The sequence below is a fragment of the Pan troglodytes genome, chromosome 1 (assembly GCF_028858775.2).
Source record: "Pan troglodytes isolate AG18354 chromosome 1, NHGRI_mPanTro3-v2.0_pri, whole genome shotgun sequence".
NCBI classification, from domain to species: domain Eukaryota; kingdom Metazoa; phylum Chordata; class Mammalia; order Primates; family Hominidae; genus Pan; species Pan troglodytes.
In genome coordinates, this window is record NC_072398.2 from 176,346,671 (window position 1) to 176,870,280 (window position 523,610).

A 523,610-nucleotide genomic window follows, 5' to 3' on the forward strand; every position below is an offset into this window, starting at 1 on the left:
GTATTTCAGGGTGACAAGGGCTTTGAAATCAGGTGGTCTGTGAAGAGGCAACTGAGACCCATAGTGAGAAAATATTGGTCCAAGGTCAGGAGCTAGGATGCCTGCCTGTCCTTGTGCACTCAAATCCTTGATCTTTTTCCTACTCCACCCTAACTCCCGCTCCAGGCACAGATAAGTGTGTGGAGCAGGGCAGGAATGAGGGTGGGGCAGGCCAGGGCACAGCAGTGTCATCTAGATCTTTTTTTTTTTTTTTTTTTTGAGACGGAGTCTCGCTCTGTCGCCCAGGCTGGAGTGCAGTGGCGCGATCTCGGCTCACTGCAAGCTCCGCCTCCCGGGTTCACGCCATTCTCCTGCCTCAGCCTCCCGAGTAGCTGGGACTACAGGCGCCCGCTACCACGCCCGGCTAATTTTTTGTATTTGTAGTAGAGACGGGGTTTCACCGTGTTAGCCAGGATGGTCTCCATCTCCTGACCTCGTGATCCGCCCGCCTCGGCCCATCTAGATCTTTTGATAAGAAAAGCAAGACTCTACGGCGATCTTTCTAAAGAAAATCCTTTTGATGATGAGCAATAGCTCAGCTAATTAAGATGATTGGAGACTAGATACTAATAGAAACTTCACTGGGCACCATTTACAAAATGATAATGGAATCTTCCTGTCTTCCTGTTCCCCCAGGTCAGGATGTCCTTAGATACACTGCATAACCTGTTGTCAGACAAGCCGCCTAGAAGTCAGCCTCATCAGACTCAGTCCCCACACTTGACTGTGACTTCACATTAGTGAGCAGCTGATGGGCTCTCCTGAATTCCCTCCAGTCCACCTAGGATCTCGCTTTTTCTGCTCCTCTCCTCTCCTGTCCAAATCTGGACAGGGGGTCCCCTGCACCCCCAGTCTCCTTCTGCTGTTTCAGAGGCCTTGTGTCATTGAGGATTCCTCCTCCACTTCCTCCTTCCCCAGCAAAATTCCTTCCTTTGGCTGGGTGCAGTGGCTCATGCTGTAATCCCAGCAATTTGGGAGACCGAGGCAGGAGGATCACCTGAGCCCAGGATTTCAAGACCAGCCTGGGCAACATAGTGAGACTTCATCTCTACTAAAAATAAAAATTAAAAAATATCAACCAGGTATGGTGGCATGCGCCTGTAGTCCCAGCTACTTAGCAGGCTGAGGTGGGGGGAATCACCAGCATCTGAGAGGTCGAGCTACAGTGAGCCAAGATGGTGCCACTGCACTACAGCCTGGGCAACAGAGCAAGACCCTGATTTTAAAAAAAGAACAAATTCTTCCCTCAAACTTACTTCTTTCCCCAGCGTCCCCTCCCTCACTCTTTATCTCCAGTGAAAAGCCTCTACCAAGGATCGTTTTTGACTCCTCCCTCTTCCTCTCTGGCCTCCTGCATGTAAACTCCCAAGTCCTTCCAATTTTACCTCCAAATCCTTGGCCTCCAACCTCACACCCTCCATCCTAGCTCAGATCTTCGTCATTGAAAGCCCAGATTCTGGCCAGTCCTGTAAATAATGTCCCACAGGGCAGGTGTTCCCCTCTCCTAGCCACCCGCATTAGGCAGAGAGGCAGCTTCCCTGACAACTCATTTCCCCTCTTAACACCTTCAGTGTCCTCCACTGCTGCCAGGGTCACGTCAAGCTCCTTAGTCTGGCACTGAGGCCCCTTCACAGTCTGCCCTGCCTGCCTGTCCATTTTGTCTCTGCTCCCTTTTGATTTTTAAGTTTGTACTGAAGCAAAAAATTGCATATGTCATGTCTATTTTTATGAATTTTCACCAAGTGAGCACACCCATGAAACCAGCACCCAGATCCAGAAATAGAGCATTACCAGGACCCCAGAAATCCTCCTCATGTCCTCCTTCCAATCGCTATCCTCCTCCTGGTCAGGGGAACAACTATCCTGACTTTTAATATGGTTTGCCTGTTTTCATACTTCATATAAACGGAATTATAAAACACAGACTCTTTTCTTCTGACTTCTTTGGTTCAATATCATGTTTGTGAGATTTTAAATATCCTTTGCACCCAGTAGCTATTTCTTTTCTTGTAACTGTCGGTTTCCCTTTAGGTTCTCCCTGTTTTTGCTCTCTTTCCAGAGTCTTCAGGAGGTTTTTTGTTTGTTTTTGTTCAGAGCTCATAATTGTTACCAGTATGAAAGTTGATCTGATAGGAGCTACTTCGCCTATTACAAGCAGAACCTCTCCTTTTTCATTTTTATTTTGTTTTTCTCTTTTCTCACTTTGTTTTGGATCATTGAATTTGCCTTTCTTCTCATACTCCTTTATTTCCCTTTCATTTGTTTGGAAGTTACATATTATATGTCTATTCTTTTTTATTTCTCTTTTGAGACAGGGTCTCACTCTGTCGCCCAGGTTGGAATGCGGCCTCAACTCCACCCCCTGCCAGGATCAAGGGATCATCCTGGGCTCAAGCAATTCTCCTGCCTCACCCTCCCAAGTAGTTGGGACCACAGGTGCATGCCACCATACTTAGCTAATTTTTAAAATTTTTTTGTGGAGACTAGGTCTCCATATGTTGCCCAAGTGAGTCTCATATATATCTACTTTTCTCTTTCTTTTTTTTTTTTTTTTTTTTTTTGAGACAGAGTATCACTCTGTCACCCAGGCTGGAGTGCAGTGGTGTGATCATGGCTCACTGCAGCCTTGACCTCCCTGGACTCAAGCAATCCTCCCACCTCAGCCTCCCAAGTAGCTGGGATTATAGGTGCATGCCATCATGTCTGGCTAATTTTTTAAAATTTTTTTGTAGAGACAAGGTTTCACCATGTTGCCCAGGCTGGTCTCAAACTCTTGAGCCCAAGCGATCCTCCCACTTCAGCCTCCCAAAGTGCTAAAATTACAAGCATGCACCACTGCATCCAGACTGTATACATCTATTCTTAACATTCAAACTTTAGTGAGCAAAGTCCAAAATTAATTAATACGGCTACCTTCCTTCAAGAAACAAATAAAAAATGGGCTGAGCACAGTGGTTCACACCTGTAATCCCAGCACTTTGGGAGATCCAAGGCAGGAGGATCACTTGAGGCCAACAGACAGGCCTGGGCAACACAGTGAAAGTGTCTCTAAAAACAAACAAACAAAACCTCCAAAAACAAAAAAAACACAGGGACTGGAGAGGCACGGTGGCTCATGCCTGTAATCCCAGCACTTTAGCAGGCCAAGGCGGGCAGATCACTTGAAGTCAGGAGTTTGAGACCAGCCTGGCCAACACGGTGAAACCCCATCTCCACTAAAAATATAAAAAGTAGCTGGGCCTGGTGGCGCACATCTGTAATCCCAGCTACTTGGAAGGCTGAGACACAAGAATTGCCTGAACCCGGGAGGCCGAGGTTGCAGTGAGCTGAGATTTCGTCACTGCACTCCAGCCTGGGCAACAGAGCAAGGCTGTCTCACAAAAGAGTTTCTTAGTTGTAAACTCCTTTAGTTTTGTTTGCCAAAAAATTAGAACTCTCATTCTCAAAACATTTTCACTGTATGTAGGAGCCTAGCGTGGTATCTTATTTTAGTACATCAAAGCTAATGTTCCACTGCCTTCTGGCTTCTGTGGATTCTGTCGAGAAGTTAGTCTGCCACCTTTTTGGTGATCAATCTATTCATGCCCAGCCCAAATCTATTTTTTCTGGCCGCTTCTAAGATCTTTTACTTTGGGCCAGATGCAGCAGCTCATGCCTGCAATCCCAGCACTTTAGGATGCCATGGTGGGAGGATAGCTTGAAGCCAGGAGTTCAAGACCAGCCTGGGCAGCATAGTGAGACCCTGACTCTATTTTAATTTTTTTTTAATTTTAATAAAAAATAAGATCTTTTACTTTGGTGTTCTACAATCATATTATGCCATATATAGGTATGGATTTTTTTGTATTTTTCCTATTTGGAATATTTGGTGTTGATCAGAAAATTCGAAAAGTTTTCTAGAAATTGTTTTTTTCCCATTCTTTCTCTGCCCTGTGCAACTCTGATGAGTTGCACACTAAGCCTTCTTTTTTTGAGACAGAGTCTCGCTCTCTTACCCTGGCTGGAATGCAGTGGCACGATCTCTGCTCACTGTAACCTCTGCCTCCTGGGTTCAACCAATTCTCCTGCCTCAGCCTCCCAAGCAGCTGTGATTACAGGCACCCACCACCACACCTGGCTAAATTTTGTATTTTTAGTAGAGAGAGATGGGGTTTCGCCATGTTGGCCAGACTGGTCTCAAACTCCTGACCTCAGGTGATCTGCCCACCTCAGCCTCCCAAAGTGCTGGGATTACAGGTGTGAGCCACCACACCTGGCCTAAAACTCTTTTTGTTTTGAGACAGAGTCTTACTCTATTGCCTGGGCTGGAGTGCAGTGGCATGATCTCAGCTCACTGCAGCCTCCACCTCCCATGTTCAAGCAATTCTCGTGCCTCAGCTTCCTGAGTAGCTGAAAGTACAGAGGCACACCACCATGCCCGGATAATTTTCATATTTTTAGTAGAGAAGGGGTTTCACCATGTTGGCCAGGCTACTCTCGAACTCCTGAACTCAAAAGACCCGCCCACCTCTGCCGAGACCAGCTCGGTCACTAACTCAGCAGCGCTAGAGGAATTAAAGACACACACACAAAAATATAGAGGTGTGAAGTAGAAAATCAGGGGTCTCACAGCCTTCAGAGCTGAGAGCCCCCAACAGAGATTTACCCACATATTTATTAACTGTGGGGAAAAGAGAGATCAGATTGTTACTGTGTCTGTGTAGAAAGAAGTAGACATAGGAGACTCCATTTTGTTCTGTATTAAGAAAAATTCTTCTGCCTTGAGATGCCGTTAATCTGTAACCTTACCCCCAACCCTGTGCTCCCTGAAACATGTGCTGTGTCAACTCAGGGTTAAATGGATTAAGGGCTGTGCAAGATGTGCTTTGTTAAACAAATGCTTAAAGGCAGCATGCTCCTTAAGAGTCATCACCACTCCCTAATCTCAAACCACTCCCTAATCTCAAGTACCCAGAGACGCAAAATACTGCGAAGGCCGCAGGGACCTCTGCCTAGGAAAGCCAGGTATTGTCCAAGGTTTCTCCCCATGTGATAGTCTGAAATATGGCCTCGTGGGAAGGGAAAGACCTGACCATCCCCCAGCCCGACACCCATAAAGGGTCTGTGCTGAGGAGGATTAGTAAAAGAGGAAGGAACACCTCTTTGCAGTTGAGATAAGAGGAAGGCTTCTGTCTCCTGCTCGTCTCTGGGCAATGGAATGTCTGGGTGTAAAGCCGATTTACTTTACATGGAATATACTTCCATCTACTGAGATAGGGGAAAACCGCCTTAGGGCTGTAGGTATGACATGCGGGCAGCAATACTGCTCTTTAAGGCATTGAGATGTCTATGTGTATACATATCTAAAGCACAGCACTTAATTCTTTACCTTGTTTATGATGCAGAGACCTTTGTTCATGTGTTTACCTTCTGACCTTCTCTCCACTATTATCCTATTATCCTGCCATGCTCGATAATGACCAATAAATACTAAGGGAACTCAGAGGCCGGTGCCAGTGTGGATCCTCTGTATGCTGAATGCTGGTCCCCTGGGCCCACTTTTCTTTCTCTATACTTTGTCTCTGTGTCTCTTTTCCAAGTCTCTCATTCCACCTAACGAGAAACACCCACAGGTGTGGAGGGGCAACCCACCCCTTCATTTAACAGCAAACCAGTCATTAGCATTGTTTCTATAGATATTAAATTAACTAAAAGTATCCCTTATGGGAAACAAAGAGATGGGCTGAATTAATTGCAGCAGGAACACACCCTTAAGACACAGATCGCTCATGCTTTTGTTTGTGGCTTAAGAATGCCTTTAAGCGGTTTTCCGCCCTGGGCAGGCCAGGTGTTCCTTGCTCTCATTCCCATAAACCCACAACCTTCCAGATTGGGCGTTAGGGCCATTATGGACATGTTTTAGTGCTGCAGAGGTTTTGCTTATGGCCAGTTTTGGGGCCAGTTTATGGCCAGACTCTGGGGGGCTTGCTCCCAACATGTCTCCCTTCTTCGATTTGCAAAGAGACTCTCGCAGGAGTCGGGATCCGCATCTGCAGACTATACAAAGGCAAACAACAGATTAAAAAGCATAGTCATCATTGAAATCACAGAGCTTCCAAGTGTTTTTACCCATTTAAATGGGTTACTAGCTGCTAATTTGTCTGCAGCTCCTTTAAGCACTCTGGTTCCTGGCATTAAGGTCAGGTTGCCTGGGATGCTTTACATATTTGTTCTTTTAATTTTGCTATATCCAAAAACTTCTAGATGCTCTTTTATTCTTTCCCAAATTTTGATCTTATTAACAGCATTTAATAGTTTTTACAAATCCTTATGTTTAGCTCCTAGAGTGGGCCCTATCATTTGAGGTTGAGGTGCCACTATACAGCCACGGTTCCAGATAATAGGAACTTTTGCCATACTTAACATTTCTACCATCTGACTGTTTTGTTCAGATCATCTGAACATAGTGTGACCGTGGCACGCAGACTGAGAGGTGCAATTCAAGCTAAACATCCCCTTGGGGGACCAATTAATAATGATTCCATAGGAATTGTTGTGCAGCATCTCTGCCTGTTCTGCAAAGTTCCTAAATAAGCACGTTCATTTTTTCTAACTGGGTCCAATCCTGTTTACAAATAGGTTTTTGAGGGTGGTATGCCTCAATTATAGGAGCAGATTTATTATGGTAAATACTGAGATCAGAAAGCATGTGTAACTGTGTCATAGAATGATTGCATCCAGGCATTATTACCAGCCCTTATTGAAGGAATACTCACGGCAGTGGTGATAACTGCTATCATAGCTACCATTAAATTATTCATTGTGACTGGTTGTCCCACTTTCCTCAGGTTTTCTTCCGCCATCTGTGACAGCTTCTTGATCTGTTCTTAGCGGGGTGGCTGTGTTCAACGGGTGTTGCTCATGATAGTTGGAGTCCTCCTCAGCATCAGTCTCTACGTGGCTGCAACCAGGGGGTCCTCTGGATCCTCCCAGAGTCTCTTCCTTGGCATCTGGCTCATGATAAGGTTTCAGGTGTCTTGATGGTATCCAAATCGGCTGTTGATTTTGGCCTGGAGAAACACAAGCATAACCTCTACCCCAAGTTATTATTTTACCTATTTCCCAACTTTTTGTTATTGGATCTCTTCACCAAATAATGCTAGATTCAATTGTGTATGGGCTGTTCTGTAATCCCTATTTTTCCACCTTTTTTGTTTTTATCATCAGTTGTTCATCTGTATGAAATCATAACAGCATTTTCAATTAACTGTGTGGAATGAACCACATATGAAGAATCAGAAATCACATTAATAGGCATATCAAAAGCAGTCAATACCTCAATTACTGCTACAAGCTCCGCTTTTTGAGCTGAGTATAGGACGTCTGAAAAACTTTACTTTTTGAGCCAGAATAAGAAGCTTTACCATTACTAGACCCATCTGTAAAAACATTCTCAGCACCTTCAATTGGTTTAAATTTAGTTATTTTAGGGAGAATCCAATTAGTGAATTTTAAAAACTGAAATAGCTTCGTTTTAGGAAAATGATTATCGAGAATACCCACAAAGTCAGCTAAATGGGTTTGCCAAGTAAGACTATTTATAAAAGCTTGCTGTATTTGTGCCTTTGTGAGAGGGACAATAATTTTTCCAGGATCATATCCATGTAATTTAACAATCCGAGTTCTCCCAATCCCTATCATAGTAGCGATTTGATCTAAATAAGGAGTTGGAGTCCGTGAATTAGTATGTGGAAGAAAAAGCCACTCTACTAAGTCCTGTTCTTGGACAATAACACCAGTAGGTGAATGCTGAGTTGAAAAGATTAGCAAATCTAGAGTCTTCTCCGGATCTATTCTATTTATCTGAGCTTTATGGATTTGCTTCTCAATCAGTTGTAACTCTGCCTCAGCCTCTTTTGCTAATTGCCGAGGGCTAGTGAGACTAGGATTTCCTCTAAGGATAGAAAACAGATTACTCCTGGCATAGGTAGGAATGCCTAGAGCAGGTCGTATCCAATTAATATCCCCTAGTAATTTTTGAAAATCATTTAATGTTTTTAGTTGACAGTGAATAATGTAACACTGTGGAAATTTTTTACGGGTAGGTTCAATTGCTTGCCCCACATATGTCTGGCAAATTGTTGGGCTGTTTGACATGCACTGTGGCAACACTTTTCAATGATAACGCTTAGCAGGCTGCAGGTTGTTTAATGCAGGAATTGTAAATGCAAACTGTTCGCAGTCTTGCTCAGCTAAAGGTATAGTAAAGAAACAGTCTTTTAAATCTATGACTATTAAAAGGCCAATTTTTTGGAATTATAGCAGGAGAAGGCAATCCTGGCTGTAATGCTCCCATAGGTTGTATAACTGAACTGATGGCTCTTTAGTCAGTTAACATTCTCCATTTACCTGATTTTTTCTCAATTACGAAAACTGGAGAATTCCAAGGAGAAAATGTTGGAGTTATGTGCCCATTTTCTAATTGTCAGCAACTAATTTCTCTAAAACCTCCAGTTTTTCTTTACTTAGTGGCCATTGTGCTATCCAAATTGGCTTATCTGTTAACCATTTTAAAGGTATAGGTTCTGGAGGCTTAACAATGGCTGCCATCAAAAATTTTTTCCTAATCTTTGGCGGGAACTTCGTTTTTCCGGGAACTTTGTTTTTTCTGCTTGAAGCGGTTCTTTCAAACCTTGCAAATCTTTTTCTAGTCCCATACCAGGGACATACCCCATTTCATGCATTGTATGTTGACTTTGAGGGCTATATGATTGTTCTGGAATTAGAACTTGTGCTCCCCATTGTTGTAATACATCTCTTCCCCATAAATTTATAGGTACAGAAGTTATAATTGGTTGAATAGTCCCAGGTTGTCCATCGGGCCCCTCACAATGCAATATATAACTACTTTGATATACTTCAGCAGCTTTTCCAACGCCAACTATGTTAAATTGAGCGGGTTGAATTGGCCACGCAGATGGCCAGTGCTGTACAGAAATGAGTGAAATGTCCACTCTTGTACCTACCAAACCTTTAAATTTCTTTTCTTGAATAGTTATTTCACAGGTAGGACGTTTATCAGTAATTTGATTTACCCAATAAGCTGCTTTGCCTTGTTTATTTGTGCTTCCAAATTCTCCTGTTCGTTTAATTTCACTTTTTCCCATTCCCACATACGGCACAATCAGGAGCTGTGCTATGCGCTCTCCTGGCTCTGTTTTCCAGAGAACAGAAGTAGATATAACAATTTGGATTTCCCCACTGTAATCTGAATCAATGACTCCTGTATGTATTTGTATACCTTTTAAACTTACACTAGACCTTCCTAAAAGTAATCCTATTGTACCCGCTGGCAAGGGTCCAGACTCCTGTTGGGACCCTTTGCCGGGGTTCCGCAGGCAGAAGGCTCACAGCTTTTGTGCAGCATAAATCTACTGCGGCACTACTGGCTGTGGCAGGGGACAGACATTGTACAGGGGTGAGGGAATGGCCTGAGCCAGAAACGCCCCGGTTTAGAACGGGGCCCGGGACTGGCCCCTCATGGCGTTTCCTGAAATCGGGTTGCCTTCTTTATCCAACTTAGCGTGACACTGACTAGCCCAGTGTTTTCCTTTTTTACATTTTGGACATATTTCAGGATCAGCAGTTTTCTTTTTTCCCCTATCTGGCGGCCTGACTCGCTGATTTTTTCTACATTCTTTTTTAGTATGACCACGCTTCCCACAGTTAAAACAAGCTCCAGGAAATGGAGAATTTCCTTTATCCACTCTCAGTCCTGCCATTGCCATTGCCAACAAGGTAGCTTTACGCAGATTACCTCCGACACCATCAGAGGCCTTGATATAATAAACTAAATGTGCTTTCCCTCTGATAGGTCGCAGAGCAGCCTGGCAATCGGGATTAGCATTGTCGAAAGCTAATAACTGCAACACTGTATCCTGAGCAGCCAAACCTGCAATCACCTTTTTAAGAGACTCCTGTAACCGAGCTATAAAATCAACCTATGGTTCCCTTGGTCCCTGCTCTATAGCACTAAAGGAAGGGTATTTTTCCCCACCTGAAGTGATTTTTTTCCCAAGCTCTAATGCACACTCCTCTAAGCTGTTCTGTGGCATCATCCTGCATGACCACTTGTGCATCTAAACCAGCCCAGCCACCAACCCCCGAAAGTTGGTCTGCAGTTATATTAATTTGAGGTTGGACCTGGGCATTGCGAGCAGCCTGAATGGAAGCTTCATCTGCCCACCAAGTTTTAAATTGTAAGAACTGAGCAGGAGTTACACAAGCTCAAGTAAGAGCGTCCCAGTCAGTAGGAATCATCCGACTGGAAACAGTAACATTCTTTAACAGTCCAATTACAAAAGGAGAACCTGGTCCATACTCATTTATTGCTTGTTTTAATTCTCTGAGTAATTTAAAAGGAAAAGGCTCAAATGTAGCTGTAATATTTCCCTGTTGATCTGGGGGGTGTATTCTAACAGGGAACTGCCAAGCCTCTAAATCACCCTCTTGTCTAGCTTGCTGAATTCCTGCCTGAATAGAACTAAGAGCCATCGCTCGAGGCGCTGCTCGAACAGTCACTGGGGCAACTACTTTTCGCCCAGTGTCCTCCGGAAAAGAAAGATCTGGGGAGTCATTTTCTTCAAAATAATAATGAGGGGATGCAGAAGGGTAGGGATGAAACTCTCCTTCCTTTGCCGCTTTAGCTTCAGCTGGCAAATAAACATGCTCTGTAACCTCTTCTGTTACTTCGCTATACTGTTGTTCCTCCTCGTTATCAGTGTGAAAAAGTTCTAAGGTGAAACGAACCAGACCCCATACCGATCCCATTGTTCCCCTGACGCTTCTGAACTCCCCTTCTTACTCACCACAGGGATTGCTTTAAGAGTACTCAGGTGTCCTCCAGCTAGTTTTCCATTCCAACCGTCGCTCCGGCGACCCTTTGACCTGGATTCAAGCCCCCACGAATGGAAGCCACTTGCCGAGACCAGCTCAGTCAGGGAGACCCTAACCCAGCAGCGCTAGAGGAATTAAAAGACACACACACAGAAATATAGAGGTGTGAAGTGGGAAATCAGGGGTCTCACAGCCTTCAGAGCTGAGAGCCCGGAACAGAGATTTATCCACGTATTTATTAACAGCAAACCAGTCATTAGCATTGTTTCTATAGATGTTGAATTAACTAAAAGTATCCCTTATGGGAAACGAAGGGATGTGCCGAATTAATTGCAGCAGGAACACGCCCTTAAGACACAGATCACTCATGCTTTTGTTTGTGGCTTAAGAATGCCTTTAAGTGGTTTTCCGCCCTGGGCGGGCCAGGTGTTCCTTGCCGTCATTCCCATAAACCCACAACCTTCCAGCTTGGGCATTAGGGCCATTATGGACATGTTACAGTGCTGCAGAGATTTTGCTTATGGCCAGTTTTGGGGCCAGTTTATGGCCAGACTCTGGGGGGCTTGCTCCAAACACACCTAGGCCTCCCAAAGTGCTGGGATTACAGGTGTGAGCCACCACCACACCTGGCTTGTTTTTTTTTATTTCTTTAAACATTAAACAGGCCAGGTGCGGTGGCTCACGCCTGTAATCCCAGCACTTTGGGAGGCCGAGGCAGGTGGATCACAAGGTCAAGAGATCGAGACCATCCTGGTCAACATGGTGAAACCTCGTCTCTACTAAAAATACAAAAAAAAAGCCAGGCATGTTGGCGGGCACCTGTAGTCCCAGCTACTCAGGAGGTTGAGGCAGGAGAATGGCTGGAACCCAGGAGGCAGAGCTTGCAGTGAGCTGAGATCGTGCCACTGTACTCCAGTCTGGGCGACAGAGCAAGAGTCCGTCTCAAACATAAAAATAAAAATAAAAAAATAAACATTAAACAGGCTGGGTGTGGTAGTTCATGCCTTAATTCCAGCATTTGGGGAAGCCTAGGTAGGAGGATGGATTGAGTCCATGAGTTCAAGACCAGCCTGGCAACATAGTGACACCCTATCTCCACACACAAAAAAATTAGCTAGGCATGGTGGTGCACAGCTGTAGTCCTAGCTACTTGTGAGGCTGTGGTGGGAGAATAGCTTGAGCCCAGGAGGTCAAGGCTGCAATGAGACATGAACACATCATTGCACTCCAGCCTGGATGACAGAGCAAGACACTGTCTCAAAAAAATCAAAAAACAGGCCGGGCACGAGGGCTCGTGCCTGTAATCCCAGCCCTTTAGGAGGCTGAGGCGGGCATATCACGAGGTCAGGAGATTGAGACCACCCTGGCTAACACAGTGAAACCCCATCTCTGCTAAAAATACAAAAAATTAGCCGGGTGTGGTGGCATGTATCTGTAGTCCCAGCTACTCAGGAGGCCGAGGCAGGAGAATCGCTTGAACCCAGGAGGCAGAGGTTGCAGTGAGCCAAGATCGCGCCACTGCACTCCAGCCTGGGCAACAGAGTGAGACTCTATCTCAAAACAAAAAACAAAAAAGAAAAAAACCATGTTATTTTACTTTTGATAAGTTTGTATTCTGAACACTTTGTGGGTCTGATTCTGCTGTTTACATCATCTCTTGGTTTTCACCCATGGTGCCTTATTTTCTTATGATTTTTGGGATTGTTGACAGGGAACTGCTTATTTTCCCTGAAACTTTGTCTCAGAATTCCTTGAGGCCTGGATTAAAGCTGTGTTCTTCTTTTTTTTTTTTTTTGAGACAGAGTCTTGCTCTGTCGCTCAGGCTGGAGTGCGGCAGTACAATCTCGGCTCACTGCAACCTCTGCCTCCCCGGTTTAAGTGATTCTCCTCCCTCAGCCTCCCAAGTAGCTGTGATCACAGGCATGAGCCACCACACCCCACTAATTTTGTATTTTTAGTAGAGACGGGATTTCGTCATGTTGGCCAGGCTGGTCTCGAATGCCTGATCTTGAGTGATCCGCCCGCCTTAGCCTCCCAAAGTGTTGGGATTACAGGCATGAGCCACCGCACCCAGCCTCTATCTTCCTCTTGAGAAAACATGTTTTTGCTTGTAGTAGTTATCTTGGGGCACTACCGACATGAAACTACTTTAAATAAAATTCCACCATTTAGAGTGCTGAGACCACCTAAGCAGTACAAATTCATGACAGTGTCAAAATAGGCAAATGGGTTTCTTTTTTCCTTTCCTTTTTTTGGGGGGGGGGATGGGGTCTTGCTCTGATGCCCAGGATAGAGTACAGTGGCACCATCCTCCAACCTCCTGGGTAGCTGAGACTATAGGCACACACCACCATGTCTCGCTAATTTATTTTTTTATTTTGTAGAGATGAGATCCCCCTGCATTGCCCAGGCTGGTCTCGAGCTCCTGGGCTCAAGCAATCCTCCCACCTCAGCCCTGCAAAGTGCTGGGATCACAGGTGTGAGCCACCAGTTCTAAAAATGACAGCTCCATGTCTGAAATGTTGGAGCCTCTGAACCACCCCTGGTTTCATCTCCCCTGTAACATGCAGTGGTGTGGGAGTGGGGAGAGTATCAGAGTAACCCACATAACACAGCCTGAGGCACACACTTCCCTGGGCCATTTGCTGTTCTGAGCAATGCAGTGTGAGAAGTCCTGTGGCTCTGCGGGGGTGCAGGGGTGAGCAGTGCTGAAACAGGACAGCCTGGATGCAGAGGCAGTCAGGCCTCCAGAACCATTTCTCAACTCCAGCCTCCAGCCACCTCCCAAATGCAAGCTGAGTGTGGCGCTCTCTGCTTATCCCATGGGTAAGGGCTCCCCAACCTCTCCAGGTTGAAGCCAAATTCTTTATCAGGGTGACCCAGGCCTCCGGGGCTCCCCAGTCTCATTTCTCTCCCCCTCCGCCTCCCCACATTTCCCACCTGCTGCTCCAGCCACACCGCTCATGCTCCCAAACAGGCTCTTCTCCCTCATGCCTGGGCCCTCTCCCACACACACTGCACCCTTTGTCTGGAAGGTCTTCCCTAGCCCCCGTCCCTGATGGTTCTCCGAGTCAGCCAAGCCTCTTCTGAAAGCCTCCTGGCCCACCCAGGAGTTTGGGGTTTCTAACCTGTGTCTTCTCCATCCTGCATGCCCCAACCTGGGCCCACTGCCACTTTCCATGTCTGACATCCTTACAGGCTATAAGCCTGCTCTGTGTTTTTGATGTGCACCAACTCTATTAATAAAATGGCTGTTTCACATCTGAAATGCTGGAGCCCCCTGAGAGCCCCTGCTTTCTTCTCTCCCACAGTATGCCACGGGGTGGATCCCCAGAGCCTAGCACAGTGCCTGGCACAGAATGCATGCTCAGTAACTTGTTTAGTAATTTATGCCCCACGAGAAGTGTCACAGACAATGGAGGAGTCTTTGCAGCTTGGAGTCGGTTCCAGGGCTGTTCCTCCTGCCAAAAACCAGAGCCAGATGAAGTCTCTTTCCTCCCAGACATACTGCAGAGCTCTTTGGAGCCAAGAGAGTGGCGAAGTTCTGTGCCTCAGAGCTCGGCTCGCCGGCCTCTTTCCCAGGGCGGACAGGTGACACACGGCCCGCAGAGTCGGAATGACAGGGCATGGGCATCCCTTTCTGCTGCAAACTAACTCTGGCTCCCTTCTGTGAAAAAGGGGCGTAAGAATGCCTTCCTCGGCCAGGTACAGTGGCTCACGCCTGTAATCCCAGCACTTTGGGAGGCTGAGGTGAGTGGATCATTTGAGGTCAGGAGTTCGAGACCAGCCTGGCCAACGTGGTGAAACCCTGTCTTTACTAAAAATACAAAAATTAGCTGAGCGTGGTGGTGCGCACCTGTAATCCCAGCTACTTGGAGACTGAGGCAGGAAAATCACTTGAACCCAGGGGGCAGAGGTCACAGTGAGCCAAGATTGTGCCACTGCACTCCAGCCTGGGCAACAGAGCAAGACTCTGCCTCAAAAAATAAATAAATAAATAAAAGAATGCCTCCTTCATAAGAGTGTCACAAACACTAAATAAGCAGCAGTTTCAAAATGAGAATGGTTTGTGCAGGGGTTGCCCTCGTGGGCCGTAAGAACTAAGTTCTTGATTTTTCTTTCAAAAATGGATTTGTCCAGCATTGCTGTTAAATATTCTTGCCAAAATAAGTGACTGTCCCATTGTAAATGGGTGTGAATAAGAAGGGACAAGTAGATGGATAAAATCAGGCAGATAGGCCCACAGTCAGCCTGACCTGCATTTGAACTTAACATAGAGGTGACTTGGGACAAGTCTCGACCTCTCCAAGCCTTGATTTCTTTGCCTGCAACATGGGGACATGAGAGTCATTTGGCACTGTTTTGTGACAAGTGGATGAAATTAAAATGTGGGACACTTTGTAGGAAATCACAAATAATATTATTAATAAAAGCAGAAAAAATGCAAGCCAGACTAGGTGAGACTTATCAGTATGGGGCTTGGGGACAACCCTGGAGTCACATTGTATAATTCTAGTGGTTTGTTGTTCCTCTAGACTTCTTTTCTTTTCTTTTCTTCTCTTGTCTTTTCTCTTTTTTCTTTTCTTTTTTTTGAAACAGGGTCTCACTCTGTCGCTCAGGCTGGTGGTCAATCGTGCAATCTAGGCTCACTGCAACCTCCACCTCCCAAGTTCAAGCGATTCTCCTGCATCAGCCTGTACTGTAATCCCGAGTAGCTGGGATTACAGGCTCGTGCCACTATGCCCAGCTAACTTTTGTATTTTAGTAGAAACAGGGTCTCACTCTGTTGGCCAAGCTAGTCATAAACTCCTGACCTCAAGTGATCCGCCCACCTCAGCCTCCCAAAGTGCTGGGATTACAAGTGTGAGCCACCATGCTGGCCTTTTCTTTTCTTTTTTTCTTTCTTTCTTTTTTTTTTTTTTTTTTTTTTTTTTTTTTGAGACAGAGTTTCACTCTTGTTGCCCAGGCTGGAGTGCAATGGCGCAATCTCGGCTCACCGCAACCTCCGCCTCCCAGATTCAAGCCATCCTCCTACCTCAGCCTCCCAAGTAGCTGGGATTACAAACATGCGCCACTATGCCCAGCTAATTTTTGTATTTTTTAGTAGAGATGGGGTTTCTCCATGTTGGTCAGGCTGGTCTCGAACTCCCGACCTCAGGTGATCCGCCCACCTCAGCCTCCCAAAGTGCTGGGATTACAGGCGTGAGCCACCGCGCCCGGCTCGGCATTTTCTTTTCTTTTTTATGGCCAACTCTTAAACAGAAATTTCCTCTAGACTTTAACTGTAGAGTAAAGCATATGTGGTTGTTACTCGAGATGTAGCTTCTGTCATTCTGTTAACTTTTTGCGGCTATCATAATATCCCAGTTAACACACACTTCCATGCCTTATTACAGAAGGGATCTGGGTGAGGCCCAATTAGCATTTGGATTCTGGAGTCCGGAGTGGGTGGCCTGAGAGAGCAGCCCCAATAAGAAAGGGGACTCACAAAAATGTTCCTGCTTGTCTACAGCTCCCTTACTGTCTCCTGAACAGACCCCAGAGCACTGACCCTGCTCCATTCCAGCCAGCAGCCCTGACATCCCACCAGGGCCTGGCTCCTGGCAGCTGCTGAGTTTGTTGAGTTGATTTGGAGAATGAGCCAGAAGCCCAGAGAGACTAGATCTCCCTCTCTCCAGAGGTTCCAAGAACTGAGAATTGAGCCTGGGCTCCAGGGCTGGCTTTGCCTCGGGTGGCCCATCACAGTCTCACATTTCCGGATATACACAGTGGTGGGGAGCGGGTGTTGAATGGGGTCCTGTCCATCTAGCAGCCCACAGCTTGGGTCTTGTTGGATCCCTGTAGGCATACCACACATGCCCCGACCAGCCAACAGAAACTCCCTGTCCTCAAACCTCTCCCTCATTGTCCCCCTTCACCACATCACCTCCCAACCAGCACCCCCAGACTCACCACTCACAATGCCCACCCTTCCCCACATCCTACAGAATAGCACCCCCTGAGCACCAGGTCCTCCTGCTCCCATCCTCACTTTGTCCCAGTGCCTCTCCCTCCTGTACCTTCAGCCTCTCTGGTCTTTCCTGGCCCCTCTAAACAGGCTCTGCTCTGACCTCTGCCCTCCCCACTGATCCAGGGAAACTGTCCTGGCCAGCATCGGGGGCCTTGCTGTCCTTATTGGGCTCCATCTCCCAGCCTGGCTGACCACTCCTTTCTTCTTGACCTTCCCATTGACACCCCTCACCGCCCTCTGCTGTCCCCTCTCCTCTACTGATGCCTCTTCCTCCAACTCTCCGCCTGTCAGTGGTCCCCAGAAGTCAGCCTCCATCCCTTTCTCTCTTCGCTTTGGCCAGAAAATGATGCTCATGCCCTTGTCTTTGGCCCTAATCTCAGTCCTGAGCCCACAGCCTCTATATCCAGTTCCCTCCTCAGGGAGGCCGAGGCAGGAAAATCGACTCAGGAATGACCCACGACAAGCCCCATGACCAAAATCCCTCCCACCCTGCCCCTCCACCCCTCAGTCCCGGCCATCTGCCCACCTGGGCATCATTCTAGACACCCTTTCACACACACAATCAAAGCCACCAACTGCCCTGCTCTGCCTCGGGTGGCCTATCACAGCCTCACATTCCGGATCTCTCTGTGAGCCCCAATGTGTAGACGCTGAAGTCTCCGTGCACGTTACAGGTGATTCTTGGACTCGTTTAAATTCTGGGGTCCTCAGAATAGGGGCAGCCTCTAACTTGCTTCCCATACCAGGGCCCCCAGAACTCCCTCTGCATGAAGTGGTGACTCAGCCCCTTCCCCATGGATTCGCTGCCCCAGAACCGGCCTGCAGTAACCCATGCCAGCATGCCAGGACTATCAATTTCTATCCCAGGTAGATAATCTGTTAACCATAATCTCAGATGAAAGGAAGATTATTGCCCCTTATGCAGATCTAATCTGTCTTTGTCACCACCCTTGCCTGATAATGCAGGATTCCCTGAGGGCAGAGCAGAAAGCCTGGAGTTAGAAAGGGAAAGAACAGAATGTTCGGGATCACCCATTCTAGTGCCTCCTTTTACACGGAAGGAAATGAAGCCCAGAGAGGGGCAGACACTTGCTCCAGGACTCCAGAAAAGCAACAGGGGCTGGGAATGGTCTCCTGACTCCCGGGCAGGGGCAGACAGCCAGGGATCGGGGCTCGGTCCAACATTCTCTGCTGCCTCTTACTGTGCTCAAAGGTCATTTTAGGGATGGTAGATTTTCTGGTTAGCCTGTTAAGATCCTGGGAGGGTGTGGGGAAGAGGATTGGGGCGGGGAGGGAGGAGGGGCTTCAGGGGTTATCTCCAGAGGGGATATTACAGGGCTGCAGAACAGACCAGGCCTGGTGGAGAATTAGGTGCTGCTGGGAGCTCCTGCCTCCCACAGGATCCCAGCTGCAGGGAGCCTCAGGGACTCTGGGCTGCAAGGAGTTGGGGGCATTCCCCAGAGAGCGTCGCCATGGTCTGCAGGGAGCAGTTGTCAAAGAATCAGGTCAAGTGGGTGTTTGCCGGCATTACCTGTGTGTCTGTGGTGGTCATTGCCGCAATAGTCCTTGCCATCACCCTGCGGCGGCCAGGTAGGTGCCTCCCCCCATGTCATCCTGAGTGGCTTCCCTCATCGCTCGCTCCTTATCCCCACTTCCCACTTACAGCTCTGACCAGTCCCTTTTTTTTTTTTTTTTTTTTTAAGACGGAGTTTTGCTCTTGTTGCCCAGGCTGGAGTACAATGGCACGATTCTCGGCTCACTGCAACCTCCGCCTCCCAGGTTCAAGCGATTCTCCTGCCTCAGCCTCCCGAGTAGCTGGGATTGCAGGCACCTGCCACCACGCCCAGCTAATTTTTTGTAATTTTAGTAGAGATGGGGTTTCACCATGTTGGCCAGGCTGGTCTCGAACTCCTGACCTCAGGTGATCCACCCGCCTCAGCCTCTCAAAGTGCTGTGATTACAGGTGTGAGTCATCATGCCTGGCCAACCAGCTCTTCTTGAGCCCTCGTCCCCACCAAGCCTCATTCCCCATCCACAGCTCTTTCTCTCTTCCATCCCCCAACCCTACATGACTTCATCCCCAGCAGAAAGTCCCGTTGACTTCCCCAGCAGAAAGTCCCGTTAACTACTTTTTTTTTGAGACGGAGTTTTCACTCTTGTCCCCCAGGCTGTAGTGCAATGGTGCAATCTAAACTCACTGCAGCCTCGGCCTCCTGGATCTAAGCGGTTCTCCTGCCTCAGCCCCACAGGTAGCTGGGATCACAGGCGTGTGCAACCATACCCAGCTAATTTTTTGTGGGTTTTTTTTTTTAAACGGAGTCTCTCTCTGTCGCCAGGCTGGAGTGTGATCTTGGCTCACTGCAACCTCCGCCTCCCAGGTTCAAGAGATTCTCCTGCTTCAGCCTCCGGAGTAGCTGGGACTACAGGCGTGTGCCACCACGCTCAGCTAATTTTTGTATTTTTAGTACAGACGGGTTTCACCATGTTGGCCAGGATGGTCTTGATCTCTTGACCTCCTGATCTGCCCATCATGGCCTCCCAAAGTTCTGGGATTACAGGCATGAGCCACCATACCTGGCTTTTTTTTTTTTTTTTTTTTTTTTGAGACAGAGTCTCACTCTGTCACTCAGCCTAGAGTGCAGTGGCATGATATCGGCTCACTGCAACCTCCACCCCCTGAGTTCAAGCAATTCTTCCACCTCAGCCTCCCAAGTAGCTGGGATTACAGGTGGGCACCACCACACCAGACTAATTCTTTTGTATTTTTACTAGAGACGGGGTTTCACCATGTTGGCCAGGATGGTCTTGAACTCCTGACCTCAGGTGATCTGCCCACCTTGGCCTCCCAAAGTGCTGGGATTACAGGCATGAGCCACTGTGCCTGGCCCCCTTTAACCTTTTTTCCTACTTCACTTGCCTGAAGACCATCAGATCTTGGCTTTCAGTCCAGACCTTCCTCCTGTGCCCTTCTTGGGAGTCACACAAGCAATCTCAAACTCAGCAGACTAGGCTGAGCTCATCTCTTCCCCCCAACAGCTGCTCGCCCCTGCAGCCTCTCAGTGAAGGGCTCCTCCATTCACACAGGTACCTGGAGTAGCCACCATGTCCCCACCACATGCCTGTGTTTCTCAGTCCTGAGCCTCAAGGGTTCTGCCTTTCTGCCCTCTGCCCTCCATCCCTCCAGCCCTGCCCTGTGAGAAGCTTCGAAGTCTCCTCCTGGACCCCTCTTACAAGGTCCCTCTGCCTGCTTTTGTCAGCTCATGTTAGCTCTGCAGCCCAGATCTTTCCAAGCAACCCTCGCTCGCTGCCCTCAGCACACACCAACTCCTTTGCTAAAGTTCAAGGCTATTCACAACCTGATCCCAACGTTCTTCCAATCTTTTATCTTTTCTTTAAACTTTATTTATTTATTTATTTATTTTGAGACAGAGTCTTGCTCTGTCGCCCAGGCTGGAGTGCAGTAGCATGATCTGGGTTCAGTGCAACCTCCGCCTCCCAGGTTCAAGCAATTCTTTTGCCTCAGCCTCCCCAGTAGCTGGGATTACAGGCATGGACCGCCACGCCCAGCTAATTTTTCTATTTTTAGTAGAGATGGGGTTTCACCATGTTGGCCAGGCTGATCGTGAACTCCTGAACTCAGGTGATCCGCCTGCCTCGGTCTCCCAAAGTGCTGGGATTACAGGCGTCAGCCACCGCACACAGGTTTGTTTTTTTTTTTGAGACAGTGTCTCACTGTATCACCCAGGATGGAGTGCAGTGGCATGATCTCCGGCTCACTGCAACCTCTGTCTCCCAGGTTCAAGTGATTCTCTGCCTTGGCCTCCCCAGTGGTTGGGATTACAGGCGCATGCCACTAAACCCAACTAATTTTTTGTATTTTTAGTAGAGATGGGGTTTCGCCATGTTGCCCAGGCTGGTCTTGAACTCCTGAGCTCAGGCAATCCAGCCACCTCGGCCTCCCAAAGTGCTAGGATTACAGGTGTGAGCCACCAAACCCAGCCTTTTTTTTTTTTTTTTTTTTTTGACAGAGTCTCTTTCTGTCATCCAGGCTGGAGTACAGTGGTGCAATCTCGGCTCACTGCAACCTCCACCTCTCGGGTTCAGGTGATTCTCCTGCTTCAGCCTCCCGAGTAGCTGGGATTACAGGCTCCTGCCACCACGTCCATCCAGCTAATTTTTGTATGTGTAGTAGAGACATGGTTTCACCATGTTGGCCAGGCTGGTCTCGAACTCCTGATCTCAGGTGATCCACCCACCTCGGCCTCCCAAAGTGCTGGGATTACAGGCATAAGCCACCATGCCCGGCCCACTCTTCCAATCTTTCCACATTCCACTTTTATGTTCCATCTCTACCAGGCCAATGGCTCTTCAGGCAACTGCACTCTCCTGAAGCCAAGCCTTTGCTTTCTCTCTGTCTGGAATAACCTATTCTCCCTTTTCTGTGAAATTTACACCCATCCTTCAAGGTCTTCCTTAAGTGTTCCCTTTTCTGTGAACCTGCCCCCCTTTCCTGACTGCCTCAGGCTGGTAATGAGGCTTCCTTGGGCCCAAGGAGCCCATTCATTTCCCTCTATTGTAGCACCAGTGAGTCTGAGCCTCACCGTCCCTCTGCCAGATGGGGTACTGGACACAGTGGGAGCCCAGGGAAGGTCATGGGATGAACAAACATGAGTCTTGGGCTGGGGCGAGGACAGATGCTAACAGCCCCTTGGGATTCCTTCCAGGCAGTGAGCTGGAGGCCTGCAGCCCTGATGCCGACATGCTGGACTACCTGCTGAGCCTGGGCCAGATCAGCCGGCGAGATGCCTTGGAGGTCACCTGGTACCACGCAGCCAACAGCAAGAAAGCCATGACAGCTGCCCTGAACAGTAAGTCCAGCTGCCAAGACTGAGGCAGGCCAGGGCAGGGGATAGAGAAGACAGAGGGAGAGAAGTGAGGATCAGACACTGGTCACTGTGGTGGCATGATGGCTGTTTACATGTCTTTCAGCATGAGGAAATAGGGGCTCAGAGGGGTTAAGTGACCAGCTCAAGGTTGTGCAGCTGACAAACTCTGAGCTTAGATTTAAACCACATGTCTGACTCCAAAGTAATGACTATACTGTCCTCCCTCCCAGCTACCCCTTCCTCGACCTGTCAGGGACGAAACTGTAAGGAAGCCTTTAACTTCAAAGCCTCAAGAAGCCAGAAATCTGCACTTCAAAAATGGTTACAGTAACCAGTGGGCCAAGGCTCACTGGGCGCACATTACACACAGGTTCTCCTGGGACTACCATGCAACCTGTTTCATGGGTAACATTTTACAGGAGAAAAATAGAGGCTCAGAAAAGTTAGGTGACTTAGCCAAGGTTACACTGTCTGAAAGCAGTTAAGCCAACATTGGAGCCCAGAGTGGTCAGCCCCAGAGTGCACGCTCCAAGCCACTGCATGACGCTTGACCCCCACCCTCTCCTTCAGGGCTGTTGGGAAGCTCAGTAGATAATGTTCACGAACATGCTAGTGAACTTTAAAGCAGTAGCTATAAAAGATGAAGGGAACAGTCCTCAAACCCGGGCACGTTTCAGAAGACACAGGCTGCTGGCCCCACCCCCAAGTGATGCTGAGGCTGCTGGCCCCAGGACCAACTTTGAGAACCACTGCTCAAGCAAACTCCTTCCATTTCAGACAAGGAAACTGAGGTCTGAGGGCTGGTAGAATGACCAAATCAACCAAAGCAGGGCTCTTTTGAGGTCATTATTAATAATTACGCTGAAGCAACAGAAATATACCAGATGGCCCCTTACACTAGTTAAGCAATCAACTCCATATAAATAATTAACACTTAGTGAATGCCTAACCAGGGATATTTTATTATTTAATTCTTGTAGATGAGGAAACAGGCAAAAAAAGATCAAATAACCTTCCCAAGATCACACAGCTGGAAAGTGTTAGGGTGGGGACTGGAAGCTGGCAGTGTCAATTCACGGTCTGCACACAGCCACCACGAGCTCCTGCAGATGGGTAAAGCTGGCACAAGGAGGGCTATTGACTGCATGTCCCCTTCCCTCCTGAATATGGCTTCCTGAGGACCAGGGCTACAGCTGTGGCCACAGGAAACAAATCCTTTCCTCTCATCTCTTTATCCTCCTTCACTTCCCACCCCCAAGCAAGTCAGCCCCCAGGTTCAGCCTCTGGAAGGCAAGTCACAATTTTTTAGGTGAAAAGAGTTTTTGTTTGTTTGTTTGTTTTGAGACAGGATCTTGCTCTGTTGCCCAGGCTGGAGTGCACTGGTGTGATCTTGGCTCACTGCAACCTCCACCTCCCAGGTTCAAGTGATTCTTCCTGCCTTAGCCTCCCGAGTAGCTGGGATTACAGGAACCCACCACCATGCCTGGCTAATTTTTGTATTTTTAGTAGAGATGGGTTTTCACCATGTTGACCAGGCTAGTCTTGAACTCCTAAACTCAAGTGATCCGCCCTTCTCGGGCTCCCAAAGTGCTAGGATTACAGGTATGAGCCACTGCACCCGGCTGAGGAGGTGATTTTTTTAAGCCAACACTAAAGGATGAGCAGGAGGTGCCATAGTAAAGTTGAGAGAAGAGTGTTGCCAGGCAACAGCCCAGAGATGGGGAGGACAAAACAAATTAAAGCCTTGCTACCCAACGTGTGGCCCATGGACCAGCAGCAGGCGCATCCCTGGGGAGTGTGTTAAAAATGCAGAATCTCGGGCCAGGCCTGGTGGCTCATGCCTGTAATTCCAGCAGTTTGGGAGGCTGAGGCTGGTGGATCACCTGAGGTCAGGAGTTTGAGACAAGGCTGACTGATATGGTGAAACCGCGTCTCCACTAAAAGTACAAAAATTAGCCATGCATGGTGGTGGTGCATACCTGTAGTCCCAGCTACTCAGGAGGCTGAGGCAGGAGAATCGCTTGAACCCAGCAGGCAGAAGTTGCAGTGAGCCGTGATCACGCCACGGCACTCCAGCCTGGGCAACAGAGCGAGACTTCATAAAAAAAAAAAAAAGAAAGAAAAAGAATCTCAGGCCCTGCCGCAGACCTAGTGATCAGAACATGCATTTTTACAGTTCCTGGGGGATCTATGTGCATGTTAAAGTTGGAGAAGCTGGGTGCCTGGAACTCAGAGAATGAAGGAGAGTGGAAGGTGAGATGAAATTGGAAAATCTGGCAGGCCCTGATTGTACAGACCACGAAGACTATGATAAAGAGTTCGGGTTTCATGTTTAGAGCAATGGGTAGGTTTTCTGGCCTTTTTTAACAGGAAGTGACATGATCAGGTACATATTTAGGACACTCACTTTGCTGGCTCTATAGAGAACAGACTTGCAGGGAAGCAGTGCTAGAGGTGAGAAGAATGGTCAGGAGTCAGGGAGAAAGCAGGAGAAAAGGCCCCTTCTGGCATCAGTCGTTTGTGATGCTGCAAGGGCCAAAAGCGGCCCGTCTCCCCTCCACTACACTCTTCAAGTGTGAGTGCCCCTTGCATGATTTTCTAGAGACAGCTTCCCATTAGAAAGGTCTGAGCTCCCTCCTAGACTGAATTCTTAAAGGCAGGAATCAGAAGATGTCCACCTGATTGAGTTAACTATGTGAAGCTAAAAGATAACTCAGTGTCGGTGATGATGCGGTGAGATGGGCAACCTTGTGCAGGAACAAGAATCAGAACAACTTTTCCGGAAAGCAGTTTGATAACATGGGCTTTAAAAATGACCCTGTGGGCTGGGCACTGAGACTCACACCTGTAATCTCAACACTTTGAGAGGCCAAAGTGGGAGGATTGCTTGAGCCCAGGAGTTCAAGACCAGACAGGGCAACATAGCAAGACTAATAGCAAAAATCAGAAACTTACCAAAGCATCTCAGGAATGGGGGATGATCAACTACGTGGCAGTGAACACCCTCAACCAGGGCTTTTGAAGCTTTTTGTTTTTTTGCCTTGTTTGCTCTAAAGAGATGCATAAAAAAAGATCGTGGAAATGTGTCATAATGTTGAAAAAACAAAAAATTATAAATGCAGTGGAGTCTCAACTGTGTAAAAACTATGCATAGGGCCGGGCGCGGTGGCTCACGCCTGTAATCCCAGCACTTTGGGAGGCTGAGGTGGGCGGATCACTTGAGGTCAGGAGTTCTGAGAGCAGCCTGGCCAATATGGTGAAACCCCGTCTCCACTAAATACAAAAATTAGCTAGGCATGGTGGCACACGCCTGTAAATTCCAGCTACTTGGGAGGCTGAGGCAGGAGAATTTCAAGAATTGCTTGAAACTGGGAGGTGGAGGTTGTAGTGAGCCAAGATCACACCACTGCACTCCAGCCTGGGCGATAGAGCAAGACTCCGTCTCCAAAAAAAAAAAAAAAAAAAAAAACCTATGCATAGAAGAAAATGGAAGAAAAAATCCATCAAAATGTGAAACTATGATGGAAGTGTGGGTGAATATTTTCCTCTTCCACTTTTCTGTATTTCTCAAATGTTCTGTAATTTGTAATGCTTTTATGATGAGAAAGAAGTTTTCTTTTTTTAAAAAAAGGAACTCACTGAGTTGTTGCCCCTTCCACAGGCAACATCACAGTCCTGGAGGCTGACGTCAATGTAGAAGGGCTCGGCACAGCCAATGAGACAGGAGTTCCCATCATGGCACACCCCCCGGCTATCTACAGTGACAACACACTGGAGCAGTGGCTGGACGCTGTGCTGGGCTCTTCCCAAAAGGGTAAGGGCCTCTCTGGAAACCCTCTCCGGCCCCCAGCCCTCTGGCCCTGGGGCAGCATGTGCAGAGATCCCTCACTGGGAAGCAAGTCCAGCCCTGACACGAGGTGCTCATTGCCTTGGCTTTCTCATCACAATGTTATAGATGCCCAGGCTCAGTGAGGACTAGGCGAGATGGGGAGCGTGTCAGTGCAGGTCCTGGTGTTTTCTCCTAGACACACAGGGGAGACAGCCGGCAGTACAGTGTGAACTGCAAAGTGCCACGCATGCTCAGAGTGCTTCCTCCTGTATCCACAGAACTGGACGCAACGTGTTCAAAGCCCAGTCCCACCCTTCCCCTCTGCACCCCTTCACCAGTCACAGTCAGAATCCAGGCATCACCATAATGCCTCCCTCTCCCTCATCCTCACGGCAACTCAGTTGCTGCATCCACCAATCCTAACCCCTAACCCTGCCCCCATCTAGTCGCAGCCACATTGTATCTCTCCAGGACCTCCCTCCTCACTGGCTTCCTGCCCCAAATTCAGCCCTTCCAGGCTTCCCTTGACTACCATGACCACACACACGCACCTGAGGGATCTTTTCAAAACACCAGTTTTGTCATGCCACGCCTCTCTTTTAACCCTCCGTGGCTCCCCATTGTCCTCAGGAAAAAGTGTGATCTTGGCCTGGCTTTCAACATCCCTCTATATCTTCCTAGCCTCATCTCCTCACCACCTTGAAAAGTACCAAGTCCTTTCTCTGCAGAGATCTCCTCCTCTACTCAAATGCACCTTCTTGGAAGCTGAGTAACCTCCCTACAGGCTCTGGTGGTTTAGGACCCTCTGAGTCTGCCGTGCTCAGGAACCACAGCCCTTTTTCAGCAGAGACTTGATTCCCAGCTGCAGCAGCCACAAGCCCAAGTCCTTACCTGGCCTCTGTTTCCTCCCCGCAGGAGATGGGAACTCCTCTAGAGGCAGGCCCTTCTTCTCTGAGTTAGCTGGGTCTCTTCGAAAGGCCTTCCTCACACCCTGCAGGGATGTGGTGCTGGTCCTTCCGCCCTCCCGTGACTCCACTGTGCACGCACACGCGCACACACACACCCGCTCTGCTTTCTGCCCAGGGAGTCATGTATTCCTAGTTCCTTCGCCATTTCCCCAAGCCCTTGTTCCTTTCCCCACAGGCATCAAACTGGACTTCAAGAACATCAAGGCCGTGGGCCCCTCCCTGGACCTCCTGCGGCGGCTGACAGAGGAAGGCAAAGTCCGGCGGCCCATATGGATCAACGCTGACATCTTAAAGGGCCCCAACATGCTCATCTCAACTGAGGTCAATGCCACACAGTGAGTGTTCGCCTCTCTGTCCCAGCTGTGTCCAGCCGTCTTCTGTCAACACCTACCACAGGATGGGGATCTTAGGGGACCTCTGAGTTTGTCTCCAATCATACTATATATAGCCTCACCTCTGAGCCTTTGCACATGCTGTTCCCTCTTCCTCCAATGCCTTTCCCCACTTTTCTGACAAACCACTGGCCAGTCATTATCTCCTAGAAACTTCCTTGACATCTTAGGCCACTGCAGGACTTCCTCTGGGCCCCTCAACCCCGACACTTCCTTCTAACACAGCCCTGACTTCATGGGGCTGTCACTGGGTGTTCACAGATTTGTCACCCCTACTACATTGAACTCCTGGAGGGCAGACAGGGCCAAGTGCCCCCTTGTATTCCCCAGTGACCAGCACAGGATTTGGCCTGCTAGAGAAGTCTAAAACCTTGATTCCTTCCCCAGCTGGAATTCCCCTCATGAATTCCAGCACCGCTGCTCACAGCCCTCACATACAGTAGTTGCACAGTGCTCTACAGTTTACAAAGAGAGAGAATGTCTTTGATCTCATCCTTACATAGCACTGCCAGGTTAGGGCTTTCTCCCCATATTGCAGATGATAAAGCTGACAATAGTGGAAGCTCAATTTGTTCGAAGTTTATTATGTGTCTCAGAACTGTTTTAAGCACTTGACTTGCAGAACACCGTTTAACTCTTATGAGAATGAGGTAGGTAGTATTACTTTCATTTTATTAATGCAGGAACTATATTATAGAAGTTAAAAGACCTGCCTAAGTCTGGTAAGTGGCAGAGCAAAGATTCAAACCCAGGCCTTTCTGATTCTAAGCTCCAGGCTCTTTCCCATCCATCTCTTCCTCCATCCATCCAATTTATTATTGTGCTTCTCAAGCTGAGGTGCCTTCCAAAAGCAGCAGTTTGGAAAATGTAATCAATGGCCCAAGATAAATATGACCTGTCTTCCTGGAGTGCTAATTTTACTCAGTAGGGTTTTTTTGGGTGGGCAGTGGGTGGCAACATGATTTGCCTATTAAAATTTGCATCTTTTGAAGAAGAAAGGTACAAAGAAAAAAACTAAAATATTTTCATCAAGGCAAAGTTCAAATAAAATTTTAGGCTGGGCACAGTGGCTCACACCTATAATCCCAGTACTTTGGGAGGCCGAGGTGAGCGGATCCCTTGAGCTCAGGAGTTTGAGACCAGCCTGGGCAACACAGCGAGACCACGTATAGAAAGAAAAGAGAGAAAGATATGAAGGGAAGAAAAGAAGGGAGGGAGGGAGGGAGGGAGGAAAGCAGGAAGACAGGAAAAAAAGTTTTGTTTTTTTTTTGAGACGGAGTCTCACTCTGTTGCCCAAGTTGGAAGGCAATGGCACGATCTCAGCTCACCACAACCTCCGCCTCCTGGGTTCAAGCGATTTTCCTGCCTCAGCCTCCCAAGTAGCTGGGATTATAGCCATGCACCACCACGTTCAGCTAATTTTGTATTTTTAGTAGAGACAGGGTTTCTCCATGTTGGTCAGGCTGGTCTCGAACTCCCAACCTCAGGTGATTCACCTGCCTCAGCCTCCCAAAGTGCTGGGATTACAGGTGTGAGCCACCACACCTGGCAGGAGGGAGATTTTTAAAGAAAACCTGAGAAACTTCAGAGACTCCCAGCTGGCAGAGCTCAGATTCCCACACGCTGGGGCTCTGAGTCAGTTTCCTGTCTATATGGGGATGTTTAAGAAGCCTGCCCTGCTGGAAGGGATGCTGTCTATGAGGTTGAGTTACCTGCCCAAGATCAGAATCAGGATCTGAACCCAGACTTCCCTGACTCCAAAGTCCACGCCCAATTTATGGGACCTGAAACAAGCCATTCTGTCCTTTGGGACTCTGCTTCTGACCTTATCATAGATCCAATAGGCTCTGCCACTCCCTAGCACTGTGATGAGACCCCAGAGGAGAGGAAGGGGCCGCTGCAGCTCCGTGAGACCAACATCTCTGATTTTTTTGCAGGTTCCTGGCCCTGGTCCAGGAGAAGTATCCCAAGGCTACCCTGTCTCCAGGCTGGACCACCTTCTACGTGTCCACGTCCCCAAACAGGACATACACCCAAGCCATGGTGGAGAAGATGCACGAGCTGGTGGGAGAGGTGCCCCAGAGGGTCACCTTCCCTGTGCGGTCTTCCATGGTGCGGGTCGCCTGGCCCCACTTCAGCTGGCTGCTGAGCCAATCTGAGAGGTGAAAACCACCAAACCCACCCCCACCCTCCTGGAGGCACTGATGCCCCCAGCAAGATCCCAGAAGCTCATGGCTGGAAGGGTCTTAAAGGTCATTTTGTCCAACCCCTGCTGGTGCTCATGCCCTCTACAGAGTCCCTGCTTTCTGCTTGCATACCTCTGGTGACGGGCTACTCACTACCTCCCAAGAGAGCCCTTTCATTGGTGGGTAATTCTCTGCCCTCTGGAAAATATTTATACCAAGACACAATTTGTCTCCCCACAGCTTCCTCCAATAGGAGCCAGCTGTACCCCTGGGGCTACACAGATTGTGCCTTCAACCACCGCCCTAGGATAGCCCTATAGGAATTTAGAGACTCCCCTGCCCCCACTATCCCCCCTACCTTCCACAGGACTCCCAAAGCTGCCCCCTCCCCCTCTTGACGCCTGACCCACCCTTCCACACCCTCCCCCATCTGTCCTGCCCCTTTCCTAAGACAGGACTCAGAAATAGACACTGCAAGTGAGGAGGCAGCACAGGCTCCCCCTCCCTCCTGGGCCTCTGCTTTCAGTCATCTTTCCTGAATTCCCTCTGGCTCCTGCCCTTGGGAAGGGGTAGGACTCAGGGAGAAGTGGCAGGTGGGCGACTGGAGGACAGATGCTCTACCCTGGGCTCAGCTGACAACCAGTTCTGAGCACAGGAGTGGGGCTGAGGGTCTTGCTGGGCCCAGACAGGCACCGAGCCAGCTCTCGTGTCCCCAGGTACAGCCTGACGCTGTGGCAGGCTGCCTCGGACCCCATGTCGGTGGAAGATCTGCTCTACGTCCGGGATAACACTGCTGTCCACCAAGTCTACTATGACATCTTTGAGCCTCTCCTGTCACAGTTCAAGCAGCTGGCCTGTAAGGAGAGGAACTGGGAAGGGTGGTGTGGGCTGGATTCTGCATGGAGCAGCACCTGGTGGGCACTGGAGCAGAGCTGGGTGGAAGGGATATCAGAAGGGGGAAGGCCGGGGTGGGAAAGGAGGCGGCTGCATTTTGTGTGCCAGGCCCTGGGATGGTATGCTAAGCTTCAAACATCCATTTTATTTTTATTTATTTATTTTTTTTTGAGATGTAGTCTGACTCTGTCACCCAGGCTGGAGTGCAGCGGCGCAATCTCGGCTCCCTGCAACCTCCGCCTCCTGGGTTCAAGCGATTCTCCTGCGCCACCATGCCCAGCTAATTTTTGTATTTTTAATAGAGATGGGGTTTCACCATGTTGGGCCAGGCTGGTCTCGAACTTCTGCCCTCAGGTGATCCGCCTGCCTTGGCCTCCCAAAGTACTGGGATTACAGGCATGAGCCACCTGCCTGACCCACACATTCATTTTATAGAGAAACTGAGGGATTCCATTTTATAGAGAAACAGCGGCTCAAAACAGTTCAGGAATTTATACAGTCACTCAGCTTGTATGTGGCCCAGCAGGTAGGAAACCAGCAAATTCCAAACCCCCCATTATTTCCCTTGGTGCACAGCTCCACTGCTGGTTACTCTAATGTTTCAGAGGCCTCCACTGTATTCGTTAAGCAGTGATCAGATGCCACCATCCAAACCCCTCATTCCCTTGACCCCGAACCCAGAAGAGCCGCAGTTAAGCCATCTCAAAGGGGCCCCATCAGACTCAGCATTCCTGCCATGGGAGCCACCTAAGCGAGCGGGAAGGATACCAGCTCTGGGGCCAGGCAGACCTGGTCCCATCAGGTTCCACTCCCAGCAACTTTGCTTACTGCTTATAAGACCTTGGGCAAGTCACTTCTTCTAGTCTACAAAGCAAGGAAATGAGAGCTACTTGGCAGGGTGCAATGAGGCTTAGAGAGGATGCCCGTAGAGCTGTGGCCTATGGGACCCTAGCAACCAGGTAAGGTGTTCCGTGAATGGCAGCCACTTCACCTTGGCGATTTGGGGCCCCACAGTGAATGCCACACGGAAACCAATGTACTACACGGGAGGCAGCCTGATCCCTCTTCTCCAGCTGCCCGGGGATGACGGTCTGAATGTGGAGTGGCTGGTTCCTGACGTCCAGGGCAGCAGTAAAACAGCAACAATAACCCTCCCAGGTAAGGTCTACCCTTCAGCCCTGGTGCTCCCAGCTCATCTGCAGGGGTGTCCTTTGCTTGGGGTAGGTACCGCCGGTCTCTGTTGCCATGGCAACATGGGTTTATTTACACCATACCCTGGATGCAAGGTGGGGCAGGGTTGCGGGGAGGGAGAGGGAGTACAGTGATGTCAAGAGCACAGGGCTCCTGGCCTTCAGACCAGTCCTCAGCCACACTGCTGCAGGCAAGGCCGGCACCGGCCCCCAAGCTGAGTCATGGGTAAAGGCCAAGAGCTGAAACAAGAGTTTCTCATGCACCAGGCACATTTATAAAGCAACCCATCCACGTGGAGCCCAAAACTGGGTTGACAGATTCCAGAGAGGCAAGGTCCTTGATGACCCCATAACTCCCACTGCCCCTTTAACAAGGGACTCTTAACACCTTATGATAACCCAAATCCTAAACACTGTTGCCTCTGCCGCCTCTTCCAGACACAGAAGGCATGATCCTGCTGAACACTGGCCTCGAGGGAACTGTGGCTGAAAACCCCGTGCCCATTGTTCATACTCCAAGTGGCAGCATCCTGACGCTGGAGTCCTGCCTGCAGCAGCTGGCCACACATCCCGGACACTGGGGCATCCATTTGCAAATAGCGGAGCCCGCAGCCCTCCGGCCATCCCTGGCCTTGCTGGCACGCCTCTCCAGCCTTGGCCTCTTGCATTGGCCTGTGTGGGTTGGGGCCAAAATCTCCCACGGGAGTTTTTCGGTCCCCGGCCATGTGGCTGGCAGAGAGCTGCTTACAGCTGTGGCTGAGGTCTTCCCCCACGTGACTGTGGCACCAGGCTGGCCTGAGGAGGTGCTGGGCAGTGGCTACAGGGAACAGCTGCTCACAGATATGCTAGAGTTGTGCCAGGGGCTCTGGCAACCTGTGTCCTTCCAGATGCAGGCCATGCTGCTGGGCCACAGCACAGCTGGAGCCATAGCCAGGCTGCTGGCATCCTCCCCCCGGGCCACCGTCACAGTGGAGCACAACCCAGCTGGGGGCGACTATGCCTCTGTGAGGACAGCACTGCTGGCAGCTAGGGCTGTGGACAGGACCCGAGTCTACTACAGGCTACCCCAGGGGTACCACAAGGACTTGCTGGCTGATGTTGGCAGAAACTGAGCACCCAGGGGTGGTGGGCCAGCGGACCTCAGGGCGGAGGCTTCCCACGGGGAGGCAGGAAGAAATAAAGGTCTTTGGCTTTCTCCAGGCACTGTATGTGAGTCCTTGGGGACAGGATGGAGTGGGAGTGGGCATGATGTGGCCACTGAGGGCATCTAGAGGGTCTGGAGGCTGGGGGCCAGATCATTCCGGTTGTCCAAGAGAAACTGCTCACAAGCCTTGAAGGTGGTGTAGAACTCAGAGGAGAGGCCGGCCACGTTGGTGGTCACATAGTTGAGAACACCTGGGGTGGCCTGGTTGTAGTAGGATACCTGCAGGGTGGGAAGCCAAGCTCAGGGGGACCGAGCTAGGGGAGGGTCCTGGGAAGGGGTGGGAGCCCAGTGGGCATGAGGCTGGTGGTGAGTCAGCCTTGCTGGCCTTCTGGGAGGGCAGAATATTCAACCCAACTCCCCAGGGTCTTAGATTACACAGTTGCCCGGCATGACCTCCTCCAGCTGATCTCCCCCAACCCTTCCTCGGGCGCTGACAACCCTGGCTTCCCACACCACACACCACATTGTCATCATGCATCTTCCCCGCCAGCCAGAGGCCCTGGAGGGCAGGGGCTGCGTCTCCAGGGCCCAGCTCTGAATCTCGGCCGTAGAGACACATTAGACATTAGCCCAGGGATGGTTCTGAGGCGCTCATGGGTTCAAGCATATGAATTCAGCAAACACCGGCCGAGTCTCTGCTGGGTGAGTCTCAAGGCCAGACCCAGGCTGCAGGGCCCTAATAGAAGCTGTGAGGGGGGAGGCTGCAGTACCCCACCCTCGCTTTCCCTCAGCCTCCTCCCCATGTTTTCCATCAACACAGACTGCGCTGCTGGGTTTTATGGGCCCTCAGAGTCATATAAAGCTTTCCTAGATGAGAAGGGCTATCCAAGTGAATGATGAGTGAGATGGAATTTCAGTTCAGAACCCAGGCCTTCTGCCTTCAGCACCCAGAGCTTTTTCCAAGACCATGCAGTGGCCTCTGACTTACCTGTACACAGATTAGATCATTTTCAGCCCCTGACACTCTCAGGCTCCCCCAGGCTGGAAGGGGGAGCCTGCTGGGGGGCCAGCTCTGAGACTATCCTAGCCCAGCAGTGCTGAGCTCAATACACGTGTGGTGTGGGGGTGGAGCCAGGCTGGGGGCGTGGTTGGGGGGGACCAGCCTCACCTTGGTCAGCTGGTCCCCCTCGCGCCAGAGGCAGAAGCCTGAGCAGAGGGTCTCTCCGCGTCTGTACTCTGGCGTCTCTCGGTGTGTGGGCAGCGTGACCGACCTCAGCGCGATGACATAGGGGTCCCTGAGTGAAGGAAGGGTAGCAAGGGGACAGGGGTCAGCCACAGAAGAAAGTGGGGGCCTGTTCTGCCCAACCAAGGCCCAGACCCTGCCCCCTCTAGCACAGATTCCTCACCAGGGGGATGCAAGGCACATTGACTCTTAAAGCCCCAATGCGGGGCTCAGGGCCAGGCTGGAGGGAGGAGGTACCTGTGGGTTAGCACTGAATTCACCAGGAGCCAACCTGACTTCACTGTGGACTTTCTGGAAAAGCCACTCCACTTCAACGCTCAGGGGAAGACTCGTGGGCTTTGGGATTTTTTTTCTGTCCCTGTCTCTCCAGCAAAAGAGATGTTTAGGCCCTCCAGCCCACACAGGGCTGTCAGAGGGAGGAGGCCAAGGAGGTGGCCACGTGAGAAATATCCTGCCCAAGGCCTGCATCGAGGCAGCCTGAGCCACCCTGGGTAAGGGTGGCCCTGCTCTAGGGAATGCGACAAGAGGGGAAGTGTGTGCCCCTATCCCTCATTTTACCCATAGTAAAGCCACAGCAGCCCAGAAAAGTCTAGTGGTGCCTGGGGCCCCACAGCCAATGGGAAGCAGAGCTCTGGCTCCAGGCTGATGCCCCTCCCTGGGAGGGAGATGCGGCCACCCTACCACCCTGTCCAGTTGTGTCCCCCACCCCCCAGCAGATAGGCACACACCCATTGTCACAAGGCTTCCGCCTCGAGGCCAGGATCACGAAGTCCTGGGGCTTTGTGTGACCTCCGAGGGCAGGGCTGGTGACGTGGTAGATGGCGTCGTCCTCGTCTACCTGCTGCACTAGCTCCACGCTCCTGTGGGGAGGCCGGGATCTCAGGGCCCCAGGAAGCTTCCAGCTCCCATGCAAGCAGCGGGTCTGCCCGGGCCCCGCCACGCTGCAGTGCCTGAGCAGCTTCTGTGGTGGGATGTCACCCCCTGTACTCTCAGCAACGGCCAGCAGGAAGGCAGCAAAGCCCAGCCAAGATGGACACACATGTGCGTGTGCACACACAGGCACATGTAGACATGCATGCAAGTAAATGAACACATACACACAGACATGGGAACAAAGATGTGCACATACATGCACACATGTGGTCATATGTGCACAGGCACATGGACAGACATCAGTGTACACAGAGACCCACGTGTGTCTATACATGTCTGCGCAGGTGCAGACACCACAAGGATGTGTGATGATTTAGCAGTTGTTCTTAATATTTACTGAGCGCCCACTGAGTGCCAGGTGCTGTTCTAAATGCTTTACATGTGTCACTTAATCTCCATAACAGCCCCATGCTGTAGACGCTTTTAGTATTCCCATCTTATAGATGAGGAAGATAACCTGCCCACGGCCACAGAGCTAATAAGGAAGCAGGGCTGGGGTGTGTCCAGGCTATCAGGTGGCAGAGATGTATCCCCAGGCCCAGGCACCTGACACATACATGCATGGGCATACACAGGTTCATACCAACACGTGCACCCACACAAGGACACCCACACAGAGGCAGACATGGCCATGTCCAGACCCACCGCCTCCTCCCCCCACTCCCCTGCCTGCACTCAGCAGTAGGCAGGGTATGGGGAAGAAACTAGGGGCTCTCTTTCCCCTCAGGCCACTCCCCCACAAATCCCATCAAGTATCAAGATTTGGTCTGGCCTTCAAGGCCCACCCCAGCCTCCCTCCAAGAAGCCCACCTACCACATGCACAACCGCCCTCCCCCTACACGACATCCACCACCAAATCACCTCTCTGCCTTCTGGAAGGGGACAACCAGCAGGCCTGAGTCAGCTGGGCCAGGGCTTTTTAAGGCAACATGGCCCTTTTTGCAAAGACACCTTCAGCAAGAAGCCCATGTATAAAGAGCTACAAGCCTGCTCTGGAGAAAATAGATGGGGTGGGAAGGGGAAAGCCAGTTTGTCAAAATACAATTCACCAAGTGACCAGCGGACTGAATTTCCAAACACACAGAACCTCCTTACGGAAATCCTCCAGAATGTAGGCTCCTCATAACAAGCAATTATCAAAGAACCCCCCCCGGCCCCCGAGCCCCGGTGATGGCAGAACAGAAAATGACTTTAAGGGGACTTGAAAAACACAAATTTTGCTATTTTCCTAAGAACATATTTATCTTCCTTGACTAAATTCGAGAAGATAGTCGTGTGAACAATCAATAAATTTGGAGGAACAAATGTATGTAAAGGAATAACATATTTCTATTCATAATCATTCATTATATTCAAAAATAATATATTTGTGAGGAAAATCAGCAAACTTGGTAAGTTCAACAAACTGGCCATGCTATGTCCCGCTCACCCTTCATCCTTCCAACTCCACCCCCAGCAGTTCCGGAAGCCCCTTTGGGAACACAGAACTCCACAGCACATGGTTTGAAAATCAGTATCTCTGAGTGTGAATCCATGACCCGCCATTCAAGCATGAATTTTAAGAAGAGAGAAACTGAGGCCAGAAAGGAAGTGACTTTGACTTATCCAACGTCACACAGCTGGTTGGGACAGAAGCAGGACTTCAACTCAAGCCTCCAGCTCTAATTCCGTGCTCAGTCTCTTCCCTAAGGGCTCAAAATACCCATGACCCTGACCCCCCACCCAACATGGAACTCCAACCCACCCCTAGCCCCAGCAGGGCAGAGCACCATGGAGGATGACCCACAGAAGGAGACACTCTCTCCCTCATCAGGCCGGAGAAGGGACACTGCCCTGCCCTCACCCTGGCCCCTCACCGGTAGTGCTTGTCCCACTCTGGCCTCTGACGCAGGTCCGAGAGCAGCAGGAAGGCCTGGGCTGCATCCACATGCACCACCATCTCCATGTGGAAGGAGAGGAACTTGTCATCCTCCAGAGTGTACAGGCGGACCTGCATGGGACAGAGGGCAGCCTCATTTGCTGGGTGGTGGAGTGGACTGATGGGGATGCTGGAGGCTGAGACTGGAAGCTCAGGGCTACAGCTGACTTGCTGTGTGACTGTGAACACGCAGCTCAACCTCTCTGAGTCTCAGCTGCATCCCCACGAATTATGAATTCAGCACAAATGGACAGGAAGGTGGCTTAAGAAAACAGTGACTAAGGCAACATGCGGTGGTTCCTGACAGCCAGGTGCCCATCCAAGCCCCAGTGGCACAGGCAGTAAGTGGCTTGTCTAAGGGAACAGGCAGCTGGCAGAGCTTAGGTCTCCTGTAAGCGCGTGCCTGCTGGCTGCCCCGATCCCTGCAGTGATCACTGCAGAAGAACAGAGAGGGAGGAAGTGCCTGGTCAGACAGCAGCAGACCTGAGTGGTTGAGAACAGGAACGGGGGCAGGCAGGAGAGAAGAATCTAGGGGTTCTCGACTCCAGGCCCTGCAGGGGCGGGTACGTTTCCATAACTGGACTGGTTTCTTGATCTCACCCAATTCTTTGAAGAGATCTTTTTTTGACATAAGTGGTGTGGGAGAGTTCTTGTTGCTTGCCATTAGCCACCTCTGGCTCAGAAGAGAAAGGAAAATTGGGTGGGTGGGGTCAGCTACCTGACTGATCTCTGAGGACAGCACCCAGTTATCCTTGGCCACAAGCATCTTCAAGGAGGAGACGTTATTGTAGCTCAGGCACACCTGGAAGAGTACACAGATGCTACCACTACCCCGCCCCCTTCCTCCAGGGCCCCTGAGCCAAGACCAAGGGTGTGCCAGAGAGGAACCTGGGCCAGGAATGGGTTGGGCGGTGGGGGGGTGGTGCGGCAGGTGCTTTGGAAAGAGTCCTGGGCGTTGAGAAGGGAGGTCCAGGCTTGGGCTTGGCTAGACCCACTGTGTGACCCTGGACAAGCTACTCTGCCTCTCAGGGTCTCCGCTGCCACCTACCAAACAGGGACGCAGGCCAGCTCTTTGCTAATGGTAGCAATCATGAGACGTGTCATTCATATCCTGCTCTCCCCGGCCTTCCTCCAAACCCGTTCTGACAAGCAGGGAAGGGTGGGGGCCCGGTGGGTCTGAAGACTGTCCTCTCAGAGCAGAGAGCCTTACCTGGTTGCTAGGGTCCCAGGGGACAGAGAGGGGCACCTCTGTCTGCTTACAGGACACGATGTACTTCCTGGGAAGGAGAGAAGATGACAACCTGGGTCCCCTGGAAGTTCAGCACTTTCCACAGACTCTACTGCAGGCCTACTCTGTGCTAGGCCCTGTGCTGAGCCCAGCAGAGTGGGAGACTCCTGTCTGGGTAGGGAGGCTGGATGGTCACACAGGACACAGCAGCTGAGGGCACACCAGCTCGGCCCCTACACCAGGGAAAGCTCAGAGGTGGGAGCGAGCCAGCAAGGAAGGGTATGGCGTCTAAGGCTCGATCCCCACACCCCATACCCCTGCTGAGTGACCTCACCCTGGTGCTGCTGTGTCCTCATCTGTGAAATGGGATCAGCAGTCACCCCTGCCTCATGGGGTCATCACAATAACAGTGCTTGGCACACAGTAAATGCTCAGTAAATGCCATAGATGCACACTTTCTTACTAACAACAGCTTGTGATCCCTGCTGTGCTTACAGCCTCTAAAGTCCATAAATGCTTTCACAGCAGAGTCAGACACACCTGGCTTCATTTTTATTTATTTATTTATTTTGAGACAGAGTCTTGCTCTGTTGCCCAGGCTGGAGTGCAATGGCACAATCTCGGCTTGCTACAACCTGCAACTCCCAGTTCAAGCGATTCTCTTGCCTCAGCCTCAGCCTCCTGACTATAGGTGCACTGGGACTACAGGCGAGAGCCACCACGCTCAGCTAATTTTTGTATTTTTAGTAGAGACGGGGTTTTGCCATGTTGGCCAGGCTGGTCTCAAACTCCTGAACTCAGGGGATCTGCCTGCCTCGGCCTCCCAAAGTGGCTTTACCTCTTGAACAACTGCATCTCCTCTCTGAACGTTTCTTCATCTGCCAAATGGGCATCAGAATCAATGGCAAGAACACAGGATTTAAAATCGGCTGGACTCAGCCAGCTTCAAATTCTGACTCTGCTGATGATATTTGTGTGTCCCTGGGCAAGCCACCTAACCCCTCTGTCCCCAGCGTCCTCGTGTGTACAACAGGCCAGAAGACCGCTGTGTAATAAGACCAAAACGAGAGGATGTAAAGGGCCCGGCCCAGGGCCCAACGCACAGGCAGCTCTGAAGAAAAGCGAGTGCCCTGGGGTCAGCGGAGCGTGAACAGCCCCGAATCCACATTCTGCCCACCACTCAGCCCCTACTCACCTGTCCAGGCGGATCTTCTTTCTGGCACTGGCCTCTCGGTACCGCCGCTCACCATCCTGGAGAGGAAGTCGGGATAGGCAACCAGCTACCCCCACCCTCCGTCCTGCCCCCTCTCCATCCCCCAGGGCCCAAGGAGATCCTGCAGCCCTAACGTGGAGTTCAGGTGTCGCTGGGGCAGCTGGAATCAAAACATCCTGGCCAGGAAAGTGGGAAACTAAGCTGTAGCCCCAGCTCCCCTCAAACTCTCTGAGTGACCTGGGAACACCACCTCCCCTGGCCAGACCTCAGTTTCCTCCTCTGTAAAATGGGGATCCTTACAGGCCACTCACAATGGTAATGAGAGTCCACATTTACTGAGCACTCACTACACACCAGCCACTCTTCTCAAGGGCTCTCCACGTGGAATTGCACCAAATCCTTACAACAACCCTCTGAGGCTGGGGCTGGTGCTGTATCCATTCTACAGAGGAGGAACCTGAGACAAGGAAGGGTGAGGGCTTGCCAAGGCCACAGGGGTAAGGGCCGAGGCCAGGATCAGCACCCCAATGGCCTGCCTCAAGCCCACCCTCTTTACCACCACATCTAACGTCCTCCAGCCCCAAGTACAAGGAAAATGCCTGGGAAGCGGCTGTGGCTGTGACCCCCAGCTCCCGGTCCCGAGGCTCCACCCAACTCCACAGCCCACGCTAGCCTCTGGAAGGCCAGCAGGAAGGGCAGGGGACCTCCCCCAAGGGAGGGAGCGGCCTCTCCAAGGCCTGGCCCACAGGAGGCACAGGGAGCATTTTGTAAGAGAGGACCTTGCACCAGGCTCCTGACTGTCTTCCCGTGCCCCTTGCGTTGCTTTCACCATCCACCTGACCGCTCCCAGGGCGCAGCCAGGCATGGAGTCAGTACTGCATCTATCGCCCCACAGTCCTGTGAGGTAGGGACTGCAGATACGCCCATTTTACATATGGAGACTGAAAGCTCGAGGGGGCATCACTTGAATGTAGTAGAGGTGAGGTTCCAACCCACATCTGACTCCAAAGCCAGTACTCTTCCAACCCTGCAGGCTCATGACAGCCCATTAACCCCCAGCTCCGAACCAGACCCACACATATTCCGAGTTCTGTCAGGCAGAACAAGCCCGCCCTGCACAAGGGGCATCCCGGGGCTCACAGCCAGGACACTCAGCTGGCTGTGCCCCAGCACAGGGGTAGGGTGGGCCCCTCACGCCTCTAGGCCTGTAGGGGGCTGGCAGTCTCCACCATGCCAGGGCAGAGAGGGAGGGGAGGGGAGCTGCTGGTGGGGCAGGGCGCTGGTCCCACTTACTCCCGGCTGAGGCCGAATCCAGGGCAGCAACTGGGGCTGGTCATCTGCGTCCAGGACCACAAAGGTCATAAAGGCACTGTTGATGTGGCGCCGGTGGGTCTCAGCCTCCTGGCGATAGGCCTCCACGCACACGCCCACCTCCATGCTGAGGGGAGGGAGTGTGGCTTCCAACCTGGACAGACCTTCCCAAGGGCCATGCCTCCTCCCCAACACACACACTCACACACACACATGCACACATGCGCCCACACACATGCATGCACACACATACACACACATGTATGCACACACATACACACACATGTATGCACACACACACTCACATACACTCCTGCAGTTCTTCCAGCAACGTGGATCGGAGTCCCAGTGACAGGACACCTGGGACCGCTCCCTCCACCAGTGTTTACAGAGCACCTCCTGTGTGTGTCCGGCCCTGTGAGGACGCGGGAGTGAATAAACCTGTCCAGTCTATGCCTCATGGGCTAACAGTCGGGGGAGGAGGCAACCAACAAGAAAGCAAAGGTATAAATATGCCATCAAAAACTGCAAAGGGATATAAGGACATAAACCAGGAGGTGGAGGTGGACGGCCTAATTAGAAAATGTTCATTATGTGCATATTTACAAGTGCTGTGGCAGCCTTGCTTCAAACAGCTCAGTTGCTGCTATTCATGTATCTTACTGTCTTTATTTCTTTATTCCTTTATTTATTTTTTGAGACAGTCTCATTCTGTCGCCCAGGCTGGAGTACAGTGATACAATCTCGGCTCACTGCAACCTCCGCCTCTTGGACTCAAGGGATTCTCGTGCCTCAGCCTCCTGAGTAGCTCGGATTACAGGTGTGTGCACCATGCCTGGTTCATTTTTTGTTTATTTAATAGAGACGGGGTTTCGCCATGTTGGCCAGGATAGTCTTGAACTCTGAGCCGTAAGTGATCTTCCTGCCTCGGCCTCCCAAAGTGCTGGGATTACAGGCGTGAGCCACTGCGCTCAGCCACTTACCATCTTTATTAATTATAAAATAGCAGCCACCACCATTCCCCATCACTTTGGAAGTTCTATGATTGCAGAATGTGGACATTATATAGATGGGGAAACCAAGGCCTAGAACTGGGCAATAATTTTTCCAAGGATTCCAGATTCCTGGAATCTGGACTAAAATCCAGGCTTCACAGCTCCTACAAAAGGACTTTTCCCCTGCACCATGGCAGAACGTGTGCAAGTCAGACTGCAAATAACAACAATAATAGTAAGAGCAGCCACAATGGCTGACCTTTACCAGACATTTTCTCTGGCGTTCTATTGGTAACGGCTCATTGAATCCTCGTAACTCTGAGGTAGTTGTGATGAGCCCCATTTTATAGGTGAAAGAACTGACACTCAGAGGGGTTAAGTTACTTCCAAGGTCACAGAGCCAGTAAGAGGTGGAGCCAAACTCGAACCCGGCAGCCTGGCTCCTGATCCCTCACTTTTAATAATTAAATAATGACCTCTCAAATTCTCAAAAAATTTACTTATTTAAAGTCAGCTTTCATGGGAGTAGGTTTCAGAATTCATTGCAAAGGCAAAGACTCTGTGGACTAATTATTTTAGGAAATGTGTGGGAAAGGGTTTGATAAATAACCAAACACTGGCAAGAAGTGGCCCTGTGATCTGAGCATCTGCAGCGGTCCAGGCATGGAGCCAGGAGCCAAGGAGGGAGACAGAGACACTGATCTGAGACAGCAGGAGACAGGGGCTGGGGGACCCCAGAGGAGGGGTCCCTGACCCAGCCATGGGTGGGCAGGACTGGGAGCCAGGGAAGGCTCCCAAAAAGGGAAAATCAGAGCTGAATTTCAGAGACAGTGAAGGAACCCATCAGCCAGGCAGGGATTTAGACCCTGTCTGCAGGGCAAAGGGCTCCTGGACAGTTTGAAGTAGGGTCCTTTCTAGGGTCAGGAAGAGCCCTCAGCCCTGAATGGCCCTGGCCGCACCCATCCCAGACCCTCACCTATGTTTGAAGGCATTGTTCACGATGGCTTTGAGCACCAGACGGTCGCCGACCTGGGACGGGCCTCGGAAGTGGAACATTTCAATGGTCTTCAGCGTAGGGTGGGCACGGCAGAGCCGGCTGAGGAGGCAGGGGTGGGGAGACAGAAGGAATGCCCCTGGTGCTTCAGCCACTAGTTTGGGCCAGATTTATATATATATATATATATATTTTTTTTTTTCTTTTTTTTTTTGAGACAGAGTTTCACTCTTGTTGCCCAGGCTGGAGTGCAATGGCAGGATCTCGGCTCACTGTAACTTCTGCCTCCTAGGTTCAAGCAATTCTCCTGCCTCAGCCTCCTGAGTAGCTGGGATTACAGGTGTCCGCCACCATGCCCGGCTAATTTTTTGTATTTTTAGTAGAGACGGGGTTTCACCATGTTGGCCAGCATGGTTGCGAACTCCTGACCTCAGGTGATCCACCCCCCTCGGCCTCCCAAAGTGCTGGGATTACAGGCATGAACCACCACGCCTGGCCTCTCTTTTTTTTTTTTTTTTTTTTTTGAGACAGGGTTTCACTCTGTTGCCCAGGCTGGAACGCAGTGGTGCAATCTCGGCTCACTGCAACCTCCGCCTCCCGGGTTCAAGTGACTCTCCTGCCTCAGCCTCCCAAGTAGCTGAGACTACAGGCACGCACCACCACATCTGGCTAATTTTTGTATTTTTAGTAGAGATGAGGTTTTACCTTATTCCCAGGCTGGTCTTGAACTCCTGGCCTAAGTGGCCTCAGCCTCCCAAAGTGCTGGGATTACAGGTGTGAGCCACCACGCTAGGCCAGCTTGGGCCGGCCTTCTACCCTGGTCCCATCCCCAGACGCAGCCTGGAACTACACATTCTGACCCACCCACTGCCACCCAACCCAGTGGCAGTTCTGCTCAGAGGCACAGAACTAAAGTCCCATTTCATAGCTTAGAATACTGAGGTCTATGCATGGCTGGAAAGAAGCCAAGTTTGAGGGGACATAAGAAAGCAGGGCTTTGGGTAAACCCCTTTCCCATTTTCCTTCCAACTTTTACACCTTGGTAGCTGCTGTTCCCACTATCCAGAAGCCCTCCCCTTACCCAAAGCTACTTGGCATTCAAGTCCCAGCTGAAGTGCTCTTCCTTCAGGCAGCCTTCCCTGACCATCAGGCTCCTCCAGGATCTTACTGCACTCATAGCCAGGCCTGCCCAAAACAGCATTGCTTATGCACTGTCTCCCACAGGTTAAACTGGAGGAGGGGCCGTTTAAGCCAGGCTCTAAAGAATAAGGAGGAATCCACCTGGCTGGGAAGGGCATGGGTTGGGAAAGGCACTCCTGGTAGAGGGAACAGCAAGAGCAAAGTCTTGGAGGTGTGAGAGTGTCAATTAGTGAAGGTCAGTTACCATAACTATAAAAAATACCCTGATATTTAGGGTAGAACAAGCCCCGGACAGAAACAGATGTTAGAGGAGAGAAAACAATTTTCACCCCTTAGAAGAAGGGAACAGTCAGAGATGGCTTTATGGAGGAAGTGGGCAGGATATTAGCAGACAAAGAAGAGTAGGGGAAGCATGGCAGGAGGCTACATCAGGAGCAAAGGCAGGGGCTGGGAAAGTGGAGGATGGGAACAGAGAACGGCAAATGGTTTGATGTGAAGCGAACATAGATACTAGAAGGCTTGATGTGAAGGGAACATAGATACTAGAAGGAGTGCAGGTAGGGCCAGATCAAGGGGAGGATCTAGTGCCAGGCCAAGAGACCTGGTGTTTCCCATGTAAAAGATGCTAGCTTTTTTAGTAGAACAAGGAATGGTCAGTTCACAAAAATTCATTTCTCTGATTCAGAACAGCCAAGCTTCTGAAGCCTTGAATGCCAACCCCAAGCTGGGGTTTCCCATCCAGAGGGAGGTGGCCAAGGGGAGGAGGAGGAGAAAGGAGGGGAGGCAGAGGCAGCACACTCTGCCCTCACCTGGCTGCAATGGTGGCCACATTCTCCATCCAGGCCATGATCTGGCCCCCAAAGGTGTTGCCCTGGTGATTGGCGTGGGGAGGCAGGACCAGCTCCACACTCTCCACACGGGTCTTCTCAGCCGGCACCATGCGGCTACAGTCTCTGCTCTCCAGATCTGACCAGGGATGGGATAAGGGAGGGAAGCGGGGAGGTGAGAACATTCCCAAGGGCAGCCCCTCCCCACAGGCAGCCCTGGGACCCCCACCACTCTACCCCACTCAGGTTCTTTTATTTACTCAGCACAGAGTGCACATGAGGCAGAGGGTGGCCCTGGGTGAAAGGGATGAGCCTGTCCTGTGCAGTGGATGCAGCACCAGCTCTGAGACAAGACAGCAGGTCTGAGCCTCAGCTCCACTCCAGACTGCCTGTATGGCCTTGGGCAAATCAAGTAATCCCTCTGAGCCTCGGTTGCCTCATCTGTAAAGGCAGGCATGAAATCCGACCCGACAGGACTGTTTGAAGATGAAATGTGATTATTGTCACAAAGTGCTTGACTCAAGGCCAGGCATAATGGCTCATGCCTGTAATCTCAGCACTTTGGGAGGCCAAGGAGGGTAGATCCCTTGAGGCCAGGAGTTCAAGACCAGCCTGGCCAACATGGTGAAACTTTGTCTCTACTAAAATACAAAAAAGTTAGCTGGGCATGGTGGCGAGCACCTGTAATCCCAGCTACTCAGGAGGCTGAGCCACGAGAATCACTTGAACCTGGGAGGCAGAGGTTGCAGTGAGCCGAGATCATGCCACTATACTCCAGCCTGGGCAAGAGAGTGAGACTCTGTCTCAAAAAAAATAATAATCACAAAGTACTTGACTCCAGTAAATATGCTCTCAAAAAGGATGGTTTTTCCCTGCCTTCTGCCCTGGTGATTCCCTTATCCTTGGCAGCAATAGTGTTAGAATATCCTTAGTAGGAGAGGCCAGGCAGTGCATGGGGCCTTGGGCTTCAGGGCAGCAGATGCTGGCATGCCCCACCAAACCCAAGGTGGTGTCATTTGTCTCCTATCTCCCATGGAGAGACTTCTTCAGGAAGGGTCCATCAAAGAGCTGGCATTGCCCTTGGCTTGGCTTGCAGGCTCTCAGAGAGACCACAGACAGGGTGGGGGCAGACAGGAGGGGAAGTTGAGGGTGGCCTGAGCCAAGGTCTGGAGACAGGACGGGGAGGGTATTCACAGGGCAATGGGGCCTGTGGCTTAACAGGAGCTGCAGCAGGTCAAGAGACAGTACCCAGTGAAGCTGAGCGGCCAGCCAGAAGGCCCAGTGCCAGGCAAAGGCACTTGAGCTGATTCTTAGGTGGGAGGGCTGTTAGGACAGAAGAGATTTAGGAGGGCTGCAAGGGGATGGATGGATCAAAGGGGCCTTGACGACTGTAGGAAGAGCTGGGCCTCCCCAGCTCCAGCTTCCAAGCCCAGTAGAACCAGGGCACATGGAACTCAGGGCATAGCTCGAGGCTTCCTCTGGGCTTGGCGAGTTCTGCCTGCTCTCTCCCCACTCCGGGGAGATTTTCTTCTAAGATCGCCTCCTTTTGGTTTCAAGGAAGACTCAAATTTGAACATTCTGGAGATAAGTAAACAAGTCCAAGGTCTCCCTTCTGGGCCTTTGCCCAGGCTGTGCCCTCTGTCAGAAACCCTTCCTTATCTCCCATCTGTCAAAATCCCACCCAGTCCAAAGTAGATCTTTCTGTACTGGTATAGAACAACCCCCAGGATATATTTTTAAGGGGAAACTGCAAGATACAAAACAGTATGTACTGAATGCCCCTTTTCAGGAGCTAAATAATACATGCTATGCTTAGATATACAGGGAATACTTCTGGAAAGATACCCTAAAACAGGTAATAGTAGATGCTTCTGGGGAGACGACCTGGATTCTGGGATAGAAAGGAGTCTGGCTTTTTATTTTATCTTTTGAGGGGTGAGAATATATATACGTGTGTGTGAGTGTATGCATATATACACACACATACACATAAGCATATATATATGCTTTTTACATGTTTTATATATGCTATATACTTATTTATTTATTTTGAAATGGAGTTTCGCTCTTTTTGCCTAGGCTGGAGTGCAATGGTGTGATCTCGGCTCACTGCAATCTCCGCATCCCAGGTCCAAGCGATTCTCCTGCTTCAGCCCCCAGAGTAGCTTGGATTACAGGTGCACGCCACTACACCCAGCTAATTTTGTATTTTTAGTAGAGATGGGGTTTCACCATGTTGGCCAGGCTGGTCTTGAACTCCTGGCCTCAGGTGATCCACCCGCCTCGGCCTCCCAAAGTGCTGGGATTACAGGCATGAGCCACCACGCCCGGCCTATATATGCTTTTTATAGATGCATACATATATATATGCTTTTTAAAAAATTCTACAGTCTTCAAGTTATAGCTCAATACTATCTTCCCAAACACCTTGGCTTCTGGAGACCCAAATGCGTTTTGTGGCCAACAAAGGGATTTCCACATGACCTAACGGCAGCTTCATGGTTCCTGGGAGCTGGTAGAGAGGCCCAAACACTCCCTTTCCCTGGAGGAGACCTCGGAGCCAAGAGGGCTAGAGAGGCCCAGGGCCACCAGTGGGTGGAAGTCCCCGGAGCCTCCCTTCCTGCCTCTGCCCAGTGGGAGCCCGGGGCAGAGGGGCCATGCAGGACGCCAGCTACCCTCCCCATGCACAGCTGGCAGCTGCTCACCGTCCTGAATGGCGCAGTTGGCCAGGAGGTCCTTGATGGTGTCCGCATAGACAAGGCGCATGCGCCGGCGCTCAGCCGCCACACTGTGCTCCATCTTCTCCTCTTCTGTCCGCGGCGTGATCTGCTTCAGCTTCACCTGTCGGCCAGGGGACAGGGTGGGGGACACTCAGGGCAAGTCTCCTGAAATAGCACAAGGGCCTGTCCCCAGCACCATCCCATGCCCGAGGGTAGCACACAGCAGGCGTGGGCTGCTGCTCAGTTCCAAGGCTTCCTCCCTCTTTGCCCCATCTTCCTGCCTCCACGATGACCTGATACATATTCATCCTCCAGCTCCCACCCAGGTCTCTTCCTTGGGCAAAGGCTCAGAGGATGGGGGGTGTCACTGTAGGTGACAGAATGGTGAGACCAGAATGGTGAGACCAGAAGAATCTTCGCTGGAGCACAGGGAGAGGTGGGGGAAAGGAGGGGAGAGGTGGCTGGGGGATTCCAATGCAATGAGGGGTGGGCCTTCCTTAGGGAGCTGTGGATTCCTGCTGTGTCCCTCCCCATCCCCTCTGCCAACCCCTAACCTCATTCCCCTGAGCCAGACTCGCCATGGCAGGTGCCCAGGTCACTGAGCAGCGTTCCAGTAGCCAGGCGCACCCAGTTACCTTGGTGATCTCTCGGCGGGCCACGAAGGTGGCCAAGGCCTTGCACACATTCCACTGCTTCTCAGAGCACAGGTCCTCCGAGGCCACCTGGATGCCCACCTGGAGAGGAACAGTAAGGGCGAAGGAATGAGGAACAACATTGCACTCACCAGTTAGAAGCCCCGCAGCTCCACCAGACAGCAAGTCCCAGCCCAGGCCAGGCCTCCAGAGTTTCTGCACCACCTACCAGGTCTGGGAGGCCAGAGATCTGAGGGGGGGTTTGACTCTGCCCTTGGGTCCCCGGGAAACCTTGGGCAAGTCACTTCCCTTCTCTGGGTCTCAGTTTCCTCATCTACAAAGTGGGAGTGATCAGACCTACCCTTGTGGGATTGTTGAGAGGATTAAAATGAGACTATGTCTACCACAGGGCTTCATACAGGCAGAATGTTGGCTAAATTTAAAGGATAGGCCAGGCTCAATGGCCTGTAATCCTAGAATTTTGGGAGGCTGCAGCGGGAGGATCAGTTGAGGCCAGGAGTTCAAAACAAGCCACGGCAACACAGTGAGACCCCTGTCTCTGCAAAAAAAAAAAAAAAAAAAACCACACACACACAAAAATTAGCTGTGTGGTGGCACATGCCTGTAGTCCCAGCTACTCAGGAGGCTGAGGCAGGAATATTGCTAAAGCCCAGGAGTTTGAGGTTACAGTGAGCTATGATGGCACCACTGCACTCCAGCTTGGGTGACAGAGTAAGACCTCATCTCACAAAAATAATAAAAATAAAAATAAAAAATCAAGAACAGGCACCTGGGGGTACCTGAGCATTCATGGGGTGCCCAGAGGCATAGTCAGGACTATGTCACCCAGCCTCAGTGCTCCCTCAGGAACCACTGGCCCAGCTGGTGAAGTTGCCTGGGCCTGAAGTCCATAGGTGGGAAATAGAGCCCTCCCCCACAGCTCACAGAACCCTGGGCATCACCAGCAGTCCTCCAACCCTGCCACATAGGAATCATGTTCCCTTTTGCAGATGAGGAGACGGGCTGTGGGAGGCAAGCTCATGGGCTGGAAACCCAGCACTCTCCCTGCCCCAGCTCCTCCTCCAAGATCAGGCGCTCATGCTGCCTTCCCTCCATTCCCACAAAAACCTGGCTGCTGAGGCTAGATGTGAGACTCAGGGGCCTGGAAGTCAAGTCCCACATTGGAATCTATGTAGCTCAGTGACCTGGGGCAAGTCCCTTCCCCTCCTGGGCCTCGATTTTCCTGTCTGTGTTATGGGATTTGGGACAGGAAGATCCTTGGGATTCCCCTTGCTCTGCCAACCATTACAGAACTCTGCTGCTCTAATCAGGGCCCTGCGACTGTGAGTGGCCCTGGGCTGCAGGGAGAAGAATGGAGAGAGGAGGTAGAGGACCCACCCACGCACCCACTCCCAAGCAGTGCCCACCCCACACACCTCCATGCTGGAGTTGAAGGCCCGGTTCACCTTGGCCTTGATATTCACCACTTGTCCAACACTGGGGAGAGGAAAGTAGGAGGTGAGCCTTCCAGAGGGGCCAGAGGGAGGAATAGGGGCCTCAGATACTTGCAGAGCCTCTCTTGCGGGGAGCTGGCAGGAGAACTTCATGGCTTGCAGGGCATATTCACATCTGCGATATCACCAAGTCCTCAAAGCCAGCTAGCAAGATAGTGTCAGCACCCCACTTTACAGATGGTTAAGCTGAGGCTGAGAGAAGTAGCATGATTGCACTCATCTGCTCCCCCGTTCCCTGATCCCCGTTGTCCAATTAATGCCTGTGCTTCTTTTTGCTCTCGGCTCAATGGTCCCCTCCTCAGGGGAGCCCTCGCTGCCCTGCAGTGGCCCACCCACCAACAGAGGCCCTGCAGAGGCTCACCCTGCAGCACTCTCCTGGCAGAGTGACCTCTGTCTCCCACAGTTCTTAAGCTCTACTAGGGTAAGGGCCACGGTTTTGCTCCCCATTGACTCTCCAAGGCCTAGCACATGGCACAGGGTGGGTCTCCCATAAAGGGTAGCTGACTGAGTTAATGCATTCTACATGTATTGAATGCCTAGTAAGGGCAAGATGCTATAAACAAAGGGCAAGAAGAGAAAAGGAAATGTTTAAAGAATGCCTGCTAGGTGCCAGGCACTGTGCACTGCCCCACTGGAACCTCAGAATAAGCTTGGCAGGTAGGTTTAGGAGAAACTGAGCATCAGAGAGGTTAAGTCATTTGCCCAAGGTCACCAAGCTAAAAAGTGGCAGAGCCAGACTTCTAGACTGACTCTGTTGACTGCACCAGCCCCTCTTTTCCCAGCTGCAGCCTGTCCTCCTGGAATGATTCCCACATCCATATGAATCCCCAGGGGAGCCACCTAGCCTGGGCTGTGCCTAATGGAGGGGGCAGAGGGTGCCCAGCTGATGGACTGTGGGGAGGAGGGGCAGGAGGCTAAAGGCCGGCCCTGTTCAATTGCTGTGGGATCTCCAGCAGGTCCTTTCACTTCTCTGGGCCTTGGCTCATGAACATGGAGAGTGCCATGCCAACTTCTTTCTCAAATGACACAGTCTCCTGGCCAAGCCTAGGAAGGGTCCATTCCAAGGGGCCTGCTGGTCAAGGGGCCACCGTGAACACAGTGGGAATGGCCACACAGGCCTGGGTTCCAGTGAAGCTCCACCTTAACCATCACACTACAGAGCTGTGTGACCTTGGGTGAGTCACTTTGCCTCTCTGAGTCCATTTCCTTCTGTGTAAAGTACTGCCTGTGGTTCTGAGGGTCAAGTGAGAGAGAATGGGACTGAGCCAAGCACCAGGCCTGGCCCATAGCTGGAGCTCAATAAATACCACAAGCTCACATTTGCCAGACATTTGTTGATTCCTGTTCATTTTTTTAGTAATACTAATGGTCACGGAGGGGAGGGTCATTTTTAAGAGATTCATGCTGACATAGCAACGGATGAAGCATCATGATGTCTGCAACTCACTTTCAAATCGTTTAGCAGAGAGAGAGAAAGTATATATATTATGTCTATAATCCCAGCATTTAGGGAGGCCAAGGCAGGCAGATCACCTGAGCTCATATGTTCGAGACCAGCCTGGCCAACATGGTGAAACTCTACTAAAAATACAATAAATAAATAAATAAGCTGAGCATGGTAGGGCACACCTATAATTCCAGCTACTTGGGAGGCTGAGTCACAAGAACCGCTTGAACCCAGGAGGCGGAGGTTGCCGTGAGCCAAGATCGCACCACTGCATCCCAGGCTGGGTGACGGAGTGAGACTTTGTCTCTTAACAAGAAAAAAAGTATATGTATTTATTTATTTGTCCATACATAGATACAGCAAATTTAGAAAAATGTTAATTATTGGGTCTCAGTGGTGGTGACCATTGTACTATTCAACTTTTCTATACGTTTGAAAGTTTTCATGATCAAAAATTACGGCAAAAAACTTCTGTGGTCCCCCAGATAAAAATAAAAGTCTATTTTCTGTGGTGCTGAGAGGAATTTGTGATTTTTCCTCCTCTCCCTCCTTCTCTCTCTACCTTCCCCCAAAGCCAAGCAGACACCCATCTGGGTTTCTAAGCTCCTCCTCCTTCCTGACTGCCCTCTGTCCCCACAGCTCTGGCTCAAACCGGATCCTTCCCCAGGGCCACTGCCCAGCCTCCTCAGTGGCCCCGGAGCTCCCAGACACCCTTCCAGGTGTTCTTCACAACGCAGACAAGCAACCCCCCATAAACAAATCTGACCCCCATCGAGACCTTCCCTACACCAATTTACTCTCAGGAGACAGAGGAACATGTTAATTGCACCACAGAAATTCAAATAGCAAACCCAGGTGATGAAGGACTCTAGAGGGCACATGGCCAGCTTTCCTCAACAAATATATTTTGAGAGAGAGAGACAGTGCCAGAGAGCTGGTGGAGGATTGGTGGGTATCTATAGAGTTTTTGGGTTTTTTTGTGTTTTTTTTTGAGACAGAGTCTCGCTCTATTGCCCAGGCTGGAGTGCTATGGCACTATCTCGGCTCACTGCAAGCTCTGCCTCCTGGGTTCATGCCATTCTCCTGCCTTAGCCTCCCAAGTAGCTGGGACTACAGGCGCTTGCCACCATGCCCGGCGAATTTTTTGTATTTTTAGTAGAGACGGGGTTTCACCGTGTTAGCCAGGATGGTCTGGATCTTATGATCTCATGATCTGTCCACCTCGGCCTCCCTATAGAGAAGCAACCAATTACAATTATTTGCATCCTGACTTGAATAACAAAATAACTGCAGGCTGGGTGTGGTGGCTCATGCCTGTTATCTTAATGCTTTAGAAGGCAGAGGTGGGAGGATCACTTGAAGCTAGGAATTTGAGACCAGCCTGGTCAACATAGCGAGACCTCATCTCTACAAAAAAACAAAATAATAATACAAAATTTAATTAGCCAGGTATGGTGCCACATGTCTGTAGTCCCAGCTACTAGGGAGGCTAAGGTGGAAGGATCGCTTGAGCCCATAAGTTCAGGGCTGCAGTAAGCTATGATGGTGCCACTGCACCCCAGCCTGGGCAACAGAGCAAGACTCCATCTTGAAAAAATAAATAACTGCAAAGCAAACAAAATAAAAACAAATTCATGAGACAGTTTGGGCATTTGAACACTGACTAGTGACGTTAGTGAAAAATTATTGTTAATTTTTTAGATGTGGTAATGATGTTGTGTTTAAAAAGAATCCTTCTCTCAAAAAAAAAAAAAAAAAAAAGGGCCAGGCATGGTGGCTCACACCTGTAATCCCATCACTTTGGGAGGCCAAGGTAAGCAGATCACCTGAGGTCAGGAATTCAAGACCAGCCTGACCAATATGGTGAAACCCCATCTCTAATAAAAATACAAAAATTAGCCCAGCTTGGTTGCCGGCACCTGTAATCCCACCTACTCGGGAGGCTTAGACAGGAGAATTGCTTGAACCTGGGAGGCAGAGGTTGCAGTGAGCCAAAATTGCGCCACTGCACTCCGGCCTGGGAGACAGAGCAAGACTCCATCTCAATAAATAAATAAATAAATATAAAAAGAGTTATTAGCCCTTAGAGATACATTTGGAAATATTTTTAAGTGGCAAAAGCAGAAATAAACAAACAAAAAAACTTCTTAATCTTTCCTCAGGTGTGTCCAGGCCTTCCCTGGCCACCAACCATGCTCCAGGCCCCTCCCCAGCTTGTCCTCCTTCCCAGCATCCTCTCTGGCTTTCCCTTCCACCCACAGCCTCCTCTGCCCAGATTCACCTTCACTCTGCTGAGCCCTGCAGCAGGTCCAGCCATCATGCATGTACCCCTAACCCTCTCTATTCCTTGCTCCCCTAAGTAAAAGAACTTGTGTTGGCTACAGGGACCTGGAGCTGGCCCAGACACAGCTCCACTGGCTTCAAAGTATCACTATATACAGAGCTGACAGTTCTGGCAGCTCAAATGTGTCCTCCAGGAAGTCCCCCCTTGACTACCCTCAGTGCCACGACACCTACCCCCAGACATACAGGAAATACAGCCCATTGGTTAAGAGCAAGGGCTCTGGGGCCGGATTGCCTGCCTGGTAGTATATCCTGGGTCCTCCATTAGCTGTACCACCTTCAACAAGGTACTTCATTTCTCTGTGCCTCAGTTTCCTCATCTGTAAAATGAGGATACTAATAGCTATGACCACATAGTATTGTTTTGAGGATCAAATAAGTTAACGTAGTTAAAAAGGCATCAAAATAATGTACAGTATTGGTGCACTAATTGTGACAAAGATACCCTACAAATGTAAGATGTTCATCATGGGGCACCTGGGTGTAGGGTATATGGGAACTCTCTGTACTATCTTTATTTTTATTTTTTTATTTATCCTGAGACGGGATCTCACTGTGTCACCCCAGGTTGGAGTGCAGTGGTGTGATCCTGGCTCACTGCAACCTCCACCTCCCAGGCTCAAGTGATCCTCCCACCTCAGCCTCCCAAGTAGCTGGGACCACAGGCGTATATCACCATGCCTAGCTAATTTTTGGTAGAGACAGGGTTTTGCCATGTTGCCCAGCTAGTCTCAAACTCCTGAGCTCAAGTAATCTGCCTGCCTTGGCCTCCCAAAGTTCTGGAATTACAGACACAAGCCACTGCGCCCGGCCTTGTACTATCTTTAGAGATACAACGTTTTTATAAATTTAAAACTATTCTAAAATAAAAGGTATTACAAAGCAGCTGGGCAGGGTGGCTCACGCCTGTAATCCCAGCACTTTGGGAGGCCAAGGCAGGCAGATCACTTGAGGCCAGGAGTTCGAGACCAGCTTGGCCAACACGGTGAAACCCCGTCTCTACTAAAAATACAAAAATTAGCTGGGTGTGGTGTCACGCACCTGTAATCCCAGCTACTCAAGAGGCTGAGGCAGGAGAATCACTTGAACCCGGGAGGCGGAGGTTGCAGTGAGCCAAGATCACATCATTGCACTCCAGCCTGGGCGACAGAGCAAGACTCTGTCTCAAAAAAAAAAAAAAAAGGGATTATGAACCAGAGGCTTTTTCTTTTTTGAGATGGAGGCTTGCTCTCTTGCCCAGGTTGGCAGGCTGGAGTGCAGTGGTGCGACCTCAGCTCACCACAACCTCTGCCTCCCGGGTTCAAGCAATTCTCTGCCTCAGCCTCCCGCGTAGCTGGGATTACAGGTGCTCCCCACCACGCCCGGCTAATTTTTTGTATTTTCAGTAGAGACAGGGTTTCACCATGTTGGTCAGGCTGGTCTTGAACTCCTGACCTCGTGATCCACCCGCGTAGGCCCCCCAAAGTGCTGAGATTACAGGCGTGAGCCACCATGCCTGGCCCAGAGCCCATTATTGCACAGAACTTCTCACTGCGAGTTGAATGACGTTCCTACATCTGCCTCCCCTGAAGACTGGGAGGTCCGGGGAAGAGGCTGTGCTCCAGTGGACTTTGCATGCCCAGTCTCAGCAAGGCCTCTGGTCTGGAAAAGGTGCTCATCTAATATTAAGTGTGTGGTGAGGGAATGACTGATGACTGAATGAGTGAGTACAGGGACTGGCCAATCTTCTTCCTTAATGGTGACACACTGAGCACCCAGTGAGTCCTGAATAAGCCCTTGGCACTTGATGTCCTAGCTAGTGCTGGTGATTTTAGGATCAGGCCCAGAGACAAGAGCTCTGTGTGTGGCCCTGCAGCCTGTCCTGGGCTGAGGGCTCAGCCTGCTCCTTGGATCCCAGAAGCAGGATCTAGGGGCAAAGCTATGGGGAGGCAAAGCCCGGTGCGTGTGATGAATATTCTTCTATTCTGTACAGCCATTAAAAAAAAAGAAAAGAAAAGGCCAGGTGTGGTGGCTCACACCCGTAATCCCAGCGCTTTGGGAGGCCAGGGCGGGTGGATCACCTAAGATCAGGAGATCGAGACCAGCCTGGCCAACATGGTGAAACCCCGTCTCTACTAAAAGTACAAGAAAATTAGCCGGGCCTTGTGGCAGGCACCTGTAATCCCAGCTACTCGTGAGGCTGAGGCACAAGAATTGCTTAAACTCAGGAGGCAGAGATTGCAGTGAACCAAGATTGTGTCATTGTACTCCAGCCTGGGTGACAGAGGGAGACTCCATCTCCAAAAAAAAAGAAAAAAAAAAAAGTCTACTTTAGTAATGAGGTAACAAGCTCCTCATCCCCGGAAGGATGTGAGCAGAGGTTGAATGGCCCAAGCTTCTGGCTCAGACTTTGCCCAGGCACCTTGTCTAGGGGCCTCCCTACAGCCCAATGACCAAGGACCCAAAGAGAATGTCCAAGCTCAAAAAGGCATTCACTGATTAAGTCTAACCCCGTCCATTCTGCAGATGAGAAAACTGAGGCTCAGAGAGACAGACTGACTTCCCCAAAGTCACGCAGCACCCCACTATGCTATCTCGGCCACACCCTGGCTGAGGGAACACCCACCCACCCACTGCATGGAACAGCAGGTCAACTCCTAGCCCCCAGAAACACTGCAGAGGGGTTCACACTTCCCCAGAGGCTGCCCCCACCTCATTTTCAGTCAGTTGAGTCAGGCTCTAGGCAGCACACAGGCTGACCAGGCAGGGAGTCAGGAGGACAGGCCCCAGGCTGATGGGAGGGAGACCAGAGGACCATGAGGCAGCAGGGGCCACTTACCTAATGGTGTGCTCAAAATAGATGTCATCCATGGAAGCTGTGACACAGGGGCAGCCAGCGTGCCTCTCCGCTGGTGTCAGCAGAAGAAAGCAAGACATTAGCAGCCTCCCCCGATCACAGGCCTCTGCTCAGATGGCACCTCCTCAGGAGGCTTCTCCAGCCGCCCAAGCCGAGGCCACAACTCCCACCACACCCTGCTGCCACCCTTCCTTACACCCCTCACTGTGGGCACCACCCCGACCCTCTTCTGTATATCTGCTTTTCGTCTGTCTACTGTCTCTCCCTCCCACTAGATTGTAAATTACTTGAGGACAAGGATTTTTGCCTGTCTTGTTCATTGCTGTACCCCAGTCCTGGAACAGTGCCTGGCACATAGTACACACTCAGTAAGTAGCTCTTGAATGAGTGATCACGCCACACTGGCCTGCTTCCCGGTCTTCTGGAGCCCCTGTCCCTTCAACCACCTGTTCCCTGCCTGAGTCATTCTCACCCTCAGGACTCCACTCAGGTGCCTTAGCCCCTCAGGCATCCCTTCCCTGCCCCCAGGCCTGGGTCAGGGCCTCTGAAACAGTGCTGGGGAACAGTCAGGTCACCTGTCTATCCCCCATCCCCACCCCACCAGGCTGTGAGCACTGTAGGTTGGAGAACACCGGTGCAACAAAAGGAATGAAATGGGCTCAGTCCAGCGCACCTCAACTCAAGGGAAGGAGCGCTGCAGGGCAGGCAGTCAGGGGCTTTGCTCAACAGCATCTCCGAGCCAATCTGAAGCAGCCATGTGGAAGGCTGCACTGTGTTGAGGCAGGGACTTAGGGCCTGGGACCAACACTCAGGGCTGAAGGGGTCTGAGTGAGAGAGAAGTGGGCTGTGCTGAGCATTGAGACATCAGGAAGGGCATTTCAGACAGAGGGACCAGCATGAGCAAAGGCCAAGATGAGAAACAAGTGTGGCACTTAGGGTGGACAGTGACCATCTCTGAAAGCACGGCCCCTGCTCTGGGCCTGTGGGGCAGGTAGGGAACCATGGGGAGTGCAGCATTACCGGACAGGCAAGCCGTGGTGTCAATCCACTTGAGCAGCTGCCCGATGCTCAGCTCACCACGTTGGTTGGTGTGGCAGGGCAGCACCAGCTGGCTCATCTGCACCTCCGTGGGGTTCCGGTATCCCTCGCCGTCTGCCATGGCACTGTCGTTCCCCGCACGTAAGGCTGACTTCTGGGATGTGCGGTTGGAGAACACAGAGGCCAAGCCCTGGGGTCCAGGTGGGGACAGGTGGGGACAGAGAGGTCTGCTTGCTGCAGGGTCTCCCAGGTCTGTCCAGCCCTGAGAACTTAGGGTCTGGGGGAGAGAGAGTACCTAGGGCCACCTCCCACCAGACCCCAACCCGAGAGTGGTCACCACTCTCCAGCCCATGGTCTCGGACCCCAGGATATCTGTGATTGCTGCTTCTGCCCAGTTTCCTTTTGGCCAAGAACCGCACATGAACACGGCCTTGCACCCGAGTGGGCCAGTGGAGACAAAACCATGCAGAGAAGTCAGTCCTCCTTGCTTCAGCTCCTGGGCCAACTTTTTAAAGTGTTGCCTTAGATTTACGTTCATTCTGGAAGGAGTCCCCTCTCTATGCAGGGAGGCCCAGAGAGCTCCATAGCAGTCAAGCCCAGGGAACTGTTCCTAATACAGTGTTTCAAGAAGCCGCTCTGATTTCATCCCCAAAGGGCTCCTTTCTTGGGCTCCCTCCATCTTCAGAGGCCATCAGGACAGCCTCTGTGGCCTGCTAATGTCTAGCACTTGGATCTATTGACTGGGAGGGCTGTGGGCAGTCACGGACCAGCTCTGTGATCCAGGGCTGGGTACAACAGCTGCCAGCTGGAAAACTGGCTGAGAAAATTCTCCAACTAATGAATTAGAGCTGGGGTTTCTGCTTGGAACCAGCATGTCTTACTCTCCAAGCAGAAGAGGTGGGGTGTGCCCATCAGTCCTTTGGAAGGGAGGAAGAGGAAAGGGGCTAGCAGCCTGCCATCCCTAAGCAGACCATGAGCTCAAGAGCTGGGCACACCTGCATGTGTGAGAAAAATGAGGAGGGACAGGCATATGGGTTCCGATTCTCATGGCCAATGCCAATTGTGTGGTGGTGATGACAGTCGCCACTAATGTTTATATGGCGCTTAGGTGTCACATAATTTTACAAGTACTTTATTTGTACTAATCCAATTTTATCCTCCCAACAAACCTATGAGACAGATGCCTTATTATCCTTATCCTACAGATGAGGAGCCCAAGTAAGTGACAAAGCTCAGCTGTGACCCCAGAGGTCTGCTGCAGCCTGAGCTCCTACCCCCGACACTACACTGCTTGCAGGGCCTCCTGGGGCTGAGATGAGGAGTCCAGGGACCTGGGCTTGGCTGTAGTGGCAAAGAGCACCATGCCCCAATGGTGAGCCTGCCACAGCTGCAGGATGCTGGCAGTGGTAGCTCTTGCACCTGGTGTATACTCCTTAGATAATTCCCCCCAGTGAGCCTCCCATAGCTAATTCAATTTCAAGCACACCGAGGTGGCTTGTTCAAAGTCACTGACCCCCATGTGGTACAGCCAGGATTTGAACCAGGCCTGTCTGACCCAGAATGGCTTATGGGTTCCCAGAAACACGGCTTATTCCCAAGAGCCCCTGGGTAGGAGGCTGGGCACCAAGGGGAGGCAGGAAGACAGCCATCCCAGGAGCTCTCAGCCTGGGTGGAGGCCTGCAGGGTGCCAGGCTGCCTGGCTTGCGGGCTCTCACAGGTAGCTGGAAGGCCGATGTTGTCCAAGCAGCAGGACCCATCGCCATGGTAACCACTGCCAAGGCACTTCCCGCTTGGTTGTGCGCTGGGGGCCTGCATGGATACGGGTGGCTGGCTTTCGGGGTGTGGAAGTGGGTAGAGGGAGGTGGTAGTCAAGACTCCATTCGTCCACACTCTTCCCAAACCCCTCCCATAGCCAGGGGTATTGGGAAGAAATTCCAGAAAGAAGCCCTAGGGAGAGCTGAGGAAATGGGGAGACAATGCCCACTTGCAGAGGGCAACTGGGCAGAACAAAAGGGGCAGAACAAAACGGGCAGACTGCCTGGGGTTTCTGGGCAGTCTGGACACACACACAGGGACGCCGACACACAGCGCCCCCGCTTTACCAGCCTGGGCACGTCCGCCACTTCTCTGAGTCCTCACGAGGACGAGGGCAAGAACTATTGACCCATTTCACCAACAAGGGAACACAGACACAGTCCTGGACCAGCAGTCATGATGCCTAAGCTCTGGTCCTCTCTCTGCTTCTCACCTGGTCAACCCCTCCTCCCATGCACTCCCGTTTCCTGTTCTGTGAATCAGGAGTCCCTACCTTCCTGTTGGACCCTATGCCACGGGAGCCAGGACCTGTGCCCTGCTCACTGGTTCATTTGTTCATTTGTTCATTCACCAAACACTTCCTCTGTATGGGGCCCTGGGCAAACATAGAGAATACAAAGACAAATTGGGCCTAGAGGGGCCTGGCACACAGGAGGACATCGTCAAAGGTTTGTGGAGGGACAAACAGAGACGGGCTTGAGTTCAAATTCTACCTGTGTCCCTCAAGTGCTGTGTGATCCTGAGCAGGGTCTCCCCCTTCCCAAGCCACATCTGTCACTCACCAAGTAGGACAGAGAATTGCCAGTCCCTAAGGTACCCCTGGTTCCAGGAGTCCAGGGCCTAACTCAGCCTGGGATTTGCATACCCAGCTGAGATTCCCAGGGAGGAAGCTCTAGAACCCTGTCAGAATGGAAATACTGTGCTCCTCTGAGCAGGGCCCCTGAAGCACACTGAGAGACAAGCCTCGCAGTTGCTATCCCCACCACTCCCCTCAAAGAGAGGGGCGCAGAAGCCGTGGGCTGGAGCACAGGCAGCAGGGACAGAGCAGCAGGTGGCCCCAGGCATAGCCTTTCAGACTCCACTCCTTCCTTGGGCTCCAAGGCAGTCTGCCCACATTAGGGCATGCCAGGCCAGGCCTCCTAGTCCCAAGGTGGGCAGGCAGCCAGTCTGGGAGGCAGGGGTGTGTGCAGCCCAGGCAAGTTTTGGCCAATGGGGCTCCAGAGCTGGGCCACTCCTCCCAGGGCCAGTCATAGGGAGAGGAGAGGCCCTGGATAGAGTCAGGGCCTGGGCAGCCAGGCAGGCCGAGCCAAGAGAGCTACCAGTGTGGCGGGGGCTGAACCACTGCAAGGGTAGGAGGACACCCAGAGGTCGGAGATGTGCCCTCTCAGACAGCAGCTGTGCCAAGTGCTGGCCCCAGGCCCTGGCAGACCTGGCCAGACTTGATAATGCTAGACTAGGCCCCAGCTAGCCACACCATGGGCTCTGTGTCCCTCCTCCTGAGCCAGAGTCATGTCACAGACCTGCAGGGTCAGGGCAGGAGAGACCCCCTCACCCAATCCGTTCACAGCCTGGGGGACTAAGGCACAGAGGGAAAAGCTGGCCCAGGGCCACCCAGCTGCGGGGGCCAATATAAGCCCCGCTGGGCCATGGCTCCTTCTAGGCAAGTTGACAACAGACCCACAGGCTACTGGGCCCACAGGCTACTGGGGCTGGAAACAGGCCCAAGGCTTCACCTTGGTTTCCTCCCTCTGCCCAGTATCCAAGTCCCAATGATCTGACCTTAAACAGGCCTCTGATCTAACTCCTTCCAGCCTCCACACAGCACCAGAGGGATCTTTCCAAAAAGCAAATCCAACTCAACAACTACCTTCCTTTCGGGGAGACCTGGTCCTCATAACTCCACCCACCATGGGACTTTGCTCTGCCCCTTAGGAGCACGTAGACCTTTCTAAAGAGCAAGCCTCACCAGGCACTTGCCCTGCTCAGGACTCTTTGATGGCTCCCCACTGCTCTCAGGATCAAGAACCAGCCACCGTAGCTCCTGCCACTCACCCCAGCAGCCACTCTCAGCTCCAGACCATATACGTTTCCTTAGAGCACCACTCTCACTCCCGCTGTCTTCCCCCAACATGAAGGTGCCACTTCCACCTAGAATCCGTTTATCTGCGCCTGTCTGCTAGGTGAGCCCTTCCTCATCCTGCATCTCTCTTCCCCAGGGAGAGTTAGAATGCCCCTGCAGCCTCACCATCTCCATCACGGCACTGACCAAGCTGGGTAGTCACTGTCCTCACAGTTGCCACCCCCATCAGATAGATGCTTCCACGGGACAGGGACACGTGCCTGGCACAGATTTGGGGCTAAATAAATGCCCATGGAAGAGAGAAAGGAAAAGACTAATGGCCTGAGAGCTGAGACTCACAGTGGGAGGAAGGTCTGAGGTACAGAGAGGCCATAAGGAACAGCAAAAAGGAGAAACAGAACGGCTGTGGTTCAGGTGACAGGAATGTCAGGGCAAAGGGTTCAGGTGATGTGAACACTGGGGCAAATGAGAGCAGGTGGGAAAATGCTCTACATACCTGGATGGGTGGAAACAGAGGAAGAGGGGCTTGGGGGCCAGGCCAAGAAGTCCCCAGAAACCATGGAAGACTTCTGGAGAAGGCATGACCTAAAGTGATAAGCCAGCTGAGATCACAGTGCCTGCAGACCCCAACTGGAGCAACAGGCCTGGTGCAAAGGAGACCTACCTGCCCTGAAGGGGAAGAGCACGCCTGGGTGACCTCTGGAGTAACCCACCCTGACACAGGCTGTGCACAGGCCTTGGGGGTCAGCCTAGCTTGGGTTCAAGTCCAATTCCACAACTAACTTTGATAACCTTGAGCAAGCTGCTACACCTCTATGGGTCTCGGTTTCCTGTCTATAAAAATGAGATTATTATACTCACTTCCAAGAATCATCATAGGGAGGAAATTAAACAACACCAAGTATATGAAGCTCCTGGCACACATATACCCTGTGACTAACATGTATTGAGTGCTTACTATTAGCATTATAAAGTTGGTGCTTTCTACAGAAATACAGCTGGGAGGGACCCAAACATAGTTCAAAGTGGACTGTTTCCACAGTGCTTTCTACCCATGAGCTCTCCAGAGTCTCACAGCAACCCTGTGCAGGGCAAGATTACGAGCTTGTTTGAGAGGTTCTGTGAGAATTCAAAAAGCCAGTGATTATGGAGCAGGGCTTCAAACCCAGGGTGCAAAACTGCAAAGCCCCTGTTCCTCCCACTCTCCCGCCCCTGCCTCTCACAAGGTACTGGAAGGTGGGCCCCAGGGGCGGGCAGGGAGAAGACGCCTTGCACTCACTCCAGAGTTGTGGGCCAGGCCCCATGAAAGGCCCCATTGTCTGAACCAGGTCACTCTAAGCAGTATGAGGGAGCTGATTAAATTGCATGCTCTGTCCCCACAAAGGTGGCCCCAGCCCCTTCCCTCTCCCCCAGCCTCTCAGAGAAACCCAAGGGCAGCCTCCTGGTGCTTTCCCCACCAGCAAGGCAGGAGTATCTGTCAACATTCCAAAGCTCCTCTTTTGGCCTATTCCCTGCCTTCTTCCCAAAAAAGGCTCTGAGGCAGCCTACACACATACCCGGGACACACACAGGATGCACGTGCACTAGGAACCAAAATACAAACAAATAAAGTTAAGGAACCAAATAAGAGAGGAGAGGATTGTTAGGAATCCAGATGCTACCAAAGAGAGCTGCATGGGCCTTGAGGTTCCCAGCAGACAAGGCAAAAAAGGGTAGTAGTGGTGGGCAGCAAACTCATGGGTAAAAGAGGGAGCATACATCCTCAAAGCTAGCCCCAGGGCTGGGAGGAAGGATACCAGGGGGCTGTTCCTCAGGCTTCTGATTGTCATATAATATCAGATCATATCTTCATTCTAGAAGACAAACGATGGTCCCAATGTCCTATCAAACATCTTAATTTTCCTTTAGCTACTAAGTGTGTTCACACTTGACATTCTTCAAGATTTGGGAGTTCAAGATTTGGAAAGGTAGAGAATTGAACCAATATTTTTATGAAGCATCTCCTATATGTATTCATTTGGTGAACAGTTATTGAACGCCTACTAAGTCTCAGGTCCTATGCTAGCAGTTCTCATATGTATTACCCTAGCAATTCTTTTTTTTTTTCAAGATCATAAATTAAATATTTTATTTTTACAAGTAAAAATAAAAATTAAAAAAATAAACATTCCTCTTTGGGCTTCCAAATGGTAGGTGCTTCTTTCACTAATACCACAATATGCTTGTTGTTCATTCTCCTTTCTATCACACTGATTTTGCATCCAAGGAAAGGAGACCTGGATAGAGGTCATAATAAAAATAAAATAAAATAAAATAAACTTTCTCCTCCTAAATCTGAAGCCCTGGTAAGCATCCCAGAATGTGGAGCAGAATCTGAAAATCTTCACTAAGAGGTTATTCAGGTCATGGACTGTCATCTGCCTGTGAATCTGGATTTAGAAAGATGATCTCTTTTCCTGAGAATCTGTGGCAGACAGGAGTTAACCTAAAAGGCTTGAGGTTTATCCATAGTGCTGGCGTGGTCAGTCAGTCAAGTAGTGTGATGCTTTTCAGGGGGTGGGGCCTGCACTGCCACGGGTGTCTCGGTTTGTCCAGGAGATGCAGGTCCTTTCACAAGGTTCCCATCAGCAATAAGACACTGGAGACACTCATTCCAACATTGCATGGAGAGAGCTGTGTCTTGCTGACCCAGACCCTGCCATTGCTGTTTAGGGTCACCAGGCTGAGGCTGAGCCAGAGCCAGATTCTTAAACGGCAGCACAGCCAGGCCAGTGTGTTTGTTCCCCTTGTCACTTTGGCATCTTCCTTGGTACGGGGGTCAGAAAGGAGTCTGCATATGTGACAGCCTCACTCATAGAACTGGTACTATTGACACAGGACTTCTAAGTGTCAAAGGAAGGTGAGAGCTCTCCCTGCACAGCCTGGGTAGGGGGAAGCATCATGACCCCTGGTACCTGGCTCATGCAGCCCCGAGAGGGATCCTAAGGAACCAAGGACATGTAGAATGGGAGAAAAGCCAGTACACAGGGCTTTTTGGTACTGAAAAACTTGGAAGGAGGAACAGGACCAGAGCTGCATGGGGCAGCGCACAGGCAGCATTGCTCCAGCCTCACAGTCATGTGAGGTCTCTGGCCTGGGCCTGCTGCCAGGAAATTCACGGGACCTGTGTACGTTACTGGTGGGAATGTAAAATGGTTGAGTCGCCATGAAAAACAGTTTAGCAGTTCTTCAAAAAGTTAAACATAGAAATACCATAAGACCCAGCAATTCCACTCCTAGTTATATACCCAAAAGAACTAAAACAAGTACAAATACATGCACATACACGTTCATAGCAGCACTATTCACAGCAAGCAAAAGGTAGAAACAGCTCAAATATCCATTAATAAATGAATATATATCCATTAATAAATGAATAAATTGTAATATATATGTATGTATATAGATATATATGTATATCTGTATATGTATCTTTATCAAATGAATGGTTATTCAGACAAAAACATAAATGAAGTACTGACACATGCTAAAACATAGATGAATTTCAAAAAGATATACTAAGTGAAACATACCAGACACAAAAAGTCACATATTGTATGTATCCATATTAGCGGATAAATCTATAGAAACAAAAAGCTGATTGGTGGTTGCCGGGGCTGGGGGCAGAGGGAATGGGAAAAAACTACCTAATGAGTAAGGGATTGTAGTACTTTAGTGTGATGGAAATTTTCAGAGCTAGACAGAGGTGATGGTTGTACAACACCGTGAATGTGCCAAATACCATGGAACTGGTCACTTTAAAATGGTTAAGTTTACATTATGTGAATTTTACTTCAATAATTAATTTTTTTTAATTATTGAGAGAAAACATTTTTGGCAAAAATCAAGTCAGTCTGCTAATTTAAATTAAATAAGATGTTAAATGCCAGCTATATTTTAAGGGAAAGATATGGTGAAAGCAGAAAGCAGAGTGTATAGCCTGATCTCTGGCACATGGTAAGTGATTATAAAAAGGTGAGTTTTATTATTAGATGTCTGGGCCTTAGTTTCCTCATCTGTCAAATGGGGCATTTAACCAGAGAGTCTCCAAGATTCTTTCCAACCCTGAAAGGGTTTGGCTTATAGGAAGAATTCCTTAACAAGGTCTCTGAGGCCCTTCATGGGCCACCCCTGCCCACACCTCCAGTCTCGCCCACACCTCCAGTCTCGCTCACACTGAAGCCATCCTCACAAAATTAATCAAGCTAAGTTGCTAAGTTTTTAACAAAAGCATAAGCTGTAAGTAAAAGCATAGCTAAGCATTAACTGGCTTGCCCTATAGCCCACTTTCTTATAGCTGCTTATTGCTTAAAAGTCACACAGCCCCTGCCACAAGGTCCTAACTTTTCCAGATAACATCTTTAACATTAAAAAAACCTCAAGGTTTCTATTTTGAGATATTTACAAAATTTTGCTTTGCTTTTTTTTTTTTTTTTTTTTTAGATCTTGCTCTGTCACCTAGGCTGGAGTGCAGTGGGGTGACCTCAGCTCACTGCAGCCTCCACCTCCCAGGCTCCAGTGATCCTCCCACCTCAGCCTCCAGAGTTGCTGGGACCACAGGCACGTGCCACCCAGCTAATTTTTTGTTGCCCAGGCTGGTCTGGAGCTCCTGAGCTCAAGCCATCTGCCCACCTCAGCCTCCCAAAGTGCTGGGATTATAGGCGTGAGCCACTGCACCCGGCCCCAAATCCTGCATTTCAATGGGTCCACGGACACCTGTCAGTCTAAAGCCTCCTTCCAAAGAGGCAACTCAACACAAGAATGTAGTTTCTTCCTCTCCCTGTCCCATGACTCCACCCCTCACTCCTCGGCCAATCAGCAACCCCCAGCTCCTTCAAATTCCCTTAAAAACCCCAGTCTGAGAAACTCCCCAGGGAGGTGGATTTGAGGTTCTCTCCCACCTCCTTGTTTGGCTGCCTTTTGATTATGAAACTTTCTCTGCCTCAGTTCCTGCTGTTTTGGTGCATTGCTCCATTACTGCACACACAACAGACATGAACCTTGTGGTCCTATATAGCACCATGGCGTGACCCAGTCACACTGGCTTTCTTTCAGGTCCTCATGTGCAGCTTGCCATCTCCCAGCACTGGGCCTTTGCCAGTGCCACTCCCTCTGCCTAGAACACTTGTCCTGCTCCGCCATCTCTGTAATGCTCCTTATCCCTCAGCGCCCCGGGCACCCGTGTACCTCGCTTCTGCAGTGCTCTCCATTGTGACAAGGTTCAATTAATTGTGGGAGAATTTGATTGACACCAGACCATGAAGATCTACAATGCAGAAACTCTCTCTTTCTACTTCTGGTATCTCCAGGGCCCAGAGGGGACAGAGCCTGGCTCACTGTGGACCAAATGCATGAGATTTTTTCAGTGCGTTCCCAATTCTCCCTAGTGTCACCCCACACAGGCAGGGAGAATATGGACCTTGAGGTCGGACAGGGTTCTCCGCTAGAGGCCCTGCTCCCATCCCTGCCCCCTCACCCCATTCTAGAACTGTGAGTCCAAATGTCACCTGCCTCCCTCCACCCCCAAGGGTAAAAATAACCTTGTCTGAAATCTGACACCTACCCTCTGCGGGTCATCTTGAGAATTGCCCCTGTCCCAGAGGTGACCACCAGGGGCCTGGGGGAGTAGGGAGGGCATTTCCTGAATGCTTTCCCATTCACATCTCATTTGACCCATAAGCAAATATGTGAGGTGCTATCACTGGTGAGGTACATAGGGATCCCGCACTCAGAGACATCTCAAGTCCTGCCTAAGGTGCCCAGCCAGAGCTCAAGCACAGCCCTTTCCTCAGCACCACAAGGTGAGTAGGGCTTTGAAGACTGATTACACCTGCTTGGTTGTATGGGTGGAGAAACTGAGCCCCAGGGGGCTCTCTGTCTAAGGTCTTCAGTCAAAGGGCTTAGTTAGGCAGACTTTGGGCAAGTTATTGAGAAGCTGTTTCCTCCTTGGTTAAAGAAAGACAAGCACTCCCACCCAGCTCCATGAATTGCTGCATGCGGATGAAAGGAGAGAACCTAAAGGCACCTGGCTAACTGCAGTTCTGTGCACATGTGAGGGAGCGGTGTCAAGGAGGCTGGAGAGGATGCAGCAGCTGGGCTGGATGGGGACTTGTCTTTCCTAAACAACCAGACTCTAGCAGCGTTTGTTCTCACTTTGGGAAACAGAAATGTGGAAAGAGGGTTTGCTGGTGGACAGTGGGTTCTTGAGACAGGTAGATTGCATTTGAATCCCGGCCCCACCCTCAGTACAGGGAGCGGGGTGGGGATGATGGGGAGGTCTCTGGGCAACTTGCTTCCCCTCTCTCCATTCATTCATTCAACAAGTGAGCACCCCCCACAGACCGGTTTCCTCATCTGTAAAATGGGAATACCAAATACTTTGTAGATTGTCGTGAGGTGCAAAGGAGGGAACACATGAACAGCTTTGTAAGTTGCCATGGTCCTGCCTTCCTTTTATGCCATTACTGAGAGACAGAGTCAGGCCTGCAGGGAGTGGGGAGCGTGGGCAAGCCTGAGCCGCGCCCTCACAGAGCCAAGGTCTAGATAGGGAGACAGCCACTGAACATGAAGTTCCCTAGGAGATCTGCTACACCGAGGGGCAGCTGGGCTGCAGAGTGTGAGCAGAGTCTGACCCTGTGTGCAGATAGACAGGAACCTGCAGGGTTCCTGGCTGGGTGGGCCGGGGTTCAGCTCCTCCGTATTGTTTGGGCGCTGTCCCTGCCGTATGCCCAAAACTAACAACCTAACAGGAGCAAGTGTTTCAACCTCTCCGGACTCAGCTTCCTCAGTTTATAAAACCGAAAGTGGTGGGTGTGCAGGTAAGATTGAGAACAATCATTCTTCCTTGTATATTTAATTAATGTGGCCAAGCACTGTAATGAACTATTTTTTTTTTTTTTTGAGATGGAGTTTCGCTCTTGTTGCCCAGGCTGGAGTGCAATGGCACAATCTTGGCTCACCACAACCTCCACCTCCTGGGTTCAAGCGATTCTCCTGCCACAGCCTCCTGAGTAGCTGGGATTACAGGCATGCGCCATCACGCCCGGCTAATTTTTTGTATTTAGTAGAGACGGGTTTTCACCATGTTCATCAGGCTGGTCTCAAACTCCTGACCTCAGGTAATCCACCTGCCTCGGCCTCCCAAAGTGCTGGGATTACAGGTGTGAGTCACCGCCCAGCCACATTGTTTTTTTCTTTTGAGAGAGTTTCACTCTGTCACCCAGGCTGGAATGCAGTGGCGTGATCTTGGCTCACTGCAACCTCCACCTCTGGGGTTCAAGCTATTCTCCTGCCTCTGCCTCCCAAGTAGCTGGGATTACAGGTGTGTGCCACCATGCCTGGATACTTTTTGTATTTTTAGTAGAGATGGGGTTTCACCATGTTGGCCAGGGTGATCTCGAACTCCTAGCCTCAAGTGATCCTCCTGCCTTGGCCTCCCAAAGTGCTGGGATTACAGGCGTGAGCCACTGTGCCCAGCCTGTACTGAATATTTTTATACATTATCTCTTTTAATCATCACACAGCCTTAATACCTGAATGTTGTTATTATTCCAATTTTACAGATGGGGAAACAAAGTCCCAGAAAAGGTAACTTGCGCATATACGCACACAAAATCACACAGCCAGGAAAGGGCAGAGCTGAGACATCAACCCAAGTCTGCTTACCGCAAAAGCTAAGACTGCTTGACCACTTTGTACAACTGCTTCTCTCTCATCTGGCAGGCAGGACAGTGACTGCTGCATCCCAGGCATCTGTGACATCCACCGGCTCTTCCTTACCCAGACAGGCCAGGCCAGGACCCATACCTGGAGCCAGGACTTCCAAGAAGCTCCCCTCCCTGTCTACCCTCATGTCCTCTGCAGGAGGCCGTGATGGTGTCAGTACCCTTTTCCAGCATGGTCCAGGGTCAAGGCACTTTCCAGAACACTGTCCCACTGGGCCACTGTCAGTGAGGAAATTGCAAACTCTCAGGGAGCTGAAAACTGTACTTTATAAATTCTCAGCTCTCAGAGTGGGAGGAAACCTCAGGTTCAGCTAGACAGGCCTCTCTCAGGTGCAGAAATCTCAGCCCGCCACACTGCCTCTGGTGGCTGTCCAGCATGAGCTTGTTTGCTCCCAGAAGCAGAGGGCTCACTCCCTTCCAAGGGAGACCCTTCTGCTAAAGAGCAAATCTGCCTGTTCTTCCCTATGTCCCACTCACTAGCTGCCTCCCTGTGGCTTCCTCCCTTGGGGCTATTTGCCACCTCCCACCCTCTACCTCCAGCAGACCACAAAAGTGGCCAGAAGCGATTAGAACACAGGCAGTCTGAGGCTGACCCCAAGTATGAATGACCCGCCCTTCCCGTGTGACCCCCCCTCAGGGGAGCTGCTTTGACAGCACCCAGTACAGAACCAATGTTCACAGGCAGTCACCCCCATGCCACAGGCCCTGACAGTGGGGTGGGCCATGCTGGGGCTGTGAAGGACAGACCCGGCCTCTCCCCTCCTCAGACCCCTGCCCTCCCTGCCAGACAGCCAAGGCTGCTGCCTGTGCTGCCTCTGGGTCACCATGGCAACAGGTGGCCAGGCAATGGACCCGGGCCCTACCATCCTGCAAGCAACTCTGTTTACCCTGGAGCTGGGCACAGCAGCTACAGGCATCACAATTCCCCTTCAGGAGAGCAAGAGAGAGAGAATGAGAGAGAGCAGAGGGAAGGGAGAAGAAACCAGAGTCAGAGAGAGAGAAAGGAAAGGCGTCAAAGACAGGAGGGAAGGAACAATGCAGAGGTCAGAGCAAGAGAAAAACAGAGGCTGGCAGGGACCAGAGCAAGCAGAAGAGAGGCGAGCAGGAAGGGAGGAGAGGCTCCAGACCTCCCCCACTGTGCACCTTCCTCCTGCCTGAGCTGCCCTCCCCTGGCCAAATTCTGGCTGCAGCCAGGACTTCCTGCCCCAGGAAACCAGCAGCCCAGTGGGCCCCTTCAAGGCCCCAGCGGCTGCTCCAGGGTCCTGCGGGCCCTTCCTGCTGGGGATGATGTCCTCTTCCTCCCCAGAAAGTGGGGCCCCTTCTCCCAGCCCCTCCAGCAGCACCTCCCCACTCAGCATCCCCCTCACTACCCCAAGGCCCCAGATGGTTCCCAGGGCCCTCCTGCCTGCCCAGGCCTGCTATCCTCTGGCTCTCTTCTTCCCACCTTACCCAGCTTCCCCTTGCACAACATAGCAACATTTTCCTTTTCCCAGGAGTGTTCAAGAAAACATTCCTGAGCGGAGCAGAGAGGTGGGAGAGGAGCTGTGATTTTACTCACTGAAGGCGTGCCCTTACACTGCAGGTGTTGCAGAGCAGGTCTCAGAACAAGGCTTAGCAGAGGAACCAGTGAGGCTGCTTCTAAGGCCCAAGCTGCCAAATCGGGGCATTAGGAGGTCCAGAGCTGAGCACAACCTAGTCTCTGGCAGAGGCAGCTGAGCTCAGCAGGTGTGCCAGCAACTCTCTACGCGGCACCATCCACACTCCAGATGCTGCCTTCAGCCTCAAGCTCTCTGGCTGCAAAGTAGCCCTATCAGACCTGTCCCAATTCCACTCCCATCCCCATATTTTCCTACACTGTCTCAGAGGAATTTGAGCCTACAAGAAGGTTTATTGAAATAATCAGAAGGGTGAAGAGAAAGAGAGAAGAAAGAAAAAAACAGGAAGGCATGGGGGCTGGCAAAGAGGACAGCAAGGCCCAAGGGCTTCAGACTGTCTGGCTAGATAACCCGAAGCCATTTTACTTGAGCCACTCTGAACCTCCATATCCACATCTGTCAAATGGGAATAAGAATATCATAGTTACCCAGCCTGGGTGACAGAGTGAGACCCTGTCTCTTTAAAAAAAAAAAAAGAGAGAGAGAGAGAGAGAATATCATAATTGGGATTCAATGAGATTATACATGTAAAGTGCTTAGAACAGGATCTGACTCATAGGAAGTGCCTTCATGTTGTTAAAAAGCCAAGGCAGGCCTGTAATCCCAGCACTTTGGGAGGCCGAGGCAGGCAGATCACTTGAGGCCAGGAGTTTGAGACCAGCCTGGCCAACATGGTGAAACTCTGTCATTACTAAAAATACAAAAAAATTAGCTGGGTGTGGTGGCGGGTGCCTGTAACCCCAGCTACTCGGTAGGCTGAGGCAGGAGAGTCGCTTGAACCTGGGAGGTAGAGGTCACAATGAGCCAAGATCTTGCTGCTGTACTCCAACCTGGGCAACAGGGTGAGACTCTGTCTCAAAAAAAAAAAAAAGGCCAGGCACGGTGGCTCATGCCTGTAATCCCAGCCAGCACTTTGGGAGGCTGAGGCAGGAGAATCGCTTGAACCCAGGAGGTGAAGGTTGTAGTGAGCTGAGATCACTCCACTGTAGTCCAGCCTGGGTGACAGCGAGACTCTGTCTCAAAAAATAAAAAGGCCAAGGTGTTGTAGAAAGACCCAGAAAACCATTCTAGTGAGGAAGGGCCTAAACAGGTCCCAAGGGTAAGTGCTGTGACTGGCCAGATGGCCTTTGCAGAGCAGTGGGGGTCAGATGGAGCCTTTCGGCCCTGGGCTATGACAATGGCATCTGCTTTCCCTCCTGGCACTGCCAGTTGAACACATCCTCTCTCTACCAAGACAGAATTCATTGGTTTGTGGTTCATTTCAACCAAGAATCAAGATGTGGAATAGGACAGAGTCTGTGGCACTCTAAGAAGCCTCCCGCAGACGCCCACATATGGTCTAACCAGACTCCACAACTGCTGGGAAGCCTTTGCATTTTGTAGGCCCTCAAGAGGCTCAAGACACCTCATGAGGGAAATGGATTATTGGAATAGAAGGCAACAGTCACTAGAAAGCAGCTCGGGTTCACTGAGAACAAGGCATGCTGGGCACACAGGAGCAGACCACTGGGTTAGGAATGGACATAATTTGCATTTGCATAGACCCAGAACATTGTAAGTGCTCAGTAAACATGTGTTCAATGGAACCTGGGAGCTGTCTCCAATTAAGTACCACATGTACCTGCTCCATTCAACATGTGATCAAATGGCTTACCTGAAGAGACACCTGGTCCTAGATGACCACTTGAAAGGTTGTAACATATAAACTTAAAACCAAGCAGATGAAAATGAAAAAGACTCATTCTATCAACCTGCATTTAAGCTTTTCTGTTGCTATCACTTTTTTAAGTTGTATGCATGCTGGGGTGGCTCCAGCTTAATAGTTGTTTACGGAAAAACAGCCTTATTATTTCATCTGTCCACACACTCAACAATAACAATTCCTGCTGTAACCAAATGGGCACCCTGTGGCTGTTGAAGGCTTCACCCTGTGGTGAGGGGTTGGGAGGTGAAGGGGGTGCATTTCGGGAAGGAATGACTCAGTGGCAGGGAGGAGACAGCCCAAGACTGGCATTTGGCAGGCAGCATGAGGCCCAGTCCTGTGAAGGGGAAAACAGAGGGAACAAGGAGTGGCTCAGGATGACAACCAGGCCGTCGGAGGGACAGTGAGGGGGCCAGGCTGCGTGTGGCCTGGGTGTCAGGCCTCTGGCTGCAAATCCAAAGGCTGGCTGGATTAGAGGACAGAAAGAGGCCTAGTGAAGTGTAAAACCAAGACCCCAAAGGGGTGGACGAGGTTAGGAAGGGGCCGATTCTAGCTGGGAATCAACATAAATCTTTTTAAAAACTCCCACTGCCAGACACAGTGGCTTATGCCTGTAATCCCAGCACTTTGGGAGGCTGAGGCAGGAGGATTGCTTGAAGCCAGGCGTTTGAGACCAACTTGGGCAAGAGAGCAAGATCCCATCTCTACAAAAAAAAAAAAATTTATTTTTTTTTTTCGAGAGAGTCTTGCTCTGTCTATTGCCCAGGCTGGAATGCAGTGGCTTCATCTTGGCTCACTGCAGCCTTGACCTCCCAGGCTCAAGTAATCCTCCCACCTCAGCGTCCCAAGTTGCTGGGACTACAGACGGGTGCCACCATGCCCAGCTAATTTTAGTTTTTTATTTTTTACACAGATGGGGTCTTGCCATGTTGCCCAGTCTGGTAAAAGAAAAAGTTTTTAGCCACACCCCAGCCACTCGGAAGGCTGAGGTGGGAGGATCACTTGAGCCAGGAGTTCAAGGTTACGGTGAGCTATGATCACATCACTGCACTCCAGGCTAGGCAACAGAGTGAGACCCTGTCTTTTAAAAAATAAAATAAAAATAAAAAATAAATCTAAAAACTCCCATGAAGTTCAGTCCACACTGGGCCCCCCAGCCTCTGCCAAAAGATAAAGGTGCTGGGGGCTGGGGGCGCGGTGGCTCACGCCTGTAATCCCAGCACTTTCAGAGGCCGAAGTGAGTGGATCACCTGAGGTTGGGAGCTGGAGACCAGTCTGACCAAAATGGAGAAACCCCGTCTCTACTAAAGATACAAAATTAGCCAGGCATGATGGTGCATTCCTGTAATCCCAGCTACTTGGGAGGCTGAGGCAGGAGAATTGCTTGAACCCAGGAGGTGGAGGTTGCAGTGAGCCGAGGTCACACCATTGTACTCCAGCCTGGGCAACAAGAACAAAACTCCGTCTCAAAAAAAAAAAAAAAAAAAAAAAAAAAAGGTGCTGGGAACACCTTAAACAGACATAGTGTCTTCTGACATGAACAGACAATAAACAAAAGAGGAACAAGAAGAGGGAAAAGTGCTATGAGAAAGAAAAAACGGGATGTAACAGAAAGAAGGTGGTGGACAGGGAGGAGCTTCTTTAGGCTGTGTAATCAAGGAGGCTTCCTGGCTAGGATCTGAAGGAATGATGAGAAGGAGCAATTGCACAAGACTCTGTGCAGGGTTGCGGGCAAGAGAACAGAGAGTGCAAAAACCCCAAGGAAGCGCAGGGACCGGCTGTCAGAGGAAGAACAGGGAGGTGTTGGGACAGAAGCACCTAAGAAATGCAGAGAGCAGACTCTGCCCCATCCCCTAAGGTCTTGTATGTCCCAGTGGAGCTTGGATTTTACTCCAAGTGTGAGGGGAAGAACTGGAGGCTGTAGGGGAGGGTGGTGGTCTGGCCTGCATTGTAAGATCACTCTGCTGCTGTGTGGAGGTGAACTTTAGGATGGAGAGAAGCAGCAGGCAGACTGCTCAGCGGGCCACTGCAGTCAGGGGAGAGGGCTGGCTGGGCAGAGAGGTGGAGCCAGGATGTATTTGGGAGGTAGAAGCAACAGGTCTTGCTGAAGGACACCACGTGTGTGAGAAGGGACAGGGTGGTGCCAGTTGGAGAGGGTGGTCAAGGGAAGCAGCAGCTACACCTGCGGGCAGTGTAGAGGGAGGGTTTGCGAGCAACTAGGGGACTTGGTGGTGGAGATGATGGGAGGTGGTAGGCAGGATAAAAATTAGGGAAAAAAGGCCAGGCACAGTGGCTCACGCCTGTAATCCCAGCACTTTGGGAGGCTGAGGCGGGTGGATCACCTGAGGTCCGGAGTCCAAGACCAGCCTGGCCAACATGGTGAAACCCCGTCTCTACTAAAAATACAAAAATTAGCTGGGTGTGGTGGTAGGTGCCTATAATCCCAGCTACTCCAGAGGCTGAGGCAGGAGAATCGCTTGAACCTGGGAGGCAGAGGTTGCAGTGAGCCTAGATCGCGCCATTGCACTCCAGCCTGGGAGACAGAGTGAGACTGCATCTCAAAAAAAAAAAAAGGAAAAAAGTCAAAATAAATAAATAAGAAAGGAGGATCCAAGCTTAGAATGAGTGACTGGCAGATGGTGGTACTGGTTACTGAGTTGGGGAGATCAGTGTAGAAATAAGTAGCGGACAAGAATTTGTGAGATCCTATTAAACATTTAAAGAGAGGAATCAAGGAACTCAGGCCTGGAGCTCACTGGAGAAAAGGCTACACCTGGAGACACTAACATATATGGGTATTTAAGATCCACAGGATTTTGAGACCTTGTGGTAAATGAAAGAAGGCCACCAATTTTTGCTACTCCTCCCATTCAAAGGTAGAGTCTAACCTCCTCCTCTTGAATCTGAGTCATTTTTAGTGACATTTCAACAGTGACTCTGAGACTAGATCATGACACACCTTGCAGCTTCCCCCCAGGCCTCTTAGAACTCTTGCTCTAGTGGAGCCAGCTGCCAGGTAGAAAATCTAACTATCCCAAGACTGTCATATTGAAGAGGCCACACGTGGGTGCTCCAAATGACAGTCCCAGCTAAACCCAACCTTCCAGCCCTCCCCACCGAGGTGCCAGTGAAGGCATCATGGAGCCCCCAGTTCAGCCCATCCACCACTAAGTTCCACTAAGCAGCCTCCATCAATGCCACATAGAGCAGACGAACCACCCAGCCCAGCCCTGCCAGAATTCCTGACCCATAGAATCACAAGATGAAAGAAACCAGTTGTTGCTTTAAGCTACTAAGGTTCGGGGTAGTTTGTTACACAGCCACTGTAACTAGAACAGACATCATCCAAGAAGATGGGTTGACAGAGACATTCACACTCGGCTTTTTTTTTTTTTTTTTTTTTTGAGACAGTCTTGCTCTGTCACCCAGGCTGGAGTGCAGTGGCACAATCTCGGCTCACTGCAATCTCCACCTCCCGGGTTCTAGCAATTCTCGTGCCTCAGCCACCCAAGTAGCTAGGATTACAGGAACGCGCCACCATGCCCAGCTAATTTTTGTATTTTTAGTAGAGATGGGGTATCACCATGTTGGTCAGGCTGCTCTCGAACTCCTTACTTCAAGTGATCCGCCTGCCTCGGCCTCCCAAAATGCTGGGATTACAGGTGTGAGCCACCATGCCTGCCCTCACACTCAGCTATTTAGAAGTCACGTGGGGAGGAGGAATCTGCAAAGGAGTCTGCGAGCAAGCAGTCAGTGAGGTGGGAGGACCCCAGGAGAGTCTGGCTCTCCAGGGGGAAGGGGGCCCTTTTGGTGCGTGAGCTCTGAGTCAAGGCAGATGGGGAAACAAGCTATCACTGATTTTTGACAGGAAGGTAGGAAGGAGGGAGGGAGGGGGAAGAGAGGAGTCCAGTTAGAGTGAATTAGGGAAAGAATGAGAGGTAATACCGTGGGAACAGAGAAAACTCTTTTCAAAATGTGTGTGGGAAAAGGGAGCAAAGAAACAAGGTAGCAGTTGGAAGGGGCTTTGTTTGCCTAGAGTCTGGGAGATACTAAAGCTGGTTGGTTCATCTGGTCCTGGGACAGATCCAGTAGGCGGGATCCTACTGAGACAAGAGAGCTTTCTACAGGACAGGGGCTAAGAATTGCCTTTGCAGAAGCTCAAAGATCCCTTTTCAGAAATCTATGACTGCTACTTACCATGTACCTACTGTATGCCAGGTCTCGTTCTTGGGGGCCCTTTAATTCTCACTCTGAAGCAGGAATCCTCCTCATTCCTTATTTTACAGATAAGAGAAAGGAAATGGACAGGGAACAAGGAAAGGGCCACCCATGCACTCCTGGCCAGTAAAAGGCAAAGGGGAGACTGGACCTGGGTCCTTCTGACTCCAGAGCCTGGCAGGAGTGCAGCAGAGGGGACATCAGCTGGAGGGCGATCAGGTCACCCAACAACTGGAACTTCTGATACACAGCCTGGGACTTTGGACACCTTGTTATCAGTTGCCTCCCAGCACTCCTACCTTCTGCGTGATATGAGCCTATAGGAAAAGAGCTCACTGCAGAAGTGGTTTCCGACCTGTGGATCCCACCCAGGCAGTGGGATCTGCCGGGTAAAGAGTATCACCGCCTCGACTCCCCATCCAGAAGGCCTGCCTTCCTGTTTTCCCAGCTGAGAACCAGTCTGCACAGACACACCTTCTCCTTGCCTTGCTGCCTGGAAGCTCCAGTTCAGTCTTCAAAAGCAAGGGGATGGTGGGGACCAAGTAAACTCAAAGGCCAAGGAGGGCCTGGGGTGGTGTGGGGGAAGACGGTGCTGAGATGCAAGGCTATGCTTTTCCCCTTGGACTCTCTTCAGAGAGGGCCCCTCCCTTGGCCCCAAAGTCATTTTATGCTTGGGCCCCTTCCTCTCCCATGTTCGCCCTGCTCTCAAAGCCTATAGGCACATGTACATCTGATCTCTTAACACCCCTTCTCTGTAAATACCTGCCATGGCATTAAGCTACCCGGCACGAAGCAGGCTCCAGTTGCAGGGACCATTATCACCCCTCACCGCCCCAACCCCGACATCCCTATGTTATGAATGAGGAAGCTGAGGCTGGGGAAGAGAGCCGGTCAAGAACCAGCCAGAGTCTTCCGACTTCAGACCTCCCACTTGTCCCTCCCCCCACTCACGGGGCTGTATCCCTGGAGAAGAAAAAGAGGAATTGGGTCTCTCCACACCCTCCCTAAGGGATCAAAAGAAAAGTCAGACCCACCTGCTTCAGCTCGGCCCAGGTGTGGTGCTGGAAACCAGAGGCTGCTGAAAGGAAGTCCCAAGGCCACTCCCCTTCCGACCTCTCACCGAGTCCACGTCTGGCACAGGGCCACACCTGGGCAGGGCCACCCCCCAGGGCAGATCACAGCCTATTCTAGAGGTCGTAAATAAGACAATGCCAAGGAGTGGAGAGACCTGAGATTCCCCACCCCCCGCAGGCAACCTGAACCTGGTCCTCTCTGGGCCACAGCCCGGGTGCTGTTAGCCAAGCACTGACCTACCAGGCTTCTGAATAACAGACGACGCAAAGCTGCACACAGCTTTCTTTCTTTTTTTCTTTTTTTCTTTTATTTTTTCTTTTTCTTCTGGAGACAGGGTCTTGCTCTGTCACCCAGGTTGGAGTGCAGTGGCGCCATCATGGCTCACTGCAGCCTCTACCTCCCAGGCTCAAGCAATCCTCCCACCTCAGCCCCTTGAGTAGCTGAGTAGCTGAGACTACAGGCACGCACCACCACACCTGGCTAATTTTTTTTTTTTTTTTTTGAGATGGAGTTTCATTCTGTTGCCCAGGCTGGAGTGCAGTGGCACAATCTCGGCTCACTGCAACCTCCGCCTTCTGGGTTCAAGCGATTCTCCTGCCTCAGCCTCCCGAGTAGCTGGGATTACAGGCACAAGCCTCCACACCCAGCTAATTTTTATATTTTTAGTGGAGATGGGGTTTCACCATGTTGGCCAAGCTGGTCTTGAACTAATGATCTTAAGTGATCCACCCCCACCTCCCTCAGCCTCCCAAAGTGCTGGGATTACAGGCATGAGCCACGGCACCAAGCCTAATTTTTTACATGTTATTTTTAGTAAGATGAGGTCTGTGTTGCCCAGGATGGTCTGGAACTCCTGGGCTCAAGTGATCCTCCTGCCTCTGCCTCCCAAAGTGCTGGGACTACAGGCATGAGCCACTGAGCCTGGCCCATAGAGCTTTCTAGGCTGTAAAAGAATACACACATGTGGTAATAAGAAACTCCTTGAAGACAGGGTCCACATCTCATGTGTCTCTGGAATCCTGGTGCATCCTTACTAAGCACCTACTAAGTTTCAGGCCTTTCTATACATTATATAAAATTGCTTTATATCCATAACACCATTCATCCTCACCAAAACCCTGTGAGGGACAATTATTCCTCCTGCACAGAAAAGGGAACTGAGGCTTGGGTTATAAAAGCCTTGTCTAATGGCACTTTGCCGGTGAGTGATGGAGCTGAGATTTCGCTTTTCTCAATACCAAAGCCATTTCTACTCACTGGGCTGCCTCTCCAAGTTGCTTAAGCTGGGTGCAGTGGCTGACACCTATAATCCCAGCACTTTCAGAGGCCAAGGCAGAAGGATCACTTGAGGCCAGGAGTTCAAGACCAGCCTTGGCAACATGGCGAAACCCCATCTCTAGAATACATTTTTTAAAAATTAGCCAAGCAGCTGGGCACGATGGCTCACACCTGTAATCCCAGCACTTTGGGAGGCCAAGGTGGGCGGATTGCCTTGTAATCCCAGCACTTTGGGAGGCCGAGGTGGGCAGATTGCCTAAGGTCAGGAGTTCGAGACCAGCCTGGCCAACATGGTGAAACCCCATCTCTACTAAAAATACAAACAATTAGCCGGGCATGGTGGCAGGCGCCTGTAATCCCAGCTACTCAGGAGGCTGACAAAGGGGAACTGCTTGAACCCAGGAGGCGGAGGTTGCAGTGAGCCAAGATCGCGCCATTGCACTCCAGCCTGGGCAACAGAGCAAAACTCTGTCTCAAAAAAAAAAAAAAAAAAATAGCCAAGCATAGTTGACACATTGTTCTTTTGGTTGCTAGGTCAGGTGTACCAGTTACTTGGGAGGCTGAGAGGGGAAGCTACAGCAGGAAGATCATTTGAGCCTAGGAATTCAAGGCTTCAGTGAGCTATGATTGCACCACTGCACTCCAGCCTGCACAACAGAGTGAGACCTTGTCTCGAGAAAACAAAAACAGATGCTTAATAATTCACGTCCACTGATATTAATTAGTTAATATATCATTTGCTGAGGACAAATTATTACTACTGAAGAAGCCCTAGGCAGGATATACATATTACATGGACAAGGGGGTCAAGGAGGGTGCCCTTAACTCCCTCATTTCTCTGTGGACCTGGCTCCTTCACATCTCTCACATACAGGTGCCTCTGCCTGGATCATTCTTCCTAACCCAGAAAAGCTTTTAGGGCCAACCTAACCCATCACCTCCTCCAGGGAGCCCACCCTGACCACTGGGCTGGTGAGGGGCTATCTTGGTGCTTCCCTCTGTCACATCCTGGCTGTGCTGTGCTGTGCTGTCATAGTAGGTTTGTACCTCCCTCTGTCTCTCCATCAACCTGAGGGCATCTGAGGACAGGTCTAGTCTGGCTCATCCCTGTGTCCCCAAAGTGTCAGACTCTGGTCTGCCCCAGTCCATCACTGCCCCAGTGTCACCTCTAACCCGCAAGGCTGCCCCTGGGAATGGCAGGAGCACACAGGCCTGCAGCCAGGGAGCTGGCAGAGGACCCAGCCAGCAGCACCATCTGTCCCTGGAGCCACGGGACAGAGCAGGCATAAGGCAGAGGTGTCAGTTCCTTGGCTCAGCCAGGTCAGCCCAGGACAAGGAGAGGAGCTTCAGCACCCAGGGCCCCTGCCCAGCTGGAGCTTGGGGTCAGATGAGGCTTTGAATTCTCTAATTAGATCACAGTGGCTTCATACCAGAGCCTTGGTTTTCTAACTTGTAAAGCCAGATAAATACCAGAAGCCTTGCAAAGCTGTTGGGAAGTTTAAATATGCCTGACACTTAGTAGGTCCTCAACAGAAAAGTTTGCTTTCACCATCTCATCTGACCAACTGACCCTACCATTGAACCACTGAGAAAACTGAGGTTCACATGAGATGGAAAAAAAAAAAAAGGAAAACTATTCACCATGGCCAATTATGTGCCGAGTTCTCCATTTTTTTCAACATCTCTATTCCTGACAACAATTTGGCATGATCTGCAGGAAGAGAACTGGTTCATATTAGGAAACTGATGCCCACAGAGGTGAGGTGAGTGAGTGCCTCTAAGGCAGCACCCTTTTCGTCATCGGGCCGAGTGATGAGCAGCTCTCCGAAGGCTCCCGGGATGCCAGCTTGGCCCTGCTCCAGCCCAGGCACAGGTGAGGGGCAGTGGGCAGCCTCCCTCGACCCTGAGGTGTGTGGGGTGGGGTCAGCTCAGCCTGGGGCCCTGAATCTACACTGTCAGTGTGTGAGGGTGGGCAGAGGAGGCTGGGATGGGGTGGGTCCACATGTAACAGTGAGGCCACATTCTAGGTGCACGGAAGTTCCAGATGCCCCCCTAGCCGAGACAAGGGCTGGAAAGGGGGACCCAGTCTAGCAGATGAGAGCTCTGGGTCTCTTGCCAGGTGTGCAAGCCCAGGCACGTCACCTCACTTCTCTGTGCCTCGTCTCTCACGGGGGCTGAGCCTTTTACCCACCTCCCTGTTGTGAGGAGTCAGGGGGTGAATGGGGAGGCAGCTGAGACCTTCAAGGTGCTGGCCATACAGAGAAGGGGAACCATGATGATGTGTTTCCCTGGGTCGCTGAGCCCAGCGTGCAGGGACTGCATATCTTGGCACTAAGCCTGGGGACAAGGGAGCCCTCATGGCTCTCACAGGCAGGTAGGCAGGACAACATGACCCACAGCGCTCGAAAGCCCAAACTCAGCCTACAAGGCCTGGACCCCCAGCCTGCAGGTCCTGGAAGCCTGCCCTCAGCCTCTTCCAGCTGTTCCCTTTGCTCCCTCCACTCCAAGTGGAGTGAGGAGTGAGTAGCAGGGGCTGCTGGGCCCCTATTCAGCTGCTCAGATGGATGCACCAAGCTCGCCCCAGCCTTGGAGCCTGCCAATGGATTCTGTTCCCCTTGCCTGGAATGCTCTTCCCCCAGATCTTCCCAAGGCTGCCTTCTCAGCTGCTAGCTTTCTGCTCAGCTGTCGTCTGCTCAGAGAGCTCTCCCCTGACCCCCTCATCATTCTCTCACAGTTCCCTGTTCTCCAGACAGTCTCAATTTAATCCCAGCAATGCTACTTACTAGCTGTGTTACCTCGGGCAACTTACTTAACCTGTCTGTCTCAGTTTCATCTTTAATACAGACACAATTATCTACTTCACAGAGTTGTTATAAGGAATAATGAGTTACTGCAGGCATGGCATACAGCTAGCACTTGTATGGCATTTACTGTTATTACTGCTATTCATAGCACTTATTGCAGATTTTCATCATTGTTTATTTGAATACCTTCTCCCTATCTCTCCTGCACTAGCTGTCAGCTCCAGGAGACAGGCTATATCATTGGCCACAGCATACCCAGCACTGGCTACCTGTTAATCCCCCAGTACAGTAAGTACCCGTGGAGGGAACAAGTGAAGTGTATACAACATCCTGAGGAGACGTCATTAACTCTAGGGACAGACAAGATGAGGATTCAAAGGGGAAATGATAGCCCAGCTGGGTTTTGAAGGATGAAGAAGAGTCCTCCACTGAACAGGGAAAAGTTGAAAGCTTTTCATCTAAAATGTGGAATAAAACAAAGATGCCCACTTTTACCACTTATATCCAACGTAATACTGGAAGTCCTAGCCAGAGCAATTAGGCAAGAGAGAGAAATAAAAGGCATCCAAATTGGAAAGAAGGAAGTTAAATTGTCCCTGTTTGCAGATGTCATAAATCCTATATATAGAAAACCCTAAAGCCTCCACTAAAAAACTGGTAGGAATAATAAATTCAGTAAAGTTGCAGGATACAAAATCAACATACAAAAGTCAGTAGTCTTTCTATATACTAATAGCAAACTATCTAAAAAAGAAATCTAGAAAACAATCCCATTGACAATAGCTACGAAAAATAAAATAAAATAAAATACCTGAGAATAAATTTAACCAAGGAGGTAAAAACCAGGAGTGGTGGCTCATGCCTGTAATTCCAGCTACTCAGGAGGCTGAGGTGGGAGGATTGCTTGAGCCCAATAGTTTGAAACCAGCCTGGGCAACATAGCAAGACTCTATCTCTTAAAATGTTTTTTTCAGTGCACACAAGGGTAGATAAATAATTTAATTTTTTTCTTTTTTTTTTTTTGAGATGGAATCTTGCTCTGTCACCCAGGCTGGAGTGCAGTGGCATGATCTCGGCTCACTGCAACCTCCGCCTCCCGGGTTCAAGCAATTCTCCTGCCTCAGCCTCCTCAGTAGCTGGGATTACAGGTGCGCACCACCATGCCTGACTAATTTTTGTATTTTTAGTAGAGATGGGAGTTCACCATGTTGACCAGGCTGGTCTCGAACTCCTGACCTTGTGATCTGCCTGCCTTGGCCTCCCAAAGTGCTGGGATTACAAGCATGAGCCACCATGCCTGGCCTAAGTATAAAAATTTTTTTTAATTTTTTTAAATAAAAAATCTGCCAGGTGTGGTGGCACATGCCTGCAGTCTCAGCTACTTGGGAGGCTGAGGCAGGAGTATCATTTGAGCCCAGGAATTCATAGCCGCAGTGAGCTATGACCAGACCACTGCGCTCCAACCTGGGCAACAGAGGGAAACACTGTCTCTTAAAAAATAAATGAAGGAGATGAAAGATCTCTACAGTGAAGACCAGATGTGATGGCTCACGTCTGTAATCCCAGCATTTTGGGAGGCCAAGGTGGGTGGATCACCCAAGGTCAGGAGTTCGAGACGAGCCTTGCCAACAATGGTGAAACTCTGTCTCTACTAAAAACACAAAAATTAGCTAGGCATGGTGGCACACACCTGTAATCCCAGCTACTCGGGGGACTGAGGGAGAAGAATCACTTGAACCCAGGAGGCAGAGGTTGCAGTGAGCCAAGATCATGCCACTGCACTCCAGCCTGGGCTACACAGTGAGACTCTGTCTCAAAAAAAAAAAAAAACTCTACAATGAAAACTATAAAACGTTAATGAAAGAAATTGAAGAAGACATAAATGAAAAGATCCCATGTTCATGGATCAGAAGAATTATGGTGACAATGTCCATACTACTCAAAGTGATCTACAGATTCAATGCAATCCCTATCAAAGTGCCAATGACATTCTTCACAGAAACAGAAAAAACAAGCCTAAAATTCATATGGAACCACAAAAGACCCCAAATAGCCAAAGCAATCTTGAGCAAAAAGAACAGAGCCAAAGGCATCATACTGTACTACCTGATTTCAAAATATACTACAAAGCTACATTAACCAAAACAGTATGGTAGTGGTATAAAAACAGACAGACATATAGACCAATGGAACAGAATAGAGAGCTCCAAAATAAATCTACACATTTACAGCCAACTGATTTTCAACAAAGGTGCCAGAACACACATTGGGGAAGGGACAGTCTATTCAATAATTGATGTTGGGAAAACTGGATACCCACATGTAGAAAAATGAAATCAATCCCTTATCTCTCACTGTATAAAAAAATCAATTCAGGCCAGGTGCAGTGGCTCACACCTGTAATCTCAGCACTTTGGGAGACTGAGGCGGGTGGATCACCTGAGGTCAGGAGTTCGAGACTAAGCTGGCCAACATGGTGAAATCCCATCTCAACTAAAAATACAAAAGTTAGTTAGGCGTGGTGGCATGTGCCTGTCATCCCAGCTACTTGGGAGGCTGAGGCAGCAGGAGAATCACTTGAACCTGGGAGGCGGAGGTTGCAGTGAGCTGAGATCATGCCACTGCACTCCAACCTGGGCGACAGAGTGAGATTCCGTCTCAAAAAAAAATAAAAAATAAAAATGAGTTAAAGACTTAAATGTACAACCCCCAAACTACAAAATTACTAGAAGAAAACATAAGGGAAACACTTCATGACATTGTGCTAGCTAAGAATTTTTTGGATAGGGTCTCAAAAGCATAGGCAACAAAAGCAAAAATAGATGTGATTTCTTTATACTAAAACACTTCTGCACAGCAAAGGAACCAATCAACAGAGTTAAGAGACAACCTACAGAATGGGAGAAAATATTTACAAACTATATATCTGACAAGGGGTTAACACCCAAAATATACAAAGAAGTAAAACAACTCAACAGAAAAAAAATTAAAATGGGCAAAAGACCTGAATAGGCATTTCTCAAAGGAAGCTATACAAATGTCCACCAGATATATGAAAAAAACGCTCAACATCACTAATCATCATGGAAATGCAAATCAAAACCACAATGAAATAGCATCTCATACCTGTCAGAATAGCTACTATCAAAAAACCAGAGCCGGACGTGGTGGCTCACGCCTGTAATCCCAGCACTTTGGGAGGCCAAGGCAGGTGGATCATGAGGTTACGAGTTCGAGACCAGACTGACCAACATGGTGAAACCCCGTCTTTACTGAAAATACAAAAAATTAGCCAGGCATGGTGTCGCAATGTCTGTAATCCCAGCTATTTGGGAGGCTGAGGCAGGAGAATCACTTGAACCCGGGAGGCGGAGGTTGCAGTGAGCCAAGATCGTGCCACTACACTCCAGCCTGGGCGATAGAGTGAGACTCCGTCTCGAAACAAACAAACAAACAAACAAAACCAGAAGACAATATGTGTTGGCAAGGATTTGGGGAAAAGGCAACCTTTTGACACTGTTCATGGGAATGTATATTGGTACAGCCATTATGGAAAACAGTATGGAGGTTCCTCAAAAAATTAAAAATAGAATTACCATATGATCCAGCAGTCCCACTACTGGGTATATAGCCAAAGGAAATGAAATCAGTATATTGAAGAGATACCTCTACTCCCATGTTTATTGCAGCACTCTTCACAATAGCCAAGATATGGAACCAACTAAGTGTCCACCAGTGGATGAATGGATTTTTTTAATGTGGTATAAAGCTGGGTGTGGTGGCTCAAACCTGCAATCCCAACAGCCAAGGGGAGAGGATAGTTTGAGGCCAGGAGTTCAAGACCAGCCTGGTCAACATAGAGAGAACCCATCTCTACAAAAACTTTAAAAAAAAAATTAGCTGGGCACAGTGGTGCATACCTCTAATTCCCAGCTACTCAGGTGGCTGAGGCAGGAGGCTTGCTTGAGCCCAGGAGCTCAAGGCTGCAGTAAGCCATAATTGCACCACTGTATTCCAGCCTGGGTGACAAAGCAGGACTCCATCTCAAAAAAAAAAAAATATATATATACATATATATATATATACACACACACACACACAGATACACACACACACACTATGGAATACTATTCAGCCATAAAAATAAAATAAAATAAAATCCTGCCATTTGCAACTACATGGATGAACCTGGAGTATGTTATGGTGGAGTTTTTTTTGTTGTTTTCTTTTGTTTTGTTTTGTTTTTGTTTTTGTTTTTGTGTGTGACAGGGTCTGGCTCTGTTGCCCAGGCTGAAATGCAATAACTTCAGCTCACAGCAACCTTCACCTCCCAGGCTCAAGCCATCCTCCCACCTCAGCCTCCCAACTAGCTGGGACTAGAGGCGCATGCTACCACACCTGGCAATTTTTGTGGTTTTTGTAGAGATCGGGTTTTGCCATGTTGCCCAGGCTGGCCTCGAAGTCCTGAGCTCAAGCGATCCGCCCATCTCAGCCTCCCGAAGTACTGGGATTATGGGCACGAGCCACCTCCCCCAGAGTATGTTATATTAAGTGAAATAAGGGCCAGGCACAGAAAGACAAATACTACATGACCTCACTCAGACATGAATCTTAAAAAGTTGATTTCATGGAAATAGAGTATAATGCTGCTTATCAGAGGCAGGGGTTGTTAGGGGGGATGGAGAGATCTTGGTCAGAGGATGCATAATTACACTTAGGAGGAATAAATTTCAAGAGATCTATTATACAGTAAGGTGATACGGTTAATGACAATATATTGTATTCTTGAAAAATGCAGAGTAGATGTTCTGCAATATCACCAAAAAAATGAAAACTATGTGAGGTAATGTATCTGTTAATTAGATTTAGTCATAACATAATGTATACGTACTTCAAAACATCATTTGTACATGATAAAAACATAGAATGTTATCTGTCCATTTTTTTTTGTTAATGTTTTTTTGAGACAGTCTTGTTCTGTCACCCAGGCTGGAGTGCAGTGGCGCGATCTCGGCTCACTGCAACCTCCACCTCCCAGGTTCAACTGAGCACATCCAGCTTATTTTTGTATTTTTAATAGAGACACAGTTTCTCCATGTTGGTCAGGCTGGTCTCAAACTCCTGACCTCAAGTAATCCACCGACCTCGGCCTCCCAAAGTGTTGGGATTATAGGTATGAGCCACCATGCCTGGCCCATTAAAAAAAATTTTTTTAATGAGGTAATCATTCCCTTATGCTATGCATATTAAAATAAAATTTTGGAGAGCAAAAAAAGAGTCCTCCAGATAAATTAAGTACACTGGCCGGGCAGGGTGGTTCACGCCTGTAATCCCAGCACTTTGGGAGGCCTAGGCGGGTGGATCACCTGAGGTCGGAAGTTCGAGACCAGCCTGACCAACATGGAGAAACCCCATCTCTACTAAAAATGCAAAATTAGCCGGGCATGGTGGCACATGCCTGTAATCCCAGCTAATCGCTTGAACCTGGGAGGCAGAGGTTGTGGTGAACCAAAATTGCACCACTGCACTCCAGCCTGGGCAACAAGAGCGAAACTCCGTCTCAAAAAAAAAAAAACAAAACAAAAACAAACAACAACGACAACGACAACAAAAACACTAAGAGTGGGCCGGGCATGGTGGCTCATGCCTGTAATCCCAGCATTTTGGGAGGCCAAGGCAGGCAGATCACCTGAGGTCAGGAGTTCAAGACCAGCCTGGCCAACATGGTGAAACCCTGTCTCTACTAAAAATAGAAAAAATTAGCCAATGGCACGCACCTGTAGTCCCAGCTACTCAGGAGGCCAAGAAACGAGAATCGCTTGAACCAGAGAGGTGGAGGTTGCAGTTAGCTGAGATGGCACCACTGTACTCCCGCACTCCAGCCTGGGAGACAGAGTGAGACTCTGCCTCAAAAACAAACAAAAAAAACACTAAGAGTGTCTGCCCACGGCTGAGCCTGGGGGTTCACATATGGCTCCTGAACAGGCTGATGCTACATGTTCACGTCTCACCTCTTCCTCCAGGAAGCCTTCTAGGACCACCTCAGCCTGCTTCTGAGCACCCGTGGTCACTCATTCATTCAGCAGTTTTGGGACTCCTCGTATATGATAGGCCCATCATTTTATGTCTAAGGTCTCCCCACCTCCAACACAGAGTAGGGTCCACAAGAGAGACGGGACCCTGCCTCTCACTGTCAGGATCAACTTCATGGTGGCAGACAAACCCTTCACAAACATTCAGAGCCCCAGGATGTCCAGGCTGGTGGGGACCTCAGGGATCACCCAGCACCCTAAGGCCTAGAGAGAGGAACCCCTGGCCAAAGGTCACACAGTGAACCGTGGGGTGAACATCCAACTGTTGTGCCTGAACCTCCCCACACTCTGGGTTAGACCCCTTATGAAGCTGAGGAGGTTGTGGGGAGCCCTCCAGCTGTCCTCAGGTTCAAGGTAAAACAGTAGGATTGCATTGTGTGGTTGGAGGCTAATACAAAAATTAGCTGGGTGTGGTGGTGGGCACCTGTAATCCCAGCTACTCCGGAGGCTGAGGCAGGAGAATTCCTTGAATCCAGGAGGCAGAGGCTGCAGTGAGCCAAGATTACACCACTGCACTCCTGGGTGACAGAGTGAGACTCCATCTCAAAACAAAAACAAAAACAAAAACAAAACAAAACAAAAACAGCCAGCCCCGGAGTAAAAAAAGCTTCTGAGCCCCACTGAGAGCTGACCTGGGCCAGGCTAGACCTGAGGCTGGGCAGAGGTTCCCAGACTTCCCAGGACCCTTGCCCACCTCCTACGAGGGCACCAGTGGGTCCCTGCTAGCCCAGAAATGTGAGACTCAGTGCCCAGTGTAGACTGACGTCTTGGAAAGGGAAAGAAGAGCTCTCCACGGGGAGAGGCAAGGATTGAAGCGGGACAGGGAGACCTTTCCCGCACCACTACACTGCACTCAGCAGTTCTCCCAGCCCCGAGCGTGGCAGCAGGCTGACCACTTCATTCAGTCGCCCACTCACTTGCTGGGTACCCAGGGGCGAGTAGGGACCAGAGCCCTTGAACTCCAATGCTGACTCTGTCTACAGTGCCACAGGACACTGAAAATGGCCCCCAACCATGCAAAGTGGGGCTTGTGGATTATCTGAGACCCCCTCTTCTGTTCCCAGTTTAGTCCCTATTAAAGACAATTTGGTGAGTTTTTTGTTGTTGCTGTTGCTGTTTTTTTTTTTCTTTCTTTTTTTTTTTTTGAGACCACTCTGTCGCCCAGGCTGGAGTGCAGTGGTGTGATCTCAGCTCACTGCAACCTCTGCCCCCTGGGTTCAAGCAATTCTCCTGCCTCGGCATCCCGAGTAGCTGGGACTATAGGAGCATGCCACCATGCCCAGCTAATTTTTGTATTTTTGGTAGAGATGGGGTTTCACCATGTTGGCCGAGCTGGTCTCGAACTCCTGGCCTCAAGTGATCCACCCGTCTCGGCCTCCCAAAGTGCTGGGATTACAGGCATGGGTCACCACACCCAGCTTGGTGGGGTTTTTTGTTCGTTTTTGTTTTTGTTTTTGTTTTGAGACGGGATCTCACTCTGTCATCCAGGCTAGAGTACAGTAGCATGATCTTGGCTCACTGCAGCCTCCGCCTCCCAGGCAGGCTCAAGTGATCCTCCCATCTCAGCCTCCCGAGTAGCTGGGTCCACAGGTGCACACCACTATGCCCAGCTATTTTTTTTTTTTTCATATTTTTGTAGAGATGGGGTTTCACCATGTTGGCCTAGCTAGTCTCAAACTCCTGAGCTCAAGCAATTCACCTGCCTCAGCCTCCCAAAGTGCTAGGATGACAGGTGTGAGCCACCACAGCTGGCCAGGGATTGTTTGTTTATTTGTTTGCTTGTTTGCTTTTCATTAAAAACAGCTTTGGTACCAAGCCAGAAAATGTTCCCAAACCCTCTTGTATTCCAGAGGAACTAAGGGAATTCAAGAGAAATCCAAAGAGATCTGCCATCCAGACAATGGTGCAGAGGTGGCAATCAAGACCAGAGTGTTCTTAGCTGACAGGAGGCCACCTGTGTCCTCAAGAGCCCAACTTCCACTCCCAACACCCACCTCCACCCCCAGACTCAACAAAGGTAGTGCAAGGAAGCTGAATGCCAGCTGGGCTCAGAGTCAGGACGTGTGGGTTGGAATCCCACATCTGCGCCTTCATCTGGCTGAGCCTCAGGCTCCTTAAGAGCTCAGACTCTGGGGCCAAACTGCTGGGTTCTAATCCCAGCTCTGCCACTTCCTACCAGTGTGATCTTGGGCAAGTCACTTACCCTCTGTGAGGGTCCTTATCTGGGATACGGGGATGATAACTGTACCTACCTCATAGAGAACTGAATGAGTTCATAAATGCAAAGAGCTATGTGAAGATTTGTTACTATTGTTATCTCTGTAAAACAGTGATAACGATATGCCTCTTCCCCAGTGCCTTGCCCCCAGTTACTGATGAAGGAAAAAGTCATAAAGGGTTAAATACAACAGGGCACAAGAGAAGATACGAGGAGCCCCTCCCACCTGGGAGACACTCTGCCCTGCACTCAGGTGACAAGAGCAAGCGGCCCTGCTACTCAGATCCCACCCTTAGCCTCGCTGCTGAAAAGCTGCCTGTCCCCATTCATTCATTAAGCATTCCCTGGCCTCTGGCCACACCCGTCCCTGTGCTGGGTATACCAAGAGCAGCCTCGTGTTGCTCCCTGGCTGGTGGGAGGGATGTATGTGCCAGTCTAGCACACAATCCAGTTTGAAAAGGGGCTAACACAGAGGCTCATGGTGTCATGAGAAATCTGAGAAGGACTTCCAGAGGAGGCAGCACCTGAGCTGAGATCTGAGGGCTCAGAAGGAACTTGCCGGGGAGACAAGTTTGGGGAGATGCAGGAAGGCTGGGGGTAACTCCGGCAGAAGACATAGCAAGTACAACAGCCTGGAGGAGAGAACAAAAGTGGGACACCGAAGCCGCGGAGAGCAGCTCACTATGGCTGAAGCAGAGACAGCAGAGGGGTGGGGATGGTGGAAGAAAAAGGGAGGCATGGGCAGGAGCCAGAGTGCCAACATCCCTTTGTCTCAAGTAAGGGATGTGAAAATCATCCTCGGGTAGCCGTCTGAGCAGGTGAGGAGTCAGCACATTTACTTTTTAGAAGCATCCCTCCAGTGTGGAGAGTGGACTGAAAGGGGCTGACATGGAATGGGGGAGCCAGGGGAGACAAGATGCACAGGGCCCGGTGAGGATGCTGAGTTGTGCAGTGGCTGTGCAGATGGAGGGAGAGGATAGATAAGACATTTAGTTGTTCCAGCCCCTTTAAAAAAAGGCTTTTCCTGAAAATATCCTCAGAGGTCAGCCACACTACACCCATTACAACCTCTGCCAGTCTGTCCTGAGCCCATCTCCATACACTCCATCCACTGCCAGGCGCTGCTGGGCACTTGGGTCTGCCGTGTGCCTCAGCACCTAATCTCAGCTCCAAAGCGCAGGGAAAAGTTCTCTTCAAGGTCACCTTGCAGGACAGCTTTCTGCAGCCGTCATGTGATCCTGTGCTTGCTCTCCCAAAGAGGTTCTGCTCCCTGAGAACGCCGACCTCACCCCACCACACATACTCACTCACACCCATACCTCACACCCTGTCACTCCCATCAGCTCTGTGGCTTTGGGGTCCTGAGCTCTGAGCATGAAGCACCACAAGGCCATGGAGCTCAGACATCCCCCAGAAACATGCACAGAACTCTGCAGGGAGAAACATACACCCACCGAATAGAATTCCAGAGGCCGACACTTGCTGAAGGTGATTCCACTCTACACAGCCAGCCCGTGGGGGATCTGACAACCCCTGGGGCTTGTTTGGAGATTGCTGCTGATAATAAACCAGCCCAGGGGTTCTGCGATTTCTCCTTCCAAAGAGAGCTAGAAAATGGCCCGTGGAGAGTGTGAGGAGATGCAGAGCGTCTGAGTTAAAATGGAAACATCAGTCTCTTTCTGGGTGCCCAGCTTCCAGAGCCCTCCCGCTGCCCCAGCCCACCCTCCATACCCGTCGCAGGTGATTTCCGACATTCTGGATCATCGCGCCGGGTGGCCGGGGAAAGCAGCGCCCTCCCAGAGACACAAGCTGGTCACCTGAGCAACAGCCAGGCCTGACTCCAAATGAAGGCTGTGGGCCTCTCCTGCTCCTCCTCCCCAGCTCCCGCCCGCCCACCAGAGCCAGCTGTTATCACCCCGCGTCCCGCCTCTCTTCAGACTGCCCTCTACCCCCCTTCTCCTAGGAGCCCTGCACAGAAAGCTCCAGTGCCCGCCTAGCGGAGAGGAAGGACGAGGCTGCCAGCTAGGCCACAGCCACGTCAAGGGGCCTGTGCCCGCCCACTGGGCACCCAGCCCCAGCCAAACTCCAGGCACCCCCAGTCCCAGAGCCCATCATCCTGCCAACAGTGTCTCTTGGCTCTGTGATCACTCCCAGGGAAGGGGGCTGGTGGGGGTCCAGGTCCCTGATCCCAGCCAGCAGATGGGCAAAACAGCCATGAGGCTTCCATCCGTCCACAAGGGGTCAGGCTGGAAGGTGGCAGGAGGCCAAGGAGCTGCCAGCAAACTCCCGGAGAGATACCAGACCCACCTGCTAGGATTCTTCACCCCGGGAGCACTGCCCACCAGCTCCCCAGCTCCAGGCCACAGGCATCCAGCAGTTGCTGGTTGGGGAGAGGACACACCCCTCACTTCCTTTAAATAGGCAGTGTGACTTTTCTAAAAGTGGCACCTGCCAAATTCCACCCCGATGGCCACACAGGCTTCAGCCCCTTGGGGCACCCACTCCAGTTTCTCTCTAGCCACCACCAACTGAGAGACCACCAGGGTTTTCCCTTCTCCCTCTGACTTCTGCCCACAGGCTTGATCAGGAGGTCTTGACACTCACGTTGGACTAAGGACAGGACAATGAGTGCTTGGTGGCTAAGGGAAGTGGGGGGTGGGAAGTGGAGGGGCAGGGAAAGGATTCAGGCGTGGGGGCTGGGATGGACAAGTAGATGGAAAATAATAGCATGCACCCTATAATAACCAAGCACCTGCCGTGTGACAGCCCTCGGACTGGTCTTCCTCCAACCCCACTGGGAAGATTCCTTAGGAAGGGTACGTGACATGCCCCAGGTGGCACAGCCAGTGACAGCACAGACCAACTGGGACAGACCAGCTGGATTCCGAGGCCACAGCCTTCCTTCCATCCTCAGGGCCTCTCACTCATTCACCACAGATCTAATCATGCATCCTCCGGGCCTGTCTTGCCTAAGAGGCCTGAGTTCTCCTTCTTTCACTAATGTACCATGTGACTCTGGGCAAGTTCCCTCCTTTCTCTGGGCCTCCCTGCTCCACAAGTCAAGGACTCTAATAATGTCCATCCCCATGAGCTCAGGCCTTGCCCTCAAACAGCTTGTTAGTGGTCAGTCATTCTGTGTCTACAAATGAGAAACTGAAGTCACACCTTAAAGACTGCAAGATGGCCCATGGATGGCCCTGAGGATTGGGGCAATCCTGGAGACTTCCTGGAGGAGATAGTGCTAGAGCTCGCCTGAAGACCGAATGGGCTTGGATAGGCTGAGAAGAGGGGTGAGGTGGAAGACCTGACAGGCGCAGAACAGGAGGCAGTCATAGCCGTGAGGAGCATGGCCTTGCAGGAAAGCTGGGAACCTGTCATGGAGGGCTCGAATGCCAGACATTGGGCTTTAGGCATCAAGGAGCCTGTGAGAATGACAGAATGACGAGCACGCTCGACATGAGGAAAGCTACATGAGGTGGACAGGACAGGTGTCATGAGACTTCCCTGGATGGTAAGGAAGTCAGCCCAAACAGGGGATATCTCATCTTATGGGTCCCCAAGCTAACTTGACAGGCAGCCAGGGCAATTTCAGAATCCTCCCTCTGCAGAAGGAGGAATGAAAACCCAGAGAGCTCCTGGCTCCCAAGCCTACCCTCTCTCCAGACAACTGCAATGTCCCACACTCACCGGATTTGGCTCACCCCTGCATCTTACAGATGGCTAAACTGAGGCCCGGAGGAAATTGAGGCTCCCAAAGACACACAGTGAGGAAGTTGGCTAGAATCACACCCCTGACCTCAAGTCCAGAGCCCTGTCCACCCCCCACACAGCAAGGCATGAAATGAGAGAGGCTTCAGTTAGACTTATGAGAGGACTTCCAGAAAGGCTGAATCAATCTTAGTGTTAGGAACAAGCAACAAGCAGCAGAGAGCTAGATCTTTCAACAGGTGCCCCTCCAACCCACAAAGGTCCCTCTCCTCTCTGCGCTGTTTATTACAGAGCTCACTCCTGTGTCGCCGCAACAGCTCTGTGCAGTCTGTTACTCCAGTAAATGTTCCCATGGGTGTCTGTCTCCCCTTTCCAACTCACCCACGAGCTCCCTGAGGGCTTAGACCACATCTTACCTATCTCTGTGCCCCCTCCCCACCACCCTGCAGACTTGGACACTATGTGCAGGAGGCATGAAACACACATGGCTGGATCACAGCCCTGAACGGGGATCAAGAAGAGGTCTGCGGTTCTCCAACTCCAGCCTGCACCAGAATCACCTGGAGGGCTTGTCAAAATATAGATTGCTGGGCCCTGTCCCCACAGTTTTTGATTCCATAGAACTGAAGTAGCACCCAAGAATTTGCGTTTCTAACAAGACCCCAAAGGATACCGATGGTCCAGGGACCGCGCTTGGAGAACTGGCGAGCTGGGGTCAGCCCTCCCATTTTACACCCGGGGACAAGGAGGCCCAGAGATTTTTTGTTCTTTTTTTTTTTTTTTTTTTTGACAGAGTCTCACTCTGTCACCCAGGCTGGGTGCAGTGGCGCAATTTCGGCTCACTGCAACCTCCACCTCCTGGGTTCAAGCGATCCTCCTGACTCAGGCTCCTGAGTAGCTGGGGTTGCAAGCACGCGCCACCACGCCCAGCTATTTTTTTTTTCTTTTTTTTTGAGACGGAGTCTTGCTCTGTCGCCCAGGCTGGAGCGCAGTGGCGCAATCTCGGCTCACTGCAAGCTCCGCCTCCCGGGTTCATGCCATTCTCCTGCCTCAGCCTCCCGAGTAGCTAGGACCACAGGCGCCCACCACCACGCCCAGCTAATTTTTGTATTTTTAGTAAAGATGGGGTTTCACCGTGTTAGCCAGGATGGTCTTGATCTCCCGACCCCGTGATCGGCCCACCTCGGCCTCCCAAAGTGCTGGGATTACAGGCGTGAGCCACCACACCTGGCCCTGTTTTTTAATATTTTTTAGCAGAGATGGGATTTCACCATGTTGGCCAGGCTGGTCTCGAACTCCTGACGTCAGTGATTTGCCCACCTTGGCCTCCCAAAGTGCTGGGATTACAGGCATGAGCCACTGCGCCCGGCCGAGGCCCAGAGATTTTAAAGGCAGCACTTGATAGTATGTCACTGTCATCATCATAGTCACTGTCATTATAACCCTATCATTACAGCCCTTTTCAATGCCCAGCACTGTGCAAGCACATCGTGTATGTTATTGCCTTTAGGCCTCACCCTAAAAGGAAGATACTATGATTATTATTTTCCTGTAGAGGAAAAAATGGAGGCAAAGAGTATTGAGTCATTTGTCCAAAGTCACATCACTGGGAAGGGAATATCGGGATTTGAACCCTGATCTAAGTCCGAAGCCCACAAATTTAACCACCACCCTCCACAACCTGCTTATAGCTTATGCTGACCAGCCAGAAAATTCTCTAGGGGCTCCCAAATCCCGCAGGTTCATCTCTAATGTGAGGGGAGTTTGTGGTGCCCTCAGCCCAAAGGCCCAGTCCCTAAGTGGGCCTCTGGGGAGTCTCACATTTAGAGAAAGCCTGCCTCTTCACACCTGTGAACCCAGAGGATTTTCTCTTTCAAACACTCATTTTCCCAAACTACAACCTTCTTCACCTGGTCCCATGGATCAGGCCTTTCTGGCTGGAGGCCAAATGTCTGCATTAATTCTTCTGGTCCATGTCTCAACTCTGCCTCCCCACTCAGTGACAAAACACAATGAAATTATCTCCATTTACATTCCACAGTGATTCTGGGTTGTCGCTGTCAGGCACAGGTCTGTCTCTCCCACCAGACTGGGAGCTCACATGAGCAGGGACTTCTGAATCATCTGAGTCCCCAGCACAAGGCTTGCCCAGAGAAAGGGTTTGGTGACTAAGTGAAGAATGAATGAATGAGTGGGTTTAAGGGCAAAAGAGGAAATGAATGAGTGAATAAAATAACCAATCTCCCAGGAATTCCCTCTCCTGGCTTTTTGGCCTTTCCAGACAGGACCACGGACTCTCTGGAGAGGAGGGACCTCTGACACCATCTACACCAACTTCCACTTTCAGTACTGTCCTAGCTGAACTCCTACAGCTTCTACCAGAACCAACAGCTCCACACACACATACACAAGAGCCAGAAGGGTCTTGCCATGACCGTGGCTCTGGGCTGCTCAGAACAAGGCTGCTCCTCTCTCCTGTCCTCCACTCAGCCCTGGCCTCCCTGTCCAGACTTCGTTCTTCTGATCCCCTCATGCCATGAATAGAACTGCCCACTGCTCCCTCACACCCCTGGTGTGTCCTTTGTTTCTGCTGTTCCCTCCACCCTGATGCCCGTTTAATAAGTCTACATCCAAACCGTGCCCGCCATCAAGGCCAGCTCAAATGTCACTGCCTCCAGGAAGCCTTCTTGGCCCCTCCTAAGTGGAATTACATTCTCCCCCTATGTGCCCCAACACCTGTGCACACACAGACACACACACACACAACACACACACACTTCACAGCCCTTTCTCGGTGCATTTTCTCATAAATTGGACTGATTTGTGCTAATTCCCCCTTTTTGACCTTGAGCTAGCTGGCATCAGGGATGGGCTGGCCAATCAGAGTATCCTGGCCCCTCCCCCGAACACTCAGGGCCTTGAACATAGTAGATGCTCAGTAAGTGTCCAGAAAATGAATGAATGAGTAATTAACTGCAAAAGAATGAAGGAATGTATGAGTGAGTGAATGGAAGTAAACGCATGTGTAAATGCATGCTCAAATGAATGAGTGGACGCAAGAACGTTCTCATTCCCTCCTGTTCTCCAAACTAAAAACTCCCAGTTGCTCCTGGCCCCTCCTAGGGGCCCCTTAGGCATGGCATGACAGAATAAAGGAAGTTGTGGGATAAATGCGGGGGAGAGGGACAAAGGAAGGAAGGACAGAGGAAGGGGTTAGTGATACCAGCACTAGAGGAAGTGGAGGTGACCTGGCTTCAAAACGTGGCGCTTCTCACAGCCACATTTCTTTATGGAGAAGGTGGGGCAAGGAAAGCCGTGAGAAACCGGGGGAGGGGGAAAGAAGTGTCCAGAGGAAAGAAGACACAGCCTGGTGGGGACGGAGGGCGGGAACGCCAAGTTCCGGAGGCCAGATTCAGGATGGATGAGCAGGCTGTGGGGCCCAGCCCTGAACGCATCCTGCCTAGGGGCCTCAGATATGCCCTCCCTCTCCCTCTCTCACCACCTCCTCCTGTGGGGACTGGAATCCCCTCGCTGGCCCAGCTGGCCGTCTGAACCCAGATTTGGCCCTGGCTCTCAAATCGCTCACAACAGGGGCTAGCGCTCCTCCCAGACGCCCCGTCCGCAAATGAGTCAGCAGCGGCTGCCCCCTCTGGCCTCTGAGTCTTGCGCCCCCAGGTCTTCTCCGGAGCCAGCCTCTGCGGCGCGCCGGGCCAGATGACCACAGCCCGCCCCAACCCTAGTGAGAGACCAATCCCAGCGTAAATACCAGGGTGCTTCATGCCCCAGCCTGCAAGAAAGACCGTGCGAGGCAGCACCTGGCTGTCTGGAGGCCAGCGCCGGGGTACAGGCTGATCTCCCCAGGCAGCGTGCTGGAGCACAGGAGGAGCCCAGGAAACGGGGCCCTTCCCCCGCGCGGGGCAGGGAAGGGGCTCTTACCCAAAGGATGGGAGGCTCCGCCCCGGCGGCGTGCAGGGCCGAGGCCAGAGGAGCCTGCTGGGGGCGTCCGGGGAGCGAGTCCGCGGGGAGGGGCTCAGAAACAGGCCTCCGAGGTCCCCGAGCCCAGCCAGAGGCGGGAAGCTGCGGGCAGGCTGAAGGGAGGCGCGGAGGCGGCGGCGCTGTAGAGTTCCTGGACGGCTCTGCCCTTCCCCGCCCCTCCGGCGCGGGTGCGGCACCCGGGGCTGCCCAGGCTGCACATCACACAGGCCTGGGCCCCGCCGGCGCCAGGCTCCCCGCCCGCAAGGCGTCAATCCCCGGGCGCTGGGCGCAGGCGGAAACGCGGGCGGCCGCACCAGGCAAAGTCCGGGCGGAGCGCCCCTGAGCCGCCTTCTGCGATGCGGAGCCGGCCACTCAGCCTTCCAAAGGGATATTTGCTATTCGTTCACACCTTGACTGAGCACCTACTATGTGCCAGACCACGCACTGTGTCCTGGGATGAGGTTCTGAGCAGGATGCGCTGTGCTTGTCCTCATGGGTATTGATAGAAAGAGAAAAAAAAAAAAGTGGATAGTTTTGCACAGCACAAAGCAAATGCATACCACCCAAGATGTCTTTACTCAGAGAGAAGCTAGACTAGAGCTGGCAGATGCAGACGTGGTTGGTAAGAGATGGTTATGTAAGAGATGATATGAAATCTACAATGTGTGATCACGGGCTCAGAAGAGTCGCTCAGAAAAACGTCCATCAGTCTGGGCGTGGTGGCTCACGCCTGTAATCCCAACACTTTGGGGGGCCTAGGCGGGTGGATCACCGGAGGTCAGGAGTTCGAGACCAGCCTGGCCAACATGGCGAAACCCCATTTCTACTAAACATACAAAAAATTAGCCGGGAGTGGTGGCAGGAGCCTGTAATCCCAGCTACTCGGGAGGCTGAGGCAGGAGAATTGCTTGAACCCGGGAGGCGGAGCTTGCCGTGAGCTGAGATCGCGCCACTGCACTCTAGCCTGGATGACAAGAGCGAAACTGTCTCAAAAAAAAGAAAAAGAAAAACATCCATTAATGTCATGTTTGGGATCTAGGCTCAGCTGGCAAACTTAGAAGGGGCCTGACAAAACACAGTGGTGGTCCCTTCTAAGAAGGAAGTGAATCTCCGGAGGAGGAGGCACTTGGCAGGTGGAGTGCATTCCACACACCAGAACCAGGGATTCGGAGGGGGCTAGGCATTCCAGGCACCCACAGAGGCTGGCACCTGAACTCATCCTGCCCCCACAACTCTGGGGAGAAAAGGGCAATTTATGTACAAAGAGAGCAGCTGTGCTGAGCTTGGCCACCTGGGGCCCAAGCAGCCCTCCTGTGGAGGGCCTCTCGGTGTAACAAAAACGGGGGCCTTGCCTTTGTCACTTGCTTCCACCATCCTCTGAGAGCACGGTAAGGGTTCAATGTCATGGCAGAATGATGAACACCCCATGCATGGGGCTTTGGCAGCAGCCTGGATGGCCACTCCAGCCATCTTTTGCTCAGCTGTCCTCATCAGTGTTGGAGCCTCAGCTCAGCAGAGGCCCCAGGTGTCAGCAACAGCAAAGTGCCGACGCTCCCGGCCGAATAAAAACCTCTTCCTTCTTTAATCCAGTGTCTAAGGAGTTTTGTCTGCAGCTCATCCTACTACAAAAGGACATCTTAGATCACTTTCCAAGTCCAAGTGAGGCACATGTGGGAACACCCAGAAACATATGGGGCAGGTGGACTGTGCTGAGAAGGGGAATTCCCACCCTGGCAAGATGAATCTGGTCTGTGTAAACCATGGTTTAATTTTAATGTGCCACTCTAATCAAGTGGTGAATCCTGAAAATACTCAGATTAACCATATTGGATGCACTGTTTTGTAATCTGCTTTTTCTCTTAATTATCAAATATTAAACAATTATCTTTTCATCATTTTCTTTCTTTTTTTTTTTTTTATCGTAGAGATGGGATCTACCCATCTGTCCAGGCTGGACTTGAACTGCTGGCCTCAAGTGATCCTTCCCCTTCAGCCTCCTAAAGTGCTGGGATTACGGGCATGAACCATTGTGCTGAGCCTTTCCATGATTTTTATTGCTACACAGTATTTCTTTACAGTATTTCTTTATGTGGATCTACTTCAATTTATTTAGCCAATCTCTTTCCTTTTCTTTTTCTTTTTCTTTTCTTTTTTTTTTTTTTTGAAACATAGTATCGCTCTGTCCCCAGGCTGGAGTGCAGTGGCACAATCTCAGCTCACTGCAACCTCCGCCTCCCGGGTTCAGGCAATTCTCCTGCCTCAGCCTCCTGAGAAGCTGGGACTACAGGTGCACACCACCATGCTTGGCTAATTTTTGTATTTTTAGTAGAGACAGGGTTTCACCATGATGGCCAGGATGGTCTCGATCTCCTGCCCTCGTGATCCACCCACCTCGGCCTCCCAAAGTGCTGGGATTACAGGCATGAGCCACCACTCCCAGCCTGTTTTGTTTTTAATAGCTTTATTGAGATACAGTTACTAAACAACTGCACATATTTAAAGTGTGCCATTTGATGAGTTTTGATATACATACATAATATATACATATGCATATAAATTACATATGTATATCAAAACACACACACATATATACATATGTATATATATACGTATGCATATAAATTACATATGTATATCAAAACACACACACTATATATGCATATATATAGTGTGTGTGTGTATATATGTATATATGTATATATCTCCATCATCTCATTCATCACCATGTCAAGGTAATGAACATATTCATCACCCCCAAAGTTTCCTCATGGCCCTACACTGCCCACTTCCCCACATCCCCAAGCAAATAATAATCTGCTTCCGTCCCTAGATTAGTTTTCATTTTCTAAAATTCTATATAAATGGAATCATACAGTATGTATTATTTTTCTCTGCCTTTGTTCACTCAGCATAATTATTTTGCAATTCATATGTTTTGTTGCATATATCAATAATTTGTTCTCTTTTATTATTGCTGAGCAGAATGCCATGGTATGAATAGAACAGAATTGGCTTATCCATTCACCTATTGATGATGGATTTTTGGTTGTTTCTAGTTACTGGCTATCATACAAATAAAGCTGGCATGAGCATTTGTGTTCAAATCTGTGTGTAGACATGTACTTTTTTTTTTTTTTTTTTTTTTTTTTTTTTGAGATGGAGTTTCACTCTTGTGGCCCAGGCTGGGGTGCAGTGGCATGATCTCAGCTCACCGCAACCTCTGCCTCCCAGGTTCAAGTGCTTCTCCCACCTCAGCCTCCCAAGTAGCTGGGATTACAGGTATGCACCAGCACGACTGGCTAATTTTGCATTTTTAGTAGAGATCGGGTTTCTCCATGTTGGTCAGGCTGGTCTTGAACTCCCGACCTCAGGTGATCCGCCTGCCTCAGCCTCCCAAAGTGCTGGGATTACAGGCGTGTGCCACCGCGCCCAGCCGACATGTACTTTTATTTGTCTTAAATAAGTGCCTAACAGTGGCATGTAGTCCCAGCTGCTCAGGAGACTGAGGCACAAGGACTGCTTAAGCACAGGAGCTCAAGTCTTGAGTAATAGACTGAATTGCTTGGGTCTGTTTTTGGACTCTGTACTTTGGTTCTGTTAATCTACATGTCTATTGTTTTGTTTTGTTTTGAGATGGAGTCTTGCTCTGTCACCCAGGCTGGCATGCAGTGGTGCAATCGCAGCTCACTGCAATCTCTGCCTCCTGGGTTCAAGCAATCCTGGTGCCTCAGCCTTCCACGTAGCTGGGACTTCAGGCGTGCACCACCACGCCTGGCTAATTTTTTTGTATTTTTAGTAGTGACAGGGTTTTGCTATGTTGGCCAGGCTGGTCTCAAACTCCCGACCTCAGGTGATCCACCTGCCTCAGCCTCCCAAACTATTGGGATTACAGGAGTAAGCCACCTTGCCTGGCCCTATATGTCTATGTTTAAGCCAATACTACATTTCCGCAATTACTGTACCATCTTGAAATCAGGTAGTGTAGGTCCTTCAACTTTGTTTTTCTTTTTCAAAGTTGTTTTGACTATTCTGAGTACTTTGCATTTTACTTAAATTTTAGAATCAGCTTATCCATTTCTTTTTTAAAAGCCTGCTTGGATTTTGGTTGGGATTATGTCGAATCTATAGGTTAATTTGGAGAGAACTGAGATTAATAATTTTGATTGATGAACATGATATATCTCTCTATCTATTTAGATTTTCTTTAATTTCTCTCAGCAGTGTATTGTAATTTCAAGCTACAGGTCTTGCATATCTTTTTTTTAAGATGCATTTATTCAGCATCATAATCAGACTATTACATTTAGCAGTCAACAGCGTGGGTGCAAAAAAAAATCTGCGTTAAAACCCTTTGTTGGAATGCTTTACACCTTCCACAGAACAGGAACTAAAATAACCTGTTAACACAATTAGTGACAAATACAGTCCTCAAGTTTTTCGCCCATAGACATAAGTATGGTCTAAACAATGTCTTCTTTGTAACAGCTAGGCCCTGCTAGGCTGAGTTCACAAATCTGTTGTAACCCGTAGCTTCCCTGTCCCTTCTCTGGCTCTCCTCTCCTGCTAAGCTTTCTTTCCTGTCAGTAATTAAAATCTTCTGCCACTGGCATAGCTACTGTTGCTACTGGAACTGTCATAGCCACCTTGGTTTTGTGGTTAGGCAAAGTATTGGCCTCCACCACCATAGGGGCCAGAGCTTCTGCCTCCAAAGTTTTCTCCCTTCTTGGGTCCAAAATCTGAAGACTGATTGCTGTAATTGCCAAAATCACTGTAGCTTCCACCACTTCCAAAATTGCTTCCATCATTACCAAATCCATTATAGCCATCCACACTGCCACCATATCCACCACCACCCTGGCTGCCACCAAAGCCACCATGACCACTAAAGTTTCCTCCATGACCAAAGTTGTCATTCCCACCAAAACCACCTCTACAACCACCACCAAAATTTCCAGAACCTCTTCGACCTCTTTGGCTGGATGAAGCACTAGCCATCTCTTGCTTTGACAGGGCTTTCCTAACTTCACAGTTGTGGCCATTCACAATATGGTATTTCTGAATGACAGTCTTATCCACGGAGTCATGGTCATCAAAGGTTACAAAGGCAAAGTCCCTTTTCTTGCCACTGCCATGGTCAGTCATGATTCCAATCACTTCCATTTTTCCAAACTATTGAAAATAATCTCTTAGGTGATGTTCTTCAGTGTCTTCTTTAATACCACCAACAAATACCTTTTTCACAGTTAAGTGAGCACCTGGTCTTTGGGAATCTTCTCTTGAGACGGCTCTCTTTGTTTCCACAACTCTTCCATCCACCTTGTGTGGCCTTGCATTTGTGGCTGCATCCACCTCCTCCACAGTGGCATATGTGACAAACCCAAAGCCCCTGGAGCACTTAGTGTTTGGATCTCTCAGGACCACACAGTCCGTGAGCGTTCCCCATTGCTCAAAATGGCTCCTCAGGCTCTCATTGGTTGCTTCAATGCTCAACCCTCCAGTGAGGAGTTTCTGCAGCTGTTCGGGCTCTTTAGGAGATTCTGACTTAGACATGATGGCAGGGGGAAGAGAGACTTTAATGATCCAGGTCTTGCGTATCTTCTGGCAGATTTGTCACTAAGTATTTCCCATATTAATACTATCATAAATGTACTTTTAACATTTCAATTTCAAGCAGAAGGTTGTAAGCATGTAGAAATACCATTGATTTTGGTATGTTGAGTATGTGTCTTGAAACTTACTAAACTCACATACTTTTAGCAGTATTTTGTAGATTCCTCAGAATTTTCTTTATAGATGACCATGTTGTCTGCAAATAGTTTTACCTCTTCATTTCCAATCTGCATGTCTTTATTTTTATTCATTTATTTATTTTTAGATTTCTCCCAATTTAGGAATATTTTATTTATTGTGTAGAGATTAACTCCCTTCTTCTTTATTCTGGATAAAATCTTCTTTATTCTGGATTTCATTATCACGGTTCCATAGTATGATTACACACTCCAGCATGACGTTGAACAGAAGTGGGAAAAACAGGACATCTTTGCATTGTTCCTGATCTAAGAGAGAAGGGCACTCACTCATAATTAAGCATAACATTAGAGATAGGTTTTTTTGTAGATGCGCTTTAACAGGTTGCCGAAGTTCCCTTCCTTCTATTCCTAATTTGCTGCAAGTTTTTGTCATGAACAGATGTTGGATTTCACCAAATGCTTCCCTGTATCTATTGAGATGATCACATGGTTTATCCTTTTTAGTAAATTAACATGGTAAATTATACTGAATAATTTTCAAATATTAAACTAATCTTTCACTCTTGAGATTATGCATTGTGTAATGATGTATCTTACTTTCTATATATTAGTGGTGTTGATTTTTGTTAAAATTTTTTGCATCTATTTAATTATGGATATTGTTCTGCAGATTTCTTTCTTTGTAATATTTTTACCTGGTTGTAATATCGGGGTAATGCTAACCTCATAGAATGAGTTGGGAAGTGTTGCCTTCTTTTCAGTTTCCGAAATGACTTTGTGAATTGCTATTATTTATTCCTTAAATGTTTGATAAAATTCACCAGCAAAGTCATTATGTGACGTAATCTTCGTGGGAAACTTTTGTTTGTTTGTTTGAGACGGAGTCTCGCTCTTTCACCAGGCTGGAGTGCAGTAGCGTGATCTTGGCTCACTGCAACCTCCGCCTCCCAGGTTCAAGCGATTCTCCTGCCTCAGCCTCCCAGGTAGCTGGGATTACAGGCACGCACCACCACACCCAGCTAATTTTTGTATTTTTAGTAGAGACAGGGTTTCACCACGTTGGCCAGGATGGTCTCAATCTCCTGACCTCGCCATCTGCCCTCCTTGGCCTCCCAAATTGCTGGGATTACAGGTGTGAGCCATTGTGCCCAGCCTCGTGGGAAATTTTTATACTACACATTCAATTTCTTATAGATATAGAGCTATATAAGTGACCTATTTCTTCTTGAATGAGCTTTGGTGCTTTGTATCTTTCTGTACTTCATCAAAAATTTCAAATTTATTGGCATAAAGTTATTCACAATATTTCCTTATTACCTAGTTAATGTCCATCAAATCTGTAGAAATCTATCATTTCTGAGATTGACAACTTATGTCTTCTTTCTTTTTCCTAATCAGCCATTTGCTCAATTTCATTAATCTTCTCAAAGTACCAAATTTTTGTTTCATTGATTTTTCCTATTGCCTTTTTGTCTTATGTTTATTAATTTCTACATTTATCTTTATTATATCCTCTCTTCTGCCACTTTCTGGTTTTGTAAAGACGGAAGCTTAGGTAATTTATAAGAGACCTTTCCTTTTTTCTAAGTTAAGTGTTTAATGCTATATAATTTCCTCAAACACTGCCTTAGCTAAATTCCAAAGGAGTTAACTTTTTTCTTCTTCTTCTTCTTTTTTTTTTTTTTTTTTTTTTTTTGAGACAGGGTTGGCTCTGTTGCCAGGCTGGAGTGCAGTGGTGCAATCTTGGCTCACTGCAACCTCCACCTCCCAGGCTCAAGTGATCCACCTCAGCCTCCTGAGTAGTTGGGACTTCAGAGGTATGCCACCAGGCCCAGGTAATTTTTGTATTTTTTGTAGATACGGGGTTTTGCCATGTTGCCCAGGCTGGTCTCGAACTCCTGAGCTTAAGTGGTCTGCCTACCTCGGCCTTCCAAAGTGCTGGGATTACAGGTGTGAGCCACTGCATCTGGCCAACATTGTGTTTTCACGTAGATTGAAACAATTTCTTATCTCTCTTATGACTTCTTGACCCATGCGTTATTTAGAACTCTGTTATTTTATTTTAAGAATAAATTTAACCAATGAGGTGAAAGAGCTATACGCTGAAAACTCTAAAAACATTGATGAAAGAAATTGAAGACACAAATAAATTGAAAGATATCCCATGTTCATGAACTGGAAGAATTAATATTATTAAAGTGTCCATACTACTCAAAGCAATCTACAGATTCAATGCAATCCCTATCAAAATACCAATAACACATGTTCTCAGTACAAATACATAAATACGTGAGGTAATATGTGTGTTAATTAGCTTGATTTGGCCATTCCACAATGTATATATATTTCAAAATATCATGTAGTATACCATAAATACATACGGTTTTTTTTTTTTTTTTTTTTGAGATGGAGTCTTGCTCTGTTGCCAAGCTGGAGTGCAGTGGCACAGTCTTGGCTCACTGCAACCTCTGACTCCCTGGTTCAAGCGATTCTCCTGCCTCAGCCCCCCGAGTAGCTGGGATTACAGGCACATGCCACCACGCCCAGCTAATTTTTGTATTTTTAGTAGGGACGGGGTTTCACCATGTTGGCCAGGATAGTCTCGATCTCCTGACCTCGTGATCTGCCTGCCTTGGTCTCCTAAAGTGCTGGGATTACAGGCGTGAGCCAACACGCCAGGCCACATATGATTTTTATGTGTCAATTAAAAAAAAAAACTAGGGCCGGGCGCGGTGATCACAGGAGATCGAGACCATCCTGGCTAACACGGTGAAACCCAGTCTCTACTAAAAATACAAAAAATTAGCCGGGCATGGTGGTGGGCACCTGTAGTCCCAGCTACTCGGGAGGCTGAGGCAGGAGAATGGCGTGAACCTGGGAGGCGGAGCTTGCAGTGAGCCGAGATCGTGCCACTGCACTCCAGCCTGGGTGACTGAGCCAGACTCCATCTCCAAAAAAAAAAAAAAACAAATAGGCTCTAGACTGTGTGCAATCTATGAACAATACAAGAGGACTTATTCATCTTGGCCCTAGCACCTGGCACCATATCCAGACCAAAGTATGTGCTCAATAAATGTTTATTGAGTAGCTTGTGGAGCAAGCGAGTCGAGCCCTAGACTGAATGTCAAAAGACCTGTGTTTGAATCCAGTTCTGCCACTAACCAGCTCACTATGCTTGAGCCTACGAGTTTGAGACCAGTCTGGGCAACATGGCAAAACCTCGTCTCTACAAAAAAATCAAAAAAATAGCCGGGCGTGGTGGCACCAACCCGTAGTCCCAGCTACTTGAGAAGCTGAGGTAGGAGGATCACCTGAACCCAGGGAGATCAAGGCTGCAGTAAGCCATGATCACACCCCAGGTGACAGAGCGAGACCCTGTTTCTTTTTTTTTCTTCTTCTTATTTTCCTTTTATTTATTACATATACATACATTATAATCTCAACAATATAATTAAGAAAATTATTTTTTTAAATTATTATTATACTTTAAGTTTTAGGGTACACGTGCACAATGTGCCGGTTAGTTACATATGTATACATGTGCCATGCTGGTGTGCTGCACCCATTAACTTGTCATTTAGCATTAGGTATATCTCCTAATGCTATCCCTCCCCCCTCCCCCCAGAGACCCTGTTTCAAAAAAAAAAAAAAAATTGTGTGCTACTTTTTTTTTTTTTTTTTTGAGACAGGGTCTAGCTCTGTCGCCCGGGCTGGAGTGCAATGGCACAATCTTGGCTTACTACAACCTCCACCTCCTGGGTTCAAGCAATTCTCTTGCCTCAGCCTCCTGAGTAGCTGGGATTACAGGTGTGAGCCACCATGCCCAGCTAATTTTTTTTTTTCTTTTTTTGAGACAGAGTCTTGCTCTGTCGCCCAGGCTGGAGTGCAGTGGCACAATCTCGGCTCACTGCAAGCTCCACCTCCTGGGTTCACACCATTCTTCTGCCTCAGCCTCCCAAGTAGCTGGGACTACAGGCGCCCACCACCACGCCTGGCTAATTTTTCGTATTTTTTTAGTAGAGATGGGGTTTCACGAGGGTGGTCTCGATCTCCTGACCTCGTGATCCGCCCACCTCGGCCTCCCAAAGTGCTGGGATTACAGGCGTGAGCCACCACGCCTGGCCAGATTTTTGTATTTGTATTTTAAATGGCTTTTTAACCTAAGAAATATAAGCACATGATTTTCAAATTAAATATTATTGACAGAGTCATAGCAAAAAGCAGTTCATCTGTACCTCTCTCCCCTGAATGCTAGTCCTGCTCCTAAGACACAACCATTTTTTAGTTCTTTTAGCTATTTTTTCTAGTTGCCATTTCCATTTTTCAAAATAATGTGCTTACGCAGCAATTCCTTGCTTTATCAATTTTAAACATTATCTGTAGATGATCATCCATAATAGATAATAAATTAACACATACCAGCACCATAACTCTTCTCTCTCCCAACCCCAACAATGCTCCATCAGTGTTTTTCACTCCCTACCTTTGCAAATAAACTCTTTTCCATTGTTCCATAATCTTAGATAATAGTGTGTGACTTCCCATTTTGTAAAATGAGGACATGAGGCCCCTTTCTTTCCCCTTTAACTTTCCTCTCCCCTTTCTACCTCTCTTACTTTGTTTGAACTTTCAAATTTTCAAAGTTGATAACATTAAATTCTGTTCTATAACCATAATTACATATGCAAACCTTACTACAGATTGACCCTAATATACAGCATTTAATTTTTTTTTTTTTTTTTTTTTTTTTTGAGACCGAGTCGCACTCTGTCGCCCAGAGCTAGAATCTCGCCCAGAGTGGTGCAGTCTCGGCTCATTGCAACCTTCACCTCCCGAGTTCAAGTGATTCTCCTGTGTCAGCCTCCTGAGTAGCTGGGATTACAAGTGTGTGCCACGACGTCCAGCTAATTTTTGTATTTTTAGTAGAGACGGGGTTTCAGCATGTTGGCCAGGCTGGTCTCGAACTCCTGGCCTCAAGTGATCAGCCCACCTCAGCCTCCCAAAGTGCTAGGATTACAGGCATGAGCTACCTCGCCTGGCAGCATTTACATTATTATCAGCTATGAGAATAGCTGATAAATTACTAATTTATTTCAGAGACAAATTAGGTACTATCATTTCCCTTCCTTTCTTATAGAACAGTTTGTTTTTCCCAGAGTTTCTACTTTCTTTTCTCTTGTACTGTTTTCCTTAAGTTATTCTCATTCATTAGGTCTGGACAGTTGCACCTCTCTGTGCTCTATCATGTCAGATGGTCTAACGGATCCCCTTTTTATCTTCTCAGACCCCTCCATCCTCCTAATCAATCTGGCCTGGTTGCTCTCTAAGCTTACTGGTGTGGTGGTCATCAGTGCTGTTCACAAATACTCTCATTCATTAGCTCTCATTCATTACCACCTTCGTTGGTGGTAAAGCATTGAGATTGTGGGGGTGTTTGTTAACTCTTCATAACCTAGCTTCTCCCAACTGACGTGGAAATTGGTACCAGAAGTGGAGTGGCACTGTAACCAAATCTGAAATATGGCCAGGCGTGGTGGCTCACGCCTGTAATCCCAACACTTTGGGAGGCCGAGGCAGGTGGATTGTTTGAGGTCAGGAGTTCGAGACCAGCCTGGCCAACATGGTGAAACGCTGTCTCTACTAAAAATATGAAAATTAGCCAAGCGATGGTGGTGCACGCCTATAGTCCCAGCTACTCGGGGGCTGAGACGGGAGAATCGCTTGAGCCCAGAGGGTGGAGGTTGCAGTGAGCCGAGATTATGCCACTGCACTCCAGCCTGGGCAACAGAGGGAGACTCCATCTCAAAAAAAAAAAAAAAAAAAAAAAAAGAGGTTAGCAACAGAACATTAGTAGTGTGTATTGGTTGCTGTTGGCTATATTTGACAAGGTACTCCAAAAATTATTAGCCTCAGAAAATAATTGGCCAGTTTACCAGCAAGAATGAAATCAAACAGAAAGAATCCAGACATCAGGATTTACAGGATTACTTCTCAATCTCAATCTATAGCTGATGAAAGTGAGGAGATTTTTGAGTGAAAAAGCCTAGGCAGAAGCAGAAGTATTGCCGTCACCCTCTTGTTAAAACCTCTAAGTGCAGCCAGACACTGAATCAAGCCTGCAATCCCAGCACTTTGGGAGGCCACGGCAGGAGAATCACTTAAGCCCAGGAGTTCAAGACCAGTCTGGGCAACATCATGAGACCCCCATCTCAACAAAAAAATTTTTAAATTAGCTAGGCATGGTGGCACACCTGTGGTCCCAGCTACTCAGGAAGCTGAGGTGGGAGGGCCCCTTGAGCCTAGGAGTTTGAGCCTACAGTGAACCATGATCTGGGCAACAGAACCTGTCTCAAAAAAATAAAATAAAACCTCTAAATGCATTACAGTGTCTCACAGTAAAGGTCCAGTTAAGAGCATAGCACCCAGTAAATCTTTCAACTAGACAAAATAATTCAGAGAAAGGGAGCTAAAGAGGTGGCTTCCCCACTCTATCAGGTCCAGGAAAACAGAAACTAAGGAATCTCAGACACAGGTAATTTAATGTAGGGAATTGGTGTTACACAGATATTGGGAGTTTACAAAAACAAGGGGATGTTGATATCACCCAGATATTAGTAACTACAAAAAGCAGCTGCCGCTCCTGGGAAAGAAGTAATCAGATACTAGTAAATGCCAAATCGGGAATAAAAGGGAAGAGGCATGGCTACTAGAACCTAACTGCTTGGAGGGGAGGCCCCACATGACTGCTACAGACTTTCAAGGGGCATCACCCGGCTGGTGTGTGGATATCTGAGTAGCTGGGAATGGGACCTCTGGGCGACTGGTCTTCACACCGCTAAGAGATGTGGCCAGATGGCACTGAAACTTCTGAGGGGACTGGATATGGGTGGTGCTGAGACAGCCAAAGGAAGCCAGGGGCTGAAGCCATTGCTGTCCCTTGCTGCTGGAAGGAAGTCCTGTTTCTCCTCTTACCTCGAGATCATCTGCCAGTTCCTCCCAGCAGAACCTAACAGGAAGCCAACTGGCAAGGACACCTGGGAAACGGTGGTTTGCTGAGTTTTGGTCAAAACAGACCATAATGCACAAGGGCGAGCTTAGAGCTGGGAGACTATAAGAAAACAACCAGCAAACCCAACAAAGGCTGCTGGCCCAAGACACACACATTTAAATCAAGGAGGGGCCAAATGCAGTGGCCCACGTCTGTAATCTCAGCACTTTGGGAGGCCAAGGCAGGAGAATCGCTTGAGCCCAGGAGTTTGAGACCAGCCTGGGCAACATAGGGAGACTCCATCTCTACAAAAATATTTTTTTGTTAATTAGCCAGTCATAATGGTGCACACCTGTGGTCCCAGCTACTTGAGAGGCTGGGGCAGGAGGATTGCTTAAGCCTGGGAGGTCAAGGCTGCAGTGAGTTGTGATCACATCACTGCACTCCAGCCTGGGTGACAGAGTGAGACCCTGCCTCTAAAAAAAAATCCATTCTGACTATTTTCCTTTGTAAATGTGACACAGAGACTTCTGATCATCCCCTAATATCTACTGTTTTTCTTCCTCAGTATTAGAATCCTGAATTTTAACCGTGCACATGCCACTCAAAATAAAGACTGCATGTGCCTGCCTTCCCTGCATCTAAGTGTGACCAGTAGATATGCAGATAACCAAGATCTGACCAGTAGGATGTAAGTGAAAGTGGTGTATACAACTTCTGGGATGCATTCTTACAGCAGGAAGGGACATGCCTTTCTCCCCTGCTGCCTCCTTCTTGCTATCTGGAACATAAACATGTTGGCAGGTGCCCAAGCAGCCATCTTGGACCATAGGTGAAAGCAGCATTTTGGGGATAGTGGAAACTCAAGAAAGAGGCAGCCAGGTTTCTGGTAGTCATGGAGATGTCATACCAGCCTGAATTGCCTGTGTTTATTGCATGTGAGAAAGAGGAAGACTTTTACCTTATTTGCCTTATTATTACCTAAACATTTGCCTTACTTAAGCCACTGATATTTGAGGAAGTCTGTCCCTTGCGACTGAAACTAATCCTAACACAGTAAGTAATCTGGAATATTTTTTTCTCTCTAGAAGCTTTTAGGGGTTTCTCTTTATCCTAGGTTTTCTGAAGTCTTGATGATGTTTCTAGATGTGATTCTCATTTTATTCATTTTTCTGGGCACTTGGTAGGCCCTTTCCATCTATAGACTTATGCCCAGGAAATTCTTTTATATTATTTCTTTGATAAGTTCCTCTGTTCCATCCCTGAATACCTATTAGTTTGTTATTGAATTGATCCTGTGTCTCTTATCTTTCCACTGCTATTTCCATTGTTTCGTCTCATTTTAATTTATGGAATATTTGATTTTAATTACTCGATGATTTTACTTTTCTATTTTAGCAGTCATATTTTTTACTTTTCAAGGACACTTTCTTTTTGTTGCCATTATTGTTTAGTTTGTTCTTTTTTTCTATCTTTTCTTTTCCCCCTGAAACAGAGTCTTGCTCTGTCGTCCAGGCTGAAGTCCAGTAGTGCGATCTCAGCTCACTGCAACCTCTGCCTCTTAGGTTCAAGCGATTCTTCTGCCTGAGCCTCCCGAGTAGCTGGGATTACAAGCACACACCACCACACCGGGCAAATTTTTGTATTTTTAGTACAGATGGGGTTTCACTGTGTTGGCCAGGCTGGCCTCAAACTCCTGACCTCAGGTGATCCACCCACCTTGGCCTCCCATAGTGCTGGGATTACAGGTGTGAGCCACCATGCCTGGCCAGTCTGTTCCTTTTTCTTTTGTTTTTTGTTTTTTGTTTTTTTGAGACGGAGTCTCCCTCCGTTGCCCAGGCTGGAGTGCAGTGGCGTGATCTCTGCTCACTGCAACCTCGCCTCTCCTGGGTTCAAGCGATTCTCCTGCCTCAGCCTCCTGAGTAGCGGGGATTACAGGCAAGCGCCACCATGCTCAGCTACATTTTTTTGAATTTTTAGTAGAGACAGGGTTTCACCATGTTGGTCAGGCTGGTCTCGAACTCCTGACCTCATGATCCGCCCGCCTCAGCCTCCCAAAGTGCTGGGATTACAGGTGTGAGCCACCAGGCCCGGCCAGTCTGTTCCTTTTTCAAAGCATCTACTCATGTTGTATGAACCTAAGATGGCTTTGAATCTCCAATTTTAGTATATGTGCTGCCAAAGCAAGCATGACTTTGAATCTCTCTGAAGACATTAAGTATTTTAGAGTTCTCTTCTGTCTCCTGAATGAGTTCTGTTTCCTCTAGGGTTGTTTCTGACCTTTGCTTTGTGCAGACTTTTCTCAAATGTATGCTGATGAGCTGTCAGTTCATATTTCAGAATGAGACAATAGATTGGGAGCTCTGTGTGAACAGGGTGAGGCTTACTAGTAGGCAAATTCAGGATTTGGGGTAGGAAACAGGTCATGATGCCGGGAGACCCCAGAGGGCTTTTTGCAAAGGTCTTTTTTCTGGGACCATCCAATTTCTTTGGAGAAGAGTCTTCAAATGGTGTTCCTGTGTGGTAGATGCCAAGTTTCTGGGCATTCAGATGCAACAGGACCTTCATTTAATCCCTAACTCTCTGCCCAAGTCTTATCCTCACCTTTAGTCCTGCAACTATTGGTATATTAGTCCGTTTCTACACTGCTATAAAGATACTACCTGAGACTGGGTAATTTATGAAGAAAAGGGATTTAATTGACTCACAGTTCCTCATGGCTGGGGAGGCCTCAGGAAACTTACAGTCATGGAGGAAGTCAAAGGGGAAGGAAGGCACATCTTACATGGTGGCAGGAGAGAGAAAGTAAAGGGAGAACTGCCAAACACTTATCAAACAACCAGATCTCGTGAGAACTCCCTCACTGTCATGAGAACAGCATGGAGGAAACCACCCCCCTCATCCAATCACCTCCCACCAGGCCCCTCCTCCAACATGCCAGGATTACAATTCGAGATGAGATTTGGGTGGGGACACAGAGCCAAACCATATCAGTCAGTTCTGCAAGACATACCACCTTCCTCCTTAGCCACATCCACCTCCATAGTATGCTAGGCTACTCCTCCATCTCTTTTATGTCTTTTTTATTGGCTAACTGCTACAATTTGTTGAAATTTCTTATTTGCTGATATCTCTCCCTTCCAGCCTCTTCATTATTGTGGATTTGTACCTTTTTATTTTCTTTGCTGTCATTTTAGTGCAGTCTTGTTAAGGAGGGGAAATTTTAAAAATAAATAAATATTGTCAGCCGGGCACAGTGACTGTCATCTGTAATCCCAGCACTTTGGGAGGCCGAGGTGAGTGGATCACCTGAGGTACGGAGTTCAAGACCAGCCTGGCCAACATGGTGAAACCCTGTCTCTACTAAAAATATAAAAAATTAGCCAGGCATGGTGGTGGGCGCCTGTAATCCCAGCTACTCAGGAGGCTGAGGCAGGAGAATTGCTTGAACCTGGGAAGTAGAGATTGCAATGAGCTGAGATCACACCGTTGCACTCCAGCCTGGGCAACAAGAGTGAAACTCCGTCTCAAAAAATAATAATAATAAATAAATAAATATTGTCAGAACACCATTTTAAACTCAATTAGTAATAATATTCAAACAGCCTGAGACTATATTTTTGTCATCTTTAAAAACAACAGGCCAGGCACAGCGGCTCACACCTGTAATCCCAGCACTTTGGGAGGCCACGGCAGGTGGATCACTTGAGCTCAGGGGTTCAAGACCAGCCTGGGCAACATAGTAAGACCCCATCTCTACAAAAAAAACAAAAATTAGCCAGGCATGGTGGCACCCACCTGTGGTCTCAGCTACTCAGGAGGCTGAGATGAGAGAATCACCTGAGCCTGGGAGGCAGAGTTTGCAGTGAACTGAGATCATGCCACTGCACTCCAGCCCGGGCGACAGCACAAGACCCTGTCTCAAATAAAAATAACAATAAAAAAAAAAAGATCATTGCATTATCAATGAAAACTTCTAGAACTCTTCCTATATGAATCCCTGTTAATCTCCGCATTCTGTTTAGATAATTGACATCTGAGTGCAAAGCATGGCTCTTACTTTTATTTCATAATGTTAGATTTTTCTTGGTTCCAGTCTGGGAATCTGTTTGTCTTTGATTTACTTGTTTGTTTTTAATAACTCTCAGATGCATAGAACTGGATTAATCATAATCCTTGGCTCAACACACTCATAGCTGTCTTTTATATTTATTTATTCTTCATTTGTTTGTCCACTTTTTAATTTATTTAACTAATAGACTATTTTTTAGCAGTTTCAGGTTTACAGAAAAATTGAGTGAAAAGCACAGAGAGTTCTGATATATCCTTATTTCCCACTCCAATTTCCCTTATTATTAAAATCTTGAATTAGTAGGGGGCATTTGTTTCAACTGATGAGCCAATACTGATATACTATTAATTAAAGTCCATAGCTTACATTAGGGTTCATTCTTATACATTCTATGGGTTTTAACAAACATCCATTTTTTTTAAGTGACTGCTTTAATGTATTAGGCAAAATTTTACATAAAATCAGAAATCTATGATCTGTCCCTGCTCCGATTTGTAAAAAACGCAAGATTCATCAGAAGCCATGTGCAGTCAGACCCCAGCTGGCCAGCAGTGCAGATCTGGAGTCCAGCCTCATGGCTGCACTACTTTCCATTCTCTGCATTGAACATTCATTCTGTCAGCATCCACTCCAGCTTCACTGCGTCAGCAGCAGACTTGCGGATCCCATCAGAGAGCTTCTCCACAGCCATCTGCATCCATTTATTTTTCATTTTTATTTTATTTATTTTTTGAGACAAGGTCTCACTCTGTTGTCCTAGCTGGAGGGCAGTTCACTGTAGACTCAATCTCCCAGCCTCAAGTGATTTTCCCACCTCAGCCTCCCGAGCAGCTGAGACTACAGGCACACACCACCACACCCAGCTAATTTTTTATTTTTTATAAAGACAGGGTCTCACTATGTTGTCCAGGCTGGTCTCAAACTCCTGGCTTCAAGTGATCCTCCCACCTGGGCCTCCCAAAATGCTGGAATTACAGGCATAAACCACCACACCCAGCCCCATTTATTTTTAATAATGTAATGAAGATCTGTGAACCTACCACCAAAATTATATAGCATCAGTGACAAATTTAATCTACCGATATTCTTCTCCCCATCTCATCCCCAGGGAATCACTATCCTGAATTCGTATTTCTTATTCTCTCTCCCTGAGTTAGGGGTTTTGTTATTGCTGTTTTGCTACCGCAGACTGCTGTAAGGAATATCCTTATACATGACTCCTGGTGCTATACAAGAGTTTCTCTTGAGTATATCTAGAGTGGAGTTCCTGGGATATATAAAAATGTCCAGTGTTACAAAATAATAATAATAAATTGGCTTTCAAAGCAGTTGTACCAATTTATACTCCAACCAGCAATGTATAAGCAGTCCCATTGATCCACAGCCTCTTTGTCAGACTTTTCAATTTTGGCCATTCAGATGCAGAATGGGATTTAATTGTCTTGAATTTCATTTCCCTGATTACTAGTAAGATGAGCATCTCTTCAGAAGTTTATTGACTATACATGTTCACATTTTCTCTTCTAAGAACTGTTTGGTCATGTTTCCCCCCCAACCCCGCCTTTTTATTTATTTATTTATTTTGACTGGGCTAGTTGTTCTTTCTTACTAATTTTACATAGTCTTTTTCTTTCCTTTTCTTTTCTTTTTTTTTTTTTTTTTTTTTTTTGAGACAAGAGTCTCGCTCTGTCGCCCAGGCTGGAGTGCAGTGGTGCCATCTTGGCTCACTGCAACCTCCACTTCCTGAGTTCAAGCGATTCTTCTGCCTCAGCCTCCCAAGTAGTTGGGACTACAGGCACACACCACCACGCCTGGCTAATTTTTTTTTTTTTGTATTTTTAGTAGAGATGGGGTTTCACCATGTTGCCCAGGATGGTCTCGATCTCTTGACCTCGTGATCCACCTGCCTCAGCCTCCCAAAGTGCTGGGATTACAGGTGTGAGTCACCTCACCTGGCCAGTCTTTTTTTTTCTTTTTTAAGGCTAGACATAATTTTACATATTCTTGACACCTATCTGTTATTGGTTATCTGCATTACAAATATCTTCTTTGTAGTGTTTGTTTGTTTGTTTGTTTTAAGATGGGGTCTGTCTCTGTCTCCCAGGCTGGAGTGCAGTAGCAATAACACAGCGCACTACAGCCTGGAACTCCCAAGCTCAAGAGATCCTCCCATGTCAATCTCCTGAGTAGCTGGGACTACAGGCACACACCACCACGTCTGGCTACATTTTTTTTTTTTTTTTTTTATAGAAACAGAGTCTCATTATGTTGTCCAGGCTGTTCTCAAACTCCTGGGCTCAAGCAATCCTCCCACCCCAGCCTCCTAGAATAGTGGGATTACAGGCGTAAGCCACCTCACCCAGCCCTCTGGAGTATTTTTACTTTAAGATTCCTTTTCAGAAAAAGAAGTTCTGGGTTTTAATGTAGTCAACTATATCAATCTTCTATGTATGTGTATATATATATATATATGTATGTGTGTATGTATTTTTAGAGACAAGGTCTTGCTCTGTCACCCAGGCTGGAGTGCAGTGGCGCTATCATAATTCACTGTTCACTGTAACCTTGAACTCCCAGCCTCAGCCTCCCAAAGGGCTGAGATTACAGGCATGAGACATCATGCCTGGCCTATATCAATCATTTATGGTTAGCACTGTTTTTTTGTTGTTGTTGTTTGTTTTCAGACAGAGTCTTGCTCTGTCACCCAGGCTGGAGTGCAATGGCACAGTCTCAGCTCACTGCAACCTCTGCCTCCTGGGTTCAAGCGAGTCTCGTGCCTCAGCCTCCCGAGTAGCTGGGATTACAGCCGTGTGCCACCCACCTAACTAATTTTTTTGTATTTTTAGTAGAGACGGGGTTTCACCGTGTTCCCCAGGCTGGTCTTGAACTCCTGACCTGAGGTGTTCTGCCCGCCTCAGCCTCCCAAAGTACTGGGATTACAGGCGTCAGCCACCATGCCCATCCTATGGTAGCACTTTTAAGGCCTTTTTAAAGAATTACCCCAAAGTCAAAAAGATTTTCACTTATACTTTCTCCTCGAAGTTTCAAAGTGCTATTGTTGATATGGACTTTTGGTTAAAAAGTTGGGTACAAATCCAATTTCATTTTTCCATGTCTATAACTATGTTTTCCACTTCCATTTATTGAATAGTTTCCCTTTCCCCACCAGGGAGACTGAGGCCAGAGAGATTCAGCAACTTGTCCAAGATCACACAGCTAATAAGTGTCAAACCTAGGCAGTCTCCCTCCAGAATCTGCCATAGTTTTCATCTCTGCAATACTGTCTTTTGCTTCTATTATGTAAATTAAATGCAAATCTCTGGCAGGCTTTCAATTCTATTCCACTCATCATTTTGTCCATTCCTGCATCAACTCCACACTGTTTTAATTTTTAGGGCCTTTTCATAAATCTTGATATCTGGTTGGGCAAGTCGTATGGTTTGGATCTGTGTCCCTACCCAAATCTCATGTTGAAATGTAACCCTCAATGCTGGAGATGCGGCCTGGTGAGAGGTGATTAGATCATGGGGGCAGTTTCTCATGGTTTAACACTATTCTCCCTTGATGCTGTCATGGCAATAGTGAGTTCTCATGAGATCTGGTTGTTTAAAAGCGTGTGGCACCTCCCCACTCTTTCTCTTGCTCCTGCTTCTGCCCCTGCCGTGTAAGATATATCTGCTTCCCTTTCATCTTCCACCATGATTGGAAGCTTCCAGAGGCCTCCCCAGAAGCAGATGCTGCCATGCTTCCTGTACAGGCTGCAGAACTGTGAGCCAATTAAACCTCTTTTCTTTATAAATTACCCAGTCTCAGCTGGGCGCAGTGGCTCACACCTGTAATCCCAGCATTTTGGGAGTCTGAGGTTGGTGGATCATTTGAGCTCAGGAGTTCAAGATCAGCCTGGGCAACATGGGGATACCCCATCTCTATAAAAAAAATACAAAAAATTAGCTGGGCATGGTGGAACATGCCTATAGTCCCAGCTACTGGGGAAGCTGAGGTGGGAAGATCACTTGAGCCTGAGAGGCAGAAGTTGCAGTGAACTGAGATCATGCCACTGCACTCCAGCCTGGGTGACAGAGAGAGACCCCACCTCAAAAAATAAAAATAAAAAATAAATTATCCAGTCTCAGGTATTTCTTTATAGCAATGCAAGAGCAGATTAATACAGCATGTCTAACCACCGTATTCTTTAGAAATGCCTTGGCTATTTTTTTGATCTTTATTCTTATACAGATATTTCAGAATCAGTATGTCAAGTTCCTTAGAAATCCCTGTTGGAATAGCAGATTGGAGTTGCATTAAATTTATTTATTTATTTATTTATTTTTTAGACGGAGTTTTGCTCTTGCTGTATTTTTGGTAGAGACAGGGTTTCTTCATGTTGGTCAGGCTGGTCTCGAACTCCTGACCTCAGGTGATCCGCCCACCTCGGCCTCCTAAAGTGCTGGGATTACGGGCATGAGCCACCGCCCCCGGCTATCTATTCATTTAAGGAGAATTTATACCTTTATCATTGTTAAGTCTTTCTCACCATTTATTTAAGTCTTTTTAATGCCCTTCAGTTAAGTATTAACTTTTTTCCATGCTGGTTTTGCAGTTTTTACTCCTTAGACATTTTATAATGTTCCTTAGATACTTCTTTTACTGCATTATAAATAGGTCTTTCTCATTACATTCTCTTCACCTGGGGCCCATGTTTCCCAAGGCATCACGGCTGGGCTGCAGGGGTTCTGTGAACCTTCTGAGACCCTACGTGCATTTTGTTGGGGAGTTCTGTACTCCTGCCAGATTCCCAAATAGCAACTGCCACCAGTACTAAATGTTTGTCATGTGACAGGTATTCCCCTGAGCACTTTACAAGCCCCACAACCACCCCGAAACATAAAGGCAGTTATTCTCCTCATTTTCTGGATGAGGACACTCATGCTCACACAGATTAAGTACTTTGCCTGAAGTCACACAGCTGAGAAATTAACAGCCAGCATTCAAACCAGTCTGTCTGACCCCAGAGCTGTACACTTAACCTCTGTACTTGGTAGCCTTCAGAGAGATTGATGGGCCCTGCTCTAGGCCTAGGCACTTGGCCTCTCTGGGCTCCTGTTTGCTTATCTGTAAAATGGGGAAAAGAATTACCTCTTCACCTCCATCTCAGGGCTTTTTGGAGAGTTGCTGAGGCCACAGATGGAAAAGAGGCTCTATAAGCTCTAAAGTGCTGCCACGAGGCAGGTGAGGTAGCGGAGAAGGCAGGGGCCCGGGGTTGCAGAGCTGGCAAAGGCCCAGCCCTCTCTCCCATCATCACTGCTAGCTTCCCAGGCAGCCTCTTCCCAGGAGATGGAGGACCCCCAGGCTGAGCTGGGGAGAGGCTGTGTCCCCTTAACACTGCTCTGCACCAGGGCCTGGGCTGAGCGAGGTGGAGACACAGAATCAGACATGGCCACGTTGGGGAAGGCCCACATCTGGTGGGTCTGACCTTAATAGATGGTGACAGCAAGGGGTGAAAGTGCCATGACACAGTCAGGCCTGGGGGTGGCAGGAGCACAGAGAGGAGACTGGTCCAGCCGGGGGAAGCCAGGGAAAGCTTCCAGGTAGAGGTGTTGTGGTATCTTTTTTTTGTTTTAAACAAATCCAACAGAGTTTTTTTGTTTTGTTTTGTTTTGTTTTTTGAGACAGAGTCTTGCTCTGTCACCCAGGCTGGAGTGCAGTGGCACGACCTCAGCTCACTGCAACCTCTGCCTCCTGGGTTCAAGTGATTCTCCCATCTCAACCTCCTGAGTAGTTGAGATCACAGGTGTGTGCCACCACGCCCAACTAATTTTTTTGTATTTTTAGTAGAGACAGGGTTTCACTATGTAGGCCAGACTGGTCTCGAACTCCTGACCTCAAGTGATCCACCCACCTCGGCCTCCCAAAATGCTGGGATTACAGGTGTGAACCACCACACCTGGCCCCTGTAGTGGCATCTTGTACCACCCTGGCCAGTTCCCCTTCCCTAGACGACCATCACCCACCTTCACTTAGGGCTTCCTCCAACCCAGCCCTAGGAAGCAGCCAGGTCAACTTCTGAAGATGTGCCCCTGTCTAGAACCCTTTAGTGACCTCTGCTGCCCTTACAACAAAATCCATAGTCCTCCCTATGGTCTTTCATCTGGCCCCTGCCCCTCCTTTCCTGGTCTTGCCCCACACTCATTACACTCCAACCCCACTGATTTCCTCAGACTCACCCAGCTCTCTCCTGCCTCCACCACAGCACTGCTGGGCCCTCTGCCTGGAGCAGCCCCTGCACCCCCCAACATAAACACACACACTCTCCCTGGAAAGCTCCTTCTCACCCCTGGATCTCAGCTTACATGGCTCCTCCTCAGACCTCAGAGACACCTTTCCTGACCACCCCATCTAAAGAAGGCTGCCGTCTCAAAAAAAAGAAGAAGAAGAAGGCTGCCCCGGGCTTTCTATTCTCTGTCTCAGCCCCTTGTTTCTTTCCTAGCTTTTATTATAACTTCCAATTATTTTGTCTAGTTCTTGTTCTCTCTCCTGTCTCTTCTATCCCTTCCCATACAAATGCTTCATGAGGGCAAGGGTCATGCCTGCTTATTCTCAACAGTCTCCCCAGGGCCTGGCCACAGCAGATACTCAAAAAATATTTGTTGGATGAATGAATGAATTAGCAAATGAATGAATGAATGAATGGACTGGATGTTAAAGGAGCTCGAGCTGCACTGCCCAATACAATAGCCACTAGCCACATGTGGCTATTTAAATTTAAATGAATTAAAAGTAAATAAATTAAAAATTCAGCCCTTCAGTTGCACTAGTCATATTTCAAGGACCCAACAGCTACATGTGGCTTATGGCTACCATGTGGGATAGTAGGGATATAGAACATATCCGTCATTCAGGACATTCTACTGGACAGCGCTGCTCTGCATGATCTTAAAGGCAGAGAAGGTGGACCGGGCATTAGGAGCAGGGGCACGGCATGTACCAAAACCTACAAGTGGGAGAGCATAGTAATGGTGTGCCCTGGAATAAAGAAGGGGGGCACTTCGCCCCATCTCTACACAGCCCTGTTTCTTATTAGAAACTTTGGCTTAAGGCAAGGGAGGATATTGGAGCAGGGAGAGTTCTGAGACAAGCTGGTTCCATCCATCCCCATCAGAAGCGGAGACTGTGACCCAGACCAGGAAGGGATTTACTCAAGGTCATAGAGAAACTCGCATAAATGGGGCCAGAACCTGAGGCTCCTGATTCCTGGTGAATGGAGTCAGTTTCCCCCTACCAGGCTCATAACCACCTCCTTCCTCCTTCCTGGGTCCCGTCCCCCGACAGCCAGGCCATCAAGTTCACAGAGCCCCCCAGGTACTTACACTGGCCGCTCTTATCTCTTATTTACTCACTAAAGTAACCCTCCCAGCATCTGACCCTTAGAATTTTAGACATCCCAAGGAGAATAGCTGCTTATAACCATTTGCTAATTACACGTATGGATGTCAATTAATTCATTTAGCTAATTAGCCACTCGATGAGCACCACGCACCAAAGAACTGTAAAAGACAGGCATATGGTGAGAGAGCGGGATGGCTGGGTGCTCATGCAGCATGCAGGGATGGGGAGGGCAGGCAGTGGCTCCAGCTCCCCACCCCCAGATGAGTGGAGGGAGGCAGCTTAATGGCTGGGGGAACAGAGCTGCCACCGCCACTGCTGTTGCTGCTGCTGCTGGCATAAAGCATAATTACAGCTTCCTACTAATAGTGCTGGGAAAACACACACGCACACACATAATCATGTGCACAGACAAGCACACATATGAACGCATGTGTCTATTTACACATACCCACACTCAGATGCACACAAACATAGCACGCACATATCCATAGGTACAATGTACATGCACACACATGGACACACACAGGTAATGGACATGTGGGATCATGTGAGATCAATCCACAGAAGTGTTCTTAATCCAGTGCTATGCTTGGTGGAGGCTAGAAGGGAATTCTCTTTTATTGCACCCAACTTTGTGCCAAGCACTGTGTTCAGCCCTTCCACATACAGTATTACTTAATCCTCACATAATCTCACAAATAATGAATTATCTTCACTCTACAGAAAGGAAACAGAGGCTCAGAGAAGCTAAGACATTTGCACAGGACCACAGCTGGTAAGTGGCAGAGGAAGGGGTGATTTCTTTGCCTCCATGACCACAGGCTGCAGGAGCAGGGGGAGGGAAAGGGGATTTTCATCTGCTTTGGAGAAAATAATCTTTTTGTGGGGGACCAACTGCTTCAGAAGTGAAAATGGGCTGTTCACAGGCTTCATTCCACAGGGCTGAGAAGAAAAATTGAATACTGATGAGAAAGAAGATGGATAGAAGAGCGAGACATGCAACTGGGACTCTAACACAAATGCCATTCTCCCTGGGAAGGGACTAGCCCAGTCAGCAGCCACCTCACTCCATGAGTTGGTTCTGAGGCCCCCTCTGTGCCAGGCAGCTCGGGACACAAGGTGAATTAGATCCAACCTCACAGCCATGTGAGGCAGACAGAGTGACACAGACTCTGTCACCAGAAGAGCAAGCATTTGAACGGGCTGTCAGATGGAGAGCCCAAGCTCTTTCTGCTCTAGGTTCCCTCCCTCTGCTGCAGTTGGGAGAGGCTGGGCTGGGAAGCCCACATGAGCTGTTGCAGCTCCCTGCAAGGGACTCTCACCTCCTCTCTCAGGCCTCCTCTCCTTGGGCTCCTGGCCTGGCCCTTCACACCTTTCTCCAACTCCATCATGACTGCAGACTTTGGCCTTCCCTCAGGAAAAGAACGAATTTTTCTCCACAAAATTCTACAATCTCTTCCAGCCTCTCCTTTTAGCTACTGTCATATCCATTCACCTAAGTGATAACAGAAGACCACAAGTCAGATGACTCATATATTCACCTATTCAATAAACACTCCAGAGCATTCCTCTGGCCTAGGACTGATGAGTCTCACAATCTTCTAAGCAAAAAATAGAACAAAAAACAAAAAAACCTGCCAGACACAATGGCTCCCGCCTGTAATTCCAGCACTTTGGGAGGCCAAAGTGGGAGGATCACTTGAGCTCAGGAGTCCAAGACCAGCCTGGGCAACATGGAGAAACCCTATCTCTACAAAAAATACAAAAATTAGGCAGGTGTGGTGGCATGCAACTCTAGTCCCAGCTACTCAGGAGGCTGAGATAGGAGAATTGCTTGAGTCCAGGAGGTTGAGGCTATAGTGAGCTGTGATCGCACCACCTCACTCCAGCCTGGGCAACAGAATGAGATCCTGTCTCAACAGAAAAGAAAAGCCCTGTAGTTCAAGTCTTAGCTCACATCAACATGGCTGGGGGAGGTAGCTCACACCTGTAATCCCAGCACTTTGGGAGGCTAAGGCAGGCAGATCGCTTGAGCCCAGGAGTTCAAAACCAGCCTGGGCAACATAGTGAGACCCCCATCTCCACAAAAATAATAATAATAATAATAATAATAATAATACAAAAATTAGCCAGGTATGGTGGCACACACCTGTAGCCCTAGCTACTCAGGAGAGGTTAAGGTTGAAGTGAGCTATGATCGTGCCACTATACTCCAGCCTGGGCAACAGAATAAGACTCCATCTCTCTCTCCTTCTCTTTCTCTCTGCCTCTCTCTCTCTCTGTGACAAGGCCTGGCTCTGTCACCCAGGCTAGAGTGCAGTGGCACCATCTCAGCTCACTGCAAACTCTGCCTCCCAGGCTCAGGTGATTCTCCCACCTCAGCCTCCTGAGTAGCTGAGACTACAGATATGCACCACCACACCCAGCTAACTTTTGTATTTTTTATAGAGTTTTAAAGTACTAAATTTTAAAGTTCTAAGTTTCACCGTGTTGCCCAGGTTGGTCTCGAACTCCTGACCTCAAGTGATCCGCCCACCTCAGCCTCTCAAAGTGCTGGGATTACAGGTGTGTGAGCCCATCTCTCTCTCTGTCTCTTTTTTTTTTTTTTTTTTTTCCTTCTGAGATGGAGTTTCACTCTTGTTGCCCAGGCTGGAGTGCAATGGTGCCATCTTGGCTGACTGTAACCTCTGTCACCCGGGTTCAAGCGATTCTCCTGCCTCAGCCTCCCGAGTAGCTGGGCTTACAGGCGTGTGCCACCACGCCCAGCTAATTTTTTTCTATTTTTAGTAGAAACAGCGTTTCACCATTTTGGCCAGGCTGGTCTCGAACTCCTGACTTCAGGTGATCCGCCCGCCTTGGTCTCCCAAAGTGCTGGGATTACAGGCGTGAGCCACCGCGCCCGGCCAATCCCATCTCTTTAAAAACAAAAACAAAGAAACATGGCATCCAGTACTACCAGTTAAAAATCTTTCTGTTGTGACAGAAAATCCAACACAAGCAAGCCTCAACAAAGAGGAAATTCACTGGCCCACATAACTGAGAAGCCCAGGGGTGGTGTGCTGCTTCAGGCATGGCTGATTCAGGGGCTCCAGCAAAGTCACCAAGCCATCTTTCTCCACCCCTTCTCTTACTGGCCCCTGTGTGTTGGCTTCACTCTAAGGATCTACATAATGATGACAGGGCAGCAGCGGCTCCAGCTTCACATCACCTCAGTCAAGTCCACCTGGAAAGAGGGGCTTTTCTTTTTTTTTCTTTTGAGACAGAGTCTTACTCTGTCGCCCAGGCTGGAGTGCAGTGGCGTGATCTCAGCTCACTGCAACCTCCGCCTCCCGGATTCAAGTGATTCTCCTGCCCCAGGCTCCCGAATAGCTGGGATTACAGGCGCCAGCCACCGGGCCCGGCTAATTTTTGTATTTTTAGTAGAGACGGGATTTCACCATATTGGCCAGGCTGGTCTCAAACTCCTGACCTCGTGATCCACCCGCCTCAGCCTCCCACCGTGCTGGGATTACAGATGTGAGCCACGGAGCCCAGCCTGGGGCTTTTCCAAGATCTCCTATGAGAGCACTTGGACTCACTCTGATTGGATGCACTCAGGTCACATGCCTACCTCTGAGCCAATCACCACAGGCAGCGGAATGGTATGTTCTGATTGGCTGGATCCAGGGGTGGAGTCCCACCCAAAGCACTTGGACCGGGAATACGGAGGGGCGACCCCCAAATGTCAGAAGGAGGACTGGATAAGGACCAGGAGGCAAACTACCAATATCCACTACAGTGTTCTAAGGTTTCTTTTTTTTTTCTTGTTTTGTTTTGTTTTTGAGACAGAGTCTCGCTCTCTCGCCAGGCTGGAGCGTAGTAGGGCGATCTCAGCTCACTGCAACCTCCGCCTCCCGGGTTCAAGTGATTCCCGCACCTCAGCCTCTCGAGTAGCTGGGACTACAGGCTCCCGCCACCATGCCCGGCTAATTTTTGTACTTTTAGTAGAGACGGGGTTTCGCCATGTTGGCCAGGATGGTCTTGAACTCCTGACTTCAAGTAATCTGCTCACCTCGGCCTCCCAAAGTGCTGGGATTACTGTGAGCCACCGTGAGTAGCCAAGTGTTCTAAGTTTTAAAGGCAAGCAGGGTAGGGATTATCAACCCCATTTTGCAGCTAAGGCTGAGAAAGGAGATATACCCAATAAAAATTATAGAGGAAGGAATTGAGTCAGGGTTTGAGCCAATTTGACTTAACTTCCACCTTCAGCCCTTCCCCGCAGCAAGCAGGTTAGGGATTATCAACCCCATTTTGCAGCTAAGGCTGAGAAAGGAGATATGCCCAATAAAAATTATAGAGGAAGGAATTGAGTCAGGGTTTGAGCCAATTTGACTTAACTTCCACCTTCAGCCCTTCCCCGCAGCAAGCATCCAGCAGTACTCACCAGGCATCCAATCTTGGACACACCACCTTCGTCAGACTTTGCTTTCTGCAGCCAAGGATATGGGCCTACCGACTGCGTGAGAAAGGCCTCCAAGGCTGAGCACTCGGATATGAGCCAGCTTGCTGTACAAAGCATCAGGACCCCAGCTTGTCCTCACTCCAGGACAAGCTGAAAGCCTGCAACTCAAATCTCCCCGGGGACTTTCTCTCTGCCCCAGGTATGCTGCAGGGCAGGCCAGAAGGGTCCAGAATCAGCTCTCAGCAATGACCAGTGGCAGTTGGAGGATACATACACCAGCTTCTTTGCCTCTTGAGTAGGATTACAAGGTGGGGTCTGTTTTACCCAGAGCCCCAACGTGATGACGAGCCTCATCACACAGCCTTCATCACTGTCTTCCCTTCATCTCATTTGCCCATCTCTCTCCCAAACAAGCTTTCATTCTAATCCTTGTAGTGGGATCTGTGTATGGGAAAACACAACTTAAGGCACCCCCCCCAGCCCTTCTACAAAATCAGGGTAGGGGAAGCCTGAAGGGATTCATCTAGATAGCTGATTTTCAAGTATGTTTCTAGTAGAACCCTTTTTTCAAATGCCTTTCTTCCCTGTCTCTTTTGTTTTTACTCCTCCCCACTCCTGCACTCCAGGACTCTTCCCTTCCTCTCCTTTGCTCCCATTAAGTCCCAAATGTCCCAGATCGCCTGTTGAGTCTTGTGACTTCACAGTCCCTGGCATGTTCTAAGTCAAAGGCATTTTCTTCTCTGCCAGGTTGTCTACTGAGGGGAGGCAGAAGCTTTGGGTCCTGTGGGTGGTGATGGAGGAGGCCATGGAGTATGAGTTGCCGTTTGCTCTCTCTGCTTGCATCTAAGAAATCAGACACATCCCACACCTCAGAAGCTAGTTTCCTGTTGAAAACCCTCACTGTGTCTACATATTTTCTCTGATAATGTAACTTTGGCCTAATTATGCTGCAGGAATTCTTCACCCTCTCTCACCCTAGGAAACTTTACAGAACCCTCTTACATGAACCCAACATTGGAGAGGACCATGCCAAAGGGGTCCAGGCTGATTGAGTACTGGGTTTCTCCCCCAGCTTCATAGGGGATATGGGAACTCTATCTTTCTATCCCTTTCATCTGCTTCCCCACCCTCTCCCTCTCAAGGGTCATCTTCCTCTAGGGTATTTGGAAATAGGGGTGCTATGGTTTGAATGTTTGTCCTCTCCCAAAATTCATATGTTAAAACGTAATCCTTAATATTGTGTGATAACATTAAGAGGTGGAGCATTTAGGAGGTGATTAGGTCATGAGGGTTCTACCCTCATAAATGGGATTAGTGCCCTTATAAAAGAGGCCCCAGACAGTTAGCTTGCCCCTTCAACCAAGTAAGGATATAGCAGGAAGGCACCGTCTTTAAAGCAGAGAGCTGGGCCGGGCACAGTGGCTTATGCCTGTAATCCCAGCACTTTGGGAGTCCAAGGCAGGCGGATCACAAAGTCAGGAGATCAAGACCATCCTGGCCAACATGGTGAAACCCCGTCTCTACTAAAAATACAAAAATTAGCTGGGCGTGGTGGCGTGCGCCTGTCATCCCAGCTATTCGGGAGGCTGAGGCGGGAGGCTGAGGCAGGAGACTCGCTTGAACCCGGGAGGCAGAGGTTGCAGTGAGCCGAAATCACACCACTGCACTCCAGCCTGGCAACAGAGCAAGACTCCCTCTCAAAAAAAAAAAAAAAAAAAAAAAATTGCTGAGAGCCTTCACCAGATGCTAAATCAGCTGGTCCCTTGATCTTGGACTTCCCAGCCTCCAGAACTTTGAGCAATAAATTTCTATTGTTTATATATTACCCTACTCTAAGGTATTTTGTTATAGCAGCTTGAACTAAGGGAGTATGCAGTTATCACATGCTGTGCAACAAATAAATACCAAATTTTAGTGATATAACACAACTGTTTATTATGCTTACAAATTTTGTGGGTCAGAACTTCAGGAAGCTGGGCAGTTCTCATTTGGGACCTCTCATGCGGCTGCAGGCAGATATCAGCCAGGTCTGCAGTTATCTAAAGGCTTGACCAGACCCAAAGATGCACTTCTAAAGTGACCCATTCACATGGCTGGCAGGCAGGTGCCAGCTGCTGGCCAAGGGCCTCAGCTCCTCTCCCTGTGGGCTTCTCCACAGGGTCGCTTGAGTGTTCTCACAGCATGGCGGCTGGTTTCCCCCAGAGCAAGAGAGCCAAGGATCCAAAGAAGAAGCCACAATGCCTTTTATGACCCAGTCTTGGGAGTCACATCTTCACTTTCATCTTATGCTATTGGTCCCACACGGCCAGCCCTGATTCAGTGTTGGACAGAACTACACAATGATGTGTGGGTTACTGGGGCCATCCTGGAGGCTGGCTACCACAGGAAGTGTAATTTGAGTCCTCAGGATTGCTGTGTGTAGTCCTGTATTCTGAGAATTCAGGGCAGTAGAAGCACACAGGTCCACAGCAGGAAATGTCTCCAAAGCCCTTGTCAGATGTCACTGTCAGGAACATTAATCAGCCATCCCCTCACAGTGTCCCTCTCTCAGGCCATGTTCCTCTCACAAGCTCACAGGAATTTCCTAACCCATCCCTCCCCACCCATGTTGTCCATAGGGAAGCCCCATCACCTACCTGCTGCCCATGGGCCTCTGGAGCCCTGGGAACCTTGCAGGGAAGAATCGGCTGTATTACTAATCAGGCTAGGTTAGTCAATGGGGGGCCTTCTACCTATCCCCAGCTATTGGCACAGACTGCAGGACAACAGTCCTCTAACCCCAAGAACAGTCAAAAAAGGACATCTGCCCCCCAGAGGCTGCCTGCACTTCACCTGAAGGCCTCTAAGTCAAAGAGAGAGACTCCCAAGTAAGAACTGCCCAGCTAGCAGTTCCACATAATCTGCGAGCACAATGCTTGATTGTTTTATGCCACTAAGTTTTGGGCTAACTTGATACAAAGCACAAAATAACCAGACACCCGTTCTCTCCAAATACACTGCACTTTGTTTTGTTTGTTTTTGTGGGGTTTTTTAGTTTGTTTTTCGGGTTTGTTTTGGTTTGGTTTGGTTTGGTTTGGTTTGGTTTTTTTGAGGAAAGGTCTCACTCTCACCCAGGCTGGAGTGCAGTGGTACAATCTCGGCTCCCTGCAGCCTTGACCTCCCAGGTTCCAGTGATCCTCCCACCTCAGTAGCTGGGATTACAGGTGCACGCCACCATGCCCAGCTAATTTTTGTATTTTTTGTAGAGACAGGGTTTCCCCATGTTGCCTGGCTGGTCTCAAACTCCTGACCTCCAGTGATTCGCCCGCCTTACCCTCCCAAAGTGCTGGGTTTGCAGTCGTAGTCACCGCGCCTGGCCCCAAATACACCACATTTTAAAGCAGTGATTCTACCCCAAGCTCACCTGCCTCCCTGTGGTTTTATCAATGAAATGTGGAATAAACAAGAGGAGTGGAGAGAGAAGCCGAGAATGTTCATTCCAACATACCTTCAACTATGGGCCGAGAAGGGGAAACAGAGGCAGGAGGAGACACCTCTGCAACACACACCTACATACCTGTGCCTTTTTTCTTTCTACCCTCTGCCCAGCTGGGTACAGCTCCCCAGTTCCTGCTGCTTTTTTATTTTGAGACAGAGTCTCGCTCTGTTGCCAGGCTGGAGTGCAGTGGTGCGATCTCGGCTCATTGCAACCTCTGCCTCCCAGGTTCAAGCAATTCTCCTGCCTCAGCCTCCCAAGTAGCTGGGACTACAGGCACAAGCCACCATGCCCAGCTAATTTTTGTATTTTTAGTAGAGACGAGGTTTCACCCTGTTGGCCAGGATGATCTCGAGCTCCTGACCTCATGATCTGCCCACCTTGGCCTCCCAAAGGGCTGGGATTACAGGCGTGAGCCACTGCACTCGGCCTTCCTGCTGCTTCTTTATGCAGTTTAGATCTTTCTCCTTCCTCCCCACCATCCAAGAAATCAAGCCAGGAACCTCGAGAAACAGAGCCTTCTTGTCCAGCCTCCACTTTTGGCAACACCAAGAACCAGCAGAAGCTGGGACATTACAGCTTGTTCCTGAGCTTATCTTGAATGAAAATGGCAGGCTACGACCTATGCAACCAGCCTCAGGTGGGTAGGGTAGAAGTGGGTAGATTGCAGGTGGAGGGGAAAATCTCCTATTTCTTGAGTTTGACCACACCTGGAAGGAAAAGCATCAACTATTTTTAACAAAACAGGGAGATTTCTTGCGAGGTTACTGAGATAGCCTACAGAACAGCAGGGATCTTGGCATGAATCTGGATGGTAATTCTGAGAACCTTGGAACTGGGACATTAACAAAAGTTTCAACGATGGTTATGGCTAGGGAATGGGATCATAGAGGACTTATGCTTCCTTCATAGTGTCTGGAGTTCTTTCTTAATAATTATGTATAATCAACAAGGATGACATTTCCATTTAGAAACAGAAAAGAGGAGGCTGGGTGTGGTGGCTCACCCCTGTAATCCCAGCCCTTTGGGAGGCCAAGGCAGGTAGATCATTTGAGATCAGGAGTTCAAGACCAGCCTGGCTGACATGGTGAAACCTTGTCTCTACTAAAAATACCAAAAAAAAAAAAGGCCTGGCGCGGTGGCTCACGCCTGTAATCCCAGCACTTTGGGAGGCTGAGGTGGGAGGATCACCTGAGGTCAGGAGTTCGAGACCAGCCTCAACATGGAGAAACCCCATCTCTACTAAAAATACAAAATTAGCCGGGCATGGTGGTGCATGCCTGTAATCCCAGCTACTTGGGAGGCTGAGGCAGGAGAATTGCTTGAACCTGGGAGGTGGAGGTTGCAGTGAGCCGAGATCGCGCCATTGCACTCCAGCCTGGGCAACAAGAGTGAAACTCTGTCTCAAAAAACAAAAAAAAAAGTGCCAGGTGCGGTGGCTCACACCTGTAATCCCAGCACTTTGGGAGGCCAAGGCGGGCAGATCACCTGAGGTCAGGAGTTCAAGACCAGCCTGACCAATATGGTGAAACCCTGTCTCAACTAAAAAATTAGCTGAGTGTAGCACTGGGTGCCTGTAATCCCAGCTACTTGGGAGGCTGAAGCAGGAGAATCGTTTGAACCTGGGAGGCAGAAGTTGTAGTGAGCCGAGATCGTGCCTTTGCACCCCAGCCTAGGTGACAAGAGTGAGACTCTGTCACACACACACACACACACACACACACACAAAATTAGCCAGGTGGTAGTGGTGTGCACCTGTAATCCCAGCTACTTGAGAGGCTGAAGCAGGAGAATCGCTTGAGTCTGGGAGGCAGAGGTTACGGTAAGCCAAGATCACACCACTGTACTCCAGTCTGGGCAACAGAGTAAGACCCTGTCTCAAAAAAAAAGAAAAAAGAATTCTAAGAGGTCTGAAGCAAGGGGGCATGCCTGGAGCCCCACGACCTCTGCCCTCCCTCAGCACCCCCACCCAGGACACCCCTACTACATGATTTCTCGAAATCATCCAGCCCAGACTTACTATCAGACACTATGGAGTCTAGACCTGTAGAGGGTGCACCTCAGGGCCCACCAGCGCCCCCATAAAGAGAGACCTGGTCCCCACTGCTGGTCTGCCTGCTGACAAATGATGTTGACTGTCCCCCACCCCCAGCTGTGACTCCCAGGCCCATCTATCAGCCACCCAGCCAGCGTGATTGGAGTTTAATTATGTCATGACAGGAGTGATTACAATTGTTAATTCCTTCCAGCCATCAGCAGCTTCTGCGGGTCCTCTGCCATGTGACAGCTGCCACGCCCACCCTGTGCCTGCACATACTACTCCTGGCCTCGTCAACCACCCAGCCGTGCTGCCAAATGCCCTGGGACACAGCAATGGGCATTTCTGTGGGCATCTCCCCAAGACCCTGGCACTCTGAAGGCCTGAGTGTTCTCCCCCTGGTTTAATGTATAGAACCCATGCCATCAGCGTCCTGAAGGGAAACACCGACCACATCACTTTCTGCTCACAGTCAGTGGCTCCCCACTGCCACAGCATAGGCCAGACGTGGTGGTGCACAGCTGTAGTCCCAGCTACTCAGGAGACTGAGGTGGGAGAATTCTGAACTTCAAGACTATACTGCACTATGATTGTGCCTATGAATAGCCACTGCATTCTAGCCTGGGCAATGTAATGAGACCCCATCTCTCAAAAATGAAATAATGTTCCATGAGGAGCATCCACAGAGGAAGGTCCCTACCTTCCTCCAGTCTTGTCTCCATCGCTCCACTCCACACACCCCGCAATAGAACTGCCTGCGTCCCCAGCCGTGCCTCAAATGTTCCCAGCTCCGTTCCTTGGCCTGTGCCATTCCTCCACCTGGAAAGCCCTTCACCCCAGTTCCATGCTTTCAACTTCTACCTGTTCTTCCAGGCCTGCATCAAAACTCTGTGGAATATGGCCCAGACCCTCGGTCCCACCCCCGACTGACTTTGGCCCCCTTGGGTCTCCTGTGGCGCTTCCTCTGACCCTCCTTTCTCTCACACCAACCCTGTCCTGTCTCCCCCACGGCAGTGAGCTCCTGGGCTGAAGCCCCAGCCCAGGGCCTGGTGTGCAGCAAGTGCTCAGAATGAGTGGATGAATGAGTCAGAGCAGGCCCGGGTGGGGGAAGCAAAAATGTCCCAGAGTGGAGGCAGGGTGGCCACTGCTTCCTCCTCAGGGGAACTCTGTGCCCCCAAACACCACGTTACACAGGAGGAGCAGCTTTCTTGCTGTGTCCCCACTGGCCCCTCCAGCCCTCCTTCACCCTAACTGAGCCATCAAAACTGCGAACTAGCAAAACTGCAAGCTGAATTCTGCTACTCCTTGGCTTAAAACTCTCCTCACCTCAGAAATTCCTTAGTTTGGTGCCCAGGCTCTTCATGCCCATGGTGGGTACTTGCAGAGCTGCCTGATCAGCTCACCACCACCCCTCTCCTGTGTACCCCGCACACCCTCCCCCATCACAGAGGATTCAGATGGACCCTGGTCCACACTCTGCCAATCAGACTATCTCTCTTACCCTGGGAATAAAGCTTCCAAGATGTGGAATGTGTGTAAATGCTGTAGGGGAGATTATGGTCCCCTCGGAGCCCAGAAAATACAGAGGAAACTGGGCTGCAGAGAGGCAAATAAAAGGGCCGAGCATGAAGAAGGGAAAGAAAGAGGGGCACCAGCTGGCCTCAGTGGCTCATGCCTATAATCCCAGCGCTTTGGGAGGCTAAAGCAGCCGGATCATGAGGTCAGGAATTCGAGACCAGCCTGGCCAATATGGTGAAACCCTATCTCTACTAAAAATACAAAAATTAGCTGGGCATGGTGGCAGGCACCTGTAGTCCCAGCTGCTCGGGAGGCTGAGGCAGGAAAATCGCTTGAACCTGGACGCGGAGGTTGCAGTGAGCCGAGATCACGCCACTGCACTCTAGTCTGGGCGACAGAACGAGACTCTGTCTCAAAATAAAGAAAGAAAGAAAAGAAAGAGGGGCACCGAGAGACAAAACACGTTCAGGTGGCTCTGCCAGCCTACCCCATGCCTTCTCCAGACCTGGTTCCCCTGGATCTGGGAGGCTCTTGTCTCCTTTAAACATTGTTTGTTTCTTTCTTTCTTTCTTTCTCCCTCTTTCTTTCTCTCTCTTTCTTTCTTTCTTTCTCTTCCTTTCACAGAGTCTCACTCTGTCACCCAGGCTGGAGTGCAGTGGCGCAATCTTGGCTCACTGCAATCTCCGCCTCGTAGGTTCAATTGATTATCCTGCCTCAAACTCCTGAGTAGCTGGGACTACAGGCATGTGCCACCACGGCCGGCAATTTTTTTTTTTTTTTTTTTTTTTTAGAGGGAGTTTCTCTCATCACCCAGGCTGGAGTCCAGTGGTGTGATCTCAGCTCACTGCACCCTCCGCCTCCTGGGTTCAAGCGATTCTCCTGCCTCAGCCTCCCAAAGTAGCTGGGACTACAGATGCCTGCCACCACGCTCAGCTAATTTTTTGTATTTTTAGTGGAGATGAGGTTTCGCCATGTTGACCAGGCTGGTCTCGAACTCCTGACCTCAGGTGATCCACCCGCCTCGGCCTCCCAAAGTGCTGGGATTACAAGTGTGAGCCACTGTGCCCGGCTTTCTTTCTTTCTATTTTTATTTCCCCCCAAGACGGAGTCTTGCTCTGTCACCCAGGCTGGAGTGCAGTGGCGCGATCTCGGCTCACTGCAACCTCTGCCTCCTGGGTTCAAGCAATTCTCCTGCCTCAGCTTCCTAAGTAGCTGGGACTACAGGCGTGTGCCACCATGGCTGGCAATTTTTTTTTTTTTTAGACGGAGTTTCTCTCTTGTCACCCAGACTGGAGTGCAGTGGCGTGATTTCAGCTCACTGCACCCTCCGCCTCCCAGGTTCAAGCCATTCTCCTGCCTCAGCCTCCCAGAGTAGCTGGGACTACAGGTGCCTGCCACCACGCTCAGCTAATTTTTTTGTATTTTTAGTAGAGATGAGGTTCCACCATGTTGACCAGGCTGGTCTCAAACTCCTGGCCTCAGGTGATCCACCCGCCTCAGCCTCCCAAAGTGCTGGAATTACAGGCATGAGCCACCGTGCCCAGCTTTCTTTCTTTTTTTTTTTTTCCCAAGAAAAGAGTCTTGCTCTGTCGCCCAGGCTGGGGTGCAGTGGCGTGATCTTGGCTCACTGCAACCTCCACCTCCCGGGTTCAAGCAATTCTCCTGCCTCACCCTCCCAAGTAGCTGGGATTACAGGCACCCGCCACCATGCTCGGCTAATTTTTGTATTCTTAGTAGAGACGGGGGTTTCACCATGTTGGCCAGGCTGGTCTCGAACTCTTCACCTCGTAATCCGCCCACCTCAGCCTCCCAAAGTGCTGGAATTACAGGTATGAGCCACCGTGCCCAGCTTGGCTTTCTGTTTTTTTGTTTTTTTTGTTTTTTTTAGATGGAGTTTTGCTCTGTAGCCAGGCTGGAGTGCAGTGGCGCAATCTCGGCTCACTGCAACCTCTGCCTTCCGGGTTTGAGCGATTCTCCTGTCTCAGCCTCCCGAGTAGCCGGGACTACAGGCGTGCGCTACCGTGCCCAGCTAATTTTTGTATTTTTAGTAGAGACGGGCTTTCGCCATGTTAGCCAGAATGTTCTCGGTCTCTTGACCTCGTGATCCACCTGCCTCGGCCTCCCAAAGTGCTGGGATTACAGGTGTGAGCCACCACGCCCGGCCTCTTTTTTTTTTTATACAGAGTCTAGCTCTGTCACCCAGGCTGGAGTGCAGTGGTGTGATCTCAGCTCACTGCAACCTTCGCCTCCCTGGTTCAAGTGATTCTCCTGCCTCGATAGGGTTTTGTCATGTTGGTCAGACTGGCCTCAAACTCCTGGCCTCAAGTGATCAGCCCACCTGGGCCTCCCAAAGTGCTGGGATTACAGGCATGAGCCACAGCACCTAGCCTTTCTTTCTTTCTTTCTTCCTTCCTCCCTTCTCCCTTCCTTCTCCCTCCCTCCTTCCTTCCTTCCTTCCTTTTGTTACAGGAAAGGAGCCCCCATCCAGACCCCAATAGAGGGTTCTTGGATCTCATGCAAGAAATTATTCAGGGCAAGTCCTCAGGGCAAAGTGAAAGCAAGTTTATTAAGAAAGTAAGGGAATAAAAGAATGGCAGCCGGGTGCGGTGGCTCATGCCTGTAATGCCAGCACTTTGGGAGACCGAAGCTGGCAGATCACCTGAGGTTGAAAGTTCAAGACCAGCCTGACCAACAGGGAGAAACCCTGTCTCTACTAAAAATACAAAATTAGCCGTGTGTGGTGGTGCATGCCTGTAATCCCAGCTACTTGTGAAGCTGAGGCAGGAGAAATCGCTTGAACCCAGTAGGTGGAGGTTGTGGTGAGCCAAGATCACGCTATTGCACTCCAGCCTGGGCAACAAGAGTAAAATTCTGTCTCAAAAAAAAAAAAGACTACTCCATAGACAGACAGAGCAGCCCAGAGGGCTGCTAGTTGCCCATTTTTATGGTTATTTCTTGATGATATGCTAAAAAGGGGTGGATTATTCATGCCTCCCCTTTTTAGGCCATATAGGGTAACTTCCTGACATTGCCATTGCATCTGTAAACTGTCATGGCGCTGGTGGGAATGTAGCAGTGCAGATGACCAGAGGTCAGTCTCGTGGCCATTTTGGTTTTGCTAAGTTTTGGCTGGCTCCTTTACTGCAACCTGTTTTATCAGCAAGGTCTTTATGACCTGTATTTTGTGCTGACCTCCTGTTTCATCCTGTGACTTACAATGCCTTAACCGTCTGGGAATGCAGCCCAGTAGGTTTCAGCCTCATTTTACCCAGCTCCTGTTTAAGACAGAGTTGCTCTGGTTCACACGCCTCTGACACTTTCTTCCTTCCTTTCTTTTCTTTCCTTTTCTTTCTTAGACAAGGTTTTGCTCTCACGCAGGCTGGAGTGCAATGGCACAATCATAGCTCCCTGCAGCCTGGAATTCCTGGGCTCAAGCAAGCCTCAGTCACCTGTAGTCTCTGGGACTAGAGGGGTGAGCCACCATGCCTGGCCAGTTAAGCTGGTTTCTGTTAAATGTGTAACAAAATGGAGGAAATTTTGTTCTCCCAAACATGTCTAGTTTGGAAGAAACACCGTATGTATCTGGAAGAAATACTTTGAAAAGCCATTTGGAGTGTGGTGGGGATGTGGGGGAACAAGTTCCAAGGTCTTGTCCACATTCCACAAAGTGGGGAGGCTGCCTTCTGAGAGGCAGACGGGAGCACCATGCTGCTTCTAACAATAGTCTGGAGTGGGGACTCCTGAAAACCAACCATCTCAGTTTCAACCACACCCCTGCCACTTATTGACTGTGCTTGGAGACTGGGCTGGTTATTTCTGGTGTTGGTTTCCTCATCTGTAAAGTGGGGATGATGATAATTGTACCCACCTCACGGGGCTGTGGTAAGGATTCACTTGAGTTAATATAAGGGAAGTACTTAGTGCCTGTTAACTAGCAAACACCCAAGTGTTAGCAACGTCAGAAAACGACGCTGTTGACATAAAATCCCTGTTAACTGGAGTGCTGGGGGAAACTGAGGCATGCAAGTCTGAAGCCAGGAGCTGAGGCACAGGTGAAGTTGAGAAAAAAGAAATCGAAAGCAGAATATTCCCCCTACTATGTTTCAGGGCACGTTCTGGGTACTAGGCAGCAGAGTTTCAATCCTAGAGGGAAACAGGCAATAAATAAGGAATCTTCAGACGATGCCACAAAGACAGCAGATGCTGGTAATGTGATGGAGGCTGGCTGGAGGCTTTTCTGGATCAGGCGGTCAGGGAAGGCCTCCCGGAGGAGGTGGCTAACAGAGGACTAAATGCCTAAAGGCACCAGCCATGCAGAGGGAAGCCACAAGGAGGGACCAAAGGCTGGTGAGGGAGGCAGGAGAGAAAGGGCCCAGCAAGGCAGGGAGTGGTGTGTGAAGTCGGGGGAGCCACCCCAGGACAGGCAGCTGAGCAGGGGAATGGGAGAACAAAAAAACAAAGGTGGCTCTTTTTAGGTTCTTTGCTGTAGGGCATGAACAGAAATGGCCTTGTCCATCTTTGCTGTAATCTTCAGTTCATCCCACTTGCTCATTAATGCTTTTGGGTGGCTCAGTTCTCTTGTGGGAAAGGAGTCAGGGAAGTTCAGTGAGGAACAAAAACCAAAGAACAGACGTGGGTACACAGTGGGGTCCCGGGCAGGTCCCTGCAAGCCCATCTGACTCCAATCTTAGCCCTTCCTGAAAAGATTCCACAAAAGTTCATATTCATCCAGGGGCCAAGACTGGTTAGCCCTCTGCAAGGAAGAAGCTGAGAGAAGTCACTTTTGTCCTGAGGGCCTGCTGAAGGCCAGGAGTCTCCCTCAGTGGCCTCCAGTGAGGAGTCGGGGGAGTACTGGTTTGGGAGTCAGTTGAGCAGACAGTGTTTCAGTTTTGCTCTGCCGCTTATATCGTGGGTGCTTGGGCAAGGCACTCAACCACCCTGCCCTATACCATAGAGTGAAAGTTCCTGGGTAGGGTGAGTGGACCTTGGCACTGTGTAATGGGATATGAATCCCAAGAGGCCCATAGTCAACCTACTGTCCTTCCTGGGGGATGGGGTCAGTGGGACGGTCGGTATCTTCTCCATTGAGAAAAGCAGTGACAGCTACCCCTTGCTGAGCACCTTCTAGGTGTCAGCCACGTGCTAAAGAAAACGCAGCAATAAAGACTAGAAAACACAGGCCGGGCACAGTGGCTCTCACCTGTAATCCCAGCACTTTGGGAGGCCAAGGCAGGTGGATGACCTGAGGTCAGGAGTTCAAGACCAGTCTGACCAATATGGTGAAACCTGTCTCTACTAAAAATATAAAAATTAGCCGGACATGGTGGCATGCGCCTGTAGTCCCAGCTACTTGGGATACTGAGACAGGAGAATTGCTTGAACCCGGGAGGCGGAGGCCGCAGTGAGCCGAGATCGTACCACTGCACTCCAGCCTGGGCGACAGAGCCAGACTCGTTTCAAAAAAAAAAAAAATTACTAAAAACACAAGAAAGAGCACTGGCCGGGCGTGGTGGCTCGGTGCCTGTAATCCCAGCACTTTGGGAGGCCGAGTCGGGCGGTCACCTGAGGTCAGGAGTTCAAGACTAGCCTGGCCAACATGATGAAACCCCGTCTCTACTAAAAATACAAAAAATTACCCGGCACGGTGGTGTGCACTTGTAATCCCAGCTACTCAGGAGGCTGAGGAAGGAGAATCGCTTGAACCCAGGAGGCGGAGGTTGCAGTGAGCCGAGAATCACGCCATTGCATTCTAGCCTGGGCAAAAAAAACTAAACTCCGTCTCAAAAAAAAAAAAAAAAAAAAAAAAAGGACGAGCACCAAGCGCAATAGTTCTACTACCGAGCAGGTCCCCCAATCCACCAGCAAGTCCAGGCTCTGGGGGATGTGAATTTGTTGAGGAAAAATGAAGTTAGTCTTTTAAAGCCCAAATACCACGTACTGTCCCTGCCCGGCGTGAAAAAAGCAAAGCCTCTGAAGTGGGGCTTGTCAACAGGTAAGGGCTGTAGGCGCAGGCTGCCTGTGTCGGGATATTATGGTGCCCAGGTGTCCCTGCTGTGCACACCGCTCCCCCGCCCCCGCTCCCCGAGCCAGGGCGGAGTTATGCACCCAGCAGGTCCACCCCAACCAACATGAACAGGGTTATCACTGTGCAGAACACCACATACATTATCACAGATCCTCACAACGACCCCACCAAATGGGAAACTGAGGCCCAGAGATTTCCCGGAGGTCACAGTTACAGGTTCCCGGAGCTCACAGGTGGCTGGGCTCGGATTGGAACCTAGATCTGTCTGGCTGCAAAGGACCTAACTGACGCCTGAAGCCACAGAAATGCCAGCTCTGGGGAGATAACAAGCAGGCGGCAGGCAGGCTGAGCTCGGCATCCTCACAAGCTGAGGGGTCGGGGAGCAGGGGAGGAGGGGGCGGAAAGGACCAGGCCAGGATGCCGGCGGGGTCCCTCTCAGGCCCCCTGAGGTTGGTAGGAAGCTGGCAGGATGGCACAGGGGTAAGTGTGGGGTTCGCTCCTAGGCTGTAGCGCGGAGGGACAGGCCTCCCGCCTCCCCTCACAAGCTCCCCACCAGGGGTGATTTTTCTACCCAGACCTTGCAACCCCAACCCTCCCCGGGCGACCAGACGCCCCCAGCCTCCCGCAGACGCCCGCCCGCCGACCCTGCTCCCTCCTGGAGCAGCCGGAAGCCGCAGTCGCTCTGCAGACACCCCCTGGTGGAAACAGCTCATTACGGGATGGAGAAAATGTGCTAGAACATTAGCTTAATAAATCAAGCGCTCCCGGAGCCCGGCAGCCGCCGCCGCTCGGCGAGGCGGGGCCGCGGCGCCCACCCCCGCTGGGCCTATGGCAGGGGCGGGGGTGGGGTTGGGGGTGCAGGTCCAGAACGCCTGCCTCCCTCTTGCCCTGCGGAGCCACGCTTTGCACCCCCATCCCGCCGCCGCCTTCGTCCCCCACCTCCTCGATCCGAGCCGAGTTGCCCGTATGGAGAGAAGCCTTGGGAGCCCCAGGACGCCAGGGGTTTGAATCCTGGCATTGCCACTTGCTAGATTGCGACCTAGAACCGGGGTCTCCTCGGAGCCTCGGTACCTTCATCTCCACGATGAACCAATAACACACACTGTTGACTGAGGGCCAACTAAGTGCCGGTGCCCTCCCTGACTCATTGCAGCCCGGTAAGATCCAAAGTGCCATCTCCATTTTTCACAATGATGAGTCTTGGAGCCTGTGGCCAATTATTTTTCAGTCCTGGTACCCTCTGCCCATGGTCAGTACCAAGCTGGCTGCCCCCACCTGTGCCCCTAGAGGGTGTTCTGTGAGAAAAAAAGACCTGTTCACAGCCAGGTCCTGCAGGGCAGCTGGATGTGCAGAGCAACAGGCTGGCCCCTACCAACTCCACTGGCTCCTAGCCAAGGAAACCCCAACCAACTGCTGTGGCAAAAGGGCTGCCTTCTGCACAGGACTCAGGAGCCCCAGGTTCTCTGTCACTGGCCAGACCTTGTGTCTCTGCAGGACACTGAACGCTTCCCAGTCCCTGCTCCCTGACTTCCTGGGGCAGTGCAAGAGCTGGCCTAGGTGACCTTTCCCTTCTAGTCCCAAACAAATTCTAACCTCCTGAGTGCCTGATGCAAGTCTCGCTCCTCCCTAGGCCTCAGTTTCCTCCTCTGTACAAGGCTTAGCCCTGGAGGAGCCTAAGGAGGCTCTTGCCTGCCGTTCTACTCTCCTTCCTGCTGGTCTAGGTGGGGGAGGGGGTGCAACCACCAGAGCTCCTTAAGCAGGGAAAACCACTGTCTAGAGAGCTAATTCTTCCTGCTCTCTGGGGGGTGGAGAGAGGGCAAGAGAGAAAAAAAAAAAAATTCAATTACTGGACGTCTATTTGTCAACTCCTCCCTCCCCATTGACTTAATTTTCTCTAGCCAGACCCAGAGTCAGAGGAGGCAGGAGGAGTGAGCTGCAGGCCCAGAGAGGAAGGGAGAAAAGAGAGCAGGAGAAGGAATAGGGAGGGAGAGCCCCCAATGGACATGGGGACATGGGGACCAGCCTGTTGGACACACACCACGCTGGGAAGTGTCATGTGGGCCATAAACAAACAAGCAGCACCTAGAGAACAGGAACAGATATTCCTGTGTGCTTCTCCTACCCAGGACTTGGAGCAGCACCACTTTCTCCAGGAAGCCTCCCTGGATCTTTCCAGCAAGTTGGGAGCCCCCTCTGGCTCCCACAGCCCCCTTGGTTCCTCCTAACACCATATGATATAGTCTGTTCACTTTCATTCATTTATACAACACATATTTGTGGAGCACCTAGTATGTTTCAAACTAAGTGCTAGAAATAGAATGGAAAACAGTAACCGGAGTCTACCAGGAAAGGCTGATAACAGAATAAATATAAACATATTTGGATTATCTACTGCTGTGTAACAAATATCCCGAAATTTTGTGGCTTAAAACAACCAGTCATTTTTGAATCCCTCATAATTTCTGTGGATTAGGAATTGGGAAAGGACATGACTGGGCAGCCCTAGCTTGGGGTCTCCCATGCACTGCAGTCAGACAGTGACTGGAGGCGGCACAGCAGAGGCCAGGGCAGCTGGAGATGGCTGGGTACTGTCTCTTCGGTTAGCTTCTGGGCTTCTCCATGTGATCTCTCTAAACTCCTTTGGGCTTCCTCACAGCATGGCGGTTCCAGGGCAGTCAAAGTGCTTCCCTGGCAGCTGGCTTCCTCCACAGTGAATTTCCCAAAAGAACAAAGCAGAAGTACAGAGCGTTTTTATGACCTAGCCACAGTCATAAAAATAGTACCACTTCTGCCACACTCTGTTGGTCAAGGCAATCTTAAAGTTCCACCCAGTTTCAAAGGGAGGAGATATAGCCCCAGCCTCTTGATTTGATGGTGGTGTCAAAGTCACATTGAAAGAGGAGCCATGTGAGATGAGAGATATTATTGTGACCATTTTTGGAAAATACAATTTGCTACAAAACCCGCTTAGATCTAAATAAGACCACCTCAAACCCTCCCTTCATCTTTGCAAGTTAACACCTCCCCATTTCTGCAAATCCCTCAGGGGCTGACTTATATTTCCATGATCACCTCTGATTCCAAATTCCTGCTTCTGCTGTATTTGATCAATTTTTGGACTCTCTCACCATCCTGTGGGGGCCGACTCTGTCACAAGCCACATGACCTCCACAGAAACTCATTCCTTTCCTCAGTTTCCACAAAATGCTCACCTAAGGCAAATGAGGGCATGTGGGCTCTGCTAAGGACTTAAGGAGACAGAGGAGCATCTCAAGTGACTTGAATGGAATATTAGACATCCCTGTTCATGGCTGAGGTTTATGCCTGGGCCTCTTCACTCTGCATACCTCACCCTATCTCTTATCTCCTCTCTCTACGTCTTCCTCCCAACTCCACCCCCAATTCAAATTATTGTCAGCTAAGCTGAGCAGTTCTCTAGGGTTCCTTGCCTTGAGTTCAGCCCCAGGCACCCTTCAGGATGCTCAATATAAACCAAGGGTCTTCCAAGTTCAGAGCTGCCTCCTTAGTCTCCTTAGTAGGTTGGTGTGGACTCCCTGGTGCAGTGATACATGTTTTTGTCCATTTCCCAAGCCCGGACCATCTAGTAGGACAGGGTCTCTAGTGGGGAACTGCTTTGTATCCATCATCTCATTTAATCTTTAGAATAACTCTATTCTGTCTAGTCTGTCTGCCTCACTGCACTATGAATTCTTAGCAGCAGGGCAGTCTGACTTATTTGGGTCTTGGGGGCCTACACAGGGCCCACCATAGAGTAAGCACTCAGGAAAGGTTTATGAAATGACAGCAATTCAAATGGCAGATGCCATTTGGATCAAGGTGGATTATTTGCCAGACCTCAGGCCCATGAAGCCAACCTGACCACCCCATGGCTAGAGGACTGACCTGCTCTGAGGCAGCTGCCAGAGGCTGCCTTCAATGGCAATTGTTTGTGGAGCACCCAACAGGCAAACATGATGAAACCCAACAGAAGGTGGGCAAAGGACATCAAAGTAATTCACAGAATAACAAGCAATTTCTGGATTATTAGTGAGTGTAAGTACCTCTTCATACACTTGTTGGGCAACACTCACTAATAAACCAAGAAACACAAAATTCATGTATTAGCACTTTATACCCATCACAGTGGCAGAAATTAGAGTGGTGGATAATACTAAGTGCTGGCAGGCATGTGGGGTGGTGGGAACCCTTATGTACCACTGGTGGGGTGCAATATAATTCCGTCATTCTCGAAGCAGCCTAACAATATTGAGCAAAATTAAGTATGTGCATGTCCCACACGTAGCAATTGCGCCCCTGCATATCCCAGGGCAGTTCTCACACAGGTCCGCAGGGGACACGTCCAAGGGTGTTTTGCCAAGTACTCGTTTGTGAGATGAGGAAATTGGAGGCAACAGAGATGTCCATCTTTTTTTTTTTTTTTTTTTTTTTTTTGAGACAGAGTCTCCCTCTGTCGCCCAAGCTGGAGTGCAGTGGCGTGATCTCAGCTCACTGCAACCTCCGCCTCCTGGGTTCAAGCAATTCTCCTATCTCAACTTCCTGAGTAGCTGGGATTACAGGTGCACACCACCACGCCCGGCTCATTTTTGTATTTTGCTAGAGATGGGGTTTCGCGGTGTTGGCCAGGCTGCTCTTGAACTCCTGACCTCAAGTGATCTGCCTGCCTCGGCCTCCCAGAGTGCTGGGATAACAGGCTGAGCTACTGCAACCTACCGAGATGTCCATCACCTGGAGATTGGATGAGTAAAATGTAGTGAACGTGCAAGCAGGAAACTCTATGGCAACTGGAAGCAACACCGAGATCTTCAAACACGCAGAGCTGAGTCGGGGGGAAAATGCTAGAGGAGACCTATAGCACCCAAAACAACACAACATCTTTTACCAAGACACATGCATATTTAAGGTCATAAGTGAGATTCGCTGGAGTGAATGCTCATGGAAAGAGGAGATTAGGGATGGGAGGGGGTGAGAAGAAGGTAAAAACCCAATATGTGTTCATTTTCTATGAGCCTGGCATAGCACTTAGAGATCTGTATCAGCTCATTTAATCTTTGGAATAATTCTATGATGTGGGTACTATTAGTATGTCCACTTTTTCAGAGAAAACAGGCTTATATTGTCCAAGGTCACACAGCTGTGGAAGTGAGCGGAAGGGCCAGGTGTTGACCTGGGTCTTGGCCACCGTGTTGGCCTCCTCCCTACCTGAGTTCACCCCAATACCATCTCTGCTAAATGCCGAATTCAGCTGCACCAGCCAGCCTGGCTACTCCATCTGATGCTGTGGCCTCGGGTATCCTCCAGCCCTGCTGGGACTCCGACCCCAGCCTTTGCCGCAGCCTTCACCTTTCCTCTGTGAGCCCCTGTGCCCTGGCTGCCCCCCACCTTCAGCTCTGGCCCCTCCAAATCCAGACCAACAAATACTGACCAGCAACCAGCACCCTCCACCCCTAAAGCACCAATTCCTCTAAAACCAGCTCAGGTCAGTGCTCTATGGAAGCCATTGGCTCTGGACACTAATTCCAACTCTATCTGAGCGTTCAGTGCCCTCCACAACTGGACTCAGCTGATCTGGGCAGTCTCACCTCACCACTATTCCCCTTCATGCTTCTAACGATGACACCATGTCAGACTAAGCTTCTGGCCTTGACATGCCGTGGACTTTCACACCTTCCTTGAATGCCTTCTCTCAGCATGATGGCCCCCCACATCCTGTAAGGACCACATTTCCTTGGGAAGCCTCCTTGGGCCCTCCAGATGGCACAGGGGACTAGAATCAGGTCTGGCCAACAAGGGCTTTAGAGACAGGCTACATGTGTCAAGTTCTGGCCTGCCGCTCACCAACTGTGCTTCTTTTTTTTCTTGGTTTGTAATAACAAAATAACTATTTCTCAGTGTTTTTTCAGACATAAGGAATATTATACACTTTAGTTGCTCTCTTGGCTTTTTTTCTTTTTAAAAATTGAGGTGTAATTTACATCCATAGATCTTAACTTCAGATAATTCAATGAGTTTTGACAAATACCTTTGTCATTTTGATGGTCATTTTCCCTGTCTTAGTTGCAGTTTCCCCATCTACAAAATGGGATATTATCAACCATATAGGGTTGTTGTAAAAGAGGAAAACCAGCTGGGCACAGTGGCTCATGCCTGTAATCCCACCACTTTGGGAGGCCAAGTCAGGAGGATTGCTTGAGCTCAGGAGTTAGAGACCAGCCTGGGCAACACAGCGAGACCTCATCTCTAAAAAAAATAAGGAGGAAAAACAACATATGACAAGTGGCTAGCACAGTGCCTGGCACACAGCAAGCAGTAAATAAATGTCTGTTACTATTATTATTATTACTATTCGCAGCAGCTTATGCACAGTCTTCAACAACAAAAAAAAAACTGAGCATCTACTCTGAGCCCAGGCATGTATGATCTGCAGGAGACCCAGGGTGAGTCAGAGACGGAGGTTGCCAATCTCCTGAGGATGATTAAACTATGTTAGGATGGGTGCTATGATCAAAGGAAGCACAAGGGACAATGGTAGTTCAAAGGAGGAACCAAACCCAAATTTGGGCATCAAGGAGGGCTTCCTGAAGGCAGCGATGCCTTAAGTGGCACCTTGAAAGAGCCACAGTTGAATGAAGAAAGGGCAAGAGGCCTGGAGAACAGAATCCAAGGCAAAGCAAACAATATTGGCCACAGACCTGCTGGGTAGAGGGAATGTGGTATATTGGGGGAACTGCAAATAACTCAATTGGCTGGAGTAAAGGGAATGAGAGGGGTGTGACTGAGAGGAGATGGAACAGCCACCGGAGCAGACAGGAGCCAAAGAAGATTTTTTTTTCTTTTTTTTTTTTTTTTTTTTGAGACAGTCTTACTCTGTCCCCCAGGCTGGAGTACAGTGGTGCAATCTCAGCTCACCGCAACCTCTGCCTCCCGGGTTCAAGCAGTTCTGCTTCAGCCTCCCAAGTGCTGGGATTACAAGCGTGCACCACCATGCCTGGCAAATTTCTGTATTTTTAGTAGAGACGAAGTTTCATCATGTTGGCCAGGCTGATCTCAAACTCCTGATCTCAGGTGATCCACCCACCTCAGCCTCCCAAAGTGTTGGGATTACAGGTGTGAGCCACTGCACTCGTCCCAAAGAAGAGATTTAAAGGAGGGATTAACAGGGCTTCCAGGTATGTCTTCTATTTTCTTTTTTATTTTTATTGTTGTAGAGACAATGTTTCACTACGTTGCCCAGGCTGGTCTCAAAATCCTGGCCTCAAGTAATCCTCCCACCTCAGCCTCCCAAAGTGCTGGGATTACCAGCATGCGCCACCACACCCGACCCAGGTACATCTTTTAGAAAGTTCTCTCTGTGCTTTCTTCATTTTGCCTTGAGCCACTTTATTCTTTACCTACCCCCATCTGCGAGCTCCTTGAAGGCAAGAACCAGATCTGATTCCTCTTTGGTGCCCTTGTAGCTCCTTTCTGGAATGAGGCAGGAAATAAGAAGGTAGGCTGGGATCATTTCTGGGTGGGGCATGGTGGCTCATACCTATAATCCCAGCATTTTGGGAGGCCGAGGCGAGCGGATTGCTTGCGGTCAGGAGTTCAAGACCAGCCTGGGCAACATGGTGAAACCCTGTCTCCACTAAAAATACAAAAATTAAAGGCCCAGCACAGTGGCTCATGCCTGTAATCCCAGCAATTTGGGAGGCCAAGGAGGGTGGATCACCTGAGGTCGGGAGTTCAAGACCAGCCTGACCAACAGGGAGAAACCCCATCTCTACTAAAGATACAAAATTAGCTGGGCGTGGTGGCACATGCCTGTAATCCCAGCTACTCAGGAGGCTGAGGCAGGAGAATCGCTTGAACCCGGGAGGCGGAGGTTGTGGTGAGCTGAGATCGTGCCATTGCACTCCAGCCTGGGCAACAAGAGTGAAACTCTGTCTCAAAAAAAAAAAATATATATATATATATATATATACACACACACACACACATACAGGCCAGGTGCAGTGGCTCACGCCTGTAATCCCAACATTTTGGGAGGTCGAGGTGGGCAGATCACGAGGTCAGGAGACTAGACCCTCCTGGCCAACATGGTGAAACCCTGTCTCTACTAAAAATACAAAAATTAGCTGGGCGTGGTGGCGTGTGCCTGTAGTCCCAGCTACTTGGGAGGCTGAGGCAGGAGAATCACTTGAACCTGGGAGGCAGAGGCTGCAGTGACCTGCGACCACGCCACTGCACTCCAGCCTGCTAACAGAGCGAAACTCTGTCTCAAAAAAAAAAAAGAAAAAATTAGCTGGGTGTGGTGGCAGTGCCTGTAATCCCAGCTAGTTGGGAGGCTAAGGCAGGAGAATCACTTGAACCCGGGAGGCAGAGGTTGCAGTGAGCCAAGATCGTGCCACTGCAGTCCAGCCTGGGCAACAAGAGTGAAACACCATCTCCAAAAAAAAAAAAAATTAGCCAGGCATGGTGGCGGGCGCCTTTGTCCCAGCTACTCAGGAGGCTGAGGCAGGAGAATCGCTTGAGCCCAGGAGGCAGAGGTTACAGTGAGCTGAAATCATCGTGCCAGTGCACTCCAGCCTGTGCAACAGAGCAAGACTCCGTCTCAAAAAAAAAAAAAAAAGTCACTTCTGCATCCCCAGGGCCTGGTTTCAAGAGGGAGAGTGTTCCCAACATGCAGTCCAGCCCAGGGCTCAGGGCCCTCTGTGGCTCCCGGTGACCTGCACATGGAAGTCCCAGTGCTCTAAGCCAACACACAGGGACCACCTGGACCTGCCTCCCTCCAGCTTCATCTCTCTCTACACCTCAGCTACACTGTCTTATCACTGCCCTAGGAGTCATGCTCTCTCAGGACTGTGCCTACCCACCAAGCTCCCTCTCCCTGGAGTCTTCCCCATTTACCTCTACTCCTCTCTCTGCACTCAGCACAAGCCCCCTCTCCTGCAGTAAGTCTTCCTTGATTTCCCCCCAGGGTGAGTAAGAGTCCTCTTAAAACCCCATTCTGCCAATAATCATTCCGTGACCAGGCTAAGGGTCTCCCCGACAGATCTGTGGGCTGTTTGCAGAGAAGGGCTGGAGTTATCCACCTCAGTCTCCCCAAAGCCGGGCAGGACCTGACCGATGACCTGTGTGAGCCCAGGGAGCGTGGCAGGCTCCAGAAGTCACATGCAATGTCACCAAGACAGAAAATCTGTGTCAGGGAGAGACTCCAAATAAGGCTGCAGAGGCAGGCAGGTCCAGGTGCCAGAGGATTGGCCATGAGGGCAGCAGGAGGCAGGGCCAGGCCGGGCTTCACAGGAGAGGTTCCCAGACAGTATTGGAGGAAGGCCTTGAGGGGACAGTTTAGAGTCCCTGGGAGATCAGGGGACAGTGGCTGAGGAAATGGGATGAGAGATATTTAAGGGGAGAAAGGCCCAGACTTGGTGCCTGAGTGCTCGTGGGCAGTGAGGGAGAGGGAGGACTCCAGATGACTCCCAGAGCAGTTCCCCTGGTCTCTAGGGACAGGGAGGATGCTAGCAGCAAGCTCGGACACCAGTTACCTTGGACACAAATAACCCCTAGGGACTCTGCCCCTGCCAGCGCAGAGCTGCAGCCTCTGACAGCGCCTCAGCAGCAGCCAGCAGCGCCCCAACCCCGTCTTCCCCAGGGGTTGACTTGACGCTCTGCTGGCTCCGTGCCCATGGCTCCCTCCCGCAGTCAGCTCTGCGCCTGCCAGGAGGGGAGGGGAGGGGAGGGAGGGAGGGAGGGAGGGAGGGGCGGCTGCAGGAGCCCTGCAGGGAGGGAGGAAGGGAAGGCGGGAGGAAGCCAGCCTGCAGACCCCAACCTAGAAGGGAAGGAGAGGAGAGGGCGTGGCAGACCAGGAAGGCGGGGCCGTACTGTGTCACCACCCACTGGGAGTTGCCAGACGCCTTCTCCATCCTCTTGCTACCAACTATTCTAGAAATGGGGAAACTGAGGCCCGGAGATGGCAGCTGTTTAGAGGCCAAGAGCCCAGATTTCAGCAAACTCAACCCTGCTGTTGGATTACCCCTGCCCCGCCACCAGCCTGGAGCAGCCACCTCAACCCGGCTCTGGCAGGGATGACTGTAGAATACCACAGGGCCCCAGAGCAGAAAGCTGGCCTGCTAATTGACCCTAAGGTTCAAGTCCCCCAAGTCCCTATGGTCTAGAGGGCTGGGGGAAAAAAAGGGCTGACTGAGCAAGTCCAGACCTCTCTGATTTCTCGTTTGTAAAATGAGAGCGGTGATGCCTCTCTGACAGGGAGGCATCAGTGTCAGAGGAATCAGAGGACTCCGTGGGCCCAAAAAATCCACGGGGCCCCAGATGACAACCAGGAGGACTAGATTCAAATGTCATATCCCTGAGAAAATCATTCCCCTCTCTGAGCCTCAGTTTCCCCAACTGCACAATGAGGGGACTCAGTCAATGATCTTAAGTTCCCATCCATCACTGAGAGCCTATGGGAAACTGTCTGCCGAAGTTTTAAATTCTAGAGCAAAAATACAAACCCTACTACTATATCTCCCCAGCTCCCTAAACTGGCACTTGAAGGCTCTCCTCTGGCCTGTCACTGGTCTGCCAGGGGGTCACGGTAGCCCTGCCCAGGTACTCCCCGGCTCCGCTGGCCGGTGAAACACTGAGGGCCAAAGTAAAGTCCCTGGTCCCAGGGCTAGACCCAAACCTCCAGACCCCTCGCCGCCCCAGCTGCAAACCTCCGGCGGCGGCCCCTAGGGGGCAGTGTTGCCCCGAACTTGGGCCGTGGCCGCCACTGCCCCCGCCCGGCTCAGCGCCGGGAGAATACTTGAGTTCTGGGAATGTTGGACACCCCCCCGCACACACACCGCCCCCCGCTGCCGGCCCCAGCCCGGGGGCTCCCGCGCTGCGCGCAGCCGGCTCGGTGCGGACTTGCTGCTGGCTCCCCACCTCTCCCAGCCGAATGCAATTCTGGGCACAGGGTTTTTGTTTGGGGTTGGTTTTTTTTTTTTTTTTTTTTTTTTGGCCGGGGTTGGGAGCAGGCATTCGGCTCGGGCTGCCTGCGCGGACTAGGATGTCTGAGCTCAGAGACCCGTGGGAGAAATTCGAGGGGCGAGGGGGCTTGTTCTTCCAGTAACCTGTCAGCTGCTTCCCCCGTCTCCCCTTTATCCCCCTGTCACCCCTCCCCGATATTTGATGGGCATCCACCCCGTACCACCTACCCCAGATCCATCTCCGGGGATCCCCCAACCCCGCCAGGAAGCGCCCCGGGGTGGGGGGTACTGCAGTGCGTGATGTTTCCACCCCACCACCAGCCTCGCTTCCCCAGCTCAAACCCAGGCCCAGGGGCCAGGACACAGCCACGATCTGAAGGGTAGCGTTTGAGGGGGGCGACTCCTGCTGCGAATTTCCCCCACCCCCAGCCGTGAGCCGTAAAGTCAGGGGCTGGAGCATAGACGGTAAAGGGGAAAAGAAGGAAACCCCCATTCAAGTTTGGTCCAACGGTTTCATGGGGAGGGGGGCAAGTAGGAAGAATTTTTAAGCCCTGAACCCACAAAGCAGACTTTTTAAAAAATTGTAATTGAAAACATCTCGAAGTAAGGGCTGCCAGAAGCGGGCCCACTCCCCGCCCCCCCGCCCCAACCCCCTTTCCCGCTCCCCGGAGTCCGATGAAGTCATGATAAGTAGGCTGCAAAAAGAAAAAAAAAAAAGTGGGGGGTAGGCTGGGGGGGTGAGGGCACAGGGGTCCCAGGCTGGGGCCCCGCGCGGACACAGTTTGGATACTATGGTTACGCGATCCGACCCAAACAGCGAAGGTGGACAACAATAGCGGCCGCCAGAGGAGGAAATTCCTTCCGGGGTGGACGGCGCGGGGGGAGGGGCGCCTGGCTGGAACGCCGAGGCGGCGGCTCGGCCAATCAGCGCGCGGCCGCCGGCGGTTTCAAGGTGCCCCGCGCCGCGCGCCCCCACCCCCCCCGCGCGCTCCGCTCGGGCGCTGGAATTGCTGAGACGTTTCCCTGCACGCGCCCGGGTAACCCTGCGGAGGCTGCTGCCCGGGCCGACGCCGCCCCCCCAGCGCCGCCCCAGGCGCCGAGCCTACAGCCCGGGGAAGGCCGAGAGTGGCGCTGCAAGAGTTGCTTGTCCTCGAGGGAGGTGGGGGGAAAAATCCCTACAAACCACCCCCTGTCTATGTGTTTGGTTCCTGCACAAGCCTGTTTTCCATTTTAAAGCATGTCTCAAGAAAAATCAGAGGGAGAGAGACAAGGAGAGAGAAGGTCCACCGACAGCTCTAGAAGCTTGGGAGGACCTGACCCCTGCTTCCCGGTCTCCGAGGCTGTTATATAATAAGTTGGGTTATTGATATTGGCGGTCTTGCCCGGGCATCCGGGATGCAGAGGTCCAAGGGCAAAGCTGCTATCTAAAACCCCCTCACCACCAAGTTCATGTGATCTGGCTTGCAGTGGGCTCATCGAAACCAGGGGCTCCCCTTCGCCGGCATCTGGGTTATTCATGCGGTGCCCAGTGGGGTGACGGTAGCCGTTTCTCCCCAACCTGCCAGAGATTCTGTGCCCCAAGTCCCTCTCTTTTGGAAACCCCGGACTGGCTCTCAATCCTCTTTCCCAGCGGCCAAACCCTCAACCGCGCCTCCTCTCTCTCTTGCTCTCCTGCCAACTACCCAACGCCGGCATGCTGGGCACTGCGAGCGCCACATCGATCCCGTTCCTTTTTTAAGCCCCTGAACCAGGTTTCTGCTTTCTGATGCCTTCTGGGCACAGGGCACCACTTCGATGAGGAGTACAGGCCGTTTTATTCACTGCGTATTGAGACACTTCTCTGAAAGGATCTAATGTTCAAAAAGTATTTTTGCCTCTCCACTCTCTCTCCCTCTCTTCATATATAATGGGGATAGCCCTAATTCTCCCGTTCCTCGTGTGTCTCTTTATAAATAAATAATGCGATTTTATTAATTATGCACGTACACTATCTCCAAGCAGATTGCTGTGTCTCTTGATGCTTAATAAAAAAAAAAAAAAAAAAAGGAAAAACCCTCTACACTTAAAGCTGTTTTTCCCCTACTGCAAGCAAACAAAAACTTCAAGGGGCCATATGTCCTCAAAACGGGGAGAGGAAGACAGAACTTGGGGAGAGCGTGGGCAGGGAGAATCTAAAGGAGGTCCTGTGCAGGCTTTCAAGGCAGCTAAAGATGGATTTCAATTCGCCCGCTTCATGCTTGTGATTGAGCTGCGGGTCTGAAAACATACCAAGGTTCACTTGGGCATTTGTGCGCTAAGGAGGGATGGGCAGCCGCTAATGGTAAACAGGAAACCAGTGAGAAGAGAGCTGGCGGCAGCCCAGTCCCTCTCTCAATTCGGTGCCCCTCCTCAGAGCCCCTGAACCCCTGAGCTCTCAAAACACACTTGGTTTCTGTGCATTTGTGCATCAACAATCTCCTGAATGCCCAACATAATTCCTGGCACATAGTAAGGGCTCAACAAATATTTGCACATTGAATGAATGGAGTGTGGAAAACATAAAGGGGTTAGGAATAGGCTAGGTCTTGGGACCCAGGCCTAGCAGGGGCAGAAGCTGGGGCTTTTTATCCCTCAGACAATTTGGGGAGTGGGGGACCTGAAGCTTTCTGGCCAAAGAAGTGACAGAACAGAGCTGAGTGTTAAAAAGCAAAGAGACCAGAGGGCAGAGAGAGGTGCAGTAATACCAGCAACGTTAAGCAGAGTTAGTGTGGCCAGGGAGGAATGGACACAGAGATGGTGAGGTGGGGTGTGGTGGGGTGGGGGCTCCTCAGTCCCTTTAGTACATGCAGATGAGGGAGTGGGAGGGGATCAGAAGTGAGCTTTGTTTTGAAACATTGTGGTTGCCAGGCAGGTGCAGTGGCTCACACCTATAATCCCAGCACTTTGGGAGGCTGAGGCAGGGGGATCACCTGAGGTCAGAAGTTGTAGACCAGCCTGGCCAACATGGCGAAACCCTGTCTCTACTAAAAATACAAAAAAAAAAAAAAAAAAAAAAAAATTAGCTGGGCATGGTGGGGGTACCTCTAATCCCAGCTACTTGGGAGGCTGAGGCAGGAGAATCGCTTGAACCCGGGAGGCGGAGCTTGCAGTGAGCAGAGACTGTGCCATTGCACTCCAGCCTGGGCGACAGAGCCAGACTCTGTCAAAAAAAAAAAAAAGAGAGAGAGAGAGAAAGAAACATACATTGTGGTTCCAGTTATGAATAGCAAGGCTGTGTGGGAATAGGGATTAAGGGGTGCAGAGATGCGATGCAGAGTCTCCTATAGAACAGGCACTCAGGCACCGGAGGCTGACCTTTTTTTTTTTTTTGAGACAGAGTCTCACTCTGTCACCCAGGCTGGGGTGCCAGTGGTGCAACTGAGGCTGAAATTTTAAAAGCAGAAAAAAATAGAGACCCCAGAGGAGGCACATAAAACTGCCCATAGAGTGATTTGTCCAGTGAAGACCCAGAGGGCGCAGAGGCTCGGGGGCAGCCACGGGTCCCAGGTCAAGGCAGTGCCCAAGCTGGCACACGTTTTTTGTACTACTCCCACCGCACAGAGCAGAAACAGTTTTCTCACACCGCCTGGGGCAGACCAAGCTTCCTGACAAAAGGGTTAATTAAACTGGGCGTGTGTTGCGCAAGCTCAAAAATAATTTTTTTTTAAAGGGAGAAGTTCTGGATGCCATTTCTCCTGCCTGTGAGAGGTCTATATATCACTGAGGAGTTAAAACATAAAATAAAATTGTGCTGGCTGTGGTTACCACAAAGCTATCAAGCTGGGTCTTGTTGCTGGAGCCCTGGCATCTGCTGTGTAATCTGGGGAGCACTTAGTCTCCCAACCGTGGGTGGGGGCAGTCTCCTGACTTCTCCCTTTGTATCCTCCTAATTAAAAAGAATTAAGATCTCTTTCCATGTGTGTTAAGGAACATCTCTTGTGCTAAGGAAAGGCAAGGAGAGGCAGACACTAGAGGTCCCTGGGGTGTGAGGATGGTACCAGGATCTAGCATGAACCCACCTCTCAGAGAAGCCATGCCCTGTTCTGTGACCTTGAGCAAGGACCTCAGTCTGCCCACAAATCAAACTGGGGTGGAGGAAGGCTGGGCGCAGTGGCTCACGCCTGTAATCCCAGCACTTTGGGAGGCCGAGGTGGGCGGATCATGAGGGCAGGAGATCGAGACCATCCTGGCTAACATGGTGAAACACCGTCTCTACTAAAAATACAAAAAATTAGCGGGGCATGGTGGCGGGCGCCTGTAGTCCCAGCAACTTGGGAGGCTGAGAATGGCGTAAACCCAGGAGGCGGAGCTTGCAGTGAGCCAAGACTGCGCTACTGCACTCCAGCCTGGGCCACAGAGTGAGACTCCGTCTCAAAAAAAAAAAAAAAAAAAAATGGGGTGGAGGAAGGCTATTTGAAGATCAAGGATCTCTCATGTTCTGTGGTTCTTAGACATGTGTCCAACAGGACCGTGGGGCGATTGTGCCTTGTGGCCGGTTGAGGTGGAGCCTCTGCCCCCGTGCAGCTGTCATGCCTGTTCCAGTTGTGAGCTAAGGTCCAAAAAAACAAACCACCTCTAGACCACAGAGGTCTCCAAATTATAGACATGCTCAAGCTCTGATAGAGAGCATCCCACACACACATGCAGCAAAACCTTAGGGTCAGAAACTGTCCAGGCTGAGAAATCACGGGGCCCAGCTCACCTGAGATACACAAAGGCCCTCTACAACATCCCAGGCTAGTGTGTGTCCAGCCTCTGCTTGAATACCACAAGTGACAGAGAGCTCACTTACCGTCTATGAACTCTAGCACAGTCTATCCTAACCACTGCTGCTGGTATCCACCAAGATGTCTTGCTAATATCTCAAAGTCGGCATTTACCAAGATGGAACTCTTCATGTCCTCATCAGACCTGCTCCTCCTCCCCTTCCTCCTATGTGTCCTGGCTCGGAAAACTGGCACCACGAGCTAGAAACTTGGGAGTTATTCTTGACTTCCCACTCCACCTCCAGGCAGCCAGTCTCCAAGTCCTGAGGTTCTGCCTTCTTACTCCCTCTCCAGGCATTCCCCGCTGCCTCATCACTCCTCACCTACGTATACTGTTGCATCAGCTTTCTAGCCGGTCTCCTTGCCTCCTCACTATCCCTTCCAAATTACCCTCCAGGCTGCCTACCAGAAGTCTCTTTCTGAAGCCTTAACCTGAATGCAACATGCCTCTGCTTATAAATAAACGATGACCTGAGTTGCCCACATAACCGAAGTCAAAATTCCTTTGGCCTTTCTTCACCTGGCTCCAGGCACATATGCAGCCCCACAGCTCACTTCTCCCCACTGATTTACCTTACACGCCGGCCACACCAAACAGCGTGTTGTTCCCTGAATATTCTCTGTTCTTTCATGCCTCTGTTTCTGCAAATGCTGTGTCCTCTACCTAGGACACCCTTCTAGCCACTAAAGAGAGAGATGAAAAATAGAGTCCCTGACCAAGAAGAGCCCATTTTCTAGAGCTGCACTATCCAGTATGGCAACCACTTGCCACATGTGGCCAATGAGCCCACAACATGCAGCCAATCCAAATTGAGGTGCTATGAGTGTAAACTACGTGCCAGAGTTTGAAAGACTTAGTACCAAAAAATGTAAATTAATTTGTTCATAGTTTCTTTTATTTTTTTTCTTTTTTTTTTTGAGACGGAATTTTGCTCTTGTTTCCCAGGCTGAAGTGCAGTGGCACAATCTCGACTCACTGCAACCTCCACCTCCTGGGTTCAAGTGATTCTCCTGCCTCGGCCTCCCAAGTAGCTGGGATTACAGGCATGTGCTACCACGCCTGGCTAATTTTGTATTTTTAGTAGAGACAGGGTTTCTCCACGTTGGCCAGGCTGGTGTCGAACTCCCAACCTCAGATTATCCACCCGCCTTGGCCTCCCAAAGTGCTGGTATTACAGGCATGAGCCACCGCACCTGGCCCATAGTTTCTTTATATTAGGCCGGGCATGGTGGCTGACACCCATTATTCCGGCACTTTGGGAGGCCAAGGTGGGAGAGTGGCTTGAGGCCAGGAGTTCAAGACCATCCTGGGCAACATAGTGAGACTCTATCTCTACAAAAAATAAAAAATTACCCAGGTGTGGTGGTGCACACCTGTTGTCCCAGCTACTCGGGAGGCTGAGGCGAGAGGGTTGCTAGGAGGATGAGGCTGCAGTGAGCTGTGATTATGCCACTGTACTCCAGCCTCAGTGACCTTGTCTCAAAAATGTAAAGAAGTTATTATTATTATTGATTACATGTTTATGATATTTTGGATATATTGAGTTTAATATAACTTACTAAAAGTAATTTCAAGGGCTGGGCATGGTGGCTCACACCTATAACCTCAGCACTTTGGGAGGCTGAGGCAAGTGGATCTCTTGAAGTTCAGAAGTTCGAGATCAGCCTGGGCAACTGGGCAAAACCCCATCTTTCCACACAATATAAAAATTGGCTGGGCCTGAGGCCGGGCATGATGGCTCACACCTGTAATCCCAGCACTTTGGGAGGCCAAGGCGGGTGGATCACGAGGTCAGGAGTTCGAGACCAGCCTGACCAACATGGTGAAACCCTGTCTCTACTAAAAGTACAAGGAGAATCGCTTGAACCCTGGAGGCAGAGGTTGCAGTGAGCCTAGATCATGCCACTGCACTCCAGCCTGGGCGACAGAGCAAGACTCCGTCTCAAAAAAAAAAAAAAATTAGCTGGGCCTGGTTGTGCACACCTGTAGTCCCACCTTGGGAGGCTGAGGTGGGAGGATTACCTGAGCCTGGGAGTTCAAGGCTGCAGTAGCTGTGATGGTGCCATTGCACTCCAGCCTGGGTAACAGAGTGAGACCCTGTCTCAAAAAAAAAAAAAGTAATTTCACCTGTTTATTTTTAAAATATAGCTACTAGGGAATTAAAAATGACAGACGACGGAGAGCTGCAGTGGCTCACGCCTGTAATCCCAGCACTTTGGGATGTTGGGGTCAGAAGTTCGAGACCAGCCTGGCCAACATCGTGAAACCCCGTCTCTACTAAAAATACAAAAAATTGCCGGGCATGGTGGTGGACGCCTGTAATCTCAGCTACTTGGGAAGCTGAGGCAGAAGAATCGGCAGAACCTCCTCTGGGAGGCGGAGGTTGCAGTGAGCCGAGATCATGCCACTGCACTCCAGCCTGGGAGACAGAGCGAGACTCCATCTCTAAATAAACAAAAATTAACATGACAGATGTGGTTCCCATTGTGACTTGCATTATATGCTACGGGACAGTGCTGTGAGCAGCACAGACATGCAAACAAGTAGGTGTAATAGTCGCCGCGTGAGAGGAGCATTGATGGCATGGTGAGAAACAAGAGTGTTGGAGGCACGGGTGGGGCGGGGGAGGGAAGGGTGGGCAGCTACCTCCTTCCCATGCTGGTCAGTTCAGCCTTCCTAGCATAGTTGAATGCCTCAGGCAGTACCTGAGTTCAAGTGGCACAGAATGACAAGTACTGGTTGAAGTGAGTGCATCAGGGAAGGTCAGGCTCAGCTGTCACCCCATCACTTTCTCTGGAAGGCTGTCCTTGACCACCCTGTCTCTGCCCAGCCTGGGTCAGGCCCTCCTGGGAGCCCCCCAACCCCCTCTACTTCCCTGCCACAGCACTGATCAGTCTGAGTTGTCACCGCCTTTAAAGGGTGTGTCCATCCGCCCCTCCCTGCCCAGACTCGGCCTTGAGGGCAACGCCTGCCTTGCTTCCTCATGCTGTGTCCCAGGGCTCGGAGCAGAAGAGACCCTCAGCTCAGTAAATGTTTATTGAAAGTTGAGTGAATTTCTTCGTTCAACAAACATTTATTGACCCTGAGTGTCTTTTCCAAGTAGGTCCTTCCACAACTCCAATGTTACAGACCCTTCTGCCAAGGTTACTGACCCATTTTTCTGTGGGTAAGAGTGATGGTGGCTGGGTTTCCTTTTTTGAGCACCAACCACAGACCACATGACACTTATGTGGGTTATCTTGTTTAAACTTCTCTATAATCCTGTGAGATAGATTCCACGTATCCCCATTTTTGTACCTGAGGCTCAGGGAAGTGAAGTGACTTGCCCAAGCTCACACAGTCCGTCTCAGGGGAATGGACCTTCACAAATCCATCCTCCAGTTCCCAGGCCTTCAGCCTGAGACAGGGCCAGTCCTGGGTTTTCTAGGGCGATCCTGGTTGACCAGACCACTCCCACTCTCTCCCCCTCCTTTGCTGCCTTGCCCTTCATCTATACTGGGGGTGTCTAATCTTTTGGCTTCCCTGGGCCACACTGGAAGAATAATAATTGTCTTGGGCCACACATAAAATACATTAACACTAATGACAGCTGATGAGCTACAAAAATAAATAAATATATACATACATAAATGCAAAAATAAATCTCATAATGTTTTTAAAAAGTTTACAAATTTATGTTGGGCTGTATTCAAAGCCGCCCTGGACCACATGTGGTCCATGGGCCACGGGTTGGACAAGCTTAGTCTCTAGTTCTTCAGCCTGTGAGAAGGCAGAGATTAACTCAGAACCCAGAGGCAGGGAGTGCGCCTCACGCCACACTCTGCAGGGGAAGTGCCCCTCCCCACATGCTGCCTATGGTTGAGCACCCCACCCCCAGCTGGGGAAGGGAGGAGGGAGGAAAAGAGAAACCCACCGGGCCTCTGGGGCACAGCCCTTGAGGAGCCCCGGTGTTTGGTTTCAATTAGGAGGACAAATTCCAGGAAGCCAGGCCAGTGCTGGGGGGATGGGGGTTCACAGAGCAGGACTAAAAATGAGGAGGCTCCTGGAATGTGGCCTCAGCCTTGGGAAGAGGCTCCCATAGGGCTGGGGGGCCGCTGGGAAGAAGTGTGGCCTGCAGAGCCAGGGTGGAGTCCCAGTTCACGGTCACCGACTTACAGTGTACTGTCAGGGCGGTGGAGAATGTAGGTCAGGTTCCTGGCACACAGTGGGCTCTCAGGGGCTCAGCAAATGGTGGCCGGCACTGCTTCTGCTCCTGCTCACATTGCTCCATAAATCCCACTTCTGGGGGTGGGGAAGGCTGTCTGGTGGTTGACAATGCAACCCAGCTTGTCAAACTGAGGGCCATGCGCTGGGGCACCAAGTTGTCTGAAGCTAGGAGCTCCTGTACAATCTAGGAGCACAAATAACTGCTACGGTGCCACCAGAGCTGGATGCCGGGAAGCTTCGAGAATAGAAGCTTGAAGAGAGAAGAACTCTTGTTGTCTGTCCTGCTCACTCTTGTCTCCTCAGCACCTAGCATCATGCCTGGCATATGATGAGCACTCAACAGATATTTGTTGAATTAATGGGTGATTAGCTCTTCTGGGAAATTTCAGGGAAAGCTTCTTAGAAGAAGGGTGCATGTAAGCAGGGTTTTAAGAGATGAATAACAGCTTGGAGACCAAGAAAGGGAGAAAGGGCATTCCAAGCAAAGGGAACAGCTGATGTAGAGACCAGGCAGCATGGAGCATGTGGCAAAGTATTCATTGATTGATTCATTCCCCCGAATGGTGATGGCATGCCTGTGATGTTCTAGGCACCGTGCTCACCAGATTGCCGTGCTGGATTGAAAGGGTTCACGCTGGAGGAGTAGGCAGGGGCCAGACCATGGCAGAGTCCGGTGTGGGATGGGGATGGGCTTGTGTGTCTTGCAAGGGAGTCGGGACTCTGCCCTGCCAGCTACAGGGAGGTCTGGAGGGGTTCCTATCTCCTCAGGAGTAATCAAGTAACACAGAACTGGAGCTTGGCCTGGAGGAGTTCTCAAGAACAACAGCTCATCCTACCCTACAGCTGCGGCTCTGAGGGATGTTGGGACTTGTTCAAGGACATCTATGTAGGAAAGCAGAGCTGGCACTCGGTGACGCACAGCCCAGTGCTTGCTCCCAGTGCCAGGCCCCTCAGCTCTCTGCTGGACCCACCCTCTGTCAGACATTCCTGAGTTGGCTCCTCCTTTGATGAACGGCCTTGGGTACTTCTCCTCTCTCCGGACCAAAGGGCTTAGGCTGAGGCAGTGTCTCCCAAAGTGTGGGACAGGTACATCCAGCGGGATGAGGGATGAGGTCAGGGAGTCCACAGGCCTGGCCACACAAAAATGGAATCTCAGTCTCATCTTCTTGAAAGTTATTTCTTTTCGGCCAGGCACGGTGGCTCACATCTGTAATCCCAGCACTTTGGGAGGCCGAGGCAGGTGATCACCTGAGGTCAGGAGTTCGAGACCAGCCTGGCCAACATGGCGAAACACCTTCTCTACTAAAAATACAAAAAATAGCTGGGTGTGGTGGCAGGCGCCTGTAATCCCAGCACTTGGGAGGCTGAGGCAGGAGAATCACTTGAACCCAGGAGATGGAGGTTGCAGTGAGCCGAGATCACACCATTGCACTCCAGCCTGGGCACCAGAACAAGACTCTGTCTCAAGAAAGAGAAGAGAAGAGAAGAGAAGAGACGGGAAATTCCTTTTCAATTCTTCCTTCTGATTAAGTCTGGGAGAAAGAAAAAAGCTCAGTTTGGGGCTGGTAGGTCTCTAACGCCTTTCTAACACCTGTGAATCTCCCTTTATAGAAGAGAGAGATCTCCCAGCAAGCAAGAGTATCTAAGCCAGCATTGGTTCGTTTTCATTACAATTATTTTATATTTACTTTCTGTTTCTGGAAAGCAATACTGGTTTTCCATTTAGAATACTGATAGAGTTTCCTTATTGAAGCTTGGCAAAGTGAGTTAATTTAAAGAAAAACAGGAAGTGAGGTAAGCAGATATGGCAAAAGTCATGGATGGGGTACGAATGACCGGGTTTTGGGGAAGTCCTAGATGGGATCCTAAGCGCCTATGACTCTTCAGTTTTAACATCACTATTTTTCTAGGAAACTGCCTAAGAGTCTAGGTGCCGTTTATCTTTTTTAAAAAACAGGAGATGCCGGACACGGTGGCTCACGCCTGTAATCCCAGCACTTTGGGAGGCCAAGGGGGGTGGATCATGAGGTCAGGAGATCAAGACCATCCTGGCTAACATGGTGAAACCCCGTCTCTACTAAAAACACAAAAAATTAGCTGGCCATAGTGGCGGGCACCTGTAGCCCCAGCTACTCAGGAGGCTGAGGCAGGAGAATGGCGTGAACCCAGGAGGTGGAGCTTGCAGTGAGCCAAGATCACGCCACTGCACTCCAGCCTGGGCAGCAGAGCGAGACTCCGTCTCAAAAAATAAAAAATAAAATAAAATAAAATAAAATAAAACAGGAGAAGGTAGGTGTCTCCCTGGGCATTTACTGATGGGATCAATTCTATTTGCCATGGAATTTCCCTTAGCAAACTTCAGTGCCAGTTACAACACCTTGGCCACACCTCCTGTGAAATGGAGATGAGGAAGGAGCCCCAAGCTGGGATGGCTGGTCTTAGGCCATTATCAACCTCATTCATTTGATTCTGGGAGGCCCTAAGGAGGGAATCTGGGACTTCCACGCCCCTAGAGTGGAGAGCAGCTCTCATCAGGCTTCAAAGCAGAAAAAAGCTTTGCTGAATTGAAGAGGGCGAGGGGACATGTTAGTTAGTGGGCACTGTGGTGCTATCAGTTCCCAACCGATCTTTCTTCTTCCTCCATTAAGTCCCCTGTAGATGAAGGTGCTTATGAAGAATTTCAAGAGGCAAGGGAAAGGCCGGATCTAACACCAGGTAGAAGTGGGTTCAGATCCTGTTTCACTGTTCAACCGAGTCTTTAGCTGATTTAGCTGAGCCAGAGCATTCCTGTGTGCTAAGTAGTGATCTTAATCCCCCCGACAGAGATAGAAAGGGTCTGATAGATAAACTAGATACTGTGAGAATAACCACATCCACTGGTCAGGTACACACCTGCTTATTAAACTATGCAAATGTTTGAGCTACAGAACGCACAGAAAGCCCAGATGCCTTCAGGAAACAGGAACTCGTTCTGCCCAAGGGGCTGAAGCAGGAAAAGCTCTCTACTTCCAGGGCACTTTTGAGTTGGGCTTTGAAGAATTAGTAGGAGTTCCCCATTGAGTCGGCCACGAGGCTTAGGAAATAAACCATGGTCAGAGGAAATTGAAATGAGGAGGCTGAGAGTCACACAGAGAGTACACTCCCAGCCCCTACAGGGAACCACAGCAAGAATGTTCGTTAAAAAGAAGGGAGGAGCTAGGTTTGGTGGTACTGTACCTGTAGTACCAGCTACTCAGGAGGCTGAGGCAGGGAGACTGCTGCTTAAGCCCAGGAATTCAAGGCCAGCCCGGACAACATAGCGAGACCCTGTCTCTGAAAGATAAAAATAAAAAAAGAAGGAAGGACTTATCCCAGGGGTTTGGGAAGAATTCTAGTCCAGGATTTGACTCTAGGTGTAAGATGACTTAAGAAGGGTCAAGGGCCCCTTCATCATAAGTCAAGTCAAAAGGTCAACTGGTCCATCCCTCTGTGGCTAAGCTACCCTGGTTACTTTGTCCCTAAACCTGCTTCCTCCTCTGTGCTAGAAGCAAGCCCCATGTTGCATGAGTAGGGAAGGAAGGGGGAGGCTCCTCCCTGATTCCTGGGTTTGTGTCCAACAGGCTAGGCCCATAGCCCAGCAGCCCCTTCCCTCCCTCTCCAGGAGCGTGACCCCCACCTTCTGCATGGGGGGCTCCATTTCTCCCTGCAGCCTTGACCCAGGGCAGTGAAACCAAATGGAAAAATAAGCCCCCTTTCGCGGGCCTGGGAGGGACAGAAGGAGGCAGGGCCCATTTTCTAGGTCAGAACTCCTTGCCCCTGCTCTTCCTCCCCTTGCCTATATTTTTCAAAACTAGACCTTGGGGAGAGAGGGAGAGGGAGAAAGTGTGGATGCTTCTGTGTGTGTGGCTGAGTGCGTATATCCTGTGTGGAGAGAGGGAGAGGAAAAGAGAACAGAGCCTGAGAGTGTGTGTGTGTGTGTGTGTGTGTGTGTGTGTGTTGTGTGCGTGTGGAAAGAGAGGGTGACAGGGAGAGGGAAAGAGAACAGAGCCTGGGAGTGTGTGTGTGTGTGTTGTGTGCGTGTGGAGAGGGAGGGTGACACGGAGAGGGAAAGAGAACAGAGCCTGGGAGTGTGTGTGTGTGTGGCTGTGTGCAAGAGAGAGACTGGCGTGTGTGTGTGTGGGGGGGGGGGGGTGTGTGTGTGTGGCGCTTCAGCAGCAAGCTGTACCTTAAAGGGACAGACCCTGCCTCTGCCTGCTCCCCTCTACCATCCCCCACCCCCAGCACCACCTCCCGCCACCCTCAGCTGGGAACCCGAGCAGAGCCTGTCCCCAGCGACTCCAGCCAGAGGGCAGAGAAGCAAGCCCAGCCCTCTCAGAACCACCCCCTCCATAGCCAAGGCTTTGAGAACTCAGAAATGGGTCCTCCGGGAGGAGAAAATAGAAAGGGGCTTTATTCCCCAGGAAAGCCGGGCCTCCCCTGAGAACTGGGGGGCCGGGGAGAGAGGAGGCCCAGCACTGGGGCAAAACTGTCTGGTTGGGATCCTGGCTGTCCGCTTACTAGGGTGAGGGTGGGTGGAGGGAGGTTACCACCTCCACACCTCTTATGAAGGCTGGCAACAGGGCCACGGCGCTGTACCAGTCACTGATGGAGACCAGAAGGGTGTGGGCAGTGGGAGAACAGCCACCAGGGTCTCCTCGCAGACAGGAAGCCCCTGCCTCGGGTCTGCACTCAGGCAGTCAGTCTCCTTGCCATCTTGGCAGCTGGCGCCTGCAGACCGGAGCGCAGGGGTATTTGTTTTCTTCCCACAGCAACTGCCCCTCCCCCACGCCCAAACCCGGTTTGGGCTCCAAGGCAGGAGGTGATGGTGGGGTGCTGTGAGGTTCAAACCGGGTTTCTCACCCCGCCCCTCCCTCTCATGCGCTGTGTGATCCACACGGTCCGCACCGTCTCTGAGCTGCTGCGGCCCCATCTGTACAATGGAGGTGGTGGGTACAGAGACTGCCGGCTCTTACAACTGACATTCCCCGGTTCAGGATACAACGGTGGATGTCATCTGTTGAAAAAATAAAGTCTTCACCTGGGAAGAGGGTGAAAAATTACGTAGCCCTGAGTCCTCCCCGCCCAGCCCCAGAGCCACAAAAAGTAGTGTGTGCTGGGAATGTCCTTGGAAACCTGGTCCAACCCCTCCATTCACAGTCGGGGAAACTGAGGCTAGAAGGTGGTGAGTTGCCCAAGATGCTCAGGGAATCAGAGCCTAAACTGGGACTGGAGCCTGAGTGTCCTGGCCCCTGAGTGTCCTGGCCCCACCCCTTTGCTCTGCGGCGGGCCCGGATCTCGGAGGGAGCAGCCGGAGGCACTATGCTGGGAGGCGGCGGAGGAGCCGGGGGCGCGCCCCGACCCCGCGGGCCCCTTCCGGCCCCTCCCCCAGCCTGCTCACCGACCCGCCACCTGCTCCCCCTGCGCCCGGGCGGGGCTGCCGCCCCCACCCCCGTCCCCATGGCAACGCGCGGCCCCGGCCTGCCGGCCCTGCCTCCCCGCCGCTGCGCAGCCCATCTGGCCCCGAGCCCACCCCAGCTGGGCCACCCGCGGCCGGTACCGCCGGGGGCCCTCACAGCCCCGCAGCGGCCGGAGACCCGGACGGGGAGCGCCAGGCGTCGGGCGCCTCTCCTAGCCATGGCCGGCTGCTGGCCGCAGGATGTGGGGCAAAAGCCACTCAACCCTCCGCGATCTCACATTCTAGCCCTGGAGGCAGAGACCCCCAAATCCCCACTCACTGCGGCAGGAGGCAACATGTTGGAATTAGAAGCCAGCTTTCTGGAGGCAGCTGGCCTGGGTTCCAGTCCCCAAACAGTGTGACTGCAAGCATTCCCCTTAACCTGTTAACCTATCTGAAAAATGCAGGTAACCATAGAACCTGCCTCAGAGAATGCTTATGAGGAGGAATAAATGGGCCAATAAAGAAAAATGCATGGAGTTAGCACTCCATCAGTGTCACCTATTATTACTACTGCAGGGGCAAGTGTTGCAAGAGGGAGAAGTGGAGGGCCCTAACCTAGCCTAGGGCAGCAAGGGAGGCTGGCTGGAATCTTAGGAAGTAGCAGTTACTGAGGAAGCCAAGGTGAAGAGGGAACAGCATCAGCAAAGGCACAAAGGTGGAAAATAGTATGGGAGGGTAGGTAGGTGGGGAGGGAGACTTGCAAAGCCCCTGAGTGTTGCTGGGGAGTGTAGAAGAACTGGGCTTTTAGAAGGAGAGCCCTGGGACAAGAGCCATGGATGGTTTTGAACAGAGGTGTGATGTGGCCCCTTCCTTTCCCAGAGACCACTCTAGCTGCCATATGGGGAATGGCTTGGAAGGACCAGTGGTCCTTCTGAAAGATGATAAGGCCTGAACAAGGGCAGGTGCAAAGTCACTGGAAGGTGGGGACAGAATCAGGAGCTATTAAGGAAGTAACATGGCAGAATGGTGACCTATGGATTGGATGTGGCAATGGATAAGAACGCTCAGGTGCTTGGCTTGGGCACTGGGAGGGTGGCAGGGCTGGAAAAGGGGCAGGTCTGGGGTGGGAAGGAAGATGAGGAGTTGTATGTGTATAGCAAGGGTTGGAGGTGCTGTCCAGCTGAGAAGACTTCTGTCCTCCAAAAGAGGAGGACCAGTCTTCCGATTGAATTCTAAATATCCTTTCCCTGGGGTCCAAGTGGAATCTGTCCAAAAGAAATTCAGGAGTTCTGACACCAACTGTATGTGTGCCATTGTGTTTCTGAGCTTTTGGGGGTTTTAGATGGCTGTTTTGGGGTCAGAGCGGGGCAGGAGGATACGAGGAGATAGTATATACGAGGAGGTCGTTAACCTGTGTGAGGTCTTAGGCAAGTCTTCTCACCAAGCCTCAGTTTCCTCCTTGGAACCTACCATGCAGGATTACTGTAATAATTAAATGGGATGCTGGACACAAAGCTCCCAGCAAGGCCTCTGGCACAAGGAAGGCACTCTTGTTAAACATATAAATTCCAGGATCCCTCCTAAGAATCAGGAATATGCATTTCCAAGGGAGGGTCTGAGAAATCTGCTGTTAAGACTTGCCCACCATTGGATCAAAGCCTCCAACTGTCACCCTGGGACTCCCCTGGCACCGGGCCCTCCAGCTGATGGCCCACCCCTAACATCACAGCCTGGGACAAAAGTCAAATGGCAGTCCTCCTGCCAGGTTCCCCCTTCTCTTCCCACCTGCCTCATCCCTTACCACAAGGGTCCTTGTGTGCACACATTGGACCCCAGCCCCCACATCCAAGCTCCTGAGCTAATTTCTTCCTGCCCCCCAAACAGCTCCTTTGTACACCCCTTGGTGCAGGTTTGCACACGCCTATAGCACAGTCCACTGGGAGGACAGACCCTAGTCCTGGGAACAGGCTCAGGGCCCTTGGGGCAGGGAATTCCAGATCTCAGATACCTGAAGTGTGATCTAGAATGGTGAGCTTGGGCCCCAGGTGGGCATATCCCCTCACCTCGAGGGGGGCACACCTCACCTTGTAGGGAGCGGTGGGGCTGGAGGAAGGCATAGGGGATCTCTATATAATAGAGTTCAGAGCAGGAGCCCAGTTTCCTGGGAATATGGGCTCCCTTGCCTCTGTTCCTATCAGCCTTTCCCACCAAGGACCTCTGGCCAGCCCATGGCTCCCCAGCAGCCATATCACAGAGGCTGTAGCCAAGTGTCCTGCCTGACCAGCTGAGGTCACTTCAGTCTTTGCCTCCAGCCACAGCCAGCTTCTGCTGGCCCTGGGGAAGATAGAATCCTGGGGCCTCCCACATAACTACCTCCTGGCCATCACATCCCACACGTGCCCAGTCCCTTACTTGTCATGGGAGGTAATATATTAATAATTCTCCTTTAAAAATGAGGAAACAGGCCGGGCACAGTGGCCCACACTTGTAATCCCAGCACTTTGGGAGGCCGAGGCTGGCGGATCACTTGAGCTCAGAAGTTCGAGAGCAGCCTGGGCAACATGGGGAAACCCTGTTTCTACAAAAAAATTACAAAAAATTAGCTGGGCATAGTGGCGCATGCCTATAGTCCCAGCTACTTGGGAGGCTGAGGTGGGAGGATTGCTTGAGCCTGAAGAGGTTACAGTCAGTGGAGATCAGACTACTGCACTCCAACCTGGGTGATAGAGTGCGACCCTGTCTAAAAACAAAAATAGAGGCTGAGGGAAGGCAAAGGAGGAGCGACAGTGTAAAGCAGCTACTGAATGCCAAGCGCTGAGCTCAGTGCTTTCAAAGACTCCACCATAAGATGCCCCACACAACCTGGCAGAACTATCTCCACTTGGCAGGTAAGGACAGGACAGTGTAGCTCAGGAAGGTAGCTTGCCTAAGGATCATTCAGCTGGTAGGAGGCAGAGTTGGAATTTAAACTCAGGCTGGTTAGACCCCTGGCCCAGACCCCAGGGACCACAGTAGGCCTTCCACGAGTCTTGCCAAGAGGGGCTGAGGATAGTTGGAAACCTGGGCCTACCATCCTGATGAGGGCCACGGAATGTGAGGAATGTCCACCCCCAGGGCAAGGCCCTGGGCAAGGTGACCTTTGGGGAGATAAAGTGGAATTCCAGTGCTCAAAACTGAGGCTGTAATAGACTAGCAGAGGTAGACCTGGGGTGGTACCACCAGGGACGGGGGCCAGCTGCAGCCAGGTGCCTGCCCCCACAAACTCCTCCCTGAGTCGATAGTTAAACCTGGGGCATGCGATGGGGCTCTGGGAGGAGACAACGCTATGTCCTCAGGCCCTGCTGTTCCCTCCATTGGAATCTTCCTTCCCCCGTCTGCCAACAGCATATGTCAACTGCTATCCTCTAACTCTGTCCCCAACTATTACCTGAACATTTCCACTTGGAGAGCCCTGGAGAAGTGCTAAACTCCAGAACTAAGCTCACCATGCACCCTGCCAGCCTCCCAGCACCCTCCCTGGAGTGCCACCTTCATATTCCACTAGTCCATTCAGAAGTAAAAATGCTAGTCTTGCCCCTTCCTTCTCGCTGTCACCCATGCATCCAAACTCAATCTCCCAGTTCCTCTAGGATCTTTTCTGCAGCCCACCACCCTACCCCAGCCCCTCTTCTCTGGCCTGGAACCCAGCTAGCCTCCTTGTTGACTCTGGCAGAATTATTCCCAGTTGACAGGTGAGGACATTGTAGCTCAGGAAGGAGAGGTAACTTGCCCAATGAGCACCAAGCTGGTAGGAGACAGAGTCCAGATTAAATTTTAAATGATATTTTTTCTTTTTCTTTTTCTTTTTTTGAGACGGACTCTTGTTCTGCCGCACAGGCTGGAGTGCAGTGGCATGATCTCGGTTCACTGCAACCTCCGCCTCCCAGGTTCAAGCGATTCTCCTGCCTCAGCCTCCTGAGTAGCTGGGACTACAGGTGTGCACCATCATGCCTGGCTAATTTTTGTATTTTTAGTAGAGATGGGGTTTCACCATGTTGGCCAGGCTGGTCTCAAACTCCTGACCACAATCCACCCACCTCAGCCTCCCAAAGTGCTGGAATTACAGGCATGAGCCACTGCACCAGGCCTCTTTTTTCTTTTTTTTGAGACAGAGTTTCACTCTTGTTACCCAGGCTGGAGCGCAATGGCATGGTCTCAGCTCACTGCAACCTCAGCGTCCCAGGTTCAACTGATTCTCTGACCTCAGCCTCCAAAGTAGCTGAGATTACAGACATGTACCACCATGCCCAGCTAATTTTTTGTATTTTTTAGTAGAGACAGGGTTTCACCACGTTGGCCAGGCTGGTCTTGAACTCCTGACCTCAGATGATCTGCCTGCCTCGGCCTCCCAAAGTGCTGAGATTACAGGCATGAGCCACCATGCCTGTAACTGGCAGGATCTCACTCTTGGTGCCCAGGCTGGAGTACAAGGGCACAATCACGACTCACTGTAGCCTCAACTTCTTGGACTCAAGTGTTCCTCCCACCTCAGCTTCCAGAGTAGCTGGGATTAGAGGCATGTACCACCAGGCCCAGCTAATTTTTTGTATTTTTTGTAGAGACTTTCCGCCATGTAGAGGGTTTCCATCATGTTACCCAGGCTGGTCTTGAACTCCTGAGCTCAAGCCATCTGCCCGCCTCAGCCTCCCAAAGTATTAAGATTAAGGCTAAAATAAAATTTAGGCTGGGCGTGGTGGTTTAGGCCAGGCGTGGTGGCTCATGCTTGTAATCCCAGAACTTTGGGAGGCCGAGATGGGCAGATCACGAGGTCAGCAGTTCGAGACCAGCCTGGCCAACGTGGTGAAACCCCGTCTCTACTAAAAATACAAAAATTAGCTGGGCATGGTGGCAGGCATCTGTAATCCCAGTTACTCAGGAGGCTGAGGCAAGAGAATCTCTTGAACCCGGGAGGTGGAGGTTGCAGTGAGCCGAGATCATGCCACTGCACTCCAGCATGGGCGACAGAGCCAGACTCCATCTCAAAATAAAATAAAATAAAATTTAAATTAAATTTCAAATCAGCTAAATTTGAATTTCAGATAAGCCATGAATATTTTTTGGTATAAGTATATCCCAAATATCACATGTGTATTAGTCCATTTTCATGCTGCTGATAAAGAAATACCCAAGACTGGGAAGAAAAAGAGGTTTAACTGGACTTACAGCTCCACATGGCTGGGGAGGCCTCAGAATCATGGCGGGAGGTGAAAGGCACTTCTTACATGGTAGTGGCAAGAGAAAGTGAGGAAGAAGCAAAAGTGAAACCCCTGATAAAACCATCAGATCTCATGAGACTTATTCACTACCACAAGAACAGTAAGGGGGAAACTGCTCCCATGATTCAAATTATCTCCCACCAGATCCCTCCCACAACACATGGGAATTATAGGAGATACAATTCAAGATGAGATTTGGGTGGGGACACAGAGCCAAACCATATAATTCCACCCCCAGGCCCCTCCAAATCTCATGTCCTCACATTTCAAAACCAATCATGCCTTCCCAACAGTCCCCCAAAGTCATAACTCATTTCAAAATTAACCCAAAAGTCCACAGTCCAAAGCCTCATCTGAGACAAGACAAGTCCCTTCTGCCTATGAGCCTGTAAAATTGAAAGCAAGCTAGTTATTTCCTAGATACAATGGAGGTACAGGTATTTGGTAAATACAGCCATTCCAAATGGGAGAAATTGGCCAAGACAAAGCGGCTACAGGCCCCATGCACGTCTGAAATCCAGTGGGGCAGTCAAATTTTAAAGCTCCAAAATGATCTCCTTTGACTCCAGGTCTCACATCCAGGTCATGCTGATGCAAGACGTGGGTTCCCAGGGTCTTGGGCAGCTCTGCCCCTGTGGCTTTGCAGGGTACAGCCTCCCTCCCAGCAGCTTTCAAGAGCTGGCAATGAGTGTATGTGGCTTTTCCAGATGCACAGTGCAAGCTGTTGGTGGAGCTACCATTCTGGGGTCTTGAGGACCATGGCTTTCTTCTCACAACTCCACTAGGTGGTGCCCCAGTAAGGACACTGTGTGGGGACTCCAACCCCACATTCCCCTTCCACATTGCCTTGGCAGAGGTTCTCCGTAAGAGCCCTGCTCCTGCAGCAAACTTCTGTGTGGGCATCCAGGTGTTTCCATACATCTGAAATCTAGGCGGAGGTTCCCAAACCCCAATTCTTGACTTCTGTGCCCCTTGAAGGCTCAATGCCATGTGGAAGCTGCCAAGGCTTGGGGTTTGCACCCTCTGAAGCCATGGCCCTAGCTCTACATTGGTCCCATTCAGCCATGGCTGGAGTGGCTGGGATGCAGGGCACCAAGTCTCTAGGCTGCACACAGCACGGGGACCCTGGGCCCAGCCCACAAAACCATTTTTTCCCTCCTAGACCTCTGGGTCTGCAATGGGAGAAGCTGCCACAAAGTTCTCTGACATGCCCTGGAGACATTTTCCTCATGGTCTTGGGGATTAACCTTAAGCTCCTTGTTATTTATGCAAATATCTGCAGCTGGCTTGAATTTCTCCTCAGAAAATGGGACTTTCTTTTCTATCGCATTGTCAGGCTGCAAATTTTCCAAACTTTTATGCTCTGCTTCCCTTTTAAAACTGAATGCCTTTAACAGCACCCAAGTCACTTTTTTTTGAGACAGAGTCTCGCTCTGTCACCCAGGCTGGAGTGCAGTGGTGCGATCTTGGCTCACTGCAAGCTCCGCCTCCCAGGTTCATGCCATTCTCCTGCCTCAGCCTCCCAAGTAGCTGGGACTACAGGCACCCGCTACCACACCTGGCTAATTTTTTTGTATTTTTAGTAGAGACGGGGTTTCACTGTGTTAGCCAGGATGGTCTCGATCTTCTGACCTCGTGATCCACCCGCCTCAGCCTCCCAAAGTGCTGGGATTACAGGCATGAGCCTCGTGCCTGGCCCCAAGTCACCTCTTGAATGTTTTGCTGCTTAGAAATTTCTTCTGCCGGCTGGGAGTGGTGGCTCACACCTTTAATCCCAGCACTTTGGGAGGCCAAGGAGGGCGGATCACCTGAGGTCAGGAGTTCGAGACCAGCCTGGCTACCATGGTGAAACCCCGTTTCTACTAAAAATACAAAAAATTAGCCAGGCATGGTGGTGCGCACCTGTAGTCCCAGCTACTCAGGAGGCTGAGGCAGGAGAATCCCTTGAACCTGGAAGGCAGAGGCTGCAGTGAGCCAAGATCGCACCACTGCACTCCAGCCTGGGCAACAGAGTAAGGCTCTGTCTCAAAACAACAACAACAAAAGAAATTTCTTCTGCCAGATATCCTAAATCATCTCCCTCAAGTTCAAAGTTCCACAAATCTCTAGGGCAGGGGCAAAATGCAGCCAGTCTGCTAAAACATAACAAGAGTCACCTTTGCTCCAGTTCCCAAAAAGTTCCTCATCTCCACCTGAGACCACCTCAGCCTGGATATCATTGTCCATATTATCAGTATTTTTGTCAAAGCCATTTAACAAGTCTCTAGGAAGTTCCAAACATTCCCACATTTTCCTGTCTTCTTCTGAGCCCTCCAAACTATTCCAACCTCTGCCTGTTACCCAATTTCAAAGTTGCATCTACATTTGTGGGTATCTTTTCAGTAGCACCCACTCTTCTGGTACCAATTTACTGTATTAGCCTGTTTTCACACTACTGACAAAGACATACCCAAGACTGGGAAGAAAAAGGTTTAATTGGACTTACAGTTCCACATGGCTGGGGAGGCCTCAGAATCACAGCGGGAGGTGAAAGGCACTTCTTATATGGCAGCAGCAAGATAAAACGAGGAAGATGCAAAAGCAGAAACACCTGATAAAACCATCAGATCTTGTGAGACTTATTCACTACCATGAGAACAGTATGGGGGAAACCGCTCCCATGATTCAATTATCTCCCACTGGGTCCGTCTCACAACATGTGGGAATTATGGAAGTACAATTCAAGATGAGATTTGGGTGGGGACACAGCCAAACCATATCAACACGGGATATACTTACATTAAAGTGTATTGCTGGGCGAGGTGGCTCATGCCTGTAATCCCAGCACTTTGGGAGGCTGAGGCGGGCGGATCACAAGGTCAGGAGACCGAGACCACAGTGAAACCCCGTCTCTACTAAAAATACAAAAAATCGGGAGGCTGAGGCAGGAGAAAGGCATGAACACGGGAGGCGGAGCTTGCAGTGAGCCGAGATTGTGCCACTGCACTCCAGCCTGGATGACAGAGAGAGACTCCGTCTCAAAAAAAAAAAAAAAAAAAAGCGTATTTATTGCTATCTACCTGAAATTTAAATTTACTGAGTGTCTTGTATTTCACCTGGCAATCTTAAACCAGTATACTTCACCACTTGAACTCTCTGGAGGTTTCCTGGGGCCAGAGGATGAGAAAAACTCCCATGCTTGGAGCACTCTTCCCCCACTGGTACTTCTCTGTCTATCTCCTGCTACCTTTCAATTCTCAGAAATCACCTCCTCCAGGAAGCTTTCCAAAATACTCATAGGTGGGGTTAAGGGCTGCTCTGAGTAATTAGAAGCTATCATAATTCCCTTATTGAAGTCCTAGGTGGTCTGCACTGCTGGTCCCCTATCCATAAGAGCTCCGCGAGGCCGGGCGCAATGCCCCACACCTGTAATCCCAGCACTTTGGGAGGCTGAGGCGGGTGGATCACCTGAGGTTGGGAGTTTGAGGCTAGCCTGACCAACATGGAGAAACTCCGTCTCTACTAAAAATGCAAAATTAGTCGGGCTTGGTGGCGCATGCCTATAATCCCAACTACTTGGGAGGCTGAGGCAGAAGAATCGCTTGAACCCGGGAGGCGGAGGTTGCAGTGAGCCAAGATCGCGCCATTGCACTCCAGCAACAGAGCAAAACTCCATCTTAAAAAAAAAGGCTCCACAAGACCAAAATCTTGTCCTTTTATTCATAGTGGTTCCCCAGTCCCTAGAACCTCATGTGGCATTGAGAATAACTTGCTGTGGAACCCGGGATAATCTCATTGCCTTCTCTGGGCCTCAGTCTTCCCATCCATATGAGGAGGGGTCATCAGAGCTGGTCTCGGAGGCCCCCTCCAGCTGATGCCTGCCATTTCAACCTGCACTTTCACACTGGAGACCCTGGGCAGGGTGCCCTGGGAACCAACCCTGCTTGGAAGACGGGAGGATAAGCCCCAGCCCTGCCTCTATGTGACTGCAGCCTCAGGCAAGTTCCCCACCCTCTCTCAGCCTGACTCTTCTCCTCTGCCAGGTCCTGTAAAAATGGGAACCGACTGCCTGCCTGGTGAGGTTGTCAGGAGGCTGAAACAAGAGAGGAAAAGCATTCAGCATAGCCCAGGCACACAAGAGGCCCTCAAAGAACAGGAGATTTTCAACACCCCCCCACCAATCAGCTCTTCCCACTCTAGTGGAAGGCTTGAATGCCCATCAGGCAATGGGGGCCATGAGAGCTCCAGCAGGAGGAGGGAGAGTGGGAGAAGCTGGGCTGGGAGCGTTCAGGCAAGACTTTAAATCTGGTCTTCAATTTATTTATTTATTTATTTTTAAAGGGCCTGAGCGTCTTCGGCAGGAGGCCCAGGAATCAATCCAGCTGGACAGAGAGGCAACCTAAGGAGAAGGTTCCCCCCTCATTTGAAGGTTTTAATTTTTAAGACTAAGTGGGGGGCTAGGAGCAGGTAGGTGTAGGTAGAACAGGCTCTTGAATGGGGGTCCAAGGAGACCCCGAGGTGAGGGGCTTGGTCCAGCTTTGGATCCACCAGTCTCCCTGGGCCACCCTAAATAAGCAGTGACTTGAGGAAAGGGGGTGCTCGCTGGCTCCAAGGCAAGCTCTCCCACCACCTCTGGCTCACCCTCCTTTCAGCCAGTGGGTGGCCTGCCCATGTGGCGGGGAGACCCTGGCAGGCCCTGGGGCGGGCCCTCCCCTGTGACTGCTCTGCCAGAGCTCAGACAAGGCCTTTCCAGGCCCTGATTTGATCTCCTCACCTGACTATGCGGGGAGGAGAGGGCATCATGCCCTTCCAGGACAGACAGTCTGGGCTTCTGGAGGCTGAGATAGGAGTGAGTAACTCAAGTGGCGTGAGCCCCCAGGAAATGAACGTTGCCTCTAAACAGGAACTTGAGACAAAGCTCTCCTCCAGCCCCTGCTGACCTAGCTTCCTGTCAGCCCATTAATCAGGCCCAGCCTAACCTCAAGGCCAAAGTGCCACAAGGAGGAGGGAGGGAGAGGAAAGGAGGAAGGGAAGGAGGGAATTGGCCTCCATTGAGCACCTGGTCAGCGCCACTCACCTTTGCCTGCACCATCTCATGGAGTCTCCCAGCCACCCTCTGAGACAGAACCCACTTTTCAAAGGAGAACTCTTAGTTCCCTAGATGTTCTGAAGGAAGTCACACCATTGATAGGGAGCCAGCCTTCATGCTTCCCCCCCTTCATTCTAGGGCTCCATGGTGAATCCAGGAGTTTAAACTGACTGGGGAGGAAGAAGAGCTTTGGGCGTCCTAGAGAAGGTCACGCAGGCTTCTCCAGGATGCAAGGCAGGAAGGCTGGGCTGGCCAGACCCTGCCAAATACAGGCGACTTCAGGCAAGTCCTTTCACCTTTCTGAGGATCCCTGTGTCCAGTTAAAAGCTGGCATGGAGTGATCTTTGCCCTCGAGAGTAAGGTGATAAGTGCCTGGGCTTTGGAGCAAGACTTGATTTCCGATTCTGGGTCTGCTGTTCCCTGGGTGAATGGCCAGAGACAAGTCATTCCCCTCTCTGAACCTCACTTCCTGTGACAAACATGGGGGTGATGAAACCATCCTCATGGGGTTTTTCTGAGGACTGGGAGAAGACGTAGGTGGAGGGCCCCACAGACTGTGGGTGAAGGGTGGAGAGAAACCCAATGAGAAGGTATAGTGAGTGTGAGCTGTGGGACCGAGGTCTGCAAAGTCCCCACCACCTTGCTAAAGGACGAAGCAAGTGATGCCCCCTCCATCACCCCCCACTGCACCCCACGAGCCCGAAGCACTCTCAGGCTTGAAAGGGCAGACTCCACACTGCTACCTCTGTCTGATATCTTCACCTCCTTGGACCCACACCCGATCCTACCCATCCTGGCCCAGGCAGACCCATCCTGTTCATCCCTCGCCATCCTGGTGCAGGCCTCCCACCTCCACCCCACCCCCATTCTCCCACCCCCAGAACAAAAGGGACAGTTGACATTCTTTGTCCTGTGCAGACTTATTCTGTGAGTGCAGGACCCACCAGACCCTGCGGCTGGGACCTGCCACCTTCCCCGGAGTCCCAGCCCAGCTCTCTGGGGAGGCTTTGCTCAGGAGAGGGAGGGAGGGGCCTTAAAGGAGCAGAGCCTTCTTTCGGAAAACGTTCCCTACCCCCAAGATCAGAATTAGCTGGAAGGAAACCAGATAAGGGAGGAGGACCAGAGAGGGGTCTGAGGAGACTGCAGTCATGTGACCTGTCGAGATTGGGATGGGAGCTAAATTGGGGCTAAAACTCACTCTCCTGGCTCCCAGCCAAGAGCTCTTTTCATTAACTGATTTTTCAGTGTGTTTTAAAGGAACTGGTCCCAACCCTGTCCTGATTTGCTGTGTGATGTTGGGTGAGCTCCTTTCCCTCTCTGGGTGTTGTTCTCCCTTGGGTAAAATGGAGGATCTCCCACATGAGAGATTTCCTGAGCTAGACCCTGGCCAGGTGCCGGATATCAAAGATCAGCCACGCTCCCGGAATCTAGTTCTAGGATTCCATCAGGAAAGAGCACAACGTGACTCTTGAGGCAAATGTAACATGGTTCCATTAAAGTAGAGCCCCCCCAGATGGTGGAAGGGAGCTAGACTCCCAACCCTCACATTGGTACAGTCCTGTATCACCTACAAAGTTCATGTACCCTGTTTATCTATCAACAAACTCATTGACAAACAAGACCAAATATTGTCCCTCTTTCCACAGAAAATAAGGCTCCACCAGGGCCTGACACCCTGGGCTCACTGAGGACAGGTCCCTACCCACCCTGGAGCAGAGTGTCTGGAAAGAGATGTCTGAGCTGAATGGGGAAAGATGTATACCTTTCAGCCTGCGTGACGGAGGTTCTGGCTGAGGGATCCCCATGGGCAAGGGACAGCAGTGCGACTCCAGCTGCAGTTCACCTTGGCTGGAGCCTAGGGTGTGCCTGAGGCCGGAGCAGGAGAGGAGGCTGGAGGGTCTCGCTGCCGGGCCTAGGAGTTTGTCCTGGGGCTGCTGAGGAGCCTTAGCCGGGTAGGGGTGGGATGTTATGCCAGGAGTGTTTGTAGTAAAGGGGGTGAACGCTGGGGCCCCAGGCAGAGGTCACGGAAGCTGGGACAGCTGTCCATAAGGGTACCTTCTGACAAAGGGGCTTTGGAGGCTTCACAAGCTGGGGGGGCAGGGGAGGGGGAGGAGTCCGTGGTGGAGCCGAGCAATTCCTCCTGGGAAAGAGGGGAAGTGAGCAGGGAGATGAAGCAGGGAGAGGAAATGAAAGATTAAGTGCATAAAGGCCATAAAGCTCGGGAGCGGCCAGGCCGGATGGATTCCAGGTTTATGGACACACTTACATCCAAGGATGCTCCACCAGGGCCTGACACTCAGCAAGTGCAGCCGCCCAGGAAGGCAGAGGGGACACTGGGCTGGAAGGGACCTCTGTGCCCTGTGGTCCTCTCTTGCCACCCCCCTCACCTACCCCCAACTCCTCCCAGCTGGCTGACAGCCCAGCTGGAAGCAATTGTGGGAGCCCCCAGCCTGGAGAGCTGCATCCCACAAAGGGCCCTGGTAAATAGCAGCCCGCACCCCAGACAGGCGGCAGCACCACCTCCCCCAGCCTCCCTTTTGCAGCCCCCTGCCCGGAAATTCAAAACAACTGCTCAACACAGTCTTAAATCCTCCAGGAAGGAGCTTGGGGTTGGCAGGCCCGGGTCTTGCTTGGAACTCCCTCTGCCCCCAGCCCCCACTCTGAACTCCCCTGAAATATCCGCCCCTTCCCTGAAGCCTTGCCATGGGCTCTCCAGCCCCTGGGCTTCCCATGCTGGCATTCACTGCAGGGCACTGCAGCCCTAGCTTGGCTGAATTGCCAAGTAGAGTGTGAGCACCGTGAGCTCGTGTAGTCTTGTCCCTGGCCCTGGGTCTGCCGTGGAGCAGATGCACCACATGTATGTGAAGAATGAACAAATGAACCTGCTGTGTGACCCCGAACCATCACTCTGCTCTTTGGGCCTCAGTTTCGTCATCTATCAAATGGTCCTGATAACTTTTATCCAGTCTATTTCCCAGAGTTGTGAGAGTTAACTAAGAACGTTTATGCCAGTGTCTTAGTAAAATAGCTGCAAAGCTGATGGTTCACAAGGATTCTTGCAAGCCTTCCTGGCCTCAGTATGCTCCTCTGTAAAATGAGGGCCTGAGTTCAGCGCTAGTCAGGACCCAGTCTCAGCTTTGCTATTCTGAGTCTATAGCCAGACCTAAGGATGCCCAGACTTTCCTCAGCTCCTTAAATACCAGCTGGGTGGTAGGGGGCAGGTAGAGGATGTGGTGTCACAGAAGACCCCTGCCCAGCATTCAGAAGGCCCTATTTTAGTTCCAGCGTGGCATCTGACTCACACTGTGATCTTCTCTGGGCCTTAGTTTCCTTCTCTGTAAAAGGGGAAGAGGTGGACACAGGAGGCCTACAGTAACTTTTAGCATTCAAGTTCATGACAGGGCACTGCCTGGAGGGCAGCAGGAAGCCCTGATGGGCTCTGAGCAGGAGAGTGTGTGATCAAAGTGTTTTCAGAGCACTCGCTCTGGCAGTGGGGTGATTCATGGGGAGAGGATGGGGAGTCTGTAGTCTGGAGACACGGAAGGGGCTGTTGCCTTTGCCCAGGCGGCAAAGATGGCGGCCTCCACACCTTTGCTCATGCGCTGCCCCATGCCTCTGCCTCTTCTCAGTATCTCCTGCTTTTATACTTTTATATCATTAGTCATATATACGTACATATATACATATACACATATGTGTGTGTGAGTGTGTGTGTGTGTGTGTATATATATATATATATATTTTTGAGACAGGTTTGCCCAGGCTGGTCTCGAACTCCTGGTCTCAAGGGATCCTCCTGGCTAGCCAGGTTTCAGGACCACTTCCTGCACAGTCTTCTCAGATTGTCTGTGATGCAGTTCATCTCCTCCGCCTGTGCCACCCAGTTTCCCAACTCTGTACTTTTATCATGAGACCAGTTTGAATTACTGGTTTGTTTGAGTGTGTGTGTGTGTGTGTGTGTCTACTTCCTGGGCTGTGAGCTCCTGAGATCAGAGTGGTGCCCCACCCATCCCCATGTCATCTCCAGCACCCATCACCTGACCTGGCCCAGAGGAGGTGCTTGGTACCTGTGTACTCTGAGTCCAGCTGCAGCATAGGAGATGAGGCTCCAGCTCCGGCTGAACTACTAATAGCTGTGTGACCTGTCTCTTCTGGCCACATAGGATTATCCCCATTCTCAGGTCAGGATTCTGCAGTAGGGACCATCCTTGGGCTTCTTCCTTGGCACCTCCCCTCAGCGATCTCTTTCCTGTGCCCCATGATCACGATAAGCTGTTTCAAGTGCAATTCCAGCCAGACCCCAAGCTCACTGAGAACCTCATCCTTGGGTCTGCACAGCGGTCTGCACAGCGGGCTGCTGACCAGCCTGCATAAGAAGGGCCTTGTCCACTCCACTCCCTCCCTCCCTCCTTCCCCATCCAAGGACCTCCATAAATAGTGACATGACTTTGAAAAATACATGACTTTGCAAGAGGCCAGAAGCATTCACTGCCGAGGCCCAGTTGCAGCCCTACCTCTGTCTCCTGCATACTCCTGCCCAGCCATCCTCCTGGGGAAAGTGTGGACTCCCTTGAGAGGTGTGGAGAAGAGGTGCTGTCAGCCCCTAAAGCAGATGGATCTTTAGTGGCACTAGTGTGCCCCAGGCAAGCCCTGCACAAATCTCAGCCAGAAGCCCTCTCTACTCCCCCACCCCCAGGGGCTGGGACAGACCTCAGCCAGCAGCCTCCCAGCTTTGATCAATACAGGGCAAGCAGCCAAGAAGGCTGCAGGCTCCATCCTCCCAGGAGGCCCCAGCTCAGCCGGGGTCACATGGGGGAGGGGGCCAACGCCTGGCTCAGGGGCTCAGCAGGGTGGGGCGGGGCAGGGGAGAGCAGGAAAGGCAGACATCACTCACACAGTCATCCATTCCTTCACCCACTCACTCCTTCAAACACATTTGTTCAGTTCACAAATATTTAGTGAGCACCAACTCTACACCAGCACTGTCATTGGCACTGGGGACACAGCAGAGGACGGGACAGCAGCTCTCATAGAACTCGTGTTCCAGGGGTAGAGAGAGAGAGAGACAAAAGATGAAGGAACAGACACAAATAAGAGGTAGTTTCAAAAGGCTGTAAAGATAAAATAGGATAGGGTGATAGAGTGATAGGACAACATTGTAAGTGGACAGAGAGGATGACAGTGGAGCTGAGATGAGGAGATGGCTTGGGTCAGGATATTTGCAAGCAGGAAGCTTATTGGGGAGCGCTTCTGGGCTGGACTCGTGAGGTAGTAGGGAAGCAGGGTGGGGTAGAGGGAGAAGCTGAGCTGTGCTGCAGTCACAGGAAACACTTCAGCTGACTCCCATGGAGCTCCAGAGCAAGGGAAGATTTCCTTCCCTCCCTCCTTCCCTCCCTTCCTTCCTCCTTCCCTCCATCCCTCCCTCCTTCTTTCCTTCCTTTCTTCCCTCCCTCTCTCCCTCTGTCCTTCCTTCCTTCCTCCCTTCCTTCTTTCCTTCCCTCCCTCCCTCCTTCCTGCCTGCCCACCTTCCTTCCTTCCCACCTTCCTTCCTTCCTCCCTCCTTCCCGTCTGCCCACCTTCCTTCCTTTCTTCCCTCCCTCCCTCCTTCCTTCCTTCATTCCTTCCTTTCTTCCTTCTTTCCCTCCCTCCCTCCTTCCCACCTGCCCACCTTCCTTCCCTCCTTCCTTCCTGCCTTCCTTCCTTCCTCTCTTCCTCCCTCCCTTCCTTCCTGCCTTCCTTCCTTCCTCTCTTCCTCCCTCCCTTCCTTCCTCTCTCCCTCCCTCCTTCCTTCCTTCCCTCCCTCCTACCCTCCCTCCTTCCTTCCTCCCTTCCTTCTTTCCCTCCCTCCCTCCTTCCCGCCTGCCCACGTTCCTTCCCTCCTTCCTTCCTGCCTTCCTTCTTTCCTCCCTTCCTCCCTCCCTCCCTTCCTTCCTCTCTCCCTCCCTCCTTCCTTCCTTTCTTCCCTCCCTCCTACCCTCCCTCCTTCCTTCCTCCTTTCCTTCTTTCCTTCCCTCCCTCCCTTCCTCTCTCCCTCCCTCCTTCCTTCCTTCCTTCCCTCCCTCCCACCCTCCCTCCTTCCTTCCTCCCTTCCTTCTTTCCTTCCCTCCCTCCTTCCTGCCTGCCCACCTTCCTTCCTTCCCTCCTTCCCTCCTTCCTTCCTTCCTACCTTCCTTCCTCCCTCTCTCCTTCCCACCTGCCCACCTTACTTCCTTCCTTTCTTCCTTTCTTCCCTCTCTCCCTCCCTCCTTCTTTCCTTCATTCCTTCCTTTCTTCCTTCTTTCCTTCCCTCCCTCCCTCCTTCCCACCTGCCCACATTCCTTCCTTCCCTCCTTCCCTCCTTCCTTCCTTCCCACCTTCCTTCCTTCCTCCTTCCCTTCCTCCTTCCTTTCTTCCTTCCTTCCCTCCCTCCTTCCTTCCTTTCTTCCTTTCTTCCTTCTTTCCTTCCCTCCCTCCTTCCCGCCTGCCTGCCTTCCTTCCTTCCTTCCCGCCCTCCTTCCCGCCTGCCTTCCTTCCTTCCTTCCTTCCTTCCCTCCCTCCTGCCCGCCTGCCTTCATTCCTTCCTTCCCTCCTTCCTTCCCTTCCTCCCTCCCTCCTTCCTTCCTTCCCTCCCTCCCTCCTCACTTCCTTCCTTCCTACCTGCCTTCCTTCCTTCCAATCCTCCCTCCCCCCTCCCTCATTTCCTTCCTTCCTTCCCTCCCTCCCTCTTTCCTTACTCCCTCCCTCCTTCCCTCTTTCTTTCCTTCCTTCCTTCATTCCTCCTTTCCACTCTGTCTCTCTCCCTCCCTCCCTCTCTCTTGCCCTCCCTCCCTCCCTTCCTCCCTCCCTTTCTTGCTTCCTTCCCTCCCCCAGGCTGGAGTGCAGTGGCAAGTTCAAGTGATCCTTCCACCTCAGCTTCCCAAGTAGCTGGGACCACAGGCCTGTGCCACCACACCCTGCTCATTTTTGTATTGTTGTAGAAACAGTCTCCCCATATTGCCCAGCCTGGTCTGGAACTCCTGGGCTCAAGCGATCCGTCTGCCTTGGCCTCCCAAAGTGCTGGGATTACAGGCGTGAGCCACTGTGCCCAGCCTTGCTCTGTCGCCCAGGCTGGAGTGCAGTGATACAATCACAGCTCATCGTAGCCTCAACCTTCTTGGCTCAAGCAATTCTCCGATGTCAGCCTCCCAAGTAGCTGAGACTACAGGCGCACATCATCACGCCTAATTTTTTTTTTTTTTTTTTTGAGTAGAGATGAGGTCTCACTGTGCTTCCCAGGCTGGTCTTGAACTCATGAGTTCAAGTGATCCTTCCACCTCAGCCTCCCAAACTGCTAGGATTATAAGCATGAGTCACCCAGCTGAGGTTTTTTTTTTTTTTCTTTTTTTTTTTTTGAGACAGAGTCTGGCTCTGTCGCCCAGGCTGGAGTGCAGTGGCTTAATCTCGGCTCACTGCAAGCTCCGCCTCCCGGGTTCACACCATTCTCCTGCCTCAGCCTCCTAAGTAGCTGGGACTACAGGCGCCCGCCACTGCACCCGGCTAATTTTTTGTATTTTTAGTAGAGACGGGGTTTCACAGTGGTCTCGATCTCCTGACCTCGTGATCCGCCTGCCTCGGCCTCCCAAAGTGCTGGGATTACAGGCTTGAGCCACTGCGCCCGGCCCAGCTGAGGTTTTTTGTTTTGTTTCTGTTTTGTTTTTTTTTAGATTGATTGATTGATTGATTTAGAAACAGGGCCTCGCTCTGTCACCCAGGCTAGAGTGCGCTTACGCCATCATAGCTCCCTGTATGTAGCCTCAAACTCCTGGACTCAGGTGATGCTCCTGCCTCAGCCTCCTGAGTAGCTGGGACTACAGGCGTGCCCCACCACACCTGGCTAATTTTTTAATTTTGTTTTTAGAAATGGGGGTCTCACTATGTTGCCCAGGCTGGGAGGATAGCCTTTCAAAGTTGTCCCAGATGGAGGCAACGGGGCCAGGCCTTTGAACCTCACATTGACCAACCATTGGATGTGGCCACCCAGGAAGGGGCAGGGCTTGGGGTGAGCCAGCTGTCTTTGGTGGAGAGTCATTCCCACAAAGTGCCAACTAAGAGCAGTCACTGCCAACACTCCCAGCCCCTAGGGAAATGAGTACCTCAGCCCTGAGGGGAGATCTGAGGGGCACATTACAGCATCTGCAAAGATCTGGAAGAAGAATGTTCCAAAGAGAACAGCAAGCAATGCCCTGCAGCGGAAATGAGCTCTGCCTGCTTGAGGCACAGAAAGGCCAGTGCGGCTGGAGTGTGAAGTGTGCTGAGTGAGGGGCGAGTTGCAGGACAGCACCCAGAGAGGTAAGCAAAGGCCAGCAGAAAGGCCTTGTGAACCCTGGGACTTTATGCTAAGTGTAACAGGCTTTAGGAAGAGAGTGACCTGATAATCACCTCGTAAATGAGTTGCCCTGGCTTCTGGGTGGAGAATGGAGAGGGCTGGGAAAAGAAGAGCTGTTGGGAGCCCATGGGTAGGGTTCAATGGCGGTTTAACTAGGGCATGGACAATCACAACGTAGAGGCGAGTGCTGAGATGAGGGAGGCCCGGGATACTATAGGGGCCCAGGGAGAGGGCTCCTGATACATCTTGGGCTACCACCGGGTGCTTTAGAGATGCTTCCAGCATCCCAGGGGGATGGCATACCAGATGAATTTAATATTTCCCAATCTTAAAATTCTGGAATTTTGCAGATTAGGGAAAAAAAAAACCTTGGAAACTCCTAGTTCCTTTCCCCAATGTGGGCAGGAATCTCATTTCCAAAATTGGTGACTAATGAGTGTGCAGCCCCTGCTGTGCCTCACAGGGATGAGAAGCTCACCATCCCCCACCATTCATTACCATCACCCTTTTGGGAAAGTTCTCTTTTTTTTTTTTTGGCAGGGTCTCGCTCTGTCGCCCAGGCTGGAGTGCAGTTATGTGCTCTTGCCTCACTCCAACCTTCACCTCCTCGGCTCAAGTGATCCTCCTGCCTCAGCCTCCCTAGTAGCTGGGGCTACAGGCACCCACCGTCATGCCCGGCTAATCTTCTGGGAAGTTCTGAGAGCTGCTTCTTTGTAGCTGCTTCCCTGTTCTGCTCTGGGCCACACTGACTGCATCTATTCCCTCTGTCCCAATGTCCCCAAAAGATGAGGACATGGCTCTTGTCTCCACTCCCACCTGTATCTTCTTGCCTTGTGAGTTACCCTCAACAGGATCTTAGATGTTGCCCCGCAGGTCGTGACACAGCTCCCCTCCAGCCCCAAGCCTGGTCCCTTGCCAACCCACCAACACATTACAGCGATTCGTGTCTGAGTCCAGAAGGGTATAGAGAAGAGTCATTTTTATAGATTTGTAAGAAAAGTACATTTCCTTCCTGATGCATATTAAGGCGAAACCAGTCTGGGCATTAGAAGAGCTGGGTTTTGGCCTGTCTATGTGACCTTGGACCAGTCTCTTTCTCTCTCTGGGCTCCATTTGCTCCTTTCTCTGTCTCTCTCTCTTTTTTTTTTTTTTTAAAGACGGAACCCTGCTCTGTCACCCAGGCTGGAGTGCAGTGGCGTGATCTCGGCTCACTGCAACCTCTGCCTTCCGGGTTCAAGTGATTCTCCTGCCTCAGCCTCCTGAATAGCTGGGATTACAGGTGCGCATCACCATGCCTGGCAAATTTTTGTATTTTTAGTAGAGACGGGGTTTCACCATGTTGTTCAGGCTAGTCTCAAACTCCTGACCTCATGATCTGCCCCCACCTCGGCCTTCCAAAGTGCTGGGATTACAGGCGTGAGCCATCGTGCCCAGCCATTTGGTCCTCTCTAAATAAAGCTGGTCAACTGGATGGTATTTAAGAACTGCCAGGACCAAAATATCATGAATTTATGTGTAGGTTCATAATTCAAAACTTGAGCCAAAGGGAGTCAGAGAATTCCCTACCTTTGGGCCTGGAAAGGCCTCTCTCTCAAAGTCTAACCAATGCCCCACGTCCATGCTACTTGCTCTGCTGAAATGACAAATCAGTTGATTGTCTACCTCCAGAGCTTATACACCTCCAGACATGGGAATCTTACTACCTTTATTAGACAATTTTATTTGAAAGCGCTTCAGGTAAATGCAAAGAGTCTATGATTCTATAAATAACACGATAACTTTTATCTTACTCTGGATCATTGCTCACCCATTCATTCATTCATTCAACAATATTCATTCAACAAATGAAGCAAAGGAGCACACAGCCAAGTGATGGAGCAAAATCACAAATTAAAAGGTAATTCAGGCCAGGTGAGGTGGCTCATGCCTGCAATCCCAATGCCTGTAATCCTCTGGAAGGTGGGAGGATCACTTGAGGTCAGGAGTTCAAGACCAGCCTGGCCAACATGGCAAAACCCCGTCTTTACTAAAAATACAAAAATTAACCGGATGTGGTGGTGCACACCTTTAGTCCCAACTACTCAGGAGGCTGAGGCACGAGAATTGCTTGAACCTGGGAGGCAGAGGTTGCAGTGAGCTGAGATTATGTCACTGCTTTCCAGCCTGGGTGACAGAGCAAGACTCTGTTTCAGGAAAAAAAAAAAAAAGTGGCCGGGTGAGCCAGGAGAATGGCGTGAACCTGGGAGACGGAGCTTACAGTGAGCCGAGATCACGCCACTGCACTCCAGCCTGGGCAACAGAGTGACACTCCATCTCAAAAAAAAAAAAAAAAAAGGTAATTCGGATGGGCGTGGTGGCTTACACCTATAATCCCCGCACTTTGGGAGGTCAAGGTAGGTGGATTGCTTGAGCAGAGGAGTTCTAGACCAGCCTGGGCAACATTGCAAAACCACGTCTCTACCAAAAATACAAAAATTAGCCAGTATTATAACCCAGACTCAAAAAAATACATAAGCAAATATTTAAAAATAATAAAATAAAAGGTAGCTCAGATGGGCGTGGTGGCTCACAACCATAATCCTAGCACTTTGGGAGGCCAAGGCAGGAGGATTTCTTGAGGCCAGGAGTTTGAGACCAGCCAGTGATAACATAGTGAAACCCTGTCTCTACAAAACATTAAAAAAATTAGCCCAGTGTGGCCGGGCACAGTGGCTCACGCCTGTAATCCCAGCACTTTGGAAGGCCGAGGTGGATGGATCACAAGTTCAGGAGTTCGAGACCAGCCTGACCAATATGGTGAAACCCCATCTCTACTAAACATACAAAAATTAGCCAGGTGTGGTGGCACACGCTTGTAATCCCAGCTACTCAGGAGGATGAGGCAGGAGAATGGCTTGAACCCGGGAGGCAGAGGTTACAGGGAGCTGAGATTGTGCCACTGTATTCCAGCCTGGGCGACAGGGCGAGACTCCATCTTAAAAAAAGAAAAAAAAATTAGCCCAATGTGATTTTGTTTGCCGATAGTCTTAGCTACTCGAGAGGCTGAGGTGGGAGGATTGCTTGAGCCCAGGAATTTGAAGTTATAGTGAGTTGATTGTACCACTGCACTACATACAGCCTGGGCCACACAGTGACACTCTCTCTCAAAATAAAACATAAAAGATAGTTTGTGTTCTTTGAGCATTTACTATGGCCCATCACTGTCCTAAGCACTACTCATATGTGATCTCATTTAATCATCACAGCAACTCTATGAGCAATAAAATCATTGCCTCCCAGTTAACAAACCAACAAAGTGAGGGTCAGAGAATATGTGAGTCGGGCCAGGTGCAGTGGCACGGGCCGATAATCCCAGCTACTTGGGAAGGTGAGACACAAGAATCAAATGAGGTAGAGGTTGTAGTGAGCTGACATTGTGCCACTGCACTACAGCTTGGGTGACAGAGCCAGACCCTGTCTCAAAAAAAAAAAGAAAAAAAAAAGACAGTAAGTCAGTCAGAGTCCCAGTAGGAAACTGATAACAACTAAAAGGGTTTCTTGAAGACAGTCTAATAAAGGGACTGCTTACAGAGGCGAGGGAAGGGTTAAGGAAACCCACAAGGGATGGTGAGGTGCCCTAGGGTTAGCCCAGTGGGGTGCATTTACCACCTATAGGTCTGGAGGGGGAGAGAAAGATTGTCACCAGAACCACGTGACAGCTGGAGCTGTGGAAATGGGGCTGACTGACAGGAACTGTGGCTGTAGAGAATAGGGGTGGGAGGTGGGGAATTAATACTCCTTCCTCTCCTGGGACTTCCCATTGGTTGAATCCACAAGAAATGGGAAGGCAAGGTTTCCTGGGTGATTAGTCCACAGAGGTCAGCCTGCTGAGGCACAGAGCTGGCAGGAGAAAGATAAAGAATAGTTCTTGGGGAAGGGGTGGTGTAAACAGAGCATCCAATCCAGAGAGTTAGGTGATGTGTCCAAGCTGTCAAAGTCAATGAGTTGTGGAGTCATAGAAATAAAGACAAAATGATAAATACTGTATTCAAGTTTTTATATGTTATTTTTATTTATTTATTTACTTATTTTCAGTTTTTTTTTTTTCTTTGAGACGGAGTCTTGCTCTGTCACCCAGGCTGGAGTGCAGTGATGCCATCTCGGCTCACTGCAAGCTCCGCCTCCCAGGTTCATGCCATTCTCCTGTCTCAGCCTCCCCAGCAGCTGGGACAACAGGTGCACTCCGCCACTCCTGGCTAGTTTTTCTGTATTTTTAGTAGAGACGGGGTTTCACTGTGTTAGCCAGGATGGTCTCAATCTCCTGACCTCGTGATCCACCTGCCTCCGCCTCTCAAAGTGCTGGGATTACAGGCGTAAGCCACCACACCCAGCTTTTTTTTTTTTTTTTTTTTTTAAGATGGAGTCTCGCTCTTTCGCCAGGCTGGAGTGCAGTGGCATGATCTCAACTCACTGCAACCTCTGCCTCCCGGGTTCAAGCAATTCTCCTGCCTCAGACTCCCAAGTAGCTAGGACAACAGGCACATGCCACCACGCCTGGCTAATTTTTGTATTTTTAGTAGAGACGGGTTTTACCTTTTTGGCCAGGATGGTCTCGATCTCTTGACCTGGTAATCCGCCTGCCTGGGCTTCCCAAAGTGCTGGGATTACAGGCGTGAGCCACTGTGCCTGGCCCAGAAAATTATTTATTTATTTATTTATTATTTTCTTGTTCTGTCTTCCAGGCTAGAGTGCAATGGTGTGATCATAGTTCACTGCAGCCTTGAACTCCTGGGCTCAAGTGATCCCCTCACTTCAGCCTCCTTAGTAGCTGGGACTACAGGTGCACACCACTATGTGCACCTGTAGTCCTGTATTCAAATTTTAAGAGCATGAAGGAGCATGTTGTGAGAGAGTTGGGGGAAGAGTTCACACAAAAGGACCTGGAAAATAGGCAGGAGTTTGCAGAGAAAGGGGAAAGGACAGCACATGCAATTTCATAACAACACATTCAAAGGCTGGAGATGGGCAACAACACAGCCTGTTGGGCAGGGGTAAGCAGCTTTGAGGGGCTGGAGAATACTGGAAAGATTTCAGAAACCTGTGGAGGGGAGGCTGGAGAGGGAGCTCAGAAGTGTTACTGTTGGAACAAGCTAAAGCTACTACTTATCCATTAATAGCATTAATAATTTTTTTTTTTTTTTTTTTTTGGAAGACAGAGTTACTCTTTCACCCAGGCTGGAGTGCAGTGGCATGATCTCTACTCACTGCAACCTCCGCCTTCCAGGTTCAAGCGATTCTCCTGCTTCAGCCTCCCAAATAGCTGGATAATTTTTGTATTTTTAGTAAAGACAGAGTTTTTGCCATGTTGGCCAGGCTGGTCTCGAACTCCTGACCTCAGGTGATCCACCGCCCTCAGCCTCCTAAAGTGCTGGGATTACAGCCATGAGCCACTGCGTATGGCCTCTTAATTGCTGAAGTTTTATAATGAGTTTTTATATAGGAAAGTGTAAATCCTCAAGCTTTGTATTTTCCCAAATCCTGCTCCCATAGGAACCAGCTCTTCTCTCTAACCCAGGGCCCTCAGCCCTGCTTCCTCCTCTGTCCCCCAGGGCATGTGGAGCTGAATCCAATTTGGATTATTTCATCACCTTACCTTTTGCTGACACAGACGACCACTTGCTCCTTGGAATGTGGTCTTCCTTGATCATCTGTTACACTGTTAGTTTCTTTGCACTTTCATATGAATTTTAAAATAAAATTGTTAACCTAAAAAAAAAAAACTGTTGAAATTTTTATTGAAATTGCATTGAGTCCTTGGGCCAATTTGAGAAGACCTGGCCCCTTAACAATACTGAATCTTGCAATCTGTGAATGTGGTGTATTCCTTCATTTATTTAGGTCTTCTTTTATTTCCTGTAGCAATAATTTAAAGTTGTCAGTAAAAGGGTCTTACATATATTTCACTGCATTTATTCCTAGGTATTTGATTTTTTGATGTTATTGTAAATGCTATATTTTCATATTTCATTTTCTTTAAATTGTTTTTCTTTTCTTTTGTTTCTTTCCTTTTTTTTTTTTAGAGATGGAGTTTCACCATGTTGCCCAGGCTGGTCTCAAACTCCTGGGCTCAAGCAATCTACTCACCTGGGCCTCCCAAAGTGCTGGGATTATAGACATGAGCCACCATCATATTATATTTTCTAATTGTTGCTAGTATATAGAAATACAATTATTTTTGTATATTGTTCTTATATCTAGCAACTTTGATACATAAATCCTAATACTTCATGTATAGATATTTTGGGAATTCCTGTGTACACAATCATATCATTAGAAAAGAATAACAGTTTTACTTCTTTTTCAATGCTTCCTTTTTTTTTTTTTTTTTTTTGAGACAGAGTCTTGCTCTGTCACCCAGGCTAGAGTGCAGTGGTGTGATCTCAGCTCACTGCAAACTCCACCTCCCAGGTTCAAGCAATTCTTCTGACTCAGCCTCCCAAGTAGCTGGGATTACAAGTGTGTGCCACCATGCCTGGCTAATTTTTGTCTTTTTAGTAGAGACAGCATTTCACCATCTTGGCCAGGCTGATCTTGAACTCCTGACCTCATGATCCACCCGCCTTGGCCTCCCAAAGTGCTGGGATTACAGGCATGAGCCACCACGCCCAGCCGTTTACGTCTTTCATTACTTTTTCTTGCTTTATTATTCTAGCTAGGACTACTAATACAATGGTCGAACAAAAATGGGGGATTGGACATTTTTGTCTTGTTCCTGATATCAGAGGGAAAATGTTCATATTAAATATGAGTTTAGCTATAGGATTTTCATGGATATACTTTCTTATATTAAAGAACTTCCCTTCTACTCCTATTCCTAGTTTGCTGCAAGTTTTTATTATGAACTGGTAATGAATTTTATCAAATGCTTATTTCTCCTTCTATTGGAATGATCATATTTATCTTTTCTTCTATGAATGTGACAAATTATGTTAACATATTTTAGGATGTTAAATTAAACTTGCATTTCTGGAATAAGCCTCACTTCATTCTACCCATATATCATTATATAGCATGGATCAGAATAAGCAAGACTGCAGGCAGTGAGACCAGTGAAAAGGCTGATACAGAGATCCCAGGGGGAGAGGAGCAGGACCTGAGTTAAGGTAGAGACTGTGGGAGATACTCTCAGAGGGTGGAGTGAGCAGGACTTGGTGACAAATTAGATTTGAGGCTTATAGAGACTAAAAGCTTCTGATTCAGGCATCGAAGTGGATAATAGTGGTGCCATCTTCAGGGAAGGGGATTGTAGGTCTGGGGCTGACAGTGGATGTATTATGTATATAAGTGGAGCTGTTACAGGCCGGGCACAGTGGCTCACATCTGTAATCCCAGCACTTTGGGAGGCCGAGGTAGATGAATCATGAGGTCAAGAATTCAAGACCAGCCTGGCCAAGATGGTGAAACCCCGTCTCTACTAAAAATAAAAAAACTAGCCAGGCGTGGTGGCAGGCACCTGTAATCCCAGCTATTGGGGAGACTGAGGCAAAGAACTGCTTGTACCCAGGAGGCAGAGGTTGCAGTGAGCCGAGATCATGCCATTGCACTCCAGCCTGGGTGACAGAGCAAGACTCTGTCTCAAAAATAAAATAAAATAAAATAAAATAAAATAAAATAAAATAAAATTTAAAAGTGGAGCTGTCTAGGAGACAGGTGGCCATAGAGGACTGGAGCTCAGAGGAGGGGTCTGGGTGGAGATGTCAATGTGGACGTCTTCTGCTTAAAGGAGGTGATAGATGCCTGGAGAACAGAGGACATAGCCTGGAGACAGAGTGCAAAGTGAAGAGAAGAGAGGCCCAGAACAGGCCCGCATTTAAGAAGTAGGCTGGGAGGTTCCAAAATGGCCGAATAGGAACAGCTCCAGTCTACAGCTCCCAGCGTGAGTGATGCAAAAGACAGGTGATTTCTGCTTTTCCAACTGAGGTACCAGCTCATCTCACTGGGGCTTGTTAGACAGTGGGTGCAGGACAGTGGGTGCAGCCCACTGAGTGCAAGCCGAAGCAGGGTGAGGCATCATCTCACCCGGGAAGCACAAGGGGTCAGGGAATTCCCTTTCCTAGCCAAGGGAAGCTGTGACAGACAGCACCTGGAAAATCAGGTCACTCCCATCCTAATACTGTGCTTTTCCAACAGTCTTAGCAAACGGCACACCAGGAGATTATATCCCACGCAGGGCTCAGAGGGTCCTATGCCCACAGAGCCTTGCTCATTGCTAGCACAGCAGTCTGAGATTGAACTACAAGGTGGCAGTGAGGCTAGCGGAGGGGTGCCCACCATTGCTGGGGTTTGAGTAGGTAAACAAAGCAGCCAGGAAGCTCGAACTGGGTGGAGCCCACTGCAGCTCAAGGAGGCCTGCCTGCCTCTGTAGACTCCACCTCTGGGGGCAGGGCATAGCTGAACAAAAGGCAGCAGAAACTTCTGCAGACTTAAATGTCCCTGTGTGACAGCTTTGAAGAGAGTGGTGGTTCTCCCAGTACGGAGTTTGGGATGTGAGAACAGACCGACTGCCTCCTCAAGTGGGTCCCTGACCCCCGAGTAGCCTAACTGGGAGGCGTCTCCCATAGGGGCCGACTGACACCTCACACGGCCGAGTGCCCCTCTGAGACAAAGGCTTCCAGAGGAACGATCAGGCAGCAACATTTGCTGTTCTGCAATATTCGCTGTTCTGCAGCCTCCGCTGGTGATACCCAGGCAAACAGGGCCTGGAGTGGACCTCCAGCAAACTCCAACAGACCTGCAGCTGAGGGTCCTGACTGTTAGAAGGAAAACTAACAAACAGAAAGGATATCCACACCAAAACCCCATCTGTACGTCACCATCTTCAAAGACCAAAAGTAGATAAAACCACAAAGATGGGGAGAAACCAGAGCAGAAAAGCTGAAAATTCTAAAAATCAGAGTGCCTCTTCTCTTCCAAAGGAATGCAGCTCCTTGCCAGCAACAAAACAAGGCTGGACGGACAATGACTTTGATGAGTTGAGAGAAGAAGGCTTCAGACAATCAAACTTCTCTGAGCTAAAGGAAGATGTTCAAACCCATTGCAAAGAAGCTAAAAACCTTGAAAAAATATTAGACAAATGGCTAACTAGAATAACCAGTGTAGAAAAGTCCTTAAATGACCAATGGAGCTGAAAACCATGGCATGAGAACTACGTGACGCATGCACAAGCTTCAGTAGCCGATTCGATCAACTGGAAGAAAGGGTATCAGTGATCGAAGATCAAATGAATGAAATGAAGCGAGAAGAGAAGTTTAGAGAAAAAAAGAGTAAAAAGAAACGAACAAAGCCTCCAAGATATATGGAACTATGTGAAAAGACCAAATCTGCGTCTGATTGGTGTACCTGAAAGTGACAGGGAGAATGGAACCAAGTTGGAAAACACTCTTCAGAATATTATCCAGGAGAACTTCCCCTACCTAGCAAGGCAGGCCAACATTCAAATTCAGGAAATACAGAGACCACCACAAAGATACTCCTCGAGAAGAGCAACTCCAAGACACATAATTGTCAGATTCACCAAAGTTGAAATGAAGGAAAAAATGTTAAGGGCACCCAGAGAGAAAGGTCAGGTTACCCACAAAGGGAAGCCCATCAGACTAACAGTGGATCTCTCAGCAAAAACTCTACAAGCCAGAAAAGAGTGGGGGCCAATATTCAATATTCTTAAAGAAAAGAATTTTCAACCCAGAATTTCATATCCAGCCAAACTAAGCTTCATAAGTGAAGGAGAAATAAAATCTTTTACAGACAAGCAAATGCTGAGAGATTTTGTCACCACCAGGCCTGCCTTACAAGAGCTCCTGAAGGAAGCACTAAACATGGAAAGGAACAACTGGTACCAGCCACTGCAAAAACATGCCAAATTGTAAAGACCGTCGATGCTAGGAAGAAACTGCATCAACTAACGAGCAAAATAACCAGCTAACATCATAATGACAGGATCAAATTCACACATAACAATATTAACCTTAAATGTAAATGGGCTAAATGCTCCAATTAAAAGACACAGACTGGCAAATTGGATAAAGAGTCAAGACCCATCAGTGTGCTGTATTCAGGAGACCCATCTCATGTGCAGAGACACACATAGGCTCAAAATAAAGGGATGGAGGAAGATCTACCAAGCAAATGGAAAACAAAAAAAGGCAGGGGTTGCAATCCTAGTCTCTGATAAAGCAGACTTTAAACCAACAAAGATCAAAAGAGACAAAGAAGGGCATTACATAATGGTAAAGGGATCAATTGAACAAGAAGAGCTAACTCTCCTAAATATATATGCACCCAATACAGGAGCACCCAGATTCATAAAGCAAGTCTTTAGAGACCTACAAAGAGGCTTAGACTCCCACACAATAATAATAGGAGACTTTAACACCCCACTGTCAACATTAGACAGATCAATGAGACAGAAAGTTAACAAGGATATCCAGGAATTGAACTCAGCTCTGCACCAAGTGGACCTAATAGACATCTACAGAACTCTCCACCCTAAATCAACAGAATATACATTCTTCTCAGCACCACATCGCACTTAATCCAAAATTGACCACATAGTTGGAAGTAAAACACTCCTTAGCAAATATAAAAGAAAAGAAATTATAAAAAACTGTCTCTCAGACCACAGTGCAATCAAACTAGAACTCAGGATTAAGAAACTCACTCAAAACCACTCAACTACATAGAAACTGAACAGCCTGCTCCTGAATGACTACTGGGTACATAACAAAATGAAGGCAGAAATAAAGATGTTCTTTGAAACCAATGAGAACAAAGACACAACATACCAGAATTCCTGGGACACATTTAAAGCAGTGTGTAGAGGGAAATTTATAGCACTAAATGCCCACAAGAGAAAGCAGGAACGATCTAAAATTGACACCCTAACATCACAATTAAAAGAACTAGAGAAGCAAGAGCAAACACATTCAAAAGCTAGCAGAAGGCAAGAAATAACTAAGATCAGAGCAGAACTGAAGGAGACAGAAACACAAAAATCCCTTCAAAAAATCAATGAATCCAGGAGCTGGTTTTTTGAAAAGATCAACAAAATTGATAGACCACTAGCAAGACTATTAAAGAAGAAAAGAGAGAAGAATCAAATAGATGCAATAAAAAATGATAAAGGGGATATCACCACCGATCCCACAGAAATACAAACTATCATCAGAGAATACTATAAACACCTCTATGCAAATAAACTAGAAAATCTAGAAGAAATGGATAAATTCCTGGACACACACACCCTACCAAGACTAAACCAGGAAGAAGTTGAATCCCTGAATAGACCAATAACAGGCTGTGAAATTGAGGCAATAATTAATAGCCTACCAACCAAAAAAAGTCCAGGACCGGATGGATTCACAGCCAGATTCTACCAGAGGTACAAGGAGGAGCTGGTACCATTCCTTCTGAAACTATTCCAGTCAATAGAAAAAGAGGGAATCCTCCCTAACTCATTTTATGAGGCCAGCATCATCCTGATACCATAGCCTGGCAGAGACACAACAAAAAAAAAGAGAATTTTAGACCAATATCCCTGATGAACATGAATGCAAAAATCCTCAGTACAATACTGGCAAACCGAATCCAGCAGCACATCAAAAAGCTTATCCACCATGATCAAATGGGCTTCATCCCTGGGATGCAAGGCTGGTTCAACATATGCAAATCAATAAACATAATCCATCATATAAACAGAACCAAAGATAAAAACCACATGATTATCTCAATAGATGCAGAAAAGGCCTTTGACAAAATTCAACAGCACTTCATGCTAAAAACTCTCAGTAAATTAGGTATTGATGTGATGTATCTGAAAATAATAAGAGCTATTTATGACAAACTCACAGCCAATATCATACTGGATGGGCAAAAACTGGAAGCATTCCCTTTGAAAACTGGCACAAGACAGGGATGCCCTCTCTCACCACTCCTATTCAACATAGTGTTGGAGGTTCTGGCCAGGGCAATCAGGCAGGAGAAAGAAATAAAGGGTATTCAATTAGGAAAAGAAGAAGTCAAATTGTCCCTGTTTTCAGATGACATGATTGTATATTTAGAAAACCCCATCATCTCAGCCCAAAATCTCCTTAAGCTGATAAGCAACTTCAGCAAAGTCTCAGGATACAAAATCAATGTGCAAAAATCACAAGCATTCCTATACACCAATAACAGACAGAGAGTCAAATCATGAATGAGCTCCCATTCACAATTGCTTCAAAGAGAATAAAATACCTAGGAATCCAACTTATATGGGATGTGAAGGACCTCCTCAGGAAGAACTACAAACCACTGCTCAATGAAATAAAAGAGGACACAAACAAATGGAAGAACATTCCATGCTCATGGACAGGAAGAATCAGTATAGTGAAAATGGCCATACTGCCCAAGGTAATTTATAGATTCAATGCCATCCCCATCAAGCTACCAATGACTTTTTTCACAGAATTGGAAAAAACTACTTTAAAGTTCATATGGAACCAAAAAAGAGCCTGCATTGCCAAGACAATCCTAAGCCAAAAGAACAAAGCTGGAGGCATCAGGCTACCTGACTTCAAACTACATCACAAGGCTACAGTAACCAAAACAGCATGGTACTGGTACCAAAACAGAGATATAGACCAATGGAACAGAACAGAGTCCTCAGAAATGATACCACACATCTACAACCATCTGATCTTTGACAAACCTGACAAAAACAGGAAATGGGGAAAGGATTCCCCATTTAATAAATGGTGCTGGGAAAACTGGCTAGCCATATGTAGAAAGCTGAAACTGGATCCTTTCCTTACACCTTAAACAAAAATTAATTCAAGATGGATTACAGACTTAAATGTTAGACCTAAAACCATAAAAACCCTAGAAGAAAACCTAGGTGGCCGGGCGTGGTGGCTCATGCCTGTAATCCCAGAACTTTGGGAGGCCAAGGCGGGCAGATCACGAGGTCAGGAGATCGAGACCATCCTGGCTAACATGGTGAAATCCCATCTGTACTAAAAATACAAAAAATTTGCCGGGCGTGGTGGCGGGTGCCTGTAGTCTGAGCTACTCAGGAGACTGAGGCAGGAGAATGGCGTGAACCTGGGAGGCGGAGCTTGCAGTGAGTGGAGCTTGCGCCATTGCACTCCAGCCTGGGCGACAGAGCAAGACTCTGTCTCAAAGAAAAAAAAAGAAAGAAAACCTAGGCAATACAATTCAGGCCATAGGCATGGGCAAGGACTTCATGACTAAAACACCAAAAGCAATGGCAACAAAAGCCAAAATTGACAAATGGGATCTAATTAAACTAAAGAGCTTCTGCACAGCAAAGGAAACTACCATCAGAGTGAACAGGCAACCTACAAAATGGGAGAAAATTTTTGCAACCTACCTATCTGACAAAGGGCTAATATCCAGAATCTACAAAGAACTTAAACAAATTTACAAGAAAAAATTCAAACAACCCCATCAAAAAGGGGCAAAGGATATGAACAGACATTTCTCAAAAGAAGACATTTATGTAGCCAACAGACACATGAAAAAATGCTCATCATCACTGGCCATCAGAGAAATGCAAATCAAAACCACAATGAGATACCATCTCACACTAGTTAGAATGGCGATCATTAAAAAGTCAGTAAACAACAGGTACTGGAGAGGATGTGGAGAAATAGGAACACTTTTACACTGTTGGTGGGACTGTAAACTAGTTCAACTATTGTGGAAGACAGTGTGGTGATTCCTCAAGGATCTAGAACTAGAAATACCATTTGACCCAGCCATCCCATTACTGGGTATATACCCAAAGGATTATAAATCATGCTACTATAAAGACACATGCACATGTATGTTTATTGCGGCACTATTCACAATAGCAAAGAGTTGGAACCAACCCAAATGTCCATCAATGATAGACTGGATTAAGAAAATGTGGCAATATACACAATAGAATACTATGCGCCATAAAAAAGGATGAGTTCATGTCCTTTGTAGGGACATGGATGAAGCTGGAAACCATCATTCTGAGCAAACTATCGCAAGGACAGAAAACCAAACACCGCATGTTCTCACTCACAGGTGGGACTTGAACAATGAGAACACTTGGACACAGGAAGGGGAACATCACAACCAGGGCCTGTTGTGGGGTGTGGGGAGGGGGGAGGGATAGCATTAGGAGATATACCTAACGTAAATGACGAGTTAATGGGTGCAGCACACCAACATGGCACATGGATACATATGTAACAAACCTGCAGGTTGTGCACATGTACCATAGAACTTAAAGTATAATAATAATAATTTTAAAAAGAAAGAAAAATAAAGCTGTGAGCTTCACCAGCAAGGCAACAAAAAAAAGAAGATGGCTGAAGAAGGCCAGGCACGGTGGCTCATGCCTGCAATCCCAGCACTTTGGGAGGCCGAGGTGGGTGGATCATGAGGTCAGGAGCTCGAGACCAGCCTGGCCAAAATGGTGAAACCCTGTCTCTACTAAAAATACAAAAATTAGCCAGGCATGGTGGCAGGCGCCTGTAATCCCAGCTACTCGGGAGGCTGAGGCAGGAGAATCACTTGAATCTGGGAGGCGGAGGTTGCAGTGAGTGGAGATCACGCCACCGAACTCCAGCCTGGGCAACAAGAGCAAGACTCTGTCTCAAAAAACAATAATAATAAAACAAAATTAAAAAAAAAAAAGAAGTAGGCTAAAGAAGAAGCCAGGGAATACGGAAAAAGAGCAACCAGAAAAGATGAAGGAAATCAAGGAGTCCAGGTGTCAAGGAAGTTAAGGACACCACATCCCAAGGAGGGAGTAGTCAGCTGTGTCAACAAGGGGTCAAGTGGTTAAAGTATTCAGGTTGGGTTTAACTCCATGTCCCCTGGGGGGACAGAGGCACAGGCAGTGATTGGAAGCCCTGGGTCAGACAGAAGAGCTGGCTCACATGAAAGCAGGATCAGAGATCCAGTCCTCAAATTCCATACATCAGAGACTAAACCTTAGTGAGGGGAAACATTTTGTTCAAGGTCACACATCACAACTATGGCAAAACAAGGACCAGAAACCTGTCACACTAAATCCCAGGCCTAAGCTCTTTCAGAATTGCTCCTGTATTAGCCCATTTTCACATTGCTATAAAGAACTGCCCGAGACTAGGTAATTTATTTTATTTGTATTTATTTATTTATTTTTGAGACGGAGTCTTGCTCTGTCACCCAGGCTGGAGTGCAGTGGCATGATCTTGGCTCACTGCAACCTCGGCCTCTCAGGTTCAAGCGATTCTTCTGCCTCAGCCTCCCAAGTAGCTGAGATTACAGGCATGTGCCACCACACCTGGCTAATTTTGTAATTTTTAGTAGAGACGGGGTTTCTCCATGTTGGTCAGGCTGGCCTCGAACTCCCGACCTCAGGTGATCTGCCCGCCTCGACCTCCCATAGTCCTGGGATTACAGGTGTGAGCCACCGCGCCCATCCCACATGTTGTTCCTTCAACCTGGAATGCCTTTTTCCATATCTAGTGAGCTAAAACTCAGTTGTTGAAAGCATCCTCAGTGTCACTTCTTCTAGGAAGCCTTCCCTGATCTCACCCCATCCCACTCCACTTGGACTGGGTTAGGTGCCACCCAAGTCCTCCCAGAGACTTCACAGCACTAATCACAAAATGCTAACATGCTGTGATTGGCCTCCCTCTGTCCCCCATTAGATTATGAACTCCTTGTGGGCAGGACTTCGCACTGAACTCTTTCTGCAACCTGACATCAACGGAAGCTTAGGCCAGACACTGTGGTTCACACCCGTAATCCCAGTACTTTGGGAGGCCGAGGCACAAGGATCACTTGAGGCCAGGATTTCAGGACCAGCTTGGGCAGCATAGCAAGACCTCATCTCTACTAAAATTTTTTCTAAAAATTATCAGGGTGTGGTGGTATGTGCCTGTAGTCCCAGCTACTCAGGAGGCTGAGGAAGGAGGATTGGTGAGCCCAGAGTGTTGGGGCTGCAGCACGCCATGATCATGCCACTGCACTCCAGCCTGGACAACAGAGTGAGACCCTGTCTCAAAAAATATATATATAGTGAAAGTTGAATGAATACACAAATAAGTGAATAAATAAAGAGGGTCAGTTCTCTACCTGGTCTTGGCAGAAACAGTTCTTCCAGGGAAAGTGAGGAACAGAAGAAGGGATATAGGTGTAGGAGTGGTAGGTGGCAAACAAAAGTGAACAAGGGAGAGAAGGGGCTGCTAATATATCAGACCAGATATAGCAAGTAGGACTATTAGCATTGTTTAAGCAGCACTGTTGCCTGGTTGGCTCTATCTGCTATAGAAAGAAATCCTTAGAGAGGCCTACAACTGGAGATTGAATTTTGGGTTCCATTTGGAACCTCATAGGGTCATCTGTGAATTCCTGAGCCAGCAAGATGGATCTGAAAGAAAAGTAAAATAGACCTGGCTTTGAATCCCTTTTCTGCACCTGGTTCCCTGAGTGGCTTTGGAAAGTGTGTTATCTTCCTTGAACCTCCATTTCTGCATCTAAAAAATGGGGATAATAATGCCTCATCCCTCCTGGGTGGGTGTGAGGAATACATGAAGTAAGTTTGTGGAAGTGTCTGGCATGTAGTTGGCCCTCATAAATTGGGTTCCTTCCTGCCCTAAGGCAGGAGCTAATCTTTTCCTTTCTCTTACACTAGCACTCCCCCATAGCCTCCTACCCCCACCCAGGCCACTCCTCTCTCCCTCTTATGATACACAGCAAATTTTTTGTGCCTTTTGAAACACTTACTTAATTCATTGAAACCAGAAAAGTAAGGAACTCACTCATTGGTGTGAAGTGATGTCCATGTGAGTAGCTGGGCAGGGGTTTAGCAACACTCAGCCTCCCAGGGATGTTCACACCAAACCCGTGCAAAGCCACTGGCAAGAACGTGGGTGCCACCTCCCCGACTGAACAGTAGAGTGTAAGTGCAAGTAGAGTGGCAAATGGAATATTCTAGGAGCACTAGGGCAGGGTGGCAGCCACTAACATGATTTTGCATGTTCAGCATGGATTCCCTCTTCTTTGGGGACTAAACCTGACTCTCCTTTCTGGAACTGGCTCTGCCTTCCTGTTGGCTCCAGTGAGGCCGAACTCAGGCTGGCTTGGCTGATCAGAGCATCCACAGTGACTGAACACAGTGATTCGTTCTGAGGTGGTCACGTGATCCAGGTCTGGTCAAAGAGGAAAAGCTGGGATTCTTGGCAAAGCTACTAGGAGGTTACCAAGGAGGTTTTCATGGGGGTTACCAAGCTGATAGGACATAAGCCTGAAACCATCAGTGGCCATCCTTGGAGATCTCTGCCTGAGAATGAAGCCAACACCACAGAAAGCAGAGTGACGAATTAGAAACTGTTTCTTTTCTTTTCTTTTTTTTTTTTTTAAGATGGAGTCTCCCTCTGTCTCCCAGGCTGGAGTGCAGTGGCACAATCTTGGCTCATTGCAACCTCTGCCTCCTGGGTCCAAGTGATTCTCATGTCTCAGCCTCCCGAGTAGCTGGGATTATAGGCGTGTGCCACCACACCAGGCAAATTTTTGTATTTTTAGTAGAGATGGGGTCTCACCGTGTTGGCCAGGCAGGTCTCAAACTCCTGACCTCAAGGTGATCCACCCGCCTTGGCCTCCCAAAGTGCTGGGATTACAGGCGTGAGCCACTGCACCCGGCCAGAAATGTGTTTCTAACAGTGACATTTGAAACCCAGACCTAGCCAGGACTGGTAGCTGGTGCTAAACCAAGGCTTTTCGGTTACATGAACCAAAAAAATTGCTGTCTTATTTAAACCAGTTTGAGCCAGATTTGTCATGTGCAGATTAAATCACTAGGTGTGGAAAATTTTTTCTATTTCAAGGACCACCTTAGGAAAAAGTAATTTAGTAGTAATAGTGGCTTTCACAGAGAGCCCGTGGGTGCTTGTGAGACAGAGCTGGGTAGTAGACTCACTTTCTCCCTATGCATACAGTTTCATGCCTTTTACATTTTTTGACCATTAGAATATATTTTCTGTTTTTTAAAAAAATTCATTTACATTCAAGCTATGTAACTTGTTATTTAAAGAACAATAGAAACAATTTGATTTTTCACCTAAATTTATTTCTTGTTATGTCATTTTAGAAAATTTGAAATATACTAAAATATTGTAAAGAAGAAAATTAAGGCCAGGCATGGTGGCTCACACCTGTAATCCCAGCACTTTGGGAGGCTGAGGCGGGCAGATCACGAGGTCAGGAGTTCGAGACCAGCCTGAACAACATGGTGAAACCCCCGTCTCTACTAAAAATACAAAAAAAATTAGCCGGGCATGGTGGCACTGGCCTGTAATCCCAGCTACTCAGGAGGCTGAGACAGGAGAATCACTTGAACCAAGGAGGCGCAGGTTGCAGTGAGCCGAGATTGCACCATTGCACTCCAGCCTGGGCGACAGAGAGAAACTCCGTCTCAAAAAAAGAGAAGAAAATTAAAAGCACCTACAACACCACCATGGTTTGAATTTTAAGATATTTCTTTTTGGTCTTTCTTCAATTTCTTTTCATGTTTTAAAATTCAACCTTGTTTTTTATTTTCTGTAGAAATGGGGTCTTACTATGTTGTCTAGGCTGGTCTCAAACTCCTGGCCTCAAGAGATCCTCCTGCCTTGGCCTCCCAAAGTACTGGGATTACAAGTGTTATCCACCACACCCAGCCTATTCAGTTTTATTTAATCTTTACAGCAACTTTCTGAGGTAAGGACCATCAGTGTCTCATTTTACAGAGGAGAAAACTGACACTTAGAGAAAAAGTGACTTGCTCAAATTCAGAGCTACTAAGTGATGTATAATCACATCATACATGTATAATTTGAAAAACAAATTGTCTCATATAAGTAGTTTGTATTCTTATGTTTTCACCTAAAATTATATCATAAACATTTTTTGATGACATTGATTATTTCTTTAAAACATGATTGGTGGCCGGGTGTGGTGGCTCACTCCTGTAATCCCAGAACTAAGGGAGGCCGAGGTAGGCAGATCATTTGAGATCAGGAGTTTGAGACCAGCCTGGCCAACATGGTGAAACCCCATCTCTACTAAAAATACAAAAAAAGTTAGCTGGGCGTGGTGGCACACGCCTGTAATCCCACCTACTAGGGAGGCTGAGGCAGGCAAATCACTTGAACCCGGCAGATGGAGGTAGCAGTGAGCCAAGATCACGCCACTGCACTCCAGCCTGGGCAACAGAGTGAGAATCTGTCTTAAACAAACAAACAAACAAAAAACATGATTGTCAGTGGCTGTAAAATATTCTCTTATATGACTGATTCATTATTAATTTATCTATTTGTGACCTATTGCTATTACAACTGTTTCGATGTGTCTTTTTTTTTTTTTTTTTTAGACAGAGTCTCGCTCTGTAGCCAGGCTAGAGTGCAATGGCACAATCTTGGCTCTGCCTCCTGGGTTCAAGCGATTCTCCTGCCTCAGCCTCCTGAGCAGCTGGGATTAGAGGAGCCCATCATGCCTGGCTAATTTTTGTATTTTTAGTAGAGATGGGGTTTCACCATATTGGCCAGGCTGGTCTCCAACTCCTGACCTCAAGTGATCTGCCTGCCTCGACCTCCCAGAGTGCTGAGATTACAGGTGTGAGTCACCACGCCTAGCCTTCAGTGTGTCTTTTAAATTTTGTTGTGATAAACTCTCTAGTAAGTGAATATTCGTATCTCTGGGTATTTGTTCAGGTTCATTCCCAGAAGCCTATTTCCTGGGCAAACAAAATGAAGCTCCTGACATAGGTTGCCACCCTGCCCTTTAGAAGGGCTGGTGCCAGGAACTGTCTCAATGACATCCATGAGGGTACCCAGGCTACCGCAGCCTCACCAGCACTGGTCACTAGTGACCCACCTTATCTAGGTCTCAGATGTGGACAGGAGAGCAGACTCCAGAATTTCCTGTTACTTTTGTCTTTATTGCTTGCAATTTGGTCATAGGTCCTTATTATAAACCTCAGTCATAAGTTGGGAATGGAAGAAAGTCTAAACATGATTAAGCAAATGGAAGAAGTAATTGAGAATCCAGGGGCAATAAAGACAGCAAGTTGTGGCCGGGCGCGGTGGCTCACACCTGTAATCCCAGCACTTTGGGAGGCCAAGGCGGGCAGATCATGAGGTCAGGAGTTCAAGACCAACCTGGCCAACATGGTGAAATCCCGTCTCTACTAAAAACACAAAATTAGCTGGGCATGGTGGTGTATGCCTGTAATCCCAGCTACTCGGGAGGCTGAGGCAGGAGAATGGCTGGAACCCGGAAGGCAGAGGTTGCAGTGAGCCCAGATTGCACCATTGCACTCCAACCTGGGCAAGAGGAGTGAAATTCCCTCTCAAAAAATAAAAATAAAAAAAAAAAAAGATTGCCGCCGGGCTTGGTGGCTCATGCCTGTAATCCCAGCACTTTGGGATGCCAAGGTGGGCAGATCACAAGGACAGGAGATCAAGACCATCCTGGCCAACATGGTGAAATCCCATTTCTACTAAAAATACAAAAATTAGCTGGGTGTGATGGCGCATGCCTATAGTCCCAGCTACTCGGGAGGCTGAGGTAGGAGAATCGCTTGAACCCGGGAGGTGGAGGTTGCAGTGAGCCAAGATCACACCACTGCACTCCAGCCTGGTGACAGAGCGAGACTCCATCTCAAAAACAAAAGAAAAAAGAAAAAAAAGATGGCTTGAATGTTGACAAGGGAGTAGGCTCAATGGAACATTCTTATTGCTGTATAAATTTTGAAGGTAATTTGTTCACCTATACTACAAGATACTATGAAGCTATTAAAAAAAATGAGATGGGTTGGGCATGGTGGCTCACACCTGTAATCCCAGCACTTTGGGAGGCTGAGGAGGGTGGATCACTTGAGGTCAGGAGTTCGACACCAGCCTGGTCTACATGGCAAAACCCCGTCTCTACTAAAAAATAAAAAAATTAGCCAAGTGTGGTGGTGCCCGCCTATAATCCTAGCTATTTCGGAAGGTGAGGCAGGAGAATCACTTGAACTTGGGAGGCAGAGGTTGCAGTGAGCCAAGATCACACCACTGCACTCCAGCCTGAGCGAGACAGAGTGAGACTGTCTCAAAAAAAAAAAAAAAAAAAAAAAGATTTAGACATCTCTAAATGTAACATGAAAAGATGTTCATATAGGATCTATTAGGTGAAAAAAACAAGTTACAGAACAGTAAATATAAGATGAATTCATTTGTTAGAAATAAAAAGAATAGGGGCCTGGCATGGTGGCTCACGCCTGTAATCCCAGCACTTTGGGAGGCTGAGGCGGGCGGATCACCTGAGGTGAGGAGTTTCAGACCAGCTTGGCCAACATGGTGAAACCCCGTCTCTACTGAAAATACAAAATCAGAAGCGCTACCTCTCCCTCTCCCGTCTCCCTCTCCCGTCTCCCTCTCCCTCTCCCTCTCCCTCTCCCTCTCCCTCTCCCTCTCCCATCTCCCTCTCCCGTCTCCCGTCTCCCTCTCCCTCTCCCGTCTCCCGTCTCCCTCTCCCGTCTCCCGTCTCCGGTCTCCCTCTCCCGTCTCCCTCTCCCGTCTCCGTCTCCCGTCTCCCGTCTCCCGTCTCCCGTCTCCCATCTCCCTCTCCCGTCTCCCTCTCCCTCTCCTTTCCACGGTCTCCCTCTCATGCCGGGCCAAAGCTGGACTGTACTGCTGCCATCTCGGCTCGCTGCAGCCTCCCTGCCTGATTCTCCTGCCCCAGCCTGCCGAGTGCCTGCGATTGCAGGCGTGCGCCGCCACGCCTGACTGGTTTTCGTGTTTTTTTGGTGGGGACGGGGTTTCACTGTGTTGGCCGGACTGGTCTCCAGCTCCTAGCCGCGAGTGATCCGCCAGCCTCGGCCTCCCGAGGTGCCGGGATTGCAGACGGAGTCTCGTTAACTCAGTGCTCAATGGTGCCCAGGCTGGAGTGCAGTGGCGTGATCTCGGCTCGCCACGGCCTCCACCTCCCAGCCGCCTGCCTTGGCCCCCCAAAGTGCCGAGATTGCAGCCTCTGCCCGGCCGCCACCCCGTCTGGGAAGTGAGGAGCGTCTCTGCCTGGCTGCCCATCGTCTGGGATGTGAGGAGCCCCTCTGCCTGGCTGCCCAGTCTGGAAAGTGAGGAGCGTCTCTGCCCAGCCGCCATCCCACCTGGGAAGTGAGGAGCGCCTCTTCCCGGCCGCCATCCCATCTAGGAAGTGAGGAGCATCTCTGCCCGGCCACCCATCATCTGAGATGTGGGGAGCGCCTCTGCCCCGCCGCCCCGTCTGGGATGTGAGGAGCGCCTCGGCCAGGCCGCGACCCCGTCTGGGAGGTGAGGAGCGTCTCTGCCCGGCCGCCCCGTCTGAGAAGTGAGGAGACCTTCCGCCTGGCAACTGCCCCATCTGAGAAGTGAGGAGCCCCACCGCTCGGCTGCCACCCCATCTGGGAAGTGAGGAGCGTCTCCGCCTGGCAGCCACCCCGTCCGGGAGGGAGGTGGGGGTCAGCACCCCGTCCGGGAGGGAGGTGGGGGCTCAGCCCCCCACCCGGCCAGCCACCCCGTCCGGGAGGTGAGGGGCACCTCTGCCCGGCTGCCCCTACTGGGAAGTGAGGAGCCCCTCTGCCCGGCCAGCCGCCCCATCTGGGAGGGAGGTGGGGGGGTCAGCCCCCCACCCGGCCAGCCGCCCCGTCCGGGAGGGAGGTTGGGGGGTCAGCCCCCCGCCCGGCCAGCCGCCCCGTCCGGGAGGGAGGTTGGGGGGTCAGCCCCCGGCCCGGCCAGCCGCCCCGTCCGGCAGGTGAGGGGCGCCTCTGCCCGGCCGCCCCTACTGGGAAGTGAGGAGCCCCTCTGCCCGGCCAGCCGCCCCGTCCGGGAGGGAGGTTGGGGGGTCAGCCCCCCACCCGGCCAGCCGCCTCGTCCGGGAGGGAGGTGGGGGGGGGTCAGCCCCCCGCCCGGCCAGCTGCCCTGTCCGGGAGGGAGGTGGGGGGGTCAGCCCCCCGCCCAGCCAGCCGCCCCGTCCGGGAGGTGAGGGGCGCCTCTGCCTGGCCGCCCCTGCTGGGAAGTGAGGAGCCCCTCTGCCCGGCCAGCCGCCCCGTCTGGGAGGGAGGTGGGGGGGTCAGCCCCCCACCCGGCCAGCCGCCCCGTCCGGGAGGGAGGTGGGGGGCTCAGCCCCCCACCCGGCCAGCCACCCCGTCCGGGAGGTGAGGGGCGCCTCTGCCCGGCTGCCCCTACTGGGAAGTGAGGAGCCCCTCTGCCCGGCCAGCTGCCCCATCCGGGAGGGAGGTGGGGGGGTCAGCCCCCCACCCGGCCAGCTGCCCCGTCCGGCAGGTGAGGGGCGCCTCTGCCCGGCCGCCCCTACTGGGAAGTGAGGAGCCCCTCTGCCCGGCCAGCCGCCCCGTCCGGGAGGGAGGTTGGGGGGTCAGCCCCCCGCCCGGCCAGCTGCCCCGTCCGGGAGGGAGGTGGGGGGGTCAGCCCCCCGCCCAGCCAGCCGTCCTGTCCGGGAGGGAGGTGGGGGGGTCAGCCCCCCGCCTGGCCAGCCGCCTCGTCCGGGAGGTGGGGGGCACCTCTGCCCGGCCGCCCCTACTGGGAAGTGAGGAGCCCCTCTGCCCGGCCACCACCCCGTCTGGGAGGTGTGCCCAACAGCTCATTGAGAACGGGCCATGATGACAATGGCGGTTTTGTGGAATAGAAAGAAGGGGGAAAGGTGGCGAAAAGATTGAGAAATCGGATGGTTGCCGTGTCTGTGTAGAAAGAGGTAGACATGGGAGACTTTTCATTTTGTTCTGTACTGAGAAAAATTCTTCTGCCTTGGGATCATGTTGATCTGTGACCTTGCCCCCGGCCCTGTGCTCTCTGAAACATGTGCTGTGTCCACTCAGGGTTGAATGGATTAAGGGTGGTGCAAGATGTGCTTTGTTAAACAGATGCTTGAAGGCAGCATGCTCGTTAAGAGTCATCACCACTCCCTAATCTCAAGTAACCAGGGACACAAACACTGTGGAGGGCCGCAGGGTCCTCTGCCTAGGAAAACCAGAGACCTTTGTTCACCTGTTTATCTGCTGACCTTCCCTCCACTATTGTCCTGTGACCCTGCCAGATCCCCCTCTGCGAGAAACACCCAAGAATGATCAATTAAAAAAAAAAAAAAAAAAGTTAGAAGCAAAAAAAAAAAAAAAAAAAAGAAAATACAAAATTAGCTAGATGTGGTGGTGCATGCCTGTAGTCCCAGCTACTCGGGAGGCTGGGGCAGGAGAATCGCTTGAAGCCGGGAGGTGGAGGTTGCAGTGAGCCGAGATCATGCCACTGCACTCCAGCCTGGGTGACAGAGCGAGACTCTGTCTCAAAAAAAAATAATAATAAAATAAATAAATAAATAAAAAGAATAGGCTGGACACAGTGGCTCACACCTAGAATCCCAAAACTTTGGGAGGCTGAGGTGAGTGGATTGCTTCAGCCCAGGAGTTGGAGACCAGCATGGACAACATAGCAAAACCCAGATTCTACTAAAAAATACAAAAATGTGCCAGGTGTGGTGGTGTACACCTATAGCCCCAGCTACTTGGGAGGCTGAGGTGGGAGGATCCCCTAAGCCTAGGAAGGTCAAGGTTGCAGTGAGCCATGATCCAGCCAATGCACTCCAGCCTGTGTGACAGAGACCCTGTGTCAAAAAAAAGGAAAGAAAGAAAAATATATATACATAAATGTGTTTGGAGATATGTAGAAAATAATTGAAGCAAATCATCAGAAACTGTAAACTCTAAACTGTTGGGGTTATCCGTCGGGCCAAAGCCAAACTCTCTAGCTACCTCCCCACCATAACTTTTCACCACGTCCCCTAATGCTCCCTGTTGTTTCACACCTCTGTGATTTTACTTTGCTGACTCCTCATCTACCATTTCCTAGTCCGCCATCATCTGCCTGGCAACTCCTCTTCATCCTTTAAGACTCACTCAACCCCTTCCCCCTCTGGGTCATCATTCCGATTTCCTGAAATAAAATACTCATTTGTTCCCTTGTGCCACATTGCATGTCCCTCTATCTCAGTTCTTTTATTATTATTGTTGTTGTTATTATTATTATTTTGAGACGGAGTTTCGCTCTTGTGGCCCAGGCTGGAGTGCAATGGCACCATCTCGGCTCACTGCAACCTCCACCTATCAGGCTCAAGCAATCCTCCCACCTTACCCTCCCAAGTAGCTGGGACCACAGACACACACCACGATGCCTGGCTAAGCTTTTGTATTTTTGGTAGAGACAGGGTTTCACCATGTTGGCCAGGCTGGTCTTGAACTACTGAGCTCAAGTGATCAGCCCACCTCAGCCTCCCAAAGTGCTGGGATTACAGGAGTGAGCCACAGTGCCTGGCCTCCTCTAACTTAGTTCTTTTTTTTTTTTTTTTTTTTTTTTTTGAGATGGAGTCTCACTTTGTTGCCCAGGCTGGAGTGCAGTGGCGTGATCTCGGCTCACTGCAAGCTCCACCTCCCAGGTTCACACCATTCTCCTGCCTCAGCCTCCCAAATAGCTGGGACTACAGGCGCCCGTCACCACGCCTGGCTAATTTTTTGTAATGTTTTTTTTTTGAGACGGAGTCTTGCTCAGTTGCCCAGGCTGGAGTGCAGTGGCGCCATCTCAGCTCACTGCAAGCTCCACCTCTCCAGTTCACGCCATTCTCCTGCCTCAGCCTCCCGAGTAGCTGGGACTACAGGCGCCTGCCACCACGCCCGGCTAATTTTTTTTGTATTTTTAGTAGAGACGGGGTTTCACCATGTTAGCCAGGATGGTCTCGATCTCCTGACCTCGTGATCCACCTGCCTCGGCCTCCCAAAGTGCTGGGATTACAGGCGTGAGCCACCGCACCCAGCAAATTTTTTGTATTTTTAGTAGAGATGGGGTTTCACTGTGTTGGCCAGGATGGTCTCAATCTCCTGACCTCGTGATCTGCCCCCTCAGCCTCCCAAAGTGCTAGGATTACAGGCGTGAGCCACCGCGCCCCACCCTCTTATCTTAGTTCTTATAATTTCCCATTAAACTGTATATTTGTGCCTGTCAGCTTTGTTAGACTTGGAGCTCCTTGAGGGCTCAGATATTTAATCTCTAAACTTAGTTAATGTTTATGGAATGAAAAAATGAGCATACCACTTGGCTGGCATGTCTCCATTCCACTGATTTGTCTTTACTTGCCAAGCCATCTCCTCTCCTTGCCTTTTCATCATGGTTCCCTAAAAGGGATAAGTGACTGTGGGCACTGTCTCTATGGAGGAAAGCTGGCTATGTATGCATGCACACCACATGCACTCCCATGTACACACATTGGCACACACACACAGACACTCATGTTTCACACTGTGATTCCATCTGTGCCCATAAACTCATGAAACTTTCCCCCACCCCCAGGGCTAAGAGCAGACCTTGTTCTAAGCAGACCCATTAGATACTATACCTTTGAGATCCACTTTTAGTTCAGCACTTTTGATAAGAATACAGGTATGTCTTTGCTGTTGTCAGACAGGAGCATGGAAGATAAAGGTAAGAGTATGTGGGCACCTTGCTTGAAGCTTCCAAGTGCTCTCTTAGATCTGGGGAGGACAATGGAAAGCCACACCCCCACAAACACGCCTCGGCCCTCCAGTTTTACTAAACAGCCAACCTATCAAGAAATACCACAGGAAAATGTTTTGTTATTTGTTTTATAACAGTTTTTGAGTTCATTCTCTGTGATGTCATACACTGCATCCATTAGGATTTTTGTTCTTTTTTTTTTTTTTTTTTTTTTTGAGATGGAGTCTCACTCTGTCACCCAGGCTGGAGTGCAATGGCCCAATCTTGGCTCACTGCAACCTCTGCCTCCCAGGTTCACACGATTCTCCTGCCTCAGCCTCCTGAGTAGCTGGGATTACAGGTGCGCGCCACCACGCCCAGCTAATTTTTGTATTTTTAGTAGAGATGGGGTTTCGCCATGTTGTCCTGGATGGTCTCGAACTCCTGACCTTGTGATCCACCCCCCCCCCCCCCACCTTCGGCCTCCCAAAGTGCTGGGATTACAGGCGTGAGCCACCATGCCTGGCCTGTTCTTTTTTGTTGTTGTTGAGACCGAGTCTCGCTCTGTTGCCCATGCTGGAGAGCAGTGGCGCAATCTCGGCTTACTGCAACCTCCGTCTCCTGGGTTCAAGTGATTTTCTTGCCTCAGCCTACTGAGTAGCTGGGATTACAGGGATGCACCACCATGCCCAGCTACTTTTTATATTTTTAGTGGAGATGGGGTTTCACCATGTTGGCCAGGCTGGTCTCGAACTCCTGACCTTAGGTGATCTGGCTGCCTCGGCCTCTCAAAGTGCTGGGATTACAGGCATGAGCCACTGCATCCGGCTGAGGGTTTCTGTTCTTAAGCAACACAAACTGACTATGGCTAATGTGGGCCCAAAAGGAATCCCTGTGAGGGCTACGATGTAGCTTGTGGAACCGAGGAGAATGCTGAACCATGTATCCTTGGAGAGGATGCTATGGGATAGTTCTGGAGATCCAAGCAGCAGGAACTGGCAGACAGCCTTTATTTATTATTTTTTTTAATTTAATTTTATTTTATTTTACTTTACTTTGAGACAGAGTTTCGCTCTTGTCGCCCAGGCTGGAGTGCAATGGCGTGATCATGGCTCACTGCAACCTCCTCTTCCCGGGTTCAAGCGATTCTCCCGCCTCAGCCTCCTGAGTAGCTGGGATTACAGGTGCCTGCCATCAAGCTCGGCTAATTTTTGTATTTTTTTTAGTAGAGAAGGGTTTCACCATATTGGCCAGGCTGGTCCTGAACTCCTGACCTCAGGTGATCCACCTGCCTCAGCCTCCCAAAGTGCTGGGATTATAGGCGTGAGCCACCGCATCTGGCCAAGCAGATGGCCTTTTAAAGGCCCATATCAAGGCCAGGCACGGTGGCTCACGCCTGTAATCCCAGCACTTTGGGAGGCCAAGGCAGGCGATCATCTGAGGTCAGGAGTTTGAGACCAGCCTGGCCAACATGGTGAAACCCCGTCTCTACAAAAAATACAAAAAAATTAGCCGGGCATGGTGGCGGGTGCCTGTAGTCCCTGCTACTCAGGAGGCTGAGGCAGGAGAATCGCTTGAACCCAGGAGGTGGAGCTTGCAGTGAGCCGAGATCATGCCACTGCACTCGAGCCTGGGCGACAGAGCAAGACCCCATCTCAAAAAAAAATAATAATAATTTAAAAAATTAGCTAGTTGTGGTGACACACACCTGTAATCCCAGCTACCCAGGAGGCTGAGGCATGAGAATTGCTTGAACCTGGGAGGTGGAGGTTGCAGTGAGCCAAGATTGCACCACTGAACTCCAGCCTGGGCAACAGAGTAAGACTGTCTCAAAAAAAAAAAAAAAAAAAAAAAAGGGCCCATATCAAACATCTCTTGTGCTCACGTCCTCTCGCGCTCCCCTCTGCTACCACTGTGGTCTTCTCTGCACGGGTTTGTCCCATATGCATGGACAGTGCTTCATCTTGAAATGCGGTCTTCTGCAGCCTCTGCCCCAAGCTTCTCCTAACAGCCACCTAAGGTTCCTTTGGGAACCTGCTGGGCATCCCAGAGAAGTGCACCCTTATCCAGTGGGGACAGGAGCCAAGGCACACATGCTTCTCCCTTTCCCCACCCCTCTCCAAGACTGTTCTGAGACCCATGCTCTACTCCTTCAAAGGTTCCAGTGGGTCGGAGCAGCTGCCTTGATCATCCTTGTGCTAGAGTTCTCTTCCCTGTTTCTCTCTTCCTTGTTTCTCCCTCCTGCTCCCTGGAATCCTTTCCCAAATGCACATCCTGCACCCAAGTCCTTGCTCAGGCTCTAAGTTCGGGGGAGTCCAGACTAAGATGAAATCCCGGCTAGGCACGGTGGCTCATGACTGTAATCCCAGCACTTTGGGAGGCCAAGGCAGGTGGATTGCCTGAGCTCAGAAGTTTGCGATCAGCCTGGGCAACACGGTGAAACCCCGTCTCTACTAAAATACAAAAAATTAGCCGGGCATGGTGGCAGGCGCCTGTAGTCCCAGCTACTTGGGAGGCTGAAGCAGGAGAATTGCTTGAACCCAGGAGGCAGAGGTTGCAGTGAGCTGAGATCGAGCCACTGCGCTCCAGCCTGGGCGACAGAGCGAGACTCCGTCTCAAAAAAAAAAAAAAAAAGAAAGAAAGACTAAACTCCAGTTTGGGGATGAACTGACTACCTTGTGAGACAGGCTATGATTCCAATTCCAAGGGTAAGCCTGTAATTGGCCAGGCCCAGATCAGGGGCTAGCCTTTGGCCAGACTGATGGAAGTTCCCACAAGACTCTATCCCGTGGTGGAGAGACAGGTCCCCAAGCCAATCAACATGGTTATCAGAAGTGCAACAGATTCCCTTCACTGGGGTTTCTCCACACTCAGGAGGTGCTGGGGCATCTCACACACCCCACGCCTAACCCAAGGTGTTTCCCACTCAAACCTTCTCTGGCATTCCTTCCTTGGTACATGGCACACTGTCCTCCCAGATGCCCAAGCCTGATGAGGCCCTCATCTCCCCTCATTTCCATGGGAGCCAGTGGACCCCAGCTTGGCGACCCCGTCTCCTTCCTCCTTCCAGACTCGTCTGCTCTCCATCTCATGGCCACTGCCCAGTATCCCTCCCTGAGTGCGTCAGTCTTCTAACTGGTCCTCCTGCACTCACTCGCTCCCTTTCTGTCTCTCTCAAATTGTTCCTAGCTACTAGAGTGATTTTCCTAAGAGACAGATTTGAACAAATCACTGCTGGCTGGGTGTGGTGGCTCACGCCTGTAATCCCAGCACTTTAAGAGGCTGAAGTGGGCAGATCGTTTAAGCTCAGGACTTCGGGACCAGCTTGGGCAACATGTCAAAACCCAGTCTCTCCAAAAAATAAAAAAATAAAAATAAAAATGTATATATATACACACACACACACACACACATACACACACACACACACACACAAATTACCTGGGTGTGGTGGCATGTGCCTGTAGTTCCAGCTACTTGGGAGGCTGAGATGGGAGGATCACCTGAGCCTGGGAGGTCAAGGCTTCAGTGAGCTGTGATCATGCCACTACACTCCAGCCTGGGCAACAGAGGGAGATCCTGTCTCAAAAAAAAAAAAAAAGAAAGAAAAAAATCATTTTGCTGCTTAAAACTCCTGATCAGCTCCCCACTGCTCTCAAGATAAAGTCTTGGCACTTTAAATGGCATAATCTTCTCATGACCTGGCCCTACGGGCCTCTCCATTAGCCATTCCTCCCTCCTCACGCAGCTTCCCCAGCAGCCACACTGAGCTACAGGCCATTCTCTTTTATCTATTCCTGGTGCCTGGAATGCTCTTCTGCAATAGTGAGTATGCCTTCAACTGCAAATAACAGAACATCCTGATTCAAACTGGTTTAAACCATCAGGAAACACGTTATCTCGCAAGATGGGCCCCAGGCCCTATACAATCAGCAGCTCAGAAATGTTGAGAAGCCAGCTCTTTCTGTCTCTTCTCTGCTATCTGTGGGGTCAGATTCATTCTAAAGTTGGATCCTCTCTGGGTTGGAAGAATACAGCAGCAAATTCAAACTTCACACCCAGACATGACAACAGCCACAGGAAGAAAAATGGGCCACGTCTGGCGTCTCTGTATTAGCTGCTCAGAAACACTTCTCAGAAGCCCCTTAGCAGACCTCCCCTCACCTCACATCGGCCAGGATGGTCACATGCCTGTCCTTAAACTAATCACCAGCAACAGAAGTGAGATTAAAATCAGTGGAAAGGATCTGGGGGGTCAACTTCCATCCATGACTCCAACAACTGCCTTTTTCTTTTTCTTTTTTTTGAGACATAGTTTTGCTCTTGTTGCCCAGGCTGGAGTGCAACGGCGCGATCTCAGCTCACTGCAACCTCCGCCTCCCGAATTCACGCAATTCTCCTGCCTCAGCCTTCCGACTAGCTGGGATTACAGGTGCCTGCCACCATGTCTGGCTAATTTTTTTTTGTTGTTGTTGTTGTGGTTGTTGTTGAGACGGAGTCTCGCTCTGTTGCCCAGGCAGGAGTGCAGTGGTGCAATGTCAGCTCGCTGCAAGCTCCGCCTCCCAGGTTCATGCCATTCTCCTACCTCAGCCTCCCAAGTAGCTGGGACTACAGGCACCTGTCACCATGCCCAGCTAATATTTAGTATTTTTTTACTAGAGACGGGGTTTCACCATGTTAGCCAGGATGGTCTCGATCTCCTGACCGCGTGATCCACCTGCCTCGGCCTCCTAAAGTGCTGGGATTATAGGCATGAACCACCGTGCCTGGCCAATTTTTGTATTTAAAGTAGAGACGGGATTTCGCCATGTTGGCCAGGCTGGTCTTGAACTCTTGACCTCAGGTGATCTGCCTGCCTTGGCCTCCCAAAGTGCTGGGATTACAGGTGTGAGCCACCACATCCGGCCACCTGCCTTTTTTATTTGGCTATTTTTTTTTCAAACTCAAGTGTTATCTCCTCTGAATAGTCATCAAAAGACAACATCCCCCTTCTGATGTGTCTGTCTGTCCCACTAGACTGTAAGCTCTGTGCTGGTTCTTCTTATATAAGAAGCTGGTTCTTATTGACTCTGTATCCCCGGTGCCTAGCTCAAGGCTGGTACACAGGAGAAACAGTTTACTTGTTGAATATTTCTGTAATTAAAAAACAGGCTGGGCTCAGTGTCTCACACACCTGTAATCCCAGCACTCTGGGAGGCCGAGGCAGGTGGATTGCTTGAGCCCAGGAGGTCAAGACTAGCCTAGGCAACATGGTAAAAACTCATCTCTACAAAAAGAATTAAAAAACAAAATTAGCAGGGCGTGGTGGCACATGCCTGTAGTCCCGGCTACTTGGGAGGCTAAGGTGGGATGATCACTTAAGCCCATAGGTAAAGGCTACAGTGAGCTGTGATCATGCCACTGTACCCCAGCCTGGCCAATAGAACAAGACCCTGTCTCAAAAAACAAAACAACAATAACAACAGCAACTTTAGGCCAGGTGCGGAGTCTCAAACCTATAATCCCAACACTTTGGGAGGCTGAAGTTTAAGGATTCCTTGAGGCTTGGGGTTCAAGGCCAGCCTGCCCAATATAGCAAGACTCTATCTCTATATAATTTAAAATAAAAACAAACAAAAACAAAAAAACTTTATTTATTATTATCTTTTTTAAATTTTTGAGATGGAGTCTCAGTCTGTCCCCCAGGCTGGAGTGCAGTGGCGAGATCTCGGCTCACTGCAACCTCTGCCTCCTGGGTTCAAGCAATTCTCGTGGCTCAGCCTCCTGAGTAGCTGGGATTACAGACACCTGCCACCACGCCCGGCTAATTTTTTTGTATTTTTAGTAGAGACTGGGTTTCACCATGTTGGCCAAGCTAGTCTTGAACTCTTGACCTCAGGTTATCCACTCCCCTCAACCTCCCAAAGTGCTGGGATTACAGACATGACCCACCTCCCCAGCCAAAAACTTTATTCTTTAAATCAAAATGTATCTTACCATACATTCTGTCTGTAACCAGTTTTTTCTATTTAACAATATATTATAAAAAAATCTTTCCATCATACTGTGTCATTTTAATAGCTACATAGTGTTTCATGGCATTGACACACTGTGCTACAAATTATTCAACCCCTACTGGTGATTGGTCATTTAGATTGTCTCTTTTTTTTTTTTTAGCATTATAAACAATGTTGTGGTATATACTAACAATGTTTATATACTAATTTATAAATTTACAATACTATAAACAATGTTTTAGCATTATAAACAATGTTGTGGTAACCTTCCTTTTACATAGATCTTAGACACTTGTGTTACTTACCTATGATAAATCCCTAAGAGTGGTATGTGGCTTAAAAAAATCAGATAGGGGCTAGGCGCAGTGGCTCACGCTGGAAATCCCAGCACTTTGGGAGATCGAGTTGGGAGGATTGCTTGAGCCCAGGATTTTGAGACCAGCCCGGGCAACATAGTAAGACCCCATCTCTACAAAAAAATCTTAAAAATTAGGCCAGGAGAGGTGGCTCACGCCTGTAATCTCAGCACTTTGGGTAGGCCAAGGCAAGCAGATCACTTGAGGGCAGAAGTTTGAGACCAGCCTGGCCAACATGGTGAAACCCTGTCTCTATTTATTTATACATTTTAATTTTATTTATAAATTAAAAATAAAATATATTTTAAAAGTTAGCCAGGTTGGCCGGGCACGGTGGCTCACGCCTGTAATCCCAGCACTTTGGGAGGCCAAAGCGGGCAGATCATGAGGTCAGGAGTTCAAGACCAACCTGACCAACATGGGGAAAACCCGTCTCTATTAAAAATACAAAAATTAACCAGGCATGGTGGCGTGCGCCTGTAATCCCAGCTACTCAGGAGGCTGAGGAAGGAGAACTGCTTGAACCCGGGAGGCAGAGGTTGCAGTGAGCTGAAATTACACCACTGCACTCCAGCCTGGGAGGTAGAGTGACACTTCATCTCAAAAATAAAATAAAATAAAATAAAAATAAAAATTAGCCAGGCATGGTGGCACACACCTGTAGTCCAGCTACTTAGGAGGCTGAGGTGGGAGGATCACTTGACCCTGGGAGGTTTAGGCTGCAGTGAGCTGAGATCACACCACTGCACTCCAGGCTGGGTGACAGAGTGAAACCCTGTCTAAAAAAAAAAAAAAACTTAATGAAAAAAATTCAAACCAGATGACTGAAAATTATTTGCTGTGCCTCCCATCAAGAGATGTGGTCTACATCCCCTTTTTCGAAACCCTGAAATCTGGTGAAGCTGTGCTGCTGGGACCACTAGAGTACAGTAGAAGTGACAAGGCATGACTTCTGAGGCCAGGTCATAAAAGTTCATGCAGCTTCCACTTTGGTTTCCTAGAATATTCCCTCTCAGGACTCAGGACTCAGGACTCTTTTTTTTTTTTTTTTTGAGACAGAGTCTCGCTCTGTTGCCCAGGCTGGAGTGCAGTGGCGCAATCTCGCCTCACTGCAACCTCTGCCTCCCAGGTTCAAGTGATTCTCCTGTCTCAGCCTCCTGAGTAGCTGAGATTACAGGTGCCCACCACCACGCCCAGCTAATTTTTTTGTATTTTTAATAGAGACGGGGTTTCACCATGTTGGCCAGGCTGGCCTCGAACTCCTGACCTCAGGTGATCCACCCGCCTTGGCCTCCCAAAGTGCTGGGATTACAGGCGTGAGCCACCGCACCCGGCCAGGACTCTCCTTTTTGAAACCCAGCTGACATGCAGTGAATTGCCCAAGCCACAAGGAGAGGCCATAATCCCAGCTGAGCCCAACTTTCAACTCATCCGAATTCAGGCATCAGACATGTGAGAGAAGAAGCTTCCAGAAGATTCTTTCTCTGAACTCTTGTAGTCTTCCCAGTTGAGGCCCCAGACACTGTGCAGCAGAGAATAACCATTCCTGCTGTGCCCCGTCCAAGGTCCAAAGAATCCCTGAGCACAGTCAAGCGACTGTTGTTTACACCACTACCTTCAGGGTGGTGGTTATGCAACAATAGTACCTGGAATAAAAGCAATTTCTCTTATAAAAATATACACATTTCTGGCCGGGCGCGGTGGCTCATACCTGTAATCCCAGCACTTTGGGAGGCCAAGACAGGCGGATCACCTGAGGTCAGGAGTTCAAGAACAGCCTGGCCAACATGGTGAAACCCTGTCTCTACTAAACATAAAAAATTAGCCAGGCACGGTGGCGCGTGCCTGTAGTCCCAGCTACTCGGGAGGCTGAGGTAAGAGAATCGCTTGAACTCAGGAGGCGGAGGTTGCAGTGAGCTGAGATCACGCCACTGCACTCCAGCCTGGGCGACAGAGCGAGACTCAGTTAAAAAAAAAAAGTGTATATATATACACATTTTAAACCTTTTGACTACTTAGAAAATGCTAAATTAAATCACACTGCTCGTAAATGTTGAGAAAAAAACTACATTAAGACTTTATAGCTTAATACAAGAAGACATGTTGACTCAGAAATGACCTCCATGACACAGTGGGGAAGGTGTATGTCTGGGCTGCTACCTTGAACAATCTTACTGACATGTCTGCTTTAGATTGGGTTCCCTGGAAACCAACCCTCATTCAGAGAGTTGTGGCTCAAAGTTTTTGGGGAAGTGCTCTTAGAAGATGTGCCTGGAAGGCAGGTAAGAAGGCAGGACTGGGCAGAGGCAGAAATCGACCTTCAATGGCTGTCATTAAGGCCTCAGCTGATCCCACAGAATGCCCTAGAGCTGAGATGGCCCTTCAGATGTGTCCTAAGTAGGCTGGCTGTAGTGGCCTATGCCTGTAATCCCAGCACTTTGGGAGGCCGAGGCGGGGGCATCGTTTGAGCCCAGGAGCTCAAGATCAGCTTGGGCAACATGATGAAACCCCATCTCTACTAAAAGTGGAAAAATTAGCTGGGGGTGGTGGCATGCACCTGCAGTCCTACCTACTCGGGAAGCTGAGGTGGGAAGATCACCTGAGTCCAGGAGGTGGAGGTTGCAGTGAGCTGTGATTGTGCCACTGCACACCAGCCTGGGCTGCAAAGTGAGACTTTGTCTCAAAAAAAAAAAAAAAAAAGAAAAAAGAAAAAAAGCTGGGGGGCCGACACGGTGGCTCACATCTGTAATCCCAGTACTTTGGGAGGCTGAGGTGGGAGGATCACTTGAGGCCAGGAGTTCAAGACCAGCCTAGCCAACATGGTGAAACTCTGTCTCTACTAAAAGTACAAAAATTAGCCAGGTGTGGTGGCACATGCCTGTATTCTCAGCTACTCTGGTGGCTGAGACAGGAGGATCACTTGAACCTGGGAGGTGGAGGTTGTAGTGAGCTGAGATCAAGCCACTGCACTCCAGCCTGGGTGACAGAGTGAGACTCGGTCTCAGAAAAAAAAAAAAGGCTACGTTGAAGCAAGGGCAGCCAGCTGGCCATTGCACCTCCACATTAGCCAGGCATGGGCCATGAGCCACCCGCTGGGAGGGGGCATAACCTTGAGTAAGGATCTCTGCAGCTGAGGAAATTCCTTGTGAGAGATACAGTTGGCGTTCATCCACAGCCAATATTCCAAGCAGCTTAGGATGGGTGGCTCAGCCAGAAGGGGATCTAGGCAGAGAATCAGAGTAGCCACTACAGTCCACCCCTTGCACTACTCCTTTCCATTTGCTGCTGTGAAGTTTGACCCATTTGGGAATGGCTTCTCTAGGTTTCTGGTTGGGTTTGTTTCCTGTGAAACTCAAAAAAGAAGGGTTAGTGAGATGAACTGTAGAATTAGTTGCAGAAGTTGATCTCAAGACTGTAATAGATACTTGTTATCACACTCTTCTACTACCTGTCCTAGATTCCCCTTACCTTTTGCTAGCATTTCTTATTTTTTTTTATTTTTTATTTTTTTGAGACAGAGTCTCGCTGTTATCACCCAGGCTGGGGTGCAGTGGTGTGACCTCAGCTGACTGGAACCTCTGCCTCTGAGGTTCAAGTTGTTCTCCTGCCTCAGCCTCCCAAGTACCTGGGATTATAGGTGCCCACCATCATGCCTGACAATTTTTTTTTTTTTTTTTTTTTGAGACAGAGTCTTGCTCTGTTACCCAGGCTGGAGTGCAGTGGCGCCATCTCAGCTCACTGCAAGCTCCACCTCCTGGGTTCACGCCATTCTCCTGCCTCAGCCTCCTGAGTAGCTGGGACTACAGGTGCCTGCCACCAAGCCTGGCTAATTTTTTTGTATTTTTAGTAGAGGCAGGGTTTCACCATGTTGGCCAGGCTGTTCTTGAACTCCTGACCTCATGATCCACCCTCCTCGGCCTCCCAAAGTGCTGGGATTACAGGCGTTAGACACAGCACCTGGACTTGCTAGCATTTCTTCTGATTTGGGCAGTTTGTCTGGTGGAGATCCAGATCCTCAACCCTGAAGGGTCCAAGCCCCAGGTTACTGTGCCCTGCTTAAGCCATGGCTGCTTTACTTGTCCATGTACCAATAAAGCCAGGCACAGTAGCACCAGGAGACCCCCCAGTGCATCGCCTGAGCATGACTCATATTCATCTCTGTTCCTATTATTTAGCCATACACCCTACCTCCTACTGATGACCGGGGTAATTATCACCAACAGTATGGTGGTTCCTTTCCTTGCTGATGGTCTCTTAGCTCAAGACATTCAAAAGAATCAAGAAGCAGTCATAGTGTAAAGTTCAAAGGAACTTCTACTGTGTCCCCAATGGAAATATTCCCCCTCTTGGAGCTCTAGATCTGCAGAGCTTCGTGTTGCAGGGATAGGAAGCTCCCCTTAAAGATGGTATAACTTTGGATAAAGTCATTCCCTGCAGCCAAAGGCAATTCCCAGGGAGCAATGCTCCTGTGAACTGTTAGCAGCCAATACTTCCAGAAGCTGATGAGCGTGTTGGCCCTAGAGAGGACATCTTGGTGAATTACAACCCCAGTATCCACTGCAACATCTGAGATTCACTTTCCTAACCATAAAATAGGAATAACAATGGCTTATTGGCATGGTACTGGGAAGGAAATGAGATAAATGATAAATGAGATAATGTATGTTAAAAATTCTGGAAAAAAAATTCTGTAATCCCAGCACTTTGGGAGGCTGAGGCCAGTGGATCACCTGAGGTCAGGAGTTTGAGGCCAGCCTGGCCAACGTGGCAAAACTCCGTCTCTACTAAAAACACACACACAAAAAATTAGCCGGGTGTGGTAGTGCATGCCTGTAGTCCCAGCTACTCAGGAGGCTGAGGCAGGAGAATCGCTTGAACCTGGCAGGCGGAGGTTGCAGTGAACCGAGATTGCGCCACTGCACTCCAGCCTGGGCGGCAGAGCAAGACTCCATCTCAAAAAATAAAATAAAATAAAAATAAAAATTTTGGAATTGTAATCAACAAATGTTAGTTATGTCAAGAGCTCCATAAAGTGATCATGCTTCCTTTTTTGCCTTGGCCAGCAGGGAGCTTATAGCTTCATCTGGTGCTCATTCACAGAAGATATACTGCTCATTTTCATTCTCTTCTTATTTCCTTGGTTCTCCTGGTTTCTTCTTTTTTCTTTAATTAACCTTACACACAATCCTTTTGTTGCAATCTCTTTGAACTGGAATCATTTTTGCAGAGTGGCAGGGGATAAATAAATGCCTAGCAGAGGGACTTGCTGCTCTGAAGACAGTTCATTTTCCAAGAAGTAACAATGCCTCACCTAGAACACCGCCCCAGCACCTTGTTCAAACCTAGCCAAGCTTCACGACTGGGTCTTTGATTTGTTTTGGCATCTGCCAACCAACTGGCACCTAAGCGTGGGAATCCCTCCATGTAGAGGGTGACTCACAGCTCTGACAAGTTGGAAAAATACAAAGCAGGTACCAAAAATTGGGGGGGGGCGGTTAGTGTTATCAGGCACTCCCATCAGCCAAAGACACTGCTGGTAATCTTTATTCCTGCCCTCCTTCCAGACTTCCCACCCTTCTACCCACCTGCATATGGCTCAGTTAGTAGTCTCACCCTACTTTGGGAATTGAGCCATTTAGGGGACAGAGACATAGCAGAGAGATGAGAAGGTAGAGAGGGACTGGAGCATATGTGACCCAGATGTTATGGCTGAGCTTGGTCCTCCCACACCAGGCTGCCCATCGGGTTTGGCCCTGACCTCAAGGCATCTGGAGGACCCCGTCATGGAGTCAGAAGGCCCCAGATGGGCCAGCTGGGTTCTCTGCCTTGAGATCTCTTCACCATCTCCAGGCTAATCCTGTGAGCTCCCACCTCCCCCGCTTCTCTCCCTCCATAGGAGGCCTTGGAATGCCAGTGGGGTGCCATGTCTACTATTATTTCATGTAAGTATATAAGATGAACCACACTCATCAATAACACTTCCCTGGAAATCATGTTAGCAAGCATGCTTGCTGAGGGGTTTCAAATGTCCCACTGTTCACGGCTTTTGGCTCCATCACCAGTTGTGGTTCCATGGCATGTTCAGGAGTAGGAAGAGCTTGAGATGTCCAGTGTTGAGTTTCCCAGGGCAGGGGTCTTGTTCTTGCAATCACATCTTTGTCTAGTAAGAACAAGCACATGAGCGTGTTCACGGAACCCTTATGGGGTGGGACTTGGATTTCAGGTTCTGGGGGCTCTGGAAGGGAGAGAGAATATCAAAACAGTGATGATGCTGGGTAAGAGGCTGGAGTTGGGATGTGTAGATTCCAATCCTAGCCTTGCTGCCTACTAGCTGGGTAACCTGGTAAATTGCTCTTCTTCCTCTCCAAGCCTCAGCTTCTCCCCTGGAAAATGGGTGACATAATACCCACCTTTAGGGTTGTTGTGACTGCCAATAAAACAGCATTTTATTGGTACAGTGGCTCACGTCTGTAATTCCAGCAATTTGGGAGGCCGAGGCCGGTGGATCACTTGAGGTCAGGAGTTCGAAACCAGCCTGGCCAACATGGTGTAACCCCGTCTCTACTAAAAATGCAAAGATTAGCCGGGTGTGGTGGCACATGCCTGTAGTCCCAGCTACTTGGGAGGCTCAGGTAGGAAAATCGCTTGAACCTGGGAGGTGGAGGTTACAGTGAGCCAAGATCTCGCCACTGCACTCCAGCCTGGGCGACAGAGCAAGACTCCATTTCAAAAATAATAATAATGATAATAATAATAATATTTAGAGGCTGGGTGCAGTGGCTCATGCGTATAATCCCAACACTTTGGGAGGCTGAGGCTGGGGGATGGCTTGAGGCCAGGAGTTTGAGACCAGTCTGGGCAACATAGTGAGACTCTTCATCTCTTCTGTTTTTCTTTTCCTTTTCTTTTTCTTTTTTTTTTTTTTTGAGACAGAGTCTCGCTCTGTGGCCCAGGCTGGAGTGCAGTGGCACGATCTCGGCTCCCTGCAAGCTCCACCTCCTGGGCTCATACCATTCTCCTGCCTCAGCCTCCCAAGTAGCTGGGACTACAGGCGCCCGCCACGATGCCCGGCTAATTTTTTGTATTTTTAGTAGAGACGGGGTTTCACCGTGTTAGCCAGGATGGTCTCGATTTCCTGACCTCGCGATCTGCCTGCCTCGGCCTCCACAAGTGCCGGGATTACAGGCGTGAACCACTGCGCCTGGCCTCTTTTTCTTTTTTTTAGAGCTAGAGTCTCACTCTGTTGCCCAGGCTGAAGTGCAGTGGTCTGATCTCGGCTCACTGCCATCTCTGCCCCCCATGTTCAAGCCATTTGCCTGTCTCAGCCTCCTGAGTAGCTGGGACTACAGGTGCATGCCGCCATGCTTGGCTATATATATATATATTATTAATTTTTTTTTTTAGAAGAGACAGGGTTTCACTATGTTGGCCAGGCTGGTCTTGAACTCCTGACCTCAAATGATCTGCCCACATTGGCCTCCCAAAGTCCTGGGATTATAGGCATGAGCCACCGTGGCCAGCCTCTATTTTTTTTTTTTTAAGAAAGAAGTAAAAAGAGAATTGGAAAAAAAAAAAAACATTAAGAAAACTAGCACCTTTTGGGTGGGTGTGGTGGCTCACGCCTGTAATCCCAACACTTTGGGAGGCCGAGGTGGGCGGATCACAAGGTCAGGAGATCGAGACCATCCTGGCCAACATGGTGAAACCCTGTCTCTACTAAAAATACAAAAATTGGCTGGGCATGCTGGTGTGTGCCTGTAATCTCAGCTACTCGGGAGGCTGAGGCAGGAAAATCGCTTGAACCTGGGAGGCAGAGGTTGCAGTGAGCTGAGATCACGCCACTGAACTCCAGCCTGGTGACATAGCAAGACTCGGTCTCAAAAAAAAAAAAATAAAACTAGTACCTTTTACCATTTCCTGATCAAACACCAGGCTAGGTACTTGGCCAAGCATTTTATAGCTATTGTTGCTTTTATTACTTTATTTATTTATTTATTTGAGACAGAGTCTTGCTTTGTTGCCCTGGCTGAAGTGCAGTGGTACAATCTCAGCTCACGACAACCACTCCCTCCTGGGTTCAAGTGATCTTCCTGTCTCAGCCATCCGACTAGCTGGGACTACAGGTGCACGCCACCATGCCTGGCTAATTTTTGTATTTTTTTTTTACTAGAGACGGGGTTTCACCATGTTGGCCAGGCTGGTCTCAAGCTCCTAACCTGAAGTGATCCACCCGCCTCAGCCTCCTAAAGTGCCGGGTTTACAGGCGTGAGCTACCATGCCTGGCCTTATTTATCTTTTATTATTTATTTATTTATTTATTTTGAGATGGAGTCTTGCTCTGTTGCCCAGGCTGAGTGCAGTGGCACGATTTCGGCTCACTGCAACCTCCGCCTCCCGGGTTCAAGGGATTCTCCTGCCTCAGCCTCCCAAGTAGCTGGGATTACAGGCATGTGACACCACGCCTGGCTAATTTTTTTGTATTTAGTAGAGGTGGGGTTTCACCATGTTAGTCAGGCTGCTTTCGAACTCCTGACCTCAAGTGATCCACCCACTTTGGCCTCCCAAAGTGCAGGGATTACAGGTGTGAGCCACCACACCCAGCATTTATTTTTTAAAATTATTTTTTAAAAAGAGAGAGAGATGAGGTCTTGCAGGCTGGTTTGTGATCCTCCCATCTCAGCCTCCCAAAGTGCTGGGATTACAGGCATGAGACACCATGCCCAGCCCCCAGAGAAGAAACTTTTAGACAGGCCCCTGAAGAAGTGTGATGGTGACTAGGGTCACACCAAGGCAATGAGTGGCTGGTGTCAGAAACATTTCCTAGCACAGATAATTGAAAGAGGCAGTCCTTTGGCCTTGGGGTCCTTCTGTTCAGGGAGGGGCACTGAGCAGAGGGTAACAGTGACTCAGGAGCCAGCCGAAGGCATCAAAAACAAGTTGCTGGCCAGGCGCGGTGGCTCACGCCTGTAATCCCAGCACTTTGGGAGGCCAAGGCAGGTGGATCACGAGGTCAGGAGATCGAGACCATCCTGGCTAACACGGTGAAACCCCGTCTCTACTAAAAAAAAAAAATACACAAAAAATTAGCCGGGCATGGTGGCAGGTGCCTGTAGTCCCAGCTACTCGGGAGGCTGAGGCAGGAGAATGGCGTGAACCCGGAAGGCAGAGCTTGCAGTGAGCCGAGATGGGGCCACTGCACTCCAGCCTGGGCGACACAGCAAGACTCCGTCTAAAAAAAAAAAAAGAAACAAGTTGCTGACTGCCCAGTTTTGCTGTGGGCTGCCCAATGCCTTGTCCTGTTTATAACGGTAATTTGGGGAAGTGGGGGAGTGTGTGTGGGCGACTCTCTGAGGGTTGGAGCTGAAGGCTTGAAGTTAGGTTTCCTAAACCCACATCAACCTGGGAAACGTTTGTGGGAAGGAATGCTGCAGATGGTTTTCTGTGTGTGTGTGTGCATGAGTTCAAGAGAGGCCAGCAGCAACAGAGAGGCAGAACAGTGAGAGAGGGACAGCGAGAATGAGAGGGACTGAGCAAAGAGGAGAGAGACAAAGAAAGGAAAGGAGAAAGAGAAACAGAAGTCAAAAGATACACAAACAGTAGATGAGGCCAGGAGAGAGGACAAGAGAGGAGGACAGAGATACGCAAGAAGGCGGGGAAGAGAGAAAAACAGAAAAGAGAGAATTCATTTGACAAATGCTTGCTGAACACCTACTAAGTGCCAGGTGCCATTCCAGACATTGAGGATAAAACAAAGGACAAAACAGACAAAATCTCTGTCCTTGTGGGTCTTTCCAGTGGGAGAATGGAGAACCTCAGAGAGATGGTAAAAATTCAAAGAAGCCCACAGAAAGAGACTGAGGGACAAGTGTTCAGAAAGACCCAGAGACAGAAATAAGCTAACACACAGAGACAGAAGAGGCTGAGACATGTAAAGACGCAGAGAGACAGAGGCACAGCAGAGAGACGAGAACGTGGGAGCCCCAGGAGCAGGAGCAGAGGGCCAGCATTCTAGAGGGGGTGAGAGCCACAGCCCAAGGGCGCTGCTGGAGAAGCTCTTTTCCTGTCAGCCTGCTCAGCGCCACAGCACTAGTGCTCCTGGGTGACCGGTGCTCTCTCATTCCCTCCTCCCAGCGTCCTCTTCAAGCTCCCAATCTAACCACTGCCACTCCCTGTACTCACTGCCCTGGACTCTCTTGCACTGGGCTGGAAGGATCCTGAGGTGCTCAACAAGCATTTGTTGATTTCAGGAACTACGGCCTCATCATATGGATGGGTAAACTGAGGCCCAGGCTAACAGTTCAGGATGGCTTCCTGGGCCTCTTGGGTTGGAAGCAGTGCCAGATAAAGGACAGAGCATTCAACTGGGAGCTAGGACCCTTATGGTGAGGTGGAGGGTGGGTGCTCTCAGAGGTTTCTGCCACCTCCACAACTGTGGAGCCTATGAATCATGTGAGAGTAAGTTTTGGAAGAGACCTGTATTTGAAAGCTGGGACTTTGACGTTTGCCGATGTCTGTTTCCGTGGAAACAGGAATCAGAATCAGAGAACAAGCCTGCGAGCTCTGCTCCGGGTGCCCCAGATTGCTAGGGTGAGAGGGCCGCTGACTGGCACACTCCATGTGTCATCCGCATGTCTCTGGAGTCCTCTCAACCCCCAGCACGGGCTGACGGGGGAAGGAAGCAGGGCTGGAGCCCCTGTAGGAGGGGTGGCTAGATGGGAGGTTTTGAACACAGGGCTCCACAGGGGGAATAACCAACCTTTACTGAGCACTCTTTGGGCATCTAGTGCTGATCTCTGTATCCCCACCCATGCGGTGTCGGGTACGCGGATGGAATGGAATGAGTGGCTCAGATGAAGAAACCTTGCCATTTCCAGCACACTCATCCTCAGGATGAAATTACTCTGTTATGCTTTGCCACAAAACATGGATCCTTCATTTATTCGGCACACATGTAAGCCAAGTACCGGGCAACACAGAGGTTAACAGGAACCTGTTCTTGGCATCCCTCAGCATCCACAGGTGTCCAGGCTGGGTCCTGAGTTCACAGATGCTCATGAATTCCTACATGAAGCTGCAAGAGCTTTCTGGTCACCTTTCCAGCCTCATCTATCACCACTTCCTCCTGAGCCCCATGTGCACCCCCTGAACCAACCATTGCTCTAATATGTTGGCTGTCTCATGCCTCTGTGCCTTTGTCCATGCTGTTCCCATGGTCTGGGATCCCTTTACCTCTGCTGGCCTGCCTAGCAAACTCCTACTCATCCTTTAAAGCCACAGCTCCAAGCTTGTTTCCCCTGGACAGCCTCATCTCCTAGACTGTGAGCGCCTCGATGGTGCAGGCTGAGTCCCTCCATGTCTGTGTGCCCAGAGAGGTGAAGGCACTTTTCCAACCCTACTGAGGCCACTCTCCTCCCTCTTCTTAGGGACTCCATGCTAGCTTCACCCTCAACCTCCATCTAGTTCCTCCAGCCTTGCCCTCTGCATGGACTCCCTGCAATCAGCATTTGTGCAGGTTCTAGTGTCTCCCACTTTCCAGCAAAACACAGCAACACTCTTACCTGTGGGTGCTGGCTGTCTCTTACCCCAAGAGTTATCCACACTTGCTGTCTCCTCTCTCCCTCCCACTCCTCCACTGCATTCTCTCTCCTCTGTCTCCCTTCCACTCCTCCACTGCCGGGGTCTGGCTCCAGCCTCATCACTCCCCTAAAACTGCTCTATGTGGCCAGGCGTGGTGGCTCACGCCTGTAATCCCAGCACTTTGGGAGGCTGAGGTGGGTGGATCACCTGAGGTCAGGAGTTTGAGACCAGCCTGATTAACATCATGAAACCCCATCTCTACTAAAAATAACAAAAATCAGCTGGGCGTGGTGGCAGGTGCCTGTAGTCCCAGCTACGCAGGGGGCTGAGACAGGAGAACTGCTTGAACCCGGAAGGCAGAGGTTACAGTGAGCCGAGATCGCGCCACTGCACTACAGCTTGGGAAACAGAGGGAGACTCCGTCTTAAAAAAAATAGTAATACTGCTCTACACAGGCCAACTGTGCCCTTCACAGAGCTCTTTCCAAAAGCCGTGTTCATGCTCTCCGTTGCTCGGCCACTCTCTCCTGGAAGCGCTGTCTTCCCGGGGCTGCCTCCTCCTCTGCGGCTCTGAGCAGTCCTCCTTGGTCTCCTTCACTGGCTCCTCCTGCATCAGCCCTGCTGGTAAACCTAGGAGCCTGTCCCTAGCTTCCCCCTGAGAGCACTCATCCATTCCCATTACAGCCAGAGGAAGGAAGGTCACCTCCTCCAGCTGCCTTCCTTGACACCCTGGGGCAGCCTAGCGCCCCTGCACTGTGCCCACGGGGGCCTATGTGTTCCATCACCACCCTTGTCACGTTGGATCTTGTAGGTACTAATGGAGTCATCTGCTTCCCCACAGATGACAAACCTCCAGGAAGCAGGGACCACAGCTCTCTTGTTCACACATCCATCCCCCACATCCAGGACAATCCCCAACAAGCAACGGGCTGTGGAGGGAGATAGGGTCAGATCATGAAGGACCTTGAATCTTTTTGCTGCAGAATTTGGGCTTCATTTTCGATAAAATGGCGATTCCCCAAAGGGTTTTAAGCAGGAGCGTGACATGGTCAGACCTGTGCCTTAAACACATCCCTCTGGCTGGGGAAGGGAGGGTGAAGGGGAGTGTTCTGAAGGCAGGGAGACCAGTTAGGGGCTGTGCAACAATTCAGGGCTGGACCCAACCATCTCTACCACACACCATGGGGCCGGTCTCTGCTTCTCCTCTTTCTCACTCCCAGCCAGTGCCAAGCTTGGCCAGCTGGATCTGGTAAACACGGCACCTTCTGTGTGCTCTCCTCACCTGGTAGAAGGGTGTTGGTGCCAGGTACAGAAATGGAGATTGACTACAGGAATTGGATGGGGAGAAATAATGAGGCCAGCTCTGGACACATGGACTTTGAGGCACCAGAGAGACAGGCAGATGGAAATGCTCTGTAACTGAACACACATGGCTTTGGGGCTAAGAAAAAGGGTCTGCGCCAGTGGGATGGATTCAGGAGTCATTGTCATTGAAGTTCAGATGCAATTAGTGCCATGTGAACTTGCCCAAAGAGAGAGAGAAGGTCCAGGACAGAGCCTGAGAGAAGCCCATCTGTCGTAGATTTTACTACTGTTCAGCAAACATTCACTCCCCCTTCCTGCCCCATTGATGCTGGGCTTGGCCATGTGACTTGGGAGCGGATGTGAGGCTTGCGTGAGTTGGCCTGGCCTCTGGAGCTCCTTTTACTCTGGAAAGAACATGACAGACATCCTCTGCCCTTCAGCCTGTGCCCCAGAATGAGAGACCCATGGGACAGACTCAAGCTGTACCCTGAAGCAGAGCTGCCCAGTTGACTGCAGACCTGTGAGTGAGAAATAAATGGCTTTTATTATAAGCCACTGAGATTTGGGGGCTGTGTGTTAGGTAACACTGTATCAGCAATAGTTTGACTAATAAAATTTTTAGAGGAGGCTGGAGAAAAAAGAATCCGTTAAAGGATAACAGGAAGAATAGCCCGAGAGGAAGAGGGAAAACCAGGAGAGAGTGGAGCCCTGAAGCTGTGTGAGGAGAGGGTTTCAGGAGCATGGGAACCTCTGATGCTCAGACGGGTGTGCTGCGCCATTCTGCACCATGTCCGTAAGTCTTTCCCACATGTGATGCTTGGGTCATCACCCATCTCTTTTTAGTTTTTTAAAAAATTGCAGGCCAGGCGCGGTGGCTCACACCTGTAATCCCAGCACTTTGGGAGGCTGAGGTGGGTGGATCACGAGGTCAGGAGTTTTGAGACCAGCCTGGCTAACATGTTGAAACTCTGTCTCTACTAAAAATACAAAAATTAGCTGGGCGTGGTGGTGTGCACCTGTAATCCCAGCTACCCAGGAGGCTGAGGCAAGAGAATCACTAGAACTCGTGAGACAGAGGCTGCAGTGAGCTGAGATCGTGCCACTGCACTCCAAACGGAGCGACACAGCAAGACTCTGTCTCAAAAAAAAAATATTGCAGTAAAATATATATAACAAAATTTACCATTGTAACTCTTTTATAGCGTACACTTCAGTGGCACTGAGTGTATTCACATTATTGTGTAACCAATGGAATCATCATCCATTTCCAGATCTTTTTCATCTTCCCAAACTGAAGCTCTATTATCATTAAACGCTAACTCCCCACTCCCTCCTTCCCCAGGCTCTGGCAACCACCTTTCTACTCTGTCTCTCTGAATTTGACTATTCTAGGTACTTCATACGACCGGAATCGTAGAGTATTTGTCCTTTTGGGTCTGGCTGATTTCATTTAGCATAATGTCTTCAACGTTCATCCATGCTATAGACTGTATCAGAACTGCATTCCTTTATTATTTATTTAATTTATTTATTTTTAAATTTTTTTGAGACAGAGTTTCGTTCTGTCGCCCTGGCTGGAGTGCAGTGGCATGATCTCGGCTCACTGCAATCTCCACCTCCTGGGTTCAAGCGATTCTTCTGCCTCAGCCTCCTGAGTAGCTGGGACTACAGGCACAGGCCACCACGCCTGGCCGAGGGCAGCTGTCATTCTAAAGAGGTTCCTTTGGGAGGGGCTCTGGTGATTTGACCTAGAGGAAATGAGGCGGGAGTGAAGCCTTTACCTTGGAGAAGAGTGACCAGCAAGAGCAAAGTTTTGGCAAGTGAATGAAAATAGAGCCATGCTGGTCCCAGGCTGAGAGAACTCAGAGGCTAGGGCACTCTGGTGAGGTGGAGTTGGGAGAGTGGTGGGTGTCAGGTTCCTCTCCCCAGCTACCAGGATAGGGCCTTGCCTTCTGCTTTTTTTTTTTTTTTTTTTTGAGACGGAGTCTCGCTCTGTCCCCCAGGCTGGAGTGCAGTGGCGCCATCTCGGCTCACTGCAAGCTCCGCCTCCTGTGTTCATGCCTTTCTCCTGCCTCAGCCTCCTGAGTAGCTGGGACTGCAGGCGCCCGCCCCCATGCCCAGCTAATTTTTTTTATTTTTAGTAGAGACGGGGTTTCACCGTGTTAGCCAGGATGGTCTCGATTTCCTGACCTCGCGATCTGCCTGCCTCGGCCTCCACAAGTGCCGGGATTACAGGCGTGAACCACCGCGCCCGGCAGCCTTCTGCTTTCTTGTACTTCCCAGCGTCCCTGGCTCAAGTGATCCTCCCGCCGCGGACTCCCAAAGTGCTGGGATTACAGGCATGAGCCACCATGGCCTGTCAGAGTACTTAAATTCTTTTTTTTTTTTTTCAAGACAGAGTATTGTTCTGTCGCTCATGATGGAGTGCAGTGGTGCGAACTCGGCTCACTGCAACCCCCGCCTCCTGGGTTCAAGCGATTCTCCTGCCCCAGCCACCCGAGTAGCTGAGATTACAGGCACATGCCACCATGCCTGGCTAATTTTTCTATTCTTAGTAGAGACAGGGTTTCACCATGTTGGCCGGGCTGGTCTCGAACTCTTGACCTCATGATCTGCCTGCCTTGGCAGCCCAAAGTGCTGAGATTACAGGTGTGAGCCACCATGCCCAGCTCAAATGCTTAAATTCTTATGAAGGAAATAGGTAGGAAAAAAACAAAACAAAACAAGGCTGAGCACATGGGTGCTTTCAAATTGAACTAACCGATTCTATACTAACCCATTCCATACTTGAAGCCTGTTTTGCTATGACAAATTGGCTCAGGAGAAGTATGTGTCCGTTGGAAGACATTTCAAAACACATTTGATTTTAAATTTAAATCCACTTCTTTCTTAGCACCTCTCTGTTTGCTGGCCATGAGTAATCATCTTTTTCAATTTTCGAAACATTTCCCCAATTACTGTCTCCCCTGAGTCCCCAAACACCCATCCCAAGCGGCTACTCTCCATCATCAGAACCTTGGGCTCAGCCAACACTGACTAATAGCCTAGTAGGCGATTCCCCATCACTTACCTCTCTTTGTCCTCCCAGCCTGCCTTTGGCATAGGCGTTAACATACTCATTGCACAGAGAGGACGGTGAGGCTCAGAGGGGAAGGTCACTTGCCCAAAGTCTGCCAGCAAGGCAGTGAAGCCAGGTCTTTGCGTGTTGGATTTTGTATTCCCCCTGTGGAGGCCCCTGATCCCTCAGGGAAACTTCTGCTAAAACCAGAGCTGACCGGCCCGAAGGTTTTGATCAGAGGTATCCCCGTGCAATTCTAGGACTGAGCGTGCCAGGTGCAGAAGCGGGCTGCATACTCAGCTTCCATTGAAACAGCCCCCAGCGGGAGCTTGCATCCATCCTCCTAGCAGCTGTGAGGAGCACTGAAAGAGAGCTTTGAACCAGGGAAAGGGAACAAGGTCTTCTGGCATCCTTGGCAAGCACAGTCTCCTGGGTTGAGTTCATGGGCCTAAAGTCCCTTTTCCTTTAACCACCTCCTTCTGGAGGCCTGGACCCCAACCATCTGGTGCCAGAACCCAGGATTCCTGCTGCCCCAGTTGCTGGCAGCCAAGAGAGGAAGGAGCGGCCCTTCTAGCCTAAGCTTGGAATTCACCTCTCCGTCTTCACTCCCACCTCACTTGCATGTCCTGCAACATCTGGTCACCCAGTTCATCTGTCCTTCTGTTCCTTTCACCATGTTACTGGGCACTGAGGGTGCCCCAGAAAATGATGATCATTCCCCGACCCTAAGGAGTCATATTCCCATGGGGAAAACGCACCCCTGAACCACACCCATGCAGTGGGGACACAGAGGGCACACCTGCCCCGAACTGGGAGTTCAGAGGGGGGATCTGGGAAGGCTCTCTGAAGGAGATGCTGCCTGCCCAGGCTGGATCTGAGAAGTGTTAGTGGGAGTCTGTCACCGGAGGGGGCTTTGGGCAGGGGACTTCACTACAGTGTAAGTTCCACGGGGTAAGGATTTTTGTCTGGTTTATCTCCCAAGGCCTAGAACAGCGTATGGTATATAGTAGGCGTTCAATAAGCAGGTCCTAAAAGAAAGAAGGAAAAGAAAAAAAGGAAGGGAGGGAGGCAAGAGAAAGATGGGGGACAGAGAGACAGAGAGAATATGAGTCAGGGTGGATGTGTGAAATGGCATAGCCATTCTGGAAACTGAAAGTACAGAGTTCCAGGTGGCTGTAGTTTAGGAGGGTGTGGCTGAGCCGAGGGAGTGGCCTTATCTAACCCTATTGTTGGTGGTATCCATTCCTTATCTCCCTACTGGGCCCAGTATTTTGGGGCTGGGGTGAGTTTTCCCTCTCTCTCGGTCCCTGGGGGCTCCTGGTGCCTGCACTGAGTGTTAACATACACAGGTATTGAGCCTGCGCTGTGTGCTGGAGATACACAGATAACTCAAACTGAGATCCTACCCTCCCAGTCTGGTGGGGGAGACAGACAGTAAACAAGTGGCTACAACAATGGGGAGAATGAATGGTGCCAGCAAAACGAGATAAGATTGGAGGGACAGAAGGACAGGTTTCACTCCAGGAGTGAGAAGCAGGGAGGTTTTTGTGGAGGAGATGGCACTGGAGGGAGGGGATGTTAGCCTTAAAGGATGGTAGAAGAAGGGAACTGAGGCAGAAAGCATTCCAGGAAGACAGACTTCAGGCCCAAAGATGTGGCCTGGGGGGATCCAGAGGGGAAAGGTAGACTGGGGCCTTGAATGCTGTTCATGGGTGTTTGGACTTGCTTCTGATCTGACCACATTTTGGATAATTGTGCCAGCAGCCACACACCTACTTAGGGCTGCTGAGTGTTCCTGCTTCCAGGGAACCCCTCAGCAATCTTCTAGCCAGCAGGGGTGAGGGGTGGCTAAGACACTCTCCCTGCTCTCTCTGCCCGGGCCCTCTCACCATCTCTTTTAGCTCCAACAAGGGATCTACCAACCATCGTGCAGCTTTGTTGTGTCAAGTTCCAGCAAAGGGCTGACCACAGAGTGCCTGGCACAGGATCTCTGAACCCTACCCCTCTCTTCTTGCCACATGTTTGGAAAGGTGGTGCTAGTGCTTTTTCCAGGGTGGTGGTAGGGAGAGAAAAATATAGAAGGGAAATCTTAACATTGTAGCACATCAGATTATCAAGAGATACTGTAGATCTTCTAACCTCCCTTTGCCATTTGACAGGTGAAGAAACTGATGCTCAAATAGATATGCTTGTGTTGCAGCCATGAAGTTGATAGGGGCATGGCCAATCTGGTTGAGTCCTGGGTCATAGCAGGGCTGGAGAAGGGCAGTGTCTTCCTTTTTTTAGCCAGGACCAAACCGATACTCCTAATTTGTGGGCCTTGCAGACACAAGATGAGTCAGGCTTCTTGTGAGTCAGTCTGTTGACAAGCCATCCCTGGCCATTCCTAGCCCATTCAAAATAGAAGGAAGTCCAGGGGAAGGGTATGAGCAGGCCAATTTAATTAGTGTGGGCTCTAAGGTACCTTAAGTTAGCCCTATTAAATTAAACCGCCTAGGGGAAAAAATAACTGTAATTATTTCCTTCTCTCTCCTATTCTTGTAGTCCAACTCCCAACCTCCATGCTTCCCTCATTCACGAAACAACCTTTAAAATAGGGACTAGCGCACAGACGCCCATAAACTAGGTCTCAGCGTTCCTTTTTTCTGCCCCTTTCCCCTGTGAGCGCTGGGTCCTGGAAGGGAGCAGAGTGAGTCCAGAGGTGTCCGCAGGGCCTGGCTGTACTCTAATTTAGGGAGGTTGTTACATTGAGTAGAACATTATTCCAAAAATGCACCCAGAGTCTCCTTCCTGAACCAATGCAGATCCTTTTGCTGCGGGGCATTTCTTTTAAAAGCCCCTTTTCTCTCTTCTACAGATCAAAATAAGCAAACTTTAACGGTAGGGAATTATTGTTTATTTTGTTGAAATCTAGTTCTGAGTTTTCCTACTTGAAACGTGTTTTCCCCAGGACACTGACCTATCCTTTAATTGTTTGGTGCGAGGCATGTTAGGGGGAGGGGCGTTACTTGTTTATTGGAACAGCGCAGTTAAAAAAAAAAAAAAAATCAACCTAGGCTAACAGTTTCAAGGCTCCCCTAAAGATGTATCCAAACAGGCAGCCAATCAGCGCTTACACAGCTTTTTCTGCTTGACTCTTTTAAAGAGACAGTGCCGACAGTGTTTTATCACATTTAAAGAGATCCGCTCTCTAAAAACAGTCTGAAAATGGGGGAGCCTTCCCCTATTTCGCCGGTATCTGGTCTTAAGAGTCCCTAATGAGGGGCACGCAGTGTGTCTTCTGGGTTCTCGGCGTGGGCAGAAAGGAGTCAGCAGCAAATAGCTGGGTCACTCTGCCAGCCCCCCCCTCAATTTCCCATTGTACACCTGGGTCACTGACAATGGAAGCTTCCCCTCCCCCTACGCCTGACTCTCGTCCCCTCACTCCCCAATTTAGCTCTATTTATTTGAAGTTTGCAGATTTCTGTGGCGCGCATTCCGCGTCGCGGGCCGCCCAGGTGACGCCCCCCATCCCCGAGTGGCACCCTTTCCCGTGGAGAAGCCGAGGGGCTAACTTGCCAAGACTGGCAAACCTTGGAAATTTGGGAGAAATCACTCTCCCTCCTCTTAATTCAAGTCCCCTGTCCCCAGCCCCCCCCCCCCCCCCCGGCTCCCCAAAGCACGCCAAGGGCCATTTTCGCGCGGCTCCACTTTGGGGTTTTCCAAAGTATTTTAATGATCTAGTAAAGGAGCAGCCGCGCGCCTCGGCGCCGGCTCGAGCCGCCCAGCTCTCAGCGTGGAGCCCCGGGCCCGGCGCTCGGAAGCCAGACTGGGCGAGAGGGAGGCCCGGGGGCGGGGCGGGCTGGGGGCCGGGCTGGAGTCTGGGGAGGGGGTCGGGGTCGGAGCCTAGGGGGAGGACAACCAAGAGCGGAGGGCGAGATAAGGGCTGGGCTGGTGCGGGCCGCGGCGGGGGGGAGCTGAGGGGCAGATAAGGGAGAGGGACGGGGCGGGAGGGAGCGAGCGGCGACCGCTTGGGGGTCTGCGCCCCCTCCCATCGGACGCTGCCGCAGCGCCCCCCTAGCCCCCAGTGGTCCACGCCGCGGGGAGCGCGGGTCAGATCCCCCTCCTCGCTGGGGCGAGGAGACCAGGGTGCCCCCAGCCCGATCCACGTCGCCCACCGCCCCGACGACAGAAAGAGAGGCTCACGCCCCCGGACGCCCCCAGTTCGCCCGCAGGAACAGGCAGCGGCTCCGCGGAGGCGGCCGCAGCGGGGACTGCCGCGGCCGGCGCTGTCAGGGCGTCCCTCCCAGCCGGCCCGGGCCCGCCCCCGCGTGCGCCGATTGGCCGAGGCGGCCATCCATCGCGGGACGTTGCCGCCCGCCTCGCTCCCTCGCCCGGGTAGCCACGTTCGGTTGAGCTCCAAGTAGACCAGCGGCGGCGGCGGCGGCGGCGGCGGCAGCGGCAGCGGTGCTGGAGGCGCAGAGGGCGGCGCAGGCGGAGCCGGGCGGGCGCGCGAGCGAGCGGAGAGCGGGCGGCCGTGCGGGCGGCGGCGGCGGCACCCCCAGGCCGAGCCGGCGCGGAAGGAGTTCCAGGGCGATGGGGCCGCGGCCGGGGCTGACGCTTTGACAGCTGGAAAGAGCGCGGAGCCAGCGCCTGGGGGGGAGGGAGGGGAGCGCGGCGAGGAGAGCGCCAGCGAGCGAGAGAGCGAGCGAGCGCCGGGGAGGGGGCCGGGAGCGAGGGGCAGCTCGGGAGAGCCGGAGCGGTAGCGGCGGCGGCGGCGGCGGCGGCGAGGCTCGGCGCCCTCTTCCCTGCAAACCATGTTTGCCAAAGGCAAAGGCTCGGCGGTGCCCTCGGATGGGCAGGCTCGGGAAAAGTAAGCCCTATTTTGCAAGTGGCGGCCGCGCCGCCGCCGGGCTGCGGGCGGGCAGTGGGAGGCAGGTGGGCGGGCGGGCGGGCGGGCGGGGGCCGGAGGCTGCTGCGACCTCGGGTCCCCGGGTCCAGGCGCCGCCTGCCTGGCCCCTTCCCCGAGGCCGCGGCGGGCGGCGTGGGAGAGCCCATTGTTGGGAGCCGGCGGAGGTTGGGGGATCGGGGAAGGGGCGGCGGGGGGAGCCGCCGGAGGGGGTACTTGGTGGCCGTGGCGCGGGTCGAGCGCGGGGGCCCGCGGTGAGTGGTGGGCGAGGTCCGGCCAGCGAGCCTCGACGTTCTCCCCAGCCGGGCGCTCGCCGCGGTGGCCGCACTTTGCCCACCGGGTGCGGGCAGGGGGCGCGTGGCTTCTGCAGCCCCGAAGCCTCCTTTTGTCCGCCCGCGGCGTGAGGAGTGCGTGCCGGGGGCTTTGTTCGGCCGGGAGCGCTCTCCCTTCCCTGCCCTCGGCTTCGTCACCGGCTCCGCGTCCTCGGACGCCGGGCTGGGCAGCGACGGTGGCGCCGGGTTGGCCCTAGGCTTGGGGCACAGTTGTTTGGGGGGAGGTGACGAGGGTGGCGCTTTGCTGCCCTCTCCAGAGCGCGCCAAGCACCCGGAGTCCGGGGCCGAGTCTCCTCGGACCTCCAAAGCTGGCGAGAGCGTAGCGAGCAGTGGGTCGGGAAAGGCAAGGTGGCTGTGGGGTCGAGTGGCTTGCGAGTTTGAGGAACCTAGGTGGGTTTGCCCGCGACGCCACTTGGAAGTTCAAGTTTGGGGGCTGCTCTCCATCCCTCACTGCTTGAGGTAACGCGTTCCCTGGTCCCCACCCCCTAACTGTTCGCACCTGGCGGCCCTGTTTGGGGTGAGCTAGCTGCTTACCTCTGGTCGGGGCCACAATGGGACGGCGCAGACAGGGCTCAAAGCCTGCTGGCAAGGTCCTGGGGAGCGCCGGTGGGATCTGACGCCTTTCCCTCTCTCTCTTTGCCCCCTGTCCACTTTCCAGGTTAGCTTTATACGTCTACGAATATTTACTGCACGTAGGAGCACAGAAATCTGCACAGACCTTCTTATCGGAGGTGAGTGGGACTCCCCCCAGCATCCAATTTCTTGACACCCCCCCCCTCCCCACTATTCTTAGAGCCTTTGTTTTCAGGAGCAGCCACTGTGGCCACCATTTTGAATTTTTATCACCTTTTGGCATTTATTGTTAGTTGGTCTTCCTAGCCTTTTGGCTCTGGGAAGCCCCCAGCCCACCCCGTCTCTGCTCCTCTAAGCTGCTTCTGCTCTTACCTTTCCAGATTCGATGGGAAAAAAACATCACGTTGGGAGAACCGCCTGGGTTTTTGCACTCGTGGTGGTGGTAAGTTTGTGTGATAGTTTCGCATGTGTGTTTGTTTTGTTGTGAGCCCTGGGTCCAAGTGAACAAAGAAGGGAGGCCTGGAGCAGGCCCTCCGCCCTGTGGCCCTCTGCGTTGCACAGAGCGGGGCACCTCGAGGCACTCCGGCCCAGCTGGCCAAGGAGGAGAAGGGCCGAAGAGGATGTTACCTAAAGTTTTGGGGGGAAAAACGACAAAACCATCTGTGGTGTTGGGGTAGAAACTCCTTACTTTTACATCTCACTCTGGGGCTCTAGGCAGGGGGTTTGAAAAAACATTGGAGGATTTTTGTCAATTCTGCACGTTGCTTTAATTAGAGGAGTGGGGGTGGGGCGGCGTGGAGGGGATACCAGGTCTGTTTAACAACTAGCCTGTCCCTTCCTTTTTCTCCTCGGGAGCTCACAACCGTAAGAGAGGACATCTACCGGGGCTTTTTCCAGGCACCCTGAGAAAGAGCAAGAAAGGGCTGCCACTTCCTTTAAAGATACTGATTCAGACTGACTGGTCCTTCCTTTCCTCTGGGAGCTCCCCGCCCCCCTCCCCCACTAAAACCACAAAGTGTTGTTTTACGCAGAACCTTAACTGGTCAGAGTCGACCTCGCAGTGTCTGCAGTTAGGGGCTCCCACTCTCTGTGACTCTCTAACCAGGCCTCTGTGTCCTTTGGGTGTGGGGCCACCGCAGGTCTGGTCTCTGTGTTGGGTATATGACAGCCAGGAGGGAGCTCAGGGTCAGCCGGAGCCAGTTGCCCTAGGTATATGACCCGGGTGTTTTGTGGGACTGACTGGTGGAGTCTTTGACATCCTTTTGAAAAAGAAAAGAAAGCAGAGTGGCTTTTGATATTTTGATGGAGTTCAGCAAAACGGTGTGTCCTGTCTCCTGTCGTTGGGATCTTAGCGGGTTTATCTGCCAGCTCAGGTTACTGTTTTAAGTCTCTTAGAACAGCAGGAGGATGAAGTGTCTGTTCTAACTTGTGCAGAGAAAATGAGTTTTTAATTACTTCTGCCAACCTCGGAACTGCCGGTCTTGGAGGCATTTGTGTGGCGGAAGGATTCCACCTGTAGGAGTGGGTGATAGGCTTTCTGTGGCTGTTTTTGGAGGGAGTGTGTGGATGGGGTTGGCGGCTCTGATCGGCTTGGATCTTGTAGAAACTTAGGTTTATGATTGAAGGTTACTTAGGCTTATGAGTGAAGGGGCCGGGGAATTTGTAGTGTTAGAAACCTTTAACGTGTGGAGGAGGTAAGCAGATGTGTACAGTTCCAGAAGACAGAAAGGAATGTTCTCCAGCCCCCCTCTGCAGCTAGTAGAAGTCCTGATTTTCCTGTTATATCCAGAATCTCCTGAAACTTCTCCATCCTTATCTCAGCCGCAGGAACGTAGAGTCTGTTGTGTTAGGCCCGGGCGGTGGTGGCTTTGAGTGGCTGTGGCCCTGTTTGGTAGAAGTTGGTTTGTGCGATTTGACACTGAGCAAATGACCCAGGCTTTCTCCAGCGGGAGGAAGCAGTGGAGCTTTTCTGGTGAGGGGCAGGCTGCATTATTCACACCTTGAGTGAGATGCTTGTCTGATGACTTGCAGAGCTGGCTGGCTGTGACGAGGAAAAGAGCAGTGGACCAGGAGTAGGACTTTGGTTTTGGTGCCCACTTTACCCTTTAAGCTTGTTCTGTCCCTGGGCCTCGGGCTCCTGATTTGGAGAGTTTCTTAGGTCCCTTGTTAATATCACTGACAACTCCGTGTTTGAATAGGGCTTTATTGGTTGACATAGAACTTGTCTGTCTGTTCTCATTTTAATACAGAATGTCGGAGTGACCATACAAAATCTTTAGTGGGGGGTGAGGCAGGCATTTCTAGGCCTGCTTCCTTCTTTCCCTTTGCTGACAGGTGCTTCTGTGAAGAGGGCCCTCTACTGCAATGTGAAAGGACTGGATACTTGGTTGTCCATGACCTGTCCTTTGCCTAACTGATTTGTGTTTTTTGGTGCATGGAGGGAGGAGTGGTTCTTGCATAAGAATTCCTTGAGGGAGGGCTTGGGTGGGAGTGGGGGTGAGGTGGGAAGGGTGGAGGTGCGGGCTCTGGGATTAAGAGCCTGTAAAGTTCCTATTGCCAGAGTCTTCCAAATCGCTGCATATATGAATCATAGTTGTGTTCTGACTTTGGCACTTGAACCTTTTTTAGGATATGCAGCCATTTTGGTTTGGGTGGTAAAAAGGAAACAGATTAGAACAGTATGGATTCTCGTCCACATTTGCGTTCATCCTCTTAGGGCATCCATGAGTAGGTTCTACTAACCCCTTGGAGCTTCAGTTGCCCCCTGTGTAAAGTGGAGAGAAAATTGCCTACCTTACAGTATATGGTAGACACAAGTAATACGGGTGTGAAGCATCCGGCATGTAGTAGGTATTTGATATATAAGAACTATTACTGCCATTACTAATGGCTGGCTTGCCAGAAGAAGTTGGACGTGTTTTGTTTTCTAGGCTGTTTGCCCAATGAGAGCTGATAAGGTGGGATTGAGCCTTTGGGAGACCTAGTACTGTTAGCGCCATGCATCGTGCACTTGCCCTTGTGTACACAAGTAATAATTAGTAACCTGACCTTATTTTATTTTCCTCCTCGCAGTGTATTTTGGGACCTTTACTGTGCAGCTCCTGAAAGGAGAGACACTTGTGAACATTCAAGTGAAGCAAAAGCCTTTCATGATTATGTGAGTAACACATTTTTAATCCTAGCAATAATTATAGGGTTGGATAGCTCTAACTTCTCTAGTACGAAAAGCAAACACAGCCAGTTGGCAGTGGTCTTTATTTGCTTCTTGCGTTTCTTTCTGTTCCCCTGCCCACCTCTCTGCAGCCCTCCCAATGGTACCCTTCTCCAGCAGTGTTCTAACTTGGTGAACGGTGTTTCATAATGTTGTAATTGTGCAAAATTGTGTAGATATCTATCCGGAGAATTAAATGGTGTTGTACAGGACTCAGAACTGTGAGACTTATGTTAAGAGTGGACAGTTAGCTGAGAGGGGACTAAGCCTCTTTAGTGTTGGTTTAAGAAGAAATTGTAACAAACAAAAGCCAATAGGAAACTTGCGTTTTGGAGCTGAGTGAGAATTTGGTGGAATGGACTCTCTTGCTCTACTTTCCAGAGAGCGATCTTTCAAATTATGGGTGTGTGTGTGTGTGTGTGTGTGTGTGTGTGTGTGTGTTTGGTGTGGGTGGGCTCATACTGTATCTGCTAAGACGATTTGTACTCTGAGATCCTCAGCTAGTTCATAATCTTGTGGCCAAAATATTCTTGTGAAGCTAGTTAACATCATCAGATTGTAGTTCTTTCTACCCTGTTACTCACTTTCTACCTGGATGAGTTTCTTAAGATTTATGAAATTATTACGAGAGGGTTGTCTGCCATCTATTCATCTCCCATAGCAGTCCCCTTCAGGAAAAACAAACATGGGTTTCAAACCTGGGTTGCAGTCACACTTGATGATCTGATGAAATGGGTTAGGATCTGTCTTGGGGAGATGGAAGAGGATGTGTCTGAAGGTCTTCCATAGCCTCTGTTCAGTTCTTCTTGCTAGCCCTGTAGACAGTTAAGCATGTCCATATAGCAGGTGATCTGATGATCTTGCTCTTCTGTGTGCAGTGGGTAGGAATGGTCCTGGGAAACCATGGGTCCTTGGGAGTTGGTTTCTTGAACGTCATTGGGTCCCACCTGCTTGGCCCAGCCATCTGAGTTCCCTGCATGTGGAGGTGGAAATTGGCTAGGAGACCAGACCCATTTGGTTATTTCACAAGTGGTCAAATCCCATGATCACCATTGTCTTCATGGTGAAAATTTCTCCTGTAATGTGAGGAGTTAGAGACTCAGGTGGTGGCCTACTGGTTTTGAGAGTATTCAATGTGATGCAGTTTTGTTGTGAATGAAAAGTTAATGCTCTTGGAATGTAACGCTGAGGAAATTGAGCAGTTCTTGTGCCCTCTTCAGGGCTGAAAAAGAGAAGCTGATGAATGGTACTTCTGGTCTGGTAAACTTACATGGTAGTGAAAGGGAGAGGTCACCGGTTCACTTATGATGTGGTTCTTCTGGGAAAATCCCATGGTGATGATAAGGTTTCCTGACCTGGATGTTCAGGGAGGCTAAGAGGTACACAGCCATTTAAAAATAGTTGATGAATTTGACCTTTCTACCTAGTAAAAATCTTGCATGGTTTTTTTCCTAAACCTGTGAACAGGCAACACTGTTGCTAGTTTTTGACTGCTATGTAAATAGTTTCATTTTAGAATCTGGGGATGGGTGGGTGGGTCTTTCACTCTCTTGATGTAGCATATCTATGCTATTTTTTGCCTGTACCTTTCAGAGAAGTTAATGATTTTAACCAAGTTCGGTGCTCTACAAATTTGAGAGTCTTTGGCAACTTGTGGTGTCGTCTTCCATCCTGAAACAATATGGCGGCCGTGAAAGTTTGCACATGGGTTTGCTTTCAGTAATTTGCTGAGGAATGGCAGTAGAAATGTATAGAGATCACTGAGGTTGGCGTTGACATTTAGAAGATGCTACTAAGAGATGAGGTCACCCTCATTGAGGCCTACACTTCATATGTGTGGGGTGTAAAAACCTTTTTTTCTGAATTGGACTCCACCTGGTATCATGTGGCCTGAGAGTCAGAGCCTGTGGGAGGAGGGATGGAGTGATGAATGGGGATTATGAAGGAGTTAAGGGGTAGCATTGAGTTGGAGGGGTGACAGCAGAGAAGCAAGTGGAAAACTAAGAAGAACTTGAGAAAATTAGGAAAAGGAACCCACTTTTCTTTTTGTCTTTCTCCAGTCTTCATCTAGTCTCTCCCTTCTTGTGGCTACAGTCTAGTTAACCTTCATTCCTTCTTGCTAGAATGATTGCAGTAGCTTCTTGCTGACTCCTTCCTGTTGCCTGGAATGCATTCCTCTCTTACCCATTCAAATCCTATTCATCTTTTAAGACCTCCTTCTTGGAGGACTTATGAGATAGTTTTCTGCATTCTGTGATCACGCCTTCATCTCCATATCTATAAAAACCACCTATACAAAGCCTCTGTTGGCAGCTTTCCCTGTGCCAGGCCACTCTGCTAACTGCTGTAGGTTCAGTCCCTCATATCCTGCCAGAGACCCGATGAGAGAAGGCTTGTTGTTCGCTCCATTTTGCAGATGAAGCAGCTGAGGCACACAGCGGTTAATTCCCAGCTGGGAAGTGGTAGTTAGAATGCACACACATGGAGTCATGACTGACTCTGGAATGGGTGTTTCTAACACCACCTGGCTTGGCCCTGCAGGCCCATGGCAAGTACCATTTGTTGGCACTATTCCACCTAACTTCTCACTTAGGGTTGTCTTTCGGGCGACAGCCTATTAATTTTTTCCATGGTCGAGACCGTGAACTATTCATCTCTGTAGCTCCCACAGTACCTTCCATGTAGCAGGCACACGTGCTGATTGTATGAAAGAGTTGGGTAAGAATGAGTAAGTCACTTGGGGGTGAGTGAGCCTTGAATGGTGTTCTTTTAGAGACATAATTGTTGCGGGTGCTCTCGAACAAGGTGATTTTGAAATCAATTAACTAGTTGCCTTAACTACTTTTTAGAAAATCAAGTAGAGTGTAAATAAGTGTCTGTTGACTGACCTTCTGTTTTCTATCAAGGAGACCCAAAGATTCTCAGGGTGTGGGGAGTTTGTGCAGCCTGGATACCAGACCCATCTTCGGTGGGTAGGAAGTGCTTACAGGGGCAACGGGAGCATTGGGGGAACTCACATCTGGAGTGGACTTTTCTGATAAATTGGTTTGCATTAAATCAGAAGAGGTCCCCCGGGTCATGGGAGGAGGGTCACGGTCCCATTGTAATTTCCTTGCTGTTACCCTCAGGCCAGAGCTGTGCATCTCAGAGTGTTGCCAAAAGCCCATGGGATCCCATTGGGGCATCTCTTTGGGTTCTCTTAGACACTGTTGTCTGGGTCCTGACCTTTTGTAGAGTGGACACTTTCAGCTGCATGAGTGTCTCTAACTGTGTGCCCAGTGGTGTCCTGGCCACCTTCTCCGCTTTGACTTTCTCCAGGGTGGACCTGTAGGGAAGTGTCTTTGGTGCCTTCTCAAACAACAAGCAATCCTTTTTCTCCATGTGGTAGCTAATTTTGTGTTTTCCTTTTGATGTCAAGAAATGAGTGGAATTTGGAAGGCCAAGAAATGAGTGGCCTTTGAGCCAAAGAGACTAGAGAATAGCGATGGATTCTTACACTACACATACCTGCTGTACTTTTTTATAACATGTTTTCATGGGTGTGATTGTGGCTGGGCTTTGCAGCTGCCTCGTCGGTTGGGTTTTGTTACAAAATCTCACTCCCATTTTACAGATGAGGAAACTGAACCCTAGAGTTTAGGTGGCTTGTCCAAGGGCAGGCAGCCAGGTGTTGGCAGAGCTGAGACTAGAAATCCTCTATCTTTCTAGTTCTGCCTCTCAGCTTTTATTGACACTTACTTGATAGAGAATCCCTGCAAAACAGAGGGGAGGTATTTGCAGTTGACCTGAAGCATACCTGGCACCGGGTATGCTGGTTGGTGCCCCCCGACATGTTCACTGAAGAAATGAACTTAACAGAATTGAACGGAAGCCCCCGCAAGGTGAATTGTGGAGTCACTGGCAGAGGCGAGACCTGAACTCTGGGAAGGGGGTTTGTTGTGGTGCAACGGCTCTTAACTTTTGGCAGGGAAAATGTGATAAAAGCTATGGACAGTATTTCCAGAAAGCCCTCATAAAGGGGACTTTGTGCATGGTTTCAGGAGGCTCATGGACAGCTGCTCCAACCCCAGGCCTCTCTGATTCCCAGTGAAGAACTTTGGGAGTGAAATGGACATGGAGTTCCATGACCTTGATGAATTTTCCTTGCTTGCCTCAGTTTCCTTCCTCTGAAGACCTGAGTTCCCTTTCATCTTGGCTGTTGTGTGCTCCACCTCAGTGAGGCTGGCTCCCTGGCCCTGTCCTCCCACTCCAGCAAGACTCTGCTCTCCCACCCCAGCAAGACTGCTGACTCCTCCCTCAGCAGAGGGGAGACTTTGCCTTGAGGAGGATTGGTTAAAGTAGGAAAGTGCCCCAGAGTCATGGGCGTGGGCAGGCACTGAGGTATTTGTGGCTGTGTGGCAGGGGTCCAGCGTCCTTGGTGGGTTTGAAATAGCAAAGTGATATTTGAGAGGGCTCTCCTTGGATGTGCTGAGCTGAGGTTCCTGCCAGGCAGGGAGTGTCCATGCCTGCCAGAACCCTTTCGGGGGAGGGGGACAAGAGGGTGGCAGTGCAGGCTGGAATAGGTGGAGAAGGCCTGCAGCTGGGCTGCAAAGAGCTGGAGGAGTGTGCTGCCCTGTGATAAGCCAGGCTAGCTATCTGCCCAGAGGTCCTGGCAAGTTCACGGCGTTGCCTTTGGCTCTGACCCTTGGCACCCTTGTGTGGCAGATTAAAAACACAAAACATACACACTTTTTTTCCCCCTCTCCCCCATTCCCCTTGGAGCATAGGCTTTGGGTTGCAGCCCCTCTTTAAGCTCCCGCCCTGTTTTCTGCAATTCCTCTTAACCCCAGAGGCTGCCAGACTCCTCCATCGGTAGCTAATTAAACATTAAATGAGAAACTGGAGTTGCATTTTGCCAGAACCCGAGCAGTGCAGCCACCTTAATGGGTTTCAAGTGGCGGCAAGACCCCAAATTGCAAATCCTTGCCCTTTATTTCAAGGCGGGAGGTGGGGCGGGGGGAGTGGTGGGGACCCAAACAAAATTTTTGGCAGTGGTCACTTCATTTGAACTCCCAGACCAGCAGTGTGCACCAGTCTTTCGCATAATGCCATCTTTGTTAGCTAAGCATTTGCAAACTTGGACCAAGAGTTAGCTCTGTGCCAGCCAGCACTCAGAGGGAGCTGGGAGACACCCAGCTCTCCCCACGGTTCCTTAGGTCGTCTCTATTTTGTGAGGGAGGCAGGGTCTCGAGTGGGGAACCCTAGTCAAGGGTGCCTGGCCCCCTTCCCATGACTTCCCTGCCTCTGTATGTGAGTGTGTGTGTGTTTAAGCCTTAACAGGGAGAAGTGGCAGGGAGGTGTGTGTACTTGGGGGTCTGTCAGCCAAGATAACAGAAATGTGGCACTAGCTGTAGCCTTTATAATAGTGTCTGAGGGTTTAGAGTATTTAGAAAAATTAATCTTTTTTAGCTTGGTAATAATTCTGACCACGGCACAAGTGCATTAGACGATTCACATAAACTTCTTTAATACATGTTGCTGGGAGCTCTTAGAGCAAATAGACAGTCATGACTGTTTGTTTTTGATTCGCTGGGGTAATGGGGTTTTTTTTTTTTTTTTTTTTTTTTTTTTCCTGAGATCCATCTCAGAGTGACATCTCACTCTGTCACCCAGGCTGGAGTGCAATGGCGCGATCTCGGCTCACTGCAACCTCCGCCTCCCGGGTTCAAGTGATTCTCCTGCCTCAGCCTCCTGAGTAGCTGGGATTACAGGCGCGTGCCACCACACCCAGCTAATTTTTTGTATTTTTAGTAGAGACAGGGTTTCGCCATCTTGGCCAGGCTGGTTTCGAACTCCTGACATTGTGATCTGACTGCCTCAGCCTCCCAAAGTGCTGGGATTGCAGGCGTGAGCCACCGCGCCTGGCCGGTAACGGGGTTTTTTGTAGCCTTGGCAAGGTGAGTTTTAGCAATGTTTGTGTCTGTGTTGTGTATTTCTTTCCCTGGGTTTTGAATCCTCTGGATTTTAAAGGATTTGGGTTGTGACTGGTGGCTTGGACTCCCATGTGAATTCTAGTCTCCACTTTGTCATTTCTTGTCTGGAAATCGTCAGGGATCCTCATTTCCTGGCGGGGAGCCTCAGTTTTCCCATCTGTAGAATGGGGGAATGCTGATTCCTTTGCATAGTGGTTGTGAGGGTTAAGTAATATAGTACAGTCATCCGTCAGTATCCAGGGAGGATTGATTCTAAACCCCCCCACCGCCCGTCCCTGCTGTCATGTCTCACACCTGCACCCCCTCAAGGGGCAGAGCTGGCAGTCCTGTCACAGACTGGTACTGATAAATGGCGTCTCTGAGATGTCTGTGCACCTTATCTGTATTGGGCAGAATGGTCCTGTCCCACTCCTGCGTATGGCCACTGCATGGCTAAATGGTAAGGCCCAGAGGGCATGCAGCTTGGCATCAGTAGGAATCTAGATTTGCATTTCAGCTTCATGTCCTTGTTAGCTGTGGGGGGCCTTCGTTTCTCAAGGTCCATCTCTTTACTGTAAAATAGGCTCAAGGGTTGTCCTGGCACAGCCCACCATGGGGACGGCCTTGAGAGAGGCATGGAAAGCTGTCCAGGGAAAGTTGGTTGTGCTGTGAAATCCTGTGTCATTGTTAACAGGGATGAAATGAGGAGTCTTGCACTGTTCTCTTTGGTATGTATCCTGCCCTGGCAGGTGCTCAGACTGTGCCTGATTTTTTTTTATTGTATAAGGGAATCCCCTTTTATTGTATGTGGAAATCCCACAAAGGCGATTCCCACATACAATAAAAAAAAAAAGAGTCTTAGCCGGGCGCGGTAGCTCACGCCTGTAATCCCAGCACTTTGGGAGGCCGAGGCTGGCGGATCACGAGTTCAGGAGATCGAGACCATCCTGGCTAACATGGTGAAACCCCATCTCTATTAAAAATACAAAAAAAATTAGCTGGGCATAGTGGCGGGCACCTGTAGTCCCAGCTACTTGGGAGGCTGAGGCAGGAGAATGGTGTGAACCCAGGAGGCGGAGGTTGCAGTGAGCCGAGATGGCGCCACTGCACTCCAGCATGGGGGACAGAGCCAGACTCCGTCTCAAAAAAAAAAAAAAAAAAAAAAAGGAGTCTTAAGGAGACAGTGAGCTTGAGAAGGGAAGTGTCAGCCATGGCAGGTCCATGGGAAGCTGGTTCTGGCCACATTGGCTTCTTTTTCTTTTGACTTCCTGGGGTGACCCTGAGGCCTTGATCAGTCGGCCCCCAGACCAGGAGAATAAGACACTACCGTATTTTGAGGTTACCAAGCTCCTACTATGCTTACTGTCTAGTTGAGGAGACAGATGCAGTCCAGGATGAGATGTGGGCTTAAAAAGAATTGTGTGGAATGATCTTGTTTTTCTAAGAGACCAAGATACAGTCAGTATGGAGTTGGGGGGGCGGTGGGGGGAGGTAAACAGTCCCACCCCTGTGTTGTAACGAAATATATATTTATCATAGATATAAATAGCAGGATTGCAGGTGATGGAACTGGAGGTCACCTAGTGTTCTTTCAAGTAGCTAAAGAAACATGCCCAGAGGGAAAGGTGCCCTGCGTGAAGTTTCCAGTAGAACTCAAACCTGCCTGCAAGCCTAATCAATAGTCCAGGATGCTTTCTTTCCTTTGCCTTGTTGCAGTTACGAGCTGTGCAAACATGGACACCTTAAGTAACCTCTGAGCCTCAACTTCCTCGGGTGGAAAATGGGGTTAATAAAGTATACCAGGCCGGGCGCAGTGGCTAACTCCTGTAATCCCAACACTTTGGGAGGCCGAGGCAGGCGAATCACTTGAGGTCAGGAATTAGAAACCAGCCTGGCCAACATGATGAAACTCTGTCTTTACTAAGAATAGAAAAATTAGCCAGACGTGGTGGTGGGCGCCTGTAGTCCCAGCTACTCTGGAGGCTGAGGCAGGAGAATAGTTTGAACCCGGGAGGTGGAGGTTGCAGTGAGCCAAGGTTGCATCACTGCACTCCAGCCTAGGCGATAGAGCGAGACTCAGTCTCAAAAAAATAAAAAAATAAAGTATGCCTTTATAAGGTCATAAAGATTAAGTTTACACACATACACACAATATATAATAGTGCCTAGCACAGTGCAAGTTCTGCATAAATGTGTGCTGTCATTTTTCTTTTTTAAATTTATTTTTAATGTTTTGTAGAGACGTGGTCTTGCTTTGTTGCCTAGGCTGGTCTTGAATTTCTGGCTTCAAAGGATCCTACTGTCAGGGCCTCTCAAAGTGCTGGGATTATAGGTGTGAGCCACTACACCCGGCCTGTGCTGTCATTTTTCTTACCTCACCTCCGGCCTGGTCTGAGTTCTGGCTTCCTGATGGGCAGTGTTCTCAGTGATTGATAACAAGGGGCCAGCAGAATGACGTTGGGGTGAGAGGTGTGTGCCTGTGAAGCGTGAACCATCATGGGCTGGCTTCCCTGTTGATCAGCTCTCTGGATCCCTGGGTTTCAGGTACCCCTGGGGGATTGTGGGGGCAAGTCACATTATGTTCTCCCTGCCCCAGTGATTGGAGGAGCAAGTCACATATGCAGCTTCCAAACCAGCCCTGGTGCTTGTGAGGATGAGAAAAGAGTGGACGCACACATGCTCCTGGCCTGTGCCTGGCCTGAAGTTGCCCCATCACTGTCCATTTTCTTCTCTCCTAGTGACTTCTCATTTTCTAGGAATCTGGAACAGGCGCTTTCCCCAGCCACTTTGGCCTCTTCACCATGATTCCCGCTTGGTACCATACCACCTGAGAGGGTTTTTTCCTCCCCTGCCAACTATTCTTCTGTAGAGCCAATGCTAGCCTGGAATGTGGCTGCCTCCACCAGGCCTGCCAGGACGACTCCTATGGGAAGACGTCCCTCTTCTGTTTTTTCCCCAGGAACTAACTCTGTAACTCTCTTAGTCGTTTGTTACCAGCTGCCTGGAAGGAGAGTTATTTCAGTTAAGGTTGTGTCTCTTCCTTCCCCTTTCTGGAATGAAAGCTCCTTGAGGGGAGGAACTTTACTTGCCCTTTCTGCCACCACATTCCTGGGGCCTATTGCAGGTCTTGAATGCATTCTGGGGTCTGTGAGCAAGGCTCTGAGCCTTGAGAAGTGAGAAGGATTTGATTCCTGCCCAGGCATCAAGTGTGTTAAGTACTCGTTTTAATGAAGATGGACAAGGGGCACGTGGTGAAGCACTGTTTGTAAACTGTGAGCTGTGACCCATTAATACATCATGAAACCAACTTAGTGGGTCATGACTGGTAATTACCAAAAAAGAAACAACCGTATTACACAGAGTAAACACAAATATTGTTTCCGGAAATGTCTGTTTTCAGTGATTTATGTGTGCATATAAAAGTATGTGTGCCCTGGGTTTGTGTTGTAGTATTTGCCTTTTTTGGGGGCTCAACGCAAAGTCAGAAGGCCACTAGCCCAGAGACAGCTGAGACTGAATCTTAGTTCCTACAAGTTAAGTGACTTGGGTCAAGAGACAAGCAATTGCTGAGCCTCAGTTTCCAGATCTGTACTAGAAGGAAATGATCCATACCTTAAGAGAGTTCTTGGGGAATTGTTTCCCCACCACATCTTGTGCTTTCAGAGTGGTGCCTGGCGGGCACTTGGTACCTTTGTCTCTGTGGTTTGCTGCCATAGTCTTAGTGCATTGAACACACAGAAAATCCCAACAGATGCTTGTTGAAGGCAGAGTAAGTAACAGCTCCCATTGGAGGGGGTGGGACTGTGGCCTGGACCACTCTGGAGTGGGCGCGGGAGGAGAGGGCCTGAGAGCGCAGGGACACTCTTCTTAATAGCGGAGTCCATGTGGCTCTCTAGGCAAAGCTGGAGGAGTTTGCAGCCTGTCCCTGCTGGCTGGCTGTGGGGCAGCTCCTTCTGCCTGTCTGTGATTGAGGTGGGTGGGTGGAGGGGGTTCCTTGCCCCCCGTGGAGCTTGTGTCTGAACAGGGCTTAGGCAGTGGCAGTAGTGAGAATAGGTCGTAAGGCATCCTGTCTGACCGAGGTTGACCCAGCCTCCCAAATTCCCTGTCCCCTCCTGGTGACAGCTGTTTGCACAGCTTCCAGGGCAGGTTTTGTGTCCCCTGCTCTTTGTGTGTTTGGGTGAAGCGCCTGACATTTCACTTCTGTTTCACAGTCCTCTGACCTTAAGAAGCACAACTGCTCCCTGGGGCCGCTGCCTGAGGTTTTCCTCTGATCCTTCTTTCCCAGTCACAAAAGGCTGTTTGAGAGAGGAGGCAGTGGAGAGGGGGGAGCAGGCCTCTCCCACATTCCGGGATACTGCTGCAGTGCTTTGAGCTCTGAGAGGGGCAGAGCGTAGCTTTATAGACCGGATGGAAATGGCAGATGGTTGGTGGGCAGTTATTGCCCGCTGCCTGCCGGGCTTTGCCATTAGATGCAGTGTTGTGGGCTGTACATGGGATTTGGACTTGGATGACCAAGGTACAAGATCTGATTCTTTCAGATGGCCTTGGGTAAGTTGTCTGATGTCTGCAAAATGATAGGAAACAGTGGCCGGCTTTTTTCTGCCCCTCCAGCTTTTTGGAAGTTGGGTGAGAGCACGTGAAAATGCTTTGTGAGTTGTGGTCCCCTTTGAGAAGGCTGTTTCAGATGTGCAAGAAGAAGGAGACACTCAGTTTCCAGATGGGGACACTGAGGCTGGTGACACAGCAAGCCTGGGGCCACCACTGACTTGAGAAAACCTCCACCTAAGAGGCTGGCGCCCGTGTCTGTGCCATCCTTTAGGAATTTTGCAGCTTTCTTTGGGAGAGGCTGAGAGCTTCCTGTGGCTTTGGCCATCCAGCCGGTGCTGAGGGGGCAGATGGCCCAGTGGGCAGGCCTGGTGCCGGGCGTGTGCGCACTGCCGGTCTCTGCTCGCCGGCTTTTAGAAGGCTTCCAGTAGAAAATGTTCTCCTCTCTCTGGAGGCTCTTCCTCTTGGCAGCGCCGCCCGCCTGCCGGCCAGATCCCACTCGGAGCCCGCTTGTGTTACGGGCGGCGGCCCTGGCCCGCAGCTCCGGGCAGGGCTCTCCACGATCTCCGCGCTGGTGAGCCGCTTCAAAAGGGGATTTTACAGCATGACAGGGAATTTCAGCCACCACGTTATCTCCGAATTGGCCAATTGATGGTTTCAGCAGAGCATTTCAGCATCGGGGAAGCCAATACAATTTGAGTTAGTTGTGATGGCTGCCACTTTAAATACGGCAGTGAATTTCTGTCAGCGAGCTAATGCGTGGAATAGGGAATTGCAGAAAACTTGATCATCAGAGTGCTTCAGTCGATTCTGACCCCAAGCTACAGAAAATGAACTTAAATCTAGTTGACTGTCGCCACATACTTTCTTTGGTGTTATTTTGCTGGCAGCGTCTTCTTCAGAGAGAGCTGGAAGAGAAGAGACTAGGAGGAAATCAGGATGTTTGCCTCGGGTCCCTGGGATTTTAGAGAGCGACAGTCTTCATGGGAGGTTGACCATTGGGAGTTGGGGTGGTGAGTTCTTGGTGAGGGATAAATTTCTAAATGACAGCATTATGGCTTAGTAATAATGAGTTTTCTATTTAACAAAGCAAACCAGTGCTTATTGAGCACTTACTATGTGTTCAGACCCTTAAAAGGCATTCTTAGTTATCTCCCTGTTGGACAATGTAGGGGACAGGCATTCCTCCCATTTCATGACGGAAGAACTGATAACAATAGCAAACAATTATTGAGTGCTAACCGTATGCCAGGCACTGTTGTAAGTGCTTTAGGTTTTGTCTATTGTCATACTCAAAACAGCCCTGTGGGTTAAGTTCTGTTATTCCTATTTTGTAGAGAAGGAAATGAGGCACTTAGAGGGATTCAGTCATGGGCAAGGTAGACTTAATAGGTTTGTCTTCTTAATTAAAAAAAAAAAAATTTTTTTTTTTTTGAGACAGGGTCTTGCTGTGGTGCCCAGGCTGGAGTGCAGTAGCATGATCTCGGCTCACTGCAGCCTCAGCTTCCCCAGGCTCAGGTGATTCTCCCGGCTCAGCCTTCCCAAGTAACTGGGACTACAGGCATGTGCCACCATGCCCAGCTAACTTTTCTGTTTTTTTATTTTTTATTTTTTTTGGTAGAGACAGGGTTTGCCATGTTGCCCAGGCTGGTCTCAAACTCCTGGCCTCAAGCAGTCTCCTGCCTCGGCCTCCCAAAGTGCTGGGATTACAGGTGTAAGCCACTGTGCCTGGCCCAGATTTGGCATCTTTTCTGTCTCATTAATTGATGACCCCCTGCCCAGCCTGGAGTGGTTTGATGCTGAGGCTGGCAGGACCAGGTGGGTCCTGACGGAGATGAGCCAGCTGAAGCCTGGCCTGGGCTCATAGGGTTCCTGACTGCTGCGGTGCTTCTCTGTGGGTAGAGGGATTGGGCTGGTTTTTAATGACCTCGTCCAGGAAGAAAACATCTTGGCTTTGGGACCTATGTGACTTAAAGAAAAGGTTTGCTATCTCTTCACTTAAAAGGCTCCCTTTTATTAAATCTCCTACCACCCCCTGTGGACTCCAGGCTTGAAAATATTTTATTTACAAAGAGATTGCATGCATTGAGTCACCATTAATTTTAATGAAGAAATGTGGAAAATGAGAACTATATAGCTGCTGATGAGACTTTCTCATCAGCTCAGGGGAACCAACGTGAGCACACCAGGTTGGTAGAACAGAATTCTAGTCAACAGAAAAACATTGGAAATTTCAGTTCCATTTCAATTGAGGCAGACCCGATTCTTCTAGAACTTAAACAATATTAGCAATGCCTCAAGAGCCCCCAGTGAAGTTTTCCAGAAACCTGGTTAGAATCCTTAGGCAGGACCCACCTAGCAGTGGTGCCTTCTCACTTTGTCCTGGCATGGCCAGGGTTGACCTCTGTAGAGGGACATCCCTCATGTTTCCCCCAGGACTGAGGAAGGTTAGAGTGCAGAGTTCTCTCCGGAGATGGCTGAGCTCTCTTTAGGCCCATCCACCCCTGCTCTCCTGGCTGTGCATGCAAGGCTTCTCTGTTAGGGCAGTGCAGCTTGGAGGGTAGACACACTGAGGGGGTAAGAGCCTGTGTGAACAGCTCCCATCTGCAGAGCCTCCTCTCCCTACAGATACATCCCAAGGCAGGGGTCCCATATTCCCTGCGGTTCTGAGCTGGCATTACCTGCAGCAGATGGATCACTGGACAGCGAGTCCGGAAATCATCCTTCTCCACCAAGCTTTCCCACTTAATAGCTTGGTAGCCTTTGACAGATGATTGTCTTCTTTCTTTCCTAATTTGTAGCATGGGGACAGTGAGGGATACAACAGCAGTTTCTGAAACAGCAGTGACCACCATTTACTGCATTTACCCCAGGCCAGGCACTGTGTGTGGGCATGGCATTTAATCCCTGTAACACTCTATAAGATAGGGGCTGTTATGACCCCATTTCTTGGATGGGGAAGCCAGGGCTCAGAGAAGTGAAGGCATGAGCCCGTTGTTATGAAGTCATTAGATAGTAGAGCTGGGATTTGAACCCAGAGCCCCACTCTACCTTTGAGCCATGCTGCTACTTTGACAAACTTTCGGATGACTTTGGGAGATGGGGACCTTGGGGAAAAATGCACTTTGAAAGAATTGGATCATTTCAGTAGAAACCTGTAAACGTGTGTCTTAAAAAAAAATGTCAGTGACAGTTTGCTTCTCGGTGAGATGAATGCAGATAAACCTATTTTGACTGTTAACTTATTTTGTTGCTTAAAAGCCAGTGACATGTAGCGTTGAATTTATTTTTCTTCACAACATTTAAGTGTTTGCCACTTCTTGAGTGACGTGTGTGAATTTGGGAATTGCCTGTACTTTGGGAATGGAGGCCGTTGCTTGTATGTAAGGCTTTTGCCTTAAGAGGGACTTTTGGGAAGGCTTGTTCTGGCTCGGGGCCTTGCTAAGAAGCGACTCGAGTGCAGCAAGGGTACCTGTGTCTGAGGATATTGATAGAGCTGAAGCTCGCTCTGAAGTTGGGGTCATGGTGGAGAGCCGATCGCAGGAGTCTTTGTGACTGGAAGCCTAAATATTTATTCTGTTCTGTCCCTAATGAAAACAAATTGTCAACAGTTGTTCGGTAACTGACTAAATTAAAATCTGTAATTAGTCAATTAGATTAAAGAGTTGGCACAACCTGATTGTATCATGCTGGTTAGGTTATTAAGAGAAAGGGTGTGATTTTTAATTACTGAATGCTAATTTTGACAGTTTCAAATAGAAACAGACGTGTTTTTCCCCTCTTTCCCTAATTCTGAATGGTTTGGAAAGTAAAGACACTCAATGTGTAAATGATGTTTTTTTGAAGAAAAATAATCTGAGAAGGCCCTTCTGTAGAGTAGGAGGGATTTCAGCAAAGAGCCCACGTTGGATTTAGTTGAAAGGGTTAGTTGGAAATCCTTCCTTTCTTGAAGAGGCATGGCTTGGTTTTTGGCAGCTTCGTTTTTGCTGTCAATGAGAGGTTGGATTTCAGCTTTAAGCAGTCGAATCATTGAGTTCTTTTTAAGGGTCTCCCCGATTCTCTCAACTTCAGGCTTTTTTCTGGCCAGTGCCCTGGAAACTATAAGCAATAGTAAATGATCCAGGGAGGAATCCCCTGTGAAGGAAGCCCAGTGGGCGCTTTGGGACACTAGCACGTGTGAGTAATCATACCCAGTGTTGTATGAAGTGTCTTCTCATACGCTGGCATCCCAGGAAGACAGACGGATGGAACGGATGTTCTTACTTCATGGAATAAAAGTTTTGCTGACTGCCTGAGGAAAGCTGAGAGCAGGGAATGAGGTGCCCCGGTGTGCAGGGTCAGGGGGAGAATGTACTCGGGGTGGGTGCTGACAGGCAAGAAGGAGGGGACTCCTGTTGAGTAGTAAGTAGCTGGGGATGACAGGAGAGAGGCCTCTTGCTTGGGAGGAAGATGGGATCGGAAAGTAGGGCCAGTTCAACTGGGTGAGGTGGTGTGCGCCTATAGTCCAGCTACTCAGGAGGTAGAGGCAGGAGGATTGCTTGAGCCCAGGAGTTGGAGGCTGCAGTGAGCTAGGATCATGCCTGTGACAACATAGTGAAACTCCATCTCTTAAAAAAAAAAAAAAAAAAAAGTAGGATCAGTTTATACATTGTGGATTGAAGCCAGCCAGAGAATTTAGCACAATTAGGGTAGATGGGTTTGAAGATGGGGCAAATCCTTCTTCCCACTTTGTTTTTCTGGTGGATGCTGTGTCGTTGCTTCCCCTGCTGACACTGGAATACGGGATATGAGCAACCTTGGAACTGGGGGTGAGAACACCTGAGCTGCTTCCAGCCAAGGGCCCCAGTACAGTGTGGATCCCCTCATTGGCCAGAGGGACCATCCCATCTCCCCATCTTCCCCAGCTCCTGGGAGTTGATGATGTGGACCGCTCCATAAGGTGCTGTGCCCGTGGGGCATTTTATCTGAAGGATAAAATGTATCTGAAGGATGTCAATCCTAAGAATAGGCTCATGGGCCACTGCAGGAAGGCCACCCAGCCCTTGCTTTTCCTTGCACAAAGGAAACCCCTCCTTCTGTGGGGAGCGAGGGGTTGAAGCTGTAACCCTAGGCCCCTGACTGCCCACTGGACAGCAGCATCCCTGTCTTGAGGGAGAGCCACCCTAAACATCTGTGCCTCTAGAACTGCACTGAACCCCACACCGCATGTTAACACAGTCTCTACTTTCTGGATGGTTTTCTTGTGGGCTGAGTCTTCCATGATACTTTTTGAAGCATCAGTTAAAATGGCCTTTAGCTTTCAACATGCAATATTTAAAGCTGTGGGTGATCCAGAATGGGTCATTTTTCTTTGAAAAAGGAAGCGACTTTACTTTTTGTGTCTGATGAATATGGGGTACTGGGGAACCAAGGTGCAGAGAACGAGAGCTTTTGAAGGTTAAGCAGCCTGGGTTCTAATCCCCACAAGAGCCCCCATCCACAGTGTAACCTGTGCCAGTTGATTAACCTCTGAGCCTCAGTGTCCTTATCTGTAAAATGGGGATTGTACTCAGCCTGCAGTACTGCTTTGAGATAATGAAGCAGAGCATGTTAGAAGATATTTCAGGAATGAAAGAATGAGAGGCTGAAAGGAAGGTATCTGTGCTTAGGGAGTGATTCTGGGGCGCGTTTAGAAGCACGAATAAGTAAGAGGAGTGGAATGAAAAGCGGGAAGTATTTATGAATGGTGGACTGGGGTATGTTCTGAATTTGGAATTCCTCCTTCAGACTCAGGATCCATAGCCAAGGTTAAAGAAACCCATAAGAGGTTGTGTGTGTGTGTGTTTGGGGTTGGGGGCAGTGGTAGATAGAAGGGAAGGGACAGTGCTAGGAGAGAGAACATTTTAAAAGCTTCCCCACTGATAGATTTGTAGCCCTGGGTAAATAGGGAAGCTTGTAAAACTTGATTCATTTTCTTCCTGAAGTCTGTTTTTGGTGGGGAGCAGGGGTGAGGACAAAGACAGCTAAGGGAGCCAAATGCTTTTAGGTTAGAAGTGTTTATATGTCCCCAGCACAAGCCATGTCCTTGAGAAGGGCCAGGGATGTGTTTCATCCTGCTCCCTGTCCCCAAACGATCTTTCTCTTCCTAAGCGCCAGCTTCCCTAGTCCATCTGGGGAGGGACTGCCCACTGCCTGCCATCAGGGGCTGTGCTCAGACCTCATCTAGGGATCTGCGCTCAGGATGACTTCCTACTTCCTTCCTGGCCTGCGGTTTGCTCTTTTCTTTTGGTTAGGAAGTATGTCCTTCCCTGTCCCTGCCCAGGCCTACTCTGGAGATGTGGACAGGCAGCTGGGGCCACCATTAGCCAGAGAGGAGACAGGGTGTGTCCACAACTGGAGGCCCATGTGAGCTGTTCAGGAATTAGAAGCTACTGCTCTTGGAAAACTGCTGCAGAAATGGAAAGGTGGTCAACGGGGAGAGGTGAGAAGGTGATGGGCCTTGTATGTTGGAAAAAAAAAATTTAGAGGGACTTAACGGAATATTTCTGTGTTTTGAAATAAAAATTATTTGGGGACCTAACATTAAAAAGACATCTGTGTATTTTTCTGTTAGGGTGGAATGTGAAGCCTGAGATTCCTGGGCTGTAGTTAGGGAAGGGCCAGCTCTCTGCCTTGGGGCCTTTGCACAGGCTGTTCTCCCAGCTTGGAGCACTTGCTGCCATTCTTTCTCCTCTCAGGGAACCCTGTTTATTTTTCATGTCTCAGTTTAGACATCACATAATTCTAAGATGCTTCTAATAATCTTTGAGCCTCTGGGGGCAGAGCCTATGGTGGGTCTTGTAAACTGAGGCCCTGACACTTGGTGGATCCCCACTCAACATTTGTTGGCTGAAAGAGTGATCAGGGAGGATCAGGAGGCTGCCCACCTCCCAGGGCCCCTCTGTGCAGTCTGTGCATTTGAATGGTTCCCTGAAGTCTTAAAGCCCTTAGAACAAGTCCAAGTTTGTCTGCTCAGTTCGAGCCCTGGCCTTGGTGTTTGCCTTTCTTTTCTGAAGTAGGTCTTTGACACATCGATGGAGCTTCAGATGTGAAGTGTCCTCAGAGGTGTGTGGGAAAATGCTCTCTGTTCAGTTAACCCAGCCTTTTGACAACTTCTGAGGCCTCTCGGGCTAGAAGCCCCGTGACTGTTCTCCTGCCCAGTTCTTGCTTTTTTTTTTTTTTTTTTTGAGATGGAGTCTTGCACCGTTGCCCAGGCTGGAGTGCAGTGGCACGATCTCTGCTCACTGCAAGCTCCGCCTCCTGGGTTCATGCCATTCTCCTGCCTCAGCCTCCCAAGTAGCTGGGACTACAGGCGCCTGCCACCATGCCCGGCTAATTTTTTGTACTTTTAGTAGAGATGGGGTTTTGCCGTGTTAGCTGGGATGGTCTCGATCTCCTGACCTCGTGATCTGCCCGCCTCAGCCTCCCAAAGTGCTGGGATTACAGGCGTGAGCCACCGTGCCCGGCCGGTTCTTGCTTTTTATAAAGGGGGCTGGGGAGTGGGTGGACAGGGATGTGATCCTGGAATCCAGAACTCCATCACTCAGCCTGTGTCTTAGTGTGGGGTGTTAACGGAGGATGATGGAAAATAGCCCGCTTCTGATTTCTCTCTCTCCCTCATAGCTCTGTAGAAATATTTTATTATTGAACACCCTGTAATTCAGGGTTGGTGGCGATTTTATCAGGCCATACAAGTCTACAGTTGACCTTTGCATTATCTAAGAAGACTTGTGTTTGCTTAGCCAAGGATAAACAAGATTCCAGTGTGGGTGGCTTAGGGCTTGGAGCTGTGGTCTCTGTGTGCAGGGTTGCTTCTAATTGTGAATGGCTCTTATCTGTTCTTCAGGGAGGGTCTAGCCACACTGTAGTACAGGGACTTCTTTATTTCTTTTTTCTTTCTTTTTTTTTTCCTTTTAGAGACGGAGGCTCGCTCTGTCGCCCAGGCTGGAGTGCAGTGGTGCGATCTTGGCTCACTACAACCTCCGCCTGCCGGGTTCAAGAAATTCTCCTGCCTCAGCCTCCCGAGTAGCTGGGACTACAGGCTCACGCCACCACGCCTGGCTAATTTTTTTTTTGTATTCTAATAGAGATGGGGTTTTACTGTGTTGCCCAGGCCGGTCTCAAACTCCTGAGCTCAGACAATCTGCCCACCTCGGCCTCCCAAAGTGCTGGGATTACAGGCATGAGCCACTGTGCCCAGCTGGGGCTTCTTTCTTTTCTTTCTTTCCTTCCTTTTCTTTTCTTTTCTTTTCTTTCTTTCTCTCTCTCTCTCTCTCTCTCTCTCTCTCTCTCTCTCTCTCTTCTTCTTTTTTTTTTTTTGTCATGGAGTTTCGCTCTTGTTGCCCAGGCTGGAGTGCAATGGCACGATCTCGGCTCACCGCAGCCTCCGCCTCCTGGGTTCAAGCGATTCTCCTGCCTTAGCCTCCTGGGTAGCTGGGATTGCAGGCAGGCGCCACCATACCCAGCTAATTTTGTATTTTTAGTAGATAAAGGGTTTCTCCAAGTTGGTCAGGCTGGTCTCGAACTCCCGACCTCAGGTGATCCACCTGCTTCAGTCTCCTAAAGTGCTGGGATTATAGGCATGAGCCACTGTGCCCGGCAGGGACTTCTTTATTTCTAAGCCTGCCATCCAGGCTTTTCCAAGGGCCTGAAATGCTTACTGCCTTTAAACAACTACTTTCTGCTAAAATTGTCCTAATAGTATCAGTTTAGGAAGATATTTTATCCAAAAATCCACCCATAGGTCATCAAAGATATTTGTCTTTATCAGATATTCATCTAATCTGTCTAGTCTTCCATTCATCAAATGTTTGATGCCTCTGCCGTTTGGCTACGGAAGCAAAGACACCAGCAAATCTTTTGCCCTCACAGAGCTCATAGACTATTTTCCTCCCCTTTATCTGGGGTTATGTGTTTTCAAAATGCTAACTGGCTGGGTGCAGTGGGTAACATCTGTAATCCTAGCACTTTGGGAGGCCAAGGTGGGAGGATCGCTTGAGCCTAGGAGTTCAAGACCAGCCTGGGCAACATAGTGAGACCCTGTCTGTAAAAAATAAGAAATAAAAATAAAATGCTTACTGCACATCTGTATTTTTTACTTATTTATTTTTTGAGACAGAGTCTCGCTCTATTGCCCAGGCTGGAGTGCAGTGGCACAGTCTCGGCTCACTGCAGCCTCTGCCTCCTGGGTTCAAGCAATTTTCCTTCCTAAGCCTCCAGAGAAGCTGGGATTACAGGTGCCTGCCACCATGCTCAGCTAATTTTTGTATTTTTAGTAGCGATGGGGTTTCACCATGTTGGCCAGGCTGATCTCGAACTCCTGACTTCAGATGATCCACCCACCTCGGCCTCCCAAAGTGCTTGGATTGCAGGCATGAGCCACCATGCCCAGCCTAACTGCACATCTTAAAATATAAGATATATCCTGTTGGTTCCAGCTGACTTGTCCCCTAGGAAGGCACAGGAATGCTTCCCAGCATCCCCTCATGAGATTGTGGGGTCACCTTTCCCTGGGCTTGCCCCAGCACCCTGTCTCACTGCGCTGGCCAGCTCTGTCATTTTTGGACTTGTTGCTTGGACTCACCTGAGTTTTGCTTCCTCCTCTGTAAAGTGGTGGTAAATGATACCTTTGTGGTCCCAGCGTGGGTAGGTGTGGACTTGGTTGAGCCAAGTCATTTGAGGGCCTCGGCAAGGTGCCCCACCGAGGTGGGGGTGAGAGTTTGGAGAAAGTGGTGATCATCTTGGTGAGAGCACAAACTGGAGATGTAGCTGAAACAAAAATGTCCTTATAAGGCTATTATTCTAGCAAAAATGTGTTAAAAATTGGTTATTGGAAACACAAATCTACAAGGACATAAACTGAAAGAATGAAGACTCTACTGACATTTTCTCTCTCTTTTTTTTTTTTTTTTGAGATGGTGTATCACTCTGTCGCCCAGGCTGGAGTACAGTGTCGCGATATCAGCTCACTGCAACCTCTGCCTCCCGAGTTTAAGTGATTCTCTTGCCTCAGCCTCCCGAGTAGCTGGGACTGCAGGCGCACGCCACCACGCCCGGCTAATTTTTGTATTTTTAGTAGAGACGGAATTTCACCATGTTGGCCAGGATGGTCTTGCTCACCTGACCTCATGATCCACCAGCCTCGGCCTCCCAGAGTGCTGGGATTACAGGCGTGAGTCACCACTTCCAGCCTCTCTCTCTTTTTTAAAAGTATTGGAGTCTTACCTTGTCACCCAGGCTGGAGTGCAGCCTCAAACTCCTCCTGCTTCAGCCTCTGAGTAGCTGGAATTACAGGCTTGTACCACCATGCCCAGCTAATTGTCAGATTTTTTTTTTTTTGTAGAGGGGGTCTTGCTGTGTTTTTCCCGGCTGGTCTCAAACTCCCGGCCTTAAGCAGTTGTCCCGCTTCAGCCTCCCAAAGTGCTAGGATTACAGGTGTGAGCCATCATGCCCTGCCTAATATACTGGCTTTAAGGAAGCTTTCAGGTGCCCACACTCTGTCAGACTTGACTTAATTTTTCTAGGCTTTATCAACACCCCCAACTCCATGGTTGGGGGTGGGGCATTACAACCAGGCTGTGGTCACCTTTGAGGCACAGGTGTCAGCCACAATGCTACCTTTTCCGGTGAGTCAGCGAGTTTGTCTGGAATACCCCTCCGTAGGTGAGAGCCGGGGTCCTGGGCTGGGACCACGATGGGCCGTAGCTTCTCAGGAAGCCGAAGCTGGCCCTGGCCAGAGCTGTCTTGCAGACTTGAGATACAGATGGCTTCTTTCCCCCTCCCGTTTTCTTTTTGAAAATGTTTTTAACTCGGAGCATGTGTCGGCACGGCGTTCTTTCCACGAGGACAGAAGCTGTCACTGCACGCAGCAGAGACACTGGTTCTGATCCAAAGCCGATTGTGGCCTGCTTCTGGGTCTAATTATTTGGCAGGTCAGGTGCTGGGGTACTGTCCAGGGTGTAATCAAGACTCAAGCATTTGGGCATGGGGGTGAGGAGGAACCATGGGGAGGGAGGGGAAGGAAAAAGGAAGGGGGTGTGTGACTTAGCCTGTCCAGACCACAGAGCGAGTCAATCCCCCTGGAACAGTGGCGTCCGCTGCTCTGCGGGGAGGGTCTGCCCATGACCTGGTGTGGGAGCCGAGGCCGCCACCAACTTGGGCGCCCAGCCCAGACCCTAGGAGAGGGAGGAGCCTGGAGCAGCCTTTCCCTGGCGAGATTGGCCACATTCCATTTTCCTCTCTGACCAGAGAGCCCTCTCACCCCTGGGTGTACAGGCTCTTTCTGCTAACAGAGGCCCTCCTCCAGCCCCATTGTCCCCACTGTGAGACCAGGAGTGCCCCTTTCCCAGCCCCCCAAAATGAGTGCGCTCCCAGTGTGAGGCACAGAGTGAAAGCCTCGTGTTTTAGAACGGCGGGTGGGAAGGACTTGATGCGCCGTGTTCTTGCAGGAAGGGCAGGGACGATACCGCCTTGTGCTTTGCCTGGCACATGGTAGGGGCTTAGGTATTTGGGCGAATGGAGTGATGTCCAGAGAAAGCAGGACTTTGGCTCGGGCAAGGAGTGGGTGGCAGTAGGGAGGACTGTGGTCTGTGGGTCACTGTGGCTCTTGGCTTTCTCCTACTGTCCCTGCCGATGGTGACAGCGAGCCAGCCTCCTGGCCGCACCATTGTACCGCCTCTTTCTTGGCTTGGTCCTGGGCGTGGATGTCAGATTTGCTTTGTTCATGTAAAATGTGGTGGGATCATGTCTCCCTCAAATCAAATTCCAACCAAAATCAAAACAAAACAAATCAAGCGTCTCAGTGAAGACAGCCCTGAGGGTTCTGTTGTCTCAGCCTGGGAGCCTGGGAGCCTGGTCGACCTCACCTGCTTTTCAGATTTTGCCATGTTTATTGCAGACGTCCCCGTCCTGGTGCTGGACACTCACCTTCATTACAGGTTAATTCTCACAACCTCCAGGTGTGGTATGCAGTGGTTTTAAGGAAAGAGAAAACAGAAAAAGGCCACACAGGTAGGGCTTCACAGCATCTGAGGGCACCCAGGGTGGCCGAGGTGTGTTGCTGGCGAAGGCCCTCCTGCAGACTAGAAAACCCGCATGTCGCTCCTGCGTAGCAAGTGTCATGTCTGTTACTGGCTGACACTTTGAGGGTTTTTCTTTTCTCCAAATAAATAATTCTTTGTCTCTCTTCAGGGTGGCAGATCGGGGCTGGAGGGAGGCAGCCATCAAAAGCAGGCTGGCTGACTATGAACAAGTGGGTTGGGGCGGGGACCTGGCCAGGCGGCGGCGGGGCCAGGAGAGCCAGCGTCTTGTGTCTGGCCTGGGTGGGGAGGGTGTGGGAGACACCTGAAGCCACCTCGGAAAATGTTCAGTGGGGCATTTCTTGCCCAGAGATGTGTGAGTGAAATATTTGACTAAATGGGGAGTTCCTTCCTCGGAGGAGGATAAAGCGGGCTCTCTTTTCCTGTCCCTTTGTCTCTTGTCCCCTTTGTCCCAGCCCTCCAGCTCTGCGGCCTCCCCTCCCCCAGCGGTTCCTTCCTTTGTGCCCGCCGGCCACTCACCAGTGAAACTTAACTCAGCCCCGGGCCTCACTCCCCTCGAAACAACAGAAGGAGCTAGTAGGGGCAGGCCTGGCTGTCAGCGCCTTGGACTAAAAGGAACCAAACCGCCATCCCAGCCCCCAATGGTGGCAGTTAATTTTGAAGTTTGGCGTTGACTGTTGGCAGTCCCTTCCGAGGGAGCAGCTTTGGAGGGGGTGTTGCTGCCCCAGCCAGAGGGATTGGGGGCTGTAGCTGAGGCCAGGAGACCTGGCCTTACACCCCTTTCCCTGGTAAAGGGCCCTGGGTTCTCCACCACAGCCCCTCTTTGTCCTGCTCTGAGTGGTTTGGAGTTCTTTGTGCAGTGGCCCAGAAATATGGACGCGCAAACTGTAACAGAGCCCCACCCACACCTCTGGGTAGCGAAGCACCCATATTTGTTACATGATTGTCTTAATCCTCTTTAAGCAAGGATTAGCGATAACTAGGGGGTTAAACAAAAATCAGAAGGAAAAACTGTAAGTTGGGGAAAATCTATCCATGAAAGAAAGTTGATGAGAATATGGGAAAGTTGGGCTGGATTCAGTTCATTTGTTATAAAAATGGGAACTCTGGCACCTTGTTTCTAAGCTGATGGCCAGAGGTCCGAGGGCATCTGCTTTTTGGGGTTGTGTGGCCTGCACGTCAGGAGAGTGCAGGGGACCGGGGCCTGTAGAGGTTCCGTAGACTTGGTGTGGATTTGTGCTGTGTTGAGGCCGAGCAGAATTGTGGTGAATCGGCGCGGCTTCATTATTGCTGGAAGTATTTTTCCTTACTTAAAATATCTAATTTATTTACCCATACATGTTTAAAATAATATAGCAGATAACATGTAAATTTAGAGATACTATGTTCCACCCTAAATTTACATGATATATTTTATTCTAGGTCTTCATATGCGTTTTTGTTATCAGTGTCTTAAATGCTGTCATCAAAGCCAGTTTTTATCTTCTAACCCACCTTTCTAGGACGTATCACCAACACTCCAAGTTGTTTGACATATATTATTTTTCAGCTTTGTGTATGATGCTTCCTCTGGGAATTTTGTCCCAAGCCACAGGAATCCATTAGAACATTTAAACAGTGGCTTTGTAAAAATGTGTCTCATAGGTGTCTGTCGCTGGAAATGCTCCAGCAGATCTGAGATCCCTGCTATGATGCTGGGGGGATGGGTAGGGAGGCACCACCCTTCCTGAGTGTTAAGAGCCTGGCTGCTGGCGTCCTACCTCAAGCCACCTGTGTGACCCTGCTCTTTTCTGCAACCTCAGTATCCTCATCTAGAAGAAGCAGACAACAGTGCCTAGAGCTCACTTCTCAGGATTCAGTGTGTGTGCCCAGTGGCCTGTATACAGTAAGCACTCAGCACACTGAGGTTGGGCTGTTGGAGCACTCCTGCCCTTCGGGTTTACAGAGTAACCTTGAGGGCTTATCAGGCAGGGCCTGGAGGCAGACCTTGTGGGGAAAGGGAGGAGCACCGTGGGTTTCAGTTTTGGGTTTTGGAGTGGGGAAACCATTCCAGGGGAAAGGGGGTGTGCTTTCAGTAATGGCGATGAGGCCTGTGGCACCCTCACCCCATTTATTGATTGCGTGCCTTTAACCGTAGTGTCTTTGCCAGCCCTCTGGCATTTCCGGAGTGGAATGTTTTAAATGCCCTTGACTGAGGACTGTGTGTCCTGGAGGTGAGAGAGGGCCTTACCTCTCATTCTGTAGAAAAGCTTTGTCATTTAATGCTTTTTAGTTCAAAGCTGGCAAAAACTTACCTGGACTTGTAACAGAGGGGCCAGGCGCTTTGTGTGTGAGTCATCATTGTCATGGTCATGACTTGGTCACAGGGTGACAGATGGTAGCCACACCCCTAGGCCTCAGTTGGGACAGAAACTCCTGGGATGGGCAGTGGCAGAAGTGTCTGTCAAGGGTGCCCAGGTTGTCGGGACAGATTTGCATCGCCGTTTGTAAATAAGTACTGCTTTGAATATCTACCTTTGATGCGCTGGTGGTGGAGGAGCTGGGATTCCCAATTTAGATGTTTGATGTAATTTGAAACTGAAACAATCAAAAGTCTATCTCATGAAGAAGAAAAGGAGGGTGAAAGCCCCCCTCCTAGAAGTTGTCACCTGGCTGAGATTTTAATCTGTGTGGTTTGAAGGAGTCCAGGCTGACCATATGTTGAAGGCCCTGCCCCAAAGACGAGTTTTTCCTTCACATTATTGCATTTCATTGAGAGAATTAGCAAAATGAAGTCAGAGCAGGCAGCGTGTCTTGTTACTTGGTGGAGCTGTAAGGGCTGCGTCTTCAGGTTGGGAGCACCATTCCTTGACTCACCATTGCTGGTGGCCAAAGCAAGAAATGGGTAGTGGGTTTAGAGGCTGGCAGTGTTGGCAGTGGTAACATGCCTAAAAGTGGAATTGTGTGGACTAAATAACTTGAGGAAAGGGGTAGGGTGGGGGCAGGTTTTTTTCCTGAATGGGCAAGGCCTCAGGGCCACTATACCTCTTAGAGGTGTGTGAGACAAACACACACACACACCCACACATGCACGCACGCGAGTGAACGGGGTGGAGGGGAGACCAGAGACTAAGGGAGGAGGAGGGGGTCCAGGAGTGGATGGCTGGGCTTGGGGGAGGGGTCCCTGTTTGCATAACTGATCGTTGCTCCTGGGTACTGTGGAGCGGGGGAAGCCAGCACAAAGGCTCTTTCCTCCCCCTCCCTCCCTGCCCTGTATCCCTCTACCTCTCCTACTTATCCCTCTCCTTCCTCTTCGCTGCTCTCCTCCTTCCCCTCCCTTTTCTCCCAGAGCCTGGTCAGCACCACCTTGTGGCCCTCCTGGGCAGCGGATGGCACTGGGCTGGCCTTGCCTTTGCTTCCCTGCAGGCAGGGTTTGCCACCGCCAGGGCCCTGTGGCAGGCAGGGCCACCGCAGCCGCCTGTAGTGTCAAGATAAAGTCCAGTCCAGAGGAAGGCTCTGGCTGTGGGTCACCCTTTAAAGGCTGTTACTTTACATTGATGGCTTCTATGTGAACTCTGAGGTGCTCGCCCCTCACCATCCTTTCCACCAGGCGACTGGAGGCTTCTGGAGGGGGACTGGCTGGGGGCGCCTCTCATGAATGGTTTTTCTGGATCCTGTCTCCTGGGCCCACAACTTGACACTCTTGAAGAAGCACTGGAGTCACAGTCAGCTGCTGGTGTGAAAGTGGCTGGCAGCAGGAGTATACTGTAGCAGCTTCAAGCAGGCCTCAGAATGTGGATGAGGTGGAGGTGCCTGTGGACTGGCCTGTGGGAAAGAGCTCAGAGCGGAGTCCCCTGGCAGACCCCAGTCTGGCTGGTCCACCACACATCTTTGCTAAATAAATAAATTGAATGCATGCATGCATGCAGTGTGACCCCCCTCCCCCAAGTAAGAATGAATAAATTCCCCTAGGTGGTTTGTCATCCACGTGTGGGCTTTTCTATCTGATCCTTAGTTTCCCTGTCAGTCCCATGGTGGTGACTTTTCAGCACTGTCAGGCTGTCTGATGATTGCTGTTGTGCTGCGGAGCCCTCCAGGCTCTGACCACGGGGTCCTGCCCAACACCTGGGGACACAGAGACAGAAGCAGGCCCTGTGGACAGCTAGTGGAGAAGATGGGTAGCATGTGCAGGGCCAGGGGCGTATCCTAGCCCAGCCTCCTCTGCTGCCTTTTTTGGCTTGCCCCAGGATAAGGTTACAGATTGGGAGCCAAGACTCCCACAGTGATGGGGTGGGGTGTTGTGCATCTTCCCACGGGATGCTCTCGTCCCCTCCCCCTCTCTGGCCCCTGGCCTCCTACCCACCTGAGTGGTGCTTGTGCTTCGGCTGTATGACCTTTTCATGAAATGAAAACTAAAGAATGTTTTTAAGCAAGTTCATGCTCTGCAAGTCAGTTAGCTCACGTTGATAGCCCTGATATCTCACGTTGGATTAGGTGGGGTCTGCATTTTACACTCTGTCTGGGTTCTTGGGGTCAGGGTTGTGTGTGGTTAGCATGGATTTGCTTTGCATTCTGTCCCCTGCCAGGTGGGGTGGGGGATGGAGGGAGAAAGGGATGGGGAAAGCTTGTTCCACCTGAACAGGCTTCACTGATTGCCTTGCTTCTTCACCTCGGCTTCTGTGAAATGGGGATAATGTAAGCATCCATTATAGGATAGTTGAGGGTGGTTTGTGAACAAATTTCATCCTGGAGAATGTGAGGTGTTTGGTGTCAGTTCTCCTGGAAAGGCTTGGACAGGTCAAGAACTTTTAGATGGGAAGGAGCAGGGCCAGCAGGGCCTCAAGAAAGTGTGATGCCCTTTTGGGGCTTACTGAAGAGATTAATGACAAAGGTGGTGTGGGATGACCTGGGATGTTTGCTCAGAGTCGTCTTCCCGGAGCCTGTGCTCCTTGTGAGTAGCAGCAGGAACCAGGGCTGCAGGCCTCCTGGCTACCCAGTCTCTGGATCCCCAACACGCCGTGGGCTGCCGGCCGCCTGCCTCCGCACACATTCCCGCGCACCTGCGTCTTACCTGCCCAGCCTGCCTTCCAAGGCTCAGTGTAAGCCCTAACTTCTCCTAAGAAAGCTGCCCTGGGCTACTTTGCCATTCTCAAAGACAGGCTTCCAGCCAGTGCCCATTGGGCTCCTTGAGCCCTTTAGTCACCTCTTCCCATGATGTCCTTGTGCACGGCTCTGGAGAAGCCTCTGTAATAACCTGCCTTTCCCGTCCAGTAGGAAAGAGTCTAGTGGGGATAATGGGATGAACTTCACACTGACCGCAGCTCCGGTGGTCCAGACGTGCACACCATGGGAAACAACTCATGTCTCCCACGGTCAGCCCAGGGCACTCAGCTCAGACACTCTCCTCAAGCAGCCCCTGGGTGTGAGTAGGGAGTTGGGGGCAATTCTGCTGAGCTGGTGTGCCGAGAGGCATTCCTGTTTTTTTTTTTTTTTCTTGAAACAGGGTCTTACTCTGTCACCCAGGCTGGAGTGCAGTGGTGCAATCTCGGCTCCCTGCAGCTTCCACCTCCCGGGCTCAAGCAATCCTCCCCCATCAGCCTCCCAAGTAGCTGGGACTGCAGGCATGCGCCGCCACATATGGCTAATTTTTGTTTTTTTTTTTTTTATACAGATGGGGTTTCACCATGTTGTCTAGTCTGGTCTTGAACTCCTGGTCTCAAGCAATCCACCCGCCTCAGCTTCCCAAAGTGTTGGGGTTACAGATGTGAGCCACTGCGCCCAGCCTGTTGCTGTTTTTTTCAAAACAACTCTTTGCTGACCCTTCTAAATCCATCCAGGGCAGCCCCAGAGGCCCAGATTGGCTGGATTCCTGTAACCCTTCTCAACTCTGTAACTAGAATCATGAAGGGTGGCACTCGCTTTTTATAGAAGAGGAAACCGAGTCCCAGACAGGGAAGAGGCCGCTTGATTGACAGAAAGGGGCCCCAGAGGCTGTTGAAAATTTCCCTTCAGCCCTCAGTGGTGGGCTGGTAGGTCTCACCTTGCTCCCAAGGCTGTTGCCATTAGCAACCAACTTCCCCTGTTGGTTCTGGGGGCCCTGGAGGGGAAGAGGGAAGAAGGTGAAGCAATGCTGTCAGGTGGCAGCTGAGTGTCTGTGCCAGGAGGTTATGCGGGTGACACCAGGAAGAGGGCCCAGGCACACAGAGTCACGCGTGCACAGCCCGTTGGTTTGCTCTTCATCATTCCCAGCCATGGGGAAATTATATAAAGACATTGCATTTTTTACAAAAACATGTCCCCCTGCCTCCCAACAAAAGAATAGAAAAGGAAGAAGAATGTAGAAAAAGAGGAGGACTAGGCATAGGGTCTGCTGGAGTCAGGGAGGCTTTGCCCTTGTCCTGGCCCTGCCGTTCTCCAGCTGTGTGGCCCTGGGTTAATTGCCTGGCCCCTGGGGCCTCAGTTTATCCATTCATAAAAGAGGGGACAGGGTACAGGTATACACTAGCAATACAGGTGTGCAGTGCTCAGCCCCATGCCTGATGCTCCTGAGCCCTCAGGAAAGGATTGTGGGTGGAAGAGCGTCGGAAACCTGCAGTGGGTGGGTTTCCAGTCACGTGGTCACCATTTATTGAGTGTAGCCTAGATCCTGCCACAGGTATGGCACTAGGGGGATGCAGACTTGAGCCAGGATTGTGTTGATTGTTGTCTGGAACGGCAGACAGACTAATTGACAAGGTAGGTGGTGGTCAGTGCTCATGGGGAACACAGGCAGAGTTTGAAGGGAGCCCAGAGAGGGGAGTCGCTGGCTGCTTTAGGGGCTGGGAAGGCTTCCTGGAGGGGGTGTTGCTGCTGGGCCTCAAAGAAGGAGTGAGAAAGAAAGTGGAGGGGAAGGGGCATTCCAGGCAGGTGCAGATCTTTGTCTTGGAGGATTATGGCCAGTGAACACTGATAGTGCCTGACATTTATTGGGCTCTCAGTCTGTGCCAGCCCCTGTTCTCAGTGCTTTGCAACATGAGGTAGTTTAATCCTCCAGACCAACCCTGCAAGGCAGGTATTACCCCATTTTGCAGTTGGAGAACTGAGCCACAGAGAAGGGAAGTAATTTGTCAGGGCTTACACGGCATGTGGGACTCAGTCTGGAAACCTTTGGAGTCAGGCTCGGGAGACCAGGCACATGCCTAGCCTGCCTTGCCTGACAGGAACCCAGGTCTGGTTGTTGGAGATACTCATTAACTAGTGGTTTGGGAGAGTTGGTGAGTCCCTTCCAACTCAGTTTCCTTATCTGTAAAGTGAGTATAACCCATGTCCGTGAAAGGATGAGGTTCTCGGGTGGAGTTGGCTGTATGAGATGTGCTCAGAGAGTGCCTCATGTTGTGGGAGGCCGTTCCCTCCGTTCCTGTACCAGGTGGTGGTTGCAGGGTAGAAAGGTGTTTAATCTTAAGGCAGCCACTCCCCCACCCCTGCCCGACTGTCTTCGTTTTTGAGGCCAGGAGCCTGTCAGCTTTGGCAGGATTAGATAAAACTTGGGCACGGTGCCCAGTGCAGCACCGGCACATGCACAGTCCCTGTACGCAGTTGTCATTTTTATTATTGTGTCTTCTCTCTCGATATTGATGATTGTTAACTGATGGTCCTCTCATCAGTCCTATGGGTGATTTTAGCCTCACTTTAGAAGAGGCGGTAGCTTGGGGGTGGAGAGTGCATCCAGAGGCACCATCATTGCAGACACACTGAAACACCAAACTGGGTGTGTCTCTCTCCCATTCCTGTGCCCGTGTCACAGTAGAGGAAGGCCCCAGCAGGCTCTCCCTATGTGTTGGCAAACAAGGCTTAAAATCGCCCAAGCCTTCCCCAGAGCCAGCCTTCTGAAGCAAGTCATCATGTAAGGTGTGACATGTTCACGCACACATGGCATCCACACACGCTTTCTTCCACTTGGGCGCTTGAGCTCATGGTAGTGTCTACTCAGTCCACAATGGAGTGTTCCTCGGTGCTGGAGTTAATGCGCTCTAAACCTAATCTTAACTCTGAGCAACTCAGTCTTGTGAGAACATGCAGCTCCTATCTGAGAATAGTGTTTGCCTGCAGGGCGACCTGATATGGCTATGAAAATAATGCAGTGGAACAAGTGTCTGTAGCTTTGGGGTGTTTGGAGACCTTTCTCGTGGCCCTTCAGCATACCCCCCCTTGGGTGGTCTTCTGGCAGCAGTCTTGTTGCTCCTCTCCCATCCAGCCGCCACTGGAGAGGGGGTTGGCCCTGTCTTTTCAATCACTGAGCCCTAGGGTATTACAGCAGTTGGGTCTCAGGACCATGTGTGCTTACGGCACAGTGCTAAGAACATCAGGAAGAACACCAAAGACACTGGGATCCCTTGATCTTGTATGACGGGGGAACCGTTCCCAAGTCTAAAATTGAGCTGAGCCATGCTGAGGGCTGCCACCACTCACAGCCACCACACGCATGCTCATTCTTTGTTGATTTGGAAGCCTCTTCAGGAACATGTAGTGCCTGAGGGCCACTCTTGTGGAGAAGAACTGTAATCCCTTACATATAATAATCCCCTGCACTGGACACTTTGTAGAACAATCTCCTGTATGTGAGCTCATTGGCACCCTCTAGCAGTCCTGGGGCAGTGACAGACAAGGCTTATTACCCCGTTTTGTTGATAAAAACGCAGGTGGCTTTAGTGACTTTCTAAAGTCACGTGTCCAGTATATGATGAAGCAAAGAGTAAAAATCCAATCTGAAGGCTAGTGATGGTGCACAGGACAGATGGTAAATGCTTGGCACATACTCCGGCATTCCTCCCTTGCTCGTGTCAGACATTGCAAGTTGATCACGGTAACTCTTTTTCTGCCAACCCGGGTTCAGAATTATTTTCAGAACACAGCCTTCTAGTCAGCCATTATCAATCGAATAGCATCGCCATGCAAGGTGAGTTTGTTGTCATCGGAGTCACAGACCAGGCTGGAAGTTGGCCAGTGATGTTGTTTCCTGGTCGTTTGGATTTCCAGATAAGTGAAAGTTGGATGCAGATGGTAAATGAATTCCATTTGGAAGCCCTGTACCTGCTTGACAGCCAGCCACCAGCTTCCAGGAAGGCCCTGGAGGATCTTAGGGAGGTGCATGGTGATTGACTGAAGAAGGTTTGCTTGCATTGGAGTGCCAGATGGTGACCCTGAAGAGGACGGAGGGTGGGACAAGCTAATTGTGGAGACATGATGGAACCCTCCCAGTTGAAGGAAGCTTAGAGGAGGAAAACTTCTCTTCCAGGCATCTTGAGTTCTACTCCACATTTTGATTTCTCTTGGGATGTTGCAAGGATGGTTTTTCATATCACACAAAGCTTCATGGGACATGGGGATCCCGAGAGAGGCAGCAGGGTAAAAAAAAATGGAGCAGTGTTGTGCCCAGGATACCGTCGAGGGTACTAATCTTGGGAATCCCATCTCAACCAAAGGGACAGGGTCACGTTCTCAGACTGGTTGGTGAGTCTGAGTATCTGATTCTGTTCTGAGCGTCTTCGTATACCAGGTTTGAGGTGGAGGTTGGGTTTGAAGTTCTCATTCAAGTTGAACCTTGAATTTTGCATCTGCCCTTGTATAGCCAGACCACAAGAACAGACGACTGCAGGACTTCTTCACCTCCAGTCTTTCCTTCATGTGGAGACACAGAAACCGTCTGCCACGGTCACCTAACTAGTGGTTCTCTTTTTTTTTTTGATCACATAACTCTTCAAACATTAGCCGATTTCTTGCTGTCAGCCTCCACGTGGATATTCTTGACCTTGGTTTTCAAGATGCCTTTTTATCCATCCACCTAGCTGCACAGTCCCTCTCATCTCCCCCAGCAATGGTCACCCTAGCTCCCTGCCTTCCTGCATAGGCAGGCCTCCCAGTTTGCGCCCCCCCGCCCCCGTCCCCGCAATCCCGTGGAGCCTCTGCGGGAATAAGTTCACCTCAAACCCTCGCCTTTCCCAGGGAGCCTGGCTTGGGCCCCCCCTCCCCCCAACTCAAGAGGACTTTTTCCCATGTGAAATGCAGATTTAAAGAAAATCAACGGTCGCAGTTTGGAAGGACCACACGGGACATAGGTTTCAGTGGTTTCTGACTTACTTTTTTTCGTTTTAGCAGAAAGAGCTTTTCTTTAAATGAAGTCTTACATGGAAGTGCAAATAATAAAACAAAAATGGAGCCATCTACTTGTTTTAGGGGAGTGTGGTGCTGTGAATTCTGCTCACTGGGTTTCCCACCTTTACACCTCCCCTCATGCCCCCAAGGGTTTTACCTTTGAAGAGAGCACAGATCTAGGTACCTCTGATTTAGTCAGCTCCCAGTTGGAGAAGTTGTGTCTAGAATAGAGAGACGACTTGGCTGAAGATTCCCTAGTAAGTGAGAGTCACGGGGGCCCCCAGGCCTCCCTGCCATATCCAGGGTGCTTTTTAGTCTATCAGCTTTCCCAGCTCTTCAGTGAGATGTTCAGGCACATTTCAATAAAGGGTCTATAGCCAGCTCTTTGTGGGGAGTGGAAAGAGTGAAGCAGCTTCTTTAGTGTAGGGCTTCTCAGAGTTTCTAGTGTACTAGGGTGCATTGCAGATCTCAGAAGTGGAGTAGATGGATTTTAAAAAAGACAGTAATTCTCACACCTGTTTATTGCAAGACCTTATCTGGTTAAATAATCCTAAAATGGTTTCAGAAATGCTTCAGGCAGGTAATGGGTTGTGAGTTGGTTTCTGATTTTTTTTTTTTTCCCCTAAATGTGGGGAACTATGGGTCCAGTTGGCAATCCACGAACAAGTCCCTTCTCCCTGGCTGCAGCATAGCATCTCTGTCCTTGAGAGCCCCTGTTTTTCTTCATTAAGCACCTATTTTGATGTTAGGTGAAGGGCTCCCATGGGTCCCTCCATGTCATTAAGGTTTTCTTTTTTTTTTTTTTTTTTTGAGATGGAGTCTCGTTCCGCTGGAGTGCAGTGGCGTGATCTCGGCTCACTGCAAGCTCCGCCTCCCGGGTTCATGCCATTTTCCTGCCTCAGCCTCCTGAGTAGCTGGGACTACAGGTGCGCACCACCATGGCTAACTTTTGTATTTTTAGTAGAGACAGGGTTTCACCATGTTGGCCAGGCTGGTCTCGAACTCCTGACCTCAAGTGTTCCACCCTCCTCAGTCTCCCAAAGTGTTGGGATTACAGGTGTGAGCCACTGTGCCCGGCCTAGGTTTTCTATCTTTTTTAATGAGTATATGTTATGCTTCTTGGATGTGGCATAATTCACCAGTTCCTTACTATTGCTTGTTTCCAGTTTTCCAGTTAAGAATTCTTTTGCATTAAGATTCTTTTCAGCTTTCTCATAATGTAAATGGTAATGTGATGAACATCCTTATGGCTAAATGTTTGTGCACATAAACACAATGGTATTCTTATGTGTAAAGTTGTTGGTCCAGTGGTACACAGAGCACACTTTAGAAACAAAAATCCATCAGAATTGCCAGCACATTGCTTAAGAGTGATTTGAGTTTTACTTCCTAGTGTTGCTCCTAGCAAAGGTGGGGACCCGCTGCAGAGGCAGCCTTTGGCCCAGGTAACCAGTCTCTGGGACATCAGAGAAGGACCTCATGTAGCTTGCCGTGCTGCCTTATCTGGCTAGTCTGGCACCAGAGTGCTGGGACTCTGCCCCTCGTCCTTTCTCCACTCATTCTTCCAACACTGCTTGAGCAGTGGGCCCTGTAGGGACTTAATACATATTAATTGACAGATTCAGATGCTTTTCCCTGTGTAAGAGCTCAGTAGTGGAGACCCATTTGTCTGAATGCTTTTTACGTCCCTGAAACCTTGCGTGAGAGGCACAGATTGGACTACAGAGACAATGGGGCATCAGGGACCTTGTTCGCAAGAAGGTTTCTGTCTCTGCTTTTATTGCCTGGATCATGCCTGACTCCAAAACGACGGCTGGTATTCTCAGAAGGTGAGTATCAGGGCGGGGGTTTATGGGCAAGAGCGATTGGTGGCATTCTCCCCCGCACCTATCTTTTGCCCAAGTAGATCATTTTGGAAAAGAACTGGCTTATGGAGGTAGACTAGGATTAACCCTTAAAAACCAGCTCAGACTCTAGCAGCAAAGGAAAGAGGCAGCCCTACTTCTGGCCTCTGGTATGCGTGGCACTGTATCAGATCTTTGCATGCTACTTCAGGTGATCCCCATGAGAACCCGCAGGGTAAATAATAGCACAGTTCCCTTTCCAGCACGAGGGATTCGGAGGCTCTGAGAGGCTTAGTGCCATGAACAGTGTCACTCAGTTGTAAATGGGAGGGGGAACTACTGAGACTGGAAGCCAGGTTTGTCTGAATCCAAAGCCACTTCTTACCAAGCTTTCGGTCCAGGAAGATTGAACGCTTCTAAAGTTTCATTAGAATTCAATCAGAATGGTTTCAAAGTCTTTTGTAGGAGGTAAGTTTAACATGATTCTTTATACTAAGCTATTTATTTTTAATTATTCAAGTAATACCTAAGTACTTCTTTTGTTAAAAATTGCTAAAATATAGAGGTATATAAAATAAGAAGTGAAGCAAAACTCCCTGCCCTTCACTGTCCTCCTGTGCATCCTGGTACCAGGTATAACTAGTTGGAGGATGTCCTTCTAGACCCTTTTCTGTGTGTTCACATGAATTGATACCTGTCTTGATTCAGCCCTGAAAGCCATTTCAGTTCTGAATGAAGGCCCCTAGTTTACTTTAATTTCAGCAAACCAGAATTTAATAGCAGCATACTAGTCTGTAACTTTGGGTAACTTGCTTATCCTAGAGAGATCAAGCATCACATTCCTCATCTGTATACTTGGGGTGATAGTCCTAGAGTATCTTAGGACTGTTGAGAGGTAACTATGTAATGGCCCAGTATATGGTGCAAATATACTGTACCAGGTACTCAGGAAAGGGACTGGGGACTCCGCCTCCATGCTGCAGGAATGGGTATAGTTAGTACTCTGCCTTCAGAGTCGTGTGGGCAACAATGATGAAAATAGGCATGAGTAAAGATAAGCTATAAATGCCATCAGAGGGGTGTTAGCAGCAGCTGGAGCTCCAGGCTCCACTGGGGAGCAGTTAACCCACAGAGGGAATTAAGGAAGACTTTCTGGAAAAAGTACCCTCCAAGGAGGGGTGGGGACCTTAATGATACTAATTCAGCCCTGCCTTTGTGCCAGGCAGTATTCTGAGTGGTCTGTGTAAACTAATTTAGCCCATATCAGTAACTCCGTGAGGTCAGAACTGCGATTAGTTTCCCAGATGAGTAAACTTAGGCAGAGAGAGGTTAAGGAACCTGCCCAAGTTTATACAGCTAGTAAGTGGCTGAGACAGGATTTGAGCATAGGCAAACTAGTTCTTCTAGAGTCAGTGCTCTTAACAGTTAGGTTGTGCAGCCCACCAGATTTCAAGGAAAGAAGTGGGCCAGAGAAGCACAGGAACCAGTGTGAGCAAGGTGCAGGGTGTGCAGAAGCTGTTGGCAGATCCAGGGAGAAGGCAGGCTTTCCAGGTGAGGGGGTGTGGCCGTTCATGATGGAGCTGGGTAGGGTGACTGCGGCAGACAAGGGAGTACCTAGGATCACCAATATCTGATGGTTGGGCCACGCCCACCCAGTTCTGTGACTTGAGTGGGAGGGCATGTGCCTTCCCTCACATCGTGCCAGCTCCTAACCTGCTCGGGCCACTTAGTAGCTCATAGGCAGCTTCGTGCTTTTCTGCGTCCCAGTTGTTGCCTTTCACTTAGGCTCTCAAACAGTAGAGTATTACTGTCAGTGTTTTGGTTACTGCATTTTTGAAATTAATTTAAGAAAGTCTTAACATTGACACTTCTTAACCACTAGCCTTCCAACACACACACACACGCACACCTTTCTTCAGGGAACCAGGTTGGTGACACGATAGAGCACGTCCTCACCCTGTCGTACCTGTGGCTGCCAAGGGCCTTTCGACATTGTGTGTGATGCCCTCGCTCTTAGATTGCTTCACCGCACGGCACAATGGAGCCTCTGTCAATACGGCAGCTAATTAATTTTAACTTTGGGATGTTGCTTCATCTCCATGCACCATTCATGCTGTCTGGTGTTTTCCTGGTGCGGGTGCAAAAAAAGCTCTTCGGCGCCTTTGTCTTGTTGCTGACCCTCCTTCTCAGCCCCTCTTCCCTCCCTCCTGCCCCTCTGTGCAGGCCTGGGGCCTCTCCATCTGCATTTCCCTCTCAGCCTGATTTTCCACAGCTGTTTTGGGGGAAGTGCTGGGCATTCCTTTTGGGAGAGGTCTTAATTATTGAAATGTTAAAGTGTAGCACAAACCCCGCTAATTTGGACTATTCACGGGCAGAGTTGTGTGAGAAGCAGAAAAGCTGACGTTGCAGGCAATGGGGAGAGAAAGGCTGTTTGGGTTCGATATTGCCAAGTTCACCATCATTGCTGAGAGGAGGAGTGGCCATAGTCTGGGCAGGGAGAGAGGCAGGATTGATCATTAGCACACGTGCTTTTGGGTGTGTGGAATGGGTATTTAGAAAGGGCTGAAGATAGGCTGCCCTTGGGATATTAGTTTGCTTAGACCATCCCATGTGCTCTTCTTCCCCTCCCCATTTTTCACATTTCTCATGTTAAGCTTGAGCCAAGCATTAATGTTTATTTGTGGGACTTGATATTCTATTTATATTTTCCCCTGCTGCTGGTGTTTTGTTTTGAGAAGCCTCACCCCTTCCTCTTTGTTAAACAGAGTGCTAGGTTGGGAGGCAGGTGGGACCTCAGTCCTTCTAGCAGACTGGCTCTGGCAGGTCATCTCCCCTTCTCTGGGTCTCAGTAAACATTTACAAAGTAGAGGTGCTGAACTAGCTGTCCTTATTCTTTGGAACCTGTCTATTACGGCAGCCTTTGTGATGGAATGTACTTGACACTAGAGTAGGGTTCGGCCAACTTTTTCTATAAAGGACCAGAGAGTAAATATTTTAGGCTTTGTGGGTTGTGCAGTCTCTCTTGCAACTACTCAGCTCTGCCATTGTAGCATAGAAATCAGCCATAGACAGGACAGAAATGAATGGGTGTGGTTGTGTCCCAATAAAACTTTATTTACAAATACAGGTGGTGTAAGTAAGGCCCTTGGGCCTTACTGGTTTGCCAACCTAAGCTCTAGAGTGTTCTCTTTGGCTGCCGTGATGTCTTCTCATACACTAGGCCAGTCTGTAAAGGAAGAAGTTCTTCTTTGAATTAGGGACCAACACCTGAACCCTCCTGAGGCCTGGCCTTGCCATGAATCTGGTCTGCCGCCTTTGTTTCCCCTCTGGTTGCTGGGGAGGTGGCCTGTCCAGGCCTCTCTAGGGAGCCAGGTGTGCCTAGCTCTATGCAAATCACCCTGTTCCTGAAGAGTTGTAAGATTTGGTAAATCCTATTTTAAGTCCGATTAAGGAAAGTCTCTACCACAAAACAATATACCTTTCCCTATACATTTCTTCTGCAGTATACCTTTATGGTGGAAAGAAAATAAACAATGGTTGCTTTTTAAAATTTGTTTTTTGTTTTGTTTTGTTTTTGGGGGACTTTTATTTTTACATTAAAAAAATGATGGTGCAGGGGGTGGTTTCAGGGGTAATAGTGTTTTTCTCCCTCCCATATAACTTATTTTTCAGTCTGTTTCTTTGAGGGCCAGAGAAGATTGTGGTTGGTGTGAGAGTAAGGGGCGTAGAGTATAAATGAAGGGTAAATTTGTTGACTTGTCTAATTTATAACTGTCCGATGTGGCATCAGATTGCTAATTTGGTAGCATAGTCATCTGTCATAATTTTGAATTGTGCTAAATACTTTTGAATTGTGCTAAGTACTTTTTCTCCAGGTGAAGAAATACTCATGATTCACACCATTGCTGAGAGCTGTGTGGGTCTTCCCTTTTGAGATGGCTGGTAGGGAGAGGGCACCCTTGTCCCCATTTCCCAGATTGGTGAAACAAGGCACTGTGTGGTTAGGAGGTTTGCAGTTCTGGATTGAAAGTTCATGTGGCTGTGATGAGCAGTGTCTGTCATTTTCCCTTGGAAACTGAGATGTGACTCAGCAAACAGTATCCAGCTGTTTAGGGGCTGTGCTAGAGTGGGCTTCTTAATGCCTGGTGCCTTTCATCCCAGGAATGACCTCTAGACAGCATTCTATCCACACTGATGGAGGCTGGGAGGACTGCATCCTCTTTCCAAGACTCCCTGTGTAAATATGGAGTCTTAGTAAGACAACAGTGTCTAAGTATCCCTCTGCCCCGCCCCCCGTGAGACAGTTCATCTCCCAGGCCTCCATCCAGTCAGATTGCTACTCCTGGGCAGCACCCAGCTCTTATAAATGCCTGTCCTCGCTGTTATCTGGGAGAGAAAACGAGGGGTAAAACAACAACAACAGCCCACCACTGAAAGCAGGACTAATCCCCAGGGCAGTCTAGCATGTGGCTCAGATGCTCAGACAAATGTTTAGACAGCTTAAGAAGGTAAACTAGAACTTACATGAATAAAACCATCTGCCTGGTCTAAGAAAAAGGTTAGATTTGGGGGCCTGCTATTTTCAGATGCTTTCAAGGCCGGCAGCTTATAGGGTGGGGGATATACCACTGAGTGTTCCTTCCTGGTCTAATATCTTGTGCATATGTAGGGGCTGCCCAGAGGAGCCCAGGTCGGGTAGAGGCTTCCGCCTTCTGGGTCCTTACTCACCAAGTAGACTATCTGTGGCCATAAAGAGGATTTGACCCGTGTACCTCCGATCCCATTTGCTCACTAAGTCAGTCTTTCCACAAAGCAACCCCTGGGGGCCCTTCACTCTTTGCCAGGCCCTTTCTTGGGGAAGAGAGGATGGTTTGTGGAGAGAGAGACCCTGGGGACTGCTCTGTCTCAAAGGATGCTGGCTGATGCCACATATTGGGCATGTGGAGATTTGCTCTTATTGAGCAGCTGCTTGCTGCCAGGATGGTCCACTGCTGGCAGGGTCACTGAGCTCGCTCTTGGGAGCTCTGGGTCTAGCATGAGGAGATGAATGAATACTGAGAAAAGGGAGAGATCTTTCTTGCTGAGATGTTTGTGTGGGTGTGTTTATTTGTGGTCTCCTACGCTTGTCCTTACCATGATGGTAAAGATGGGCATGAAGATAATTAAGATGGCAGGCTTGGAATGAAAAGATATAAATTCTGAATTTTGCCTTAAACTACCCAAGAAATCTTTGCCAGGTCTTTAATACCTCTCCTTCCTGAACTTTTAAAATTACGCCTCCAGTCTCTTTCTGGGAGAGCTTTCTGTGGTTGCACCCTCTTTCAGTGAGGAAGGGAGAACTGAACCCATGGCGGAAGGACGATGACAACGCCTCCCAGTCAGGGACAGTTAAAAATTAGGGCTTTTGCCATTAAATGAGAATCCACATTGACCAGTAGTATCATCGTGGTGGTGGGGAGGTTGAGTGTATCTGGCATGTCTGGAAAGGCCACTTGTCTTGATTTTGGTTGTCACATCTGTCTGCTGCTTGTAGATGCTCTGTTGATAGATACCACTGATGGTGGCCTTGCTTGTTCAGCTCGCTGCCGGGCTTTGGGGAGCGCAAGGGGATATCCCACACTCTGCGAGAACAGGTTCCGCGCCTCCTCTCTGAGGCCCCCTGCTCAGGACCAGAGTTATCCAAGAGGCTCTGTGAATTCCGTTCAGCCTGGGAGGGCCTTGCTCTATTGGGGGCAGTGTTTCTCTGCTTATCCCACACTCAGCGGGAGTGCGTGTGGGGTTCATCTGCAGCTTCGGAAGGGCTCTTTTCTTTTTAGGGTTGTTCGGTTTTCCACATGTTTCCCCATTTCTGCTTTAAACCTCTATCTGTTTAATTTCCTGAGAAGGGAGCAAAAAACTCTAGATGAATTAGGTTTTATGAAAATTTACCTCTTTATAGTTAGCACAGGCCAGGTTACAGGATGTGAATTTTCATAAAATGTTATCTTGTGAACTGGTCTTGATTATCCTTTGTCCTGAATTAGCATCTCCCTTATAGGGTAGAAGTAATTGTAAGGTTTAGAGCTGGAAATGAAGTAGGTCCCTCTGTGAGTGAGGGATTGTGGAGGCTCACTCTCTATGCAAACTGCTTTTACATGCATTATCTTAGTTAGTTCTTTTTTTTGAGACAGGGTCTCATTTTGTTTCCCAGGCTGGAATGCAGTGGTACAGTCATAGCTCACTGCAGCCTCAACCTCCTGGGCTCAAGCAGTCCTCCCACCTCAGCCTCCCACGTAGCTGGGACTACAGGCATGCACCCCTTGCCACATCTGGCAGATATTTTTTTTTTTTTTAGGTAGAGACAAGGTCTTGCTATGTTGTCCAGGCTGGTCTCAAACTCCTGGCCTCAAGTGGTCCTCCTGCCTCAGCCTCCCAAAATGTTGGGATTACAGGAGTGAGCCACTGTGCCTGGCCACATGTATTATCTTACAATCCAGGCTATGACCTGGGGCATGGTCCCCCATTTTGCAGGTGAGGAGATTGAGACTCGAGGAGGCTCAGTAACTTCCCCAAGTTCATGTGTCCTAAGCAAAGCTGTTACCTAAACATTTTGGGCTTTACATTTGGGTTCTTTTTTTTATGGCACCACACTGCCTCCTAGTTTCTTCTTTGGTGGAAACACTTGGGGGGACCCATGCAGGCTTTCTGTGATCAAAGCCATTCCCAGGCCAGTTTACCTGGGTCACAGGCTTTCAGATACATTAGAACTGGCTGGGGACCCCTGAGCCCCTTCCAGCGCTGTTACTCTGTAGTTGAGAAAAGATGTTCTAGAGAGTGAAGTGATTGCCAAGATTGGACAGTGAATTTGTTTGCTAATTCTTTTAGGTATTTGTTGAGTGCCTATCGTGTGCCAGTATTAGAACACATGATAAAGCAATGAACAAAAGACAAACATTCTGATCTTCGGGGAGCTCAAGTGGAGGTTTCCATATTTCTGTGCTCTAACTTTCCTCTTCCTCCCTAAGCTTCTAGACAGCTCTTTTGTCCCTCTGTGGACTCAGGGAATGCAAAGTAATTTTAGTACAATGTTTTTTGGGTTGAACTCAAGGAGATAGGTGAATCAGCAGAGGAAAAGAAGTTATGTAATTGATTCCAAAACCGAGAGAAAAGATACTTGGTTGGCTTATTTGTTTTTAATATGTATTCTTTTTATTTCTTTGAGCACATGGTATATGTCAGGTACTGTTCTAGGTCCTAAGAATTTTGCAAGTGAACAAGACTCTGAAGGTGTTGGCGGTTGAGTCACACACCCAATAGTGGTGGGAGGTCATGGTTTGACTCCTTGGTGATCATCAACCCGTGATCTGAACATTTCTTCAAGGTAGGTGAGTGTTAACTGGTCACGGTGGTCCCCATTTATCCTCAGCCTGTCAGGCCAGTGGTGTTGCTGTGGGGTACCAAGATGGCATCGCACCCTCCTGAAATGATGAATGCTCACCTGCTCCATTTCTGCTCTCTGAAACGTATTTTCTGATTCTTTGCTCCACGGAAGTGCCCTAAACATTGGAGTTTTTACATAACAGCTTTTCTTACTTATCCAGCATTTCTGTCACCACCTGCAGCTTTTGCCACAAAAACACAGTGACCTCTACAGCCGGGAAGAAGAGTGGGTGGAGTCTGGCCAAGGATGCCAGGGAAACCTTATGTTTATAAAAAAGCTCTCTGTAGGTCAGTGAGGGCGTGCAAAACCTTTCCATGTCCTCTGTAGGAATCCTAGGTGCTTTTTTTTAAGGAAAGACTGTTTTAAAGCGTGAAGGGCTTTGAGTTATTTTCCCATTAGCATTTTATCAGTCGATAACCTCTAAAATCCCTTCTGACTATGAGAGTCTCCCTGGCCCTGGTTTCTTCTGCAGCTTCTGCTTTACCTTCAGTGATGGGGAACTCACTACCAGACAGGGTAGCCCATTTCTGTTTTAGACAGAACAGCTATAATCTGTGTCCTAGGTATTACCATCACCAACTGGAAAGACTTCTTCCTATGACAGCTTTTTTTTTTTTTTTTTGAGGGGAGGGTAATTATAGCAACTCATATATGTCTCTGTTCTTCCCATAAAACTCTCCCCACCTCCACCAGTGGGTTTACGTTTAAAATAGCCTCTGTTCTGTTTTGGAAGGCATCTCCCTGGCTTCTGGTTTGCCAATATTCTTCTGATAATGTGACTTCCACAACTGACCTCCAACCCCCACTTTTTGGCCTGGCCCCTTTGAAGCGCCTGGAGTTGGCAGAGGGAGAAGTGTGGCGGGTGGAAGACGCTCTTGAGTCAGGAGCTGGCGGTGATCCGCTTTGCTCTCTGGTAGGTATTAACTGCGTTCCCAGGCCTGTTTCCTGCTCCCAAATGCCAACATCCCTGCCTCTTAAGTGAGGTTTAGCTTAATCCCCAACCTTACCTAAATGTTATTTCTTTGATTATTCAGAGCTGTGGGCGGAATTTCCCTGTGTCGTTGAGAGCGTAGGTGGGGACACACTGCTGGGATGCCCTCCCCACTTGCAATCCTCTCTTGCATCCATCGTCCCCACAGCGCTGTCCAGCTAGGATGGTACTGGTCTCCCAGTGTTGTTCGTTCGGATGTCTTCAGAGGTCAGACTGGGCATCCTCCTCACTTTACCAGCAGGGGATACTGAGGCCCAGGGGATGGAGGTTATGCCATCTCCCCTTCTCCTGTCAAGCAGCTGGAAGCCCTGGAGCAAGGTGTGAGCTGCAGCCCCGGAGAAATGGTCTGTAGTTTAGCCGTTGTGGAGTTGCTCACGAAGCTTCCAGTTGGTCATCCAGTCAGCCAGCACTGGGATTTGCACAGAAGCCCTGAGACTCTGCCCTTGCCCTCCTGGCCTCCTGAGCTGGGTGGGCTGGCTCAGCTTCAGGGGAACACCTGATAAGCCCCCAAGAGTCCACCGTATCTAAATACTGAGGGTCTGTTGCACACAAGGTAGAAATGGAGCCCTGTCAGAGTATGGCATTGAGTTGCCAGTTAAGAGGTACTCCTTGAGGTCAGGCAGGCGTGTTAGTCTTCATTTTGTATGTGCAGCGCCTGGCACATAGTTAAGTGCTCAATGAAGATAAGCTTGGTGGCAGCCTGCCCATCTGGTGGGTTAAAATGGAAAAAGCTCGTTCCTTTTTAGCTCAAAAATGTTCTTAGAGCTCCTGTCCTGTCCCAGATGCTGCAGAGGGCTATTGAGGTGCTGTCTCAGCCCTGCCCACGAGTGGATTAAGGAAGGAGACCCTTCTGTAAGAACACTGCACCCTCATGCCTGGATGGTATAGTGTAGGTGTGGAAGTGCTGTTTGTCCATCTTCCTTTACTTTGGAGAGTCCACCTTTGAGGGGTCCTCTGGAACCTGATGACTGCTGTGCATGTGGAAAGACTGAGAGGCAGGTGAACATGCTAGCAAAAATCATCCCTGCTCCCTGGGTGCCAGGCCATTTGTGGTGTGTCTTATTACTTGGCAAAGAAGACATTAGGACTTCATTTATTTTGTGTGAGAAAAGGTCTTGCTATGTTAACCAGGCTGGCCCGGAACTCCTGGGCTCAAGTGATCCTCTGGCCTCAGCCTCCTGAATAGCTGGGACTACAGGTGTGCACTGCTATGCCCAGCTTAGGACATTAGGACTTTAATTCACTGGACTGGATTTCACCCCATGGGTCCCCTCTGGATGGGGGAGAGGTGGAGGTGGTGGGGCTGGCTGGGGAGCAGGAGGATGAGGTGGCAAGGATGTGCCGGGTTGAATTTTCTCTCTTTTCTTCACAAATAGTGCTAGCACCCTTATGGTACACCCTACCCCCAGCCCCCAAAAAACTTACTGAAGCACTGCCCACCCCCACATTGACCTTCCTTCCTTCTCCCGCCTGCCTGACTTTGTAAGTGAGCCCCTAGCTTTTTGTCAGGAGTGGGGGTGTGGATCTGTGTGTAGCAGGGTGGCCTCATTTGTCGAGTGCCCACCCTGGGCCACTGTGTTAGGCAGTCACGATTGCTGCAAAGCCTTTAATTAGCGTCCCAGGTTGCCTGGCTGCCTTCCTCACTCGCACTGCCTTTTTCCTTTTCTCCCTTCCCCTCCTAGCCCCTTTGGCCTTCTGTCTCCTCTCACTGGGGACTCAGACCTCTGTCTTCCCTCCCTCCCTTCCTAGGGGCCTTTCCTTGATTCTCTGGGGAAACCAGATAGGCCTCTGTTACCCCTGTGAGCCCTGTTCCCTCCACCCAGAAGATGTGGAGTGAGGTGAGGGGCTCTACCCCCAGTGGTGAGACTGTGTCAGGCCTTTCTCTGCGTCTGTGTGATTTTATGAAGTCTGTCTTGTCAAAACCAAGAGGCTGAGGAAAGTCCCTACATTTATTCTTTGAAGACCTCTTGAACGCTGGTTGCTGAGCACAGAGCAGGTGGGGCGGGTGGAGGAAGACTTCCTGAAATGGAGAGAAGGCGAGTGGACACCCGATGACTTGTAGATGTGGGTAGAATGCTGGAGGGAGAAGCGGCTCCCGGGGCACCCGTGCTTGGCCCCCTTTGGATGTCAGCTCCCTTTGCACCTCCCTTTGCAGCTCCCAAGCTCTGTGTTTGGGGTGGGAGCGGCTGCGAGGCGGTGGGGGGCTTGTTTGGCAGACGGCGCCCATCAGACAACTGGAAAGTGCCAGTGCCTGCGTGGCCATCTGTCCCCGCCGCCTAGCTCCCGGCCGCCTTCTGCTTCCCACAGAAGGGCCCGCACTGTTCTGTAGCACAAGGGCACGGGGCCTGGCCGGGAGGGGCAGGCACAGTTCCATTTTGCCATTGTTTATTCCCATCTCCTTTGCAGCTCCTGCGCTTGGGAGTTGCCAGGTGCGTGAAAAGTTTGCTGCGCCGTGGCCGATCAGGTTGTTTGGTGGGGCGCTGGCGGGAAGGAAAGGTGGAAGTGTGCGGCGTTTCCTTTGCACCGTGTCTGTTTGTTCAACTGTGGACTTTCACCCCTCCCCCTGGCTGCTGGTTTTCTTTTTTCTTGCTTTAATTTGTAAAAATGCACCTAGAGCAGGCCAGCTCCCCGGGATTTGGGCTCATCTGCACGCTACCCTCTCCGAGCTAGTTAAAGGGTTAAAAATTATGGGGAAGTTCAGCCGGCACTTGCAAGATATGGTTGCCGTAGCAACAGGCCTTCTAATCTGGTAGGTGACCTGAGAGACTGGAGAAGATGTAGGGGTTGGTTTGGCATTTCATTATTTCATGAGGCTGCCTCTCCAGCTGGTTTCTCTGCTGAGCTTAAAGCTTGCTGTTCCTGCCACTAGAATTACTGGCACATTCCAAAACAACAGTGTTGATGGCACGAGCACTGCGTTAATGGGGTCTGGCCAGGCAGGGTGGGCGGAGGAGAGGGAGCTGGGTTCCAGGAGCCCTCACGTGGGTTCGTGTCCCCTCACACAAAGCGGGAGGTGTGGATAGAGGGATGTACACGCAGGGGTTTGCCCTCCTGCATACAATAGCCGCCTTCTTGAAACACCACCTCACATAAAGAGGGACTGGCTTTTTAGGAGGACTTTAAGATAACTCCTTTAGTTTTCCAAGAAGCCTCCTTAAATTTGGGAGGCAGGGGAGCTCTTTGAATTTGGGGGAGAGGCTGGACACGGTGGCTCACACCTGTAATCCCAGCACTTCGGGAGGCTGAGCCGGGTGGATCACTTGAGGCCAGGAGTTCCAGACCAGCCTGGCCAACATGGTGAAACCCTGTTTCTACTAAAAATACAAAAATTAGTCACGCATGGTGGCGCGTGCCTGTACTCCCAGCTACTTGGGAAGTTGAGGCGGGAGAATCGCTTGAACCAGAAGGCAGAGGTTACAGTGAGCCAAGATTGTGCCACTGTAGTCCAGCCTGGGCGACAGAGTGAGACCCTGTCTCAGAAAATAAATAAGTAAAATAAATTTGGGGGAGATCTCCACTGTAATGTCTGTGGTTGGTGCCCTCCTCTTGTATTTATCTCCAGATAGATATTGTCCAGAAATTTGGCTTAGTTGAGCACAGTAGCGTCATGTCTGCTGTGTGCCCAGCACAGAGAGGAACAGGACAGAGAGTGCCTGGTCTCATTCATTCTCTCATCAGACGTTTGTTGGACGCCGCATGTGGCAGGCATTGCAGAGAAGGGGCAGGTCACACCGTTGTCCTGGCCTGAGAGCCTCCCATTGTGTGAGGGACCTTCAAAGCAAGAGCAGGAGAGGAGGAGGAAACAACCCAGCCTCACCCTCCCCTTCCTTTTAGAGGGACCTTGTGTGGAGGGCAGTAAGCAGTCTTCTGGCCTTGGAAAGGCATGAGGCATTCATGATTTTTCATTCACCTTTCTCTTTTCTACCCCTTTGCTCTTGGCTGTAATTACTGGGAAATCCACAGGCTGGGTAGATGGCATGTACAGATGATGTGTTCTGAAGTCCACTCCTCCCTAAGGCACCGTGTCTTAACACAGAGTTGTGTGTTACATTAGGCCCAGGTTCACAGGGATCTCCGAGTGGTTGGCTTCCTGGGTTTCTTGTTTTTTGAATTTCTTTCCCCTGGAGAGGTTAGTGTTCCTGGGATTTGTGAGGGAGGGGGGAGTGGGCTGGAGAGGAGCTTAGAGTACTTACTGGGACTTGATGTGGCTCACTCCCCCTCCCCATCTCGGTTGTAAGCTCCTGGGGGAGAGGTCTGTGTGTTAGAGGCCCAGCAGGTCTTTGTGGAAGTTCCTTGCTCCCACGTTAGATGTGAACGCCGAGAACCACATGACAAGAGTGGTAGTGTGTACCCTCCTGGGGCTCTAGGATCCAGCAGGGCCACCTCCCCACTTCACCCACTGCCTCATGTCTCTCCTGTAGTTCTCGGGTTTGCCGTTCAGTGGGGTGACCCTCAGAGTCCATTGAGGGTCCCAGCATTGGCTTATGTTTTGTGGGATTGGGTGGAAAGACTTGCCTCACTGTACCGTGTCATTGCTGGGCTGTCCACCTGCCCTGCATGTGGCAGGTGCCTGGGAAAGGCTGGCCTGGCATGTGGTTTTGATGGGTAGGAGTTTGAGGGGCTGGGAGGTGCACTGATGCTGCAGAAAGCAGAGCAGACAGGCAGCCTTGTAAGGCTGTAAAGTCTGCAGACAGTGGTATGCGCTGGCTCCAGGCTTTCTAGATAAGATCAGGTTGCAGATAGTGAAATGGGAGTCCCATCTTTTGTTGGGCATCCTGGTGCAGCATTGGGATGTAGGAGTGCTCTTGCTGAGCCGGGGGAGTGGTCAGTCACTGACAGCCCTGGATCTGGGTCCAGTTCGGTTTCTAGTCCCTGTATGATTTGGGGGAGTCAGTCCCCTCCGTGCTGCAGTCTCCTCCTCATCTGTAGAATGAAGGTGCTGACCTGATCATCTACAGTCCCTCTCAGTCCCTCAGCCCATGTCTGGATGGAAAGAGAGATCTCAGCAGAGTCTATGCATTGCTGGACCTCAGACTGGTTTCTTGGTATAGAAGGTGGCTTTAGGGTTTATCTGGCTTGTGTGAATTTTGCCCCATTCAGTGTAGTTCCACAGGGTTTGCTGAATGCCACTCCCCTTGCCCTGGGCTGCAGCATGAGTAGGATGGGGCAGGCCAGCCCTCCAGAGCAGCCTCTGACCCTGCCTGCTTTTCTCTGACTTCCATGGAGCATGTGAGAGGGTGGCCAGAATTGGGATCTGACAATGCACCTGGGTCACCCGGATACTTGAAAACACTCCCATTCCCCTTCTGGGAGAAATCTTGACTTGGTGGGGCCAGCATAGAGGGTGCACAGGGTTTTTCAGAGTGGATACATCTCAGAGGAGCAAAGGGAAAAATCTTTAAGGCTGAAGCTTCTGAGGATGGCCTGGCCACATGTGTGTAAGTCACAGGGCAGGAGCGGGGGTGTTGAGCTGAAGATTTTCTGGAACCTGTAGGATCTGAAAGTAGAGGTGATCTTCCAGTTTACCCTTTCAGCTTGGATTTTGGCCTGCAGTTTTTCCCCTCACAATGGGCCTGATTTCGACGGAAAGAATGGGTCTGCCCTATTCCAGTTAGAGTGTCAGGGCCTTGTTAGATGCAAAATGAATAAAACAAACTGTGTATCCAGCTCTAAAACTGGCTGGGGCCCTCTGAGAGTTGTCCTCCCTGTGGCAGGGGTGTGTGGGGACCTGTCCAGGGAGCGCCTGCAGCTGGAGCCCCCGTGCAGGCAAGGAAACCAAGGGGATGGGATGACGGTCTGAGGACACGGCGCTGTCCGGTCGGGCCGCCTCCCTGCGTCACCTACTGCCTCCTGTCTCTCCTGCAGTTCTCGGTTTTGCCATTCAGAATCCGTTGAGGGGCCCGGCGTCGGCTCACGTTTTTTGGGACTGGGTGGCTTTTCTACTCTGTTGAGAGGGATCTGGCTTGAGCCCCATGGATTGTGTTGAGGTTCCTCTGTCATTAGTCATCCTGTTTTAGAGTGGGAAAAACATGACAGTTTACTCTCAGAATGAAGTTTCCGAGCAGTCGATTGAGATGGGAGTTCTGAGGTTTTGTGTTGTCTGCACGTTTCTGTTAGCATTGGTGATGGCAGTGAGCACAGTGCTGATCACGCTAGATGCTCGCATGGTCAAACGGCAAGACGCAGCTTCCTCCTGCTGCACATCCTGCAAGGTGAGGCTCATGAGATGACGGCCATCCCGCCCTCCGCTTGCCTTGTTCCATTAACATTACTATAGTAAGACCCCAGATGGATGACTTTCTCTTCTGGAGGCTGGGAGGTGAAGGCAGGGGAGGAAGGGGTTTGAAGCTGAGATGAAGCCTCATAGGAAGTGGGATGACCCAGTGGGGACCGTTTCTGACAGAAGGTTCCTCAGGGGTGTTCTGTGGAGAAGTCACTTGAAGAAGCCACCTTACCAGTCAGCCAAGAAGTTCGGATCCATTTGGCCTCTCTGGAGATTGCCACTTAGTAGGATAACAAGGTAATTCCCTGCTAGGTGAAGTAGGACTTGAATCAGTTCTATCAAGCTTCCTAAGGCACCTTGTGCTGCTTCCGAAGTTTTAGGCTTTTGGTCCTTTTATGTACCCTGAGCCGTGTCTAGCCCAAGGCTCTTCAGACTGAGGGGACTGTTTTTTTTTGGGGGGGGGGGTGTTTGGTTGTTGTTGTTTGTTTTGTAGAGATAGGGTCTCACTATATTGCCCAGTTAGGTCTTAAACTCCTGGCTTCAAGGGATCCTCCTGCCTCGACCTCCCAAGTAGCTGGGACTACAGGCGTGCGCCACCAGGCCTGGCCAAGATCGGGGGTCTTCATGTGTTTTGCCTTCCATGCTGTGGAAGCCTGTTGGTTTGCTGTAGTTCACACTGCTCTTTAGCTCACCAGGAGCTCCTTCTGGAGAATAAACATACAGATGTTTGGATGGGTGGGTGGATGGATAGATAGGCAGCGTGCTGAGCTGGGCCAGATCGAGTCAGGAGTCCTTCCCAGATGGCACTGGGGATGTTTCTACAGCTGGTGTACAGGCAGTAAGCCGGTCCCAAAACAGGGGCTCCCATAAAGGCTCAGCGAGGTCACTCCGTGGGAGTATCTGCTAGAGGTTCATCCCTGCTAGCTTGGCCTGTTGAGGAACCCTGTCTTAGGTGAATATCCCACACGCCAGAGGAATATGAAAAGATGAAGGAAGATTGTTGTTAAAGTTTCATTTATATTTAGATTATCATAACATTACTCTTGAGATCTGTGACTTTTAGCATTTGTGGCCTCAACAATTCATAAGTGACTGGAGTCATTTATAACCTTCCTGAGCATAACTTGAATTTTGGCCCAGGAGGTAGGTGGGCCCGTGAGTCACTGATATGGTGGGTCAGCCTTTCTGGCACCCCCGGCTCTTCAGGCTCTGCCTGTTCCATACATAATCTAATTTCATCCTTCTGGTAACCTTGGGAATGGGGTATAATTGCTGCCATTTTATACCTGAGAGAACAGAAGAAGTTATGTGTTCTGTACTCGTTCATTTTGAAAAGTAGGAGGAAGGAAGAAAAGAAAGTCACCCACCACCAGGACTAACTTTGTGCTAACTTTTCGAGTATTTCTTTTCAGGCTGTTTTCCTACTTTTACTTAACTTTTTTCCCATCATCTTCTTCTGGTCAGAAAATTCTCATTATAAAAAGTAGCATTTAAGGCTGGGCACGGTGGCTCACACTTGTTATGCCAGCACTTTGGGAGGCCGAGGTGGGCAGATTGCTTGAGCTAGGAGTTCGAGACCAGCCTGGGCAACATAGCGAGACCCCCATCTCTACAAAAAATACAAAAAGATTAGCTGGGCGTGGCGGCACGTGCCTGTAGTCTCACCTACTCAGGAGGCTGAGGTTGGAGGATTGCTGAGTCCAGGAGGTTGAGGCTATGATTGCACCACTGCACTCCAGCATTGGTGACAGAATGAGACCCTGTCTCAAAAAAAAAAAAAAAAAAAAAAAAAGCATCTGAGAAGCTGTGCGGGTTCTATTTCTGCGTCCAGACTCTTGAGTTTATTTATACGTTGATATGATTTTTGGATGATCATGGTGTGGGTTCTCCTGCCTGTCCCGGGGCTGCTGCTGCCCCCAGGGCAAGAATGGTTTATTCAGCTCAGCTTCCCAGGCTGAGACATTCAGACCCAAGCAAGGCCTTTGTGTCTAAAGTAGTAGTTGATTGGAGTGCTAATGAATCAATTAGAAAATTACTTGCTGCTGAGCTCCTCAGCCAAACCCGGGTTGTGCACACGTCTTAGAAAACCATCCGAAGGCCATACGCGTATAAATCTCTCTTGGCTGTGGCCCTCATAAATCTCACCACAGCCTTTCTTAGACCTGTTAATCACTTGAGAAAAACAGGACTACTGCTTTGCAGGGCTGCCTTGTGCTTGGCACAGTTTTCTAGCTTGTACCTCTTCCACGGATGAGAAAGGAGACTAGAGTTCCTAGTAACAGCGCTTGTTCTGCACTTTCAAAAAGAAGCATTCAGGGGCTGCTCTTGTGTTTTGTCTCTACAGCAACCCTGTTGGGAGGCACTATTATTATTTTGCCCATTTTTATGGATGGCACAGTTGGGGCTCAGAAAGTGTAAGCAACCTGTTCTCAGGTCACCACCTAAAAGGAAGCAGTGGTGAAGGCTTCAGCTTCCCAGATCTTCACACTGTCACTCTGCTGAGATGCCTTTTCACGTGGATGCTCCTACTTAATATATCTTGGTGGGTTTTCATAGTCCCAGGTTGGCGTGGCAGGTGAGGCACAGCCAATAGAGGTGGAAATGGTAGAGGCATTTCTGGTTAAGTACCCAGGGTTGGGGTTTAGTGCGGTTTGACTTGGGGCAGAAGGGTTCAAATGACAGCCAACAGCAGAGGCTAAAGGGACCCCAGGTGGGAGATGTACCAGGGGCTCCAGATTGCCAGCAATTTGTGTTATGTATTCCAGGACACTCGCCAGGTAAGGTTGAACCTAAAATGGAAATGAGGAGAGGAGAGGAAAGTTAAAAGATGAAATGGCTATGAATCCCAGCTGAAGTGGGAGGCATTTCTTGAAAAAGATATCTGTAAAATAATGATTTTGATTTTTTTTTTTTTTTTTGGCCCATCCACACTGTTTCCTCATTGGATACCCACCTCTTGTGACCCCCAGCCGTCATTTCATGAGCGAAACTAAGGTGGCATGGCTAAACCCTTACCTGCTTCCTGTAAAAGCCAACATGCCTCTTCAAGGCTGAAGCCTGAGGGAGCTCTGTGCTGGTCTCCTCTTTGATTTTGGCTTCATTTGGAGGGAACCAGTAGCCTTTTGTTCCCAGGATATGGGCCAAGGCTGCTTGTTTCATAACTTCATAGTATGCTCTTCTGTCCCCAAGATGGTCAGTGTATCATGCAGTTTTGATATTTCTGCATCTAACCTTAAGGGCATTGGATGCCCGGCAGTTGTTTTGCTCACATAACAAACAAACATTTGGGTGCCTACTGTGTGCCAGGCACCGTTGTAGGTGCTGGGAATGCCGCAGGGAACAGCAGAGGAATATCCCTGCCTGCCTTGTGGAGCTGACATGCTGGTGGATGGTACAGAGACCTGGTTGGGTCTCAAGCTCTGGGTTGGAAGATATGACCCTAATAATTCTAATCTCTCCTCCATAGTGGCTCTTTTTGATGTGCCCAACATTATGCTGGGTGTTTTATATTTGTTAATCATGTTCCATCCTCAGAAGAACTTTGTTCAGACAGGTAATTGTCATCTTATCTTTACAGACGAGGCTGCTGAGAACACATGATGGGTAGGTGCTTACCTGTTTCTTGTCGAATGGGTGAAGAGCAGCAGCTTGCTGGTCATCGGGCTGGGTTTCTAGCCTGGTTCTGGCTCTCAACAAGACACTAGGCTACCTCTCCCAGGCTTTACCGGCCTAATTTTGTGACTTGCCTTGAGTGTAGGTGAGTGCCAGAGCAAGGAGAGGAGGTGAGATTTAGAGGCCACTCACTTCCGCAGCCCTGTGAACTCACTTCCAAGGCCTTGGCCTTGCTCTTCCAGGCACATTGGTGCCTCCATCTGAGCTGTATCTATGGTGGGGAAGTGAGTGGGATGCATCTGCCCCGCTGCCCCATGACCACAGACGCTAAGCTGGCACAGGTGAGGCAGCGTGTAGAACCTTGCACCACATCTATCTGCCCAGCCATCTCCTTGGCCTTCCAGTATTGACTTGGCCCCAGCAAGTCCCCGGTATTGGAAATCCAAAACAAGTAAAGCCCAACCCCTGGACGGAAGTGGGCTGGTATTCTCACTGTGGGAGCTTGAAGTGCGGCAGCTGTGTGGGTAGCCAGTGCTCTGGGTGTCACCTGTTTGGCAAGCTGTTGGAGGCTGTCCCAGGCAGACCTCAGGTGTGTGAGGGAGAAAGTTAGAAGCATGTGACTGGCTGGGGGGGCAAGGCAGGAGGATGTCTACTTCCTGTTGTTGCTTGTGTGTCCTCTTGACCCGCAGGCTCCTTTTTGAACCTTTTCCTTTTTCTCTTTCTTTCTGCCCACTCTCTGCTAATTTCCACCTGTCCTCACCCGCCCCTCCCCGTCCCCCATGCCTTCTATTTCCCAAACCTTGTGGGTTACCTCAGACTTTCCTTGGCGGTTCTCAGTTGGCGGACTGAGGGGCAGAGTCCGCCACCCGATAAAGATGACTTTGTGTCGCTGTCCCCAGATGGATATGGGGACTCTGACCTCTCCGGATGGTGTTTGCGGAAGGTCGTGGTTGGTTGCACGGAGTCATATAATCCTGAAGTGGCAACAGTGCACACAGTGAGGAAAGGGGTGGGTGATTGGGTGGCTGAGAGTGTTGAGAGCCTTGGAGTGAATGATTTCCAGACCTGTTAGTTTTCTAGACGCAGTAACAAAGTACCACAAACTAGGTGGCTTTAAACAACAGAAACTTAGTCTCAATGTTCTGGAGGCTGAAAGTTCACGAGGAAGGTGCCCGCAGGGCCATGCCCTCTGAAGGTTCTAGAGGAACATCTGCCCCATGCCTTTCTCTTATCTTCCAGCGTTGCTGCAATCCTTGGCATTCCTTGGCCCCTAGGACTCCAATCTCTGCCTCTGCCATCACATGGCACCTCCCTGTGCATCTCATTTTATATTCCCCTCATTTTATATGGATACCAGTCATTGCATCAGGACCCACCCTAATCCAGTATCACCTCATTTTTGCTCAGTGATACTTGCAAAAGGATGTAGAGTCGGCCTTCCACATCTGCAAGTTCAGCCAGCATTTGCGGATTCAGTGATCAAAAATATTCAGGGGAAACAAACCAACAAAAAGAATACAGGCCTGGTGTGGTGACTAATGCCTGTAATCCCAGCACTGTGGGAGGCTAAGGTGGGAGGATTGTTTGAGGCTAGTAGTTCAAGACCAGCCTGGGCAATATAGCAAGACCCCATCTTTTTTTTTTTTTTTTTTTTTTAAAAAGGGGACAAATTAAAAAACAGCCTAACAACTATTTACCTAGTATTTATATTGTATTAGATATTATAAGTAACCCAGAGATGATTTAAAGTATATGGGAGGGCTGGGCACGGTGGCTTATACCTCTAACCCCAGTACTTTGGGAGGCCAAGGTGGGAGGGTTGCTTGAAGTCAGGAATTCAAGACCAGCTTGGTTAACATAGTGAGACCCCATCTCTATGTAAAAATTAAATAAATAAATTAGCTGGGTGTGGTGGTGTATGCCTGCAGTCCCAGTTACTTGGGAGGCTGAGGCAGGAGGATTGCTTGATCCCAGGAGTCCAAGGATGCAGTGAGCTGTGATCACTCCACTGCACTCCAGCCTGGTGCAGTGTCTGAAAAAATTTTTTAAATGCATATGGGAGGATGTGTGTGCACTCTGCCATTTTATGTAAAGGACTCAAGCATCCGAGGATTTTGGTATCTGTGAGGTGGGGTTGGGGAGTAAGGGCCTGGACCCAATCCCCCAAGGCTGCCATAGGAGACTGTATTTCTATTTTTTTTTTTTTTTTTTCTTGAGATGGAGTCTCACTCTATTGCCCAGGCTAGAGTGCAGTGGTGCAGTCTTGGCTCACTGCAAGCTCCGCCTCCCAGGTTCACGCCATTCTCCTGCCTTAGCCTCCCAAGTAGCTGGGACTACAGGCGCCCACGACCATGCCCGGCTAATTTTTTTGTATTTTTAGTAGAGACGGGGTTTCACCGTGTCAGTCAGGATGATCTCGATCTCCTGACCTCGTGATCCACCCGCCTCGGCCTCCCAAAGTGTTGGGATTACAGGTGTGAGCCACCGCGCCCAGCCAGGAGACTGTATTTCTAAATAAGAGCCCATTCACAGGTACTGGGGGTAGGAGTTGAGCATATCTTTTGGAGGTACACAGTTCAACCCCCAGCATAGGGTGACAGTGCCAGGCCCCAAATCAAAATTCAAATTCCTGTTACAAGGGGACCTAAAGATCTTAATCTACTCTGTAACTTTAGTCAGTACAGTAATTTTTTTTTTTTTTTTTTTTTTTTTTGGAGATGGAGTCTAGCTGTGTCACCCAGGCTGGAGTGCAGTGGCCCGATCTTGGCTCATTGCAATTTCTGCCTCCCAGGTTCAAGCAATTCTCCTGCCTTAGCCTCCTGAGTAGATGGGACTACAAGCACATGGTGCCACGCCTGGCTAATTTTTTTTTTTTTTTGAGATGAAGTCTTACTCTGTCACACGGCTGGAGTGCAATGGCACGATCTCGGCTCACTGCAACCTCTGCCTCTTGGGTTCAAGCGATTCTCCTGTCTCAGCCTCCCGAGTAGATGGGAGTACAGGCGTGTGCTGCCACACTTGGCTAATTGTTTTTTTTTTTTTTTTTTTGTATTTTTGTGGAGACGGGGTTTCACCATGTTGGCCAGGCTGGTCTCGAACTCCTGACCTCAAGTGATCCACCCGCGTCGGCCTCCCAAAGTGCTAGAATTACAGGCGTGAGCCACCGTGCCCAGCCTAATTTTTTGTATTTTGGTAGAGACAGGGTTTCACCGTGTTGCCCAGGCTGGTCTCAAACTCCTGAGCTCAGGCAATCTGCCCGCCTCAGCCTCCGGGATTACAGATGTAAGCCACTGCGCCCAGCCTCAGTACAGTAATCTTCTGTTAGGAATCTGCTCTGTGCCATGGTCAGGGCTTGGTCAGGCACAGAGACTTTGCTTGGCTTTTGGGGTGATACGCTAGTTACTTCTATGGAAACCAAGGATTTTAAAGGAAATCTTAAAAGGAGATGTTCATGCAAGCACTTCAGAGAAGGCCTTTGAAATGCGGAAGGCTTTTCTTTTCTGCCCTATTAATTTTGAGGCCAGCTGGCTCAAGTGAGATTACTCTTCCTTCTCTCTGAAGGAAAGTGTGGGGAAAGGAGCTGGGACCATGGGCTTGGAGGTTCTTCCAGTGCCTTGGTCTTTTCCCTGGATGGGAGGGCTGAGACTCGGGTGGTTTTTAGAGTGCGGCTCTTGGTGTCCTCTCTTCCAGGCTGCCTTGGTAGCTGGGAACTGTTTTATTGGAAGGGCAAATATTGCATAGTGTCAATAAGGATGTTTTTTATGGGGGCTCCTGTGTTTCTGCAGTGGATAAGCATGAAGAAGCCAAGTGTAAGTTAGTTTCTAACGGCTGGGTTCAGCCCTTTTTCTTCCCTTGCAGAAGTTTCCCATCCGAGTAGAGAGAACTGAGACTGAGCCTGCTGGCCACGCACGAGAACTCTTGTAACTTTCTAGTCTCCCTGTGTATCAGGAGAATTTCCGCACAGATGACAGGAGTGGAGTAGAAAGCATTTGTAGCCATTGTATTGGAGGAAACAAGTGTAATATAAATAGGAAGTCTGGATTATACGTCTCCTCAGTGCTGTGAGGAAAAACCACACGCACCAAATGCAATTTACAGCTGTATGCACGTGGACTAATGGGCACTGTCTGCCAGTGACGCGCTCAAGCAGTGGGAGACCTTGTTTTGTTAATTTCTTTCTTTTTAATTTGAGACAATATCTTGCTGTATTGCCTAGGCTGGTCTCGAACTCCTGAGCTGAAGTGATCCTCCTGCTTTGGCCTCTCAAAGCATTGGGATTACAAGTGTGAACCACCCGACCTGAGAACCTGTTCTCTGTTGCTATCTCTCATCTCTTTGCTCCTTTCTTCCCACCCACAAAAAGAGAAAAAAAAATTGATCGGATGTTTCCCCCAATTCTTTCCTCTCTTTACAAGGCCTTCCCTGTACTGACGACACCGAGTGTGTTAAGAGGTGATGGGATTAGCTGCCCCAGCAGTCATCACGGGGAAGCAGAGCCCATCTTTATGCCCCTAAATGAATCACCCACAGAAGTGTCTTGAATATATTCGAATCACCCCATTCTCTATTCCCAAAATGATACCTTTTCTGGGAGTGGCTTGAATCATTCATTCTCAAAAGGGGGCTTCAAGAGCCTACTTTGGGCAGAAGCACAAGTATTTATTATGCCAAGACTGTGTGCAGTGCATAGCTGTCTTTTTAAGTAGATTGGTTTTGTGTCTTCTTTCCAGTGGATGTATGGATATATGTTCACTGTGAAGGAAATTAGATAATAAACGTAAACAAAACTCTGGTAATTCCACTTTTCAGAGATTAATATTGTTCATATCCTGATTCATGTCTTGGTATGACTTTTTTTTTCCTCAACGTTTCTCTGCCCTTACAAGCTCAAGTCCAGTAGGGTAATGTCAGTCCACTGGCGTGACTGAGCCCAGGTATCTAATCAGGGGCACCTCTTGGCCATCATGCCCCGCACCCCCAGGTGCTACCTCATTTGCCAGGTACTGAGCTTCCCACCATCTCTTCTTTTTCTCCTTCGGGTCGTCTTGGATCCGATGGAAGTACAGACTACTCTTCCTCAGTTTCTTGAGTTGCATGTCTTCTTCTAAAATTCCGGAACCTGTGTTAACACACTTCCCTGCTAGTGGCTCTCCTAGCCCCTTCTCCTGGTCCAAAGCTTTTTGTGATTGATGTTGCCAAGAACCAATGTCTTTGCTTTGGGTAGACGGGGTGGGGTGTAATCCTTGCTCCAGATCCTAGAGTTCAGGACTGCTGTGCCAGGGTGACCTTATGTGTGTCAAGTAGATATGGTTATATGAAGCCATGGTTTGTAACCTTTATGGGGCCGTAGATACCTGGGAGACTGAAATTCATTGCCCTCCTCTCTGAACACTGCACATTCACATGTATTCAAATAATTGTGCGCCATAAGGCCAGGGGTTGGGGTTTGCAAACCCTCTGAAGCCCATCCCTGATCCCCTTCAGAGGCAGACTTGCTCCCCTGCCACTGGATGGCCTGGACAGCTGGCATGGCCTCTTAGTAACCTTCGGTAGGATAGCTACAGTGATAGTCACCCTGTGGTTTGATTATAGCAGCAGTTCATGTCTACTGAACTCTGATGTTCACCCAGACCCCACCCTGGCCCCATGAGGGGAAGGTACTACCATCCCTGTTCACAGATGAGCAAAGTGAAGCTCAGAGAGATGAAGTGACTTGTCCAGGGTCGTACAGTTAGAGCCAGGACGGGGACCTAGGCAGGGTGGCTTCAGAACACATGCCAAACACCTGACACGCAGCAAGGAATGTATCACGTGTTCAATACATAAATGGTAGTAGCAATATGAAAAGCGGCAGAGGGTTAGGGCACAGCCTCCCCTCTTCCCCCCACCTGTCCTAAGTATCCCCCTGGTACAGGATCCGGGCTATGGAGCTCGCAGGCGGGTGGAGGCGAGCGCAGATCCGCCAATCCTGGGAAATGTGTAAAATCCTGTTCCTGAAAACCGGCCGGGTTCTCAAAGTGTCCCGGCTGGCGTGTTTTGCTAGTCACGAAACATGATCCATACGCTGTATTTTAGGACTCCCCATCTGTCGGCATCGGGGAGCGTTTTCCCTTGAGGAAGCTCAAAGCATGTCAGCTCACTGGGAGGGGAGGCAGCAGAAGGGTCTGTGATAGCAGAGTGGATCCAGGGGGCTGGGGTGTGGGAGACTCGGGGAAGGGTCCTGCCCAGGGTGTGCCAGGTGCCTTTCCGCATGACCTCACATAATTTTTACACAGATCCCCACGTTTTACTTAAGAATACTGAGGTTCAGGGAGGTTAGCTTCTTTCTTGTCCAAGGTTTCAAGGCTGCTAAGAGGCTGAGCAGCAGAGATTGAACTTGGGTTTTTAGATTGCCCAGTGTTCTGTGCCTTCCCCCAGTCTGTCCCTCTTGTTCCTGGGCTTTACCACGGTAGGTGGTGAAGGACAGGGTGTGGGAGGCCTTGCCTGGGAATGCGAGGGGGTGGGGAGGGAAGGCATAAATGCCTGGCTCTCAGGCCCACTTTGCAGAGAGCCCACACCTGCCCTGGCCCCACCCACTGCTCTGGTCACTGCTGGTGGTAGAGGAAGAGCTAAGAGGGCTATTGATCCACCCATCTCCTCCCAGGGAGGGAGGGCCACACATTCAGGGCTTTCTTTTTAAAAATGCATTAACCTGACCGTAAGAAGGCCCTGGTTTAAAAACAAATAAAAATAAGAAGTGAAACAAGTGGGCGTGGGGGCAGGAGTGGAGCAAACCCTTCGGAAAATGGAAAGGGCATTTGAGGAGGGCACTTTGCGAAGTACCTTCCAGTTCCAGACCTGGATGCCTGGACTCTGCGACCTGGGCTGCGCTGCTTTCCTGTGCCTTGGACCATCAGTACCTCTCCTGGTGCTCTCCGCAGGGAAACTTTGCCCAGATCCAGACATTCCAGGAAATCCCTCTGCGCGTGGCCTTACACAGTGTGGTGTCAGTCCGCATTTTGAAAGCCTGCCTTCGTAGCCCTGACTTGGACAACTTTGCCCTCCAGCCTCCTCCCTCTTTGCCCTCCAGCCACATTGGGCTTCTTTTGGTTTCTCAGAAGTGCCAGGTACTGGCCTTTGCACATGCTGTTCCTTCTGCCTGGAAGGTGCTTCTCTCCCCCTCTCTCTCTGCTCTCCAGGTTAGTACCTGCTCATTTTTCAGACCTCAGCCTAGAGGGTACTTCCTGGGGACCCTGTCCGGCCCGCTGGCTGGGTCAGGCCTCCTGTCATGTACCCCCTTGGCTCCCAGGACTTCTTTTTTTTTTTTTTTTAATCATTATACTTTAAGTTTTAGGGTACATGTTTCCTCCACAACCATAATAAAGGAATTAACATATTTTACGGCAGGTAGCAATTAAGCTCTGGGAAGGTAAGGACTGGGCTATCCTCTTTACTGTCCTGTTCACTTTTGCCCTTGGTCACCCTTGCCCAGCACAGCACTTACTACCATGGGAGCTCAGTAAATTCTTGTGGAATGAATGGATGGCAGGTCGGCATCTATTCTCTTTGGCCCATGGATGCAGTTTGGGTGAAGGCAAGGAAATAAACATTATAATCAGAAATCACTGTAATTTTTTAAGGTTTCTCAAGGTATGGGCCCACTGTGAGGTCAGGATATGGCTTCAGAGTGGAGCCCCCAACACATTAAAGGGGAGACGTCTGGCCAGCAGTCCACAAGGCCAGGGTGCTTAGCAGCATCCCAGAACAGGCAGGGACCTTGAAAGGTCTCTGCCAACACGTTGTCTTGGTAGGTGGAAAGACATGGAGCCTAGAGAACAGAAAGCACTTTGCCAAGACCACACAACAGTAGGGCCTTGGGAGACCTCTACTTGAGCCTCAGTTTAATTGTGGAAAGAGAATTAATCCAGCACCAGGTGCCAGCCGGCTTACTATGCAGACACTGTTTCACTGGCCTGGAGAGCGACTCAGTTTGGCAGCACCGATTTACAGAGGAGGGAATGGAGGCTTGAGGAACTTAAGTTGCTGGTCTCAAAACACAGCAGAGGTGGGATTGAAATTCAGATGTTCCTGATTCCATAGCCTGGTTCTTTCCACTGCCCTGCTTTCCAGCAGGGTGGAGTGGAATGACAGCCTTGTTTCTTGGATTGGCTCTGGTGGGGACCTTCTGCCTCCTCTTAGCCAGTGGGGCTGTACCTACTTGTAGGAGCCTGCAGCCCTCTGGGCTGGTATGGGAGTGTCCTGGGTGTTCATGGAGTCCATTTTTTCTCCCCAACCTTGTTTTACCTCGTTTCTGTCTCCTGCCTCTCCACCTCTGAAAGAACCTCAGAAATTCCTTTGTCCCCTTATCAGTCATTTCCCTGGGAAGCCACTGAGGATCCTGGAAAGGTACGGAGGGTGATGAAGCAAAATTTGCACCATTCCCAGAGTAACTTTCCATCATGCGTGGCTAAAAATAAAGTGTGTACTCATTTCTCCTTGCTGTGCGTGGACTTGCTTTTGGGGTTTCACGGGAGCCACTTGCCCTTTTGTCCCTCCCTCCCTGCCACCCCTGGACAGGCATATGCCCACAACTTGGGGAGATGGGTGGGCTTGATGCTGCTCACATCTCTGGAGAGCAGAACCCCTGAGCCTCTACAAGGAAGCACCTCTGGCTCTCAGTGGCAGCAAACACCACATTGGTGGGTTGGCACTTTGGCATATGCGGGGATACCGACTCCCTTTGCAAATATTACTGCAGCCGAAAAGAGACAAGCTACCTTTAGAGGACTTTCTTTGTGCAGGGTGTTTCTTTTTGTTATCTGGAATGCACAGAGGCAAGAGAGATAAAATTAATTTGTTCAATTAATTTTGTAAATATTGACTGAACCAAAGTTTTATGCCAAGTCACATGTCAGGGACCTGAGAGCTTACCAAAAAGCTAATGCCTTCCTTGAAGGCGCTTATCCTCTAGGTGGGGGAAGAAAGGTGTGTTAAGAAAGAAGTAGAGCCAGAGAAGCATGGGGTCCTGCTCCTACCCCACCCTCCCTTCCAGCATTAGTATATGATGCTGAAGTTTATGTTTGACCTTTCCGCCTTTCCCCTTTCGTTCTTTCTTTTCTTTCTTTCTTTGATGGAGTTTTGCTTTTTTGCCCATGCTGGAGTGAAGTGGCACGATCTCAGCTCACTGCAACCTCCGCCCCTTTGGTTCAAGCAATTCTCCTACCCTCAGCCTCCCAAGTAGCTGGAATTACAGGCGCCCGCCAACATGCCTGGCTAATTTTTGTATTTTTAGTAGAGATGGGGTTTCGCCATCTTGGCCAGGCTGGTCTCGAACTCCTGACCTCAGGTGAACTACCTGCCTCAGCCTCCCAAAGTGCTAGGATTATAGGTGTGAGCCACCATGCCCGGCTGATCTTTCCCCTTTCTTAAGGCACTAGAGATTCCCCTCTCCTGCAATGATGTTTTTTTTTTTTAGTGGTTACTGTGTGCTAGGGCTAGGCTAGTATTTTACTCGCATTTATTTCATGAACTCCGCAAGAGCCTGTGAAGTAATTACTGCTATCATTCCTGTTTTCTGGTTGATGAAACTGAGGCCCAAGGCCCCATAGCTAAAATGTTGCAGACAGGATTCAAATCTAAGCAGATTAATTTCAGAGCTCACGCTTCTAACCATTAGCTGTATAGACACATCCACACTGAGAATGTGTGTCTGCCAAGAATCTGCTATCTGTCCAGCATCAATTATCCTCAATAGGTGCTTTCTCTTTAAAAATCTTAACTATGCTTTCCATTTAATCCTTAACATTCCTAGTAACCCATGGGATAAGATAAGACCCCCTCCTCCCCCATTTCCTATTCTTTTTCTTTTTCTTTTTTTTTTTTTCTGTTACAGATTGCACCAAATGGTGATAGGTGAAGGGTCTCTGGAGAGGGCAGGATACTTTGGAGGCTGGAATTGAACCATGTTGTCTTAATCCAGAGCCTGTGGGAGAGAGAAGGCCCATGAAAGCACTCTGCAGACTGTAAAGTGCTGCATGAAATAAAAGGCATGTGAGAAAAGGTGTGTGTTTAGAAGACTAGCTTTAACTTGGACCTCGTGCATCCTATTTGGGGATTTCTTGCACCGTCGTCATGATCTGGTTTCAGGTACCTGTGAAAAATTATGGTAATTAAAGTATAATTTAGAATACCCTGTTGGGTCACAGCAGCTGGTCCAGATGTAGGAGGCTGGGGCTGTTTGTGCCGTAACAAGCTAAGGCTTGTTAGGGGTGTCACTCTCTTCTGCCCTTTGTGTTGCTGGGGAGAAGGGTGGGGGCAAAGAGATACAGGAGCTATTTTTACGATGTTCACGTCATATTCAGCATTACTGGATGCTTGTGGTTGGGTCCCTGTTTAGCCTCGGCTGGGAAGAGAGAACTCCCTTGGCTGCCTGGGTATGTATGGAAACTTGAGCTCATACCCTTTAGTATATATATTGCCATAAAGGCAAATGGATGCAGAGTGACCGGACAGTTACCCTGAATAGTTGGCTTAGATTTTCCATTCTCTTCAGAATGCTTCTAGCGGGTGGAGAAAGTGGGGTTGGGGGTCGGGAGTGAGAGGGTGGGAAGCATAGGCGGGCAGCCATGTGTTCATCACTTTGGTTATTTATTCAACAGATGGTTTTTCAGTGTGAGATACATGCTAGATCTTTTCCCAGGTATTTGCAAAGTAAAGTAGAATAAGGTATTGTCCCTCAAGGATTTTATAGTCTAGTTGGGGAAATGGAAAAATAAACATTCGCTTTAGCATATGCAAGGCAAGCATATCAGCCCGCCCTGCCGTAGGTGCCGGCTATGCAGCCCCATTGCAGTAGGGGCACCGAGGCTGTGGGAACACAGGAGAGGGACACCTGGACCACAGGGGCAGTCACAGGCCACTTCCTGGAGCAGGCAGCGAGTGCAGAAGCTGGCTTCACAAACTGGAGAAGCACTTCCGGTTTAGTTGCTGTTGAGTGTAATATACACACATGATGTCATGGATGGTTACCATCATTATATCTCATTTTATTTCTCAGTCAGAGGCCTGGGACTTTATTCTCATTATTTTTCAAAAATAAATTAAAAGATAGAGATGGGGGTCTCATTATGTTGTCCAGGTTGGTCTTGAACTACTGGGCTCAAGTGATCCCCCTGCCTTGGCCTCCCAAAGTTTTGGGGTTACAGACGTGAGCCACCATGCTCAGCCAGATTTTATTTTTTATGCCCAAAAAACTCACTGTCTTCAAAAAGTTTGAGGAGGCCGGGCATGGTGGCCCACGCCTATCATCCCAGCCCTTTGGGAGGCCAAGGCAGGTGATCACCTGAGGTCAGGAGTTCAAGACCAGCCTGGCCAACATGGTGAAACTCTGTCTCTACTAAAAATACAAAAATTAGTCGGGTGTGGTGGTGGATGCCTGTAGTCCCAGCTACTCATGAGGCAAGGGAATCGCTGGAACCCAGGAGATGGAGGGAGGTTGCAGTGAGCGGAGATGGTGCCACTGCACTCCAGCCTGGGCAACAGACTGAGACTCCATCTCAAAAAAAAAAAAAAGCTTGAGGAAAACAAAATGCTTTGGTCCAGCCAACCTTTTGCTGCTCGAAGTCAGAGACTGGAGCGAGAACAGCCTCAGCAGCACAAAGCCTGCCCTAAGATCCCTGCGCCTCTTCCTTGAGAGGGCAGGCCAGGGTGGGTTATTGCAAAGCAAGGGTTAAACCAGCTTCTGCAACACCAGGTCCTGGCCTGGCTCATGCACTGTGCCGCCTGAGTGTGTGTGAGGCTGGGATGGTCATGAGGCCTGCCTGTGTGCCCTGTGAACTGTTGGGGTGGGTGGAAGTGTGTGGCCCGAGTGAAGAGGTTGCTGGCCGATTCCACTGTGAAGGTCAACTGGGGAGCCAGTAACTGTCACAAAGTGGAAGGAAGAGAAGACAGCGGAAGCCCGGAGAAGCAGTGTGTCTCACCTGCGGCAGCGCACTTTGCTTGGTTGGCTTGGGGCAGAGGCTGACGTTGAGAGCTGTCAAGATACCAGTTGCACACGCTTTCCCCCTCCACCTCTGCGTGCATTCCTCCGTCCAGAGTAGATTCTGCGCGGGACCTCCCCTCTGTCACACCCTGGGCATGATGTTGAGGAAGCCAGTGAATTGGGCTCAGCCCTGTCCTTGGGGAGCTGGCTATTCAGGGTGGTTACCACGCACGTGGCTGAGGGGCCTGACCTAACGTGTGCCTTCTGGGACCCTCTGCATATAGCTCGAGTGTCCCCAGCATCCTTGTGAGCCACGTGCTGACGCTGCAGCACGCCAAAGCCCTGTCCTTGGTGTGGGATTATTTGCAGTTAGTATTCCAAATGTCAAGTTCCCCTTGACTTGCGCTGAGCAGACGAAACAAAATGGCAGACAGATTAGAAGAGGCTTGAGAAGCCTTTTAGGATTTGAAAACCTTACTCTGTTGACTTTGAAAAGCTGCTGAACCAGGCCCATCTGTACAGGCCCTGGGGGCATCTGCTTGGAGCCCATTGGCTCCGTGGGCTTGGGAGGCTCTGGACAGTGCTGGCTCTCCCCTCCCCACCTGTGTGTGCATGGGAGCCAGGGATGCTCACCGAGAATGGGCAGGAATTGAATGCAGTCCCTCCCAATTAGTGTTGTGAGGGAAGGAGAAAAGGAGGGAAGGAGGAGAGGCAGTCGGGGGCTGGGGCCTCTGAGGGCTTCAGGAAGATTTCCGGTGGGTCCCTCAACGTGGGGGGCCATGTTATTCAGCATCCATTTAATCCCATCTTATATTTGCCCTGCTTACTGCAGAGACCCAGTGGGTAAAAGGAAACAGGATAGCCCACTGGATTATAGTCTTTCTGGAATGGATAGTTAGAAGTTTAAGAAGTTATGCTCATCAGAGGTACAGAAGTCCCTGGCTGAGAATCCAGAGTGCCAGTGCTAGAAGAACTTTAGAGATGGTTCTGTTTATTCCCTTCTTTCTACATATGTAGTAGCTGAAGCTCAGAGAGGTTAAGTAATCGGTCGAAGCCACACAGGAAGCGGTAAAGCTGGAATTGGCGCCCATTTCTCTGGCTCCAGTGCCCATGCTTGTCCTGTGACATCATCTTGGCTCCTGCTCTTAATCCTCCCTTGCGAGACTTATTTCTCCTGCCCTTCCCCCAGCTACTTCCTTTTCCTGCCTGGATTCCCCAGGAATTCCTCTGCGTTGCTGCCTGGTCCAGCCTGGGAGAAGCGACAAGAGCTGACCATTTGAGTGAGAACCCGGCCCCTTGCTGTTTCTCTGACACCTTCCAGGGATCAGAGTGCTTGTCTTACGGGATTATGCGTGCCTCCCTGGCTCCTGAGGACAGGCAGAAATGAGCCTTGCGCCTTTTTGGGCTTCTCGGTCTCAGGGAGGTTTCCTTGAATCGATGTGTTTGGGCACCAGGGAGATAGACTTTAAATGTTGTGAAACTCTGGGGCCCATGGCAGCCTGTGGTAAGTCTGGCCGGACACATGATCTTCAGCCCTAGCCTTAAATCAGCCTCTGTCTCCTGCTGTCGCTGCCAGCCATGCAGGGCAGATTGCATGAGGGTTCTTGACATGGATCACAGTTGCCGGGGCCCAGAGTCTGGAAGGTGGTTTTTGTCTCTTGTCTCCTTTTTCTTTGCACACTTATGCACAAGTGCCTTTTGTTCCCAGAAATGCAGCTTTCTCAGTCCCCATCCTAGAAACATTGTCGGAATGTAATAAATCTGATTCTGTTTATGTTGAAGAAATGAAACATATTGCTCTCCAAGGAGGAATGCAGCGGAGGCCTTGAACAGGGCTGTGTTTATGACAACAGTTTGCACATGTGGCTTTATTTTTGAAAGCGTAGTGCTCTGCCCCTCTTGATGGGATTCTGGTAACAAGAGCTGATTCTTGTGTCCGGGTGTTGGGCAAACAAAGGGCAGAGCTGGCTGAGGCCCTCACAGCTGTGGCTGTCACCTTAGTTCTGAGAGCCTGGCTCCTCTAGGCCCTTGTCCTTTCCTGGGGGTTGCAGCTCTTCCCGGGGCAGTGCCTCTGTGCTGCTTGAGTCAGAGCTTATTAGTTCAGCCTCCTATTCCCATTTCCAGGTCCAAAACAACGGGATGAAATTTAATAGGCATAAATGTAAAGTCCTACAATGTGGGTTCAAAAAAATCAACTTCACAGGCACAGGATGAAGAAGATTCATTTGAACGGCAAGTGAGAAAGTGGCCCTTGAATGTAGCTGACAGTCAGCTCTGTGTGGCAGCAGTTGGCCATCACTGAAAGAGAGTAATACAGGCTCGCTGCACAGGTATCATGTCCGCAAGGAGAAAGATGATGTTGTTATTGTTAATAATTCATCCTAATAGCTAGGTACTTTACATGCATTATCCTTCCATTCTTAAAACCATCCTTTGAGGTAGGTCATATGATCCTCCTATTTTGGAAGAGGAGACCCTGGCTTGGAGAGGTTAAGTTACTTGACCAATGTTAAACTGCAAGAAAGTGGCGGGACCAACTGTAATCCAGGTCAGACTCAGAGCCCGTGCCACTTGGAGCTAATGAGTGGGTCCATAGATGGTCGAGATTTGGAATGGAGAAATACTGAAGGAAATGACAGCATTTAGCTTGCAGGCAGAGTCTTTATAACATCTGACTTGTATTTTATTTGTTTATTTTTGAAATTTATTTGTTTATTTATTTATTGAGACAGAGTCTTGCTCTGTTGCCCAGGCTGGAGTGCAGTGGCCCGATCTCAGCTCACTTCAACCTCTGCCTCCCGGGTTCAAGTGACTCTCCTGCCTCAGCCTCCTGAGTAGCTGGAACTACAGACGCACCACCACGCCCAGCTAATTTTTGTATTTTTAGTAGAGACAGGATTTCACCATGTTGACCAGGATGGTCTCAATAGCTTGACCTCGTGATCCGCCTGCCTCGGACTCCCAAAGTGCTGGGATTATGGGCATAAGCCACCACGCCAGGCCTATTTTATTTATTTTTGAGAGAGGGTCTTGCTCTGTCTCCCAAGCTGGAGTGCAGTGGTATGATTAGAACTCACTGCAGCCTCAAACTCCTGGGCTCAAGTGATCCTTCCATCTCAGTCTCTGAGTAGCAGACAACACATCACCATGCCTGCCTAGTTTTAAAATACTTTTTATAGATAGGATCTTGCTTTGTTGCCCAGGCTGGTCTCAAACTCCTGGGCTCAGGTGATCCTCCTGCCTCAGCTGCCGTAGAAGCTGGGATTACAGGTGCAAGGCTCTGTGCCTGGCTACATTTGACTTTTATATGGCCCTCACTGTGTACCAGGCACCATTCTAAAAAGTTAACATGTATCAACTCCATTATTATCTCTGTATTACAGATGAGAAAACTGAGACACAGAGAGGGTAAGTCAGTTGCCCAAGATGATACAGCTTATACGTGGCAGAGCTGGGATTTAAACCCAGATAGCCTGTCTTGGAGTTCTTTGGTTTTGGTTTTGTTATGTAGAAATGGGGTCTCACTATATTCCCTCAGCCTCCCAAAGTGCTGGGATTTACAGGCGTGGGCCACCATGCCTGGCCTGTTGAAGTTTTTAATTACCAGGCCATGCAGCCTTACGGAGTCAGGTGGGTTGGGGTGGTGAGAAATCTGACGGTGTTTTTTGGCAGGATGATGGCTGTCCTGTTTGGATCCAGGGCAGAGCTACAGCCTGAGCATGGCTGTATAAATGGGAGAGGCGTCTGCTCTCCTGACTCTGCACACCAAATGGCCAGGAATAGGCAGAGGAGGCAGGAGGATGCAGGAGACCATCTTCTCTCCCGAGAGTCTATGAGGTTATGAAAATCCTTTCCGTATTCTGTGGGGTATGCAAGGTCTCCAGGCACACCCACGTAGCTGGCTGGCTCCCAGGGCTTTGTTGAGCACAAGGTCAGCTTTCCTGGACATTCCCCACCCCCAAGCAGTGGTGTGTTCAGTGGTGATGGTCCCTGTGGACCACAGGAGGGGAAGTGACCAGGTGTTTGCCAGGTCCAGCCTGGCCCTATTAGGAAGCCCTGGTTGTCAAGCGCAGCAGAACTGCTGACAGTGACACAGGGGAACAATACTGCGTGGGAGGAGGCGCGTGTGTGTGTGTGTGCTCGCGTGTGTGTGCGCGTGCATGTTTGCTTACTCCCCTCCTGACCTGAGTGCCAGCAGTGACACACTTTACTTGTCCCCTCTGGTCCCCTGTGGGCACTGAATCTGACTCTCTGATGTGCTTGACACCCTCTCAGGGCCCTTGTTGAGTGGCAGCTTTGGCTGTGGGACAAGGGAGCAAGTCCGTTTTTTTTTTATCTTTCTCCCTAAGCCAGGGCAGACAGAGGGACACCTTAGGCTTATGTGGCCTTTTTGGAGCTCTTGTCAAGGACCCCTGGGAGCGTGTCACTTCCTTGGCTCTGGTTAGGGAGTGGAGGCACAGGAAGGTGACGTGACTTCTTAGAGGCCACATAGCTAGCAAATGTGGGCCAAAGCTATAGTCAGGCCCTAGTGACTGGGGCCAGGGGGGTTTGGAAAGATGATCTCTTCTGCCCAGCCCTTTCATTTACAGATGAAGCAATGCAGCCAGATGGGCAGCTTGACCTGGCTGAGGCATTCAAGGTGGCTGGGACTAGACTCAGGTCTCCTGGCTCCAAATCCCACATCATCCCCTCCACACTCCCACCCCTCCCAGCAGCTCCCTGCTCCACTTTTAGTTTCCTTGCATCTCACTTATTGTTGCTGTCTCTCCTGCAGGGCTGATGCGTGTGTCTGTGACTGCCATGTGGGAGTCCTTTCACCTACTGCTCCTGCCACCTTCCTTGGTTGCCAGTATCTGATTATTCTATTTGCCACCCCCCTTGCCTCCTGGGAGCTAATAGCAACAGCTGGAACTGAGGGAAAGGCTCACAGGCTTTGGCTAGGCAGCCTGGAATCCACTCTCAGCCCTTCACTTAGGAGCTGTGCGACCTTGGGCAAGTCCTTCAACCTTTCTGAGCCCTGGTTTCTCATCTGGGAGATAAGATGATTCGGACTTGATAACCTCCAGTGACCTTGTAGCCCTGCACAGGTCTGTGGCTGTTGATTTTCATGAAAGGGAGCAAGAGCCACACTGACCTGTCATTGGAGGCTGTTGGGAAGGGCAGATGACATGGACTGGTGGGAAAGACCCTGTGTTAGGAGGCTCAGGCATGCATTTCCAGCTCTGCCTTCACCAGAGAACAGTTGCCTTGGCTGTGGGTGCTGGCGGGCAGTTGGGGCAAGGCACCACCCTCCTTGTCGCTTCTCTGCCACTTCCTTTGCACCGATGCTGGGGGCACAGACATTGCTCTTCCTTTTTGGTGACCATCCAGGGTAGAGAAGTTGCTGGTGAGTGTGTGAGCAGCAGGCTTCTCCAGCTGACCAGCGTGTTGCAGGGCAGGAGTGATAGCCCGGCACAGGCAAATGCCAAATCCTGTGTCACGTAAGAGGAACTCCAGCTCTGTTATTGGGCCTGTGAGATCCTATGCACAGTAGATCACAGGTGTGGTGTGGAGGGAGAGGCATCAGAGCAGAACCAGAAGCCTCTCTTTGTCACTGTCTTCAGTCTTGCTATTGTGTTGGCTGTATACATGATGTTCATTCTTGGGTTTTTGTCTTGGCTGTGAAGTGGCACTATTTTCTGAACTAATCCTGTTTCATGTAACCCGAACCCAAGTATCTGGACGTGAAGGGTGAGCTTTTTCTTTCTCTTCCTTAACCAAGGATATCCGAGACTGTAGCATCTGGAAGTGGTTGGGCATCTGGTCTGAGGGAGTGTGTGTGTGCATGCACACACTTCTGTAATACTGAGTGACTGTGTCCAGACAATGTGCCTTTGTCTCTCCAGCCAGGCATATACCTGTGCTTCTTTCTATATAGAGGACGTTACATGCAGAGGTTATTATATCGGGGCATATGTTTATGCGGCCTACACATGTATAAACCTTTATTTCTACTTAGAAGAAGGAAATTTTCAAGGGCTTTCTGTGTACAAAAGTGTTTGCAATGATGGATGTTGATGTATTTTTCTTTACAAAGTGTAATAAGCCATTTAACAGTGCCTTCAGTGGCTGTCATTAGCCATTTCTTCATTACTTCCAGGCTCTGCCGAATCATTCGTTGGTGGATCCCTGCTCCCTGGCACCAGGAGCAGTGATCTGCACCCACGGTGGCGTGCTCAGGAGGTAGCACGGACTTCAGGGTGGCCTGCGTTGGCGATCTGTTAAGGGTGTCTCTTTGCTGCCTGGTTTTGACGTGGGTGGGATCCTGTTCTGGGAGATTTCTGGGCTGGTTGTGTCCTTGAGAGTTAGGCTCTGAAAGGGATTTTTTTTGACTGCACAAGGTTGGAGCGTTGAGATTTGGGCTGTGTCAGCAGGTAGAGCCCGTGTCCTCACCTTGCAGGTGACAGGCAGACAGTGCTGGGTACCTCCATCAGAGGGATGTGCATGAGGAACCTAGGGTGTACTGGTGGTGGGGAGGGACTGCTGTGAACAAAGGGGTCGCCCTTGCTCTGGTTTGCCCCCAGGGACTGCTAGGCGGTGGATTCATAGTAGAATTTTACACTCAATGCCAGAAAGAACTTGGTGTAGCCATAAGGATGAATAAAATGGGAATGGACGGCCGTGGAGGTGTAGGGGGCCAGGCCAGGTGACTCCTTGGGCACAGTATTTGCTCCTCCCTGAACCACTACTTGAGCCTCTGTTAAGGGAAGCCATTCATGCCTCCCTCTTGGTGACCAGCAGTCCTCATGTGCCCGGAACCAGTGCCCTTTGGGCTGGTCCTCCCTCCTTGCTGGTGGTAATCACGTTGATTGATGTTTGCGTTTTTTTCTGTTTGGCCCAGATTTCCTTCTGGCTCAGGTTGATTTTGAGGCCTGCCTTCTCTGCTTTGGGGGCTGCCTGTGGGGGGGGATCCATGCAGGTCTGTTTTGTTCTTGGGCTCAAGGCTCTTGTGTGTATGTATTAGGGGTCCATATAATATCCCAACCAGGATACTTTTATAACCAGGCAGTGCTATTCATCAGTATGGTGGGGCGCCAGGTGTGAACGTGCAAAGTCTGGGATGCGTGGTCTCCTTGGTGTTATGTTGGAAGCTCTCCTTCCAGCTACTGGGTATTGACCAAAATCTACCCAAAAGCAGTCCAGTGTTCCTCTCCCCTCCATACTCCAGCCCTAGCAGCCCAAGATGAATTGTGGGATGAGAAGGACAGCCAACCAGGCTTGTCCCCTCCCCCATTTCTCAGGGAAGGGAGCGGCTGGGCCGCTGTTTTGTATTGAACATTTGCTGCCATGGCATCCAGATTCCCAAGAAGCTGGGGGCTCCCTGCCTGTGATTGTGTAACTTGGAACAGTTGATGGGGAGGCAGATCCCTGAATTAGATCAGGAAAAATGCCCTTTTCTGGTGACCCTTTGCAGAGCCTATGGTCTCCTTGAGGCTTGCTCACCTCCCCTGTAGCCTGGGGCCCTGGACCAAGCACAGGCAGGTGGCAGAGGCCTGACAGTGGGCCCTCTTGTTGTTGCAAGCCCCAGCCTGGCAGGCCATCCTGCCTCCTCCCAGTACATAACTCAGTATTGATTGTGCAGGAGGCTGGGACCGTCACATGCAGTAATCCTTGCTTCACAGCAGGCATGCTCCTTGAAGGAAGAAAGGAAGAGGTTTTGTCCCTGATCTAACATGCCTTTAAAAATGCACCTTGATTTAAGATTGAGCTTTTTGCAGCATATTTTAAAATGTCAGAAAGATAAATGTGCAGCCTTCTTAATGTGTCTGCCTTGAACAGCCCTTTAAAAAAAGTATATCATTCATCCTCAGGGTCACAGGCTGTTTGCCTCCCTCCCCGCCTCCCTCCCTGCCTTTGATGGTCTATCCACCTCTTCTATGAGCCGAGTTTGGGTGGGGGCAGGGGGATAGACTCAAACCCCCTTCCTTCCAGAAGTCCAGGAGATGCATTTCTTTTCTCTGTTTTGAGGCTAGTCAAGAAAGCCATACAGAGTTTCTAGAATGTTATTTGGAACTTTGCAAAACAGGCTGGATCTAGGTACCCTTCAGGGGCATCCTTCTCATTTCCCACAAAAACCTACTAGCCAGAGGTGAAGAGGAGGAGAATGCACACGCCAGCCCCTGCCCTCCTGGACAGGCAAGCACTGGCTCCCCGTTCCACCGTCATGTGGAGGAAGTAGGGCCTGGTGCGTTCCTGATGCAGTGCCTGTGGCCAGAGCTTCATTTCCAAGGTAGGGGTAGTGGCCCCTTCTCAGCTTCTTTAAGGTCCCGGTAGGTATTGGGTTACAGGTAAGGGAGATGCCACTGGAGAGGGAATGAGTCTGTGGGGTTATCATTGTGTGTGGCTTTTATAAAGGCGCCTTGGCAACATGGCTGTAGATGCTTCTCCCAGAAGGAACTGGAGGCACCCCAGGGTTTTTCAAGATGTGAGTGAAGATGTCAAAACACTGTTAGGCTGATTGAGGAACTCAGAAACTCTGGTGGACAAGGCAGCATGGAGCCTGAGCGAGAGCTGCTGGGATTGCTGGTGTGATGAGGCAGTCACACATGGTGAGGCCTGGGCTAGCCTCTGCAAGTATGTAGACAAGGACCTGGAGGCCCAGAGAGGGTGGTGACTTGGCCAAGGTCACACAGCAGATCAGCAGTAGAGCCAGGACCAGAGCCCTGCCAGGTAGTTCTTCTGACCAGAAGCTTTTGGTGTCACCTCAGCCTCCTGCCTCAGGTGGGTCGTGCTGGCGACTCAGCAGTCCTGATTTCAGCACATGAACACGTCGCTCAGGCAGGGTCGTGCGTGTGTTCCTTGTTGTGAACACACTGGACGATGTGGTCCTTGCCTCTGGCTCATTGTTCGCTGCGGGCCCTGTTGCTTGCAAGGAGAGAGCATGGGAGATGAGGAGCGCCTCCCTGCATGTGATCTGCCTGGGTACGAGGTTAAGGCGGCTGTGGAGTGACTCCAGGGTACAAGCCCCCATTCTCCCTCCCACTCCCTAGAGTCGCCCGTCCTCTTCCCTATAAACCATTTTGAGGATCATAACATTTATCATGAGCTTTATTATGGGAGACTCTTCTTCGTGTTTAAAAATAAACGCTGGCTTACGGAACTATATTTGGTATATGGAAGTCGTTTGCATGTAAATGTGCTTAAAGGACAACTGCTTTATTTAAGATGCAGAGTGAGCCCCAGCTAGAGGGTGCCTGGGATGGGGGAGGGGACAGGACCCAGGGGTCTGCCTGGCTCCGGACAGATGAGTGTAGCCCACAGTCCTGTTGAATCTGTTGTCCTTTTCCCTGGGGACAATTGCAGAACAGGATAACTCGTACTTAAAAATTCATAGAAAATGTTTCTTATTATAACGTCATAATTGTTATGACTCAGAAAAGTAGAATTGCCTTTCCACTATGCCTGTCTGCCCTCACTTTTGTTGCCTACCGAGTCCCCAGCAGCAGCTGCAGAATCATTAAAAAGAGAGAGAGAAAGGGAAAGAAAGAAAGAAATCCAGGGCGATGCTTTATTTATGTTAACGGCTACATTTGACTTGAAAATTCTGTCCCCTGAGCCTTGAGGTCAGCACATTATAGAGTGATTGATGGCTGTCAGGAGCAGGCAGGGCGGCAGATTGCAGAGGGGGAAGTGGACAGATGATGCCATGGCTTTCCGGGGGCTTAGCAGATCCCAGGCCTTGAAAGGAACGTGATGGAAAACAAAAGCAGATGGAGAACTCTGCCTTGGCCCTTACCTGTTTTTTTGGGGGGTTTTGTTGTTGTTGTTGTTGTTGTCTTCCTTCCTTCCTTCCTTCCTTCCTTCCTTCCTTCCTTCCTTTTCCCTCTCTTTCCTGTTGAGCATTAGGAAGCGGGAGAAGGGCATTCTGCACCCTCAGAGCACCCCAGAATGTGTCACTTTTGGGTGTGGCACTGGGGTAAGATCCTAGAGAGGCTGGGCCCAAGATGAGGCACCCCTAATCCCAAGTGCCTGAGTTACTGCTTAGAAACCAGGAGGCCCGGCTCTGCCCTGGCGTTGCCTGTCCTTGAAATCCCCAGAAACATCTTGGGCACCCCCCACCCACCACCACCACCTTCTCCTTGGCCCCATTTTCTAGGTTCACAAACCAAACAGGGAGGACCAACTCTGGGCTCTTGTAAATTGTTCCTGCCTTATGGCCTGCGCTACTTAGGATTATGTTTCCACAGGGCTTTCTGGCTAATCCTTGTGTATTTTCAGTGGTGGAAACAAATGGTATCAGACCCACAGGCCTGTTTACAGATGGGGAGACACGGAAATGATGGAAGAGCTTTGAATTTTAAACATTAGCTAATGAAATTGCAGACAAGGGCAATGGGTGGAACGGCCTGGGTATTCCCATGAAACAGTTATTAGAGTCAGAATGCTCTGGGGTCGGCCATGAGGGAGAAAGGCAGGCCTGGCTCGCGTGTGTGTGCCACAAACATTTATGGAGCCCTTTCCCAGTGCCAGGAGCTGCGTCAAGGAAGAGCTTTGAGTCCTGCCCAGGGTGTCCCAGCCTGGCTAAATAGAATAAGCTTGGGGCAGAGAAACAGCTTGACTGGCAGGACCTTTCTGCACAGAGGAGCTGGTATCTGCAGAGTTGGAGGAGATACCAAACCAGGCTTGGAAGGAAAAGGAGGCTGACCTGGCTGCAAAGAGGAAGGGATGCGGGAGGGTATTCTGGGCAGATGCTGGAGAAGCTGGAGGTGAGGCTGGAGTTCCGGTGTCCCCCGGAATGGGCATGACGGTGGGGGCTGGAATTCGTCATTTCCCCTGCTTCTGCCTCCCCCTCTTGTTGCTGCGCCTTGTGCAGTTGTGTCAGAGATGGGACTGGCTGTTCATTCATCCGCTAATTGTTTTGATAAGAGACTCTAATTACCCACTGCGATCATCAGATTACCCTGAGCTCCAGGAGGGAGATTTGAGAGTTTGAGCTGTGGCTGCTGCTGCCATCAGCACCGCCATCCCTGCTAAAAGGAACCTGCTCCTATACCTCGGCCCCTGTGCCTGCCTCTGGCCGGTGCTCACTAAGCCATCACATGAAGGTGTGACAGGCTGCTGGGTGGGGGGTGGCAGGGGGGAGCTGCCTGTGAAATCCACCCGAGAGTACAATCCCCTGATGTCAAGCAGGATTTTCCCTTTGATTATCTTTGCCACTGTGTTAAGTCCGCAGATAAGAGGTTTGGTTCTAGGGATTTCAAAATAAGGAGAGGAGTGTGGAGGAAACCAGAGAAAAACAGTAGCGCCTCTAATGAATTGACATCGGCAGTCGAGACAAATTCAAAATCCTTTTTGAACTGTTTGATTAAGTTCTACTTACATGTGATTTTAGTATAAAGAGAGCAATAGGCAAAAAAACAACCAGGAAGGCAGATTATAAATTAATCCAATAATTGAATCCCCCAGCAAAGGTAATGGGGAATGATGGTGTCGTAATTGATCTGATACAGAATTTTACATCAGCAGGAGTTAGAAAATAAGGGAGTATTTCATCTTGGGAGGGCTGATTGTGATTGGATGTATTGCATCTTAAAGCCTTGGCCCTTGGAAAGCTTTGGTATGGCATGTCTGACCTTTTTCCCACCTTCCACTCCTGTCTTCATTCATTCAGCCACGTCTGTAGATCCAGAAGAGCTGGTGAATCCCATGATGCTTGGGCCTAGAGAAGTAAGATTCTGTTCCTGCCTTTTCCTAGTGAGATCAGAGGCTCACAAATCATCTTGTTGGTTAACATGGTTCTCGGAGAAAAGGGCAGCTAGGCTGTGGGGTCTGGCTGGGATTTAGAGGAGTGGGCAGAAATGGAGCTACAATACTGAAAGGCACTGGTCGCTCAGTGCTGGAGTGACTCGTGCTGGGATGAGGTCCTGGGCCCAGACGCTCGGCTGCTCCATTTTTCCGTTTATAAAATGGAACGGCAGTAGATGATATCAAAGTTCCCTTTTGGCTCTACTTTCTTAGTTTGTTTATTCTTAGACCCCATTCTCCCGCCAAAGCAGAAAGCCAGAGAACATAGGTCCAGCTCTCTGCTCCCCAGTGCTGGCTGCTGCAGGCTGTGCCTTCTCCTCTTGGTAGAGCAGAGCGGCTTTCTGCCTGGCTCCCTCCCATTGTCTTCACATTTGGGGCTCAGCTAGCCGGGAAGTTTGGCAACATGTCAGGCCGTGTATCTTGAAAACCACCCTCCAGAAACCACCTCGTTTAGCAGATTTACCGACATATTGGACCTGCCTGTTCTCAGGGGCCAGCGTACTAAATCACAGCGGGGCCACTGGATGCCTTGACGCAGAACTTTTCAAAAAATTTCAAGCAGGATATATCACTGCCCCATTAACTCCCTGCCATTAATCTACTCCTAAAAACCTGGAGTTTTCCCAAAAGGACTGGAACGGGGTGAAAAACGGACCCATTTGGTAAATTCTGTAAATCAGGCTGGCCTTCTCTCCTCGGCCTCTCCAGCCTTGGTGATGGGTTGCTGCGTGGGAGGGTAGATCTGCAGGCTTCCAGGCTTTCAAGGGAGTGTCCCCAGGATGGATGTCAGTCTTAAGGGGCTGCTGTACTTTATCCTGCTCTGGCCTATGGGGTCACTGAGTGAAGTGTTCTGTAGGGGTGTGGGGGTGGGGACTGTCCTCAGGAAGAGCTGCAGAGAATGCAGCCGGCTTCTCAATGGCACGGAAGCCGAGCCTCATGCTGGGGCTGTGCCAAGGACTGTCTGGAAGGGACCAACCCCTTGCCTGACTTTTCTGATTGCCAAGAGGGATTTTGTTGTAAAGGGGCTTTGTCTGCAGCCCTGAAGACTGTCGAAAGAGTCCATACCCACTTCTGATTTCTGTGGCCGGAAGGCTTTCTCCTTTTGGAAGAAGATCCTGTCCAGGAGCTGGTTGGAGCCTGACAAACCTGGGTTTGAAATGCCAGCATTCCTTGCTCACTAACCTCAGGAACGCAGGCAACACGCTTAACCTCTGGGCTCCTTAATTCCACATCTATAAAATGGGGATAAAACACATTCTTCAAGGATGCTTGAGGATTAAATGAGATAATTCTTGTAAAATGCTTAGGATAATACTTAGTGCGATGCTAGCATTCTATAAATGATACTCAGTTAATCTTCTCTGGGGGGACACATAGGATACCTGCTGCACTCTGCTTGTACATCCTGCTCAGGTGGGCCTGTGCTAACTTGAAGAAGGAAGACCGTCTTTTTTGCTAGTTCCTATCTCCCTCTACCACCACCCAGTCTTTGCAGCCTCACTTTTGGGTTAGAGTCAGACAGTCTCTGGGGCAGAGCCTTCCTCTGCTCCTTCTGGGTCAGTCCTTTCTACCTCCAGATAGGTGGGAATTCAGCTGTCATTGGAATCCAGGCTTTTGCAATCCAAGGCTGAGCTTTGCCCCCAAGCACCCGCATCCACCCACACATCTGCTGGCCTTCTCTCGGCCCTTCCTTCACTTGCCTGAAGGCAGATAGCGTGGTGAGGTGAGGCCAAGAGCAGTCCTCACCTGCCTGTTGGGACAGGGTCTGATGAGCAGGCCAGGACAGGAGGCTGGAGCAGCACCTCCTCCCAGGAAGATGGGGAGCCTCCTTCCAGCAGGATGCCTGGCGTCCTGCCCTGCTGGAGGAACTGGTTTCCAGGGCCTGACTCCCAGCCCCACCTGCTGGAGGGGTCTTGGGATTCGAGAGGCCTGAAAGCAGAGATCTTGCCTCCGTTTCCTGGAGTAGTTTACTTTTCTCCCCACTTATGGTAAAAGTATCTGTTATCTTGTGCATCTTCTGGCCTTTACAACACTGATTAAGCCCTGGAAGCAGAATTTGGGGGCTTAAATTTTTTTTCTTTCCCCACTGAAGAGTAGTCAAATGCTCTGGGAGCTTCATTGACTTGCTTAAGGGCTGTCCGTTGGTTCTCTGAGCTGGGAAGTGGGAGATTGAAGGGCCCTGTACCTCTCCTCACCCCAGGAAGTTCCAAATAACTCAAAAAGGTTTTTCTGCCTTGTCTTTGTTCTGGAAGTTTGGAGTCTCCTCCTGAGTTCCCTTGAAAGTCATAGGTCAGAGTTCAGTGAACAAACCCATGGAGTACAAGTTATTATTTGTCAGTATTGTCCTGGGACAATTACGGCTTTTTATTCTCAGCCCCCCTGTAAGTGCCTGGGGCAGTTTGAGGGCAACCAGTGATTGTATGGGTTCCTGTTTCATGTTGGGACTTTCAAAGGCCACCTGGTAATGCCAGCTGACTTAACACCTGACGCATAAGTGGATGGATGGTTTTGCTTGAACCTAGGTTGGTTGGTTGAGGTGCGGGGGTTGGGGGGTAGGGAGACAGGTGAGTTGTTGCTTGGAGAGGAGAGAGTGGGTATTCCCTTTTTTTTTTTCCTTTTCTTTTGTCCTTCCTGCAGGGGAGGATCTTGCTTCCTACATCTCTTTAGCATACATAATGTAGATCCCATGTTCCTGCTTGACTTTGGGCATTTTCACATGGTATTTGATAGGTGTCATCTTGAATTTATGTGGCCAGGTGCATTATCAGATGTGGCAGTAAGAATGAGCTATATCCTAGATCCCGGAGGGGATTGCCTCCTGGCCCAAGAACTCCCAAAAAGTTCTGATGTGTGGTGGGCACACATCAGAGAAGGCTAGCCATTGTCTGTGCTGATGGCTATTGGCCGTGGCTGTTCACCTCTCCTGCATCTCAACCCACTGAAGCCTCTGCTTCCCCGTGCTACAAAACTTCACCAGCAGTGCTGCGATGAATCTCTGATGCCTCAAATCCACAGGTGTCTTTAGTCCTTGTCAGCCCTGTTTACTGCCTGATTCTGTGTCTTCCTTTCTCCTGCCTGGTCAGCCTGTCCCAGCAGCCAGGAAGGGACAAGAGAAATTGTGGAGACTTGTGAGAAGCCAGATCCTTCTTGTACAGTGGTGTCATAAATGACATGGAAAGGCTGGAAGCGGGGCCACCACTGTGCCCCTCCTGCTTCCCACCTGCAGCCTTTGATGTCTGGTAGACCTATTCATTTTCCAGTCCTGAAGCTTTGGAAGGGCAGGGTTGAGCAGAGTGCATCCTATTTTCCAGCCCTTCTTCCAACCAGCTTTCAGTTTTTATCTCCAGGCAATCAAGCAGTACTCAAAACATCATGCCTCTACTCATGCTCACTGAACCTCCTTACTTTGTAGGCCAGTGGGCTGAGACCCCACCTCCTTCTCATGGGGGACATTCTGTCTATTTTGAGCCTGGTGGACTTCAGCTCCCTTTTCCTCATTCTGCTCTTAATTTCCAGAATAGCACATGGAAGACACTCCAGTATGTTTGTGTGAGTGATGCTAGTCGGTTGTCCTTTGAGGGCTTACCATCTGCAAGTCAGTGAGCTGAAGCTGTGCGTGCATTCTTCGTTTGACTTGCACAGGAACTCTAGGTTTCATATCGATTTCCCAGTTTTCCATGGAGAAAACCGAAGTGCAGTCAGGTTAAGGCCTTCCCAGGCCTCTGGCCTGAGAGTTGCCCTACTTGTTTGTGCAGACTCACCTAGAAGAGCCTTTGTTGCGTTTGTGGAATATTGAGGTAATGCAGTGAGAGCTTTCGGGACGGTAGCAGGGTGTGGTAAAAGGAGCCCTGGGACAGAAGCTAGGGATGGATACCACCCAGCCACTTGACCTCGGGCAAATGACGGCCCCACTCAAGTCCACAGTTTCTTCATCCAGAAACTGAGGGCACTGAGATGAATACAGCCTGCTGCCAGAGTTCTCTCTCTGAAACACATCTGGCCACGCTGCACCAGTGCCTGCAGTCTTGAGGGCATTCTCCTGTTCTTCAGGGTGAAGCCCGAGTTCCCTGGCTGGGCCCCCAAGGCCCTGTGGGTCAGCGCCTTTGTCACAGCATCTCCTGTCTCTCCAGGGTCAGTGCCTTTGTCACAGCATCCTCTGTCTCTCCAGCATGAACAGAGGGCTTCTTGGGAGTTCTTGGCTATACCATGTTCCGTTAGGCCACTGTGCCTTTGCCTGTGCATTTTCTTCTGCCTGACATGCCCCTTGCTGCTTTTGCTTGCTAGGGGGCAAGCTTCCCCTTGCAACTGAGCTCCAGGTTATTTTCCCAGCAAAGCTTTCCTGCCTCCCAGAGCAGAATAAACTACACTCTTTTTTTGTACTCTTGTTCATTCATTCCACAAATTCATTGGTTGAATGCGTACCGTATGCCAGGCACTGTTCTAGTTGCTGCAGTTTCCGAGAAAGCCCCAGAAGCTTCCATGTGTGGACTGAAGCTATCTGCTTATCTGCTCTCCTTCTCTTTCTCCTGGTTTCCTTGAAGTCAAGGCCTGTGCCTCTGTGTCTGCCCCCAGTTCCTAGCACCTGGATGATGTTCAGTAGCTACTTCCTGACCTCCTTCCCACCTCTCAGGACTCTGGCATTAACTTAAAACCTTTCTGGTGGGCGAGCAGTGGCTCACACCTATTGTAATCCCAGCACTTTGGGAGGCTGAGATGGGCGGATCACGAGGTCAGGAGATCGAGACCATCCTTGCTAACACGGTGAAAACATGTATCTACTAAAAATACAAAAAAATTAGCCAGCATGGTGGCGGGCACCTGTAGTCCCATCTACTCGGGAGGCTGAGGGAGGAGAATTGCTTGAACCCAGGAGGCGGAGGTTGCAAAGAGCCAAGATCGCGTCATTGCACTCCAGACAGAGTAAGATTCCGTCTCAAAAACAAAACAAAACAAAAAAACCTTTTTGGTATAATCTGCCTTTGCCTGTCTTTGGCTTCTTTGAAGCCAGATGTCTTCCCTCTGTGGTCCATTTCTTTTTTTGAAAAAGAAAGGCCAGTGTCACCATTTCTCATCTCTGAAACTGGCTTCCCTTTCACTTTTGTTCAGTGCTTTTCCACCCTGGAAGTCACTGGCATTTGACTCTTCTGCTAGATTGGAAGTCCCTAGAGGGCAGGGAGGCCTCTGATTCACCTCTGAAGATTCACCTCCCTCTCCAGCCTGGCATGAAGCAGGTACCTGGGACAGGAATGGATGGCAAGCTGCCTCCTGTTGGTGCATTTCAGAGGGGTCTGGACACTGAGGGAGCCTTCCTTCTGTCAAATCTTGAAAAATCGTGAAGTCTGTCTAGACAGTGAGTTTGAAGCCAGTTTCTCCAGCATTAGTCTTTGTGGTTGCTTCATTCCTCAGATGCTTCCCAGGCCACCTGCATCCTTCAAAGAGAAGAGGCCAACAAAAGAATAATACAAATTTTCTGGAAATACCGTGTCTTAGCTGCTGTTTTTTCTTCAGGACTTTTTTTTTTTTTAAACCTAATAAATTGATGCAGAACCTGCCTCTGGCCATTTTTCCTGCAGGTGGTCATTGTCCCCTTGGAAGGCTCGCGCCAGCCTGGAAGGTTGATCATTAACAAATTCAGGGAGGGTCTGTGTGGTACAAGCAGGAGCACAGAAAGTTGGCTTGCGTGGAGGTAGGGGATGCTGAGGACCTTCCCACCTGTGGGGCTGAAAGTGACACTGAGCGGGTAAGGCTGAGTCCTGAGGCTCTTGCTGCTTCTGTGTTTGGAAATTTCCCTTATAGAGGGGTTTCTGCTTCCCGTCCTTCCCCCAGCACAGGCAGATGTCTTATGTACCTACATAGTGCCAGGTGCAGACCTGGATGGGAGTTGCAGAGCGGGTCACTCTGCAACTCCCATTCACGTCTACATTGTCAGAGGAGCTTTCCATTTAATGGTGAGGGTGGGGAGAAGGTGACTGTCACTGTGCAAGGGGACATGGGCCCTAGCTCTTAAGTCTATCTGGCTCATCATTTAGAAGCTGTTTGAGAAGGATGTTAGCTCTTCGCTGAGCCTCAGTTTTCTCATCTGTAGGCTGCGGATAAGGATACTTCCTCACTTCTCTAGGTTATTAGAAGGATTAGAAAGAACACATGTAGAAGCACCTGCAGGTCCCCAGTGCTCAGGGCTGGTTGGTTCTTTGCCCTTCTACTCCATTGAGCGTGGTCTGCTGCAGCTGGTGTGGCGTGGACAGCCTAGAACACTAAGGATTCGGCCAAAGAATTGCAGTGTTTCCAAGCCTCAATTCGCTCATCCATAGAATGGGAATTGCCATTCACTGGGTTGCTGCGGGGGATTGATGAAATCATAGCAGGGAAAGGTGCCGGATACATCCTGGGAAAGGACGACCCCTTCCCTCCTGTTACTCTCTCACTAAGTTTTAAGGATATTGTAACTGGCATAGGTAAGGCTGGTACAGTGATATAATAGTCTGGAATATCTTTGTAGTGGGAGGAGGGGAAAGATTCCCGGCTTGGGGTGGGGGATGTGGAGAGGCTCCTGAGAGGTGATGCCACTTCCTGCATCTGAAGGGGACCTGGGAGAGCAGGCTATGGACACATTCCTCTCCTGGCAGTCCTGTTCCTTACAGCCTGTGCCTCCAGCTCCTCCACCAGGAGGTGAGACTCGGCAGAGAGCTGCTTGGAAAGCTTTATCCTCCCCCAGCCCCCCAAACTCTGGGGTGTGAAGATGAACTGGTGTAACTATAGCTTGGTGTTTTGGTGTCTGTGAGGAAAGCAGAATTGGCTCAAGCTGCTTTCTCAGTTAAGGGGATTTAAGAAGAAAAAAAAAACTTAATCCTACCCTGGTGATCAATCTGACACCTTCCCTTTGAGCCCCAGATGGCTGGTTGGGGTAGAAAGTTGGCCACTGCTGCTGTTAGGGAATGGAATGGTATAGCTGTATCTCTATATTGAAAATTATGGCTCTCTGTACGCACATGCACATTGCATATATAAAGCCTGCATGCCTGGTTTGGTTTTTTGGAGGGTATTGAAATACTCCCAGAAGGTTCCTGTTGGTTAAATGTCATCCTTGGAGGTGTCATGTGAACACTACCTGGAACCGTGTTCATTTGCCTTGGTTCAAAGTCTTTACCCACCTCTCCTTGCTCCCACCCCAAGCCTGGAGATGAGGTAGATGGCATAGAAAGAGGATGGAGAGGCCGGGCGCAGTGGCTCACGCCTTTAATCCCACCAATTTGGGAGGCCAAAGCAGGTGGATCACCTGAGGTCAGGAGTTCGAGACCAGTCTGGCCAACATGGTGAAACCCTGTCTCTACTAAAAATACAAAAAAATTAGCCAGGCATGGTGGCAGGCACCTGTAATCCCAGCTACTCAGGAGGCTGAGGCAGGAGAATCACTCGAACCCAGGAGGCGGAGATTGCAGTGAGCCAAAATCGCACCATTGCACTCCAGCCTGGGTGACAAGAACAAGATTTCATCTTAAAAAAACAAAAACAAACAAACACACAGAGGATGGAGACATGACCTCACTGTCTTCCCTCCTTGAGTACAGCACCCCATCTCTTGTAGACAACTTTGGACACGTTTTGGAAAGTGAAAGGGAAACATTTACTATTATCCTGAGTGACTTCTAGACTTGGAAAAAAGGCTGCCCAGGTCTACACATTTTTTTGTGGTTTGATGCTTTTTTGTTTGATAAATATGTTTATCAAATTATGATTTTTTTTTTTTTTTGAGAGTCTCGCTCTATCACCCAGGCTGGAGTGCAGTGGTGCAACCTCTGCTCACTGCAACCTCTGCCTCTTGGGCTCAGGTGATCCTCCCACCTCAGCCTCCCCAGTAGCTGGGATCACAGGCGCCTGCCACCACACCCGGCTCATTTTTGTATTTTTTGTAGAGACAAGTTTTCACTGTGTTGCCCAGACCGGTCTCAAACTCCTGTGCTCAAGCGATCTGCCCGCCTTGGCCTCCAAAGTGCTGAGATGACAGGTGTGAGTCACCACGGTTGGCCGATGCTTTTTCTTTTGATAAATAGTGTATTATCATTACAGTTTAATGGCCTCATATGCTTTATTGAATCATTCGCTTAATTGGCGATTCCTTCCTGTCCTCCATCTCTCCACCCTGCCATTGTACATAACACTGCAGTGAACATCTTTGCCTTCCATTGTGGATGATTTTTGCTATGATCTGAATACTGAGTCTCCCCAAAATTCACATTGTTGAAGCATAATTTTCAGTGTGATAGTAGTGAAAGGTGGGTCGTTTGCGGAAGTGATTAGGTCATGAGGGCTCCATCGTCATGAATGGAATGAGTGCCCTCCTAAAAGAGGCTGAAGGGATGCCGTGTGAGGATGCAGCAAGAAGGTGCCATTTTTGAAGCAGAGCTCAAGCCCTCACCAGACACCAAATTTGCGAGTGCCTTGATCTCAGACTTCCCAGCTCTGGAACTGTGAGCAATACATTTCTATTATTTATAAAGTACCCACGCGAAGGTATTTTCTTATAGTAGCAGGAACAGACTAAGACATTTTTATTTTATTTTATTTATTTATTTTTTTTGAGACAGAGTCTCGCTCTGTCGTCCAGGCTGGAGTGCGGTGGCGCGATCTTGGCTCACTGCAAGCTCCACTTCCCAAGTTCATACCATCCTCCTCCCTCAGCCTCCCGAGCTGGGACCACAGGTGCCTGCCACCACACTCAGCTGATTTTTTGTATTTTTAATAGAGTTGGGGTTTCACTGTGCTAGCCAGGATGGTCTTGATCTTCTGACCTCGTGATCTGCCCGCCTCAGCCTCCCAAAGTGCTGGGATTACAGGCGTGAGCCACCGCGCCCAGTTAGAATAAATTCCCAGAAGTGCAATTACTGGGTCAGAAAATAAGGACCCTCCCGCTAAAACCCTTGAATCCTTTGCCAAATTATTTTCGGGAGGGTTGTCTTGGCCAGGTGCAATGGCTCATGCCTGTAATCCCAGTACTTTGGGAGGCTGAGGCAGGAGGATTCCTTGAGACCAGGAGTCCGAGACCAATCTGGGCAATATGGCGAGACCCTGTCTCTACCAAAGAAAAAAAAATTAGCTGGGCATAGTAGCGTGAGCCTGTAGTCTCAGCTACTCAGGAGGCAGAGGCAGGAGGATTGCTTGAGCTTGGGGGTTTGAGGCTGCAGTGAGCTGTGATTGTGGAACTGCAGCCCAGCCTGGGTGACAGAGCAAGAGACCCTGTCTTTAGAAAAATTAAAGACAGAGATCACACTACTGTACTCCAGCCTGGGCGATAGAGCAAGACCTTTTTTTTTTTTTTTTAATTAAAAAAAAGTTGTCTTAATTTATACTGAGGCTAGCAATAGATAAATGGGTACTCTAACTGCATTTTTACTTGCACTGGAAGTTATTAAACATTGAAGAATCTCTTTTTTTGCTTGCTCTAGATGAAAAATGTTATAACTCCGACTTTTCTACTTTCTGTACCAAACACCAAGTCCATCTGCTGTGTGCTTCTCATAGTACCAAGTGGTGTGTGGTGAGTTCTTTCTTTTCCTTGACTGCCAGGGACTTGCAGCTATGTAAGAGAGGAGGGACAGGCGGCGGCTGGAAACAGAGGTAGACCAGGCATGGTCTTGTGCTACTGTGTGCAGTTATGAGCTGCAGGCTGTCTCACAAGTTAAGGAGAGAGAGTTATGTGGCCCAGAGAGCCTTGGCCTTGAGGAATGGGTACAGCCAGTGCTTGATCTGTACAGGGAGGCTCCGGTAGTAGCCTTGATTCAACATTTTGTTCAGTAATGTTTATGGGGGCCTCCTGGGCACCAAGCTCAGTGGGAATAGGGAGATGGATAAGAGCCAGCAGCCTCTCCAGGCAGACAGAATCACACGCAGGGAATTTCTATATGCTGTGACAGATGGCTGGATAGGGTGCCATGGATGATCAGGGCCGAGTGACAAGCTCTGCCGTTCTTTTGTTCTTAGGATTTTCAGCTCCCTTCCCCCTTTCCTGCTTATCAAGGAAGGTTGGCCAGATCAACAAGTATCCCCTCCCTGTCCAGCGTCTGTACCCAGGTGGCTTTGACTTCATACTGGGAGGGGACACTGGAAGCCTCCTCATTCACCTCCTTTGCTGGGACACTGCCAGTTGACCGGGTGCTCACTGTCTTAACTAGGCAGCTCCCTCTCCAATTCTGGTGAGACCAGTTCCACAAAAAGAACAACTCTTTTCCTTAAGAGCCCTTTGAGGTCCCTTTTAGGCAGGATCTAAGGAAATATTTAAGTTCATAGAATCTTTGTCTAGGGAAGCATGTTCAAGGTATCAGACCCAACTAACTGCTCATCCATTTAACAGTCTATTTCACAAATCTTTTTAAAGAAAATGTTGAGGCTTTATTTGTGAGTGCCAGGTAGGGAGCTTTTGCTGTCCCCACCAATGTTGGTGAAACTGCACTAGCCAGGTGTAGGCACAACTGCAGGCCACAGCCTTTGGTGACATGTGTGATATAAAAGGGTTGCTGTGCCCTTCTTCTGGATCTCACAGCTCTGTGAAGTGGGGGAGTCCTTCGTCCTTTTTGCTTCCCTCTGGAGTTTGCGCTACATGGTAGGTCCTCAGAACTGCTTATTTGAATGTGTGCCCGCATACACTTCCTTGGTGTGTCTTGTCAGTATGTGGTCTTCCTCCCCTACCCCTGCCAGACAATCAGGTAATCCTGTCTCCCCTTGGAGACTGGGTCTACGTTTTACCTTGGGTGCTGGCCCCAACTCTGCTCCTTAGTAACTGTTTGGCTAAGCCCCCCTTGGCTGGCTCCCATTTTCCGTCTCAGCCACTCTGATACCTCATAGATCTGAAAAGTGAAAATCTGGCTGGGCGCAGTGGCTCATGCCTGTAATCCCAGCACTTTGGGAGGCTGAGGCGGGTGGATCACCTGATGTCAGGACTTTGAGACCAGCCTGGATAACATGGTGAAACCCCATCTCTACTAAAAATACAAAAATTAGCCAGGTATGGTGGTGGGCACCTGTAATCCCAGCTACTTGGGTGACTGAGGCAGGAGAATCGCTTGAACCTGGGAGGCGGAGGTTGCAGTGAGCTGAGATCCCACCACTGCACTCCAGCCTGGGCGACAGAGTGAGACTCTTGTCTCAAAAAAAAAAAAAAAAAAGTAAAAATCCTAGTCTCCCGCCTTACCAGCTGCCCTAATATTTGGGAAAGCTTAGCTATCTTGACTCCGAGTAGCATCTGCTTACGAGCACTGCACAGAAGTGATGGGCAGCCTGCGGCTGCAGGGCAGGAACACTCCAGGCCCCCGTGCTTTTGTGCAAGACCTTAGGCATTGACCCCAGAGTACTTGACTGTTGATGTCAAAAAGCATAGGCATAGCTACTCGGGAGGCTGCGGTGGGAAGATTGTTTGAGCCCAGGAGTTTGAACCCAGCCTCGGCAACATAGTGAGACCCCAGCTCTTTAAAAAGAAAAAAAAAAAAAAAAAAAAAGCACAGGCACACAGCTTCGGTGTGAGCCCCCCTAGTTCCTGGCTGAGGAGCAGGGAAGCCTTGAGACAGAAGAGAAAGCAGGACCCCTAGACTGTATCAGAAAGAAGGGTTGTAGACTGTGCTCCCAGCTGCCTTCCATTGTCTGGCGAGGCAGAGGCTGCAGCCCCCTCCCCCAGGTTCTTCTTTGGAGAACAAACATATCAACAGGATTGATTACCCCGATTGGTCCCTGGGCAGCTGGCTCTGGCCTGCATCTGGAGCTGATTTCTCTGCCGTTGTACACCCATTGTCTTGGATTGTTCACTTCTACAAATCAGAGCTGGCTCCACCGCCCTAACCCTAGCACGACCCCAGATGCTTGTTTGTCGGTCGAATGAACACTTCCTGCTCAATGGAAAAAAAAAAAAAAAAAGCTCCAGGCACACGTGGGCAGGCTCAGGGCCACCTCCCCTGCTCTGATGCAGACAGGATGTTCCTTCCCATCCCACCCCCTCCTGGCCTCCCTCCTGGGCCTGCCTTTCTGAAGTGGATTCAAAGTGGAAGAGACATTTCCAGGAAGCTGGACCAATCAACCCCACTGGAGGGGGAGCTCAGAGGGGAGAGACACCCAAAGGCTGCAGTATGGCACTGTGCTGTGGGCTCTGGCTCCCAGGTGGGACCCAAGCTTGTGAGGCCTGGTAGCCCCCTGACATGGCTGTGGTGGTCTTGTCTGAACACTGGCCTCAGGACTTGTGATATCAGAATGGGCGGGAGCCTTAAGGATACAGAGAGGGGTCATCTCTTTCCTTTGGGCCCATAGTAGAGGCTGTGAAAGAAGGAGTGTACAGGACATGTTCTCTGGTCCTCTATGTAATCCTGCAAATTTTTTTTTTTTTTAAGTGCAGTGGCGTGATCTCAGCTCACTGCAACCTCTGCCTCCCGGGTTCAAGCAGTTCTTCTGCCTCAGCCTCCCAAGTAGCTGGGATTACAGGCACCCGCCACCACACCCGGCTAATTTATATTTTTAATAGAGACGAGGTTTTACCATGTTGGCCAGGCTGGTCTCGAACTCCTGACCTGAGGTGATCCACCCACCTCAGCCTCCCAAAGTGCTGGGATTACAGGTGTGAGCCACCTTGTCCGGCCTCTTTTTTTTTTTTTTTTTTTAAAGAGAGAGTATCTCACCCTGTCACCTAGGCTGGAGTGCAGTGGTGCGATCCATATCTCACTGTAACCTCAAACTCCTGACCTCCACTGATCCCCCGCCTCCCAAAGCACTGGGATTACAGGCATGAGCCATTGTGCCTGGCCACTGCATATTCTTTAACACACATCCCAAGCTGCACCCTCCTTGAGAAGGGAAGCCCTCTTTGGCCACTTGCCCCCAGCAAGACTTTCTTTTGAAATACTACAGAGCTCAGAGCTGTTGCTATGTGCTGGAGCCCCTTTTCTGTGGAGGCAAATCAGCCGGTGGATGCTGGAGAGAGGCAGTCTTGGGTTTAGGCTTAGATGGATCTGAGAGTCTCCCCAGCTGTGAGTGCGCTGGGCAGGGGCCTTGGCTGCTGTAGACGGTCAAGGAGTCCCCAGAACTGTGGCTCCGGGGAACAACACAGAGCTTGCTTTGGGTAGAGTCATACAAGGACTATTTCTACATGCCACCTCCTTGCTTTTTTATAGTGATGATGGTTTGGCTCATTCTCCAGCCAAAAACCTTAGAAATTGGAGACTCTGACTCGGCATGGGTGCAGGGTAGGACAGGAGGGCTGCTGCTCAGTGTGGTCAGGCTGCCCTCCTGAGTCTGCCGCCCCTCCGAGTGACGGTGGTGATGCTGCAGCTATGGGTGTCTTACCCTTGGGGGCTGTGGGGCTGGCTCACATGCTCTCAATGGGCCCCATGAGGTAGGCAGGGTTGTCTCGATTTTGACATCTTGTGGGTAGGTCCTTTAATAGTTTTTCAAGCTCTTTTACCTCCATTGTCCCTGGATGAGCCTCACGACAGGTCCTGCAAGTCAGGCAGGCAGGGTGATTGTCTTCACTTTGCCTGGAAAGTTTCCCAGGGCCTGGGGGCCCAGTAGGGCTTGGACCCACTTTGACATGACAGACCCTCCACACTTCCTTCTTGGCTTCTGTTCCGAAGCAGGGAACACTCCATCTCAGCCCTTCCTATGGTGTTCTCAGCAGTTGGTGCATTAAGTCAGGGAGGACCCTGGTCTTCACTGGTGGTGGATTTCCGTCTTGAGCCCAGAGGCTGCCCAGCGCCAGACCTTCCCTCTGCTGCCCCCTTCTGGGATGGCCAGTTCTCTCCCCATGATGTGTCCCCCACCTTGTTTTCCCATCAAAGAATCGGCCCTGGTCAGCAGGCTAAAGAAGAAGTCAGCCATCGATTAGGGTCCGCGAAATAGACCCAAGCATGTGTGGCTTGGAAGACATCAAGCCACAGATTTCTTGTTGCCCAAGAGTTCTAGAGAGATTGTGGGTGGGGCCCTGCGGTCCTTCCAGGTGATGTCAGCCCCCACACGGAGACCCAGACCCAAAGGCAGGCATGCTCGCCACTGCCAATCCGCGTGCTCCCAGTGAGTCAGCTCAGCTCCCTCACTGCATAAAGCGAGGGTGGTTCTCCCCCCACCCTCACACGTGGTATAGGTATTTCAGTTGTTTGAAAAGACCAGCAAGTGGAAATACTGTACTTGAATCTGTAAAATAGTGGTGAGTGGAAGCACAGAGTTGGAACTCTCTAGGCCCACCCACCCAGCCCCACTTTTCCACTTAGCTCTTGCTCTTGCCCTCGTCTGGGCTGGTGCTTTGCAGATTGCATCAGGGAGCCACTTACCCCAATTAAAACTGTGAGGGTGGGGGAGGGAGGAAGTGGGTTGGGGTGTGTTGGGAATGGTTTAGCTAATGCAGGTAGTGCTTTTTAAAAGGCAGGTAGAAAACTTTCTTCTCTTTGTAGATCAATTAAAAACCCTTCTTAAAATTAACCCCTGGGAAGGTGTGTCCGTGGGCTCTCTTTTCTTATGTGTACCCAACTCTGCATTTTCCCCCAGCCCACCCCCCGGTAGAAAAACCATGCTCTCAATGCCTTTAGAAATCTCTATGGAAGGTGACCAGGTGTTTTTTAAAAGAGCTCTCCTCCTGTGATAAATGCTAGGTAGTGACGGAGCCTGCGGCCCCTGGGGAGAGAGAAGAAAGCCTGGCTGAGAGTTGAAGAATCATCCCAGAGAGGGTGGGGAGGTTGGCTGCGCCTCCCCGAGGTCCACACGGCCTGCTGGCAGCAGCAGGCACTAAGACGGGCATCTTGTCAGCCGGGCAGATGGTGTTCACCTGCTCGGGACATGCTCCCTGGTGCTGGGGCCCTTGGAGTTGCTGGGATAATAATAGACAGCTGCCAGCTCTGGACCGAGATCTGCGGGCATTCAAAGGCTTGGAAGTGTGCAGGGAGAAGGAGCCTGCCCGGGCTTCCCTACATGCTGTGTCTCGCCTTTTGTTTTGAGATTTGTGCTCCCCCCACCCCTTCCCGCACCAACATCCGAGCAACAAGAGCATTTTAATAGAGGACAGTTCTGTTTTGGAAACGACAAGAAAGCGCCTTGTCGAGTGTGACCTGGCCTCTTCTTTGTCCTGCCTTCCCCCGCTTTGTGTGTGCCTGCAATGGGTTTTGTTCCAAGGGGCAAAGGAGTTGGACATGGATTTGGTGTGTTCCTGGGGTTTTCTTTCTTTTCCCTTTTTTGGCAGCAGCTAAAGCTTTTGGTTATTTCTGAGTACAGGGCAACTGGGGAGTTAGGGATTTTTCAGGACCAAACTCCAGGGTCTTTGAGTTACCGAGTGGTGTCAGGAACAAGTGAGTGGCACAGAAGCCAACTTTCTGACTGCCTGGCGTTGTCTAAGCTCATTGACTGTGTGCAAAGGACAAATGATTTCTCACAGTGCAGTCTGCCTTGAATCCTAAGGGGAATGTTTCCCTAGATATCAGTCCAAAGCAAGGCTGGCTGTTTGAGAACCAGCTTCATTTCCCTTTGCTGCGCAGAGAAGGGATGCCGATGTTGTCTTGGTTATCCTGTTACTGCAGCTTGACTAAAAACTTCACTCGCCAATGTCAACTTGGGCTGGCCCGACTCAGTATCATCAGCTCTCATTAGGCTACTTGGAAAACTTGTGTGTTTTTTGGGGGTGGCTCAGTTTGAAATTTATAACTGGCCTCAGGGCAGGGCTCATGCCTCAGTCCTTCAGTCCAAGACCAGAGGGCAGGTTTGTCAAGCAAATGAGTGGTGTTAATAAGATGTGGGAAGGTTACAAAACCTGCTTGATAATCTTAAACTGCCTGAAATTGGTGTGTTCCGTTTGCTTGTCCGCATGGGATGCACCAGTGACAGATGACCCCATTGAGTCTCTAAAGCTGTATGCACATATGCCCCAGTTCATCAGATGAGCATTATGATTTTGTTGCAGTGTTAAGGTAGACCATCTTTTTGTCTCTTGTCCCTGATTATTCTAAATCAGTGAGATTTTTCTGCAGAGATTGCCTTTTTCTTAGGTATTGTTTTTTTTTGCAGGGGAGGTGGGGTCACTGACTTGAAGCTCAGGTATTCTTAAAGAGTCCTAGTTTTCAGAGCTAACCTTGGAAAAATCTCTGCTTTCCTTGGTGATCAATGGCTTATCCTATTCTTCTTCTTCTTCTTCTTTTTTGAGACTGAGTCTCGCTCTGTCACCCAGGCTGAAGTACAGTGGTGCAGTCTTGGCTTACTACAGCCTCTGCCTTCTGGGTTCAAGTGATTCTCCTGCCTCAGCCTCCTGTGTGACAGGGATTACAGGTGTGCGCCACCACGCCCGGCTAATTTTTTTTTTTTTTTTTTTTTTGAGATGGAGTCTCGCTCTGTCGGCCAGGCTGGAGTGCAGTGGCGCAATCTTGGCTCACTGCAAGCTCCGCCTCCCGGGTTCACGCCATTCTCCTGCCTCAGCCTCCTAAGTAGCTGAGATTACAGGCGCCCGCCACCGCGCCTGGCTAATTTTTTGTATTTTTAGTAGAGACGGGGTTTCACCATGTTAGCCAGGATGGTCTCGATCTCCTGACCTCATGATCCACCCACCTCGGCCTCCCAAAGTGCTGGGATTACAGACATGAGCCACCGTGCCCGGCCACGCCCGGCTAATTTTTGTATTTGTAGTAGAGACGGGATTTCACCATGTTGGCCAGGCTGGTCTCAAACTCCAGCTGACCTCAAGTGATCTGCCTGCCTCTGCCTCCCAAAGTGCTGGAACTACAGATGTCAGCACCCGGCCTCTTCTTTGTTATTTTAATTATTGAAGAGCATCTCTGGTAAGGCGTTTGGGGGTTGTTTCGGGGGAAGTTGTGCTTTAAAACATGACTTAATGGATTCTATAAGCACTAGGGATGTTACAGGAAAGGGGTCCCAATCCAGACCCCAAGAGAGGGTTCTTGGATCTCGCACAGGAAAGAATTCAGGGCGAGTTCACAGTACAAAGTAAAAGCAAGTTTATTAAGAAAGTAAAGGAATAAAAGAATGGCTACTCTATAGACAGAGCAGCCCCGAGGGCTGCTGATTGCTCATTTTTATGGTTATTTCTTGACCATCTGCTAAATAAGGGGTGGGTTATTCATGCCTCCCCTTTTTAGACCATATAGGGTAACTTGCTGACGTTGCCATTGCATTTGTAAACTGTCATGGCGCAGGTGGGAGTGTAGCAGTGAGGACGACCAGAGGTCACTCTTGTCGCCATCTTGGTTTTGGTAGGTTTTGGCCGGCTTCTTTACTGCAACCTATTTTATCAGCAAAGTCTTTATGACCTGTATTTTGTGCTGACCTCCTGTCTCATCCTGTGACTTAGAATGCAGCTCAGTAGGTTTCAGCCTCATCTTACCCAGCTCCTTTTCAAGATGGAGTTGCTCTGGTTCACACACCCCTGACGGATATGAAGATCAATTAAGACAAGGTCCCTGCCCTCAAGGAGCCCAAGTCTAGTAGAGCCAGAGGAAGTGTTAAACACAGCATAGTAAGGGAGTGTAGGTTCTGTGCTGGGCCCAGACCAGCATTAAGTCCTGGCCCAGGCTAGGGGAGACAGGGAGAGGTTGGTTCTCCCTGGATCAGGGGGTGCCTGGGAGTGGATGTAAAGGTTGATAGAGAAGGTGACCTGGAGCTGTTTTGGGAGTAGAGAGTAGAGCGGGTGTTTGCTGGAGGACCATAGTGTAAGATGATGGGACCATAGTGGGGGCGCGACCATAGTGGGGGTGTGGCCATAACTGGGGGCAGCTGGTTCCTTCAGAGGAGGCCCTGGGCCCTGGGCTCTAGGGCCGGAAGGCAGAAGAAGTAGAGGGAGCACAGTCTGACTGAGTAATGGGATTTTAGGGTGCCCAGGTAGTAGGGCCTTGGTGACGTGTTGAGGCCTGGCCTTCCTCCTGGAGGCTGTGGGCAGGGAACAGCTGGAATGCTGCTTGAGTCTTCATAGTTTGGCCTTTAGAATCTCAAGGTTGAAAGTCAAGGTAAGCAGTAGTTGGAGGGTCCTGGTGGAAAGTTGTAGTAGAAAGAGCCTCGTGTTAGGCGCATGCCACCTCTGTCCTCTACCTCAGGTGATCCTGGGCAGTCTAGCCTCAGTTTCCTGCTCTGTGAAGTGCTTTTTTATTTAAAAAAATTTTTTTATTGTGGAGATCAGGTCTCACTATGTTGCCCAGGTTCGTTTCGAACTCCTGGAATTATACGTGTGTGCCACTAGGCCTGGCCTGTGAGTGGTTTTTATATTTATATCTTGGGGTTGGTATAAAGGTAGATTAAGAGAGGCAATCACACAAAGCACTCAGCACACAGAAATACCAAAAAATGTTTAGTATTATTATCTTCTTTCTAATGATAATACCAGTGGCAGCTCCTAAGAAATGCAGGGTCCTGGCCCTGGTGTACCCAGCTAGCGGCTTTCCCACTCAGCCAAGGGATGACCGAGGTAAGAGTTGAAGATGGCCTCAGGTGAGGCTGCAGTGTGGCCGGGCTTTTTACTTCTGTTGCACAGTCTGGTTTCAGATAACCCAGTCTTTGCCAGTAATGAGCCTGGTGTCCTGGACTGAAACTGTACGCCTGTTTGGACTTGTAGCTGTCCCCTGTTCTCCAGTGGATGTGTTCTTTGACACACGGCTGACACCAGCCTGGGGCTTATCACACCAAGCTGTGCGTTATCATATTCCTCTCATTCTTTCACTTAGCAAGTGTGTAATATCCACTCACTCCTTGGGAGGGACCCAGTGCGTTCTGTGCTGTGCTGCCGGCAAGACTGGATCCTGGGGGATAGGGGATAGTAGGGGTGCTCACAGTCCAGGAGGAGGAATAAGAAATGAACCCAGGAGCTGCCAGTCTGGCTAGAAGTGTGCAAGGAGTTGGGGATAGGATGGGAGAGGGAGAACCTTCAGCTGGGGGAAGTCTTGGAAGGGCTACCGAGGAATGTGGTGTTTTCCCTGGACCCTCAAAGTTGGTAGTACTTTTACAAATGAGGACTGGGGAAGGGTATCATGGTAGAAGACAACATCATAGGAAACAGCTTGCAGATAAGAGTGACTGGGCTTGGGGTGAAACTGACAGCAGGGAGAGACGTCTGCTAGATAGACAGCAAGATAATAGTGACCATCTTTGAGCCCCAAATCCAAGCGAGAGTTTCTTTCCACCTATGGCGTGTCTTTTATAATAAATCCAAACTCAGCCGGACGCAGTGGCTCACTCCTGTAATTCTAGCACTTTGGGAGGCCAAGGTTGGGAGGATCACATGAGCTCAGAAGTACCAGCCTGGGCAACATAATGAGACCTCGTCTCTCTCTCTCTTTTTTTTTTTTAAAGAAAAATAACTAAATGATGGCATCCAAACTCAAGTTCCCTGGCTTCTCCATAGCTCCCAATTGCCCAGTCTGGCAAAGGAAGCCAGTGGCCTGGAGCCTGAAACTTTCTTCCATTTTGAAAATGTTCCCTGGCTCTGTGATTGCTCAGTTAGGTGAACTTTCTGCTCTCCTAAACTCCAACTCCAGCCATAGATGGATCTAAGTTGGTATTTCCTCAGCTGTGATGTCTCATAATAGAAAATGTGCTATTTATCGAAACCCTACCATGTGCTGGCCGGTGTGCTAGGCAGGTGCTGTGAAAAGGGAAAGGAGGCATTTGGAGGACCAGTGAGTGATATTGGGAAGGGCAGGGCCTGGGTCTGTGCTGAGAAACTCACAGCTACTGAATGTCTTTATTCCTCGTTATAGGCCCTGGGCAGTAAAGGGTGGTGGTTTCCATCTTACTTAATTAAGAAAGAGCCCAGAGTTGCTCAGCTAGCGATGGCAAAGCTGAAGTTAGTTACCCCTGGCCTGGCCTCCCACGCCACGCCTCCCGCCAGGCATACATGGTCTCTGCTCGGCCTTTCTCTGGTTATGGTAAATCTCAGCTGGCGTGGAGGACAGCCTCAGCCATGCTGGTGGAGTGCACATGCTCCACTAAGAGCTGCTCCGGGTCCCACGCATCCTCGCTTCCTCATGGTGTCGGTGGGGGTGGTGGTCTTCCAGGCTCTGAGAATGTGTTTCTCTGTTTATCTGTGATTGCCTTCTCAGCAGCTACCCTGCATAGGCCAACTCATCTCAGCAGAGGACAGCTGAGAGGCTTTTTACAAGGCCCTGGGTTGTTTCCACTGGTGAGGCACCTGTCTGTTCTCTGACAGCATCCACAAACTCACCCCTCAGCCTTGCACCAGCAGTGTTCCTTGTCTAGCAGAACATTCTGGGGTCTGGCTCCAGTGACCCCGCTGGACTGTGCTCTGTTCCTCCTCTGCCTGTGGCTGTCCTTTTACCGCCTGCTCCCCATGCAGCCTTTGCAGGAACTGGACCTTCTGCCAGAGTTGTCTGTTCTTCCACACTCCAGCCTGCTGTGTCCTTTTCCCACCATCACCTGCAACTCCCTACTCAGCCTCACCTGGCTTCTCTTCCCTGGGGAGCCCCTTCACTCCTGCTGCGTGCAGCTAGCCCTGTGCCCAGAAGATGCCCTGGTCCTTGGAGGAGAGCCCCCCTCCCCACCCCCATCCCCCCAAGAGCTCTTTAATTCAGGAAATTGAGGCATTGTTGTCATGTTCTGGAAGGACACTAGGTGACTGGTTCCAGGCCACTGTTGTCTCATGGAGGCATCATTCCCAGCTCCCTTTTCAGCATGGTAAACAGGCTCGCAGCCTGTTCACATTGCCAAAGACTCTAGGTCGAAGGCTGCCCTGCTGTCCTCATCTTGTGTCGTTTGGTTCCAACATGCCCGACCCAAGTGCTCCCCAGTTGTGTTCAGAACTCGTCATGGCTCCCTTGTCCTGCACAGGCTCAGGGGTACCCCCTTTGCCACATCTTGGTTCAAGTTTCCCCTTGTCTGAAACTTGACAAGGGCCACCTTCTCCGGTCTCCTGTCCTCTGTCTCCGTGCTACCCATCATTCGTTCTGCAAACACGTGGAGGCAGTGCTGTGTGGAGCAGCGCTGTCTGGTAGAAATGTACTGAGGGCCGTGCAGGTTATTTCAGAGCTCCTTGTAGCCACATAACAAAGTAAAAAGAAATAGGCGAAATTAGTTACAGTAATATACTTTAATTATGACCGAATATATTCAAAATAGCACTGTAAGATGTCATCAGTGTAAAAATTATTAATGACATCTTTTATATTTTTTTCCCCCAAACTGCCTTTGCAGTCTGGTACGTATTTTATGCTTATGGTGCGTCTCTGTTTGAACCGCCCACATTTCAAGTACTTGGTAGCTGCTTGTGGCTATGGCTTCCATGCAGGACCGTGTGGGTGTAAAGATTTAAGAGCATGAGATTTGTAGCATGGTGGACCTGTTTAATGCAGTTTCTTGACTGCTGTTTATGGGCATTGTGGCCTTGGGTGGGTGACTTCCCCCTCCGAGCTTATGTGCACCTCATAGAGTTGTCGTCGGGATTGAACGGGATGAGTGCAAGGAAGGGCTCAGCATGGAACCCAGTGCATAGTGAGGGGAAATGTGGGTGATTGTTTACATTGAAGTAATGAGCCAGAGGCTGGCTTGGTGCCAGGGCCTGCCCCCTGCCCCCTGCCCCCTGGGCTGACTGTCTAGGCGGAGTTGATAACAAACTGCCCGAACAAGGGCAGCGAGGCATCAGAAGTGTCAAAAGGGATCATCTAGCACAGGGACTGGGTAGCAGGAGCACCGAGGAGGAGGGAGAGGTAGTCAGGAGAGGCTGCATGGCAGAGGTGCCCCCACCCCAAGCTCATCTCTGCTCTCTTGGCCTCCAGAGCTTTCTGTGGCAGCACCAGCACCCCATGGCTCCCGTGAGCTCACCCTTTGTGCTGTGTAATTAGCGCGGTGTGCCTGGCTCTTGTCTCTAATTGTGTTGTACAGCGTGTACTTTATTATATCAGGATATAATACCGCTAGCCTGGCAGTTATCTTGTTCACTAATTGTTTCACGTGTCTGTCTCGTCTGCCCTGCTAGATCACCTGCTTCTCCTAAGCAGCAGGCACCATCTTTTGTGTCTTTTGTCTCCCCCAGTAGGGCCTAGCACTGCCAGGGCATGGCTGGGTGTCAGGAGCCTGGCATCAGGGCCTGGGTTCAAGTCCTGCATTGACCTCACTGACTTGGTCTGCAGCTGCAAACAAGTCATACTCCCTCCTGTCATAAATGAGCAGGTGGTTTCTGAGCCCCCATGCAGCCTTAACATCCTCTAATGTGGTGGAGATTCCTCCACTGGTTGATATCACGTCAGTGTTCTCGAAGTGGTGAGTTGTTATTCCTTTGCTCAACAAGTGTTTATTGAGCGCCCACTAAGTGTCAGTTACTGGGGAGGCAATGATGGATAAGACGGGTGATATTTCTGCCCTTAGGGTGCTTAAAAGCTAGAGAAAGAAACAAATATTAAAGGAATAAACACATCAACATTATGCTAAGATGAGACCAACCTGGCCAACATGATGAAACCCCATCTCTACTAAAAAATACAAAATTAGCCAGGTGTGGTGGTGCGTGCCTGTAATCCTAGCTACTTGGGAGGCTGAGGCAGGAGAATCACTTGAACCGGGAGATGGAAGTTGCAGTGATCACGCCACTGCATTCCAGCCTGGGTGACAGAGTAAAACTCCATCTCAGGAAAAAAAAAATTATGCTAAGAGTCGTGAGCTACATTCATTGAGCAGGTATTAGAATACATTTTGCACAGCCTTGCCTGCACTAACTAAGCACCGGGGGCAGGGGGTAGGTGCTACAGTGAGGAAGAGAGGTTGTCCTGTTCCTGTCCTCCTGCTTACAGGCTGGAGGGGAAGACACACAAACAGACACAGAATGAAGGTGTCCTTGCGCACATGGGACGATGGTATGAGTGGGAGTGGCAGGCACCAGGCTGGAAAGAATGGGGGTACCCCCCACCCCCACCCAGCCGCCCTCTGGAGCTGTAGGAGAATCCAGAGAGGAGTGCATAGTTCGTGCCTCCATCTTCCTCTTTCCCAGGGATTGGTGCCATAGGGCTGGGGTGTTTGTGTTCCTCTTGCCTTTGCACACATAATTTGGGGGAGGCTTGGGTAGGATTCTAAACCCAAACCAGATGAAGGCAGAGCCTGTGGGTGCCTGGGAGCAGGGGTGGCCCCGGGAGCATGTGACTGGGTCACCCTTTGTAATTATAGCACTGTGGTGAAGGCCCCGGAACCTGGGGTGGTGGTGGCGGCAGTGGCAGCCGGGCAGGCGGGTGGGGGATGCCTGGCTTCCCATCTGCTCAGCCTCGCTTGGCTCTGAATGGATTAGTTCTGTTTGGGTTGGAGCTTACTGTTGTGTGTGTTTTTCATCCCCCTTCCCGTTTGTTCTTCTCTCCCTGGCCTGAGCGCCTCTTCAGGGTTATGTGCCTTAGGAGCAGCGAGGGTCCCCGCGTGGGAGGGAGAGTTGTGAAGTGGCCATTATCCAAACAAGAAAGGGAGTAATTGGAGTTTGCATTCTTCTGGGCCTCTATGGAAACAGGGATGTGGCTGGGCATGGGTAGGGGGTGTTGAGACCTCACAAAAGTGGGGCACAGTCTGCAGAAACTCAGGGTACAGCACAGTCTGGATGAGTGAGCACCACCTGGTACAGTGTGCCCCTTAGGTTAGCTTGTGCTGTTGAACCAAAGTTGGCATGCTGCCGCTGCTGGTCTTCAACACCGCTTTATTGTTGATGAGATTCTGAATGGGCATTAATTCCTTCCTGCCAAATGGTCCAGGTGAGGCTTCTGTTGCGGAAAACTGTTGGCAGAGGATTAATATTATGGCCATTGTGATGTGGTAAAAGATGAGATGCAGGTCTTCTCCTAACCTTGCCAAGTGACCTCTCTGAGCCCCAGTTTTCCCAAGCAAGTGGGGATGTTGATTCCTGTCCTGCAGGGTTGTTGAAGGGGGAAATAGATAAGCTGTCTAGGAGACCCAGTGCCACCTGTCAGATGTGGGAAGCATTCAGGAGATCCTAAGAGTGTCCATCTCTTAAATGCCACACCAGGGGCACAGAGCATTTGGGATGTTGGAAATGCCCGTGGATATCAGTGGATTTCCTGATGGGGTTCAGGGAACTTCTTCAAGGTAAAGCAGATTTGTGGGAAAACAACTTTTTGCTTTGCCCTTCTCTCTGAAATAAAAAAAATGGGGTCCATTGCTCTTTTTGGAGTTCTTTCAGTATCCACTGAGAGCCCATCCATGGAATGGACATTTTGGAGACAGAGTAGGTGAAGGCAGAGAAAGCAGCTATGGTCTTGGCCCTCTCAGAGTCTATGTTCTAGCTTGAGAATCAAAATTTCACACATGTGGAACAATTAGAGAAAAATAACAGATGGTGTCTGATCAGATGTCACCGCTCTGTGAAGCCCCACCCTCCGGCAGAAATAATCCTTCCTTTCTTTGGGATCCTGGAGCTGAGTACAGGCCTGTGCGGTACTCTGTGTTGCACTGGTTTGTCATTGGCCATTTGTGTCATTAATGTGTGCGACAGCAAATGTTGACCGAGTGTCTCCATGTGCCAGGTACCATTCTTGGTCGTTCTGCACATCCTCCCCGAGCACCTGCTCTGGGCCCCTCAGCTGAACTGACATGATGATACTCTCCACTCTCTGGGCTTCCAGGCCCAAGCATGCATCTCGTTTCTGCTGGCCTCCTGAGACCCCAGGCCAGCTCTTCCTGTGCTGCCTCTAGAACTCCCTAAGGGCCCTCTTTCTTGGATATTTGGTCCTCAGTAGCCCTCTCCTGGGTTTGATCTTGCTGTAGGGCTGTTGAGTTGGAGAGGGTCTTTGAGGGCTTTTGGAGTCAATGAAGACTCTGGCCAGCCACGAGTCCAGCACTGCTAACCTTATCTTCTGTGGCGCTCCCTTACCCTCTCTCGGCCTTCATTTTCTTGTCTTTAAATAGCTAGGATTGGATGGTATCACTGATTATTGAGTTCTGGTATTGGTGACTGAGAAGGAAGACTGTGATAGGAGCATTCCAGTGTCTGGGAAGAGTCTGTACAAATGCATAGAAGCTTAAAAAGACATGCAGTGTTCAGGGAAGGAGGAATTATGTGGGTGGAGCTGGGAATGAGGGTTGTTTCAGGCCAGGTCCTGAAGGCCTCGGCTGAGCTGGTGTGTGGCAAGGAGCAGAAAATCCTCAGGTTGTGAGCCTGCAGTGTGAGCGATCTGGGTTTGATCTGTTTGGAGAAAGAAGTAGATTAAGGCTAATAAACTAATGAGGGGCCTGATGTAGTGGTCCAGGCCTCATGTCCGTGTCTAGATGGCAGATGGAGAAGGCAGACACTGGGGTGGTTGTGTGGAACCTGAGAAAGTGGGCCGGCCTGCTGAGAGCTGGCATGATTTGGGGGATTGCCCATAGCCCCTTTGACTCTCATTTTCCTAATAATTTGTTTCCCTGTGCCCACAAGGGTGGGCTTGGGGGTGATTGTGAATAGCCTAGCTGTGTGTAATGCATTAAAAAAAAAAAAAAAAGCCACCTCTATCCAAATCATCGACAGCGTGGTGGAGTAAGAGGGACCCTGGCCAGGTTCTGGGCATGTCTGTCTTCTGCTTTGGGCCTTAGTTTCCCCTTTAGTGAAAATGGCAGTGGGTAGGGGAACATCGGACCAGTGCCTGAGGTGTGCTAGCACGCCCCCGTGACTGCTGCCTTTGTTTCCAGGAGTTTGAGGATCAAGCATGCAGGGCAGGGTGGCTCCATTCTTGGCAAGTGGAGCGGAAAATACCAGTGTCTTGCAGCAAGTCCCGGAGGGTGTGGGATGGGTGTGTGTGTGTACTTGGCTAGGCGTGCCCCCTTAACATCTCCCTTGGACAGGGCATCTATGCTAGCCTGGCCTGCAACCTGCACAGAGTCCTGTCTCTTCTAAAATATTGTCTTCCCTATTAAATATTAATAACAACCAAGCACGAACCCTCAGTGGGACTGAACCCCCAGCACACCCTGGGTGGCTGTTCCTTGTGAGTGTTTGTATCTCCATGCCTATCCTCAGCTCAGCGTGGCACCTTGAACAGAGCTCGTGTGTGTGTGTGTGTGTGTGTGTGTGTGTGTGTGTTTTGTTTTTGTTACTTTGGAGCCTCTGCAGAATTTCTCACCACTGCCAAGTTATTTCCTTGGGATATATTTAGATAAAGCGAGATGATGGAGAAGTGGGCGACGCGTATTTGCTCAGGGCTGTTTGCACACGCTGACCATGGTGTTTTTGAAGCTGACGTCCAGGAGCTGGATCGGAGAAGAGCCGCAGTGTAGCTCCTTGTGGAGGTGGAAGGGGTCAGGGAGAGAGTGAGTGGCAAGACAAGTCCTCTCTTCTAGAGATGGAAAGCAGGTGTTTGGGCCCCACACCACACCCCTCTGCTGCCTCCTTTCCATCTGAATGAAGTAGAGCTCTAAAGCTACGAAAAGAAGTTGGAGAGGTAATTGTGAGTCCCACGCTCTGCCCAGAAGGGCAGCTTTCTCCTGGAGCCGGGTGGCCTCTGGCACTGCACACTGATAAGATAGGAAATCAGATTACTCTGTGGTTTGTATTTACTGAAAATCCTGGGGACAGCACTGGCTCCCCAGAGTGGTGGGAGTAGGCAGGTCTGGTACCACACCCTTGCTGGGACTGCTTCGCTGAACTTCCTTCCTGCTGCCCCCTCGTCAGTGTGCCCCTCTTCATGAGTCTGGGTTCGTGCCTTCCGTGTGACCGTACGGCATGGTAGTGCAGAGAGGGGTCCAAGCTAGGCCTCCCCAGACCTAATCAGCTTACAGTGGGGCAGGGCAGCGCTCTTCTGTGATTCAATTCAGAGCCTCGGTCTGCTTGATGGAGGCAGCTTTAATGAGATTAGAAAGCTTAACCAAGAGGCCAATTAAATCTGGGCCCATACCTGTTTGGGCAGCTGTTGAAGCCCTGACCTGCACCCGGAGGCTTCCTGCAGGCCTCCTAGGAGACTGGTTGGGGAGCATGAGGGGGCAGAAGAGGCCTGCGCATCTGGCCCAGCCATCCCCAGAACCTGGGATCTGTTTCCCCTGCTGGGGTCAGGGTAGAGACAGAACCGAGGAGGGATCTGATGGAACATCTGGTCCAGGAGCTCCCAGAAGCTGGATCCCTGCCCCCTCAGGAAGACAGGCAGCTTAGTTGTTGCAAAGCTCACTACATGATTTTGATGTGCAACCAGGCTTGGAAACCAGGAAGTGAATCCATTCCCTTTGTTTTATGGGTACAGGGAAGGGCCTTCTGGGGGCAGCCAGCCAAGCCTGACTCCTCACCCAGTGCTCTTGTGTGGCATCTTTGTTCCCAGCTCCTTTGATTATCCAGGGTGATGGGGATGGTGGCGTTGCTCTTCTGTTCTCAGGCAGTTTTTTGTTTGTTTTTTGAGACAAAGTCTCACTCTGTCTCCCAGGCTGGAGTGCAGTGGCATGATCTCGGCTCACTGCAACCTCTGCCTCCCAAGTTCAAGCGATTCTCCTGCCTCAGCTTCCCAAGGAGCTGAGATTACAGGCAGGCACCACCACGCCCGGCTAATTTTTGTATTTTTAGTAGAGAGGGGGGTTTCACCATGTTGGCCAGGCTGGTCTCGAATTCCTGACCTCAAGTGATCTGCCCGCCTTGGCCTCCCAAAGTGCCGGGATTACAGGCGTGAGCCACCACACCCAGCCTTGAGACAGTTTTTATGTCTGTTTCTTCATTTGTGCTTCATGCCACTGTTGTGAGGTAGGCCAGGCAGGGAATGGTGACTTCTCTTTTTACAGATAGGCAAATTCAGGTTGGACTCCTGTCCCAAATTGGTACCAGACCCAAAGGACCTGATTCAGGGTTAAGGTCTTTCCCTTCCATGACTTAAATCTTCCTTCTGGTTCCCACTGGAGGTGGTGGTGGGTGGTATGTGAGTTTGTGATGTCTGGATCCAGCCAGGAAGAAAATCCCAGCATCCATTAACTGTGACCTTGTGCAAGACACTTAACTGTTCGTGTCACCAGCAAGATAGGTCGGATATAAAATAAATGAGTGGATTCACTCACCTCAGGAGATTGTTGGGAGGATTAAGTGAGATCAGCCTCCTTTGGTGCCTACATAGAGTCTTAGGATGTGGGGGCTTATTATTGTTCCTGGGACAGAGAGCCAGGAGGCTTTGGGGGCAGGGATGGCAGGGCTCTGGGAGTCTGGTCTGCCGGAGAGTGATACCCAGCTGGTCCCCAGGGGACAGGCCACCCTTGGGGAAAACAGGTAGAGAGGGTTTAGAATGAATACCCATTTGGCAAGTATTTCTGGAGCACCTGATGGATGCGTGCCAGGCACTGTTCCAGGGGATGCAGCAGAAACTTGGCCCTCACAAATCGTGTGAGGCAGGCAGTGCTTATTATCCTCGTTTTCTAGATGACACAGCCAAGGCACAGACATCTTGGGAAAACCAGATTCCAGACCTTTGCCACCCTTGACGCTGGTGTATGGACCGGAGGCCACATCTGTCCAGCCTGGCTGTGGGACTCCTTCCTGTACTATGTTGTAGATTCAAAGTTACCGAAGGCCCAAATTTAAATTAATAATTCCTGTCTTGGCCAGAGAGGACCATGGCAATGGCCTTAAATGGAGTTAGACAAAAATAGAAGAAAAACAGACTGCCTTAGGCCAGATTTGCAGCAAAGTAGGGACCTTGTCAAGAATGGTCCTGCTATCTCTGACTTGCAAGTTTCAGGCTAGGAACGGAACCAGCATTCACATTCAGATCTCTCCAGAGGTTTTCATGTTTGTCTCTTCCAACAGTTGTTTGAGGAGAAGAGAGACATGAAAACCTTTGGGAGTTAAGGCTGCTTTTTGCACCTTTTGACATTTGGGCTTACCAAAATCTGGTCTGTTCCTTAAAGTTACATCTTTATAAAGCAGACAAATAAGGAAGAAGGGAGAAATGTCCCAGAAGAACCAGGCCTAGCTTTGTCCAAAAAGCTCCTTTGCAGTCTCCAGTCATTTGATGTTTATCGATAGTAGACATTACAAATATTTGGATTCCACTTTTTTGGAACCAACAGTCCTGCAGGGAGATAACCTTTGTCTATATAATAAGACCAGGTAGAAAATGCTGGAAGAGTCAAGGTAGAGTCTCATATAGGATTGGAGGGTGAATAAATCATCCTGCCTTGTGTCCAGGGTAGCCTAAGGGATATGTTAGAATGGCAGAAACTAGCAGGGAGGTGGCATTCCAGATGGAGGGGAGGAGGGCATGTGCAAAGGCTGGGGACCAGCTAGTGTCCCCTGTGGCTGAAGCTTAGAGTACGAGAAAAGGGGGAGGTTGGAATGGGAGGCAGAGAAGAAAGGCTGAGATGAGATCACAGCCCTTTCATTATCTCCTTGTTTTTTTAAAATCTCTTGTCAACCCAGAGATTGTCCTATATTACAGGGTGCAGCTCAAGTCAGAGGTGAATTGCCTGCCTCTCTGAATTGGTCAGGGAGCCCAAGAGCTGGAGCTCCTGCCCTAAATCTAGTGCTGTGTCGGCTTGGTTAGGAGGCCATTGGTATTGCATGCTCCATGGGATGCCTCACGAAAGGGACACGGGTGGAAACTGGTAACTTCTAGTATTGAGTTCCAGCTCATGAACCTACTTGGGACTTTAGTACCCACTTGGACTAGGAAGCAGGGGGCATTTGAGCTGGGCATTGATGGATAACTGGGAGTTCTCTAGGTAGATATATGGACCGGGATGGAGGGAGTGGTGAGGGACCTGAGACTTGATCTGTTAGGGGCTGGAGCCATTCCCAGGATGTGATCAGCACAGGGGTGGGGCAGAGTAGGGATGCGGCCGGGGGGCCCTAGTGGGCTGCAGGGATCCTGGTCTCTCTGCTCTCCCCTTCTCTCTGCCCCTCTCAAGTTTCATTTCATGTCAAGTGAGGGACTAAGGAAGGGACGGGGAGGGGAGGCTGGGGGTGATGCATTCCTCCCGCATGAGCTCAGGGCTTGCTCTGTGGGTTGTCTCTGATTGCAAAAACCATGTCTGCTATAAATCTGTGGCTTGGAGGGTCTAGCTGTAAGGGACAGTCCCTAGTTTGGTGGAGGAGCCTCTGCTTGTGGGATGCATTTTCAGGGAAGTGGAGGAAGGTATCGCAGGGTGGTACCCTACACCCTGCTGTTCTCAGCTTGTGTCCAAGCCCCTTTTTCCTCTGCTGTCCTTGGGCCCCACAAGTGGTGGGCAGCCAAAGCCTATGGGAAAGTGGCTCCCTGGGCCAGCGGAGCAGACACTCGTCTTCAGAGAGGCCAGGGAATCCAACCTGTCTGAGAAGAAATAGCAGGCTTCATCTTGGAGATGGAAGGGAGGCTGGCCGAGAGGACTGGGAGAGGCCACTAGGTCTCAGTAACCCACAGAGGCCACTTGAACCCCTTCCTGCACCCAGCTCACTGGGCTGGTTTTGTCTTCTTCCACTGTGGGAATGAGAACAGGGCCCCAGCTCTGTGAGGCCACCCCACTCCCTCTCATTGCTTTTGTCCTTCCTTGGAGCTACAAATGCTTTCCCCAGACACTAGCTGAAGTTGTCTTTCCCATTGTCTTGGGAGGGGGTGATACAAGGGTGATTTCCATTTTAATGACGAATGGATCTGGGAGATGTGGCCTGCCCAAGTCGTTTGCGAGGGCTTTACGGGCAGAAGGAACAGTGTGTGGCAGGGTGTGTGTTTTGTTTGTTGTTATTTGGAGGGGAGGGGCGAGTTGTTAGGATGTAGCCAAATGGTAAGTTAATGGAAGGTGATGGAGATAGCTAGTCTTAGAGTTTGACCTTTTAGATTCGGTGACTACTCTTGAAAAGCAGGATTTCTTTTTTCTTTTCTTTCTTTCTTTCTTTTTTTTTTTTTAGATGGAGTCTCACTCTGTCACCCCAGCTGGAGTGCAGTGGCGTGATCTCGGCTCACTGCAACCTCCGCCTCCCGGGTTCAAGGGATTCTCCCACTTCAGCCTCCTGAGTAGCTGGGATTACAGGCGCCCACCACCATGCCTGGCTAATTTTTTTTGTATTTTTAGTAGAGATGGGGTTTCACCATGTTGGTCAGGGTGGTCTCAAACTCCTGACCTCAGGTAATCCACCCGCCTCAGCCTCCCAGAGTGCTGGGATTACAGGCGAGAGCCACCATGCCTGGCCGAAAAGCAGGATTTCTGCAAGAATTTTATTTATCCAAAAAATATTTACTGAGCCAGCATCTTCCCTGTGCTGGGCACACCATTCCTGCTCCCATCCCTGGAAGATAGCTGGCTAATTTAATAAGGAATTAACAGTCAGGTGTGACAAACACTGTGCTGAGAAACACATAAAGGACGAAAGGGTATCACCCAGGCCTGAGTAGAGAGGAGAAGAGTGTTGCAGAGAGAGGAACCTGCCTGTGCAGAGGGTGGTTGCTGTATTCATCAAGGAAATATGTGTGAAAGAAAGGCCTTTGTAAGCTGGTACTAGGTACTAAATATGTGTAAGTAATAATAGGTTATTCTTCTCTGAATGGGACCCCAATAAATGTTTTTAAAGACCTTCCTTTGTGTTTTCAATACCATATCGATGGGTGGCATGAGTAGGGGATGGACCACCTCTATGAGAAGTCCCGTGTTTGTTTCAGAAGCTGAGTTTGGGTCAGAATTCTCAGTAGATGAACTCCCATGTCCCTTCAGAAGCCTCTGACCAGCCCGCGTGCCTCCGATCCTCCTAGGCCCCACCCCCTTAGCAGATCTCTCACCGGGATCCTAAGCGATGTGTGTGTTCTTGGGTGCTCTGGCCCTCTTCTTGGTGGGTGCAAACAAGAAAGCCCTGCTGTGTGCACCCGGTAGATGCCCAACAAATAATCTGTAGTGAGCTCCGAAGTGGCAGCCCCGCCTTGCCCTTTAGCTTGGTGGCTCCCACCAGACTTTAGCAGGCCACAGACTGAGGTCGCAGGCTGGGGCTGTGTCTTGGTCAGAAGCAGGTTGGTTCTTGGTGGGTACCTGAACCATCTCTTCATCCCCTCTGTATTACTTTTGGAGCAAACCATCCAGTCACCATCCTCCAAGAGTCTCCTCTGAAAGCGTGCCAGGCTCTGTTCTAGAAGGCCACTTGGCAGGGTGGGGATGTGATGCCTCGTGGAGGGGCTGATAACTGTGATGCCAGAATTTGAGTTATCTAGAATGGCTGTTTTTGGTTCCTAGGGGTATCAGGTACCAGAGATATTACCCTTCCTGCCCCAGAGACAGACACATGTACATACACACACGCGTGTGCACACACACATGGAATCCATGACCTGGTGAATTCTCCTGTTGGAGGCATTAGCATTCCCTTGCTTTGGCACCACTCCCTCTCGTTTGTTCAGAGCCCTGAGGGCTGGGATTGGGGTGGGATGAGGGTCACTGCTGTCTGGTCTGAGTGCGACAAACCTTCCTGGACCTGCGCCCTGGAGTCTGGGGTTTGAAGGGCAGCAGGGGTCCTCAGAGGGCTTTTGCAGGGCCTCGCTCACAACACAGGAGTGTTCTTGGGGGAACTGACATGAGGCTTCACAGTGGCCAGGGCAGCTGGGGCCGTAGAGGACATGGCCTGGACTCTCATCCCTTCCTGTAGCTTCAGGGCTCACCCACCCTGTCATTTGTACATGAGGCATCTGGGGCTCTGAGAAGGGAAGGGGTTGCCTTGCTTTTGGTTACCTAGCTAGTTTCTGTCAGGGTTTTCATTAAGGCCAAGCTATAGTCCTCTCTTGTGTCAGTCTGAAGAATTTGGTAGAGGGGAATTAATTGTGGATGTTGAAGTCAGGTAGACCTGGGTTTGAATCCCAGGACTGCCATTTCCTGGCGTGCACAAACTGTTGCATTCCTCCCACTCCCTTAGGCAGTGCAGGGGAGAAAGAGGGAGGGCCTAGCTGGAGCTTGTCACCTCCAGGGGAGTAGAGTCTTGGCTGAAGGGTCTGTCCTTGGCTTCCTAGAGCACTGGAGGGCCCAGCTGCAGGCCCAGCCATTGCTACTCAGCACCCACCTAGTGGGTAAGGGGGTCAGTGTGGGCCTCTCCCCCTTCCTTCTCAGCTGTATCTAGCAGGTGCCTGAGAGCAGCCTTCCAGGGGCTCCAGACAAGGTTCCCCATTGGCAGCACTGGTGCCTGAGCAGGATGTGGGCTGGCACTTGGATTTCAGGCAGGAGAACCATCTATGCTATTCCTTGCCTGACAGCTGGGCGTGGAGGGCTGCCTGAATGGACAGCAGCAGACACTCTAAGTGCCCAGCGCCTCATAGTGTTGTTGGGTCCAATTTCCTTTGCTTTGTGACCTACATCATTCTTTATTTGCTAAACCCTCTGAGCAGGCAGCAGTAATAAATCAATTAATGACTCTGATGAATCGTTTAATGGCTGACAAAATAACACTAAAGCCAACAGCTTGCATCTCTCCAGCAGTACCAAAGGACGCTGGTTGACTCAGAGTGGGGGACGAAACAGAGACTGTTAGCTAAATTAGCGCAATTAGTGCATGCTTTAAAGGCTTAGACGGCATCTGCTCAGCGCCGAACCCGTGTGGCAACTGTGCGCTGGGGTGGCTGTGCAGACCACGGTGGTCCACTGCTCACTGCCTTCCCTCCTGGCCAAGGAGCTCAAGGACTCCCGACTGTTCATTTACACAGAAGAGGCAGTGTTGGATTTGAATTATGCGCCCCTTCCCTGGCATTGGGGGACCCGGGTGAACTTGTCAGACTGTGTACATTTTGTCCTGTCACAGCAGAGGAGAAGGTGAGGGAAAGTGACTTGGTCCCCACTAAATTTGATGCTCACTGAGGAGAGTGTGGGCTCCCATCCTTGAAAGATGTTCTGAGGGCCCTGCCTTTAATGATTTATTTTAAACTTAAAAAAAAAAGTTTCTAGAAGCGGGTGGTTTTCTGTTCTCTGCACACCTCGGTCCTGGCAGGATTAAGTTGTCATTGGAACTGAGCGTGTGCGCGGGTCCACGCCAGGGAATTTTCCACTTTACAGAAGCAACTGCCAGTGTTCTTGTTAAGGAGCTGTCACTGGCCTACTATGACATGTTTGTGGTTGTAAGTAGCTCCTTTAAGACAGTGGGAAATGTGTGTGTGTGCGCGTGTGTGTGTGTTTTGCTAATGGTGTAAACTAGGGCCTGAAGCTCATTTCTCTTTAAGAAGAAAATCAACGTTGTACAAATACCGAGCTGTTGATCCACTCTGCAGTGTTCATCTAGGGGGAACCTCTAGCCCTTAATCTTCCTTGTCTTGCATGCACATGCCTGGGACCTGCGTCCTGTGCCATGGGGCCCAGCTGGGAGGTATCTGCCTGTGGAGGAGGGTGCACTGGCTGGGATCCACTGCCTCACCAGGTACTAATTATTAAATACATGGGGCTCCACCTCTTACCAAACAGTGACCTTTGATCCAGTCCCCAGAAGAAGCTGGGTGCTTCCTGGGATGAATGGGCAGGGCCCGGCAGTATGGTGGCCTCAGACTTCCCAGCCCAGGGAATTCACTTCCTCCTAAGGTGGCCACTAAGAAGAGAGAGGCCCCTTCTCAGAAGACCAAGTCTTTCCACAGCTTTCAGCCCCTTTTTGTCTCCCCATCCCCAGCCTGCTGTGGTCAGGGAATCTTAGGACGTCAGCACGTGGTCCTTTACCTGGAGCTGTGTCTCTGGCTCTGGGCCGCCGGTTGCTGAACCCTTACCTTGGCTGAGTCTGGCTGGGCACCTTACCTAAGGGTCATGTTTAAGTTCCCTATGCCCCCCACAGAGGGTAGGGGGCTCCCTTCCTTAGCAAATGATGAGGGGTGCAGAAGGTAAAGTGAGGTGCCTAAGGACTTGGCCCCTGGTGAATGGAAGGACTGGGCCCTGACCTGTTTCCAGGTGACCACTTTTAAGTGTCGATTCTGACATTTGTATCAGAGAAGCTGAGGTGTGGCCAAGAGCTGGGGCTGTGGTTTTAGCAGATCTAGGCTTGACTTCTGGTTCTGCCCATTTCCAGCCATGTGACCTTGGACAAGTCCCTTTACTCCTCAGGGCCTCTGAGTTCTGGTAGTGACTGTGGATTGTTGGAAGGATGGAGGGAGAGAGACTGGATGAGCCACACCATGAGCTGGGTCACAAGGGACCGCCTGGGGACAGTGAGCCTTCTCTGACTAGGTGGCTGGCTCCTCTCCTGTGGGGGAGCCCCCCTATCCTGGGGGAGGGAAAGCGAACAAGCCCCACACCCACCCCCTACCCTGGAGATGGTGCAGGGGGCGGGTGGCGTCCTAGAGGGATTTGCTCTCTAAGGAGAGGCTGTCAGGAGGCCCTGTGCCCAGGGAGGGTTAAAATGACAGCATAATCTCTCACCCCTGTATCACCTCCTGCATCCTCGAGTCCTGCCGTCCTTTAAGGCCCCGGCTCAAGTACCATCTCTTCCACAAAGCCTCCCTGATCCCCCTAATCCCCGCTCACAGCGCCTGCCCAGAGCACCTTGCCTGTCCCTCAGTTCTCTGTCACCACAACTCCTTGCATCCTCCTGACCTGCAGGGCAGACCTGCAACCTGTCATCTGCTCTGGTGAGCACAGCGCAGTCTGGGTGGCCCCAGAAGCGAGTGTTTGCTGATGCATCCGATGTGTAAAAAGCACTTGTAACCTTTTTACAGCCCCCCACCCCACCCCCCACCTTGTTTCTCCTCCTCCCAGGGTAATTTGCCAGTTAGATCCAACAGACTCTTCAGTGGGATCTTGCATTCCTTGACACACATGTGTGTGCACACACATACACACACACATACACACCCCTTGGTGAATGCCAACTCATTGAAGTATTTGTCAGAAAGAGCAGAGCTAGAAGGTCAGCCTACTTGGGGAAGCACAAAAACATATAGACAGTCTCAAACACGGGAATGGATTGTGCTTCTCTCATGTGTTTAATGAAGTGCCGGCTATTTCTTTTCATAAGAGTCAAAGCACACAGAACTCTTCCTGGGAACTACAGGGGTGGGTGGGACATTACTGTTTTTTTGTTTGTTTGTTTGTTTGTTTGTTTTTGGAGACAGAGTCTAGCTCTGTCGCCCAGGCTGGAGTGCAGTGGCACGATCTCACTGCAAGCTCCGCCTCCCGGGTTCACGCCAGTCTCCTGCCTCAGCCTCCTGAGTAGCTGGGACTACAGGCACCCACCACCACACCCAGCTGATTTTTTTTGGTATTTTTAGTAGAGACTTGGTTTCACGTGTTAGCCAGGATGGTGTCGATCTCCTGACCTTGTGATCCGCCCACCTTGGCCTCCCAGAGTGGACTGTGGTTTTGTTTTTTGAACCCAAGATAAAAGGTGGAGGCACAGAGGGACTAATGTTAGAGCCACTTAGCTGCCTGACCTTGAGATAGTACACCTCTCTGTGCCTCAGTTTCCTTACCAGGAAAACAGAAATGACATCTTCCCAGCAATGTTGGGGAATAAATACTACCCCCCCCCCACCCCTGCTGATGTATGGGATCAAAATGAAAAGGCAGTCACTTCTCCAGCCCTTCTTGCATTCCAGGGTCATACCCAGGTGGCAGACATGAGCTGGGACTTAGTAAAATAAGCTCAGGTATCAAGACCACCCTCATTTGGGTCTGATGGCCTGGCCCTGACAGGTTGAGGCTTTTGTTGTCTATACATGGCCCTTTTCAGGTCGCTTGCTGAGGAGCTCCTTGGACATCCACAGTGTCACTGGAGCAGCAGGACATCAGCTGCCTTGTGTGGAGTCCAGGGCCTGGGACAGGAAGGCCTGATCAGATCACACAGTAGGTGGTTTGCCGCCAGAGCTGGAATCCTGATCCTGGGACCCTCAGTGCAGGACTCTTTTGTCTTAATAATCCCCAGGCCCAGGCGGTGGTGGGTCCTATGGCAATCCTTTTTTAATATGGTTTGTGCCATGTCTCCGCTGGGAGCGACCCCAAATTATCACGGCCCGCCCCCTTCTGAGGCAGCCAAGAAGCTTTTTGTAGCTTGGGGCATCTACTGTTGGACCCAGGGCCGTCCATTGGTGCCAGGAGACACATCCATCCCTCCTCCCACACGATGGCCCCCTGACTATTTGAAGGCAGGGATCTTGTGTCACTCCTGTGTGTCATCCAAACCTATTTTTAACGTCAGCTGGTTCTGCCTCTTCACGTAGCAACAGCTCTGTTTTCTCTAAACTGCACAATTAGAGCCCCTGTTCTCCAAAACTGATTCTGTTTTGTGGTCTGCATATGAAACCAGGAATCCTCTTCCTGTCCCCTTCCCTTCTTTGAACCCCAGTTCTGTCTGTCTTGGCCTTTCCATCTGGGTGATGACATTCCCCCGGTCGCTTCCATTCCTGATTTATATCTTTAGTTTGTTGTTGCTGCTGAAATTCCCTCTGGGAAACCTGGCCCCAGAGGGACCCGGGTTACTCCATAGTTTGCACAGAAGCCCCTGTCTTGCTGAAACCAGTGCCAGCATCCCTCCCTCCCTCCTTCCCCAGGCCACCAGACAGGCGTCACTTGGAGGCTTCCTGTCTCACTTGCCCTCTGTATGTAGTCATCACAGGAGTGCCCCAAGCTCCCCTGAGTGACCTCCATTTCCCAGCTTTGAGCACATGGCTGGCTCCACCCTCAGCACACACCTCCCACCCCCTGGTGTTTTGGGCCCTGGGCCACGCAGCCTGTGTTGAGTTTCAGTCAAGGAAGTCGTCTGCACATGTGGTTCTGCATGTGGCCCCCAAGCTGCTGCACGCCAAGGCCTGAGTATTAGGGCGGGGCAAGGAGGGGAGGGGATTTGCAGAACAAAGTACCATTTTGCAGCCTTGTAAATCAGTCAGGAGGGGTTGGCCGACCTGGCAGGAGTACCACATTTCCCTCTGAGCATTTGTTTTTATTCAGTTTTCCAGGAGCTTCCTGTGCCTAGAACTAATTTTAAAGAGAGGGTTGGAGCAGGGGTCTCAGGCTAGTTTGTGAGTGAGGATAGCTGGGGTTCTTGAAATGAGGCCAGAAGATAGTATCTTGCAGGGAATGCCCCTGGACCATTGCTTCTTGAAGGAAAAGCATGAACACTGTTGCCTACTCTGAGATGCTTCTCTCTCAGGGTGGGATGAGAGGCCTCTGGGAATGTGGGGACTCGTCAAGTCCAATTGCTCCTGGAATTTGGGGTACTCTGGTGGTATTAGGATTTGTTGAGTGAGCATGAAAGGTCCCTGTGCCCGGCACAGGGTGAGGTGGGGCAGTAGATGTCCCCCCGCTTCGCCATTGCCCAGAGCAGAAAGTTCCATTCCTTAGCCTGGCTTCCAAGGCGCTTTCTCTTGGAAGCACCGCTCTGAGGCCCCCTGTTTGAACCCTGCTTCTCCACCCTGGAGGTTAGAGGGGGAATATCCATCTCCTAGGGTGGGACTGGCGGTGAGGTTTTCAGGTGTCCTTACGGAGTGGGATTGCAGGGCTAGTGAGAGGTTTTCAGGTGTCCTTACGGAGTGGGATTGCTGGGGATCTCTGGTTGCAGTGGCATGTGTATGTCCCGTTGGAGAATGGAGAGGGCAGAGGCAGGGGCAGTCCCTGAGCCCCATGGCTATGTACCCATCCTGGGATCATCAAGAAACCCTACTCTTTAGAGAGGGAGCTGTGGGATCAGTCCTCTTCGCAAGTCTCCCTGGCTGTGAACGGCAAACTTCAGGCAGTGCTCTGGGAAAGCACCTCGGGCTTTTCAAGTTGACTGTAGGTTTAGAGGAGGCACCTGGCTAGAATGGGCCGCATCACCCTGTTTAAGGCCTCTTTGCTGTTTAGAAAAGAATTTTAAATTAGCTTTATTTGTTGTTTTTGTTGTTGTTTTTTAAAGTGCACGTTACCAAACTGCATGGGTGGTTTGAGTTGGCTTTCTTGAGTCCAAAAAGTGGATAAGCATTGGTGAGGAAGGAAGGCCTGGGCGGTTAGAACCCAAATGTCACCCACTGTTATCTGTGGGCTCAGATAACAGGTCTCTGGGTAGTGTTTAATCTTTGATCACAAAATGGCCTATAATGAACAGAGAAGAGTTAAAACCCAGGTGCCCTGGAAAGAGGGTTGCTGTCCTGTTCATGGAAGAGCTGCTGTTTCCAGACCTAGCTCCCCTTGGTGTGTAGACTTAGCTGGGGAGAGCAGCTTGGAAGAAGAGCCTTAGTGGTCATCTCCTCTAACACCATCATTGGATACATGGGGAAAATGAGTCCCAGAACGAGAAAGGGGCCTGTCCGTGGGCTCCCAGCTAGGAGGTCTCTAGCTTCTGAATCCAGTGTTCTTTTCTCTCTTCTTCCATGGGGGACTTCTAGCCCATGCACCCACCGCAGCCCTGGCATGCTGTAGGCCTCAGTGAATAATGGGGGTTTTCAGGGGTTTTGGTTTTGTGTTGTTAGGGAAAACTCATGAGACGCTTTGCTGAGCGCCTTAATGGAGCTCCAGCTCAAAGTTGGAAACCACAGAGGGAGGCCGATTCCTAGCAGTCTGGAAAGGCCTGGCTCTGGACGGTCAGCTTTGAGCAGGTCTCTGAATTATACACGTAGTAATCATGATTGGGCCACTGCACTCCAGCCTGGGGACCAGGTCTCTAATTATAATAATAATAATTTTAAAGTTTTTTTTTTTTTTAAAAGTATAACTTACCCGTATTCTAGATCCTGCTAATACACCTGCTGTATGCCTCACGTTGTGCTGGGTCTCAGAGACAGGAGAAACAGCCCCTGCTGCCGTTGAGCTGCAGGAGGGTTGCTGCAGGGATTCAGCATAATGTTCATAGATGTGGTTGCGGGGAGGGTACCTTGGTTTAGATTTTGTGAGCAAGTTATTTCTGAGCCTTTCCCAATCTCTTAACTCTTTTGTTGCCCTATACCACTGGTTGCTGCTTTTCGTTTTCTTCTTCACACTTTTCTGCCCTTTTTAAAGTTTTTTGTTATGAGCACATGTTTGCTTCATAATCAAAGAAGAACAGCAATAACTATCAAAATTCAAGGCAAAATTTAAGCACTGCAGGACGACTTAGTTTTGCTGCTTGAGAAGCTTTAAATGATAAAGGCGTCTCCTCAGCTTCCTGCCCCTTAGTCAATGCTAACATGGTCTTGGTTTTTTGTCCTCCTTCATTGGAGAACAGCAAAACTCCACCGTGCATTTACTAGAACCCGGGCGACCCTGGCCATTGCATTCAAAGAACTGTGGACCATCCACTACCTTCAGTTCCTAGAACCATTGACTCACTCCTGATCTCATAGGAAAACATCTTAGAGTGAAGAGCCTCATAAATAAGGCGACAAAGTACTTGTAGGTTCAAGTTTTCATTTAATTTTTTTTTAAGGCCAGACACGATGGTTCACACTTGTAATGCTAGCACTTTTGGGGGCTGAGGTGGCAGGATTGCTTGAGGGCAGGAGTTCAAGACCAGCCTGGGCAACATAGTGAGACCTAATCTCTACAAAAAATTTTAAGAATTAGCTGGGTATGGTGGTGTGCACATGTATTCCCAGCTACCTGAGAGGCTGAGGCAGCAGGATCCCTTGAGCCTAGGAGTTTGGGGCCATAGTAAGCAATGATTGGGCCACTGCACTCCAGCCTGGGGACTAGGTCTCTAATTATAATAATAATAATTTTAATTTTTTTTTAATTATAACTTACCCTTAGTCTAGATCCTCAATATATAAAAAATCAAATACCCAAATAGCAAAGGACATGAATGATTTGCCATAAAATTAGATCTACAAGTGGCCAATGCAAACCATTTCAAAAGGTAATGACCTAAGAGGTAACTCAGAATACCAAATACCAAAGGGATACTAACTGCCACATTAGCAGACACTGAGATTTAATGCCTGTTATTTCATTGGTTAATAGGTGGGGGGTGGTGGCTCATGCCTGTAATTCCAGCACTTTGGGAAGCTGAGGTGGGAGGATCACATGAAACCAGCCTGGGCAACATAGTAAGACCCTGTGTCTAAAAAAAAAAAAAAAAAAAAAAAAAAAAAGTGGTTAAATAATGGTACATAAGAAAAATGAAATTGTTAAATGTAACACCAGTCTCTGAAAGAACCTGAAGAAAATGTAGATGGATGTTTACCTTACCCCATTTTTAAAAAAAGTTGTTTGCTCTTGCTGCTGAGGAGTAATTGTTGGCTGTTAATCACAAAATTGCCATTTTCACAGAACCACTGACCACAGAAAAACAGTAATGCAGCCAACAGTAATGCAGCTAATGGATAAGCTGGCGATTCCCTCACGAGGCCCCATCTCAGATAGTGCCGGGCAGGGGCAAGGCAGGGGCCTGTGACCTCAGACCTGGGGGATGGGGAGATCTACAGTCCTAATTTTTGGAGATGCTTGAAACTTGTACACATTACAGGATGGTTAGCAGGATAGCTCTTGCAGAGAGGGCTATTTTTCTGTAGGCAGAATCATTTTGAAAAGTAACATGCGGCTTGCCCATTCTCTTCATCTGGGGTCTGCTCAACACCCACTGTATTCCCTGTATTTCTTTGTTTCTAGATTCACAGAGCTGTCCCAGCTTACAAAACACAGCCCATTCTGTCACTTTATCCCCCACAACCCTGGTGAGGATGTGGGACAACAGCTATCTCATTTTTTACAGGAAGCAAATTCAGAAAGTCCGAGTGGCTTGCCCACAGTCATCCCACTTAGTAGTAGAGGTGACAGTGCTGAAAACCAGGTGCATTTGTTCCCAGGTCTGTTTGTTCATTTTGTTGCATGCAGTATATTAGTGAGATTTGCACATTACCTCATTTCCTTTCATCAAAGTTGGAAGTTAGAGATTCTGGTTCCTTTTTTTTTTTTTTTTTTTATGAGATGGGGAGTTTTGCTTTTGTCATCCAGGCTGGAGTGCAGTGGTGCAATCTTGGCTCACTGCAACCTCTGCCTCCTGAGTTCAAGTGAATTCTCCTGCCTCAGCCTCCCGAGTAGCTGGGATTGCAGGCGCCCACCACCACATCCAGCTAATTTTTGTATTTTTAGTTGAGATGGGGTTTTGCCATTTTGGCCAGGCTGGTCTCAAACTCCTGACCTCAGGTGATCCGCCCACCTTGGCCTCCCAAAGTGTCGGGGTTACAGGAGTGAGCCACCATGCCCAGCCTCTGGTTCCTATTTTACTGCCAATGAAAGGAAAGAGAGTGACTTCTTGAAGGTGGTGATGGGAGGCTGTGTTTCTAAGAGGAAAAGAGGCATTCTGTTTCCTGACCCCAAGGGGCTCATTCCTCTTTCAGAGAATCAGAACCCTGGGAGATGATTGATGACCAAGTTTCACTTTCTCAGTCATGGTGGGGTTTGGGGACCACCAAGGTTGGAGGTGGGCTTCCTGTAGAAGGAGCCCCTGAAGGCCTAGAATCAGTGGGAAGGAGCAGGGCCCGGTTCCAGGTAGGACTGTCAGACCTGTGGCTTCCTCAGGGCTGGGGCCCAGATGTCTCAGCCTCGCCCCGCCCCGCCTGTGTGAGCACGGGGCCAGGCACAGACGCGCCGACCACCTGAATAGGTTGCACACAGATCCTTTGGAAGGAGGCCAGGCTGGGGAGAGCAATGTCTGCTCACCCCTGGGAGGCATTTGTTGAGGCAGATATACCAGGCAAATGCCAGAACAGCAGTGTTTAAAGAGAAAAGGAATGACGGTCCCCCCACTTCACGAGGCCCCTCTCTCTCATGAGACACCTAGGACCCTGCAGGGCCAAGAACACGCTCTGCCCTCCGTCACCCTCTCCAGCAGTGTTTCCCAGTTGGTCTGTTCATTTATTCGTTGAGTCATGGATATTTATTGATCTTTTGCTGTATATGACATGCCAGCCACTTGCAGAGGGCACAGAAATTTATAAATCACTGGCCTGCCAAGAGCTTCTCAGAGTAGCTGGGCAGACACGGCCCAGGGCCATATAATGCCAGGAGCAGCACATTGGCCATGCACCCCTGCTCTGCACCGCAGGAAGTACCTTTGGCACTTTGTCTCAGGCTGTTCTTGCAACCTCCCTGAGTGGTGGACATTGTCCCCCCATTTTATTATTATTATTATTATTATTATTATTATTATTATTATTATTTGAGATAGGGCTGAACCTTTTGGGCTCAAGCGATCCTCCGACCTCAACCTCCCGAGTAAGTGGAACTACAGGCGTATGCCACTGCACCCAGCTAATTTTTTATTTTTTGTAGAGACGGGGTCTCCCTATGTTGCCCGCGCTGGTCTCGAACTCCTGGGCTCAAGCGATTCTCCAGCCTCAACCTCCCAAAGTGCTGGGATTTTAGTTGTGAGCCACCACACCCGGCCCTCCCATTTTAGAGATGAGGAAAAAGAGCCTCGGAATTCGTTGCTTGCTCAGTGGGGGCCGCACCTGGGAATTGAGTCCAGGTCTGAGTGTATAAGCCCTACTTGTGTCCTGTCAGTGGGAACATGACACTTCCCTGGGACACTAGGAGGGCTTTAAGTAGAAAGTGGCCTGTGAGGAAGGTCCACGGGGAATGTGGACGGACAGGGAGAGCCAAGTCCAGGGGTCAGAACTCTGTGTCTCTGGTTGTGGGTTTGGCCACTAACTCTCTGCCTTGTTGTCTCCACAGAGTGCAGCAGCTGCCCCGAGCCCCGTGCTTGGCAACATTCCCCCCAACGATGGGATGCCGGGAGGCCCCATCCCGCCAGGTTTCTTTCAGGTACGTGCGGGGCCCGTGGGTCTTGTGCTCCACCTTGTATTCCAGGCCGAGGCCCTGGGCAGGTGGGAGGGCGGGAGAGAAGTAAGTAGCTCAGTTTGCCATGGTCTAAATACAGTTGCTTTATGCTGGTTCAAATCCTTCCCTTCCCATCCCTTTCAACAGTCCTTCTAAAAGCTGAGAGGGAGAAAAAGATGGGAAAGCAGAAACCTCCTGCATTGCCTGCACTTCTGCTGGAGTTTGCTTGCTTCATGCCAGCTTCGTAGGCGCGACACAGTCTGCCCCTGGCCAGGGAGGTGGTGGGGGCTACTTCCAGGCCACTGTGGAGCTTTCTTTTAACAAAAGGCTTTAAAAAAAATCAGTAAATTGTTCTTTGTTTCTGTTTTGTTGCTGCTGCTGTTGTCATTGTTTACTTTACTTGTCCAAACGACAAACCTTAGGCGTAATCTTAAAAAAACACAAAAACCCACCATCCTGGCAGGTCTCAGAATCCTTTCCCTCTGGTTAACCACTTGATTTTTTCCGAGTGTGATCACAGACAGCATCCCACAAGCATCTGTGCCCGTGCTCTGCCCGCCACAGGCAGGAACAGATCCCACGTGGGTCGAGAGTCTGGCCTTCTCCAAGAGACACCTTGTTCGGCTTTTTCTGGGGTGTGTGAAATTGGGCTTTCTGTTTTTCCAGGTTGGGCGCGGCTGCCACCCTCTCTGCGCCGCCTCCTCTGTCTCTACCTTCTCCTCGGCGGTTCATGTGATTTAAGCCAACTTGAGACTGGGGAATGCCATCTTAGAGAGGTACAGCGTGCAGGGCTGTAAGGAACTTTTATGATGACACTCTCGATCATAACATCTCTCGTTCTTTCAAGCCTGTCAGCAGCTGAGTTTGAGAATCCGCCCGAGTTCTCCACACCTTTTGAAAGATTGGCACTCCCAGATAAGAACATGGAAAGAGCTGTTGTGTGGAAAAGGAGGCAGAAATTTCCTCTGTGCAGCCCTAGAATTCAGAACTAGGACCAGTGAGGCAAAGTCCAAGGACACTTTTGCTTGGTATAGGCCAGAATTTAGCACCTGTGCTCACACCACATCAAGGCAGGGGGCTCTCTGGCCCTAGAGACATCAAAGCAAAGACCTGACAAACGTCTCCTAGGGATGTTAAAGGGGTTTCCCTCTAGGTGAGAGATGACCTGGAAGATGATTCTAGTTGGCAAGATTTTGTGTTTCGGTTGGTGTTAACTCCTGAGAGAAGAGGGCTGGGACATGCTGCTCACCAGCTAAGAAGGACGGCAGTGAAATTCAGGTGTTCCCCAAAAACAGAAGTGGTAGGTCACATGATGGTGGTGGGAGGAGAGAGAGGGATGCAGGATGGCCATCCGGGGCATTGGATGGCCACATGTGGATCTGTATGCATTCCCAGAACACTGCCAAAACTGGAGCCTTGTCCAAGGGGTGGAGATGAGTGTAGCCCCAGAAATAGGTGTGTGAGCTCCAGGTTGGACTGGACCAGGCATTGCTAGGGTCTCAGCTTGGGGCAAGGCTGCAGACATATTGAAGATGGGTTGAGAGTTAGACCTTAAAATACTGGAAACTCATGGACCCAAGAAAGGCAGTAGCCAGAGGGGCTGCTGTCCTTCTCCCAGGGAGGAAATCCAAGGGGCCAGCGTGTGAGAGGTTCATCCTCACCAAGGCAGGCATCTTCCTGGCTGCTGCAGATGGTGCCCTGCACCCATCAGCGGGCCTTTCCCACTGGCGTTCTGTCCAGTTGGGAATTCTTTCTAGGCTCACATGCCATGGATGTTCTTGAGACAGTGCAGGTGCGGCTTCCGTGTCTGGTGGACCCACCGAGGTACCATGCTTCATCTGTGTGCATCCTGATTGAGGCTGCTTGCCGGCATCTGGGTGTCCAGTGCAGATTAGACCACTGTGGTAGAAAGAGGTAGACAATACCCAGTTGTATGTTTTAAAAATAGGCCATTGGCTTCTATTTTGGCCTGGGTCTAGGACAAGGCTCAGGTCTGCCTGATCTGTGGGCAGCTCCCAACTTCCTGCTTTGGTATAATCGTCCATGGCTAAGGCCTAATTCCAGACATACTTCTTGGGCCCTCCCCTGTGACGTTTGGGGTGTGTGGTCAGAAAGCCAAGACTGATTCCTGTCCTTATTTAGCCATTACTAGCCACCATCAAACAGAGGTAACTTTTGGACCTTCTTGACTTGAGGTCACCTCTGTTTTCCCAGGCACGGCGAGCCATCAAGAGCTGACGTGGTCATCCAGTAGACAGCAGAGAGCAATGTCTTGGCCTCTCTGCTTCCTGGGTGACGTTGGGTGATTCCTTTCTCTCACTTCCCAGCATCATTTCCCCATCAGTCAGATGCAGGGGGATGGGCCAGGCCAGGTACCTGGCCTGGTCCTTCCTGGCCATGATGCTGAACAGCTCAGGGTGGGACACTGCCAAGGGGAAAGGGTATCTCTCTGGAAGGAGGTACTGGCTGCCCATTTCCGGAGTAGGCCTGCTTACAACAGGAATATTAGCTATTGATTGCTGGCCCTGCCCTTCACTAGTATTGCAGCCGGCCACTCTGATATTAGAAGGGAAATAGAGATGGTATCGAGGATTTTATCTGTTACCAACAATTGCACTCCTTCCCCTGCTTGGCCGAGGCCTGGGTAGGAAGCTCTGCTGCAGAAAGGCTTTGCACCAGGGAGTCGGCTTGGGATGGCTGAGCCAGCTATGGCCAGACCCTGGCCTAGGGTGGCCAGCCCAGTTTTCAAGTCAGGACTTCACCCCTAGCTGGTCCTAAATGTAGAAGCCCCAGGCCTCCAGGGTTGGGTGGGAGAGAGCAGCTGCCCACCTCCATCCCAGCCCCTCGGTAAGCAACACAGGGTTGGGTGGGAGAGAGCAGCTGCCCACCTCCATCCCAGCCCCTTGGTAAGCAACACAGGGCCTTGCTTCTGCAGGCCTCTGACTGCCAGGCTTCAGCTCCTGGGGTCAGAAGTTTTGGCCATCCACACTGAGGGTTGGCCATCAGCTTTCTCTTCTTCCACGTCCAGGTTTCCAAGGCGAGCAGTACCTGTCTGGTCCCGTGGCATGAGATGTCTCTGGTAGCAAGTTAAGGGCTGGCAGGGAGTTGGCTTGGAAACTGACCTGACCACACCTCACCTTTAAAAAAAAAATGCCCTAATATTGGCATCCCCAGCACCTGGCATATACTAAGGACCTAGTAAATGTTTGAACTGAGTTTATTTGTATTGCTCACATTACAGGACAGGAGCCCAGGCAGCCCCAAAGCACTAGATCCAACATTCTGATCAGGGAGGGCCTAACAGGAAGCCAGCTTGGGAGTTCAGGAGTGGTGTTCTGGTGTTTTGCAGCAGAGAAGGACAGAGAGGACTTGGCCGCATACTTACTGAGTGACCTTGGGCAAGTTGCTCCCCATCTCTGGACCCTAGTTTTCTCACCAGTAGATGGAGCAGGCTGGACCAGGTGGTCTCTGAGGGCCCTTCCAACTTTGATTTTCTGCTTTGGATCCAGATGGATTTTACATAATCAAGCAGTGGCATTTTTTTTTTTTCCACGCAGCTTAGCTCGGTTGGGCTGCACATCTGGCAAACCCAGCTTGGCTTTGGCCAGCCTCACTGATCTGGGTGGGTTCCCTAGTTCCTTGGTCCTTAAGGGGGACACTGTCCAGTAAGAATTTCTAAGTTCCTTGGCCCTAAGGTGGTCCTAAGGAGGGCACTGTCCAGTAAGGATTTCTAAGTCCAAAACGGGACTCACAAGAGGGCAGGGGTCATAGAGAACTGAGCATTGGGTACAGGCTGTTTTTCTTCTTGTTTTGTTTTTAAATTCCAATAGTTGTTTTCAGTTACATAGTGTTTTTAAACATGCAACTTACTTTCATTTTCATCACAGTGTTTCTGTAGAGAAGGCATGCAGATTGGGAAAGTGAGACTCAGAAAGGTGAATGACTTGCCCCAAGTTAACCAGGGGCTGTAATCAGAGTCTAAACCCAGCTTTACTGGTTCCTCGTGGGGTGCTCTTCCACAAAAACTCCAAAGTCCAAATGTAGATACACATCTGATTGGATGGCGGAAGCAGGGAGAGTAGAGAATTAGATAAAAGGAGGGAGAGACCGAAAGGAGATAGAGAAACCATAACTCTTATCTAAAGAAGTAGCAAATAAGTCCCCATTCAAATGCCAGCTCTGCTTGATGTGTGGTGGCTGCTGAGAACACCGTGAGAATGATTCTGAAGCTGTGTGTCCAGGCTCAACAGATAGTGACTGGCAATGTCTACCATGAACGTGAATGTGTTGGTGGTGGTACATATCCTCTTTGCCATCCCTGATGTAGTCCAAGCTTCTCATTTATAGTTGGGGAAATGAAGTCACAGAAGGAGAAAGGACTGTGGTTATGACTGTCATTGACCGTCTCTGATATGCAAGGCATGAGGCTTGGTTCCAGGCTCGAACTGAATCAACCATAGTCTGCCCACAGGAGCAACCAGCAGAGAGACTGACAGGTAACCTATCCCCTGTGGCAGGACACAGGAGAGGCCTGCCTGCCAAGCTGAGAAATCAGGAGGGCATTCCTGGAGGCAGTGCAGCCTTGGCTGAGATGGTGTCTAGAATGAGGTGGTTGACAGGTGCTCAGCGGGAGATGTGGCTGGAGAGGTTGCCGGGCAATTGTTGAAGGACCTTGTTGAGTGTGGGCTTGATCCGGTGGGCAGTGGGAAGCCAGGGCAGCACTCTGGGCTGGATAATGTCTTGGCCAGATCTGTGTTCCACAACAGTTACTCTGCAGTTGTTCCAGTGGCTTCATGGAGACGGGGACTTGAGCACTGTGGCCAATGCTCAGAAAGTAGCTGACCCTTTTTTTTTTTTTTTTTTTTTTTTTTTGAGACAGAGTCTCACTCTGTCACCCAGGCTGGAGGGCAGTGGCGATCTCGGCTCACTGCAACCTCCGCCTCCCGGGTTCAAGTGAATCTCCTGCCAAAGCCTCCTGAGTAGCTGGGATTACAGGTGCTCACCACCATGCCCGGCTAATTTTTGTATTTTTAGTAGAGATGGGGTTTCACCATGCTGGCCAGGCCGGTCTCGAACTCCTGACCTTAAGTGATCCGCCCACCTCAGCCTCCTCAGGCTGGGATTACAGGCCTGAGCCACCACGCCCGGCCAGGAAGTAGCTGACCATCTTGATGATGGATGCTGCTTGACAGAGACCCAGCAGAGGTCACAGGGTTAAAGACTGCCTTCTCTGGAAAAGTCCTGGAGGAGGGGTCCCAGCTCCTGTTGCCAAAAGCTTAGCTCATCCTGCTTTGAACATCTAGATACTTGCCACCTTGGTGAAGGATAGTAGGGACTTTCCACCTTGGTGAAGGATAGTAGGGAGTATTTGACACATCCCCTTTCCATTGAGTCCTCATTCCTGCCAGCCAGGCCCACCAGCCTTAGAAAGATGTTGAGGTTCCTAGAGAACTCTTCCCATTGGTTATGGGGAGAGAACGAGAAAGAGCAAACAATGTGTGTAGCCCAAGAGCCGGAGATATGACCCAGACAATAAGAGGGGAGAGAAACATGCATGACCCAAAATCTTTCCTCATCTCCTGCAGAAGTAGCTGGGGTTTCTCTGGGAGAAGGGCAGCCTCCTGAGGGCTCTGATGGCTGTCTTGAAGTATCTGAAGTTCTGTTATGGAGAACCTGCCATGTACTCAGACATGCCCCTGTGGGCTCTCAGCCCCACATTCCAAGTCCTTGAGAGAAAAGGGAAGCCGATTTGAATCATTGTATGGAAGACATTTCTGTCATCTGCCAAATTAATGATGAAGTGGTGAGCTGTTTGACAGTGGTGGTAACTAAGCAGTGGCAGGATGCCCAGTGGAGAGCCTTGGGCACTGTGAGCTGTGGGGTGGGGGATGTGTTCACAGGGAGGGTCAAAGCCCAGTAAATGAGAACATACCCCTGGCAGCAACTGGGGCAGTTCCCAAAAGCTGAGCCAAATGCTGTCCATTTCCTGCCCTGCTCTCCAGCGGGAAGCAGGAGCCAGCAGAGGGAGCGGACATTCCTCCTGCCAGAAAGCTGCTGCAGCAGGAAAGGCCTCTCTTTGCTGACGAGGACAAGTTTGTGACAAGGGGAGACTTGGGAAGGATTAAACCACCTTGTTTGCTTTTGGTTTCCGAAGCCTGTTACTAGTGGAAGCTTGGTGGTGGGGCGCTGGGGTCCCCACCCATCTGACAGATGGTGAAGTGAAGGCAGGGCAAGGGAAGGAGCTGAGTCCCCATCATGTGAGACCCGGACGGGCTTGCTTGGTCGTCCCTTAGCCCCTCGGTCAGACGTGGTGTGTAAGGGCAGGGACATGTCAGCCACCCAAGAGGCAGCCACGGACCCTGCCCTCAAGGGGCTCATAGTCTGGTGGAGGGGGCAGGCAGTGACTGAGTGCCATGCTGGAGAGGTTGACAGGAAGAATACCGCTGGGGCCAGGCACAGGGCACAGCCAGTATGGCTTGTCTGGGGAAGCCTCTCCGAGGGGGTGACATTTGGGCTGAGGAGGAGGAGGCAATTGGCAGTGAATAGAGGTGGGGGAGTGTGCCAGGCGAGAGGGAGCCTGTGCCAGGATGTGATGGGGCAAGTTTGGGGTGGCAGGGGCCTGGACTGCAGGCTGGGGCGTGGGGATGGAGCCAGGAATAGACACAGGAAGGACTTAAAGTTGGGGAGAGCCATGAAAGGTTCCTAATAAGGGGAGCAACGCGATCCCAGGAAGAGGTTCCATGGCCTGGAGGGGCTGGGCCCTTGGCCGGCTGGCCAGTGAGGAGTCCAGTTGCGGTCCCCTCTGGAGGTGGCCATGGCCGGAGCAGGAGTGGCGGCTGGGTGAGACTGAGGGCAGCTTTCCTGCCTGTGACTGGTGGCCTCTAGTGGATGTTGGAGCCTAAAGGAGGCCCAGCTTACTGCCCACATAGGTTGGGGGCAGGAGGCAGGTGTGGCGGTGAGAAGCCAAGGCTGGTGCCTGCTGTCTTAGCAGACCCCTTACCTGGGGCTGCCCAGCCTAGCCCTCCCCACCCACCCCAGCCAGTGCTCTCAGGCCTGAGAGTAGAACTGTCTGACGCCCTCTTATGTTAATAGTTGCTGGTGGAAGCACTCTCCAAGTTAGAAAAGCTGTTCCCTGCTGTGATTTCATTTGATTCTATGAGATAGTCCTAAGAACCAATAGCATTCCCACTGTATAGATGAGAAACTGAGGCTCAAATTGGCCAGTTGCTCAGGAAGACAGGCCTGGGTGGGGCGGTGGGATCTGCAGCTTCTTGATAACTGCCTGTCTGTGGGGAAATAAAACCCCCTCCCCATTCTGGGCCTCGCCTGGCCCTGTCTGCTTCCCTGCAGGTTGGGGAGTCTGTCTGATAGATGCAGCCTCCTACTGGGGAAGAGGACAGAGGTGCTGTGTCAGGGGTGGATGTGTTCGCTCCTCCAGGGGACAGAAGCACCACCCCCTCCAGCTCCTCCGCCCTGCTGTCTGCCTCCAGACTGACAGAAGGCAGGGTCACCCCTGCTGAGAAGGATTAGAGAGGAGGCGGGGCACCCCAACTGCTGGGCTCCAGGCCACAGTTGGAGGTGGGGAACCACTGCTCTTCCCCACCCCCAGGCCCCACCTGTTCCAAACTGACTTGGCTCTGGGAGCGGCAGCCCCTCCTCTAGTTACTGTGATGAAGCCCCCTATCCTGGGAGTGGGACACTCTGGGATACCAGCCCTGCTGCCAAATTCCTGTGTGTCCTCGGGGAGCCAGCCTTCCCTCTCTTGGCCTTAGCTTGCTCCTCTGTCCAGTGGGGGGTGCTGGCCACTTGGAAGCACATGGGTCTGGGCTGGTCCTGCCCTCCACAATCTCCTGGCCAGTGAAAAGAGGCCTGGGGCAGAGGAGAGGGAAGAAAGCCTTTTTTTGCTTGCCAACACCTCCCCTGCAAAGGTCAGGCTGTGCTCCCTTCCCTGCCCGGCAGCCAGCCTGGTGCCTAACGTCTGCCCAGCGGCAGATGACCGGCACTGGGGCTCCTAGCAACAGTGGACAAAAGGTTACTCCTGACGTGCCAGGCTGCCTCGGCGGCGGCTGGCTCAGCTCAGTCGCCCTCCCTCTTAAATAGGAAAAAAAGTTGTGGCCCTGACTTGTGTGCGTGCCTGTGTGCACGCATGCCTGTGTGCACACATGTGGATATGTTTGTGTCTGCACACTTGAGCCACCTCTCCCTCCCCCTCTGAAAAACGTGAACTCCACATGTAGCGCCGTAACTCTCACTGATGAAATGGAAAGTTGAACATAAATCAATGTCTGCCGCCCAGTTAGCTATGCATCAGCAGGCAGCGCCTGGGAGATTTGCTCGGTAACAAAGCACCCAACAGCTGCTTGGGCCTTGACTGCCCCCTAACGCAGAGCCAGCCCCATGCTACAGAGCCCAGCTGGGCTACACACCACGTCCTCCTGGCCTCCCAAGTGCAGGATGGGACTCTCACTCCTCTCTTCAACCTTTTGAGGGAGGGAAGGAGGAAGGAGTCTCTGGCCTCTTGGACTTGGGAGGCCTGGGCTCTGTTCTTGCTGCTGCTCCTGGCAAAGCCCTCACTGGGGGTGTAAACTGACTCCCGAATCTCTGGCTTCTGTGGATCTGATACTGGAAGGATGGGTGTCAGTAGCTGCCTTCACCTCATGCTTATTAAGAGCTTGGGCTGGTTTATCCTTTCTCCTTTGGACCTGAGTTTTTACTTTGCATTTTCTTAGAATGGAGTGATTTTTCCCTGTGCCTGGAAGCTGCTCTACCGCAGGTCGGCAGTTCTCCCAGCACGGTACCGTGGCTGCTCCCTCTGCCCCCACGAGGTCCTTCTGTCCTTCATAGGGGGATGGGAGTGGAGACCCCTGCGGGGCTGGAGAGTATTTTTGTTTTGTCTCTTCATAGCTGACTGAGGGGTGGACTCTCTTGCTCCTGTCCCCACCTACCTTCTCAGCAAATTGTACTGAGGTTTTTCTCCTTTTTTTTTTTTTTTAAAAAAAAGGTCAAATTCCTTAGCCCTTGTAGCAGAAGAGGTTTGAGGAAGAGAATTCCAGCAGAATCCTGTAATAACACGCCTCGGCATGACATGGATCAGGATAGACCCCCTGAGTAAGCTCATGCCACAGTGGGAGGAACCTCCCCTTCAGGGGAGTCTGGGCTAGGCTCTGGGCCCAGGCACTGCCCTGGGGGTCAGAGGCCATTCCAGCATCTAGCTCAGTGTGAGGCACTGTTCTAAGTGCAGGGAACCACAGTATGGGGTCAGGTTCATGTCCTGTTTCTGCCTAAGTTAACTCCCAGGCAACCTCTCCCTGAAACACTTCCTCTCCCAAAGAGGGCCTTAGAATCCGTGAAGCTCCTAGGCCAGGCCCACCTGTGATCCTGTAAACTTTTCTCTCAGAAAAGCCCCATCTCAGGCCAGGCATGGTGGCTCACGCCTATAATCCCAGCACTTTGGAGGTCAAGGTGGGCAGATCACCTGAGGTCGGGAGTTCGAGACCAGCCTGACCAACATGGTGAAACCTCGTCTGTATTGAAAATAGAAAAATTAGCCAGGCCTGGTGGCACGCAACTGGAATCCCATCTACTCGGGAGGCTGAGGCAAGAGAATCGCTTGAACCCAGGAGGCAGAGGTTGCAGTGAGCTGAAATCACACCATTGCATGCCAGCCTAGAGGACAGAGCAAGACTCTATCTCAAAAAAAAAAAAGAAAAGAAAGAAAAGCCCCGTCTCTTGTTTCTTGCTCAAGACCAAATGGTGGGAAAGAGACTGGGGACATGGTGGGGTAGAGGGGCACACCCTTCATGAAGTGCCAGGTCTGTATGCAGCACAGGCATGGGGTTGGGAGGGCACCCAGCTCGGCGTCAGGGTGGCCGCAGAGTGGCTGTGAACAGGGTCTTTGGAGCACGATGGCCCTGCGCTTGGCTGGCAGTGTGATCCTGGCAGTGACCCAGCCTCTTCAGGCACTGTTTCCTCAGCTGTGCTGTAGGAACAGTCGCGCAGCAAATCCTACCGTGTCCTTTTTGGAGCTGTGGTGAAGATTGACTATACATATAAACCTATTTTCAGGCCACACGTGGTGGCTCATACCTGCAAATCCCAGCACTTTGAGAGGCCGAGGCAGGAGGATCGCTTGCGGCCAGTTTGAAACCAGCCTGGGCAACATAGACCCTGTCTCTACAAAAGAAAAATTAAAAAATTAGCGAGACTTTGTTGCATAGGCTTGTAGTCCCAGCTGCTCTGGAGGCTGAAATGGGAGGATGGCTTGAGCCCTGGAGATTGATACTGCAGTGAGCCTCGATCACACCACTGCACTCCAGCCTGGGCAACAGAGCAAGACCCTGTCTCAAAAGAAACTCAAAAATCTACATTCATGTCAGTAATGGTTTATTATTACTGCTGTGGAAAGATGACTGGGCTTCAGGATCCGTGTTGACCAGCAGCTAAGCCTGGAGCTCCCAGCATGCCAGTCAGCTCATCTGTCCCTTCTGTCTTGGACAGGGAGGTGCTGGGTCCCATCCCTCCTTCACCTTCTGTGAAGGTGATCCATGCTTCCTGGCGGCCTCTGGTGTCACACAGCCTGGGTGGGCACATGGGTTTCCTCAAGAAAGTCAGTTCACCTCTCTGAACCTCAGTTGCTTCATCTGATAATTGGGGGCGATGATAGGCCTGACATCTTAGGTCGGCTGCGAGAATGCCGTGAGATGATGTGTATGAAGCCCCACCTGGTGTCTGTGCTGGGTTGGCTCTCAAGACTTTAGAGTTGTTGTAGGCGTGTCTGGGACTGTACTGTTCTAGAGGCCCAGGTCTTTCAGTTTACCCAAGAACAAGAGCTGCCTCAGGGTTTCTCCTCTTTCCAGGAGGGAGTCTTAGGGGCATGGCACAGCCTTAGTGACATTGATGCGTGGAAGAGGTTCTGGGTATTTTTGAGATCCGCTAGCTTTTTAGTGTTTAACCCTTCAGTTCGACCAACATATTTGACACACCTAAGCATCAGTCCCTGTTTGGCCCTTTAACACGTTACTTCCCTTCATCTTGTCCACCTGATTTACCTCCCTTAGCCCCTGCCACCTTGACTCCTAGTGCCCTGCTCCACCGCACAGGAGCTGCCGGGGGAGGTCGAGGCTGGGAGGCAGGTGTTGTGTGTCTGGGACCCTCTGATTCTTTTCCTCCCAGGCTTGCTACCATGAGTTTGATGGAGACCAACTCTGACCTGGGGAGCTGGGTCTTCACCTGTGCGCCTGCGTTCTGTCACTGGTGAATTTCACCTGAGTATCATTTGAGTTTGCGTTCCCCACCTGTAAAGCAGAAGCAGCTCTCCCTGGTTCATCTGGGAGATGAACACTTGTACCAGTGTAAGGTGTGTGGTCAGAATGAATGGCAGATGGGAAATCTCACAAGTGCTCCTTCCCAGAGGCTGACATCTGGTCATTCCATCCTTCAGCATACATTCATAAGCCACGGCTTTCTGCCCAGCCCCGCTGTGCTCCCAGGGTTGGGAGGTAGGGCAGCCTCTGGCCCCCACACAATCATCGTCCACAGGGCAGACCTAGGCTAGGCTAACCAAAGGTGAGCATGTGGCTCATTCTCCTCTGTCAGGTGCTCTTCCTATCAGTGGTGCCCCTTCATTAGAAGAATGAAGTCAGAGCTCTTTGTGGTCTAGCCCTGCTACCCTCACCCCACTGTTGGACCAGCTATTGTTCCACAGGGCAAGCACCAGAGCTGCTGGCTCTCAGACCTGGCCTCTGCCCCTCCATCAGTCTGCCGGGGGTTGTTCTATAGGCTGCAGCCTTCTCCTCTCCCCTTCTTGAAGCTTCTTCCCTCTCAGGTCACTTTTATTCAAGAATACTTTGACAAAGTCTTGCCCTTTCCTTGGCCCAAGGTCAAAAAAGTTATGTCCAACATGCGTATCTAGCTAAGTTCCTCTTCGCTAGATTAATTGTAGTAGCCAATCCCAAGGAACTTACTCTGGAGCTGTAGAAAAGGTCCAAGAGCTTAGAAACTTCGGTCTGTTTTGGGAAGCAGCTTTACCTTCCTGGACCATAGTGTCCCCACCTGTAAATGCAGCAGTGTTAGAGAGTGTGGATATAAGAGTCCAGTGGTGAGCAGAAGAGACCTGGCCCCTGTCTTCTGGGCCATCAAGGGCTTTGGGGGCAAAAGAAATGGGGGACTACTTCTAGGGCCAGATGACTCTGGTGGAGTTTGCTGAAGAGCACCCAGCGTTGGGTGGGGTTTCTCTTGTTGAGGGGCATGCTTCCAACCCCAAGAGCAGCTCAGATTAGGACAGCTTACGTGTTGTAGGCAAGAGGGGTAGCTCCGTGGGCTAATGAGGAAGGCTGTGTGAGGTAATAAGGAGGGCTGAGCCAAAGAAAGGAGGTTCCTGAAGGATTCCACGAGGCGGGGCAGATTCTGAGCCACAGCTTGGTGTATTAAGAGCTACCCTTGGTAAGGGCTGAACTAAGTACTTGACTCCTGATAGTTAGACAGTTCTCTGTGAGGCAGGTAGGGTGACCACATTTTACAAGGGAGATAAGTCAGTTTCAGAGGGAGCTATAGGCTGAGCTCCAAGCCCCATGAATCTGGGGCTTTTCCAGCAGCACCACAGAGCTGCTTCTCATTTTCCGTCAAGTTTGCCAGGTATTGTTGCACCTGCCCGTGTGACTGTGGGCCCGACCTCCCACATCTGTGTCTCCCAGAGTCCTGGTTCTTTCCCTGCTCCATCCTGTTGCTTCATCTTAACAGAGGAAGGAGGAAGAGGTCTTGGGCCATTCCCCAAGCTCCTCAGGGAGGAAGAGGCATGAAAAACTACCCAGTCTTCCAGGGGGCTGCAAGACTGAAAGGGAAAAACTTGGCAGACTTTGCTGTTCCGTTCTTAGCCCTCTTCTGCTCAGTGGGCAATTGGGGTTGAATTAGGGGCATTCTGGATTTGTGGTTTCCAAGGCTTTGCAGCCCCCCTTCCTAGTTGGATATGACGAATCATTGCTTTTTGTAACTGTCTGGGGTGAAGGGGCAGGGCAGGAAGGCTGTGTGCACCCGTGTGTCTGGAGAGCTTAAAAGTGGAGCAGGAATTCTCTGGGTGGATGAGGCAGTGCCTTTTTAATATGCACATCACCTTCGCTGTGTTGTCATGATTAACAGTGGAGCCTGAGCGCTGGCGAGCGGTGGCGGAGGCCGGCGGGCAGAAGTGGGATGTGTCTTTGCAGCACTATCCATTTTCAGAGCTGAAGGAAATCTTTTCTGGGGGGAGAGGATCAGTTTGGCAAGGCCACGTTCACCCCATGTTCCAGAGGACTGGAGTGGGTCTGGATCCCGGGCCCATCTCTTCCTCTCCAGGCTTGTCTCTCCTGCACCAGTAGAGGTCAGGGAGAGAGAGGGGTGCTGTCTGGACTCTCCCCCTGGGGCACAGGATTCCTAGCTTCTGTGCCAGCATTAAAGAAGGCTGGGAGATGGGCATGGTGGCCCATGCCTGTAGTCCCACCCACTTGGGAGGCTGAGGTGGGAGGATTGCTTGAGCTCAGGAGTTTGAGGCCAGCCTGGACAACATAGCAAGACCCTGTCTTTAATTTTTTTTAATAAAGAGAGCTGGCTGTGCAGGGCTGGGATGTGACTTAGCGGGGCAGCAGGTAGGATGGAAGGAGCCACTCACAGATGGGAATCTAATAGGTCTCCAACTTGAGAGAGGGTATAGAAACATCTTTGGAAAGGAACAGAATAGATATGTGATTCCCACGATACAGATCTTATTGCCATTTCCTTGGTCAAGCCCCCAAATGTTAGTATCCTTCCCCTTGGCCTGGTGGTCCCATCCCCACCATCTTGTGCATGAAGTCCTCTAGAACCACACCCAGGCCTGCCTTTGGGCTGCATAAATGCCATCCTCACGGTCCAGAATCCCCTTCCTTTTCTTCTCTGCCAGGAGACACCTGTTCATTCTGCAAGTCCTGCCTAAATGTGACTGTTCTGTGGTCACTGCTCCCTCACTCCCCAGTGCACTGGTATCTCTGCCTCTATTAAAGTGTTGCATCCTGGTCTCACTGGCCAGTCTGGAGCTCTTTAGGGAAGGGCAGAATACTGCTTGTTCACGTGTCTCCGGCACTTAGCTCAGGGTACTGGGACCTAGTGCCCAGTTAGAGTGACTGCCAGATAGACGTGGGCTCTGCCCATATGTTATGGATATTGGGCTGTGTTCTTGAAAAGAGTGCCCCGTTGTATGGATACATGTGGAATACACGGAGAATCTCCAGCAGGAAAGCCCTCCTTAAGCATTTAGTGGCTGGAGGCAAAGTCATGTCTCATATCCTGGCTCTTCCCAACCACAGCCATTCGAGGTGGAGCCTTTTCCTGGCTGAGATGACCCCAGAGGATCTAATTCTTTGTGAATTCACACCACAGGAAAGGGTCCAAACAGTTTGAACCTGCCAAAAGAACTCAAGGCTGGGATTCAAGCTCCCAGAATATTTGTGCTGGCAAACAAGGGGAAGGGCTTCTTCCCCAGCATTGTGGCAAGAATGAAACTGGGGACACCATCAGCAAGGAGGGTTGTGACCAGCCAGCTGGACGTGAGCACTGGGTTTTGTGTTCCGATGATGCACTATCACTGTATTCAGGAGCAGTGGCCAAGAGACCAGGGCTCATTGATTAGTGAGCATGGAGGGTGTTGGTGTGACAGCCAAATTCAGGTGTGCTGATGCCTGGCCAGTGCTCATTCTGTTTGTCCTCAGGGGCATAACATCTTGGCTCTGATAATTAATGCCTTAATGTCACTATACTTCAGTTTTCCCCCTTTGTAAAATGGGGTTAACTTTTGCTTCATTTGTCTTACAAGAGAAATGTGAGATTAAAATCAAAGTGTAGCACTGTTTTGTTTTTCCTTGAGAATTACAGAAGACTCCACTTTTTTCCCTCTTCAGTCTTGAGGACCATCATCTAACTCAGGGGTCTGCAGACTTTTTCTGTGAAGGGACAGCTAGGAAATAATCTTAGACTTTGTGGGCCATCAGGTCTTTATAAGCAGCCGTGGACAGAACATGAGTGAGTGTGGCTCTGTTCCAACAAAACTTTATTTGCACTGTGTTCCAATAAAACTTTATTTACATTGTATTCTAATTAAACTTAATTTATAAAAACAGGTGGCAGGCTTGTTTGACCCTGACTTGACTGTAGCTCAGCCTGGTGGCTGTGCTCTTGGGGTCCTTGTGCTGCAGCCAAGACCAGCCTTTGCCCTGGTATGCAGCTTGGTGCGAGGGACCCAGCCTAGACTTTGAAGCAGGTTGGACCTGGAACCAATGAGATCACATCTGTGAGGCTCAGTCTTCCCATCTGTATCATGGCAGTCGCAGTCCAGGCGCTGGAGAAAGAGGCGCTGGCAAGCAGTGTGTGGAGGAGCTATGCGTTAGGTTTTGGACGCTGCCTATACTTTTCGTTTGCCATGTTTCCTCCCTTTGTTTGGGAAACCATCACTTGCTGATTCTGTTCCGCCAGGAGGCAAGTGAGTTTCATGCCTGGTGAGCAGAGCCTTCACTGAGCACCCCCTGTTCATGCCTCAGCAGGGCTGTCCAGGGAAGCCAGATTCCTAATGGTGCAAACCCTGCACCTTTGCTGTCTGCCCAGTGCTGCCCTGGCTCCTTGGAGAGACTGCTGGGAGGAAGGGAGGTCGGCTGGGGCCTTTGCTCACACGGAAATCAATGAACCATTTGCTCACCTTTGCAAGGAGTGGACCTTGGTGGCTGTAAGGATCCCTGGTATTTATGCAGAGATGACTATGAAGGGGAGATGCAGTACATTCCTGCTTTCTCTAACTGGTAACTTCCCCACTGTCCCAGGAAGATGGTCCACACCATTGCCAGACCTCTAAACCCAGCCCTCTCCTTGTCCTCTCCCCACAAAGGGCCATTGATTGTCATGGGCTCTTCTGCTGGGTAGCCAGGAGTCCCACCTGACTGTGAGCTCTCGGGGACCACGCAGAAACCCGGGCAGTTATTCCACTGCTGTGTGGCCCAGCTCAGCCCCCTGAGGACCCACCTACCGTGCATGTGCCAGGCCCATGCTGGGTGTGCAGGCAGGCAACTTAGTCACCTTCTGCCCTCAAGTTGGTGTCTCAGCCCCAGCTCTGGCCTGTAAACACACACACACATACACACCCTACATAACACACACACACCCACACCCTTCACACAACCCCTCTCCAAGCCATGCCAAGTTCATTCCCATGGGTTGAAATGAAGAAATAACGTTTCCGCCAAAGACTGCATGTAAAATTGACTTGCTTTCCCTTCCTCCCCCCATCTGGTCAGCTTCCCTTTCCTTGGGGGCTGTGGGTGAGGCAGACCATGGTGACAGATTCCGGATGTCCATGGCACCTGAGCACACCTTGGCCTTCTCCCCAGACTGAGCTTACGCCATTTTCTGTCAGTATTTGGGACCAAAGAGCAAATTGGATTGTCTATCAAGTGCCTTTTGCTGTGTATAATTATTGTAATTTTGTATTCACTCAATTAAAGCGACACACCTAACAGGCAGATTACACAGGCCACCAGTACCGCAGGTCCTCTGCGTCCCACTGCTGGTCGAGAAAACCCACTCCTTCAGCCTCTCCAGAGCAGTGGCCAGTGTCCTAGGAGTCAGGAGGGACGAGGATGTGTGGAGTGTTTTATCTCTTAACAACCTGAAACCTCAAGTCCCCTTTCCTCAGCAGCCTTCTGTGAAGACAAAAGGCAGATTTGGCTGGGTGGTAATGGCGTCTGTCTGGGTAGCTGTCAGCAGTTTACAGAGAACTCTCACAGCTTTCGTGACCCGTGAGAGAATCATAGCCTATACTCCCCACCTCGCTTGAGGGATGCTCTGCCAAGACCCAGGGCGACAAGGCCAGGACTCCAGCCCTAGTGCTTTTTGGGTTTTGGGACCAGTGCCTTCAGCACAGGTCACAGCCTGTCCTCACACTTCGCCTCCCAGGCATACCTCTGAACCCACAGAGCCAGGACTTGAGTCTCAGCTTTATTTCTCAGCAAGCCCATGATTTCTAGACAGGTGTAGGCAGATTTGAGGAATACGGGTGGCATTTGGGGAAGAAGCAGTGAGTTTGGGGAATATTTAACTTAACACATAGCTTATTTTCTCCTTTAAAAAATCGGTGTAGGTTTATTTTGTTCTTGGTTTTGTTTTGTTTTGTCTCGTTTTTTTAGGCAGGTCTCACCATCACCCAGGCTAGAGTGCAGTGGCATGATCACAGCTGACTGCAGCCTCCACCTCCCTGGCTCAAGGGATCCTCCCACCTCTGTCTCCTGAGTAACTGGGGCCACAGGCGCACACCACCACACCTGGCTAGCTTTTGTATTTTTTTGTAGAGACGGAGTTTTGCCATACTGCCCAGGCTGGTCTCAAACTCCTGGGCTCAAGCAGTCCTCCTGCCTCGGCCTCCCAAAATGCTGGATTACAGGTGTAAGCCATGTGCCCAGCCTGTTTGTTTTGCTTTTGTTTTTGTTTTTTTTTTATTTTGTTTTTAAGGAGCTATCCTCCATCCAGCTCCAAGAATCTTTAGCTCAGAAGACCAACTTGGTCACCCTTTTGGTACTAACTTTTCTTCCTGGTTCCTATGAGCCCCAAGGTGTTAGATGTGCCTGCCCCGGGGCTTGTTGGGTCTTGCCCCTTGCCCATGGCAGCGTGGTCGCCTGCTGCCTCAGCCCTGCTGCTCTGTTTGGGCCCTGCCCCGAGGTACCTGTGGGGGTGAGTGGCCTGGCCTGGAGGGGTCTACATGGCACCCCCAGACATGGAGTAAGGAAAGGTTCTGTGTTTAGAGAGCACTTGAAGAGCTGGAGCAGGAAAGCCTTCATGAAAAAGGATATGTGGCCTTCAGCAGACCTGGTGAGATGAGGCCAGACGTCAAGCTCCTGCTTTCCTTGTAAAGGGCAGGCAAGTGGCCACAGGAGCAGGAGGATGGTGACCAGGACTGGGGACCCCGTGTGCCTCACACTGCCAGCTGTGCCACAGCCCTGCAGTGTTTGTGGAATAGTCCTCATTTCCTTTATTAGGGCAGTGAGGCTCAGAGCCGTTGGGAAACTGGACTCCGAATGAACCGGAGGAGCTGGGATTGGATCCCAGGCCCGCATAATGTGGGCGCTTCCTGTCACACCACAACCCGCCTCTCCAGGACGGCTTCAGATGAAGTGCAGGGACTTAGCTGGAGCGTGCGGGAGGGCTGGGGGTCCTGCTGATGGTTCTGAAATGCTTTTCCGCAGAGTCCTTGAATCCGTTTTACAGTGGGAATGCTCTGCTCCCCACGGTGTCAATGTGGGTAAAGGCTTTTTCACTAACCATCAGTGTCCACACTTCGGAGTTTTCGTGAAGTGGCCCAGTGTTTGCCTCGATCACACCCATAACAGAGCCTCCTGGGCCCTGCCTAAGTGGCTTTCAGGAGCTGCTGGATGGAACACTACCCAGTGCTGAAATTACAGGAGAAAGAATAACAAGAAACTGCGGGAGTTAGTTGTCTCCACTCAGAGATCTTGGGGCCAGCTGAGATGGAATAGCGAGTCCATTAACAGGGTCCAGGGCAGCTGGAAGGCTGGACAGGAAGTGGGCGTGTTTCCTGCCTCCTTTTCCCAGATTCAGGAGTGGGGATTTTCCCCCATGTTGAGGTCTACCCCAGGGCTTGGTCCTGCTGCCATCACCCTGCAGAGGCAGTGCAGTGCAGTGGAAAGAGCTCTGACCCGTCAGTGGACCCCAGTTCTCATCCCAGTTCTGGTTGGCTCATGGGGATACATGCTGTGGCCACACTGGGCCTCAGTTTACCTGTCTGGGAGTGAGAGGGAGGTAGGCATCTCCCTCTCTTAGAGCCCCTGGCAGGTTAAGCCAACACTTAAGCTTATTTCTCTCTGTGTAATCATTTTTGTCCTTAGCCTGGCAGCTCCTCAGGGTCAGGACAAGCCTGATGTGCCTCCAGACCCCAGCATGGGGCTGGCTGGCCACATAGGAGGTCAGCACCCGGCATCTCGGTGCTCTCCCAAGTCCTTCAGCCTTGGGTTCATTACACTTTGTCCTTTGCTCTCTGCCCTGACAGATGACACGGAGGTGCTGCTCGCAGTCTTGTAGAATGATGGGCTACCCAGGACCCTGTTAGACTCTAGAATCAGACATCGAGGCCTGGCTCCACCACGTAATAGCTATGCAATCCTGGAGTGCCTTTATCTTTCCAAGCCTCAGTTCCTTGGCAATAAAATGGGGCAATTGATCCCTTACTGCGAGGAGTCCGGGATTAGATGAGCTTATGTAGGTAGAGGCCACGCTCCCTGTTATTGTTACTCTCACGGCCCCATTCCACTGTCAAGAAAATGGAAATGCAGTCAGGGGCAGAGCCAGGATTCGAACCCAGTTCCTTCCAAACCCTATTTCTTCATCTAAAAGAGATGCGAATGGGAATGTGATGTTTTGAGGAGAGCCCTGGGGTAGAGTTAGGAGATGTGGTTCAGATGCCAACTAGTTTTCTATGGTCTTGGAGAGGTCACACCTCTGTCATGGGCCTCTCTTTTCTCCTCCCCTGCAAATGTTGGAGGAAGGGATGATAGAATCTGTCAAAGCCACCTAACAGGTGACCCCTGGGCAGATGCCGTTCTCCCTAAGCATCTAGTAAGGACCCCCAGCCACCCTAGTCTAGCCTGATATTTTGCACACCTTCAGGGTGCCATCTGCCCTGATCCACCGCATCCCTGGAAGGTTAATTAGGCAGCCTCTGGAACCGAAGGCATCCAGCTCTCATGGAGGGAGATGGTCTAAATGGAGCTGGGCCTGCTGGCCAAGCAGCCCTCCAGATGCACCCATTTTGGGTTCCTCAAAAGCTTCCAGCAAGTGGAAGCCTCACCAGAGTTGTCCTGCATGGAAAAGCACATCAGTATCATCAGCTTTGAGACTCCCTCCTCCTCTCACTTTCCACCACAGTCCACTCTGCCTGCCTGCTGGGTCTGTTCAGAGTTTGGGGAAGAGAGCAGCCCCCGTCCCACCAAAGGTCAGAGCGCTCAATCTAGATCCTTTTTCGTTGTTGTCTGCCTCCTGTGTAGCCTTTTGCCCGAGTGGGTAACAAATCCAAAAGAGCACAAAGTCCGTCTTCTTCAAACCTACCTGTGGATCTCTTGTTGAGAATGCAGGCTGGGAAGGAAGACGAGAGCACTTTTTGTGGCCTAATAAAACACAGGGCAGCAGAGCCCCTGACTCCTCATAGAGATGGGCAGCTCATCTGTCATGTTCCTTGCAGAAGCAAATGCTTCCACAAACACGGATCTCTGCCCGTGAGACTGCTAGGCTATGTGGGGTTCCTCCTGTGATGCCACAGGGTCTTAGGGACACAGCCTAGACACAGGGAATGTAGTGATGGAGCTCCGGGCTGAGTGGAGGTAGCAGAGACACAGAGGAGTTCTCTGTGGATGTGGACGTGGGTGGCCCGTTGGGAAATGGCAGGCGTCTGGCTCTGTGCCGAGAGGTGGGCAGGCAGAGCCTGTCAGCGCCTCACTGCAGGTGGGAGAGGAGCTCTGTGCCCTGAGGAGGTGGGCACTGAGCTTTTAGCTTGGCCTCTGTCAAGAATGTGGTATCATTTTTCTCCCTGAGTGACTGGCAGGCCTGGGCCAAGATTCCTGGTCCTCATCATTCCAACCACTAGCTCCAAGTCAGAGGGAAGACTTCTAGCTGCTCTTCCCACCCCAGATTTAACAGCTTGTTCTCCACTGTTCCCCATGAGCCAGAGAGGTTGTGGGGCTGGGCTGGGGCCTCCCTGACCAGCCTGGCTCCATCCTTACCACTTGTCAGCTTTTTTTCTTGAGGCAGCTGCGCCAAGAGCAAGCTTGTGCCACCTCTGCTTATCCAGGGACTGGTCTCCAGAGTCCCCCAGAGGTGCTTCTGAGGGAGGCGCAGAGGAGGCACACATGCCAGCCTTGCTGTCTGGATCTCAGCAGACCCCGGATGGAGCACTGGTCCTTTGTAAAGGCTGCCGTAGATTGAGGCCCCACCGTGTGCGCCACACGCCCTTGGGTGCTTCACTTCTGTTTTCTCTAATCTGTCAGTGAGCCAGCCGCCTGCCCTCCCTGACCACTGGGCACACAGGTGTGAGGGGCTTGCCCAGAGCCCCACTGCTCGCCCTGAGCAAGCACTCAGTTACCAGGAAGGGAAGGACGCGAGGGAGGAGGCACTCCCTTCTTGCCAAGAGCCGAGGAACCAACAGAAGGCCTTTTGCCCCCTCTTGGCAACTGGACCTCACCCTTGAACCTTCCTCCTCTGTTCTTTTCATATTTCTTTTTTTGGGGGTTGGCTTCAAATTATCTTGTTTTGTTTACATTACACCCAAGTTACGTGGTACAAAAGACTTGCAGGTGCAAATATGTCCCGCCTTCATTAACTCCCCTCCCTTTTTAATTTATGTGATTTCAATTTTCCTTCCCTGTACTGTTAATTAGGGGACCCTCTAATCAGTGCCATTATCACAGTGGTATTCATGTTTAGGAAAGCCGCTAAACAAATGCTTGCAAAATTGCTAAATGGCTAATTAATGTCTGTTAATTAAGAAAATTGCTCATGGTAACAAACCATGCCGTTGCTGGCAGCCGCTAGAAAGACACACACTTGTTGAAATTAGTAGCGTGGCAGGTAGGGAAACATCTGCTCCTCGGAGCTTTCCGGAAGTGAGCAGCTCCTCGCTTGGCCAAGAAACTCCCAGGCCTGTCAGCGGCAGTGCCCTCAGGTTCTTGTACAGCCCCCTGCGATGTTCTCTGCACACCTCTTCTCTGTGGGCCCACGCCCCTCCTCCCCAGTGGGCAGGCGGCTGGCAGCCTGGCTCTGCAGGAGAAGGCCAAGGGGGAAACCCTACCTAGGCAGCTCCTCTCTCTTTTTAATTTAGCCACACTCACCCCCTGTGCACATTTTGAATTTTTCTAAAAACCAACCTCTAAAAAACAGCACAGTCATGGGTGGGGAAGAGCGAATGGAGGCCTGTCTCCTCATCCCTGGCATCAGCATCCCACGCTGGGTGGGCTGGAACGTGCTTCCGAGGCAGCCCTCCGCGCTTACTGACTGTGACCCATGGTAGGAGAGTCCTTTGGTGGTGTGACCCAGTCTACACACACATGAATATTTACACACAAAACCGGGGTTCATGAAAGACACCTGCCTTAAAATACACAAAGCTCTCTGACTTTTTTTTTTATTACCTCGGATTTTTAAGAGATAATTATTGCAGCTTGCTGAATTGCTGAGTGAGTTTCTACCCATAGTTTGTAACCCCAAGGTTGAAGTGAATTCATCTGCCCATGTCTTCTGGGGCGGGGTAGGGGGGTCGAGGTCAGCATAGCCCAGGGTTGAGGCGGTGGGGGTGGGGGTCAGCTTGGAACTGAGGTATGAAAAGGACAGCCCACCCACGCGCCCAGCAGTCAGGGGTCCCCACCCTTCATGCACTTCCCCCTCTCCCCAGCTCTGCACCGGAACTCTTGGGTTTCAGGGCTGGAGATGGGCCTTGGACCCGTGGGGCTTCTCATCCCAGCTCTGCCACTGACCAGTTTTGTGGCCGTGGCCAAGTTCCTTCATCCCTCGAGACTTAGATTCCTCATCAGTAAAAATTGGAATGAGAAACCCCGCCTCACAGGGCTGCTTTGAAGTGCAGGTGAATTCACGGTGTGCGAGTCTGTGCTGCCCACACCGTGTGGCCCTCACTCACTGTCCCCCCACTCCCTGTGTGTTACATCTGTGGTGCCCCTTGCTCCTCTTGCCTCTGTTGTTTATCCATCGGTGCCCCCGGCCCTCCTGCCCCCAGGAAACCCGTCACCTGGGCCTCTCCCTGACACTTGATCAGTCCTGCCTCGAGTCACCCATAGCCGTGTCACTGTCCCCCAGACTGTGAGCTCCTTGAGGGCAGGGCCTTTCCCGATCTTTCCCCACCTCCCGTGCAAGCGGCACCTACGTGCTTTGCACCTGGGTCCCTGTGTCTGTGCATCATTGTATTCCCTCTGAGCCTGTCTCAACCAACGTATTTAACATGGCAAACTCCGCTCCAAGGGTAGGCTGTGTCCAGGACTGTACTCCCGTGTGCTTTGACAGAGGTGCTTCATTTTTTGTTCTTTCAACCCCCTGTGAATGTATTTATCAGCTTCTCTCGCTCCCGCTCGCCGTTTTACACCGTTGAGCCGGCGACCAAAGCAGCAGCTCCACCACCTCCCACCAACCAGAGCCCACCCCCCCGCACGCCCGCCGCCCACCCTTCGTTTTGGTTTAATTTTTGTTCTTTTAAGCTGCTTCTGCGCTTCTCCATGTGCTGTGATCTATAACCTGCCTCTACTGTCTGGCCTCACAGGGTCCTCCGGGGTCACAGCCCTCGCCGCACGCACAGCCTCCACCTCACAATCCTAGCAGCATGATGGGACCCCACAGTCAGGTAAACGCACCGTGGCGCTCCCGCCCGCCGGGGACGCGGGGCGCGGAGGAAGCAGAGAGCCCGCAGAGGAAAAACAAAAATCAAAATGTGCTCTAGCCACTGCCTGCGAGTCTTTATTGACAAATTAAATTTTTTTAGAAATTTCTTTTTTCTAAAGATAGTCTTCAGTCCTCGGATATCACACCCAGCTTGGATACGAAACCAAAAGGAAAAAAATATATATTTCTGTGACCTTGTCAGCGGCCTTTGCGTTTTTGTTTTTTCCTCTCTCACTTTTGGTTTGGTTTTGAGTTTGGTTCACCATTTGTTTGTAACCGAAGCTGCATCCCGAGCCTTTTCTTTGTGCACTCGTGCTGCTGAGAAAGCTTTCCTGCCATTCCCCTGCATTAAGTTAGGGAGCCCGCTGTCTCCTTCCCGTTTCCATGGCGTTTCCCCCCCAGTCCTTGCTCCCCTCTCTATCCCCGCTGGTGGTTTCTGTGTGCGTGTGCCTGTGTGCGTGCTCGTGTGTCCAGCTTTGTCTGCAGACCCTTAAAATGTTACGTATAAGTCCTTCTTACCCTTTTATTTGCCCTTACCGAGAGCAGAGGTTTCCTCCTCTGCCCTGCGTTGATTTAACTGTTTTTCGTTTCTTATGCAAAGTCCCAGCCGCTGCCCTTCCCACCCAGAGTAGATCTCCACGAACAAATGTGGAGTCAAGAGACACATTTGTTGTGTGGATCTATTGTTCCCTCTGCCCAAAGGAAGTTTTGCTCAAAGGGAAGAGGCTAGCAGGAGAAAGAACTTAAAAGATCACTAGTTATAACAAAACTGGACTTTGTGGAGTGGAGAGCATTTGTGTTTGTCACTGTGCAGTAGGGCAGGCTGTCATTGAACTAATTACCTATAATTGCAGCCTTTTATGTCACCGCGATACGCAGGCGGCCCCAGGCCCCCGATCAGAATGGGAAACCAGGTACTGTACCTTTTCATGTTCTCTCTCCCCTCCCTCAGCCATCCTTGGCCCTAGGTGGACTTTGACACAAAATGAAAGTTGAGGGAAAGGATTGAGGGGTGGAGGGGCAGGTTTAACGTGGCTGGTAGCTTACTAGCTGTTCCCCAGAGAGGGCCCCATGTCCCCGCTGTGCCCATGGTGTGGCAGTTCACCTGCCTCTCCAGATGGCCTTTGGACAGCCCATTCCGGAGTTCAGAAGGTGGCAGCAGATGGAGCTAAGGCGCATCTGGGATTGCAGGGTTTCGGCTATTCTAGAGAAGATGGTAATGCCCTGCCCCTCCCTTCTACCCCCTTCTTGGAAGAGGGTCTTCCTCCTTAATGAAGTTAATTGACAATGTGCATTTTTTCCTGGGAGCTTTTGAGAATTGCCAAGGCTGGTAAATATAATCCTGCTATTAGGGGGGGAAATGGCCCGTAGGAATGCTTAGATCAGGAGCCTGGATGCAGCGGAGCAGGAGATTTGTGAGTTTTTCAGCAATGTCTGCCTGCTTCCCAGACCCAACTCAAAACAAGAAAGGATTTGTTCGTGTAATTAGAAAAGGGGTCTGATTACGGGGAGGGATTTTTGCCTGGGGTCATATGCCTTACGCTGGCCCATTAGGGTTGGCAATTCTAGGTGGTCTGGAGAAATCAGACCCCATGCCACCCTCCCTGGTTCAGGGCAGGAGAGGAGTTGCAGAGGTAAATATGAATAGATGCCTCTTTTGAGGATAGACAGACTTACAAGAAACTTTTCGAGAAACATCAGGGAAATTTTATGCCCCAATTTTTTAAAACAGAATTATTTCGGTGACTTTGCAAAAGCCCTTCAAAAAAATCTGACAGAAGCGCCAGCACATCCAGCCCTTGTTGCCTTTGAACTGGGAGTTTAGTCACCAGCTAAATTAGCATTGTCTGAGTGTGATGCTTTTCATTCTCAGGGCTCTGCAAGAAGGCTCCTGAGTGAGGTGATGCAGGGACTATGGAGAGATGCTCATTACCAGGGGTCTCCAATTGTCTTTTTTTTTTTTTAACCGGAGTCTCTCTCTGTCTCCCAGGCTGGAGTGCAGTGGTGCGATCTCTGCTCACTGCAACCTCCGTCCGCCTCCTGGGTTCAAGCAGTTCTCCTGCCTCAGCCACCCAAGTAACTGGGATTACAGGTGTGCGCCACCCATGCCCGGCTAATTTTTGTATTTATAATAGAGACAGGCTTTCACCATGTTGGCCAGCTGGTCTCAAACTCCTGACTTCATGAGATCTGCCTGCCTTGGCCTCCCACAGTGTTGGGATTACAGGCGTGAGCCACCGTGCCTGGCCAGCTCTCCCGCTTTAATGCTAAATTGCCTATCGGGTTCCCACCTTTTTATTTTTTTATTTTTTCTCTCCAAAAGTCCTTCATTTTCTATTTTCTCTGACATGAAGGGGACAAATTTGGACAAGAGGAATTAGAGACCCAGCTTTTTGAGCAAAAGAAGGGATCCCTGGATACATCACAGATGAGGAAACGAAAGGTCAGAGTGGAGGAGTGACTTCCCAAAGTGAGCTGGGCTGGAGTTGATCTTGGTTCCAGCCCAGTGCTAATTGTACTCTACCCCACCCCTTTCCTCAGCTTTCACAGATGTAAGATTCCTGCCCCCATCTGTGTTTTTAACCCATCACCGCTGGGCCTGCTTTGCCGTGGCACATAGGGGCGCCAGCAGCAGCCTTCCCACCCAGGAGCTCTTCTTGGTCCAAACTGGCCTCTGCCAGGAAGAAAGGAGCTACTTCCTTATCATAATTGTGGTGGCCCTTCTTCTGGCAATTAAAGGATATGGAGAGGGGTGTGTATATTTCTACTCAGCAACTAAGCATGAGCAACCACTCAAGAGCAAATGGGGGATAAATCCATCATCTGTACTTTGTATTACACACCAGTTTTCCCAACCTCCCTGCCAACCACCCCCCCCCCCCGCCCCCCCGCAATAGAAATCTACACTGGGGCTGGGCGCAGTGACTCACGCTTATAATCCTAGCACTTTGGGAGGCTCAGGCGGGTGGATCACTTGATCAGGAGTTCGAGACTGGCCTGGCCAACATGGTGAAACCCTGTCTCTACTAAAAATCCAAAAATTAGCCAGGCATGCTGGCGTGTGCCTGTAATCCCAGCTACCCAGGAGGCTGAGGCAGGAGAATCGCTGGGACCTAGGAGTCGGAGGCTGCAGTGAGCCGAGATTGCGCCATTGCACTCCAGCTTGGGTGACAGAGCGAGACTCCGTCTCAAAAAAAAGAAGAAAAAAGATAAAAAAAGAAATCCACACTGGTTTTCCAGTTTCCTGTGACCTCAAGAAATTTCTATCCTCCAAAGAGGGATGTTCCCCTTCCACAGGTATTGTCCCTGGGGCTTTCTTGAAGAGTGCCCTCGTTGGGGCTGCCAGTTAACAGAAGCCCTGTGCCACCCGAGTTAGCTCAGTTCTCTCCTGTGACGGGTAAAGGGAGCCGAGACTAGAGGACTTGCTGGGGCTCACAGGCCATTATGAATGTGCCTTTTGGGTGAGGGGAGTGAGAAGGGCCCTTAGGGAAACAAGAAGCAAAGGGTCAGTGATGTGGCCTCAGGGTCTTACGAGGCCTGCCTCCCATCTGCCTCCCTGGCTAGAGGCTGTGCATAGAGAGTTGTTGTTTTTTCAAGTGCGGGTGGTTGGATGGGTGGTGACAGTGGAGTTCAGCTGGGTTTAGGAGAGAGTGGCTGGAATCCAGGGTTGTCAGAGAGCTCTCCCACACACATCTCGGCAGAGGTCCCACCTGGCAGGCTGGCTGTGCTGGCGGGGCAGGTGAGAGAGCACGCGGATGCAGCAGGGATTTGTCCGTTTCCTGGGCAGATGCTTCCTGTGCCTTGCCCCACACGCAGTGCTGTAGGAGAAGAGCTGGCCTCCGTCCAGGAGCCCCAGAGCAACTCGCTCCCCTGTAGGCCCCAGGGGTGTGTGCACAGCATGTAATTATGGTCCCATATATGAGCCGTTGTTTTTCCTCCTTAAGTTTGAGGGCTTCAGCCCTCTCAGTTTGAGACCCCTTTCCTTGGTCATTGCACACCTTCTTCCCCTGATAGAAGAGGCCCAGACTGTCTGTCCCTGTCTCAGGGTCACCTCAGTGAGGGACGCGACCTCCAGGTCCCCTCTGAGCCTCTGCACAGCCCAGCTTTGCTCCTGGAGTTCTGACACATAGGAGGGTTAGAGGAATCCAAGGAGGAGCTTTCTCCAAGAATTGGTGGTCAGCATTGGGCTACCTGGAGAGAGTGACTGCCAAGCCCCATGGCTGCACTGTCAGGGTCGGATGGGGTGGTCCTGCACTGGGTGACTCATGACCCTGAAGGTCCCCCATCCACCTCCATGTCCTGGGATCCCCCAGTCCAGACAGCCTTAGAGGCAGGCCTTCCTGAGTCACCAGGACTCTATAAAAACCACAAACCCCCAGTGGGCAGACGCAAACCAGCCAAGTGATTCAGAGCTAGGGAACCTGGGGCCAGGAAGCAGGGCTGGGAGAAAGTGAGAGGCCGGAACAACTAAAAATCCAGGGATTGGAAAGACAGACGCTGAGCACCCCCAGGCAGACGGAAACAGCAGGTGCTAAATGCCACTTTGTGGGCCAGGTGCGGAGGCTCACACCTGTAATCCCAGCATTTTGGGAGGCTGAGGCAGGAGGATCACTTGAGCCTAGGAGTTTGATACGAGCCCAGGCAACATAGTGAGACCCCATCAATACAAAAAATTTAAAAACTAGCCGGGTGTGACAGCGCGTGCCTGTAGTCCCAGCTCTTGGGATGGCTGAGGCAGGAGGATTGCTTGAACCTGGGAGTTCGAGGCTGCAGTGAGCTGTGATCACACTACTGCATTCCAACCTGGGCAACAGAGCAAGCGACCCTGTCTTAAAAAAAAAAAAAAACAAATACCAATTCTACTTCGTGAACATCAGATACTCCCTATGCCCTCACACAATCCTCTCGTACCTTAACCACACATACCCGCTCCCCTGTTCCATTCTGAAGCTAGGGAGATCAGTGAACAGTCTGTCCCTTCGCTTTCCACCACCTCGTTCCAAAACCGGTTTGAAGTTCACTATTGAGCTCAAGGAAGGAGAGCTCCCCACTCAGCCTCCCCCACAGCAGCACAGCCTGGGCTGGGGGCCCTTGAGGACAGACCCCTGTCACAGATGCCCAGCCTTTGATCAGCACTGACACCTGCAGATGAGGAAAGATGACCAGCCATCACCAAAGGCTTTTCCTCTCAAAGGCAAAAGCTCATATTTATAAAGCCCTAAGGGATAGGGTCCTAGAAGCAAACTTCCCCCCAGCAACTCCTACTCTCTTTTTCCAGTTGCAGCTGAAATAACTTCAGTCTCAAGTAAATTGCTTTTCATAGGGTTTCACAGCGGGTGGGGCAAGTGTTCACCCAGGAAACCCATGGCCCCCGTGTTTACCTTCTCATTAGTAACCACACCAGCACCGCCGATGGCCCCAGCTCTGGAGCCGGGTTCTCGTCTAGTACCCCTGCCCCTCTCCTAGTGGCCACCTGTCCCTCTCCTAGTGGCCACCTGTCCCGCCCCGGGGCTGGGTGGCATTTCCTATTGTAGAAGCTGATGGGATGTGACCTGGGTGCTCACTTGGCTCTGCAACCTGTGACTGGGAGCCCGCAGGCCTGTGACCTCAGTTTCCCCATCTCAATCCTAAAAGCCTCCTCATCCTCTTTTCCCCTTTAAATGGGGCTTCCTACAGCGATAGGATTTTAGGTAGTGGGTGTCTCAGTCCCCGTAATTTGGAAGTAGAGCTAAAATGAGGTATGTGTCTCTGAGACAAAGGCAAGATGGGGTTTGGGCAGAAGGAGGGAGTGGGCACTGCTGCCTCTGAGAGGAAGGTGGTTGGTGCTACAGCCAGAGCAAGACCTAGAGAACTTGGTCTCCTGCCTCACTTCAGAGCTCTGATAGGTACACAGACCCCCTACCCCAAGACAGCAGGATGAGGCGGTGGTTTCCCTCCCACAGAGCCCCCAAAACAACGCCACAGTTATAGCTAACACCACTTCCAGCTGACTGGTAGGCCCGGGGTAACCTTCTCCCACTGGCAGGCAGCAGAAGTCTCAGGGAGGCCATGAGTGGCTCCACGTGATCACACGGGGCACTGGGTGGGATAGGTAGATGCCTGTCCCCATGGCCAGCAGCTCCGGAGCAGCTCCTCAGCTTGTGTCTTGCATCTCTTTCAGCCTCCGGGAGGAGTTCCTGGGACACAGCCATTGCTGCCCAATTCTATGGATCCCACACGACAACAAGGTAGAGAGGGCAGGGTGGGCCTAGGGTGGCTGGGGATGCCAGGAGGGGCTCCTCCTCCCTCCACTCCTGCCATCCCATGACGCACCTCCTCTCTCACGCAGGCCACCCCAACATGGGAGGATCAATGCAGAGAATGAACCCTCCCCGAGGCATGGGGCCCATGGGTCCCGGCCCACAGGTAACCACCGCCTGTCTGTCCGTCTCCCTGGCCATCTGTGTGCACCCGCCTTCTCTCCTGTTTCCATGCTCTGTCAGTCTCCCACATCTCTCAGTTCGCAGGGGTGAGAGGAAGGGCATGGCCGCATCCCCTGCTCCTGTCCGCTTCCTGTGGCAGGCTGGCTTCACGCGCTGCCCAGGGCAGCCCCTTGCAGATGGCAGGCAGAGTTGAGGGCCCCCACCAGGGAGCTAGGAAAAAGGGGACAGCTGAGGCCTTCTAGTTGGCAGACCCTTTTGGGGTGCGGTAGCCTATCATGGGGTCTGAAGAAGGGCAGGGAGCTCCTGAACCCCAGAGCTGCCTCCCCTGGGTGAGGTAGACTTGAGATGGCTTAGGGCCACCATCAGTTGTGTCCCAGAGGTGGCGCAGATGAGTGGCCTTCCTAGCTCTGCCTGCGACTTAGCATGTGTCTGTCCTTGGATGAATCACTTTGACCTCTGTGGGCCCCAGCAGGCCTCAGTTTCCCCACCTGTTAAATGAGGACTGTGTCCGCGATTCTCTGGTGGGAGGGGGCCACGCTGGCAGGACCCCAGCACCCACTTCAGCCGGGATTCTTTGACCAGAGGGCTCCGCTGCCACAAAGGGCAGTTTATAAGCCATTGGAAGAAAGCATTTCAGGTGCCCTCACATACCTCTTACGGTCACAACAAAGTCGTCGCCCCTCGTGGCCAGCTCTGCTCCCCCAGGTAGGGGTGTCCAAGCAACAGGTGTTGGCGCTGACAGGTGTTCTGCTGTGGAACCATCTCGCTGCTTACCCCCCGCCCTCTGGGTGTTTGCACGTGGTTCTGTTTCCTATAGTAGCCGTGGCAGAGCGTTCGCGATGTTCCATCCACCTTGGGAATTCTCTAGCCCCTAACTAAAGGAAGCTGGAAGTCTGAATAAGGCAAGGGGCTTGTTCTCAGGTGTTCTTTCCCTTCTTTTCTGTTATGCCTGGAGTCTGCTGCACTGGTCACTCCCTTGGTTGCGTGCAGGTGTTCAGGCTCTGGGCCCCCTGCACTGGTTTCTGGGTCCCCTGAGGGTGGAGTAGTGCCCCCCCCATTCCCGCCCACACGTGCTCCCTTTTGTAGGGAGAGGCGTCTGCCCCACAGAACCACAGCCCTCTGCTCCATCCCAGAATCCGCCCCACAGAACCACAGCCCTCTGCTCCATCCCAGAATTGTATTTACAGCAAGCCCAAGCCACCGCTTTCTTCTCTGTGGTGGTTGGAACATCTGTGGTGTTGAAAGATTTTAGGGAGGTCCTTGTCTTCTGCCAGCCCCATAATCCTAAAAGGAAGCAAGCCTGCAGCAGTTGCAGCTCCAATATTCTGGTTTTGTTCCTTCCTCAAATCCTCCAAAGTTCGCGTTTCTGCTAGCTCCTTTTAAGCTGCCAGAGTGGCCCCTTCCTGCCTGGCAGCCGCCTGGAGCTGACCTCTGCAGGGCTGCCTGCCTAGGGAAGGGGGCAAGGGGCAGAGTAGGAGCAGAGCTTCCCCTCTCCTGAGTCAGATACAGCTCTCCCTCCCCACAGCCTAAGCCACACAGCAGTCACATTTTATTGGTGTAGAAATCAGCAGTGCCTTGGATTGTCAGATGTCATGGGATCTGTGTGACTCAGGAGGATGGAATCTGAGGAGGGAAAATCGAATGCCACCGCCCAGCCCATGGATCCTCAGAGGCTCAGCGGCTGCATCTGTAAAATGGGAATAAGAACTGTGCCTGACCTGGAGGGCTGTTGGAAGGGGCAGGGTCCAGTGTCCAGTTCCTTTTTTTTTTTTTTTCTTTTAACAGGAATCAAATTTTTTTTATTTTTATTTTTTAAAAATTAAAATATTTTTTATTAAATTTTATTTTTAAAAAATAAAAAAAGTTTTATTGTTTTTTATTCTTTATTTTATTTTATTTTTTTTGAGGGTTTACTCTGTCACCCAGGCTGGAGTGCAGTGGCATCATCTCTGCTCACCACATCCTCAGTCTCCCAAGTAGCTGGGACTACAGGCTCCCACCACCACGCCTGGCTAATTTTTGTATTTTTAGTAGAGACAGGGTCTTGCCATGTTGCCCAGACTGGTCTTGAACTCCTGGGCTCAAGTGATCCCCCGACCTCAGCCTCCCAAAGTGCTGGGATTATAGGCATGAGCCACCGTGCCTGGCCAGGTCAAGTTCTCAATGTGATGCTGGCCACAGGGTGCTCCCCCTAAGGAAGCTATTTGTGTTTTCCAACTTTAGGGACTGAAAACCAATGTTAAGACCTCTAGTTGCTTGGGTTTGGTGATTGCTTTTAATTTCTTCTTCTTTTTCTTTTTCTGGCAAAGTCATTAACAGTTTGTTAGGACCATCGTTAACACTGAGATTCTAAAGGCTGGGAACAGATGTCAGGCTATTTGAGAGCAGCAGGGTGTGCTGGCAGTTCAGGACTTCCTCTGGGTGTGGTGGATGTCTCATCATGTCTGCCCCTGACCCGTAGTCCAGCACACTCTTTGGCACACTTTAAAGAAGTGAGGGTCCCAGCGGCTGAGGCCCTGCAGTGAGACTCTCCTGGCCTCACCCAAGCAGTGTACAAGGGGTAGAGCTCCCCTTAGACCCTAGGAGTGTCTCCAGCGGGAGGGAGAGAGGCTCACCCGTCTTTATTTACGTTACACACCCTTGCCAACCTCAGGAACTCTGGAAGCCTATCTCCTGCTCTTTATTTTACTTTATCAATGTGGAGACCCTAAAGTGCTTCACCCATGTTTCCTATACTCCTCTGGGTAGGGTGAGTATTAAATCCCAGAGCCAAACGTCCCTTGAAGCAACCCAGGGTGTCTGCACTGGCCCATCACTGGGGTCAGGAAAGCCTGGCATTGATGTAGCACTGGGCCCGGACAAGGTTGATGGTGCAGGATGGATTACAGGGTCTGTGGTCACCTACGGCTCATCTTGGGCCCGGCAGAGCCTGGTGGTTTGGGACTCTGAGGTGGAGGGTAGGGAGAGGGCAGACTCTCCCTGTTCCCTAGGCCATTTCTGTCTCTCCCCTGAGGATGATGCCCTGTGGACAGGACAGGGACAAGCTCAGAACTTAGTTCTGGAAAGCACAGTCCTGACAGCAGCTCAGCCTGGCTGGGCCTCCAGTCTATCATCTGCAAAACGGGCAGCAAGTGATGGCCTCATGGGGCTACTGGAGGGTGGGCGAAATAGCAGCTGTGAAATGTTACTTGAAGTCCCCACATGGTGTCCTGTGGATCCCTTCCCCTTCCCGCAGGCCCTGAGCTTGTGGGAGGGAGCCCTGCCTACTGCCACAGCCCGGGCTGTCCGGAAGGGCGGCCAGCCCCTTCAGCATAAAGTAAGCACCACAACACACACAGTGCTGTGCTGAGACCAGGCTCAAAGGTGGGAGACCATCGGCATGTGATTCACAGCCGGGAATTAGATTGCTTTTAGCCAGTGACCACTCCAGAACTTTCTGAACAAAGAATAGGTACAGTGTGGTCGGTCATAGGGCTACTTTATTTCAAAACCGAATGGAGTGACATTGCATTTTGTGAGTCTGTGTCACATGTCAGCCTAAATGTCTCACAGGAACCAGCAATGCAGGCATCACCCTGTCCTTTGTCATCAGTGCTTCAGACAGATTTTACTCTGGTTTCGTAAAGTGCCAGTGCCAGAAAGGAGATAGTACTTCCACTTAGAACTCTTCTTTCTAAAAAGTTTTATGTATGTCAGTATCAGGTAGTAACCTCTTATCCTAGTGTTTCAAAAGTGAATTCTAATAGGACGAAGCTAAAACTGAGGGGCTCCTGGTTGGACTTAGTAGAGAGAATGCCAGCCCCCATCAGAAGTGCGGTGGCTCCCAGACCCCAGGGTGCCAATTCTGAGAGCCACCGACTTGTTGTTTCTGGTATTCAGGCTGGGGCTGGAGCCAGGACAGAGTAGAATCAGGTCATTATCCTGGTTTGTCTGCATTTGAGAGTTCAGATGAAGGAGAATCCACAGCCCCTGGGACAATCCTATGCCACCCCCATCTCCTGGGGCTGATCCAGGGCCAGTTCAAGCTCAGTGCCACTGAGCAGAGGCCCCCAAAAGAGATGAGTGGGTCATTAATCCTGGTCCTGAGCACCCCGAGCTGGTGAGGAAGGAAAAGGGCCCCTTGAGCAACTTTCTCTGGTGGTCCTGCATGAGATGGCCAGGCCCCTGCTGCCCAGAAAATGGCTTGGACAGCCTCAAATCCACTCTGGTAGGTGAGTCCTAAAGACTAGGAGAGCTATCCCCTAAGGGAAATACAGCACTGTGTGGTCTCCCTTCCCACCTGCCTCCTACAAGATGCTTGGCTAAGAATGCAGACTCTGGGGGCCAGCAGATCCAGGTTTAAACAGTGGGCACCTAGAAAGCCCTTCTGAGGATGTGGCAGGAGGGAGCAGCAGCCACCGCCTCCAGGCTCCAGCCCCAGACAGCTGCTCGGTCCCTTCTCACTGTGGACTTGGCAGAGTGCAAAGCTGAGACAGTGGCCCCTGTGAATGTGGCCAGCCCCACGGCTGCACTGGAGGCTCCTGCCCTCTGCCCAGCTGCCCCTGCCCCTGCAGAGCGGTGCCAATGGCAGAGGGATACCTGGTTGGTAACCGACCCTTGTACAGCTTCACCGTCATCACCTCCAGCCACGTGGTGCTGCAGGCAGGCAGGCAGGAGCTGGCCAAAGAGGGAACCCGTTTCTGCTGAGTCTGAACTTCTGGGCATTCCTGCCCTATGTGAGAAAACTTCCCTGCAAACCAGATTTCAGCCTGCTACTCGCTCCTGACATCTATGTGGCCTTGGGCACGTCTCTGGCTTTCTGGGCCTTCAAGTTGTCATCTATGAAATGATGAGGTGCAAGTGGCTCTCCAGGGTCTGTGCCTCTATAGGCGGCAGGACTGGTGGAGAAGCTCCCTCTAGGAAGCTGCCATGCCGGTTCTTGGAGAGGCTCCTGAAGGCCAGGCAGGGTCAGGAGCGGCAGGATAGTGCACTTGGAGCCTCCCAGCTCAGCGCTGCGTACTGCATGTCAAGCGGGCTCTATGGAGTGAGCACCTACTTATCATCTCCTCTCACCCCACTCCGTGCTGAGACATACCAGGCTTCTGCTCTTGTTCTGAGGTGCAGGCCTTTCTCTTGGATGGGAGAGGCGGCTGCAGTCCTGGAAAAGAACTCCATCTGGAAGACCTCTCTAGTCAGCTGGGCTGTACACACAGTGGAGAATAGGCCTGGGGAGGTGGCAAGCTGCTCGTCCTGGAGCAGCAGGTGGGGAGATGAGGCTGAGATTTGTAGAGGGGATTAGAAAGGTCCCTTTGAGACCCAAGCTTCTGCAATGCTGCGGTAGCATTAAGGGCTTTGGTGTTTGTTCTGCTGCTGACGTCCCAAATCAGTGCACACCTCCTAGGGCTTACGGGGCACTTCAGAACCATTGTTTCATTTGATCCACTGGAGACCTGCAAGGTTGGAAACACATGGGGCTCTTTGTCCCCATTTTATAGACAAGGCAGCACAGCAGAGGGGATTGTGGGTCTAAAGCCAAAGCCATGCTGCAGGGCTTCACCCCAGCTCAGCCACGCACAACTGCACAGTGGGGTCATTCTTCCTCTCTACCGCAGTTTTCTGGTCTCTAAAGTGGGTGGAGGAAAGGGGTCATTGTGATGATTTATTGTAGGCAGTGCACACACAGTCTGTGGTACATGTGGGCATGGAATAAGCACTATTGTCATTTGGTAATTTGCCCAAAGTCATCAGCAGGCAGCCAAGCCAAGGCCAGCCTTCCTGTGTTCTGACCTCAGGTCTCGAGTTCTGCTCTTCACCCTGTGGTAGAGTGGGCTTGGCCCCAGCACATTCCCACAAGGCTGCCACTGTTTGCTTGAAGCCCATGCCCTGAGCAGCCACAGGGTGAGGCGGGGCCTGCCTTCTCTGGCTCCGGGTCTGGCTCTTTGTCAGCCAGCCTGGTGTTGCTCCTGAGATCATCTGCATCCTGTCTGGACATCCTTCCAGACTCCAAGCCTCCCTGTGGCTGAGCAAGCGGAGCAGGTGGCCCCAGGGTGGTGAGATTTGGAAGATGATCCCTGGATGCAGAACCCACCATCAGCCCAGTATTGGCTCTGTGTGTGTCAGGCTCCAGGTCTCCATCTTCCCATTCTGTCCCCCTTCCCACCCGCCTCCCGCCAGTTGCTTGGCTAAGCATACAGAATCTGGGGGCCGGCAGATCCAGGTTTAAATCCTAGCTGTCCATTTGCTCACTGCAACTTGAGGCAAAACTTTCTCCCTCAGACCTTCAGTCTCCTTTTCTGTAAAGTGGGAACAATCCCAGCCTCCTGGAGTTTTCACACAGATCAAACACAAGAGACTGTACATAAAGTATGTCATGCACTCAGTAAAGGGCAGTGAATGCTGGCTGTTCCTTTGCCATCAAAATTCCAGCAACCTACTTCAAGTTCTCCTACAAGGGCAGAGCTTAAGCTGCAGCCAGGCTCCCTTTGGTCTTCATGCATTCCCTTCTTCGGTCTTTCATTGATTGCTTCAGTGCCGGCGTAGTGAGTGCCAGTCTGTGCCACTGGGTGCATGGGGTGGGGGGTATATGATCATCAAGACACAGCCCCACCTTCAAAGGGCACTTGGAGTCCACTAGGAGAGATGGGAGATGGACAGACACGTGGCCATGATCAGACCCAGTGTGGCATGGTGGCGGGGGAGGGAGGTTAGAAGGCATTGTGGGAGTAACCGGGGTGGAGCAGTCAGCCCGAAGGGGTGGGGTCAGGAGGGCTTCCTAGAGGAGCTGCTCTTGGAGCTGAGTATTGGAGGACAAGTAGGAGCCTGCCAAGCAGGGAGCAGGGAAGCAAGGCATGTATGACTGCAGGGAAAATGACACTTGGAGAGAGGGTCACGAGCAACACTGGCCTGGTTATATAGCAAGAGATGCGCATGATACGAGGCCTGGTGCCTGTGACCCACCCCGCTGTGCCTCAGTGGGCCGTCCTGAGCTGAATCTGGACTGCTGGGACTTCGTGAGTTCTGTGTAGACTTTTCTCTCAAACATTGGCTGGGCACAGTGGCTCACGCCTGTAATCCCGATACTTTCGGAGGCTGAAGTGGGAGGATCACTTGAGCCCAGGAGTTCGAGACCAGCCTGGGCAATGAAGTGAGACCCCATCTCTACAAAAAAATTTAAAAATTAGCTGGGCAGGCTGGGTGCGGTGGCTCACACCTGTAATCCCAGCACTTTGGGAGGCTGAGGTGGGTGGATCCTGAGGTAAGGAGTTCGAGACCAGCCTGGCCAACATGGTGAAACCCCGTCTCTACTAAAAATACAAATACCAGCCCGACATGGTCGTGGGCGCCTATAATCCCAGCTACTTGGGAGGCTGAGTAATAAGAATCGCTTGAACCTGGGAGGTGGAGGTTGCAGTGAACCGAGATCATGCCACTGCTCTCCTGCCTGGGCAACAAGAGTGAGACTTCATCTCCAAAAAAAAAAAAAAAAAAAAAAAAAAAAAAAATCATCGAAAATTAGTTGGGCATGGTGGTGCATGACTGTAGTCCCAACTACATGAGAGGCTCAGGTAGGAGGATTGCTTGAGCCCAGGAGGTCAGGGCTGCAGTGAGTTACGATTGCACTGCTGCACTCTAGCCTAGGCAACAGAGCAAGACGCTATCTCAACAAGCAAAACAAAAAAAACCTCACACACACATAGTGATGATCCCTGAGTGCAGAAATGGAGTTTTCTCCGGCTTCCCAGCATCATGTCTGTGGAGGGCCTCTGATGCTGACACATGGGTGGGGTAGGACTACCACCTGGACCTGGGGCAGGTTGGCGTGTCTGTATGTGCCAGGCCTGGGCCTGCACCAGCCTCGGGCAGGCTTCTCAGGAGTGCCTGCTCCCATCCACATTGACACTCACCCCTCGCCTCCCTGCCTCCTCACCTCAGAGCCTCTCAATGGGTTCCAAGACCAAGTCCATCCCCTCTTACCCGCCTGAGCCCAGGGGGAAGGTACAGGATGACATTATGGGAGCCCAGAGGGCAGCGGCTTGCTGGATAGCCACATGTTTTTGAGAACTTCATCTTGAAAGCTCCTGAAAATGCACTGAATGTTGTGACTGTCCCTCTGTGCTGGCTTGTCATTGTGGTCCCTGTGACTTGGTTCCCACCCGCCCCACCGTTTTTGAAAGAATGTATTATTTTTTCTCATCAATCCTTTTCACAGACTAACCCTCTCACTATGTTTTGTCTGTTTGTTTCTCCTCCCTCCTCCTGTCTCCGGTTCCCTTCTTCTCATAGACTGACCCTTGGTTATCGTTGCAGAATTACGGCAGCGGCATGAGACCACCACCCAACTCCCTCGGCCCCGCCATGCCCGGGATTAACATGTAAGGCAAAAACGACCCGGCCCGTGGCTCAGAGTCCAGGTCTTCCCCCACCCTCTGCCAGCACCCTGGGAGACTCATGATAAGGGGTCATTGCTGGTACCTCTCTGGACCTCAGTCTCCTCATCAGTAATATGAGGATATTGATGATCCTGGTGATGAGAGCTCAGCCTCATAGAGTGCCTCTGTGTGCTGGGCACGGTTCAGGCATGCTGCGTGCATCAGCTCACCTCATCTTCATGATTACCCTATGACGTGATGATTTTTATTTTTATTTTTTTTGAGACAGAGTCTCATTCTGTTGTCCAGGCTGGAGTACAGTGGCACAATCTTGTCTCACTGCAATCTCCGCCTCCCGGGTTCAAGTGATTCTCCTGCCTCAGCCTCCTGAGTAGCTGGTGTTACAGGCTCCCGCCAACATGCCTGGCCAATTTTTGTATTTTTAGTAGAGACGGGGTTTCACCATGTTGGCCAGGGTGGTCTCGAACTCCTGACCTCAAATGATCTGCCCGCCTCAGCCTCCCACAGTGCTAGGATTACAGGTGTGAGCCACCGCGCCCGGCCTGACGCGGTTATTATTATAACCCCCTTACAGATGAGGTCACCAAGGCACAGAGAGGTGAAGTAACTTGCCCAGGCTCACACAGCTTTCAGTGGCAGGGTCAAGAGTTGAACCCCTGGACAGTGTAGCCACTGTTCTCTAGTGCGTTTGTGATTTTTAACCCCGTTGTGAGAATGTGGACTCCCTTCCTAGGAAAATGCACATGCAGAGGGAATTTCACATATTTTTTATCTAATTTTATATACTTTGTAAAGTTTACCTATAATTTAAAGCAATTCATAGATTTCCACCCATGAAGTTACCCATTACTGCCCTGAGCCAGAAGGCTCTAAACCGCAGGGCTGTAGGAAGGACTTCCTGTTGTGATTTCAGCCCTTTCCTTCTGCCCCTGCTGCCTCCACCGCTTGGAGTTTACAGCGCCTTTTTCATTGTCCACATCTCTTTCTCCCTCTCTCAGGGGCCCGGGAGCTGGCAGACCCTGGCCCAATCCTAACAGTGCTAACTCAGTGAGTACCTGGGTCGGGTGGGGTGGTGTTTGTCAGGGGAGCAGTTCTGGGTGCAGGGGAGCTACTGTCCCTGGGTGTAGGTGTCACGGGAAGTGGGAGATGCAGCAGGACTCTCCTGATGCTTCTAAGGAGAAGGCCGTGTGGAGGTGGAGGCCTGGGAGTATTGTGCAGGGGTCATCAAGGGCTCCACCCCTGCCCTGCCTGCCCAGCCAGCCCACTCCTCTAAGGAGTAAGCTGAGAACCTGGGCTCAGAGAGCACTGTTCAGAGTGGAGACCTCTACCCATCTCCTCCCCAGCAGGGCTGGAAGGTGCGGGTAAGGTGCTCAGCACAGACAGTGGGGTGAAGGCCAGAGGAATGTGGGGTAAAGCTATTTCCTGCCCTCTCAAACCGGAGGGCCTTCTATGGTCCTCCCTGTGTCTGTGGCTCCCTCCCAGGACTGGGGAGTAAGAGACCAGGGTCTCAGGGTCAGTTCAATGTAGCAGAGAGAACTGGGCTTCAGCCACATCCCAGCCCTCCCAGGGGAACCAAGCGGGTGGCCAGCTCACTGGGTGGCGATGCCTTTCCTGTGAAGAGTGGGTCGTGTCCTCAGGGAGGTTTGGCAGCTGAGGGCACTCAGTGACTCTGACGTGGGGCTCCCTGACATCTTGTTTTTAGATTCCATACTCCTCCTCATCACCTGGTACCTATGTGGTAAGTGCGTGGGTTTGGGGCGTTGCATGTCTAGCCACGTGGGACTGAGTGTGCAAGAGAACTGCTCTGGGGTCCCCGTTTCTTTCCCTTTCACACATTCTTCTGAGCAGAGGTTCCAAACTGCTAGAACTTGCTGTCAATATTCAGTCATCTGTACAGACCCAAGGTGGCCCAGAAATCCCCAAACCAGACCTGGGGGTGGAATTGCCTTCTGGGGAGCTGACCAGTGGGCTGCTTGGTGTCCACCGCAGGCCTCTCCAGTGGGCATGCCTGTGAGCACATAATGCAGGCACACACACCCACAGGGGCCGCTTGGTCTGAAGAAAGGGACAGGGGACATCCAGGTCCCCTTCTCAAGCTTGAGTACTTTGACTTTGAGTGAGCACTGGGGGTGTAGCAAGATGAATAGCGGCTGGGCCCAGGGCGAGCAGTTGCTGCTGACCAGGGAGGGAGGATGCCGGCCCCTCCCCATGTTCGTTACCACCGTGGGCGTCTGATGTCAGTTTTGTCTCATCTTTAGGGACCCCCTGGTGGTGGCGGCCCTCCAGGAACACCTATTATGCCCAGTCCCGCAGGTAAGAGCGCTTGAGGGGAAAGTGGGGGGTCTGGTGGTGGAGGGTGGGGCATGTTGCCAGAGAGACCTGGAGGGGCACTGTTGCAGAGCCAGAGCTTACCAGCCACTCCTTCCTGGGCAGCACATCTTCCACTGGGCATTTAGAGGGCGGAGGGTCCCTTGATGACACTAACCTACTCCTCTGATGCTGCTCCATAAAGGACAGGGCTGAGCAGAGCAGTCCAGGAACAGGGATTCTCGTTGCCCTTGAATCCCTTTTGTTGGGAAGAACCCTGTTCAGGGTGGGCATTTCCTCAGATGACTCAAAAAGGGGCCTTGGGGTTCTGCCATCCTGGGACCAGGATTCTGAGGCATGCTACCTTTGGAGTTTCCGTAGCTCCTGGCTTCTGGTCCTCTATATAGGAGATCCCTTCTCCCCCCGCCCCCCCCCCCTTTTTTTTTTCTTTTTTGAGGTAGAATCTCGCTCTGTCACCCAGGCTGGCGTGCAATGGCATAATCTCAGCTCACTGCAATCTCCACCTCCCGGGCTCAAGCGATTCTCCTGTCTCAGCCTCCCAAGTAGCTGGGATTACAGGCACGCACCACCGTGCCCGGCTAATTTTTGTATTTTTAGTAGAGATGGGGTTTCACCATGTACCCAGGCTGGCCTTGAACTCCTGACCTCAGGTGATCCACCCGCCTCAGCCTCCCAAAGTGCTGGGATTACAGGCATGAGCCACCGCACCCAGCCCTCCCTGTTTCTTTAAACAAAAGAGGGCATGCGTGCACATACGTGGGCGCGTGCGCACGCGCGCACACACACACACACACACACACACACACACAACATCACAATTATGTTTCTTTCCCAGCTAAGAATAGCATACCAGCCAGCTAGAAGGAATTCAACATACGATCCTTACCCACCCCAAAAATAAAAAGTGAGAGGTAGCTGGATTTCTGCCCAAGAATTACGGCGCCTGCTCCTGATAGAAACGTTTTAGCTGGAGACTTTTTTGGCTAATTGGGGAGATGGAGGGGACTCTCCCCCGCCCCCTCCTTGGCTCCCCATAGCAGGGAAGCTGCTCAGCTGCAGGGGTGGAGCTGGCCGCAGCCGGGATCCTGGGCTCCCACTCCGGCTCTCTCTTTCTGCTGCTGCATTTTGATGAGCTGCATGACCTACATTCCGACTGGGCCACATGCACCCACTCCATATGTGAATGCGTTTCCAGCCCCATCCCTGCCTCTCCCTCCTGCCCCATCAGCCTGGCAGGGTGGCCTCTGGGTAATTTGCCACGTTTCTCTTTCCCTGATTTGATTAAAACCACTTTGTAGGGTGGTGGGAGAAGAGCACAGGTGGTGGGAGGAGAGCACAGGTGGTGGTTCTGCTGCCCCCATGTTGTCCCAGGCAGTGGCTGGGGACCAGATTCGGTGTGGGGTGGGGAGACAAGAATTTGAACCCGTAATCCCCCTGTGCCGTGTCCACACTGCTGGGGTTGAGTGGTTTTCACAGTTGAATTTTCTGTGATTAAAAACTTTGTGAATCTTCATTAAATACAAATTAGCCAGAAAATGGTGGTACTTAGAGGAAATTTTAGGTTATAAAATACAAAAGAATGAGTTCAAGTGCCATGAGTTTGTTTTAATTAAGAAACGAATTAATCACCCCGACTTGTGGGTTTCCACTGTTCTACAGATTCAACAAATTCCAGTGACAACATCTACACAATGATTAATCCGGTGCCGCCTGGAGGCAGCCGGTCCAACGTAAGTCTGCTTTCTAATAATTTACATATCAGACACCATAACAAATCATAATTAACTTCATCAGCTGAGGGGAAAGCAAGTTTAATTGATTTCAGCCATTTGTTACCAAAGATGAATAAAATAAACCGTCAGAAAAGTGATTAACTCTTGGGCAACTCAGTTCCCATTTCATAGGCGGCAGGGGGTGGGAGAGGAAGGGGTGGGACGATGCCCACCCTCTGGTTAGAGCCAGGGCGCCTGCTGTGCTGCTGGGACTTGCCACCTCCTGCCGTGCTGGTGGGGGAAGCGCCAGGCTGCAGGTGGGGTCTGGCCTGGTCTCTGCCCAGCAAACTGGCTGTGCTGGCCCGGGCAATCCCTCTCCTCCTGGGTCTGTTTCTGGGGCTATGGAGCTGAGGGTGGAGCCAGCAGCAAGGGGACAGGGCTCGCTGGGGGACCCACCTGCCTGTGCTGCTGCCAGGAGCTCTGGAACTCCCAATACCTGGCAGCCTCTTTGCCTCTGAGAGTTGCAGCCCTTGGGTGATGTTGCAGCCCTTGGGTGATGTTGCAGCTCACATTTCCCCATTTCTGATTACTGTTTGCCCCACTTCCTCGTGTGTCCGCTGCACCCACTGGATGGGACTTGGTTAGTCAGCTGCAGCCTGTCTCCTCACCCAGTGGGCGTTGCCCGAGGTCAGGGCCTGATCTGCTTCCCCTCCACAGGCAACCCTTCCATTCTAGTTCCTTCCCTTCCTCCTCCATGCAGGCCTCAGGTGAACCTGTTCAGCCTTGCCCCTCCAGGAACTCAGGGTCTGAAAAGGAGGTCTACAGACTGTAGAGCCAGAGAGTGGGCCTGGGGTCCTAAAGTGCGAGGCTTTGGCCTGGTTGAGGGGGTAGGGCCTTTTGGGGCACTCTGGTTTTGTTGGCTCCGTTCCTGAGATGACACCCGGATCACCCCACATGTTAAACCCCGAGCGCGGGCTGCCCTGTGCTGGATATTGCCTACATCCAGCAGCCCTCTGAGGGATGGTTTCTGGCCTGCCTCCTTTGCCAGGGTCCTCACTGGTGTGACCAACCATCTGGCTTTTAACACTAAAAAGCCCCACATCCTGAGGAATCCCAGGATACAGAAAGTCCTGGGTTTTGTCAGTGATGCAGAAGGTTGGGTGGAAAGTATGAAACCCACACAGAGGGATGGCAGCACCATTTGTAGCATCGGATGGAAATGGCGTGGATGATCTGCCTCGAGTGGTCACTGTCGCCATGTTGCCTGACGTGGATGCTGGCATCAGGACTTGTGATTCACCATGGATCACATCACTCAGGCTGCAACTCCGCACGCTGCAGTCATGCATGTTAGCAGCACTCGCCTAGGAGTCTGCTGCAGATTCAGTGTTGGGCTTTTTGTCTAGATGGTGCTGGTTTCAGTCTTGACATCATGAATGTTGTGACCGTATTTCCTAAGAGTTCAGATGATGAAAATGAGAACGGTGACAATGACAGCATCAGCGTGACCCAGGCATCACTGGGAAAGAAGGTTAAATGACCATGTTACTTTAATGACAGATGCAAGGACACACACAACTGGATTAGGGCGGAAAGAACCCAAACAGAATGTACTGCGTGGTGTGCAGAAAAGAATGTGAGAATGGGCATGTGGAGAAGGGGAGGTGGAGGCACATTGGACATTGAGTCTCTCAAGTCTGAGGCATATCTTTCTAAATCAAGGTTTTTTTGACCTCCAAAGAGACAGCAGTTCTCAGTCAAAAACAGCAGTCGCAGATTTAGCTTGGGCGTACTCCTTGAATGGACGCCATTATCATCTTGTTCCCTTGATTGCACCGCAAACCAAGAAGGTTACATTTCCTGATTCGGAGGTTACAAACTAAAAGTTCTGTGTGTGAACCAAACGAAGAGGGACTTTCGGTAACAGATGCATTGCCCCTTTACGGTAGTGCTGACCCTGTCTGATCCTTCCAGCATTCGTGCTTCCGAGTGCGTCAAGGGCTGCCTCAAGTCATGGCAACAGGTTTCCGCTAGCTCTTAGGTATGTTGATTTGAAAACTGGAGTTTCAGATCGTCTTCTCGATTTCTGTGAAGATTTTAGTGAAGCCACTGAAGACGTAAGAGATTGTTGTTCTCTTGTCCAAATACAACCTAGACTTTGCTCATTTATCTACATATTTGGCAGACAGTACACAGTTAATTTGAGCAAATTTCATTTAGTCCATAAGCTTCTTACCAATGAAAATGAAAACATCTTACCTGCTAAATGTTCACACATCGTACCCGACACTGTCACAAAGGGGTGTAATTTGCTTACCTGTGATACCAGCTTTCATAATGAAAGTTTTGGGTACCTTTCAGTTTCCTCAAAACATGCCAAAGCACTTAATGAGATCTTTGACTTTACAGACAGGAGAATGCCTCAGACACGTTTCCACAAGATGACTATCATTGCTGGCCATAGAAAAGATGTTAAAATGTTGGCTTGCCGTGAAAACTGCTATTTTTTAAAGTGTGAGACAAGAAGGATGTCCTTCTCTAATTTGGAAATGCATTGAGATGAGAATGGAAAAAGGAATTACAATAAAACACAGGCCAGGCACGTTGGCTTACGCCTGTAACCCGAGCACTTTGGGAGGCCAAGGTGGGAGGATCACTTAAAGCCACAAATTCAAGACCAGCCTGGGTAACAAAGCAAGACATCCTCACCATCTCAGCAACAAAAAAATAAAAATAAAAAATACATAGGCTGGGCGCGGTGACTCACACCTGTAATCCCAGCACTTTAGGAGGCCGAGGTGATCAGATCACTTGGGGTCCGTCGGGAGTTAAAGACCAGCCTGGCAAACATAGTAAAACACCATATCTACTAAAAAATACAAACATTAGCTAGGTGTGGTGGTACATGTCTGTAGTCTCAGCCACTCGGGAGGCTGAGGCAGGAGAATCGCTTGAGCCTGGGAGGCGGAGGTTGCAGTGAGCCGAGATCACACCACTGCACTCCAGCCTGGGTGACAGAATGAGACTCCGTTTCAAAAAAAAAAAAAAAAAAAAACATAAATACATTAAAAATAAAATAGGAATGTATATACTGTTTTGCCAGTACTCTCTGATGCTCCTTAAGGAGCCCCGAGGAGCCTAGATGGGGCTAGCCAGCCACACTTGGATTGGAGAGGGGGCCACAAAACCTCATACAGCAGGAATAATGACCCATTTAATGCTTGAGAACTCAAAAAATGTCACCAGAAAAGGCAGTCAAGTTAAACAGGTCTTTATCAATTTCTTCATTAAAACTGTAACATATTTGGAATCCAACTTCGATTTTGCAACTTCAGATTACCTCTGTGCTTTAAAATCATTTTTTATAATAATTTTAATTTATAACATCCATTGTGCTTTGGAGTGTTAAAAAATGATGGACATCTGGCTGGGCACGGTGGCTCAGGCCTGTAATCCGAGCACTTTGGGAGGCCGAGGTGAGAGGATCACTTGAGGTCAGGAGTTCCAGCCTGACCAACATGGTGAAACCCCGTCTCTACTAAAAATACGAAAATTAGCCAGGCATGGTGGCTGGTGCCTATAATCCCAGCTACTCAGGAGGCTGAGGCAGGAGAATTGTTTGAACCCGGGAGGCGGAGGTTGCAGTGAGCTGAGATTGCAACGCTGCGCTATAGTCCCAGCTACTCAGGAGGCTGAGTCAGGAGAATCGCTTGAACCTGGGAGGTGGAGGTTGCAGTGAGCAGAGATCGTGCCATTGCACTCCAGCCTGGGCAGCAGAGCGAGACTCTGTCTCAAAAAAAAAAAAAAAAAAAAAAGCTGGACATCTTAGACAGGGATAGCCCATCTGATGAATTACAGATGCAAAGGCCTGATTGACAAGCAGCTGGTCCACCAAAGCCAGCCCCTGGACAAAAATGGATGGACATCTTTGGAGAGATGGACGTGAATTCCTACAAGTCCCAAAACCTGTGCTTATAAGTAAAACCGGAAGTACTTTGTGTATAAGGGTTGTGTGGAGAGGATATTTAGTTTGGTGGTACCGTGTTAGGTTGACACCAGGAGTCAGTGTAACATGGGCTTTGAATAAACAGTGACAAGTCAAATGGGTTTTAAGTTTGACTATATTCCGTTTTACCAGTGCATTTAAAAGAAAGGTGTTCTAAGCTGGGTGCAGTGGTGTATGCCTGTAGTCAGCTACTTGGGAGGCTGAAGCGGGAGGATTGTTTGAGCTTAGGAATTTAAGGCTGCAGTGAGCCATGATCATGCCACTGCACTCCAGCCTGGATGACAGAGCCAGACTCCATCTCTTTTTTTTTTTTCTTTTTTAAAAAGGATGTCCTAAAGGCTATAAAGGCTTCAGGCAATTCAGAGACCAGTGGGAAAGAAAGCAGAGCAGAGTGTTCTAATGTATCCTAGGGCAGAAAGAAACATTGTTATTTTTTATTTAAATATTAGTAATGTTTGTTTCATTAATCCTATTATGTTTGTTTGTTTGTTTAGAGATAGGGTGTCTGTCACCCAGTCTAGAGGGCAGTGTCACAGTCATGGCTCACTGCAGCTTCAGCATCTGGGGCTGAAGGGCTTCCTCCCACCACAGCTTCCTGAGTAGCTGGGACTACAGGCACGTGCCACCACACCCGGCTAATTTTATTTGTTGTTGTAGAGATGAGGTCTCACTATGTTGCCCCTAATTTATTTGTTGATGTAGAGATGAGGTCTCACTATGTTGCCCAGGATGTTCTTGCACTCCTGGGCTCAGGTGATCCTCCTGCCTCAGCCTCCCAAAGGGATTACAGGTGCGAGCCACCACGCCTGGCCTATGTTTTATTTTTTTAAAACATAAATAATAAGCCAGGTGCAGTGGCTGGAGCCTGTAGTCCCAGCTATTCAGGAGGCTGAGGCAGGTGGATCACTTGAGCGCACTCTAGCTTGGGTGACAGAGCAAGACTTCATCTCTAAAAAATAATTAATGTAATATAGCCTATCAACTTTAAGTATTCGAGCAAAAAGTTATTTCTGTATCAGAGGACAGAAACGTTATAAAAATATTAATATTTTTCCTTATACATATCAATCATTTAACTAGTCCACCTCCTAATTGCTACTAATTGCCGCTGTTAACAGTTCCTATTGTTGTTTACGTAATAGCATTAATCTAATGGAAAAGTAAATAATACAGAATAAATGATGCTGAGACAACTGAATATCCACATGTGGACAAATGAGATTGAACTGTGTCCTTACAGCAGTACACAAAAGTTAAAGTAGATCATAGGGAGCCGGGCATGGTGGCTCACACCTATAATCCTAGCACTTTGGGAGGCCGAAACAGGTGGATCATTTGAGGTCAGGAGTTTGAGACCAGCTTGGCCAATGTGGTGAAACCCTGTCTCTACTAAAAATACAAAATTAGCCAGGTGTGGTGGCGTGCACCTGTAGTCCCAGCTACCTGGGAGGCTGACGCATGAGAATCGCTTGAACCCAGGAGGCGGAGGTTGCAGTGAGCCAAGATCACGCCACTGCACTCCAGCCTGGCCGACAGAGTGAGAACCCGTCTCAAAAATAAATTTAAAAATAATAAAAAATAAAACAAAGTAGACCATAGATCTAAATGTTAGAGCTGAAACTACAAAACACTTGAAGTAAATACAGGAGTAAATCTTCATGACCTGAGTTAAGCAAAGCCTTCTTAGATGCAAGACCAAAAGCACAAGTAGCAAAAGAAAAAAGTAGACAAACTGGACTTCATCGGAGATTAAGATTTGTGCTTCAAAGGACACCATCAAGGAAGTAAAAAGACAAACCACAGAATGGAGAAAATATTCGCAAATCATATGTCTGATAAGGGACTTGAATTCAAAATACATAAAGAACTCTTAGAAAAACTCAGTAATAACCCAATTTAAAAATGGGACAAGGATCTAAATGGACATTTCTCCAAAAATTAGAAATAGCCAGTAAGCACATGAGAAGATGCTCAGCATCGTTAGTCATTAGGAAATGCAAATCAAAACCACAGTGAGATGGCACTTCACACCCACTAGGACGGCTGTAGTAAAAAAGATAATGACTGGTGTTGGCGAGGGTGTGGAAGCATTGGAACTCTCAGACACTGCTCGTGGGAATGTAAAATGGCACAGCTGCTTTGTTAAACAGTTTGACGTTTCCTCGAAAGATCAGACAGCCTAGTGATGTCTGCTGTGATATGGTAATTGGGTTACCCTATGACCCAGCAGTTCTCCTCCTAGGTATCTGCCCAAGAGAAATGAAAACGCATGTCCACACGGCAGACATGAGTGTCATTACATCAGTGTCATTAGTCATAACAGCCAGACAGTGAAAATAACCTGAACGTTCCTTCTGCTGATGAATGGATAAATGAAATGTGGTATATCCATACGGTGGACTACTTTTTGACCATAGGAAGGAATGAAGTACTGATTCATGTGACAACACTGATGAACCTTGAAAACATGCTAAGTGAAAGAAACCAGCCACAAAAGCTCACGTGATTCTATGTATATGACATGTCCAGGATAGGCAAATCCGTGGACAGAAAGTAGATTAGTGTTTGCCTGGGGCCGGGGGCGTTGGAGGAGGACAGAAATGACTGCAGTCGGGTACAGGATTTCTTTCTGAGGTTATGGAAACGTTCAAAATTGGTTGTGGTGATGGTTGCACAACCCTGTAAATATACTGAAAACCACTGAATTGTACTTAAATGGGTCAGTTATATGCTCTGTGAATTATATCTCAATAAAACTGTTAATATACAGAAAGTATACAATAATATGTCATTTTGAAGAAATACTTGTTTCTTAATACATTGATGTTAAAGTAGCGACATATTCATGTTAAGGTAATGACATACATGTGCATAAATCTGTATTATCATGTTTGGGGATTTTGGGGGTCTGGCATGGCTGTGTCCTGGGTTGGCTCCCTAGAAAGCTGGTTACTTTCATCCTCGTATCACTTAGGTTAATAAGCATGAAATTTGTTGCTAGATGGCAAAATTTGCCCAAAAGCCTGTGAGCTGCTTTGGTGGGGGGCCCACTGGAGAGGCAAGGATGCGCCACCCCTCCCCCAGTCTGGGTGGGCACGGGGAAGCAGCTCATACCCTAGCTGTGCCCCTGCAGCCTGGTCACAGCCTTACCCCTTACACCCCTTTCTGTGCTCTGGCACGCCATGCTGCCACCCACTTGGTAGACTTCTGCTCATGTGGGACCCCTGCCTTAGAGTGATTTCCGCGATGGGCTCTGCCTGCCCAGATTTTACTCCTCAATTTTGTTGATGCTCTCTTCCTCCTCCAGGCAGCCGGTTCTGATTTCTCTGCCTTGCTCTGAAGCCGCAGCTGTACTTTGCAGCTGTCTTTGGAAGTCAGCATCTCTGTCCTCCTGTGGGGTAGTTGGGTATCCGTGAGCTGCTCCTCTGGGCTGGGGCTCAGGTGTGACTCAGCTCTGCGTCTGTGGCACCGAGTCCCGGCCAGGTGCCAAACAGCCCTCCATTCCACCACCTCCACTCCCTTCCCACTCGATGCAGATGCAGTCTGCATCACAGGGCCTTGGCGCTCCAGGCTGGGCTCAGCCGCCCCTCCCCAGCCCTGTGACTCGTGGCTGTGGGATGTGACCTTTCTGGTCTTCCTTTCCGAGAAGGGTTTGATAGTTCCAGATAGGCTTGTGGGTGGGTAGAATCGACTCTTATCTCCAAGCCCTCATCTGCCACACTTTTAAACAGTTCTGCATGGGAGCCTCATCAGTGACCTCCTGCCACCACCCCACAGTCCCAGGGTGCCATGCAGTGCCTCCAGGGCCAGTGCCCTAGCTCTCTCTTCCCCACCACTCATCAAACCCCACCTCTTCTCACCGCCCAGCCCCAGGAAACATCTTCATTTCTAACTTCTTCCTTTTGTTAACTTGGAGAGGGCCAGCATGACAGCTCCAGGCCTGCTGCCAGGTTCCAGTCCCAGCTCCTCCACCTCCAGCCTCTGGGACCTCAAGCAAAGCGTTTCCTCTCACTGCTTCTGTTTCCTCACCTGTGAAGTGGGGATGAGAAGCACAGATGTTTTGGTCCCTGGCCTGACATGGTCGGAGAGCTGTCCACATGTGCCTCTGTCTGGGGAACCACACTCTCCACACGGGGGATGGAGAGGGCCCTGTGGTGGGATCCGAGAGGCTCAGTTTCAGAGCTGCCTCTGTGTGGAGTTGGGTGGCAGTGGGCCAGTCCCTCTCCCTCACCTGGGTCATTGGAATGAGCACCTCTGCCCTGCAGCTTAGAGGGCCGAGGTGAGGACCCTGGCCCAGCTGCCAGGCAGGACATGTCTGAGTGTGAGCAGAGCCTGCCGGAGCAGGGGTTCCCCAGGGCCAGGACTCCAGCGTGGCTGCAGCCCCCTGCCTGTGAGGGGTGCAGAGGGCCAGGGCCCGCTGAGCTGCCATGCCCTGTGCTTCTTCCCCAGTTCCCGATGGGTCCCGGCTCGGACGGTCCGATGGGCGGCATGGGTGGCATGGAGCCACACCACATGAATGGATCATTAGGTGAGTGGCCCCTGCCCTCGCCATGCCCCACCCTGCCTGGGCAGCCAGCTCTGTGCCTCAGCTCCTGGCTCAGCTGGGCTTGGTACAGAGCCCTGGCCGGCCTTGGCTGGGCACACAGGACGATCCTGAGAGGGATGCCACACAGAAAGCCCTCCGCACAGTGTGGGACTGGGATGGAAGGGCTTAGAGGCCCGAGGAGCCCAGGACGAGGGGAGACCCCTCCGTGGAAGAGCAAGCAAGAAACTGAATTGGATTATTTTTTCTTTCCAGGGTCAGGGGACATAGACGGACTTCCAAAAGTGAGTGTGCACTCGGTCTCCCTGGTGGTGCCCCATCTGTGTGGGCAGGTTGTTGGGGACACAGGTGCTCACCTCCTCTCCTCTTTCCACAGAATTCTCCTAACAACATAAGTGGCATTAGCAATCCTCCAGGCACCCCTCGAGATGACGGCGAGCTAGGAGGGAACTTCCTCCACTCCTTTCAGAACGACAATGTAAGCCTCGCCCCCTGCCTGTTGCTCTCGTCCCCACGGCCTGGGGACTCTTACCTAACAAGCTGCGAGCTACGGAGCCGGGCTGCAGCCTGCCAGCTAAGCTGGTGGCTGTGTTATGGTTTTTCCACCTCAGTTATTTTTTTAGCAGAAGTGTGCAGCTTTGACGCTGCCCCGAGACTGCCTGCTGGTGGGGCCTTCTGGAGGCAGCTCCATGCAGGCTGGATGCCTCTGGCACTAATTAAGCTGATACGGCCGGGAGAGCCCTGGGCTGAGAGAGTTGGGGCAGTATTGCCCCACGGGTCCATTTCCATCTGTCCAGTGGGGAAAGGTTCGTGCAGCCAACGATTTTCAGGGCTCTCAACACGGGTTGGCTGTCTGCTTTTCTATAGTGGGCTTCTGTGTGCATTCTCATTTGAAGAAACAGTGTTATGATTAAGCAGCTTTCAAGAACCCCAGACTGCCAGCCTGGGCAACATGGTGAAACCTCATCTCTACATAAAAATACAAAAATTAGCCGGGTGTAGTGTCGCATGCCTGTAGTCCCAGCTACTTGGGAGGCTAAGGTGGGAGGATTGCTTGAGCCCAGGAAGTTGAGGCTGCTGTAAGCCTTGATCGCACCACTGCACTCCAGCCTGAGTGACAGAGTGAGACCTCGTCTCAAAAAGAAAAACAGAAAAGAATCCCAGACTGGCCCCACCCCAGGGCACCCTGGCTGTGCTCTGGCTCATCAAAGCCCAGTTCCCTGCAGTCTGGAGGCCTGCACTGGGCAAGGGGCAGGGGCTGTGACTGCCATTGGAGAGGAGAGGATGACTCAGACAGGGGCAGGAGCAGGGGAGGTGCCGTCAGCTGCCTTAGTTCCCAACAGAAGGGCAGGCTGGCACTGAGAAGTGGCTCTTAGCTCCCGCCTCCTGGCCCTTATCCTGCCCTACTGGCCCCCTGCCCACTCCATGCCACCATGTGCCCCTCAGCTCAACCACAGCCCCAAATGAGCCCTGCTCAGTTCTGTGCAGTCACACCAGGCTCTTGGCACCTGGGTGTGTCAGCGGCCTCCCCACAATCCTCACCCCCCCCCCTTCTCTGCTTCTCCTTTCCAGTATTCTCCAAGCATGACGATGAGTGTGTGATCCCCCCTTCTCCGAGACGCTGAGAGAGCGGGCATTGCAGGCGGGAAGATGCCAGAAATTATGCAAGAAGTGAGGTGTCATTATCCAGGAGCTGGTGGGGAGGGCATCTCCCTGCTCCCCTCAACCCCCTCCCACCCCATCCACGCCCCCTACCTTTCCCAATTTTAGTTTCATGCAATAAAAAGGCCAAACTTTTTATTCCATAAAACAAGAAGGACAAAACTCTCAAAAATGTATTTCAAGTCAGTGACCAGAAAAATCCCACCCCTTGCCCTTTCCCCAAAGGACCTTTTCTGTACATGACACTTTTTTGTTGTTTTTTGTTTGGGGTTTTACCATTGTTGGGATTTTTTTATTTGTTTTCAGGGGGGTTTTTTGGGGGAAAATTTTTTTAAATGGAAGCTTCTAGCAAGCCCCCCACCCCAATCAACCTCTATGCTTTCTTCTTAAAAAAAAAAAAAAAAAAGGAAAAAGGAAAAAAAGAAAACCAGAAGCCCTGCTGTCTGTCTGTGCCCAAGCCCTTCCACCAGAAAAGCTAGTCTAGGTGTGAGAGCCCACATTGTCTGTAGCCATCAAAAATAATAATAATAATAAACTGGACAGTTTACAATCGGTGGTTTCTTTCAAAAGGCCTTTTTTGGAAAGAAGAAAAGGCAGTCACCGTTTTCCACTTGGGGTTTTGGTTTGTGCAACAGGCAGGGGAGGAGTGGGGACGTGTTTGTTCTAGCTTGATTTCCATGGCAACAGCAGCGGCACGCTTGGACCCCAGAACCCAGCACCCTCATCCTGTGGCCAGAGGGGCCGGACCACTGACCCCTTTCAGGATTCCACGACAGCCCAGACCGTCGCCATGACCCGGTGGCATGCACTGTTCCCAGGACACCTTCCTCCTCCTCTCCTGGACCTCCCTTCCGTCCTGGCCTCCCTGCCTCTCCAGCCCCTCCTCTGCCCCCACCCCAGTCTTCCCAGTGAGAATCCTGCCAGCTGGGTGGTGGCCTGGCGCAGAGTGGGAGAGGCTGCCACTGACAGGATGGCTATGACCTGGGACATGGAAACAGTGACCTCCACGTTCTGGTCCCGAGATCCTCGCATCAGCGTCATCGTGTGCACTGGCTTGGGGGGCTGGAGTTCCGGTTTTCTTTGTTTTTTCTCTTTATTCGTCCTTTCTCAAAGATGGGATACTGATCAGAATTGCTCTGTATATGCTTGGGACTGGATGGAAAGACTTTGGAGCAGCTGTGGGGGGTGGGGGGACACCGACAACCAAACAGACGTGCTGGCTCCAGTCCTGTTTTTACTTTCAAAAACCAACAAGCCCGACAGTGGAGCCTGTCCCCTCCCAGGAGGGTGCTCATGGCCCCACTCACCTCATCACCCCACGGAAACCTTTGTGTCTTGCCCTGGAAGACACCCGAATTCTTTGTACATTGACATGCCCTTCTCCTTCCTCCCTCCCCTGTAGCTGGTCTTTGTTTTACTCCTTCCCTTTCTGATCCATGTATATCATATTATGTGAGATATCATCTGCCTGAAAAAAGACTTTGTGCGGATTATTGGGAACATTGTAGCTGTTTCTGTGTTTTTTCTTACCTTGTAGTCTGGTTCTGAATTAAGAGAGGAAAAAAAAGTAATTATGATACATTGTAGTTTGTGTACGATATATGTTGATAACGTTTTATTAAAGGGACATCTTTTTTCCGCAGCCCTTCCTGACATGTTTGGGGAATGTGGGTTGGAGTTTATTACACTGATTACAAAATGCAAGGTGACTTCTTGGGCACAGTTTTTGTTCCTGGTGCATAACAAGATGTTTTGTGTTTGAGGCGTCTGCCTTCTTTTCCTGGGCCTGCAATTTCTGTGTTCTTGTGGAGTCGCGATGGCCTTGGCGGAAGGTGGGTTGGGAGGGAAGGTATCCATCTCACTTTAAATATTTGGGGGCCGTCTAAAAGCCATTTTCCATTTCTTGTCTTGCAAACACATTTTGGTCCGCTGGAATGTCTTTTATTTTTCTGGAAGTAGAAAAAGGTTCCTCCTGGTGCCCTCTGTTTTCTATGGGGAGTCGCTATCGGCCAGGAGGGCCACAGCCACTCCCTGCTTTCTCCCCTCGGGTGGGACTGGCTTTACCCCAGGCCCCCAGCCTCAAGTGCCTGCTGTTGGCGACTGTTGGGGGCACAGGCAGGTTGATTTTTTTTTTTTTTCCTAAACCTCCAAGGTACTGGGAGCCCTTGAAGGGTTTTGAGAGTAGTGCAGTCTACTTAAATTTTGGAAAGTGTATGCTGGTGGTCTCCTGGGAGATGAATCAGGTGGGGCTGGCAAGATATGGAGAGAGGCATTCCCAGACGACATTTAGGCAAGAAATGCTGAGGGCTAGGGTGAGGTAAGCTGCTATGGATGCTGACTTGCACGACTAGAAAGAACTTTGTACTTCCCTGGAGCTCTGGGGACCTCATTCTAGGCTTGTAGCAGGAGCGGATGCCGTGGTGGGTGGGTGGGAGACAGAGGGTCCAAGCAAAGGGCAGGCTCAGCCCATGTTTATAAGGCCCTTAGGGGACCAGATAGCAAATTCCCAGGTTTAAATCTTGTTTGCTGCAACTTGCTGTGTGGCCTTGGGCAAATTAGTTGATAATTCTGTTCTCAGTTCTCTCATCTGCAAAATGGGGGATGGCGGGTTGGCTGCCTCATAGGCTGTGAGGAGGTTAGCACCGTGAAGTGCTTAGAACAGTGCCGCGCACGGACTAAGAGCAGCATGTGTTCGCTACAAGTGATGTTACTCGTGGGGAGAGTCCAAATGGGTGTGTTGGGGAGTAGCTGGGAGGATCTAGGAGATTCCATCTGGTCCTTCCCTCTTCACCTTGGAACAAGGTTTCCTAGGCTTTTGCTGAGTACAGACACCTTTGAACTATTGGAAAAGCATCTCCATTGGAGAGATGAAGAGACTGAGGCTGCGACTAACCTGTATCAATGGTGCTGACCCAGGGCTGGGGAAAGGAGGTTGGGTGGATGGGATATCCATCCGATACCTGTGCTCCTTGGAGCAGGAGTCAGGCACAGACAAGAGCCATGGGATCAGGGTGCCTAGCTGGAGGAAGGCAGGTCACGGGGCCCAGCCTGGGAAGAGCGCCTGCTGTGTGCTGTGCTACCCCTCAGCCTGGGGCCCCTCGGCAGCCCAGCCGTTGCCTTCACAACACAGATGGCTCTGGTGCAGGTTAGTTTGGCCTTCCTCAGGGGCAGATCTCTGAGCAAAGAACTGGTTCTTGTTCACTAAGCATTTTCATCACTGCCTGGGGCCAGGCCAGAGCTCTACATGAGCCAGTGGAAAGATACTGAAATGAGGAGGAGAAAAGGGAGCGTCATGCCAGTCCTTCCACAAAATAGGGCTTCGGCCCATCACTGAGAGGTGCCGGAGTCGGGGGCCAGACCACAGCTTTCCTGCTGGAGTCATCGCTGTCCACAGGCACTCGATTCTAGGGGTCGGCCGGCCTGGGGGGCCAGAGGTAGGACCAGGCCTGAGACAGGACCCCACACCTGCCTCCCTGCTGGGCATCCCCACTGCCCCCTGCCCCAGAGCCAGGAAAGAAACTTAAGGCAAGTCGCTGACACCAGCAGCAGCATAGCCACTAACGCGCTAGGCCAGAGCAGGGCTCTAGTGGGGGTAAGAAGGCTGCTCAGTCTGGCTCCCTGGTGACCTGAGGAATCCCCTGCCCCAGTCTCGGCTGTCCCATGAAGTGGTGGGCTGTGTTCCCAGATTCCACAGACTCCAGGAGATTGAGCCCAGAACATACCTGGGGTCCCTCAGAGGGCTCTGACCCTGAACTGAGGGGAGCTGGGCCTCTTGGGGTTCAGGCCATGGGGCTCCCCTGGACTTGAGCAGAGTGGCTGGGCAGGGTGGGGTTACAGGCGGATGAGCATTGCTCTGCCCAGCCCTGGGCTCACTGGGTACAAGCACTGGGGGCTTGGAGTTGGGGCTGGGGGTTGGATGTAAAAGGTCAGACCAACGAGGGTGGGTGCTGAAAGGCAGAGGTTCTGTTCTCTCTATTCCCAGGGTGCCTGCGGAGCCGCAGAACCTGGCATCTGGTTTCTGGAATTCAGCCATGCCCTTGGTTTCCTGCCTCCCATGTCAGCCCTCCAGTGCCACAAAGACCATCTCACTTTGAGCCTCCATAGACTTCCTTCTTTCCATCCATCCACTCATGTGTTTGCTGAGCACCCCTTTTATGCCAGGGGTTGTTCTGGCACTAGGGGTACAGTAGTGAACAGACACGGAAGGACAGAGATGCCGTTTGTGGAGGTGAGGCAGGCTGCAGGAAGAGCTCTGTTCTGGCGAGTTAAATTTGAGATGCTGATTTGATATCCAGTAAAGACATCAAGTAGGCAGGTCTGAACTACAGACATACCATGGGAGTTGTTGCCATTTAGAGGGTCTTTAAAGCCACCAGACTGGCTGAAATCATCTAGGAGAAGAGGCCGAAGGACTGGGCCCTGAGATCTGGGGAATAGGAGGGACCCACAAAGGCGACAGAGCAGTGAGTAGAAGACCAGGAAAGCGAGATGCCCTGGTGACCACGAGAAGAAAAGGGGTGCAGAGAGGAGAGGGCTTCTTGCTAGTGGGGAACCCAGGTGGCCACGCCCACCGTGACTCTGGGACCAAGTCCACGCTCCTCACAGCTTCCAGACAGCTGCAGGGCATGGAAGGGCCATGCACACTCCTGCTTTTCCTTGCCCCTCAGCACTTCACCTCCAACTTTGCAGTACTCTGTGGATGTCTGCCCAGCCAGGGCCTTTGTTCCTGCTGGCCCCTCCTCCTTCCCACTTGCCCTTCAGAACCTAGCTCAGATGGCCCCTCCTCCTGGAAGCCTTCCAGGCTGGGGTAGCTCTCTCCCTGGGTCCCCACAGCCTGGTTCAGTGTATGCCTCCCCCATCAGGCTGGGAGCTCCTCTAAGCCAGGGACAATGTAAGAGCCCTCTTCGTCCTGAGAATTGCCAGCACAGGTCCTGGTGCCCAGTAGGTGCTCGATGAGTGCTCTTGGAATAACTGGATGTTGTTGAGTAGCCCCAGAATGTGCTCAGTGGCACCCCTCCCTATGGCATGCTGTCACCTGTGGGTGGGTAGGTGCCCAGGTGTGGGGAAGGAGGTGGCCTTTGTGGGTACCTGCTACTGCCAATCCAAAGGAGACCACTCTGGCCGTGTCCACCCAGTACCCCAGGAGCTCCCGGAGGGCGGGGACCATGTCTCCCTCATTCTGTAACTCGCTCCCAGCACAACACCTGGTACACAGTAGGTGCTTATTAAATGGGCTGCCCCCAAAGGAGGTCTACGGTGAGGGACCTCAGGGCTCAATCTCCAGTCTGGACCTATTCTTGGGTTCCATCATTGGCCTAGCTGGGGAGGAGGAGATCCATGGGTCTCGTGTACACGTGTGTGTGTGTGTGCACATGTCTGAGTGTGTGGTGTGTGGGAGTGTGACTGCATGTGTGGGAGTGTGATGTGCCTGTATGCATGTGTGTGCGCATGTATGCCTGTGCACGTGTGTGAGAGTGAACATGGCAGGGGCCATGTTGCTCTGACAAGCTGGCCTCTAAGGGATGGAGGTCCTGCCCTGGGCAGCACGCCCCCCTGGATGCAGTCTTTGGATATGAGGAGATGTATTCTGAGGGGAGAGGGTCCCTGGACCGGGGGTCTTCCAGCAGTGAAGCAGGTAGGCCTTGTGGGTCATGGACATCTGAGTGTCCATGTTAAAGAGAGAGTCAAGACAATCGGGTCACCTGCATGCTTTCTGAGACTTTCACCCACAGCAAAAGAGGAACCAGGGAGATGCTGTCTAAAGCCTGAGAGGATCCTGTCCTGCTCCTGTGGGTTGTCACAGAGCCTCTGCCAAACACTTGCCCCAGGTCCAGCCTGAGCCAGCTTTGGGAGAGAATAGAGAGCAGCCTAAAGTGAGGTCCCCTCAAGCAAGTCCACCTTTCCACCTGGCTTCTAAGAACTCCAAACCCATCAACTTGAAACCTTGGCGAATGGAGCCTATTTGATCCAAAGGTGGGGAAACTTGGAAGGGAGGTGCTGTATCCCCATTTTGCCAGCGAGGAAGTGGAGGATCTGACAGGGCAGCTGGAATACAGGAGGGGAGAAGTGGCTTTCCCCCAGGCCAAATTAGAATTCCCTTGCCACTGAAGCTTGCTGGAAATGAACTGAAGAACTTTTGAATGGATCAACCAGGAATTTAAATATATGAGACAGTGAAAAATATGTTCACAATGGGAATGTCACCATTTCATTTCCAAAAGTCTGCTGCTGGAAGTTCCTCTCGTGGGGTTTCGCTATCCAGCATGACCCGGCGCAGCACTCTCCCTGCAGCGTGCTCCTCCTGCTCCTTCACCAGCTCACTGGCTGGGGAGCCTGTACTGGGCGGGAGGCTGGCTGAGGCCCTCAGGTTCCGCTGCATCACTTCCTCTCCTGCGTTGAATGAGGGAGTGAGGACGAAGCTGGTAGACATTTGGGATTTGGAGAAGCAAGGACCTGTCTGTGGAGGGGGCAGCTGTCATGACACACGAGCTTCCCAGCTCTTCACACTGCATCATGTGGTCTCTAAGCCTGTTTCCTCATCTCCATGGGGACAATAAAAAAACCGCCAGTCCTGCCTGCCCCACTTTGCAGATCAGCTGTACTTTGCAGCTCCCTTGACACAAAAGTGTAGTTGGGTTCCAGGCTCCACAACTTAGCACTAAGGCCAGCATCCGAGCTGTCCTCATTCAGGGTGGGTTGGGAGGACAGGCTGCCCAGGCCTGCCCGGCAACCCTGGCCCCCTTCCAGGCAGTCCTCAAGCTACAAGGTCATCTGCTGATGGTCCGCTTACTCAGAGCCTCCGTCCCACTCGCTCAGGGCTCAAGTTCACCTCACCCTCCCTCCTCTCCAAGCAGTCTCCAGGGGCTTCAGCCTGCTCAGGATCACGCCAAGCCATCACCACCACTTGCCCCAGGATCCCCGCAGTGGCCTCCAGCTGGACTCCCTACCACCATCCCACCAGCTCCTCCTCTGTACTCCCAACAGAGTGTTGTTTAAAAAAAAAAAATGTTTGACTCAGCAATTCCACTGCTAGGAACTTACTTACCCAATGGCTCTGCTGGCAAAACTACTCTAAGATACATGAACGAGGGTGCTCACTGCAGCATTATTTCTAATAACAACTGGAAACAACCCGGACTGCCATCAACAGATACTAATGTGGCTGCTCAAAAGAACGAAGAGATCCTATGTGGTGATGTGGCAAGAGCCTACAATCCAGAGACATCAGGTGAAAAAGGAAGTGCAGAACAGGCTGTAAATAGGATGACTCTTCAGTCATGTATATATGTGTGTTGTTATGATACATACACATTTTCACCAACAGCATGGAAGAAACTTGAAGCTCTGTTAACCTTAGAGAAAAGGACTAGCTAGGGACCACCTTGGGTGGGTCGACTTATCTTTCCCTGAACTCTGAACTTTTATCATTTATGTATAATTGTTTCCTGTCTGTAAAATAAAAAGTAAAATGGGCAGCAGGGCTCAGAGTACCCGGAGCCCCAGGTCAGCTGCCCTAGGAGGTGAGGTGCTTGGTGTTCAGGCCCCTCCCAAGCTGGCCACTCCAGCCCCAGCCAAGCCTCCGGCCTCCCCACTTCCAGTCACTTCCTGTCCCCATGGTCCTCTGTGCCTTGCTGCTTTTCCTGCTAATCCCTCAAGCCTAAAAAGTAAGCTTTCAAGTGGAAAGAGCCCAAGCCTGGGAGGCAGAGACACAGGCTGGACGCCACTTTGCCACTGCCTAGCTGAGAGCTCCTCCAGCTGCTGGAACTTCCCACACTAACTGCTCTCAGCAGTCCCTCAGCAGGAATTACAGACCAACAAAGCCACCTCGCCCAAGGTCCCACCCGCTGTCAGGAAGCAGCACATATCCAATGGCTGGTGCCAGGCCAGGGGTGTTTGTAGAAGGCTCAACTCCCTTGCCTCTGGCTCCAGAGTGCCCATGAACTGGGTGAGGCCTCAGATGCAGCCACACTGAGCTTGGGCCCGCCACCCCCACCTGCTGCTGCCTTCGCTCTCCACAGGTTCCTGTCCTAAAGGTTCTCCCCAAATAAAAGTCTCTAAGTGTTTCCTCGGGAAGCTGACCTATAGCACCAGGTGGGTGACCTTGGGCAAATTCCTTAAATTATCCGTGTTTTCTTCTTAGGGCCCACAACAGTGCATGGCACATGCTAGGCATGCAATATTTTTCTTGAATATGGAAATGACATTTACCTTGTAAGGGGTGTGTGCAGATTAAATATGCTATGTATCAGGTGCTTGGCATGGCAGCAGTGTCTGGCACAGATCAGGACTTGACATTATTTGGACAGAGACCAGCTGAACCAGGGGTGTACTTGCCCCATTAACCAGGATACGAGGGAGAAATCTACAATAAATATGCTAGCGAGATTTTCTGCAGTCATTGTGGAATGTGTCCACAATTTAAATAATGCCATAAGAACCTAGTGACCATCAGCGTATCTGCCATGTGGCAGACACTACACACACATAACCCAGAGTCTTCAACGCCAGGTAAGTCACATTAGCCCCAGGTTTCAGATGAAGAAATGGAAAGAGACAGATGAAGATCCTTATCTAAGATCACAACATGGGTCAAGGGCAGAGCTGGGCTTCAGCTGGGGCAGGTCAGGCTCCAGGGCTTGGACTTGTGTGGGCGCCCTTCCCGATGGCACCCTCATACCAAACACAGGCTTCAGTGCAACGCAAGGGCTCTTTATTGTCAGCGAGAGCAGCAGGCCAAACGGGCACTGAGGCTCCACGGGGCCCAGGCCCTCTTCCATGGAAGAGAGGCAAGAGGGGTTTCAGGATTCAGAGGGGTCCTCCGCTCACACAGCACCATGCAAATACAGAGCTAAAAACTTTCTGAATGTCTCTGGCTTGAAACCAACTGGCCCAACAGGTTCCTGGAAAGAACACAGTTCATTAGGATCCTGCTACTAGGTTTAATGGCAGCAACTACAACAAAGATTGGATTGAAGTAAATCTTCAGTGCCTGGACAGTAACTTTCTTTTTCTGACATCGTCTCTCTCTCGGACTAAGAAGGGGCATTGAGGGGCTGTAGCCTGGGAGGACAGGAAGCATTCCCAGCCCCCTTCAGCCAAAACAACTGTTGACGCTGCTCTGCTCCTGAGGCCCTCTCACTTCAACCACCAGGAATGATGGTTGAAATGGGCTGCTGCCCTCTCTAATCCCAGGGACAATCATCCCTCACCCATTCCACACACATTTATTGGGCACCTGCTTGCTTTCTGCTGGGCCTATATCCTGTGCTGGAAACAGACACAGCAGTAACTTGACTCTGGTTCCTGTCCTCAAGGAGCTTACAGTCAGCTGTTCAAATAGTGAAAATGAAAGGAGACAGACCCCACTGCAGAAGTAGGAAAAAGAAGAAAGCAGGAAGAAATGACTGACTTGCCAACATTTATACATGGAAGGGTGAGCAGAATGGGGCAGAAAGAAAAAGAAAAGGAAGGAGACTTCAGAAAACCCAGCACATGCAATAGAAGAAGTAGAAATGAAGGCAGGAAGGGCAAGATCAGGCTGGAGCCCAGGGCGAATGCTGAGGGGTGGAGCGGCAGGAGATGAGGCTGCAGAGGTGAGGAGAAGCTGTCTCCAAACCACAACAGGCCCAGCCCTGAGTCAGTATCCTGGAAGGGAGAGGCTGAGGGAAGAGAACCTGAAGACACAGAGTGAGGAGGGAAAACCTGACTAAGAGCAGAGAGCACGGAGGTGGCTGGTGTGACTATGCAGGTGAACTGAGGGTGTCTGGGGCCAAAGCAAAGGGCACAGACCCAGCAGGCATTTCAGGTGGAAACAGCACTGAGAGCTGCTGGAGAACCAGTTCAAGAACGGACCTGCTGAGAATGTTCAAAGGCTCAGCGACTCCATTTAGCAAGCCCATACTCAGGCCTGTGTGGGACCTAGTTGGTCCCAGAGCAGGCAGTACCCCTACTCCGCTTTCGCAGTCCCTGACCCTGCTGTAGGTCTCTCCAGGGTGCATATTACTGCCTGATGCTCTATCAGGAATTTATTTAGATACTGCTACTGCCCACTACACAGAGAGCAGGCCTGGACCCTGTCAGCTGAGCAGTGGGGTGCAGCACAATGGTGCCGCAGGAGGAACTCCATATCTGTGGGATGAAACAAAATGAATGCATCCCCAGACCCTGCCCTCAAGGATCTAGGAGCTTGGAGTTCTGTTTGGTGGAGGAAAAAAAACATGTGAAGAGGTTCTACGCACAGCAATGTGATCGTGCTCTGATGGGGGAATACGGAGGCCAGGGCAGCCCACCTGAGGCACTTAAGTGAGGGTTGGGATGGGGACGGTGGTGGTCAGAAGTTTCCCAAAATAAGAAACACTTATGCTAAACCTGGAAGGACAAGTGGAGGATAGCCTGACAAACAGTAATGGGGAGGGGAGAAGGCAAGAGGCCTCCCAGACAAAAGGAGCAGCACCTACAAAGGCCAGAGCTAATGAAGCTGCAGAGCACCCTGGGAGCTGTGAGGAGCTGGATTGGCTGGAGGGTGCAAAGGGAAGCAGGAGCTGGAGTGGAGCACTGGGCAGGGCCTTAGGTAGGGGCGGGACTGAAGGAGTCCTCTAGGCAGAGATCCCAGGTGGGAAGTCCCCAGGGCCAGGGCTCTCCTCACAGAGCACCCCAGCAATCCCACCTGAGGCTCACACCAGGTAGGAGGAGGCATGGCCCTCCTGGGTCAGGCAGGAGATGGCTCAACTTACCACAACCACTCTCTTTTTGATCACTGGGAGACACCAAAAATGCTGATAGAGGAGCTGGTCTGAGTCCACCCAGGCCAAATTCTTGACACCCTCGTTAGAGTCCAGGTCTGTGGTATTCAGTTGAAACACCAGGAAATGGAAGACACGTCCATCCGTGCCCACGCTCTGCACCACCACGGGCTGCTCCAAGACCTTGGCATCATTCTGAGAGGAAAAGGGGACAAGGAAAACAAATCAGAAGCTGTGGAGTGTAAGGAACAGCACGGCCCAGGCAGCTTCTAGTTCTTCCCTTTACAACGTCCACCTACGTCCACTGAATGGCTTCTCTTTGGGACAATTAAAATAGAATGAGGAGTTCAGGGCACTGTCCAGGGCCGGGCCTTCCTTCACCCAGGCTGGCTGTGCCTCATGGCCCCAGGGTGCCTGCTCTTCTATTTGAGCACATCAAAGTAATAGTTCCTGCCACTGAGAGGCGATTTCCAGGCAAGCCAGAGTTCAGGCAGGCCAGCTGGGGGGTTAATGACAGAAATCCCTCAAACTCCTGGCGTTACTTGATGAGGACCACAGTGACATCAGCTATCAAATGTGAATCCGGAGGGTCAACGGATAGATATAATCTCATTCAGTTCTCACCCCATTTGACAGATGAGGAAACTGAGACTCGGTGAGGTAAAGTGACTTGCCGGAAGTCACGAAGATGGGTGGTGTAGAACCCAAACAGGCTCATGCCAGACCACACCCTTCCCCCACGCCCCTGCCTTGCTCCTAAGGGCCTGGCAGTCACATTCACTGGGCTTCATGCTGACGCTGCAACTCAGCACGGGCCATGTTTCTGGAGTATCCACTCCAGCCATGCCAGCGCCAGGATTTCACCAGTCAACTCCTGCTACTGATCTCTTCTAGTTACTGCCACTTGGTAATAGTAGTAACACCTAAAATCATTTACTGAAGGCCTCTCAGGTGCCAGGCATCTTGCCAGTTTTACATCAGGTCACCTCTACTCTCATAAATCTAGAGGTATATTCCCACTAACAGATAAGGAAACTGAGGTTCAGAGAGGTGGTATAATTTGCTCCAGGTCACCCATGGGGATCAGACTCCATGCTATTAAGTCACTGAAAGCCCTGTTGTTCTGGTTTAATCCTGGTGTCCCAGTGTATCTAATAGCGGCACCTCATTATTCTCAATGGTGTCCCAGTTTGGGAGATAAATCATATGGTGACCTGCTGAGACTTTGCAGCAATCCAGTTTGGTGACTGCTACTCACTGAACAAAGATCCAACAGGCAGGCCCCATGAAGCAGGCCATCCTTGATTCAAAAATGCTGCCTGTGTTCACCCCACTGGGGCTGAATCTGGCATTAGGAATACCTAATGTCAGACCTCAGTGTCGGCCACACTGGGGCTGTTGGCCTTAGAAATACCTGTTCTTAGCTGCATGAAAAATAAATAAAAAGAAAAGTACCTGTAAGTGTTAGCCGAGAATTCTGTATTGACTCTTATCTCCCTCTACAGATCAATAAAACTGCAGGTAGTACATAAATTTCTCAGCAATTTTACCTTTTACATGGAGGCTCTTCCCATAATTGCTCAACTTCACATCCCCAGGAATAATTTGTACCTGGAGGGGCTGAAGGAGGCCTCCACTCCTACCCAACTGGGTGGTAATTAGTTGTATCGTTGCTACCCAGACTCTGATGGCAATAGCTGGCACAAAGGCTACAGCGAGTCTGCAGGCCTGGGACCAGGGTTGTGACTATCTCTGCCTCCTTCTCCTGCCTGAGTTGGGAGTAGCACATCCTTCAAAACTGGAGAGATCATGTTCCAAGCTTTGCTTCCCCACTCATTAGCTGTGGGATCTTGGGCAAGTTACCTAATCTTTCGGAGCCTTCAGGAAGTATATAGTCAGAGAATGGGAATAAAGACAATTGTCCTAGGATTGGAAAGACACAAGAAGGTCATATAAAGATCTGACAGCTACTAATTTCTTAGCTGTGTATCCTTGGGCAAGTTCCTTAGCCTCCCTGAGCCTCAGTTTCACCATCTGTAAAATGAAGCTAATAGCATCTGCCACATGGGGTTAAAAAACTACAAGGATTAAATAATGCCGTGTTCTGAAATTTCAGTTCAGTGGTTGCCTTTTCTTTTTTCTCTTTTTTTTTTTCCTTTGAGGCACTGTCTCACTCTGTCACCCAGGCTGGAGTGTAGTGGTGCAATCTCAGCTCTGCCTCGTGGGTTAAAGCAACATTCATGCCTCAGCCTCCCGAGTAGCTGGGATTACACATGCATGCCACCACACCCAGCTAATCTTTGTATTTTTAGTAGAGATGGGGTTTCACCATGTTGGCCAGGCTGGTCTCGAACTCCTGGCCTCAAGTAATCCTCCCACCTTGGCCTCCCAAAGTGCTGGGATTACAGGTATGCACCATCACACCCAGCTAATCTTTGTGTTTTTAGTAGAGATGGGGTTTTGCCATGTTGGCCAGGCTGGTCTCGAACTCCTGGCCTCAAGTGATCCTCCTACCTCGGCCTCCCAAAGTGCTGGGATTACAGGCGTGAGCCACCGCGCCCGGCCAGTTCAGTGGTTTTTAAACTCGAGCTTGTAGCAGCATAACTGGGGGGCTTGTTAAAATGCTGATCGCTGGGCCCCAACCCCAGGGTTTCTGATTCAGCAGGTCTGGGGTAGGTCTGAGAGTATGCCTTTTCAACAAGTTCCCAGATGATGCTTCTGCTGCTAATCCAAGATTATATTTTACGAACAAACCACTGATTTTTTTTTTTTTAATAAAAACCCTAAATAAATGTGTGGTATGCAGCAGGTGCTCAATCTGGGCAAGGCCCATTCCACTCCCTACCCATTTGGCTAACCATGGCTCTCCAACTCCCCCTAGGCCAAATAAGATGGGAAAAAGTACTTTTCCTCATTCCTCCTCTAGAAAAGACTCAGGCTCTAACCAAGACCTGGGGGTCCAGCAGTGGCTCTCATGAACTACCCCCCAACACACCCCAAACCAGGGATCTGGTGTCCCAGGCCTGCTTGAGGGCTCCCATATAGCCCTCCCCACCCTGGAGGCCTTTGCTCCCAGAGCCAGGCTTTCCCCATCTTGGGACAGCTCTCTGTGACAAGTTAGTTTGTATTCTATACCATCTAGGTCCCTGAAACCTCCTCTTAGGATCAGGGGATAACACCAACGAGTATCTTGGGTCCCCAGCACCCATCCTGAGTTGGCAGGCAGGGCTTGGCCATCTCTATTGCTCCACTTCCTCCTGCCTGTGCTCCACTTCTGCCACTACAAGAACAGAGGCAGCATGCTGCAGCACAAACAACTGAAGACTTCAGAGTGGGGCAGACCTAGCTGCAGTCCTATCTCCACCACTTAGTGCTGTGTAATGCTGATAAGCTGCATGGCCTCCCTGTAATTCTATGGCATAGCTTAGAAAGTGGGGACTTCAGTAAAAACATGTGGGCTACTGTGATCAAGTGAGCTACTTAGGTGAAGCACAGGCAGTCACCCCCTAGTGATGTTGGCTCATCTCCACAGGGTGGGCTGAAGTACTCCTCCCTAAAACTCCTCAGTCAAGAAATCAGTTCCCCTATATCCCTTTTCTTCCTCTGAGCAGTAACCTTAAGGGAGGAGACCAACACCACGTAAAGCAACTCAGTGGTCTTCTCCACATACATACCCCATAGAGGAGCCGGGCCTGAGCCAGGGCACTGCCAAAAGCAAACAGGATCATCTTGGCCCGCAGCTGATCTGGTTGAAGGCGGTGTGGTCGTAAATTGGCTTTGTCCAGTAAGTATAGGGTATGGGGATAGGGGTAAGGATAGCCTTCCTGGAATCCTGCAAGAGACACAATTATGTGGAGGGGTGGAAAGGATTCATCAGCCTGCCACAAAGCCTCAGGAAAGTCACCTCGCCTTAGCCCAGGGACAGGTGCTACAGAGAGACTCAACAAAGGTGGATACTATCACTATAGCTCGGGGGCTGGCAAACTTCAGCTTGCTGGCCAAATCTGGCCTGCTACCTATTTTTGTAAATAACATTTTCTCTGGAGCACAACCACACTCACTCATTTACGTATGACTATTGGGTAGCTGTGACAGAGACCATATGTGGCCTGTAACACCTAAAATATTTACTGTTTGACTCTTCACAGAAAATGCCTGCCAACCTGTTATAGGTGCTGCTTGCAAGCTAGTTCTAACTCCACACCTTTCTCTCTCATTCTGGCACACAGATGACAGTGATGTTAGGAGAAGGAGAACTTGAAATCTGTGGTAATTATTCAAAAGAAAGCAAGTCATTTGCAAAATTTACTACTTTAATATTAGTGACAAATGACTTGCCTCATCATTCACAACTGACCCACACAACACTGGTGCTGAGAATCAAAGTTTAGTACTTGTTCCTTTCAGCCATGACCTTGTCAAGTCATGATTCTCTTCTCCCGCATGGCTACGAGTAACTCTTGGTAGGCTGGGAACTTCTAGAATAAGTGATCTGGATCACTGAATATAGGTGAAAAGAAGAAAGAAAGAGGTTGGGAAGGCTGGGCATGGTGGCTCATGCTGGTAATCCCAGCACTTTGGGAGGCTGAGGCAAGCAGATCGCTTGGGCCCAGGAGTTTTAGACCAGCCTAGAAAACATAATAAGACCCTATCTCTAAAAAGAATACAAAAATTAGCCAGGTGTGGTAGCACATGCCTGTGGTCCCAGCTACTCAGGGGGCTGAGGTAGGAGGATTGCTTGAGCCTGGGAGGTCAAGGCTGCAGTGAGCAACAATTGTGCTACTTCACTCCAGCCTGAGTGACAGACTGAGACCCTGTCTCAGGGAAAGAAAAAAAAAAAAGAGGCTGGGAAAATAATGTAGGCTCTGAAAAGCCTAGAGGAGGCATGGCTCTCCTGCATGTTTGGTCCTTCAGCCTGCTCAGGTATTCGGCACAGATAAATATCTAGAACTCACTCTGTGCCAAGCTGTAAGACAGGTACCAGGAATGGAGGCCAAGCAGAGCCTGCCACTGCCTTTGAGGAGCTCACAGTTTAGAGGGGAGACAGACAGGAAAACTGACCATATCTGTATGGAGGGACATGTCAAGATGTGAGGTAAGTCAGGGGCTGTGGGAGGACAGCCGGAAGGACCCTGATGAGACTGGAAGATCCCAAAGCATTTCTGAGAGAAAGTCATTCCTAAGATGAACTGTGAAAGATGACAAGTTAGCAAGCTGAAGACCAAAAGGGAAGAATGGCCAAGAGCTTCAGCAGAAGGAGAGGAAGTGACAAGGCATGGAGGTGAGAGAGGGCATGATGAATTTAGCACAGTCACAAGAAACAGGGCAGGCAGGGGAGGAGGCAAAGATGAGGCTGGGGATGGGGCAGAGACCAGATGTGAAGGCCCTTTCATGATGAGCAAAGGAGTTCCAACTTTACCAACAGGCCACGGGGAGGTGGGCATGAAGACAGATGGGATGAAAGTGGTGTTGGGGAAAGGCTACTCTGGAATTATGAACTAGATGGACCAGAGAGAAAATAGTGTGGGGTCAGACAGACCAGCTGGGAGGCTGTGGCAATAGGCTAGGTAAGGACAGTAAAGACTGACCTAGGTTGTGGCTATGACAATGAAGGGGTTTATGAGGAAGATGCTACAGCTCATGAGGACACAGTGGATGGCAGGAAGTGGGGGCCAGCCTAGTCTCACTCCCTTGTGATGTCTTGCCTGACGGAGTACATGGTGGTCCCTTGCTTGATGGAGTTTGGATTAATGGCCCCATTCAATGTCTATGGGGCTTCCTCAGTTCCTAAAGGGGGTTGGCCAGAGTTTACAAGGTAAACAGAAAATGGGTGCCTTTCATGGGACCTATGAATAAAGAAAAAGCCTTGGTGAAAAGCCCCTCAAACGCCCAATGATACAGTTTGCTGAAGAAAAAAAAAAGTCCCTCAAGCCACTCTGATGTAATAGAGTTACTTCTCCAAGGTAAAAAGTAAAGTTAGTCTTTGAGCAAATCACTTAACTTCCCTGAGCTGCAGTTTCTTTGCCTATGAAATGGAGATAATAGTACTTGTCTCATGGGGCTGCCACATGGATCCTAGGAGATAGGTAATACACACGAGGTGCCTAGCACCTAGCAAGTTCTTAGTATATCCTTTCCCTCCAGAAAAAGCATGTCCTTCTCCTCCACACTGCCTAAAAGTCCAAGACATTGATCCTTACCTGTGTCATTTTTCACATCATAAATATTGCATTCATGAAGATCGATGATGGGTGATATGGGGTAGAAGGTCTCTAGAACATGATTCTTAGTAGCTTCAACCTCCTCTCTGGAGGCGATGGTGGGCAGAGGATCCTTAGTGCTCAGTCGGGCTCCACCAGAACCACGGACTTGAAGGAGAAGAGACTCTAAAAGGGAGAAAAATGGTTACTCTAACCTGGTACTAAAGGCTTTCGCAGCTGGGCGCAGTAGCTCATGCCTATAATCCCAGCACTTTGGGAGGCCAAGGCAGGTGGATCATTGGAAGCCAGGAGTTCTAGGTCAGCCTGGGCAACATGACAAAGCCCCATCTCTACTAAAAAATACAAAAAATTGGTCAGGCATGGTGGCTCACGCCTGTAATCCCAGCACTTTGGGAGGCTGAGGCGGGTGGATCACGAGGTCAGGATATCAAGACCATCCTGGCTAACGCGGTGAAACCCAGTCTCTACTAAAAATACAAAAAATTAGCCGGGCATGGTGGCTGGCACCTGTAGTCCCAGCTACTCGGGAGGCTGAGGCGGGAGAATGGCATGAACCTGGGAGGCGGAGCTTGCAGTGAGCTGAGATGACGGCACTGCACTCCAGCCTGGGTGACAGAGCGAGACTCCGTCTCAAAAAAAAAAAAAAAATTAGCCGGGAGTAGTGGTGCGTGCCTATAATCCCAGCTACTAGGGAGGCTGAAGCACGAAAATCACTTGAACCTGGGAGGCAGAGGTTGCAGTGAGCCAAGATCACGCTATTCCACTCCAGCCTGGGTAACAGAGTGAAACTGTCTCAAAAAACTTAAAAAAAAAAAAAAATTAAAGACTTTCTCAATTCTGCAAAGTCTAAAGCCTTCATCCTCCCATGTGCCTCAAGTCATTTATAGCATTTCTAGATCAGCCTAATCACAGAACACAAAACTTTGAGTTAGGATGTTAATCCTGGGATCCTTAAGAGGGGATGAACCAATGCACTCTTCTTCCTGTGTTCCCTTCCTAGTAAACCCTGAGGGCTGATGGTCTCTGGGGAGCGAAGCCTGCCCCATCCAGATCTTCCTGAGCACCTGCTGTAACCAGGGGAACCAGAGATGTGTGAGAGTTACTCTCTCCTCTCAAGGAGCCCACCAGGTAGTGAGTGCTACAGTGAAAAGGATGAAACATATTCAAAAATTGTACAGGTGGGGAAAACTGAACTTCTCTGGGAATGGGAAGTTCCCTGAAAGAAGCAATGCCTTAAAATGACATCTAGAAGGATGGATAAGAGCAGAGATTCTCAACTGCAGCACTATTCACACTTGGATCAGATAACTCTTTGGCGGAGTGGGGGGAGGGAATGTCCTGTGTACTGTGGGATGTTTAGCAGCATCCTGGCTTCTACTTACTAGATGCCATTTTAACTCCCTCCCCATCCCATCTCCCCACACCCCATCCACATCATGTCAAAGATGTCTCCACACACTGCCAAATGTCCTCCAGAGGGAAAAACTGTCCCTAGTTGAAAACCACTGGGTAAGAGCTTGCCAGGCAAAGAAAGGGGGAAAAGCACTCTAGTTAAGGAGGAATAATGTGCAAAAGCACAGGTACAGGCAACTCCGTGGCAGAATTTAAGGAGAGAAATCCAGGTGACTAGAGTAGGATACAGCAGGGAAGGAGTGATGGAGAGAGAGAGGAGCACTGAGACTAGAGTTAGATTCTTTTTTTTTTTTTTTTTTTTTTTTGAGACGGAGTCTTGCTCTGTCACCCAGGCTGGAGTGCAGTGGCGCAATCTCGGCTCACTGCAAGCTCCGCCTCCTGGGTTCACACCATTCTCCTGCCTCAGCCTCCCGAGTAGCTGGGACTATGGGTGCCCACCACCATGCCCGGCTAATTTTTTTGTTTTTGTATTTTTAGTAGAGACGGGGTTTCACCGTGTTAGCCAGGATGGTGTTGATCTCCTGACCTCGTGATCCACCCACCTTGGCCTCCCAAAGTGCTGGGATTACAGGAATGAGCCACCGCACCCAGCCAAGGCAGAGGAGATTCTTAAACTTAGGAAAGGGGCCAGATTGTCCTTAACAACTGAGAGTGAGAAAACCCTAGCCAGTCAAACAGCCTCACTGAAGTCGGATTAGCATATATGCTACATGCAGACATAGGTGGCAAGAGGAAAACAAACTCACATCTGACTCATCAGCAAGCCAGCCATTGTGAACATGCATAGATGCCCTTCACAGAGGTCCCCACAGGAGGTCACATGCTACCACCAGACAAAATGTGCCTGGAAAAACACCTTGAGAATGGCCTCCTGAGGAGTATCCACGGAGTCAAATCTTTCTCAGAAGGTGCTTGGGTTTTCAGAAATAGCCACAGTGTGATGGTAATGGATCAAGGCCGGTTTTCTTGTATGTCTAAGAATTGGTTTGGTCAACAGCACTGTCATTAATTAGCATGTGGCCTCCCTTACTGGATAGGTAAGAAAGGGATACTACATCTGTGGGTGGATAAACTCTGATCTGTCACACCTCAAGAATAGTTTTCTAAAGTATTTCCTGTCTCCTCACATATAATCTGCAAGAAAAATAAATGTGCATGGACCTCTCTTAACCTTGGGTTTTCCATTCTCCCCACAGACCACTCTTGTGTGGTTTCTGATTCAATTCCCTCCATATCCCTCCTCCAGTGACAGCTCCAAATGGGGTAGTTTAATTAGAGGTAATACTTGATGATGGGCCAAGTACTCCTCTATTAATGAGGTTCACTAATTTCCTTAGTGGTGTCATTACCTCTGCAAAGCTGACTCATTACCAGGAAGTCTATACACAAATCCTGACCAAGCAGATGTCCTGAAATCCCAGATCATTCCGTAGCTGGTTTTCCTGCTCCAGGATTCCACCAGTTAGAACACCTGTGTTCTCTGAACATCCCTGCCTGAAACACCAACAGTAGGTATATGCATTTACACATCCCTTCAGTCAGCACCTACTGTGTACCATGAACTGTTAGACACTGTGGACAATGTGAGTAAGATATGGTCCCAGCCATTAGGAGTTCAGTTGAGTGGGGTAGACAGAACCGACAGTAGATACTGACAATACAGTGTAATCTGTGCTATGATGGCAGAATGGGCATAAAGAACACAGAGGAGGAAAAGATACCCCAGCCTGGATTCACAGAGAAGGGGGGCTTGAGTGAAGTCTTGCAGATAAGGAGAATTTGGTTAAATGAAGAAAGCAGTGGGCCAAGCACGGTGGCTCACGCCTGTATTCCCGCAGTTTGGAAGGCCAAGGCGGGTGGATTGCCTGAGGTCAGGAGTTCAAGACCAGCCCGGCCAAAATAGTGAAACCCCGTCTCTACTAAAAATACACACACACACACAAAAATTAGCTGGGCGTGGTGGCGGGTACCTGTAATCCCAGCTACTTGAGAGGCTGAGACAGAAGAATCACTTGAACCCAGGATGCGGAGGTTGCAGTGAGCTGACGCCATTGCACTCCAGCCCAGGCAACAAGAGCAAAACTCCATCTGGAAAAAAAAAAAAAAGAAAAGAAAAGAAAGCAGAAAAGAGTATTCTAGGCCGGGAGCAGTGGCTCATGTCTGTAATCCCAGCACTTTAGGAGGCCAAGATGGGCAGATCACTTGAGGCCAGGAGTTCGAGACCAGCCTGGCCAACATGGTGAAACCCCATCTCCAATAAAAATACAAAAATTAGCCGGGTGTGGTGGCATATGCCTATAATCCCAGTTACTCAGGAGGCTGAGACACAAGAATAGCTTGAACCCGGGAGGCAGAGGTTGCAGTGAGCTGAGATTGCACCACTGTACTCCAGCCTGGGCGACACAGCAAGACTCTGTCTCAAAAAATAAACAAACAGGCCGGGCGTGGTGGCTCACACCTGTAATCCCAGCACTTTGGGAGGCCGAGGCAGGCGGATCAGGAGGTCAGGAGATCGAGACCATCCTGGCTAACATGGTGAAACCTTGTCTCTACTAAAAATACAAAAAATTAGCTGGGCGTGGTGGCGGGCGCCTGTAGTCCCAGCTACTCGGGAGGCTGAGGCAGAAGAATGGCGTGAACCTGGGAGGCGGAGCTTGCAGTGAGCCGAGATTGCCCCACTGCACTCCAGCCTGGGTGACAGAGCGAGACTCCGTCTCAAAAAAACAAATAAATAAAATAAATAAATAAATAAATAAACAAATAAAAATAAAAATCAAACAAAAAAGAGTATTCCAGACAGAATGCACAGCATGTGCAAAGGCACATGGTGTGAAAGCTTCATGCTAAAAAGCTGAAAGTGGCTAATTTGGGGATGGGGAGGGGGGCAGTAAAGCAGGAGATAAGACTAGAAAGACTAAGTGGTGACCAAATCATGAGGGCTGGTAACCCACAATAAATGGTTTACACTACTAGGAGACAGTGAAGGATCTGAAACAGGGCAGGGACATAAAGACTTGCACTTTAGAAAGATCACTCTAGCAGGCCATGATGAAAATGGATTTGGAAGATGAGAGAGGTGTAAGTGAGGTAAGAAGACTATTGCAATAGAATATGAGCATTGTGAGGGCGGAGGCTACATGTGCTTTATTATAAATTTCCTTACCTTCAACATTTAGGCACTTCCCAAGCACATCCTAAGCACTCAATAGATATGGCTGACTGTTAATGGTTGAATTAACGTCTTAGAAAGTGATTAAAAACAAAAATCGTTGGGCTATGGCTAATGATATGGAGGGTGTGTCTGAGCCTACAAAACGAGACCACGAATGATGGGAGTAAGGATCGGTATTTGGGGGCAGGGGGATGGGAGCTGGTGGTGGGGTTAAGAGTAGAAAGGCAAAAAAAAACAGACCAAGGCTTTCTGGTGTACAAGATGACCAACCTCGGTTCCAGGTAGCAGAAAACGTGGAGTTTTGGACACAGATCCTCCTGGCCAGAGAAGGATGCTTGAGAATCTGAGATTTACACAGCTGTATTAGGTTGTCCACGATGACCGGGCTTGAAGACAAAAAGAGACATTTGGGGACTTAAAGCAACAGGTCGACTCGAAGATCCATTAGTAGGAAATCTTCTTTACTTGGGGGAACTTACCAGTAGGTCTCTCTCTTGGGGATTTCCTCAGTGGTCTGCCAGAGACGGGCGTGAGAGATCACATTCAGAACGCACTCGTCTTGGTTCTCTATGTGGTTCCTTGGATCATCAACAAGGCTAAGCACTTTCTCGGGAAGGCCTTCTATTAACTTGGTCTTGGTGAGCCAGAGGGCCTGCTTTACACCTTTGAGGTAATCAGCCACAAAAAGAAAGAAAGAAAGAAAAAGATTCAGGAAGAGATGCTTACACCTGCCAGGTAGCATCTTAGTAAAAAGGCTGCCTCAAGTGAGAAACTGGATTTGTTCTGTGACACCTGAGGGGATAGAACCAAAAGTGAAGAGCAGAAGCTAAGAAAGTCAGATTTCAACTCACCTTCAGGAATGACCACCTACTTCAGGATGGTTAATAGGTGACTGAGGTGGTGAGCGCCTGCCACTAGAGGAATTCACACAGTGGCTAAGACCGCTGAGATAATATGGCTGAATGCTGCAAGCAGGGGATAGACCCTAGGCTATGGTACTAAATTGATGGATGCCAACCTTTCATTTAAGATCCTTTCTAATAACCCACACCCCAGCCCTAACTACCAAATATAGCCTATGTCTACCAAATATACCTCATTTATTAGGTGTGGGTCTAGGCATAAGCCCATGCTGCCTTCTCAAGGGAAAGGAACCTTTGGAAATAACTGGGAATAACTTTCGGATTTTCATGAATATTTTAAGGAGCTGAACCTCTCTGGCCTTAGTATAGAAAGGTTGGGCTTTTCCTGGATACAGAACTGTTTTGTCTTTTTTTTTTTTTTTTTGAGACAAAGTCTCGCTCTGTCGCCCAGGCTGACTGGGCGACATGATGACTGAGCAGCATGATCTCGGCTCACCACAACCTCCGCCTCCCAGGTTCAAGCGATTCTCCTGCCTCAGCTTCTCAAGTAGCTGGATTACAAGCATAAACCACAGCACCCAACTAATTTTTGTATTTTTAGTAGAGACAGGGTTTCACCATGTTGTCCACGCTGGTCTTGAACTCCTGACCTGAAGTAATCTGCCTGCCTAGGCCTCCCAAAGTGCTGGGATTATAGGCATTAGCCACTGTGCCTGGCTTGTTTTGTCTTATAGACATGGTAAATCGTGTAACTGAAAATATTTTTCTGTATACCAGAGGTCAACAAACATTTTCTCAAAGGGCCAAATAGTAAATATTTTCAGCTTCTGGGCCACAGTCTCTCTCACAACTACTCAACTCTGCTAGAGCACAAAAGCAGCAATAGGCAATAATTAACAAGTGTGCATGGTTTTGTTCCAATAAAACTTCATTTATAAAAACAAGCAGCTGACCTAGTTAGCTGACCCTAGCTACGTACCATCTGTTGATTGCTAGCAAGCTCAGGGCCAGGTTTGGGGCTTCCCTTTAGAATGCAGAATCTTAGGCCGGGCACGGTGGCTCACGCCTGTAATCCCAGCACTTTGGGAGGCTGAGGTGGGCAGATCACTTGAGGTCAGGAGTTTGAGACCAGCCTGGCCAACATGGTAAAACCCCGTCTCTACTAAAAATACAAAAAAATTAGCTGGGTGTGGTGGCGCTTGCCCGTAGTCCCAGCTACCTGGGAGGCTGAGGCAGGAGAATCACTTGAACCTGGGAGGCAGAGGCTACAGTAAGCCAAGATCACGCCACTGCACTCCAGTTAGGGCAACAGAGCAAGACTCCACCTCAAAAAAAAAAAAAAAAAAAAAAAAGTAAATGAAGTAGAACCTCACATAATGAATTTTTGTTGTATTATCTGTTTTATTTTTCCTTTGTACTGATCCCCTCGCCTGTTTTTTAATTTAATCTGGTTGTGTTATAAAAAAGCTGCCCAAAATACTTTGCATGAAAAGATGGCATATACGTAGCCAGGCCCAGTGGCTCATGCCTATAATCCCAGTAACTCAGGAGGTGGGAGGATGACTTGAGCCCAGGAGGTCAAGGCTGCAGTGAGCTGTGATCACACCATTGCACTGCAGCCTGGGTGACAGAGTGAGACCCTGTCTCTAAAATAAATAAATAAATAAAAGATGGTGTATATGCAAACTAAAATAGATTCAGTTTAGCCTGACAGTCTTTAAACATTAAAGAAACTTAGCTACTCTCAGTGGGATGGGCTGTGGTGCCAGGCAAAGACCTCCCTAGCTTCACTTTCCCCAAATTTGGCTTCTCTAAGGGAGGAACATGCATAGACCTAGGTATCTAAGTTCTGGATCAAGTAAACACACCAGTCCTCTATTTTCAAATGAAAAGTCAATACTATATTCTTCTCAATGATCATGCCCAAAAATTAACAGAAGGCTGCTGGCTGCCTTGGTTGGCAGACCATCCATCTCAGCTGGAAGAACACTTCTCTGACTCAAGGTCATATCTGCATTTGAAAATTGCGTCTGGGCCAGACACAGTGGCTCATACCTATAACCTCAGCACTCTGGGAGGCTGAAGTAGGTAGATTGCTTTGAGACCAGCCTGGCCAACGTGGTGTAACCCCATCTCTACAAAAGAAATACAAAAAATTAGCCAGGCATGATAGCATGTGCCTGTAATCCCAGCTACTTAGGAGGCTTAGGTGGAAGGATAGATTAGGCCTGGGAGGTAGAGGTTGCAGTGAGATTGTGCCACTGCACTCCAGCCTGAGTGTCAGAGCAAGATTCTGTCGAAAGAAAAAAAAAAGAAAGAGAGACAGAGAGAAAGGAAGGAAGGAAAGAGACCATGTCTGGGATGGAAGGGAGCTTAAGATACTTTGGGGGAGACACCCTCAGGCAATTTCTCTTGTGGTAACAAATGAAAGGCAATAAGTACAATAAGACTTTTCACTTTAAGATCCATAAGACGTCACACCAGAAATATGAATATAAATGTTTAGAAATGTAACTTTTGGGCAGGGGCAGTGGCTCACACCTATAATCCCAGCACTTTGGGAGGCCGAGGCAGGAGGATCACTTGAGTCCAGGATTTTGAGACCAGCCTGCGCAACATGGTGAGACCTCCTCTTCACAAATAATTAAAAAACTAGCTGGGAGTGGTGGCATGCGCCTGTGGTCCCAGCTACTCAGGAAGCTGAGGTGGGAGATCACTTGAACTTTGGTGGTCAAGGCTGCAGTGAGGCACGATCATGCCACTGTACTCTGGCCTGGGCAACACAGCATGATGCTGTCTCAAAAAAAAAAAAAAAAAAAGTAACTTCTGGATTTTGCGGTGCAGCAGAAAGAGCCCTGGACTGGGAGTCAGATAAACTAAGTTTTAGTTCTGACACCGCCACTGTTCCTTAAACTTGACAATAGATAAAATATTAAGACTTTATGTTTTATTTGCATATGAAAAATAGGTGATAATGAGAGCTGCCATTTACTGAAAGTCACCATCTACCCTGTGCCAGGAGCTTTACCTGCAAGTTAGATGGGATTTTATAAAATGAAAAATGAAACTCAGAGACTAAGGAATTTGCTCCAACTCACACACCTTGTAAGTGACAAGGCTAGGAGGAGAATCTGAGTATGTCTACCCTAAAGAACATCACCTCTCTCCATTACCCCAAATGGCTTCTCTAGCCCTGTATCCTGCAGAGTTTTATTACAGCCTACAGAACCTCTCTGTGAGCAGCAAAAACATAGGATACACCATACATTTTCAGCCTAGGCAAACGAATGTAATCTTAACGTCTAAAATACTGCTAATGCATTCATCCACTTGGTATTGTTACCAGGGTCACTCAAGGATGCCAAGTCTTGTGAGATCCTTCCCACTACCTTGTAAGGACACTAGACGTGTTTAAAGGCTTGAAAATCAGCTTTCAGGAATGGAATTGAGAAGCTTAAGAGGCTGGCCAATTGACTTAAGTTTTCTCAAACCTAGGATTTATTCTCTGACTTAGTCCCCCAATCTTGCCAGATTTGCCTTTTTTTTTTCCCCCTAATCACTCCTTGGAAAATACTGTTTCCACTTACCTCAACCATTCTGTTTTCGAGACCTGCCCCATCCCTACCTATCCTGATTTGAGGAAGATGGAAGAATGGGGAAAGGGATAAACAAGCTTCTCCATGGACTCTGGAAAATAATTTCTGGTACTGTTCTAGATAGACAGGCTGGTTTTGGCAAAGTCATTTTGATCTGTCCCTAGTGAGAGTGACAGAGGAGTAGACATGGGCTTAAGAGGTGACAGGCCTGGAGATTAAACATCCTGCTGTCTCCACTATAAACTCTCTCCAACTACTTTTAAAATATACAGTTAATCTCCAGAATGTCAGACCTGGAAAGGTCAATGTGGACTGTCCAGTCAAAACCATTCACTTCCCAGGAAATAGAGGCCCAGGATGGCCAGCCATTTGCCCAAAGTCAAAGAGAGAGAGAGCCAGGGCTAGGCCTAGAAAGCAGCTCTTTTCACGCTGACACGCAAACTCTCTATTACTCCTGCACAGGGGCCCAGCTCCTTACAACTCAATTCTAACAACCCTCAGAAGACGGGAATCACTACGGCCCCATTTCGCAGACGAAGAAACCAAGACCCACAGAGTTTCAATGTCTTGCCCAAAGCCACAGAGGGTCGGGGTCGGTGCTGGTTAGAGGAACACGGTCCCTTGCCGCCCGTCCTGGGGCCTCACCCTCGAGAAGGCGGCAACGGTGGTGAAAGATATAGCAGGCCTGGTCTTTGTACAGCGGATGCTCGTGAAGAGGGGGCGAGCGGTAGAACCTTGGGTCCTTGTAGCCGCGGTCCCAGGGCGGAAAGATCGGCCGCGCCAGCCAGGGCACGAAGTGCATCTTCCCCGCAAAGGTGATGGGCTCCAGTCCAGGAATCTCGTACACCCTATCCAGCGGAGGAGGCTCCGGCTTCCGCGTGGAGCGCACGCCCCACTCATACGCCCCGCGTCTCGGGGCCCCGAAGCCCCCAAGGCCGAGCTGCCCGGAGCCAGCTAGCGCCCGCCTTGCGGGCCCGGACGCCAATGCCATACCGATCTGATAGCCTCAAGACCTCCACCTGGACCCCGCCATGTTGCCGCGCGCAGGGCCTGCTGGGAACGAATGAGACCGGGCGCCAAAGCTCGTTTTGGGAATGGCAGCTAATTCAACCAATCACAGTCAGGATATTCTTGTCTTGCACCGGCCCTCAACCCATTCTCATTTCTTATAGGTGATACCTGCTAAGCGCTCCCCGCCTACCCAGAGACAGGGAGGAACCTGGAAAATCCTCACGTGAGGTGAAGCGCAGGCGAGTAGGTGAGTGATCGTGGTGGGTCGAGAATCGCTCCAGGACTTCAGACCTGGACTTAGACAAGGTTGACTGCTTATGAGCAGTTGGAGCTTGGGAAGGCACTTCCCTTTCTGAGGCCCAGTGTCCCTCGCTGTAAAAATAGGGATAGAAATGCCTAAGCTGGCGCACCTGTACAGCGCGCTGCTGCGAGCGCCTCTGTCGCTCTGTCCCTCTCCTGAGTGTGAGAGTGTCCCCCAAGCCAGCTCTGAGCGTGACTGCTCACTGTACACCTCTTCCCCAGCGCCAAAAGCGAGCCACTTTCCTCGCTTTTCCTTTCCCTCTGGACTTCCCAGTTCGCCTCCTAGAAGCAAGGACAGAGCAATGAAGATGCGCCTTTGCTCCTTGCTCAACACCTGTCTATCAGCTGCCTGCTGTGTGTCAGGCGCTGCGCTGAGCCCCTGTTGGCGTTGGTAAATAAGACAGATGGGAGATGTAGAGCTTACAGTTTAGTGGGAGATGCAGACAGAACGCAGGTAAACAACGCGAACAAATAAGTCAACTGCGATACACACACTTCCTATCCCTTTTCCGTAGTTATTTTTCTCTTTAGCATTTCACACTACCGTACCATCTGTTTTCCATCTTGATCTTGCTTAATAACTGTTTCTCACCCTAAGATATGAGCTCAGTGAGTGCAAGGATTTCTGTTTCTTCACTGCTATATCCCCAGCACTGAGAACAGTGCCTGGCACATAGTAAATAGGTTTAGTGAATGCGTGTATAACAGAAACAAATAGAGTGCCTTATAGAGAATGAGGAGGGGAAGGTTCAGGGAGGGCCTCAGAAGGGAGGTGACCTTTAAAACCAAGGCCTGCGGGGTGGGAAAAGTCATCCAGCCTGAGGCAACATGTGTCAAGGCCTGGATTAAAGGTGGTGCCTCTTGAACTGAAAAGATAGAGCTCAGAGGACACATGAACCAACTCTTTAAAATTCATGACTGACGTGGCCAACTTTTCTGCTAATTTCCAAAATAGCAGAGAAAGTGGGACTGTTAAAACGTGGAGAAGTCCTACAGTCATCGTTCACACCTGTAATCCCAACACTTTGGGAGACCTAGGTGGGAGGGGCCACTTGAGGCCAGGAGTTTGAGATCAGCCTGGGCAACATGGTGAGACCTCCTCTCTAAAAATAATTAAAAAAAATTAGCGAGGCGTGATGGCACACACCTATAGATCTAGGTACTCAGGAGGCTGAGATGGGAGGATCACTTGGGCCTCGGAGATCGAGTCTGCAGTGAGCTGTGATCCTACCACTGCACTCCAACCTGGGCAACACAGCAAGACCCTGTCTCAAAAAAAAAAAAAAAAAAAAGGCCGGGCGTGGTGGCTCACGCCTATAATCCCAGCACTTTGGGAGGCCGAGGCAGGTGGATCACGAGGTCAGGAGATCAGACCATCCTGGCTAACACAGTGAAACCCCGTCTCTACTAAAAATACAAAAAATTAGCTGGGCGTGGTGGTGGGCGCCTGTAGTCCCAGCTACTCGGGAGGCTGAGGCAAGAGAATGATGTGAACCCGGGAGGCCGAGCTGGCAGTGAGCTGAGATCGCGCCACTGCACTCCAGCCTGGGCAACAGAGCGAGACTCTTGTCTCAAAAAAAAAAAAAAAAAAAAAAGAAATCAGCATAAAGAGGGGACCAGACCTCATTCACTCATAATGCATACCTGGTCCATAGCATGCAATAAAAATGAATTGGGTTGATATAACACCTTGTAGTCTATGAGGCTCTGTGAAGGTAGGAACAATGACCTGTTTACCTCTGTTGCCTCCCAACACCTAGCTCCCAGATTGTATCTGTAAACTGAATGAGCAGTCATAGGGAACCTTCCATATGCCCGGCTATGCTTGGTGGTAGAATACAGAAAGAATAAGATACCACCCTTTTTTTTTTTTTTTTTTTTTTTTTTGAGACAGAGTCTCACTCTGTCACCCAGGCTGGAGTGCAGTGGCGCAATCTCAGCTCACTGCAGCCTCCACCTTCCGGGTTCACGCCATTCTCCTGCCTCAGCCTCCCGAGTAGCTGGGACTACGGGTGCCCACCACCATGCCCGGCTCATTTTTTTGTTTTTGTATTTTTAGTAGAGACGGGGTTTCACCGTGTTAGCCAGGATGGTCTTGATCTCCTAACCTCGTGATCCACCCACCTTGGCCTCCCAAAGTGCTGGGATTACAGGAATGAGCCACCGCACCCAGCCAAGGCAGAGGAGATTCTTAAATTTAGGAAAGGGGCCCTATTGTCCTTAACAACTGAGAGTGAGAAAACTCTAGCCAGTCAAACAGCCTCACTGAAGTTGGATTTGCATATATGCTACATGCAGACGCAGGTAGCAAGAAGAAAACAAACTCACATCTGACTCATCAGCAAGCCAGCCATTGTGAACATGCATAGATGCCCTTCACAGAGGTCCCCACAGGAGGACCTGTCTCTACTCAAAATACAAAACCTAGCCGGGCATTGTGTTGGGCGCCTGTTTCCCAGCTACTTGGGTGGCTGAAGCAGGAGAATCGCTTGAGCCCAGGAGGCAGAGGTTGCAGTGAGTCAAGATCATGCTACTGTACTCCAACCTGGCAACCTGGGCAACAGAGTGAGACTCTGTCTCAAAAAAGAAAAAAAAAAAAAAAGAAAGAAAGAAAAGAAAAAGAAAAGTGTTTATGAGCAGCTTTTATGAGCAGGGATGGACCAAGTGCATGGAGTGCTCACAGGAGGGAGTGAAGCCAGGCAGGCCTTCACCTGCACCTGTTTTTCTCTCTTCACTGTCCCTCCATCTCCAGACTCATATCTAGACCTGTTTAATCCAACTCACAACTGGATTTTGTACTTGGATGCTCCACAGGCACTCAGCATACCTCAAACCAAACTCTTCTTCTTTCCCTTAAAACTCAACTTCTTCTTGAGCCTTCTGTCTACCCAAAACCCAAGCCAGATCCGAGGGGTTGGATGTCCCTTCTACCCCTCTGTCCCCCCCACACTCCCTCACATCTAGTCAGTCTCAGTGTTCTGTTAATTTCCTCTTCAGTATTTCTCTCATTGACCCCTGTCTTCTCATTGTGCCTGAAGCTGCAGGTCTAAGTCCTCATATCATCTCACCTGGACCATCACAACCTTCTTCTGTTTCCTGTGATTGAAGAATGATATGTTTTGAAACCAGACATGCCAGAGTTAAAACCCTGGTTGCCACCATTTTAGAAGCTGTATGAAACTCTGGGCAAAGCTGAACTGTAGTGGTTAGGATTGCAAACAAAGGTGGCAAAACTAGGGGAAAAAGGAAATATCACCTAGGGGAAGTGCAGTTATCAGGAAGGGACACAGGTGGCTTCTGGAATGCTGGCAAGGTTCTTTTTACTTGACTGAGTAGTAGTTACACAGGTGTTCTTTTATATTTTTAATTAATTTTTTGTAATGAGTTGTAGGTATATATTTTACTTTATCATTTAAAACATTTTAGGGCCAGACATGGTGGCTCATGCCTGTAATCTCAGCACTTTGGGAGACTGAGATGAGAAGATCACTTGAGGCCAGGAGTTCGAGACCAGACTGGCAACATAGTGAGACCCTGTCTCTACAAAATGTAAGTAAAAAAAATTAGCCAGGTATGGTGGTGCACACCTGTAGTCCCAGTTACTCGGGAGACTGAGGCAGGAGGATTGCTTGAGCCCAGGAGGTTGAGGCTGCAGTGAGCTGTGATCGTGCCACTGCTCTCCAGCCTGGGCAACAGAGTGAGACCTCATCTCAGCAAAACAAAACAAAACAAAAAATATCTTTTAAAATTCAATGAGACTTTTCTGTGTAAAGTGTCAGCTGGCACTCAGAGCACAGGAACAGATCAGGAAACCTTGGTTACCAGCTCTGATTGTTATGTCCTTTCTTCCATATGCCAAGCTATGCTTGGTGATAGAATACAAAGGAATAAGACACCCTCCTGTGCTCAAGGGGGTCCCACCCTGCTAAACCTTCCTGAAGTCATAGAGCTTATGAGTAGTAGAACCAGGTTTCCTGAAGCCAAACCCTTTCCTCTAGTAAAGAAAGATTCACTTCACACGAGGGATTGTCCTTCTAAAACCAACGATAGTAAGTGGTTAACGCTCCCCACCAGACAGCACACTCCTTGGCTGATCCATCTCCATCCCCAGTGCTTGCACAGAGCCTGGCACCTGCAGGCTTTGGAGAATGTGAGGAATAGAGGAGACCAGAGAATAACCCCCATGTTTTCCCTCTCTCAGGCTGGCCAAGGAGCAGGGCCTGCGCCCGTGGTCTCATAGAGCCTGGCCTGTTCTGGAAGAGCACCCAGTTGTTCTTTCTAGGCTGCCCAAGCCCCATTGATGATGGCTGAGAGGGAAGAGGACGACGACACTGAGGAAGCCTGGATGCAGCTACGGCCCACAGAACCCTTGCCCTCCCAGTGCTGCGGCAGTGGCTGCTCACCCTGTGTGTTTGACCTCTATCACCGAGATCTGGCAAGGTGGGAGGCAGCCCGAGCCAGCAAGGACAGGAGCCTGCTGCGTGGGCCAGAGTCACAGGTGAGAGAGGCTGCTTCTCGATATGAGCACCAGGGCAACAGAATCTACTTGCCTTGGCCCTGCAAAGCACACCTCTAGGAAGCCTTCCCTGACTGTACAGCAGAAGAAGAGTATGCATAACAGAAGCAAACAGATCTAGGCTCAAAGCCCAGCCCTGAAGCAAACTTATTAGCAGCTGTGTGATTTGAGGCAGAGTTTAAGCCTTAGTTTCCCCATCTGTAAAATGAGGCTCAATGTTTGTGATGTGTAGCACAGAGCTTGACATCCATTTCACTTAACTATATTTATTGAGGACCTATTATATACCAGGCCCTGTGAAATAGTGAGGATTTGAGAGTGAGCATGACAGCCACAGTCCTTGTCCTTATGGACTAAACTAGCTATAGTTTATTCTAGGTAAATAAAGGATGTTAGGGCTGATATTTCTTCTTCTCTGGCCCTTACTGACTTCTTCCTCCTTAACTCCTCCGGGACTTCATAGTCTGGACTAAGCAGTGTAGCCCTTTATTGTAATGTTTGGAAGGGTTCACAGTTATAGATGTCAGAACACTGGACTTCACCCCCTGTATAACACAGATAGGGAAACTGAGGACCTATTCCTTCTGACACTGTGCATAGGTTTTGTTTTGAATCTGGCCCTGTCTTGGTCTCCCGCATCTGAACAGTCTTCCCATTTTCTGTGTCCCTCCTGACTAATGTGGAGTAGAGGTGTCTCCCATTTCTACCTCTCTCAATGCCATCTGGCATCGTAATCACTTTTTTTTTTCTTTTTTGTAGAGATGGAATCTCGCTTTGTTGCCAGGGCTGGTCTCGAACTCTTGGTCTCAAGTGATCCTCCCGCCTCAGCCTCCCAAAGTGATGGGATTACAGGCGTAAGCCACCTTGCCTGGCCATCATCACTTTTTGACCAACCATTCCCCATTCTTGTGGCTCAAACTAGACCAAAGCTTAGTCATTTTTACACGTGTTGTTCTTAAGCTATAGATCATACATCCTGAACAAATGCAGTTGTTTTTCTTATCTTTTCTTTTCCTTTCTTTTTTTTTGAGATGGAGTTTTGCTCTTGTTGCCCAGGCTGGGGTGCAGTGGCGCTATCTTGGTTCACTGCAACCTCCGCCTCCCAGGTTCAAGCGATTCTCCTGCCTCAGCCTTCCAAGTAGCTGGGATTACAGGCATGTGCCACCACACCTGACTAATTTTACGTTTTTAGTACAGATGGGGTTTCACCATGTTGGCCAGGCTGGTCTTGAACTCCTGAACTTAGGTGATCCACCTGCCTCAGCCTCCCAAAGTACTGGGATTAGAGGCATGAGCCACCACACCTGGCCTTGCAGTTGTTTCTCTGAACCCCAAAACAACATGACATTATTATTATTATTATTATTATTATTATTATTAAGGCAGAGTCTCACATTATTATTATTATTATTGAGGCAGAGTCTCACTCCATCACCCAGGCTGGAGTACAGTGGCATGATCTCAGCTCACTGAAACCTCTGCCTCCCAAGTTCAAGCAATTCTCCTGCCTCAGCCTCCTGAGTACCTGGGATTACAGGCACCTACTACCATGCCCGGCTAATTTTTTTTTGCATTTTTAGCAGAGACAGGGTTTTACCATATTGGTCTCGAACTCCTGACCTCAACTGATCCACCTGCCTCAGCCTCTCAAAGTAGTGGGATTATAGGTGTGAGCCACTGTACCTGGCCATATTTTTGCTTTTTATAAAGATAGAGATGGGGTCTTGCAATATTGCCCAGGCTGGGCTCAAACTCCTGGGCTTAAGCAAACCTCCCATCTTGGCCTCCCAAAGTGCTTGCTGGGATTACAGGCATGCATGACTTTATATTTAGTGTCTCCTTGTATTTCTGCCACTGGAAGGTGGTGATGGGGACTAGAGTGCTCTGGCTTCTGCCAGTGACTGGGGAATGTTTGTGACAACCTCTGTTTCTTTCTTCTCACTGCCCTCCATCTCCACGTGGCTCACCCCTTCACTTCTTTCTGATCTCTGCCGAAATTTCATTTCTCTTCCTAACTCAGGACTACCAGACACCATCTAGATGTACTCTTTTATGTGTATATCGTGCATCTTCTTGCCAAAATATCAGTTCTGGAAGAGAAGGGGCCTCTGTCTTTCTCACTGTTCTATCCTCAGCACCTTGAGTAGTTCCTGGCATTACAGTTGGCACTCATTAAATATTTGCAGATGAATGAATGTGTTTCTCCAAGATCTACTAAGTACCATATCCTGTGTGCTAGGCACAAGGAGGTTGGTAATAAAGATGCCAGGGTACCAGTGCTGAAAAAACTCAGCTTACAGAAGGGGGATAAAGAATCACAGGGTTACTTGGCCAGGCACGGTGGCTTATGCCTGTAATCCCAGCACTTTGGGAGGCCAAGGCAGGTGGATCACCTAAGCTCAGGAGTTCAAGACCAGCCTGGCCAACATGGTGAAACCCTGTCTCTACTACAAATATAAAAATTAGCCAGGCGTGGTGGCACGTGCCTGTAGTCCCAGCTACTTGGGAGGCTGAGGCATGAGAATTGTTTGAACCAGGAGGTGGAGGTTGCATTGAGCCCAAATTGTACCACTGCACTTCAGCCTGGGCGACAGAGCAACACTCTGTCTCAAAAAAAAAAAAGAAACACAGGGTAGTGATAGAAAGACTCACTAAGGAACTGAGGCCCGGTTCTGCCAGTTAATTGTATGATGTTGGGCATGTCATTTTAGTGTGCTAAACCTCAGTTTTCTCATCTGAAAAACTGGGATGTTAATACTTTATAGGTTGTTATGAGAATTTCATGGGATGAATATGTAAAGCACCTGGCACATGGTAGATGCTCAGTAAATAGTAGCTGTCATCACCTATTATAACACTGGAAATTTAAATGATACCACATTTAAAGTTGCAAACAGAGGTCCAGCATGGTGCCTCACACCTGTAATCCCAGCACTTTGAGAGGCCAAAGTGGGCGGATCACCTGAGGTCAGGAGTTCAAGACCAGCCTGGCCAACATGGTGAAACCACATCACTACTAAAAGTACAAAAATTAGCTGGGTGTGGTGGCACATGTCTGTGATCCCAGTTACCTGGGAGGCTGAGGCATGAGAATCACTTGAATCCGGGAGGCAGAGATTGTAGTGAGCCGAGATCACACCACTGCACTCCAGCCTGGGCAACAGAGCGAGACTCTATCTCAAAAAAAAAAAAAAAAAAAAAAAAAAAAAAAAAAATTTGCAAACAGATGGACGCAAACAAACACAAACATTTTGTCAGTCCTATAAAATAGCATATTCCAATTTTTTTAACTTTTAATGAAGCAATAATAATAGGAAAAGATTTTACATTTCCATGGTAACTTACATTTTATAAAATGCTTTTTACATTGTATCTCATCTGACCCTCATGATAACCCTATAAAGTTATCAGGGATGAGTGGCCCTTTTTATAGACTAGGAAACTGAGACCCAGAGGATCAATTGATATGCTGAAGGCCCCACAGGGAGGCAGCAGCTGAGCTGGGGCTAAACCCAGTTCTCCCGACTCCCAGTCCAGTGTTCTTTCCAAAGCACCAGGCAGCTGTGCCAGAGAGTACCCAGGTACTCTGGCTGATGATGAAGAGGTCATCCTGGATGGTGGGTGTGGGAAGGGGCACAGTGGAGACAAGGCCTTGAATGCCAAGCCCAAGAATTTCTGTCAGTTCAGTGATACTGTCAGCACTACCATGGGTAACTGGGGTTCCAGAGTTGGTGCTGCAGGATGGTGCAGGCCCTAAGCTGGGATTGAGGGGTCCCAGGAGTAAATGGAGTATTTTACAGGAAAGAAAGATCTGTGAGTCACAGCGTTCAGAGAAGGCTTCCTGGAGGAGATGCAGGTTGGGGTGGAATGTTAAAGGCAGTGGGCTGAGACTTAGACATGAATTTGAATTTTTGTCTACAGTGTGATTGTGGACAAGTAAGCCAGCATGACTCAACTCAGGCCTCAGTTTCCACATATGTAATACACAGATATTGGGTTAGATATTCTGAGGTCCCATCAACTTATAAATTATGCAAATCTGGATTTTAGCAGCTTTGAAGAATGGGTATGTCTTTTACACATTGGAGATGAATGTTCTGGATAAGAGGGCACTGCTTGAGCAAATAAAGACTCAGAAGTAGGAAGCAGCAGGGTGTTCTTGGGAGGACAAAGAAAAGTCTGGCATTAGATGCCTGGGAGATAAAATGAGGCTTGAGGGTCGTCCACAGCGCCTTTGAGTGGCCAGCTAAGGAAGGAGCCCGCATTTTACCCTGGAGCTGAGGGGAGCCATGGAAGGCTTAAGAGCAGGATAGGCTCAAAGGAAAGTGCTCTGGCATTCTTGGATCCAATTTTGAAAGGGAAGTAAGGTGAGGCTAGTGTCCAGTTTACAGGAAACTTCCCGAGCCAAGACAGCCTCTCCTTGGGGACAGTGGGAAGGATGCTATGGATGCCTGTGTGTCTGTGGAGCCCCGGCCTCTAGCTGTTGAATCTCTTCCTGTTGCAGAGCTGCCCCTCCAAGCTGAACCCAGAGACCTTCGTGGCCTTCTGCATCAGTGCCATGGACAGGCTCACTAAGGACACCTACCGTGTCCGGTTTGCTCTACCCGGGAACAGCCAGCTTGGCCTGCGGCCCGGCCAGCACCTCATCCTACGGTACACTCAGGTAGCGGGAGGACCAAAGCTTCACAGCCCTGCTTTGCTATTTGCTAGCTGCTGGCCTTGACCAACTAGCGTACTCTCCCTTAAGCCTCCATTTGTCATCTTCAAGATAGACATAGTGACACATGACTCAGAGAGTTCTTGGGATTGAACTAGATAATGCATTTTCATAATAAATAATAACACAATCACTTTAATAGCATTTACTATCCAAGGCACAGTTCTGTGTGCTTATAGGCGTGAAATCATTTAACCCTCACAAAATCCTGTGTGGTAGGTGCAGTTATACCCCAGAGGAAATTGAAGTAAGAGAGGTCCAGAAACTTGCCAAGGTCACACAGTTAGGAAATGTTGGAGCCAGGATTTGAAGGCAAGCAGTGTGGCTTTAGAGCTTGTGGTATGAGCCTAATATGATTAGTACCAATTGATAGAATTGAGAATAAAGGGCTTGCCCAGCACTACATAGCTAATAAGTCACGGAGCCAGGATTTAAACCCAGACAGCCTGGCTCCTGAGTTACGCTCTTTACCACTCCTCTGAGGTTCCTACTTCCTCCCAGCCTACTTAGGCACCCTACTCCCACCCCAGTCCCCACCCCTGCCTGCCCAGAGACAAGACCCTTTGGGATGTCCAGGTAGAGTTGTCTGCCAGGCTGTTGGCTCTGTGAATCTGAGGCTCAGTAGAGAGATCTGAGCTGCAGGCATGGGTTTGGGAGTCATTGGCACATAGCTGAGTGGCATTTGGGAAAATGTGTGCATGGAAAGAGAAAGGCGCACAGGACCAAACCCTGGAAACACCAGCATCTACGGTATTGGCAAGAGGAGGAGGAGCCAGCAAAGGAAGCAAGGTGCGGCCAGAGGAGAAGGTGGAAACCAGAAGAGCACTTACTGCTGCTCAGACTCTGGCCACTTGCTTCACACTGGCCCCTGGTGTTTGTGCCCAGCTCCTTCTGGCCTGTGACCTGGCCAGCAGTCCTAGAAGTTCACTTTCCCAGTGGGCAGGAGGGGCCACAGGGCAGGTCATGGCCCCAGGCATCCTTCCATCCATGAACCAGAATGCTCAGAACTCCCTGCTTCCAGGCTGGCTCCCCTCCTTCACCCTCTCTGTCCCTGTGGTGACATCCCTAACACACATATCTGACCATGTCACTGTGGGGTGCAGCATGGAGGCAATGTAGCACCCCAGAAGGTATCTGAGGTACCACATCGCCTCCGTAATGATGTCCTAACCCAAGGCCCCAGCTTGCTTTCCCACCATGTTCTTCTCCCTTTGCCAACCCACCCCTGCCCTGGTCTCAGCCTCCTGCTCCACGCCCCATTCCCACCACCCTTCCTGTCCCGATTTGCCCTTGTCAGTGGCTGGCCTATCCTGCAGCACCCACCTCCAGGAGGTTTCCTAGGCTCCCAGAGGAGACTGCGCACTCCCTCTAAAACATACCAGTTTTACCTCTGTTGCAGCAGACGTCATAGTGCTCTGCAGCCAAGCCATGCTCTGTGCTCTGTTCCTTATGTCCCCATTTGTTTCATATGCATTTATTTATTTATTTATTTATATTTTTTGAGACAGAGTCTCACTCTGTCACCCAGGTTGGAGTGCAGTGGCATGATCTCAGCTCACTGCAACCTCCACCTCCCAGGTTCAAGCGATTCTCCTGCCTCAGTCTCCCAAGTAACTGGGACTACAGGCATGCACCACCATGCCCAGCTAATTTTTGTATATTTAGTAGAGATGGGGTTTCACCATGTTGACCAGGATGGTCTCGATCTCTTGACCTCGTGATCCGCCCACTTTGGCCTCCCAGAGTGCTGGGATTACAGATGTGAGCCACCATGCCCAGCCTCATATGCATTTATTAAATATTTCTGTCCAGCCCCCTCATGCTTTTGGTGCATTGAGACAGGGCCTTTTTAATCTTTGCATACCTCAGAGAAGAAAGTTTTGTACATAGTAGGACTTGAGAGAAGACTGCTTAGGGAAGCTTCTGGGAAGCTCTGAAGAACAGTGGTGAGGAACCCAGCTCTGAAGTTAGAGCTGTGATTGAATTTGAGCTGTGCAAGTGACTTCCCTTCTCTAAGCACTGGATTCCTCATTTGGATTGTTGTTTGAGTTAAATGAGATAATGCATATGAAATGCTTGATACATGTATGCATTTAATACACCATGGCTATTACTGTGACTCATGGTGGTTATCCTGACCCTGTTTTTGGTAACATGGAGAGGATTCATGCATGAGACGGGGCTTTAGACCAGGGCCCTTTGAGGATCCTTCCAGTCCTAATGCTTCTGTCAGGTGCTAGTAAGTGTTTAATAAATGTTAGCAGTTGTTTTAGTCTTTATCACTCTGTGGTCGAGAAGAGGTCAGGAAAAATGACAGTCATGTCTCCAAAACAACTCACATCCTCAGTGCACTTTTTGAAACACTCTCCCATCTGTAGTCCCAGAGGAGCCACACAACTGGAATGCAGATAGATGTCCCCATTTTACAAAAGGGGCCACAGGGGATGAGATGATCTACTGGGATCTCACAGCCAGCACATGGCAGTGGATGAGCCCAGTACTCTTTTTTTTCTGTTGCATCTTGCCTGCCTCTCAGTGAGGACCTTTATTTTCACCAGCCTGGCAGAGGAGTTACCTCATAAGGATTTGCAGTTGTTTGTTTGTTTGAGATAGAGTCTTGCTCTATTGCCCAGGCTGGAGTGCAGTAGCATGATCTCAGCTCACTGAAACCTCCACCTCCCAGGTTCAAGTGATTCATGTGACTCAGCCTCCCAGGTAGCTGAGACTACAGGCGTGAGCCACCACACCCAGCTAAATTTTTGTATTTTTAGTAGTGACGGGTTTCACTATGTTGTCCAGGCTGGTCTCAAACTCCTGACCTCAAGTGATCAGCCCACCTCGGCCTCCCAAAGTGTGGGGATTACAGACATGAGCCACCGTGCCCAGCCTTATAAGGGTTTGCTGAATGACTGGCTGACTGACTGCACGCTTCTGTTTCTCAGAGGGATAGTAGATGACTTAGAAATTCAGAGAGCCTATACGCCCATCAGCCCTGCCAACGCAGAAGGATACTTTGAAGTGTTAATTAAGGTGAGTTGACCCTTGAGGATGCTCCAAGATGCCGTGGAGAAGCTATGGGTCTAAGAGTGGAGAGCTAAAGGGAAAATGTGGGAAGGAAACTCAGTGCTGGGAACAACATGGACAAAGGCAATTGGGGAAGTAAGTCCTTTGTCCTGGAACAGAAGGAAGGCATGCCAAGGGAGCAGGATGCAATCTGAGAGGATTAGGCAAGAGGTAGGACGTGGAGGAGCTTATAGACGGGACTAACCTAACATCACCTCTTAGGGGAGGTGGGCAGAACCGGGGCATTTGAGTTGGACCTTGAAGAAGGAGTACAAATTGGCAGTGGCCATAAATGGCATTCTAGGCTGAGGGGATGGTTAACCAAAGGTTGGGAGGGGTGAAATAGAACAAGTCTTCTAGGAACTATACCCAGCCTGAGAGCCAGGAGGAGAGGGTGCTGGTGGAGAAGGCGGGGTGGATGGAGGAATTGGCAGAGATGAGATGAACAAAGTAGGTTGGATGCAAAACACCCTGGAGACCCAAGGAATAGGAAACAAATATATAAGAAGTTGTGGAGGCCCAATTATGTGGAAAGAATAATTAGGTTGAGCTACATGAAATTGCTGATATTCTAACTTTTTTGACTTAAAGAAACATCAACTTCATGTGGGTCAACCTAATACACAGCTCTAGATCATCATTTCCCAAATGGAATCATTACAAATATTTAAGAATAGTGTTCACATCCTTAATCTGTGTTATAAGACATGACTTATTATCTATATTGCATTGATAAGTAAACGGAGTCCCCCAGAGGTCCCAAGGCCCCACAGCTAGTAAGAAGTGCTGCTAGTAGGTGAGTCCTGCCCCCTGATACCGAGACCTCAGCACTGCCTCCAGCTCCCGCCTTCCTACCTGCCGTCTGAGCCCGAGTGTTTATTCCTCCACACATAAGCTTGGATGGGATCCCTTCTTCATGCAACTGTTTGTCTGGGAGATTCCACAAATCCTCTCCAAATGGCCTGCTTCCCCAAGCTGCTTGTCGGGGTGTGTTTCTGTGGAAAGGATAAGCCTGGAGACAGTTCTTCAGGGCAGCTGGATCTCTCCCAGCTGCAAGGCTGATTTTCTCCTTCGTTTACTAGAAAGCCTCTCTTTAGAGAGATGCTTAATTATCTCTAAGCCACTGGCTAGGAAAAGCCAGAAATGTCTTTGCAAATTGGGAAGGCAGGCAGGGCTTATCGTTTGACCCTCCCAAGTAGAAGGGAAGGAGAAGCTCCCATTTCTCAGACACCTTCTGGGCACCAGGTACTGCCTCTGTCTCTTTATTCTAATTATCTCATTTCAACCTCATAACCACCCTATAGAGTAGATCATATTATTCCCATTTTACAGATGAAGAAACTGAAGCTCAGAAAGATGACATCATTTGTCTCAAGGCCCCTTGGGTAATATGATCCAAATGGAAGGACAAAAGTTCAGTGTCAGTTCTGTTTAACAAGTATGTATTAAACATTTACTCTGTGCCAGGCTCTGTGTGGGTATGTATTAGTCCGTTTTCACGCTGCTGATAAGGACATACCTGAGAATGGGCAATTTATGAAAGAAAGGGGTTTAATGGACTCACAGTTCCACACGGCTGGGGAGGCCTCACAATCATGGCAGAAGGTGAAAGGCATATCTCACATGGCGGCAGACAAGAAGAGAGCTTGTGCAGGGAAACTCTGCTTTGTAAAACCATCAGATCTCATGAGACTTATTCACTATCACAAGAACAGCATGGGAAAGACCTGCCCCCATGATTCATTTACCTCTCACTGGGTCCCTCCCACAACACATGGGAATTCAAGATGAGATTTGGATGGGGACACAGCCAAACCATATCAGGGTACTAAAGACAACATGGAAGAATCCTTCCCTTCTTCTTGGGTGCTGTCAAGGCCACAGCTGGGGTCATGCCTCCCCCTAGACAGGGGCCAGAAAACAAAGCGTGCATGGAGACAGCCTCCAGCAAGGCAGGAGAAAAACCTCACCCTTCCTTCTAGACCCCTTCCAGTTGAGCCAGGGACTTCCGTTGCCTTGTGCAGGTGGTGCCCAAGGAAGTCAGGGATGATATCGGAGATGGCCATGGGTGCTTAAAAACAGGTCTGGGGACCAAAGCCCTGTCTCTGTGTTAAGCCTGGCTATAATCTTACTCCAAACACCCTTCCAGTCCTGTCTCCCAGTGCTTCGCCCTCACCCTCACCCTACCATGTTCACTTGCTATTCCCAAAACATGACCCAGATTGTCCTACCCCTGACCATACTACACCTGATGTCCAGAGTCCTCTCTGCACCCCTGCTCCCATCCCCAGTGAATTCCATCTTGCCCATCTTTCAAGGTCCAGCTCAAATGCTTCCTCCCCCAGGAAGCCATCCTTGATCCCATCCATGGAAGTGGCTGCAGCCTTCTCAGGTTTATTCCTAGTTTATTCTTCTCATGGGTGTTAGATGGTCTCTACCTTGTATATGTCTGAGACTTAGGTCCCTTCTAGATTGTAAGCTCCTTAAGGGGAGAGCCTGAATCTGGATTGATTGATTCATTCATTCATTCAGGTATTTATTAAGTTATTTCCATGGTTCAGGCACTGGCTGCCTTCATGGAGCTTAAGATCTAGCTGTCTTGCCTGCATCCTCAACATGGTGCCTGGCACAGAGTGGACAGGCACCCAGGCAATATAGACTCCCCTCTCCATGGAGGAATCACTCCTGTAACCTTCATTTTTCATCCAGCCAGGAGATGGTGTAGGATAATGCAGAGACTGCAGATGGGTGGCCTGAATCTAGCCCACAGATGTATTTGGTATTGGCCAGCTAGAGTTTTAAAATTTTGAATTAATTGCAGACATTTCAAAAATGGGAGATTTTAAATAAAAATATGGATTTCGTGCCTCTTTTGGAAAATCAATAGATTTGGCCAATTAGGCCCCACAAACTATGGACTGAAACCTGCAAACTGGCTTCCCTCCTTAGAAGGAGCACTCGCTCACCAATTTATCATAGTCCCCATCACTCCCTATTGTCTCCCTGACGCTGAGACTGTGTGTTAATTGCCATTAATCATCACCCAGTTCTTCACTCATTTATGGTACCTGCATGGTCGCTGTGGGCATTTGGGTTTGGGACCTGTATGCTGAAGGCTTTAGGTCCTATGGATTCTCATCCCAGCCTCCTGTCTGCCTTCTGTGTAAGCTTCTGGGCCTCATCTGAAAATTGGGAATGGCTGTACCAACTTTGTAGGATAAGGAGGACGATTAAATGAGATAACACATGTGAAGCACTCAGCATACAGAACGGGCTCCACATTAATGGTTAATCTGGTTTGTGTTGGCAGCACGTACCTGTCCCGCTGACGTCTCCCTGTGTTTGCTTCCAGTGCTACCAGATGGGGCTGATGTCCCGGTATGTTGAGTCCTGGAGAGTAGGAGACACAGCTTTCTGGCGAGGACCTTTCGGAGATTTCTTCTATAAACCAAACCAGGTCAGTGCCAGCACCTTAAATCTTCAGGAGATCCCTGTTGACTGTGGTTTTCATGTTTCAGCCCATAGCATCTCACTGTGCCATTCTCCCTGAGCTCAAACACAATCCCAGGTGTATCCTTGGGGTTGGACATGAGAGAAGATGGAATAGACACTTATTTATTTATTTATTTAGAGACGGAGTTTCGCTCTTGTTGCCCAGGCTGGAGTGCAGTAACGTGATCTCGGCTAACCGCAACCTCCACCTCCCAGGTTCAAGCAATTCTCCTGCCTCAGCCTCCCAAGTAGCTGAGATTACAGGCGTGCGCCACCACACCCGGCTAATTTTGTATTTTTAGTAGATACAGGGTTTCTCCATGTTGGTCAGGCTGGTCATGAACTCCCAACCTCAGGTGATCCACCCGCCTCAGCCTCCCAAAGTGCTGGGGTTACAGGTGTGAGCCACCGCGCCCAGCCAGAATAGACACTTATAAATGAAACTGCCTGCCCAGCTCCAAAGCTACCCAGGGCGGCCATTGCTTAGAACATCAGACCCATGTACTTGACATTTAGGAGCCCTTATGCCCTCTGACCCTCAGACGCCTTTCCAATTTCACAGTACAGTCACATGACTAAATATGCCCCATGGCTTCCTGCTTCCTAGCTCAGATGGCTCTTCTCCTCATCATCCTGGCATTTTTAAACCCTTCCCTGACTTTCCCAGTAAGAATTCATAATTTCTCATCAGTTGGTGCATATCTGGAAAGCATTTTGACAGTATGTACCAAGAGTCTTCAGAGTCTTCAAATCCTTGGCCCCAGTAATTCCGCTTATGGAAGTCTGTCCTATAGAATGAATCAAAATGCTGGCTCTTTTGCATATGTTCATTGCATCTTTATTTATAATAGCAGAAAATTGGAAACAACTGAATATCCAACAGCAGGGGAACAGTTAGGTAAACCGGGCTACAGGTACTTGATAGAATAATATCCTGGATTTTAAAATTCTGTTTATAAATGATGTTATGTACTTATGCTGTAAGATCAAGTGACAAACACTAGGTACAAAACTGAATATACAGGAGGTTGGGAAATTAAGTTAAAATGCACAGAGAAAATATGAAAAGAAAATGCGATGAAATGTTAGCAGCTCTGGGTGGTGAAATTATGGGTGATTTTTATTTTCTTCATTATACTTTCTAAATCATTTGCAGTGAACACCTATTACTTTATAATTAGGAAAACAAAGCAAAATGAAAACAAATGGAAAAGAATGAATCATGCCTTCCTCTCCATTCTTTTTGTTTAATTTTTAAATAGCTTTTGTTGGCCGGGCGCAGTGGCTCACGCCTGTAATCCCAGCACTTTGGGAGGCCAAGGCGGGTGGATCACCTGAGGTCAGGAGTTCGAGACCAGCCTGGCCAACATGGCAAAATCCTGTCTCTACTAAAAATACAAAAAATACTAGCCAGGCATGGTGGCACACACCTGTAATCCCAGCCACTTGGGAGGCCGAGGCATGAGAATCATTTGAACCCAGAAGGCAGAGGTTGCAATGAGCCGAGATCATGCTGCTACACTCCGGCCTGGGTGGCAGAGAGAGACTCTGTTTCAAAAAAAAAAGCTTTTATTGTTTTTTTTCCTTTTATAAATGCAGTACATGTTCATTACCCAAAAATCAGCAGATGGAAAGAGACAAAAAAAAAAAAAGAAAAGAAAAAACACTCACAGGCAATCTACCCAGACACACCCATCTTATGGCTTGGTGTATATCCTTCCAAATCCTCTTCCACATGAGTATATGTACAAATGCACACTGCATGCACATGTGTAGTATATATGTATAATAATATCAAGCACGTGTAGCACCTCATGCATGCCAGGCTCAGACCTTAGCACTTGCTATATGGTAACTCACGTAGTCTTCACAGCAGCTCTTAGGTGCTACAACCCCATTCTACAGATATGTGCTATGCATATGTTAATACTCTTCCATAGTATTCTTCTAGTACTAACCATGCTTAGCCTTGCATTTTAGACCCTGCATCCCCTAGATGCTTGAGAGCAGGGAATGGAAATCGTTTGTGTTTCCTCCTTGTCTAGAGTGGATAACAGATGAACGTTGTCTTGACCGCCTTTTCTGGTGGAGCCTCCCAATGCCTTGTGGCTGCTCCTTCACATGCACAGAATACTTGAAAGGCCCTGCATTTATTTCCTACCTTCCTGCCTTCCTGTCTTCCTGTCCTCCTTCCCTCCCTCTGTTGCCCAAGCTGGAGTGCTGTCATAGCTCACTACGGCTCCACCTACTGGGCTCAAGCAATCTTGCTGCCTCAGCCTCCCAAGTAGCTGGGACTACAGGCGTGTATCACCACGCTCAGCTAAGTTTTGTATTTTTTTGTAGACACAGGATTTCACCATGTTGCCCAGGCTGGTCTCAAACTCCTTGGCTCAAGTGATCCTCCCACCTCAGCCTCCCAAAGTGCTGGGATTATAGGCATAAGCCACCGTGTCCAGCTCCTGGATTTCTTAGCTAGGGAGGCTGTAGGGCCTGATGGTAAGGAAAAAGAAATGGTGTCTCACACCTTAATATGCAGTCACTGAAATTTCAGTAAGCCTTGGTTTCACCACACGAGGATGTCTGGGAAGCTCCTGCCCTCTTCCGGGCCCTGTTTTGCTGCTCTGCAGTCGTCTTCATTACAGATGGATATTACATCAGCCCTGAAGACTGACATATTAGCATCTGTCTGTGCATTCATTCAACAAACAGACACAAGTGTTCACCCAGGGCCAGGAGACTCTGGGGACCTAGAGATGGGTCAGATGAGTCCCCTGTTCTCCAGAAGCTCACAGTCTGCTGGGGGAGTCAGACACACAGACAGGTGACAGCAGCACAGTGTGGCCAGTGTGGTTCAGAGGGACTCACAGGGAGCTGTGGAAACACAAAGAAAGGAGCCTCCCCTGCCCTGGCTTGGGAAAGGCCCTCCAAAGGATAGCCCGAGCTAGGATGGGAGGAGGCGGAGGAGCATGGCAAGCTGAAGGCCTGGAGGCTGGAGAGAGCACAGACACAGCAACAGCTGCCAGGCGTGAGTCTCAGCAGCTTAGAGAGGGGGAGGAATCTAATTGGATCTGCACCAGGCAGTTTTCTTTTTTGTTTGTTTTGTTTTGTTTTGTTTGAGACAGGGTCTCACTCTTGCCCAGCTGGAGTGCAGTGGCATGATCATGGTTCACTACAGCCCCAACCTCCTGGGCTCAAGCGATCCTCCTGTCTCAGTCTTGAGTAGCTGAGATTACACGCATGAGCCACCATACCCAGCCAACCAAGCACTTTTCTTCATCTCATTTAATCCTGGTAACAGTTCTGAGATAGGTGCTGTTATGGGGAAGTGCTTTTCTTTTTTTTTTTTTACCAGTGAGGACACTGAGGATTATATTGGTGAAAGAGCTTGCCCAGATCACATGGTTGGGGATTTATACCCAGAGGCCTAATCTCTAGAATGAGGGTGGTAAATACCCCTGCATCACTCAGGTACTAAACTTTAAGGCACTGACCTTAAAGAGGGTCACCCCTCTTTTTTTTTTTTTTTTTTTTTGAGACGGAGTCTCGCACTGTCACCCAGGCTGGAGTGCAGTGGAGCAATCTCAGCTCACTGCAAGCTCCGCCTCCCAGGTTCACGCCATTCTCCTGCCTCAGCCTCCTGAGTATCTGGGACTACAAGCGCACCCCACCATGCCTGGCTAATTTTTTGTATTTTTAGTAGAGATGGGGTTTCACCGTGTTAGCCAGGATGGCTCGATCTCCTGACCTCGTGAACCACCTGCCTTGGCCTCCCAAGGTGCTGGGATTACAGAGGGTCACCCCTCTTTAAGAGGCCTAGAGCCTGGAAATAGATTCAGTGAGGAGGAGTTGATGGAACTGGGACCTCCTGGGGTGGGAACTCACCTTTTTTTTTTTTTTTTTTTTTTTGAGATGGAGTCTTGCTCTGTTGCCCAGGCTGGAGTGCAGTGGCATGATCTCGACTCACTGCAACCTCTGCCTCCCAGGTTCAAGCAATTCTCCTGCCTCAGCCTCCCAAGTAGCTGGGACTACAGGCGTGCACCACCATGCTTGGCTAATTTTTGTATTTTTAGTAGAGATGGAGTTTTGCCACGTTGGTCTCAAACTCCTGACCTTAAGTGATCCGCCCACCTTGGCCTCCCAAAGTACTAGGTTTATAGGTGTGAGCCACCACTCCTGGCCGGGAACTCACCTTTTTCAAGTGACTCTTTTGTGCCAGTGCTGTGCTACATGCTTATGCATATTATTTCATTTAGCCTAGAGATGAGCAAGCTCAGAGGTCCAAGGTGGGCCCTTGAGATCTCTGCAGAGGTACCCTGGGGCAGAGGAAGCAGCCCAGAGAGCAGGGCTGGAATGGCATTGGGAGTGGGCAAGGCTTTGATGGGAGCAGGTTTCAGCTCAATGTAAGTTGTAAAGACCTCCCTGGCAAAGGATTTGGCCTACGGTAGAGCAAACTGCCTTGGGAAGTAATGAGCTCCCTGTCAGTAGAAGTATGTAAGCAGAGTCCTTGTGGGGATGCTTTAGTAGGCAACCAGGCCACTTACAGGATGGGCTATACTGCTATGTTCCCTTTCAGTCCCCATATCCCATCATCTCCATTACCCAAACCTCACATGCCTTTCACAAACAAGGACGGCTTTCTGGAGGAGGTAGAGAGGGGACATAGGTGGTTGGACACCAAGGTAGGGCACTGCCGTCCAGTTGAAGGAAGCTCAAGGAAAAGTCCCATAGTAGAGGGGATAAGGTGAGACTCTCCCAACCCACCTGTCATACATACCCCTTCTGTTCCCCAGTATGGTGAGCTCCTCTTGCTGGCTGCGGGCACGGGCCTGGCCCCCATGGTGCCTATCCTGCAGAGCATCACAGACAATGAGAATGACGAGACTTTTGTCACTCTGGTTGGTTGCTTCAAGACCTTTGAGAGCATCTACCTGAAAACCTTCCTCCAAGAGCAGGCCCGTTTCTGGAATGTCCGTACCTTCTTTGTACTCAGCCAGGTGAGCCCAGGGTGGTGACTTCCTTTTTTGATTGAGACTCTGCAGTCCCTTTGCACCTGTCCTGAGGACCAGCTCTAGCCTCTTTTGGCAATGGATGCTGTGGTCATAATCCCTGCCACTGGTGGAGCACCCACCTGTATGGAAGGCAGGTGTTCTCATGTTCATTATACAGATGAGGAGATGCACATTCGGCGGGTGAAGCTGCCCACCGGCTCACGCTGCTGGACAGGGCTGAGGCCAGGATTTGAGCCCAGGGCTGTCCGGTTGCTGAGCTCTGGCTCTCACCCCATGCGTTACTGCCTCCCATCGCCCTCTGGCATCATCAGTTACATGGACAGGGGCCTGGCTGTAGAAGGCAGGGCAGGCTGCAGACCTCCCTCCAACTGAGTGATGTTCCTTGAGGTGGAGACCACATGTCTGCCTCAGCACTCTCTCTTCAGTGCTTAGCATGATGCCAGGCACAGAACAGGGACTCCATTAGTGACTGCTGGAGTAAACTGATCTGAGTTCCCTGTGCTTGCTAGTATCCTCCCACCTCAGCCTGTCCCTCCATAGGAGGCCCCCGCCGTAGCTGGCAGCGACTCTCCCTGCTGACCCCTCCTCCCTCTGACTCCACATCCCCTCTGCTCACTCAGGTAACCCTTCTGGGGCCACCCCCATAGGTTAGAGCATGGGGGATTGTCTGCCCCTCATCTCAAGCCAGGCCCTCAGCTACCTTTGGTGGCCTGCCTTTCCCTGGTTGGTAGCTTCACTTTTCCCTCCTGTCCCCTCTGGGTTGGGATTCCTGCTGGGCCCCCTGTGTTCCCTGGTGCTCAGGGTCAGCCTTCTTGCCCGGTGCTGTGGAGTACCATTCTCATCTGGTCCCACTATGAGGCAGCTTTATGTAGTCCCTAAACACTTATTTGATCCTCAACATTGTAGCTGGGTGTGGAGGGTGAGGAAATTGGATTTCCCGTCCCAATATAAGGGTCCCTGGGCTCCCCAGGGGCTGGGTTCTGCAGGCCTGTCCATGGGGCAGAATGCTCAGTGGCATGACATGAGAGCGTGGTGAACATTTATAGCAGCAGAAAGTGCCCAAGGAAGGAGAATGGAGCCAAAGGCTAGCGTGCAGCCCAAGGGGTGGGCGCAAGGGATGGGCCACTGTTGCCCAGCAGCATGGGCAGCCTGCCTGAGAGCCTGGACAAGGATGCTGGGAGGAGGGCAGGAAGGCAGCACCTGGCAGAGGGTCCCCAAGCTGCTGGCCAGCCTTGCTTTCCCTCCTCTGTCGCCTGAGAATGTGGCAGGTGTCAGACACACAACAGTGAAGGTGACCCACTCCCAGCCCTCCGGCTGCTCACCTATCTATGGGTGACAGCCACAGAGACGGCTGAAAAGGACTCCCCTTCATTCAGCACATTCTCTGTAGCCAGCACCATTCTAAGCACTTTATTTAATTTAATCTCCACCACAATCTTATGAGGCTTATACTCCCATCATGCTCCTTGTACAGATGTGGAAACTGAGGCACAGAATGGTTAAGAACCTTGCCCAGGGTAACACAGCAAGTTAGTGGAGAGTGGAGTATGAACCCAGGAGGTCCTGCTCAAAGGCTGTGGTCTTAGTGCTCCTCAGAATAAGGCAGCACAGCACAAGGTGCTGTGAGGATGTTCAGGATGCCAGTGGTGGGCAGAGGCCAGGCAGGGTCAGGGATGGCTTTACCAAGCAGGTGGCATTTCCGTTAAAGTTCACCAGCAATAGAAGATTTTTAGCCCCCAGCTGGGCCAGGGTGGTGCCAGTGGCCTGGGGTTGGGCAAGCGAGTGGGCTGGCCATCAGTGGCAGGTGAAGGGGGTGACTGGTGGCTCCTGCCTGTACACACTCTCTTGACTCAGTGTGCTCTCTCCCCTGCCTGGGCCACAGCTGCAGCATCCTCAAGAGTCTCCCTGTACCAGCCACTCCCTGCTGATTTGTCCTGCCTCCTGCAGTCCTAAAGGCAGATCTGACCCTACCACCACCCTGTTTCTAGCCCTTGCCTGGCTCCCTACTGCTCACAGGATGAGGTCCATGCCTGGGAACTGCCTCCCTCTGTGGCCTCATCTCCTAGCCCGCCGTCCCCGTGAGCTGTGGCCTGATGTCATGGGTCTGCCTATGGTTGCAAGTGTGCTGTGCTTTTCTGGCTTCTGGGCCTTTGCTCACGCCCTTCTGCCTGCCAGGAGTGCTCTCCTTTCCTCACCTCACACCTCTGTACCCCTCACATCCCTGTTGAGGTAGAAGTCCATCCTGGAAGCTTTCCTAGAGCCCCCAGGCTGGCCTTGGTGGTTCTGCTGCCACCACCCTGGCTCTCCTTCACAGCACCCACCTGCTGCACCGTCACTGTTTGTGGGGTCCCCTATCCGTCTCACCAGCAGCCAGGCCCAGGGCATCTCAGGGTGCATGGTGGGATAGGCTGAGCTGAACCTAAGTGGTCTGAGGGAAATGAGCAGTGGAAAAGGGGAGGTGAGGCCAGTGGGCCCCAAGGCCCCATCTGGTGGGTCAGACCATAGTGGGAGCTTGGGAAATGCCAGATCATCAGAGAGGATCCCCCTCATCAGCACAGACTCTGTGAGGTGGGGCTCCAGGGGACCCTGTTTGTTTTGTTTTGAGACAGGGTGTCACTCTGTTGCCCATGCTGGAGTGCAGTGGTGCAATCATAACTCACTGAAGCCTCAACCTCCCTGGGCTTAGATGATCCTCCTACCTCAGTCTCCCAAGCAACTGGGACTATAGGCACATAGCATCACCCCTAGCTAATTTTTGTATTTTTTGTAGACCAGCTTTTGTCACATTGCCCAGGCTGGTCTTGAACTCCTGGGCTCAAGCGATCCTGCCACCTCAGCCTCCCAAAGTGCTGGGATTACAGGCTTGAGCCACTGCACCTGCCTCCAGGGCCCTTTGAGTGTGCCTCAGAATAGAGGCCTCTCCTCACAGGGCCTCTCCCAGGGCTTACACCAGCACCACGGCTCTCTGGACAGTGGCTTTCCATAGTGGATACTCTCCTCACAATCACGATCCCGAGAGGTCACAGTCACTCAGCAGGAAAGTGGCAGTGGAGCTCCACTCCCCACCAATCCTGTCTTTGTGCCTAGCCCCAGGAACTAGCAACTTGCCTTCGTAGGATCTGCAGAGTGATGGCTCTGTTCTGGATTTTGTTTTTTTGTGGGCTTGTAAGATGGTTTTTTCATTTAAATTCTTCAGACTATATATAGTTGTCCCTTGGTATTCATGGGGGATTGACTCCAGGACCCCCTGCAGATAGCAAAATCTGAGGATGCTCGAGTCCTTGATATAAAATGGTGTGGTATTTGCATGTAATTTATGCACATCCTCCCATGTGACTTAAATTATCTCTAAATTATAATACCTAATACAATGTAAATGTTGAGTAAATAGCTCTTATACTGTATTTTTTTGTGTGTTTCTATTGCTATATTGTTATTTTTTAATGTTTTTTAAAAAATATTTTCAATCCACAGTTGGTTGAATCCACAAATGTGGAACCCATGGATACAGAGGGCTAACTGTATACTTAATGATTTGTATACTTTTCTACACATATGTCGTACTCCAATAAAATGTTCATTTAAAAAAATAGAAGAAATTCCTTCAAGTCACCTGGGAGTGGAGCCTTCATTTTGTGACCCTGAGGAGGAAAGCTGCAGCTAAGGCTAGAAGGGCAGAGAGAAGGATCCTGGGTCCGTGGGGTCACCGTCCAGCCTTGGAATGCGAGCTTAGCCTTTCTCAGTGAAGGCATTGTGACCTGGGATCTGTGTTGTATGCAGCCAGGACCCTTGTCTCTTCTGAGCAGCTGCCATATCCCCAGTGGCTAGCTCGGTGCCTGGCACAGAATAAGCACTTGGTAAATATCTGCTAAATGAATATGTTCATTGAAACCTTAAAAGAAATGAGCAAAAGTTATGCTCCGAGGGTGATGATGATAGCTAACCTTGGAAAGATTCTGGGAAACCCACAGTCAGGGGAGAAAACATCCGTCCCACAGTGACAGGTGTGGCTGCTGGAAGGCAGTGAGAAATGGTGGGACTTGAGTTCTGGTCCTGCTGCTGCCCCTGCCTCATTGTGTGCCACAGGGAAGTCCCTCTTCCCTGTGCCTCTGCTGTCGTGGGAGGGTGATAGTTCTCACAGGCTTGTTTTGGAGATAAGGAGGAAATGCCTGGCCCATGGTGGGCCTGGATATAGGTTGGCTTCTACACCCTCTGCCTCGGTTTCCTCATTTTGCAGAGGAGAGCTGGCTGTGTGAACACTAAGGACCCCCCGCTCCCTTGTAGTCACCCATGCCTTTCTTGTCTTCCCAGGAGAGCTCCTCAGAGCAGCTTCCCTGGAGTTACCAAGAGAAAACCCACTTTGGCCACCTGGGCCAGGACCTAATTAAAGAGCTGGTCAGCTGCTGTCGGAGAAAGCCATTCGCACTGGTCTGTGGCTCGGCTGAGTTCACCAAAGACATAGCCAGGTGCTTACTGTGCGCAGGCCTCACTGAGGACTCCTATTTCCTCTTCTAGCCCTGGCCTCTCTTCCAAAGCCTAGGCCATGAGCCTGCTACTGGGACCCAGGAAGGAGCACAGACTGGAATCAGAAGACACGGAGTCCAGGCCTGGTCCTGCTGCTCATTTGCCAGGTGACCTTGGGCAAGCGTCTTTACTGCTCAGAACCTCTACTTCTCATCTGCCCCATGAGGTTAATCACTCCTCCTGGCCTCCTACTATGTAGAAGGAGGACGGGCTGTAGGGGCCCTGAGGAGGTGAGCAACCAGCCTGGGAGTCAGGGAGGACTCTTCAGAGGAAGCCAAGTCCAGGCTGAGCCCCAGGAGGAGTAGGAGTTGGGCAGGGGAAGAGTCGGGAGGAGCTTCCCTGGCCCCTCTGATTAGAGGATCTAATGGGGGCTCCAACTGTGGCCTCAGCACCATCTCAGATTAGGGGCTCCTGAGTGTGTAGGGAAGGACGCGGGAGAGGCTTAGAGCTCTTTGGAGGAGGATTCTGCCTTTCCTCCAGTGCCATGAGCCTGACACATGAAGGTCTTGGGTTCTATGACTTGACCACGTCCTGAGAGCAAGGTGGGGCCCTCGACTGTCTTTGTATTGGCCCCAAGCCTTTCTTGCTGTGAACAGCTTCATTCTCAGTCCCCTTTCCTGGCTCAAAAATCGAGCCTAGCAAAAGAAGAGGCACGGGAAGGAAACGCCCCTCCCTCCTCCTGCAGGCAGCCACTCAGCCTGTGCCTTCAGCTCGGTGCCCTGGTGATGGTTGCTATGGAGATCTAAAGATAGAGCAGGAGTCAGGAGACCTGGGTCCCTCTCCCAGCTTGTCCCACTGAGCGGCTGCCGATCCCGGTCCATCCACCCCAGGAACCCGGCACCCCCATCCCGGGAACCCAGTGCCCCTGGGCAGCGCACTGCAGTTAATGAATTCTGCCTTCCACAGCCTGGGCTCTAGCGTGCTGCACCAGCTTGGGCTAGCTACAGGCAGTCCCAGAATTGGAATATTAAGCCATGGAATCTTAGAGTTAGACTTTTATAGTCATAGAAAGGTACTCTTCACCATATCAAAGCTGAAAGTTCAGGACTCTAAGAAACATACAGTGTGACAGACTTATCATATACACGGGAAACTGAAGCCCAGTGAGACTAAATGACTTGCCCAGGGTAAAACAGTCCATGGCAGAGCCAGCACTAGAAGCCTCCTAGCTTCAACCTCATGTGCCAATTCTGCACCAGTGATTTTCAAACTGCACTCCACGGGAAGCAAGGGTTCTTTGTATAGCAGCAGTGAAAGGACAGCTCCAGATGGATCCCCAGTCCCCCCTTCAACCAGAGCAGTTGCATTTTTATCCCATTCATATATTGGAGTTTTGAATTATTTTTATTTGTACAAAAGGATTTTCCTAGCCACTCAAAAAAATGGCAACAAATCTCTCTGCTGTGTCACATTTAATAAATAATTGTGACACATAGCTGGGGGGTGGTGCTGGAGGTTTCAGACCGCCTCACAGGCAGAGTTCCAGGGTCAGAGAGCATGGAGTACTGTGTGTGACCTTCTTCCAGAAGCACGGGCACAGGAGCATGTTAAAGGCCCTGAAAAGACCAGTGGCAAAGAAACTCCTTTCATTTTGTTTAATCCAGAGTTTTTCAAGCTTATTTAACTATAGAACGCTTTTCTGTGGGTTTCGTAGCCTCTTTCTAGCACAGTATAATGAGTGGGAAAGGCCCTGACTGAGAGTCAAAGATTCTGAGCAGGAACCATGATCTCTTCCTGCCTGGTATGTGACTTGAGCAAGACACTTTTCCTCTCCCCAGGCCTCTGAGGTCTGCGAGTTTTCCTCCACCCTTTCCTCTCCCTCAGTTTGCACATCCTATTGACTCAGCTCCAAATAGCGGGGGCCTGTCAGGAGCCTGACTCTGTTCAGACACCAGGGAAACAACAGCACACCAGGCAGATGCAGTTATGTCCATCGGGGAACTTACAGCCTAGCAAGGAAGGCAGCAATTCAACCTGTAAGTCTAAAAGTGATGGGTGTCATGAAAAGGTAAGTGCAGGGTGCTGGGAGAGTGGTTGGCAGGGGCTTTAGCCTAGTCTAGGGAGAGCCCAGGGGCACACCACTGCCAGCGGGGGTAGAGGCTTCAAAAGCTTTGAAGTCACTCATATTAAGAGTGTTGCCGGACACGGTGGCTCATGCCTGTAATCCCAGCACTTTGGGAGGCTGCGGCAGGCAGATTGCCTGAGCCCAGAAGTTCGAGGCCAGCCTGGCCAACATGACAAAACCCTGTCTCTAAAAAAAAAAAAAATGATTAACCTGGTGTGGTGGTATGCGCCTGTAGTCCCAGCTACTTTGGAGGCTGAGGTGGGAGTATTGCTTGAGCCAAGGAGGTCGAGGCTACAATGAGCTGTGATTGAGCCACTGCACTCCAATCTGTGTGACAGAGCAAGACCCTGTCTCAAAATAATAATAATAAAATCAAAAAGAGTGTTAAGGGGGTCTCCACTTAAGGAGTAGAGAGTCCGGGGCAGTTCTCGTATCTCTGTCCTTGTCTCATTTTAGATGTATGATGTTTAGATATTATACAAGGCCACCCAGTGGTAACCAACCTAGAATGTGTTGGCCTCCTCTTCCCCTCAGTCCGTGTAGGTTCTGTGCAGCCTGGCTGCTGGTGGCATCTCTTATCATGGGACATTGGTGGGGACCCAGCCGTGCCCTTGGTGCCAAGAAGCCTAAAGGGCTCCTGCCGCCTGGAAACTTGAGAGTGCAGGGCCGGGTGCTGTGCCCCACAAGGTGCTGAGCAAGCCCAAGAAGAAGAGTGTGGGGTGTGGTGTGTGAGTTCAGACCTCTTGGAGCTGTGGGGGCATGGTTCCCATCAGCTGCTGTTCCTCTGATGATGCCCACTGCGTGTTGTGGGAGGCGTGGCCACCGTGTGATGTTGCAGTAGGAGAAGGGAGACTTAGGAGCTAGACATGATACGCAGGCATCAAGAGGTCAACCAGGTGTCCACAATCTGTGAGCCACACAGAGCTCTCTTTGTGCATGTGCATCCCGAGCTTCAGGAAGGCAACAGCTACTAGAGGGCCTGAGGACAGATTCTTGGTCGCAGAAGCGGCATTGGCTTTAGTTCAGCCCTCACCATGTTTACCGGCGTCACTTCTGTGTTCCCCTCATGGGTCTCCCAGCTCCCAGTCTCCATGCCACCTCCACACTGAGACCAGACCAGTTTTCCCCACACACAAATCCAAGCCTGTCACTCCCCTGCTTGAAATCCTTCCCTGTCTCCCTGTGGCCTTGGGGTAGGGCCTCTCTGCTCTGCCACCTCTCCAGACTTTTTCTATGCCACCGCCCACTCACACCCACCTCTCAGGCTCCAAACATGTTCTCTTGCGTCAGCTCATCCCTTACACTCGCTGCTTCCTCTGCCTGGCCAGCCTCCCACCTTCCGATCTCCCACTCACCTTTTTTGCCTCCTCATCTTTTGAGGTCTCAGCTCAGTGTCACTTCCTCCCGGGAGCCTCGCCTGTCTCTTCCACTCCAGCTTGGTCAGTGAGCAGAGAGGCTTGTGTGCTTTTCTGTCACTGTACCCATCAGTCTCATCTGCATGTGAGCATGAGGGCCGGCCCATTGTACCCCTAACAGGGGAGGATGCTCAGCACTTCCTGGATGTCGAATACCTGAGCGATAAACAACTAATGTTCAGGAAGTGCTTTCCAGGTGGCAAAAGGTGTTTCCTCTACTTTGAAGCAAGAATCTTCACCAATATACATGCTATTTTATTACCCCAATTTACTGATGAGGAAACTAAGCTTCTGAGACTTCAAGCGATTTTCCAAGGTCATGTAGGGATACACAAGTTCCAGCATGTTGTGATTGTGGTAAAGGTTGTGTGTGACACATGAGTGCAACCAGAGATGTGTATAAAGATTGTTACTGGGCCGGGCGCGGTGGCTCACACCTGTAATCCCAGCACTTTGGGAGGCCGAGGCAAGTGGATCACGAGGTCAGGAGATTGAGACCATCCTGGCTAACATGGTGAAACCCCGTCTGTACTAAAAATACAAAAAATTAGCCGGGCGTGGCATGCGCCTATAGTCCCAGCTACTCAGGAGGCTGAGGCAGGAGAATGGTGTGAACCCGGGAGGCGGAGCTTGCAGGGAGCCAAGATTGTGCCACTGCGCTCCAGCCTGGGAGACAGAGCGAGACTCCATCTCAAAAAAAAAAAAAGGATTGTTATTGATGACCAGGTGCGGTGGCTCATGCCTGTAATCCCAACACTTTGGGAGGCTGAGGTGGGCAGATCACCTGAGGTCAGGAGTTTGAGACCATGCTGGCCAACATGGTGAAACCCTGTCTCTACTACAGATACAAAAATTAGCTGGGCATAGTGGTGCGCACCTGTAATCCCAGCCACTTGGGAGGCTGAGGCAGGAGAATTGCTTAAACCCAGGAGGCGGAGGTTGCAGTGAGCCCAGATGGCACCACTGCACTCCACCCTGGGTGACAGAGCGAGACTCAGTCTCAAAAAAAAAAGAAGATTTTTATTGCTGCATTCTCTGAAATAGCAAGGAATAAAAACTGCCTGCAGATACAGCAATTAAAGTGAACTCCATCCACATGTACCAATATAGACGAAGTCCTAAAAACATAATAACTGAGTGAAATGTACATTGTGAAACGATAGCTACAGTGAGATACCTGTACTTGGAAACTGTAAAAACCCAAAATAATGCTAAATGCTCAGGAAGAGACAGAGACACACCAGCTTCAAGGATAGTGGTGGCCTGTGGTGATAGGTGGAAGGGAATGGGATGGGGTGATGGGGTTTTTAGCCATATCTGTATTTGTATTTTACTATAAAAATACTTGACATAAACATGACAAAATATGAACACCTGGTAAATCTGGGCAATGAGTTCCCCCAACGTCTACTATATTATTTTCTACCTTTTTCTGTTTTTCAAATAGTACCATAATTAAAATTTTTTTTTAAAATCCAATGTGCTTGTTCAATGCTCTCTAGAAACTAGGGGCTTAGAAACATTCACTTTCTCTCTCCTATCTCAGAATGGACTATGCCTCTTTATCCCCCCACACATTTTAGCCATTCACTGAAGATCATTTCTGAGCATGAACTGTGTTCCAGGCCCCATTCTAGGTGCAGGAGACACAGCAGTAAATCATATAAATCATTCCTGGTATTCATAGCTGATGGGCTGTTCCCTCTACTTGTCCCTCTTCCTCATAAACTCAAACCAGAATGACTTGCCAAGCACCACACTGTTGGCCTATTTTTTTCTTTCTTTTTTTGTCGTTTTGTTTTCCTTTGTCAATGAAGCAGACCTAGGTTTGAGTCTCTTACTGATCCTGTGACCTATGGCAAGTAACTTGGGCTCTGTGAACCTCAGTTTGCTCATCTATAAAATGGGAATGGTAGCACTGTCTCCTGGGGTTGTGTGAGGATGAGGGAAACGTGTAAACCCCAAACACAGCACCTGGCACGGAGTGGGTGTGAGACCCCGTTCCCCCTTCTTTCTCCCTCCCCAACAGTGCCCTGACTCATGGTTGACCTCTGAGGACAGCATTTATTTCCAGACTTTCACTATCAAGAACTCTCCTTTTTATTATTTTTCCCATGCTTTGGGAGATTTTGATCCCAAATTGCATGTTTTAAGTCATTATTAATTTATCTCCCATTTTTTATTAATCAAAGACACAGATAGCTGCCCCTCAGAGCTTCTGATCTGTACATCCAGCTGGGAGCTGCAGTGGTTGACATAATTCCAGCCAGAGGCGAAGGAGCTCAGCAGTGTGTGTGGCCCGGGTGGCCCAAGGAGGGGAAACGTAGGTGCATCTTACTCTGTTTCTTTTTTTTAATGGACCATGAGTCATGGAAGCTGCTGGGGTTGCCCAGGTAGGTGCTGCTTTCACAGGGGATCACTGACTGATGGGCTGGAGGCTGAGGTTTGGGTGCCAGGGCCTAATGTGGGGCCCCACGTGGGCCTCATCCTGCAGGGCTCACTCCAAACAGATGTCATGCACCAGTGCCACGCAGAAGAGCGTGGGTTCACGTAGTGGGAGGTGGGAAAGCTGTCTGCATGCAGGTCCCACAGGCTCTGGCTGGAGACCACCACATCGTCCTGCCCCTGGCTCCCAATGCTAACAGAGCAGACTAACTTGTAGTGGGGCAAGGTGACACCCTTCACCTGGTCCCAGCACTCAAAATCATGGCCAGGTGGGCACACTGGGCCGGCTGGTGGGCCTCACCAGCCAGCTTAGAAGGCAGGTGAGCCATATCAGCTCCTCTGCCCAGATGCAGGGGAACTTCACCTCCAGCCTGGCAGACCCCAAGGGAACCTGGAAGGAGAGGGAGGTGGTGGTGGTGGAGGAGGAGGGGTGTATTTGCAACAAGCAGAGCATTTGGCACATTAGGCTTGAAGCCTAATGTGTTGAACACAGAACCCTGAGTTGGAACATATGATTTGGAACAATGGGAGGGAAAATGGGATGTAGGCCCTGGAACACAAGAAAACAACTTTATAAACTGTAGAGTGTGTGTATATGACAGAGATTAACCTAGCTTCCAAGTGGCTGAGGCTACAGACCCATGAGGCTACAGGCTGAGGCCCATGGCCCTCAGTCCCCTCCCTCTTGCTGCATCCCCAGGCCACAGGCCCATACTTGCTCCTGGAAGATGCTGATGAGCCACCGGTGACTCAGCTAGAGCTGCAACCGTGTTCTCAAAGCTGTCTGTTTCTATAAAAATGAAAATGAGTATCAAGGTAGACAGCATTTGCTAAGTGTCTACTGGGTACCAGGCTGTAAAATGTTACTGTTTTAGGCTGGGTTTGCCCCAAAGCTGACGCTGAACAAGGATGTGGGTGCAAGAAGTTTATGTGGAGGTGCTTCAGGGAAGCATGGTGAGGAAGTCATGGGGAAAGACAATGAAGGGCATGTGGATGGACAGGCTACTCCTGGTGGCACCCGGAGCTCTTTCTGCTGGGGCCTTGCCAAGAGACTGTGGAACATGCCTCAGTGATCCCACCGAGGGGTGGAGAAGCTGGGGCATTTATGCACCGACAACCAGACTCCTTATTGGCCGAGAACATGAACTCCTGGCACTTCAGCTTCCTCTGGGTGGGCCAAGTGTTTGGCAGCCAGAGAAGCCCCCAGGCAGAGACACACAGGAAGCCATCAGTGCACATAGAAAAGTTCCCGCAGTTACCTCCAGTTGGGCGGGGGATATGGATAGCACATCAACAGTGTCTGCTATGTCACTTTGCTTAATTCTCACAATCTTTAGGGATCAGCAGCTTCTTTATTTTATAGGCAAAGAAATTGATAAGCAAGAGGTAAAGGAGCTAGTGGAGAAAGTGGTGTTCTTGTATGAGGGCAGGGCTCGATACTGTATCCCCTCCCCACCCCATGACCCCATCTAGTGTGATGTCTGGCTGGCCACTGTGTGGAGGCAGTGTCTGTTGAAGGAAGGGGTGAGCTGGTGGAAGCTGTGTGACCGTGAGTTGGTGACCACTCTTCTGTCAGATGAAGATGCTGGTTCTTTCCTCCGGGGGCTGCTTTGCGGAGTAGAGGAGATTGTGTGAACCAAGTGGTCAGCTCAGTGCCTGGCCCACAGGGGAGTGTCAGTGAATGTTAATTCCCTTCTCCTGCTTCCCTCTAAGGGGATGATATGGTTTGGCTGTGTCCCCTTTCAAATCTTAACTTGAATTGCATCTCCCAGAATTCCCATGTGTTGTGGGAGGAACCCAGGGGGAGGTAATTGAATCATGGGGGCCAGTCTTTCCCATGCTGTTCTCATGGTAGATAATAACTCTCACAAGATCTGATGGTTTTATCAGGGATTTCCACTTTTGCGTCTTCCTCATTTTCTCTTGCCACCACTATGTAAGAAGTACCTTTCGCCTCCCGCCATGATTCTGAGGCCTCCCCAGCCATGTGGGACTGTAAGTCCAATTAAACCTTTTCTTCCCAGTCTCAGGTATGTCTTTATCAGCAGCGTGAAAATGGACTAATACAGTAAAATGGTACCAATAGAGGGGAGCGTTGCTGAAAAGATACCCGAAAATGCGGAAGTGACTTTGGAACTGGGTAACAGGCAGAGGCTGGAACAGTTTGGAGGCCTCAGAAGAAGACAGGAAAATGTGGGAAAGTTTGGAACTTCCTAGAGATTTGTTGAATGGCTTTGCCCAAAATGCTGATAGCGATATGAACAATAAGGTCCAGGCTGAGGTGGTCTCAGATGGAGATGAGGAACTTGTTGGGAACTGGAGCAAAGGTGACTCTTGTTATGTTTTAGCAGAGAGACTGGCGGCATTTTGCCCCTGCCCTAGAGATTTGTGGAACTTTGAACTTGAGTGAGATGATTTAGGGTATCTGGTGGAAGAAATTTCTAAGCAGAAAAGCTTTCAACAGGTGACTTGGGTACTGTTAAAAGCATCCCATTTTAAAAGGGAAACAGAGCAGAAAAGTTTGGAAAATTTGCACCTTGATGATGCAGTAGAAAAAAAAAAAAATTTTTTTTTTGAAATGGAGTCTTGCTCTGTTGCCCAGGCTGGAGTGCAGTGGCACAATCTAGGCTCACTGCAACCTCCACCTCTTGGGTTCAAGCGATTCTCCTGCCTCACAATTTTTTGTATTTTTAGTAGAGACGGGGTTTCACCATGTTAACCAGGATGGTCTCGATCTCCTGACCTCGTGATCCACCTTCCTTGGCCTCCCAAAGTGCTGGGATTACAGGCGTCAGCCACCACTTCCGGCCAAAAAACCATTTTTTTAGGAGAAATTCAAGCCATGGAAATTTGCATAAGTAGCAAGGAGCCTAATGTTAATCCCCAAGACCTTGGGGAAAATGTCTCCAGGCCATGTCAGAGAACTTCACGGCAGCCTCTCCCATCACAGGACCAGAAGCCCAGGAGGAAAAAGTGGTTTCATGGGCCGGGCCCAGGGTCCTCGTGCTGTGTGCAATCTAGAGACGTGGTGCCCTACCCAACTGCTCCAGCCATGGCTGAAAGGGGCCAACGGACAGCTTGGGCTGTGGTTTCAGAGAATGGAAGCCCCAAGCCTTGGCAGCTTCCATGTGGTGTTGAGCCTGTGGGTGCACAGAAGTCACGAATTGAGGTTTGGGAACCTCCGCCTAGATTTCAGAGGATATATGGAAACGCCTGGATGCGCAAGCAAAAGTTTGCTGCCGGGGTGGGGCCCTCGTGGAGAACCTCTGCTAGGGCAGTGTGGAAGGGAAATGTGGAGTTGGAGCCCCCACCGAGTCCCTACTGGGGTACCGCCTAGTGGAACTGTGAGAAGAGAAGAGCTACCGCCATCCTCCGGACCCAGAATGGTAGATCCACCGACAGCTTGCACCGTGTACCTGGACAAGCTGCAGATACGACAACACACAATGCCAGCTCTTGAAAGCAGCCGGGAAGGAGGCTGTACCCTGCAAAGCCACAGGGGCGGAGCTGCCCCAGACCATTGTAACCCACCTCTTGCATCAGTGTGACCTGGATGTGAGACCTAGAGTCAAAGGAGATTATTTTGGAGCTTTAAAATGTGTCTGCCCTGCTGGGTTTCAGACTTCCATGGGCCCTGTAATGCCCTTTTTTTTTTTTTTTTTTGGCATTTTCTCCCATTTGGAACACCTGTATTTACCCAATGCCTGTACCCCTGTTGTATCTAGGAAGTAACTAGCTTGCTTTTGATTTTACAGGCTCATAGGCAGAAGGGACTTGCCTTGTCTTAGATGAGACTTTGGACTGTGGACTTTTGGGTTAATGCTGAAATGAGTTAAGACTTTGAGGGACTATTGGGAAGGCATGATTGGTTTTGAAGTGTGAGGACATGAGATTTGGAGGCCAGGGGCAGAATGATATGGTTTGGCTGTGTCCCATTCAAATTTCAACTTGAATTATATCTCCCAGAATTCTCACGTGTTGTGGGAGGGACTCAGGGGGAGGTAATTGAATCATGGGGGCCGTTCTTTCAAACCCTGCTGTTCTCGTGATAGTGAATAAGTCTCACGAGATCTGATGGGTTTATTAGGAGTTTCCACTTTTGCTTCTTCCTCATTTCTTTTGCCAGTACCTTTTGCCTCCTGCCGTGATTCTGAGGCCTCCCCAGCCATGTGGAACTGTAAGTCCAATTAAACCTCTTTTTTTGGCTGGACGCATTGGCTCACGCCTGTAATCCCAGCACTTTGGGAGGCCGAGGTGGGTGGATCACCTGAGGTTAGGAGTTTGAGACCAGCCTGGCCAACGTGGCAAAAACCCATCTCTACTAAAAAAATACAAAAATTAGCTGGCTTTGTGTAATCCCAGCTACCCAGGAGGCTGAGGCAGGAGAATCACTGGAACCCGGGAGGCAGAGGCTGCAGTGAGCCAAGATCGTGCCACTGCACTCCAGCCTGGGCGACAGACCAAGACTCAGTCTCATAAATAAATAAATAACACCTCTTTTTCTTCCCAGTCTTTGGTATGTCTTTATCAGCAGCATGAAAACGGACTAATACAGGGGAGCTGGGGTCTTTGGCAAGGAGCAAACCTTCTTGCCCAGTTCAGTGATCCCTGGCCCTCTGGATAAATGGATCTTTTCCTCCAGGGAATCTCCAGAATATCTCTACTGGCTCTGTCCAGCCAACTCTGAAGCCTGTCCAAGTTCCCCCATGGTAATGCCACAAAGCCCAGCACCAGCCTGCGTTACTCTGGGTTCCTCCAGGGAAGAATGCCTCGCCCCTGCCCCCTCATATTTCCCACCTTGCCTTGAAGAGCTGCTTACAACTTGCAGTGCCTGCTTCCTCCCCTCCCTTCATTCCTCAACCCACTGCAGCCTGCTGTCCACTCCCCGTCTCCACCCCATGTGCTCCCGATAAGGTCCCTGCTGTCCAGAGCTCATTTCTCAGCAGCATTTGAGGCAATGGTCAATTCCTTCCTTTCTGGGCTGCAGTTTCCTCAATAGGATAGTAATTCCTACCTAGTTGATTGTTCTGGGAACTAAATAAGTCATTCATGCAGGTATTCAGCAAACATTCCCGAACACCTGCTTCTATGCAGGTTTTCTGCTGAGTTCCTAAGGACCCTGACTCGAGGTGTCCACCGTCTCCTGGGGGGCTGCAGATGCTGTCAAAACAAATGTGAAAGGTCTGGTGCTCGGCCTGCTACCCAGTAGTCACTCAGTGAGTGTGGGCTTCTGTCTTTTCTTTCTGCTCTCTCTGGGCCTCAGTTTCCACAGCCAGCAAAGGGGGTAGGAAGAGGGGGTTGGACTTGCTCTCTAGAGTCCCCTCCAGCTTTGCTAGTCCAAAGCTTAGGCACACCCTTCTCTCTGAGCCCTTCCCTCTCACTCTGAGCTCCCTGGTGAGCCTGTGAACAGCAGGAGGCCCAGGGGCCTGGGTGTGGCAGCTTCTGTGTCTGGGCTTTCCAAGCTCCAGCTTGGCTGGCCCTCTTTCCTGATGGAGGACCTGTTGAGGGAGCACTGCTCCCCTGACCGGAATGACCAGCAGCATGAGGGGAAACACAAGTGGACAGGTTGGAGGCGGGAGAAACCCAGGGCTCTTGAGGAGCCTCTATGGGGATCTTGCCCCCAGCTGCCTGCCTCTCCAGACATCTACAGCCCACAGCCCTCATCTGCACCCCAGCTCACAGCTCTTCCTCTCCACCAATGAGGTTCCCATGTGTGGAATTAGCACTGTGGTAAGAACACAGGCTTTGGAGCTGGTCAGACATAGGTTCAAATCTCAGCTCTGCCATTGAGCCCCTGTGTGATTTTGGGCAAATCGCTTAATTTCTCTGAACTGCAGTTTCTTTTTATTTTTTTTCTTGAGACGGAGTCTCTCTCTGTTCCCCACGCTGGAGTGCAGTGGCGCCATCTTGGTTCACTGCAACCTCTGTCTCCCAGGTTCAAGCAATTATCCCTGCCTCAGCCTCCCAAGTAGCTGGGATTATAGGCGCCCGCCACCATGCCTGGCTAATTTTTGTATTTTTAGTAGAGACGGGATTTCACCATGTTAGCCAGGCTGGTCTTGAACTCCTGACCTCAAGTAAACTGCCCGCCTCAGCCTCCCAAAGTGCTGGGATTACAGGCGTGAGCCACTGCGCCTGGGGCCAGAACTGCAGTTTCCACATTTGTAAACTGTGGATGTTTTCATTCCTTCTCTCAACAGGTATCTGTTGAGCACTTAATCTGTGCCACGTGCTGAAACACAGCAGTGAAAAAAATGCAGTTCTCTGCCCTCCCGGTGTTTAAGCTGGTAGGGAAGTCAGACAGCGAACCAGGGGTGTCAAGCAGGGTGATACTGCCCCTGGGGGAGTGTTTGGAAATAGTGGGGGATGCTAACGCCTCCCCACACAGCTATGGGGATTAAATGGGATAATGTGCAAAAGTATCACGCATTGAACCTGGCACATAGTAGGTACTCAATAGATGCTGGTTGAATAAATAAAATGAATAAAAGCCATTCTCTCTGAGCCCTAGTCACCAAATAGTGAAATGGAGCTGGTAAGTCTTACCTTGCAAAGGTGTTATACAGATCTTAATTTAAATTAATGAATGTTTAAATAGAGCTTCCCACATGGCCATGTGCTCTTCATCCATACCCTTTACATTTTACCTCATTGTTCCCATTTTACAGATGAGGAAACTGAGATACAGAGGGGAGGTTAAGAAACTTGCCCAAGGTCACCTAGTTTGGATATGGCTGGATATGAGTGTGCCTGGCAAACAGTAGGAGTTCAATATTTGCTTTATTGTGGAGCAGGGAGGTGTTAGGCTTGGTATCCAGGGCAAGGCAGGGCACTGTGGAAGCCTCCTGTACTGAGCTGTTCTTAGTCCCTAGAGCTGGTTGTGAATGAGTAGCCGAGGGGAGTTAGGGAGGGGTGAAGTGTGGGAAGGATGAGAAGGGGTGAGGATGGGAAGGCCCACAGGGGAAAAGCCAGCAGCAAAACATTCCAGCCAACGCCCTGGAGGTCAGGGTCCTGGGACAGCCATTCCAGCAGGGAAGGGCACAGGGCAGCTTCCCTTCTGTAACCGTGAACTTTCTCCACGTACCTTGGCTTGCTGAAGGCCCTAACTTGGCCAAAGACGCAAGACTAATTAGTGGTCAAAGGAGTGTGAGGAGAGAATGGACCAACAGGAGGCTTCCTGTGCGTATCTCCCCACCCTGCTGCCTCCTGGCCCTGCCGATCCTCTTTCAGGACCCTCTTCCATCCGACTCCCCTGGAGGCCCGACCTGGTGGCTCAGAGGACCAGCATTGCAGCTGGACAGTCCTGGATTTGAATCCTGGTTCTGCCACTTAGAGGATGTGAGGTCCTGGGCAGTTACTTCACCCCAGTTTCTTCATCTGTGCAATGGGCAGTTGTGGTCTCTATTCAGAGGGCCATGATGAGGATTAAATGCCCCCTGCAGAGTGCTTAGTGAATCCCCCAGCCCCGTCCGCGGCCCCTCTAGTCATTGCTCAGGTTGCTGTGGTGGCACTCATCCACTTGTGAACACATGGACACCTACTGGTGCACAGTGCTTTACAGTTTACAAAGCCCTTTTGCCTTCTGGATCTTGCATCAGTCCTCACGGCAGCCCAGCGAGGTACTTTACACATGGGAAACTGAGGCCCACAAGAGTAAGTGAGTGAGTTGCCCCAGGTTATGCAGCAAGTCAGATGTGGAACTAGAATCCAAACTCTTGCTCCTTCCACAAAACCATGGGCAGGAACAGTGGCTAGTGCTGCCAGGAACACTCACATCTCACAGAGCTATGAGGGGCAGGCGGATCCCACGAGGGGCCATTCTTGGCCTGACTCCCAGCACTCACCCTGCCCCAGCTTTGGAAGCAGCCCCTTCACGTTGCTGGGCCTCAGGTCCCTCATCTGTGATGTGGGGACAGTACTCTCTCCTGCAGGTTTGGGAGGGCCCAGAGCTAGGGGTGGGGGTCAAAATGGCAGCAATTCTGGCCCCCTCCTTACTTTCTTCCCACTGGCCCAGGAGCTGGAGGCTATGAAGGTCACGCCCTTGTCTGAGGGCTCTTGGGAAATCTTGTCTTTGGCCCATCTGGACTTCCAGGATGTCATTCCTGGCATGTGATTGTCACATTCCAGCCTTTGGGAATGGGAACTGAGCAGAGAGACTGTGAGAGAAATTGAGAGACTCAGAGAGAGGGGAAGGAAGGGGACACAGCGTCCTCATCCTCCTCTTGGCACAGTCCCATCCCTAGGGCGGGGTGTGAGGAGCCAGCAAGACCCCATGGGCTGCATCCCAGTCCACCAGCAGCCTTGGCTCGGTCAGGGTCGCCACTCACCTCCCTTGCTGTCAGCTTTCCACCTTTCTGTGTGATCCTTCACCCCTCTCTCTCCTGTATTCCTGCCCTGTTTCTCCTTCCCCTCCTCCATCATGTAGGGACCCCCACCCCACTCATACACACACCCACTTGTACTGTGCTGACTCCATGGCTACCAGGCTCTGACAGAGGAGGTCTGGAGGTAACAGGCACCTCAGGAGCAGAGAGTGAGGACTGTTTCCCCAGGGCCCTGCCTCGTGGCCTCTGCATAGGGCCCCTACTCATCGAAAACTCCCCCCCAAGTCCCCAGGGCCCTTGTTAAGGGAGAGATGTGGCTGCTGGGGCCCAGCCAGGAATCCCCAGGGGTGGAGTGGCCTTCCTGCTCCTGCCCTCTGCCACACCCCCAGGTCAGTCCAGACCTCTGTGGACAAGGAGGTGTTAGGCAGCACCTTGCTATCCCCTGGGCACCACCCCTGGACCCAGGAACCAGTGACAGGATACAGATATGAAGACAAAACGTGCTTAGAGAGAGCCCCAGCTATAGAGGTGCACCCTTGGAGACCTCCACAGACATGCACAGAGGTATGCAGATGTGTACCCCAGAGCTGTGTGACCATCTATACTCAAAGCTCCACACACTCGGGCACAGATCTATACACCAGCAGAAGCTGTGTACCCATGGAATAGATGTGCACTTATAAAGATAGACGTGTCCATATGAAGAGACACACACATAGTTCTCGTGATACTCACACACACAGCTGTGACATTTGCATGTAGACATGGACATTCACTCAAAATCTTTATATATATCCAGAGGGAGAAATAAACACATATATGTCTGGGTACATGCAGATCTAGTTGTATATCCCTAGATGTATAGAGAGACATGTATATATACTGAGACAGTACTGTGTGATCCAGGCATGTGCACAGAGATGGATATGTGTACAAGGAAGCACGTGTGAATGCAATGATGGGTGCAGTGGCACAAGGCATATTCTTTTTTTTTTTTTTTTGAGATGGAGTCTCACTCTGTCGCCCAGGCTGGAGTGCAATGGCACGATGATCTTGGATCACTGCAACCTCCACCCACTGGGTTCAAGCGATTTTCCTGCCTCAGCCTCCCGAGTAGCTGGGATTACAGGTGCTCACCACCATGCCCAGCTAATTTTTGTATTTTTAGTAGAAACGGGGTTTTGCCATGTTGGCCAGGCTGGTCTCGAACTCCTGACCTCAGGTGATCTGTCCGCCTTGGCCTCCCAAAGTGCTGGGATTACAGGCGTGAGCCACCACACCCGGCCACACAAGGCATATTCACAAGCAGAGGGCAGTCACCCACAGAAAGACTACTATACTTAGTGCCCAATGCATAGATATTAAGATGGGATCATGTACCCAAGGAAACAGCAAGACCAGATGATGAACATTTATTTCTTCATTCTACTGTTAAGGTCATTTGGGGAGTTCCAGTTATTTGCTCTTTTAGAAAAAAACCTTTTAGTTAATTTTTAAGTCATCAGGAGGGAGACACCAAACATCTAAACATAATATCATCTACGCAAATGTTTACTATTTATACAGGCATCAGAGTAAACTAAAATAAAACTTCCCTTCAGCACATGGTTTTTGCTTTGGTTTGTCTTGGACTCTTTCGGTTCTTCATTTTTTGCTCCTTCCCTCCTGGCCCTCTAAGTGGTATGAGGTCAAGTCCTGGTTCTCAAAGTGTGGCCTAAGGAACCTTGGGGGTCTCTGAAACATGGATTTTCTGGCATACACCCAGAGATGGGTGCACATAGGTGCACAGTGCCAGAAATGGGCACACACAGCATCAGCCCCCTGCCCTTGGACAGCATCCATCCCAGGAGCATACTCGCAACCTCCTGGAGAGCCCTAGGCCTACTAGCTCCAGGGTGCTGCAGAGCCAGCCATAGAGAGAAGCGGTCATCATATGCCAAGAGAGTCCCTGGAAGTTTGAGGCTGGGTCCTCAGGGCTCAGCCATGGGAGTCAGCACAGCAGGGCACTGGCAGGCACCCAGGCATCCATATTGACTCATCTTGTGGGTGGCTCAGGCACTCCCTAATGCCCCTGGCAGGCAGGCAGCCTTTGTTCCCTCTCTACCACCTCCCCTGGGGACCAGGAGAGAAGTCACGGCCAGGCTGCTGATTGGAGGGAGGGGCAGCCAGGCAGCAGGAGGCCCCACCCAGAGGTGACTTCAAGGAGAGATAGGTTCAAAAGAAAAAATACAAGAAGACCTGAGGTCTTCAATGAGGTCAGTGCATTCTGAACTTATTATACGATGTGCTGGCACAGGTCTCCACATTCCGCACCTTCAATCCTTATCACGCCTTGCAGGTAGACACCACTCTCCTCATTTCACCGACAACGAATCAGAGGCCTAGAGGGACCAAGTAACTTTACTTGTCCAAGGCCACACAGCTAGTAACTGCCAGAGTTGTGATTTGTACTGACATGGTCTGGGTTCTGGGTGCTCGTGCTGAACTGCTCTACCAGGCCACCCTGCCACTCCATCCAGCAGGTGCTGTAGTCTGAATGGCTTCTCCAAAACTCATGAAATCCCAACCCCCATGGCTCTGGTATTAGGTGGCAGGGCCTTTGGGGAGGTGATGGGATTAGCACCGTTATAAAATAGGCCCACAGGAGCTTGTTCACCCCTTCCACCATGTGAGGACATGGCAAGAAGCCATCTGTGAGCCAGGAAATCGACCCCTACCAGACAGAATCTGCTGGCACCTCGATCTTGGACTTGCCAGCTTCCAGAACTGGGAGAAGTAAATGTCTGTTGATGATAAGCCACCCGGTCTACAGCATTTTGTTATGGCAGCCCACATGAACTCAGCAGGATTAAAAGCAGATTTTGAACACATATGAACATGGGTTCACATTGACAAAGACATTTCCTAGCGGTGCATCCTTGAGTAGTTCAATCCACGGATGGCTGCTGAGCACTTAGGATGTGCTAGGGAGGCAGTGGAGACGGACATAAGGGAGAGGATGCGCTCTGGACCAAGTTCTGTGCAGAGCACTGGAATGAAAGCCCAGAAGGCCGAGGATATCCTCGGAAAAACCATCCAGCTGGGGTGCAGGTGTCCCCTCTGTGCTAGAGGTGCACCCAGCGAAGAGGAACTCTCCCAGCTTGGGGTGGGGTCAAGATAACCCCTTGGAGGAGGTGACAACTGTTTTAAAGGTTCAGAGTCCACCAAGGGCCAGTGGGGCAGAAAGCAGGGCAATGCAGGCTCAGGGCACAGCACATGCAGAGAAGTGAGAGAGATGTCGGGGGTCAGGGTATGGAGCTCGAGAGGTGGAGAAAGTCTGAGACATGTTAGGGAGGTGACCTGAAGGGGTATGAATGCCAAAAAGAAGACTTTGGATTTTAGCCTAAGTGGTAGAATGGCATGATCATATTCGCATTTTATTTAATTTTATTTATTTTATTTTTTTTTTTTGAGACAGAGTCTCACTCTGTTGCTCAGGCTGGAGTGCAGTGGCGTGATCTCAGCTCACTGCAACCTCCGACTCCCAGGTTCAAGTGATTCTCCTGCCTCAGCCTCCTGAGTAGCTGGGATTACAGGTGCCAACCATCATGCCCAACTAATTTTTGTATTTTTAGTAGAGACAGGGTTTCACCATGTTGGCCAGGCTGGTCTTGAACTCCTGACCTCAAGTGATCTGCCCGCCTCAGCCTCCCAAAGTGCTGGGATTACAGGTGTGAGCCATCATGCCTGACTCAGATTAGCATTTTAGAAAGATCATAGGATGGGACAGGGCAGCAAGTAGTAGAATGTGGTTTTAGGGTGGGCAGGGAGCAGGCAGGAGCAGAGACACCCAGGCCAGTGAGGAGGCTGCTGAAATCATGCAGGAGAGATGGCGAACTGGGGTAGTTATGGCTTCAGATGCCATTTCAGAGGCAGAAGTGGTGACTAAACTCAAGTGTGAGCAATGGGTGTGGGAGTGAGGGGAAAGGAAGTTGGGGCAGGCTCCTACATTGCTGGCTTTATGGGTTGGTTGCACCATTATCTAAAATATGAACCATCAGAGGAGAAGCACATTTGGTGTTGAGGACAGTGACTAGTTTAGTTTGGGTGGGAGCTGTTGATTTTGAGGGACCCAGGGGCCACTATGGCAGTTACCATGGATGCGGTGTCATTGAAAAGTCTGCTGAGGGTGCCCAAAACAGAAGTGGTTGTTTCAGGGAGTGGGACAAATATTTCAGAGGTAGGATGATTCTGGAGGTGATATGGTTTGGCTCTGTGTTTCCACCCAAATCTTCTATAGAACTGTAACCCCCATGTGTTGAAGGAGGGGCCTGGTAGGAGGTGATTGGATTATTGGGACAGATTTCTCCATGTTGTTCTCATGATAGTGAGTGAGTTCTCATGAGATCGAATGGTTTAAAAGTGTGTGGTGCCTCCCCGCTTGCTCTCTGTCTCCTGCTCCATCATGGTAAGACATACTTGCTTCCCCTTCCCCTTCCGCCATGATTGTAAGTTTCCTGAGGCCTCCCAATCATGCTTCCTGTTAAGCCTGTGGAACTGTGAGTCCATGAAACCTTTTTTCTTCATAACCCCAGTCTCAGATAGTTCTTTATAGCAGTGTGAGAACAGACTAATACACGAGTCTATCAAGTGCAGGGTGAGGTCCCTGGAATGATGACAGTCTTTCTTTTTCTTTTTTTTCTTTTTTTTTTTTTTTTTGAGATGGAGTCTCACTCTGTTGCCAAGCTAGAGTGCAGTGGCATGATCTCGGCTCACTGCAACCTCCGCCTCCCGGGTTCAAGTCATTCTCCTGCCTCAGTGTCCTGAGTAGCTGGGACTAGAGGCACGCACCACCACGCCCAGCTAATTTTTGTATTTTTAGTAGAGACAGGGTTTCACCATGTTGGCCAGGATGGTCTTGATCTCTTGACCTTGTGATCCTCCCGCCTCGGCCTCCCAAAGTGCTGGGATTACAGGCGTGAGCCACCGCACCCGGCCGACAGTCTTTCATTATGGATGGCTCAGTAGGTGCTGTTATGGCCCTGCCCCATCCTGTGGCATTCACTGTTCCCATCATGCAGGCAGCTTCTGCCTGTAGCCCCCTGTACTCTCTGCCTCAGGGCTTTGGGGCCTTGCACAGCAGGTTGGAAATATCTGGGAGATAAGATCCTCAGAGCAGCTTCCAACCAAGGGCACGGGGAGTTGGTGATCAACATTCTACTTCTTCCTCCTCCAGTGAAACAGTGAGAGGCACAGTCTACACTGTGTCCTGGAGGTTCCCACTGGGACTTAGCCCTGGTTGCCCACAGTGGTAACTTGCTCACTGACATTCTTTGAACTAGCTTCTTTCCTCTCCTTGTCCCACTTCCTTACCTGTGCTTCCTGGGATCACCTCCCAAATCCACTACTTGTCCCAGGGTCTTCGTGTGAAGGATCTCAACCCAAAACAGTGGCTCCAGCCCTTTGAGCTTCAGTTTCCTCCCCTGTCCTTTGGGAGTATACCGAATGCTGTGAAAGCTGGGAGGCTGCACCCGCATGTGAGGCTCCCAGCACCAGACCCTGCACCCAGCAGGTACTGGGTTGGCACTTTTCCCTGCCTTCCTCTCTCATACACACAATAGGTGTTTAAGAAACTCCCATCTGGCCAGGCACAGTGGTTCTTGCCTGTAATCCCAGCACTTTGGGAGGCCTAGGTGAGCAGATCACAAGGTCAGGAGTTCAAGACCAGCCTGGGCAACATGGTGAAACCTCGTCTCTACTAAAAATACAAAAATTTGCTGGGTGTGGTGGCAGGTGCCTATAATCCCAGCTACTTGGGAGGCTGAGGCAGGAGAATCGCTTGAACCCAGGAGGCAGAGGTTGCAGTGAGCTGAGATCACGCCATTGTACTCCAGCCTGGGCAACAGAGCAAGACTCTGTCTCAAAAATAAATAAAATAAAATAAAATAAAGAAACTCCCACTTTCTCAGACTGCCTGGAACAGCTGAACACTTCTTTCCTGCCAATCAACCTCCACAGGTAAGCCAATCCCTCAGGCCTGACGGGTCCTGAGGCTCCGCTGAACACCTTCCACGAGTCTTCCTATGCCTGCAGCAAAGGGCTCCCTGGGGACTTCTGACAAAAGGATGGGCCAGAGGCACATGCTGTCTGGCAGATGAGGCTGTCTGGGTTCCTCTAGGATAAATAGAAATCTTGAGTGCGTCTATGCACTGAGCCAGGCACTGGCTAAGACTTCTCGTACACTATCATGTTTAATCCTCTCAGCAAACTGCAGGCTACTAATTCTTGCTCCAATTTCGCAATCCAGGAACCTGGCCTCAGAGTTACAGAGTTGGGTTACTTTCCCGGGCTACCACAGCCAGGCAGGGGTGGAGCCAGGATTCAGACCTTAGTCTGCCAGAAAGAGCCCAGGATCCTCACTGGGAGAGCAGGAATGCGCCATGTTCCCCTGCTGTCCCCATGCCTGGCACAGGCTCTGCACAGAGAAGGAGCTTAGAAATGCATGTTGGGCTGAACTGAACCAAATCAAAAGACTCTAGATGAGAAGAAAGAGCCCGCTTCCTGTTGGACACAAAGTCCCCGGGGCATTTCTGCAGCGCCAGCTCCTTGTGCGGGGCCTGGTAAATAACGATGTTCAAGCAAGGCTTGGGATCAATAAAGGAGCGAGCATTTCATATTCTCGGCCAGAAGTTACACTGGGTCCCAGACCTATTATTGCATTAAGAGTTGCACAATACGATTTTCCAATTCTGTTATTCCTGCTGCATTCTTGCGTGAAAAAGACTTTTCCCTCTTCAACTGTCCACAGCAACCTCCTTCCCTCCTCTGAGCTAAATCCGCATGTCTGAAGGAAGTTGTCCTGCGTGTCCCACTAAATACAGGCTCCTTTCGGCTCCCTCGGGGTGGGGATGGGAAGAACCTGTAGCGAGCACCTACTCTGTGCTTTAGCAAGTGCGATCTCCTTTCATTTTCACAACAGCCCCTGGGTCGGAGCTGAACAGCCCCACTGGATGGATGGGAAGAACCTTTAGCGAGCACCTACTCTGTGCTTTAGCAAGTGCGATCTCCTTTCATTTTCACAACAGCCCCTGGGTCGGAGCTGAACAGCCCCACTGGATGGATGAGAAGACCCAGACCAGGGGAGTTAAATGACTTGTCCAAGGTGACCTGGCAAGTTACAGGCTGAACTGGGATTGATCCCAGATCTACCCGGCCCCAAAAGTTATGCCCTTTCTCCACCACTCACTTTCCTTCCAGGCCTGAGTTGCTTCCCTTCCTGATAGTGTGGTCGGTGCAGATCTCAGAACGTGTAAACCTGGTGACACCAGATCTGTCACTTTACAGTGAGTGAAGGAAGTACCCGGGGATCGGCTTACTAATTCTAGGGGCCAGTGAATTATTCATGCCACCATTAACTTGGAGGCCCTTTCAGCCTCACCTCTCTTTCCCTTGCTCCGGACCCTCAGATCCTGGCCTACCTGAGCTCGGCAGACCTGTGGGGGCCCCTGGTGAGGAGATGCTGGCAGAGTGGGGGGCTTGCCTGCTGCTGGCAGTGGCACTGCTGGGCCCAGGGCTCCAGGCCCAAGCCATGGAAGGTAGGCACTCTTGGGACAGACATGAACTGAGAGGGGAAGGAGGTGGGCAGGCAACAGCCAGGGGCTCAAGAAGTTTCTACATGGGAAGCCAGAAAGCAGGAGGTCCTTTTAGGGGATGTGGCTGAGTTGAGAATGTGTTTGTTCCTGAGATGGGGGGAGACAATATTGAGTGCCTGCCGTGTGTTGCATGTTTCACATGTAGGTTGCATTTAATCTGCACAACAAACTTCAAGGTGGATGTTAGTCCCCCATTTTCCAGATGAAGAAACTGAGGACTAGAGATATTAAGTAACCTGTCCAAGGTTACATGGTCACCAAGGTTGAAAGGAATGGCTCCAAAAACTATTAAAGGTTTATTGCTAAAGAGTCTTTTTTTTTTTTTTTGAGACAGTCTTGCCCTGTCACCCAGGCTGGAGTGCAGTGGCCCTATCTCAGCTCACTGCAACCTCCACCTCCCAGGTTCAAACAATTCTCCTGTCTCAGCCTCTCGAGTAGCTGGGATTACAGGCATGTGCCACCATGACCAGCTAATTTTTGTATTTTTAGTAGAGATGGGGTTTCACCATGTTGGTCACGCTGGTCTTGAACTCCTAACCTCAGATGATCCACCTGCCTCGGCCTCCCAAAGTGCTGGGATTACAGGCATGAGCCACCGCACCCAGCCTATTGCTGAAGAGTCTTTATTCTCCTCCCGAGACCCTGCTGTCCATCCCACTGCCAAGCAAGTGAAATCAAAGTTCCTTCTTATGGTATTCAGTGCCCTCTGAGTGTGGGCTCCAACTTCCATATCGTATTGAGCCTCAGTTTCCTGCATCCCTTGGGCATCCCATGCTCTGGCAGGGGAATCACAACCCCTTCTGCTTCACCCTCAGGGATCTTAAGCCCTGCTGCCCCCTCTGTCTGGAAAGTCTTTTTTCCCTTTTTCCACCTGAGAACATCTGGCTCACCCTTCAAGCTCAGATCAAATACCACTCCCTCCATCGGCCTTCCACATCCTCCATCAACCTCACATGCGCCTTCACTGGGGCTCCTGGAACCCTCTGCCTGCACTGTGGTCCCCAGTGGCTTTGTGCTGCTCTGGCCTTCCAAGCATTGTTTACCTATCTGTGAAGCCGGGGTGATATCATTTCACCCTTCGGCAAGGCTCAAGTGGGGCTCAGGGAGGAATTGTACCTTGCCAGTCACCCAGTCACTGGCAGAGATGGGATGGGCACCCAAGCGTCTCAACCCATGCCTGGGTGGTGGGAGGAGGTAGCTTTTCCTATTTTCTGGCCACTGGGGCTTAAGGGGCCTTGGGGTAACCCTGGACATCAGTGTGCCTGGCTGGGTCCTAGTGGACAAGGCCTCTGCTTATGCTGATGACTGGAGCCACCTGGGCTGTAGGAATTCCACTCTGATGCTCTGGCGCCTTTCCCTGCCCTGTGGGTAGGGCTGGGAGAAGGACAATAACAGGCATTGGACAGAATATCTATTTGTCCTTTTGCCATAAAGGCATGAATTAGATGCCATTCCTGCCCTGTCCCGCCCCAAGAGCCAGGCAGAGAGCTGATAATGTGCATCTGTGCGGCCCTCACACAGCCTTTAGCTCATCAGTGCTCACAGTCACCCAGCAAGGGAGGCACCACTATCCCCATGTCACGGCTCACAGAGGCTAAGTGCACGTGCGTCTGGGCCTTTGTCTATGCCATTCCCTCCCTGAAAATCTTCCCCAACTGAAGAAACCTTCTCATTCTTCCTAGACAAACTCAAATATCACCCCCTCTGGGAATCTTGCCCCTCCTTGATACTGCTGGCCCCAGCAAGATCGGCTTTCCTCTCCCCGGACCCCAGAGCCCCTTTGTGGCCACAGTGCAATCACGCTGTGTGTTTTGTCTCATTTGCCTGACTCCCCCTGCCCCACTCCATGGTGAGCTACCCACGGAGGGGCCCATTTTGAATCAGCACAGGCCTGGTACAGGGCACACGTTTAGCGAATGTGTCTTCTCTTATAGGGATTTGGTTAAGTGTATTCTTCAGGATGCTTTTGGTTGCAAGTGACAGAAACTCAACCTGGATGAGTTTAAGCAAAAAGAAGAATACATTGGCTCTGTAACCAGGGAGGCAGGAGGTAGCCGAGCTGGGCTCAGGGATGCCACAGCCAGAGCCTCTGGGCTCCAGGGCTACTTCCACTTCTCACATGGCTCTTCCAGTTCCCACAGGGGATTTTTCCTTAAGCCCTGAGCATAAATAATAAGTTTTTTTTTTTTTTGAAATGGAGTCTCACTCTGTCTCACCCAGGCTGGAGTGCAGTGGCGCAATCTCGGCTCAGTGCAGCCTCTGCCTCCCGGGTTCAAGCAATTCTCCTGTCTCAGCCTCCTGAGTAGCTGGTATTACAGACTCCCGCCAACATGCCTGGCCAATTTTTGTATTTTTAGTAGAGACAGAGCTTCACCATGTTGGCTGGGCTGGTCTCGAACTCCTGACCTCAGGTGATCCACCCACCTTGGCCTCCCAAAGTGCTGGGATTACAGGCCTGAACCACCACGCCTGGCCATTAATAATTTTCTAAAAAATTTAAGAGTCGGATACCGACCAAATGCAATGTATGGACCTTGTTCCACCCCCAGGGCTCCCCCTCCCAGTCAAGGGACCAGAAAGGAAAGAACCCCTATCTGGGCATTCTGAGCAGAACTCTGGCCTAGCCTGGAGCACATGCCCACCCTGCGGGCCAGTCACTGTGGTGGTGGTGGGAGCCCCAAGACTCCCCAGCTAGAGTTAGGCGTCCACCCCTGGGGCAAGGAAGAGGAGGGAGGGTTACCACATGGAGGCAAGGAGGGGAGCAGTGTCTAAAAGAGGGGGCTATTGTTGCAAGAGGCGAAGGAAGTGGTATTGGGCAGACCCAAAGCAATAGATGTTCACTACAACAAGTGACTTCCCTTTCCCGGGCTAAGTTTTCTGATCTGTAAAATGGGTCAGTAGCACCTGCCCTGCCTAGTTCATGGGGCTGTTGTGAGGATTATATAAGATCATTCACTCACTCATTCATTCAGCAAATATACACTAAGCACCAGCTTTGTGCCAGGTACTGCTCTGGGTGCTTGCAATATGGTAGGGAGAGGGACAGAAATCCTTGCTCTCATAGAGAGCAGGATACTGAACCAAATCAATAAGTAAAATAAATAGCATGTTAGATCGTGATGAATTCTATGGAGAAGCATATAGCACTAAAGGGAGAGAAGGAGCATGGGCTGGGGAGAGGTTTTCAGGTGTAAATCAGGTGGTTAGGGAAGGCCTCACTGAGAAGGTGACCAGGGATGTGCTGGCTATTTTGTTGACTTTTAATTATGAAAAATTTCAAACACACGCAAAGCACAGAAAATCATACAATGAATCCCTATGTCCCCATCAATCATCTTCAATAATTATCAACGTTCTGCCTTTCTTGTTTCTTTTATCCCACCCCAGCCCCATTCTGGGAGGTGTGGAGAAATCTAAAGCCTATCTCAGATGCCATATTATTTCACCCATAAATATGTCAGAATATGTCTCTAACAGAGAAACACATAAAACTGTATATAACCTCAATACCTTTATCATGGTATAATAAGTCCCTAATTTAAAACATTTTTTTTAGAGACAAGGTCTCTCTCTGTCACCCAGGCTGGAGTACAGTGCTGTGGTCATAGCTCACTGCAGCCTCGAACTCCTGGGCTCAAGTGGTCCTCCTGCCTCAGCCTCTTGAGAAGCTGGGACCACAGGAGCACTCCATCACTCCTGGCTTCATTCCTTAATTTATGTGCTAACTCAATTCATGTTCAGTTTTCCCCAACTATTGACCAAATATATACATATATAAAATAAATATATTATATATTATATATATAAATATATATATTTTTACAATTCATTTGTTCAAATCAGAATCCAAACAAGGTCCATGCATTGCATTTGGTTGATATTTGACTTTTATATTTTTTATAAAATTATTATTATTTGCAGAGACAGGGTCTCACTATGTTGCTCAGGCTGGTCTCAAACTCCTGGCCTCAGGTGATCCTTCTGCCTCGGCCTCCCAAAGTGCTGGGATTACAGGTGTGAGCCATGGCACCCGGCCTTGACTCTTTTAATACAACAGTTGTGCCTCCTTCCCCCCTTTATCATTTGTTGTTGAAGCCCCAGCGTCATTTATCTTATAGAACTTCCCACATTCTGGACTTGCCAAATATATCCTCATGGAATTACTTAAAATGTTCCTCTAGCTTCCATATTTACTCTAACTGTAGACAGATCCAGAGACTTCCTGAGATTCATATTTCTTCATTTTTTTTTTTCAAGAAGAGATTTACTGGCCCGTGTTTCACTTGACACTTGTCTACATCAGTGGGTTCAGGGTTTGTTAGCCTGGTCTATTTGTTACAAAGTTCTCCAAATTAACTTTTTCAGTTTTTTTTTTTTTTTTCACTGTCAAATAGTCAGCTGAAGCGAATTTTTTTTTTTCTTTTTTTTCTTTTTTTAGAGGTTGGGGTCTTGCTATGCCTAGGCTGGTCTTGAAATACTGGGTTCAAGTGATCCTCCTGCCTCAGCCTCCCAAAGTGCTGAGGACACCCGGCTATATACTTTTAATTATAAAAATTTTTATTTGCCTGGCTTATTTGACCAGTAAAAAAAAATTCAAACATTTAGCAAAGTTGAAAGAATTTTACAGGGAATGCCTGTATAACCAAATCATCTGTTTTACCTCTCATCAACTTTTTACTCAGTGATTAGAACAGGGTTTGATAATGTTGTCTGGATCCATTATTTCATTAAGGCTTGGAAAATGTGATTTCCTTGTTTAAATTTTTTTTTTTTTAATTTTGAGACAGGGTCTTTGTCTGTTGCCCAGGCTGGAGTGCAGTGGTTCCACCATGGCTCACTGTAGCCTTGACCTCCCAGGCTCAAGTAATCCTCCTGCCTCAGCCTCCCAAGCAGCTAGGACCACCAACATGCACCACCATGCCCAGCTAATTTTTAAATTTTTTTTGTAGAGATGGGGGTCTTACTATGTTGCCCAGGCTGGTCTCAAACTCCTGGACTCAAGTGATCCTCCTGCCTTGCCCTCCCAAGTTGCTGGGATTATAGTTCTGAGCCATCACGGCCAGCCAAAATTATGTTTTCCTAGTGTTGTTATTCTTTCTGAAGTCTTCTATAAATAAGTTTTCCCGGCCGGGCACGGTGGCTCATGCCTATAATCCCACCACTTTGAGATGCCCAGGCGGGTGGATCAACTGAGGTCAGGAGTTCGAGACCAGCCTGGCCAATATAGTGAAACCCTGTCTGTACTAAAAATACAAAAATTAGCTGGGCATAGTGGCAGTCACCTGTAATCTAGCTACTCGGGAGGCTGAGGCAGGAGAATTGCTGGAACCCAGGAGGTGGAGGTTGCAGTGAGCTAAGATTGCACCATTGCACTCAAGCCTGGGCCGACAATAAGTTTTCCCTCACCATCTATTTAGTTGTCCAGAAATACAGTCCATATAGGAAAGGCCAAGTAGATGTTACATTTCTATTATCAATTTCCTTTAAAAAATTGATAAATGAGTTAGTGCCTAGCAACCTCTAAAATAAACCAATGAGTTTCATTTCAATTTCTTTTGAGTTGCATTGTGAATTCTTGTTTTTATATATGTGATATGTTTCAATCCACTGCAAGCATTACTCTCTTTTGATGCTCGAATTGTACCTTCTTTAGCCAGTGGAAGCCATTTCAAGTAGGTTTCTGTGTCTTTTTTTTTTTTTTTTTTTGAGATGGAGTCTTGCTCTGTCACCCAGGCTGGAGTGCAGTGGCACAATCTCAGCTCACTGCAAACTCTACCTGCTAGGTTCAAGGGATTCTCATGTCTCAGCCCCCTGAGAAGCTGGGATTACAGGCGTGCACCACCACACCCAGCTAATTTTTGTATTTTTAGTGGAGACAGGGTTTCGCCATGTTGCCCAGGCTGGTCTCGAACTGGTGAGCTCAAACGATCCGCCCACTGGGATTACAGGCATGAGCCACTGCGCCTGGCCAGGTTTCTGTGTCTTTCGACACAATCTCAGCAGTCTTTGATAGCTTCTTTGCTGTTTGGCATAGCAAGATAACCAAGTATATTTTGTGTATTTCCTGTATTAAATCTGGTACCAGACATTGCTCTAAAGAGCCTTGTTCGTCTTAGTTGAACATAAGAATCCTAATCGAAAGCCTAGAGGTGTAAAATGCTACTGGATTCTAGGCCTTCTTGGTAAACAGAACTAGGAAATAAATTTTTAAAACATAAAAATAATCAAGTTCACACTGATACTTTCAATTCAAATTAAGGATCACAAGAGTTTTACTTACTATTTTAAATTTATATCTATCAGGCTGGGCGCGGTGGCTCATGCCTATAATCCCAGCACTTCGGGAGGCCAATGCAGGCGGATAACTTGAGGTCAGGAGTTCGAGACCAGCCTGCCCAAAATGGTGAAACCCTGTCTCTACTAAAAATACAAAAATTAGCTGGGTGTGGTGGCGGGCACCTGTAATTCCAGCTACTTGGGAGGCTGAGGCATAAGAATCGCTTGAACCTGGAAGGCAAAGGTTGCAGTGAGCTGAGATAGTGCCACTGCACTCCAGCCTGGGCTACAGAGCCAGACTCCACCTAAAAAAAAAAAAAATTATACTTATACACTGAAAATATTGGTTTCTATTGACATTAACTTACTTATTTGCTCTATTCTAATATATAATAATTGCAAAATGATATTGAATATTATTACTAATAGTAAGTTTACTGAATATACTTTAAGATGTTGTTGTGGTTCATTTTGTCCTTGAGATATATCCCACTAGGACTGTGTGGTCAAAATACTGTCTTTCAAAGTCATTTGAAATCATTTTTCCTCATGTGACTATGTCTCCAAGTTGGTAAGATTCCGTTTATTTGTTTCAGTTTGGGATATTTAGGGGTTACTTAACTTTTTTTTGATCTCTTAAAATTATATAAAGTATTTTATATGCTTACACAGTGAAAATTATGAAACAGGGCACATTTAAGGAGATCCAGCCATCATGCCTGCTTCCTCCCCTCTTTTTACTACTTCCCCTGACAGAGAATTATTCTTATTAGTTTCCTTCCATTGTTTTCTTTTGTCAAACACAAGCAAATCTGCACATATAAAAATGTACTTTTAACATCGTCGTAGACTGTGCACATTTTCACTTGGGGAGGTTATTATTATTATTAATTTCAAAGTAATGTTTTAATAATTAACTTAAATTCCCTACTGCATAATGTTTTAACTAAAATTCTCGGGCCCTGCCTGACACTTCCTGTCTCCTTTCCTGGCTTGCTTTTTCTCCATAGCTTCTCACTGTGTCATAAACTATATATATACTTCTTTTATTTTTTATGTATTTACTTTTTTGAGACAGAGTCTCGCTCTGTTGCCCAGGCTGGAGTGCAGCGGCATGATCTGCAACCTCCGCCTCCCGGGTGCAAGCGATTCTCCTGCCTCAGCCTCCCAGGTAGCTGGGACTACAGGCGCACACCACCACGCCTGGCTAATTTTTGTATTTTTAGTAGAGATGGGATTTCACTATATTGGCCAGGCTGGTCTCGAACTCCTGACCTTGTGATCTGCCCACTTCTGTCTCCCAAAGTGCTGGGATTACAGGCATGAGCCACTGCACCTGGCCCCATAAACTCTATATTTTACCTGCTATGTTTATTGTCTGTCTTCCCTGCCAGAATGTAGGTTCCATGAGGGCAGGGGTTTTGTCTGTTTTGTTTCTGCTGTGACCCCAGCACCTAGAACAATGTCTAGCACTCAAACAGTATTTGTGGAATGAATACCAGCATGCTTGGTCAGCATCTGAAGAATAAGTAGATGCATGAGCAAATAAACACATGGCCTTGTGTTCCCTCATCCCATCCTAAGAACCCAGCTTTGTAGCTGGGCCCACTGCCCTTACCACATGTACCCAAGACCCCAGCACGGAGTCTCAGCCATACTTCTCTCTTGCCCCAGGTGTCAAATGTGGGGGTGTGCTCTCAGCACCTTCTGGAAACTTCTCCAGCCCCAACTTCCCTAGACTGTACCCCTACAACACAGAGTGCAGCTGGCTGATCGTGGTGGCCGAGGGATCCTCGGTGCTGCTCACCTTCCATGCCTTTGACCTAGAGTACCACGACACCTGCAGCTTCGACTTTCTGGAGATCTACAATGGGGCCTCACCAGACAAGGGCAACCTGCTGGGGAGGTTCTGCGGCAAGGTGCCCCCGCCGCCCTTCACCTCCTCCTGGCATGTCATGTCTGTCATCTTCCACTCGGACAAGCATGTGGCCAGCCATGGCTTTTCTGCGGGCTACCAGAAAGGTCAACGGGGGGCCTAAGGGACCTGTTGCAGTGGCTCACACCTGTAATCCTGGTGCTTTGGCAAGCCAAAGTGGGAGGATTACTTGATCCCAGGAGTTCAAGGGGGGATTTGGCAGTGGAGGAGCTGGCCCTGGGGTGGAGATGGGAAGATAGCAGCAGGGCTCAGGTGAGACCTACAGGGTCTCAGCATCTTGGCACGTAGGCTGCTCTGTAACCTGCAGGACCCAGCTCTCATGTATAGTTTATAAGGCAAAAGCAGCCTCCTCACCGTTCATGACCATGCTTGTAGCTGGGGTTCCCACCTTCATGGCAATGCTCCCCATGCCGCCTCCGTTTCTCCCGGAGTCCTCAGAGGGTTGCACTGTGCTCAGGAATGAGGCTGTCACGCTCTACTACCCTTGTCATTCTTGTCCTGTGTCATGGCATAAGGCCACAGGAGGGGACACCACTGCTGTAGGGGCCTTCTGCAGCATCCCACCACTTCACGGCTTGGGAATCCTTGCCTGAGTTCCCACATGAGGGTCTGGGTGGAGCTAGTGACTGTTATATCATGTGTCCCTAACCCCTCTCTCCTTCAACCAGGCTTGACACCTGCCTCTCAGTCTAGTGAGGGGAGAGGAGGCCTTGTTCTTCTTGCCTTTCTCTTTGACTCACTCGTCCTTGTCTCCAGGTTCTGTGCAAAGGCTCAAATCTCCTGCTTCCTCCCAATGCCAGAACCAAAGACCTCACTGATGTTAACTCAAACAGTAGACACCCACAGAGGCTACTGGTTCCCAGGGTCCGCCAACAGCAATCCTGGGGGACTCAGGTGGGACCCCAGTCACTGCTGCATTTGGAAGGATAGAATTGTAGAATGCCACAACACAAGAACCATAGGCTGATCTAATCATAGTTTTGGAATTTTAGACCCTTAGATTTGTAGAATGTTAGGATATCAAAGTCTTAATACCATCAGCCACATTTCCTAACATTTTTAAAAACAGGAATACCTTTATGTCAAATGGAACCTTATGTTAATCCCCTATTTTTTTTTAAAAAAAGATAAAGGCAATAAAAAATAAAGGCAATGTTTTAGTGGTATGCATTTATTCTGTAAGTTCTTTTTTGTTTGTTTGTTTGTTTGTTTTGAGATGGAGTTTTCTCTGTCATCCAGGCTGGAGTGCAGTGGCGCAATCTTGGCTCACTGCAACCTCTACCTCTCGGGTTCAAGCCATTCTCCTGCCTCAGCCTCCCAAGTAGCTGGGATTACAGGCACGTGCCACCCACCATGCTTGGCTAATTTTTGTATTTTTGGTAGAGATGGGATTTTGCCATGTTGGCCAGGCTGGTCTCAAACTCCTGACCTCAAGTGATCCACCCGCCTCGGCCTCCCAAAGTGCTGGGATTACAGGCGTGAGCCACCATGCCCAGCCTGTAAATTCATATTTTAACTTCTTATAAGCCAGTCATTAAAAACACAAGTAAATATTGATGGCCTCCAATGAGTTAAATTTTTAAATGTAGAATATTTAAATTTTAATATCTTGTTAAAGATATTAAAGTCTGTGGGTGCTATCTCTTCATTACATTAAAAGAGAGCTTGAAATACAGCATAAGAATGAAATTTGCACCAGGTGCCAGCAGGTGCTCCAGGGGGCTGCTGGGGAGCCCCAAGGGCACAGTTGGGAAGTCTCTGCAAAGGTTGTTAGTGTTGGAACGGATCTCACAGGCTATCTAAACCTGCCCTCTCATTTCACAAAATCTGAGTCCCTGAGAGGGCCTTCCTAAAGTTACATGGCTGGGCCAGCACTGGGAAAAGACGCCAAGTCCTTAGACGCCCCATCCAGAGCCCTGGTCACACAGCCGTGCCATAGGGCGAGATGCTGGAGTCTCAGGAAACACATCCCACATATGTCCTCCCTGCTGGTGACCTCCAGCAAGTCGCGGCATTCACCCACACTTGCCATGTAGTTGTACTGGCCAAGCTGGCTTCCTGAGAGTTTCCAGCAGCATATTTTCAGACTGTGCTCAAGTCTGAGCCCAGTGGATCAAGCTGGTTCAGTCTTATGATTTCTAATGTTCCAATGAGGCTCAGAGAGGCTGGGTTACTTCCCCAGAGTCACACAGCTAATAAAAGGCAGAGATGGGAGACTACTTGTCTTCAGATGTCAAACCAAGCTCTACTTCATCAGGTCCTCTCTCTAAGTCTTGGTTTCCTCATCCGTTAGGGAGGTTTGATCACATTCCTGAGCTCAGGCACCTCAGCCTCTGTGCCCCACTGGCCTCGTAGGAGTGGACAGTGAAGGTCACAAGGGTCAAGTGCACAGGATGCATAGTTAGTCTTCCTGGGTTCAAATCCCACTTTCCCAGTTACCGGTCGGGTGACCTGCTCTCAGGGCCCTGACCACGTTCCCTGGGCCCTGCCACTTCGATGTGCTTCTGCCAACCTCCACAGTTCTTTGCTGGAGGGCTTTTTTCTGAAGTCTCAGTAGGGTACTCGCAGCCCACAGCAGCCCTCTGCCTGCACTCTGGGGAGTTGGCATATAAATGCCGCAGCTCCCTTGCTCCTAGATTGACAGAACTCTGAAGTATGTGCTTTACCCCGTCCCCAGAGTTCCTCCCCAGGTAAGCAGCTGACTTGAACACACCTCCCCTTCTCTGTCCTCTCCCTCCCTCCCCACCTGGGGGCCCCTGGATCTCCCAAGTAAACTCCTTGCACTCAAATCCTTATCTCAAGATCTGCCTGGGTGAACTCAAACTCAAGTAAGCTACTGAACTTGTCTTTACCTCCCTTTTCTTAATTATAAAATCAGAGAAACTGCAGCACAGTCCTTGTGCAGCTACTCTGAGGATTTGAACAGGCAGCATAGGTGCCAAGTGCTATGCCTGAGCACGTGCTACACTTGCTACTTGGGTAGCAGGTGCTTGTCGGATGGTAATGAGGCCCTAATGAGATACCTGTGGGGGCAGCATGTTGGAGTGTCTTGTTCCCAAGGGAGGAAATTGGGAGCCACAAGGAGAAAGAAAGCTCAGTTCAAGTGGGCTCCCTTGCAGATGTGTGTGGCGGCGTCCTGACTGGCCTGTCGGGGGTCCTCACCAGTCCTGAGTACCCCAACAACTACCCGAACAGCATGGAGTGCCACTGGGTGATCCGGGCCGCCGGCCCTGCCCACGTCAAGCTGGTGTTCGTGGACTTCCAGGTGGAGGGCAATGAAGAGTGCACCTATGACTACGTGGCTGTGCTTGGGGGGCCTGGCCCCACCCGTGGGCACCACTACTGTGGCAGCACCAGGCCCCCCACCCTCGTGTCTCTGGGCCACGAACTGCAGGTGGTCTTCAAGTCCGACTTCAACATCGGAGGCCGTGGCTTCAAGGCCTACTACTTCTCAGGTAGGAGGGGCTGGCGCTCCACCCTGAATCCTCCTGTGCCTACTGGGCTCTTGTCTCCCCATTACACTTGCAGGGGTCACACCTTTCTGCCCCCCAGCAGCCTTGGGCTTTCTGCACTCTCTCTGCCTGGAATGCTCTAGCATACCCTTGGCTGATGCCAAGACATAAGCATGTCACCTCTGCGAAGACTTACTGTTTTACCAGAATTAATCCCTTTTTCAACTCCTTATATAAGTTTTTTACACTATGATCTAACATTTGTCACTTCTGTGTGTGGTTTGCATGTCAATCTCTCCTGTCTGACTGAGTCGCTTATGGGCTTATCTTTGCACCTGGCACATAGTAGGTACTCAATATTCGTAAAATGAGTGGATGAAGTTGTGGGAACTTTACAGTCTAGTTAGAGAGATTATAAGGAAAGAGACAGTGCAAGCCATTATGATCTGTGCTATCCATCAGTAAGAATCATGGATGACTTCGTGGAGAAGAGAATTGAGCAGTACCCTGAAGGAGTTAGACGGAAGCAGAAGGGAAGGGTGTTCCAAGCAGGAGGAACAGCATGTGCAAAGGCCTGGAGGGCAGAGAGTGTTTGGTATGCGCATAGTACATACCAAATGGGGCAGTGAGAAAAGGGGAAAGGCCAGGCATGAACCACATCATCTGTCAAGCCAGGGAGTTCAGAGGTAACTCTGAGGACAGGTATTGTGTATTATTATTGAATTCCTAACAGGGCCTACACCTGTGAAGGGGACTGTCAACTGGAATGCAAGTCCCAGCTTTCAGCTTGTTGCAGTTTAAAACAAGCTTTGGGATCAAGCATCCCAACTTTCAGATAGTTGGGATCAATTGTCTGGTGTGCTAGCCATGGTGCCCACAACCTGCTGGTGGTTTTTGGACCACTGTGGCACCTGCTGCCTAAGCTGTAGCTGCAGAGGGTGACTTCTCCTCTCCCCTCACTGTTGCTCCTTCCACCTCCCCATCCCCCACCCAGGAGAATGCCAGGAGGTATACATGGCCTTGCGGGGCAACTTCTCCAGCCCACAGTACCCCAGCTCCTACCCCAACAACATCCGCTGCCACTGGACCATCCGCCTGCCCCCAGGCTACCAGGTCAAGGTGTTCTTCCTGGACCTGGACCTGGAGGAGCCCAACAGCCTGACCAAGACCTGTGACTTTGACCATCTGGCGGCCTTCGATGGGGCCAGCGAGGAGGCACCCCTGCTGGGGAATTGGTGTGGACACCACCTGCCACCACCCATCACCTCAAGCCACAACCAGCTTCTGCTTCTGCTGCACACAGACCGCAGCACCACCCGCAGGGGCTTCTCCGTGGCCTACATCGGAGGTCAGCTGGGCTGTGGGAGTGGGTCCACTGAGGGCAAAGGGGAGTCTTTGCAGCCTCAGTCTTTGCAGTCTCCTTCCTCCATCCCACCAGTTTGTCCTGCCCCCCCCCCGCCATGAATGGTCTTCTCCAGCTCCTTCTCCATTGGCTACACCCTTGCCCACTCTCGGGACCCCTGAGACTGGACAGTACGGCTCCCGCTTGTTTCCACTATTGCAGAGCCTCCTTCCCCAGCTCCTAACTTCATGAGTCCTCACCCCTCCCCATCTGGTTCCTTCCCCCTGGGCCCCTGGCCCCTCTTGTGTTGTTATTGGTCCCCTGTATCCAGGGGAAATAGACAAAATATGGTAATATTGTTTATGGCAAAAAAATTGGTATAACTGTGGGGATGTCTACCAGCCCTGCTTGTATCATTCAGAACTACTCATTGAAAACATGGTGCTTGTTTTTCCTCACTCAACAGGAAGCCTGGAGCTAGGCAGCTGCTGTATTGGTCCAGGGGCTCAACACTGTTCCAAGTGTTATCTCTGGGACTCTCTGAGCCTCACAGCTGCAAGATGGCTGCCATAGCTCCAGGCATCACATCCATGTTCAAGACTGGAGGGGACAGGGGAAGTGCCAGCTGCAAATGGCTCTTTATCAAGAAAGCAAAAGCATCTCTAGAACCTCTCATAAGACTTATACAAAATGTCCCATCAGTTTGAACTCAGTCAGATGGCCATGCCTGGCTGCAGAGGAAGCTGGGAAGCTGGTATTTGGCTTTCTCAGGCTCCATATTATTGTTTAGATGTGTCAACCAAGAGGGTCCACCATTGCTCCCCTCCTCCTACCCTTCTTTGTCTATGGGCCCAGAAATATCTGCACTCTGTACCTATCGTGCCCTCTTCCTGGCCAAGCAAAGCTCCTCGTTGTGCAGGTATAGCAACAGAGGTGCTGAGAGGGAAAAGACTTCATTGTGACCACATGGGCAGTCAGTGGCACAGCCAGGATTAGAACTTACTCTCCTGCCTTCTTCTTGCTTGTTTGAGAGGGGCACGAGGGAGGGGAGTCCAGAGCTAAGCTCAGAGAGACCAGGGTCACATCCAAATGCTGCCATTTACTGATCATCCAAGAGGGCTCATCTGTAAAATAGGTTGATGAAGGCCCTAGACAGGTGGTCATGAAGGACAAATGAAGTAACAAGGTCACAATGCCTGGATCCAAGGACAGCTTTCCTTCAGGAAGGTGTCTCAGGCCTGTTCAGCATTCAAAAGATCTTTCCTTGCTCCATATGCAAGGGGAGTTGGGGCCAGGAATGGAGGAGATGGTGATCTGCAGCAAGCTTGCGGCAGAGCCGTGAACTTGGGCAGGCCAGCCCCTTCGGGCCTCGGTGGGTTCCACATGCAAGCTGGGGTGGGAGAGCTGTGGCTCTGTTAGCACAGCCCTGGAGAGCCCAGCTCCGTTGGCTATGCCTCCACTAGCTGGCATGGCCCCATGTCTCTGTGGGCCTCAGTTTCTCCACCTGTAAGATGAGGATATTGACGGAAAGATCTTTAAAGTTCCTTTTGCCTCTGATAGTCTTATTTCCAGAACTCTCCCAGGCCCTCTCCCAGCCCTGTGTGATTTAGGACAAGCCCCTTCTGCAGAGAAGGAGAGAAAGTTAGGGGGGGTTCTTATCCCAGCTCCTGTTCCAGGGGCTTCGGGGCAGGAGTGCCCACCCCCCACTCCACCTCACCTCCCTCCCCCTCAGATCCCTGTGGGGGCCCAGGGGCAGACAAGGGCACTCACACTGGGCGAGGCTCCAGATGTGGCCCAGGCTGCAGGAGGCCTCCCCACTGGGAGGGCAGCCACAGTGCCAGCTGGGGTGACACACAGTTCAGCACCACCGAGATCATCGTGGGAGACGGCTGGCCCATAAATCCCCGACTGCCCAGACACCAGAGGCTGAAATATGTCTGAGGCATTTCCCGGAGAGGGGTTGAGAGTTCCAGGCCTCTGCCTGCCAGCTCTCTTTCCTTTTCCTCCCACCAGGCAGCTGCCTTCATTTCCCCTATCCTCACCCCTGCCCCCGCATGCATGCACATACACACACACACACACACACACACACACACGCTCACCCAAAGCAGACATTTTGAGTCATGTGCACCCTGTTCTGGCCAGGAGGGCTGCAGGAGGCTGCTGAATAGGGCGAACAGACCACGAACCCTGAAATCCTGTCAACCCGGTTGGCCACTGCAAACAACTTCATCTCTCAGAGCATCCATTTCCAAACCTGTAAAATGAGTTTAGTCACATCCACCTCCTGGGGTCATTGTAGGGAGGGAAAGTGAGGCTTCCCTCACCACCCTTTTTAAAACTGAAGCTCTCCTTCCTCATTCCTCCCCAATTCCGATTCGCTCTACTCTCCCGCTGTTTCTTCTTTGCTAGATTTTCCTTTGGGGCACGCTGACACGTGGGTGTATTTTACATTTATTGCCCCCTCCCCCATCTAGAATGTAAGCTCAACAAGGCAAGAATTTCAGCTGTGTTTTTTCCTCATTTTTGTACTCGTGGTGCTGAGAATAGGACCTGAACATAGCAGGCCATCAATATATTTGTTAAATAATTGAATGAATTGCCTGGCACATGGCCAAGTGATTAGCAGATGAATTTTTATAATTATTAAGAACATTCATTCATTCACTCAGCATTCACTGGGCCTGCCAAGCTCTGTGCTGGGCCCAGAGGACGCTGAGAGGATCAAACTTGGTGCCTTCCCTGAGGAGCTCACAGTCTGATGGAGGTGAACAGAGTAACCCGTATAAGATATCCCACACTGTGCCCTGTAGGATTCCGTAAGAGCTTTTCCTACTCTGGGCCTCAGTTTCCCCATCCACCACCCTTTGTGGGAGGGTAGGGGGTGTTGGGGAGGTGAGGGTCAGACCGCCTGACCCTAAGGCTTCCAGCTCCTCCCTCCGATTCCCAGTGGTGCCCATGAACGTGAGCTGCTCCCGCACGGACTTCCAGATCCTGATCTCCACGCAGGCGCTGGCCCCGCTGGAGCGGACCAAGGTCTACCTGGGCAGCCGGAGCTGTGCCGCCCAGGAGGTCGGCGGCAACTTCAGGATCCAGGCCCGCTTTGATACCTGCGGCACTGAGTCTCAGGTAGGGGCTGGGGGAAGGGGCAGTCACAAGGGAGGGACTCTGACCCTGCTGAAAGGCACCTCACATTCCTGAAAATTCAGCTTCTCCTGGCTCTGGGGGCCACACAGGCCTGGATGCAGAGCTAACCCCTTCTTGGCTTTACTTACCTCAACCAATTTGCTTAGGGTAAATGTAGCAAAGAACTCCAATAGGAGAGACAGAGGAGAGGGGGTCCCTCTGGTTCCCAGCTCTCTTCCTTTTCTCTTCCCAGCTCTCTTTCCTAACCCCAGCTGCTGCTGCTTAATCCCACAGCAACCTAAAGACGCTACCGGTCACTCCTGCTACAGGGTCCCTGCTGGCTGAGCTGCCAGCAGTTATTCTTTGCTGTTCCTCCCCTTTCCCTTCAGTGCTCCCCAAGGACCCTGAAGACCTCACCCCTTTAGTATGCAGAGCTGTGTGGGAGCCCTGCTTCTCCCACCCATCCCCAACCTGGTGATCCAAATCCATTCCTGGGCTCCACAGCACAAAAGGCCCTTTCAAGGCACAGGATTCCCTCCCTCAAAAGGCTGTGAGCCTTACAAGTCCATTTTCCCTACTATCCTTGTATTTTGGAGGCCGTGAACCCAGACTTAGGGCCCTCACAGAGTCACTGGGCAGTGGCTCAAGCACCCTGGATATTTGTATGCTTAGGGACAGGTCAGGAAGTGGGGTATGGAGAAAAGGAACAGTGGCCTCTGTTGGAAAAACTCTCTGGCCTTGAAATCCAGGGGCTTTGCAGTCTGACTTAGCAGAAATCATGTGCTTTCCAGCAAACCCTCCCCCGCCTCCCAACATTAGCCACATGTATGCCTCTGGCCCCTCCAGGCCACCCTCTGCCTGCCCCAGCCTCCTGGCAACCACCATCCTTTTGACCTGAGAAGAGAAGGAGGGTAGGGGGCCAGTCCTGGCTGCCGAGGTATTCTGCCCTCCCCCTATTCCATGCCCTAAGTCTCCCAGAGCTTTTGTCTGGGACAGAACCACATTCCATAAAGTCATGGAATGATGGAGACAAAGAATCCGAGAAGCAGGGACTCAGGAAATCCTAGAACCAACGACTCATAGACACTCACTGTCTCATAGTCACAGAACCACCACCAGAACTCAGATCCACAGAACCATGAAATCTTGGGGTCAGTATCTTGGAAACATAAAATCAGAAAACCTTTGATTCATGGATTATTAGTGTAACCCTTATAAATAAATCCTAGACCCTCAAAGGATCAGTCTTTGCATAGAGTTGCTTTGGAAGATACGCAGCTCAAACAGCTGACAGCAATAAAAAGTAATGCCAATCTTTACGTGCAACTCTTTAAAAACATTAGAGACTTGACTCCCTCCACAGCCATCAACAGTCCATGTTGTGTGGCTTTTCTTTCTTTGTCAAGTGTGTCACTCATCAAAACCCCCTAAAGCTTCCCCCCACCCCCATTCTCTGATTTTTCCCTCCCTTCCTTATTATGTAGATTTACTTTAGCCTTTCACTGGGTCCCCTTCCACTCTCAGGAGTCTTTCTTTCCCCAGTGTCCTGATTCTATATCCCAAAAATCCAGGGCACAAGTTCTCAGATGGGAGCAGGAGCTCCTCTGGGGACATGGAATCAGAGCCTTTTGGAAGCCCAAAGTTGGAATAGACACATAAAGTCACCTAGTCCATAAAACTGATTTGTGACCAGCCTGGTCAACATGATGAAACCTCGTCTCTACTAAAAATACAACAATTAGCTGGGCATGGCGGTGAACTCCTGTAATCCCAGCTACTCAGGAGGCTGAGGCATGAGAATCGCTTGAACCCGGGAGGCAGAGGTTGCAGTGAGCCAAGATCGTGCCACTACACTCCAGCCTGGGCAACAGAGCAAGACTCTGTCTCAAAACAAAACAAAACAAAAAACAAACCAAAAAAACCACACGAGAACCCTCCTGATTTGTGACACCTGTTCAACCCTTCCCCAAAAGGGTCACCCAGTCTCTGGTGCTGGGGACTTCCTACTGTTCACGGCTGCTGTGACTCTGCTAGGCAGCTTTGATTTTTAGAAGCGTCCTCTCAGGAGTGCTACTTGCTAGATGGGGCCAGTTAGGAAACCCTGAAGAAGGCAGTGGCTGCTGCAGATTGGGCGTGGTTGGGAGAGTAGTTCTGCATCACTGCTGACCACGCCAGACTGCCCATCACAATGCTGCCCTCCAGCCTGGGCCTGCAGGCCCATTGTCTCAGGGCCACTCGACTCCTTCATCTGAGGTGGGGAGGGCAGCAGGGTGCCAGGCCCCCACATCTTGTTCCTCGATGGCTCTTCCCAACACTAGGCTGCTGTCCCTGGGGTGGCCAGGGGCTCAACGGCAGGATACCTACTGCAGATATCATCGGGAGAAAAGGCTGCAGGGGGAAGCCATACAGCACCGGGGACAAAGCTCCTAAGGTGGAGGCAGGAGACTTGGCTTCTCTAGCTCTGGGCAAGTCATCGCCCTTCCAGGCCTCAGTAGTCATGTCTGTAAATTTGCCAAGGATGGGGGATTGGAGTCGATGCTTTGAAAAGCCCCCTTTGGTTCTATATTCTTTTGTTTGAGTGAGGTGTGATGGCCAAGAGCACAGTTAAGAGTTGGGCAGATCTGAATGAGAATATGGGCTCTGTCACTTGTATGCTGTGTGACCTCAGGCAAGGGATTTAACCTCGGGGCCTTAGTTTCCTCCTCTGTAACATGGGTTTTTTTTTTTGTTTTTTTGTTTGTTTGTTTGTTTGTTTGTTTTTGAGATGGAGTCTCGCTCTGTCCCACAGGCTGGAGTGCAGTGGCTCGATCTCAGCTCACTGCAAGCTCCACCTCCCGGGTTCATGCCATTCTCGTGCCTCAGCCTCCCGAGTAGCTGGGACTACAGGCGCCCATCATCACGCCCGGCTAATTTGTTGTATTTTTAGTAGAGATGGTGTTTCATGGTGTTAGTCAGGATGGTCTCGATCTCCTGACCTCATGATCCGCCCACCTTGGCCTCCCACAGTGCTGGGATTACAGGCGTGAGCCACCGCACCTGGCCACATGGGGGTTTTAGTGGTACCAATAAGAGAACATTGTTGTGAGAATTAAATAAGATACTTAAAATATAGAGCCTGGACCATGGTAAATGGCCCCAGAACATTAGCCAGAGAAACACTGGCACCAAATCTGATATCGTCCTTCCAGACAGCTTACCTTCACGGTACCCCTTTTACAGATGGGATCACTGAGGCTCAGAGTTAGGACTAGAACACAGGCTCCTCGGGCTCTGCCCCCCTGGTACTGAGAACCCCACATATATAGGGAAACAAGGTCAGCCCAAGCTCCTTCAGGTGTGATGAGTACCCTGTGACCCCACAGAGAAGAAACAACACTTCAGTGATTGTCAGCGTGCTGTACATCGACTTCTCGGCCGCGGGGCGGGAGGACATCCATGAGTACGAGGTCCGCTGTGAGCCACGGCGCAAGGAGGCTTCTGTCCACCTGCTGTCTGGCTCTCACTGGCTGGGGCCCTATGCTGCCACTGCGGAGCACCTTCAGGAAGCACCACCCATGGATGAGGCGGAGGCACTGGAGGGCCCAGTGAGCATGGTAGCCCAGGATACCAGTGACATCGTCTTCCTGGGCCTTTGCATCCTGGCTGGAATCCTCATGGTTATTGCCATCGTGGTCTTGATGCTGCTTTGAATAGACAGCATAGGGACCTGGCATCTGACATGCCTGGGAGGCAGCTTAGGGACCCATAACAGGGGTGGGACAGGGACTTGCTGACTTGGTGACCATTGGCAGGTCATATCCCTCTCTGAGCCTCCATTTCCTAGGGACAGTCATTCTGCCCTGCTATCTCACAGGGCTGGCATGAGGCTCAGAGGCGGGCAGAGATGGATAAGAGCTTTGTAATCTGTAGCATGCTGTGTATGTATATGCAATTGCTGTTATTAATTTTAAAGATATTCTGCTGTAGAAAAGAACTCTCCCACGTGTGTTACTTGTCAGTTTGGATAGTTGTGGTCACTGGTGGCAGAGTGTAGATAAAACTGACTCATTCTATAACTTATATGGGTGCTTTACCAACTCAGGGTACAAACAAAGGCACCACTAATTTTCCTCCCTCCCTCCCTCCTTCTTTTCTTCCTTTCTTCCTTCCTTCCTTCCTTCCTTTCTCTCTCTTTCTTTTCTTTTCTTTTCCTTCGAGACAGAGTCCTGCTCTATTGCCCAGGCTGGAGTGCAATGGCACAATGTTGGCTCACTGCAATCTCTGCCTCCCGGGTTCAAGCAATTCTCCTACCTCAGCCTCCCGAGCAGCTGGGATTACAGGCACCTGCCACCACACCTGGCTAATTTTTGTATTTTTAGTAGAGATGTGGTTTCACCATGTTGGCCAGGCTGGTCTTGAATTCCTGACCTCAGGTGATCCACCCGCCTCGGCCTCCAAAAGTGCTGGGATTACAGGTGTAAGCCACTGCACCCAGCCTTATTTTTCCAATTAATTGCTCATCTTAGACCTTCATTAGCAGGAAGCTAATGAAGTATCCATCCAGGGGCCTTCACCATCCTGAATTGACCCAGGAACCCTGGGAACTTTGTCTAAAGCAAGCTGTCTCTGCCTCCAAACTCCAGGAATAGAGAAAGGGAGCCAAAGTCCCATCCAGTGCCCTCACTTCAGCCCCTGCCACATGGTGTCAGTGTTGAAGGCTGGACCTGCACATCTTGGCAGACGCTTGTCCGTGGAGGTGGCGATGCCCTGCTGGGTCACAGCCCCATATAAACCGCGGCAGGCCACACACTGTGCTCAGTCGTGAGATTGGAGCTGAAGGCTGGTGTCTCTCTTTCATGTTGGAGTTTTTCCTTAAATGTCTGTGATCCTTGACAAAAGCTGATTGAAGTCCCACACGTCTCTGTCCTTGCCCCTGATGCCAACCTCAGATCACCAGCCCATCTTTGCCCTCCAGAGGAGTTCTCTTTGGAGCCCTCTGTACCCTCTCCTGCCTTTGGACTTCAGTCAGAGCTACTCCAGTCTACTCAGAGCTACTCCAGTCTACCCACATTTTCTAAGTTCATATCACAGGGAGCTGGGGTTGGGTTTCCTCATGAGAAGACCTCTGGGATTATTATGCAAATTGATCCATCCTTCTCAGAGCTCTCCTTGACACCAAGAAGTGAAGCAATCTTATTAATGAAAAATAAACAAAAAATGCATTTATAATACACCATTTTCCCCCTGCTCATCTTTGTATTTGCATAATGATCACTCCAGAGAGTCCTTTCACAATAGCAGAAATCTCCAGATTGACCATGCTGCCCACTGGCATCAAGTTAAAAAAACTATGGCCCAATTACAATTCACTCAACAACCCAACAAGCATCCACTGGATTCCAGATTTTGTGTCTGTTGCTGTGGCAGAGGCTCCAGGCACACAGCAGCACACATGCCAGATGAGATTCCTACCTGCAAGGCGTTTGGTGTGGGAGAGCAGAACTGCGGAGGGAGAGGGACAGATGCTTTGGTAACTTGGAAGAAAACTGACGAAGAGCCAACAAAGTAAGAAATGAATTAAGCAAGGGAAAAAGTTGCCTGGACATTAGGAATTAAAATGGGTTCAAGTCCAACTGGAAGAGTTAGAAATGGGTTTAAGCTCTTCTAGTGAATTAGGGACTTTTGTCAGGGTAGGTGTGCCGGCGGGAGAGTCTTGAATCTGCCCTAGGGTGTTGGGAGTAGAGCCCCCTTCTTCTTTCTCTCCTACCCACCTTCTCACCGTCAGTCTTGAGCCAGGTACCTTCAAGCAGTTACCTTCACCAGCCAGGTGCCTTCATCTTCATGAGCCCATTTCCTTCTGTGGCTCAGTTTTCTTTTTTTTTTCTTTTCCTTTCTTTTCTTTTCTTTTCTTTTCTTTTCTTTTCTTTTCTTTCTTTCTTTCTTTCTTTCTTCTTTCTTTCTTTTCTTTCTTTTTCTCCTTCCTTCCTTCTCTTTCTTTCTTCTTTTGACGGAGTCTCACTTTATTGCCAGGCTGGAGTACAGTGGCACAATCCCGACTCACTACTACAACCTCTGCCTCCTGGGTTCAAGCGATTCTCCTGTTTCAGCCTCCCGAGTAGCTGGGATTACAGGTGTACATCCGGCTAATTTTTGTATTTTTAGTAGAGATGAGGTTTCGCCATGTTGGCCAGCCTGATCTCGAACTCCTGGCCTCAAGTGATTCGCCTGCCTTGGCCTCCCAAAGTGCTGGGATTACAGGCGTGAGTCACCGTGCCTGTCCTTGGCCTCAGTTTTCTTATTGGCAAAATGTGACAAACATCATACCTTCAGCACCATCACTGTCCTAGCTACCACCTCCTAAGCACCGACTATGTGGCAGATGTTTAACATGGCTCCCCCAAGGTCACACAGCAAATCAATGGCAAGGCTGGGCCTAGAACTTGGGTTTCTTTTTTTTTTTTTTTTCCATTCAACCCTGAGTGGACACAGCACATGTTTCAGAGAGCACAGGGTTGGGGGCAAGGTCACAGATCAACATGATCCCAAGGCAGAAGAATTTTTCTTAGCACCGAACAAAATGAAAAGTCTCCCATGTCTACCTCTTTCTACACAGACACGGCAACCATCAGATTTCTCAATCTTTTCGCCACCTTTCCCCCTTCTTTCTATTCCACAAAACCGCCACTGTCATCATGGCCCATTCTCAATGAGCTGTTGGGTACACCTCCCAGACGGGGTGGTGGCTGGGCAGAGGGGCTCCTCACTTCCCAGTAGGGGCGGCCGGGCAGAGGCGCCCCCCACCTCCCGGACGAGGCGGCTGGCCGGGTGGGGGGCTGACCCCCCCACCTCCCTCCCGGACGGGGCGGCTGGCCGGGCGGGGGGCTGACCCCCCAACCTCCCTCCTGGACGGGGCGGCTGGCCGGGCGGGGGGCTGAGCCCCCCACCTCCCTCCCGGACGGGGCGGCTGGCCAGGCAGAGGGGCTCCTCACTTCCCAGTAGGGGCGGCCGGGCAGAGGCGCCCCTCACCTCCCGGACGGGGTGGCTGGCCGGGTGGGGGGCTGAGCCCCCCACCTCCCTCCCGGACGGGGCGGCTGGCCGGGCGGGGGGCTGACCCCCCCACCTCCCTCCCGGACGGGGCAGCTGGCTGGGCGGGGGGCTGACCCCCCCACCTCCCTCCCAGACGGGGCGGCTGGCCGGGCAGAGGGGCTCCTCACTTCCCAGTAGGGGCGGCCGGGCAGAGGCGCCCCTCACCTCCCGGATGGGGTGGCTGGCCGGGTGGGGGGCTGAGCCCCCCACCTCCCTCCCGGATGGGGCGGCTGGCCAGGCGGGGGGGTGACCCCCCCCCACCTCCCTCCCCGCCGGGGCGGCTGGCCGGGCAGGGGGCTGAGCCCCCCACCTCCCTCCTGGACGGGGCGGCTGGCCGGGCGGGGGGCTGACCCCCCCACCTCCCTCCTGGACAGGGCGGCTGGCCGGGCAGAGGGGCTCCTCACTTCCCAGTAGGGGCGGCCGGGCAGAGGCGCCCCTCACCTCCCGGATGGGGTGGCTGGCTGGGTTTGGGGCTGAGCCCCCCACCTCCCTCCCGGACAGGGCGGCTGGCCGGGTGGGGGGCTGACCCCCCACCTCCCTCCCGGACGGGGCGCTGGCCTGGCGGGGGGCTGACCCCCACCTCCCTCCCGGACGTGGTGGCTGCCGGGCGGAGACGCTCCTCACTTCCCAGACGGGGTGGCAGCCGGGTGGTGGGGCTCCTCACTTCTCAGACGGGGCGGTTGCCAGGCGGAAGGTCTCCTCACTTCTCAGACGGGGCGGCCGGGCAGAGACGCTCCTCACCTCCCAGACGGGGTCGCGGCCTGGCCGAGGCGCTCCTCACATCCCAGACGGGGCGGCGGGGCAGAGGCGCTCCCCACATCTCAGACGATGGGTGGCTGGGCAGAGATGCTCCTCACTTCCTAGATGGGATGGCGGCCGGGAAGAGGCGCTCCTCACTTCCCAGGTGGGATGGCGGCTGGGCAGAGACGCTCCTCACTTTCCAGACTGGGCAGCCAGGCAGAGGGGCTCCTCACATCCCAGACGATGGGCGGCCAGGCAGAGACGCTCCTCACTTCCCAGACGGGGTGGCGGCCGGGCAGAGGCTGCAATCTCCGCACTTTGGGGGGCCAAGGCAGGCGGCTGCAGGAGCCCCCCGCCCAGTCCCTCGGCCTCCGCCGGGGGCGGGCCAGAACTTGGGTTTCTAAGTCAGAGCTTTTAAGTGGACTCACAGGTCCATGGTAATAATCTCATTTAAGACACTTTGCAAGTTAGCCCTAATTGCCCCCATTTTACAGATGGGAAAAGTGAGGCTCTGGAAGGGTAAGTGCTGTGCCCAAGGTCATATGGCTATGGAATGTTGAAACTTAGTTCTTCCCTGAACTGGGGGCATCGTGCAGCAGGCTGGAGCCTCTTGGGATCCCAGGCCAATGCCCTCAAATGCAAGGGCTGTGTCTGGTTGGGAAAGGATTGAAATAGTAGAGAATGAGAAGATGGTTTTATCTTCACAGATGTGCCCAAATACTGCCATTCCCAGCCCTCCAGGTAGCCAGCATGTTGATTATCTGTGTGAGCTGTGGAAAATGATAGTCTTTATGACAGCACAGTGTCTATTAGAAATGAAAGGGCTGAAATGATACCCATTAGCCAACATGCCCTGGCCCTGGAAGAGTGTCGGGCACGGCGGGCACGGCACAGCTTGCTTGCTCACCTACCAATTTTCTCTTTTCAGAGTGAGGGGCTGTGGAAAGAGCAAGGCTTGAACCCCAGCTCCCTCCCCATAGGCTGTGTGACCACGGGACATGCCAACCCTTGAATGGGAGCTTTGGATCTTGCTGCCGGCTTGTCCCAGCAAGGCTGATGTCACTGAGGAAAGGGTCCCTGGCAAATGGATGCATTGGTCTTGGGAAAACACTCTCCGGGCTGCAGGTCAGGCAGACTTGGGATCATTTCCAGTTCTTTCCCTGACTCTGTGTGACCTTGGGTAGGTTGCTTAACCTCTAAGTCTTGGTTTCCTCATGTGTAGGATGGGGGTAGAAACACCCTCCTCACCAGATTATCATGAGGATTAAGTGAGAGAACACAGAGAGAGCACCCCGCGCAGGGCTTCCCCTGGATGGATCAGGGAGTGGTTGGCTGGTGGGCTCTGGCCTGGGTAAGGGCTTCCCTGAGGAGTCCTCATATCCCAGAGTTGGGAGAGGCCTAAAAAGAAAGCAAGTCCCCACCCCATCCCCTATCCCACCTCCCAGCTTCCCTGCTGTTTTCCAACAGACCAAGGCTGTTTCCACCCACAGTCCTCCACATGGAATGTCCTTCCACCACAGCGTCTCCTGACTCGGCCCCTTCATGTCCCTTTCTACTCACGTGACCCCCCGACCACTTACCTAAAATAGCATCCCCAGCCCGTCCCTGGTACCCCTTTGCTTTTCTTCATTTCCTTCCTAGCAGGCATCACTATCTGAAATGCCATTAGCTGTCTGCTTCTGCTTGTCTATGCTTGATTCCTCTCACTGCAAAGCCAGCTTCGTGAGGCTATCTTCATCTTGTTCACCCCTGCCACCCAATGAGTATCTGTGGTTGAATGAGTGAATGAATGGATGGATTCGACTTCATTCAAGTCATTCAGTCCTGTGTGTGGGATGCCTGTATTGTGGTGCAATCTAAGTCAAGGGCATTTCTCAGGTGTCTTCTCCGTGTCCTCCTGCACAGAGATGCAGACTGGCTCAGGCATGGCCTGCCCCCAGGAGCTCACTGTCTAATGGGGAGAGACATGCATGAAAGCAGCTGTAAGGCACACAGTGCTCAAAGAATCTGTCCATCTATTAGTCAGGGTGGTGGGAACAGGAGACAGTACATTGAAATTGGGAATTCGAAGAGCATTTAATAAAGAGATAACTGACAAAGGTGTGAGCAGGGGGCAGAGAAGCCACCGGGCATGGTGGCTCACACCTGTAATCCCAGCACTTTGAGAGGCCGAGGCAGGCAGATCACTTGAGGCCAGGAGTTCGAGACCAGCCTGGCCAACACAGCAAAACCCCGTCTCTACCAAAAATACAAAAATTAGCTGGATGTAATAGTGCGCACCTGTAGTCTCAGCTGCTCCAGAGGTTGAAGCAGGGGACTTGCTTGAACCCAGGAGGTGGAGGTTGCAGTGAGCTGAGATCACGCCACTGCACTCCAGTCTGGTTGACAAGAGCAAGACTCTGTCTCAAAAAAAAAAGGCAGGGGATAGAGAAGCCACAAGGGAGAGTGCAGAACCTGGGGCGAGTGACAGTGAGGAGCCCTTATCATCCTCAGGTCTGAAGGGTGAGGGGAAGAGATGTGTGCTTCCACGGAGGGGCACAGCCAACCACAGGACCTGGCTTCCTTCTCCTCCTGCCTCCAAGGCAGTGCATGCAGTCAGTGTGGGTTGGCCTCCCCAGGGCACAGAGCAGGGTAAAGAGGAACGGGTAGATCCAGAGGCGCACATGGAGACTTGCAGAGAAATAGACAAAGTGCTTTTGTGTCAAAGACTTTTGAGAACAAGACAGGGTTAAGATGAATGACTCAATTTGTATAAGGGAGGACTCACACCGCCAGGAGACTCATCCCTCAGGCACAGGGAGGAGGGGGAATGGCATCCCAGGCATAGGGAACAGCATGTGCAAATGCAAAGAGGCATGAAAGAGCCTGTCATGGCTGGGAGCCAGGAAGAGGGCTGTAGGGGGTGCTGGGAGGTGTATTGGGGCAATGTTAGAAAGACAGGCTGGGAAGTTATTATTTAAGGCACCAAGATGGCACTGGCTGCTTCTCTTGGAACCACTGTGGAAGCGGCCCCCTGTGTCCTTGGCTTCAGAACAAGGGCACCCACTGGACCAAGAGGGGCAAGCGAATATTCTTTTCTGTCATTGATGTCTTCTCCTGGGACACAGCCTACCATGTAGAAAGGCTCTTGATCTATTAGAACCAGACACACTGTTGGAAAATGTCAGTTTGACACAGTGAGCTGAGCTCTGGATTCCAGTCTATCTCTGCCACCTTCCACCTGAGTAACTTTGGTCTATCGACCGAGCAATTCCCCATGCCTCCTTTGGGACACCCTTCCCCAGCACCCATCACGAGCCAGGACCCAGGCTGGGGTGTTCGGATCCAGGGAGGAATGAGGTACATGGTTTCAGGAGATGGGGTTGGAGTTGTTCCTATCTTGGCCCTGCCACTCAGTGTCTGGAAGCTCAGTCATATTCCAAAACCTCTCTAAGCCTCAGTTTCCTCATCTGTAAATTAAGACTAATAGTAGGAACATTTATTGAGATTTACTCAATGCCAGGCATTTTTCTAGATTTGTTTGCATTTATTTGCTCATTTAATTCTCTAAACAGTAACTATTATTATTCCTTCTAAGAAATGGTAGAGGTTCATAACCAGCCTGGTCAATGTGGTGAAACCCCATCTCTACTAAAAATACAAAAATTAGCTGGGTGTGGTGGCGTACAACTGTAGTCCCAGCTACTTGGGAAGCTGAGGCAGGATAATTGCTTGAACCTGGGAGGTGGAGGTTGCAGTGAGCTGAGACTGTGCCGTTGCACTCCAGCTTAAGCAAAAAACGAGACTCTGTCTCAAAAAAAAAGAAAAAGAAAAAAAGAATTGATAGAAGCAAGATAGGAACCCAGAAACCCAGGCAGTGTGTTGGCCCATACAGCTCAAACCTCAACCATTACAGTAGAGCATGTCAGGGAGGTCATGAGAAAACAGGTCATAACCAAACTCACATTTGCAGCTGTAACAAAATACATGTCAAGTATTCACACAGAGCACTGTGCACCTGATGTTGTTCTAAGAATCTATGCGCTTTGCCTAAGTTAGTTCATGTAGCCTTTGTAATAACAGTGTGAGGTGGGTACTGTTAGGAGCCCCATTTCACAGATGAGGAAACTGAGGCACAGAGAATTTGGGTAACTTGCTTGAGGTCACAGCTCATAGCTCCCATTAGGTGAAGGCTAATACCAAGAGCCAAGAACTGTTCTAGACACTTCATATGTATTAATTGCTTAGGCCTCAGTGCTGGTGGAAGCAAGGCATGGAGAGTAACCCATAGTAACCATAGCCAGGCCTCAAACTGGTGGTTTGATTTCAGAGTCCCCGCTTCTACACGTGAACTCTGACTCCTTTTCTGGATACAGCGATCAGTGCAGAGTACAGGCTCCCTAAGTATTGACCATTAAGACACAGCCGCCTTGGAGGCTGTAAAATGGGTTCTGGGCTTCTGAGGCCCTAGAGAAGCCCCAACAAACTGCTGCCCCATGGCAGGTGCCTTGTCAGAGCTCAGAGCTGCCCCCAGTCAAGTCTTCCAGGAACTCATGACTGACTGGCCTGCCTGTTGTGCCCACGCAGGCACCAGAAACACAGTGAGCAAGCCAGGCCCTGCTGACCTGGACACTGAGCCTCAGTTCCTCCCAGGGCCACCTGATGTTCCCCTTCAAAGTCAACAAGGCCCTGGCTGGCCTCCTTCCTGGAAAATCAGCAGGGCTCACTGCCCTCTGCTGGCTTCTTCCAAGCCCATCCAGCCATGGGAGTTGGGCACCTTTGGGAAGTCAGCTCTGGCTTTCTGAGCACCCTGGCCCCACCTGGGCCTAGACCTCACAGCTACTCAGAGCCTCCCTGGCTGCCGCTCCGCAGAGCGCATTGCAAAGAGCCAAGGACGCCATCTCCCTTGGTCTAGCTGGAAGCAATGGAGATACAGTAGCAGTGGGTTCTGGTCACTGAGCCCCCCGGGCATGCACCCACTCTAACCCTCACAATTCCCCCACTTCACAGGTGAGAAAGCTGGGGCTCAGCAAGCTTAGGGGCTTAGGGAAGACTGCCTGCTGTCTTGTGAGGGAGTAAGTGATGGAGTGGAGACCTGAGCTCACTTCCTCCTGGAGGCTTCCTATGAAACCACATGCACTTCCCAGATGGCCCCACCAAGCGAAGGGCACTCCAGGGGTATTTATTCATGCCTTTGGGTGCCCGGCCCTGAACCCAGGAGCTGTAGGGTAGACAGTGGCAAATATAAGTGGTTTGGGGAGACCTGCCCATAAACCAACAGTGACTCAAAGCAAATGAGTATTGTGGCCAGAACAGAAGTCCCAATACGGCCTGGAAGAGGTGATGCAGGGTCCTGAGAGGTAACACCGAACAGGAGAAAGGGCAGGAAGGGTGCTTCAGACTGGGGGCTGGGGGAGGCAGGAGATTAGAGATTTGGGGAGCTTGAGGGGACTCTGAGTTCACCAGGTGGCTGGAGCACAGAGTGGAAAGGAGAGAGCGGAGGCAACGAAGCCAGAGAGGCAGGTGGGGACAGGGCCTGTCTGGGGAGGGACTTCCCACGCAGCAGGGTCAAGGCCTGGGAGACCTTGGATGGTCATACCAGCTCCTGGTCTCCACTTGACTCCCCCAGCCTCCCAGGGTAAAAGAGGCTTCCCAAATTATAAATCCTATGGACTGACTTTATAGCTGAGGCCCTCGAGAGAAGGTGATTGGCCTAAGGTTCCCCGGAAAAGCCAGACTTGCACCCAGGTCACCTGACTCCAAAGGACATCCTGTCCCTGCAGTGCAATCTCACTGCCCTTTCTCCTTCCAGGGGGTGAGTTTCTGCCTGATCACCGTGGGGGGTGATCAGGGCCCCCAGCCCTCGGGATTCCCCTGGCAACTGTGTTGACTAGGCTCCGCCCACATCACCTGCGCGAGGGAGTTTCCCTGCCTTTGAAATCAAACACAAACAAACCCTAAACAGAAACAGCCCCACACCTGAGCTCCAGGTAAACACAGCCGGAACCGGTGGGGTATACACAATTTTTGGCTCCCATCCAAGAGAGGAAAGGAAGCTGTTTGAATAACAACTCCCCTGTCCAGGTGCCCAGCAATTTACAATTTGCAAAGTGCTTTCCCCAGACATTCCGCCCTTTGATCCTCATATCTGTCCTGAGAAAGAGGTGTTGCCCATTTTGTAGAGGGGAAACTGAGGCCTAAGAGGTAAATTCAAATGCTGAAGGTGACACAGTAAGTTGATGATGGATCTAGGGTTGGAAACAAGTAGCTCCCGGAGACTGTAGGTGTGGGTCGTCTCTGATCCGTGTGGTGGTCAAAGCCAAGAGCCATTTAGTCTGAGTGGGAGGGAGGAAGTACTGTTGAGGCTGAATCTTTTAAAGATGTGCAGCAGTGACCAGGCAGAATGCAGGGGAAGGCATTCTGGGCAGAGGACAGAGCACGAGCAAAGGCCTGGAAGTAGGAAGGCAGGTGGTCAGTTCAGGAACAATGAAGGCTCCAGCGGAACTGGTGCACAGCGAGCGTGGGGATCTGAGAGACGGCGCCCCTCCTTTTCCAGGGGCCTCTTCCCCGTTCCTGCCTCCTGGCTCCTCTTTCATCATCTGCTCTGCTTTGCCATCAGCGTTCAGATCTGTCTCCCCTGTCATCCTGGATGCTCCTGGAGGTCAAGAACCCCGTCTGATTCATTTCTGTGTCCTCAGTCTCCAGCACAGGACCAGCCAGGCACAGAGAGGGACTCATCGAATGAATGAAAATGAATGAAGGAATATGTAGTGCAGCTGCATACACAAAATAGCTATTAACACTTTTTTGAACACCAACCGTGTACCACCAGGCATTCAGCTAACTGCTTTTACTAGTATCATCGCTTTCATCCCTGTGAGATCTGTGCTATTATTCAGTTATTATTATCATAATCATCTCCATCTTTTTTTTTAATTGAGATGATATCTTGCTCTGTTGCCCAGGCTGGAGTGCAGTGGCTCAGTCTCAGCTCACTGCAACCTCCACCTCCCAGATTCAAGCGATTCTCCTGCCTCAGCCTCCCAAGTAGCTGGGATTATAGGTGCACGCCACCAGGCCCAGCTAATTTTTGTACTTTATTAGAGATAGGGTTTCACCATGTTGGCCAGGCTGGTCTCGAACTCCTGACCTCAAGTGATCCACCCGCCTTGGCCTCCCAAAGTGTTGGGATTACAGGCGTGAGCCACTGCACCCGGCCATCATCTATCTCCATTTTATAAATGGGGAAATAGAGGCACATTGAGGTAAAGAGCTTGGACAAAGTCACAAGGCCCACAAATGTCGCTGGGATTTCAACCCAAACCACCAGGCTCCCCTGGTGTACACTCTCGGCCACGTGGAGAGATACCCTCCTGCACATGCTTCCACACAGACCCAGATATACACGGAAGCAGGAATGCCCAGGCCACAGCCCACGCTCCTGGACACCCACTCCTCCTCTGATTTGGCCACACCTTGGCAGAGTGAAGGAGCTCACAGGGCTGGGTGCCAGGCCAAAGGCTGGGTGGGGTTGGAAGGAGTCAGGTGGGCTCTGAGACTGGCTCACCCCTTTCTTCTCTGCGGATGCAGATCTCATCATTTGGTAATCTCAGCTCTATCAGGGCTGTGGAAATCCTTTCTTTTCCCCAGGTTCCCCCTGCACACACTCCCCTGCCACAAAATAATAATTCCCTGTGTCCTAGAGGAAGCAAAGAGCTCCCATCTGCCGCTGGCATACCAGGGCCTTCATCAGGCTCCTTAGAGACAGAATTCCCTCAGCGAGGTTCATCCTGGTGCCCAAGGTCACCCAGAGGGTCTGCAGAGGAGAGGGATTTCAGACTTAGGTGTGCCAGACCCTCCAGCCCAGTGCATCTCTCACTGCCCAAGTCTCTCACCAGGATCCCCCAAGCCCTCTTTAAGGTCTGATAGAAGAAAATTCAGCCCCAGGGAGCAGGGGAGGGATTAGAGAGGAGAGGACCTTGCCTGTGGTCCCACAGCCAGGATAGAGGGAGCTGGAACCAGGGCCGGGGGTGCCAGTGGGGTGCAAGAGCATATTCCCAGCCAGAACTGAACTTGGGGAAATCCTGCCTGGGCTTTGGCCCCCCCTCCCCAGTTCAGTTTCAAGGCAGAAAGAGATGCTGGGAGGGGGGACCCCGCTAGTGTCAGATGTCCAGACCGGACCTGCAGCTCCGAGCAGCCGGAGCTCAAGTTTGTGAGCCGCGTGTCCGTGTGTCCCCTGCTGGCATTCCCGGGCGTTCCCTCCTGTGTGGCTGGGGCACAGGTGTGAGGGGGCGGGTGTGCCTGGGTGTGTTTGCATATGTGCCTGTGGATCTAATGTTACCCCCCACACCTCACGCGAGACTGTCTCCCCCAGTGCCTCATTTGATGCCCACTGCAGAGCTGTGAGGGGCACGGCAGGGGTAGTGGGAAGGGAGAGTTCAAGGGGAAGGTGGAGCCTCAGCAAAGCGGGGCGCCTGACAGCCCAAGGTGGGGGTGCGCGTGTGTGGTTGTGTGTGGGGTGTTCCTGTGTGTGTTCATGTGCGTGTATGCCCGTGTGTGTGGACGCGCGTGCACTGTCTCTAGAGGGGACTGGAACTGACGCTCCCTCGGGTCCCTCCTGGCTCTGCCTATGCTCCTGCCGTGCTGTGAGTGTCGGGGGATCTGGGGTCTGGGTGGGCAGGAGAGTGCGTGTGAGTACGACTATGCCTGGAGAAAGAGGCGGCCTGCGCGTGCTGCCTGCGCGTCCCTGAACCCCCGAGTCTGGGAAGGGCTCAGAGGCGGCTCCGCTCCGGGTCCCCCTGCCTCTCTGGCAGAGGCCGGGGCTAGCGTTGGACACAGCGCCATCTTGTGGGACCGCAAGGAGGGCTCCATGGCACCACCGGGAGCTGCTGGCCACCCTGGAGAGAAAGAGTGATGAGGAAGAGGGCCTGGGAGACCGGGGAGGCCAAACCACCCACACACCCACAGACGCCACAGCCGAGTGGCGCCGGTTTCCAGGCCGGGAAAAGATCCAAGGTGCTTCCTGCGGCTTTCCTCCTCCATCCCAAAGCAGCCCCTAGTCCCTCCTGTGACCGTTGACTAGAGGAGACAGACAGCAAACAAACCTTAAGGCTGAGATAAGCGAGGCGTAATCCATTGTTCCGGTTTACCCCAGTTTTCCTGGGACTCGGGGATTCCCGGGACGTGGGACTCTCAGTTTTAAATGAGAAAAGTCCTGGGCGAACAGGGGCTGGTCAGTCCCCCTAGACGAGCAAGTGTGGCAAAGTGGGGACGACGGGAGCCTTGCCTGGTCTGGGATCAGAGAGGGCCCGGCCCCTCATCCCAGCAGGGCTTTTGCTGCTGCAGACTCCCCGCACAATCCCTGCCTCCCTGTAGGCTTTGTTGCCATCTCCATGGTATTTGGTGACTCCTGATCTGGTTCTCCACCGAAATTTCCCATGCTGCAGTCGCCCCCCCCCACCCACCCGCAGCCACGCCCTGTGCCTCACACGGAATCATTGGCGCTCCCTGAGCCTCTCCCGTAATCCTGTCGTTTGGATGAGCGGCCTCTCCACACCCAGACTTCTGCGCTGCCCTCGGATTTCTCCCTCTCCCAGGTCTCTCATCCAGCTCTGTCAGCCCACGTACCACCATCTCTCCAGTCCACTCCTTTCTCTCTCGCCCCACTGCCACCACCAGACCACCCAGCTCCCGCCTCCAGCCATGCCCCAATTTCGTCCAGACCACGGCCAAGCCACGGAGTGTGGTGCACTAAGGGTGAGGGAGGATGTCAGCTTGCACGTGGTTCCAGGTTCTAGGTCCAAGAATTCTTGCTCTGGCACCTGAGCACACCCTCTCCACCTACCCCGCGTTGCAGGGACTGCGAGGGTGCCATCTGTCTCCCTCAGGGGCTTTTTCTGAACAGTTGGCCATGGCCACTCCCGCCTCTCTACTCCATTCCCACACCCCAGCAGAGGGACCTTTCTGCTTAGGCCAGCCACGGCCCCCCATTGCCTGCAGGGTGAAGCGCTCCAGCCTGGCTCACAGGCTCTGCGCGGCCTGGCCCCTTCACTCTTGCAGTGACGCCTCCAGCCACTGCTCTGCCTGCACCCGCCCTGCTGCTGTGCTCTGTGGAGAATGATGATGATGTGTGGTGGTGTGTCGTGATTGTGTGTTTGTGTGATGGTTGTGATGATGCGTGTGGTGACTGTGTGTGGTGGTTGCGATGATGGTGATTGCGTGTGTGGTGGTTGTGATGGTGTGTGTATGGTGGCTGTGGTGGTTGTGATGGTGTGTGTGATTGTGTGGTGGTTGTGATTGTGTGTGGTGGCTGTGATGGTGTGTGTGATTGTGTGTGGTGGTTGTGATTGTGTGTGTGGTGGCTGTGATGGTGTGTGTGATTGTGTGTGGTTGTTGTGATTGTGTGTGTGGTGGCTGTGATGGTATGCATGGTGATTGTGTGTGGTGGTATGTGTGTGATTGTGTGGGTGTGATGGTATGTGTGTGATTGTGTGTGGTGGTTGTGATGGTGTGTGTCATGGTCATGATTGTGTGTGTGGTGGTTGTGATGGTGTATGTGTGGTGGCAGTGGTGGCTGTGATGGTGTGTGTGGTGATTGTGTATGTGGTGGTTGTGATGGTGTGTGGTGGTTGTGATGATGTGCATGTGTGGTGGCTGTGGTGGTGTGTGTGGTGCTTGTGATTGTGTGTGTGCGTGGTGGCTGTGATGGTGTGTGTGGTAATTGTGCGTGTGGTGGTTGTGATGGTGTGTGTGGTGATTGTGATGGCGTGTGTGGTGATTGTGTGGTGGTTGTGATTGTGTGTGTGATGGCTGTGATGGTGTGTGTGGTGGTTGTGATTGTGTGTGTGATGGCTGTGATGGTGTGTGTGGTGATTGTGTGTGTGGTGGTTGTGATTGTGTGTGTGTGGTGGCTGTGATGGTGTGTGTTTTTGAAGTTCATCAGCATTGTAGCATGTATCAGGACTTCATTACTCTTTCTGGATGAATAATATTCCGTTGTGTGGGTGAGCACTACGAATTGTCCACCCATTCCTCCAACTGATGGACATTTGGGCTGTTCGGGCTTACTTTTGACCTCTCTAGCTATGTCCATACAATGGCTTGGAGGGCACAAGACTGGATGTGGAAGATGGGCTGGAGAGTGTCTCAGTGACGTGAGCCTAGGTCAGTGGCCATGGCAAGGACAATGCCACTGATTTAGAAGGAAGGTGGGCTGGATGCAATATCTTGAGCCTGTATTCTTAGCAACTCAGGAGGCTGAGGCAGGAGGATAGCTTGAGGCCAAAAGTTCAAGGCTGCAATGAGCCATGATCATGCCACTGCACACCAGCCTGGGTGACAGAGCAAGACAGTGTCTCTAAAAATAAAATGAAATTTAAAAGAGAAAGCAGATGGTTGGAATGTGGGGCTGGAGGGAGGAGTGAAAAATGTCTCCCAAGTTTATGGCTTGTGAGTTGTGTGAATGGTGGCTCCGCCCTTGGTATAGGGGAAGGGGGGAAATTTAAGGAGCAGAACTCGTTTGGTTTGGACCTTGCAAGTCTGAATTGCCTGTGGACCATGCAGGTGGAATTGTCCCCCAAGTAGTTAGAGGTGTGGATGTGGAGCTTGGGGGAAAGTCGGGGCAGAAGCTAGGCTCTGACAGTCATCAGCGTGTAGCTGAGATGATCAGGAGAGGGTGTGTGTTGCGGGGAGAGGAGGAGCATTAGAGCAGGACCTCTGAGGATCCCCTTGTCCTTGCACTCTGGAAGGCAGATCCTGATCCTCTTGCTCATCACTGAGTCACTAGACTCAAGCCCAGTGACCGACACAGAAAAATAGCTACTTAAATAATAGCTGGATGAATGGAGAGGAGCCCGCAACAGCCTGAGATCTAGGAGGGTAGTGGTGATGTGGCAGCCGCCAGTCTGGGAAGGGACCCACAGCCTTGATTCATAATTAGGAATGAGGACAGCACTGTGACCCG

General features: G+C 50.3%; 6 protein-coding genes, 1 long non-coding RNA gene and 1 pseudogene across 42 annotated transcripts; 5 read left to right on the forward strand and 3 right to left on the reverse strand.

Moving 5' to 3' along the window:
• Positions 1-2,565: 2,565 nt before the first annotated feature.
• On the reverse strand, positions 2,566-97,416 carry ACOT11 (acyl-CoA thioesterase 11). Of its 9 annotated transcripts, none has more exons than XM_016918992.4 (17): positions 91,177-91,323; positions 56,729-56,936; positions 55,691-55,760; positions 49,005-49,065; positions 47,572-47,670; positions 46,922-47,057; positions 44,199-44,355; positions 42,232-42,351; positions 40,243-40,387; positions 38,932-38,987; positions 37,719-37,785; positions 37,227-37,310; positions 36,447-36,580; positions 34,385-34,516; positions 33,582-33,708; positions 10,887-11,039; positions 2,566-7,088 (listed from the first exon to the last, which is right to left on the reverse strand). In XM_016918992.4, exons 1-17 carry the CDS (start codon positions 91,207-91,209, stop codon positions 7,047-7,049), a joined length of 1,824 nt encoding a protein of 607 aa, XP_016774481.2. In that variant the 5' UTR covers positions 91,210-91,323; the 3' UTR covers positions 2,566-7,046. The 9 variants fall into 9 exon arrangements, with proteins under 9 accessions (XP_016774481.2, XP_016774457.2, XP_016774465.2 ...); XM_016918968.4 differs by lacking the exon at positions 91,177-91,323 and adding an exon at positions 68,346-68,515 and having other exon boundaries at positions 6,262-7,088; XM_016918976.4 differs by lacking the exon at positions 2,566-7,088 and having other exon boundaries at positions 8,641-11,039; positions 91,177-91,331.
• On the forward strand, positions 18,263-32,470 carry FAM151A (family with sequence similarity 151 member A). Its single transcript, XM_016919014.4, has 8 exons — positions 18,263-18,514; positions 21,649-21,792; positions 25,472-25,624; positions 26,783-26,942; positions 28,937-29,161; positions 29,902-30,041; positions 31,094-31,237; positions 31,708-32,470. Exons 1-8 carry the CDS (start codon positions 18,397-18,399, stop codon positions 32,379-32,381), a joined length of 1,758 nt encoding a protein of 585 aa, XP_016774503.1. The 5' UTR covers positions 18,263-18,396; the 3' UTR covers positions 32,382-32,470.
• A 4,299-nt stretch (positions 97,417-101,715) lies between the features above and the next one.
• LOC739224 (heterogeneous nuclear ribonucleoprotein A1-like) lies at positions 101,716-102,678 on the reverse strand (annotated as a pseudogene).
• A 7,998-nt stretch (positions 102,679-110,676) lies between these two features.
• Positions 110,677-122,967, forward strand: LOC129143754 (uncharacterized). The gene is made up of 3 exons (XR_008547578.1): positions 110,677-110,922; positions 122,048-122,099; positions 122,265-122,967. It is a non-coding gene; the product is annotated as an uncharacterized LOC129143754 (long non-coding RNA).
• A 106,054-nt stretch (positions 122,968-229,021) lies between these two features.
• Positions 229,022-414,854, forward strand: SSBP3 (single stranded DNA binding protein 3). Of its 17 annotated transcripts, none has more exons than XM_054683220.2 (18): positions 229,039-229,173; positions 237,590-237,662; positions 237,885-237,946; positions 240,577-240,661; positions 360,630-360,719; positions 384,052-384,132; positions 385,025-385,084; positions 390,331-390,397; positions 390,499-390,575; positions 398,879-398,943; positions 399,960-400,008; positions 400,664-400,699; positions 401,220-401,274; positions 402,949-403,019; positions 411,457-411,535; positions 411,806-411,834; positions 411,927-412,028; positions 413,123-414,854. In XM_054683220.2, the coding sequence occupies exons 5-18, from the start codon at positions 360,684-360,686 to the stop codon at positions 413,150-413,152; spliced, it is 837 nt and encodes a 278-aa protein (XP_054539195.1). In that variant the 5' UTR covers positions 229,039-229,173; positions 237,590-237,662; positions 237,885-237,946; positions 240,577-240,661; positions 360,630-360,683; the 3' UTR covers positions 413,153-414,854. The 17 variants fall into 17 exon arrangements, 16 of the variants coding, with proteins under 16 accessions (XP_063658031.1, XP_054539195.1, XP_063658029.1 ...); XM_063801959.1 differs by having other exon boundaries at positions 229,080-229,173; positions 398,855-398,943; XM_016918894.4 differs by lacking the exon at positions 229,039-229,173 and adding an exon at positions 236,066-236,563 and having other exon boundaries at positions 398,855-398,943.
• On the reverse strand, positions 413,592-440,316 carry MRPL37 (mitochondrial ribosomal protein L37). 2 transcript variants are annotated; one of them, XM_009458415.4, is made up of 7 exons: positions 439,865-440,288; positions 435,240-435,423; positions 435,031-435,146; positions 430,155-430,340; positions 427,629-427,786; positions 423,946-424,149; positions 413,592-415,161 (listed from the first exon to the last, which is right to left on the reverse strand). In XM_009458415.4, the coding sequence occupies exons 1-7, from the start codon at positions 440,208-440,210 to the stop codon at positions 414,904-414,906; spliced, it is 1,452 nt and encodes a 483-aa protein (XP_009456690.1). In that variant the 5' UTR covers positions 440,211-440,288; the 3' UTR covers positions 413,592-414,903. The 2 variants fall into 2 exon arrangements, with proteins under 2 accessions (XP_009456690.1, XP_001151707.2); XM_001151707.6 differs by lacking the exon at positions 413,592-415,161 and adding an exon at positions 421,906-422,112 and having other exon boundaries at positions 439,865-440,316.
• A 71-nt stretch (positions 440,317-440,387) lies between these two features.
• On the forward strand, positions 440,388-476,285 carry CYB5RL (cytochrome b5 reductase like). 11 transcript variants are annotated; one of them, XM_513422.8, is made up of 8 exons: positions 440,388-440,477; positions 443,957-444,079; positions 444,732-445,028; positions 449,551-449,699; positions 452,706-452,793; positions 456,179-456,283; positions 461,109-461,312; positions 465,639-476,285. In XM_513422.8, the coding sequence occupies exons 3-8, from the start codon at positions 444,831-444,833 to the stop codon at positions 465,840-465,842; spliced, it is 948 nt and encodes a 315-aa protein (XP_513422.3). In that variant the 5' UTR covers positions 440,388-440,477; positions 443,957-444,079; positions 444,732-444,830; the 3' UTR covers positions 465,843-476,285. The 11 variants fall into 11 exon arrangements, with proteins under 11 accessions (XP_513422.3, XP_063658093.1, XP_063658089.1 ...); XM_063802023.1 differs by having other exon boundaries at positions 440,391-440,477; positions 449,551-449,709; XM_063802019.1 differs by having other exon boundaries at positions 440,391-440,477; positions 465,843-476,285.
• Positions 476,286-485,974: 9,689 nt separating this feature from the next.
• CDCP2 (CUB domain containing protein 2) lies at positions 485,975-507,969 on the forward strand. Its single transcript, XM_024345957.3, has 6 exons — positions 485,975-487,674; positions 495,682-496,029; positions 499,063-499,398; positions 500,390-500,743; positions 503,688-503,866; positions 507,226-507,969. The coding sequence occupies exons 1-6, from the start codon at positions 487,482-487,484 to the stop codon at positions 507,550-507,552; spliced, it is 1,737 nt and encodes a 578-aa protein (XP_024201725.1). The 5' UTR covers positions 485,975-487,481; the 3' UTR covers positions 507,553-507,969.
• The last annotated feature ends 15,641 nt before the right edge of the window (positions 507,970-523,610 follow it).

Coding starts and splice junctions, on each gene's coding strand:
- FAM151A (XM_016919014.4), top strand. CDS start 18,397: ATGGTCTGCAGGGAGCAGTTGTCAAAGAATCAGGTCAAGTGGGTGTTT. Junction 18,515..21,648: donor CATCACCCTGCGGCGGCCAG/GTAGGTGCCTCC, acceptor GATTCCTTCCAG/GCAGTGAGCTGGAGGCCTGC. Junction 29,162..29,901: donor CTGCTGAGCCAATCTGAGAG/GTGAAAACCACC, acceptor TCGTGTCCCCAG/GTACAGCCTGACGCTGTGGC.
- ACOT11 (XM_016918968.4), bottom strand. CDS start 68,441: ATGTCACAGATGCCTGGGATGCAGCAGTCACTGTCCTGCCTGCCAGAT. Junction 42,352..44,198: donor GTGGCCACCATTGCAGCCAG/GTGAGGGCAGAG, acceptor CTGCCTCCTCAG/CCGGCTCTGCCGTGCCCACC. Junction 11,040..33,581: donor AGGGGGACCAGCTGACCAAG/GTGAGGCTGGTC, acceptor TAATTCCTCTAG/CGCTGCTGGGTTAGGGTCTC.
- SSBP3 (XM_016918894.4), top strand. CDS start 236,508: ATGTTTGCCAAAGGCAAAGGCTCGGCGGTGCCCTCGGATGGGCAGGCT. Junction 240,662..360,629: donor CAAAAGCCTTTCATGATTAT/GTGAGTAACACA, acceptor TTGTCTCCACAG/AGTGCAGCAGCTGCCCCGAG. Junction 400,700..401,219: donor CATCACCTGGTACCTATGTG/GTAAGTGCGTGG, acceptor TCTCATCTTTAG/GGACCCCCTGGTGGTGGCGG.
- MRPL37 (XM_009458415.4), bottom strand. CDS start 440,210: ATGGCATTGGCGTCCGGGCCCGCAAGGCGGGCGCTAGCTGGCTCCGGG. Junction 435,147..435,239: donor CCCAAGAGAGAGACCTACTG/GTAAGTTCCCCC, acceptor TTTGTCTTCAAG/CCCGGTCATCGTGGACAACC. Junction 415,162..423,945: donor TCAAAAAGAGAGTGGTTGTG/GTAAGTTGAGCC, acceptor TTCTACTTCCAG/AAAAATAAAAGACATTCCAG.
- CYB5RL (XM_063801962.1), top strand. CDS start 443,975: ATGCCTGTAATCTCAGCACTTTGGGAGACTGAGATGAGAAGATCACTT. Junction 445,029..449,550: donor TGCGTGGGCCAGAGTCACAG/GTGAGAGAGGCT, acceptor TTCCTGTTGCAG/AGCTGCCCCTCCAAGCTGAA. Junction 456,284..461,108: donor TCTTCTATAAACCAAACCAG/GTCAGTGCCAGC, acceptor TCTGTTCCCCAG/TATGGTGAGCTCCTCTTGCT.
- CDCP2 (XM_024345957.3), top strand. CDS start 487,482: ATGCCACCATTAACTTGGAGGCCCTTTCAGCCTCACCTCTCTTTCCCT. Junction 500,744..503,687: donor CTCCGTGGCCTACATCGGAG/GTCAGCTGGGCT, acceptor TCCGATTCCCAG/TGGTGCCCATGAACGTGAGC. Junction 503,867..507,225: donor CCTGCGGCACTGAGTCTCAG/GTAGGGGCTGGG, acceptor GTGACCCCACAG/AGAAGAAACAACACTTCAGT.